Source organism: Ixodes scapularis, unplaced genomic scaffold (genome assembly GCF_016920785.2).
Source record: "Ixodes scapularis isolate PalLabHiFi unplaced genomic scaffold, ASM1692078v2 PGA_scaffold10__122_contigs__length_95168666, whole genome shotgun sequence".
NCBI classification, from domain to species: Eukaryota; Metazoa; Arthropoda; class Arachnida; order Ixodida; family Ixodidae; genus Ixodes; species Ixodes scapularis.
Genome location: NW_024609836.1, coordinates 37,811,363 through 38,339,695, shown reverse-complemented (window position 1 = coordinate 38,339,695; position 528,333 = coordinate 37,811,363). Strand labels below are relative to the sequence as shown.

At 44.1% G+C, this 528,333-nt stretch overlaps 18 protein-coding genes, 5 long non-coding RNA genes, 1 other non-coding gene and 7 pseudogenes across 37 annotated transcripts; 18 read left to right on the top strand and 13 right to left on the bottom strand.

The window, feature by feature from the left end:
• Positions 1–85,910: 85,910 nt before the first annotated feature.
• Positions 85,911–102,621, bottom strand: LOC115325904. Its single transcript, XR_003919525.3, has 4 exons — positions 102,573–102,621; positions 99,421–99,532; positions 88,852–88,948; positions 85,911–87,127 (listed from the first exon to the last, which is right to left on the bottom strand). It is a non-coding gene; the product is annotated as an uncharacterized LOC115325904 (long non-coding RNA).
• A 16,744-nt stretch (positions 102,622–119,365) lies between these two features.
• Positions 119,366–130,704, bottom strand: LOC115325907. Its single transcript, XM_042287961.1, has 4 exons — positions 130,618–130,704; positions 120,710–121,677; positions 119,547–119,792; positions 119,366–119,448 (listed from the first exon to the last, which is right to left on the bottom strand). Exons 1-2 carry the CDS (start codon positions 130,645–130,647, stop codon positions 120,745–120,747), a joined length of 963 nt encoding a protein of 320 aa, XP_042143895.1. The 5' UTR covers positions 130,648–130,704; the 3' UTR covers positions 119,366–119,448; positions 119,547–119,792; positions 120,710–120,744.
• Positions 130,633–184,573, bottom strand: LOC121832951 (annotated as a pseudogene).
• On the top strand, positions 132,364–137,335 carry LOC115325905. The gene is made up of 10 exons (XM_029986631.3): positions 132,364–132,993; positions 133,057–133,137; positions 133,214–133,273; positions 133,348–133,383; positions 133,550–133,627; positions 133,747–133,824; positions 133,944–134,021; positions 134,141–134,188; positions 134,308–134,385; positions 135,745–137,335. The coding sequence occupies exons 1-10, from the start codon at positions 132,766–132,768 to the stop codon at positions 136,723–136,725; spliced, it is 1,746 nt and encodes a 581-aa protein (XP_029842491.2). The 5' UTR covers positions 132,364–132,765; the 3' UTR covers positions 136,726–137,335.
• LOC115325929 lies at positions 141,753–161,010 on the bottom strand. Of its 2 annotated transcripts, XM_040210143.3 has the most exons (12): positions 159,615–161,010; positions 159,321–159,517; positions 158,931–158,984; positions 158,658–158,729; positions 158,511–158,570; positions 157,114–157,152; positions 156,912–156,980; positions 156,765–156,824; positions 155,932–155,994; positions 149,930–149,999; positions 142,554–142,755; positions 141,753–141,939 (listed from the first exon to the last, which is right to left on the bottom strand). In XM_040210143.3, the coding sequence occupies exons 1-12, from the start codon at positions 159,821–159,823 to the stop codon at positions 141,844–141,846; spliced, it is 1,191 nt and encodes a 396-aa protein (XP_040066077.1). In that variant the 5' UTR covers positions 159,824–161,010; the 3' UTR covers positions 141,753–141,843. The 2 variants fall into 2 exon arrangements, with proteins under 2 accessions (XP_040066077.1, XP_040066076.1); XM_040210142.3 differs by having other exon boundaries at positions 159,321–161,010.
• A 501-nt stretch (positions 184,574–185,074) lies between the features above and the next one.
• LOC115325909 lies at positions 185,075–194,942 on the top strand. 2 transcript variants are annotated; one of them, XR_006077124.1, is made up of 6 exons: positions 185,075–185,327; positions 191,762–191,853; positions 192,900–193,017; positions 193,282–193,481; positions 193,553–193,615; positions 194,166–194,942. It is a non-coding gene; the product is annotated as an uncharacterized LOC115325909 (long non-coding RNA). The 2 variants fall into 2 exon arrangements; XR_003919533.2 differs by lacking the exon at positions 192,900–193,017.
• Positions 194,943–200,146: 5,204 nt separating this feature from the next.
• Positions 200,147–206,438, top strand: LOC121834206. Of its 5 annotated transcripts, XR_006077123.1 has the most exons (4): positions 200,147–204,304; positions 205,321–205,392; positions 205,476–205,520; positions 206,314–206,438. It is a non-coding gene; the product is annotated as an uncharacterized LOC121834206 (long non-coding RNA). The 5 variants fall into 5 exon arrangements; XR_006077121.1 differs by having other exon boundaries at positions 200,147–200,626; positions 202,253–205,520; XR_006077122.1 differs by having other exon boundaries at positions 200,147–202,491; positions 204,125–205,520.
• Positions 206,157–495,867, bottom strand: LOC8033856. Of its 8 annotated transcripts, none has more exons than XR_006077102.1 (3): positions 492,885–494,464; positions 481,356–482,088; positions 206,157–206,530 (listed from the first exon to the last, which is right to left on the bottom strand). XR_006077102.1 is itself a non-coding variant. In XM_042287882.1 (2 exons), exons 1-2 carry the CDS (start codon positions 494,145–494,147, stop codon positions 481,426–481,428), a joined length of 1,926 nt encoding a protein of 641 aa, XP_042143816.1. In that variant the 5' UTR covers positions 494,148–494,464; the 3' UTR covers positions 477,868–481,425. The 8 variants fall into 8 exon arrangements, 1 of the variants encoding a protein (XP_042143816.1); XR_006077095.1 differs by lacking the exon at positions 206,157–206,530 and adding an exon at positions 264,034–264,441; XR_006077082.1 differs by lacking the exon at positions 206,157–206,530 and adding an exon at positions 393,816–393,992.
• On the top strand, positions 220,428–222,404 carry LOC115325911 (annotated as a pseudogene).
• On the top strand, positions 222,860–225,999 carry LOC115325912. Its single transcript, XR_005798195.2, has 4 exons — positions 222,860–223,760; positions 224,561–224,716; positions 224,784–225,039; positions 225,137–225,999. It is a non-coding gene; the product is annotated as an uncharacterized LOC115325912 (long non-coding RNA).
• LOC121834199 lies at positions 227,573–230,344 on the top strand. The gene is made up of 4 exons (XM_042287946.1): positions 227,573–227,653; positions 228,571–228,719; positions 228,799–228,968; positions 229,273–230,344. Exons 3-4 carry the CDS (start codon positions 228,825–228,827, stop codon positions 229,543–229,545), a joined length of 417 nt encoding a protein of 138 aa, XP_042143880.1. The 5' UTR covers positions 227,573–227,653; positions 228,571–228,719; positions 228,799–228,824; the 3' UTR covers positions 229,546–230,344.
• Positions 235,478–242,152, bottom strand: LOC115328062. The gene is made up of 3 exons (XM_029989144.4): positions 240,950–242,152; positions 239,059–239,176; positions 235,478–237,400 (listed from the first exon to the last, which is right to left on the bottom strand). Exons 1-3 carry the CDS (start codon positions 242,036–242,038, stop codon positions 236,142–236,144), a joined length of 2,466 nt encoding a protein of 821 aa, XP_029845004.3. The 5' UTR covers positions 242,039–242,152; the 3' UTR covers positions 235,478–236,141.
• LOC120847752 lies at positions 242,407–248,387 on the top strand. Its single transcript, XM_042288535.1, has 12 exons — positions 242,407–242,696; positions 242,788–242,924; positions 243,723–243,848; positions 243,940–244,141; positions 244,234–244,260; positions 244,841–244,897; positions 246,540–246,605; positions 247,088–247,225; positions 247,342–247,419; positions 247,746–247,804; positions 247,873–248,095; positions 248,172–248,387. Exons 1-12 carry the CDS (start codon positions 242,507–242,509, stop codon positions 248,303–248,305), a joined length of 1,437 nt encoding a protein of 478 aa, XP_042144469.1. The 5' UTR covers positions 242,407–242,506; the 3' UTR covers positions 248,306–248,387.
• LOC115325913 lies at positions 251,212–255,774 on the top strand (annotated as a pseudogene).
• On the bottom strand, positions 258,084–259,708 carry LOC121834769 (annotated as a pseudogene).
• Positions 291,861–293,040, bottom strand: LOC121834768. Its single transcript, XM_042288534.1, has one exon. It carries the CDS (start codon positions 293,007–293,009, stop codon positions 291,861–291,863), a length of 1,149 nt encoding a protein of 382 aa, XP_042144468.1. The 5' UTR covers positions 293,010–293,040.
• Positions 308,582–309,463, bottom strand: LOC115329385 (F-box/LRR-repeat protein 20). The gene has a single exon (XM_029990956.4). It carries the CDS (start codon positions 309,461–309,463, stop codon positions 308,582–308,584), a length of 882 nt encoding a protein of 293 aa, XP_029846816.3.
• LOC121834213 lies at positions 333,128–334,922 on the top strand. Its single transcript, XR_006077125.1, has 3 exons — positions 333,128–333,266; positions 333,994–334,021; positions 334,496–334,922. It is a non-coding gene; the product is annotated as an uncharacterized LOC121834213 (long non-coding RNA).
• On the bottom strand, positions 339,872–341,017 carry LOC115321786 (Fanconi anemia group J protein homolog). The gene has a single exon (XM_029982059.4). The coding sequence runs from the start codon at positions 341,015–341,017 to the stop codon at positions 339,872–339,874; it is 1,146 nt and encodes a 381-aa protein (XP_029837919.4).
• On the top strand, positions 343,699–343,790 carry Trnai-uau. The gene is given in 2 exon segments: positions 343,699–343,736; positions 343,755–343,790. It is a non-coding gene; the product is annotated as a tRNA-Ile (tRNA).
• Positions 343,942–346,009, bottom strand: LOC121045532. Its single transcript, XM_040500826.2, has 4 exons — positions 345,086–346,009; positions 344,535–344,999; positions 344,383–344,469; positions 343,942–344,312 (listed from the first exon to the last, which is right to left on the bottom strand). The coding sequence occupies exons 1-4, from the start codon at positions 345,813–345,815 to the stop codon at positions 344,179–344,181; spliced, it is 1,416 nt and encodes a 471-aa protein (XP_040356760.2). The 5' UTR covers positions 345,816–346,009; the 3' UTR covers positions 343,942–344,178.
• Positions 373,183–383,236, top strand: LOC115331321. Its single transcript, XM_042288533.1, has 2 exons — positions 373,183–378,246; positions 383,189–383,236. The coding sequence occupies exons 1-2, from the start codon at positions 373,183–373,185 to the stop codon at positions 383,234–383,236; spliced, it is 5,112 nt and encodes a 1,703-aa protein (XP_042144467.1).
• LOC120839754 (thymidylate synthase-like) lies at positions 391,006–392,763 on the bottom strand. The gene has a single exon (XM_040210118.1). The coding sequence runs from the start codon at positions 391,513–391,515 to the stop codon at positions 391,006–391,008; it is 510 nt and encodes a 169-aa protein (XP_040066052.1). The 5' UTR covers positions 391,516–392,763.
• On the bottom strand, positions 397,665–401,399 carry LOC120837771. The gene has a single exon (XM_040499805.2). It carries the CDS (start codon positions 398,838–398,840, stop codon positions 397,809–397,811), a length of 1,032 nt encoding a protein of 343 aa, XP_040355739.2. The 5' UTR covers positions 398,841–401,399; the 3' UTR covers positions 397,665–397,808.
• On the top strand, positions 406,384–408,448 carry LOC115329387 (annotated as a pseudogene).
• On the top strand, positions 417,007–419,893 carry LOC115331323. Its single transcript, XM_042288532.1, has 4 exons — positions 417,007–417,085; positions 419,091–419,171; positions 419,237–419,797; positions 419,889–419,893. Exons 1-4 carry the CDS (start codon positions 417,007–417,009, stop codon positions 419,891–419,893), a joined length of 726 nt encoding a protein of 241 aa, XP_042144466.1.
• Positions 422,178–424,600, top strand: LOC121834131. Its single transcript, XM_042287874.1, has 2 exons — positions 422,178–422,317; positions 422,406–424,600. Exons 1-2 carry the CDS (start codon positions 422,290–422,292, stop codon positions 424,499–424,501), a joined length of 2,124 nt encoding a protein of 707 aa, XP_042143808.1. The 5' UTR covers positions 422,178–422,289; the 3' UTR covers positions 424,502–424,600.
• Positions 426,101–432,713, top strand: LOC115331318 (annotated as a pseudogene).
• On the top strand, positions 434,400–435,721 carry LOC121834162 (uncharacterized protein K02A2.6-like). The gene has a single exon (XM_042287903.1). It carries the CDS (start codon positions 434,422–434,424, stop codon positions 435,700–435,702), a length of 1,281 nt encoding a protein of 426 aa, XP_042143837.1. The 5' UTR covers positions 434,400–434,421; the 3' UTR covers positions 435,703–435,721.
• LOC115331325 lies at positions 438,985–442,039 on the top strand (annotated as a pseudogene).
• On the top strand, positions 453,629–455,595 carry LOC121046510. Its single transcript, XM_040500830.2, has one exon. The coding sequence runs from the start codon at positions 454,209–454,211 to the stop codon at positions 454,824–454,826; it is 618 nt and encodes a 205-aa protein (XP_040356764.1). The 5' UTR covers positions 453,629–454,208; the 3' UTR covers positions 454,827–455,595.
• Positions 495,868–528,333: the final 32,466 nt, after the last annotated feature.

The following is a 528,333-nucleotide window of genomic DNA, read 5'->3' as shown; positions in this document are numbered from 1 at the left end:
CTAGGGACGGCGACAACGCCAAGGGCACCGACGACACCAATACAGAGGTGGCGGCGACACCAGAACCAAGGGCGACGACGGCGCCAAAGCGAAGGACGAAGGAGCCAACGGCGAGGACAACGATGACAGCAGGCCCATGGAGGTCACGGCCGGGACGACTAAAAGGCGGCACGACCAAGTGAACCCCCACGCTGGCGAAAGGCAACTACGACGCCTCGAGCGCGAGTTGGTCGGCAAGGTGGGACGTTACCGTGAGCGGTCAACGTCGCGCCCGCGCACAAAGGAACAACCTAAATGAGTCGCTAAGACCTTGACTGTACTGTTTATTTGCCTTACTTTGTGTTTTTCTCTTCGTTCTAAGCACCATGCTCTCCGGCTGCTTCTTTAAACCCCAAAGTGCTAGAAAAAACGTTTCGGGTAGGCACGTTAAACGTGCGGGGTTTGTGTTCACGACGACGGCAATGCCAACTGAACCGCCTCTTTATCGACCACGATCTAGACATCGTGGCGGTTCAGGAGTCAGAGATGGATGAGGGCCAGACGGAGAGCATGGTGCGGCTGTTCGAGCCGCGGTTTGACGTCTGCGTAAGCCACGCCGTCGGAACTTCCGGCGGGTGTCTTTTCTTTTTTCGAAAATGTTTGTTCACTATGGAAAAGGCGGTTAGTGACAAGTCGGGATGCTTTGTTTTGTGTGATTTTTCTTCGTCTAATCTCCACTTTCGTGTTTTGTGCATTTACGCACCTAATGGAGTAGATGAACCCGTATTGTATTTTGAATTCCTTGATAGGTATGTTCAAACCGAGCGGAGCGTTATCTTGATGGGTGACTTCAATTGTGTGTGTACGGCTCGCGACAGGCCGAATAGTGGTAGATTTAGAGATGAAAGTGCTTTACTCTTGGGGGGCATAGTTCAAAGGTACGGTCTGAAAGACGTTGTTAACTGCACGTCAAGTGGGGGAGCTCTACGTTTTACTCAATTTCAGGGGACAAGTAACGCGCGCCTTGACAGGGTGTACGTTTCCGTCGATTTGCCAAAAGCGTGTAAAAAATATTCTGCAGATCATGTGTCTTGTAGCGACCACTGCCTTGTTTCGTTTTCACTGTGCTCATCCAAAAAGACGCAAAAGAAGTTTAGTTGGGACCTTTGGAAATGCAATACCAAGCTCCTTTGGGACGAATACTTCGTTAATTCTGTTCGCCAAACCTTAGAACAGTTGGCGAGGGCGGGAGGGAACGATTTTAGAGGTAAAGTGGGAGCTTTTTAAACAAGATGTGAAAATGAGGGCTATAGAACGCTCAAGTTTTTTTGAAATATGAACACGAAAAGGTGAAGCGCGAATTAAACGACCTGCTGAAAGAGTTGTTATGCGAAGAATGTGTATCCCCTGGGGTTTTTACTGACTATATTATAAGCCTTAAGAAGCATCTGGAAGCATTAGATACTGAGCAGTATCAGGGAGCTATCGTACGGGCGCATTTGAAACGCTTATCTGAGGGGGAGATGCCCACTAAAAGAGCTGTCGGCATGGAAAAAAGATATGCCGTGAAAAATGAAATCAGCGAAATTGTTTATCGGGGAACGTTGACCAACGATAGGCAGAGTATTGATCAAGCTTTTGTTAATCATTACAAAGAACGCTTCAGTTATCGCACGCCCAAGTGTGGTGATTTCCGGAATTTCTTTTTACCGCTTATGCCGAAAGTGGTTGACGACGTCAAGGAACGACTAGAACAACCTACTATGTTAAGTGAATTTGAAAAGGCAATAGATGACCTGAAGATAGGAAAATTGCCTGCGCCTGATGGTTTGGGAGCTGAATTTAAAGAAAAAACGTTTAAGGACCAAGTGGCTCCTTTCTTGCATTGTGTGATTGCCGAAGCGTACCGACTTAAAGTTTTACCCCCGTCATTTTTGCTTACCCACACCGTTTTAATTCCAAAGAGCGAGGATCAAGTAAAGCTCCGCTCGGTCGGAGCCTACCGCCCGATTACCTTGACGAATGTTGACTATAAGATTTTTATGAAGGTTCTGACGGAGCGACTACAGGTCGTGATAAACCTTATAGTCGGTCCTCACCAGACGTGGGGCATCAAGGGAAGAACTATAGTTACTAATGTGCATATAGCGCGAAGTATTTTAGAGTGTCGCGATGCTTTCCAATAAAATGGTAGCGGTACTTCAACTAAACCTTGAGAAAGCTTTCGACCATGTGTCACACGAAATTCTTCTTTCTATTTTAGAACATGTTAACTTAGGGTCCGTGCTCTGTGATGGGTTACGCATGGCGTACCACAAGTGCGCCACCAGCCTCGTGGTGAATAAGAGTGTGAGTGATCGCATCCCCCTTTTTTCTTCCGTGCGACAGGGATGCCCACTTTCGCCATTACTTTTTGGATTTTCCTTGAGCCCTTCTGGCCTTTGTGTGATCAGTAGTGGGGAAATACGCGGCTTCAACTTACAAGCCACAGAGGTTCGCATTTTGGTTTACGCCGATGACGTAGCTATTTTTTAAGCGAATCAAGAAAGTGTAAAGAAAGCCATAGACTTAACAGTGAAGTTCTGCGAGCAGACGTGTAGTGCCGTGAATTGGCAAAAGTGTTCGGGCTTTTGGCACGGTGACTGGCCCTCAAAACCCAATGTCTTTGAGCGTGTGACGTGGTCAACCACGCCGACGCGTTATCTTGGAGTCCCGATGGAGCAGTACAGGGACAACACAGAATTTTGGTGCGAACAAACTCAAGCATTACGCGAAAAGGCAGATAAGTGTGTGTGTGTGTGTGGGGGGGGGGGGGGGGGGAGAGCTTTTCTTTTTTCTTTTTTTCTTTTTTGCCGCGAAAGTCTGGTATTTGTTACAGGTGTTGCACTATTCGCGAGTCAACATTCAGCGATTGCATCGTGTTTTTGCGGTTTTTATTTGGGGCTCGTGTTGGGAGCGCACGAGCCGAACTAACCTTTTCTGCGAGTGAAAGATGGTGGTCTGGGTCTGTCGCACCTTTTTGTCAAACAACTTGTGAATAGGTTTATTTTTCTAAGGGACCAAAGGGACAGCTTTTTACGCACGGTCATTCAGGTGCGGCTGCGCAGTGCGCTGCCCGAGTTTATTGTCTCGACAGATGTAGACCTGAGCTCCGATGTGCGAGGTTATTTGAAAGAGGTTGTTTCCGTATACCGGTTTCTAGTGGCTCGTTTTTCACTTGAATATCTGTCCAGTGTGTCGCGCAACCGGCTGACCAATTAGACCTGATTGTTTCTCTCCTTCCCAGTCCTCTGTACCGTTCGGTGTTCAGCGCCAGAACGGGGCAGGGTGTTTTAAAACGTGTTAAGCGAATGACGGTCCGTGCTTACACCAAAACTTTCTTTTTTAAGCTGCATAGTGAAACCCTGCAGGTTAAAGTGCGGCTAGAAGAGAAAGGTATCCCTGTAGCGTGGTCAGTGAGCTGTTTTTTGTGTAAAGAGCCGGAATTAATAGAGCATCTGTTCCTCAACTGCTGGGACGCAGTGCTTTTATGGGACGTCCTTCGAAGAACTGTAAAAAAGACCTTCCGTTAACGCCTCATGGGATCCGCTACCTTTGTGTCGAGGGAGGGAATAATCTGGTGCCATATGACATGATCATGCTTGTCGGCCTACATAGTTTGTGGCGATGTCGCATGGCAGTGAGACAGGCAGACCTCGACGTGCGTCCCGCGCTTAAGGATTTTGTTGAAACAATCTGTTACCTAAAGGCAGTGTTTAAAATGCAGCAACCTCCTCCCGATTATTTGCCACGTTTTGAGGAGCTGGCGACCCTCAAGGATTCATAACTGATTGGAAGTGTTTGGATGCGGCATCCCTCTGTCTTGTCGCTGTTCTCTCGTGTACATTAGCCACTGTGGCTTTGCTTTGGCTTTGACCTTTTAGCCTTTTGTAATCTTTCGTGTATGCCAAAGTCAGGCAATAAAGAAAAAAAAAGTGGCCGAGTGGTTACCGCGCTTGACTGTCGTGCGGAAGGTGCTGGTTCGATTCCAGTCAGCGGATTGTCATTTTATTTATTCTCTCAACTTGGCCTTCTCGTAAGTTCGAGAATATTCTCGCCTGATCATGTTCTGATTCTTCTACGCACCGAAAGTTCTACGCCGAATGATCCAGAAAACAACGAGAGTATGTACAGCCAGAGGCAATTTCACCTGCGACAACGGAGCGAGAGGCCTCGGGGAACAATTGCCGTATGCAGCGCTGCGTTCGCTTTTTCGCATTGGGGAAGAGGCTGGGGGAGAAGTCCACGTTTCGCTGCCGGGGGAGGTCGAGTCAAAACAAATGCCCCTCGCGCTAGAATGGCCTTCTATCATATCAGAAAAGTTCTTTTTTGCACAATATTTTTTCTGCGTTTTATCTTTCGCCTTCTCTTTGTAAATTTTCACTGTATTTCCTCAAGGGGTCAAACGCTCCGCTGTTTCATTTTGATCATTGGAAGTTAGTTAAGAATGACTAATAGTTCATTTATAGGCGTGCACTCAATATATGGTAGCATGGAAGTTTTCCGCCAAGGTAAAAAACGACTGCATAAGGATAGTTTTTCCTGTGTCTGATTTTCCGTGCGTGTGCTCGGGAATTTTGTGACTGCAAGAATAGAAACATTGTCTTCAGCGTAGTCTTTATTTCCTTATACCACAAAAATAATTGATTCGTCTTACAATCTATTGAAAGAATAACGCGATTGGTAATCACATCTAGCCAGAAGTTATTTCCAGGAAGCTAAAAGAAAAAAAAAGAAGTGGGCATCCGACACAACTAACCGCGCACTCCCGCTCCATCAGTGCTTATCACCTCTCAAAGGCGCCTTGGTATAGACTCAGAGAGGTTGCTGGTGAGGATCGGGATAGACTGGAGGTTGGTCCATTCTTGTTCGACTGCTTCCCAAAGGACTTCTGAAGAAGCCTGATGAAGGTCCCGCGTTAAGAGATTCCGTTTCATTAGTCCCCATTTGTTCTCGATGAGATTTAGATCCGGCGACCTTGCTGGCCATGTCAATTGCCTTAGACCTAAGCCGTCGAACAGGCTCTGCACACGGCCAGCCGTGTGAATCAGACTGTTATCTTGTTGCAAGATAAAGCAGCCGTCGGAGAACTGACCATCCAAGGCGAAAGGAAGCAAGGTATAACAAAATATGTCACAGTATGTCTCCGACGTCAGTGTTTCGTCGATTCGCATGAGTGGACCCAGTCCGTGCGCAGTTATGGCCCCCCATACGCTAACCGAACAACGACTGCTCGTTACCACTTCTTGCACGTAGAGAGGGTCATACCTATATAAAAATAAAATAACACCTATTCACTCAACTAGAAGAGAGAAGGCCAAGAGAAGTTCAGTATGTGGTTTTTGGTCTCACCATTTGCAAGTAGGACGCCACACACGTTTCTGCTGGTCCCATTCAGACGTGAACGTGGACTCGTCTGTGAAGATAACTGAGGTCCAGTCGCTCGCATTTCAGTCCCGGTGGGGCTCTGCGATTGCAAGTTTTTGCTCCTTGTGGCGTGAAGTCAGGAGCGGTTTTTGACATGCAATACGACTCCGGAGCCCTGCGTCGTGAAGCCGCCGCCTGATGGTTCGGAGCGAAACTTGAAGGCCCAAATGCCCTCGTGTTTTTTGCTGCTGTTACACTTGGCTGGTCAAAAGCTGCACTAGCAATCCGCTCCTCCTCCTGACGAGTCGCTGAATGGGGTCTTCTCCTGTGCGCCACATCAGCATACCCCCTTTATACCTATACGCTCGCACGATGCGATTTACAGTGTTTAGTGCATATCCAAATCTAGAAGCTATAGTTCTTTGACTTTGTCCATCCCGAGAGAGGGTACATATAATAATCCTATCTTTTAGTACGGCAACGTCTGTGAGTCGCCTTAAGATCAGCTTATCTTATAAGTCGGGCTAAAACAAATATAAAAGTATATCCCATGCTTCCAACACCCGAATAGAAACTAACAAACTTAAGCAGTCTTAGTGACTTCGCGATAACTTGTGATAAACCCATCGGCCAGCACTTGACAGAAGTTTGACGCTTACATTTCATGTGTTTGCAAAAAAACTTTTTTTTATATTTCTGAAACAACAATTAACATGCGGGCTGTAAATGTGGTATAACATTTGTACAGATATGTGAGGAAAAGTATATAACTTTTAGTTATATATTTGTTAGACTGAACCGCGAACCGTAAACTGAGATCAAGTTGGAATCATTACGTGCGAAAAAACTGATAGTAATGCCCGACGGCTTTACAAACTCATGGTAAGATATGAGCGCCAGAACGGGAGCAACCGAGATAGAATTGCCAAGGGAACAATAAAAATACCTAAAAAATATAAGTCGGCGTATTTTGCTAACCGCTTCGAAATGCGGCGCCGCATAGCCGGCCCTTCGTCATGTCTCCCTTTCGTCTTAATCACCCCCCCCCCCCCCCCCCCCCCCCGCTTCTACAGAGTGGACCAGTCCGCCGAGTCTCGTTCCGCGGCGGCGACCGCTGCGCCCCACGCGGAATTTTGTCTGCTCCGCCAGCGTTCACGTTGTCGCAGGTCAAATTGCCTCTGACTCTACATGAGGGATTACGCAAGGCGAGAGAAGTCAGCCTCGTCCCAGCGCTCGATCCTGCGGTTTCGCCGACAGCGACGTCCGCGACGCTTTGCTGTTTTCTTCTGTTTCCTTTTTGTTTTGGGCACAAGTTCGCCCCATTAAACGTTTCGTTTCTTCAGTTATCATCGCCTCATCAATTGTCATTCGTGACAATATGACGGCTCCCGCATCTGAAAAAAAAATCGCTCAGACCAACGACGATGAACAACGCATCTGAGAAGCTCCGGCCAATGCACCCACCCCGCCAAGGCCAGCCGCTGCCTCGGCGTTGCCATCTTTCACGTGACGTCACGTATTGACCTCACAGGAAATCACGTGCTGTCGTATTGACGTCACAGGAAATCACGTGACGTCGTATTGACGTAGCGGGACGTCACGTATTGACGTTATATTTCCTGTGACGTCACGCATTGCCTTCGCCTGCACTGCACACAAATGGAGACACGGAGTATGAAGTGTAAACCGCATGTAAGCGATTTGACGAGCGACGAGACGAGCGACGGTGACCCGCTTCGCGGTCGCTCGGTCAGTCTTGCGACAAAGCAAACCGTATGGAAGCGATGGGAGCAAGCGATAATGGCGATGAGCGACATTCTCTAGAAATCCAAAAAACGAACGACGCAACAAGCAACAGTGAAAAATCTGCGTTGCTCGTGTCTGCCGCCGTCACTTGCTGAGTCGCTTACATGCGGCTCAGCCTTCCAGAAACCTAGCGAGAGGGCAAGCGACAGTGCCTTTAAACCGCATGAAAGAGCTTTAGTGAGCAACAAGATCAGCCGCGCAGATTTCTCACTGTTGCCTTTCGCGTCGCTGGGAGATGTCCAGGACCGAGAAACCCGACAAGCCACACTGAGAAATCTTCGTCTCTGTCTGTCGTCGTTTGTGGCCGTCGCCGTCGCTCGTCTCGTCGCTCGCCAAATCGCCTACATCCGGTTCAGGCGAGCGACAGTGGCAAGCGAAAATGCTCAGCGACGAGTGACAGAAATTTCTCACTGTCGCGTCGAGCAAAGAGCGACGCGATTTTTTAGAAAACGTCGCTTTTCGCCCGAAGGTAGCTGAAGCGGTTAGCTAATAGCGCAACATGTTCCGTTTTGCGTCAGTACCGGTTCGCTCGCGCGATTGCGTGGCTGGTTTAGGTCGTATATTGTTGAGAAGCTTCGTTTGATCGCCGACTGCGATGGGTAATAACCTCGACGATAGGCACCGGTTCAGTGAACGCCTTGTCGATGAGGTGGAGTGAGAGAGGATCATTGGGACATGACGCCATATACAAAGCACAGAATTTAAAAGCTTTTGCGTGAAGCCACATCGCAGCGGCTCTCGGTTCGCTTGCTCCCGTCGCTTTCATTCAGTTTGCCAACGTCGCGGAACTGACGGAGCGACAGCGAGTCCTTGCCGCCGTCGCCTCTCTTGTCGCTGACCAAATCGCTGGCATACTGTTTATACTTAATGCTTCAGCGTTGGTGCCCTGGTACAACCGCCAACCTTGGATCATGATGGCGTACTTGAACGTTAACATTAGGCGCGGATACAACCAGTGTCTGCTAGAGCACATGTGGTCTCATGACGGAATGACGCTGTGCCTCCTACGCTTGAAGTCCCAGCCAAATGAATCGCCACATTCTTCCTTTTCAAGTTTGTTGGCAATCTTCCGACTTGTGACCAGCACAGGGAGAAGGCAGACAAGCTGCTCATAGACCTGTACTCCCGGCTGAGGCTCAAGATTTACCTGCGCCACAAGCACAGGGCGGCTTTTGCAGGGCTTTCGAGCAAAGCTTGTGCTGGCATGGGATTAGGCTGAGAAAGGTCGGAAAAAGGTGGGGAGTTATTTTGTCTATATGAACCCAATCAGAAAATGAAGCTAAGCCATTTTTTGCTGGAATTCGTACACCTGGGAATGCATTGTTTCCAAGAGCTATCATGCTGAGATCAGTCATCTTATGTGAGAAAAACTCTTAACAGAGACTGCGGTACAGCACTCAAAGCTAATTTGATAAGCAAACAATCCTGTTTATCTGTTCTCTTTTACTACATGGATTCGGCTCGCTTAGAACGAAAATTCCCCCAAAAGTTGATGGATCACGTAGCCAACAAAATTAGCAGCAGCGCAGTGCAATGCTTGCAGTCTAGTGACCCGAGTAGTGTCTTGGCGTCAGCTTCTATTCTGCTTGCTCAACGTGTCGTCAATTGCAGCATCCTTATTTATTTAGAGGTTCAGCTTGACAACAGAATTGACGGTAAGACAAAGCTCTAGCCTTTGACCCTAGGTCAGAGGATGCAGCACAAGCGGGTCAGTGTTTTTTATGTGTGATGGTTGTGTCATGGAGTTCCGCTTTTATTGAACAATATCAACAAATTAGAAGTTTCCTGGAGTTCCAGATTAATTTTTTTTTTTTTGCTACATGTTCCTGTAAGTTGGTTTACTTGGATATGTTGTCATGGTTTCTTGTGGGATGTATGTGGTTGAGTGAGATCAATTCTTTCCGATTTTGCTTGTGTTCCACTTCTTTGTTTTCCTATCCACATACCTACGAGGCATGTTTTTTTATGTCTGTGTTGTGCAGTCACAGATTTATTTGCGCACTACTGCATGTTTCAGGAAGTTGCACTTGTGGAAAGTGTGTGTTTCATTGCACTTGTGGAAAGCGTGTGTTTCATAATTTGTGCGGAAGGCCCTTTGAGGAAACAGGACAGCAAACAAAATTTATAGATATCTACGGCGGCCGTTTAGGGGAATGTAGGAGAAAAACCTAAATCTTTCTGCATTTGTGCGAGCATTTCTGTGTGTACGCTGGTATCTACAGGGCACCATCGCACACAGAATAGGTGACCAAATATTCTTTTTTAATGATAAGTTGTGAGGTTTGTAGTACAGCTGCTGCAACAGGTGAGTAACTCTAAATTCCAAATGAGTCATGAAAAACGGAAGTGTTTTTTTTGTCAAACTAGTTTTAAACCTTGGACGGCGGCCGCCTCTTCAGTGTTCACTGAACAGGCGGCCGCAAGAAAAAACACTGAACAGGCGGCCGCCTGTTCAGTGTTTTTTCTTGCATCAAATGACCCATTTCAGTTTCCTAGCTTTTGGAAGCACAAGACGTCGAAATATACTCAGAATTGCAGCGATATCGGCTTATTTTCGGTTTGTAAATTTGGCTCCCTCCGATTAAAAAAACAAACAAAAAGCCTAGACAGGTCCTAATGGGAAGTTGCTTGTGAAGTTTTTATTTCAGAAGCTCTGAAGACTAACCCAGAATGGTATTGCGATAACAATATAGGCGAATAAGAGGCAATAATAAGGCCGGCCTACTTTTGTGGGCCTAGGCATGTGAATGTGAGTACATAAGTGACATATACAACAGCATAGCTCTAGTTATACATGCCTTCAAAAAATATCGTTGAGAAAAAGTGGAAGGCATATAAAACAGACGCTTCCCAATACACACAGGTAACACTAGGCAATTATGGTCAAGTGGAAACGACTCGGACGTGAAACTGCCTGTAATATTGTGAGGCAGGCCATTCTAGCCTCGGGCAGTGCTGGTTAAAAAATAGTAGTTAAAAACGTCTTTTTTACATTGAAACTTTCGACGAAGATTTTCATGCTTCTGCCGTGTGACTCGACTGAGATTGTACACCAGATAGCCCATAGAGAAATATAGTACTACGTAAAGAGTGGCCACTCACGCCGTTTCGCGGCCCAGGAGTTAGGGACTCTACTGGCCGTTAGTAGGCGCAACAGTGCCATTAATTTTGAACATTTGTCAGATATATAATATTAATAAATAACTTCGTTGTATAGAGTAAACTTTTAAAATTATTACGAACTTTGAAAACTTTCAAAAACGACTTCAACGGCTGTGACTATGGCTGCGCCGCGACGGTTGGCTTCGGAGTCGTGGGCTCGACGGAGGGCGGATACTTCGGCTGCTTGGTCTGTGTCTCTTGACTCGTTGTGTGGGTTGAGTTGGTTTCGGGCTTGTTGTCTCGTGCGGGTTTCTAGTCATTCTTCCGTTGTGGTCAAGGTATACGGTATACGTAAGAAGTATTGTGACTGTAGTTTCTTTGTTGGCGGACATTTGCATTCTGTCACTGAATTTAGAAGCCACGGGGCAAGCCATATATGCAAGCGCCTTTCATGGAACTTGGACGGTAATTTTTTTTAAATGCCCTCCATCATATTGCCTCTGTGGCTGTAAGTCTCGCTGTAATACAGTACTTTTTTCCAGTGTAAAACTGTTGACGCGTCATTCATACATTTTGCATGTGTATTGTTATATTTGTAATGTATGAATAACATACATCACTCCTTGTCTTCAGAGTTGATGTTTGTTTTGCTTGTCGTAGTTACAAAAATAAATAATTTTGTGTGTCAATCCCTGGTGTCCCATGTCGTCCCTTCAAGAGAGTTAGCACCAATGTGAAAATATCCTTTTCGGTGTGCGGTCAGTTTGAATTACATGTAGCGCTGGATGACTTTTCTTCTCCAGTACAATTAAGGTATGCTTATAAAACAATTCTATTTTAAACAAAAACCATGGTAGTTACAATAACAAATCCATCTGTCATGCTTGACACCAGGAAAACACAGATTGTCGGCTACTCTCAAAACATATTTGATCGAAACTGCATGCCACTTTGGCAAACAAAACACAGTCCTCGGCGAAAAGACGGCACGTAATCCCGGGCTTATCTACACGCAGATAATTTATAAACGCAAAAAAAACAAAAAAAAAAAAAAACAATGAACCGAGATCCGAGCTTTGGTGTACTACTGACAGAACTGACAAATCCAGAGTCTCTGCTTTCCCAACAGTCACGTATCGACGGTTCGTAAGATAGGACTCAACCCAACGTAAAAGGTAATCGTTATCGAGTATCTTCCTAAGTTTGAACAGTAGTTTCTGATGCAATACCCTGTTGAAGCTTCCGCGAAATCTAACAAGATAGAATCCACTTGGCCATCGCGATCCACTGTAGGAGCAAATTCATGGAATGTGTTGAGAGGCTCAGTAACTCCTGAATAACCACGTCGGAACCCATGTTGATCTTTTACCGAAAATTGTGCGGGTTCTAAAAAAGTTCCAATGTGTTTAAAAAGAAAATGTTCAAGAACTTTGCGGCATCTGCTCTGCAGCGGGAGAGCTCTGTAATTCGAAACGATCTTTTTATCTCTACTTTTATGAATTAGCACAACTTTAGCTACATTCCAGTATTCCACAAAGAAACTTCGCACTCCATTCAGCATACCTGTGAAGGAATACGTAAGGAATCCGGTCCGGGCCGCATGACTTTTGTAACGTAGAGTCGGAGAAGGCTGTCAAAAATAATACTTACTGACACGACTAATTCTCCAATTTCGCGATGGTCATGGGTAAATGGTGGCATTATAATATTATTCTTGGTACAAATACAGTAGAAAGAAAGCGATTAATCTCGCTTGCTATACTCGGTTCATCGCTGAAGCGAAGGAAAAAAGTGTACTTTTTTTTAAAATTGGTTGGTACCTTTGAATACGGTGTATCCTACTTTTGAGGTGTAAAATATCTCGTGTAATCCAAGGAATCTGCTTCTTATTTCTTGGACGTTCCGGAACATATCTGTTAATACTCCCGATAAGACAACATTCTTAAAAAAAAGCGATAACTTGTCAACACATACACCATTCTGATTGCTCATCTCAGAAAATTCTTCAAATGCCACTTCCAAGATATCGAGGATGCCAACATCATTCGCCCTAGTGAAATCCCGGAACCGTTTCAACTCTTTACTACCGCTCGTATTTCGCCGGAAAGATACATCACATCATGCATTAAGCAATCAGTGGTCAGTAAGCGCTTGTCCTGTTCATTCTTTGTTCTGTCCTTGTCCTTTGCGCTTTTGTAATCAAGGTGCTTGAGATTTCAAGTATCCAGCGCAGCTGCGCGGTCATCGGCACGCTATAGCAACGCGGCACGGGTGAAACTGTCGCCCATTGTCAGACGAGTTGTGCATTAGCTTCAAAAGAGTGATTTTGTTCACTTCAATTGAATAACCCTCGAAGCCACTTCAATTAGGTGCATTACATGAGTTGAGATCAAGAGAAGGTTGCCGAATAACAGTTCTATTAATAAAGACTTCTAGCAAACCTTTACCACGTTCCGCTTAACGCACTACCGGAACCTGTGAAGCGTGCTTTTAAGCGCGCGTCCAACGGAACGCGGAACACGGTAACAGTTTTGTAAAAGTCCGTAATGAACAACTAGAGGCATCTTATACTGACCAACTAAAAAGACAAGGAACAAAAAAAGAGAGTGATACTGAATGCGCATTTTGACTCATTAAAACACTTGTAAGGTGAAAGAGAAATAATAGATTTTGAGAAACATGACCAGTCGAACAAATTTAGTTCTTTCAGTCAGTGGACTAAGCTCTAGATTTGATTTTAATGCAGTTATACTTGATGTCCGTGAGTAGTCGTGCGATATGAAACGAGATGCTTCATTTTGAACTGATTAGAGTTTGTTAATGAGGTATGCTTGATGAGACGACGAAATAACGCGAACGTATAGTCTGAGTGTGATCTGAAAAAAGGTTTATGGACTGCATTACAGTGACGGGGATACGTAAATATAAAGAGAACAAAATGTGCATCTTAGAGAGCGCAGGTGCATACGCCCAAGATAGCGCAAACAAAGGATATACTGAAAATAAATGGAACATGCACCAGCACAATGCAGGATGAAACGCGGTTACTATTTTTTATAACCTCTCAAGACATTGTTTCATTCGTTAATAGGTTTAGTCGAGAAAGCGATTATTTGCTCCGGTTTGTCTTGTATTTCTATCTTCGTACCTTCTATTCGTTATCGAGACGTTTGACATATAATCCGGAAAGAAATTGTGACCTTGGCGTTGTATTGGGTGTTGTGAAATAAGTTTGACCATATTTTTTTCTTATTTGAATAGACTCCCAACCTAAGGATTGCTTTTCACTTCTCATGGCGATTTCTCTACTGTAATTTCTCAACAGATACGTGCTGCTAAGTTTTGAACTGTCTCTCGAGACTTTTTTTCAGCTTTTGACTCTGACGATTAAGATCAAAGCGCGCATCGATGCTCTACAGCTACCAGTTGAAAACAACGCGGGTAGCGAATGAGCGCTCGCGGAAACAAAATGTGGTTATTCTAAGCATTTTTTTTTATTGTATAGTAACGCATTGGCAGCTCAAAAAATGCGCGGTGCAGCAATTTCCACGACACATATTCCAATTGCTCCACATACTCTGAGATGACGTCATATGCTCATAAGAACGCCGGATGACTGATCGCGAAACAATGAGGGTGAACATAAGAAGCAACGTCCTTCGTCTTTCAAGATGTCAGTGACTTGGGTAACATGTTCCCGAACTCTTTGACATAAATTATACTATCACCATCTCTATAAACTCCATCATGCTGCAACGCCTGTATGCGAAGTTCCACACTTGCACAAATTACTGAAAAAGTAAGGAATTGCATTTACAATAACTCGAAGCTAAATTGTAATTATTTACAGAGACAATTACCCAGACTTCTCCGGTACACACATAGCAATTATTCAAAATAATTGTAACTGATTTCTTTTTAGATTCAGTTTGTAATCATTTGAATACCTTAAGAAGCAATCACAAAAAGGATCTGATTACGTGTGGAAGTAATAAAATTACTCGTGACCGTTACAATTCTTTCTTCCCCGTTGTAACGGCGCCTTATTTTCGTACAATTACAACCAAAAATTAGACGAAGGACGAGTGAGAGGAATGTACACGACAAGTGCTCACTAACAACTGAATTGTAATTAGAACAAACACGAAACCCTCGAACTCCCAAAACACAAAACACAGCCAATCTTACCAATGTGATTAGAGTCTTGCTTCGTAAGAAAAAATGTAAGCAATCTCTCTGGGAAACAAGGCGATGGACGGCGAACTGACACACATATTCTCCTCGTACTGTGAGATGACAAAAGCCTCCGTAATCTCCCTCGTTCTTTAGTTAATGGCAATGAAATCGGCTAATATTGCTGCGACCATGACGAATTTGCTCCGAAGGGAGCGGAAAGGGCGCCGCCATGTTGCCCACTCACCCGGCCTCAAGCAATTAGGGGCCCCACGCTTTTACTGAAATTTTGCTTCGGAGGCGACCGCCAAACCAAAACCCCAAACAGAGTTTGGGTTCTGCCCATGCGCAGTGGTGAGCCCCTATTTCTTTGTGGCCCCCTATTCTTAAACTCTCTATTATCTCTCAAGTTCTGTGCCACATACTCTTTCACAATCCATTCGAATACAAGGCTTCTGGCCGGTGCCACTTTGAGAGTTCGTACGCACGACACTTGCTCAGCTCGCTTTCCAAAGCGACGTGCGTGAGCAGTGCTGGGCTGTGCAGACCCAGTTGAGGCACTCCAAAGCCATACTGGACATTGGTGTTTTTCGTGGGGATGAAATTGCGATCGGATCAACAACCGAGCCCTAATGGAAAAAGTAATCCATTTCAAGAAATTGGGTGCAAAAAAGTCGTTCTCTCACCCTTCAAGCGCGTTACCACTACGAAAAGATATTCAAGAATTACAAAACTACAACAAAATGTTATTGATTTCAAGTACTCAGTCAGCCCCGACACAATGCGCACGATGTTTGTGCTGGCCTCACGGCGCACCCCAGAGTTCATCAGCCAACGAGCAACAGCATTTCAGTTCTTCGGAATATCGACCAACGCCCGGCTCTGACATCAACCCGCTGCGCATCCGCGGGCGCTTCTCCTCTCGCGACTCTAGATCCTCCGCACGTGCAGTGCCCACGCCTGGTGTGGGCAGACTCCGGCTTTTTTTGTAAGAAATCCGTTGGCGTATACGAAAAATTAATACCTCTAGCGTTGGCGTATACGAAAAATTAATACCTCTAGCGCTAATACAACTGCAGCCGCACCGCAACATAGGTAGTAAAACCAAAGGAACTGTGTGAAGTCATATGGTACCGGGGAGACATCTACGTCCCCAAAGCGGGAACAGTTCCATTTCCATACCTTCATCTCTTCGGATTGCAAATTAGTCTCGAATATTCTCGTCACCAGTCGGCCGTAAATGGCTCGCAGCGGGAAGTGCTTTCGCACGGGGGTGCTCATGTAGAGCGTGTAGATAGTTTCTTTCCCAGCAATCACCATGTTGCCAAGCTTTGCCAGGCTGCATTCCTCGAAATCTTCCGAGAGAAACACGTGGCTTCCTCTGAGAACCTTATCTCTGCAGCCGTCTATGGTGTCGCTTAGAGTAGAATTCTTGTTGGGCGATCGTTGCTGGGCGGCCGCCATGGCGCCGATGATGCCCTGCTTGTTGTCTGATTGCAGTTGATGGTACAAGAATTTGCCTCTTATCACACAGGGCAGCACTTTCCCAGAGGCGAGCTTGGGGTAGAGCTTGTCTATGGTGTCGTCGGCGTCCCAGCCATATCGGGTACTCAGGCTAGAAGTCAACAGGCTCTGCAAGTATGTGGCGAGCGAGAATCCGCCGACCATCCAGCAGAAGAACATGATGCGTCCAGCCAGAACGCGTTCGAACCGCTGGGGTATGGGATATGAGAAGAGCATTGCCGTTGAGACGAAAACCAACGCCACTTCTTGAATTCCCTTGAGCGGCTGCCTTCCCGAGCAGTAATTGATCAGACAGAAGCCTAGTGCACAGGCGACTATCGAGAGGAACAAAAGGGCGAAGAAGGTAGACGGTGCTTCTCGCAGCAACTCATCTGCCCGGCGTGAAGGCTTACGGACCGTGTAGAATACGGCCTTTCCACAGCGCAAGAAGCCGGGAAAGTGGATCAACCGCCAGCGGTGTGCGTCGCAAACAGCATTTTGGACCATAATGTCTATTCTGCGCTCTCTGATGTCTGTAATCCAGTGCTCGCTGTTCACAATGATTGTTCTGTAATTGACACCAAGCAACTCCAAACATTTTACGACAATGTTCTTTTCCGGGATGGCGTAATCAGGATTCAGAGAACCAAGCACGAAGCTTTGGTTCCGGAGCCGCTGCCAGGTTTGTGCAGCGGAAAAGCTCGGCTCCTGTGCGCCTGAACCTGCATTCAGGTTGATGTAGCTGCTGCCGGTGCAGTTCCACACTAAGCGCTGTAAAATGCTGAGGCTGTTCACATTCGTGCGTAAATAATAAATAGATTGGCTTGGGCTTTCACGATCCCGAACGTAAGGTACGTGCATTTTCTCAGAAAGAATAAACCAACAGGAGAAAAGGTCGTCGGGAGGGAGTAAGCGCGAAAGATTACCCTTCCATAAGGACTCAGGAATAACGGCCACCCGCTTGTTGTTGTCCGCAGTGATGTCACGGAGATGCTTCAGGTAAACTGACCAGGAGCTGCACCAGTAGCTTGCTCTGAGGACGGTTCCGATTCTGCGCCAGAAGAGGAAGTTTTCTATGCTTCCACTTGCGCAGAGAATGTCTACGTATGTGTCATTCGGAAGGGCGACATGCACACCGTCTTGTATGGAGCCCATTGCTGCAACAGTCCTAGGGTGAACGAAAAAGATGAAGACGAGAGATGTAAACATCTTCAACATGCGTCTGGTTAGCCGAAAACTTCACCAAGGAGCACGACGGAGACGTGTAATCCAAGTGAAAGCCTTGCTCTTCTTTCACATGTGTGTTTAGTTTTTGGATGTTTGGGGGCAGTCATCTAACGCGTTGAAAGTAAACACTGCCGCGAATGAAGAGGGCAAACTTTCTCCCCTTTGAATATAAGAATGCCTAATTGATTTTTTTTTTACATTTTTGTTTCTGACAGCGGCTTTTTGATTTATGAATGTTCTCCGAACAAACAAATGGGGTCTTAGAAATTTCAGGCAGTCTTTCAATATTTTCTATGTGTACACAGCAATTCAGAAACAGGCAGGGAAGGTCTAATGAAAAGGCATTACGGAAAATGAGACCCGAATACGTGAAATAACAAATACTAGGAAGCACAGTTTTTTTTCAAAGACCATGGCACTTTGATTTGAACGCTCGCCCGCGCCACTGCAAGGTGTCTCATTCTAATTCGAACGAATGTATTGGGAAAAAAATCCGTGAAAGGCACCGTCAAAAATTTCAGCAAACTTTTTTAATATTTATGTTGTTTTGTAAGTTTCTTAGTTTCACACGTATTTTTCTTTCTCACTGGATTGCTAGATGGAATCCCTATGCATCTATTGTAGTCGCTTCCTCCTCTACCTTTGGGATCCTCTTTGGCAGCAAAACTCGCGCCTCTTTCGCCAGCACGTGGGTGTCATGCGGCAACTCGTTCCCTTTATGCCTGGAACCTCATGTCCAAGGCTCTGGCGAAGGCGGTGTTGTGCGCGCTAAGCTTGAAGGACCTCGTTCCGGCGTGGGTGTGGGCCCTAAAGAAAAATCTAAGCAGGTCTGAAAAGAATGCCCCTGGTTTCATAACAACAAACAAATAATGCTGTTGTTGTCGTTTTGTTGTTGTTGGAGTAGTTGTTTTTGTTGTGTTTTTGCTGGGGCTCTGATGAAAACAAAGGCCAAGAGTACTGGACATCCATTTTAGTTTCAACAGCTGTTCCCAGAATGTGTCTGGACTTGAGCGAAAAACATGTTCTTACACCCTCTCCCCTTACATGTCTCACCAAGAGATGCATGAAAGGCAGAGAGAAAGGAGAAAAAAGGGAAAGCGTCTAAAAAATAAAGACGGAAAGTGGGAAGCGCTCTTGTCCTTTTGTGTGTCCTCGCTAAGCTTAAAGCTCGTTGCCACATTTGCGACATCTGGGGACCTTGTGCCTTGATACCGCTGAAACCTCTTGCCGTCCTCCATATTTTTTTCTTTGGCTTCAAAATGTTCTTTGTGTTATGAACGTGTATTTTTTTATGGGTAGTGGCATATTTGGCCCCGCAAATACCGCAAAACTAGCTTAATGCATTTTCAGGCTCACCGCATAGATGGTGCCGCGTAGCAGTGTCATTTAGAGTGCCTCAATGTCGCTTGCTGGAGTCGTCCCAGAGTAGAGACAACTGTGGCGTCTGCTAGCGGAGCCACCATAATGCCGCCTCCTTCACCCGTCGAGTCTATGTGGAACAGGGCTTATGGGGCCGTTTGTGAGCTATCTACGCAGTTAGTGACCATTCTCACTCGTGAAATAGGGCGTGACCAGTACAAGACACGTAACCTCACGCGTTCAGTCAAGTATGGGTTTTATTTACCGTTTAAAATTATGATTTAGTCCGTATAAAACGCAAATGTGCTCGCAAAAGTTCCGTCGGCTGCCGCTCGCATTCTGGTCCACTTCTTACAGATGGTAGACCTATCCAAGTACATTTGATGCCGACTATGTTCGTTATCGTCTGCTGCACTGCCTACCCACGTTTGACCTTCTATTGAACGAAGAAATTCAAACCAATCAACGAGCGAGGCGCAGATACAAGCATAGCAAGGCCACTCCAAAACGGTGACCTGCGTCAACGTCAACCTAGTCTGGGGGGTTGGTCGGCTGGTGCCGACGCAACCGGACTCCTGACAGCGCGCTCGGATCATCGAGACGCAGCTGGCGCAGAGTGCTGCACGAGGGCGGCCAGTGCAGTTGTCGGCGAGAACGGCTTTCAGGAAGTCTCATCACGTCGACGTGTGAAGATTAACGTGGGCTCCGACAAAACGATTAAAGGACGAGAATGAGAGGAGGATTGCTAAATTAAAATGCCAATTGCATACGCAAGAAAAATGTTAAAAAATTTTTTGGTAAAATATTAACAAGATTAAATTGAAAAAAAGAAATGGATAGAGAAATGAAAATATGACACGAAAAGCAGCCAGATTAACAAAAAAGGTTGAGGTACCCTATCGCTTTCTCGGACAATGAAATTGATGGTGTGCTAACGCACGTGTCTCCTTTTTCTCTTGTAGTTTTTGCCTTGAAAATTTCTCGGGCTCTCTTGCTCCTTATGCGATTGAGCACTTTCGTTTGATTGAATAGATGAGTGCATCTACCTGACATGCATGGCCAAGTGTCCTGAGGTGACGCATGCAGGGAAAGATCATGCTCTCGTAGTCGTACATTTACACAGCACCCAGATTGACCGGCGTACACTCTCCCATATCTGCACGGAATTTCGTATGCGATATTGAAGCTGCAGTTGATATATTTATGTGCGTGCTGGACTGAGCATTGGTCTTGTCTTTCGTTCTCGGAGTTGATTTTTGGACACCGTTTCTTAAGTTTATCAGGAGCTGATGTTACACCTGTATATCATATTTAGCCGCTATTCGTTTCAAGTTGTGTGAAACTTTGTGTTGGTAGGGTATCACTGCCGGACGTCGTGTCTTATCTCTTTTTTTTTTCATCGAGTGGTCCTGCTCTCTGCTACATCGAACATTAAAGAACTGGTATACCCAGATTCACGTAGTTCTTGAACTTGTGCCTCAAAACTCTGCTTGGCTGAGAGCTCGCATGATTTTTGCGAGGCTGCTATGAAGCCGCTTTTTACAATTCGTCTCTTGATTAGTTTAGGATGGGCCGAATCAAATGGTAGAAATGACGTTTTGGACCGTGGTTTCTATGTATGGTTGTTTCCAAAGGACAGCTGAAGATCTAGGAATTGAAGCTCGCTTTCATCTGGTAGCTCGTGGGTAAACTTTAGTCCCTGAGGTTGAGTAAGAAACGTGGTGCAAATATTGTTTTGCCTAGTGTTTCGTTGCCGGGACACTAGGCTGAGGAGCCGCCAGGGTGCACACAGAGTGAAGGGCTAAATGGTTAGCTACCCAGCATCTCCACCAGAACACACGATTACAGGCGAGCATAGCCTTAACTTTCCAGAATAGTAAAGATTAATAGAAGAATGGACCGGACTCAGCGTCCGTGACAATATAACAACACTGACAGAATAGAGTCTATCCTGACCAGTAAAGAAGCTGTATTGCTTTAGTGGCATTTTGTGCGAATGAGTCTTCTCCTTCGGGATTTTAAATATTGCCGTAGACGAACTTAACTAACATGGATGTGGGACCACTTTTCTGGTGATCGGCCGCTGTAGACTGCCGCCGCAAAGTGGCGTGAACGGGTGGGTTAGGTAGCTAACACGCACCCCACTTATGCACGCGCGATGAAATGCCCATACAGCTCGAAATTCACGTAACAAGTGTTGATGAAACCTTTATGTTGACAAAACGTGCCGCAGACCAGCGGATTCAATATCAACTGCTACACCATCGCTCCGTGAAAGTACACGTCTATGCCAGAACAATTTAGGAAACAGCACAGCATCATCTAGCACGCCACCGGAACTACCAGCTTGAAGGCTGCTCTTCGGTGCGCAGCACACCTGTGCTCCGTGAAAGTGCACGTCTATGCCAGAAGAATTGAGGATGCACACTCTCAGGAAAAGGCGTATATTTTCACACACCCTTTGTCTTGTATACGCCAACCCAAAGCTTCATTTCGACGAACAGCGCACTCACGTCGAACAGATGGCCCCAACTTTTACGAGGGCCTTGAGAACGCTGATATGTACCTCATTAAACAGCTAAGATACGTGTCAAAGTCTACAGAAAGAAAACACGCTGATTTTTGCATTAGAACCAAGAAAACCCTGATTACTTTTTTCGTAGTCAGGAACACATGTATTAGCTTTTTGAATCAGTTGTACCGCTCGGCTATCAAGCCGCTCATGAAAGTTGGCGTACCGTCGGTTCGGCGGCAGCACGCTGTACGTCCAACTGAACATTACGGGTGTCGTATATAGGACAAGGGGTGTAAAAACATACGGCGCTCGTTCTATCCAGTTCCTTCTTCTATCTTTGTAAACTTCGCGCTGTTCCATTATGGAGAATATACAATTTTTTTTTTCTGAGAGTGCACCACATCGGCATCTAGCACGGAACGTGAACTACCTGCTTCAAGGCAGCTTTCCCGTGCGCCGCACAACTAAAGTGAGCCTTCGGTCACTTGAACAGAATGGCGCCACGATTACACACTGGCAAGCACAACTGACGCAGTTTCCGCTGCTAAACCGAGTATCCAAATATATCGCACATGCTTCACTGCAGACATCGAAGATTCCGATGGTGAACGAGAGTACAAAAACGTAGCGTTAAAATTTATCCTAGGAGTATAATCGTGGCAATATTGTCACCGATGGATTGGCGAGACGGGGACTGACAAGGAAGCGAGACATTTAACGAGGCAAACTTGTGCCAAAACGAGAGTAATAACAGCCATGAAAGGCGAGCGTCAATGACGGCGAAACGGCACGTTCAAACAATAGCGAAAAGAGTGAGCCACAGCCACGCGGAGCACGTTTTATTGGGAAGGGAAGTGTCGCGAACATTCGTAGTTCGGCCTTAGAACTTTCTGACCCACAACTAACGGGAACAATCGAGAAGCTTCTAGAATAAAGTAAAAACACTTTCTAACAAATTAACAAAGATTGATCTGCCCAGGCATCGAATCTCGGACACTTTGCGTAGAAGCCAAATGCATTATCTATTCGGCCACGCTCGCGGAAAAAGTCCCATCGATAGCCAGCAAAATGCTCAGCGTTCCTCCGTATTTCCACGTTACACTTACGTGACAGACCACGTTGAACATTAAAGTCGCTTTCGACCGGCAATTTATGACGGTTCCCGCATCTGAAATAAACTCGGTGAGACCAGTGACAACGAACAACACATCCGACATGCTACGGCCAATGCACCCGCCCCGCCAAGGCCAGCCGGTGCCTGGGCGCTGCCATCTTTCCTGTGACGTCACGTATTGACCTCACCGAAAATCACGTGACCTCGTATTGACGTCACAGGACATCACGTATTAACGTTATATTTCCTGTGACGTCACGCATTGCCTTCGCCTGCACTGCACACAACTGGAGACACGGAGTATAAAGTGTAAACCACATGTAAGCGATATGACGAGCGACGAAACAAGCGACGGCGACCCGCTTCGTTGTCGCTCGGTCAGTCGTGCGACAAGGCAAGCCGTATGGAAGCTATGGGAGCACGTGACCATGGCCATGAGCGACATTTTATAGAAATCCAAAAACCGAGCGACGCAACAAGCAACAGTGAGCAATCTCCGTTCCTCGTCTCTGCCGCCCGTCGCTTGTCTAATCGATTACATGAGGCTCAGCCTTCCGAAAGCCTAGCGACAGGACAAGCGACAGTGCCTTTAGACCGCATGAAAGAGCTTTAGTGAGCAGCAAGATGAGCCGCGCAGATTTCTCACTGTTGCTTTTCGCGTCGCTGGCAGATGTCCAGGACCGAGAAACCCGACAAGCGACACTGAGAAATCTTCGTCTCTGTCTCTCGTCGTTTGTCGCCGTCGCTCGTCTCGTCGCTCGCTACATCGCTTACATCCGGTTCAGACGAGCGACAGTGGCAAGTGATAAGGGTCAGCGACGAGCGACAGAAATTTCTCACTGTCTCGTCGAGCGACGAGCGACGCGATTTTTCACAAAAACGTCGCTTTTCTCCCGGAGGTAGCTGAAGCGTTTAGGGAATAGCGCAAAATGTTCCGTTTTACGTCAGTACCGGTTCGCTCGCGCGATTGCGTAGCTGGTTTAGGTCGTATATTGTTGGGGGGTGAAGCTTTGTTCGATCGCTGGCTGCGATGGGTAATAAACCTCGACGACAAGCCTCGCTTCAGTGAACGCCTTATCGATGAGGTGGAGTGAGAGAGGATCATTGGGACATGTCCCACGCCAAATACAAAGCACAGAATTTAAAAGTTTTTGCGTGGAGCCACATCGCAGCGGCTCTCGGTTCGCTTGCTCCCGTCGCTATCATTCAGTTTGCCTCGTCGTGGAACTGACCGAGCGATAGCGGGTCCTTGTCGCCGCCTCGTGCCTTGTCGCTCGCCAAATCGCTTGCATACGGTTTATACTTAATGCTTTAGGGTTGGTGCCCTGGTGCAAGCGCCGACCTTCGATCATGATGGGGGACTTCAACGTTAACGTTAGGAGCGGATACAGTGTCCTCTAGAGCACATGTGGTCTCAGTACAGACTGACGCTGTGCCTCCTACGCCTGAAGTCCCAGTCAAATCAATCGCCACATTATTGATTTTCAAGTTTGCTGGCAATCTTCCGACTTGTGACCAGCACAGGGAGAAGGCAGACAAGCTGCTCATAGACCTGTACTCCCGGCTGAGGCTCAAGATTTACCTGCGCCACAAGCACAAGGCAGCTTGTGCAGGGCTTTCGAGCCAAACTTGTGCTGGCGTGGGATTAGCCTGAGAAAGGTCGGAAAAAGGTGGGGAGTTATTTTGTCTATATGAACCCAATCAGAAAATGAAGCTAAGCCATTTTTTGCTGGAATTCGTACACCTGGGAATGCATTGTTTCCAAGAGCTATCATGCTGAGATCAGTCATCTTATGTGAGAAAAACTGTTAACGGACACTGAGGTACAGGACTCAAAGCTAATTTGATAAGCAAACAATCCCGTTGACCTGTTGCCTTTTGCTACATGGATTCGGCTCGTTTAGAAAGAAAATTCCCCCAAAAGTTGATGGATCACGTAGGCAACAAAATTAACAGCAGCGCTGTGCAATTCTTGCAGTGTTGAGACTCGAGTTTGTCTTGGCGTCAGCTTCTATGCTGCTTGCTCAGCGTGTCGTCAATTGCAGCAGCCTTATCTATTTTTGAATTGCCTCCTTTTTTGATAGAGGTTCAGCTTGACAAGAGAATTGACAGTAAGACAAAACTCTAGGTCAGAGGATGCAGCACAAGCGGGTCAGTGTTTTTTTATGTGTGATGGTTGTGTCATGAAGTTCTGCTTCCATTGAACAATAGCAACAAATTAGGAGATTCCTGGAGTTCCAGATTAATTTTTTTGTGCTACATGTTCCTGTAAGTTGGTTTACTTGGATATGTTGTCATGGTTTCTTGTGGGATGTATGTGTTTGGTTGTGAGAGATTGATTCTTCTGTATTTTGCGTGTGTTCCACTTCTTTGTTTTCCTATCCAGGTATCTACGAGTCATGGTTTTTTATATCTGTGTTGTGCAGTCAAAGAATCATTTGTGCACTACTGCATGTTTTAGGAAGTTGTACTTTTCGAAAGTCTGTGTTTCATTGCACTTTTGGAAAGTGTGTGTTTGATTATTTGTGGGAAAGGCCTTGTGAGAAAACAGGACAGCAAACAAAATTTATAGATATCTACGGCAGCCGTTTAGGGGAATATAGAAAAAAAACCTTAATCTTTTTGGATTTGTGCGTGCACTTCCGTGTGTGCGCTGGTACCTACAGGGCACCATCGCACACAGAATAGGCGACCAAATATTTTTTTTGAAATGGTAAGTTGTGAGGTTTGTAGTACTTCTGCACCAGCAGGTGAGGAACGTTTAAATTCCAAATGAGCCATAAAAAAACGGAAGTGTTTGCTTGTGAAATTACTTTTAAACCTTGGACGGCGGCCGCCTCTTCATTGTTTTTTCTTGCATCAACTGACCCTTTTCAGTTTCATAGCTTTTGGAAGCACAGGACGTCCAAATATACTCAGAGTTGCAGCGATGGTGGCTTAGTTTCGGTTTGTAAATTTGGCTCCCTCCGAATAAAGACAAACAAAAAGCCTAGACAGGTCCTCAATTGACGTCTCTTCTTGTGAAGTTTCTATTTCAAAAGCTCTGAAGGCTAACCCAGAATGTACCGCGATAACAATATAGGCGAATAAGAGGCGATAGAAAGCAGAACGCATATTAATTTTTTTATTTGAATAATTATGCCGGCCTACTTCTGTGGGCCAAGGCATGTGAGTACATATGTGACATATACAACAGCATAGCTCTTGTTATACATGGCTTCAAAAACATAGTCGAGAAAAAGTGGAAGGCATATAGAACAGACGCTTCCCAATAAACAGAGGTAACATTTGGCAATTATTAGTCAAATGGATTCAAAACTCCATCTAAGACGCTGACAAACGAGTCGAAGGTGGCACTGCCTGTAATGTTATGAGGCAGGCGATTCTAGTCTCGGACAGTTCTAGGAAAAAAATAGTAGTTAAAAATGTCTTTTCTACATTGAAACTCTCGAAGAAGATTTTCATGCTTCTGCCGTGTGACTCGATTGAGATTGTACTTCAGATAGCCTTCGAACTTCATTCCAATCTTATCGCGCATTAATTTATACAAAAAATTGAGACGCTTCACTTTTCTGCGGGTCGATGACTGGGTTCATCCGGATAACGCATAAAGAGATGACACAGATGTATGCATGCCGTAATCGTCAGATATAAATCGCAGTGCCGTTTTTGTAATGCCTCAAATTTGTTAATCAATGACTGTGAATACGTGTACCATAAAATGTCCGCGTATTCCAATAATGGACGAATTAAAGTAGTGTAAGCAGGAAGCTTGGTTTCCGGAGTACTATCGCGGACAATATGAGCTGAAACAGCACTCCTGCCGGCGCACAGTACTAACTGCGCCGCCTGCCGCCTTGTTTCGCACACACGGCGCACCCACCGTGGGGCCGAGGTACGTTATCACTTGCGCCCGCTGCTCCATTGCATTCTTCCAGTAGTCTGAAAGCGAGACGGCGCGTGCGACAGCGGACGTGTATTGAGGGCGGCAGAAAAGGGGGGGGGGGGGGGGGCAGATGATTACATTTGTTCCTTTTTTGCAATTGATTTACTTCATTCCATCGTGTAGAATCACGTAGAAATAACTCTGACTGGTGAAGAAAAGATGTTGAAGCATCTTAAATTGCAAATGCGATTTATGTTTTACGATTACATTAAAAAAAACAAAAAACAATGTAGTTTTTTTTTTTTATATGACGTGCATGCACAATGTAGGACATCGGAAAATATGGGCCAAAATTCGTATACGCGATTTAGGTCGGCTCCAAGGTATTTACTTTTCTTTTTATTCTACACAGCTGTGTAAAAAAAGAAACAACCGTAACCATACATGTTACCGCGGAGGTTTTGTAACCTGGATTTGTATGAGAAGGTTCTAAAATATTATTTCTTTGTTACCAGGCCCACGTGTTTGTTTCAAACAAAACAACTGCTGACAAAACACGAGTGTTTTATTTAGAAATTCCTAATCTAAATAAGGTGCAACTAAGAGTCATACCTTTGCCGGGAACAGGAACTTGAAATTCATCGAAAGAATGTTCACAGAAGACAATGCAATACACAAACGATTAATAGTCGGCGTGGAAGTTCAACTGCACTTTACAAGAAGATCGGGATCAAGGATGCAATGCACAAAAATATCCGCTGGTTAACGTCGTCAAAAAGTGTATTGCAATCGTAGCAGCAAGCTTCGTTGCAATCGGCAAAAATCTAGTTCAGGGAGTCCTGAGGTGCAGTAAAACTTACGAAAGAACTTAATACCGGGTCCGCGGCTCTCATTTTGTCTGGTAAGCACTCATAGAGCGCGGCCACGAAGTCTGGCTCGGTCCGAAGCCTCTCCCCCCATTCACCCCTCACCGCTTCCCACAATTCGTTGGCAGTGGCGCGGTGAAGGGGACGCCGTGACGTGGCTACCTTGATGCGCCTCCAAATGTCTTCGACGGTATTTAGAGATCGGCTCTTTTTGGGGGCCAAGGAAGCTCCGTCAGGCAGCGTTCCTCGAGGAGATACGAGCGTGACAAAGCATTTTCCACTTCGGCGCTCTCTTGAAATGCACTGAAATGCGCGATAGTTGAAAACGTGAACACAGGGCGGCACCGCAGAGGCATCGTGGTCGTGGTTCTGTTAGCCAATATTTTCGCTAGCAGACGGCCGGAAGAGCGCAGTGGCGCAGTGAGCACAAGTGATAATTACTCTCGCCCTCAGGGTGCGTCGTGTTTGCGGAGCAATGCGACAGGCGGCGCAGGTCGTACCGTGCCTAGGCCGGAGCGCTGTTTCAGCTCATATTGTCCGCGATAGTACAATGTCGCATAGTCCTTCGAAGAGTCCACAGTTTACGAGACGCTTTTGCTCTAATGTTATCTAGGCGAACAGACCAGCTTAAAGTAGATGTGATGGTAATACCCAAATATTTATAAGAAGTGACACTTTCCAACGGTACTGAGTTGATAGAATAGCAAAACAAAATTGGAGACTTCTTTTGTGTTACTCTCATTTGCACGCATTTTTTCACGTTCAAATCCATCTGCCATGCTTGACACCAAGAAAACACAGTTTGTAGGCTACTGTCTAAACATAACTGATCGAAAGTGCATGACATTTTGGCAAACAAAACACAGTCGTTGGCGAAAACACGGCACTGAATTCCGGGCTTATCTACATGCAGATCATTTATAAACACACACACACACACAAAATGAACCGAGTTCCGAGCCTTGGGGTACTAATGACAGAACTGCCAAATCAAGGGACTCCGCTTTCCCAACTGTCACGTACTGTCGACGGTTCGTAAGATAGGAATCGACGGAAGGTAAAGGGTAATCGTCACCGAGTATCTTCCTAAGTTTGAAGACTAGTTTCCGATGCGATACCCTGTCGAAGACTTTCGCAAAATCTAAGAAGTTGGAATCCACTTGGCCATCGTTATTCACTGTAGCAGCAAATTCATGGAATGTGTGGAGAAGCTGAGTAACTATTGAATAACCACGTCGAAACCCATGTTGATCTTTTAACAAAAATTCTGCGGATTCTAAAAAAGTTAGAATGTGTTTAAAGAAAAAATGTTCAAGAACTTTGCGGCATCTGCTCAGCAGCGAAAGAGGTCTGTAATTCGAAACACACTTTTTATCTCTACGTTTATTAATTGGCACCAACTTTAGCTACTTTCCAGTCTTTTGGCACCTCGCCAGTTTTTAAGCTGCAAAAGTGTATTTCATAAAGAAACGTCGCAGTCCATTCAGCATATTTGTGAAGGAATGCGTTAGGAATCCGGTCCGGGCCGCATGACTTTTTAACGTCCAGTCGGAGAAGGCTGTCAAAAATAATACTTACTGACACTACTAAGTCGCCAATTTCGCGATGGTCATGGGTAAATGGTGGCATTATAGAATTATCTATGGTAGAAATACAGTAGAGAAAAAGCGATTAATCTGGCTTGCTATACTCGGTTCATCAGTGCAGCGAAGAGAAGGAAGTGTACTTTTTTTTATTTTAATTGGTTGGCACCTTTCAATGCGGTGTATCCTACTTTTCAGGTGTAAAATATCTCCTGTAATCAGAGGAACCTGCTTCTTATTTCTTGAACGTTCTACAGCAAATCTGTCAATACACGATAAGACAACATTCTTAAAAAAAAAGAAAGCGATAACTTATGAACACATACACCATTCTGATTGCTTATCTCAGAAAATTCCTCAAATGCCACTTCCAAAATATCGAGGATGCCAACATCATCCGCCCTAGTGAAATCCCGGAACCGTTTCAACTCTTTAGTACCGCTCGTAATTCGCCGGAAGATACATCAGAAACAACTATTTCATGGTCAGATATGCCCTCTACATTTGATATAATAATATTTCTGGCAACTACCTCCGATAAGAAGACAAGGTCTAGCAATGAATCACGCACACTATACTCTGTTTCATACTTAGCATGCAACGCTGTAAAAGCTACTGGTGCGAGTGCGTAGCTTCGTCTATGGTTTTGTTTGCGCGAGAACGCGTGCTAATGATCAACGAGATCAGGCCCCATGCTCGCGCCAGTAGCTTTGATAGCGTTGCACGCTAAGTATGAAACAGAGTATAGACACTCGCGAGGGGCATCTCACTACCTTGCTGGAGTTATTGCTAAAAGCAATATCTACAAATAGGCTAGAGTGTGCATAGCTTCCTGTAGGAATCATGATGTCCCAGCCAATATCTGGCAAGTTGAAATCTCCAGCCAGTATAACATGCGAAAATTATTTAACTTGAGTGACAAAAGTTCAGATAATTTTGTGAGCACTTCTATACCAGCTTGCAGGCACCTGTATAGTGCCCCTATTAGCATTAAGTGACAACTCCAACGGGCGGACACCCACACCATTTCAGAATCAGAGTTCTGCTCGATCAGTGAACACTCAAAACTGTCGGTGACGAGGAGTGCGACCCCTCCACCCCTGGAGCCACGATTTCGCCGAAACACATTAAACCCATCTATAAAAAACTTCACTATTCGGTATTTTTTTGTTCAACCAAGTTTCAGTAATTATTATTATATCGGGGTCTTAAGTCAGGAGTACACTTTCAAGCTCTTCCGGTTTGTTGACGATGCTTCTCGCATTAATCTTCATCAGTCTAAAGGGCGACTCGGGTAAGGGCTCTGGCTAATTGCGGTGTTCCCATCACTTCCGTTGTCATCAAGGCTGAGCCGTCCCAAAAAGGACCGAAAAAGGCAACCGTCCGGCCACAAATCAGGACACACCAGCTTATCAAAGTCTTCCTCGTTTACTGAGACGTGAAATTAAGCCTAGGTGTTAAACCTAGAAGACAGCTTCGTGCAAGTAAAGCGCTGGCTGCCTAGCGCACTGAGCACAATTTCCGAAAGTTCGTCTTATGTTGTCTCAGGATGTAATCTGACATGAAGAGACCCTTCTCTCTTGGATGCTTCGCCACGACACGCAACTTACCGCTTTTTTGTCGGAGGCCACGTTAATCTTCAAAGGTCGACGTGGTGGGACTTGCTGGAAGCCGTCCTCGCCGACGACTGCACTGGCCGCCCTCGTGGAGCACTCTGCGCTAGCTCCGTCTCGATGATCCGAGCGCGCTGTCAGCAGTCCGGCTGCGTCGGCACCAGCCGACCCACGCCGCAGACTAGGTTGACGTTGACGCAGGTCACCGTTTTGGAGTGGCCTTGCTATGCTAGTATCTGCGCCTCGCTTGTTGATTGGTTTAAATTTCTTCGTTCAATAGAAGGTCAACGAACATAGTCGGTATCAAATGTACCTGCAGAGATCTACCATCTGTAAGAAGTGGACCAGAATGCGAGCGGCAGCCGACGGAACTTTTGCGTGCATAATAGCGTTATATGCGGACTAAATCGTAATTTTAAACCGGAAATAAAACGCATACTTGACTGAACGCGTGACGGTACGTGTCTTGTCGTGGTCACGCTCTATTTCACAGGTGAGAATGGTCACTAACAGCGTAGATAGCTCACAAACGGACGCATAAGCCCTGTTCCACATAGACTCGACGGGTGAAGAAGGCGGCATTATGGTGGCTCCGCTAGCAGACGCCACAGTTGTCTCTACTCTGGGAAGGCGCCAGCGAGCGACATTGAGGCACTCTAGATGACACTGCTACACGGCACCATCTATGCCGTGAGCCTGAAACTGCATTAAGCTAGACAGAAAGTTTCGCGGTATTTGCAAGGCCAAGTATGCCACTACCTATAAAAAATAAACGTTTGTAACACGAATAAAATTTTGAAGCCAAAAAAAAAAAATATCGAGGACAGCAAGAGGTTTCAACGGTTTCAAGGCACACGGTCTTCAGATGTCGCAAATGTGGCAACGAGCTTTAAGCTTAGCGAGGCCACACACAAAAAGACAAGAGCGCTTCCCACTTTCCGTCTTTATTCTTTAGACGCTTCCCCTTTTTTCTCCTCTCTCTCTCCCTTTCATGCATCTCTTGGTGAGACATGTAAGGGGAGAGGGTGTAAGAACATGTTTTTCGCTCAAGTCCAGACGCATTCTGGGAACAGCCGTTGAAACTAAAATGGATGTCCAGTACTCTTGGCCTTGGTTTTCATCAGAGCCCCAGCAAAAACACAACAAAAACAACTACTCCAACAACAACAAAAACAACAGCATTATATTTCTGTTCTTATGAAACCAGGGGCATTCTTTTAAGACCTGCTTAGATTTTTCTTTAGGGCCCACACCCACGATGGAACGATGTCCTTCAAGCTTAGCGCGCACAACACCGCCTGCGCCAGAGCCTTGGACATGAGGTTCCAGGCATAAAGGGAACGAGTTGCCGCATGACACCCACGTGCTGGCGAAAGAGGCGCGAGTTTTGCTGCCGAAGAGAATCCCAAAGGTAGAGGGGGAATCGACTACAATTGATGCAAAGGGATTCCATCTGGCAATACAGTGAGAAAGAAAAATACGTGTGAAACAAAGAAACTTACAAAACAACATAAATATTTAAGAAAAGTTTGCTGAAATTTTCGACGGTGCCTTTCACGGATATTTTTAATATATTCGTTCGAATTAGAAACAGAAACCTTGCAATGGCACAGGCGAGTGTTCAAATCAGAGCGCCCTGGTCTTAAAAAAATAGAAAAAAGTGTTACCATTTTTTTAGACCACCTGAGACTGGGTGGAAGAAACACGACGAACGTCTCAAACACAGCTAACCACTTTATTCAGTTTTCCCTCCTTTTATACATTCTCATCCAAAAATCGTCACCATAAAAAAACACTCCAAACAAAGGCACCAAGGGGACACACCTTGACTTCGCAGCCACAACAATGCTAAAAAAAAAAAAAAAAAAAAAAAAAAAAAAAAAACTTAACGAATTATTTTGAACTAACAAAAGCTACACACACATCAAAACGTCGGCCGAAGGTAACATTCTTTGACCTCGCAGCCACTCTTACAAAAGACAAAGAAAACGACCCACACGGAACCGACCGCAGTTCGAACCCATCAACCTAATACACCTTTTTGTACAGTACAGTATACAAACGGACCAAGAACATGACAAAGGAGGCACCTCTGGCGAAAGCACACAAAACCTGTTCACTTCATACTCGCAGAAAAGCTTTCGCCCTATCACTAAGAAGCATAGACGCCTGGCTTATGCAATTGCCGATCGACCTAATTTTTACTGTCTCTCTTACAACCCTTTTAACGTCATTTATCTCTTTGCACACTACCGTTGTACCGGACCACTCGGCTGAGCAGTTTCTGCATTCTTGTACATGTGTCGCAATTTCGGAATTAGTCGATTTTATCTTTACGTTTCTCTTGTGCTCTGTCAGACGATCGTTCAAGCATCTTGAGGTCTGCCCTATATACTTAAAACCGCACGTCATCGGTATGTCGTAAACAACGCCAGTCTCACAAGGCACAGACTTTTCCCTGTGGCCCTTTTGGCACCCTTTTTGCTCTCTTTGGAACGGAGTGAGGTTGCCCAACTTAAAGTCCGAGCTGAAAACTACATTAACGCCAAATTTTTTTGCACACGCTTTTATATTGTGTGACACGGTGTGAAAATACGGCATCACTGCGATCCTGTTTCTCGATTTTTCCTCCGCCTTTTCCTTTTCCCGGTTCATTAATGTCATTTGCCTCCCGATGAAATCTTCCTCGTAGCCTGCGTTCATCAATCGTTGCCACTGCCCCCTCACTGCCCTAGCCACGAAATTAACACATGACCTGTTCAAAGCATTGGTGAACAGCGATCTAACGACACTCGCCTTTACCGTCTTCGAGTGGCAGCTCTTCTTCGGGAGTACTGGTTTCGGGGCATCTTTTCCATACTCCTAGCATAGGGTTTCACCCACATGAAGTCCTAGATCCAAAAACTGTAACCTATTGTTCGTTGGTTTTTCCACTGTGAACTTCAGTTCAGGAGCTGATGACACTATTAGTGACTCTAGCTTCTCCGCAATTCCACTCTGAAAGGTGCATACCACAATGTCGTCGACATATCTCCTGACTATACAGCTACCCGACGGCATTTTTCCTAGTCCTTCTACAACTGCAGAATCAAGTGAGTTCAAATATATCTCCGCCAAAGCTGGTGCTACCGATGAGCCTATGCACACTCCATCTTTCTGCACAAATTTTTTCCCATCGTATTCTACCACCGTTGAACGAAGATACAAATCCAACACCGTCAGGAAACAGTCTACCGAAATGCCCGAACCTGACTGAAATTTTACGAGATTACGCTCCAGGGCCTCTTTTACACGCTTCAACAGTCTGCTCTTCTCCAACGAATAATAAAGGTCTTTTATGTCCATAGAAAATATCGAACACTTCCTGCCATGATGGACCTCCAGGATGTCAATTAATTCGTTTGAGTTTCTCAGCGAGAGCGAATCTTCAAGCCTTACATACTCTAATCCTTGTTGCAGGAATTTAGACACCACCTTCTGCCAAGTCCCGTTCTCATTTATCACTGTGCGGAAAGGAAGCTCAGGTTTATGGTCTTTTAGAAAAAAACTTCAGGCTCAATGTTGAGTGTCTTGAGCTCAATACCCCTTTCACCGTCCCTTCAAACTCCTCTCCCTTAAAAACCCCACAAATCTCTTTTCTCAACTTTCCAATATTTCCGGTCCATTCCACAAACAGGGAATCCAACGCCTCCTTTGCCTTCTTCCGGAAAACCGGCTTGGGTAAGACTGCAAACTTCCCAGTTTTGTCCGTCTGCAACATCTCTAGCGATTTACAATCTAGCTCGTTTTTTACCGCTTTTACCTCACTGAAGTTCCTTCTTTCCGTCGGGTAATCTCTGCCCATCACATTTTCCATCCGGCCAATTGCTTGATCAACAAAAGCTGCCTTCTCATCCTGAGTGACAACTTTTGCGACTGTCTGTATTGACGAGAACACGTCCATTCTCGACGGTTTTACATTTAAACAAAACTTTGGCCCTCTACTTAAAAATTCCTCAGTCTTCCGGGATACCGCTTCTCTACATGGATTTACAATGGACGCATGGGGCACATCAAGATAGCTGTTTTCATGGGAAACTCCCTGACACATCTGTCTAACAAGGTTTCTATCCACAAGTCTTCCATCCATTCTCCCGCACGCGCTTAATCTCTTAACACTGTCCAAAACATGCTTTCGCTTTACGCACCAAGTCCGGTTGAAGTGGGCCCTTTTGATGTCGTTCCAGTTCTGGAAGTCCCGATGTTGCCTGAAGTCCTTTCCCAGCAGCAAAAACCACAGTCTATCGCTTGCGTTGCGGACGTCCTGGATTCTCTGACTTGCACCGTCCCTGTAGGTCTTCAATATCTTCTTCTTGATGGACCAAGAACTCGCCGAAGCTGACAAATGCTTGAAAAGTTCCGGGTCAACGTACCTCTTCCGTAAGCATATGCCGAAAAACGCCACTTCAGCCTCCAGTTCCGCAAGGCGACGTCCCAACTTGTCCAGGACCGTGACAGCTTCCAGTAGTAGAGCGGTTGGTGGCGATGAAGGAATCGAAGATGCACAAGAAAAGGGAACTAAGCCTGCCTCAGGTACGATTAATGAAAAAACAGTTAGGGCGCAGGCGAGCTGGTGTAAGTTTACCATTTTTTTAGACCACCTGAGACTGGGTGGAAGAAACACGACGAACGTCTCAAACACAGCTAACCACTTTATTCAGTTTTCCTGGTATTTGTATTTGTCCTAGTATTTGTTATCTCACGTATTCGGGTCTCATTTTCCGTAATGCCTTTCCATTATGCCTACCCTGCCTGTTTTCCATTTGCTTTGTACATATAGAAAAATACTGCCTGAAATTTCTGAGACCCATTTGTTTGTTCAGAGAACATTCATAAATGAAAGAGGCGCGGTCAGAAAAAAAAACGTAAAAAAATTATTAGGCATTCTTATATTCAAAGGGGAGAAATTTTGCCCTCTCCATTCGTGGCAGTATTTACTTTCAACACGTTAGATGACTGCCCCCGGCCATCTCAAAACTAAACACAGATGTGAAGGAAGAGCGAGGCTTTCACTTGGATTACACGTCTCCTTCGTGCTCTTTGGTGAGGTTCTCTGATAACCAGACGCATGTTGAAGATGTTCACATATTTCGTCTTCATCTTGTTCGTTCACCCCGTGACTGTTGCAGCACTGGGCTCTAGACAAGACAGTGTGCATCTCGTCCTTCCGAATGACACATACGTAGACATTCTCTGCGCCAGTAGAAACATGGACAACTTCCTCTTCCAACGCAGATTCGGAACCGTCCTCGCAGCAAGGTACTGGTGCAGCTCCTGGTCAGTTTACCTGAAGCACCTCCGTGACAGCACTGTGGACAACAGAAAGAGGGCTGCTGTTATTCCTGAGTCCTTGTGGAACGGTAGCCTTTCGCGCTTACTCTCTCCCGACGACCTTTTCTCCTGTTATTTTATTCTTTCAGAGGCAAAGCATTTACCCTGCCTTCGGGCTCGTGAAAACCCAAGCCAATCTATTTATTATCTACCCACGAATGTGGACAGCCGTAGCATTTTACAGGGCTTAGTGTGGAGCTGCACCGGCAGCGGCTACATCAACCTGTATGAAGGTTCAGCCGCACAGGAGCCGAGCTTTTCCGGTGCCCAAACCTGGCAGCTGCTCCGGAACGAAAGCTTCGTGCTTGGTTGTACGGATCTTGATTGCGCCAATCCGGAAAAGAACATTGTATTAAAATGTTTCGAATGGCTTGGTGTCCATTACACAACAATAATTGTGAACAGCGAGCATTGGATTACAGACGTCAGAGAGCGCAGAATAGATTTTATTGTCGATGTGAGTGCGTGCGACGTGCACCGCTGGCGGTTGCTCCACTTTCCCAGCATCTTGCGCTGCGGAAGGGCCGTATTCTACACGGTCCGCAGGCCTTCAAGTCGGGCAAATGAGTTGCTGCGAGAAGCACCGACTACCTTCTTCGCCCTTTTGTTCTTCTCGATAGTCGCCTGTGCACTAGGCTTCTGTCTCATCAACAGCTGCTCGGGAAGGCAGCCGCTCAAGGGAATTCAAGAAGTGGCGTTGGTTTTCATCTCAACGGCAATGCTCTTCTCATATCCAGTACCGCAACGGTTCGAACGCGTTCTGGCTGGACGCATCATGTTCTTCTGCTGGATGGTGGGCGGATTCTCGCTCGCCACTTACTTGCAGAGTCTGTTCACCTCTAGCCTGAGTTCCGGATATGGCTGGGACGCCAACGACACCATAGACAAGCTCCACCCCAAGCTCGCCTCTGGGAAAGTGCTGCCCTGTGTGATAAGAGGCACGTTTATCTACCATCAACTGCAATCAGACAACAAGCAGGGCATCATCGGCGCCATGGCGGCCGCCCAGCAACGATCGCTCAACAAGAATTCTACTCTAAGCGACACCATAGACGGCTGCAGAGATAAGGTTGTCAGAGGAAGCCACGTGTTTCTCTCGCTAGATTTAGAGGAATGCAGCCTGGCAATGCTAGGCAACATGGTGACTGCTGGGAAAGAAACTATCTACACGCTCTACATGAGCACCCCCATGCGAAAGCACTTCCCGCTGCGAGCCATTTACGGCCGTCTGGTGACGAGAATATTCGAGACTAATTTGCAATCCGAAGAGATAAAGGTATGGAAATGGAACTGTTCCCGCTTTGGGGACGTAGATGTCTCCCCGGTACCATATGACTTTACACAGTTCCTTCGGTTTTACTACATATGTTGCGGTGCGGCTGCAGTTGTATTAGCGCTAGAGGTATTAATTTTTCGTATACGCCAACGGATTTCTTACAAAAAAAGCCGGCGTCTGCCCACACCAGGCGTGGGCACTGCACGTGCGGAGGAACTATAGTCGCGAGAGGTGAAGCGCCCGCGGATGCGCAGCAAAGTGATGTCAGAGCCGTACGTTGGTCGATATTCCGAAGAACTTAAACGCTGCTGCTCATTGGCAGCTGAACTCTAAGGTGCGCCGTGAGGCCAACACATACATCGCGCGCATTGTGTCAGGGCTGACTGAGTACTTGGAATTAATAACATTTTGTTGCAGTTTTGTAATGCTCGAATTGCTTTTCGTAGTGGTAACGCTTTTGAAGGGTGAGGGAACGACATTTGTGCAGCCAATTTATATAGATCGATGACCTTTTCCATTAGGGCTGGGTTGTTGATCCGATCGCAATTTTTTCCCCACAAGAAGCAACACTGTCCAGTTTGCCTGCGAGTGCCTCAGCTCTGTCTGCACAGCCCAGCACTGCTCACGCACGTCGCTTTGGAAAGCGAGCTGAGCAAGTGTCGTGCGTACAAACACTCAAAGTGGCATCGGCCAGAAGCCTTGTATTCGAATAGATTGTGCAAGAGTGTATGACACAGCACGTGAGAGATAATAGAGAGTTCTAGAATAGGGGGCCCCAAAGAGATAGGGGTTCACCAATGCGCATGGGCAGAACCCAAACTCCGGTTGGGGTTTTGAGTTGGCGCTCGCCCCGAGGCGAAATTCAAGAAAATGCGTGGGGCACCTATTTGCTTGGGGCCGGGTTGAGTCTGAACGGCGGCGCCCTTTCCGCTCCTTTCAGAGCAAATTCGTCACGGTCGCTGCAATATTATCTAATGTCATTGCCACTAACCAAAGAACGAGGGAGATTAGGGAGGCTTTTTTCATCTCACAGTGCGAGGAGGGTATGTGCATAGAACAATACAGTACTACGTAAAGGGCGGACGCTTCCATAGGCCCCAGCGACCCAATTCAGTGTCAGCGAGCGCACCCAGCGGCCAGTGTAGTCCCTAGTTGATTGTTGAATGGATGGATACACGCAATAACCGCTGGCCAGATGAATAAACAGATTCAAGGCGAATTCTGGCGGTATTTCTGTATCGGGCAGTAGGATGCGCCCTCTAGTTTAAGGAGCCAGTGTTATTGTAACTAGCATGGTTTTTGTTTAAAATAGAATTGTTTTATAAGCATACCTTAATTGTACTGCAGAAGAAAAGTCATCCAGCTCTACATATAATTCAAAGTGACCGCACACCGGAAAGGGTCATTCCATATTTGTGCTCACTCTCTTGAAGGGACGACACCCGGGATTGACACACAAAAGTATTTATTTTTGTAACTGCGACAAGCAAAACAAACATCAACTCTGAAGACAATGAGTGATGTATGTTATTCATACATTACAAAAATAAGAATATACATGCAAAACGTATCAATAACGCGTGAACAGTGCAACACTATAAAAATAAGTACTCTATTACAGCGAGACTTACAGCGGCAAATGCAATACGATGGAAGGCATATAAAGAAACCACCGTCCAAGTTCCATGAAAAGCGCTTGCAGAAATGACCATGTGACTAATACAGCAACAATAGAAGAACAGCCTGGCCCAGTGGCTTCTAAGTTCAGGGACCGAATGCAAATGTCCGTCAACAAAGAAACTACACTCACAATACTTCTTACGTATACCGTATACCTTGACCACAACGGAAGAATGACTAGAAACCCGCACGAGACAACAAGCCGCGGAACCAACTCAACCCACACAACGAGGCAAGAGACACAAACCAAGCAGCCGAAGTATCCACCCTCCGTCGAGTCCACGACCCAAAGCCAACCGTCGCGCCGCAGCCGTAGCCACAGCAGTTGAAGTCGTTTTCGAGGGTTTTCAAAGTTCGTAATAATTTTAAAAGTTTATGCAACAGAGTTATTTATTAATGTTATATATCTGGCCAATGTTCAGAATAAGTGGCACTGTTGCGCCTACTAACGGTCAGTAGAGTCCCTCGCTCCTGGGCCGCGAAACGGCTAGAGTGGCCACTCTTTACGTAGCACTATATTTCTCTATGGTATCTGTGTGAGTTCGCCGTCCATTGCCTTGTTTGGCAGCGAGATTGCTTACATGTGTCGTTACGAAGCAAGACTGTAATCACATTGATAAGATTATCGGTGTTTTGTGTTTTGGTGGTTCGAGAGTTTCATGTTCGTTCTAATTAAATTCAGTTCTAAGTCAGCGCTTGTCGTGTACATTCCTCTCACTCGTCCTTCGTCTAATTATTGGTTGTAGTTGTACGAAAATAGGGCGCCGTTATAACTGGGAAGAAAAAATCGTAACGGTCACGAGTAATTTTATTACTTCCACACGTAATTAGAGCTTCCTCGCGATTACTTCTTAAGGTATTCATATGATTACAAAATGAATCTAAAAAGAAATCAATTACAATTTTTTTGAATAATTGCTATGAGTGTACCGGGGACGTCTGGGTAATTGTCACTGTACTCAATTACAATTTAGCTTCGGGTAATTGTAAATGCAATTCCTTACTTTTTTCAGTAAAGTGTGCAAGTGTGGAACTTCGCGTACAGGCGTCGCAGCAGGATGGAGTTTATAAAGATGGTGATAGCATAATTTGTGTCAAAGAGTTAGGGAATGTGTTACCCAAGTCACTGACATCTCGAAAGAAGGAGGGCGTTGTTTCTTATGTTCACACCCATTGTTTGGCGATCCGTCATACGGCGTTCTTATGAGCATATGCCGTCATCTACGTCATTTACGTCATAACCATGCACAACTTGAAAGTAAAATTTTTATTCGCGAAAACTAGTAAATTTCAAGATTACACGCTTTCACAGTTACCACTCACGTCAACTATCTTCTACAAATAATCGTACTCGAAACTAATCAGGCGAAATTCGGTGATATTTGCAGTGCACACCTCAAAAGTCTTTTAATTAGTCAAAATGCGTATTCAATGACTCTCCTTTTTTGTTCCTTTTCTTTTTAGATGGTATGTATAATATGCCTCTAGTTGTTCATTAGGGAGTTTTAGCAAACTGTTACCGTGTTCCGGCTCGTGGGGAGCGCGCTTAAAAGCATGCATCATGCTTTTAGCGGAGCATGCTTCACAATGCTCCGCTAGTGCGTTACGCGGGAAGCGGTAAAGGTTTGCTAGAAGTCCCTATTAATATATCTGTTATTCGGCAACCTTCTTTGTTATTTTGTGTTGTACTTGATCCCCCCTCATGTAACGCAGCTCATTAAGGTGCCTTTGAGGGTTCCTCAACTGAACTGAACAAAAGTCCCTCTTTTGAAGCCAATGCACAACTGGTCTGGCAATGGCCGACAGTTTCACCCGTGCCGCGTTGCTATAGCATGCGGATAACCGCTCCAGCTGTGCTCGGTTAGTGAACTCTCAAACACTCCAGAAGCAAGCCCTAAAAATCACAATACATGTTTGAAGACAACGTTACGAAGCATGTAAGCTGGTTGTTTTTCGGCATAGTGAAACCCGAGGCAGAGGCAAAAAAAGGCAGACATACACAACGTCTCTACGCTGTGTTTGCAATACTTTGTGTTTCAGTGCTGCCAACTCAAATCGAAAATCCAAAAAAAAGCACACAAAAAAACGCGCTAATTTGCAGGGTCAGGGTCAGAATCACTTTTAATACGGTCTACTGCTATAATTAGTGAAAAAAATGCAATGAATAAAATTACTTTTAGAGAGGAGCTATCTTGTTTACCTAAGATGTGTTTGGAGCACAGAACGATGCCCACTGGATGATCTTGCTGCTACTAGGTGTTACCAGGTATCTTGCCATACCTGCGTTTGTACACTTTTATGGTTCCTATCTTTAGTGGACTGTTTTGTGACAGTTTAAAGCTTCAGTCTTCGAAAGAAGGGGGGATCGGTAGCCGAGTGGTCTAGCGCACACCAGCTCGGAGCACGTGGAGCGAAAGCTCGCGCTGCAGAACCCAGGGGTCCTGGGTTCGAGCCCCACCCCTGCCCGTTTCGATCTGGATGAGCATCGTACCGGCGTGCGGTCGTGTATCACTACTGCGCGATGCACGTTAAAGACCCCAGGATAGCGGTTGTACTGCAATGGCTAAATTTCTCATCTACAGCTGGGAGACTCGTCTACAGCTGGGAGACTCGTCGCCCCTGTGAGGCAGACCAAGTTCTAGGCTGTATAAACACACACACAACCCAATTTATTTTTCTGAGAAATAACATGTTTACAACGAGTTCGACTTTCCAGTAGAGGTACATACGACTCGTCTAACGACGCCTGGAACTTGCAGTTACCAAGCTGTCAGGAAGTTTAGATTTCTATAGCCCCCGCGTTTTCCGAATTCTTGTTCATAATTCATTAAACCCACCTCATCTGTCACACTGCGACAACGAATTAATGTCTGATCTGTGGACCTACTGCCTCGAGTTTCTTGAAGAGGCAGGCCATCACTTGGTGACCTCTCCCGGTTTTCTACCACAGAAAAGCAAACAAAGGGAATTGAAGAAAAAAAACTGATATGAATGCAGCTTTCAAGCACTTAGTTGCTAATAAATACCTACTGAGTATTTAAAAAAGAAAAGAAATTGACTTTGTATTTTTATAATGCAATTAAATGCTAAAGTCCAAGAGAGCTGGACAAGAATGACGAAAATAATCCCTGGAGAAGGGGAACAAGAAGGACAAAGGACAGACACAAATCTCCAAACACAGCTAGGTGACTGGTGCGCGACCGAAAAAATCCACCTGGTCCCTTCCCCAGGGATTATTTTCGTCATTTGTGACTTTGTATGCTTGATTTACATGTTGCAATTCCGCGGTCCAAATAGCGGTTCGCAAGATTTAATTTCACATGAGCGTTTTCTGGCGCTCCGATGCCCAATGTTGCTTGCAGCAAGCACACGCGCCCAATGGGTTTATGTGTCTAGCAGTATAAACCTTACTGATTTATTTGTCGCTAATAATTTTTTTTTATTTTAATACAACTATAGGTGTTTTAAGCACACACACACAAATATCTTGGGGTGCCTTTGCTTGGCGTTATTTCAGAGCTCGGTGTCTCAAACGGTATTTCAGTTGTTCCCAAATAATGCCAAGACATACCGCCTGTGACACACAAGGAAAGATGAAAGAGGAAATGGGCTTCACGGAATCTCGATCGAAAGCAGACACACAGGCTAACCCTCTTCGAGGCTGGACATATCACTGAAGCAGGAAATAAGCCCATCAAGAAGGACCCAACACGAGAAACCAGATCGGCTGCGTATTTTCTCTGTATGGCGTCTGCTCGAAACGTGTTGTCACGTGATCCATCAGGGCACTGTGAATGGTCAGCGAGGCTGCTTCCGCACCGCTGCTTTGTGGCTGCGAAACATTTCCCACCTTCTGGAACTGCGCCGCTCTGCCGCTGCGGTTGGCAAGAGCCCTGCAACGGCAGGAATCCAGGAGTGGGCAGTCTCGCGATACAAATCTGTCGCGATAGTATCATAGATATAGTTTCAAGTATCCGTATGAATGTAAGAGATACATTTCAAAAATGTATTTGTATCTGAGTAGTTATATACATTTACAATGTATCGCTTGTATTGCGATATTTTGCCAGATTTAAGTATATCGTTACATTTGTTGCCGTTTCTGCGATAAACTTAGAAGATAAAAACACTTGTTAGGTGCAAGGTGCTTCAGTATTTATAAGATGAACCCGCCCTATAACATGATTCATCGCAGTCACCACCATAAAACCAATTGTGATTTAAAAAAGGTTACTTTCAAGAACAGAATAAGCTCCCCTAACAAAGCTTTTCATTCATTACAATTTAGCAAAGCGAACGCTGTAACGGAGTTGAGTGAAGAAAAGCTACGACTCTGTGTTCTAATCTTTCCACACTATGGGTTACTCAAAAGTATTTAAGAAGACGGTTCGAAACGCGCTCCACAGCCGCTTCGGTGGCTCCGAGGCGAGAGCGCTGGCCTACGGATCCCCATGTGGCGGGTTCGAATCCCGGCCGAGGTGCCCGCAATCTGACGGAGGCTTATTGCGGAGGAGGCGCCGTCTAACCGATCTTTCGGTTGCACGTCAAAAGATCCCCAGGTGGTCCAAATTAATCCTCAGTCCTCCGCTGGGGCGTGCCAGATGCCCGTCGTTGGTTTGGCACGTAAAACTCCAAATTTGACTTTTTGAAACGCGTTCCACGGCAAAACAGGGTTCAATTCGTGCAGATGCCTTTTGTCAAACATGGAAGGGGGTCTTTACCGTTGTGTCTGTAAGTGCTTCACCGGGAATAACTTTAGCGGCATGACTTTTGTGGTTGACCGGGAATGACGCTCAGCGGCATTAATGATAAATGAAGAGTTCGAGGCAAGGGGAAGTGCATAAAATGACACAAAAAGAGGAGCACAAGCATAAATTGCCATTTACATTCGGATCGAACTACACCTTCCCCACGTAGCACCGTTCGGAAACAAATGTAGTTTCATTAGTGTCTGTGTCTATTCTGGAATTCCTTTTCGCCGTATTGGCAGAAGTATCTCAGGGATATCCCGTTGCATGAACGACACATGTATCTCAGTGCCTGTATTTTGGGCCGTAAAATATGCATATCTCAGTAATTGTATTCCCGAATACTACCTAGAGTATCTGTGGCAAGGAGGTTAGAAGTACTAGGAGGGGGCACGTGGCAATATTGGTGAAGCATAGTCATAAACAGTTTAAAAGATGTTGTGCGTGACCGTAGATCTCTGTGGCAATTGGTGCACATGACATGTCACGTGTGAGATAGATGGTTGATTGTAGGACTCCTTGCAGGCTTGCGCGCGCTCCGTCCGGTAGGTTTTATCAGATCGAAAGCTAGACTGTGGTGTATCCTAGTACCCCATGGCTAGACGAAGGCTAGCTAAGGTCACGTGATCTGATCATGTTACCCTGGTAAGTGAGGAGAGTAAGGAGGAAAATGAGAAAGAAGCGAGGCGTCAAGGGAGCATGGCTTGTGGATGCTACGCGGCTGGCGTCGTGCCCTTTCCTACCCTTCCCTACCGAAAAATCCGGTATAACTTTTCGCTATCCGGAATATGGAACCGGAAATCTATCTGGATTCTATCTGGACTGTATCTGGAATTTAGGTTTTCAGAAATTATTCCTTTGTCTGCAATCAGGATTTCGGGTTTCCAGTAACAAATTTCCGGTTCCATATTCCGGATAGGGAAAGTTATACCGGATTTTTCGGTAGCGTTCTATCCTCCTTGATCTGTGGCCAGCCCTGCAGGAATGGCGCCGCTCTAGGAGCAAAATCGCGGCATGTGGAAATAGCGCGTTTCGCATGACTCAAAGTTTCCTGACCCAGACCAGCAGACTTCGCCTTAGAAAATTCGAATTCCAAATGTACACACCTGAAATAGCGCTCATCAACGCCCTTTCGATAAAAAAATTTATTTTTATTTTTAGAGTACTTAGGGTTAACAAGAAGTGATGAAATTATGTTTTTCAGAGGTGATGAAATATAAAAAAAGGCGGCCGGGCATTTATGTCCTAACAGGGCTGGATAGTTGACAAGGTATCTTAGAAAAACGTTTGGGTATGTTCATTTGTGCTTCGAGATGCATTAAAAACATGTTTATAGTAGTGAAATATGTTTACAATGCGTCTCATGTGTCGCGATTCTCTGCCAAACGTAAATATCTCGTCACTTTTGTTCTCAAAAATTGTCTGTAAGGTTTATACGATTACGTGAAAACCACCTGCCTGGCGCGAGGGGTTCCAATCTCTATAATATGAATTTCAAGCATCTCGATGAAGGCGTTTCTTCCAAGTACCGCCAACTATTGACGTGGAAACAGTTTAGACACGTCGCACGAGCGGGTGTTCCGCCGCCTTTCGGCTCCAAGGGCCGCTTATTTCAGTGCTGCGCCGCCATTTGGTTCCAAGGGTCGCTGGAGACACGGGCCTCGTGAAGTGGCGCATTTGTAATTAATTGCAAGAAAAACGCAAGTACATCGAAGGGCTTTATATGAACCGTCTACGTAACCCCCTCTACAAAAAAAAAAAAGAAAAGAAATGGAAAAATATTTAAAGTCTGGTTTACACATTTGTGTAAATTAACAGCGTCCACAGCAAGCGCAACGACAAAAATAAGCGGGACAACTGTGGCTCATAATCGCTCCCAGAAGCCACGTATTGCATTGGTCGCCATGTTCTGTAAGGGGTATCCACTCGAAGGAGAACTCCGCGGACGGATGTCGTGACGTCAACAACCCGGGAAACTCCGTCCCCGGCTCCGCCGCGTGCACTTGCGGAGCTTTCGTGCTGTCAGCACAAAGCCTCCGCGCCTCCGCCACGGAGGAGAACGCGCCGCGAGGCGTCAAAAGGGGATGACGTATGTCTCACGTGATGCGCGATCCGCGGAGGAAAGGGGCGGATTTCTCCTTCGTGTGGATACCCTTGTATGGACAACGGTTGTCCCGATCACTTGGTCGTTGCTTTCGCTCGGGTCGCTTTGAAGGGAAATATGTGAAACGGCCTTGAAACGAAAGCTCGATTCGTCGCCAACAGTGACCAAAACCTCTTCTCGGCGAATAGTTTGGGTGTCGCCGCCTGGTGGATCTTTTTAACAACCCATAGTGAGGATACTTCTACTTCTTCTGCTGGTGCAAGCACGTGCAATGCCAAGCTTCTACGCACTATGAAAATTAAAACATGACCGCGTGGGTAGCACGTGCACTAAACCAAAGTGAGGACAACAGAAGCGCCCCTCGCGAGCTTCTCACCGCGAATAGGCATAGCAAGTGTTCCAAAATCCGTCTCTTGGCGCATCGGAACTCAAGCAGTGGCACCCCAATCAAAGGGCAACATAAAGAACGCCCAGGGGAACGCTCGATGACGAGGCAGGTAAGCGCGAGCCGCGATTGGTTGAGGTCGGGGGAAACAAAATCACGTGGGCTCATCTGGGGGGGGGGGGGGGGGGGGTTCAAGAAACGGGGGAGATGCGCAAGGAGCAGATTAACTAGTACGTAATATTGTCGACATGCGCGACCAGAGGCGTTGCTATGGTCGACATTCATGATTGGTCAAACGCTCAACTGACGTCTTTTTTATATATTAGATTTGCGTTCATCGAAAAAAATGCGAGTAATGTTACACTGCCAACTCTAACGCTGTTGGTTTAAAGGGGCCATGAAACGCTTTTCCAACTTTATCCTGTTTAGCTTTCCTCCTCAACACATAAATCGCGCATTCTACCAAGCAGTTCAAGAAGACGAAAAGGGGGGAGCCATTGTCCCCCTAGAAGATTAGCCTGTCACTCAAAATTCAGACAAAAGTTGCTTTCCTCAATCCGCTCACCCCTGAGCTGACAGTACTGTGGAAGCTACTTGCTCGTTGGCCAGCCATACTTTTGCCACGTGATCACGCTCTCTCGAGCAAACCCACGCCCAGAGAATGAGCTGAGGTGATGAAAGGGAGGCGGCTGATTGGTGGGGCAAGCGCTTAGCTTCCACCATAATGTCAGATAAGGGGTCAAGAGAACAAGGGAGGTCCGGTATCGTGTGACGTGCGTTTGGACCCGGTGACGCGTTTTGGGAACCACGGATGTATCACAGTGAAAAAGCAGAGAGCTTAGGAAGGAGAGAAGCTACGAAAAATAGTCCGCTGTGTTTTCAGATTTTCGCACTGAAAGTCAGGGTTTTGACTTTCTACCTTTTTATCTTTTGGCCCACTGAACGATGTTCAATTTTGAAAATCCCAATCTAAAGTGATTTATACCAGCCCAGAATTCGTTTCATGGGCCCTTTAAGAATGTGATGACACCAAGCTGGGTTTTACGCGCACCATAAAACTCGTTAACCATGGAACAGAAAGGGACAGAACGATGTCTCGAAGGAACAGAAAGGGACAGGGCGACGTCTCTTTCTGTTCCTTCGACTTTTATGTTCATTTCTGCCCCAGTCTCGGGTTTTTTTCAACATGTTTAACGTTCACCAGCTCGCCTGCACCCTTATTATTTTATCTCTGATAAAACTCGTAGCTCGCAAATTATTGTAAACCACCAGGATTATATCTCGCGATGTCACGGCGAGACAATTCCTGATCTTGACGTCACGGACGAAAACCATTAGAGGGCGCCATCAAAATATCTCGGCGCAATCTTTTTTTTTTTTTGTATGTAATTTTATTTTGGGTTACTTTTCTACCGTTTTTGCACAAGTATCTTATCCCGTTAGAGGAGAGACGCATCGCAGTGGCAAAAAGACGTCCACACTTTTTCCGCTTTTAATGATCACTGAAATATGACAGCGGGAGTCACTCTGATTAAAAAGTTTTCCTAGACTGTTTGGTCCCTCTCTGCTGCGCACTCCGCAGTGAAGACGCCACCACTGCGCACGCGCAACACTACCTTGTCTACCGAGTTTCGAATTTCGTCGCGGGCTGCACAGGGCATTGCTGGGGGTTGGAAACAACCTTTGAAATCTTCGTACTTGTTGAACTGTCAGAATAACAATCAATGCTTGGTATGCCGAGTATTTTGCGGTGTAGCAAACAATAGAAAACTTCGGAGAGTGCCCTGTAAAAAAATATCGAAATAAAATATTTACTTAAGGGTGTCTTCAGATAGGAACGGTCATAGGGGTGTCCATGCCCTTTTTTCAAATAAATTTTATATGAGGTAGCAAAAGATGTTTATACAACGAAACAAACCTTACCCTTGCAAAAAAAAATATTTTTGTTTTTGTTTTAAAGAAGTTGCCACTGAGAGGAGGTGGAACTACAATATACCGAATTGCGCGTAGACTCAAATTTGAGGGCCGGGAGAATAGAAAAAAAAATTCTACAACGTAAATATTTTATGTAAAAAGCACTCGAGCGGTATACCCGAACCAGTTAGATTTAATTTATGGAATTTTGTACATTTTAAGTGAAATAAAATGACAAACTTGGCCTGTTGCGCAACTCTTTAATATTTAAGCATATTTCGGTGATTTTTAAACATTTTCTAGAACTAACATTTTAGGCTGAAACTAAGCATTTTACACTTTGTTCACTTTCAATAAAAAAGTTAGCGCTCAACTATTGAGTGGTGTTTACATTGCAGCCGGAAGATCTTTAAATATCGAAAAAGTCAAAATTGTGCAATTTCAGCGCGGCAATAAAAAATAAATGTTCATCCTCAATTTTCTTTTTATTATCCCTGGATAAAACCTTGGAAACGGGTAATTCATAATCCGGAAATGCATGTTGTATTATATTGTGTTCAGTTGAAGACAAAAAAGAGGCGTTTTGTCAGGTCTATGTTACCGCCAATTACCGCTGGATGCTTTCTGTCTGAACAACTAGTGCTACTCGGGCAACACATCCACAGTGTCCGTAGTTGGTCGATTTATCTCCCAGACACCAAAGAGCATTATACAAAAAGCAAGTTGTGAGCTTATTTCAATTTGGTTAGGCTGTTGAAAATATGATTCGATCCATGTATCTAGACATCGCAATAGTCCGTTTCCAAGTATGATGAATTGTAACGGTGATTACGAGCTCTAGTAGTTAGTTTAGCGTCTCAAGTGACAACGCGTCACTGCGCCCCTCTCAAAGGTCACATGACACTAACACGACATTAGACTGACTTGTGACTTGGATTGGATTGACTCGTAGCGTCGTCTGTGGTTCATCGGAAGATAAAACCAACGTTGGATAAAACGAAGCATATGAACAGGAGACGTCAGGGATCTCATGACCCAACTGATGACGGCCTTGGCGAGGGTGAGACAATAACAGGTTGTGTCTCAAAAAAGAAAAGAAAAAAAGGACGAAGAAGTCGAAAGCTAGGTAGCGTCATTGGGCCAGCGTTGATTCTTCGCGCAAGTGATGCCTCTGATGTGTGTAAAGCCACCGCACACCTGTTTACACCATGCAACTGTTGGCTGAACTCACCCAACACCATGGTGTTTGGTGATTTCGGAAGAGAATAAACAGTGGGTGAATGGTAGACATCTTTAATCCATTTAATGTTGTTCGTGTCATCGCCCTTTTTGTAGTATTTTAAAAACAAATCAGATAAAAATATTTGGACAGAAAAAGTTGTAGATGATGAGGGGCTAGGTTGTCTCTTGCATTTACGTGTACCACCGGTGTCGTCGTGTTTGATAGCAAATAATTGAAGTAATAACAATAGACAATCTGAGAATAGAGTACTAGAAAGGTATGTATAAGCAAAAATAGCGTTGCCGCCAGAAACCATGCGCCGAGCCAACTTCGTTTTGGACAGGCGCAAGCTGACTACACTATTTCTTCGCACACGCACAAATATGGGCAGGTCATTCTAAAACTATTAATGAGAAGTGCATAATGTTTTCGACAAAATGTCTAGGTAAAGGTCAGTTGTCAGAAATAATATTGTTAATTACTGTACTTATATTTTATATAGATCAATAAAGAAAACTTAAACATAGCACCTTGAGCGATTACCTGCAAACTTTCAAATATTCCCACGCAAACACCTGATAAATATCAAAAAACAAACATTTCTGACAGTGGTTAAAAACATTTTCATTTTTGAAATTTCCGTCAATTATGTTACATTCTACGATCCTTTAAAACCATGCAGCATATATAATTGAAGAAGGCGGTACACCTCCTCCATGGAGCTCCTTTTTTGAGCCTGAACAAAGCTTTCCGCTGTGTTGTGCATACAGTACCCAATGACCTAGCTTTCCACTTCTTCGTTCCTTTCTCTTTTTTCATATTTAGAAGGACAGCATACTGATGTCTAGAGAAATGAATTTAATCATTTTGACAACTAAATACCCATATTAATATACTACTCTGGGAAAGTAGCGCAGTGCAGCTCAATCGACTAAGCACGACACCCTAAGGACCGAATGAGCCGCAAAATTCAATTTTTATAATCAATACAAACAACATTATAAAAAAAAAGTTTTTTTATTATTTATTCTAGTGCTACATGGTGTTTGGAAGATAATGCGACCAACTACGTCCAGAGTGGATGCGGGGCTCGAGAACCACTACTCGTCGAGACGAAAAGCCTCCAATGGTACATGACTGCAACGTAGACCTGGAAAAACGATTATTTTCCTAATTTAGAGCAATATAATACATCTTATTGCGTATTATGGATTATCCGCTCCTAAAAATTAAACAAATAAAAATGTAAAAAGTAGAATTTCTTTTTTTTGGTTGCGGCAGCGCGCCACTAGTTTTGTCTGCAGAGTTCCGGATTTCAATGCAGGCTTCACAAAGCATTGCTCGACGGTGGAAACGATCTTTGAAACATTCGTGTTGGCTGAACTGTCGAAAGGACGATCTATGCTTGGCATGTTGAGCACATAGCGCTCGAGGTGTAGCAAACAATCGAAAACTTTACAGGGTGACTTCTGACACAAAAAAGTATTTGAAATAAAGATTTACTTTAAGGTGTGTTCAGATAACGGCGGTCACAAGGGTCTCTTGCCTTTTTCTTTTCAAATATATTGTTGTGCGAGGTAACAAAACAAGTACATACAACAAAATAAACCATACTTTTGAAAAAAAAAACCTTTTTGTTTTCGTTAAAATATTGCGTCTGAGAGGACGTGGAACTACGATTTTCGGAATTGCTTGTTAGGCGCAACTTTGAGGTACACAGGAATAAAAAGAATATTTTTAAAATTAAACATTTTTGTCTATCACTCGAACTGGTATGCCTGAAGCAGTTAAATTTATAGTTTATTGAAGTTTACATAAGAAAAATAATAAAATGACACACTTGGCCTCTTGCGCGACTCTTCCATATTAAAGCATTTTTCGGCGTTTTTAAACGCATTTGGAATAAGGTTTTAGGCTGAAACTTTTCTACAGAGTATTTCATGCTTTGTCCACTTTGAATAAAAAAGTTCGCGCTCTACTATTGTAAAGGTTCTTGCATTGAGCCCGGAAATTTGTGTGCGTCACTGATCTCTATTATAGGGGGCTGGATGGCGCATAGCCGCTCTCCGAGCAGGGCGCAAGTGACGCCACCGGAAGTCTGATACCTGTCCCGGAAGTCGGGCGTCTGCTGGGCTTCCTAGTGCATTCAGTCAATGTCTTAGTCCGTACTTTCCGGTGCCTTTGAGTGGTTTGTAATAATCATGCCCCGGATTAAATCCCGAAACTGAGGCATTTGGACTTGAGACTTGCTCAACTAGAATCTCAAAATATTTACATTTAATGGCTTCCCATGATACTTCTGGGGTCCGCATGCGCTCTTACTGCGCAACAAGCAGGCTCTTTTGAGGGAACAAGCGAAAATCCAGTGCGTTTGAAGCTTTTCAAACCAGCACTCGGAAGGGTTACAAAGCCTGCCAAGCGCACACTTCCTGGACAAGCCGCTTACTTCCGGTGGCTTCATACCTGTTTGTTCAATGCGCCATCCAGATCCTCTAGTGGAGATCAGTGGTGTGCGTCAATAAAAACATATCTATCCTCAATTTTTTTTCAAATTTTTCTAGATGAACCCTTGGAAAAGAATAATTCAAAATCCGCAAATACATCCTGTATAATATTGAATTTAATATCAAAAGTGAGTGCTTTCAAAGGCGTCTTTTGCTGTCAATTGCCGTTGGGGGCTTCTTGTGTCAACGACTAGTGTGACTCGAGCACCGCATCCACAGTGGCCAAATAGTTAGTCGCATTATCCCAGACATCATAAAGCGTTTCACAAAAGAATCTGCTTTTTTTTTTAATTAGTGATGTTGATGCTGCCCATGAAAACCGAACTTTGCGGCGCATTCGGTTCTTAGGGTGTTGCGCTTGGTTGATTGCGTTTCACTGCGCTTCTTTCCGCATGTTGTATTTGGATATGGGTAGCGGAGGTTACGAGCTACGTCAGCCAATGTAGCGTCTCAAGTGAAAACGCGTCACTGAGCCCCTCTCAAACGTCACGTGACACAAACTCGACATTGGATTGACTTGTGACTTGGATTGGATTGACTCGTAGAGTCGTCTGTGGTTCGTGGTAATTTAAAACGGAGCATATTAACAGGAGTTGTCAGGAATCGTATGCCCCAACCGATGACGGGCGGGGCGAGAGTGGAACAAGAGCAGGTTGCACCTAAGAAAACGAAAAAATAACGAAGTGCAAAGCTACTTACATTAGTTATCTTTATATTATTGCATTTTGTATTAAATTTAGAAGAAAATGAACGACATACTTACCTGCCTTCATTTAAGATAACTTTGTAAATTCTCTTCGAACGCAAAAGTGCCGAATTAACCGATTTGAATCATTACCACGCAAAATAAAAAGAAATATATATATATATATTTTGAATTACTCAATAATACGGCACAGCTTAAAAGAAGCTGTAACGCGCCGTCCTGCCGTTACGTCGCCATCGACGCCTGTTATCGTTTGCTAAACCTTTGTTTAGGCACAGGCTCGCCCTATGAAACGTTTAGTGTTCTCCGGGATTTCGTGGCCTCATCAATTGTCATTCCTGACAATATCTTGAACCTTGATAACCTCCGAGGAATGAGGTATTATGTTTTGTGAGGTCTTATGACACCGCACCTTTTTTATTGCTCTGCGGAGGCTCACGTGTCGTCCTCAAATAACGAAAATAACAGGTGGCTAAAAAGATTATAATATCCTCCAGAATTTATGTTGGAATTTTGTTTATGGAATGGAGTTTTGTCAGGTATAAAAGGAGCTGCTCCTTAGACTATCAGTACTTTAATAGTTCAGAGCACAGCCCCAATCTCGGGAAGTTGAAGCTGGTTCGCATAAGAAGGCTTGGGGTGAGAAAATTTGGCCCTAAAATATTTTACACCGCTTTTAATAATTGTGTGTATATTTCTACAGCCGGAAGTTAGTCCGCCTCAATGGGCGTCTGGTGTCGCAGCTGTAGATGAGCAATTTAGCCAATGCAGTACACCCGCTAGCCTTGGGTCTTTGACGTGCATCACGCAGTACTGATACCGTGTGGTGTACGACCGCACGTCGGTACGATGCTCATCCAGATAGAAACGGGCAAGGGGTGGGACTGAAACCAGGATACTCGAGTTCTGCAGCGCGAGCTTTCGCTCCATGTGATTCGGTGTGTGCGCCCACTTGGCCACCGAGTCTTCTTCATCGCTAACAGGTGTATTCAAAAGTCCCTGATAGTTCTTTGTGGCAAATTTGGTTTTTGTCTATGAATTTAGGAACTTTAGAAAGCTCGAAGCCAAGGTAGAGTCAAAGTTGACTGTCTTTGGCCAATATCTGGGTATCATGGCCCTGATTCGTCAAACAAGTGTCAAAGTTGGACTTCACAGCTGGTTGTTTGATTCATGGTGGCGTCTCTGGCACAATAAGTATGATATCTTTAACCATGAAGCGAGAAAAAAAAAAAACATAGCAACGGCAAAAAAAGAAAACACTCTGGCACTAGCTCATGCCTTGACGCAAAACCGTATTAGGTTCAAGTTAGGCCCCTAGGATTGCCAAGCTTCTGTCAATTTAGGCGTTTCTCTGGCATTCCACCTGGGTTGTTGAATCTGGAACTACCTGCATCAATAATGACACAGTATACTCCACACTCATGTAGAAAATCTGCAAGCGTTAAGAGTCTATGAAACAATTAGAAACATTACCATAACGATCACTACGTATTAAAGCGAGCTGCAATGTTCGATTAGAATCGCAGTTCTATAAAATCAAAGAAACATAAAAACGAAAATATTTTTATTTAAATCGGTTATTTTTACTTGGCGTCATAGGCGAAAAACATTTTACTTGGATGCAAAGCAAATTGTGTAAAACTGCAAGCATAAAATATTTGCTGGTGACAGAAAGGCAGATAAAACTATCTGTAACAAAGCAACTTCAAACTTAGACTCATAAACATGTTAAATGGTAACTGTTACATCAGATAATTTACACCATAGGAATAAAATAAAAAATGCCTACGTCATCTATGGAATTGTTTAAGTTCTCAAACTCGACAGCTTTTATGCGTTGTATATTTTGGAATGTACACGTGTAATGAGGAACAAACAAATGCTTTTGCGCGAACTTGGTGGGCCTTCTTGTATAACGGCAACTGCTCTTTTATGATGATGGAACTTAACCCGAGACTGGGGTAGAAACAGAAACTTAAAAGTAGAAGGGACAGAGACAAGTGAAGAAGAGAACGTCTCAATCTCTTCACTTCTCTTCTTCACTTGTCTCTGTCCCTTCTACTTTTAAGTTTCTGTTTCTACTCCAGTATCGGGTTAAGTTCCATCATGGTAAATATCCACCAGCTCGCCTGTACTTTAACCGTTCTTTCATTGCTCTTTTATATTACTATTAGCGAAATTAGCATTTTAGGAGAGGATAGCAAAATAATGTGAAGTCAAAGGCAGCGCAGTGTCCTGTCGGTTACATTTTTCTACATCGTCGTCTTTGCGCTGTTTTTGTTTTTATTATGTCAAATACCTCTAGCTAACTTTGTAAGGCAGACTTGCTAAAAGGCAACTCTGTGTTTGCAATTGTTTTTACAGGCAGAAGATTGGAGTAAACGCACACCACGTCGTTCATGCCCAAAGAAAATGCAGCTCAAAGTGTTCATTGCTGCATTTGCCTTGCAGAGTTTTCATCCTGGTAACACCTACTGCTCTACAATTTGTTAGTGTCCGTATCAGGTACCTCGAGGGTTATTTGGCAGGTCACAAGTGCATCGCGGAAGAACGCACTTCCCAACACAACACGTGTAGTAAAGTGGGCAAGAACACACAACACGCTAGTAGAAATTTGCATGTTTAGACAGCGAAGCCAGTGGTGTTAGCTTGGTTGACACAGGTAATTCAGTGCCGCAGGGGGCGTTCTATTCTCACGGCCTAGCAGAAACATTTCCATCACTTTCGTAGCAATTTTCGACATACCAATAAAATTATAATTGTTTCGATATTTCTGATAAAGGGACAAACTGCCATTCCTGCATCATGCCTGCGTTGTCATTTATGTTAGGGTACGGAAAGTTTTGGGAGATTTTCATGCGTTGCCAACGCGATGCACTCGTGTGCATCCAATGTGTATAAGAATCAGCAAGGCAACTTTAAATGTATTCAGGAGAGGAGTGCGTGAGTAGTGCGCTTTAATTAGAAGTTCCCATGGTTTTTGCTTCTTCCGAGGGCGTGAGTAGCGGCGCCTCATGTTCCTAGCCACCTTGGATTGCTAGGAGTCCGTTGCGGTAAATGATGTAATCACGAGGAGAGGAGGTTTATCGCGCCCAATGCACTATCTGTTGGTTTTTGTGCAAAGTAGTGACGTCATACGCTCGCTGCGCTATCCGTCAATGCGTTATGATCCGCCCGTGACGTCGCGAGATTACGTGAAGAGCTTTAGGCTTCGTTAATGAGGAGCCAGCTGCAGATACCAACGCTCGCCTGCCACCGCAAGCTCCTGCGAGTCTACTCAACAGGCAACTTTTGACATTATTTTTGAAGTTGGGAGTACGAGTGTTTTCAGTTGACAGTGTCCCTGAATTACAAGGCATACTTTTTTTTCTCGATACTGTGTGTAGCTCCCTAAATACCATGGATCAAAGTTTGGTTTTGGGTCTCAAGAGCAAAACCGAAACAATGTGATAGAGAGGAATGGCAACACTGATGATCAGCTGTACGGCCGCGACGTGACATCACCGTGGTGCTGCGATACGCGGAACAGCTTGTGGAATCAACCACAGCATCATCGTGACCTGGTGTCACGGGGACTCGTCGCTCAGTGTTGCTTCATGATTTAAGACAACCTTGAGATAAGGGAAACAAGAAAAAACACGACGAAGTCATGTTTGTCCTTGTTTCTTCTGCCTCAGGGTTGTCTTGAATCATGAACGTGAACCAACTCGTCTGCGCCTTATCACTCATTTCAGTGTTGCTTGACTGAAAGCTAACCCGCTTGCCATCCGCTAAAGAGAAGCTGGTCGCATCTTAAAAATAGGTTTTAGGAGAGTAGTCGTCTTCTCTTTTATGTGATATTTCGCTGCGATCATGTTTCGTGCCATTAGAATACCTGTTCGCGTCTGTAGCGCAGCGTCACTAGCTGATACCAGATCAGCCTTGTCATCGTCAGCCTTGTCATCGGCACAGCAGCTGCGCCGCTAGGGCATACTGTATATAAGGGCTCACGGTGCGTGCAATAAACGTTGTTGAACTCGCTACTTGCGTACGAGCCACATGGTGTCAGAAGTGCTTTATCGCCCGAGCGCCGCGGATCAATGAAGCAGCCACCGAGCGACGGAAAGTAGGCGACAGCCACACCACCCGGACGATGGCGTCTCCGCAGCAGGCCATCGTGCTGCCCTGTACAACGCTGCTGCAGCCCCCAAAACCCCTGGACACGACGGGAGACCTGTGGCGGAACTGGACAACTTGGAAATGTGAGTTTCAACTGTTTTCTACGGCCACCCTGCTCAGCCATCAACCGAAAGAAGTCCAGGCGGCGACCTTGTTAATGATAATCGGGGAAGATGCAAGGAAATCGTTCAGTACATTTACGTTTGTAAACCAAGAGGAAAGGCAAGACGTGACGACTATCATTGAGAAGTTTGATAGCTTCTACAAGCCGGCTTCAAACCTAACTTACAACGAGTTTGTGTTTGGTACGAGGGACCAGAAAGATGGGGAACCTTTCAACGAATGGTTGACTGACATTCGTATTTTGGCAAACAACTGCGAGTTTGGGGATATTGAAGAACGTCTACTTAGAAGTAGAATCATTCTGGGCGTTCGGGACAAGAAACTTCAGCAAAAGCTCATATCCGACAACCCGTCCTACACCAAAGCGGTGGAAAGATGCAGAGCCTGGGAACAGGGCGAAGAACGGTGCAATACAATACAAAGCGGAGCAAAGGAACGCGAAAAAGAAATCAACTTAGTTCAAGAAATCGGATCATCGTGCCAAAAGTGTGGGTTTACGAAGCACAGAACTAAGGTTTGCCCCGCAGCCGGAAAGAAATGCAACAAGTGCGGAAGCCTTAATCACTTCGCTAAAGTTTGCAAGTCAGGGCGGAAAAGGGCCCCCGTACAGCAAGTACACGAGGTTGTGGCTAGCGATGACGAGACATACTTCTTGGAAGCGCTAACTGTCGGTGCTGTATCTCGCGAGGATCTATGGACGGCTACGGTGACACTAGAAGGCGTTCCCGTTCATTGCAAAATAGATACCGGAGCCAATTGTTGTGTCATCTCCAGGGCCACACTAGGCCAAGTTACGACGAAGCCAACAGTAAAGTGCGACGTCACCCTAAACACGTTCTTCGGTCATGCAGAAAAGGCACCAGAAAGAATTTGCCTCGATATACGCAATCAAGACAAAAAATGTCACGCTGGGTTTTTTGTTGTACGCCAAGAGGTTCCAGTCACCTTGAGTGGCAGTGTAGCAGAACGCCTCGGACTGATTACTCGCGTTGCAGGTGTGAGCACCGCAGAGCTATACGGTGCAGCACGACCTTTTGAAGCAGTTTTTCAAGGGCTCGGCCAGCTGAAGGGTGTGGTCTACGATATGAAGCTGCAACCAGGATCCAAGGGCACCGTCAAGGCAGCAAGACGAATACCTGTGGCTCTCCAGGATAGAGTCAAGGCAGAGTTGGACCGCATGGAAGCGGATCAAGTCGTCACGAAGGTAAACGAACCAACAGAATGGTCGAGTCACATGGTGGTCGTCGTAAAGAAAGATAAGGTCAGAATTTGCTTAGACCCATCTGATCTTAACAAACGTCTATTACGCGAACATTATCCCATGCCGACGCTAGAAGATGTAGCTCCACATCTGCACGGCGCCAAGTTTTTTTCGACATTGGATGCGTCATCGGGCTTTTGGCAAATAAAGTTGTCTGAGGCAAGTTCGCACATTTGTACCATGAGCACCCCTTATGGCAGATACAGGTTTCTGCGCATGCCGTTCGGAATTTCCACAGCCCCAGAAGTATTCCAGCGCGCAATGCACGGTGTCCTAGAAGGCCTAAAGAACGTAGCAGTCGTCATGGACGACATTTTAGTTTGGGGAACCACGATACAAGAACATGACGCGAACCTAAAAAACTTACTGGAACGCTGCGAGAGACACGATCTCAAGTTGAACTTAAAAAAGTGTCATTTTCTGCAGGACCAAGTACGGTACCTAGGTCACATTTTGACGACTGAAGGTCTGAGCCTAGACCCAGAACGAGTCGAGGACATCCTTGCTGTTCCGGAGCCCAGAGACCGTAAGGAATTACAAATATTTCTTGGCATGACGAACTTTGTCGCAAGATTCATACCAAATATGTCTGCCCTCTCAGCACCATTACGCGAGCTGTTGAAAAAAGATATCGCTTGGGTTTGGACTGAGCACCAACAAAGCAGTTTTAAAACGCTCAGAGAGTCGCTTATCAAGGCGCCGGTACTTGCGTATTTTGAGCAAGGTAAACCAGTCACGTTGTCAGTGGACGCAAGCCAGACCGGCGTCGGGGCGGTGATTATTCAGAACGGACATCCTATCGCCTACTCATCACGCTCCCTCACCGAGACTCAGCAAAAATACGCTCAGATTGAAAAAGAGGCACTCGCTATAGTACACGGATGCAACAAGTTTAAAGATTATATTTTAGGGCACTCATCTGTGACTGTAGAGTCGGATCATAAGCCACTGGAAGCAATATTCAGGAAACCCCTTTGTGACTGCCCGCTCCGCCTACAAAGGATGAGGCTAGTGCTTCAGCGATACCCCATTACCGTGCAGTACAAGCCAGGGAAGGAACTTTTTCTAGCGGACGCGTTGTCAAGGTTCCCAACCAAAACTATGCTAAAGGACGAAAGCGACCAGTTTCAAGTCAACATTGTTTCTACGCTATCAGTTTCAGATGCACGGCTCCACGACATCCTCCAGGCGACAGAAAACGACGCGGCTTTCATCCAGCTCCGAGAGTATGCATCAGCATCCTGGCCAGCTGAGAAACGAGACGTCCCGGAGGAACTTCGAACGTACTGGAACTACAGAGACGAGATGCACGTGGAAGATGGGCTGGTCTTCAGGAGTAACAAAGTGGTAATTCCAAAAGCCAAGAGGACGGAGATTTTGAAACTTTTGCATGCCGCACACGGGGGTGAAGCAAAAATGAAGATGCGCGCCCGAGAAGTGATGTATTGGCCGACCATGTCATGCGACATTGAAGCTCTTGCAAAGTCATGTGGGGTCTGCACGAAGCATAAGCCCAGAAACGCAAGATTACCATTACGGAGCCATGAACTACCCAACCTACCATGGCAGCTGGTGGGGCTAGACTTGTTCTACCACAACAATCGGACTTTTTTGATAATTGTTGACTTCTACTCTTTCTTTTTCGAGATCAAGGAACTGCGACAGTCCACGGCATCTTCAGTGGTATCCGCCTGTGCAGAAGTCTTCGCTACTCATGGGATACCAGCCAAGTTGTGCAGTGACAATGGGCCCCCCTTCAATAGTTACAACTTCAAGGACTTTGTGAGTAAGTTTCGAATCATTCACGTCACGTCAAGCCCTCACCACCCTCGCTCCAACGGAATGGCTGAGCGAGCCGTACAAGAGGCAAAGAAACTGCTAACGAGGTGCTCCTACGATACCCTCGACTTCTGCAGCGCCCTCCTGGAATGGCGCAACAGCCCAAGGGATAACCTGCTCAAGTCACCAGTACAGAGGCTAATGGGTCGTCAGACGCGCACACTGCTTCCGGTTCCCGACTGCTGCCTGGAACCAGCCATCGTACCGCCCAAAGAGGTGCACAAACGACTACAAGAGATCCGCAGCAAGCAGCGGACCTTCTACAACAGAACAAAGGCCCTTCCGGAACTACAAGATGGTCAGCAAGTGTCTGCATTTGACACCATTTCACACACGTGGTCTCCGGCAGTCGTCATGAGGCGTGCGGGGCCTCCGCGCTCCTTTGTGATCGAAACTGGTGACGGACGTGTGCTACGCAGAACGAGAGAGCACCTGCGCGTGCTGCCGCCTCGGCAACAGCAACTTGTCACCACTGCGGCTGCTGAATCCACTGGCCGCCAGGTGAGGGAAGAACCCTCAACTGGAGCCCCACCATCACAAGACCCTCCGACCCAGGAGCTCAGGAGGAGTTCAAGACAACGGCGGAGCCCCGTCAGATATCCAAGACCAGAACTTTAAGCGTGATCCTGCAAGCGTACTATTTTCTATTCCTTAATTTTTTGTATATTGTTTTTCTCTTGGTTGTTTTGTTTTGTTTGAAAGAGGGAAGATGTAGCGCAGCGTCACTAGCTGATACCAGATCAGCCTTGTCATCGTCAGCCTTGTCATCGGCACAGCAGCTGCGCCGCTAGGGCATACTGTATATAAGGGCTCACGGTGCGTGCAATAGACCCCTTTCGAAATTCGGTGCCAATTATTGGAAGGTCGAAGCCGCTGCACAATGGCGGAACAACTGATATCGTGGAACGAACAAGTCATTCCATAAGATAGCGAACGGCGAAGGGCGGCCAACGCTAGGAGCCTACGAGCCAGTTAAACAGCGTCGAAAGTGCAACGTCACTGCGCTCATCACCTTTTCTGTGGGTGTGTTCTCCCACCAAACGCATAAAGTGTACCGTGACGTTGCGTTTTCGGTCCGCCATTGTGCAGGAATTCTACAGCTGCCAACAGAGGGCAGTATTTCGAAAGGGGTCTATAAACGTTGTTGAACTCGCTACTTGCGTACGAGCCACAGCGTCTAACCCCATTCAAGGCTAAACCTGACGTGTGGTCCTCAATTTGCCGACCCCTAACCAAAGATTTGAAGTGTATTCGAACCGAGTTGTCCTTTAGATTTGCTGCTCGCGCTCCCTTTTACCTCCCCTTCTTTTCGCTGAGCGAAGGCGTTGGGATGCGCCACACATGGTGTGACTTCAGCAGAGTCCCTTCGTGAATCTCGCTTGTTAAGATTAAGTACACCTAAATATGATCACATCGAATAAATTATGAAGTATGCCTTTTTGGCTTTAAGCTTGTGCGTTTCGTATTATCCTTGTGCAAAAAAAAAAAAAAGAAGCTAGAACCTTGAGATTACCATTAGCCTTTTGTTTTTTTCAGGCGTGTTATCTCAAGGTGATTCCTCTGATCTCCAGAAGACCCCTAAGCCAAAGGGCTGCTTTGACTTCATGAAAGAAGTTGGAGAACCTGTGTGCCAATCTCGTGGAGCAGGAGTGAGTTCCTATGTTCAGTGAACTGACTGAAATTTATGGTCAAGTCATAGCTGTCATGATTCAAAGAATCGGTGTCACAATACACGGGGTGACCCATATTTCCTTGAAATACGTAAAGTTATCTCAATAATTCTAACAATCGCGGAGAAAAAAGTGTGTCGTATGTGCATTACGCACGCTTTATGATTTGTTATGCTAGCTTACAGGGAGCTTTGGGTGAGTTCTGATGCGTGCGCACTGGGCACGCTCGTGTGCCCCACGAGTTTATCAGAATCATGACAGCAACTTTTAATCGACTAGGGGAGGGAACGGGTGGGGGTATGTTTTAATAGGAAGCTTTTGTGGCTTTGCTTTTTTTCCGAGGAAGTATGCAGTGCTTTGGGTTCTCTTTGCTCTTGGATTGCCAGGAACCCCTCTTGTGGATGCAGTGATCGCAGGGGGAAGAGGTTTATCGCACTCGCTACGCTATCAATATTAACTGTGCGAAGTCGTGACCTCATACGTCCACTACTCTATCCGTTGGGGGCGGTGGAGAAAAGCTCACCAGGGAAAATCTTACCGGAGAAAAACTCGCCGCAAAACCGTCCGATGCGGAGAAAAGCTCACCGTGACGAACGCGGAGAGAAGCTCATATACGAATTTAAGAACTGAGCGTTCACCCAAGTGAAATACGTTCGCTCAACTGAAGTATGCTGGGATGCCTCATGCGCATGCGGTCATTGTGGACTCCACTAGCAGAATTTAAATTTAAAATATAAAAACGTCCTGTAACACGCCCGGCGTTGCCCTACGAATATAAAATAATTAAAACTTGAGTAGTTTCTGGACATTGATTTATGGAATGACCTCTTAGGTAGTATACTGCCACCGCATTGCCAAATCCTCACATTTTACTATTTGTTTTTAAAGAAGCGGCGGTTTCAATTCTTACCTCCTTCAAACAGAAAATGTAAGAAAAAAAGTTGTATATCCTGTATTCCGGTTACGTGAAAATTAAATAAGGTAACACCCACGTGAAATGGGTTCACAAAAGAGCGGAACGAGGGCAACACCAGGGCAGAGAAAAAAAAATCTCAGGTTGATTGAAATCATCAGACCGGTTTCTCAATGATAATTCATATCAAAACGTTCTTTCCAGTCTAATCCCAAAAATGTGAATTTTATTTACCGTTCATTATTTGATACTTCCTATGCGCATATGTTTTATTTAAATAAAAAAAAAACAACAACATCATACAAGAAATCTTTGTGCCGGACTGAACACGAGCAAAAGCCATCTTTGAAGCAAATCGTTGTGTTGTGCATTATTTCTACATCCAACTTTGGTCGTCAGTTACTCCACATCTTTTGGAAATAAAATAAAAACGCGAAATAAAAATGAAAACTGAAAAATGTAATGTCGGATTGAGAAAAAATCAAACCGCGAAACGGAACAGCGAATATGGCTTTTTCGTCAACGAAAGGCGAATGTTTTTTTACTAGTATGGCGGGGTTTCCATGTACAATGGGTTGTTAAAATTTCGCTAATTCTTTTTCCCTCATTGGTTTTACTGATTTTAAAAACTGATCAAACAATATGCCGTGTTTAAAAGGGTATTTCGTAATAAATAATCGATATTTTTATAGCCAAGATGATTTAAATCATATTACTCTAATTTAAAGAAAAACATTTTATTTTACTTAAAATTCAGATTCATAAGATTTCCTCTTAAATCCCAACATTATTTCTGCTCCGACTTCAGCAGACCGATCTAACGTGAAGTGTGTGCACTGTGTGACACAAACATAAACAAGCAATGAGCTCTTTTTTTCATTTTAGAGGTTGCCATTAGAACTAGAAATGAGGTGAAAATTGCTCATGGTTTGACTCTCGTCAACCCCTTTTTAAGCAAAATGCGAAAAATCGCTTCGCGCTAACTGTGTTTCGCAGTAACGCCTGCGTGAGAGGCGCCTTAAACCTTCGGAGAACTATAGCTATGAAATGGTAACAACTACTTTACATATAAACTTAATCGGGGTCAGCTTTTCTCCGGAGTCGCAGAAAAGTGTGTGAGCCTTTCTCCGGTAAGCATTTCTCCATTGAGCCTCTCTCTGGTGAGCTTTTTTTGAAGAGCTTCGTCACCGGGATTTATTCGTTATTGCATTATGATTAGAGTTCAGTGTTTTGAGCGAATACCGATAAACTTCGAAAGTTAACTCCTGAGCTGGTTTTGACATAATCGGGGAAAACCAATAAACTCCGGATCGAAGTACTCCATAAAAAAACATGTTTATTGGGAAAAAAACTTTTTGTCTGCAGCTTTATTCTCTGCTGTCCCAGCACACAGCTCCCACTGAACTGTCCGCATGGCTTTTTCTTGCTTCGGGTTCACACATCTTGTTTCTTTTTTCTTATCGGTACGAGGGCTGTTTCTTTAAGTATTTGAGTCACGTGTGAGTTCCCTGGAGGTTGCGAGTTCCACGCCCGTGTCTTGTCTTTTTGACATTAGCACCAATAAACCCCATTTTTTTCCAACACCAAACAAATTAATACCGAAAAAGAAAACAAAAAAAACGGATTTCGCTGAAGCAATAAACACCGAAAACACTGAACGTTCCCGTGACGTCGTCAGATCGAGTGGGGAGCTAACTGCACGTGCCGACCGTCACCTGCTACCTCAGGCTCTCGTGAGCATACATGATCCTGCTGTCTGCACTCCCTTTGAACTCTTCGTGGCGCCGAAGAAAGGTGTCGGGCTGCATATCGCACGGTCCGATATTCAATTCTCGCAGAGCCGTTTCGTGAATCTCGTTTGTTATAAACAATTACGCCCAATTATGATTGCGTTCACTAAATTATGATTAGGTAGGCCTCTTCGTTGTGTGCTTATGCATTGCCTGCTATGGGCTGTGTATGCTTTTGGTGCCTTAGCTTGTGTGCAACGCGTCTTCGTCAGATTCGGGGGTGACGCTTTTCGTATGAGCTCATTTTGTGTGAAAACTCGCTCACGGATCATCCAGAATGTAAGGAAAGTTTACAATGCTGGGGGGGGGGGGGGGGGGGGGGGGGAAGGTGGTAAAGCAGGAAGGCGTTGGTGGTATTAGCATACGTCTAGTGTAGCTAATACATACATTAATAACGCCATACTCATTTTGCTAGAAGTTGTATTTTGAGGTATTTGAACCACCTCTAATGTTTAACAATTGTCCTTTTTTATTCTCACATAAATTTATGTTAAAGAAAAGCTTGTTTCAGCGGCAACTCAGAAAACAAATTATTTTTTAATTAACGCGGGAATTTTTGTGTTCCAGCATTTTTATAACCCTCGTCATAATCACATTATCAGACTATGACGTTTTATAATTAACGACAATAAAAGTTCGACGGATGACAAGACAAAGTCGACAAGAACTGCTGGACTGGACTTAAACCTTTTATCGAAAGACCTTCCAAATTGCGAATGAAACGTCGAAATAAAGTGTTAAAGTATATTGAGTTATAAAAACGAGGTACTCTGTCATATTGTTATCATCCACAGGTTGACAAAATCTTAGCAGTAAAGCACAGGTGCATAAGCTTTAACCTTGATAATTTATTCGCCACTAAAGCCTTACCATATATTTTAGGGCTTTGGCCAGTGGGCCCCTAATGACTGCGCTGTTCAATGCGAGCAATCTGATGTGAGGGTTCAACTACCCAGAAATATGCACTGTCGAAGAGGAAGTTTTGTAAGTAACTACCCTTTCCTTCTTGTTGGTCAACTCAGTCACGCGCTGTTCTTGATATTAATCAAACAGCTTTCAGTTTCGTTTTCTCTTGCCTGGATATAATGATGCCTTGAGTTCATAGCATATTGCAGTACACTAGATTCTTGGCTGAAAAAGGCAGCCGCAGTCCGGTAATTCATATAAAATAAGATTTTCCTCTCAGTATTTTTGTGAAAGGTCGTTCTGAAGAGAAAACATATAAAATTGCTCGAGACTTTGCCACGACAAAAAAAGAAACATATAGATTAAAATTTCGGTTAGATGGACCTTGGGAAAGCAAGTTCGACATTTTGCGGTGCGTGGGCTTCGAAAGTTTAGAATTTTTAAAACCACTCTTAGGTATGACTACCACCAAGGTGAAGAGAAGTATGCTCTTACGATTCGGATCGCTTCGGCAGCGTCATAAACTTAGTAAATGTTTTTATAGTTCACAATCTTTGTCAATAATTTTAAGTTCAAGACAACGCCTTTTAATGGCTTGCCCTGAAAGGGGTTTGGAGGAGCGGGGCGCCATAGGAGGGCGAAGAGTGTTCAGAATCCGCGGTGCACCGCCCACCACCGAGCCCAACAAGGGGTTAGGTAACGCACCATAACAAGAAGGGCTTGGCTGGAGACGTTACACTAACAGTGCTGCCGGGAAACTATAACCAAGTGTGGGACAAGACAGAGGTCCATCGCCGCCCTAGGTTAGCCCTTGCCGCCAAAGAAGGTGAAAAAAGAAGGAAGAGAAGAAGGAGAAGAAAGGTAAAGAAAGGAGAGGTGAAGAAAGGCGGCTGGCTGAATCATTCTGGTCGGACCAAGCCAGGACACTGGTTTACGAGAAGCAGGGGCCGAAGTGGCATATTGCCTCGCCCGGGGGGCCCCGAAGGGTCCAAACGTACCCCGGGCTCAGCTCAACCACCAGAATTTCCTTTTCCCCGGACACAGGTTAAGGCGTGGGTGGGCGAACCCACATAGCTCATGGTTAGCAGTGCCGTCACTCACGAAGCACCTACCAAAGTAGGTGCTTCCATCGTGCGGGTATGGCGGCCTACGTGGCTGGGGTCCGTGGTGACGCTACTCACGAAGCACCTAGCACCTAAGTTGCAGGTGCCCCCGGCGGGGCTCGGGGTTCGTGGAGACGCCACTCTCCAAACACCTGCATTCACAGGTGCCCCCGGCGGGGTCGATCTATACCGAAACCATGCCACCCCGCTCCGTCGCCAACTGGTTGCAAAAATTCTATGCAAAATGTAACTGTCCAGCATAGGACAAAAACACTATCCAGCGGTGTGTGCTTGCCAGGCCGGCAGGCGAGGTACAAGTTAAACACAAAGAAAAAAAAAAAGAACCTGGGCGCAACGATGCAAGACATCGCGAGCCAGGGTCAGAAAGGTTCTTGGACCGCTTTGTGCAACGACTGATCTCGAGACAAACATGCCCTGTGTATGGGTTCAGCGTGCAGACATTGCCTTCCGTGCTTTAGATCACTTTTTTTTTACCAACGTTCTTTCGCGGCATATTTTTGACGGACCGGGGTCCCTCTCAAAAGAAAGCCCACCGAGATGAACCCAGGTGATCAATACTTCGGCGCAGCAGTCTTTCAGTTAAAGAGGGATTTTCGTAGAATTGTATATTCAAACAGGAACAGGAATGTTGATGACCTTGCGGTGGTCCTTACGTTTCAATTTAGAAAGCTCCATTTCTGCATCGGAGTGAGAACGGCAACACCCGACGACATTCGACCACGGTGACTGGTAGGCAGGGACCAAATATAGTTTTCCCACGTCCGTTGCTTTCAAGAGCGAGTGTTTCAGCTCACAAAGTAACTTCCGCCGCGCAAAAACGTGGTTTCGTTTCCCCGCCCTCTCCTCAGGCACTCCAGCACGACGCGTTTGCAGCCTCGGAAAGCAGGCGAATCGCGCGCATTTCAGCACGCTCGAACACTGGAAATGGCGCCGGCCAGAACCTCGGCTTGCGCCCGAGCGAAGACAGCACTCAGCGCGAGCTCGTAATTTGACTACTGCAACGGCAGGCGTGCTCTCGCAATGCTCGATGTTCTTGCAGCCACGTGTTCGCGCATTTTTTCAGGCGGTCGCGTCTTCTGCGAGAGATATTCGAACTAAATAAGTAAATTGAGGCAACAAAGAACGCCAAAGTTTTAAAGTTCAGTCAAAAATATCGGCCCACCAACGTCGCTAATTTACGTTAAAAAAAATCTCGCTTATTCGAGTTGCAGTATAAGCGAACATCAGCGCAATCAAAATATAAATATAATTACTTGCATTACGCGGACGATTTGAAATCGGCGAACCAGCGCTCTCGGCCTTCCGGAAACATAGGCTGCAACGGCTGAAAAAGGCGCGCCCATGCCGCCGACCTGTACGTTCATTATCAAACAGGCTCCGGAGAGCCGTTTTATTAAACCGGTACAGTTTGCAGGTCTCCGGTCACCCGTCTGTGCAACATGGTCACCGGTTTGAGCAAACGTGCGACAACTTTGTCCAAACTAGTGGCCCATCTGCCGAGACGAGTGACCCGTTTGCCAAAGGAGTGACCTGTTTACCCAAATGGGTGATTGTTTTGGCTCATGTGGGGGACCCCTTTGAGCCATGCGGGCGACCGCTTTGACAAACAAGTGACCGGTAGGCTAAACTGTTACCGGTATGAACACGTTTACTTTCATATAGGTGCGAAATGTTTTTTTTCAATAGGGGGACATTCTGGATTACAAAATTCTGGATTAGTATTTTGCTTTATTTGAAAAACCTGTGCCCTATTTAGCCGCGTTTTGTAGCTATTTCTTACATTCTCCTGCTGTAACTTTTCATATTGAATAATTTGGTATCATCCGTGAACTGGCAAAGAGCTAATAATTCGTAATAAATAAAACAGCGCAAAAAGGACGAGGGAAAGTGGAAGACACACGAAAATGCTCACTTCAAAGTACTTGGCGTTCCATTGTTGCGGTTCGCCCGACACGCCACAAACACCACCGTGGGGCGATTTGCCGAATGCGGCTATCTTTCTCCGTGGCTAAAATAGCCCCAAGAGGGATCTTCTGCCTACGTGACCGGCTCAGAGGAGCTTTCCAGCCGATTCCGAGCAGAAAACGTAAGCCGTGCCACTAGTTTTTTTTACATATCGCGTGACACAACATTCCCCGGAAATGACTTTTGGCTGTCGCTCCTAAAGTACACAGATTCGGTTTATTTCACTTGCATTTCAAGCCAGCTCACCATTTTTTTCTGTACGAGGAATCGGACTTTACAATGGAAGCGAGGGCGGTAGTCAGGCAGTGATTTGCCTGTCGGCTGTCTCGGCGTCAACAATATTCTGCGCTGCGTAGTTGAGGCTGGCGTAGCTAGTGAAGGCGAGCGTAGCTTCCACGTCAATCTAAAGCAAGGAGCACAAGAGCGACGAAAACAGGCGCCGCGCGGCAGTTTCCATGCAACTTGAGCGGACGCTGTGACGTGGCGGCTTGGCATAGGTCGACGTCACAACGTCATTAGCTGTTGCTCTGGGAATCACCACGCGACGAAGTTTTTGTCACTCATGTCTTCCCTGCTTAACGCTGGCAAAGCTACTTGCGTGAGCACGTCGCTTTGTTCAATGCTCCTTTTACACTAGAGCACTTACTTTCGGAGCTCCGGCACTCGTGCAGAAAAGTGTAGGGCAGTGTACTTCCGGTATGTGCATTGAGATACGACCGGAAGCACACCGCCCTACAATTTACTGCACCGGTGCAGGATATGCAGGTGAATCGAACGAAGCTACTACGAACGCTACGCTAACCACGCCAACGTAGAAGAAAATAGCTACAACAGACTACCTTTATAGGTACACTGTCCATAATCGGTCCCCACAAAGCCAGTCATGTGATCAGGAAATCCTTTTGCGGCTATTCTAGCCCCCGGAAAAGATACCAGTGCTCACCAGCAAACCGACCCTGTGAAGCAGCTCTGATAAGAGTGCGCTCTTAGAGCCTCCGTTCACGCTTGCAACATAGTTGGCACGATCCTTATGCTGCGAAAGACTAGAAAATTAGGTTTGGGAATGGTTATATGGAGACTCGGTGACCATATTCACCAAATAGCCATGTTTACGACTACATAAATATCAGTGGTGAAACCGGCGTCACCACCTATCATTGATCAACACTCTACCGCATGTACATTAACGCTTCGAACCAACTGGGTTCGTAAAACTCGGTTGTTCGTTGTACCGCGCTGTTATTTACCACAAATGCGCGGTTAGATGGTAGAAGTTTTGAGTGAAAATATCGAGGGTTGAACTCGTCTCGTTGAAAAATCAGAAGAGAAGAGCCTGTTTCGGGCAATATACGGCAGCATTTGCAGACGGTGATATAACAGTGCTCGACTACTTGCACGTGCTGCCAATAGGTAATGCAACGTGAAGTACGAAAGGATAGCGAAAGGATGCGGGGTCTCGTTGGATCATGTCCGTAGAAGAACTGTGTGTGTGTGTGAGGGGGGGTATTTAGATATCGCTTTTCGTACTTAGTTTATTCAAAGAAACTATCGCACTTCGAAAAATGTATTCTAGAGAAACACGCGCCGCACTGATGAAGTGTCAAAACTTTAAAAAGATCGGCTGCTAAGTTCCGCGGCGGGGCGTTTTGGGGCCCTAATCTACCTGGTGGGACCAAGCGAGACCGGGACATCGCCGCCTGCTGCGAGTTGTAAGCGGCGTGAAGCTGGCCAGTCGCAGCAGGCGGCGATACACCGGTTCCTTGGTAACCCCGTATATATTAGGGCCCCCTGACACTTCCGACATACGTTGGCGGCTCTGAGCAGACGAGACGTGCCATCTGCGAGTGCCGCCGTAGACTGCCCGAAATAGGGCCATTATTCTTCTGAACAAAAAAAATATCTACCCTGCAACTAATCCTATTGTCTCGTTGCAGTCATGCAAAAATAATAGGCGAGCACTGCGGAAATGGAAACAAGAAAACGAAGAGGCTATCGAAAGAATTAAGACGGCACTGTGTCCACAAGCAGAAGAAAGTGACTGATAACACTCGCTCTTCGGACCCACCAAGAATAAAACGCCTTGTGCCGTGCACTTCGGCTCTTTTTGTCTGTGTGTGTACTAAATGTGGCGCGGTTTTAATTATTCAACAAAAAAATGGAACTTGTGTTTGTTGAGCGAGGCGAAGGATGTGACACGGTTGACACCCCACGCGGTCGAAAGCAAACAACCAGGTCGTCAACGTTTGACCAAGTGCGCCGTTTGCTCTCTACACCTATCCAGATGAGGCGCCAGAAAAACAATCGTTGTGAATTCAGTCATCTGCGTTGGCGTTCGCCGTTGACCTGGGCAGGTCTGTTGCTCTCACGCTTCAGAGGAAGGGAGAGAGAGAAAGACAATCAAAGTCTTTCTTGAAGAGTTGTCCCTAGTCCGGGCATTCTCGACTCGCAATGCTAGCCCTTCAGGTTGAGGAGCTCTTGGGTTTTCCTGATGTTTTGAAGCTGGGATTCTGGATAGACGGACTGTAGTTCTGGTGGGAGAGCGAGCCGTCCCTTCCAGGAAGATGGATTGGGCTGGGCTGCTGGGCAGGCTCGTACAGAATACTAAAAAAGTGAAGAATTACACTTACAATTACCAAAGGCGAAATTGTAGGTAATTAGGGTTAAAATAACTTTTCTATAAAGTAAGCGACCGTTACGTCAAAAAAAAATAATCCGTTACATTCACGGCGTTACTCTACCATTACGTCCTAGGTAAACAAAAAAAAAGAATTTCAAGATGCTGTCTAAAACGTATGTAGCATGGGTCGGCCGTACCCAAGCTGAACGGTATTTAGCTAGATGTCGGGGGAGGCAACGGCACCGTAAAGTCGCTCCAGTGCGACAGCCAACGACAGTAAAACTGGGAATCTAGTATTTCGCATTGTTATAAAAAATTTGAAAAAAGTATATGTCAGGTTTTATATTTTTATTATTAGTTTGTTTAAGACGAATAAAACAACGCAACAGATCCCTAGTCAAAATACGCATTCCACCGACGACGCGTCCGAATATTGTAGAAACACAAGAACTAAAACAAAACATATCCATATTTTTGTTTCTGAGCAGCATGCAAGGTATTGTCACATCGTTTTCAGTCGATTTCCGTGTTGGAACTTTATTTTTGCGGAAGACGGAGCGTTCTCTCCTGTTGTGACATTATACTATCGTAGCAACTATAACCGAATCAAGCACTGTTACTTGTCTCGAGCTTTTGGAAAGCGCGGAATCGTTTGGTGTCCTGTGTTTTGGGGAGCATAGAGGGATTGAAGAAAGAAAAAGAGCAGGCGCGCACAGATCCGGTATACCAACTCGCATGTACCTCTAGATTTTTTTTTTTTTTTAATTGGTGAACATTTTGATTTTGGGAGTTTGACCCGAGTCCAACTCTTTATATCAGTGTGCTTCCCCCTTCGTTGTGGGCGAGCAAGTTGCAATTTGCTAACAACCAAGCAAAAAACCATGAATCGAGGTGTTAGGCATCGTGAAGATGAGCTTTGAGAATCTACTGACAGTCCCAGCGTTTTGTAAGTGCAAGTAAAAATGTGATTCTGGTAAAGCACATCTTACCAAAAAACTTCCTAATGAATAAAAGGGCTTTTAAAGAGAAGCTATGTTGTTGAACTAATATGACTTTGTAGCACAGAACGATGTCCACTGCACGATCTTACTGCTACTAGATGTTACCAAATGTGTTGTCTTGCCATACTTGCCGCCGTACACTTTCATGGCTTCTATGGTTAGCGCGATATTTGATGGCAGTTTAAAGCTTCAGTCATCAAATTCAAATGTTTTCCAAAAAGTTCTAAACTCATGTAGAGGCACAGTCTCCACGCGCTCCCAGTCGGTCTTTCATTTTGCCGGAGACTGTACATACGGCTCGTCTCAACGTCACCTGGAGCTTGCAGTAATCAGTCTGGAAGTTTAGAACCCTATAAAGCCCCCGCGTTTTCTGAATTATTCTGCGTAGTTCACTGAACCTATTTCCTCTGTCAGGCTAACATTATAGTCTAACATTATAAGACCAGAATGTTTTAATATTAACGACAATAAAAGTTCGCCAAATGACAAGACAAATTCGACAACAACTGATCGACTGGACCTAATCCTTTTATCGAAAGAACGTCCAAACTGTCAATGAAACATCGGATTAAACTGTTTACAGCATAGTGAGTTATAAAGTCGAGGTACTCTGTCATATTGTAATCGTCCACAGGTTGACAGAATCTTTAGTAGTAAAGCAAAGGTTTATAAGCTCTAACCTTGAAAATTCAGGTATTCTCACCACGCCTTTTAAAATGCAAAATGTGAATAACAGATATGTAACCATGTTGATAACGTTGGTTTCGCCAGTAAAGCCTTACCATATATTTGTAGGGTTTTGACCAGTAGGCCCCAAATGACTGCTCTGTTCAATGCCAGCAATCTGATGTGAGGGTTCCACTACCCAGAAATATACCCTGTCAAAGAGGACGCTTCGTAAGTAGATGCAACATATTTAATTCCTACCCTTCCCTTCTTGATGGTAAACTCAGTCACTTGCTGTTCTTGATATTAATCAAGCAGCTCTCAGTTTCCTTTTCTCTTAACTGGATATAATGATCTTCCGAGTTCATAACACATTGCAGTACAATACATTTCTGGTTGAAAAGGGCAACCGTAGTCCGGTGATTCCCGAGAAATAAGATTGTCCTCTCAGTATTTCTGTGAAAGATCGTTCTAAAAAGAAATATATGAAATTGTTCAAGATTTTACCACAAAAAGAAAAAAAAAAACTGAATTTTTGGTTAGATGGATTTTTGGAGAGCAAGTTCGACATTTGGCGATGCGTGGGTTGCGAAAGCTTAGAACTTTTAAAACCACTCTGAAGTATGAGTGCCACCAATGTGAAGAGTAGTTTAGGATTCAGATTGGTTTCGGCAGCGTCATGAGTAATTTCATACTAAAAATATTTCTTCCCAAATGTTCGCTGCTGTTAAATGAGCACCTAAAGTTGTCGTTAAAAAGTATATATTAAAAAAATAAATCCTGGTCTACATATCTACAGATATTTGTTGTGAAGACCAATAGTCTACAAAACACCCCTCAAACCACTCCACTAAGACTCTTTATTGGCTCAGGGAAGCGGTAACTGCATCGTATTTATTGAAGCATAAGGGCAGTTTTATTTTAGGATCTCTGTTTACCTAAACCGGCGAGGCTATGCGGGGGACAAGTTCGGCTGCTTCTTGCACAGGGGTTGGGGTGACGTTAGAACGAAGAGCTTTTGTTGTCTCATAAAAAAACAAAGATTGTGGGTAGACTTCAATATAAGCATCTAGCATTGAGGTCTACCCACTATTCCAATCAAAGCCAATCACATCTCGGCGTCTATCTGACTTCACAGCAACTCCTGCGCAAAAAGCAGACGACTTGCTCTCCGCATATTGTATTATAAATCTAGTCTGCTATCACTCCAATAGGTGTTGCCTTCGTCGTCAATAGACTCGTCCAGCGCAACCCGTTTTTTTTCAGCGTGACTGCCGCTGACGCGGCTAAGCTGAACGTGTAGGAGTTCCCACTGACTCCACCTGCTCCGTCCATTTGTATGGTTCTTGCATAATGCGTCATTTCAGTGAACCTAGAACGCCATTTCGGGGTGAAGCTGCTGGTAATCCATGGGATGTGGCAGCAGGTGCTCACTGCAAAGCACTTGGCTCTCCATTGTTGCGGCTCGCTCGACGCACCATAAACACCGCAGTGGGGCTATTTGCCGATCAATGTGGGTATCTTTTTCGGCCGCTAAAATAGCCCCAAGAGAAATCTTCTGGTCACCTGAACGACTCAGAGGGCAGGAAATACCTAGCTTTGCAGCCGATTCCGAGCAGACGACGTAAGCCTTGCCTGTATTTTTTTTTTTTTTTCAGATATGGCCTAACACAACATCTCCCGGAAATAACTTTGGGTGCCACTCCTAAAGTACCCAAATTCTTTTTTTTTTTTCACTTGCATTTTAAGCCTGCTCACCATTGTTTATACGTGAGGAATCAAATTTAAAAATGGGGACGAAGACGGAGCTACTGAAGTCCTTTCCCTGTCACCTGTCTCTGTGTCAACAATGTTATGTGCTGCGTAATCAAGGCTGACGTAGCTTCCACGTCACTCTGACCCTGACAAAGCTACTTGCGCGTCACTTCGTGTCGTGTTCCTTTCGCATCAGAGCACGTGCGAAAGAAACGCAAGGTGAAGCGTTGCAACGCTAGCTTCGTTCGATTCACCTTCACTCGTGCAGAAACGTGTAGGGAAGTCTATTTTCGGTACGTGTATTGAGATACGACCAGAAGTACGCCTCCCTACATATTACTACACCGGCGCAGGTAAATCGTACAAAGCTACTGTGAATACTACGCTAACCTTAACAAAATAGAAAATAGTTGAAGCAGGCTACCTTTATGCTAAGCACAAGTTCGTCTGCTTCTTCGACAGGGGTTGAGATGATGCCAGAACCTCAAGCTCTTATTGGCTGATGGGAAAAAGTAGACCTTGAGGCACTTAGCAATCATGTCTACCCACTATTCTTCCAATCAAGGCCAACCAGAACTCGGCGTCGCTGTGACATCACCGCTACCCCTGCGCTAGAAGTAGACGACTGGCTCTCCGCTGAGGCACCTTGTCCCTATTTGGGCCCTACAAAGCCAGTACTATGATCAAAAAATCCTCTTGCGGCTATTTTAGCCGCCGAGAAATATACCCGCATTCACCAGCAAACCGACCCTGTGAAGATGCTCTGCGTTCTTAGAGCCCCCGTTTACGCCTCCAGCATAAGGGGGCGATCCTTATGCTGGGAAAGAGTAGAAATTGAGGTTTGGGAACAGTAATATAGGAATTCGGTGACCATATTTGCCGAATTGCCGTCTTTAAGATAGCATAGGTATCATTGGTGCAACCCACGTCACGCCTTAGCATTGATCAACACTCACAGCATGTACATTAACACTTCTAACCCACAGGGTCCGTAAAATTCGGTAGCTCGTCGTATCGCGCCCTTGTTTATTACAGATGAGCGGTTGCACAGTAAACTTTTTTATTGAAAATATCAGGGATTGAACTCACCTCATTTAAAAATTAGAAAAGAAGTCCAATCTGGGGGTTTTACGTGCCAAACCAACGACGGGCATCTGGCACGCCCCAGCGGAGGACTGAGGATTACCGCATTCACTCGCACAATGAACGCACTCCAGGAATGAACGCACCCCCCCAAGTCGGCTTTCAAAATTTCGGTTTTTTTTTCACTCGCGTAATAAACGCACCCCTAACTCGGACGTCAAAATTTTGACCCCCTCCCCCCACGCGCGCGAAATGACCCACTTTTCTATCCTGGTGCAGCGAGGTCGCAAATGCATGGGCAGCGTGGGCGAACAAAACGCCTTGCAAAAGGCGTTAAACAATTGGAAAAGATCCAACGGAAGCAAGAAAAAAAACATGGAGAAGAGCTTTTGTTATTTTTTATGCACAGAACAGTCTGGACTTTGGTGCCGCGCGCCGCGCGTAAGGAGGTAAGAAGCGGAGAAGCCCTCTAAGCAAACGAAACAGCTTGCGAAAAGCGGCAAAAAGAAAAAAAAAACACGGAACTAAGAGAAAACAAAAACAAAGAAGAGCTTTTTCTTTCTTTTTTTTTTTTTGTACAGCCCAGTTTGGTTACGGGGGGTGGGGGGGGGGGGGCGAATCGCGCGCCGCGCGCAAGGAGGTGAGAAAGAGAAGCAGAGAAGCCCTCTAAGCAAACGAAACAGTTTGCGAAAGGCGGCAAAAATAAAAACCCACGGACCTAAGAGAAAAGCACAATCAAAGATCAGCATTCTTTTTTTTTTCTTTTGTCGCGCGCCGCGCGCAAGGAGGTAAGAAAGATAAGCGGAGAAGCCTTCGCCTAAGCAAACGAAACAGCCTGGGAAAGGCGGAAAAAAAAAGCACAACCCAAGGAACTAAGAGAAAAAGAAAACAAAGAGGAGATTTTGTTTCTTTCTTTTTGCACATCCCAGTTTGGTTACGTGGTCGCGCTCCTCGCGAAAAGAAATAAGAAGTTACGTCGATTTTTCAGGATAAAAGGCTCTTTCATTATGCGAGTAAATACGAACGCAAAAATTTTACTTCGCATAATGAACGCCCCCCCCCCCCCCCCCCACTTTGCATCATTTTTCGGAAAAAAAAAGTGCGTTCATTCTGCGAGTAAATACGGTAATTAGGACCACCTGTGCATCTTTTGACGTGCAACCGAAAGCTCAGTTACAGGGCGCCTCCTCCGCAATAAGCCTCCGCCAGATTGCGAGCACCTCGGCCGGGATTCGAACCCGCCACATGGGGATCCGTAGGCCAGCGCTCTCGCCTCAGAGCCACCGAGGCGGCTCAATTAGAAAAGAAGAACCTGTTAGGGGCAATCCACGGCAGCATTTGCAGACGGTCCCATAACGGTGGTCGCCTACTTGTAAGTGCTGCCGATAGATGACGTAACGTGAAGTACGAAAGAATAGCGAAATGATGCGGGGCCTTGTACAATGATCTGAGAGCAAGAAATGTATGTGTGTTTTTGTGCGCGCGTCTGTGTGAGGGGGGGGGCATTAAGGTATTTAATTACCGATTTTCGTATTCGGTGTACAAAAAAAAAATTTGGCACTTCAAAAATTGTGTTTTAGAGAGACACGCGGCGCACTGATGTAGTGTCAAAACTTTCAGAAGTTTGTCTGCTAAGTTAGGCGGCGGGGCATCCTACGGCCCTAATCTACCCGACGGGACCAAGTGAGACCGGGACATTGCCGCCTGGTGCGAGTGGTCAGCGGCGAGTTCATCCGTAGATGTTTTCACACTAAGGTTTCATCGGCTAGCCGCATGCCTGTAGTAAATTGCAGCACGATACGTTAAGAATCCGATATTTCCGGTTCGTATAAGGTGGGTTCAAAGCACTAGCATACGTGCTAGAGTGCGACATATTGTCACGGGTGGTGACCAATAAACAATAAATAAACAGAAAGAAATAAACGTTTAATGTGGCGAACTTGTGCCAAAAATAAAAGGGTACAAAAGATAACAACGGAGCGTCGCGGGCGTCGAAGTCGGCGTAGCAGCAGAGTCGAACGCTGGGCGAAAACTGACTGCAGATCAGCACGCGAACTCCCTTATGTACGCGCGTTGGGTTCTGGAACAATCGGCCTAGATTGTTCGGCGACTGGAACATTCAAAACTCGATCTGACGAGAATGTTCTCAAATTCACGAGAACGCAATGGAAGAACAAATAAAAGAGCATTCCACTGACTGGAATCGAACCCAGACTTTCTGCACGACAGTCAAGCACGGTAACCACTCGGCCACGCGCGCGGTCGCTCGCTGACGAGCGTGGCATTACTCTTCCCCTTAAAAAGGCATCGTCTCGATGCCACGTAAAAGGCAACAAAACAGAGCGAATCAAACAAAAAAATGGGAACATACGGAGGCTCGCAAAACACAATCCTATCAAGCGGTGCACAAGATCACAGTTCGCAGTCTTATCGCGCGTAGTACGGCTTGAGGCGCACGACGTGGACGACTTCCGGTCGTGGAGCGCGGCGTGATGAAGTCCGTGTTCCGTCGGGCATCACCTCGCAGTTCAGATCCCCGAGTCGACGAAGTACTTTGTAGGGTCCGAAGTAGCGCTTTAGGAGTTTCTCACTGAGACCACGGCGGCGGATCGGTGTCCACACCCACACCCTGTCTCCGGGCTGGAAGTGGACGTCCCGACGACGAAGGTTGTAGCGGCCAGTGTCGACACGTTGTTGGGCTTGAATACGGCGTCTGGCGAGCTGGCGGACTTCTTCTGCCCGTTGGGCAACCACCTGGGCGTCGTCGCTTCCGTCGAAAGCCGGTTCGTGGGGTAACACCGCGTCCAGCATTGTCGTTACTTTACGACCATGAACCAGTTGGAAGGGTGTCACCCCGGTGGTCTCTTGCACGGCCGTGTTGTAGGCAAATGTGACGTACGGCAACACCTCGTCCCATGTCTTGTGCTCCACGTCGACGTACATGGAGATCATGTCGGCGATGGTCTTGTTGAGTCTCTCCGTCAGCCCGTTGGTCTGCGGGTGGTACGCCGTTGTGCGCCGATGGCTGGTGTGGCTGAGACGAAGGATTTCTTGCGTCAGCTGGGCCATGAACGATGATCCACGGTCAGAGATCAAAACTTCGGGAGCGCCGTGCCGGAGGACGATGGATTCAATAAAGAACTTGGCGACTTCCACAGCAGTCCCTACAGGAAGGGCTTTCGTTTCGGCATACCGTGTGAGATAATCTATGGCGACAATAATCCATCTGTTTCCTTGCGTCGATGGTGGAAAAGGACCAAGTAGATCCATTCCGATCTGCTGGAACGGTACGGTCGGGGGAGCGATCGGATGCAGGAGACCTGCCGGCTTCGTCGGCGGTTTCTTGCGTCGCTGGCATTCGTGGCAGGACCGTGTGTAGAAGTGAACGGTCTTCGGCAGCTTGGGCCAGTATTACCTTTCACGAATTCGGGCCAGCGTACTGCTGTAACCAAGGTGTCCGGACGTCGGGTCGTCGTGACAGGCTTGGAAGATCTCCGCTCTAAGGTCGGTGGGGATTACCAGCAGCCATGGTGTGTTGTTGTCTCCGAAGTTCTCCTTGTAAAGTACACCTTGTCGGAGGACGAAAGTCGGCAAGGCTCTCGAGAAGACACGGGGGACAGTACCCCCTCGTCCTTCGAGGCGCTCGATTAGCGCGCGCAACTCAGGATCGTCTCTTTGACGTCGTGACATGTCGTCGGTGTTCACTGCACCTAGGAAGCACTCGTCGTCTTCGTCGTTGCTGCTGCCGGAAGGTGTTTCGATGGGGGCTCTGGACAGGCAGTCGGCGTCGCTGTGCTTGCGGCCTGACTTGTAGACCACAGTCATGTTGAACTCTTGTAGTCGTAGACTCCATCGAGCGAGTCGTCCTGACGGGTCCTTGAGGTTCGCAAGCCAGCAGAGCGAGTGGTGGTCCGTGACTACACGGAACGGGCTCCCGTACAAATACGGACGAAACTTCGTGATTGCCCAGACGACAGCAAGGCATTCTTTCTCAGTCGTGGAGTAATTTTTCTCCGCCTTGGACAGTGTCCGACTTGCGTAGGCGATAACTCACTCGGGGCCGTCTTGCACTTGAACCAGTACCGCGCCAAGTCCAGCGTTACTTGCGTCCGTGTGAATTTCGGTTTCCGCATCTTGATCGAAATGTCCTAGAACAGGAGAAGTCTGCAGTGGTCGCTTCAGCTCGTCGAATGCCTGCCGCTGCTTCTCGGCCCATTCGAACTTCTCGGCGTCCTTTGTGAGGTTTGTGAGTGGTGCGGAAATCCTTGCAAACTCCCGGATGAAGCGCCAATAGTAGGCACATAGTCCAAAAAACCTTCGCACGGCCTTCTTGTCCGTCGGTACTGGAAATGCTGCGACGGCGCGAGTCTTCTCTGGGTCGGGGCGAACGCCTTCGTTACTAACCACGTGACCTAGAAACTTCAGTTCGTCATAGGCAAACCGACACTTTGACGGCTTCAGGGTGAGTCCGGCGGTCCCAATGGCTCGGAGAACTGCTCGGAGTCGTCGCAAGTGCTCGTCGAAGTCGCTGGAAAACACTACGACGTCATCGAGGTAGACGAGACAGCTCTGCCACTTCAGTCCTGCCAGTACGGTGTCCATGACACGCTGGAAAGTTGCTGGAGCCGTGCACAGTCTGAAGGGCATCACCTTGAACTCGTACAGCCCATCTGGCGTGACGAAAGCTGTTTTCTCTCGGTCCCGTTCGTCGACTTCGATCTGCCAGTAGCCGCTCTTCAGGTCCATGGATGAAAAGTATCGGGAGTGGCGCAGCCGGTCTAACGTGTCGTCGATGCGGGGGAGTGGATAAACGTCTTTCTTCGTCACTGTGTTCAGCTGCCGGTAGTCCACGCAGAACCTAAGCGTTCCGTCCTTCTTCTTAACCAGTACAACTGGAGAGGCCCACGGACTGGTTGAGGGTTGGATTATGTCGTCATTCAGCATCTCTTGCACTTACTCCTGGATCACCTCCCTTTCTTTAACGGAGACTCTGTACGGCGATCAATGCACAGGGCGCGCGTCGTCCTCACTAACGATGCGGTGTTTCGCAATGGTGGTTTGGCGCACCCTCGACGACGTCGCGAAGCAGTCACTGTATTCGGCGAGAAGGTCACTTAGCTGCCGTCGTTTCGGGCCTGGAAGCTTGCGGTCAATGTCGAGCTGTGCTGGCGCCGTAATGTGTTGCTGAGGTGGGAATGATTCTTCAGCAATCGCGGCGATTTCGGCGGAGCTCCGAATTTCCTCGACGTGGCCTACAGCGGCACCTTTCGTGAGGTGTTGCGCTTCTTGTCGAAAGTTTGTCACGAAGACCACGGTGCGCCCATCCTGAAGTTGAGCCACTCCTCTTGCGACGCCTATTCCTCTTTCTAGGAGTAATTGAAGGTTGCCTTCAAGAACAACTTTGCCGCAGGTAGCTACATCGACCACTACGGGTACGACAACACTTGATCGCGGCGGCAGGTTCACGTGGTCGGCAGCGACTCGGACGGCGGCTGACGCTGTTTGAGGTTTCTCTGAAGACGGAACGGGCTTGCGCAGCGTCAATCTGTTCTCACCAAGGTTGATGACGCCGCCGTATTCACACAGAAAGTCCATGCCGAGAATAGCGTCTCTGGAACAGTCTTGTAGAACGATAAACTTCACAGGGCACGTTTCACCGCGGATCTCGACGCGAGCAGTGCATCTCCCGATGGGTGTGATGAGGTGCCCTCCGGCGGTTCGTATTTGAGGTCCATCCCACGGCGTCGTGACTTTTCAAAGGCGGCGGGAGAGCCTCCCACTCAAGACTGAGTAGTCTGCTCCGGTGTCCACGAGTGCAGATGCGTCGTGGCCGTCGATGACGACGGTTAGGTTATTGGACACCACTGCAGCGGCGTCGTTTTGGTCTCTGGTAGCGTTCGAGTGGGGGCCCCCCGACGTTCGTGGAGGATCTTGGCGTCGGTCGTCTTCGGCAACTCCACCTCCAGGGGTTGCCGCGCCTAGTTGACCCGGCGAGGAGCGAGGGGGGACAGGCTGTCACGTCGTGGTCGGTGCATCGGCGAAGCTGGACGTCGCGGTGACGGCGACCGGAACTCTCGGCGGGACGCAGGCTCGGGGGACTGAGGTCGTCGCAGGTACTCGTCGATTTCGATAGGGCGTTCACCATGACGGGGGCGCGGGTCGTTCGGGTGGAACCCGCGTAGCCCGAGTCGTCGGTATGGGCATCGGCGGTAGGTGTGGTCCGCTTCCCCGCAAAGGAAGCACAGAGGGCGTCGGTCGGGCGTTCGCCACACGTCGGTCTTGCGGGGTGCGCGAGGCTCTGGGCAGGCGTACTGGACCTGGTCGTCGTGGCGTCGGTCGTGCTGCGGCGCAGGAGACTAACGTCGGGGCGGCGTGACATAGGTGCGACGAGGAGGCGGTGGCCGTCGGGCCACTGCGGCGTAACTCAACGTCGGTGGTTCCGGAGCGGTGCTGACGAGAACCTCAGGCTGCAGCACTTGCTGGACTTCTTCCCTGACAATCTCGGCGATTGAGGGCGAAGCTGGGCTTGCGGCGGCAGGTAGAACTTTCTTGATCTCTTGCCGGACGACGTCTCGGATCATCTCGCGGATGTCCATGGTGTTGCAGCCGGAAGGCGAAAAGGAACCGACGCCGGGAACTCGGTGATAGTGGGTGGCTCGTGCTTGAAGGGCACGTTCGATGTTGGTGGCCTCCGTCATGAAGCCTTCGACGGTGGTAGGCGGGCTCCGCACAAGACCACCGAAAATGTTTTCCTTGACACCACGCATCAAGACTCTGAGCTTCTTTGCTTCGGATGCTTCGGGATCGGCGCGGTTGCTCAGTCGCAAGACATCTTCCACGAAGCTAACGACGCTCTCGTTAGGGCCTTGAATCCTCGCTTGAAGAAGCTCTTCCGCGCGTTCTCTTCGTTGTTGGTTCGTGAACGTTCTTCGCAACTCAGCCTTGAGTTGCTCCCAGGAAGTGATCGAAGCTTCGTGGTTCTCGAACCAGTTCCGGGCGGTGGCTTCCAAGGCGAAGTAAGCGTTTTGCAGACACTGCTCCGGAGTCCACCCGTTATGACGGGCCACTCGTTCGTACTGTTGGACCCAGTCGTCGATGTCTTCGTGGCTTTCGCCGTGGAAGGGAGCCGGTGTCCGAGGAGCGACGGGTAGGTAGACGACGGCAGGAGCAGCGGGGGCCTGCGACTGGTTGTCCATCGTCGTCTTCTTCGGCTTGGGTTTGTCCAGGAGCAAACCGTACTCCAGATCCTCTCCCTTGGTACGGCGGCTGGTCCGAGTTTCAGGTTCCGTGCTGAGTGGTCTTCTCAGCGAGCTTGGAGTCGGGCTTGCACTGCGGGTCCTGGGAGGGGAACGCTGCACGGGCATGCGGTACCCCGCACCTCCACCAAAATGTCACGGGTGGTGACCAATAAACAATAAATAAACAGAAAGAAATAAACGTTTAATGTGGCGAACTTGTGCCAAAAATAAAAGGGTACAAAAGATAACAACGGAGCGTCGCGGGCGTCGAAGTCGGCGTAGCAGCAGAGTCGAACACTGGGCGAAAACTGACTGCAGATCAGCACGCGGACTCCCTTATGTAGTACGCGCGTTGGGTTCTGGAACAATCGGCCTAGATTGTTCGGCGATTGGAACATTCAGAACTCGATCTGACGAGAATGTTCTCGAACTCACGAGAACGCAATGAAAGAACAAATAAAAGAGCATTCCACTGACTGGAATCGAACCCAGACCTTCTGCACGACAGTCAAGCACGGTAACCACTCGGCCACGCGCGCGGTCGCCCGCTGACGAGCGTGGCAATATTTCCTCTGAAATTATTCCTTATATTAAAAAATGGCCGCATTGGGTTTAATTATTATTGTGCAGCACATCAGTTAAATATATAGTCGGTGAGGGTAACGTCTATAATCTGTGACAGACAGGTTAAGAGTAAATCGAACGCTGCAGAGGAGGCGATATCTATTTCAGCGTTTAGAGTTCGATCTGCTGATTTGGAAAGAGGTGAGAGGAGCTTCCATTTTACTCTTAACCTGTCTGTCACAAACTATGGACACCCCGGGTTAAAAAAAAAAAAATTCTAAAGTTTGTATTTCGCTTCATTTGAAAAAAATGTGTGTCCTATTTGGCCGCGCTTTGTAGCTCTTTCTTGCACGCTCCTGCTCTAACTTTTTCCACTGAATATTTGCGAACGCCTGCGAACTGGCAAAAAGCTCATATTTCGTATTAAATAAAACAGCGCAAAAAGGACAGGGGAACGTGGAAAACACACTAACAAAGCGCTGTTGGATCGTGCTAATATCATACTAATTACAGCTGTAAAGATTACAGCTTTAGAAGGTCAAGTTCTACTTACGGCTACATGTTTCGTAACTTTGTGCATGTTCAGTTTCTTTTCACTGTTATGACATTCTGATACATTACTTGACGCAGACTTGCAAATAAGTGATTTGAATTGAAGCATCTTCGGGACAAATATCTACCCTGCAAATTATCCTTCTGTCTACTTGCAGTCGTGCGAAGATAATAGGCAAGCTTTGATGAAATGGAAACAAGAAAACGAAGATGCTATCCAGAGAATTAACACGACACTGTGTCCACAAGCAGGAGAAGGTGACTGATAACATTCGTTCTTTGGATGTTGATTCTGCAGCATGAACCGCAGCATGAGTTGCCCTTTAGTTTTGCTTCTCGCGCTCCCTTTTTTCCTCTCCATCCTGGCGCTGAGTGATGGCGTCGGGATGCGGCCCGCACAGTGCGACTTCCGCAGAGCCGCTTCGTGAATCTCGCTTGTTACGATTAATGATACCTAAATTTGATCATATTCGATAAATTATGAAGTATGCCTTTTCGTTTTATGTTTATGCATTGCTTGCTGCGGGTTGGGCATGCTTTATGTTGCCTTGGTCTGCGAGTAACGCGTTTTCGTCACACACGAGCGTATCACTCTTCGCACGAAATCGAACTCATAAACATATTCTATGGCATGCTAATACAGAATGCAACCGGTTGTGAGTGAACGAAGGAGCTATTCGGAAAGCCAACCTGGTGAACCTAATCCCGTGTGGTCCTTGAGTCTGTGAGGAAGGACCAAGGGGGGGGGACTTCCAGGGATTTTGAATGAGTTGAATCGAACATGAAAATTGCCGCAAATCATAGCAAGAGCTTAGGAACCATCTGGAACCCCCGGATCGCCGCAGTCAACTCTTCCTCTAAGACTGCGGAACTTGAGATCCCTGAATAAGCTACATATTTAATTTAAGCGAAACGACCACCACAACACTAAGCCACACCAAAGCAGGCATATGTTAGACATTGAAGTTTGTCGTTGCGAAACTCGTCTTCTTTGTTCGTTAAAAATTGCAGGAGTCCTTCCTAACAAAAATATACGTGTTGGAATAGAAAGGGAAAAAAAAACACGAAAAGTTTGATTTCACCTTTAGCGTTTGGTTGTTTCAGGCGTGTTATCTCAAGGTGATTCCACTGATCTCCAGACGATCCTGAAGACAGGGGGCTGCCTTTCCTTCATGAAGGAAGTTGGAGAACATGTGTGCCAATCTCGTGGAGCAGGAGTGAGTTCCTATCTTCAGTGAACTTACTGAAATATATGTTCGAATCATAGATGTCTTGACTAAAAGAAGAATCGCTGCCACAATGCACGGAGTAACCCGTGTTTTCTTGAAATATTTAAAGTTGCCTCCACAATTCCGATAATCTCGGAGGGAAAAGTGTCGTATGTGCATTACGCGTCCTTTATGGTTTGTTGTGCCAGTTTACGGGGAGCTTTGAGTGGCTTCTGACGCGTTGCATACAGGGCACGCTCGTGTGCTCCCCGAATTCGTCAGATTGATGAAGGCAACTTTAAATCGACTCAGGAAGGGAACGTGTAGGGGTATGTTTTAATAGGAAGTTCTTGTGGCTTTGCTCTTTTCCGGGGGCGTATGTAGTGCTTTGGGTCCTTTTTGCTCTTGGATTGCGAGTGTGAAGTAATCGCAAGAGGAGGAGGTTTATTGCACCCCCTATGCTATCAATACGTAACCGTGCGAAGTCGTGACCTCATACGTCCGCTACTCTATCCGTTCGGAGCGGTGGAGAAAAGCTCACCAGAGAAAAGTTCACCAGCGTGGTCACTGATGAGGCCAATGACGTTAGTTGAATTTACATATTCAGCATTAGATATCAAGCACAAATCTAAAGTTGCGAGGTCCCGTGTTGGAATGCTCGTCATCTATGTTAGTTCAAAAGCTTATAACAAACAAACAAACTCGTTGTAGTGGCACCAATGCGCAGGGTTTGGGAATGGCTCCCAGTCTATTCCTGGATAGTTAAAGTCACCAGCAAGTATCAGAATATCGTTTCGGTAAGCACTCTTTACTGCGTTAAGGCAGGTGCGCAAGCTTTCGTTAAAGTCCCCAGGGTTAGTGCTCGGTGGACGGTAAGAGGCACCAATCAAAGCGTGGCGAAAGTTCAGCTCTACCCGGATACAAATTATTTCCAGGGTAGAATCGCACTTTCCGAGAGAACATTGAATGTCATTTTTAACTGCAATGAGTACGCCCGCTCCCCTCATAGGAATTCGATCCTTTCTGAAAAGTTTGTAGTTTTTACTTAAGATTAGTTCAGAGTTCTTGACACTGGATGTCCAGCAAGTTTCTGTACCGAGAATAATATCTGGGTCGCATGACGAAGTAATGCACTCGAAATCATTTTGTTTGAAAACTAAGCTGCGAAAGTTCGCTACAAAGAAAAAAAAAAAAAAGATAACCTTGGTACATTTCTAGGGCAAGATACCGCTGCAGATAGTTCGTTTCGAGTGAGTCACTCGGCCGGACGTGGACTTGCACGTGGTGAGACAAGCAATTAGATGACAGCCGCGCTTTCATTATCCTACACATACATTTGGTTTCCGACACGTAGCTTGTCGAAAGAGAGCTTATATCTAATACTGTTTGGAGGGAACAGCGCAAAAAGGACGTAGGACGAGGTCGAAGAAACACACAGACAGGGCGCTGACTTACAACAGAAAGTTTATTGCTCTGAAGAAAGAGAAATAAACATAAACTTAAAATTGGGACGCAAAGTTCCACAACGTTTGCCTAGCGAATTCCACGTTGAGTGAAAATCCTCAAAGATCCAAACTCTCGGAGACAACACATTTTTTTAGTTTGCGAGCATTTCGTAGGATCTCATCTTTGGTCATAGAGCTTAGGAGCCTGACAATAACCGGCCGGGTCGAACCGGTTCACCTTTGATTAAGCCGATGAGCTCTTTCTCAGTGATGTTTCTTTTATGAAGTTCGAAACCAACGACTCTGTGTCACTCCACGACTCGTTTTCACCTTCGGACAAGCCCTTCTGAATAAAGTTGTTTTTCCGCATTCGCTATCTCATGTCGTCAAGACCTTCGGTAAGCAAAGTCCTGAGATCATGCACAATCGCGGGCTCATGCAGAACATCAGCCAGCGTTTTGGCAAGGGTAGCAACATTTTTTTTTTACCCTGGTGATTTCGTTGACTTTTGCCTTCAAGGCAAAGGTCAACGAACCCGTAACCCGAAATTGGCAATCCCGCCATTGATTGCGCCTAGCTTCTGCGAGCTTTCTTGTTGGTAGCGAGCAGAAGTCGTTTGTTAATGCCTCGATAGCACCTTGCAACTTGTTCATTTTTTCTTCGGAAGTCAGAGGGCCAGGGTTTGTCTCAATTTCCCCGGGTGTGGAAAGCAACGCCAGCATAACGGTTGCGACAGTAAACAACTTAAGCAACCAAACGAACAAAGACAGGAAATATTGCAACGTCCTGGTGGTACGTGGTGCAACCTTTGTTTTTATTTATTTGAAAATCGACCAATGCGCACTCGGTACATTTGGACATCAACGCCCATAATGTTCACACCCTAAAAAGTTTGCAACCGAAAAAAAAAATTACAGCGTAAAACCTACCTGGAAGAAGTTCACGACAGGTTTAGCTACGATGACAACTTGACTGCAAATCGCGCAGTTGAAATGGGGACGACTCCTTTTGTAGGTGGCTGAGCCCCAGGAGAGCGGATGACGTAAGAAGCAGCTGGTTGAAGCAGATTTCTTATCGATAGTGTTAGAAGCAGTTCGTTATACACACGTAGAGGGCTTTAGCTGCACTGTCAGCGTTGATCGTGGGCGAAGCGGATGCTGTTCCGAGTCCCGGCAGCAGCAGAGCGGCCACGAGGGCAGCAAAAAATCCTGGAAGAAGTTCACGACAGGTTTAGCTACGGTGACAACTTGGCTGCAAATCTCCTTACGCGAAATGGGTTGACATAAACGGGAACGAGGGCTACAGCCAGGGCGAAGAATAAAAATATCGAGGTGATTAAATCGCGATATTCAATCAGACTGCTGATGATTTTAATGCGCATATGTTCTGTACTTAAATCAAAAGAATCATCAAACAAGAAATATTTATATGAGGCTGAAAACAAGCCAAAGGCAGTCTTTGGAGCAAATCGATGCATTGAGTGTTATTTCTACATTTTACTTCGTTCTTTTTGCAATCAAACCAGAACGCAAAAGATAGAAACGAAAACTCAAAAAGTAACGTCATATCGCAAGAAAATCAGATCACGAAACAGGAAAGCAAATATACCTGTTTCGTTAACAAAAAAAAAAATTAACCCGTTTTTGTTCCAGTATGGCGGAGTTTTCATTAAGAAAAACGTCCTAAAATTGCGGTAAATCACTTCTCCGCAATTGTCTCCGCATTTGTGTTGTGTACCAATATTTTCTAGCTACAGTGATTTAAATAAAATTAATCTGATTTAAATAAATATACGATTTATATATATATATATCTTTTTAAATCTGATTTATTGTATTTTTTATAATTATTTTTCTTCGGCTACAGAGGAGCGACCCGATGTAAGGTGTGTGCACTGCGTGACAACGAACGAACATACCTTAATAACGTCATAGTAATTTTGCCAAAGGTTGCAATTTGAGGCGTGAGACTTTGACATCTACCACCTCGACTTTTTCACAATCAGCCTCTTCATTCGCACCTAAATCTATGTTTTCTAAAACATGTTTCAGCGGCGGCTCAGAATTTTTTTTTTTGTGAATTAACGCGGGTATGTTTGTACTTCATTGGTTTTTTTTTTCTTTTTTTCATAACCCTCATTATAATAATATTACAAGACTGCAATGTTCTATTATCAAGGACAATAAAGGTTTGGCGGATGACGAGAAAAGGCCGACAGATGCTCGACTGGACCCAAACCTTTTATCAAAAAATCTCCCAAGTTGCGGACAAAACGTCGCTTTAAAGTGTTTAAATCATAAAGTCGAGGTGCTCCGTTATATTGTTATTATACGCAGGTGGATAACATGTTTATTAGTAAAGCATATGTTGCATAAGCTTTTACTTTGATTGATAATTTAAGTATTGTCCTCCTTTTAAAGCGATACTTAACCGAAATTTGGATTTCTCAAAATAACGGCGCTGAAGCGGTAAACGGGACGCAATGAACTCTAGAACCCCACTCATACATCGATATCTCAAACGGATGGCTGTATTTTTGGAAAAGGGCGCGATCAAGCGAGGGCTATTAGATCATGGTCCTCCTGGAACATTTGAGAATGAGGGGAAACTGCCTCGCTTTACTCCTTCTCGCTTCGGTTCACCAGCTCGACAGGAATCAAGACGTAGCGAAAATGAAAGGGAATGAGAATCGTGACGTGACTTGTCTCGTCGGTCTTGTCGGCCGTGTTCGATCGCGCAAGCTTCCAAAAAATACGGCGATCCGTAAGAGATATTGCTGTATGAGTGATGTTGGGTTTTGCAGCGTCACACCTATCTGTCCAGCCTTGTTTTGTGAGCTCAAAATTTAGGTTCAGTAACCCTTTATCACGCAGAATGTGACTAACAAATGCGTAACGACGCTGATAACGTTGGTTTCTACAGTAAAACTTACCCAAATATTTTTAGGGCTTTGGTCAGTACGCCATTTATGACTGCTCTGTTCAATGCAAGTCATCCAGTGTGATGATTCCATTACCCAGAGACATACCCTGTGAAAGGGGAAGATTTGAAAGTACATGCAAAATATTTAATCTCTCTGTCTCTCTCTCTCTTGTTGTTCGATTCGGTCACTCTCTCTGTTTGATATTTATCTAAAGCTTTTAAATTTCATTTTCTCTTACCTAGATTTGATCCTCCAAGTTCATAATATATTGCGTTACAATATATTTTTGGTAGGGAAAAAGAACTGTAGCGCAGTAATTTCTAAGAAATACGATTATGCTCCCAATTTCAGTGAAAGCTCGTCTTGAAGAAAAAAAATATATTAAGGTATTTAAATAGCGCTTTTTGTCTTTGGTTTAATCAAAGAAACCTGTCGCACTTTCAAAATCACATTTAAAAGGTACAAGCGCCGGACTAAACAAGTGTCAAATCTTTCGGAAGATTGTCTGCTAAGTTCGACGGCGGGGCATCCTGGGGCCCTAACCTACCCGGCGTGAGCACGCGCGACCGGGACATTGCCGCTTACTGCGAGTGGTCACCGGCGTGGAGCTGGCCAATTGCAGCAGGCGGCGATGCACCGGTCCCTTGGTCCCGCCCTATAGATTAGGGCCCCTGGACGCTTCCGACATACGCCTTTCAGCAGACAATACGCGTTGTCTGCGAATGCCGCCATAGACTGCCCGAAATAGGGCCATCGTTTTCAGGGGCGAAGCTCCTTAGGGGCTATACTCCGTTTCACCTTATGTTGTACCTCAGCGAAGGCTAGAAACGAAAGCTCATAGCGTTGGCAGCTGCCCTTGGTGCACGAGAGCTTGTGCCGCCGAGATGTGCCCAAGAGCAAGGAGCTCGCGCTTGTAGCCTTTCCTGCGGTACAACACAAGGTGAAACAGAGTATAGCCATGTCCGTATGTCCGTCCGCCGTCGGGTGCACGTGCTCCTGCTCGTGAGCTCACGCGCTCACGAGCACGTGAGCACGTGCTCCCGTGATCGTGTAGGGCAAAAAAAAAAAAAAAAACGCATCTCCACGTGGTGAATGATGTTGATTGGGGCGAAGCTCTGGTGGAGATGCGGTTGTTTTTTTTTTCTGAACAAGGCAAGTTCATCCGTAAATATCTTCACATCAAGCTTCCATCACCTAGCCGCACGCCTGTAGTAAAGTGCAGCACGACACCTTAAGAATCCGATATTTGCGGACCGTCTAAGGGGTGTTCAATTGGCTATAGCATACATGCTGGGTTCAGATATTTCCTCTCAGATAATCGCTTGTAAAACAGAAAAAAACTGGCCCCATTGGGTTTTATAATGTCTATAGTCTTTGACAAGCAGGTTAAGAGTAAAGGCCGGTTCTCACATGCAGCGAAGCGTTGATGTAGCGCTGCTCACGTGTCGTCAGCTACTTATCGTCTGCCATGACCAATAGTTTTGACAATGCGATACAAAGCTGGCTAGCGCTCCCGTCAGCACGCGCTTAGCGCGAGGTCAGCGCTTGTAGCGCTCCGCTGCATGTGGGAACAGTCCTTAAAGCGAAAGCTGGAGAGGATGCTATGTCCTCTTCAGCGTTCTGCGCTCGATGTGCTAAAGTGAAAAAAGGTGGGAGGAGCATCCAGTTCTCTCTTAACCGGTCTGTCGAAGACTATGGACATTCAGGATTAAAAAACCTTCTGGGTGAGCATTTTGCTTTGTTCAAAACACATGTACCTTATTCAGCCCTTTTTCTAGCTATTTCTTACGTGCTCCTGTTGTAACTTTTCAGATTGAATAACGTGATAACATCTGTGAACTGGTATAAAGCTAGTATTGCATAATAAATAAAGGCGTGCAAAAATGACAGGTGAAAGTGGAAGGCACAAAGCACTGTCGGATAGTGCTAATATAATATTGGTTAAAATAAACATTGCAGCTTTCAAGGCCAAGTTATACTTCACGGCTATGTTTCGCAACTTCGTGCATGTTCTGTTTATTTTCACTGTTATGACATTCTGAGATATTATTCGACGCAAACTTGGAAATATGAGATTTCAATTGAACCATCTTCGGGCCAAACATCTGCCCTGCAACTAATCCTATTGTCTTGTTGCAGTCATGCGAACGGAATAGGCAGGCATTGCTGCGATGGAAAAAAGAAAATGAAGACTCTATCAGGAGAATTCAAGAGTCACTCTGTCCGAAAAGAGAAGAAAGTAACTGATATTATTCGTTGCTTGGACACAGTGAGAATAAAACGCTATGCGCCGTGCACTTCAGCCCTCTTTTGTCTGTGTATGTCTAATAGAAAATGGCGCGGTTCTAAGTATGAAACGAAACAAAAAATAGGAATTACCGTATGTTCGTCGAGTGAGGATACGCAGTCGAGAACAGACAACGAGGTCCTTAGACTTTGACGAAGTGCGTTCTTTACTCTCTACGTCTATTGAGAGGAGGCGCCACAAGAACAAACATCGCGAATTCGGTCATCTGCTTTGATGTTTGCAGTTGGCCTGGGCAAATTTGTTGGTCTCAAGCTTCAGAGGAAAGGAAAGAGAGACGATCAAAGTCTTTGTTGAACAGTTGTCCCTAGCCTGGGTACTCTGAACCCGTAATGGTAGCCCTTCAGGTTGAGGAGCTCATGGGTTTTCTTGATGTATTGAAGCAAGGCTTCTGGGTAGACACCGTGTAGTTCTGGTGGGGCAGCGAGCCATTCCCTTGAGAAAGATTGAGGGGGAAGGGGGGGGGGGAGCTGCTAAGCAGACTTGTACACAATACTACCCTGTTGGAAAATCTCAATGATGGAAAGATGATGGAAAATGCTCATACAAGCGTAACCATAATATGGGACATCCTATACAAGCGAAAGGCGGCTCCAGTAGAGTGGATTAAGCAGAAAGATACAGTCGGCGGAACCATACAAGCGTGTCGTATTATGGGACATCCTATACCAGCGTAGTGGATTATGACGGAACCATGTAGGCGGACGAAATTATAGATGCATAACGTAATATGGGACATCCTATACCAGCGAAAAGACGATACCAGCATGGTGGAGCCATATGGCTCGACCATGCTGGTATCGCCTTTTCACTGTTGTACAGGGCGATTTAGTTTTAAGCTTTACATATATGTTTAGAAAGGTCGTGAAAGCTAAATTAATGCGGTTTGTGCAGGCGAGTTGTACGGCCAGGGGTACGTAGTATAGGGACCTAACCGTAACGATCAGTCAGATAATTAAATACAATTTGTTAATTAACCTTTTAATCACTGAAAACAAACAGATGGTTTCAATTAGAAACTTGCTGAGAGTCATCGAAAACAACTAAATCAACTCTTTTTAGAACGATTGATTGATTGATTGATTGGGGGTTTATGGCGCATCAGCAACTAAGGCTATATTGCGCCAAGCTAAGACTATTGCGATTCGGGTTTAGGAAGAGGAAAGAGTAGCAAAATATATGATAAAACCATGAACATGAATGTGTATAAGTGTAAACAATATGACAATGAGTTTAGGATAGAAAGTAAAATCACAGTCGGTGTAGAAGGCCGATATCTGTGAGGAAATTAAAAACACAACTATATGGAATGAGCGGTTCGTCACCTAGTAGTAGGGCAAGGTGTAGTGGAATGTGTTCTTTATAAAGCAGTGAGTAGTGTTTATACCGGCATTGGTCATACATAAGGCATTCAATGAGTATGTGCATAATACTTAGAGGTAGGTTGCAGTGCACACATTCAGGGGCATCCTCCCCGCTCAAGAGGTGTCCATGTGTAAGACGAGTATGACCGATTCGTAGCCTACACAATACGACCTCATAAAAGCGCTCCCGATGTCGGGCGCTCTCCCACTCGCCTAGAAGAGGTTTGATTGCATGTAGTTTGTTGCCGGTTTCGCCGTTCCACTGCAGCTGCCACTTTGCTTTGATGCAACGTTTCAGAGAATTGTGGTAATCTTTGTAGGGTATTTGGTGTGTGTCAATTTCTCTATCATTAGCAGAACTGGCTGCACTATCAGCTGCTTCATTTCCAGGAATGCCAACATGGCTAGGAACCCAGCATAAGACTATGTCAAAATTTTTCGTTGCAGCCAGGATTATCTTGTACTTTAACTCGGAAACCAGTGGGTTTTTTACACGGTTCATTGATGCGACAGCCTTCAGAGAGCTTAAAGAGTCGGTGTAGATTACAGCGTGAGAAAGGCGTTTTTTGATTATGTAATGAACAGCTAACAACAAACCATAAAGCTCTGCTGTTAGTATAGAGGCTTTTGAATTTATTCTCTTCACCTGATTTACCGATGGTCCCACCATAGCACAGCCTACTACGGAGTCTTTTTTTGTCCCGTCTGTATAAAAACTAGCATACTCGTGATATTTGGTCTGAAGCTCAAAGAAGTTCTGCCTTATGACTTCCTGTGGAACATTCTTTTTGTTATACTTGGTCAGTGTAAGGTCACAATGTATCTGGCAGTTGTTCCAAGGAGCTATATCCGGAGGGTATTGGACCAACTGAGGCTTTGCATCCATCCCAACGGATTGTGCGCCAGTATTATTCCTCATAGAAAAAGGGGGGACTGTGGAAGGTTTGTTTTCAAATGTGCGTTTGAACTTGATCGTCTCAATATTATCTCGAACGGGGTGCTCCGTGACCGAGCGAACCCTGACAGAGTACATAAAACCCAGGGAAAACCTCCTATACTCAAGGGACAATTCGTTGGCTTCCGCGTAAAGGCTAAGCACTGGGGAGGTACGAAATGCACCGGTAGCCAGTCGCAGTCCTTGATGATGAATAGGATCCAACATCTTCAGAACTGATGCCCGAGCAGAGCCATAGACAACACAACCATAATCAAGCTGGGAGCGAACGACTGAGTGATAGATACGCAGCAGACACAGTCGGTCAGAGCCCCATGTATGTGACAAGACCTTAAGGATGTTTAGAGATTTAAGGCACTTGAGTTTTAATCTCTTAATGTGTGGAACGAAAGTCAACTTGTAATCGAACACAAGGCCCAAAAACTTATGCTCATTTTTTACAACAATAGGAGAACCATACATGTTCAAAGACGTTTCCTGAAGAGCACCACGTCGACGAGAGAAGTTGACACAAGCTGTTTTTTCGGGAGAAAATTTAAACCCATTCGTATCGGCCCATCTGACCAAATTATTGACCGCAAGTTGAACGGGACGTTCACAAATTGAGAGATTACAGGATGAAACGGAGATCTGGAGATCATCAACATATAAGGAATATTGCACCGAAGGAGGAATTACACGGCCAATGGAATTAAGTTTGACGATAAAAAGAGTGACACTCAGTACACCCCCCTGAGGAACTCCATTCTCCTGTAAAAACTCCCTAGAGAGAGTTTTTCCCAGCCTCACGCGGAACGTACGGTGCTGCAGGTAACTCTGTATGGCACTCAACATTCGGTCACGGAAACCAAGATCGAATAAATCTTGCAAAATGCCGTAACGCAAGGCTGTGTCGTATGCTTTTTCCAAATCAAAGAAGATGGAGAGACACTGTTGTCTGTTGACAAACGCCTCACGTACGAAGGTCTCAAAGCGGACGAGATGATCGACAGTGGACCGTGCTGACCGAAAGCCACACTGGAACTTATCAAGGCAGCTGTTTCGTTCTAGAAAAAACATGAGTCTCTTGTTAATCATCCTTTCTAATGTCTTGGAAAGGCAGCTAGTTAGAGCTATTGGTCTGTAGCTAGATGCACAAGAGGGATCTTTGCCGGGCTTCAGCACTGGTACAACCACAGCGGTCTTCCAGGAGGATGGAAAGTGGCCCTCGAGCCAAACTCTATTAAAAAGGTACAAAATTAGCTCCATAGTGGATGGATGAAGATGTTCGAGCATTTTATAATGAATACCATCTGGTCCAGGGGCAGTTTGTTTGGAACAAAAAAGTGCCATTTGAAGTTCGTATAATGTAAATAGAGTATTGTAGGGTTCGTGCGTGCCACCTGATGTGATAACAGCTTTTTTCTGCATTGATCTTGTATCGCTGGAACGTTAGGGTGTAATGTTCCGAACTGGAGACATACTCGAAGTGTTCACCGAGGATGTTGGCCTGTTCCTCAAGGCTTGCAGAACAAACTCCATCCCGACTCAAGAGTGGGACAGTGAATGCCCGGTAAGAGCCGTCAATTTTATGTACGCGATCCCAGACTTCCTTCGCAGATACAGTGCTGTTAATTGAAGAAGCGTACCCTCTAAAACTTTTTTTCTCAGCTTGCCTTCTAATCCACCTCGCCTGGGACCTTTTTTTCTTAAATCCAATAAGATTGTGTGTTGTAGGGTAGCGCCTAAATATACCCCACGCTCGATTTTGTTCTTTTTTGGCCAAACGGCAATCTTTGTTCCACCAGGGCTTTGGCCTCCGGGGCAGATGCGAGGATGTCATGGGGATGGAGAGAATAGCAGCTTGTAAAATGTGCTGAGTGATATGTTGAGTGGTTTTATTGATATCGAGATCGTCAAGTGATGTGCATGCAAAAAGAGATGATTCTTTAAAGGTAGGCCAGTCAGTATTTTCGAATTTCCAACGAGGACAGCGTGTTGGGACTGTCATGGGAAGATGGTTAAATTCTAAGATGATGGGAAAGTGGTCACTTCCGTGAGGATTCGGTATGACCTCCCATGAAAGCAATGGGAATAATGATGGGTGACAAATAGATAGGTCAATGGAAGTGAAAGTGTGAGTTGCTGAGCTAAAATATGTAGATTCATTTGTGTTCAGCAGGCACAATCCCGCAGAAAGCAAAAAACGTTCAACAAGGGCCCCTCTAGAATCCCGTCTGTCACTACCCCACAGGGGATTGTGTGCATTAAAATCTCCTAAAAGTAAAAAAGGTAAGGGAAGTTGATTAACAAGGTCTTCTAGCTCCTCCATATGTAACTGATAATTGGGAGGTACATACAATGAGCAGACTGTAATTATTCGATCTAACAAAATACGTGTAGCCACCGCCTCAAGTGAAGTCTGCAGGGCTACCTCGTTAGAAGGAATTGAACGTTGGACAACCACCGCAACACCTCCAGCTGCGTGAGCTGCATGTGTACGGTCCCTACGAAACACCTGGAAGTGTTTTAAAACATTGGTGTGGGTGGTTTTTAGGTGCGTTTCCTGTAAGCAACATGCAATGGGCCGGTGATCCTCTAAAAGATTGCTCACATCATCGTAGTTAGACAGGAGGCCTCTACAGTTCCACTGAAGGAAGAAAGAGATTTATCTTCAATACAGGAAACGCCTCAATAAGTGTTTTACGCAAAAATTGTGAAATGTATTTTATGCGCCCTTTGGTGCCACAATCCGTGGGATGGTTTTCTTTTTTGCAGTGTCTTTAGGCCGTCCTCCAGCCTCGTAGGAGGCCGAGGAAACAGACCCTGTTTGAGAGAGAGGACGGTCCCCATCGGAGAGTGGGACGCTCACATCCATCTTCTCATCCAATAAGACCTTGGGTCCTTTGGGCGGTAGAGGTGAATCTGACCGCCCAGGCTTTGAAGAGCTGCCAGAGGCACGGGGAGGCAGCCCCCGACCCCGGCCAGAAGGGCCAGCTAGTGCCGATGACGACACGTCTGGCTCCTTGGAGGGTGCAGCACCCTCCTTAGAGGGCACAATACACTCATTGGAGCATGAAGGCAGTGGGTTGCCCACTGTCTTCGGACGTACGTAAAAGGACCCTTGTGGAGATGACAGGTCTTCCGGGGAAGTCTGCGTCTCCACGGATGCCATAGACAGTGGGGGTCCCCTTCGCACTGCCTTGGCATATGAACCCCTTGCCTTGAAGGCAAGCTGTTCTCTAGCGTCTTGGTAGCTGAGATTGTGTTTCACCTTAAATGTAATTATCTCCTTTTCTTCCTTCCATTTCGGACATGTGCGTGAAAATGCGGGGTGTGGTCCGCCACAGTTTATGCATTTATGGTCGTTTTCACATATGTCAGCGACGTGGTCAGTGGCACTACATTTCGCACAAGTTTCTCGGCCGCGGCAGTTTCGGGAGCCATGCCCAAAACGCTGGCAACGAAAGCACCGCTGTGGGTTTGGAACGAAAGGACGAACTCTGCAGTTTAGATACCCTGCCTTCACGGTGGAAGGCAGAGAGTGGAGTTCAAAAGTCAGGACTAGGTGTCGGGTTGGTATCTCCTGTCCGTCTCGTCGTAGCGTGATTCGCCGCACGGCCACAACAGCACTCCGACGCAGCCCTTCAAGGATTTCTTCTTCAGTACACTGAAGGAGGTCATCCTCAGAGATGACGCCGCGGACAGTATTTAAAGTCCGGTGCGGGGTTACACAAACTTGGTGTTCACCTAAGCTAGTCAACTTCAGTAATGATGTGCTTTGAGTTTTGTTTTCTACCTCAACGAGGAGGTCTCCAGCAAGTTTTTTTGCCTTGTAATTCTTTCCAATCGTCTGCTCTAGGACCTTAGAGACAAGGAAAGGTGACATCTTTGATAACGGTAGAGAGTCGTTCGCAGCATGAAGTACAAGAAATCGTGAAAAGGTGTCGGGTTCTTTGGCTTTTTCAAAAGTAGAGGGAGCGGGGCGAACCCTTTTGGGGGGTCGCTCTGCTCGGGGTTTAGAAGAGAGGGGAGCCATAAAAAAGGCAAAGGGTGTTCAGAATCTGTGGCGCGCCGCCCACCACGGAGCCCAACGAGGGAATAGGTAACACCCCATAACAAATATGGCTTTGCTGGAAGCATTACTCTATTAGCGCTACCCAGAAACTATAACCAAGTGTGGATCTGGACGAGAGTATCTGTCACCACCCAAGGTTAGCCCTTGCCGCCAAAGAAGTTGAAAAGGAAAGAAGAGAAATGAGAAGAGTGAAAAGGAGGAGGAGACAAGGGTGAAAGAAGGGAGGGGATAGTAGAAGGAGTGGCGACTAGACTGAATCATCCTGGCCGGGCCTTACCAGGACTCCCGTCTATGAGAAGCAGGGGCCGAAGTGGTGTATTGCCTCGCCCGGGGTTCCCCGAAGGGTCCAAACCTACCCCGGGCTCGGCTCAACCACCAGGATGCCCTTTTCCCCAGACACGGGAAAGCCACGCACAGCCAGACGTGGGCGGGCGAACCCGCATGGCTCGGGGTCCGTGGAGACGCCACTCTCCAAACACCTGCTTTCACAGGTGCCCCCTGCGGGGTTTTTAGAACGATAACGCAGGGGTAGCATTTTACGCGTTCTGTAAAAATGCTTTATTTGGATCCGTTTCAATGTTTCGCTTTTTTATCGGAGTGCATCTCTGCGCCCACGGTCCTGTTCCCCAGGAGTTTAGCTGCGCAACACACGTGCGCCTTGCTTCCCGCCATCCTACGAGGGAGGCGAGGGGGTGGCTTTGCACTGCGGCCACCGGGCAGCAGGATCAGAGGTGCAAAGATGCGCTCTGGTAAGAAACCGAAGTCTGGAAACGCGTCCAAATTGACTACTTTTTTTAGAACGCCGTAAAATGCTGCTCTTGTCTTATATCTTTACAAAAAAAGTTGATTTTGTGTGTTTTGATGATACTTAGCAAGTTTCTAATTGAAACCATGGATCTATTTTCACATATTGAAATTTTAAGAAGCATATTATATTTAAAGGGAAGCTGAAGCGGTTTTTCATTTGAGGAAACACATTAAAATATTCCTTTTGACCTCCAGGATATCAAATATCAAAATTATTTCTCAATTTGGTTAATCGAGGCTGCATAGAACCATTTTTAAAGGACTGCTGGAGGCACTTCCCTGGAGAGCGACGTCACAAAAGCAGCTTTCGAAATCTTTGCTCACGCATCTTGAGCGCCTATCAAAGCTATTGCACGCACATGCTATTTTTTAAAAGGGCAGAAAAATATGTCACGACTGGTGCCAGTGCGGGAGAATATACCTAGAAAACTTGCGATTAAACGCGCGGCCCTTAAGCGACACACGCTTGGCGGCCGAAAGGTCTTCTTACGATGTCACTATTGGTAGGATGTTTTTTTGTGTTTTCTCATGTTTAGTTATATCTTTGTGGAAAACGAACGGGATATTCAGATTCGCGGGATAAAACTACGCTAGAATGAACCTCCATCCAGTTTTCTGAAAGAAGTCTGGCACTTCTCTGCAATAAGCCGACTGATCATTACGACTTAGTCTTTTATACTATGCCGCCCTGGCCACATAACTCACGTGCACAGACCACGTAAATCTAGCTTTTACGGCTTTTTTTAAAAAAATATTTGTAAAACATACAAAAAAACACCCTGTAGAATGTCCCCCGATACGATACGATTGTATGGTTCCTTCCCCGCTTGTATCGTTCAAGAAGGACTTGCGGACATCCAGCCTTTCATCGGAATGCTGGATGTCAGCGAGTCTCTACACCAGTGAGCGGTTTTAAACAAGCATGATGTTTGCACACCAGTACGCTCTTATCCGAGGCCCTCCAGGAGCACTAAAAGCCGAGGCGAAATGTAGTGACGTGGTAAATTTGGTTGCAGGTATTTATTTTTAGAAGAATCGCGTGCAGCAAAGCTTAACTTTGCTCAAAAGAAGATAATTATAAATTCAATACTGAAAAACGGTGTCCCTTGAGCAGTCAGACCGAACTCCCACTCTTGCCACTCAGGAGTTCCTAACTTGTGCGTACAGGATCAGCACAACCCAGATTTGTGCTGCGAGCGCACCTGCAATATAAAAGTTCAATAAACATGAGATGAAAAATGAGACGTTTACAATTTTCTGTAATGTGAAATTAGAGCACAGATCTTGAAAAGGAGGATGGGAGGGTATGACCCTCCTCGCCATCTCCTCCTCCTCTTCTGCTCCCTCCCATTTAGCGGGAAAATTTCCCCACTAAATTTAGCGGGTTAAGTTTCCCACTAAATTTAGCGCGGAAATTGATGTCACGTGACCTCAACACCAATGCAGTTTTCCCGCTAAAAGTAGCGGGGAAAATGACGTCGCATGACCGTGTCACGTATCCCTAAAAAATTCAGTTTCTCAGCTAGACTTAGCGGAAATATTAACGTCACATGACCTCAACATTAATTCAATTTCCTGCCATGTTTAGTGGGGCGGTTACGCCGACAGCGACGCCGCGAAATGCGGAAACAGGTGCCCAAGAGCTGCTCTCAAAAAACTAAATGCCTCAGGTGAAATAAAGTGAAAATTAGAGATAAGACAAAGAAAAGAGAATCTAAGATGCCGTTCTCAGATCCTTCCTTTTGTCCGTTCTCAAATGTTTTGATTTCAAGAAATGTTTATCTCTTTATTCATACCCAGGGAACCCCTCCCAGTTTCAGCATGAATGCAATAAATCAATGCAGACTAGACCTTGTGAACTATAATGCACATTAAAATGAATGTTTGCCAGATAGTCCTGTATGAGTCGGTGGCTCAGATCTCTAAACACATTTGTAGTGAGGAACATTCTTGAATAAAACTTCTAGCCTTTGAATTCAACAGTTTGAACTTCCATAAGGAACACTGTATGGCCGATTTTTTTTTTTTTTTTGTGACACATCAGAAACGGTACAGCATTCTCATCCTTGCATACCTAACAAGAATTTGCATTTTTTTAGCATGGCATGTGCTATTCTCATACCCATACAACCCCCTTTAAAAAAATTCCTTTGTAGAGCTTTTTATTGGTTCCTACTTAACTCGCACGACAGATTCGGTACCTTGAATTCTCACTCGGCATCAACAGTTTTATATATTGATGTAACAGCCAAAGACAAGATGTATGAGCTTGAGTACGGCTGAACAAGCACAGATGTTTGAAAAAAGTACTGTCGAAAACTCAAATGTCAAAATAAAAATTAGGTAGAATGTGGGTACAATTATGGATATGGTCATGAATACAGTTAGCAGATTCAATATGTAGAATATGTGTTAGATGCACGCTCAAAGAAACCTGTTGCATCTATATTCATTCAAATTACTTCGCCGAACCCAGCGCTGCAGTCTCAGGTGGGAGTTCGCTGAATGAGTCTACCGAAAATGAGTGTAGACGGAAAAAGCAGTTTGATCTGCGACAATGAGCATTACATAAGTGACATGTCATTATTACTGTTACAGTGCCGAATGTTTCAAACTGTCGGTCGCATCATTCTGTGAGTTCCCTCCGTACATTACAGGGTTTGGCTCTCTCGAATGCTTTGCGAGAAAAATGATGAACTGGAAATATCTAGAGTAGTTCTAGAAAACCTATTTCCAGAATCTTATCTCAGCATCGTAAAGAATATGAAAAGTTTCTAAAGACAAGGTTAATGCAGGAGTTGAATAAACTAAATAATTTGTTTTGCGAAACCATCTTGCCGTAGTAAACGTATGAAGTTCCCCTAGGTAGAGCTAGTCATTACGGACGATTGTGCCCATTGCGTACCATAAAAATTTAATTTGCGACCTACAATATTTACAGACTCAACCAACGCTGAATAAGTGGACCACTTGGCATTAAAGATTGGCCTCACCATGACTGTCTGCCAACATCTACATAATAATTTCCATGAACCTATGTATTTCACGAAAATATTTGGTGCGAGCTGCTTAAAACACAATAGCACTTTTTAACAAGTGCTGATTGTTGGGCAAGTTGGCATGGTACGTTAGAAAACATGATTGCGCTTTGAAGATGGGGACATAGGAGGGACAGACACCACAGAGTGCTCACTTTCAACTGATTTAATTCAAGAACCTCAGCGTAGAAACACACTGTGTCACCGCACCACATCTCAATCAATCCGTGGCCCGCCACGGACCGCAAGTACGCCAACTCCTTCCCCGCTAAGTCAATTGACGCCACACTGACACAACACGTGCCGGAACTATTTATAGCGTCAGCCTCCATAATCTCTCTAACAGTCATATCTTTGTGCCTAACAAGAACAGTAGACGAAGCAAATAATGGTTTGTACCCGCAGTCATGATCTGTCGTGTCACTGTCATGACTGCGGGCGCAAACCATTATTTGAACATGAGGGTAGAGTGTACCAGCAGAGGGCAGGTGTCTGGATAGAAAGAGTTTAGTTGGCACACCAAGAGGCTAACGAATAAAAATGGGTACTACTCTGAGCAAAGTGCCAAAAAAGCGTGGATCTCGGCTTGACACTAACAGCGGCACACAGTATCTATTTTACTGACAAAGGGGTACTAAATCCTTATATTCAGCGACCTAATCAAACTAAATATTGTTCCCGGCTTGCTTTTCAGGAAAATCTCTAAATTTACAAGAACTATTAAGACAACGGCGAAAAAGAAAGCAACGGCAAAACCAATAATCGAATTCGCCTGCTCTCCAGTAGCACGACATCTATGGCAGACAGACCTGCAGAATGAGCAAGCAGCTTAAAAAACAGAGTATGTCCTATGTATAATTTTTTTTGATGCTGCAAAGCAAGCGCTGGAAGAAGGTTTCACGACATTAACGAAATTTCTTGCAATCAGTTGAGAACAAATTAGAGCAGTGAACTTGTCCTTGCCCCTGGCATAACGTTTTAGTGTTGCCCATAGAAACTCACATAAATTTGTAAATAAAAACAAAAAAGACTAACCACCATATAAAATCTGTAACTTTGGCAAAGAAAAGTTACCTTGAACAAAATATGTACCATACAGTTGTACAGCGTCCATTTGTGTGCTTAACCAATTTTGAGGCAAATCGGCAACAATGAAAAGAAGACGTTTGAGTACAATTAAGGGAAAGACAGAAAGGATGCATACCCACAACAAAAAAATTTAGAACGACCACGGGCAGGAAACACTGGTGAGGCTCTCGGAGCGACTCCCTGCAATGGGCCTGCGCAGACCACAGGACAAGATCGGTCAGAGCTTGCAGCCATAAGGTGCTTCATACCATGAAGTTACAGAAGCGGGTGCAATTGGAAGCAAAGCGCATTTCATTTCTCTGCAGAACGAAGAGTTTAATAGCTAGTATGCATTCATAAGGTAATACAGTCATGAATGCACAGACTTTTCAATGCAGCGCTATATCACCAACTTGTTAACCATGCCGGGCAACACTAAAAACCGAGAGCATTATTTTAAACTATCTCAGCTTGAAGTTAACCACGACAGAAGCTTCAAGCCATCCTTGCAAATTCGGCGCACAAAGCAAGCCATGTGACCTTCTAGTTGGATGCCATGGTACGTCCAGCTTATAATCATGTGTCACACCGTTTTTGCTGCAATGGCTTAAAGTGTCAAAAGTGGTCCAGCTTAAAGAGATGCAATGTATAGACGTTTGTGAGTGGGGCCCTCACCTACCTAGTCTGCAGCTACATTGCGAAATAGGACGTTCCAACCGGGATTTTTGCTGCCTGTAACAACACGACCAGCTTGTGCCCAGCAATTGTTCGAGCTAAGTACATGTCCTCGACAGTGCCATTATTTGACAAGCATTTTTATGAATGTTAAACATGACTGACTTACAGAGAGACTCCACCTCAACGACTAATGACTTGGGATACCTAACTGAATACTGATATATCAACTAAATGCAAAACAATTACCTGGCAAGCATTAAATTTTTCAAGAGGCTGGGTCGACTCCGCATTGAGTTGAAGGAGTTGATGCGTAATAGGACAATACAAACAAAAATATGCCTTAGAATTCCTTTTGCACCCCAAAATGATGTGTTTTTGAAGGTAAGGTACACTATGTTCTTGAATCAGAATGTGCCTCAGCTGTACAAATGCATATGCAATAAGGGCACTTGCCAAGCCTATTCTACTCAGCTCTGTGCAGGTTAACCCTTTAACCACTCAACCCGAGCTGTACTCGTCATGGAAGGTTGTACCAATATCGCCGATAACGAGTCACACTCGGCTAGCCAGAATGATGGTTTCCTTTCACAACCAAACAGGGGACAGTTCGTCCATCGGCTTTAGTTTCAATTTTCAACACTGGAGGGCAGGAGAAGTCGCGCAAATATAGCGCGTTTTGGCCTTTGGTACGTATACCTAGCCTTGCAACAGTGATCAGAGATGGCAGCGCGCTTGAGTGATGCCGGTGACGGCCCTCGGAAACGGGCCCTCTCTTGCGGCAGTTCGAACAGTAGCGATGATGAAGACATCAAATTTGTCTCTGAAAGTGAGTCGGACATGACGATGACCACAGTGACGAAGAGGACGACGCGCTGGGTAGTGTTCGAGTGTGGCAATGCGTAAACGCTGAAAACACGCCAGCCGCGCCTTCGAGGTTTCCGTTTTGTGCAGTGCCTGGGATTCTGCGGCAACCCACTGACGAAAAAGACATTCCCGGCTGGTTCAAGATTTTTTTTTTTTTTGAGTGGGTGGGGAAGGGTGGGGGGAGGGGAGGAATTTTGCCAGTTTCATTGTGACAGCGACAAACTGCCATGCGGTCCCGCATTTCCCAGCGCGGGGTTCTTGATGGAAACCGGTGGACCGCGAAGAAATGATGGTGTTCCTTGCGTTAATAATTTTGCAAGGAATCATTACTTACGAAGCTTTGTTAGCGCTAGTACGGAGAAACGTCTGGCACTTGATCTTCCTTATGGTGCGTATTTTCAAATAATTACTGCGCATTTCAGCACGTGTTATTCTTACTCTTACATGCACATGGGAAAGCTTCCATAAAAATCAACATTTTTTTTTAAATTTTTGTGTTAATACATATCAGAAACCAATCAAGTAATGTAATTGCAAAATCAGAACCACTTAAGAAAACATATGTGCAAATAAAACAATTTGGGAAAGTTTGTACATTTTGTTCAAAAATAACTTGGCGGTTAAAGGGTTAAGCTAAGTTAGAGTATAGAAGTACACGCTCACTGACACCACGAGAAAGGCAGGGAGAAGTCTCCGTAGTTCCACCTCCAGCCCGTCTGCTACCTTCGATGACGTTTCAGCGCCTAATGAGACTGGAGTGAGCACATCTGTCCAAAGTGGGGTGAAAAGCACAAGCACGTGCTCGAGGATGCCCAGCCCTTCTCTTTTCGTCATCGGCTATACTACATATTTTTAGTAAGACATATTTTTAAGGGAGAAAAAGTATTGCAAATATGCAGTCAACCTTAAAGATAACAACAGTTGCCATTCACCATTTTCCAAATAAGTGCTCCCACCTATCGGAACATCTACACATGTGGTGCGTGAGTGGGTACAGGACTGAGAGGCTAGAAAACGAAGCGCTCACAAGGCCTGTCTGGCCCTTCCAACCATGCGAGTAAATACGTTGCCAATTCCCGATTTCTAGACAAAATGATTTATAATGAGCAAATCTTGTCTACGCCCGAGGTAGAACATTGAATTGTGATTCCCCCATATTGTGCGAACCATCCTTCAAACTGCGGTACCACCTGCAAATAAACTATGTTCTGCTGCGGCACGCGTCCATGCTGCCTGCTTCAGAGGAAAACCACTGCTCGTGTTGAAGACGCCCTCCCGCAATGTAAAGGCAACAATGTTTAATAAAATAAAATTGATAACATTCAATAGACACAGATAGGCTCAAAAAGTGTAGACACCATGATTGTTGTTGTTGGTTTTACTCTTGCATACAAACAAAAGTGACTTCCTCTTTCCTCCGATGTACAGTAAAACCTCCTTATCTTCGTCGCCCCTATTTCTTCTCGAATCGGTCACAGAGGACATAATCGCAGCCACTGAATTCTGCAAAATTAAAGGCTGCGAAAATTAAAGGTTCGCCAACATTAAGGGGTTTACTGTTCTTCCGTGTGTCACATGATGTTAACATTTCAGGGAGGCTGAAGGTATTGGTTTAAGAAAAAATTGACCTATGAAAAAAAATGCCCTTCTCCAGGTTAGGCACTCGAGGTTCTTTTGCACTACTTAAAAGGTGGCAAGTTTGTTTCGGCAGAGCTTTTGGTAAAACGGAGCCACAAAAGTAGCTATACTTGGCGTCAACTATTTTGTGCTGCATTATAAAGCTAGAGTAGATTCCACAGTGCTTCGGCGCAGCACTGTTTGTTGCAAGAGCACATGTGGTTTAGTGATGCATCCCATTTGCATGATCCAGAGAAACTAGTGCTGACAGTGTTAGAGCACTCCAAATAATAACAGCCGACTGTAGAAGCATTGAGAGATGCACACATGCGAACTGTGCATTTCTTAAAAGTGGATTCGAGCAAAGGTAAAAACAATATGTATACTTACGACGGCCATACTTGCCTTTCCGAAGCACGACCACTTTTCCATCGGTAGCACCATCCAGTAAGAAGCATCAGCAACACGCCCATGAGACGCCGCCGACTCCTGGATTGAGTGACGACCCGCCCGAGGTCTTGGAAGGAGATCCGGCACACTGCTTTAGGCCAGATGTTGTATCTGGTGGGGCAAGGACTAAAAGTAAAAATTAACAAATTTATCTGAAGCGCTACATTCCTATAGAATAGCAGTATTTTTCTTTTAGGTCAGTGATGCGTTTTAATTAAACACAAATGGTTGGTTTATATGATGAACCAGTAGCCCCTATTTTGCTTAAGTGTAACGCAGTGTCAAACGTTACGTCCGACGTAACCCGAAAATTAGTTACGCCCAACGTAACTTTCAAGCATTCGAGTTACGTCCGACGTAACCCAAAATAAAAATTAAGGTTACCGTATTTACTCGAAAATAGGTCGAACCCTATTTGTTGGACCCACCGAAAATAAAAAAAAAAAATAATTCAAATATAGATCGACCTTTTTTTTTATTTTTAAGAACAGGGGAAATTTTGGGCAAAAGAAACAAACCTTTATTTACATCACTCTCAGCTAAATCACGGGGCGATGCCAAAAACTTAATCACCGTCAGAACTTCTGGACATGTCATCGTCGTCCGAAGCTTCGTCAGCTTGGTAGACATCCTCGCAAATTCGCAACAATTGAGGAGTTTCAGCGAATATAGGGGGCGCTCCGATCGATCCAACATGGCGGACAAGAGGGGGATAGATTTGCGACGCCCGTAGACCGGTAGCGTATAAATTAAACAAAGCGTGTTGTTCTCTGTTGTCGTGTGCGAGACGATCATCGTTTCAACCAAGACCTACCATGATGCTACAGATGAAGTGTTCAAGCCAATCGAAGGCAAGAAATCTGGCCATGGTCAAGATATGTGTGCAAGTGTTCGACGTGAGCTCTCACGCTGGTGCAGCTGTCATCAAGTTGAACCGAATGTACGCGGGTCCAAAGAAAGGTACATATCAACAATGTTCGCGCGTTGAAACTATGACGCATACTTTTTTTAAGACTAAACTTATCGGTCTGCGGCTACAAACATTTTCGTTGACGTTGCTTAGATGATGTAACCATTCATTCCTCGCATTAAAAGGTGTTGCGAACTCTTGGGTTGTTCTAGTTAATTGTGCTAAAAAGCGGTTGGATGGAAAGTATGACAACTACAGCATACAAGGGACAATTGAGTTTTTTATACTGCGTTCTATGTATCGAAACATCGGTATCCTTGGTGTTATATTGCGACCAGCTGGTCGCCGATCGTCCTGTTTTTACGCATAATGTAAACAAGCCCCGGAAGCGCCAATCTCATTTCGATGTGCTTGTGCACCCCTACAAGCCTCGTTTTGGCTCTTGTGGAAAACTTTATTGTAATAGCAATAGTCTCATCGGTCATTCGAGTTGTATGTGCCGCGGTGATATCTGCTGAAAAACAAGTCTGTATTAAATGCAAGAACGAAGGTAAAGCTTTTTTAACTGTTTTTTTTTTACAGAACAGGGCAGAGCTTCTAAAACAAGAGCAAACTAAGCTGATATTTGAGTGTACTCAAGAATGAATGCCAAAGGTGCTTAAGCTAAGTGGTAGATGTACGCAGTTGATTTTCTGTTTGCCTCTGCATTGTAAATTGGAAGATATGTATCAGCAGAAGACGCATGTCCTTTTGAAAATGTCTTTTATTCGGGCAAAAATCGATTTTCATACACAACCGAAGAGTTCGCAACACCATTTAATGCGAGGCCTGAACGGTTACATCATCTAAGCAACGTCAACGAAAATGTTTGGAGCCGCAGACCGATAAATTTAGGTTTAGATAAGTATGCGTTATAGTTTCAGCCTCAAACACGCAACATTGTTGATATGTACCTTTCTTGATAACTGCACCAACGTGAGAGAGCCCACGTCGTCGAACACTTGCACACATATCTTGACTATGGTATGGCAAGATTTCTTGCTTGAAGTGAAGATCATCCTGCTACGACTAGCTATGACCACCCACCCCAGAGATGCAGGCGTCGAAGGGGCGCAACGCAGTCAGTCGCCGTCACCCGACGCTGCTCGTTTGGCATTCACGGCTTTCTGCCCAGGTGCTTTGTCTGTACTTGGCACCGAGTGTTATTTTCTGTGCTTGTGTGTGCTCAGTGGCTAGATAAGGGCCTCAAGAGCAGTTCTTCAGGCTCAATAGCGTTCGCCGAAGAACTTCTGAAGAAAATGCCACCCAGGAAAAAAAGCACGAAGACGCAACGCACCAGCTTGGCGGACTATGCACTGGGCACTAAAATCGGGCCCTGCGGATTATACACTAAATGCGAACTATCTAAATAAAACAAAAACATTTTTAGGCTCAAATTGGCTTCTGCAGACTATGCGCCTGGACACTGGTGCCTGTTATTATGCATTGTATATTCACTGCTGTCTGTTGTGGCATGAGACTGCCTTCCTGTAATGATGCAGAGATATCCACTGAACCTTGAAATAAATATATTTAAGCACATCTACATGCAATGTCCCTTGAAGCCAGATGGTCAGGGAAATGGTGTGCCATTACCTAATTTGCCAACAGCACACCAATGGTCACGATCAAAACTCACAGAGTCAATGGATTTGACTCACCAAGTCAAAAATCTTGAGTCTGTAGCCTATAGCACATCCATTCTGGATCTGCAAAGCTTATGCTGTAGACATTCATCATCATATGGGCACGTTTCTTATCAATCTTAAACGTAAAACGCTAGTTATGCAACGAAATTCCCATATCACCACATTTTTAGCAAATTGAATGGTCCCACCTGTCATACCTTGGAAGTAAACCAATTCACAATACCATCAGTGGCATACATCGTGCCAAGCATTAGTGCCGCACACTCTAAAAAAAGGGGGGTGTAGGCGTTACACCCCTTGTCACATATACGACACCCCAAAACTTCAGCTGGATGTACAGCACACTGAGGTAATACCGACGCTACCAAATTTCACAAGCGGCTTGATAACCGAGTAGTTCAAGTCATTAAAATAGTAATGTAGGTGTGACTGACTGCAAAAAAAAGTTATCGGGGTTTTCTAGGCTCAACTGCAAAACCTGTGCGTTTTTTTTCTGTGGACTTTGATACGTACTTTAGCTGTTTAACATGTTATCTCGCACCGTCATCAACCCTCCCGCAAAAGTTGGGGCCGTCTGTTCGACCTCAGCGCGCTGTACATCCAACTGAAATTTTGGGGTGTCGTATATGTGACAAGGGGTGTAACGTCTACACCCCCTTTTTTTAGAGTGCATGTGGCACAAAAATGTCCTAACTAGGGAAGCAAACTTAATCGATCGTGTTGACTAAAGGACTTAAGTACGGGATAAATGGTCAATCAGAAGGTCACTCGAAAGGGAAGTTTTCTCGCTGAACGAATGACTTTTTATTGGGCGTTCCGCAATATAATGCCGAAGACATTCACTCCGTGATCGGTACAGAAGCATTTGCTTAGCAGTCGGTCGTGCGTGCTAAAAACAACAAAAACAAAGGTGGATTAGAAACGCGATAGATTCACCTTTGCACGGAGTACTTACACTCAAAATCGTGTCAACATAAAGCGACTATGGCAAACCTTGCTAGCAGCAATCTTAAAATTTATCCATGTAGTCGTCGCACCCGTGCACCAACCGAAAGCGTTGCTGCAAGCCCTTCCGCCGTCAACTTTGAGTCGCTGTTGAGTCTGAAGAACTGCTGTATGAGGTTCATATCCAGCCACTGAGCACATACACAAGCACAGGAAATAATACTCGGTTCCAAGTACAAGCGAAGAACCCGGGGCGGAAAGCCCTGAATGCCAAACGACCTGCGTCGGGCGATAGTGACTGACTGCATAGTACACAGGTTGCGCTCCTTCGACGCCTGCATCGCTGCGGCGGGTGGTCGTAGGTAGGCGTAGCAGATCGTGTCACCTCTGTTGCTCGTACCGAAACACTAGAGGCGCGTAATATTCTTGCTGCCGAAGTTTATAAGCCTACGTTCGCGGCCAACGCATGTACACAAAGCCAGTGCCCAGCAAACCTATCCCCCTCATTCTCTTTCGGTGACCGGCCGCCAGGGCGGTGACACCGTCGCTGAAACTCCTCAATACTTCACTGACACCGTTGTAAAATGACGACGACAAGAAACGAAACAAGGTGCGAAGCGACGAAAGACAAACTACAAAGACGCAAGCAAAGCCGCCGCGTCGCCATGAGCAACACGCGAGACGAGCGTTGGCCGAGCCGCCTCAAGCAACAAACAAAAGTAACCTTCGTTTTTTTTTTTTTTTTTTGTGCGTGTTTGCGAGGATGGAGGGCAAAGTGCATGGCGCATCGCGTTCCTCTCCGTCCCCGTTGCCCAGCAAGGGGAACGCTAGTGGCTAGAGGCGCGATGGCGAAACCAGGCGCCCGAGAGATGCCCGCGATAGCGGCACCGGCCACCGCGGGCGGCTCATTTCGGTTGTTTTCGTGCACCAAAAGCTTTTTGAAACAAGAAGCGGCGCGGCTCTACGGCAACGCTGGCTCGGTGACTCGATAGCTTCATGTCTCCGGTAGGGTCGCAAAATTTGGTCGCGAATGTAGGTCGAAATTCTTTGGTCACGATTTCCGAAAAAGAAAAAAAGGTCGACTTATATTCGAATAAACACGGTAGTCAGCCGTGCGACGAGACACACATTATGAAAGCGATTGGTGCGAGCGACCAAGGCGATCAGCGACGTTTTCTAGAAGCCCAAGAACCGAGCGGCGCAAGCAGCGAGAGAGAAATCTTCGCCGCTCGGCGCCGGCACTCGTAGGTTCTCGCCGTCGCTCGTGTCGTTGATCGCTATATTGCTTGCATGCCGTTCAGAAAGGCGCTCTAAGTGCTTACCATTGCACTGGGACCAGCCTCGCATCCAACCGTAACCAGTCTTGACTTTTTTTAAAGCCGCCCTGGTAGAAGTTAACATCGAGTACATACATCGTTTTCAAGCATGGCTCCTCTCATGGCTCGATTTACATTTTCGGTAAATGACAAACCGCAATGAAGCACAATTATTCTAGTTCAAAATTGTCACGAAAACTTGGCACGCATGCTTACACTGTAGCGCACCTAACGTAATTTAAAAGTAGAACGAAAACGGGACCAGATTCGCTTACCGCTTCACGGAGACAGGCGCCTTCGGATCCTAGGCCTCACGGCCGAACTTGGAAGTCGCCTGCGGTCCGGCGATCAGACAAGCCGGCCTGACCCAGGCTGACCACGCCTGGTTGAGCTATGAGAGGCGCCGTCGAGTTGAGAGCCAGAGACGCAGTAGAAACGGATCGTAAAACATCTGTCCCGTAAAACGCAGAACGAGCCAGCGACGCCAAAACCGCTAAGTCGCCATCTGCGCGACGACCGGAAGCGTGGAAGCCGGGAAGTTAGAAAAGGCGCGGCAGCGGAAGCCACTGGGCGGAAGCTTTACGTTTCAGTTTCGCTTTTCTCCGACGCCGGCTACGTCTGCGGGCTGGTGGGTTTGCGGCTGGTTGCGACGACGCGAGGGGCCACGAAAAGACGCCGAGTTGGCCGAGCACGAGTCACGGCCCACGATACGAGCAACGGGCCGTTTGCCGCTGTCGACAGGCGATGCGGTATCCGCGGCTTGGTGTCACGATCGGTTTGTTGCCGTGCACGTTGACTGAAAGCTCGAAGTTATGCAGTTCCGTTCCGGCACCAGCCGCACCACGTTTTCCGGTGCATCGCACGTGGAGGCCTTTCGACGCATTCAGTGAACGTAAAGATCGTGCCCGCTGTCTTCGGTGCTGTGGAAGAAGTTGGGAGACGGAAGAAGCATCAAAACCAAGGCGTGTAGGACTCCAGGGCGGGCCGCCGGTTCACTCTGAATGAGAGGCGACGTGTGTGTGCACGCTTTGAGGAAGCCTCCGCGTTTCGCTGCGCCAGACCTCGCCGATCGCGACCGGACCAACCGGACCCCGAGTCCGAGAGTCTCTTGCACAGCCAGGAACGGCACCGAGGTAGGAGCTGCTCGTTCTGCGCTACCATGCAGTGCTCTACAGTGTTTGGAGCTCTCGGTGTCATTAGTGCTTGCACTGAAGCCTTTGTGACCCCTTCAAACGCGCAAGTCGTACTTCGCAAAGGTTTGGACAGGGCCGCCCTCACCGAGCAGCTCCGCTACATTCCGCTTACTTATGATCGCAATAGAAGCTTGCGTTTGTTCTCGGAAAACAAAATTGCGGGACCGCTCTCCGCGCCGCCGACGAGGTTGGCCGCCGCCATGTTCTCAGCTGTTCACTCGCTCCCGCAGCGAGCGCCTTGAGATTATCCTCCCCGTTCCAAAATGCGATGCGCTTTGCGCATTATGCCGTTTACATGACCGCATATTGAATGCGGCAACTGGATTCAATGCGACTACGTCGCATTCATGTAAACGCGGCTTATGTTCTTTTTCGACATGCATGGTGTATGTAACGATACCGGTGGTGAACGATGGACATTTTTGTTGGAAGAGGTCGGTCGTCTTTCTGCATGTATGATTTGGTTATACCGGTGGTCCTGTGGTATAAGCGTTTTTTGGAAAGATGGCGGTCGCCTACGGTCATCGGACGCAAAATCATACCAGCCACACCGAATCATATCAGCAAGCAAACTGGCTGCCAGTATAGACAGACCCGGAGCCATAGCGGTGCCGTAATCTCCAGTTATGCAGAACGCCAAACCAAACTAGCTGCATTATTAATAACAAGAAATTATGTTGGTGTCATACCAGAACTGTACAAGCAGCAGGTTTGTTTCTTGTACGTTTTTCCAATAGGGTAAAAACTTTTACAATTACATTTACAATTACCCAAGACGAAATCGCAAGTAATTACGGTTACAACTACTCTTTCATAAAAGTAAGTGACCATTACATTAAAAAATAATTCGTTACTTTCGCGGCGTTCCCTTAACATTACGTCATGGGGCATACAAGGGTAGCATGTCAATATGCAGTTCAAAACGTACGAGGGGCGCTCATAAAGTTCGTCATATCGGCACAAAAAAAAAAAACGAAAAATGGGGAAACAAATTAGGCATCAACACGACTTCGCGTGCCTCTAGTTCCGCCAGTGTAAACATTACCTAAAAAGCGCAAAAAAAAATACAAAAAAAGTGAAAGCCGCTTACAACTCCCTGCAACGCTGAATTAGGGGGGGGGGTCACGTGACGATGACAATGCCGATGATGTCTTCAGTGACGATGACAATGCGGATACCGATGACGTCATTAATGTCACCAGTGATGATGACGATGACAATGCGGATGTACATCATTGATGGTGACGATGCGGATGCCGGTGACGACATCAGTGACGTCACTGATGACGTCATCAGTGATGACGATGCGGATGTCGGTGACGTCACTGATGACGTCATCAGTGTTGATGACAATGACAACGCGGATGCCGTTGACGTCATCAGTGATAACGATGATGCGGATGCCGGTGACGTCATCAGTAATGATGACGTCATGGGGGGGTCACGTGACCTCGGCGGGGGGTCACCTGACTTCTAGGGGTCACGTGACCTCGGGGAGATTCAAGTGACCTCCGGGGGTCACGTGACCTCGGGAGGGGTCACGTGACCTTGGTTACGCCGACGCCGCTCAAGCCGGAAACGGGCGCCTAAGAGCTGTGCTCTAAAACACCAGGACGAGGAAGTAGACAGACAAGAGCGCGTTCGCAACTGTTTCTTATTTGTGAACACCTAATCTCTCTAAGTTTAGAACTAACACATAATCTCTCCTAAGTTCAGTGTAACCCCCGCAACAAGAAGGAATACTCATTCACCGCCAAGGAAAGAGACGTATCGCTTACGCATTTTTCGCCCTTCGCCTGAATTTTGAAGGCCTGCAGCACCCTAGAAACCCTATCCGGGTATCTAGCCAGAAACCTGGTGTCGCCAAATGACGGGGCACATGGGTAACGACTACAATGAGTGGCAAGATGTCCCCATGGAATGGCGTTCGTTGGCGCAGCGTGTTCACGAGCAGGATCATGGAAGCACCTTCCCGTCTGCAGCATGGTGTTGGAATTTCGTAGACAGCACTCCGTGTATTTTATGCGGTGCCTGGTATCACAGAGATTGCGTGTTGCGAGTGTGCTCTTTTCTGTCCACTACCTCGTCCTTGAGTTTTTTTGGCGCCTTTTTGGTGATCATGAACCAACCGGCCCAAAATACAGTGTAAACATTGCGTGCTATAGTACCGCGAGAATGCCGCTAGGGCGTCGGAACAAAAATGGCACCCCACGTCGGGAAAGTCGAGGCACGTGCAGTGATCCATTTTCTCTATTTGCCAATGAGATTCATTCCGAACTGGTGGCGGTGTTCGTGAACGCCCAGTTTATGACATTCTGGTAAAATGGCGCAGACGCTTCCAGTGTGGCCAATCAAGCTTGGACGACAAAGAACGGAGCGGCCGACGAGGGCCAAGTGATTGCTGAAGTGAAGCGTTCCTGACGACTCAAAATGATTTCCATAACAAAGACCTCAGGCAGGTTGTCCATTGCCGGCAAGAGTGTGTGACTTTAAGTGGAAAATATGTAAAGACTATACTCCTACCCCAAGTTTCAAGGCTGAATCCCTTTTCCTTCATGATAATAACAGAAACGTTATGAATGCCCTTCGTAGATAACGAGCGCTGTGGGGTAGAAAGGGTTTGATTGTTAACCAGAAGTTGTTGGAGTATGTTCACACCCATAGAGTTATTACAATAAACGCTAGAGGCTCGACTGGCGCTAGTGCCTACGGGACTTCCGAAGGCAAATTGAAGCAGACAGCATGCAGTCTACTTTTGCAGTCTTCCTGTGTATTCCTATGAAAAACGTATGTGATATTTTTCTCGTCGCCAGGGAATCATAGAAATTAGCGACGTTTCTTTACTCGTAACGGGTACTATGTAGCTTTATTCACATTATAAAAGTGTAATTTATTCAGTTACTGTTTTTTTATTACTGAGTGATGTTTACGTTCTCAAAAATTGAGGCCCTGGTCTCTGGTGTACAGTATGATATGTCAATACAAGGTATCAATTTAAGCAAAAAGAACAATTAAAAAGTGATTGGGGATTATTCAAGCTTTAATAGCATTCAAATTACGGAAACGAAACTAAAAGTGACTGTGGCCGGATCAATGGGGCCCCAAACTGGAAATATACAGAAATGTTGAACAAATAAATATGTCAACACTTCGTTACAATCGCCACTGCTCTGCGAAAGAAAAGCACGTCGGAATTTATGTCTTGTTATTTCTGGTGCTAAAGGGCTAAGAGACAGTCAATACACGTCCAAGACGAGACCGACTGGATAATGATCAAGAGACAGTCAACACACGTCCAAGACGAGACCGACTGGATTGGGTGAAAAGTCTGAAAGCAACGAAAAAATTGTGGAAGTGGAACAGGTCCAGCGAAAGCTGAGGTAAGTTATAGACTAGGTGGCATATGTATATTTGCTACCGTCGGTGTCGTGCTAAGCTACACTGAAAGTTTACTCCCCATACCTTCGTCTTGCATGCCACATGAGTGAAACGAATGGTGTTTTACCAAGCTTCTCTGGGTACTCAGCATACATGCCGTTCACGCTCGTTTTCCAGTGATCGATGTATAGATGCTTTACACACGTGCCAATTACAGCCGCCATTGCTGACCTTCTCTTGTCTTGCCGAGATACCGAGCCGCTGAAAAGGGCATTGCCGAGCCTCCACAGAGGCCAATGCTGGGGCGAAGGATACAATAAAATCTAACATGAGAAAAAGCCATTCCTGCTATGGTAATGATCAAGTGAAATAAAGATAATAAGAGGGAACAAAAACTGAAGGTCGGTTATGGCGGCGCCCATGCATAGCTGCTGCAAAACGTCTCGCTCTCTTTCTCTTCTTACGGCCTTTGCAATCGCCCGGGAGTCAATGGCATTTTTTCTCCGTATGCAGTCCACTTGCTTGCCACCAGGGGCGCAACCACCTCACCCCACTTCACCCCACTCGGAGTCCCTTCGAGCTGCTTCGCGCTGGTGTTCGAGCTTCGTTGGTTGTTGTTTTGGCAACGGTTTCTCAGAATACTTCTGATTAACCATGCAAATACGGTCACGGACATAAACGAAAAATCAGCTGGGTATGTGCACAAGCCCTCGAGGAAGCACTTTAGGCTGTATTATGCACTGTGCGAAAATTGTACAGACTACTACACCCTCGTCCAGAGCATGCTGACCGACTTCATGTGCGGCCTATGAAATGATGATGGAGACCACGGCAATAGATAGATTGGGCCTGCTTACATTTCACGAGAGTGTACGAATTAATTATCATTTAAAGTTCCTCCATGTAGACGGGGTGTGTCTCCTCCTGTTCTTGAGTTGCAACAGATGTCCTGGAGGTAAAGACGAGTATAGTCTTTCCGCAATTGCATTCGCTGTCTCTACTTACTACTTTTTACTCCCGAATATCTCGGAGATGTGCGTCGAATATTCACCGTTTTCGGCTCATCAGAAGCGCATTAGATAGTGACTGAGGGTCTAAACGTAAGGATCAGGTGTCAAAGGTTATAAAAATCTCGGCCGCAAGTTGCGACAGCATTGAGATACACTGTCAGACGCGCTTTGTGCAAACGACAAAGGGTAGGGTAGTCCAGGGGTGAGGTGACAGCGCCCCCCGCGAATTGCGGCGGGAGGTGGCGATTGCCTCAATTGCAAAGGCCGTAAGAAGAGAAAGAGAGCGCGCGCTTCCAGTCCGGCCGTGATGTAGCATGCATACATTTGCAGAATGATTGGCACACAACACCGTTGGTGATTTCGACACTCTTTTATGGCTCTCAGCAACGGAAAGACGGTATAATGATATAATTACTGAACACACAAAGAAGTTTCAAAGCGAACAGGTGTTGTCTGAAATTGTATCCACACAAACATATACACTGCAAATATCCATGTATGCACATACACTCCTAAGGCAAGAATAGCAGTAACGAAAGCTAAACCAACACCGAGAGCTAAGAGTATCATGCTTTGCACTGGTGCTACTAGTTTTGACACCCAAACATCTGGAACTTTATTATCATAAATTAATCTGTTGGTTTGCTCACAAACAGTGTGCAGCTAAACTATGGTGCCTGGATCGGGTCTTTGACTGGTGTGTTTAGCGTCCTATCCCACCCATACATCTAAAGTGGTCCCGATGTGGCAACAAATGACGCGAGTGTCATGCTGTTGCCTGTCGCGATCCTGGCGGTTGGCCGTAGAAATGCTGGCGAAAAGCTCGAGCGAACGTGAGTGTCGCTGTCGTCACGGCGTCCCTTTAGGCGTCCCAACTCCGGCTCCTTTAGCTTCCGTGAACTGTCACAGTGGAAAGCGACCTGCAGCAGAACAGGCATCTGCTACATACACCACAGCTGGTGGGACGCCGCCAGGGTCGCAACTGGCGACAGCATGACACTTCTATGACGTCATCAGGCGGAAATCGAGGGACCACTTTTTTGGACGCGGTAAACACACCAGTCGGAGACGCACTCCAGGCACCATAGCTAAACTATGTGGCCATCACCTAACAACTGTTGCAATGGAGGTGCATAAGAGGTATTCACTGGACTTCACTGGGAGCTCATTGGTGTGCCTTGTTTACAGTTGCTTACGGGCTCAAAACAACCCCCCCCCTCACCCCACCCCATCACTCCCTTCTCCCTTGGAGTCTGCCGAGGGCGACTGTCCTGAAGGTGTGGAACGCATACTCCTAATCACTACGGAGACTTGCTGTTTGTGTAAGCTCAGCAGTGACAACCACTACTATGGCCATTAATACGGGCTCAATCCCCACCCCATGCCCGTTTAGTCCTAGATGATCATTGTACCGGCACAAGTCTGTGTTACATAACAGCGTGACGCACGTTAAGGACCCCAGGCTAGCGGTTGTACTGCATCGGCTAAATTGCTCATCTACAGTGTATACAGACATGTCGCATCACTTAAATTGACCAACATTGCATTATCTGAATATTCACACACAACAACAAAAAACCAAAAACTGAAAGACCAGCTTGGATACAAAAACAACTTTTTCAGAGCGAACTGACATACATAGGGCAAAAAGGTCAGCAGACTGTCCTTACGAGACACTCACAGGTAAAAGATAACATGCCGAAACTGGAAGGAATACGAACAGACACTACATTTGGGGATGACTGCCTTTTTCAAGTGTGTCCCCTTTACTGGAAATCTGGGCATTTAAGTTTGACTTCCCTCTCATTATATTCTCTAAAATTGATAACATTTGGTAACAGCAAAAATTCTTCAGAGCAGTGACTGAGGTTGCACTAGCACAAAAAGTTTTAAAGTACATCATATGAAGATTCGAAATAAAAGTAAAAATAAAAATACAGTAGAAAAATTTCACTTTTATGAGCACCTCAGAATTTCAAGGAAGTGAAGAAAAAAACATCATCCTTCATCACCAATAATATAATAGCTTAATAACAGTTATAGGGAGCGTGTGGCATCAGGTACTATTGGAGCACTCTAACGGACCGGGGTGTAACTTCAATGCAAGCAATGTGCATGAGCTGCAGTTGCTTGCCGGGTCGTTGGAGTACTCTTATAATAGCTGGTGCCACGTGCTCCCATGTCCCAGCTAACGATGTACGTTATTGGTGACGAAAAAAGATTTGCTTGGTCAAGATGTGACGCACATACGCCCCACGACATCTTTGGTTGATGTTGCGTGCAAGGTGTCGAAGCCTTAACACAGCATATCGTGTCACTTCCTTGGCAAGTGCCACCGCATGCATTGGCTCCTCGTGGACATGCACCTCGTTACAAAAACTGTGTGCATGCCTCTCATAAAATGCTCTATAGGAGAGCACTGTGAGCACAGCTACACTCGTTCATACTGCCTCCCCAGTTACTGCTCTGAAGACTTTTTCTGTTCCCTGCGGGAGCTGGAGGACTAGCTCCGAGGGGTACACGAGCCCCCCGTTGTTCTTGAGAGTGATAAGGATCCCGCCACGCTGTCATCCAGCAGCATGCTGATGCAGGATGGACCGCTGAGGGTTTTGGTGAGTCGCCGGCTGACGAAGTCTCCAATGTATTTAACCACTTCTGAGGAGAACTCGAACAAGGTAGCCTCACCCAACTCATAGATTATGGCTAGGTGGTCAGCATCTTCGTCATCTTCAATGTCAGCGGTGGTGTCGATCGTCTCCTGGCTGATGGTCAGGCTTTCACCCTCAAGGTCTGCAGCCACGTTGGCAGAGGCAGGGGCCTGCACGCCAGCGCGCACCAGCAGCTTCCTGTAGGCATGCCGGAACTGGGCTGCTGACGGGTTGTTATTCCACCCACCCCTTTGCCGCACGCAGCTGAAGAACGTTTCCAGGTGGTCCTGGCTTGTTCGATAGGAGCACAGGTAGCTGAGAAAGTGAAACATGCGGGAAGACAATTTGTTTGAGAACATAAAACATACTCTAAAGCAAATAGAGAAGAGCATCTGCTCTGCTCCTGCACTAACCTGACTGTGCCGCTGCTTAGCAGCTGGCTTGCGAGGCTCTCCACGCTCTTGAGTGTGAAGGCGAATGCAATCACAGACATGCCCTGCCGCCCAGGACCACAGGTTCGCCGTCGGGCAGCTCCAGCTGCATGATGGTCTTGCCGACCCGCCTCCATTGTCCGGCTCCTCTCCTCGATGTTGGCTGTGTTGAATGGGTGCTTGTAGCTGTGAGCTACAGGGCTCCTCGAGTTTAACAAGTCGAAGCACCTGGATGACACAGAAAACCACAGTTTTCTGCACAGTGCTCTTATTGACGACCCATAAGTAGGGTTCCGTGTTTTAGGATAAATCCGGAAAACTCCGAAAAACACCCGCGGGTAAAATTTTGGTCAATTCGGATTTATCCTACAAACTCAGAATTTTGAGGCCCTCCACCCCCCCCCCCCCAAAAAAAAAATTATTGTTTAGTAAGGGACTGGATGAAGTCCTACAAGGAAAACCTACAACACAACGGACAGAGCAGGGGGTATTACCCCGCCACTCACAAAAAGTTATGTAAAAAGCAATCGGTTACTTGGCACCTTTTACAAATGCACACATTCCCAAACCCAGTGACATACAGTCACCTGTATCCCGGGTTATATACAGCAGATTGTAAATTATGCTCAGGTAGGGCCGATCTTCACCACATCATGTGGTGTGCCCCCTGATAAGTACCCAAAAACACACCAGCTCATTACCTCCCCTTCCCATTACCACCCCAGAGCAGTGGGAGACTGCACTGCTTAGCTCAGACCCGGATCTCCAACTCCGGATCATCCAGATGGCCGAAGACGTCGCCAAAGCCCAAGGCCTGGCGGCCTCCTGAGGAAGAGGATGACGGGCCCTCCCACTCCCCTCCTTCTTCTACTAAAAATGTGATTTACGATTGGAACACGCCCCTTCCTGAGCGGAACTTTCCGCTGAAGGAGGGCGGCGCATAATCCAGCTCAGCGGACGGCGGGGTGACAATACTGCTCGTTAGCCAACAGTAATCCGCCGTTCCGATAGCAGACGACCGTCTGCTTTCGGAACAGCGGCTTACGGTTGGCTGCATCTTTGGTGCACCTTTAACATTGGCCTCCCCATTGTGACAGAATCACACTTTCGTATTATAGAAATGCAAAACCATTCCATATACTTACCTCGTAAACTGCTGACTTGAACACCTGCTTGTCGCCTAGGAGGTTTCGAAGAAGCTTGAGGACGTGGCAAGCGTCGAAGATGAAGTGTACCTCCTCGGTGGGTCGGGTCGGGTGCTCAAATATTGGCTGGAGGCTCTCGTAGTTTGTTTCGTGGACCCGTCACCCGAGCAGCTTTGCCATGGCAACATTTGCCCCAAGTCCATCGCAAACCATGGCCTTGACATGGAGGCCACACTTTTCAACGGCTGCAATGGCGTCTTCAAGGAGGCTTTTGAGGAGCTTCCCTGATGCTCCGTTCGTGAGGAAGTACCCAATGGGAATCTTCCAGGGTGATGCAAGGCCCACCGCCATGAAGACCAGGGCCTCCGTTGCCATGGGCACCTCGTCAGACTCGTGCGGTCCCAGTACTTGGCCAAGATCGACGTAGCGAACCAGCTTGCCGTTGTGTGCCGACGCTGGAGCTCTCCCAGTGCTTCTCGGGTGAACCCAGGCCACCCCCCAAACACCTTCAGCCAGGACCTGAGGGAGCTCACGGAGGGCAGAGGGAAGAGTCTGCTTACATAGTCATATGCTTGTGGAGAGTAATAGTGTAAGGTGGCAGCAAACTGTTTTGTTCTTTCACTGTACCTCCTGCCGGACAATTTCCTTGTGGCATTCTTCTCAAATCCCTTGAGCAGCTCCTGAGGTATTTCCCCGAATGCTTCCAGTTTTAGTCGGAGCTCGTCTGTGAGCACATGCTGATCCCTCAGGCCCTCCACCAGGGTTTTGGGGTCCTTTATCTTTTGCTCTTTTCTTTTCAGAATTGTCTTGATTACGTGGATTTTCTTCTTAGCCGACTGTAGGTCCTTGGTCATGCACAGCCGCTTGATTTCTGGGGATTCTTGGTCGAAATTTGTGTGGTTTGTATTGGAAGATGGTCCTGGTGATCTGTCACCGGTGGTCCGTCTTGCTGGACGCTTTGTGGAAGCCTGGGAGGTAGAGATCAAGACGGCACAGTGATGTGTATACACTGTTTTCTTTCACTGGATGAGAGTTGAAGCCTGGATTAAAAAAAGAGCAATGAGAAACAAACACCACAAATGTTATACGTTTTTTCGGATTTACCACAATGAAGTGCAAGCAACAAGGGGATGGATGGTGTTGATTACTTTGTTTTTATTAAGACTGGTGCTTTGTTACGTACATAAAAAAACCACCCCGTTTTCTATTAGCTAGTGGCTGATTTCTTTTAAATTTTAGTAAGTTGTTATTAAAAGGGTCATGATTCTGTGAAATATCTTACAAAATCTCAAAATATATCAATATATTTTTTCCATATTTTTTCTCTTTTCTTTAAATCTGTACACTTTTACAGAAAACTATCAGTTTGATGCCCATAAACCTTTTATATGCGCTCTAAAGTGCCTCTTCAATATTACGTTAGAACCGCTTCTATTTTTTAACTTGCCTACATTTCTTCAAACAATGATGAACAAAAAGAGTTGCTGTTTTAATAAACTATGGTTTTGTTCCCATCTTTACGTGCATATTGTGTATGTGCCAACTGGCAAGCTAACTGTAGCTTTTGGCCTAAATACTAAAATCTCCTTGTATTTAGGAACTCAGAAATATCTGCAAAACGGAACAGGTGCAAGTGGGCTTTGTCATGCACATGAACAGGTTTCTTCAAAATTCTCACCCTGTGGGAGTGTTTATAAATTTTTTGGGGCATTGTAGGTGGTGTGGGTGAGGGGATACGGCCTTGTGTGCATTTCGTACAGAAAAGTCTGTGATGGTGTCGGTTTCAACCCTAAACTGTAAACCCCCTCGGTTCACATTTTAGGAAGAAAAAGGGACAATGTCAGACATTGTCTGCCCCTTTTTCTTCCTACTTCACAAGTTTCCGTTTTTCAAACCACAGTCTCAGGTTTCAATCATCATGTATAACTTACACCAGCTCGCCTGCACTTTAACCGTTTTTCTCAAGTAACTCCATTAGATTTCCACTCAAATTGCACGAAAATCTACTGAAGTGACTCAGCCTATTTTTTTTATGTGAACCATCGTTTTGTGCTTATTGCGTGCGTTAGACGGTTTTGGAGGTGCAATTATTTGGACTTCCAACACTTTAATCTGCAAGGTCTGGTGCCCTTTTACAAAAGAAAACTGATGCAAATCTTTTTTTCACATAAAGCAGTGAGCGCCATGATCGATGGCACACAGCGAAGCTTCTGGAGACTTTAAGCAAAACCAGGGAGAAAACAGAACTGACAACCACACAACCGAAGGGCACATGGAAACTGGAGCCACTGAAGAGAACCCAAGAGAGAAAATCGGAGCCCAGAACATCAGAGACGGGTGCTGGTGGTAGGAGATTCCAATTCAAAAAGGCATACCCCTGGCAAGTGTCTAAAGATGAGGGTGGAAGTCGTTCCACTTCCGGGATAGGGTGCGGGTGAAGTAAGTGCAGCAGTGGTGGCTGCGGAGCTAGGCCTGAACACCACGCTCATCATCCACACCGGCCTTTTGAAAAAGATAGTGCGGCGTCTGGCCAGACATTCATACAAAAATATTCGGTGGACAGAATCTTGTGGACAACGCTCGCCATCCAAGCCGTTACATATACCAACGACGCGCTCACATACAGCGTGGCCGTGACAGTGATAAAAGGCTTGGACCGACACCAGTACGAGTTGGAAAAGTGGCTACTGGGAAGAAGCGGCTGCATGGCGAACGCAGCAATCACGGGAGAGATGGGCTGGTCCACGCACCAAACAAGGCGAGGTCCAAGGTACACTACATGGGAAGATTGAAATTCCTCCTGCCGGAAAGCATCACGAGCAGGATGAATTACCATATTAGGTACAAGGGAATAAAAAAAAACTGGATAAAGGAGCTAAATGCCAGATTCCAAATTCAGCGGGAGAAAGGCCAGGGAACAGGCACCCACGGACAGAGAGAATGGACCAAAACAATTTGTGAGGAAGTAACATAGGCCGGAACCCATCAGTGGCAGAGGGCAACCCAAAAGAAACAGAGCCTCGAGTTCTACCGAAAGCACAAGAGTGACCTAGCTCCGTACCGCCGGCAAAGTGGAGACAGAGAAAGCGCCCTGCTTTTCCAGGCAGGAACGGGCTGCCTCCTGACCCAGGGCCAGATGTGCGAGTTGTACGGGGACGACCCAGCCTGTCCACTATGCGGAGAGGAAAAAGACTATCGTATCAACCACATCGTCAGCCAATGCAAATGCCTCGAACACACCTGGAAAAATGCCTCAAGCTGCAGCTTGGAACGGTTCCTGGGACTTGGGGAGGGAAACGGAAGACAAAGAGCGCCGCGTGGTGATGTGGAAGTGACTTTGCTGCAACATGAAAACCCTCAACGGCCGTGAACTTCAGAAGTGAACTTTCATAAGGTAAAAACTATTTCATTACGACACCAGAGGCACTCTTCCAGAGTACCCGCCCTTATCTATAAAAAGTCTTGGTTCACCTTTACTTACCTACTTACCGAGGAGCTGGTGTGGGGAAATTTGCCAAGTTTTGCCAGGTCTAGTGATTTCTCAGTAGACCTACCGGTTTTGCATGCTGTCTGCTGATTCCCTGATAAGAAATAAAGTCTACTGACTCTTTTTAATGGTTGAAAAAAATTTAGGGATATAGCCAGCAAACGCACGAAAAAGCATTCAGAACGAAACCATACTTATGTATTGCTCGATTCATTCATCTATCCGTCCAAAGCCGTACACGGCCAATGCAGCCGCGTGCGCGCATGCTTACGAAAACGACACGACTTTGGTTTTGCCTTTCTTCGTGCACGCATAAAGTGATCATATTCCTCAGACCCCAAAGCAGGACGGGGGGCGGCTCAAAGTTGCGACATATAGTTAACGTTAATGAATCACACTTTTTATTGTTTCAACCACACTATGTAGCATTACTTTCCCTCCAGTTTGTTTTCCTCTTAGCCAGTATATACATCTAATGCTTTTTGCTAGAATGGATCCTTTTTAATAGTCCATTTTTGCTGATGTGTCCATGGTATTGTTCGCAGGTCATGTGCACATTCACCTTGAGCATTAGCAGTGCCTTGAGTGTTGCCACTTGAAGCTGTCTATTCTCTGCAATCCATATCTTGATCAACGAAGACACCCTCTCCACTTGTGCATTCGTACCTGGCAAACACAAGCAGTACTCAATGATTGCCTTCATGTTGCCGCAAGGCACATCATTTGTTTTATGAAATACTGAAGCACTTCCACCCATAGTTTCCCAACCAGTCTCCTTCTGGCTCTTTCATTTTTCCAGCTTTTTGACCGCGACATAACAAGAGACGTTGCATGCCTCATCAAATAAAGCGTTCTCCTCAAAACAGACGTGGCTGGACTAAAGTGATGACTTGAGCACTTTTCTGAACATCGTCCCAAAGTGGTGCTGTGTCGAGAGAGGCTTAGGAGAGACCGCTGATCTCATCAAACAACTGGTTGCACTATCACTCGAGGTACGACAGGCATGTCTGATAGAAATTCCTAACTTCTGTTACCGATCCTCTTCAAACTTCTTGTTCCTCAAGCGCAGTAATCATGGAGGTCACACTTGACGGCAAAAATCCCTGCTGCAGTCTGTCCTGGACTTTCGTTTGCAGCTGGTTTAGGGCTTTGTGGACCTCGATGGCAGTCTTCAAGTCACCTTCAATCTGCAGCACAGTCGCATGGAACAGGGCAGCTTGGCTGTGTAGGAAGTAGAGACCGAGCTCTCCGCATGCATCTTCCAAAAATATCTTGATTAAAGAGGCGCATGTTGTGATTCGGAAAAAGGAAAACAGACAAAATTATATAAGAAGCAGGGCCCATGTGCGGTAAAATGACGAGATCTCACATGCCAATGAGATGTGGTGAACGGCGCAGCGGTGTGAGAAAGCCCCGGAAAGAAAGAGGCACCTGACACTTTGGAGTTCTCAAACCGTACTTTCTTTATAAGGGGTCAACAACATGGGGCTCAAACGCCCGGGGCGACTGGCATGCGGGCACGGGCCAAATGGTGGCTGATGGTGACACCTATCTACAGTAGATCACTTGTACTAGTGGCAGTTGGTAGTGCCATCTATTTAGTGTGGAACGTAAATAAAAAAAACTGAAATACTACATCTTTCCATTCCGTAAAAAAAACAATTAGACCCATATTTTTCCCTTTCTTAGGAAAAAAAATGCAGATTTCTTTATATAAAAGCAACAAGATGTGTTATTTTTCAAGACAAAAGAACAATTATGCAGAGAAGAGAAAAAACTAGTGTAACTGAACAGCATCAGTTAAGAGTATTAAATAAAACCAAAATTAGAAAATGCATTGAAAAAATGATGCGACAAGAAATTGCAGTCACAATAGACCCCTTGCGTATAAGGGCGCCCCTAGTGCCGCGCACAGGAACTACGACCAGCCGCCATGTTTAGGTCGTCGCAGCAGACGACGCACGCCGCAGGATTGTCGCCGGCCGGCATCTCTCGCCGCGCGCAGACTTTCGCAAGCTGAGCCTTGCGCCGAGCTTCGTGTCAGCGGCTGTGTTACATTGCGGTAGACGATGGTTGAAACGTGCTGTGTGCCACTGTGCCGCCAGCGTGGCTACCGCGACGAGAACAGCAAAAAGGTAAGCCGTAGAAGTTTCTAAACAAACCCACGTGCGCAGGCGCGCACGCGATTTTTCACCCGCGTTTCACGCACCTGAACAGCCCGTGCGAGCTAGTTCGCTGCACCGTTGCCGGTGGCGCGGTACGCTTAACGTCAATAATCGTTTTCAGTAATGGATCACGAGCGAACAATGTGCTGTAGCGAAGGCTAGAAGCGCGAGCTCGTGCTGCCGAGGTGCGCCGTAGAACAAGAAGCTCGTGCTCTTAGATGCGGCACGTCGTAAGGTGAAACGAAAGTATACAAAAAACTTCGCACTGACAGATCACTTCGTGCGAGGAGCATGTGCAGTGCCTGTGAACGAGAGCGTTTCCCGAAGGCGTAGCGTATGATGCGGAGTCACTGCTGACGCTAGGACGCACATTCTAGAAGCCTCTGCGATTGAAAATCTTGAAGCGGAGAACGTGAACATATTTGCCGACCTGTTTTCCTCGTGGCTCGACGTGCAAATCCTTGCGGACGAGATGGTCCAACGGCTCACGCCAGCCAAGTTCAACAGGTTTTTGGTTGAAACAAGTGAAGAAAAAATTTCAGAAAATGATTTATACTAAACTCGTAGCACATTATTATGCTTTAGGAAGTGTAGTACAACTTAGCCAGTTGCTTCCCTCGTATTAGTAAACAAGGTTTAGCAACATTTACAGCATATGTGAACTACGGGTGACTTGAGTGATTGTTGGACATCTCTAATTACAGTTCTTTTCTCGAACTAGGTCACATTCCACAAGTTTCCTTCTGGGAACAAACTACAATGGAAGTGGATCCATGCTATCAGAATTGACCCTGGTGCACACTTCAGCATTCAGCAAACAACCAAGGTGTGCTCAAGGCACTTCACGCCGGACAGCTTCGTCCCCAATGTGGCAAGGGGACGACAGTACTTGAAGGAAAATGCGGTGCCTTCTCTTTTTGAATTCACCAAGAAAGTCGTGCCTCGACCGGTTCCCAACCGACAACCCCATGCAGACCAAATTCCTCGAACGAAACAGCACAGATGTGTTTTGCAGCGATGAAATGGCATCTCACCCAGACCTAAATGATGTAGGAACGTCAACAAGCCAAGTTCCAGGCTGGGCGGTGAACACAGATGCACCTGCAAGCATCAGTTTGACACAAGGCAAATGCAACTGTGCCTGCACAGAAGAATTGACTCAGATGAAGCTGCAGCTGAAAGAAAAGGATGCAGAGCTTGTCAAGCTAAAGGATCAATGTAACATTCTTCTGAACTACAGCAACATCCTGAGCACAACAAAAAGAGACCTTGCACGAGCAAAGGAACAAGTAGTGTGTCTAATGCGGAGGAACGAGGAGCTGAAGAATGAACACACAGCTAAAATGCAAGAGCTCGAAAGAAAATTGTCCGAGGCAGACAAACGGAAGAAGACATTTTCGGCAGAAAGATTTAAAGACGACGACAGCAGGATCCAGTTCTACACTGGCCTGCAAAGCTACGGTCATTTTAAAGGATTACTGCTGTATGTAGCCTCAAAAAGTGATGGTGCTAATCCGGATCACCCAAGTAGGGAAGCAAGAGGTCGTCGGCACAAGCTATCTCAAGAGGACCAGCTTTTCATGACGCTTGTCAAGCTGTGACTTGGTCATTTCCACATGCACCTGGCACACATCTTCAACGTCTCTACCGGCACTGTGTCGAGGGCTTTTGGAACATGGGTTAACCTGCTCTATGTCCGACTGTCGGAGCTGGCATGGTGGCCACCACGTGATATTGTAGACTCAACCATGCCTGAGGAGTTTAAGGCACGGTATCCAACAACACGGGTGATTATTGATGCCACTGAAGTTCGGTGCGAAGTCTCCAGTTCTCTGGTTCTGCAGTCGGGAACATACTCTCCATATAAATCGACAAACACTCTCAAGGGACTAATTGGAATTTCACCGAACGGACTTGTGAGCTTTGTTTCAGAGCTCTTCACTGGGTCAACTTCAGACAGAGAACTTGTGATCAGAAGTGGGTTTCTGGAACAAGAGTTTGCACCAGGTGACACAGTCATGGCTGACAAGGGATTTAAAATCAAAGGTCTTTTGGAGAAGAAAGTTATTGGACTGAACTTGCCACCGTTTCCGACGAAGCAACAGTTCAGTGTTGCAGAGGTGCGAGAAACGGCGGACATTGCTTCTTTGCGGATTCTCGTAGAGAGGAGAATCCAGCGCATTAAGACTTATCATATATTTGACAGAATTGTTCCCCTCTCTCTTGGTCCCATAGTTAACCAGATGTGGACTATTTGTGCTCTTCTGAGCAACCTTAAACCCTCTATTTTAAAAGAAGTGGATTGAGCCAATGTATACATGTTTGTTTGTTTATTTGTACAAATCAATATTGAGAATTGAAACAGAAGCTTAAGGCTGAGCAGCCTTAAGTCCGTTCTACTTACAAAAATCAAAAGAAAAAATATTTACATGTACAAACTTTACAGGGGCAGTGAAGTCATTTTTGAGATAGTCTTTTTATGGTGATAACTCAATCTACACACTTTAAAGGGGCCCTGAATCATATTTAAGCGTCTACCTTTTTTGCGGTTTCCACGTCTCTTGGGGTTCGGGCAAAACAGCGGGCACGGAGAGAGTAACTAAATATCAGTGTGTCATATTTTAACCGGACGACGCGGAAACCTCCTCCACCGACGAGGGCGACCCGCGGTACCGAAAGCGCGCAAAATGTGATGTCTTTGGTCCTGGGCTTATTACTGGTCAGAGCCGCTAAAAGCTTCTTTTTAGTCGAAACCCAAAATATAAGTGGTGCGAACCGTTTCAATTATTTATGAAAGTAGTTTTTGTTCAGTATTTTAGATCAGAAAAGAAACGAATGCAGTTCATAAAGTATGGAAACAAGAAATAACCCGTCGACATACCCGCCACCAAGCGGTGGAAAAGGCGGCGCATACTAGAAAGCAGTAGTGGGATCAGGCGTCGACACGGAAAGGTCCCGGATGAATGCGGTGGCACTGCGGTCATATGGACAGGAGGATCCGACCGGCTCTGAGCGTTCCGAAGGCCTTCGGCGAGAAGCTTTGTCTTAAGGTTTGGCCGTTTCGCGGTATGGCAGCGCAAAGTGGCTCCCATTCTGAACTGATCTTTACCCCGTGTTTCCTGTCGTTTGTGGCCAATGAAGTGTCATGCCGAATTAGTATTTAATCGCGCAGCGAATGCAATGAGAGCCGCTCCAGCTGCCCGCTGCACACAGCCTATCCAGAACATGCTTTAGTGGCGCCCTCTCGCGCCGTCCACAAGGAGTGCGGCAGCCGTGAGCGCTCGATAAGCTCACTACCCCTCCTTTAGTTCACGACCACTCTCAAGCAACCAAGGACGTCATGAGGAGGTTATTTTTTGCTTGTTTTTGTAATTTTAATTTGCCTATAACTTTTAAAATAAAGGGAATTTCGAGAAAAGAAAAGTTGCACTAAATTACTACGTTCAGTGTGCTCAGGTTCGGTGCAAATTAAAAACCACTAAAAAAGTCCTTGCAGGGCCCCTTTAAGGATTCTAAAACCCCAAAATTACAATCCTGCTTGGCCTGTTTCCCACTAAAACGTTCTCAAAGATCACCGACATGCCCTTTCTCATGGGATATTTGTTCAGAGTGCGTGGTTGACGAACGCGATTGTCGGCCAATTGCAAGCGATGGCTTCCCCTGCGGCCAGAAAATAGTCATCAGAATGTGTGCGTATGACTCTTTTCAAAACGAGTTAGAATAAAATTGCTTAGGATCTATGCTTATTGTACGACTTTCCTGGGGCCAGAGAATGTGGACCGCAGTTTTGTATACTAGAACTTGATATATAAAGTAGCTAACACCTTGCAAATTATATAACAAAAAAAAATTACCTTCTTTAAAAATGACTTCAGTGCACCTTTAAGGGGGCCCGGTAAATTTCACCAGCTTCTCTTTACGACTTTGCTGCAAAGTATGGCAGAAGAGTAGTGAAATAAAAGTTGTCCAAGCACTCTTTTATGTCCTCCCAAATATTCTTGTCAAACCTGATCCTCTGAATGGTTAGGATGTTGTCCTCATAGAGAACATAGTCTACCCACTTGAGGTTTGTTACCCCCATCTGTCCTACCACTTGAGCAAAGTGGGGGTGCTCTGTCTTGATATGCGGACGGTTAGAGCTGTCAAAAGCAACACTAATGTTACTTGCGAGCAGTGTGTCACAATCTGCATTCCTCAAGGAGTAGAGGCACTTTACTTCTACACATCCCCATGGTGGTTGTTCTGTCGCGTCGTACACAATTGCATCTGGAGTTGCTCCGAGCCATGGTTGGTCAGGATCCACGAACAGCCCCGCACTCGACAGATGGACGTCTCGGCCCCTGCTCTTTAAAACGTGCTCGTAGCGTTGCAGTGCTTTAGGCTCGTTGACAATCCCATACCTAAAAAAAGTAGATACACAATACAAAAAATTCAAATTAAGTAATATACAATGTTTATTTCATTCTTCAAACTAGATCAGCACGTCGTTAGAAGTTACCACTACAGAACCATTGGTTTTTCATCGTAAGGCATAAAATACTGTTAAATGAAAGACCTAAGACAGCATGCTGTGGGCCTCTCTCTATCAGTATGAAAATAAGACTATTTCATGTCGGACAATTATGTGAGAGGAGCGGGTGGTTCAGGCTGTCGAGTGTCACGATTGTGGCAGTTATTGGTAAAAAAAAATATGGTGAAGAAGGATAGCGGGTACAAAGGTATCTGTTGCAGCATGCCAACTTGTGGCAACAGAGGTTTCCCTCGACTGGCAGGCAGCAGAGCCTGCCAGGATACAACTGTTATAACCTGTTATAACATGACACTGCTGGTGTACTACCACCAGTGTTGCAATAGGGGAAAAGTACATTCAATTCTGACGTCACCAGGCAGAAATCGAGGGACCAGAATTAAAGACGTGGTTTCACATAAAGCCGCTCAACGAGTTTTTTTTTTTTTTATCGGCGTTTCTTTTACAAGCAGCGTCAAGGGTGCCAATGCACGAGACATATATCTTGAACAACCCTTGGAAAGAAGTAACGGCAATGCACTGCCAGAGCTATCAAAACGCCATGTTATTTCATTAAGGCATGCACCTCGCACATTCACAGAACAATGAATGACTGTACTATTAAAACTGACAGAAAGCATGGATTTTATCGAGCGGCTTTAGGTACACATACTGGTCGAAGATATGTTCCAGGCACCATTTCTCTGCCTCTCCCAGTAGGCTTTGTACAATCTACTGGCAGCTGAATTCGTCCCCCCAGAAAGCTCTCCCATAGCATTAGCAACAGTTTCTGGACCAAAGAAACCTAGGGGAGGTCATGCAACATGCAAAACATTGTTTCTGCGAATTTGCTTAATTGATTTTGAAATGCTACGCTCACCGGATGCCAGGAACCCTGGACAAATCCTTTGTTGAGGTCAGGTTTGCCAGTCCCTTCTCTGTCCACTCGCCGTGACGATGTACGGTGCCAAAGTTCGATGCAGTCAGGCGGTACTGCCTTGCCTGAAGCCAGGTAGCACTGTCGCGCTGCCTCCGCGAGTTCTTCTCAAGGTCTTGTGCTTCAAGTGGCGTCAGTGTTATTTTCTGAAACAAGCAGAATTACATTAACAAGTTTAGACAAGAACACAGTGATGTGAACACAAATCTTCTCTGAAACTCCTGGCTTCCTGTCTTTGTTAAAACATTTTTTCCAAATTATTATAGACCAGAGGTGTACAAAGCGGGGATTGCCGAGTATTGCCTTAGGGTCGCACAGCCCCAGAAAGGTTCTGGAAAATGTATGTGCACGAAACAAGCACAGAAATAACCATCCCTGAAGTAAAACCGAAGGTAAACGTAACGGGACCAGAGTGTGGCCCTTATTGTACTTCATCCCACTAGTTGCTTGCAGTGCAGGTGAAGGCAGTGCGGGCCAAGGGGAGAAAGGGCAAGCACTACGAAGGGAAGAAAAGATAAACCTCTTCTCCTCTCCAATGTTCTTAGTGCTCGCCCTTTCTCCCCTACTTGTGAGACAGAGTATGAGTATGTCAGGGGGCAGGGGGGGTTACCGAACGGCATTGTGATGCTTGAGGTGTCGCAGTCTGAATATGTCTTGGCATCTGTTGTGAGCTACCACCCACACCAAAAAATGTTATTTACATTATCTTAAACTATAGACGTTTGCAAGCGCCGTTCCGTCTTAGCCTCGAACCGCGCGCCGAAACGACGCGCACTCTCCAACAGGGCGTTCTCTCCCCCGTCGGCGCAGCTAGCGGGGACGTCTCTCCGCATTTTCACTTCCCGGCAACATTGTGCCGTTTGTTGACTTTACGCTCGTTGCTTGGCGTGGGGTCTGCGCCTTTTCGAAAGTTTCTTCCTCGGTGCGCCTTCTTTTCCGTCACTTCGTCCATAGTGCACGATGAATAATCCTACAAGGTCGTCAGGAGTGCACTGCGCTGTTTTCGGTTGTTCGAACAATCATCGCAAGAGGAACAATCAGAGACAGCAATTGTGCGCTGCTCACTTGCAAACGCCCTGCGAGTGTGGGATAGTTAAGTTCCACCGTGTCCCCAAGGATCCCGAACTGAAAAGAAAGTGGCTCTCCGCGCTGAACCGCAAGGACTTCAAGCCTACGGAACACACCCGGGTGAGTTCGACATATCTTTATCACTGTCGTGATCTTTTGCGTAACGCTCGTGCCTGATTCCAGGTGTGCTCGGCGCATTTCGTGACTGGGAAAAAGACGGGCGAGGATATCGTGCCGCAGCTTAACCTCGGGTATGCGCGGAAGGTAAATATGCCACTAATCGCAATAGAGTCCCATTTCTGATACACGCAGTGTGCCCTAAACGCTTGTGCACTGACAGGTTGTCGTTCGGAGACGCCGTTTGGTGCGTGACGCAAGTGAGAAACCGCTGATCACTAAGGTAAACGTCTGCATGGCTGATTGTAGATTCTCGCTTTTAGTATGTGACCTCAACGAATGTGATTTCCGTTGCAGAAGCAAAGACTCTCCTCACAAGCTAGCTCTGGAGCTGTAAGTTGACCCACTGCAATATAATTGTTATCGCCCGCGCTGCCACAGGGGTTGTGCCTGACACGAAGTCATATTAGCTTCAGAGCTTGAACTTCGCATGCATAGGATGTGGTGTCTAGCACTATTCTATTGCAATGACTATAAAAAGTTGCTGCATTCCTTTCAGGTCACCGACTGTACGCAACCCGCCGAGCAGGTCAACGTCTCGGCCTCGACGTCACAACCAACTGCTGCTGAGCACACGGTAGGTTCAAGTTAAGCTAGAGTTGATGTGAGCAGCAGCATGATCTGCTGAATGCGATAAACATATCTTGGGTGGTAATCTATTGCACTGAGCATGCAAAGCTGATGCGTTCCTTTCAGGTCATCGACTGTACGCAACCCGCCGAGCAGGTCAACGTCTCGGCCTCGACGTCACAACCAACTGCTGCTGAGCACACGGTAGGTTCAAGTTAAGCTAGAGTTGATGTGAGCAGCAGCATGATCTGCTGAATGCGATAAACATATCTTGGGTGCTAATCTATCGCACTGAGCATGCAAAGCTAATGCATTCCTTTCAGGTCACCGACTGTACGCAAGCCGCCGAGCAGGTCAACGTCTCGGCCTCGACGTCGCAACCAACTGCTGCTGAGCACACGGTAGGTTCAAGTTAAGCTAGAGTTGACGTGAGCAGCAGCATGATCTGCTAACTGCGATAAACATATCTTGGGTGGTAATCTATCGCACTGAGCATGCAAAGCTGATGCATTCCTTTCAGGTCAACGTCTCGGCCTCGACGTCACAACCAACTGCTGCTGAGCACACAGTAGGTTCAAATTAAACTAGAGTAGATGTGAGCAGCAGCATAATCTGCTGAATGCGATAAACATATCTTGGGTGGTAATCTATCGCTCTGAGCATGCAAAGCTGATGCGTTCCTTTCAGGTCACTGACTGTACGCAAGCCGCCGAGCAGGTCAACGTCTCGGTCTCGACGTCACAACCAACTGCTGCTGAGCACACGGTAGGTTCAAGTTAAGCTAGAGTTGATGTGAGCAGCAGCATGATCTGCTGAATGCAACAAACATAATCGCATGCGCATCACTACTGTGTGATGCACGATAGTAGTCTCAGGCTGGCAGTTGTACTGCAGTGACTAAATTGATCAGCGACGGCTTGGATCAGGTTGCCATACCTGGCAGACCGACCTCGCGCTGTCTAAACCCCCAAACGTCCAATTTGCATTTTTTTTGTGGTAAGGGGAACATTTTCATATACCAAAATATGTAAAGCTACAGCCCAAGTACTTCCAGCAAAATGACTACCTACCGAACATTGCCAGTAACTGCTTTTATAGCTTTCAATGGAGACGCCGGCACTGCTGGGGAGCTCTGTACAAGCAACCTCGGAGAGTGGCTCCTTGTAGTCTTGCCGCCTTAGCAGTTCAATGAGCCTCAGCAATGCTAAAGCTTGTTTAAACAATCTTTCTTTGGTGGTACACTGGCTGCCATAGACGCCCAAACGCTCCGATTGAGCTTTGATTTATAGTGAAATGAGGAGTAGCATAAATTGAGGAGGTTGTCACTTTAAAGAAACAGGGGACGGGGTGATCGAGAAAATAAGAAAGAAAATAAGATTATTCATGGCACAGTCGAAGCCAAGAGCATGAATAAATGATCAGGGTTTCATCCCTTGCATAGGGCGGAATAGCAGAGCTAAAACCATATTCCTGCGGGGCACGCCAAACCTCTAGCTTAACTCTCAACGCGGCGGTAGCAGAGAACGCTGTAGCAGACGACGCGAGCAGCAAGATCCGACTGCAGCACCGTTAGTTCTCGTGACCGCCGCCCGCGCCACTCGGCTTCGCAGGTGAGAATGGAGAGCTGTGAAACCGAGCTTGCTCCAGTAACGTTGCTTATGGCTGCCCGTTGCCTGACCATTGTTGCTGGCCACATTTTCCAACATCTTTGAACATCGTCAGGGCAGCGTCTCATGGTTGCGAAGAGCAATTTCGGAAAGGGTCTACTTTCAGTACAGTGCTCCCCTCTTTGTCCTCCTTGGTTACGTCACCTCACCCGTGACTTGGAAGAGAGTGTTAAAGTTGAGGGGTGCAACACACATGAATATGTTTTATTTTTAAATAATAAAAACAAACACACAGAAACAAAGAATCTTTTGTTATCCATCTGTTGTACGGCCTCTTTAAACTAGTTACTTTACTTCTATGACTATTAAACATGATTCGAGACAATTTAAGCACAGGCTTTTTCATTTTTGCACCACTTCGATAGTTGCTATATCTCTTTGTACTGAATATTGTTCAGTTGCTCTCCAACAGAAGCAGCCTACTTTTTCAATTGATAAACTCTGATTTTGTTCACAGACAACTGATCACGGCCAAGTTCGCCCGGATGTGTGCCACCAGGGGATCCAGTGGGAAGACCCGTGTCTTTGCGACCATGCCTACTCGAGGCCCACTGCTCCAACTGCGACGTTTGGTCCTCATGGTGGTCGTAGCATTGAGGCGCGGGACATTTTCTTTTACACCGGTCTGCATGCAGATGTCTTTATGGAGCTGGTGAAAGTTGTACCAGAGTTTGCGACCACAAACTTCATGATGTCAGTAGAGCAGCAAGTTTTACTAACTCTGATGAAGTTGAGGCTGGGCCTTGTCTATGGCGATTTGTCTAGGAGGTTTGGGGTTTCAGTTTCCACCGTAGGCAACATTTTCCGTGCCATGCTTGCCACACTTGGGCGGATCCTAAGGAATGTTGTTGTGTGGCTCTCTCGAGAGACAATCTTCAGGAATGTTCCGCAGTCCTTTGAGGAGAATGGTTTTGCAGGCACTACTTGCATTTTGGACTGCACTGAGGTGTTCTTGCAGCGACCAAAAAAATTGCTCGCTCGAGCACAGACCTACAGCTCATACAAAGGCCACAACACTGTGAAGTTTTTGGTGGCTATTGCACCTCACGGATCAGTGATGTTTGTGTCCAAGGTGTACGGTGGACGAGCGTCTGACAAGCATATTGTGAGAGACTCGGGAATTATTTCCTACTTTCAACACGGGGATCAGGTGATGGCCGACAGGGGCTTTTCCCTCGATCCCGAAATGGAAGCAAAGGGTGTAGTACTCAATGTGCCAGCCTTTACTCGAGGGAAGCTTCAGCTGTCAGAACGAGAAGTGACAGAGACCAGAAGGATTGCGTCTGTTCGCATTCATGTAGAACGGGCAATAAATAGGATCAAATCCTACAGGATTCTGAAACAGGCACTGCCCATCCAGCATCGCAAGGTTGCAAATGAGATAGTCTATGTATGTGCAGGGCTATGCAACCTAAAGGGACCTTTGATCAAGAAGTGAGCTTTTTTCTTGAGAGTTCTGGAGCAGTGAGGTCTGCATGGCATACCAGTTCCGAGTTATCACTTCTCTATCCTAGAAGCAATTGAAACTTCTACGAAACTGTATGCATGGAACTTTTCTTTTGTAATTGCCACTTCTTGCATTGCTTTTTTTGCCCCAGAGTTCCTTTAGATTACATTTATCTACACTATGTGAGTGTTTTTTATTCAGTATTCATACATTTGAAACATACTTTAACACTACATGCTCTCGCATAACACAATGGCCTTCAAACCCAAGCTACAAACACGCCCTGCATAGACTCCAAATGCTATGCGCATACGCCTTCTAGTAAAAGTGGCTAGCAATATTTTGTCAGATAACCCAAGTTCAGTTCCGCAATCTTGTCTGTTCTTATTTTTAGTAATGTGTTACTATTTTTTCGGGCATGTTCCTACCGCTACCTTACGCAGGTCCAAGAGTCAACTGTGTATTTCTGTTGTGTATTAACGATTGCACATCTGCCAAGATTACATATTTTTCATTATCTTTTGTGAAGGTGTTGTGTGGATAGAGCTAGAGGGCCTGTCATAGTCACAGCATTGTGCTTGAAACTGTTTTTTTTTTTTTTAATTTCTTGTTTCCCCTCTTACCTGAAAACTGTTGTACAAGCATGGCCCAGATTAGTTCAGCCAGTTGTGGCTAATAAACAGTGGCTTGACTTGTGTTAAATAATAGATTTTGAAGTAATAAGCCATGTTGAAATAACAAACTACAGATTTTGAAGTAATAAGCCATGTTGAAATAACAAACTACAGATTTTGAAGTAATAAGCCATGGTGAAATAACAAACTACTCAATCAATACCACTGAAAACCATGGATAAGCGAAGCATCACACACATTGTATTGCACAAAACGACACAGTACACTGACCTGCCCAATCACATCTGTGCAAGCTGCTTGTACACATTTGAGAGTGAAATCTTTCCAGAGTTGGTGTCATCAACAAATGCCGGCAAAAGGCTCTTAAAGTAGAAGTTTCTGACCCTTGGCAGGTGGCAGTTCATAAAGTCCTTGCTGTATTGCACAACTGCAACCTCGTCGTGACCCTCGGACCACACATAGAAGTGACAGACGAGCTTGCCAGTGCAGTGCATCGCAAACTGAACCTGGTGGTAGTACTTATTTTTTCCTTTGGGGTCCAGCACGAAAACCCCATTGCCATTCTTGCGGACATCATAGGTTCCAGATTCTAGTAACGCTGAGCAGTTTGGTACATTAGGACACTTTATCTCCAGAAGAGCATCAAGTTCATCGACGATTCCATCAGGGCTGGCTGCGAGCCATGGCAGCTCAGGACAGACCACCAGTCCTACTTGTCGAACAGCACAGTTGTATCTGTGCATGAACTTGCTCCTAGCTTTGGGTTCGCTGCGGCGGCCATGCTCGGTTGCTTTGTTCCCTCGAAAAGTCGGGTGAAGAATGTCCTGCACAGCTTTGGAAGGGTTGGTTGATGCCCTCATAGGTACCTTTTTTATCATGGACGATGTTAACCGCATGCGGCGGCTCTCGTGCCAGAGTGTGCAGTTGCCTTGCTCTGCCGTTCTTTTGCAGAGTAGGTCCATGGCAGGTGCATGGATGGCTACAAGCTCGTTGTATGCCTTTGAGCAGGCGGAACAGCTGTTGGGAAGGGTCGTTGCATCTTCATGGCTGCTGTGATCGAGTGAAGGCATTGTATCGCACTGAACCGCTAAAGGGGGTGCAGGGTCTCGTGGAGGCGCCATCAATGTCTCGTGAAACAAGGTCCCCGAGATCTCCATGAGCCCAGCAAGGGGGCCCTCCTTAATGTGCTGAAGGTGCTCCTCATGCGTCTCATACCGAATCCCATCTACAGTCCCCTGAATTTCTGAGTTTTGTTCTTCTCCAAACGAAATGTTATCTAGGCTTGCTGCAGTTACATTACGTTTTGTGCCTCGGTTCCAGGCAGCAGCTTCGTCAGTGCAAGATGTGCCGGTCATCCTGTTCGTAAAAGCGTGTTCTAACTTCCACAAAATGGCTCCCACATGGCTACACACCTTCGCTTGTCCTGCCATGCAGGAACAGCCTCCTGTAACCACCCGGCCAGTGGAATGCATGCATACCCACGCCTTGTGTGGTGCAGCATTGAAGGATTGTGACCTGCCCACTTCTGCCTTGAGGTAGCACAACTGGTCACTTATTCGATGACCAAGCACAGTTCCCACCAGGCCACTTGACAGGTAATTATACGAATCAAGGCTCTTGTAGGCTCTAACCTCCTGAAGATCGCAAGCCTTGGAGTGAAGCAAGTAGAAGATGATGTCCGGCTTTTCTATGGGTGGCCATGATTTCATATTGTCTTCCCAGATTGACACTTCCTTTGGATGAACGTAGGGCACAGATCCTGGAAGAAAAAACAAACAATAAATGCTTGGAAACTTTTGTATAAGGACAAGATGAATAGTTGACTTCTGAGATAGAGTGGAGAAACTGTCTTCAACAATACGTTACTTTGCAATAAATTGTTCTTGTTGATTTGGCACAGTTCATGTCTTTCTTCACAGAGCTATTCAATAAGGTGTTTACGTCATTTGTGACCATACGGGTCAGTTTTCATTAAACACTGCCTTTGAACAGAATTTGTGCTAGCAATTGGCATTAATGGAAACTGCTTGTGTGTTGCACAGCAAAAAGAATACTTCTGTTCGCCGAGAACAACCTGCTCTATCGCTTTTTTTTTTCTGTCACTGTGCAACATAGGCATTCAGCAGCGTGGTTTAAAAAAAACTGCATATGGCGCATTGTTTACACAGAAGCAAAAAAGAAAAAAAAAATTGGACGTCTGAGAGTTGTTTAACAGCCTGAGGGTGGTCTGCGAGGTATCGCGACGTGGTTCATTAAGTACGGCTGCTAGCCTGAGGTCTCAAAGATGCATCAGGCAGTAGCGATTACGCGTGCCGGTACTATGCTCGCCCAGGGGCAGGGGCGGGGCCGCACTCCGGATCCCTAGGTTCTGCAGCGTAAGCTTTTACTCCGCGAGCTACGACCCGCAAGCAGGCTCGGCCACCGTTTCCCCCATTGTTCGCAAACCGCTTCGCAATAAAATCCATAAAGTGACGATCCACAGAAGCGAACATTCCGTCATGTACGAGACTTTTCGCCCTCGCGAATATTCAGGTCCGTATCGTTTCGTCGAGACTCGTTTCATCGACAGCACGCTTAGGGAAATTTCGTCGCGCGTACATCACTGGGACCCGCTGCCGACTACCGGCGGCAAATAGGCGGCTCATTAGAAAAAGTAGCTAATTCGAGCTGTCAATGTAACGAACTTTCGATGAAACGATCTGTGGGTGAACTGGTTGTCATCGCGAACACTCCATCGTGTACAAGTAATTATCATACCGGAGTGGCGCTGAAGTGCGCGGCACGGCGGCAGTTAAAAGCGTGAATGGCTAGGTCTTGGGATCCTAAAGTCCTGATATGCATTGCTAATATTGAAAATGAGTATTATCGTGCGTTAGGCATTGCTTAACCGACACACTGCATGTACTTCCAATGCTTCTAACCGCGTCGCTGCCCCTGCGATCCCACAATGCGCCCTTCTGGAGCCCAGGAGGCACGGTACCCAGCAGTCAACAAACACGCTGCTACAACTGTGTTATGATATTTATGTAAAGAACGATTGCACACGCTTACCGTCAAGAACCAAGAAATCCAAACCATCCCAGGCGTCGCTCGTGGAAGCAGACGCCATTGCGCCTTAGCCCGCGGTGGCTCGCTGTGAAAAACGAGCTCCACAAAAAAATATAGGGGGTTGTTTACGGCCGTAACCAGATACACACCGATTAAGTAGATTTTGGGATCACTACCCACCGGCCAGAGACGAAAATAAAATACCTAAAGCTCACAAAACACATAAAGGTTGAGAACACCGAGACGACTTGCATTGGGTTTGCGGGGCGACTGTCGCGTTTACCCACACCAGCACCGGCGGAAACACGCCGCACGCTAGGCGGCGCCAGCATAATTCAAAATGGCAGCTCCCTGGAGCCTTTCTTGCAAATGTCTATAGAGACCTTAAAATGCAATAGTCTATAAGCTTCCATTGCATGGCAAAAGACCCCATTATCTTTTACAGGAGAAAAAGCATCTGCCTCAAGCACTGTCGTAATAGTTTAAATAATATTCAATTCTAGAGTGATAGTCTAACAGACGGTCTGCGGTTTCTCTGTCCTCCCAATGCACACATAGCAGTTGCACTCGAAAACACTGCGCAGTCTGGAAGCACTACACCCTGTGTTCGGCGTTTGCAAGTGAACCTGCTATGTCGGCGATGGGAGGACGGAAAAACCACGGACTTGTTATAGCTAGGTGTGATTAAGGGTGTACAGTGCTCTTGCTTTATAAACATTGTGCACTGAAATGGAGTATGGTTGGTCGTTTGAGACACCACGCAGCGGTAGTAAAGTTTATAAGTTGAAATTACGCTCCCAGTATGTTAGGAAAAAGTGAAAACAAAGCTAACCTCTAACAGAAGCCTTGCCTTCGTGCTGACACCATCCGAAACAGTCCACTCGTCGCTTTCAAGAAAAGGCACCATTTCTTCTAGTGGCCGCCCAATGTTCAGATGGCCAGGTGCCTCCAGCTCCTCAAGATGCAAAATCCAAATGGGACAAGTGTCTGCTGGTAGGCAAGTGGAGAGCAAGCAAGCACATCGCCGCACTTGGAGCTGCACAATTGTGCTCGATCTGCAGCTCCCAACACTGCTACCAAGGATGTCTTCCCGTCCAGCTGCTGCAAACTGCTTGTGAATTGGAGCGCGGCGCTTTTCTTTTGGCTGACAGTACGCTCCTTAGCCTTGCTGAGGTCCAGCCGACATGAGCGCGGCAAGTCTTGTCGTCTTTTGCCCACCCTCCGCCAATCTACACCCTGCACGCTTGAACCTTTGATGACCTGGCCCCTCGGTCTTCTCCAACGCTGTGGCAGATCTGTGCATGACAGATGTGCTGGGGCCTTGGCGAATCCCTTGCCTTGGATCAAAATTACCGTCTTCAGGACGGCCTGGAGGTGGCTCCAGGCTTGCTTCCCAGCTGGGCACTCGCAATATCCGTTAACAAGTTCACCGTCCTTGGTGATGGTGGCGCTCACGGTGTAGGGTGGCTGTGTTTTCTTGTGGCTCCTGAAGCATCTGGCTCTCAAGAAGAATCTGGAGGCCCTTTAAATGACAATGATAAGCGATAAGCACCTGTTCCCAATCATTACGGTCCTGACCATTTCATGTGAGGCACACCGCGCCATCTCATGCAGGGCACGGCAAAATGTGAAATACATTATCAGTGTTAGATATTTCTGAGAGAATGTGCCAGTTTGAAAGCTGCAGCCTGATACATGGCTGCGCGTGCGAATCGCTACACAGCTCCCGATTTGGGCGAGCCTGTTCTGCGGCGCAAGCCAAGTGACGGTCTGGCATCGCTCGAATTGAGGCGCCTAGCTTCGTTTTCACAGGGGCACACAGCTCAGCTTGCACCGCCCGACTAGCGCTCGCGTGCAAACACGTCGTAAAACGGGGCGCGCACGTGAGCGATATGGCGAGCGATGGGTTATGCCATCGCTCGTCGCGTTGCTCGGTTCTGGATTTCCCGAAAACCTCTCCCACCGCCCGGAAGTCGCTTGCATGCAGTTTGCCTCGGCGAGGAACAGACCGAGCGAAAGTGAGTCCTCGAAGAGTCGCCAGTGCAAGACAACCGTCACATGTGTTCACCCGACAACGCTATAATCTTGATCTCAAGGTTCGCGCTTCCCCCCCAGAAAACACTTATAACCACTCACATTTCTTCGTCGTAGTTGGCGCACACCGTCGACGCCACGACGTGGCTCTCCGTAACCAACTTGTAGCTCCGGCGAGCTCCCTTCTCGGTTCCCGAGCAGGACGCCAGGCGGGCAAGGTCCAGAGACGAGATTCGCGGCAGCCGAGCCAAGTTGCTCGTCCATCCAGTCGTGGGGTAGACGCCATCGCTCATGACGGGGCACGCTGGGGGCACGCACGTACGCCGCAAAAGCACGGAATGCTCACGTTGGCGGTTACCTCACGGTACGGAAAGAGGCGCCGAGACTGCTGACCTAAACATGGCGATTTCTGTCCCATGATGCAGTGCAAATCGAAACTGACGAAAAGTTCGCCGTCAGGGTGCGCAATTGTGCATGGGGTCTATACAGATACCGTCTCATAAGGTCAAAGCTTTAAGGGCAGAATAAAACCAAATGGAGCAAAAAGAAATTGGGCAGAATGAAACAAAATTTGGGCACAACACTGGGAGAAGAGCCAGTTACACAGCACTTGCTGCATGTTACGAGAAAAGCAAAACCGAACACTTCACACAAAAAAATATTCGCTGACATGTAGAAACACTGAAAATTGTCACATCCTCTCAAATTGTCTTTGTACGCACTACACATACAAAACAAATTCACTGAGGTTGGCTATGAGTAGTGTTCGGTAGTTCATGTATGCACTTGTTGAAATTAATCTAGAGTTCCTTCAGTGTGAGGCTGGTATCATGCCAGTTTAATAAATAGTCTTTAAATCGTTCTGGCAACCTGCGCAAGGGGTGCGGACGGCCTTGATGCTGGGGGGTTGAATCATCCACATCTCGGGGCTCGGGAGGCTCCAGTCTAGGAGATAATGTGGGTTGTGTCGTGACTGGTGGTGTCGAAGACACACTCATAGGCGATGGCACTGGCACTGTTGGACTGTCACAGAAGGCGCTGGAAGGAGCACCCTCAGTAGCTGTCTCTGTGCAGCTGGATGACCAGCTGGCGTTTGACCAGCTGTTGTCTGCCGACGTCCCAGGAGACAAGTTTTGCTCAGGTGCCAGAGCATTCTTCTCAGGCACAAGTAGCTCTTTCTCAGGAGGACCCTCGGTAAGGGGACCTTCAGCTGCAGCAGGATTTTCAGGAAAAAGAGGGGAACCCTCGGAACTTAGACCTGAGGCCGGACATTGACCCTCGAGATCTGGATACGTGGTGTCCGGGCCGGCCGAACCAGGAACAGGCGGCTCCGGAAGAGCCGGCAGGGCTGCAGGCGAAACAACTGGAGTGGAAGGGAGGGGGGGGTTGAGGGAGAACAGATCCTCCTAAAACTAGGATGCTCTAGTTGTAGGTTGAAGAGTCATGTGAGTTAACTTGGAAGCATGCCAGGTGGATCCACAGTCCAGCCGGTACGTAGCTGGACACACTTGGTCTTGGATCAACGAAGGAGAAGCATACTTCATCTGCAACTTGCCTCTGTGACGAGGTTCGCTCACCTTAACGGTCTGTCCAGGAATGAATGTAGGTCCCTTGACAGTGTGTCTTCTGTCTGAGTACATCCTCATGCATTCTTGGTATTTCTTGACTGTGTGTGGGAGCCTTTCTTGAACTCTGGAACTTGGAAGTTGGGGTTCGGGGGTTGGATACCCCGAAAGATGAAGATGGTTGCGATGGTTCCTGCCATGAAGCAAGAACGCAGGAGTCTCTCCCGTCGCACCGTGACGAGTGCTACGGTACACTCCCAAGTATTCCGTGACGGCTTCTTGGAGGTTTCGTCACTGTACGACAGCCAAATGAATGGTGGACTTCGAGACGTGGGTAAAGCGTTCCACCCGCTTATGCGCTTGAGGATGGTGCAGGGATGCCCTGACATGACAGATACCATGAGTCTTCATGAATTCTGTGAATTCTTTACAGATGAACTGAGGACCATTGTCAGCGACTATTTCTTCCGGTAGCCCCTCTTGTGCGAAGACCAACTTCCGGAAGTCTATCACCAACGTAGTCGTGACGTTGTGGACACTCATCTCCTCTGGCCACTTGATGTGCTAGACCACAAGAGTTATAAAAAAAACATTTGTTGCGTGGAGCACACCCAAATGGACCAACAATGTCCACGCCTAACTTCGTCCAAGGACGAGATGGAAAGTCAACTGGCTGTAATGGCATTCAGTATGTCTTCACAGGTTTGGTCCTTGTGATCCCTCGATGAGTTTCGTGCGCTATCTCGATGACCTGGTCACGCAGACTGGTCTGCGCACGACAATCTTTGCTGCTTGAAACAGCAACCCATCCAGCTGCGAGAGCTGTTCTCAGACGGCACAGTAGGGCTTAAACCCTGGAGGCAGCTTGTCTTCAGCTGGCCATGTCGACAATATGTACTGCATGACTTTCGGTACAATTCTACCTGGACAACCACGTCGTCCAGGTAGAACCGTACGCCGGGGCAGTCCTAAAGGATTTTTGAGACGAGTTGCTGGAATACAGCCGGCGCAGAGGCCAGGCCAAAACAAACTTGCTTGAAGCGAAAGAAACCCTCATGCGTGATAAACGCCATGAGGTCTCGACTTTTAGGGTCAAGTAGCACTTGATGATAAGCTGACGCAAGGTCAAGTTTGGAAAAACAAGATGCTCCTTTGACCGAGTTCAATAGCCCGTCAATATGCGCAAGAAGGAACAAATCGATCACAACCACCTGGTTGGGAGCCCAAAGGATTACACACATGTGGATACTGCCGTCTCTCTTCTTGTTGACTATGATCGGCAAGTGCTTGTTGAACGAGCAACGATGTCTCCTGCTGCAATCACCATGACGTGGTTTCTCAAAACTGTTTTTAAGTGGTTCCGACTAATGACCTCTCGTAACAAGAGCCTTGCAATGAATGAGCTTAATTCTCAGAAACACGACGAAGCCATAAAGTTCCTGAGCGAGGTGCTGGATCTCTTCAAGACGACCATTCATCTGCCAGGCAAGAGCCCTTCCTGCAAGACGGTACGGACAGGGTTTCGCGATTTTGACAACCGCAGCTCTCTTTGCGGAACCTGTATTTGACCAAGAACAACTTTAAGTTGTTCTTGGTCAACCTCTATTTGACAAAGAACCGTTATGTGAACCTGTATTTAACAAAGCACAACTTTAAGTTGATCTTTCTTTAAGAACCTGTCGCTCAGCCGACTGACCCAAGACGCTCTCGAAAACATTTTCAGTGTGATTAGGCAAACAAACGCAATCTCCCAACCTCCCCAGCTGAAAATATAAAGTGGTATTTCAAGTGGTACCACTTTCATTCAAGTGGTACCACTTGAGTTTGAAATAACACCACTTGGGTTCAAAATGGTACCACTTGGGTTCGAAATGGTGCCACTTGGGTTCGCAATGGTACCACTTGGACTGCAAGTGGTGCCACTTGAGCTGCAAGCGGTGCCACGTGGGCTGCAAGCGGTGCCACGTGGGCTGCAAGCGGTGCCACTTGGGCTGCAAGCGGTGCCACTTGGGCTGCAGGTGGTGCCACTTGTGCTGTAAGCAGTGCCAGTTAGGCTGCAAGCGGTGCTACTTGGACTGCAACTGGTGTCTGTCTGGCTGCAAGCTGACTTCACTGAAGTGATTTAAAAAAATTTGATTGTCAAGTTGTACCATTGCTACTTGAATTAGACTGCTACTAGTATAGGATCGCAAAGTCTCAGTGCATTCATGCCCACAATAAATTAGATAATAGCTGGTGTTATCCCTCTTGATCCTGTTCTATTCAAAATATAATTTAATGATTTTTTGAACTCATGCTAGGTACAGCATGAGCATATTCTCATTTGCATCTAGCTTCTAACAAACATAACTTACATTACCCCATGCCAAAACTTCCATTGATAGGCCCTTACTACTTGAATATTCGGTAAACGAGGGGAGAGTGATATCATAGACTAGATAAAAATAAGTTCACTGCACTTATTTAACAACTGCAAGCACAAACTAAGTTCTCTTTATAATGAGAGGTCGGTGTTACCAAAAACAATCTTTTATTAAAAGTGGCCATACCAGCCGGGTGCAGCCGTAGCTTCCACCATGGTACGGCGAAACTAGCGCCGCTTGGCGCTGCGGCAGCCTCGCAAACTAGGTCTGGGTTGTAAATAACTTGCAGATGGCGCCACGGCGCCACTAAAGCGAACAGCTATCACCATCATCAGCCTGCTCACCTTTCTCCCCTTTCGCCGTCCCCCCCCTCCTGTCTTTTCTTTTTCTCGGTCGTTCCTTTTTTTTTTGCATGCGTGTGTTTTATTGTAGGACACAGCGCGAAAGTCAGACGATGGACAAAGAAGGAACACACAGGACGAGCGCTCGTCCCGTGTGTTTTTCCTTCGTCCCCATCTGTTTTTCGCGCTGTTTCCTACGATGAATTCCCAACTCGCTCAACTATCCATTCTTCTGCGTGTGTTTATCGAGCGTGCGTGTACGATGATGGGTGGTGATGCGTGTTGAGATTTAGCGTACGGCGCGCGAGCGTGCGCCTGTTTAGAGCATCGCTTTTTCACACTGTAAACACGGACGTCGCTTGATGCAGACATCTGTGTTTGCTGTATTTTTATCGATGCCTAACAACAAGCACACTGCACACAGCCTCACCAAGGAAACGTCATAAAATCGGAAGATTGGATCAGACGCATTTTATTTGAACTTATTTCACGTTTTAAGAATTCCCAGGTATTTACAGAATTGAGAGGAAATTTACAGGAACACAGAAACAATGAATAAATCACCTTGATGGTAAGATGAAGAGCGCAGATACATAAACATGTAAAATGTTACATCATACACAAATAATTCAAATAATTGCTTTCACTGACATCTCGCCATCTTTCCATTATTATTTACATATTTTACAAATTTACTAAATTGCTGCATAAGTCTTAAACAAGCAGTTTTCACAAATAGCACATTTAATTTATTTAAGCTGTAACCCACGACATTCAATAAAACATTTACAAGACATTATAAATGACTCACGAAAAAGGATTCTAAAACTCCAGTGCAAAGCATTCGAAAGTTTTTTTGTTTTTTTTTGTATATACAATGCATGTGTCCCAATGAATAAGCAACCTTAAAAGGACCATATAAAATATGCAGGGAAGTATCTACAGGATTTTAAGTAACGAATATACACACCATGCAGGTTGCACACACCCAAAAAAAAAAAATTCACAATTCGAGCAAGATGAAAACAAGTTGTAACGAAATTCCCGTAGCAAAAGAAAAAAAGAAAGGGCGATTAAGCCGATAATTGTTTACGTTTCCTTTGTTCGGGTTTTTTAGGGGTGTGAAGCTTGAGGAACTCTCGATTTATGTCTCGAATGTGCCAGCGCAAGCGCACATTCACATAGAGACTGAGGAAGTGCACTGTGCATGCCCTGGAGCAAAATTGATGTTCCAAATGGGACTCCAGGACATGTACAAGGCGCTCGACAACCTTTGTCATGTGAATGTGGTCCTGAATGCGTTTTAAAAAGGTGTGCAAGAGCCTTGAAATAATCGAAGAACGAATTAGAAGGAGTGGAGAATGAACCGAATCTCGAGCCTGGCACGTTTGCCTCAAGCAAAGAATGAAATTGAATTTCTGATGACAGGTTTTCACTTGAAGCCTTCAAAAAGTTTGGGCAAAGCTGGCACGAGCTCTTCTGCAGGAACGACTGAAACAGGTATCCGGCAAAGTGATAAAGGACATTTTCTTCTACAATGCTAAAATTTGGCTCATCAGGGGGCAATTCAAGTTCGCCACTGTCAATGACAAGTAATGGTTCTGGCTGGTGGCTGGCTGCAAAGGATGCAGGGAGACGCCTCAATTCAACTAGTAGTGCGGAAATGCCTGATTCACAGTTTCCTCTACTGGAAAGCTGAAACATCTTTCCGAGGAAAATGTGCTTCAGGCCTTCCACAAACTGAAATGAATTGGGCGTCTCATTGCATCCATGATGCTGTCTGATCATGCCAAACATGTTCTCCAGCGGATCCTGGTTCAGTCGTCTAGTCAAAAGGTATTCAAACCCGAAGTTTTGGCTCGGATCTTCCCACGGTGAAAGGATGGCATTGATGGTAATCTGCCATCCTTTCACTGTGTGAGGCCGTCGTGGCGACTGAAACTGCCATTGCGAGATCCAGGTGCTTTTTGTGCGAAGAAAATGAATGTGGCCGGATGTGGAATTTAGAGCAAACCTCAGTTTGCGTTTTTCAGCTTTCGTGTTCGAGCTGTTCAGCGAATCAAAAATTTTATCCATTTGTTCTAAGAAGTCGCATGTGGCCTGGGCTTCGGGGGGCAGCTCATGCAGGGAGATGAGGGTGGCAAGAGCAAGGGAAACTGTGTCACTAAAAAAATGCGCAGCAAATTTTACCTTCATGTTTCCGAATGGGGTCTGATAAACATGCCGGTCAGTTAATTCTTTTGCCATTCGTAGCCGCAAAGAATGCTTGTTTTTGTAAAGGTCAACAATGTATTTCCATCTGATAATTTGGTTTCCAATTTTGAGGTTGTGCTTCCGCAGGTTGTTTCGTGTACACTTTAGAAGGTGAGGGGTGTCGAAAAGGAAGTACACTTGGGTGCCACTGACAGAGAAGAAAGGACGATCTACTGTGACACCCAGCAAGCCTGCGAGAGTGCAGTTGCTGGCCCCCTGGTCGCACACGATGGCCTTCACGAAGATTCCTCCCGCACTCAACCTTTCAATGATGTCGGTCAGCAAATCTTTCAGGCAATTTGCCGGGCTTTTGTTTTTGAAAGAGTGAATGCCAATGCTGCACCCAGGGCTGAGAAATACCTCCCAGCATGACAATTAACTAGACCAGAGTTTGCCATGTCAGCAGTTCTCTCTTTAAGACTGTCTGCAAAACCATGCACAAGGTCAGATTTTGTCTCGTAGAAGAGATTTTGCTTGAGAGAAATTTCGTCAAACATAAGGATACAAGCTCGATCTTTTAGAGGCCAAACCTGAATTTTGTTTATGACAGATTCAATGAGGGTTGGAACGACCCCTGGGTGCATGGCAATGCGAGACAGCCAGTTCTTGAGGGACCTGACTGACGGCAAGCTCATAAATCTGGCGAGGTACTTGTAAGCCCTGGGGCTATGAAAGTAAAGGTTTAGTGCGAAAGGCTTGAACTCATCAGGCCACCTTCGCCCAAACTTGTGCATTGGCTGCAGGTGCATTTGAATTTTGAAAATTTCAAGAGCCTCTTTCGAAAGGAATTTGGAAGCACCCTGAATAACCTGAGTCCTCGTTAGGTCAGAGAAGTCCGTCTTTTTTGTGGCTTTGAAAAGACTCCTCCGCAGTCAATCTCTTGTTTTCCTTAGGTGAATTAATGTGCCCTGTGTGCGGGGCGTGTACCGCTTCTTTGGCCTGCCACCTTGCCTTACTTGGGGTGTACTGTGGCAGCTGGAGCCGTACTTGAGGCCACGCCTTCCGTGTCAGCTTGTTGGTGGGGAGCTGTTAGAGAGAGTCAAATTTGAAAAAAAAAACACATCAAGATGTTTTAAAATGCAACTGATATAAAGATTATCTCAATGTTGAAAGTTAGTTAGGATTAAGATTTTAATGGCGCAGCGGCAACGGTGGCCATAATGCGCCAAACAAAATGTCTTTTAAAGATAGAATGAAACAGATGCTAGGCTAGAGAAACTTTATATAACTGGTGTAGATATCCAGTTTTGTTAATAAAATCAAAAACTTGTCTGAGTGGTACTAAGGCATTGTCTCCAAGTAAAAACATAGGATGAAAGGGAAGATGGTTTCTAAAGAGTTCAGGAAAACATGATACGCGCAGTTGATGATAAAACCTACATTCCCATAGAATGTGTAAAACTGTAAGTAATTCCCCACAATGGGCACAAACTGCAACATCTTCGCCACTTAGAACGTATGTATGTGTCAAACGTGAATGGCCAATTCTCAAGCGGCAAAGCAGAACCTCAAGGTGGCGGTTCTTGTGGAATGAACTTTCCCAGATGCCTATCATGGGTTTAATCACGTGGAGCTTGTTGTTGGTTTCAGTGTCCCATTCCAGCTGCCAAGTCTTTAAAAGAGATTCCTTTAGAAGTGGTTTAAAATCCTGGTAGGGCAGGCCAAAAGATACTATTGAGTCTGTGCCAGGCGATCTGCATTCTCAGCCAGGCGATCTGCATTCTCATTTCCTGCGATTCCTACGTGACTCGGTACCCAGCAAAATTTGATAGTGCATCCAAGGCGAAGAGCTCTGTTTACTTTAATACAAACATGTTGTGTAAGTATATTCTTTGTAGAAACTCTGGAAGAAATAGCAGATAAGACACTTTGCGAATCGACAAAAATGACTGCGTTCAATACATTGTTGTCCAGAATATGCTCAATGGCTAATAAAATACCATAGAGCTCTGCGGTGAAGATGCTTGCCATTGAGTCAAGCTGTACAGCTCTTTCAAAGTTACTAGAATAAACTGCACAACCAACGTGACTTAAAGATTTCGACCCGTCGGTATAGTACTCGTTGCAACCTCTGGATATCCTTTCTTGTAAAGATATAAACTCTTCCTGAAGAAACTGTGGAGCAACGGTTTCCTTACTGTATTTGGTGAGAGACCAGTCACAACATACGGGTAGCTCGTTCCAAGGGGCGATTCTCTCCATAGACTTTAGCAAGTTAACACCACTTGTGGAAGGGACAGGGAGGTTGAGAGAGTTACAGATACTTTGAACTCGAAAGCCTAGGGGGTGCACAATTGTTGGCTTGTTTTCAAACAATTTACAGAACTGAGGGGTGTGTAAAATACTATAAGCAGGATTTTTGGGATCCGAGAGGACTTTGTAATAATAACACAGGCTCAAGTACTGTCGCCGTTTTCCAAGAGACATTTGATGTGTGTCCACATACAAGCTTAATACGGGTGATGTGCGAAATGCCCCAGTGGCAAGCCGGAGCCCAAGGTGATGAACCGGATCCAACATCCTTAGTGTGGAAGGTCGTGCTGAACCATAAACGATCGCTCCATAATCCAGGCGTGACCGAACTGAAGCATTGTACAACCGTAGGAGGAATCACCTGTCAGACCCCCAAGATACATGTGACAGCACCTTAAGGATGTTAGAGGATTGCAAGCACTTCTGCTTTATTTCATTTACATGAGACTTAAATGTAAGCTTTTTATCAAAGACATGCCTAAAAATTTATGTTCGTGCTTCACCGTTATTTCTGTGTTATTCAATTGTAAGAATGGATCCAAAGATAGACCTCGTCACAGGGAGAAGGGCACACACACAGTTTTCTCTGGGGAGAATTTAAAACCATTTTCATTTGCCCACCTGCTCATCCTATTTATTGTAAGCTGCAATTGCCGTTCACAACTAGAGAGGTTGCAAGACGAAAAAGATATTTGCACATCGTCCACGTAAAGAGAGCAAGAAACGGATGACGGTATAACTTGAGCTAGACTGTTTATCTTAACTGCAAATAAAGTGGCACTTAAAACTCCACCCTAGGGGACACAATTTTCTTGTAAGAAGATACTGGATAAAGTCGAGCCTAATCGAACTTGAAATGTATGTTCACTTAAATAGTTCTGTAAGCAACGGAGCATGCGGCCACGCACTCCACAGTTGTACAGATCTCGAAGGATACCATACCTCCATGTAGTGTCGTATGCCTTCTCTAAATCAAAAAACTTGGACACACAATGCTGCCGGTGAACAAAGGCCTCGCGTATGACGGTCTCAAGTCGGACCAGATGGTCCATAGTCGACCGTCCAGCCCGAAAGCCACACTGGTTAGTATCGAAAAAGTTTTTCTCCTCCAAAAAAAACATAAGGCGGCGATTTATAAGCCTTTCATAAGTTTTCCCCAAGCAGCTTGTAAGTGCTATGGGGCGGTAGCTTGTAGCTAGAGAGGGATCTTTTCCAGGCTTCAGCAAAGGTATAACGTGGGCACATCTCCAAGTATGCGGAAAAGCAGCAGCTTCCCAAAGGTAATTGAAAAAGGATAGCAGGTGGTACAAGGATTCATGAGAGAGGTGTTTGAGCATCTCGTAGTGAACTCTGTCTGGCCCAGGTGCAGACTGCTTTTTTAAGCTGAGAGCAACTTCGAGTTCACACATTGTGAATGGTTTGTTGTATGCAACAGAGTTAAAGCCCGACATAGTGAATTTCTGTTTTTCAGCGGTAGACCGGAACTTTACAAACTCAGTACTGTAATTGGAAGAGCTACAAACACGCTGAAAATGTTCTGCGAGGAAGTCTGCTTGCCCTGTTAGAGATGCCGAGATCGAAGGAAAAAGTGGAATCCTGAAAGCATGGTACTGCCCGCGTACTTTTTTGAGACGATCCCATACTTCTTTAGCCGTGACAAAACTATTTAAGGATGAAACATACTTTGTCCAAGAAGCCCACTTTGCCCGTTTTCGCGTCCATCGAGCTTGTGCTCTTTTTTTCCTAAACTCGATCAAGTTAAGGAAAGTTGGATATCGCCGAAAAGTTCCCCACGCCTTGTTCTGGCTTTTCCGAGTGGAAGTACATTCCTCATTCCACCAGGGCTTGCACCTCCGGGGAAGATTTCCTGAAGTCTGTGGAATTGAAGCGGAAGCAGCATTTATAATGCATTCTGTAACGTAAAGCGTCGCATCCTCGGGAGTCATATGAAGAAACAAGGAGGGATCAAGTGCTGCTTCTAAACCAAAAATAGACCAGTCGGCCTTTTCCAACTTCCATCGCGGGAGTCGAGTTGGTATCGATGAAATTGGTAAAACGCTCTCTAAAATTATGGGTAGATGGTCGCTGCCAAAAGGGTTGTCTAAAACGTTCCATGAAAAGCATGAAAGTAGAGATGGTGATGATAGTGATAGGTCGATTGATGTAAAAGTGTTGTGGGCAGCACTAAAAAATGTAGGTTTTTTCTTATTCAGTAAGCAGATTCCAGTTGATAATAAAAGTCGTTCAACAACTCCACCTCGGGAGTCCTGACGAGAGCTTCCCCACAAAGGATGGTGGGCATTAAAATCACCAAGGATTAAAAAAGGTTTGGGGAGTTGGTTGATGAGTGCTTGGAGTTTGTGAAGATGAAGCGGAACATTAGGTGGCATGTAGAGTGACACTAGAGTGATGAGGCGGTCAAGAAGGATGCGAACTGCAACTGCCTCAAGTGAAGTTTGTAATGGAACTTTGGCACAAGCCACTCCACTCTGAACCACCACTGCTACACCACCCGAAGGGCTTGAGGAATGGCGGTCCTTTCTAAAAACTTGATGATGACGCAAAACCTTTGTGTGCGAGTCAGTTAGGTAAGTCTCCTGTAGGCAAATAGCAACAGGGCGGAGCTCATCAAAAAATAAATTGATGTCATCTATGTTACGTAGAAAGCCGCGACAGTTCCACTGCATAATCCCTATATTTTTAACCATTTAAAACACAATAGGTATAACATAAAAATTATATAAAAGCTATGTTCCTTAGGGTTTAAAATCTATTTTCACACGCGGTGCACTTTGTTTTTTAGAGGGGTTCTGCTTCCGATTAGAGTCACCGGAGGCAGAAGGGGTGGACTCTGATCTTGAGAGGAGAGCCTCCTCATCGGATCTCGACCCACCCTCGTCCATGGGCTCGTCTGCAGCTGCCGGCAGCTGGACCCTGGAGGTCGACTGCCTTGGCACCTCCCCAGGCTTCCTCTGGGGAGCAGAGGTGTGGGGAGGTAGGCCCCGGCCCCGAGAGGTCAAAGCGGCCGGTTGAGCAGGAGACGTCGTCCCCTGTTCTGGGGTGGATGCTGGCAAGGCAGCATTCACCTTGCGGTTCGGGGGCGGTGCCCCTGGCACCGCTCCCGGGGGTTTGGAGGGGGACCGTGATGGGAGATGCACGTCGTCCGGAGACGTCTGCGTTCCCATCGAAACCATTGGCCGCGCTGGTCCCCTGCGCACGGCCTCGGCATAAGAGCCTTTTGAGACAAAGGCAAAACGCTTCTTTGCCTCCACGTAGCTGATGTTTTCAGTAACTTTTAGTTTAAGGACTTCTTTCTCATCTTTCCACATAGGACATGATTGGGAGTATGCCGGGTGGTTGCCATTGCAGTTTGCACAATGAGGCTCATTATCGCACGCATCTGTGGCGTGCTCCTTGCTGGAGCACTTTGCACAGGTGTCCCTTCCTCGACAGTTCCTCGAGCCATGGCCGAACCGCTGGCACTTAAAGCACCGCTGAGGGTTCGGTACATGGGGTCGGACTCGGCACTGGAGGTATCCTGCCTTTATGGTCTCTGGTAGTGTGGTAGAATCGAATGTCAAGATAATATGTCTTGTTTTTCGTTCGACACCATCTCGGCGGAGGGTGATGCGGCGTGCACCTACAACCCCTTGGCTGGCGAGGCCCTCAACGAGCTCTTCCTCAGATGTTTCGAGCAAGTCGTTCTCAGAGATGACTCCCTGAATGGTGTTCAGCTTGCGGTGTGGAGTCACGCTAACCTTGTAATCTGAAACGGAGTTCAAGGCGAGAAGAGCGTCACTTTGTTGTTTTGTGTTTATCTCGACCAGAAGGTCGCCCGAAGCCAACTTTTTGGCATTGAAGTTCGTACCAATGACACCTTCAAGGACTTTAGAAACAAGGAAGGGAGAAAGCTTGGCAAGTGGCTTTTCCGCCTCAGAATGGAGGACAAGAAACTTCGGAAATTTAAAAAGCTCAGGGGACTTTGCGGGATGGTAAAGGACTTCGGTGCGGGCCCTTTTCAGGGCCCGATCAGGTTTTTGGTTGTGTTTGGAACCCATAATAAATGGGGAGGCGTTCGGCGTCTGTAGCGCACCACCCACCACGGAGCCCAACATGGGGATAGGTGATGCGCCATAGCAATAAAGGTTTTGCTGACGACATTACACTATCAGTGCTACCAAGACACTATAACCTAGTGCGGGTCAAGACAAGGGGTCTATCGCCACCCAAGGTTAGCCCTTGCTGCCAAAGATGGTGAATATGAAAGAAAGAAGAGCAGAGAAAAGAGAAAGATAAGAGGGGATAGTAGAAGATGTGGCGACTGACTGAATCATCCTGGTCGGGCCAAGCCAGGACACCAGTCTACAGGAAGCAGGGGCCAAAGTGGTGTGTTGCCTCGCCCGGGGGGCCCCGAAGGGTCCAAACCTACCCCGGACTCAGCTCAACCACCAGGATGCCCTTTTCCCTGGACACGGGCTCGCCACGCACAGCCAGACGTGGGTGGGTCTTAGCCACTTTTTACTCAGGGTCTGTGGTGTCGCCAAAGTGGCTGGGGTCCGTGGTGACGCTACTCACCAAGCACCTAGCACCTAAGGTGCAGGCGCCCCCTGCGGAGCTCGGGGTCCGGGGAGACGCCACTCTCCAAACACCTGCTTTCACAGGTGCCCCCTGCGGGGATGTTGAAAGTTGAGGCCTTGAATCGTACCAGGTTGAGTTTGCTGTTCTTGTTGTGGGTGATTGAGGTCTGGTGTGGGCTCCGCAGGAACATCTGAAACGAATATTGAAATAAGTGAGATAGCATTGGGAATTATTTACGTTCACAAAGTAGCTATAAATATCAGAAGTTTGTTTGTGGTGGGTCCACCCTGCTGTGCATATCCTTTGCAGCAGGTGCTGCTGTGAAAATGGCCCTGCCTCCTCTTGGGTCGCAGTCACATGCGAAAGATATTGAGTGCAATTTTTTATCAGTGTTGTCCATTTTCCTATCAATAAAAGAGTGATAACACAGAAAAATAACAACTGGTGGTAACAGTCGGTGACAGGATAACAATGCGGTAGAATCTCCGCCTCCAGCACACACATGTTGTCACCAGTCACACTTTGGCTGCACATGAATCTTTGTGTCATCAAGGGTGGCAAGTCTGCGCTTAAAGCAGAGCTCCTACTGCATTAGTGGTGTACAGTCTTACAGACTGTACGGCACTGGAATTTATTTTCCATTAAAAATAATATATGACCACGAGGTGCTCCAGTCCACCCATTCGACAATTCCACCATGTTTAAAAATGTAAATGATGTCATTAGTCCCCCTTATCTGCCAGACTGCAGAAGTGTTTCTTTTGCTGCTGCGTGCTGGAGCAGGAGAAAGACCAAATCCTGGCCAAAGCTCCAATCGTTACTTGAAATTTGGCCTTGGCATGTACAGTAGGTAGGCTATAATCATGCAGTCCAAAATTATTAATTTGTAGTCATAATGCCCTTAAATAAATGCAAGTCAGCACTAATTCCCAGTTATTCTTATTGCAATTTGCTTCTCACCAGCTTGCAGTAGTGGCTTTTCTTGTGCAGTAGAGTTTTCTGTAGTTTGCACACAAACATCTGAAATTAATATTGGATTGAGGAAGATTATTTGGTGCCTGAAGCGCAGAAAAAAAGTGCGAGAAAAATCTGTAATTCATTGCTTACATTTGGCTGGTTCCTTTTCCTTGGTTTCTTCGTGGAATGTCCACGTATCACCTGGGACTGCAGCTGCACCTGTGAAAATTATTGAGCAATGTCTGACACATATTGTATGATACAAGATTACATATTACAATATGATCGAGCATTGATTGCCAATTCATCAAACTAAGTTGCTTCTCAGCAGAGCAGGGACGCTTTTCTTCACCTGCGTGGAAAGATTGCGTTGATGATTGTGCAGGAACATCTGGAATAAATATTGGAATGAGAAACAACATTTGTGACTTCCATAAGAATATAGAGGAAATTATAAATATTAGAAGTGTGTTTATGATAGTGTCTTTCTGCTATGCATCTTCCTCACAGCTGGCGCAGTAGTGAAGATGGCCCTGTCTCTTGTGAGTTGCAGGAGCATATGTGAATTACCGTAATATCCCGAGTCATCGCCCACCCCCCAACCGCCTGAAATTCGTTAAAAAAGTGGTGTGGGCCATGTCTCGGTGGGTGAGCACAAACACTTGAAAAAAAGTGGAAAAAACCGCCTATTTTTCTCTGCGTATCTAGCGCTGATGCAAAAGAGATACATCAAATTCAAAACTCTATTTAGTTTCATTGTTTTATAAAAACAAAATGCTCACGAAAGAACATTTTACTATAGCGAAGTCCGTTGCTTGCATACGCGCCAGAAACACCGCTGATCTGCATATAGCACGAACGTTTGTTCCGTGAAAGAATGTCACCATTATGTTCTCCTAGTTAGAAAAAAAAAAAAGAAAGAAAAGTCTACAAGAAAATAGAAAAACCGACCCGGCGCAACGAGCGAGCGAGCGGACCAAAGAAGCGACCAAGAGCAATGCTAGGAAAGCAGGAAAGCCGGCGATCGCGTTGGCAAATACTTTGGCGTCGGGCCAAGTCGGGCGCCTTGTCAATTGCAAGCTCTTGCGCAACTTTCTTGTTTGGTGCGTACATACGTGCGTCCGTCCGTGCACGGCGGGCTATCAATGCACGGTTGGGACGCTCTGCAAACGTCTGTGTAGGACGTTCCAGCAAAGCTTTATTTACGCTTTGGCTTTGCCTAAAATATTGCACAACAGCGGTCGCGACGGGCGGGAAGAAGGAGCGGGTTCGCGGTGACCTTACTTCGGCGGAGACAGACTTTGACCTAACACTCCGCGGTTACGTTAACAAACTCTTATTTTGTTATCTACATCGTTTTCTTTTCGCACGGATACACGACCACTTTGGGGTCGCTCACGGAGGAAATGCGTAAACAAAAAGAAGTGTCTTTCCCTCCTTCGTTTTACTTTGTCACGGACGTCCTCCAACTGTAATGTCCGGGGCCGCGTCATTCGGGTAGGATGAGTGTTCGCGGATCGCAGAGTCCGCGCTGGGGTATTTGAAGGGGTGGGCGATGACTCGGTGTTTTTTCGGAAATCGATATTGGCCCAAAAGATGGGGTGGGCGATAGCTCGGGGATGGGCGATGACTCGGGATATTACGGTATATCGAGTAGAATGTTTGATCAATAGTTCACAACTCACAATCACCTCATGAAACAAAATTGAGCAACCATCGCCAATTAAGGGTAATAAATTTCTTTTTTACCAGGCAGGGGCCGGAGCTCTTCCTGTGCATAAGAGTCAGTCAGAGCCTGATCAGGAACACCTGCAGTAGATATTAGGATAAGCAGGATAGTTTGTGATTTCTATTCGCATAAAAAGCAAATTAAAAGTCACTTTAAGCCATCCTTACATGTGGTGGGATCTTCCAGCCCTTGGTCTTTGCTGTGTGATGGTCCTGGCTCAACTGGGGCTGCAGGTGGATCTGTAATAAATAATGTAAGCAATGTTTAATAAATATATTAATATATGAACTGCCCACTAATTACACTTTAGCAACGATGGCCAATTAATTAAAAAGTTAGACTGACTATTCCACACCTTCCTACATTAAGAGTATGCAAACAAAAGATTCGATAATATTTGCAACGAGATGCAGCTACTATTAACAATGCATTTTACTTACCTAAAGTGGAGGCGGTGGACGCACCAGTTAGGCGAATGCCAGGAGCGAGGAACTCTAAAATAAATAGAAAGTAGGATTACAGCTTGTAAATTTTAGCGGTCCTTATAATTATCATTTGGCGCAATATCGGGCCGTTAATGCTGCCTACTCTCATGTGGGCGTCGCAAGCCTTTAAGCGTATTGCAGATACCTCCTCAGTTACGCTGTGATAGTCTCAGCTTTGTGCAGCAATGCATCATATTATGCCTCTATTACGGCTATTTTGGCCAACTAGGGGCTCATATCTCAAAAAGGTATGTGATATCGCACGTAATTTTAAATGGAAGAAAATTGCTCTTATACCTAAGCTACCTATACAAACACTAATTAAACATTTTGAAACCGGCTCACCTGGAGAGATGAGGGTCTTCAATAATGGCTTTGTCACTAGGACAGATGGGCACACATTATCTTGGAGTCGTGTCCTCCTTGAACTTCTGAAGGCAGAAGCGGCGAAATGTTCGCCGCAGAGACAACGCTCGCGGAGTTTGCTCAGAGGCAACAACTTGAATTCTGGGCGATTTGAGTAGTATATCCATTTACTGGCTCTATTTGAAAAAGAAAATAGAAAAGAAGAAAAGTAGCGCGCATAAGTTAACGCTTTCACCTCTTTCAGTATCGCGTGTACGAAGTTTCTAGTCTCACCTGTCGTCCGTTGCAAAACGGAAAAAACTGCAGTCAGCGCTTTTCGTCGTGTTCCGGCACCACTTTGCTGCACAGTAGTGTCCATACACAGCAGCCATCCCGCCGAACTGGTTGAAAGAAACATCTAACACGCAGACGCGCACCGCCAAAGGTCTCGGTTGCGCTCGAGCGTTTCGGTTTCGCGCACGTCGCACACCGCTCGCCCACATGCGCTCCGGAAGATCAAACAAAAATAACGGTCAATAACGGATCTCTCCCTGAACGCCCATGATTGGCTGAAAGTGCGCAGGCCGATATTATATGGTGGTGAAGATAACTTATCCAACACGACGCTCAAAACTGCAGCGGTGAGACTGAGAACCACGTCTGGGTTGGAACGAATGAATGGATCTACGAAGACTTATGAATAGACGTACGAAAGCTTCTTGTGGCGCCACACTTTGGCCACCCGCGGAACCTCAGAGCTGCATCCGGCTGGCCATACAACAAATTTATAGACTGTTATTTAACAAAAACCCAACAGCACAGAGGTTTAAATGAGATCAAAAGGAGTACAGTATGTATGATCATCTGGTCTATGCACATTATTAATTACGGCAAGAAAAATAAAGAGGAGGCAGCTTTTCATAGAATATTCCTAAAAGATGAGAATTCAGGAGATTCTGAAGGTCAATATGCAATTATGCCTTCAGTTTACACTTCAAGAAAGTTGCCTTCACAAATACTATGAAGCACCATTTCACTTTCACAGAATGTGGCATACATGAGCAAAGCACATGCCTGATGTCCTGTACAAAGGACCATGAAAATATATGGGACTTTAACTATTTAACATTTAGAAGAAACTTTTATACATAGAAAAAGTATTTACAGGGCTTATATTTAAATTTTTGAGCAAGTTGTTTTTTTCAGAAGTAGCAAAACAAAAAAAAATGTTAACAAAGCCAATAACTACCTAAAACTGAAAAGGATTGTCCAAATATCAACCAGCTCCCTTTTTATAACCACTTATACAATCGCCGAGCCTTAATGGATATACCATTTTTTTTACACTTCAGCTAGACATGATATTTAGCAAACATTTCCAGCACAGTACAGCACTCAGAAAAAGGGATGCATGTTAACATTATTAGCACATGACATATCTACCATTGGTAACAATATAAAAGGGAACAGCCTTCCACATATTTTTGACACACCTACAAATTTTGCAACAAGTTCCGGTCCAAAATATGTGTTCATGTACACAACCTTCAATGTCTAAGACCAGCCATGGTGGCCACACAACTGAGCGAACACAACCCTATTTAACACTTCCAAATGCATGCACGGGCGTGCAGCTTCAGTGAGCAGGTGGAACTGCTTAGAGCCAGTCTTTCGTGCAAACTTAAGGTAGTCAACATTGGGAAAGTTGTCAATGTCGTACACATGCGAGAGGATATACACCGCTTGTGTCCCATCAGGCTTCCAAATACATAGTACATGCTCAACTTTTGTATAGTTGTCTCCAATTTTAACAGCTGTTGAATCCCGTTTCAGAGGGCTTTTGTACTGCTCACTGTGGATTGTGCATCCATAGATGCGTACACGGCTGAACTCCTCAACATTGTGCACAGCTCCCAGGTTGTGTTGCAACAGGTCCGAGACATCCTGCGGTGCTGCCTTAGCTTTCCCGAGAAGATTCACTGCACCATCTCTTTTTTTAGGCATTTGTGAGCAAAGTTCCTGCACTTCCTCCGAAGCCATACACTGTAGTTGGCGAAAGCTACTTTGAAGAAAAATGCGAGACAGGATCTGGTATGGGACACCTTTTGCTGAAGAAACAAGTTTGAGCAGCTGTCCCATATTGCTCTCGAAAAGCACGAGAGTGCCCAAAGTGGCCCGTGAAGAAAAAGACTTTTAGGTCGTTCACCATGCCGACCGTCATTGGGTACTTGACAGAGCCTTCAACACAAAGTCCAGGATGAAGGCGCCAGCCGCAGCCGTAATACCCATTATATTGGAGCACGTTTTGTATCGAAGCCCTGGCTGGGGAATCGGCAACGCTTGTGATGCAGTAGACCTATGTTTGAAAGACCAAGGACGAGACCTTTATGGTTTCTTAAGGAATTCAACTAAATGGATGTCCCAAAGATAGATAATACAAAAAGAAACAGATAATAGAGTCCTATTAACCTTGGCTAGGTAGTGACACTTAAAATGTACCAGCCTTCACTTGAATTTTGCAAGCATACCTTGTGTACTATATACTGTGGACGACTTAAACCCGCGGTGTGCAACAATTTCCGGACTTTGATTACCGTAGAATACCGTGCATCCGCCCATACCACATTAAGCGCCCATTCCCACATTTGTAAAATCTGAAAAAATTTGCACAGTACATTGGTATGTAGAACTGATGACCGGACAAGCGCCCATCCCCCATTTTTTCATGATTATCTCAAAATTTTGAGTGGGCGCTTGCCCGGTATTTTACGGTAATTGTAGGAATTGATTCCAGTCACCTTATAGACCAGTGTCCGCGCCGATTCCAGGGTGCCGCCATGTTTATCTACGCTCGCGCCACCACGCGGAGAGAACTGGCAGGCAGGAGGGGGGGGCTGCGTTGCTTTGAGGAGCTGGATGCGGCAGGCTGTCCGAATGCACCGGCACATCGTGAAAGATGTCTTCACCAGAAGCCTCCGCGGCCCATTCTTCAACAGATAAGATGTCGTGAACATTCGAGAACCCATCTCGATCAAGAAAACAAGAGAAAACCTTTCTTGTCTTAAATGTTATCGGTGTCTGTTGTTGGCTTCCTGTATACGACATTACATTCGTGGCACGTTTGAGACCGATTTTCACGATCTGCTTGCCTTTCTGCGGCAGCGCGGCTCTACCGAGCCGAAATAAGTGGGAGGCGTTCACTTGATCGAACGCCGTTTTAGCGAATGAAAACGAGACCACGACGTTTCATCGAAGGACTAGCGAATGGGTCTAGTTACATAGACAGCTCGGATTAGCTTTCTTTTGTAATGTGGCGCCTTGTCTGCCGCTGCGAAGCGGCGTAAACGAGGGCTCCGAGTATGTTAGAATGCGTCCCCCCCCCCACACACACACACACACACACACACACACACACACACACACACACACACAAACACACACTGCGAGCGTCTGGGTTCGAAACTATTAATTGCCAGTTCTAAAGGATGGTACTTACTTGAAGTGGGAGCTGGAATTCTACGAGGTACCAGGAGACACTATCGGGCAACGAAGCACGGTGCCTGTGGGGGCAGAGTCTAGGAACGCTACTGATTAATATTGTGAAAGGCGATCAGTTATGATAGCAGACGAAACTTCGACTCGTGTGTTCAGAAGTTCGCGGTGATATTTTATTAGCCCTCGTTACAGCACACCAAGGATCTTAGGCAGTGAAATTCACATCACGCAGGCTCGTCCGTCGTAGTCAAATGAGCGCGGTCGACGATGAGGTGTAATGAGCTACTAAGCTTCACAAGGAAAATGCGCGTGAGAAAGAGTTTTGAGAAAGTCCAAAACACCGATCCAGCAGACGCACGTATGTACGTTTACTCCGGACTTCATGAACCCGACGGCGCAAGATCAAAGAGCACCGCCGCCATCGCCACCCGGTTTTTTCTGCACTTTGCGCGACGACGGCACTGCAACGGAGGGCACTCGCCTCGGCGTTAACAATCCGCGAAATAGATTAATTTCCCACTCTTGAAGCCATTCCAAATGATAAATGAAAATACCTCGGCGTTGTTGAACATCTGACGACACAACCAACACAACAGTGCCGCTGGCTGCGTGAGCCTGACACAACGGTGCCGAGCGCCTGCTCGGCACCGTTGTTGCTCGTGAAGGCCTGCTTATTTGTAGTTGAGACGATGATTCCACATATTTCGTGGTGCTTGCAATAACTTCGAAGGGCAGGGGAACCTTCTCACGAGGACGTTGAAGACACTCAACACCGGAGCCACCAAAGCAATCGCACAAATCGTCGCCATGTTACCTTCCTCTTCGTCACTCGCGGCGCGGTCAACTCGTCGCGAGATGTTTTCTGGCTCGGCTAGATGGAAACCAACAGCGGCAAAGTGGCGTATGGACACACGGCTCTCACAATACGGACACTATACTCACATACCGCGGTAAACAGGACCGATGTCGGCGATACGGCAGTCGGCACACCAGCGAAGAAGCCCTCAACGGGAAGCGGCGGCGCAGGCCGACGCAGCCCCCCCCCCCCCCCTCCCCGTGAGCGTCTGGGTTCAAGATTATTGTTCGCTTTTGCTCCTTGCGGTCGAGGCTAAAAAGAGCACTTCCGGACAAAGGTTTATAATGAACAGAAAATCATTCTTCCATGCGTGCCCTAGTTGTTATTTTAAAAAAATGAAAGAAATCGAGATTTCTCGTTTCACTCAACTCAACATTCACTGAACACCATCTTAAGGCCCGTTCACACTCTTGCGACCTCTTAAACCTGGGTTCCTTAAAACTTCTTAAACCAGAGAACACACTGGCGCCATCTATTGGGAAGCAGTGTAAACTCGGCGGTCCGGCATATTTTTTTTTAATTTCTCGCGCATTATCCTTTTTTTCTTGACTCGAAAAACTTTTGTCAATGTTATAAACGAGCCTTTCTATGGGTATTACGCACATTTGACCTCGGAAATCCCGCAAAACCTTTGCTCTTGTGAAATGTAGTTCCAGGGTCACCGCATAGATGGCGCCACAATGTCAGTGTGTTCCCTCATTCTAAAAGCATTTAAAAAGTTTTAAGAGATCTCGTCTCTCTCAGTCGTACTCGGTCGCAAGAGTGTGAACGGGCCTTTAAAGACACTTGCATGCAATGCCATTCAGAGTGGCACCCGGTTTCCGGTTGGGTTCTGTCTGAACAAATTCAGGTGGCCACTGACTTGGAGGGCAAAGAGGGAATGGTTTTGTTTACTTCGGTATATGGCACCACATATATTTAATGAACTTTAGTCACAAATGTTAGGCTTTTGAGACATTTATTTGCCCACGCCTAAACGACAATATTTTTAAAACTTAACCTTATAAGTACAAAATTGCTTAACTCGCTCACTTACAGAAGCCCACATCGAATGATGTCACGCCGCCGATTCCGTGACTGCCACATGTGGCCCCAGGTCGGGAAATAATGCACTTTTTCTTTGCAATTATGCAGCAGAATAGGAATACTTCAAGTTGGCATGTTTTCTCTAATTAGGGCCAAGTTGGCCCAAATTAAATAAAAATACACCCTGTAAATTCTATCAACGTTAAAATCTTACCGCCCCTTTAGTTTCAAAGCGCTTATTTAGCACATTGAATATATTCACAAACAATTGGTCCTTCAAATACTGCACACAACTTAATTTTCGCGAAAACCTAATTTTTGAGAATTTCGTGAATCGCCTACAATTCGCGAAAAATAGGCCCCACAAACAGTTCCGGTAACACGTAAACACGTTGGAATGTATATTAAGATCCTACCGAGTCGCGAAAATTGAAATCCGCGAATTATTGCAAAACTTCAGCTTTGACCTAAATCGCGAAATATTAAGTTTGCAAATATAATTCGTTTACAGTAATTCATGTCGTGGTAGTGAATTCGTAGCATTTACTACCGCAACATGGTAGTGAATGCTCCGAAACGCGAAAATTTGTGCCTGAAAAATATTCTTGCAATCAGCACTTTGGGAGTTTTCCAAAACATTGAGCTTGTGAAAATGGTCGTTTACAGTACCTACTGCTAAACAAGCCACATGATGGCAAGGAGGCAAACATGCCAGCTACAACAGTTACAAGAGCAAGAATCATACATGCGTCTACAAAACATATTTTCGAAAATAATAAAAATGTAAAAGCTGTTGGTAGTAAAGATCACTCATACAAAACAATGTGGCTAAGGTTTACCTTTCAATGGAGCTCCCGACCGCCTGCATTCCATGTAATCCCATCTGCTGAGAGCCTTTTCATTTGTTCAGCAAAAGCCTGAAGCAGCAGAGTCATATTTGGATGTTTCGAGCCATACCAAAGAAGGGACGTCATCATGTTGCTCCAGCGAAGATATGGATTGTTGTTTGCGGTTTTAATAGCGCAAGAGCATCAATGGCCATACTGCGCCAAACAAGGTGAGTCAGTAAAAAAGGGTGAGCAGAATTAAACTATGGGGAGCAGAATAGTTCCAAAGTTTGTTTAAAAATCCGGTATTTTCAAGGAAATCGAAAAGACGTTTGAATGAGATTAGTGGCCGCTCACCAAGCAGCAAGGCAGGGTGGAATGGAATGTGATACTTGAAAAGATCAGGAAAAAAGAATTTATGCTGCTGCCGAAGACCAGGACAAAGAAATAAAATATGAAGAACAGTCAGAGGTTCACCGCAGCGCTCACAGGCTGGAGGTTCTTCACTAGTAAGCAGGTACCTATGGGTGAGGTAGGTGTGGCCGATTCTCAGGCGGCATATGAGGACCTCGTGGAATCTATTTTTATTGTAAGATGTTTCCCAGGTACCAAGGTCTGGCTTGATGGTGTGAAGCTTATTGTTAACCTCTATATCCCACTCAGACTGCCACGATTGCAAGACTGCAAGTCTTATAGGCATTTTTAAGTCTTGGTGGGGGATGCGGACATGTGACACGGGAAGATTTTGCGAAGAGACGGCCAGTTTATCTGCAGCCTCGTTGCCTGCAATGCCCACATGGCTAGGAATCCAGCAAAACCTAATGTCGTGACCATCCTGTAGGCCCTGCTGTACCTTAACACGCACAGTCCGGGTCAGCCGATTCTTTGTTAATAAAACAGAACATACAGCCCGAACAACACTCTGAGAATCTACAAAGATGATGGCTTTCTTTATTTTACTCTGAACTATATGGTCAAGCGCCATCATGACCCCATACAGCTCGGCAGTAAAAATACTGGCAAGAGTATTTAGACGAGCGACTTTGGAAAAACGAGAAGAGTATACAGCCGCACCAACATACATTGACGACTTTGCACCATCAGTGTAATAATGATTATAATCTTTGTATTTTTCCTCCAATGCAAAGAATTCCTGTTGTAAAATTAAAGGTGAGACACTTTGCTTCCTGAATTTTGTGAAGCACCAGTCACAAAAAATGGGTTTGACATTCCATGGGGCCCCAGTTAAAAATAACCATTGGGTCCAATTAGTTATTGACAATTAGAACCAATGGGGAATCCTATCTGTGATTTCGGACTCCTAGTTAGAAAAAGTCAATTGGTTCCAATTAGTTGTCGACAATTAGAACCAATTGGGAATCCTATCTGTGATTTCGGACTCCTAGTTAGGAAAAGTCAATTGGTTCTAATTTGTTATCGACAATTAGAACCAATGGGGAATCCTATCTGTGATTTCGGACTCCTAGTTAGAAAAAGTCGATTGGTTCCAATTGTCGAAATCTAATTGCACATCACCAATTCGAACCAGTTCGGCATAGTCAATAGGATGCAACCAATTGGAAAAACCTTTTTCTGCTTTCGGACTCCCAATAGGAAAAAAGCAATTGGTCCAACTGTTCAAATCATATTGACAGATACGAATTGGGACAACTATTAGTGTTTGGATATCCCAAACTAGAAAAAGTTGCACCTAGATCTAAAGGTAGATAATCACGACAGTCTTTATTTAACTTATTAGAAATGATTTCTTGCTTCTAGGCATTGTCGTTTTCTTCCAGGATAGCAGCTGCAGCTTCCCTAAAATAAAGGATTAATATGCATTAAATGACCTTATGGGACTATAAATGTTTAAATCAAGCTTAGAAACATACTAAACATTTTTGTTTTCGCTGCAAAGAAATTAGTTGCAGTGGTATAAACCTGCAGGCCTTGCATTAAAAGGCAAACATCCCTGGGTGACTGAAACACTCTGGTCAAAATTAGGAGATGAAGCTTTTGCCGAGACTGGGCTAAATTTGCATCTGGGATGGTTTAAGACTACAAGTTTCCTATGAGCCTGTGAGACATATTCTCTGCTATAAGGAGAAAAAACAGTCAATTCAAAGGGATCTCTGATCTCTGGCCAGTGCACCTGAAAAATGCGTAAAGTGTACATGGGTGAAAAAATAAGTGTCTTTCGTATCTCGAAAAGAAATCATGCATTGCAGGCTGTGTTCCAAATCTCACTCGAAGGGATCAGAGGCAACGCTGGATGCGGGTAGGTTTTTGAACTTAACCTGAGTGAGACAGAGTAAATTTTGAAACATAGCTGCAAATAGTCCGCCGGATGAGATGCAAACTTTTCGGCACCTACTGTTATTTTATTAAGAAGTCCTCAAATTCTGGAGGTAATGACCCGACATCACCGACCGACCGACCCCCCCACCCCACTTCCCACTCATCGAAAATTCCCCCAAAATTGCTTAATTTTGAATCCCAAAGCTTCAATTTTTGAAACTGTGCCCAGTCAGTGTTTTCAGCAATTCATAGTTTAGTTTTGAGATGCTTAATACGCACTTAATTTTCCTCGCGGATACCCAACAACTTCCGAACTGATAGCTGCCCGGAAAATTTTCTTCTCTAAAGCTATACATTCACGCTCGTATCGTTCACTGAAGATCAAGCAACAAGTGTCTCAGCAGATCTAACAATCCGAAATCCCCAAACTGCAGCGCAGCAAGGACAAAGAAAATTTCTTACCTTGCTCCCATAAACGTTTGTTGCCAATCCTTCGCGCTCTAAGAAGCTGGCAGGTCAAATGAAGTAATTATCACCGCATCATTGAGCACTCTGCAGCAGTAAAACACTAAAAAGAACTTTCTTGAATCATTGCCAGAACCATGCTACGAATGCCGTGCACGCCATCGGCGCCATGTGCCTTATGCATCCACCGTCCTCGCGGCGCCATCTTTGCCGCCCAGTGTACACCGACGCTGCCGGCAATTCCGACTAATTCTAGCAACAGATTTTTTTTTTCTTTTTTTTTTTTTTATTAAACAGCGTACGACTTTTTTTTCCCTTTTCAAATTGCGATGTTGAAAAAATTTATTGCAACGCAATACTGAAAACAAAAAAAAATTGCGATCTTTGGAAACTTGAAAATTGGAAACATTGAAAACAAAGTTGGAAACATTGAATCCAATTAGAGTGACCAATTAGGTGACCCAGTGCCAACTGAATTTTATTGATCCTAATTGGGATAACCAGTTGGAAACATTGAATCCAATTGAGTAACCAATTAGATGGCCCAGTGTCCAGTTGGAAACATTGAATCCAATTAGAGTGACCAATTAGGTGACCCAGTGCCAACTGAATTTTGTTGGTCCTAATTGGGGTAACCAGTCGGAAACATTGAATCCAATTAGAGTGACCAATTAGGTGGCCCAGTGCCAATTGAATTTTGTTGGTCCTAATTGGTGTGACCAATTGGAAACATTGAAACTAATTAGAATGACCAGTTGGATGACCCAGAACCAATTGAATTCCATTGACTCCAATTGGTTCCAATTGAATATCCTAATTGGAGTCAATGGTTATTTTTAACTGGGGCAGTATGGTATAAACTATTCAAGAGGTTAAAATCAAGAGTCAGATTGAGGGAGGAGCGAAGACTCTCGACACGAAAGCTCAAGGGCCGCACAACAGTTGGCTTATGGTTAAAGAGGCGAGAAAACCTAAAGTTTTGAATACAACTATAAGTGGGGGAGCTGGGGTCCGACAAAATTTTGTAAACATAGTTGAGGCTAAGTAGCTGTCGCCTTTTTTCAAGTGACATTTCATGACAGTCAACATACAAGCTAAGCACAGGGGAGGTGCGAAAAGCACCAGATGCCAAACGCAGCCCAAGGTGATGTACTGGATCGAGCATTTTTAAAGCAGACGGTCTCGCAGAGGCATAGACAATTCAGCCATAGTTAAGGCGGGATCGAATGAGCGAGGAATAGAGACGAAGGAGACATTTCCTATCCGAGCCCCACGACTTGTTGCGAAAGAACTTTGAGTATGTTCGATGCCTGCAGAGTTTTTTGCTTGAGTTGTTTGAGGTGCGAAACAAAGGTAAGTTTACGGTCGAAAGTAACTCCTAGAAACTTGTGCTCCGTTTTGACAGCAATGTTGTTTCTATTTAACAGAAGTGTAGGATCTAAACAGAGGCCACGCCTTAAAGAAAAAGGAACACAAACAGTTTTATCCGGAGAGAACCTAAAACCATTCTCATCAGCCCATGTAGACATTTTATTTATGGCCAGTTGTAGCTGCCGCTCACAGCTAGACATATTACATGACGCTACAGATATCTGAATGTCATCGACATATAGCGAGTAAGATACTGAAGGAGGAATGACTTTGCTAAGAGAGTTAATTTTTATTGCAAAGAGTGTGGCACTAAGGACTCCACCCTGAGGAACACCATTCTCTTGAACAAACCAGTCTGAGAAAGTTGTTCCCAACCGAACTCGAAAAGTGCGTTTACACAAAAAGCTCTTTATACACTGAAGCATTCTACCGCATATTCCGTACATAAAAAGGTCGTGCAAGATGCCATACTTCCAAGTGGTGTCATAGGCCTTGTCTAAATCAAAGAAAACAGATACACAATGCTGCCTGTTGACAAATGCCTCGTGCACAAGGGTCTCCAGCCGCACCAAGTGGTCTGTTGTAGAGCGCTCAGGACGACAGCCACACTGATTAATATCCAAGATTTTATGTTGCTCAAGAAAATAAATAAGACGTCTGTTAATTAATCTTTCAAAGGTTTTCCCCAGACAACTTGACAATGCTATTGGTCTGTAACTTGCAGGAAGGGAGGGGTCCTTGCCAGGTTTCAACAGCGGTATAACTTCAGCCCGCTTCCATTCAACAGGGAAGTAGGCATCACACCACAGGCCATTGAAGTATGTGAGAAGGGCACTAAGTGACTCTCTAGATAAGTGCCGGATCATGTCATAGTGAATTCTATCGGGACCGGGGGCAGAATTCTTGCGGGAGTTGAGAGCCACTTCGAGCTCAACCATTGTAAATGGCTGATTGTAAGGTGCAGACGCTCCCCCTGTGAAGCAGAGCCTCGTCTTTTCCATGTTTGCCTTACGCTTCAGGAATGCTGGAGAGTAATGTGCGGAGCTTGAAACAGCAGCGAAGTGAGTGCCCAACACGTTAGCCTGGTCTAGCAATGAGGCTCCAGAAGACGGAAAAAGGGGGATTGTAAAACAGCGGTATTTCTTCTCGACCTTGTGCAGTCGGTCCCACACTTCCTTTGCTGGAACATAGCTGCTGATGGAGGACAAGTAACCTCGCCAGGATTTTCCTTTAGCCTGCTTCCGAGTCCAGCGGGCACAAGCTCTGCGTCTCTTGAATTCCATTAAGTTCACAGATGTCGGGTATCTACGAAAGACACCCCAAGCCTTATCTTGGTTATTCTTTGTGGTGGAACATTCCTCATTCCACCATGGCTTACATTTCTTGGGGATGTTCGAAGAAGTTTGAGCGACGGAGCAAAGAGCAGCACCAATTATATGCTCTGTGATGTAGGCTGTGGCATCTTCATGAGTTAATGAAGAGAACATTGAGGGAACAAGCTTGGATTTTTGGCTAAAAAGAGCCCAGTCTGCTTTTTCTAGCTTCCAACGTGGAGTCCGTTTCATAAGACTGAGAATCGATTTCACGCTTTCCAGAGCAACCGGAAAGTGGTCGCTTCCAAAAGGATTATTTAAAACGCTCCATGTGAAACAAGACACCAAGGATGGAGATGAAATGGAAAGATCAATGGATGTAAATGAGTTGTGAGCTGCGCTAAAAAAGGTAGGCTCTTTGCTGTTCAAAAGACAGACTAGATGACAGTAAAAACCGTTCAATGACCCCACCACGCGAGTCCTGGCGTGTGCCACCCCACAAGGGATGGTGGGCATTAAAATCTCCTAAAAGTAAAAAGGGGTGAGGGAGCTGAGTAATTAAATCATGAAGATCATGAATATGCAGTGGAACATTTGGTGGAATATAGATGGAAACAATGGTGATGAAGCGGTCCAAAAGGAGACGCACAGCTACAGCCTCTAAAGGTGTAGAAAGAGGAATCTGAGAACAAGCAACTCCACTTTGGACGATTACTGCTACTCCACCAGATGAGTTTGATGTGGAACGATCTTTTCTAAAAACTTGGTGACGTAAAATAGACACATGATGATCATTAAGGTGCGTCTCTTGTAAAGAGAGAGCTATAGGACGGAGGTTGTCCATAAAAAAGTTAACATCGTCAATATTCCTTAAAAGGCCGCGGCAATTCCACTGCATAAAAGTAAATTTAGCCATTATTCTAAAACTAAGTAAAAAATTAGTAAATCAGTAAAAGTAGTAAGGTACAAGTAAAAGTAAAAATGTCAACTCTGCCGCACAGGGCAATAAAGAATGTACAACATCACGTTGGTGGGATTACCGGTTTTTTGCTCTTGTGCTTACTCTTAGTAGTCTGCCACTCCATGTCGTCTTGGTCAGACGCAGGAGTGGAGACTTCACACTCATCCATGGCCTCAGTTTCCTGAGGCAAGCCTTTTTCTGCAGGTTTCTTCGGGTTCGGGGAACGGGGCGCCATGCGCCGCCCGCGACCAGACCCAGCCAAAGGGGCGCAGAGGAGGTGCTGGGCGAAACGTCGCCCAAGTCCACCCGTTCCTGTCCCTTAGGCGCTGTAGGTGCGGCACGAGAGCCATGCCGCTCCCTCGATGATGCTCTCTCCAGGGAGTGTGGGCGAGAGTGTCGACCCTTCTCCCTGGAAGGAGACCGCAGAGGAGGGACGGTTGCGGCAGCCACCGACCCATCCTGGGTTTGGGAAACAGCCCGAGAAGATACAGGCTGTTGCCCTGTTGGAGTGCGAGGGTTCGCACTCTGGCTGGGAGGGTCCGAAGACCGTCCAGCCGAGATTGCATGCCCCGGAAGCTGAATCTTCAGCTGGGGCGTGGGGGACTGCCGTGGCTTCCCATAGTCCAGAAAGGACGTCTGGGTTGCCACTGCAACCTTCAGTGGTGCAGGTCCCCGCTGCACCACCTGTGCATAGCCACCTTTGCGCAAGAACGCAAAGCGACGGCGCGCTTCCGGGTAAGAGAGGTTTTCTTTGACCTTCAAGTTAAGCACTTCTTTCTCTTCTTTCCATGTCTTGCATGAGCGAGAATACGCTGGGTGGGGATCACTACAGTTGACACAATGGGCTTCGTTGGAGCAGCAGTCAGCAGAATGGTCATTTTTCCCACACTTGGCACAAGTGGCCTTACCACGGCAGCTCTGAGAGCCGTGGCCAAACCTCTGGCATTTAAAACATCTTCGAGGATTAGGCACATAGGGCCTAACCCTGCAGTGGAGGTAGCCAGCCCTAACAGCCTCGGGAAGTGTGGTAGATTCAAAGGTTAACACTATGTGTTTAGTTTTTCGCTCTTGACCGTCCCGACGCATGGAGATGCGCCTCGCAGCTACAACTCCTTGTTCAGAGAGCCCTTCAAGTATCTCAGTGTCAGAGGCCTCAATCAGGTCATCTTCGGAGATAACGCCCTGAATAGTATTAAGTGTACGATGGGGTGAAACAGTCACTTTATGATCAGACACAGAATCCAAAGCAAGGAGTGCTGTACTCTGCTGTCTGGATTCAATTTCTACGAGAAGGTCACCTGAGGGCATCTTTTTGGCTTTGAAGTTCTTTCCGACCACACTTTCTAGCACTTTCGCAACAAGAAAGGGGGACATCTTGGAGAGTGGTGTATAGTCTTCAGAGTGAATAACCAAAAATTTGGCGAATGTAGGGGGAGATGAGGTTGTTTCTTTCAGAGGGACTTCGGTGCGGACCCTTTTCAGGGCCCGATCAGAGGGAGGTTTAGCTTTGGAACCCATGAGAGATGGGAGGAGATTCAGTGCCCGGGTGCACCGCCCACCACGGAGCCCAACAAGGGGGTAGGTAATGTGCCATAGCAAGAAAGGCTTGGCTGACACAATTACTCTACCAGTGCTGCCCGGGCACTATAACCGAGTGTGGATGCAGGGACAGGACCTGTTTCCACTCAAGGTTAGCCCTTGCCGCCTAAGAAGGTGAAAAAGGAAGGAAGACAGTGTAGAAGAAAAGAGAAAGAGGTGGAAGGAAAAGTGAAAGACGGAAGAAGAGGGTAGAAGAGGCGACTGACTGAATCATCCTGGTCGGGCCAAGCCAGGACACCCGTCTACGAGAAGCAGGGGTCGAAGCGGTGTATTGCCTCGCCCGGGGGGCCCCGAAGGGTCCAAACATACCCCGGGCTCAGCTCAACCACCAGGGTCGCCTTTTCCCCGGACACGGGTACGCCACGCACAGCCGGACGTGGGTGGGCAAACCCACATGGCTCGGGGTTCGTAGTGACGCCACTCACCAAGCACCTACCAAAGTAGGTGCCCCCTGCGTGCGGGTATGGTGGCCCACGTAGCTGGGGTCCGTGGTGACGCAACTCACCAAGCACCTAGCACCTCAGGTGCAGGCGCCCCCTGCGGGGCTCGGGGTCCGTGGAGACGCCACTCTCCAAACACCTGCTTTCAAAGGTGCCCCCTGCGGGGGAAGATATGGAGGTAGTTCATTAAGCACAACATGCACAGGCCAAATAGAGTAAGTGGATGACTTGAATACAGGGCACCCGTCTGCACTCATGGTCAGCGTGAGACCTTGGTCTTTACAATGAAGCCTTTGCCGCTGGTCCTTGTAGAAGGCACCATCTGTGATGTCCGACATTCCATTCTGTGGCTCTGTTCTGTGCTCCAGTGACTGAAGCAGCTGGTTTCTCACACAATCATTTGCAAGGATGGAAGCAAACTGCTTTTCAAGGGGCAAGCCACTGTACTTCTTTCCGCAGACTGCGCATGTTGTTGACACGTTGCGCTCTGCAACCTTTCCTGTCGTCTTCACTAGTGGATGCTCGCAGGTAGGGCAATAAAAGTGAAAATGCATGTCTTCAGGCGTCGTTACAGCAAACTTGTGAAATAGAGACTTGTTGTCTGGAAGGAAGAAGGAACTTAGGTGTTTAACGGCACAGCGGCAACTAAGGCCATAGTGTGCCAAACACAAGGTAAGTTAAAGGCAATACTGAAAAGACCTATAGTAGGTAGTTCCATCTTAAAACTATGGAAAATAAATGATTAAAACCTTACAAGATACAGGCCTATAAAGGCCTCCAGAAATTTTAACCAATGCTCCACTAACCAGAGGCACTCTAAAGGAATTTCATTCACGCAAGGAAGTATGGAAAACATGCCGACGATGCAAGATCGCCGGCTCTCTGCCACCACTAATTTTCAGGTAAACGTAATAGAAAAGAAGACAAACTAAAATTCATAGCCGATGTAGGATGCCAATGCTATTTAAAAACTTAAAAACTTGTTGGTGCGGCACAAGAGGTTCATCACCCAATAATAATGCCGGGTGGAACGGGACGCGATTCCGGAAGAAGGTAGAGAAACAAGTGGTGCGTTCGTGATGGTACTTAGGACATACGATATGAATATGCAAGACGCTCAAAAACTCGTTACAGTGTTCACATTTTGGAGCTGCCTCTGCCCGTAGGAGGTACCCATGCGTGAGATGGGTGTGTCCCAGTCTCAGACGACAGAGCACAACCTCAAAGAAGCGCTCCCTGTCGGCAACTTGCCCATTCCCGCAGGGTAGGTTTCACACAATGAAGCTTGTTGTGTATTTCCGTGTCCCATTCTAACTGCCACTTTTTCTGGATTGCTTTTTTAAGACTGTGTTTGTAATCAGTGTACAGAATGTCCTTGATATCCACTTGCCTCTCAATGCACGTACTGGCAGCTCTATCAGCATCCTCATTTCCTTGAATACCAACGTGACTAGGCACCCAACAGAAATTGATGAGTAAATCTGATTTTGCTGCAGTGTGCACAATGTTCCGGAGCCTAGTAACGAAGGTATCCTTTGGTACTTCCCAAGAAATAAGTGCCTTTAAAGCGCTGAGAGAATCAGAGTAGATAACAGAATGCTGGATAGCATTTTCTATAATGAATTCAACAGCTAAAATTAAAGCATATAATTCTGCAGTAAATATTGAGGCTCTGGCATCAAGACGCCTAACAACCTTCCATGTCTCGCTTATAACAGCACAACCGACAGCACAGTCACTCTTAGTACCATCTGTGAAGAAACTCCTATAGTCACTGTACGTATAAGCCACCTGGGAAAACTCCTGCTGCAGGGCAGCAACAGGAGTTTGCCGCTTATTATATTTGATCAGAGTAAAATTGATTATGGGTGCTACGCACTCCCAAGGAGCCACTGCCAGTGGAAGTTGGGCAACTAGGCTGAAACTGTCAAGGTTGTAAGCCTGTGAATATGTTTTAATTCTCTGCGTAAAAGGGGGTACGACAGATAGCTTGTTCTGGAATGTAGTTTCATAGCGAGAATCCTGAATTGCTTCCTGGATCGGATGAGAAGGGACAGAGCGAATTCTTAATGCATACTGGAAGCCTAAATAAAACCGTCTTTTTTCAAGTGAATATTCATTACTCTCAGCATATAGGCTAGGAATAGGGGACGTCCGAAAAGCACCAGTGGAAAGCCTCAGACCTTGATGGTGGATTGGGTCCAACACCTGAAGGGTAGATTGACGTGCGAATCCATACACTACACATCCGTAATCGAATTTTGAAAGAACCAAGCAGCGATAGAGACGGAGGAGACATTCCCAATCGCTACCCGAACACTTGTGTGAAAGCACCTTTGGGAGGTTCATTGACCTTGAGCATGTCTGTTTCAGGTAAAGTACATGACTACGGAAATTCAACTTTTTATCAAATATCACTCCTAGGAACTTGTGTTCATTACGAACAGGAATTGCCTGCCCCCTTAAGGTCAGACTAGGCTCTAGGATCATGCCCCTACGTAATGAAAAGTTGACACACACTGACTTCTCTGGTGAAAAACTAAACCCATTGGCATCAGCCCACCTCATCAGACTATTAATTCCCAGCTGAAGTTGTCTCTCGCAGACCGAAATGTTACACGAACAGCAAGAGATCTGCAAGTCATCCACGTAAAGAGAATAGGAAAGTGATTGTGGGATAGACTTTCCAATAGAGTTCATTTTTATTAAAAAATAGTGTTACGCTAAGAACACCACCTTGTGGAACTCTATTCTCTTGGACAAAACTATGAGAGAAGGTTGTACCAAGCTTGACATGAAAGTATCTGTCTTCCAAAAAGCTTTTGATGAGTGAGAGCATTCGGCCACGAATTCCGTACGAGACAAGATCGTTCAAAATTCCATACCTCCATGTTGTGTCATAAGCCTTCCCTATGTCAAAGACAGAAACACAATGCTGTCTATTAACAAAAGCCTCACGAATAGTTTTCTCAAGTCGTACGAGGTGGTCCACCGTTGATCTGTGGGCACGGAAACCGCACTGAAACTTGTCGAGGAGGTTATTTTCCTCTAAAAAATGGACCAATCTCGAGTTTACCATTCGTTCAAAGGTTTTCCCTAAGGAACTTGTGAGGGCTATGGGCCGGTAACTTGAGGGTAATGATGGATCTTTTCCTTGCTTGAGGAGTGGGATAACCTCAGCTCTTTTCCAAGAATCTGGGAAGACCCCTTCTCTCCAGATCTGGTTAAAAAAGCTTAAAAGCACCTGCAGGGTATTGGAATGCAAATGCTTGAGCATACAGTAGTGAATTCGATCTGGTCCCGGGGACGTATTTTTACTTTTATTTAATGCTGCCTGTAACTCTCGAAAAGTAAAAGGTCTATTATAGGGTTCTTGTAGTCCTCCAGAGCAATTTATTCTCTTCTTCTCGTATAACACTTCTATGCTTTAAAAATGCAGCAGAGTAATGCGATGAACCTGATACAGATGTGAAGTGCTCCCCTAGAATATTGGCCTGCTGCTCAAGACTAGGCAGTACACCACCTGGCAGAACGAAAAGCGGTATGGAGAAGGCTCAATAATCCCCATTAATCTTGTGCACTTTTTCCCAGACAACTTTTACACTGGTGTGACTATTAACGGAGGAGGTGTATTTCTTCCATGTCGTCTTTTTTGATTGACGACGGACATATCAAGCCTTCGCCCGAGCCTGTTTGAAGGCTAAAACATTTGGAGGGGTCGGGTACCGGCGTAGCACATCCCATGAACAATTTTGTTTTTTTCGAGTCTCACTGCACTCCTTAGTCCACCAAGGTTCTGGCTTAACTGGAAGGCGTGTAGAAGACTGCGGAATAGCTTTATGAGCTGCCTCAATTATAGAGGCAGTAAGGCATTTGCAGGCATCATTTACATCCAAGCCAACTAAAGTTTCAGGGTTAATTTCAGATGCACTTTCAAACATGGCCCAGTTTGCCTGGTCTACTTTCCAGCATGATGAACGTGTCATGAGAGAGGATGAAGGAGCAGTGCACTTTAAAATAATGGGGAAATGGTCGCTACTATATGGGTTAGGATGCACATGCCATGAGAAGTAAGGGAAAAGTGTGGCAGTCCCAATCAAGATATCAATGCATGATGAAGAAAGGTGTTGACAGCTAAAAAAGGTAGGCTCACCAGTGTTAAAAAGACAAAGTGTTCGAGAGAATAACAGACTCAATAATTTTTCCTCGGATGTCACGACGTGTACTCCCCCATAGAGGGTTGTGACAATTAAAATCACCCATCAAAAGGAATGGCTCAGGAAGCTGGTCTAAAAACGAATTAAAATCTGAGGATTTCAAAGTAAAGGATGGTGGTATATACAAAGAGCACACTGTCAGAGCTTTGTGAAGCATGAACCGTACAGCCACTGCTTCCAGTGAGGTAGACAGTGGGACTTGTACGCAGGGCACTTCTCTCGGGAGAACCACCGCAACTCCTCCAGAAGAACCGACAGAGCAATGACGATCCTTGCGGAATACCTGGTACCGTCTGAGGAAGTTGGTGTGGCTGGGATTTAAATGAGTCTCCTGTAAGCAAAGCACACGTGGCTTGTGCTCCTCCAGCAAAAACTCCACATCATCCCGGTTATGTAGTAGCCCTCGACAGTTCCACTGCATTAGCATTAAAACCATTATTAAGATATGAAATTATGAGCACACGGATGAACAGTAAAAAAAAATATCATCCCTTCGGAGGTATCACAGGTTTTTTAGTTTTTTGCTTGGTTTTCGGATTCTGCCACTCCATCTCCTCCTGGTCAGACTCAGGGGTAGATGGGGAGGTGGATAAAGCAGGAGCACCGCTCTCCTGAGCTCCGCAAGCAGGCTTGCTTGCCGACCTGGGAGGGTCGGAGCTGCGAGATCCTAACCTGCGGCCACGACCAGAACCTGACGGGAGGGTGGCAGATGTACTGGGGAGGGATTCAACCCCGTCCATCTTCTCCACCTTCTTCTGTGTTACAGAAGCTGCATGAGGGCCATGCAGCTCCTTGGTTGCAGGCGGTCTCTCCAGGGAGTGAGGCCGAGGGCCTCGCTTTTTCTCCCTGGTAGGAGACCGTGCAGACTGTACAGGCGCAGCAGGCGCTGGTCTGTCTCGGGATGTGGGAGCAGCCCGCGAAGCCTCTCCGCGAAGAGAGGGAGCCTGCTGCCCTTGGGTAGGCTTTGGGGTCCTGAGGGCGGCAGCCAGGTCTTCGAGCAAGACCTGGGTTGCCCTCGACTCCATACGCGGCGCAGGACCCCGGCGCGCCACGTCGGCATACGAGCCTTGTGCAAGGAATGACCAGCGTTTCTTGGCCTCAAGGTATGTAATGTTCTCTTTCGCCTTTAAACTCAGTATCTCCTTTTCCTGCTTCCACAGGGGACAGGCACGGGAGTACGCTGCATGGGTGCCTTTGCAGTTGGAGCAGCACACAGTGCTTTCACAGACATCTGCGACATGTTCGTTGCTGCCACACTTGGCGCAGATCTCTCTTCCACGGCAGCTCCTGGACCCATGCCCGAACCTTTGGCACCTGAAACACCTTTGGGGGTTCGGCACATAAGGACAGACACGGCAGTTCAGATAGCCTGCCTTTACTGTTGCTGGGAGACAGTGCCGTTCAAAAGAAAGAATAAGATGTTTTGAGGGAATCTCCTGACCCTTGCGGCGAAGTATAATCCGCTTTACTGCAATGACACCCGAGTTTCGTAGGCCTTCGAGGATCTCATCCTCACTTACATCTAGCAGGTCCTCTTCGGAGATGACACCACGCACAGTGTTCAAAGTCCTGTGCGGTGTTACCGTGACTGAGGTCTCCACGATGCTCTTCATTTTCTGAATGGCCACACTTTGCTCTTGTGTGGTGACCTCAACAAGGAGGTCCCCAGAATGCAACTTTTTTGCTTGGTAGGAGTGTCCGATCAAATGCTCAAGAACCTTGGCAACAATGAACGGAGACAGCTTGGTGGCAGGGCGTTGATTGTCTTCAGAGTGGACTACAAAAAAGTTAACAAAGTGTTCTGATTTTGGTGCTTTGGCGATGACTTGTTCCGGACAGGGCCATTTGGATGCCTGCCTGGAACCGGGTTTAGAGAGAGAGGGAGCCATAAGAGGCGGAAAGTGTTCAGAACCTGTGGTGTGCCGCCCACCACGGAGCCCCCCTAGCAAAAATTCCCATAGAGAATTCCCATAGCCTATCGGTTTATTGACACCTATGGGTGTATCGGCCTATAGGTGTATGGGCCTATAGGCGTATGGGCCTATAGGTGTATGGGCCTATAGGCATATGGGCCTATAGGCGTATGGGCCTATAGGCGTATGGGCCTATAGGCGTATGGGCCTATTGGTGTATGGGCCTATTTGTGCATTGGCATATAGGCCATCTGCATGAGCACACAGGGTATGGTGGTGCCTTTATACATTTTATTATGCAAAAAAGGGTCTTGGGGTACACTTGCTCCTGTTATGAAGGCATCTTGACGCTGAACACTGTCACAAACTGAGTCTTGAAGGTGCCAGAGCGTAATGGCATACTCCTTGCTTGAAATCCTGAAATGAGCAGCAGAACAAACAAAAAGAGTTAATCGGCGGCGTGGCAAAGGTGGAGGATGATGTCACCACAGAAAGTGATTAAGGCTAAAGCCATTTGATAGATGACTCGAGCATTTTTAAATTTCAGACTGAAGAAAATAAAATTAAGAGGCTGGATTTCCTTTGTTTTCTGTCTTCATCATGAGCCTAACTGCCTTCAAAACTTATTAAGCATCTACCTTCTGAAGAACCTTGAAATTAAATAATGTAAAATTAATATCAGCTTTGTTAGTGGGATTCCTAACAACGCCTCATTTAGTTCGGTCAACAAATACATAGTAGGTATATAAACTCAGATTAATTCGGGAAAGTCAGAAGATCGAAGTTTGCCCTGTTTGCCTTAACAGTACCATCCAGTCCACTTGCATAACTTCAAAACTAGTTGCATGCTGTCGCGCGTTTTATAAAGATGGCTATTTTCGAACCATTTTGACTGCAAAGGTATAGTGGCTCTGCATAAACCGAATACTATGAAAAACTTCTCAAATGAAATTAAGTATGATCAATGTACTCAATTTATAGTGGGACCACTTCAGTCCACTGCTAGACCAGTAAGACATTTTCTAAAGAAACGCATTGAAGGTAGCATTAAGGAATTTAGTAAGTGTGCTCTGTTGACATAAGCTACACTTGCTCGGACCACACCCGGAATGAGGGACAACTTTTCTCTATGCGACGCGCAGTTCCAAACGTAAGAACAGGTAAACAAGCACAACTAGTTAAAAAAAATAGCTTAACAAGCAAAAGTGAGCCGAGAAAATAGGGAGCTTTAGAATAACGGGCGCAAATTTATCTCGCGTTACGGACGGCAAAAGCGTTTCTCTGCCGGGGACCCAAAACGCAAGCATCTCACACTTAAAGCGCCACCAAGATGTTGCGATAGCTTTTATTTTGAAGTTAGAATGTTATATCTTTAAAATTAAACAAACTTATCGTCTGGAATAACATTTTTATAGTTGTTTTATACTCAATGCAGCATGTTTCTGTCACTGTCAAGCTGCTCTGTTGTACTTCCGAGGCCACGACGATCCATAACCCCGGCATATTTACATTTCTGCCGCGATCGCCAGTACACGCGCTTTGATAGCTTTGAGCTCTGAATCCAACGGTATGTGACATTTTCTGTACGCTATGACTATGCCAACGGCAATCGCCAAGTGCGACTCACGCAGTCCTAAGCGGGCGGCGGGCGGCGAAGACGCGATCAACGGAATGTCGTGGGCGCCGCTATTTTCGGTATCCGCGCTATTTCCGAGATATAACGGGCCCCAAAGACCAAGCCTCAATGCTCGTTTTGGGTCTGCGCATTCGCACTAGCGACGACGTTATTTATTCGAGGTTGCGGACATTGTTCTGAAACTCCCTAATGTTCAAACTTCCACGCGTCTACAATGCAAACAAAGACCAAAAGCATGCTTACCAAGTGTGTTGAGGTTCTCGCTAGACTGTCGCGTCGTGGGTCTTCCAAGCTCTTGACCATAATCAACATAAGAGGAGACTTCACAGATAGGTAAACTTGGATAAATGAGTACATTTCCATGTCTAAAAGCATTTTCGTCCCCTGACAGAAACACACCCGACGCACGACAAGACAATGTCGGGGGAAAAAAAAAGTGTGGTGTCGCTAGCGATGGGGTGCTGTAACTAGTACGAGCTCGATAGGAATAAATAACTGGGCAAGTTGGTGAGAATTCATGTTGAGAGACAGCGCGACCGGGACGAGGACAAAAAGACGAAGAGAACGCAGGACAGGCGCTGTCCTGTGTTCTCTTCGTCTTTTTGTCCTTGTCCCAGCCGTGCTGTTTTTCAGCAATATGAGCTCCTTACAAAATGGAAACCGAAACTGGCCGAATCGCGATGGAGGGTGCCACAAAAATGTATTTACAAACTTAGGAATAAAAGAGGGTGAATACAACTATTGTTATAAGCACATGAAATAAATGTGTAAATTATGACTAGTACCGACTCTCCATTTGTTTTGGGTGAAATGGAGTAGGAAGTAGATTTCTTTGTTTCAACCCATCAAGATATTTTCTTTATTTTTTCGTGGAGATTACTTTTATTTACACTTTCCTTACAGTATTTTATTAGTAAATTATTTTGACGCACCAGGGTCCCAAGTTTTATTTAGAATATTGCCCTAAAATTTATTCAGAAAAGAAAGCATTTCATTGTGCTATTTTCCTCTAAATTGTGCATGACTGTGTGTGAGTCTCTTATTCTAGCATTATTTCAAGCTACAAAACTATATGAATTTTTATAACCCATTGATTTACGATGATGGTGTGTTATGTAACCTGGGCTTAAATCATTTTTGCCATTCGAAAATATTGAGGAAAATAAAAAATGTAACATTGTCGCATAATTAACTTGACTGATGTAGTTTTATGCATGCTGTTCTAAAGTGGACACATTTTTTCATTTGGAATAGATATTTGCATCACACAGCTCAGGTTACATAACACATGCATCAAATGGGCTGGTGTATTTCTGAACCGGACAATTCTGACAGACATATGTCTAATTTATTCCTATTGCTCAAATATAGATATGCACAATTGGTACATTCCTATTGAATGATTCGAGGTTCCTACTAGTCAAGGAAGCATTCCTATTTGGCCAACAAAACTTTTGGTTTAACTGATGAAGATTCCTAACCGTCCGATAAAGTCCTTATGGGACCAGTCTAAGTTCCTATGGGACCAATAGGAATGCCTATTGGACCGATCGAAATTTCTATAGGCCCAATAGGCATTCCTATGGGACCGATACACACTCTTATGGGACCGATACACACTCCTATAGGATTGATACACACTCCTATGGGACCAATAAGACTTCCTATCGGACCGATACGCACTCCTATGGGACCGATACGCACTCCTATGGGACCGATACACATCTCCTATGGGACCAATTGAACTTCCTATGGGACCGATACAGATTTTTATGGGACCGATACACATCTCCTATGGGACCAATTGAACTTCCTATGGGACCGATACAGATTTTTATGGGACCGATACAGATTTCTATGGGACCAATAGAAATTCCTATCGGACCGATAGAAATCTCTATTGGTCCGATACAAATCTCTATCGGAATTTTTGCTAGGGCCAACAAGGGAATAGTTAACGGACCATAACAAAAAGGGCTTTGCTGGAACCGTTAGACTATTAGCACTGCCCAGGTACTATAACCGAGTGTGGTTTTGGACGAGGAGTCTGTCGCCACGCAAGGTTAGCCCTTGCCGCCAAAGGAAATGAAAAAAGGAAAGAAGAGAAAATAAGAAGAGTGAAAAGAAGGAGAAGACAAAGGTAAAAGAGGGGAGGGGATAGTAGAAGTGGCGACTGACTGAATCATCCTGGTCGGGCCAAGCCAGGACACCCGTCTACGGGAAGCGGGGCCGAAGTGGTGTATTGCCAAACCCGGGGGGCCCCGAAGGGTCCAAACCTGCCCCGGGCTCGGCTCAACCACCAGGATGTCCTTTTCCCCGGACACGGGAAAGCCACGCACAGCCAGACGTGGGCGGGCGAACCCGCATGGCTCGGGGTCCGTGGAGACGCCACTCTCCAAACACCTGCTTTCACAGGTGCCCCCAGCAGGGGTTGTCTGGAAGGGCGTCTCTTCCCAACAAAATGTTACTGAATTTCAAGACGTCTTCTATCGCTGCCCATCAGAAACAGTGCTTTATAGAGATGTCCATAAGAAGAACATCCCCGAATGACATTGAGCTCCCGTTCCCAAGAAGAGTCGTGAACTCCAAGCGGAAAGGGGAACTATTCCCATCAGATGGAGGTGGAGATTCCGCAGCAGAGGGGGGCACACGTCTTCTTCGGTTGCGAGAACAGGACCATTATTAAGATTTTCGTCGAGCTCGTCGAGACTGTTGTCTGACACTCCATTGTCTGCTGCAGCAAGAGGTTCATCAAACTCATCTTCACTATTGTCGCCTACCACTCTGTTGTCTGGTGCAACTGGATTACCGTCCAGTTCGTCTTCACTGTAGTCATTTGACACATCAACTGGATGTTGCAGCTGTAGAGCAGCTTGCTAGGGGAGAAGTAGACGGTGAAGCCGCGAGTGCTTTTTGTTTCAGATCGTGTACCGTTGCTCGTAGCAGAGGTTCGCGCCAAGCGTCTGGTTCCAGGTAGCGCTTTCGCGATTTGTAGTTACTTTGGTTCATAGTTCGCTTACATAGGCACACGAAGCAGAACCAGCACTTTCACACCACCACCACCTGCGCTCACGATGTTTTGGTATAGCCAGGGATAGCTAACCCTAACAACCTATGAATTGGCTCACGTTGGCTACTAATCTCACTATTGTTTTCAAAGCAAATAAGTTGGTCTTATATTTTGAGGTTTAGTTTAAAGTAAAACATTTTATTCAAGATTAAGTTTATGAACCATACGTCAATAAAACAACGCAAACTATGCAACGTTTTTCAGTAGTTGTAGATTAAATTAACCTACAGCACAATCCAATCCAAACTAATCCAATCTGGCTCGGGGGCTAGGCTGGGTACTTCTCGTTTGTAATCTGCTGTTCTAAGCTTGTTGTTTTCAAACACAATGTTTGCACTCATTCGTTTCTTGGATGAATTTGATGAGACACCTTATGTTGTCTTTGCAAAGTCCAAAAAGGACTTTAATTTGACGGACGAAAACGACTACGACAAGAATGGCGTGTACAGCACGTACTGGGAGGACAAAGAAAAGTGCAAAAACTCTGGCATCTATTCAGCACAGATATTGCTGCTGGCATGTGAGTATCATTTCACCTCATATTAATTACTTGCTGTCATATTAATATTGCGAGCACTCGCTGTCACAATCTTTCTCGAACGTGGACGAAGGGGCCGAAGCACCCGCCGAGGAGAGACGACACGCAGCCTGGTTGTGAGGGTGGACGATGTCTGACCGGAGCGGCGTACGCTCAACGGTGTTTATTGGTGCGGTGAACAATGTTGCCCGCCGAGCCAGGCGGCCGCAGACGGGCGGACGGGAGGGGGGCGCTACATACTTGTTACATCCCTCCTCCCTAGTTTGTTTTCCTACAAACAAAATAAATGAAATAACAATGCACACGGCCGACACCAACTTGGCGTCTGGTCGTGCCAAGTCCTGGCCGGTCGACGACGAAGGTTACCCCGGCGAGTAGCGGTCGGGTGGCCTCCACTGCCGAGCACTCCGCCTGGGCACTGGTGTCGACGGGCCAGGTGTGGCAACGCCGGGCGCTGCCTGAATCGGTCGGGCTCCACCCGGTGCAGCTGCAGGGACCGGATTTCGGTGTGGCACCGGTCCAACTGATGCCACAGGACTAGAGACTCTTGTTCCCTCCGTGGTGGGTGGCGCTCCGCTGGCCACGACTGGTGCTGTTGGGCCCCCTGCAGGCTCGTCCTCAGAAGCGACGGCCGAGGGTGGCAGCCAGGTCCCGAGGCGAGGCCTGACATGGTCGGCGTGCCGGTGCCAGGTGGTCCCGTCGGGCATGCGGACGAGCAGCGACGAGGCACTCGCTGGTGAAACCACACGCCCGGCAGACCATGGTGGGCCAGGACGGAAGTTCCTGGCGTACACCGACGCTCCCGGCTCCGGCAAAGGCCCGGGACGGCACCCTCGGTCAGCAGCCAGCTTCTGCTTCAGCTGCTTCAAGAGCGCCGAGGACCGGAGGTCTGGGTGCAAGACGTCCAGGGGGTTCTTGACCATCCGGCCCAGCAGAAGCTCGCAGGCGGCATGGCCAGTGACCTCATGGGGTGTGGTCCGGTACTGAAACAGTACTCGGGCCACCTGAGTACGGAAATCCCCGGGCTGGCTCTTCTTGAGCTTGTCCTTGATGGTCTGTACCACCCGCTCTGCTGCACCATTGGAAGCGGGGTGGTACGGCGGAACCAGCGTCCGGCGGATTCCATTCCTCTGCAGCCAGTCCAAGTACTCGGCGCTGGCGGAAGCAGGACCATTGTTGGACACAATAATGTCCGGCAATCCCTGCACTGCGAAGACCTGCCGCAGAGCCGCAATGGTCGCGCTTGCCGAGGGACTGGTGACTGGCAGTGCCTCCACCCACTTGGAGAAGGCGTCCACTACCACCAGGAAGTAGTGGCCCTTGAAGGGTCCCGCATAGTCCACGTGCAAGCGGGACCACGGCCTCTGTGGGAACAGCCAGGGGGTGATCTCCACGTGGCGCGAGGCTCGCTGGTTCTCCTGGCAGACTTGGCAGCCTTGCACCTGGTGCACGATGTCCTGGTCCAAGCCAGGCCACCAAACGTGCGACCGTGCCACCATTTTGGTCTTTTCAATGCCAGGATGCCCCGCGTGCAGCAACTGCAGCACCTTGGCCCGCAGACTTTGTGGAATCACCACCCTGGAACCCCACAGGAGGCAGCCCTGCTCCAAGCTCAGCTCTGCGGTCTTGTGGCTGTAAGCCTGGTGACGCAGCTCCTCCCCTCGGGCAACCGCCTTGACCACCTGGGACAGGACCGGATCCCGGCTGGTCGCCTGCGCCACCGCAGTCCTGGTGAGCACCCCCGGGTAGGCCCGCTCTAGCAGGAACACGTCGGCTGGCTCTGGAACGGCAGCAGGCACCTCCGGCAGGGGCAGGCGGCTCAGGGCATCTGCAGGTCCCAGGTCCTTCCCAGGGCGGTAGACCAGCTTGTACCTGTAGGCGAGGCGATGCTTGCACTGGGACTGCCTTGTCAAATCCCAGCAGCCCCAGCAGCGGCTTGTGGTCCGTGACTGCCTCGAACTGCCGGCGCCACAGGTACTGATGGAAGCGCTGGACCCCGAAGATGAGGGCCAAGCCTTCCCTGTTGAGCTGGCTGTAGCGTTGCTCCGCCGCATGAAGTCGACGAGAAGCAAACGCCACAGGGCGTTCCTGACCATCCTGACCCCGGTGCGACAGGACGGCTCCTACCCCGTACGGCGACGCATCCACGGTGAGGACTACAGGCTTGGCCAGGTCGAAGTGCACCAGCACTGGAGCCTTAACGACCAGCTCCTTGCTGCTCTGGAAGGCCAGGTCCTGCTCCTTCTTCCAGGCCCACTGCTGCCCATCACGAAGCAGGCGATGCAGCGGCTCTAGATGCGTCGACAGGTTGGGCAGGAACCTCCTGTAGAAGTTGATGAGGCCGAGGTAGCTCTGAAGCTCCTTCTTGCTCTTGGGCTTCGGCGCCTTGAGCACGACCTCAATCTTGCAGGGTGCCGGGGCCAGGCCAGCCTGGGAGATGATGTGTCCCAGGTACTCCACGCTGGGGGTCAGGAACACGCACTTGTCCAGCCTCAGCTTGAGACCGGCGTCCTGTAGTCGTGTCAGGACTTTGCGCAGGTTCTGCAGGTGGTCCCCGTCATCAGTACCGGTAACCAGGATGTCGTCCAAGTACACCGCCACGTGCCTCATGCCCCTGAAGAGGTTGTCCATCTCTCTCTGGAAGATGGCTGGGGCTGAGGCCACGCCGAACGGTAGGCGCGTGTACTGGAAGAGTCCCATGGTTGTTGAAATGGTGACATACTTCCGGGCGGCATCCTGGAGCACCAGCTGCTGGTAGGCATCTCGAAGGTCGAGCTTGGAGAACTTCTGTCCCCCGGACAGAGCCGACCAGAGATCTTCTACCCGAGGCAGCGGCTACTTCTCGACGGTAGCGACGGGGTTGATGGTGACCTTGAAGTCCCCGCAGATCCTGACGCGGCCGTCTCGCTTGAGGACTGGAACTATCGGTGCGGCCCACTCGGAAGACTTGACGGGCACCAGGATTCCCTCTCGCTGCAGCCGTTGCAGCTCCTGGGTGACCCCGTCCTTCAGGGCGAACGGCAGCGGACGTGGCTTGAAGAAGCGGGGCCGGGCTCCCTCGGGTACGTGGATTCCAACCGTCGTGCCGGCGAAGGTGCCCACCCCCGGCTGGAACAGGGACTGGAAGTCGGTCAGGAGGCTTGGGACGTCTTTCACCACGTGCAGCGCAGCTTCTTGGTACTCCGGCAGCCGAACACCCAGCGAGTGAATCCAGTTCCGGCCCAGCAGCGTCGGCGACGACCCCTTGGTTAAGTAAAGGGGAAGGATGGCCTCCCTGTCGCCAAGGCGAACGCTGACTTGGGCCCGACCCTGGACCTGGGAAAGCTGCCCGGAGTAGCTGCGCAGCATGACGTCTGACGCCTCGGTGGACACGCCGGGGAAGGTCCGCTTGAACAGCTTCCCGGGCATGACCGACACGCTGGCCCGTGTCCAGCCAGCTCCATGGTGACGGGGTGGCCGCAGATTTCGACAGACACCATGTATGGTGGCACAGACGATAAAATTCTCCTGTTGTGCCACACGTCGAAAATCTGCGGGTCCTCGGCCCCGACGTGGACCCTAGCTGAGGAGGTACCCGAACCTGGTGCCGCTCGTCCCTGCCGCGTTCTCTTGCGACGGCCACCCTGGCCGCGGGCTTGGCTGGAACCCGGGCTTGAACCAGGCTGCTGCTGCTGCTGGCCGCCGCTCGTCCTCCCCTCGGCAGACACGTGCGAGGTGCCCAGTTCTCCCGCACATGAAGCATTGTGCTTGGACGAACTGGCACTGTGAGGGGGAGTGGGCAGCACCGCAGCGGCTGCAGGCACCGCTCCTTGCCGCCATCTTGTTCACCGCCGCTTCCGTCGACGGCGAGCCGGCCGCACGCGCAATCTCGCTGGCGTCCTTAGCTGCTGCTTCCATCGCCTGCGCTGCCTTCACCGCGTCGTCCAGCGAGGGGTCGGAGAGCTCCAGGAGTCGCGTCGGCATGGCAGGGTTGTTGATGCCGCAGACGAACCGGTCCCGGAGTAGCGAGTCCAACTGGTCGCCGAAGGCGCAGGTGCTCGCTAACCCTCGTAGCGCAGCGACGAACTGCCCGAGGGTCTCCCCGTCCTGGCGGCTCCGGTTGTTGAAGCGGAACCGCTCCATAAGCGTGGACGGCGCCAGGCTGAAGTGCGAGCGCAGCGTGGCGAGCAGCTCACCCAGCATTTTGACGTGCGGCGTGGCCGGCTTCAGGAGGTCGAGCAGGAGGCTAAGACGCGGGTCCCGCAGCTGGCCAGGAAGATGTCCCGTTGTTTCGCCTCGGGCGTGTCGTTCGCCCGGAAGAACACGTGGACCTGTTCTTCGTAGACCGGCCAGGCGGACCCATCTTCCTCGAACGGCTCGAGCCTCCCGTACAGCGGCATGGCGACAGGAGAGGGGGGCGGTGTTGCGACTCTCTCAGCGGCGTGGGCCGAACCGTGCACGTTGGTGGCCTCCAGTGCCACGGTTCCTCGTCGCCAGTGTCACAATCTTTCTGGAACGTGGACAAAGGAACCGAAGCACCCGCCGAGGAGAGACGACACGCAGCCTGGTTGTGAGGGTGGATGATGTCTGACCGGAGCGGCGTACGCTCAACGGTGTTTATTGGTGCGGTGAACAATGTTGCCCGCCGAGCAAGGCGGCCGCAGACGGGCGGACGGGAGGGGGGCGCTACATACTTGTTACACTCGCATAGATGTTTTGCCGAAAGCCAGCAGAGTATGTTTGAAAATAAATATTGTAGGCGGTGCGAGCATCAGAAAACACGTGCAACTGCGACCATATGCAATCAAATTCACGTTGGGAGACCACGGCTACCGCATGGATCCCACTTGCAGCTAGCCTATGGAAGCTGTGGCACTACCGGCAGTTTGTTTATTGAGCTACTGTGCCGGCCGCCGCAATATATCCCCTTTTGTTTTTGCAGTTTGTTTAAACACAGTAATGACAAGCATAACACTTTACTGCGTGTTAAAGAAGAGCATATTCTATTACTCTGCTGACTCAGAGAGCAGCAAATCAGTTTTTTGTGCTAATTGTCTGAATAATAGAAAATCCGTCTGAATAAATAGAAAATCCCTCAGTGCTATATATGAATCATTCTTATTTCAAACGCACCTTTGCAAATTTTGTATTTTCTAATTGTGCTTTTTTGTACGTTTGCACATACATACAATTGCAATCCATTGAAATGTGAACAACGAAGTGCGTGGCTTTCTGTGCATGCTGCGCAGCCTGGCGACGGGCTAGGGAAGGTTTTGCATGTGCAGTAAGGTCAGAGATACGAGGGTTTGCGTTCAACTATGATACGTCTTGACCACCGCTTGGTTTGCAAGCGCTTTGTTTTGGCGCATGAGTCAAAGAGCTTGCACATCGAGCTCCAAGAGAAAAGGCTCCTCGGCGCCGTACAAAGAGACTTCTCACCGTTGCCGCAGCAACCAACTCTGCTTGCACACGCACCACGCAGCCAAGACCTTAGATAACGGTAGCTAGCGTCGCGGCTTGCCAAATCAAGCGCTCTCACATCAAGCGATGGTCCAAAGCTACGTCGAAGCATACCATTGTTGGACATGAATCCTTGTATCTCTGACCTTACTGTGCATGCGCAACCTTCCCTAGCCCGTTGCCAGGCGGCGCCGCATGTACAGAAACACACGAGAGCGTTTCCAGAACCGGATGACCAGAGAGGTTATTAGACAAAAACTATCAAGGCTCAGGCTGGGTGTCTAATGTTTAACATTTTGGGTTATTTTTAGACTTTAAAATGTTCATAATTGAATACTTAATTTTTGTATCATTACGAATCTATGTACGTACAACATTCAACTTTTTTTTTCACATAATTTCCAATCATCACATTCTACGCTTCTTTCTAGTCTTTCTCTGTAAAGTAGCAGTTGTGAGTAGTGCTTCTCCTGTCCTGTCCTGTTATGCTATCTGATATATATGTTCACACTAGAAGAGCTGTCTTGCATTATGTAGTAGATCAATAGAATCGGCACCATACGCAACTAAAGTTGAATATTTATGTATCCAAAGATCTTTTTCAAAAGTTGGTGCCACCACCTTCCCGCCATTGCTTTGCTTTATCACATACTCTGAGCAAGTATTGCACACAAGGGCTGTGTTAGCATTCGGCGTGAACTCAGCTCAGCTTGTACTGGAAACAAGTGCTACGTCAGCGTTCGAAGAGAACTCGGATCCAGCTACATGCTTCGTGTACAAGCAATGGCGACTGTCAATGTTGTTGATAGGCTCTTGAAAAGGGTCCATTGAGCTCGCTATAGACTATTTTCAAGCATTGGTACTATATGTATTTTGCATCTGTGCTATATATTGCAACTACCTCATTAGAGCTCTGGTGCCAACATATTTCCCAGGATGAAAAATAATTTTTTTGTTCTAATTATTTGCTATAACAGACACCAGAGAGGATCTTGAAAAGAAGCAGACATCTGATTTTGAGGCTGAAGACAATACTGCAGCTTCATCTGACAGGGTATCATTGAAGCAGGTATGGTGCTTATAAAGCAATACCAAACTGAAATTTAAATTTCCCAGAAAAGTGTATTCCAAGCATTAAATTTTATAATGTAAACTAGACAACTAAAATAAACCTTTGAAGAAAACTTGAGTTGACAACATGCAGGTACCAATATTTTCAGCTTGCTCTACAGTGGTTGTTTGCAATCAACAAGACCCTACATAAATGCATGCCGTCTTGGGCCTCATAAGCATTGCTTATTCCCGAAAAGTGTCATGTATAGATTTTGGTTGTACATCGGAATATCCAGGTAGTCAAAGTTAATAATTTCATAATTTTATCTTGTGTTTGGGTATGTCATTGCCTTCAATGGGTTGTCACATTGTTTCCCTTTTTAGAGTGCAGCTCTTAGGGGCCCGTTTCCGTCTTGAGCGGCGTCGCCGTCGGCGTTGGCGTCGGCGTCACCGCGAGGTTACGTGACCCCCCGAGGCCACGTGACCCCCCGAGGCCACGTGACCCCCCGAGGTCACGTGATCCCCCGAGGCCACGTGACCCCCCGAGGCCACGTGACCCCCCGAGGCCACGTGACCCCCCGAGGCCACGTGACCCCCCGAGGCCACGTGACCCCCCGAGGCCACGTGACCCCCCGAGGCCACGTGACCCCCCGAGGCCACGTGACTCCCCGAGGTCACGTGACCCCCCTCAGGTCACGTGTCCCCCCTCAGGTCACGTGTCCCCCCTCAGGTCACGTGACCCCCCTGAGGCCACGTGACCCCCCTGAAGTCACATGACCCCCCGAGGTCACGTGACCCCCCGAAGTCACGTGACCCCCCGAGGTCACGTGACCCCCCGAGGTCACGTGACCCCCCGAGGTCACGTGACCCCCCGAGGTCACGTGACCCCCCGAGGTCACGTGACCCCCCGAGGTCACGTGACCCCCCTGACGTCACGCGAGCCCCCTTAGGTCACGCGACCTCAAGGAGTCACCTATTCCTCAGTATGCTTCCATCTTCCTCCTCAAGAGCTGCACTCTAACCGGCGTTACAGGAAATTGTAAACGGCTTTCATTTTTTTAGGGCAAGAAAAGGCAAAAAGAGATGCAGCCAGCAGCAAAAAGCAGTGCTTATGAATGTATCCTGCAAGAGCAACTAAGCAAATCAGAGCAAAAACAGTGGTGTCGTCAGTGCTGTCAGTGTATGTAACAGATCATTCTTCTTTGTGTTAATGCATAGTCTTTATACCACAGAAGGGCATGTTTCATTGTTGTAAAATACAGAAAACGGAGTACAAAATATGACGACAAGAAAGGAAGGAGACAGGACGAGCAGGCTCGTTTCGTTCCTTCGCGCGCTGTTTTCTTGGATCAATCATGAACCAACTTCCCCATATTGCCACCTTAGTTTCATGTGCTGCAGTAGTATTTGTACAGGGTGCTATTTTTTGTTATGTGCCTTGCAGGCACCTGGAAGGAGGAAACGCCAGTTGAGTGATTCTGATAGCGATACAGACGAGTCCGTTGTCGTCAGTCGAGCTGAAGAGGGCAAAGACAGACGCAGCATTCTGGCGGTGGCGCTACACTGAGGCTTGCCAGGAGAAGGAGAAGCTCACCAATATTATTGAATCAATGCAGAGAACCAGTGATGGCAAGCTAGCAGCAAGTGAGTACCATAACATATATGTTTGCTTTGTAGTAGCTCTCATGGTTTATACTTATAACTTTTTTCTTCAGTTCAACAGCTGCGAGAAGCACAGGGTCCTGCACTGCCGTCACAAGCAGGTGAACTTCGTTGTGGTATGTTGATTATATTCTCATCCAAGGTGTCTTAAAAAAAAACAAAATTTGAAGGACCTCTGACACACAAAATATTATTTCATTTCAATGCACTTCGAAACAGCACTCAAAACGTTTTCAGTGCAGAATCATTTATTTCTAAAATGGCTCGTGGAAACAAGACTTTAGGATAATTAATATCACAGTACTTTTACTGCCACGAGTTGTCCAGGCACATTCATGTTAGCAAATTGTTTCTAACATTTATAGTTCACCTTGGGCGTCGGCACGTCTATGATGCATAATCAAAAAGCTCCGAGACTAGTTTTAAATAGCAAAGAAGAGAGCAGCATGGCGATGTGCACGCAGCATTATAGAGCAGTAATCATCGGTCATTGTGCCGAGTTGAATCATTCTTGCGATCATTGTGATCTGTGGTACAATGGTTACAGAACTAATGGTGCTTATGCTTTGCTACCAAGGCATTCAGAATTAATTATTTTATTCCTAGCAGCAGAACTCTTCTGCAGGTAATGTACATTTCTTAAAGAGTTCTCGTCTTTGTTTTCAGTTCAATGGCTGCCAGAACCAAGGAGCCCTAGGGTGATGTCAGGAGCAGCAGAATGTCACTTCGGTAGGTAAATTATGTTCTTATTGTAAGGTGAGTAAGGTATTATAAAAGGTAGTTTACCTTAATGGGCTCCTGATGCCCCGAAATATTACTTATTTTTAATGTGCTTATAAGTAGTGGTGCGCGAATACCGAATAGCAGTTATCGAATCGAATTGAGAAAAAAGAGCCGAATATTGAATCGGATATTGAATAGTGATTTTCTTTGTAGGAATTTTTCAAGGTGTGCTGTGAATGAGATTATTATATGTGCAGAATATGCACCTTGAAAGGAACAAAAGCTCAAAAACGAAAAAGAAAAAAGAAGCTGTTGATGGACGTTGGGCACTAAAGATTCAATTTTACGGCGCAAACGTAATTATCTACCCTAAGCGTCACAAAAACAAGTTACAGCCACATGTGCCTTTTTTGTTAAAAGCACGACCTAACACCTTGACATGTCCTTTTTATTATATTTGTATATCTAAAAAAAGGGGCATTTTGCGATATTTGGTCTTAATTTTAACAAAGAAAAAGGGCACCCGGGATTTTATTTTATATAAATAAACAGAAAGGTGTTAAATCTAAGTAAACAGGCTTAAATAATATAATCTGAAGTAAGAAAAAAAATGTGGTTAGGTGGCGCAAGTCACCGTCCAACTTCCGCTATGCATCCATTCCTCCATTGTGGTCAGTTTGCCTTGCTGCATACCCGACCCGGAGGAATAACACGGAGCCAACGGTTTCAACAACAAGAAACTACATTTAATGGGACATGGACGAGACGATTAACATGGTTACCACCGGTGCCCGAGTCCAGGCAGCGACTCTCCGTGCGCCGCCTCTGATCTGCCTTATCAAGGCGGCGCATCCGATGTGCGCGTGGCTGGCGTGACATCGCCGCCACGCGGGAAAAGTTTGGCACCTTTGCCTCGCAGTCGGCCAACTTGGCTGGGGAGTCGCCAGGGCGCCCACACTTCCCCCCCCATCAAGCTTCGTCCGGCATGTCGATGACGGAGACGTTGGGCGGACTGACGCAAGTCCAGCCGGCGCCTGCTGGACGAGCGCGGCGGCTGCTGACGAGCACAGCGGCTCGGTCAGCTCCAGCTTGTCGCTTGAGCTTGTTCGAGATCAGGGCTCCACCAGGTGGCTGCTTTGCCTGTGGTCCCTGATCCAAGCCAGCTGCCGCTCCATCCTGCAGAGGGTGGTGGCGGTCCATGGTTCCCTGGGCCGTCCCTGGCGCGCCGACGTCCATGAGACCGGCCGCCGTGTCGTTCCGATGGCGGCTGTGGTGACGGTGTTGTCCATGGGCCAGCTTCGTAGAAAAACAAGGAAGCAGATGACACGGGGCTCAGTTGGGGGTTGAGCCTGACGTTGTCTTCGCATGCACCCCTTCCAGAAAGTTTGAAATAACGGATCTGAGGTGGGTACACAATCTTCTCCCCCTCTCTTGAAAAGGGGGCAGATCCGTGGAGGTCGAAAACTACCCCCAAAATGCGAGAGGCCAAGGAGACAAAAAAAAGGTTCCTCTCTCTTCGGTGTCACCGACGTCGCAGGTTATACCACCGCCTTGGTAGAGACAAGGGGGTTTCCGGAACGGGACTGCAGTCAGTGTCGTTCCGGTCCTGCGAGGAATCTTCGTCTTCTGCTTGAAAAAATCGTTTAAGGTCAGTGATATGAACAGGTCCGGTTTCCTCACTATACTCACAGTGAACTAGTTCGTAAGTGAGCGGTGAGCGGTGAGCACTTTTCATGCACGCGAAACGGACCTTCCCACCTGTTTGCGAGGGCGGCTGCGAAGCCTCGAGCGGCGTCACTCAATGGGTGAGTACGCTGAAGTACAAAATCTCCCACCTCGAACTGCAAGTCACGTCGCCCCTGGTTGTACTGTTTTGCCTGCTGTACTCGGGCGACGTCAAGATTTTCTCGGGCTTCTCGAAGGTTATCGGAGAAGTGCTTTCGCAGGTCCTCTGCGAACTTCACGTAGGGGCGAAGCCTACCCCCTGACTCTGTAGAAAGGAGACTGTTAAAAAGCGGGAACGCGAGCTCCTTGCCGAAATTCAATTGGGCAGGAGTGAGACCCGTTGACCGATTAGTGGTCGTACGGGTTGCGAATGCCAGCTCGGGCAGTTTCGCGTCCCAGTCCTTGTGGCGCTCGGTGTAGGCCACTAGCATCATCTTAAGGTTCCGATTTAACGTTTCCGTGATGTTTGCTCGCAGGTGGTATGGGGAAGTTCTTTTGTGCTTGATTCCCAGCACCGCGCATGCATCTACGTACACCTTACTCGTTAGATAGGAGGCATTATCGCTTACAAGCTGTGCACAAAAGCCAAACCTGGCGAATGTTTCAAGTAGACATTCCCAGATTTTTTGCGAATCTAGCTTCAGCAATGGAAATAACTCAACCCACTTCGTGAAGTGATCGGTTACCACGAACAAGTACTGATTGCCGCGGGTACTACGTGGGAAGGGGCCCATGACGTCACAGCAACAAATCTGCCAAGGGCTCCGACTCGCAATTGGTTGCATGAGACCGGGGGACTGGCCACCACGTGATTTTGCCTTCCGACATACCGAGCAGCTACGGGCATATCGGAGCACATCTTGCCTCATGCCTGGCCAGGTAGCAATTTGAGATAACTTTTCGTAAGTCTTGCTCCCACTGCTGTGTCCTGCCAAGGCAGAGTCATGCATGTATCGGATGAAAAGCTTACGTAGCTTGCGGGGTATCACGGTCCAGAATGCCGAGCCATCCGGATCGTCGTCGTCCTGGGAGATGTAGCGTAGCAGGAGGCCATCGTCGCTCATCAAGTACGAGTCTAACTCCTCGTCACTTGGGCGGTCGACTGGACCTCTTGCTGCCAGCCAAGCGGACACGCGTTGGCAGAGTCCGTCATCCAGCTGCACCTTGCGAAGCTCCTCGCGGCTCACCAATGTACCCACCGTGAATCTGGGGATCCTCGTGTCGTGGCCGCGACGGTCACCAAGCCATGGGTATCCTGCGAGTGTTCCTCGGGAAGTGGAGCACGAGAAAACGCATCAGCAACTTTGTTAGTTGACCCCGGGCGGTACACAATTCCGAGGCTGGGGCCGCGACGTCAACAACGCTGTTCGAAGGAGCTCCGCTCCTCCTCTCCCACCAGCCAGGCCCGTACACGTAAACTGTGTAAACCGCGTCAATACCGCCTCTGGTCACTCTGGTCCCCCGCCAGCAACGTTGCCGATGTTCGTTCGTTCGCCTGCTCAACGGCGGCGAGTTGAGCGGCACCGAACTCGCGCCACGCTTGCGCCCTCGCTTTCACGCTGGGTTGGCTTCGCGTGTTCGCTCCCGCCGTGGTCGTTGCTGCTGGTGCGCAGCGGCCCGGCCGCACGGCTTTAGCACCGCTGCGCGTCACATGCATGGCAGCAACTTCTAACTTAGTACGTACCGGAAAGTGAAAACAGTGCGCATTGACCGGTAAGTACACGATAAGCGACTACACATTAAGCGGGCATTGAATGCATTAGGTTTAACAGGAGACATGTCAGGGATCTGACTAAGCTACTTTTAAAGCGGAATTACGGCTTATGCGGGTAGGTGGTACCAAGGTTTTATTGTATCAACCATGAAAAGAAACAAACAAAAAAACATTTTTGTGGGTAACATCTGGTTTTAGCTTTATTATCAAATTGGTATTTTGGCCACTTAGCTATGTTTTTTGTAGTTGATTGTAGCATTGTTATTGTTAGAAAAGCAAAAAGTTAATTCAGTGCCACTTGTAAACTTTTTACCTGTCATTATTGCATCCCTGGGATCGTCTATGGCCGAGAGGTATGCTACCGGAGCCAGAAAAAAACTGCTCTGCCCCACAACGTCCTCCTGGCATTAAAGGCCGACAGCGGTGCAGTGACAGAATCAAAATGTGCATGCCCTGCTGGTGCAAGCTAGGGGTGCGTGCAGCCGTAGACTTGTTCTACAGCTGTTTATTTTGTTGAAGAAAGAGGGATTTAAAGAGGCATCGCCTGCGCTCTCATCCACAGAACTTCCCCAGCAATGGGAGCACCCCCGCCGACAAGACATCAAGGCGACGAGCGTCCAAGATGTAGACTGGATTTCTCGGGAGGGTGGCGTAGAGATGGCAATGCCAGTGTAGCTCTACGACGCACGTGTCGAGAAGCAGGAGGTAGAGCAACAACTGCAGTCTTTTCACGCACTAGGAAGGGACCTCGAGAACATAGGAAACTTTGACCTCACGTCAGTTCTCCTAGTAGCACGAAGGCAGTCTGTGGAAAGAAAACTCGAACCTGCCCCTGCCAGCTCTCTAATGTCCTACCAGCAAGCTCAACTCTGGAAATTATAAGCGAAATAAGAGCCATACAAGACAAACTAAAAAATACTTATTCACTTTTCGCCTCCCTTGAGTCCAAAATCGACGATATTGATTGCGAAATTGCAAACCTGAGGACAATAAAAAAAATTATGTTGCAGCAGTTTCCGAACTTACTGCTAAAAATTCTTTTATGATCAAAGAAAACGTGCAAAGATGCGCCGCACTTGAATATCATTCCCGACGAAACAGCTTGCTTTAATTTAACATGCCCGATATTCGGGACGAGACATGAAAACAGTCCGAAGAAAAAATAATCAGCTTTGGTGAAGGGTGAAGGTAGGCATGCATGGTGTAAAGATCCTCCCCTTTCGATCAAACGAGCGCACCGAATCGGCCTTTTCAGAGATAACTCTCCATCGCACCAGGCCTATTATCGTAAAATTTAATTTGTCTAAAGATAAGGAACTATTGCTTTTGAAAGCATTCAAACTAAACAGCATCAACTTTCAGTTGAGTGAGGACCTTTGCAAAGGAACTCTGAAGGCACGGAGAAAAAATGTTTTCGTTTGCGAAAACACAAGGCCGCGAGTTTAAATTACGTCATGACAAACCGAATATTGGAACCTCGCGGTATATTTTTGACTGAAAGGCTGGATGTGTAAAGCAGGTTCCTGCAAAGCTCAAGCAAAACAAGTCATCCTCTCGCAAAAGCAACCTTCACAAAAGCATTCTTTCAAAGCAGGAAGAGCTGTTAGCTGCTGTCGGTTCACGCCCTGCAGACATTGTTGTATTCAGCAAAACTTGGCCAACCCCAGAAATTTTAAATACCGAAATAATTTTGGGCAACTCACATTTTGTTGCCCGGAGTGATAGGATAGAGCGCCGCGGAGGAGGAGTGTTGATCGCTGTCAGAAATGGCCTACGCCAGGGGTGGCCAGGCTGATTCAACCTAAGAGTCACAAAAAAAAAAAAAAAACTTCCAACAGCTGCGAAGGGGGGAGGGGGGAGGGGGAAGCTAACTTTGGTTTAGAGCAATAAATGAAATGTTTGGCGAAGTTTCCACCCTGACTTGCTGAGGAGAGACCTACTTTGTCATGATGCAGTCTGGTACTGGGGAGGCTCAGCAGCAAGCCTTCGAGCAGACCAAGACAGCTCTCATTACAACCCCGGCATTGGCAATGTACAACCCAAGAGAGCACTTGACGCTCTCGGTCGATGCCTCATCTTATGGATTGGGGGCTGTGCTCCCGCAGGAGTCCCAAGGCAAGCGACGACCAGTTGCCTATGCATACAGGGTACTAACGGAAACTGAGCAACGCTATGCCAAGATTGAGAAAGAAGCACTGGCCATCACGTGGGCTAGTGGCCACTTCCGCACATACCTCCTAGGGCTCCAATTTCATATTGAAACTAACCACAAGCCCCTTGTGCCACTTCTCACCACAAAGCGTCTAGATGAACCGAGTCCTCGTCTGCAACATTTCCGCAGGCGACTACTTGAGTATGACTTCACAATCTCCCACATCCCGGGAAAGGAGATCAACACGGCAGATGTGCTGTCAAGTAAGCCACTAACTGGTGCAGGAGAAAAGGAAGCTGCTGGCCTGGAGGAAGCCGTCCGAGAGTATGAAGTTCTCACAGTGGAATTGTTACGTGCATCAACAGACATGCTCTCATGGATAAAAGATGAGATCGGGAAGGATCGAGTCACGTCTCGAACGTCTCACTCCACGAACAAACATTGTTTTTTAATTCTCACCATTACAGTTAGCTACATACAAATGTAACTCCTTTCCTGATAATATTGTAACCATCCAAGAACCCTCTGGTTTCACTTACTTAAACCCATAACACCTGCTTTCTTGTTTTATATTTTTGTTTGTGTTTTGTATAATGTTGTACTTGCTCCCCCTACCCCTTAGGTAAAGCCCTATGGGCGCTTTAAGGGTATAATAAATGATATGAGCTACCTGCAGGCTTCTTAACATGGATGTCGGACAGCATTTTCATGGGAGCAGGCACCGTGAGCTTGGTTCCAGCACCGTCTCTCTTCGACAGCTTCACGGCTCACATTTCCTGGCGGGCCGAGAGCTCAACAATTGACATATTGACAGTAAGTGTTGATGCGAACGACATGCCACTGAGGGAGTCATCGACAGTTGTGCCACGACGCCTGTGCTGCTCTGTGAGGCGGTTTCAGGGTAAATTGCTTTGCTGGCTATGAACAATGTCGCACAACAACAATGGCACAAGTCAATGCGTCTTACATGTAGTGTACAGTTCGTAAAGACAAACTGCAGCCTGACTGAATGCGCATTATGTCTAACAGCCTGTAAAATACAGCGTGAAACCACCTTCAGTACTATAGCGAACTCTATTATCTATAACACGGCAGCCATGCTATAACAAGGTTTTAACGTTTTTTAACAAAGCTTGTTGATTTGGCTGCTGTGATGTTGTTTGAGTTGTAACAGAGGAAGAAAACTGGAATATTCCTATTTTCACCCTATACTCACCTCATCCAGTGAGTTCCCAATAATTTTGAGCATATTGCAATGAATTCCCCTCAGCTGCACCTTTTCGTTTACCTATTCCGGTCATGCGCACAAAAATCGGCAGGAATCATCCTAACTCTGCCAGCACGCCTGCCAGTGTTTCCTGGATAGTTTCTGTCCTGGGGGCTGGTGCACAGAAACAATCCAACGGGTAATGTAGCGCTCTTCCTGGCAGATTGCGTGTGCTAGCCTAGAAAATGCCTATCACACGCTGAAAGCTGGTGCCGCCCCTCTCGTTGGTCTTGCCATCACTGCGAATGCCTTGTCTACCTCAGGATCAGCAAGCTGGCAATTCTGGATGCTTTATCATAACTATAATACAGTTTTAATACAGCTCGATTTCCCCATCACATTCAATAGGTAATTTAATAATGTTTTACTTTGCATGTCGTCGTTTTAATACAGGTGCAATTATCAGTGAACTCATTGACACTCTCCATGTTGCAAATTTCAAGCTGCGCCAGAAACAATGAATGAATTTGCAATACAACCATCCAGATTCATCCATGGAGGCTGCACTCGTCACTCTACGACTCTCAGCATTCGAGTTAGGTCATTAAGGTCAATAATAAGGGTCTTGGGGGGCAAGGTTTTACTGGGTCAATTTGGGGGAAAAAATGGTACTGCCATGCATAAACAATGAAAAGTCTTGGATTGTAGTATCAAATACTGATCTGGCAGATTAATATTATAGCGTGCCCTGTTAATCCCCCGTAAGGTGGCCAGTTGTCGGGTTTCGCATCGGGTCGAATTGCGAGTTATTTTGTTATTTTGGGTTATTTTGAAATCAAGTTGCATAGAAAACTGATTGCCAGTTTGAGAGGGCACTGTCCTACAAATACTCCAATTCTGATGTATGGAACCTGAGTGACTTGGGTGGCTCAAGTTCCATACATCAGAGTCCCGAGGTTTTCTGGGATAGTCCACCCTCAGCTACCGTACACACTTTTGTATTGCACAAAGCTACCGTACAAGCTTTTTCAGCCCAAGCGACATATGTCGATCAGGTTTGCAAAAGCGTGTACTGATACTGAAAATTTCTAGCAGAATTCAACCACGTGAATTGCGCATAACAAGTCGCTGGTAGCCACCGGTAAATGATCATCTCCTTGTATTCACTGTTTACATTGAGCAATTACACAAGCAATTATGTTCCGACGGCGTCAGTTTTTTTCTTTCCGCAGAACCTATCCACATTCTTCGACGAGCCGGGCAGGCAGAAAACATGGGAAACCTACCGTGGCATCTTTCCCGCCCCTTCTGGTGCATCCCTAGTCGTGGCTTTTTGACAAGGCAGATTTTAGTCTGCTTTCTTCCAACACAACACGAGAATGCCCGTCTCACATGGCGACTTCCACCCACACCCGACCGGAAGTGTGCCCGAAGCACCACCGCCGTGACGTGACGTAACAGTGTTGAGCTGGTGCGTGCACTTGTGTAAAAAACGTTTGTATTGTTTGTCATTTACTGTATTTATTCATTGGTCTTCTATCTTCTCTGAGAAACCTTCGACTAGCATTCATACTGCAGGTAACTGGTGTACCGGATCCTTTATTGCAATTGAATGCCCGGCCAACAAGGTCCGGTCGATTTGTGAACCAGTGCCATTACCCCTCACTAGCACTTAAAGCCATCTGTGACTGCAACAAGCGGTTTCTGGATATAACCGGGGGACATTCAAATAAGGTTCATGACGCTAGGGTATTTAGGACTTACAGCATCGTGAACAAGCTCTCGCAAATCTGCCGTAGGGGCCAGTACCACATCCTGGGTGACGCGGCCTACCCTTTGAGAGAGTACCTGATGACTCCTTTCAGAAACTATGGGTCCCTCACTAAAAGAAGAAGGACATCAATGGGAAGTTCTCAAGTACACGCGTGCTCATCGAAATGTGTTTGCTGATCTGAAAAAAAGTTTCAGGCAGCTGAAGCTATGCGAGTTCTTTACTGTTGATCATGCAACAAGGTTCATCACTGCCATGTTGCATCCTCCATAAGATCTGCATTGAGGCCGGAGAAGGTGATGTTGTCCAGGTGCCAGAGGACGAGGCCAGCAGCGTCCCAGACAATGAATCGCTGGAGGAGTTTGGGCTACTGATGGCTTTAGATTCTGTTCTCCACATACTGGCGGAAGAAAAGAGGGACAGGGTGATTGCCCAAATGGGGCTGAGAAAAGCCCCATTTGCCGAGATAAGCCCTCGGCCGGTTTGCTAGAGCAGTGTCTCGGCTGAGGCTGGGTGAAAGAAAGCACTGCACTTCTCAAGCATCTTGAGAAGCGGCTCGAGGACGTAAGACGACATATCGCACACTTTTGGCACTGCGGGTCGCCCCTGTAGGTGGAGGAGGTTTCCGCTTCGTCTGGTTAAAATATGGCGCACTGATATTTAGTTACTCTCTCCGTGCTCGCTGGCTTGCCCTAACCCCAAGAGACGTGGAAACCGCAAAGAGGTAGATGCTTAAATACGGTTGCAAGGCTCCTTTAAGGCCAATTTCTCCAAACTTCTTCATTATCCTACGAGGAAAACTGAATTTACATGGTTTCTATAGGTCACGAAGACAGAGGGGATGATTTGGAAGTGACGAATGTACCTTTATTTTTAACAGCAAGTTGTACCTCCTTGCCGAGAGCCTGGTTCTGTTCTGGATTATAACATAGATATGGGTAGCTCTGCGCTTCCATGAATATTTACGGTGCTACCCAATAGTAGACTTCAGCAGAACTTGCCAGATTGTCACGAATCGGGACTTAAAGGAGCAAACAACCAAGAAATCTTTTCTTTACATTTAGTGTGCAAATATTCGGTTTTGAATATTTAGTGTATTGTTGCGTGTCACTTGGAAACCTGGCAACATGAATAGGTTAATAAATCTCCATCTTGTGATATGACCAATATTAATGCCCAACTCTATTTTAATGTAGGAGAGTCATGTGCAAGTAATTTTATTGGGTGGTCCGTCATCCATAAGCTTACAAAACTGTGGGTACATCCTGGGTTCCAATTGGTAATGCAGGATATGTGAGCTAATGAACATCTTCTCCTGCTGCTGCTTCTTCAGTGTAGGATGGACAAGCCATTTGCAGTTATCAAATTTCCGGACAAGGAAGACTGCCTGGCAGTCATGCCAGTGACCTGGCTTTCAAAACTAAGACGTGTTTGCCTGGCCACTGCATATTAAGGGGTCCAGGGTGTCCTCCATGGTGGAATAGGAGGTGCCACCAGGCATCATTGGTAGTGGGTGAGAGATGTTCCCATGTACTGTCATCATTTTACAGTATTTATTTTGTACCTTTTTTCTCTGGATGATTTTGTGAAGACGATTAAGTTCTACCCATCCAAAAATTAGTAATTGTGAGGACTTTTTTGATATTGTTCAGGACATTTGCAGTAAATGCAATCTAATTTATAGTTTCTAAAGTCCCTATACTCATTGATGACACAACTAAAAACATTTTGCACGTATTACAATGGAGAGGAGGTGAACAAGCAGCACAAAATAACCAGAAACTACCGATTTGTTCGTGCTTTTGTGCCTACGTAACAATGTTGCCAGTACTTCGCAGTCTGCATTTTTCACGAATGGTAAACATTGAGATTGTCGAAGTTATGCTGTTATGATTACGGTTCTGCGTTTTCGGTTTTTATTTTTCTTGAATTCGGCATACTTTTTTCGGTTTTCATTGAAATTTTTCGGCTTTTGACAAGGAGAATATATATACAAGCGAAACTTTAGCGTCTTTTCTTTTCTGTGAATATGTATTGACCTCACACTTTTCTAGCTTGTTTGTCCAAACTTAATTATTGCACGCCGCACGGCAGCACTTGCAGATATGAGAAGCAGATTCGCGGCTTTTTCTTATTAGGTGCCCCCTTTCAGAAAAATATCTATGATATACACTACAACAATCCAAGCACAATATTAAGAAAAGGACAGGAGACAATTGGCATACAAAAACTGGATCACGAAGGCGAAAAATTCTATCCAGACGACAAACGAAGCTAAACACCCTAAATGCCAACAGAGCACTTCGCTGTCATGTAGACAAGCTGACTATAGTCATGTGCCGACAAATACCCCCCCTCCCTCCCTCCGTTGCCATTCCCAACTTTGCATGCAATGCCGCTCTAAAATACTTGCCTTTTCGGTTAAAACCGAATGTCGGAAAAGGAATCCAGCATACTTCACCGGTTCTTATTGGGTGAAACTGAAAACAATGAACCCTGATATTGGTGTGTTCTAATATTTGCTTTCAGGGACCTATCAAAAGGCACTGAAAAAGACAAAAAGACTGGTCAACAGCTCAACCGTAGAAACGGAGGTTTCGGGTAATACAAATAGTCATAAAAAGGAGCTGGGAGCGAAGTAATGCGATATTCGACATGGATGTATATTTCTTTAATTTTTCTAGCCCATGAGGAAGAGGCACATCCAGCATTTGGAGTGCCGTCACCATGTAAGCAATAAAATATTACTATTGTGTGTATTTAACTGAATAATTTTAGAAAATAGTGTTCACTTTTTGTCTGAAACTTAAATTGCTTTGCCATGATTGTGCTTCACGCCCATAACACACATTAAGTAACAGTGTCTGCCTGGGGCGTGAGCTTTTTATCCGAATGATTTTGCTTTCGACGCATTTGCACGCTGCCTTGCCTTCTGTAGCCCTTTTGTATAGGTACTATACACTGCAGGTCAAATATATCTATTGTTGATGTTGTCTCTTGCAACACATGCATATATCATGTGAGCAGCTAAGCACTATTCAAACACAGCACATTCTATGGCTCTTCGGTTTTGACAGTTATAAAGAAGTTTAAATTGATTTGTGCTGTGGGAAGGCCTGCATAGAGTATGCATTAGTCTGCCTCGTGGGAGCCACGGCGATGCACAGACAGTGTCTAACCAGCCTGGAAAACCTGAAATTGTCAGAATTATAAAAAAAAAACAAGAAAAAAATTGTTTAACTCAGGAAAAAACCAGTGAAAGTGGCACGGTGGAACGCAACAAAGCCCGACGAACAAGCATTGGCACGGACATGCTGATGATGTTGTTCAAACTAATCCTTCAGCCGAAGAAACGGTCACAAATTTTTATTGAGATAGCAAGGTTGAGGCTAGATATGTTGGGGAACTTGAGACAAGTAATTTGGTAGACACGCTGACTGAGTAACCTGCTGTGCCCAACATCTCGGGCGATGGTGTCGTACTGTATGGTTTCGCTCAACTTGTGGGATGATTTGTTAACAGGAACAGCTTTCCAAAGACCTGCTTTCACAGCTGCCTTCTGCGGGTTGCACAGATAGCAGTTGAGACCGCAACTGGGAAGGCTGTGCGAAGACATTTAGACTTTACGGCTCATTCCACAACGTATCTGCAGTCACCACAAGCATCTGCTTCTTCCAAGTACCACCGAGACCCTTGTGGAGCCACCACAGTCCGAAGACCTTCCACCGGTGGATGAGTCCTGCAGTGGGTTCAGTGATCAAGCATATGCTCAGGCAGATAACCTTGATTGTGGCAGTCCTAATGCCAGTGACCAGTGTGCCACTCATTAGTCTTCTTTGCCACTGAACTGGCAAGAGAGCAGACAGTTGCCAGAGAGCATCCTAAATGAAATTGTCAATGATGTAATAATCTTTGCAGCAGAGTATAAGGGAACACAGTTTCATTGACATAACAAAACTTTAGATGTTTGGATCTAAAGCAGGCAGGGAGAATCACTGTAAAAGATTGGTTTTGTAGCTCCTCAAACAGTGTGTCAAATAACCAACCAAATCAAAACTTTCAGCACACTCAAATTCAAGTGCACAAACTTTTTGGAGAAACTGAAATATGCTGCTCTACTCCCCTGCATGACATGTGTGCTGACATCTTTTAAAGAGCACAGTATGTTCAGGAACGCAGGCAGCGAGGCACATACTCCAAAGAGCACAGTAGGATCAGGAATGCAGGTAGCGAGAAGCAATTGATCTTTGAACTCTACTTTGATGAGTTCAAAGTGTGTAATCCCCTAGGAAGCAAACGTGGAAAGTCTCAAGTTCTGACTGGGTACTTAAGAATCCTAAATTTATCGCCCCGATCCCACTCCAAGCTTAATGACAAATACCTTGTCCTCCTGGCAAACTCATAGATCGTAGCCAAATTCACTCTGCACTGCATTGTCCAGCCACTTCTTATGGACCTTCAGCAGCTCAAGTCAAATGGTGTAGAGCCTGACAGAGAAATGTTGGAGGGCTCAGTTTTGTATGTGTGCAGTGATAACCTGTCAAGCCACCAGTTTGGCGGCTTTCACAAATGTTTTTCATCTAGTCTTGTCTGCTCTTTCTGTGTGACAATAAAGAAATAAAAATAAGAAATGGAATGAAGATAGGTTCATTCTTAGATACAGGCAAATGCATGCTCATGTTCAACCGGCCACGACAGATCAAAGCATTACTAGCTTATATATGGCGTTACTGGTGAAAGCTGTCCAAGTGGTCTTCGGTCATTTGATGTGACTCAAGGCCTGCTGCCAGATGTCATGCATGTCTTGTTTGAAGGGGTCATTCCATGTGTCATGATATATGTTCTTTGGTGCATTATATCAGGTCATCTGCTGACACTTGTTGATCAGTTAAGCGAGAGGCTTGCCTCATTTCCTTTCCAAGGGGAACACAAGAAATCAAAGGTCTCTCCTGTTTCACATCAAACAGTATTTGGACATTCAGCTATGAAGGGTTCAGCTGCCAAGAAGCTTTTTTTTTTCAGTTATTTTCTCTGCTTCTGGGTGACTATCCCAAAAGGAAATGCTGCATATGAAGTGCACCTCATATTGCATGCTGTCGTAGATATTGTTCTTGCACCACAAGTGTTGTAGCGCAGCTGCACACTTGCAAGTGCTCACTGACGACCTCTACAATGCATTTAAAGGGACCATGAAATGACCTTTTTACTTTTTCCAGATAACTTTTACATTGAACCGTCAATGTTCACTGAATGCCGAACAGGCATCCGTTTTCGTCTCGGTTTATTAACTTTTACACAAAAAATTATTGAAATATCGACTTTTTCATTCTCTCCAACTGACCGCAAAAGAAGCCGTGACGTAGACCGTTTCCGGAACCGGAAGTTCTCTCGGCAGTAGGAGAATGGGAGTGTTAGCGGCAACGAGTTGGGGTGCGCCGGTAGGTTTTACTGCGCTGATGTCACCGACGTATTTCCTGAATCGGCGCCTCTCATCGCCGCATCGCAGCTGAGCGAAATTCAATGAGATATGTTGCGCTACAGCGACAGCATGGGACTAGTCCCATACGCCGGTATGCCTGTTGGGAAGTGCAGCGAGTCTTGTCACCACCCCGTCATTGTTGGCAGAAGGGCCGGCCCGTGTCAGTCGTTTGCAAAGCGACGTAGATGGCGTTTTTCGCGGCCTCGGAGATGCAGGAGCGAGCCGACGTTAAAAAAGATACGTTTGAACTACGAGTGTCAGCAAGAGCCACGTAAATACCTGCTTACACTCGGAGCGGACGCGCGCGCTTGATGGAAGTCTTGTATTCGCGCTGTTGGTAAGCGCTTCGGGACCGTTCTTTTACGATTGCAACTCGATACTGACGCGACACTCGGCAAAGAAAGGTTGGACCGGGGTCGACAGTGACGTCCAGTCTGTCAGAATAAAAATGGCATTCCAATAACAAAGTGTACATACCGTGTTACGAAGGCAATCCATACGGCGTTTATTTCAGCTCTATATCACACAAAACAAGAAGATAGAATCGACGAGAGTCCCTTTTCGACGAGTGTTCGTCAACACTGCCTCGGAAAACAAGGGGAAGAGATTGACCTCCTCACCTCTTAATCTAGAATTGAGGTCAGTGATCAAACTATAATACGGGAAGGGTCCACAAGGGTCGCGCGGGCATATTCCATTTAGCACGCCAGCCGGTCGTAGGCAGACGGTCTTGCGACGAAGCGCCGAGTCGGAATGCCTGCTAGGCCTATACGCTTCGTCGGAGTCGGTGAATCCAGCGTTCTTGTTCGTCGTGGTCTGTTTTAAGTACTGTTTTCTTGCTGCTTGAAGTCGGCACGTGCGGGAAGAACACGTAGAAAAATAAACGTTCAGTCAGTCAGAGTTTTGAGAGGAAGGAAAACAAAGAAAATAAATGTTCGTCGGTCGCCGTCAACCAAGTAACTGGCGGCCCTGCCCTACTGCGCATGCGCAGTAGTTGCTTCGTTTACCACACGATAGATGGCGCTTGGCTCTCAGCATTATCAAATTTGGCAATTTTCGCCACACATCTCTAATTATGCTACAAAATGTGGATCTGAATATTATTTAACAAAACTTTTAGGAAACATTCGCCGGCTATTTATTGTTTACGATCGCGGTGCTGGTGAGGTAGGCTCTTACCCAATAGGCGATGTGGATTCGGCTGACGTGCACCGATTCTGCGTATGCATCGTAGTGAACAGGCGAAGGAAGGAAGGCGCAAAAGAGTCCAGTTTTCTTTTAAAAGTTCTATAGCAAATAATTTTTTTGGGCTCCCTATTTTTGTGTTTTTGTGTTTCTTTTCACACCATTTACGACGTGCGGTGGATGAAACTCGATTTTAAAATCATTTCATGGTCCCTTTAAGGAAATATTGCCAGGTGTTAACATAATTCCAAAGATGCACTACTTAATACATGCCTTGATATTAGGGACGAGTGACAAACAGTGATTTGTCCATTTTTCAGAAGATATTAAATAATAAGCTGGTTTTCTGCTAATGACATCTTTGTTAATTTCAGTAAAACAAAACTGATATGTCTGCATAGTCTGTATAAACATTTAAACTTTAGCACTCCACTATTTCCCCACTCACAGAAATGCACACAATGCAGTTGTGTAGGATTAGATGTTACAACTAAATATTTAGGAATACATCTAGATCAAAATCTCCTGTGGAATGAGCATATAGAATATCTTATCAAAAGAATGTGTGCTGTCTTGGTATATTTGTACAGGATGTGCAGTGTAGCGACAATGTCATTAAGGAGAGTCTATAGTGCTCTGGGTGAGTCAATACTCCAATATGGTATCTCGTTACATGATGTGTGTTCCAATTATTAAAAAAAATGACAATACTACATAAAATTGCAAGTAATATTACTTATGGAATGACATACAAAGATTTGGAAATGAATCAAAAAATGTATGTCTTAATGGTGTTATCGATAGAAAAACTACACTTTAAAATAGTCTTAAAAAGGGAACAAACACTTAGGCACATAGAAAGTTTTGTTATTCCCAAGATTTATGAAAATTATGAGAAAAAACAATAGGCCTATTACGTTCCATTTTATTTTAACAAGTTTCCAGAAACTTGCTATAACATGGAGCCACTGAAACCCAGTAAATATGAACTAAAAGATTGGTGTTTGAAGTTGCCTGCTTTTGCCGTGCACCAGTGCTTTCGCGGGCCACTGGTCGCCAGGTCCCGCATACAAGCACACCAGTGCTTTCGCGGGCATGCATATGTAACATGTTTATAATCCAAATAAATTTCTTATTATTATTATCTCAGACTTCTGCTCTTGTACAGCCCTCTTTCTATACCGTCCTGCATGCGTTTTGAGCGAAACACCAATTTTCCAAGTCAACTGCCCGGAGAATTCGCACCTTCAGGAACACTTGTGGAACGTTAAGCTGCCGACATCAAATGCACCTCATGTATGCTTCGACTCAACTCCAGAATTTAGTGACACTACAGAGAGAAAAAGAGCAGACTCAAGCTCATTACTCAACCCCTTGAAGGACAGGCTACCAGATACGAGTTCGACTGTGACAGATTTGTAGTGTGGTTCCTGTCATGGTCTCTGGAAGAAGACTAAGTGTGATCTGTGTGATACTTGTGCTTGTACCAGATGATGACCTTCCGCGCTTTGCTCAAGCGTCACTGATTATGATGTGTGGCCCGCACCAGTGTGTTCTGGCTTTGGTTCTTGATACAAAATTTTGATGACCGTTTTTATGCTCAAGTTGTCGAGAACACAGCCCACAGTGTCATAGTTGAGGATATTGGACGCTGTGGAGAGTTTTCTGAGCTGCTGCACCACTACACATGGGGAAACTATTGCTTTGTGAACCCCCACTCTGCTTTATTTACTGCCGCACACCAATAACTCACTACAGACAACTAATAAAGTTCTGCATTATGCACTCATGCTTGTTTCCATTGTTACTGTACTGTTGTGCTGTCCATCACCTTTTTATTATTGTGTACATGTTATAAGATTGTAATTTTGTGATTTCAGTTTGATGTGCTGTAGAATTTTCAGAATTTCTTTGATGCTAATGCAGCATGGGCTGAAGAAATCTTGCCTTTTAAATAGACCGAAAAAAATTAGTTTTTTAACGTATTGTGCTGGGATTTAGTACAGAGGTACGGGTAGATGGTGAATGTTTTTGGTGAAAATATTAACAAATTGACTTTCCTTGCTCGAAAAAAAGAAAAGGAAAGAGAAACTTGCTATCTGCAATCTATGGTAACCAATAGCAGACAGTACTGGCCCACTTGGAGGTGCTGCCGACTAAGAGCTTAACACGAGACTGAGACAAGCCTCGGTCTCGAACAAAATGGCTTAAACACTGGTTTTTCACATTTATTCGTATTTCCAAACACAGAAATACGGCATTTTGAAAAATTGTGCATAGCAGTGATGCCCGCCGGGCTGAAGAAAACAGAGTTAAAAGTTTCAGAAGATGTTTGCTCAACTCGACTCAGTGCAGGGCTGCCAACCTGGGGGAAATTTACCAGAATAGGGTAATATTCAGGTCTATGTGGGAATAAGGAAAATCTTGCTAGTTTAAGGGGATTTTTCGGTACCGTATATATCTAAAATTTATAAACCAATTATGATTTTTTTTCGAGATAACATTGAATTTAAGTGGCCTTTGCTACATTTGGGTTGTTCCCTTCATCTGTTTGGCGGCTTGTTGTGCGACCATCTGTCAACACTGAGGAGCACTGCTTTCTTGGCGCTGGTTCATCGGCCGCTCGAACATCACTCGCGCGACGGATCTGCTCCATAGCCAAGTAGACTTGGATTTCATTTTCAGCAGTTTGTTATCCAACTGTGTATGGGATAGTAGTGCAGGGAGCAGGATATTGCTTAGTTGGGGTAATTTAGCTAGATGTAGCGGTAGCGAAAAGGAAGTTGGTTTAGCGGGGCCAAGTGGTGCTAGGACGGTGCAGTTTGAAATTTGGCCGGGACACTTCGCTGGAGAGCGACAATTAGGTTTAGTTTTTGCTCTCATTTTGTCTATGCGTGTTGTCACGTAGCCGGAAAAGTTCCTGCGGACGTGGGAGACTCAGAGGCATGAGGAACAAGAAAAAAAAAAGGGAAGTGCGAATGATGATTTGAAAGTGCTGAAAGTTGAGTGTGGCGGCTGCAGTAGATGGTGTTTCCTCGAGGATCCCCTTTCAGCTCGATCGAAGAGGCTACCAAGAGGGAATACCTATGCCGGATCTGCGTGAAAATTGAGGAGGTGAATGAGGCGCTGCAGGAGATAAGGTGAGAGCTCAAGGTCGAACGGGAAAGGAGCGAAGATAGAAAGAGAAGCAAGAGAAACCGGAACTCGAAAAACGCGGCTAGAGGTGATGGCAGAAGCAATGAGGAAAGCAGCAGAGAAAAGGGTGGCAGAGGAAACGAGGGGGGAGGGAGGGTAGCCGAAGTGAGGCTAGAAGAGTTACAGAAGGAACTGGAAATAGAGCGGGAAGAACGTGGGAAGCTTGAAGTGCAGCGTAAAGAGCTCATCCCCCTGAAGGCGAGGCTAGAGGAAATGAAGGGGAGGTGGAGAAGAGAAGCAGAACAAAGAGAGGTGGCACAGACCGCATTTGAGGAATCGAAGAGGAAAGTGGAGGGTAAGGTACAGATGAAAACTGGGATGAACCCCGCAGTAGAAGAAAACCGGGGCACAGAGCCCCCTATTCCCGCACCCAGATGAGGGGTACTTGTGCAAGTCGCTGCACCCCCACCCAAACTTGTGGAAAATCAAGAGTGTGTAGAGCCAGCAGTAGGGAAGTAGAAACATGGGAAGACAAGCAGAGTACTAGTTATTGGGAGCTCTAATGTGTCCAGGTGTGCCACAGGGGTTACGAGAAGGGTGAGTGGGGATGGTAGAGTGCCCTTTTCCCCTGGCATGTCCAGTCAGCGTCCAGTGGATCCGTAGCGCCATCGCTGGATAAGGCAAAGAAACACGGCCGTCGTTCGGTGTCTCCCCGACAGCTGCGGGGAGACACCGAAACATAAAACATAAAAAATGAGACATAAAAAATCATTCTTTATGTTCTCATTTTTATTGTACTCGGAGTTCCAACTCAAAGTTTTAGCATAACAATGTGACGAGTTAAAGACATTTTTCAGAAAAGCTGCTACAAGCGTCGTCAAGTTTTTGATTTTTGCGAGCCATTTTAGCCTGTAAAGTGTTTTTGGTGACACCCTGTATTTGTTAACTTTAGATTGTTAAAGGGACACTCCAACAAAACTTTGTGCATATTTTTTGCCTAGGCGTGCTCTAGGGAACACTACCACATTGACCACACCAATTTCCTGTTTAAAAAGGTATGAAGACAAAGTTTAAAACCAATGAAACAATTACCAAACAGCACCTTGTGGATGTCGAGAACGCCTCGTTTGAAACGTCCATCTAGGAATATTGGGACATCCTAAAACTATGTAGCAGCGCCGCTCTGCGGAAGTACGGTTCACCAAGCAGGCATTGTGGTCCTGAACGCGACTCCAATTTCCAAACCTTGGCAAGGGGGGAAAGCCAAAGCAGAGCCATGGACACGTTAGACTTGTGGCCCGATCGCTGGAAGCTTCGGTCGTGTCATCAGCTAGAGCAGCCCTAGCAAAAATTCCGATAGAGATTTGTATCGGACCAATAGAGATTTCTATCGGTCCGATAGGAATTTCTATCGGTCCCATAAAAATCAGTATCGGTCCCGTAGGAAGTTCTATTGGTCCCATAGGAAATGTGTATCGGTCCCATAGGAGTGCCTATCGGTCCCATAGGAGTGTGTATCGGTCCCATAGGAAGTTTTATTGGTCCCATAGGAATGTGTATCGGTCCCGTAGGAGTGTGTATTGGTCCCATAGGAGTGTGTATCAATCCCATAGAAGCGTGTATTGGTACCATAAGAGTGTGTATCGGTCCCATAGGAGTGTGTACCGGTCCCATTGGAATGCCTATTGGGCCTATAGAAATTTCGATCGGTCCAATAGGCATTTCTATTGGTCCCATAGAAACTTAGACTGGTCCCATAAGGACTTTATCGGACGATTAGGAATCTTCATCAGTCAAACCAAAAGTTTTGTTCGCCAAATAGGAATGCTTCCTTGACTAGATGAAACCTCGAATCATTCAATAGGAATGTACCAATTGTGCATGTCTATATTTGAGCAATAGGAATAAATTAGACATATGTCTGTCAGAATAGTCCGCGTCAGAAATACACCGGCCCATTTGATGCATGTGTTATGTAACCTGGGCTGTGCGGTGCAAATATCTATTCCAAATGCAAAAAATGTGTCCACACTAGAACAGCATGCATAAAAGTACATCAGTCAAGTTAATTATGCGACAATGTTACGCTTTTTTTTTCCTCAATATTTTTGAATGGCAAAAATGGTTTAAGCTCAGGTTACATAACACACCATCATTGTAAATCAATGGGTTATAAAAATTCATATAGTTTTGTAGCTTGAAATAATGCTAGAATAAGAGACACACACAGTCACAATTTAGAGGAAAATAGCATAATGAAATGCTTGCTTTTCTGAATGAATTTTAGGGCAATATTCTAAATAAATCTTGGGAGCCTGGTGCGTCAAAATAATTTACTAATAAAATACTGCAAGGAAAGTGTAAATAAAAGTAATCTCCACGAAAAATAAACAAAATATCTTGATGGGTTGAAACAAAGAAATCTACTTCCTACTCCATTTCACCCAAAACAAATGGCAAGTCGGTACTAGTCACGATTTACACATTTATTTCATGTGCTTATAATATAAAATACAATAGTTGTATTCACCTTCTTTTATTCCTAAGTTTGTAAAGACATTTTTATGGCACCCCTCCATCGCGATTCGGCCAGTTTCGGTTTCGATTTTGTTAGGAGCTCATATTGTTGAAAAACAGCACGGCTGGGACGAGGACAAAAAGACGAAGAGAACACAGGACGGCGCCTGTCCTGTGTTCTCTCCATCTTTTTGTCCTCGTCCCGGTCGCGCTGTCTCTCAACATGAATTCTCACCAACTTGCCCAGTTATCTATTCCTATCGAGCTCGTACTAGTTACAGCACCCCATCGCTAGCGACACCACACTTTTTGTTTCCCCGACGTTGAATTGTCGTGCGTCGGGTGGGTTTCTGTCAGGGGACGAAAATGCTTTTAGACATGGAAATGTGCTCATTTATTCAAGTTTACCTATCTGTGAAGTCTCCTCTTATGTTGATTATGGTCAAGAAGTGCTTGGAAGACCCACGACGCGAGTCTACCGAGCACCTGAACACAGTTGGTAAGCATGCTTTTGGTCTTTGTTTACTGTAGACGCGTGGAAGTTTGAACATTAGGGAGTTTCAGAATGACGTCCGCAACCTCGAATAAATAACGTCGTCGCTAGTGCGAATGCGCAGACCCAAAACGAGCATTGGGGCTTGGGCTTTGGGGCCCGTTATTTCTCGGAAATATCATGGATACCGCAAATGGCGGCGCCCACGACATTCCGTTGCTCGCGTCTTGGACGCCCGCCGCCCGCTTGGGACTGCGTTAGTCGCACTTGGCGACCGCGGTTGGTATAGTCATAGCGTACAGAAAATGTCACATACCGTTGGATTCAGAGCTCAAAGCTATCAAAGCACGTGTACTTGCGATCGCGGCAGAAAGTAAACATGCCGGGGTTGTGGATCGTCGTGGCCTCGGAAGTACAACAGAGCAGCTTGACAGTGACAGAAACATGCGGCATTGAGTATAACACAACTATAAAAATGTTATTCCAAACGAGGAGCTTGTTTAATTCTTAAGATATAACATTCTAACTTCAACATAAAACCTATCGCAACATCTTGGTGGCGCTTTAAGTGTGAGATGCTTGCGTTTTGGGTGCCCGGCAGAGAAACGCTTTTGCCGTCCGTAACGCGAGATAAACTAGCACCCGTTATTCTAAAGCTCCCTATTTTCTCGGCTCACTTTTGCTTGTTAAGCTATTTTTTAGCTAGTTGTGCTTGCTTTACCTGTTCTTATGTTTGGAACTGTGCGTCGCATAAAGAAAAGTTGTCACTCATTCCGGGTATGATCCGAGAAAGTGTAGCTTATGTCAACAAAGCACACTTACTAAGTTCCTTAATGCTACCTTCAATTCGTTTCTTTAGAAAATGTCTCACTGGTCTAGCAGTGGACTGAAGTGGCCCCACTATATATTGATTACATTGATCATACTTAATTTCATTTGAGAAGTTGCACTTCCATAGTATTCGGTTCATGCAGAGCCACTATGCCTTTGCAGTCAAAATGGTTAAAAAATAGCCATCTTTATAAAACGCGTGACAGCATGCAACTAGTTTTGAAGTTATGAAAGTGGACTGGACGGTACTGTTAAGGCAAACAGGGCAAACTTCGATCCCCTGACTTTCCCGAATTGATCTGGGTTTACATACCTACTATGTATTTGTTGACCGAACTAAACGAAGCGTTGTTAGGAATCCCACACACATAAAGCTGATATTAATTTTACATTATTTAATTTCAAGGTTCTTCAGAAGGTTGACACTTAATAAGTTTTGAAGGCAGTTAGGCTCATGATGAAGACAGAAAACAAAGGAAATCCAGCCTCTTAATTTTATTTTCTTCAGTCTGAAATTTAAAAATGCTCGAGTCATCTATCGAATGGCTTTAGCCTTAATCACTTTCTGTGGTGACATCATCCTCCACCTTTGCCATGCCGCCGATTAACTCTTTTTGTTTGTTCTGCTGTTCATTTCAGGATTTCAAGCAAGTATGCCATTATGCTCCGGCACATTCAACACTCAGTTTGTGACAGTGTTCAGCGCCAAGATGCCTTCATAACGAGCAAGTGTACCCCAAGACCCTTTTTCGCATAATAAAATGTATAAAGGCACCTCCATACCCTGTGTGCTCATGCAGATGGCCTATATGCCAATACACCAATAGGCCCATACACCTATAGGCCTATAGGCCTATACACCTATAGGCCCATACACCTATAGGCCCATACACCTATAGGCCCATACACCCATAGGCCCATACACCTATAGGCCCATACACCCATAGGTGTCAATAAACCGATAGGCTATGGGAATTCTCTATAGGAATTTTTGCTAGGGAGTGGTTCTCAAATGGTGTTCTGCGGACCCTTTGGCATCCACAGAGGCGCTCTAGGGGTCTGCAAAGCCCTGCCTCATTAGTCAAGCTCAGCAGTAAAAGCAGTCTTTTCCTCAGGTTGAGAAGAAATGTTCCAACTCTTGGGCGAGTTTTCTTGAGTGAATGTCAATGAGAGAAGTCTACTTCACACTAGCCCTTAGTTATATCCATTTATAAAGTCATCATAATTAACCTATACTGCTCCCCTTGCCCCATCCCGAACGGAGTCCTCCATCATCTTTGCCAATCCACGAGGGGACCTCGAAACATTAATGGCATTTAGAGTTTTGCTTTTTAGCGTTTAAGCAGTATTAGGTTTTGGAACTTGTTCCTGTTGTTTTTTTTTATTCAGTGTTCAGTTTGACTTTTGTTGCCTAGAGTGAAAACCAGTGAAAACACTCACCCGAAATGATTAATTTGGGAGCAATATACCCAATAAGCTAAACAAATTTTACAAAAAAAAGAACATTTTCTTTTTTACAAAGCTGACGATTTTTAATGATAATAAATTATAAAAGGAAGAAAAACAAATCTGTGAGCATTTCTTCGCATACGCTCAATGGCCAGTAAGCTTTTCTCCGCATCCACCGGTTTCGCGGCGAGTTTTTCTCTGGGATTCTGAGGCATAAGTTCAGTCCACGAACATCTCAAACACCCAGGCTGCAACGTGTTCACGCCACAAAGCGGCAAAGCTTGCAGCCACAGCAACGTCGTCCTAGCCTTGCTTGTGCCGCGACAAACTGTATCACGATTGAGACAAGGGACGTCATGATTTCACTGGATGTGACAATCTCTGAGTGGGCCGTTTAGAACGAAAACTACAGCTGTCTGTTCAAAATACGAACGTGTGATTGTCATTTACAGATATTGTATCATATTCAACCTACTTCTGAACATAACAGGTATATTTCAGAAGTTTTGTGCACTTCTGCCTTTTTGTTTCCTCAGGAAAAACAACGAACCTTGCTGAACACTGAAAACCAGTCTGTACAAGTCATTTCCGGTAGATTTTTAGGGAAGTTTTTGTCACTCCTCACTGAAGACAAAGTGAACACTTTCTCTGGATTGCCAGCCTTAGATATTCTCGATGCACTGGTTACATCTTATTAAGAGATGCGCAAGCAACCAAACACCACTTGTCAGCAAAGGATAGGGTAGTGATGAAGCTGAAGAACATGTTTGACTGTTCACTGACGACCAGCCACTTGTATATTATACCAAGCAATTGGGATTTTCTTTGAAACACTGGCATCAGTAGTGACTCTACCATCCAAAGAGGAAACCTTCCAGAACATGCTAAGCACTTTAAGGATTTTTACACTTACGGCTTGTGCTGGACTGTATGGAAATGGCAGTCTTACAGCCAAATGTTTGAAGTGTGCACTGAGGTTGTATTCCTTCTACAAGAAAGGCTTTTCATGTAAGTGCATGATTTCTGTTATGCAAGAAGGTATCATTGCACATATTAACAAAGAGTATGGGGGCTGAGCCTCTGCAAGACAATGTTCAAGCAGAGTGGGCTGCTTGATATGCTTGAGCCAGTGAGGGATGCAGTCATGGTAGACAATGGCTTTGTAATTAACAGTATTGGAAGCAAAACCAGCTTTCCAAAATGGGGCTTTTCGGAGACGCATAGGATTGCAGCTTTGAGGGCTCATATGAAGCAAGCCATTCAGAGATTGGAATATTTTCAGAACCTTGTCGAGCAGGATTGCATGCAGCATGTTGTGCATGATGGATGATGATAGTTAAAGGAGTGATTAGCCTCTCGACTCTTATTTTCGCAGACAAGTTTTTGTAAGGGCCATGTCTGTAGCCTTGGATGAAAAATCCAGTGTTGTTGCAGAGACAGTGTTGAAATGTGTGCATAATCTTAAAGGGGCCCACCAACACTTTTTTGACCGGTTTGAAGTTGGCGCTGAAATGGAGCTCCATGAAAGCAGGAACACCGAGGAAACAAATTATTACAGAAATTCGCAATATTTTGTGAGTTATTAGAAAACTAAATATTGTAGAAAACAACTTTAAATAAGCAAAACATTGCGCTTCATGACGTAAAATGAAACAGTTTAGCAATTGGAGCAAAGCGGTTGGCCAATGGGAGCAAAGCATCGGCCCGGGCGATTGGAGCAAAGCGTCGGCCCAGTCGGCTCGTCGGCCATTAGGCCTAGCTGCAACCATCGTAGCTTTGGGATCGGGTTGCAATCATTGATGAATTTACCGGGCTTATCGGATTTTGAGTGCGGAGCTGGGCATCGCGCCGCACGAGGACACTCCACGCATGCGCCGCGACGCGTCTCTGCCTCAGTACGCTTCGACTGCCGCGGAAGACTCGTCTCCCGCAACTCCGCCACTGGAGCCACATCGGCGAGTAGGAGCTATAAACTGGTGAGCGGTCCCGTTTGGCAAAAGCTGGATCCCGTCGCCGCACTTCACTCGAACAGTGAAAAGTCTGTCACAGCATTAAAAGAAAATAAGGGTTCCCCTGGCTCCTCTTACTGCTTTTAGTTGACCGGGACCGGGGGCACACAAGTGAAAATACGATGCGCGTTCACTACACGGATCACTTGTCTGCTCGCGATGGTACGTCGCGGACGCCGCTGGGAGGCGCGCATGAGCGACAAGGCGTTGCTTTCGCCCTTTTTGAACTTTACTTTGCAACTTTATAAGCTCTATAAAAATGACTTGTTAGAGAAATAATGACGGTTAACGTGTGATATACTTTATTTCGCTTCAAAATTCCTGGGACGGCTCTTGCCAATCACGAAACCCAGAGAATGTGACGTATTGTAAAAGGGAGCGCCGTTATGTGCGCGCATTCGGCACCTTGCGGCGCCACCGTCGGAGGAGGTGTTTCCGAGTTGTCAAATTAAAATATGATGCGCTAATATTTTCAAACTCTTTCGTTGTCCACTGGGTTTCCGGGACCACTAGCGTGTAGAAACCGCAAAAAAAAGTCGACGCTCAAGTACTGTTGGAGGGCCCCTTTAAAACGACTCCCTAGACAATAAATGTATCCTTTGGTTCAAAAGAACGCTTGAAGATTTATGTACGTACATACACTATATGCAGAACACAAAGCTTGAAGGTGTAGAGTCGTCGGATCATTACCGGCTCACAGCTAGTGCCACCTGGCCTGAAGAAAATGGACCTGTTAGGTCGGGACCAGGACAGAGGCAGAAGAAAAAAGAAAGGATGGAGCCAGGACATAGGGACGGTCATGAGGTATATTAATAAAAGATTGTTAATCGGTTGAAATCCGGCTTTGGAGTACATGCATCACGACGCCTGAACCGAGGCCAAGACACCACAAAATCTGGCAACAAGGATTTCGACAAATTGAGCCCTACGCAAGGCATTCAGGAACCCGCAGCTCTACGCCAAAGAAAGCAAGCTAACACAGAAGCAAAAGAGACTTGCTCCACAAGGGAAACGTCGGCAACGTCAAGTGAGCGCGATGGACAACTTCTACCCACCCTGCCACCGTTCAACCCGGATTCAGACGCAACGTCACTCGCGCAGAGGTGGACGAAATGGCATGCGTGTTTTGAGAACGTTCTACTGGCTGCAAACGTGAAAGATGCTGCCCACAAGTGCGTGATGCTGCTCCACTTTGCCAGTGAGGTGGTGTATGATAACTTTACCACACTATCTCACACGGGTACTGACTATGAAATGGTAGTCGCTCGTCTGACAGACATTTCACTCCCAAAAAGACTGCGGTGTACGAGCACCACATTTTTTGTCAAGTGCAACAAGATAGATGCAGAAGAAACAGACCAGTTTCAGCTAAAATTGCGAAGACTGGCCGCAATGTGCGAATTCACGAACGCCGGGCGAGAGCTTGTCTCAAGTCTTGCCCGGCGTTCGTGCAATATCCGAGAGGCCGACATCACGCTGGACAAACTCATGAGCATCAGTCATAACATCAAGAACGCTGAGCGTCAAGCTGCTAGCATAAAACAGCCACGACAATGGTACCAGTTCAGAAGCTGTGAACCAAGAAATCAAAATGCAGCAGCATTGCCCCAAAGAATTTCTCCAAGCACAAGAAAGCAGACAAGTGTTTGTGCTGTGGTAAAGTTTGACCCCACAAGAGTTGGAAGACCAGCTGCCCAGCCTGGGGAGCCAAGTGCCAAAAAAAAAATCACTTTGCCAAGATGTGCAGAGGTAGTGCAGCGCCCTAAGAAACCGTAAGCTGTCTGGGCTCGTCAACCACACCCAGACAGAACTAGTACATGTACCTATATGAGTCAAACGGGACTGGCGTTCATGAATGTAAGAATGTAAGAGCCGGGGAAAACGTATCAATGAGGTTCTACTGTAACTTGTTTTTCGGTAATGTGTACAGTTTTGTAGGTACAGGGTTTTAAAGTTCCATTTCGGTGACACGGCCAGACCAAAGCTCAAGCAGCTTGAGTAAGTCAGCTCATCGAGAGCATGACATCTTTGTCTTGTGCTCCCACAATATGCACGACTAAGAAGCCAGCTCAGTTTCACGAGGGCTTTCAAAACAAAAGGTAAGCTGTGCATTTCTTAAATTTCTTTTATCGCTCCACTTTTTATATAAGCACCAAATGTAGTAAATGAATGTTAGTGTGTATTTATAAAATTGCCGGAGGAAAAGCGAATTTGAGTGCTATGAGTATGTAATTAGACAAGTTTTCCATTCTTCAACACTTCTCCATATGTGTTCCGGACTTGTGTACTATGCATAGTACATAAGTGCAGAACACGTACGGAAACGTGTTGGAGTAAACGAGACTCGTGCAATATCAAGTCAGCTCTCCATACCAAGCCGCAGAAGCTCTTACTAACATGCACACAAACGCACCATTGATCTAACTTTGTGCGCTTGTGATAGCATCTGTATTCCATGCTCAAAAAATCAAAAAGTCAAATTTGGGGGTTTTACGTGCCAAACCTACGACGGGCATCTGGCACGCCCCAGCGGAGGACTGAGGATTAATTTAGACCACCTGGGGATCTTTTGACGTGCAACCGAAAGCTCGGTTACACGGCGCCTCCTCCACAATAAGCCTCCGTCATATTGCGGGCACCTCGGTCGGGATTCGAACCCGCCACCTGGGAATCCGTAGGCCGGCGCTCTCGCCTCGGAGCCACCGAGGCGGCTCTGTATTCCATGCTCGTTCTTTGCTCGCGAGCAAGAAACAGATGTGATAGAGCTTGCTGCAAGGCCTTGAATGCATCCTATTATTCATAGCAGTTTAACCCACTTTTCGATCGGCAAGCCTATAAATGCACACTAACATTTAATACATTTGGTGTATATTTACAAAGTGAAACGGTAAAAAAAACTCTTTGTGGCGCTTGGGGCAGAGTAAAACCACAAACTCTTGTTGCGGTTTTACTCTGCCCTAGCACCACAAAGAACTACTGAGCTTGCAAGAAGGAATTGGCGTCAACCTTCAGTTTGTTGTTAGCTGCTCGACTTGCGGAGACATCATCGCGACACGGCACTCACCATCAATTGGCAAGTCTCGACAGAACGAACTCGCAGTACGTCTCGGCGTTGTTGGAAGAGACTGTATCATCAGTTTCACAAAGCTCACAAATGTTTTCGAGGGCCTCAATGCTCCACCCTCGATGCACGTCAAGTCTTACCAGAAGATTGCAGCGAAAGTGCACTACGCAGCGATGAGTGACGCAATGAGGGCCGCTGCACAAGCCGTCAGGGATGTGCAACCGACCGGGGACCCGAGCGCCGGCAGCGATCGTTTAGATGTCTGCATCAGCTACGATAGCACGTGGCATAAACGTGGTCATACATCGCGGTTCCGAGTTGGCGTAGCGACTAAACTGGAGACCGGCTAGTAGCTTGACTTTTCGGTCCAAAGCAAGTATTGCAACGGGTGCGAGTTGAGCCCCAAGAAAGACAATGAACACTTCAAGGAGTTTTTCAATGAACCGGGAACCGCCATGCACATCTGGTCAAGTTCTGGTTTGGTCAAAAATAATTGTTCTGGTCCAGTTTTTGGTTTCGTTTCATTTAGACACCATAATGTTTTCCCTGGCATTTATTGCTTTCCAGGCCTGGCTGTCCAAAACCCTTTGGGAAGTGAGTCAGGTGTTCCGGGAAGTCCCCAACAAGCCGAAGAGAACTCGGCAGAGGTTGAGCAACAGTTGCGCCAGTGGTGTTCCACCCCTACAGAGGACGAGACCCCAAGCCCCTTGTCGTTGAAGCGGGATGCCACTCCTGAACCCTTAGAACCTGGGGCAGCCCCTTTGGATACCAGTAACACGGAGGCTGACTTCATGGACTCTGATGAGGGTATGTGTCCTGAGCCAGATCTGTTGGATGAAAACTACAGGCCAAACAACTCTCAACTCCAATGATAAACCAGACTCTTCAGACACCAGCATCTGATCCAACGACCCTGTGCACTCGGACGGTGGAACAGATGTCGAGAATGTGTCCACTGCAATTTTTCAGAAACCTGAACTCCATTTTATGAACAGGATTAAGCTAGGTCTAGCAATCTGGGAAACCTGCAATTATCTGGAACTTTTCTTCAACTGGAAAAGTTAGAGAAATATTAGGGAAACAGTCAAAAGGTTGCCTATATCAGAAAAAATGACCAATGAAAGTGGCACAGCAGTACCCAACGAAGCTTGAAAGTCACACATCGGCACAGCTGCACCCAATAATGTTCCCTGAAACATCATTAGATAGTGCAAGCCATTACCTGATTTAATTATTTAATTTATTTATTTGGATATACTACCAGTTTCTAAATGAAACTAGTAGGGTGGTTACATGGGTGTTTGTTATCACATATACAGTATATGGTGCAGTGGAGGAGCCTCTATAACTACATCTTATAAAACGCATGACGAGCACACTTGGTTATTCGGACCAGGTTGAAATAATGGCCACGGAATCGAAATGGTCTGGGAGAACCTGGAAAAGTCAATGAATATGAAAGGAGGAGCTTGGTAGATAACCCGGTTGTATGGAAAGAACTGCGAGAGATAATGGCAGAATAGAAAAAAATTTGAAGGGTGAAAAAAGAGCTGCTTTTGAAATTTCAAGACTATAATCTTTTTGGTTTATTCTTATTTTTTTAACAGTGAAGGGGTGTACAACGTGTCCTCAACAGCAGTGGACCCGATAAAGGAAAGAAAGTACCTGGTAACTCCATCCCAGCTACTGCTGTTTTCTGTTTGCGTCAACTGCCTGGCTCCAACACTGACGAAGCCACAAGTATGCCGTCGTCCTTTGTGTGTGTATGTATTTTTTTTTTCCTTCTATATCATGTCCTATGCTTGTTTTGAACGTCCTTTTCTGTCACAGCGAGCTCTACGTTGGTGAGCAGGGCCACAGCAAGCCAGCTGCTTGACGTGGTGATGGAGGCACTTATCGCCCTGCACATAATCCTCATGACCGGGACCAACGGTTTACGGGGCGAATGTGATGCGTACAGCCTGATCTCCGACCTGGCCATCATACTAGGATGGATTACACTTCATGCGGAAAGGTGGTGGTACTGACGCTGCCTCCCATTGCGCTGCATCACCGACGTGGAAGAAGCTGGCAGACACTAAACAGGGTGAATCACTGGATCACTCACTGCAGGAGCAGTAAGTGCGGAACTTTGCCGGTTCAACATTTTGCCACTAATTTCGTTACTCTACCGGTCATTCTAGGTGACACCAAGCCAGTGGAGATTCAGCAAACTTTCGTGGTGCAGCGGACGAAAGTGCGATTTGATATGTACGCTGGATATGTTGTTCTAGCTTTACTGAAATCATAGAATCACCAGAGGCTCGCGCAGTTTGATCAAATTATAACAACCATTTCTATTAGCGATACGCTGGCAGAGGACAGCAGGACTTGATCCACTGGAGCGCGGCTGGCATGGACACCGTCGTGGGCTCACTTTGTGTCGCCCTGCTGGGAGCTGCAAAAGCTCAAAGTACCACCCCCCCTTGGAGGAAGTTTGACTCGAACTGTCAAGGCTGGTTGGTATAGTAGCTACCAGCTGCGATACATACTTTTTTTATGGACAATCAAAGGTGAAATTTCGAAAGGGGGCCTTGATCGACAAAGCAGAATGTTTTTCTTTGTGGGCCTACAATTTTATTCAACTGTGTCAATCCCTAAGTGCTGTATTATTCTACTACCAAATGAAGTTTGCCAAAATGACTGCTTTTGTCAATTTTCACGTGAGCATTCCGAAAAAAGTTTACGTTATATTACCATTGAATTTAGCGTAGCTCTTTCGACTATAGTTGCAAACACCTGTAAAAAGTTTCAAATAGAATGACCTCGTAGGCGACAAAAAAAACCGCGACTGAATGTGCTTCCGCGAAGTCAGTTTCGGCAGTGCCACGGGCACACCAGATTGAGTTATGCCAGGGAACACCAGCGTTTTCTGTGAGGGGGAAGGTTTGCTTTCTGCATGCAAAGTCTCTCCTGAAGATCTTATCTTGCAACAGACTACATACAAATGCAAGCATAGTGTCTTAGTTTGGTGCCCCATGCTTCTAACTCCATGCGCTGCACCTCAAAACGGCTTTTGCAGGCTCGCAATTGCAGCATGTGCTTACTTAAACGAAAAGAAATGGCGGCGGCCAGATGCCCTGCTTGCAATACTGTATTGGAGGTTGCCACAAGATATTTGGTTACAGTAAAATACCAAGCATCTGTTCATTCCACAACATGAGCCCTCCCCTCACTTTGTACCATCTGGAAAATACACAAATGACATACCCTCAGATATTGTGGACCTAATAAGTGTACATCCCCAAGTTTCACGTGATTATCTCCATATCTTGAGAGGGCACTTAAGTAATCAAGTAACAAAACTTGAATTACATATACACAAAGCAAATATAAAAGCAAGGACATTTCTACGCACAGTGTAAGTTTTTGTTGAATGCAGAATAGTCTAAGCAATGTAAACAATGCACGAGTTATAAAATTGCAGGGATGCATAATGCATTGGGTGCTTGCTGTGCTTGTGGCACTGTTAAAAACTATCGATAGCCCAAATTGCGTTTTTCAAGCATTGTGAAAAACATTGGAGTATAGAAGTGCTATTTGCAGGCCCAAGTTTCAGCAGCTGGACTGCGTGCATCCTGAAGATCTTGAGAAACTCCACTGCTGAAATGAATGTCCCTGGAAGGGTGGCAGCTTCCCTGGTCATGGAGGAACCGCTACAGTTGAATCCTTTTGACTTTGCCACCCCCCACTGCAGCAGCGAGGTGCCACACAACTGCATATCTACTGCTCACAGCAGCGTGCCAGAGTCTGATGTAACATACTCTCCATCCCGCTCTGCCAAAGGTTTTGAGAGGACAATGGTTGTCCGATTGAAACCAAAACCATGGCTCTCTGCTCCGTGGTCAACTGGTTCCCCCAGCGTGCAATGTGCATAGTTTGTCGCATGAAGGGGTTTTTGAAAGTGGCCTATTAAGATGTGATAACTATTTTAAACTCTCCGGGTCGGTGTAGCATATACTTCGTCACAGTTAAGAAATAATTATTCATCTGAAAAAAATTATGAAACTCTTCAGGTCGGTATAAATAATAATGCATGTTTCTTGCAATTACAGCATGACATTTTTTCGTTGAAAACTTGCCATGTGGTGGATCGGTCTACTATATTGAATGTGGATCGTGGTGTACAATATTAAACGTAAACATTGAACATACAATATAAAATGGCATAAAGTGAAAAGCCATGAAGTGGCTTTTTAATTTTTAGGTGTGAAGAAAAAGATGGCGGCAGCAAGCAAATGAGCCGGCTTCCAAGAACTTCACATGCGGGTGCAGGCAACCACCAACCATTTCCACTGTTCGGCCAAAATGGAGCAGGCTACAGGAAACTGATTGTCGACGTGTGGCTCATTCTCCAGACACCTGCCATCAACAAACACACGGGCCATGGCGGGAGCTATCCCAGGTGTCTGCACAATGAGATACCAGAGAGCTCAAAAAAGCGAATGGATCCCAGTGGGTTTTTGTTCACCACCCTGAGCAAGCTCATTCAAATTCATGTCCTATCTGTAGACTCTCAGGCTAATGACCACCTAAAAAAAATCCCTGAGAACAAGCGGCTCCTGAAGGACGTTGGCCAGATGTCCCCCCTTGAGGCATTACAGTGTCCATCAATTTGGTCCCGAAGTCCCAAGCATTTCCTATGGCTGGAATGCGTGCAGGTAATATCAATATTTGTTTACACATATGTTTCATTATTTAAGCAATACCGTTCAGTTCATTGATTAAACCTAAAAACCTGAAATACATTTTGTCTGGTAATCAGGTGCAGTGATCTCTTGTGTGCATACACACATTTGTACCCCAAAAAGCGTTAATGATGCAAGCTCTCCATTATAACGAGACATAAATGCATGTAATTGCCTAATTCATCCCAAAAAATGCCATTTTATAGCAGGGTATCCAATCACGGTTTGCCCATGGCAGGTAGCAGTGGTTTTGCTGCCTGCCTGTCGAGCAGATCGCCCTTCCCTACAATGTATCATCCACCTCAATATTTTATTAACGGTGGACGAGTTGTCACCAATCTAGAATCTATACAATGCCCCTGATCGTTTTATTAGTCAGATGGCCACGGCATAAGGCATAAATACAAATCTCTGCAAAAAAAAAAAATCATTGCTGCATTGGTGAAAGAAGACCAAAAGTTGTTACACACATCAACTGCTGCCCCCCCCCCCCCCCTCAAAAATTATCAGATGACCACATCTCAAACATTTCTGGGGAGAACCCTGGTACCCATTGTAAGGGGGCGTTCGAATTACCAAGAAGTAGATAAAAGTGGCACGCTTACAAAATTGTTCGGTATTGGTCCTTTAAAAAACTTTAAGTTACATTTTACCAATTTAGTGGAAGGTAATATGTCTTTTTTAATATGTTAGGAGTACTGCAACTAGCCTCCACTTGCACATACATCACTATCATAATGTCCATGTTCAGGCTTATCAATTTAGTTTTGCCACACATACAAACATTCTTGGAAAACCATTCACTTATAAGAGAGTGCTACTTATTGGCCAAAATATATAGCACTTATTGCTGGCCATTTCATTTTCAATGAATAATCACCATACTGCAGGACCCAGCTTGCAATCCTGCACTACAATGAAAACTCTGACCACTACAAAGCTGTCACGCAACAGGGCAATCCACGTTTCACTGTGACCACATTGAAGGCACAGAAGGAACACGCCACAGCACGTGAAAAGAAAACGAATCCTACGCATGGTAAGTGTGGCTCCAAATCCAGGCTAAAGCCTTGCACAGTGCATAATAAAATGTTATCATGCACCTGCTTCAATTTCAGAGTATGTTGGAAAGCTAATCCAGGAAATGATGGCCAGCAACAAGCAGTACACATTCCTCAATGAGGTAGCAATGACCAACAAGCACTTCTTTTCGGCGCCCACGCTTGCCACCTTCACGAGGCCTTCTAAAAGGGAACTTGAAGAAGGTCCCGGTTCGGCCAGGATCCAAGTAAGTTTTGATGATGACAACTGAATCTAGGCGCCCTAAGTATCCCTAAAAACAAAAAAATAGTCATACGGTGATTATTTCTTCATTAGAAATGTAATTGGTGGTGACCAATGAAACCCCTCTCATTGGTCACCGCTTGCATATCAAAACGATCTCGGGCCAATGGCATTGAACGAAGTTCCTTCGCGCAGTAATCCCGAGGTAGCCGCACCGGCCGAACTTCTTTGTCATTTGAGCTTCGATCATGGCGGAGTTCTCTACGCTCGAGTACCTGACGCCGCTAGAGGTTGGAATTCTTCGGCAGACAGCCAACCTGGGGATGATTTCCTATGACGCCACTCCGAAGTGCAATGTGGACGATAGCAGCGCTTCGGAGTCGTGTTCGTGTTCTGAGGACGAGCAGGCGGCCATGTTCGAGGACGAAGAAGGCGTCCTCGAGGAGACAGGGCGGATCGGCAACACCGACTGGTGGGTGATACGCTGTTTATTTTACCACTGTATGTGTCATTTACGCCTGCTCTCTTTTTTTTTTCTCAAAGGTGCCATGCGGATGCTGCGCGCAGATGCCGACAGCTGACGAGTGCGTCTGCTGCCGCGAGTACCCAGCCGCAGCCTCGAGGCAACCCGACTGCCTAACAGGCAACCCGCATTTCGAGACAGTGTGCTTGAATCCGGGGGTGCTGGAGGTGACCTACCTCACGATCCGCACTCTACCGCCACGAGGGAATGGGCATAACAACGCACGAGTGAGTTCAACGCCGTAATTTGCTGTTCGGCGAACTTGCAAACGGGCGCCAGCAGTAAAACGTTATCCGTTTCAGTGAGCGTTATGCACGTTACTTTTCAATGTGAAGTCGCATTAGTGGTTGCATCGCATGTTTTACTTGCGTTTCGTGCCATGTTTCTTTGTGAAGTTGTATGTCATCAGAAAGTAAAATGTTCAAAACCTCGATTGCTGCATCAGTATCTCTTGCTTCAGAACGAGTTTCTGAGAGCTGGTTAGTTCCAGTTTAGCCTACCCCTAATATTACGTTCACACTATGCACCCAACGAGCATAACTTTTGCAACAAACATCAGCGCAACGTGCATAAACGCTACGTTCAGGGTACACTGTTGAACGCAGCGTTCACACCCATTGGAGTAGTGCGCTCAAGTTTTACCTCTGACTGCTGCGCCACTCGACCCCCCGTGGGATGCCTCCGAAGTTTTGGTACAGCCATTTTCTCCTCAGTAGCAGCGACAGCAGTGGTAGCAGCTAGATTGACACAATCTGGAACTTGCTCTGCTCCTCGGGTTATTTTAAATAGGTTGCTGCTCGAGGCACGAGGGCACGTTGCAGCACTTTTTTAGAGCGCAGCTCTTAGGGGCCCGTTTCCGGCTTGAGCGGCGTCGCCGTCGGCGTAACCGCGCGGTGCATCATGGGAAATATCCCATAATGCACCGCGCGAGCCCCCCATCGGGGTCACGTGACTTCGTGGGGAGGCACGTGACCCCCCCCCCCCCCCCAAGGTCACGTGACCCCCCGAAGTCACGTGACTCCCCTGAGGTCACGTGACCCCTCCTCGAGGTAACGTGACCCCCCGAGGTCACGTGACCCCCGCCGATGTCGCGTGACCCCCCGATGACGTCATCGACACTGATGACGTCACCGGCATCCACATCGTCATCATCAGTGATGACGATGACGATGCGGATGCCGGTGACGTCATAAGTGATGATGACGATGACGATGTGGATGCTGGTGACGCCATCAGTGATGATGACGATGACGATGTGGATGCCGGTGACGTCATCAGTGATGATGACATCAATGATGATGACGTCATCAGTGACGATGACGATGTGGATGCCGGTGACGTCATCAGTGATGATGACGATGTGGATGCCGGTGACGTCATCAGTGATGACGTCATCAGTGATGATGACGATGACGATGCGGATGCCGGTGACGTCATCAGTGATGATGACGATGTGGATGCCGGTGACATCATCAGTGATGATGACGATGACGATGTGGATGCCGGTGACGTCATCGGTGATGATGACGATGACGATGTGGATGCCGGTGACGTTACCGACATCCGCATCGTCATCGTCACTGATGACGAAATCAGTGACGTCATTGATGTCGTCACCGGCATCCGCATCGTCATCGTCACTGATGACGTCGTCAGCGACGTCACTGATGACGTCACCGACATTCGCATCGTCATCATCACTGGTGAAGTCATCAGTGACGTCACTAATGACGTCATCAGTGACGTCAGTGATGACATCATCGGCATTGGGGGTCAGGTGACCCCCCAAGGTCACGTAACCCCCCCCTGGTTAGTCTAACCCCCCCCCAGCGCCCTTCCCTCCTCCTCCTCAAGAGCTGCGCTCCAATTCGGCGTTACAGGGAGTTGTAAGCGGCTTTCACTTTTTTGTCTCTGCTCATAGAGGCCAGAATCTGCAGTTCTAAAAGGTTGTGGTATTGCATCTTACAGAAAATTATTGTGGTTATTTTTTCTGGTGTTACCGCTATGCCGCCTACCGCCAGTGCGTCCTGTGGCTGTGGCGGTGACTTGGCCAGCACAACAGGCGACCCCTGCCATCCTATGCGGTCTATAGAAGTCAAATTATGAGTGGTAGAACTAAAATATGTAGATAATTTTAGTTAAGTAGACACAATTCCGAGGAAAGAAGAAGGCGTTCAACAAAAGTCCCTCTGCGATCCAATCTGCCACTCCCCTACAGGGATGCACTAAAATCTCCAGGAAAGTCCTGAATCAGCCGAGAAGCACTTTAAGTTTAAAATTCTTCTTAAAGGACCACAAGCCGGAAATGCCGTTCCGCACGGTTATTAATGAGAACGGAACGTGCAAAGCATGGTTTCGAAGTTTCTTCAAAAAAGTTTAGACTTCGCTAGATTGGAAAACAGTCTTTCGTTAAGAAACTCAGACGATTTTGTTGAGATTTTGGATGCTCACCATGGGAGGCAATGCTCGTTGATCTCGATGGACATTAAAGATCTGTACTATTCTCTTGAAAAACAGCTGTTGATGAGTAGGGTTAGAGAGGCTTTGGAGCGTAATTTGGTAAAATTTCAATCAGGTACGGGGATTCCGGTAGATAGTTTTTTGGCAGAAATTTATTTAAACTCTTTGGATAACGCGATCTCGGAAAGGCTGGCAGTTTGGGGGTCGGGTGAAGTTTTAGTGAGAAGGTATGTTGATGACATTGTGGTCATGAGCTTTCATGGGAAGGATACGGGAGCAATAGAGAGTCTGGTGAGAGCCTCAGCACCGGAACTTACCTTTACTGTTGAAGGGCCAGACAGAGGAGTTTCGCAGTTTTTAGATTTACGTATTCACGTGCAAGAAGGAGTGTGCTGAGAGTACGGAAAAGAATCGGCAAAGCCAGTTTTAAGTAGAAGAAGCTGCCATTGAAAGACTGTGAAGGCTGGGGTGGTCAAATCAATAATCGGAAACGCTCTAAAGAAGTCATGTCTTCATTATGTAGGCCAAGCCCTCAAAAGGCAGTGGGTGAGGTTAGAGGATGCGGGTTATGATAAAGTTTTCATCACGAGGCAGCTCTCCCCAAGTTTCGGCGAGAGAAATGGAACAACGAGAGAAAGAAGTAAAAAGGTTGCCGTAGTCCCGTACTACCACAGTGCTTCGCATAACCTTAAAGCGAGTGCTCACAGATTTGGAGTTGACGTAGTGTTTTCATCTGATTACAAATTAAACAGGATGACTCCGTTCTTTGCACCTCCAAAGGAATGCAGAAGGCAACATCAGGACAGGTCAGTGGCTTGCAAAGGAGGTGTAGTCTATGAGATACCCTTAGCATGTGGTTTTAGATATGTGGGGCAAACTTCGCGGTGCTTGAATGACAGACTGACCGAGCATAAAAGAAACGTAAAAAACGGGGCACCGAACTCGGAGATCGCCAAGCACGTGTCCGAGTGCAACAATTGTAAGGTGTTTTGGTCGGAAACTAATCTTTGTAAAAATCCCTAAACATGCCTCCGAAAACAACTGTGACCTAAATTGCGGATTCTTTTGTGAGTCGACTACGTTTAGTATCGCTTTTAAAATAATACCATGTGTAGAACCTTTCATTGCCTTCCAAATTAAGCAAAGTTTCTGCCTTTATCATGTATGAGTACTGAAAAATAAATTATGAAACAGAGAAGTTTTTACTTTTTGTTAAATTTAAGCACACTGTAAAAAAAAAACAATTTTTATTTTAAATTTTTTTTATGTCGCGTTGTTTTTACACTTTTTTTAGCCAGCATACATTCCATTAGAGGTATATGCACTAAATTTGAGTTTTAAGCCTCTAAATGTGCTAAAAAAAGAGCCAACACTGATGGTTTCAATCACATAAAAATGCGCTTCGTGTTGGCAGTGCACCAGCCAACATGTACCTTGCCTCCCCGTTCTGTGCGAGCTCGGTCTGGGCAAGCGTGTACTGCCAGAGGCCTGCTGGCCACACAGCAGCAGCAGCTGGCCACACAGCAGCAGCAGCTGGCAACCCACACAGTAGGGCATCCTTGCAGCACAGGAAGAAGTGCCGTGATTGCAAAGGGGTGCAACCAAGGCGCTCGCTTGCCTAGCAAGTGTATTTTTTTCTGTTCGGAGACCTTAATCTCAGCAAAGCTCTCAGTTTGTGACAATGTTTGCAGGCAACAGGCATCTATCTAACCTAAGGTTTGTGATGGTATTCTTTTTGTCTATCCTTTCATTGTCGTTTAAACTTGAGCTTATCTGCGTTTTGCTGAGTGATCAGTGAGAACCGTGAGGACAATCTGCAATTTCTGGATATTATTATTACAAAAAATACTTAATTGGGGCTATGATGTAGGCAATAATATTTCGCGCCTGCTAATATTTTAAAGTAAAGTTCTTTGCAGAAATGCTGCTCAAGAAGTGCTTGAGCCCTCTACGGGCAGGCAGCCCTGATCTACAACATCCACTTGCTGCTGCACCTGGCCAACATTGTTTGACGCATGGGGCCGCTCTGGGCCAACTTGGCATTTACATCCGAGTCTGGCGACGGCCAGCTTTTGCATTGCATGTGACGGCAGCCAAGGGCGTCCTTGGGGAAGTGATTGAGCGCGCGGTGATGGCCTACGAGCAGGACCTTGTACTGAGCCATCCGCTCTAAGACATAAGCTCTAAGACACTAAAGTCTTCTGTAGAAAGATGTTGGGCTATGCCACATCAAGAAGGCATCTTACTTGCCTGGGGCCTACCTATTGGGCAGTGTCAAGCCTGGACTTGACTTTTCTCAGGCTGAGGTCCCTGTCCTACAGGAAACTCTTGGCTTCTACCCATTACCAGTGATGGATCATGTACGGCTGATCCTGGGAAGGCAGCTGTGCCATAGCATGAAGTACACATAAGCAAAGAGGAGAAATTCTTCGATCATCCAAAGCAAGGATGGTTGGTTCAGTGGAATTTGGAGAGTACTTTCTCTACAAGGTGAGGATGCGTGTCCCAGGTAAAAATTCAAAGTGGTTGTACAAGTGGTCCCACTTTAGTTCAAGTGGTCCCACTTAACTTGCAAGTGGTGCCACTTTACTTGTAAGTGGTACCACTTTAATTCAAAGTGGTACCACTTGGGTTCATATCGACCACTTGTGTACCACCACTTTAATTCAAAGTGGTACCACTTGGGTTCACATTGCCCACTTGCATCACACCACTTTAGCCATGTGGTCCCACTTGGAGCCCAAAGTGGTCTGGATTAGACCACTTTGACTTCAGAGTACCAGTTTAAAGGAAAACTGAAGCGGTTCTATATTTGAGGAAAAACACTTAAATCGTCTTAACTTGGCCTTCAGGAACACGAATATCTAGATTATTTTTCAATTTGGCTCACAGAGGCTGCACAAAATCATTTTCAAAGTACCGCTGTTCGATGCCCCTCCTCCCTGGGGCGCGACATTACATATCAAGAGTTTTTGGAATCGCCGCTCTCGCACATCTTCAGCGCTTATCAAAGCTGTGCACGCGCACTCTTGCCATTTTCAAAAAGGTCATCACGACTGGTGTCAGTGTAGGGGAATTTACCTGGTAAGCTTGCAATTGCACACGAGCTACACACTTTTGGTGGTCGAAAGATCCTAGTATGATGTAACGACTGGTTGGAGGTTTTTTGTTTAGTTACAACTTCAGGAAAACAAACACGATATTCAGATTCACAGGATGAAAATATGCCAGAATTTACCTCTAACTCATTTTTTACGAACCTCTTCAGAGCACCCCTTTAACTGGTCAATGATGAAATACCATTTGGATATTTGGGTGTCAATTGGCAGATCAAAACTTTCTTGACCATGTGGTGACATCACTCATAGTAACCTTGGATCCTGTGGCAATTTGTATATTTTGGTAGTGTACACTTTACCACTAGGTGGGACTTGTAGCCATTTCATAGCTTGGAGACACCAGATCACTTCGTTTGACTGTGAAAATCAACATGCTTTGTGAAAAGCATATTAATGAGATCGACAATTCAGTATATGACAACTACCGATTCATTTATTTACAATTATTTCTGCAGAAATTTAGCAAAAGTAGGTACAGGAAGGAAAACACTACTATCTGAACATCAAAGAAAGTTAAAAATAAACATGCGTAGCACACACAAATTCCACGGCAAAGCAACCTGCCATTTTCAGCAAGACAAATGGCAATAAAATCTACCAAGAACTGATGACAACACACAAAAGTACAACTGTGGCACCAAGTAAAAGGGGCAGAAACACAACAAAAACACAATAACAATGACATGCAAATAACTCTAGTTCCAACTTTGCAGGTCACAAAACATTCACTTAATTGTCCTAGTTCTCTAAGGGAAGACCTAAAAAATTTTGAAACATTATATAATTTTTATTAATTTGGGTCAAACAGTGAAATCAATAATGGCAATAGACCAAAGGTGGCTAAACTGCGGCTCGCGAGCCCCATGAGACTCTTATAGTGAAAAATTGATAATGAAAACCAAATTTCATTATGTTGCTGGGAAACAGCCTGGATATGTGGGTAAATCAGTGCAACCAGTTAATTATGCACACCATGAGTGCAATAACTAGCAAATAGATGAAAATAATTTTTACTCTTTGATTTGCCTCCCCTTTAGTTTACTTCTAGCACACAAGTATGACCGGTCCTACAAATCTAGGACCACTCATACTTGTTGCAGAGCTGAGCAAACAGAACAATGCCATCTATGTCCAAGTACATGCATGGGTTAACATGCCCACAGAGCCTGTGCAATACCTTAGTGGGTTGCTTGTGGGCAAGCTTGAGGTGTCCTACGCTTCCAAAATCAGATACATCGTAAACATGTGAAACAATGTACACGTTCGGGCTTCCACCCCCATCACTTTCAGAAAGGATGTGTTCAACTCTGACAAAATTATCTCCCAGCTTCAGCGCCGTCGAGTCCCGCTTTGTTGGAGCTCGGTACTGTTTGCTATGAAAAATGTGCCCAGCAACACGTGCACGGTCAAACTCCACAAGCTCCTGTGCCACTTCCAAGGCCAGCTCCTCCTCAACCAGTCTATGCAGACATTGGGGCAGCTGCCTGGGCTTTCCAAGAAGGTGCAAGTCACCTGGCTTGTAGTGTTTCCTCGTCGGAAGGTGTGCCCGGACCTCGTCCGAAACCATATTCCTCAGCTGATAAAAGCTGTTGCGGAGGAGAATGCGGGAAAAGATCTGGAAGGGCACACCATTCGACGAGGAAACAAGCTTCAGCAGATGCCCCATGTTCGACTCAAACTGGAAGCAAGATAGTGCCCATAATGGCCCATGGAGGAGCACAGCCTTTGGAAGGTGCAGGAGCGTGTGGACGTTTGAGGTCATCTGTGCTTTTCCGTAGAGGAACTCGGTCTTCACAACAAACTCGGTCATCTTCTCTGTACCCAGCTCCACATCTTCATCTAGAACTTCCGTCTTAGTTAGAAGATATAAAGCAGACACAAAAAGCTCAAAGTGCGCATAATATTCAGCTGGCAGCACACCCTTCAAACAAGGAAGGCAGTAGTAAAAAAGCCAGCATTGCCACTCGGCTGCTTTCCAGTACTTCCTCAGCCTCAGGGCTCGTGGCGGTCGGTTCAGGCACTGAGGCGGTTTCAGGCTACACAAGCGCTCAGTTACGATGGATTGTCGCGAAGGGTGTCCAATGTAGTAATCTTCACCCACACCAGAAAACCACAATTCGGCAAACTGACGCCCTACACCAAGAAGGGCGCAGTGCATATAGTCTGGGGTAAAACCCCAGACTATGTCGAAACCAGGCACGTTTACAAGTGGCGAAGGGCCCTTAACACCGCGGACTGCTTGTTTGGATGCTGCGGCTTCTGCCATGTCTGCAACCATGCCAAGCTCGGTGCGATCGTCCATCACCCCGGCGCTCACGGGGTACTTCACGCAACCTGCAGAAGTGACAGTCAAGAAAATGATAAATAACTACGAACGTGTGAGCAGCGATTCTTAATATTAAAGCAAATATGAAGCAAATAATTATGTTGTGCAAATTTTAAATCTAAATAATGTTGAAGCAAAGCAGACTTTTTGCAAGGGGAAATACAAAACCTAAAAAAATCAAACTAAAAACTTCAAGACTGCACTGCAGAGATGTTCTGTCTTGCACAACCTGCCTAGACATGCTTGCCTAATAGAAAGATAACCGGCAATGATTGTGAGAAAATGAACTTGTTTCCCCAAATTTGAGCAACTCTGTCATTCCAGCCTGGGTTTCGGTGCACTCATTGCAAGCAGCGTGGAGTCAATTGTTTAACCGATGTTCTAAGAGGAGGTTGCTAATGCTGGTGATAACACTCCTTGATATTAAAAGAAGTTTCTAAGGGGACACCGAAGGCATGAAGCGTACCCAGCCTTTGTCACTGCATGAAAAAAAGGCGGCATTGGTCCCACCTTCATTCGCAATAACAGAGTATCGTACAGGGGCTCCGGAAGTATATCTGATAAGTGGGGGAGACGTATGGGGGCTCATGTCGCATTGTGTAGTTCACCTCTGTTTTTCCACACACACAGATATATATATATATGCACGGTGATGGGAGGGGAGAAGGGGGGGGGGGGGGGGGGTTGGACCTGCTTTGAGCATGGGGGCGACTGCCCGCCCCGCCCCGCCCGACCCCCCCTGTTTCGGAGCCTGTTATTGTAACGTGCAAACACCAAATAATGTGCGATAGCTAAAAACATCCTTCTATCAGCAATCATAGTGTTTCACTATTCACACCCTACAAAGTGGCATCTATTAAATTACTTCTTTAATAATTGTTATAGTATGCTTGTGCTTGCTAGAAGATGGAGGTATAGCTCCCTAGTGATGTTTCAGGCAACATTTATTAGTGTAGCCGTGCGAATGAGCGACCGCTGAGCTTTGTTGCGTATCATCGTGCCATTTTCACTGGTAATTTCCCCCTGATATAGCAAATTTTTTGAGTATCCTTGGTTTGAGTATCCCCATAGTTTTCAGATGATTAAAATTCCGTGACAATTTCAGGTTGGTAGATACCTTGTAAAAAAAAAAAGAAAGCCGTTTACAACTCCCTGTAACGCCGAATTAGAGTGCAGCTCTTGAGGAGGAGTAGGGAAGGTACATCCCTCCTCCCCCCTCCTCACCTTGTCATCCTGCCTGCTACTCCGTGAAGGGGGCCACGTGAGGTCACGTGACCTCGGGGGAGGGGTCACGTTACCTCAGGGGAAAGTTGCGTGACCTCACAGTTACGCCGACGGCGACGCCGCTCAAGCCGGAAACGGGCACCTAAGAGCTGTGCTCTAAAAGTGTGAACGTGGGCGGAAGCGGGGACTGATGTCACCTCCACCCCACTTTTTCTTGCCGAGACCGATGCTGGATCTACATGATGTTGAAGTTTAGGTGCCTTTGACTGAAAATTTGCATTGCAGGAATAACAGTCCAGTAGTAATGCTGAACACCTTTGCCGAAAGCAGTACTTGTCCCTGTCGTAATTCTTTCACGAAAGTTAAAAGTTCAAGAGTTTAAAATATTCACACATCCCAATAAATAACTTAAAAACTGGACGATCATATTCTGTTTCCTTACCGTTAATGCAAACCCCAGGATGGAGGCACCAAGAGCACCCGTAATAGCCGTTGTATTGCATGACGTTCTGCATCGCGGCCCTTGCAGGGGCATCGGCCACACAGCTGACACAGTAGACCTGGAAAGAAACATTCTATTAATACCACTTTTAACCACAATCTACACAATTCAATAAGTTGCAACAGAGTTTTGCTATAGCTAGCGGTGTGCTGCAAGAACTAGTCATTAGACTACAGTGTGGTCATTAGACTACAGACTACATGAACACTAGTCAGTATAGAATGATAAGCAAGAGCAGTATGGTGCACCTATGAAAAATACTAGCAGTTACCTATACTCCATTTCACCCTATGTTGTACCGCAGCGAAGGCTAGAAGCGCGAGCTCATAACGTTGGCAGCTGCCCTTAATGCACGAGAGGATGTGCTGCCGAGATGTGCCCTAGAGCAGAGAGCTCGCGCCCGTAGCCTTTCTTGTGGTACGTCATAAGGTGAAATAGAGTATAGGAGCTACATGCATGCATGTAAATGGCTGCTTTAACTGGAGCCCCGGAAACCATGTGCACATACTAGCGTGGACTCTATTAGCTATAACACATAGGCGGCGGCCGTCCCATACGCCCAGCACGGCATAGCAGGCGCCATCCGAAACTCAAAGCGCATGTGTCATATGGCAGATTCTCAACCGTGTTCCGAAAGTAGCCCATAGATTTAATCTCACAAATACTGCGAATCCCGTATTGTAGTTGGGAACCGGAAGTGTTAAGGGCTATTCAGAACAGTATATTGGGAAAGTTTGGCCAATGGGAGGAGCAAAGGCCGCTGCCAATGCCGAATATTCCCCCTGCAGCTAGAGCGTAAACTAAAAGTGTGACACAGCGTCTACCAATCAGCAGACCTCAATGTCACAGTATTGGAAACAACATTTAAAGCGTTCAACCTTGCAGCAGCAATGATCGCAACTATGCACTTTCTCTGGTTTGGAGTGCACGTTCGTTTATTCTACCGTTGAATTTGGACGTGACGAAAACCTCATATGCACGAAGCTTTCAGTCACTAGGAGTTACACCTTTTTACTCTAGCAACACTAAAACGGCTTAAATTAGTGTAGTCGCATTTTTAGAGCTCATGACCACCGCTAGGGGCTGTTTTGCGACCCGTGGTTGGCCACGAGATGCTTGGGAGAGTTTGACCAATAAATGGCCAAACTCTCCCAATACACGGCTCTGGGGCTATTTGCACATTAGCGCCACCACGTTGAAACTAACGCAAAAAAAAAAAGAAAATAGTGCTGCGACACGCCATGCGTGCACTGTCATTTGTCTGCTGTTTCTCTCTATGCCACCAATGGAACATAGTAGTCGAACATCCCATCGCGAGCCATACCTGCGCATTGTTGTCTAGTCCAAAATGGCCCGGATGTGCCGGTCGCGTAACAATCGTTTCCCGTGTCATCTGCTTCCCAGTCTTTAAAACCATGTTTTCAAACATCGCTTACATTATAAAGCAACGCGATTACACTATATATGCAGTGGCTACAATAATGTTAAATGGTTAAGGAACATTCCAGATTATTTTATGTTAGTGTAGGATGTATATTTCGCAAACGCCAAGCGAGAAACATACTCTGTTTGAAACTTGGCGCCTGAAAAGTAGCGTTACCTCAAAAAGATTGGGTCTCGCTCAGAGCACCTGACCGCTTCATTGCAATGCGGAGTTGACGGCGCAAGAAAAAGGAACACGATACTCTAACTCTGCAAGCAGAGTCTATACAGTTACTCTAAGGACAATGCCCGCTGGCGTGTTACAGTTAACAGAGTCCAGAATAGTACACGTAAATGGCTTCAACATTTCAGTGCATACAGGGCGTTCACCTCAAGCGGGGAAACTCACCTTAGAGTTTAGTGTTGAGCCCCCAGCGCTCCACGTGATGCCTTCTTGGGCTAGCGTTTTCATTTGGGCCGCAAAGGCTTGGAGAAGCAAAGTCATGTTCGGGTGCTTCGCGCCGTACCATAACAGCGGCAGGACGACGGAGCGCCAGCGCAGACATGGTGGAAGTTCGTTCAGTGTGAGCTGGACGGGCCAGATGGCGTAGTTTGCCGACTTGAATATGGGGCTCCCATCGGCGTTCATGGACACGGTCAAGTCATGAGGCCCACACCCAAGCTTTGCGCGCTGACTTCGATAAGAGTCGCCGTCGGTTAGATCCAACTTGGCAGAGGGTCTCGGTGTATTGAGTTTCGCCAGAGATTCTGCTAGGTGCTCCCGCACAGTTTCATCGGCCAGCACCGATGCTAGTTGCTTCTCCATTGGCAGACCAACAAAATAGCATCCCTTGGACATAAGGTCCTTTCCGAGGTACTGCACTCCGCACACCGAGCAGGTAGGCGAGATGCCCTGCCTTTCCTTCAAGCTGCCCGCTGTCTTTGCAAGGAGTGTTTCACACGTCGGGCAGTAAAAGTTGAAAGTGACGTCGTCTGGTGAAGCACTCGCAAACTTTCTGAACAGATATTTGCTTTCGGGGATGCTGTTGGTTCCCAACAGTAGGTTTTGTAGCTTAAGAAGCTTTTCTATGCCAGTCCATGGAAGTCCTTCCCCAATGGCATAATCCATGATCAGGACGAGAGCGTCGCCAACAGTCATCGAAGTGCCGTTTCCCAGTGGCGTCACGAACTCAACGAACGGCCGATCATGGTCGGAGCCCCGAGGACTTTCGTTCTCGGCTGTGTCAGATTCGTCTTCAGTGCGCAGATGTTCGTCTGCATCACTTGTGCAGTCTTCCATTTCGACCAGGGGTTGACGTGGTTGAGTTGTGGAGCAAGGAGACGATGCAGAGGAGCTTGCACAAGAGGTAGGAGTTGGTGTGCTTACGAAGTTTAGCCTATGTGCTGTCGACCTAGGCACACGAACATACGGCGCAGCATCCGGCTCTAAATATTGCCGATATCGCTTCCGAGTCTTGTGCTTGTTGGCAGAAAGCATCTCTTTCACCTTGCTCTTGAAGGACGAAAGTAAGTTGCTGAACGAAAGTCACAGCAAACCAAAACACCTGTGAGATTCAGAAACGTGAGCGTGACCAACGAGCGCTATTGACTTGAGACGGTTAATGGCTTCTGGATGGATGGCTTTTGTTGACTGCGGGTTAAACCGGACCATTTCCCATCCAACAACATCTGCAAATAAACGTATTAAGCAGTATATAGACATGTTTGTTTTGAACCTATATCATGTAACATTTTGTTAATTTAAAAAATTTTAATTTTTTTAAACCAGCACATTTGTTTTTAGCTTTTATTTTCACACATCCCACTAAACTACAAAATCCAAAGCGCAATCCAAGACAAGCCAAAGCTAGCCACAGCGCGCTGTTTGGAACCTAGGCCTAACGTCCGTCTACGCACGCTGCGGTTACTTCGCTTGTAAGTTGGTCAAGAGTTTAAGAACTTTGGAATGTTTGCGCTCGTCCGATTTCCGAACGAGGTCGGCAACAAGCTGTACGTTGTGCCGACTCGGTACATAAAAGATTTTGAGCCGTCCGACGACGAGGATTTTGATGCGAAGGCTATATACCAAGCTTTCTGGGATGACCCTGAGAAAGAAAGTACCGGGTTCTACTCGGCCCAGATATTGATGATGGCAGGTATGTACTACGGCCAGTTCCCGTTCAAAATTATGACAGTCGAAAGATTTGTCGACAGACACTAACAGCTATTCTCCACGATGTTTTGTAGACACCGAAGAAAACCTGGAGAAGAAAAGAGCGTCAAAGCGAATCCGCAAGACGAAGGTCTACGCCTCAGAATACGAGGCTGAAGAGGAGGTCGACGATGTTGCGCCCTCGCAGGCAGGAGCACGAAGGGATAAGCAGGTGTGTTGCTCGAACTTCACTATAAGTTCAACAGGCGAACTTGACTATCAGGGCAACTGGCACACGTGTTTTTGCTTGTTTGCACAGCATTTTCAGGGCAGGGAGTATAATTTCGAGAGTTCCTATTAGGAAGTGGATATTCTGCCGGCAGCCGGCACAATAGCCCGGGGAAAAAAAGTGCCGGCAGTTGTGCCCCATGAGTAGCTCAGTGGTAAGGTGCTTGTCTCATAGGACCCTAGTTCAATCATCCGTGTCCTCTTTTTTTTTTTTGAAAGTTTGTTTTGTTTTGCGAGGCATTTGGCGATATTTAGGACATATCTTCTTTTTCAGGATTAACACTGAAAAAAAAAAAAGTAAATAAATAAAATGAATGTTCTCGACAAAACTTTGCTGTGGACTCCCTTCCCGTGGGTGAATGGAAGACAGCGGGGCTTGGGCCGCCGGTGGGCCGTCGCGAAGCGGCGTGTACTGGTCAGCCAATTGGGTCAATATTTTTGTAATGAGCAGCCGCAGACCATCGCCGCGAAGCGGCGTGAACGCAGGCGGGGGGATGTGTTAACGAGCTCCCCAGTGATACACGCGCCGTCCGAAACTGCCGGCATTTTTTTCCCCGGGCTAATTTGCCGGCTGCCGCAAAATAGTCTCACCCTTCATATTAATTTTAAGTAAATTTTCTACCCATGTGTATTTTTCAACTCATGCTGACAGAATTTGTAAAAAAAACGGGGTTCTGCGAGGAAGGAAAACATGAAAACTAAGCCAGCCCAAATTGATTTGTGCACTTGTTTACAACTCCAGGAAAAGAAGGTCCAAAAAGAAAATAAGCAGGCTGGCCGAAGTCGTGCATATGCTGACATCTTAAAGGAACAACTCCAGAGCTCCAAAAGGAAAAATGCTGAGGCTGCTAGCCACCTTCAAGCTCCGGTAAGTGCCATGAAATGCTTGTACATACAAGATTTTTTTTCTTTGAGTGGTGCCATCATATTGCTATATATTTTAATAATTTTTGGTACAGAAGAAGATGCAACAGGATACCCCTACGTCAGACAGTGACACAGACGACAGCATAATAGCTATGCCATCATCGCAGCTTGAGCTGAAGAAGAAGGATGTAAGCCACTGGCGCCAGCTATATCAGGAAAAGTGCCGAGAGAATGAAAAGCTCTACAACATAATTGAATCGCTGCAAAGCACCGTTGATGGTAAACTTTGTGCAAGTAAGTATTATTTAATGTTATATTTCGGTGTGTGAATTCATTGTGCACTTTGCATTACGTGCCACATTTCTGTCACTTTTTATTTTTTATAGGTCTTCCAAGCCCTTGCCTTGCTGCATGTGTGAACATAATAGTTACCCAAAGTTTTCTCTTTGTAGTCAACTTTCATTAGAGCACTTTAAGTTAAAGGGATACTGAACCAAAATTTGGAGCTTGCAAACAAGGCTGGACAGGTAGGTGGGACGCTGCAAAACCCAAAAACATCACTCGTACAGCAATATCTCTAAGGGATCGCCATAATTTTTGGAAACGAAGTGCACAATTGAACATGACCAACGTGACTAGTCACGTCACGGTTCCCATATCTTCTCCTCCTTGCTACGTCCCATTCAGCTGGTGAACCGCAGTGAGGAAGAGAGAAGCGAGGCCGCTTCTCTCCTCATTTTCAAATTCTTCCAGAGGACAATGACGTCAAAGACATCGCTTGATTGCACCCTTCTTTTCCAAAAGTATGGCCATCCGTTTGAGATATTGATGTATGTGGGATGTTTTGCAGTTCACAGCATCCTGTTCAACGCTTCTACGGCCTTATTTTGCGAAATATAAATTTCTGTTCAGTATTCCTTTAAAGGGTAGAGAGCATAGCAGAGGTATTCATAAATTGAATATAAAAAGCTTTTTTTTTTAATTGCATTTTAGTGCTCCAGATTCTTGAGGGACAAGCTCAGCGACCCTGCGACCTTGAACCCAGCCATGGTGAGTAACTTTGATCTTGTATGGAAGTACTATTGGGGACAAAAATCCTTGGGAAGCGCAAGCAGCGACTGAAGGGAATTCCTGCACCATCTGCCAGTGGCTCGCCTGACTTTGAGACCACAGAATAATGCATGCATGTCCTACTGGGCTTGCAGGCATGTGTGTTCTCCCAACCTTCTGCGAGGCAATGCTTGCCCCACAATCTGGCACGAAGGGCCCATTCTGAGATTGCTGTGATCTGCAACGGATGCCGTGACTGTAGGTGATGCTTGCAGCTTTGCAGCACATATCAACCTCCAATAGTGAGTTGGTTTCAAATAGGGAAACTTAATGCTTTTTTTTTTTATAATATATATATAGCGATCATTGGGCTGCTCTTTCTGATATGGCACCTATAAAGCCACATCACATTGGCGAGTCAACCGAGCTAGAAGCTGAGGTTCTAAAGCCGGAAGTTCCTGCTTGGGCGACACGCACAGCAAAGCTGCAAGCGCTGCCTCCAGTTGCGCCCCCTCGCACCAGACTAGGCAAGCACTGTATTACAAAGCAACGCAGGGGCAGACTCTTCTATAAACACAATAGATCGCATATGCACCCTTTTCTGGTCTAAACAAGGGATGCACTTCAGTCGCAGCTTGCGCACCCCGGGGAATTTTTCCCCCGACAGTATACATCTTCCCATTCGCGACTCCGACTAAACAAATGGCACATAGAGTTCTATACCTGAAGCTGTCCAGTGAGGTACTTGCACTAATTTATTCTTATGGAACGAGATGGTTGGTCACATGGAGGTGAAGAAAAAACCAGCTGTTCAGTGAGGGCCTGAAAGCATTTGTCACGGATAGTCACGGATAGTCCCGGATAGTCCCAAAAACACTAAAAGTCATACTTTTTTTACTGCCAATTAAATCTTTTGAGAACAACCTTTTGTGCCACAAAAACTGCGAAACTGGCATTTTTTTTAACGTGATGGGCATAGTTATGTCCTCTGTTAAGGGCCTAAACTGAAAGAATTGGAAAAATGTTTGGTATAGTAGGGAATATCAAGAAATGCACTAAAGAATTATTAGTGACTAAAATGTATAGAACAGATATTACATCTTTCTATAGTTATGTGTCAGGCTTATTCTCTACTCCAGCAAACTATAGAGGGCGCGCTGCTCAGGCAAAAGGGCGGACGAAAGGAGGTCGTTTTCGTCGTTCAGCACGCGGACCACCACAAAATCATGCACTGCAGCGTAAAATCAGTGTTACATTTGAAAGCAAAGCGATTTTTCGACGGTAGAAATCTTCTAGTCAGTGCGTAAGAATGACACAGCGGAATCATAAAAATAATTACTGGAAACAATATTCGTTTCTATGCTGCCTACGAGAACCAAGCAGCGATAGCAGACGACAGAGTTGAAACGACCACCTCTCCTGAGCTTCTCGGCACTGCCGCTACACGGCGTCGATTTCGCTGGAGTCGCGAATTGCATCAATGATTTTTTGGTTATGGCTAGTGAGAATCAACTTGATATCTGCTGTAATTTCTGTGTTATGTTACTTACAAATGTTATTTATCACTGCATTATTATGCTATTCTCTTGATGTAGTTTTACAGTTGTGCACAACATACTGTAAACAACTCTAAATTTTCCAGATCACATGACTGCATCTTGCGACCCAGCAGCTCAAGGTCCTTCCAGGGAAAGGCCAATTACTCCTCGTAAGATTCATTTCATGATGATTAGTAATCGACTTTTGATCTGTTCTAATTTTTGCTACAATGAGGGTTTGCCAATTAAATACATTCAGATTGTATCACAGAGAGAGCATTCGTGCTCATGTGGCTTTTATTATTAACCTTTTTAATCTTCCTTCGAATGACAAATCGGGCACCAAGATATTTGCAATCTTAAAGTCCCAGTTGTTATCCATGCTTGTGTCCTCTTCCCTTTTCTTCTGCCAAATTCACTTGACACTTTTTCTTTCTTTTCTGCATTGCAACAACCCTTGTCTGTTCCCTTGCTCCTTAAGCTCTTCTTATACTCTTGTTTATTTAATATTTGTTCCTGTTCTCTTACTTATCTGCTACCAAGTTAACCCCGGTCTTAATCCTTGTTTGCTTACCAGGATTGATTTCTCACACTTTAGAATGTTTCAGAACATTCCACAACAAAGGAGAGAAGTGTCACTATCATTAATGATGCTACTTCTCTGAACTAACTCTTATGGAAACAAACTTTTATGTAGATCAAGCAGGACTAAAGACACTGTTAAATGTTTCAGATTTTACTGTGGTAGCCAGTACCTCTGCTGCTACCTTGTTGGCAACTCCCACGAGGGGTAAGCAATAGTTGCTTTGTCAGACTGTTTTGTGGTTGATTTGAGTTCAGTCTTTTAGCTCGTCTTTTTTTATTGCTTAACAAGTCGTGTTTAAGGAAAGTTTGATCATCTTTTAGAGGCTACTGTGGGAGCCGGCACCAAGAGGCCGCTTTCTGGTAACAAGGGTGGACAGCGGCGACCCCAGTCAACTGATGGTAAGGTTAGACACTGAAAGCTAGGAATGAAGGCTTCAACCTTAAAACAGCTATGTGCCATTAGGAAGACAATACAAAAGGCAGCTAAAGGATTGTCGAAATGCCCAGGATGACGAAAAATTCCACCTTTCAATTTTTTAGTATTTTGTTTCACAAAAGGTTTGTGGCCAATACATTGCCCCTTTATTTCCAGTTCTAATTCATGTCTGTAACATATTGTTTATCGGGTCAAATAATCTAACACCTGGAGACTCCCTTTAGAAATTTTACATACTCTCTGTATATAATGATTGGGATTGCTGTAAGTGCACATGTTTGCTGTACAGTTGCAGACTATGGTGGACCCTCAAGTGCTACACCATTCAGCACTTTGGAGAATGGCAGGGTAAGTTTCAGCTTCACTTTCAGACTATGTTCCAAGATGTTTACATTCATATTTGAACTATTTTGCAGTTCCACCTCAAGGGAGGGGTAACTATCTCCGAAGAGCAGAGGAAACACATATACGCTAACACGAGGCCTGCAAAGTTTGCGAAAGACACGGCTCAGATCCTTTGGGGGTCAAAGACTCTGGTGGAGAGGAGCTATGGGGGGAAACTTGCTCCCAAGGACAGGAAAAACCTGGGTGCATCTGCTCGGAAGGAGCTAACCCCAGAAAAGGTGTCCCTCATCCTTGGTGAGTGAGTTATGAAGTGGGTCGCATATAGATCTAATTTTATGCTGAAATATTTTTTCTTGAATCTATTTCACAGAAACATTGACACACTGGGGCCGGACAAAGAATGTTGAGGTCAGCGGTGCCTTTGCCAACATGAACACCATTCTGTCCGAAAAAATCCAGGACACAAGAAAGGGGTTCAGGCGCATGGGCCTGATGCACGACTAGAGAGATTCCGCAGATAGCGAAACAACTTTGTGCATCCCTTCCTGATCACTCTTCAACAGAGAAATAAATCTATGACTTGCAATTCTTCGTCTTAAGACACAATCATTCTCTCGATAACATGTTCTGTTTAGGTAGTCAAAATTAGCCACAAGAATGTGCATAGGTACCTTATTGATGCCTAATGCTCATGGTAAGTAGGCAAAAAGGTCCAAATTCAAAGTGGAACCACTTTAAAGTGGTATTTGGAACAGGTCCCACTTTGGAAGTGGGACCACTTTGGAAGTGGTCCCACTTCCAAAGTGGTCCCACTTTCAAAGTGGTCCCACTTTCAAAGTGGTCCCACTTCCAAAGTGGGACCTGTTCCAAATACCACTTTAAAGTGGTCCCACTTTGAATTTTCACCTGGGGTGTGATCCTGTGCAAAGAGCTTCTGCACAAGGAGTCCAGCTTGCATTTTCCATAACACATTCTTGAAATGGTGATGATGCCAGACGACACATTTATGGCTGTGAAGCAAGATGACCTAGCCCAGGTGTGCCTTGAAATTAACTTGGTGAAGGATAGAGCCTTATATGTCTGCTTGCTTCACAACACTGAGAATGACTAAATGATGTCTGCCACCCGAGAGACTTTGGGAAAGGGAGAGAACATTAGGTGCACGTGAGTGTCTCAAAAGAGCTATGCTTGACTAACACCTTTGTTGTCTGGCTACGAAAACGCTTCTGCACTGTAGAGTGGCTGGCAGGGCATTTTATAAGATCAGTGCACACAAATAGTCCAAAGGATCTGTCTGGTGGTTTCCGGGACATCTTTGGGTAGCACTGCGGTTGAACTGCGGTAGCAACTCTTTGGAGCTTGTCTGTGCCCTCGTCAGCACTGTCATGTCGGGGCATTTCCTTCGCATCAGTACCTATCGTCATGTCAGGCGCTGTGGCTGCTACAGGAACCGGCTTGCCCACAAAGGCTGGTAGCACAGGTGACACATTATCCATTGCGTTTCGTGTAGCCCCTCTCACTGTGCCGGCTGCTGGAAGAAGCTAGTGGCTGTGCTGACACAAGATGTGGAGTTCGTGTGGTTAGGTGACCTGCACAGAGTAGGAGACTCGTTCAGTCCTTTTCAACACGGTTGAATGCAACTAGTTGGATCCTTGTCTGAAGCTGCCATTATTGAGGGATGGGATGTCGACTTCTAGAGAAAGAGGGATGGGATGTCGACTTCTTGCACCTCTAGAGATGTGCAAGGGAGCTTGTGAAGGCAAAGCAACTATTGCTGACAGGCCTGACATATTTTCACCTGGCTTTCGAGGTTTTTGCCAACTGATGGCCAGCAGATGTAACTGTGGCTTGTTCCTCGCTTCAAACAATGCCTGGGTGTCTGTCGTGTAGCTCTGGAATGACAACTGGATGCAGTTTTGGTGACACCACCATATCCATGCCATAAACCAGGCATACTTTGAGGGATAATGGATTGAGGTTGCCCCGCTCAACGTAGGAGGGCCAGCCTTTTCTTGGGAAGTTGAGCACAACACTCAAAGTAGAACCACGGGCTGTGTGTTTTGCAATATAGTGGACCATCATGGGTATAGACTCTAACCATACGTAGTGTGTAAAAATCTCCTTAATTTTCCCGTTGTCAAAAGGACTTGAAAACGTGAGAAAGATAATTTGTGCTTATATTGTTTGTGGACTATCGGTAAAGCAGGTTCTTCTTGAAAGCAGAAAGAGTGCACACACCCAATGCTGGCACGTTGAGCAGTGCTTCCATCTCGGTGGTTGGTTTCGCACCTTCTGCACTAATGATGTTTCCAAGATGCTGGAGGCTGTTGCAGAAGCAAACACATTTATTGCGCTTCACACATACACCTTGCTTGGACAACCTTCAGAACACCGCTTCCATGTATTGGAAATGTTCCACTAGTGTAGCACTCATAACCAAACTATCATTAAGTTAGCATATCAGACCAAACAAGTCCTGCAGCACGTAGTATTTAAATTTTTTCAATTAAGTCTCACTTGCCACACTAACTGGGTGGCGCCACAAACTGCCACAGCAACCCCCGTAGCCAGGTGGCGCTATTGTACACCCATCGGGCCCGTGCCCCGGGTTGCTTCCCCCTGAATAAATGAGTATGAGTTTGGACCCTGACGGTGATCGACATCTTCTCTTCCGGGGCGTGCCCACCTTGGGCTCGCCGATGCTCGCCCCGCTTCGGCATGTGAGACCGCATCTTTATAGCAGGTCGCCTCGGCCCTGCTTCTTCACCTTTTTTTTAATGCTTTGTGGGCTCTCCGAATCACAACACAGCATATAGTCCATAAGGTGTTTAAAAATGGCTGGCAGATTCCTCTCCAAACAATTCATGTTGAAGAGGCCCTTGTGCATGATCAACGTGATGAATTTCTTGCAGTTATCTACTACGTCATCTTGAATCTGAAAAGTGGCGACCACCGGCAAGTGTTGAAACTCGTCGAGGCAGAAGGTACTTGTCCGTGTCAAGAACGAAGTCCAGTGTACTGTAATCACTACAGAGGTGCATTAAACAGCCTTTTCTGACAAATGGCACTACCAGTGTGGCAAACTCCCTGGTGGTAACCAGTGTGATGCTTCAAGCTCTTTTAGTCTTAAAGCTCCACTTCGACCAGAAAACCGAGCCTGAAAAGGCTCGGTTTTCGCTTTTGAGTCGAAAAGACCTGCTCTCGGCGCCGTATGCGCGTTCATTGGCGGCGTTTGTTGCGCCATCTCTTGTCTCCCGTGCGAAACGGCGCCGTGTTGTTTGAAGACTGATGGCGTCGCTGCGTTTCCATAGGAGCTAAGCCTTTTTCTTTTTTTACTTTTTCCTCAGGTAAGTTCGCTCTTTGAAAATTTTACAAAAAAATGCACCATCTGTGGGCAACGCTGCAAAAAGTCGTAGCGAGATAGGTTAGGAAACCGAATTTTCCGGTCGATTTAAAGAGCCTGCAGTCTCCTTGAATCACCCGGTACTGTGCGAGCGCATCTTCGTATGGTTGCAGTCTTGCTTTGCATCTGGCTTCCGCTCAGATTTTAACCGGGTTTCGCGAGTTTGTTGTTTAGTTTAATTTTTTCTGGATGGTTTTGGTTTTCTTGACCGGCACAAACGAACAAAGGTTCTGGTGCGGTAGTATAAGATAAACACATGATTTCAAATCAACTGCAAATTTTATGACACAGCATTCAACTTCGTTGTCTATATAAATGTCTATATAAGTCTGTCGACCTGCCACCAGTCGGCGCACTCTCCGAGCTGCCATAGACTACCTTCACTATTGCTCGCATCCGTCATTGTAGCCTTCGGTTCACCACCTCGAAACTTCGGTTCCCTCGCTTGCGTGATAGACGAGCGCAATGAGACACGTAAAAAACGTCCAGCAAGGAAGACGTGTTCTATAGTAGGCTGTGAAATCTGCAGTGGCGATATTCAGGCCTGGATTTGCGCTGTGAGCAATGAACATGCCCCTGCTCGCGCTTATGAATTTCCATGCTTGGTGCCACTGTCGATGCACCGATTCCCAAATCGAAAGAAAAACAAAGAACGGCGCCATCATTGGTTAGCTAAACTGCAAAGGAAAAACTTCAATCCCGTAAAAATGCGATGGTAAGTGCTGCTACTTTTAAGGCACGGCAGTGTCGAAAAAATTGCAAAGGGACATTGACGTTTCTTTCAATTTTCACAAAAGCAAGCAATCGTAAGACGCAAAACATTCACTCAAGTAGGAAGCACATACATTCATTCCAGCATCCTAGTAATTTTCACGGTAGGTTAAGCCCATTGAGCAAAATGCTACAAACTGGAGATCGCGGGTTTGCACAAAATGTGGAAGCGTGTAGCAGACATTGCTCATCTGCTTTTGCTTGAACACTCTGTCTCCTCTCGCATCTTATTTGAATCGCAAAGACTAGCTTTGTAACGTGAGCAAGCAAAACAAACTTTCATGTGGAACTGACTGGCTAACATTTTCTACCTTCGCTATCCACCACAGAAAGGAGTCTGAAGGGGAATTTAATGCAATTCTTGCAGGTTGCAGCTTTTAATCCTGTGTTTTCATTTGGGATTTCTAACAGCTGGGGACCTACCCAGAAATATCTGTAGACGTGATCGTGACAGGTGAACTTGTATTTGCTATTTTGGCGGTAGAAAAAAAAGGGTACCATTAAGCGCTATGTGTTGTACGTTTCTTTTACTTGTCCGTCGTTTTTAGCGCTTTTACCCTCACAAACATGGATCACCAACTAGCCCAAGTGCATACGCTTCTACAGGGTACCATTATACAGGCCATTTTCAACTATCGAGGAGCGCGCCCAACTCACCAAGCTCACTCCTGTGCACCTGTGTGCAAGTTGTTGATTTTTTTACCAGTCTGCTCAATCCATTTCTGACGGAAAGCCAACCTCTGCAAACCCCCAGCCAAATCAACATCTGGGAAAGGAAAACAAGGTATGTGTAATAGTCTTTATGAAGCTGCTTAATGTTATGAGCATTATTGCAGTAATAAAATTGGGTGCATTTTACTGAATCTTTTCTGTCAAAACAGGGCGATCCACAAGGGCAGGAGGAAGTTTTGCGTTCTAGCACAAGCAGTCAAGTCTGCTGCGAGATCAACATCTAATCTCGCAGAGAACCAAGACATTTCTGCCCGCTATCTTGGATGGCGAAAGCACTGATGAAGGTCCCGACCTTAACGCTTCCCCAGTGACCTACAGTGTGCTTCTCCACACAGACTCTTTGCCTCAATTGTGGGTGCAACTGCAAAAGGAAAATGAGAGAGCAGAGAGTGTAGTACGAGACAAATGCCTCTGATCACGCTGCTGCCCCTGATCATTCCTACAGCTCAACAGTCAAGCTATTGGCACCTAAAATCATGGAAAAGGCCACACAGACAAGGGTCACGGTACATGAGAGCATACGTGAAAGCCAGTTTCTTTTTTTACTGGGCTAACAAAACCATGTTCCAGGGATATGTACCGCTGGCGACATCTCTTGCCAAAGCATCATTTGTAATGTTCGTGGAAGGCCAGAATATGCCGACGTTGATGCAGCTTCGCATGGGTTTGCTTCTTGTTGTCCTTGCATTTCATCTTCCTATGTCCAGCGCTTTGGTGAGCCAGATATTTTCGTCCTGGGTTCCACATCTCGGAGAGCTTTCCAGAAAGTATCTAATATTTTGGCTATCAACTGAAACGATTTGGATGTCACTGCCAGATGTTTCTAAGGATTTGTCCCAAACTACATGCATAGCGAACTGCTTTGAGATTTTCTCAGACAGACCGCAAAACCTCTTGAGGAAAATCTTAAGCTTTTACAAAAGCCACAACACCATTAAGGTGATTAATGAAGTAGCACCTAACGGCTTTATTATTTTCATTTCGAAAGCCTCCGGTGGGCGTGCAAGTGACTGTTACATTACGGCAAACTCTGTTTTTTTTCTATAACCTTAATTATGAAAATGATGTTCTTGCCGACCGGGGCTTCACCATCGCTGGGTCACACAAGAACCAATAGAGGGAGGCCGGAAGACGTGTCCTGCAGGGTCAGCTGCAGGTCAAGAGTGTCTCTCGGCCATGTGCTTAAAGTTTGCCCAGGGTCGTGTCAAGTGACACGACAATATAGCGCGGTACGTCGCCATGCACCTCAACCAACTCAAGTGGAGCGTCCTCTGGAGCCACACTACAACGTCCAAGAAAACAGTGTTCTACTTACCAAAAAAAAATTTAAACTTGCATTGCCTTTTTTTACCAAAAGGAGGCAGGTGGCAGCACATGACGTCGCAGTGTCACGCAGATTGGCGAAGCTGTGGATACATGTCACGAGATCGATCCATCGAGTCGAGAGATTGATCCGTCAAATAGTGTTTCCGGATACTCGAGCATGTGCCTCCGTCATACCTAGCAAAGGTGATTTCTGCCCAATGCTCTGAATGTCAATGTGAAGAGAACCATCAAAGCGCAGGTAAACAGTAGGAGTAACTATGACTCTCTTGTGAGCGGGCTCAGCGCACGCGTGGATCACAGAGTGTAGCCCCCATAGGATTACCCTATTCGGCGTTTGTTTCGAGTTTGGACGCTCGGAGCACCTAGTTGCTCGGGGAGTTGGAGTGACCATAAAGTTTGGACTCGATTATGGATCACAGTAGAGCCTCCGACTTCCCACGGATGTGCAACTCCTCGTTGGCACCGCTGGAAACTGTCTTCTGAACACCGGCAAAGACATATCCCAAGCCATGGGTTTACGGGGAAACCCTCCCTACAGGTTTGAAAGCAGCTCGGCGAGTTTGGAAAACCGCGAATTGGAAAGCTACAGGTCAATGCCCGACGCTCTGAGCCCTAAGCGTTGCAAGTCAGCCAAAAAGTCACGAGGGGGACCCGGCGCGGAGGCTCCTCCCGGTAGACCCCAATAGAATCTGTCTGAGGTGGCTGTCCGGGAGCCTGCAGTGAAAACAGGAAAGAGCAGGCACAAAGCGAAGACCAAGCACATGGAAACCACAATGAAAATCAGTGATGTGCTCCTACGGTCTAGCATACACAGAAGGAATGAGGATGCACGACATGACGTGCAGTCCGCAGAGTCGAAACAGATCAGCGCAGGGCGAGCACTCCAGCAGGGGGAACTGTCGGTGGAGGTCGAGCGAGTGATCTGCCTCTCCTTGGGTAAGAAACACCCAGAGGAAGAGTTGGAGGACACCAAGGGTCCCCAGTGCAACAGACAGGCAAAGGCAACACAGTACTATGCCACTGCAGCACCCCTACGAGGACATGTCGGGGAAGGACTGTCCAAGGAGAGTCGGAACACCGTCACCCCTCTGTCGGGGACAGCCGGCCGACGGTGTGGGTATCGGAGACCGGGATGGGCCGACAATCCTTGCCACATAAAGCGGCAACAGTCTGGACGGCAGAACAACGAGGTGATGGTGGCCAAGAAAGTGCACAATGTGCAAATTCAGATGCATCAGCACTAGTCGCAGCCCTCCAGGATGATGAAGAGGCTCCTCTGGAAGAGAGCAGAAATGCCACCCAGACTCAGCAGTGTACAATCCCAAGTGCTACACCTTTCAAGTGCCCCGATTGTGAATGAGCATTCCCGACGAAGGCAGGCCGCATGCTACATTTCAAGGCACGCCACCCAGTGGAGGCCAATGTGGAGGTAGTCGTGGAGCGAGTAAAGCCCCAATGGGAAGCCAAAGAGTGATATCTTCCTGCAAAGTGAGAGGTAGAAAACCGAAGCGCGGGGTCCAGGTTCCTTAATGTGGACCAAGACTACTCGTTTCCAGTGCGGATGCTGAGGTCCATCAAAGAACAAAGGAAGAAGGGCGAGTACAAACAGTTGGTGCTGCGCCTGACTCAGGAGGCAGCACTGGGTGGGGACGTGACAGACGGTGGGGAAAAAGAGGAAAACCCACGACCGACCGGAAACCAGTGTTGTACACGTTCCTCAAGAAAAGGAACGAAAGCTCGTTCCTCGTTCCTTCTCATTTTTGGAACGCGTTCCTGTTACAAGTTTCATATGTGAAAAAGGAACTCGTTCCCGTTACAGTTTAAAAAATGGAACGTATCGTTACATATACGTTACATTTGTATTTTTTTGCTAATTACCATATTTAGTTAAACCAAGCAAAGTTTTTTTATTTTTTTATCTATCCCATTAATAAACAGCATACGATTGTGTTTGTCGTGATGGAAGGGCACCACGAGAAGAAAACACGCGGAAGCAGGATTTCATTTGTTGATATAATCATGTTAAAAATCTCAGCTATTAACCATGTCCATGTTTGTAGTGGATAATTCAGACGAGCCAAACATACTTTTACCCAAGATTGCACGAGCGTTTTACAACAACCTCACACGTTTCAATTCAACAGAGTCCCGTGATAAAACTTAACAACACTTGCTTCTCGACGTTGCTGTCCGTAAGACGAGCAAGTGAAGGACAGGGTAGGGCTTTCGGAAACTCACTACAAATACTACGTTGTGAGGGTTGGATTTGTTGTTCAGTTTGAAGGTGGGGGACAAGAAAAGGAATAAAGACCATTTTTATGTATCTTTTAAGTGAATAATGGTCGGGATAGAAGGGTGAGTCCGATATCTGGCAATCTGTAATCTTGTTGTAAGTGGAGGTCTCGTTATTGAAGTTAAAAATGGCTATAGTCGGAATAAAATTTCTGGTTGTATGAGGATTCGTGGAACCAAAGAAAGTAGCTGAGTTTGAAACAACCCTCTTTTTTTTTTTTTGTCTTTTTCTACGACTAAAAGTTTTGCTTTGACACGCCCCTTGGGTATTACGACGCACCAGTGAATGAGGGAGGGTTAGGCGTTGGATCCTTTAGCACCGCGATCCCCTGGGTTCAGGTGTGACGGCTCTCGGATGACCAAGTCAAGCAGCCTGATCTGCTGACAGGCCGTGGACACCCGCATGGTAAAAACGGCACTTGGGAAAGCGGAAAAGACTTGCGTGGTGAGGGGGAAACATCCTCAGTGATAAGCAGTGTCAAGAAGCACTGGAGTGCACTCCTAACCGCTAGCAATGACGGCCATGCCTTCCGTGAGGTGCGGCATGTGCCAGCAGCACAGCATTGGGTCCAGGAGGGCACCGGCTTACTCATGGGGAGATCCTTCATAGATGTCCACAAGTTGAGGATCAACGCCCTACCCGTTTGCACCCAGACAAAGAGAGGGCGTGGACAAGAATTGTCAAGGGGGCTGTCGTGCAACCGAGACGCTAAACCATGCTTACAGAAATGCCACAGAACCCACACGGCTCGGATCAAGCGTCACGATGGCTTGGTCCAATTAATTGTGGACCGTCTGAGGAAGAAGGGGTGGATGGTGGATGTGGAGAAGAGGTTCACAGGATCCCAAACACTGATCCCAGACATCGTTGAGCAACGGGTCACAAAGGAGAACACTCCGTAGGAAAAAACGAAAAACGCAGTGATCGATGCTACAGTCATAACCTGTGGGTATCTGCTCCTAAAGGCCCACGAGAGTAAAGCGCCAAAGTATGACGTCCCCCAGGTGACTGCGAACTGTAAGGGAAACAGTACTCAGCACCCTCTTGTCACCAGTGAAACTCTCAACTTTTGAGGAGTTTGGTGCAAACAGAGCACACAGGACCTGCTGTCCTGCAGGGGGGCATTCACTGCTTCAGGATCCACCACGGGATGGCATCCATCACGTAATGGACTCTCTGGGAGTGGCTAAAGGCTGACGAGCAACAAGCGGTAGACCAGGAGTTAGAAGGGAACTCTGTGTCGGCACTTCATTTCCCGGAACAACCCTTCAGTGGATTCGCTCCATTCGGGAACTTCCGGGGAGGATTGAGGCCGACACCCTGGCCTACAAGACCTGCTGGGAAAGTTGGATTTCGGATCCAGGGGGCACCTCTGCCAGACTGACACGCCTAGAGAGGTATGCAGTTGGCCTTGATGGCTCTTTACGGGCTGTCGGTCGAATGTATGACAGAGGTTCCTCAGCCTAACATCTCAGAGTGACTATACGCTTGGGGGTATGGGCATCCACTCGACCCCACGGGCCAGCTAGCTGCAGGGGGATAAGACCATTAAAGATAAATGATCTCATAGCAAACTGCTTCCTATTGGCTGAAAGGATGCAGGGAATAACTGAGTAAATCTACATTGAAAATAGTGAGAAACCTAAAAAGAAGGTAGGGATAAGATGGTGAGGCTAGGGCTAGCCCCGCTATGATGAACTGATGAACCTCCTGCTGGTGAATTTGGCATGCACGAGACTTGTCCAAGCTCTATCTAATTACAGTCGAGCCCACTTATAACGAACTTGATCGCCACGCGGCATTTGTTCGTTGTATCCAAAGTTCGTAGTAAGTGGACCACCTATAATACAGGCAAAAAGAGCAAGCGAGAAGAAAGTTAACTTTATTTTTGAAAAAAGTCCATGATGCAAGTCTGCTTCTTCAAAGCTGATCGCATCACTGCCGTTTCTAATTTTTCCAGCGCAGTAATATGTTCATCACCAAGACCTCTGCTGCACACGAGTTCCTTAAGCGACGCGATGTAACCGATCGCGGTTGAAGCATTCACAGCAACCGGCGGTAGAGCAGCATCCTCGTCATCGTCCTCGTCGGTCTCTGGGCAGTCGGGAAGGGCTTGCACTTCACGCACAATAGCTTCGTCAGTGCACGGCTCCGCGATGTCGGCGTCGTCATCAGCAGAAATGAAATCGTCCCAGGCAACGTCAGGTCCGGCCAGCTGCGTGTCAACGACGCGTTGCCACAAGTCCTCGTGCGACCGGCCTTCCTGTGGGTGATCTATGGCGTCCTCGGTGCCTGGGCCCATAAAACCCGCCTTACGGAAGCAATTTGCTATGCACTCCGCGGTGAGTTCCATCCACGCCGCCTTCAACATCTCCACGGCGGCAAGCAAGCTGATGTGAACCGGCATGGCGGCATCTGGCCGATCAATTTCGATCAACAAGCGTTGGATGACGCGCCACCGGTAGCACACCTTGAACGCATGAATAATGCCCATATCCAGGGGCTGAATTTTGCAGGTTGCATTGGGAGGCGAGAAGAGAACTTTCACCGCACTCAAGGAAAGCTGCACATGGTGCGCCGCACAGTTATCCAGCACGAGCAGGACCTTCTTTTTTCATGCCATGTCGCGGTCAAACTCGACAAGCCACTCGGCGAATAAGTCGCGGCTCATCCAGGCTTTTGTATTGTTCCTGTAGCGTACGGGCACGTAGCTTCCAAAGCATCGTGGCTTACGTGACTTGCCAATAACAAAAGGTAGCCGCCGGTCACTGCCGTCCATATTGGCACAGAGAACGGTTATCCGCAACTTGCTGTTCTTACCTCCCGCGCACTTGTCGCCTTTCAAGGCATGCGTTTTAGATGGCAACATCTGATAAAACAACGCAGTCTCGTCGGCATTGTAAACGTCCCGTGGAGCATAGCTCGCAATTGTTGGGAGGTTGTCGAAAAGCCATGCATCGACGTCCTCGTTCACAGACGCGGCCTCGCCGACGACCGCCTTGAAAACAATTCCGTGGCGAGCCTTAAACCGGTGGAGCCATCCATTGCCTGGGCTGAAATCGGGAAAGTCCAAAAGGAAGGCGAAGTCTTTAGCCTTGGAGAGCATCAGCGGTCCACTGATCGGAACGTTGCGAGACCGGGCGTCAGCGAACCACTTCAGCAGTGCGTCCTCAACGTCCGCGTAGGTCACCTTCCGAAGGCGCTTTCTTGTCGGGTTGGCATTCACGGTAGCACCAAGAATCTTTTCCTTGTCCTTAGCAATGGTCGAAATGGTCGATTTCGACAGTCCGTACTTCTTGACCAAATCGCCGTTTTTTTCACCTTGAGCAAGTTCATTAACAATGGCCATCTTCGTTGCAATGTCGACTGCTTTCCTTTTAGCACCAGAAGAGGTCGGCATACAGTCCGCCATCGCACCAGGTGCAAGTCAAGCCCTTGGACTCGCGCGTTGAGGCAACCTTCAAATCCCCGATCTGGGAAGAGCACGAATGCGGCAACGATGTCAACGCAGTGCCATCGCACAGAAAGAATCGACGGCTCAATATCCGCGGTCCGGGGTGGCAACGGAGCAGCAACGAATGGAGAACCGGTTTGGGCCGGTAAAGCGGCTAGAGCAGGCGCCGAACTTTCCGGATTGGTCGACGCAGATCACGTGGATGCATCCCGACGACGCGGGCGGCGCCACTTTTTCTTTCTTCACCGCGCGCGCGCGCTTTTTCGTTTTCATTTTTCAACGCGCGCTTTTTCTTTTTTTCTTTATTTTCTCCGCAAAGGAGCGTTCGGGGGACGCTCCGTGGGCGAAGTTCGTCTGCCGTGGGTTCGCAGTCGAGCGAAACCGCGCCAAGCACCGCCGGCTCGGTCAACTACGGGGGCCGGACAGCTTCGCGTTCGCTCTAACCGAGTGGTGAGGCCGCAACAGTTCGTTCTATGTGAGACACTGTGCCATTGCCCCAATGTATATTTTGACGGCAGCACCACCCTTGTTCGTACTAAGCGAGCGTTCGTTATATCTGCGGCCGTTATAAGTGGGCTCGACTGTATAGAGACTTGTCATGAGGACTGTGCGGCTCACGCCAGTTTTGGTGGTTAAAAAAACCCAAACCCTGAGCGGAAAAATAAATAGCGATATGCTTTATTTAATTAGTGACGCGCATGAATGGATTAACGAGATTTCCACTGTCCCTATCAACTGACTCCACCACAAGGGGGCTACCGGATTGGATCGGCCAAAGAGTGAGCTCTGAAACTTTTTATACTATCGTTAGAATTTACACAAGCTAGAAGCGTCAAATTTAACATACTCAATCATAAACCATTTCCCGCGAGAAGGTATCAAAATTTCTTCGCAAAATTCCACCTAGAAAGTAATTTTTCAAGCGTTTTTCTGCCGACACTTCCCCGGCCAAATCTCCATAGGAATACATAGGAAACACATTAAATAAAAAAATAAAAACTGTTCGGCCCTCGATAACCTAAGGCTAATAGATCCTAGGTACTATTAAGTTTTACCTCTCACATAAATTTCACCGCACTACTGCGGTTAGTTTTTCTAAAACAACCTAAAAGAGTTTTGGTGGGAAAAGTTCCCGCAAAAAAGTTTAATTAGCAATAACTGAAGAAATGGCCCGTGAAACTTAAAAATAACTTGAATTCGTAATCTAACCACCTCAAATAATTTGCACAAGAAAAATCAGCGCAATAACCTTATTAGTTCTAAGTCGCGAAGTGGAGCATTACGGGGAGAGGTTTTTTGCAGTAGCTTCCAAAAGGGTCCAATCTGCGCATGCCCGGATGTTGCCTAGGCGACGGAGAAGCGTCAGTCTTGGCTCTTCCCTTTTCTACACTCTCTCTTTCTCCATCTACTCCTCCGAAGGTTGTCCTAAGCCTCCAAAGCTTTTTCCGAAGCGCGCGCGGAATCGAGTCCGACCGTGCTTCTGGTTTCATCTCCTCATGCAAGCGGCCCTCGCGCTGCCGTGCCTTGCTATGGACTGCGCGGCAGTGTCGGCGAGATCTGAAGAAAGCATACTGGCAAGCACCTGCGCGGTTTGACAAAAAATGGTAGCACATGGACCGGCTACGTAGAGTCCAAGGAGACATTTGAAGAGTTTGGACAAGACCTTGCCACTGCCTATGTCTCTTTTCAGATACCAGTATTCAAGAACCATACTATTCAAAAAACTAAATCATAGGATTCTCAATGGAGGACATTATTACTCAGCTGACCGAAAAACCAAGAACAGCAATAGTTATCCACAATATATTCAACATCCCGCAACATCGTTAGCCCGAGTTGGATTGAGAAAATTTATTTAATGCCATGCATGGCTGGCTCTTGCTTTGAGGAATCTAGAGCAGCAAAAAAAAAAACTAACAAAAAACAACACACGCAGCCATGCTTGAGAGGGGCTGACGGCCATTTCACAATGCAACGCTGCCAAACATTGTCAAACACTCCAAACCGCAACCGTGTGATGGGACTCTTAAAGGGAGTTCACAGTCACTGATAACCATCAGGGCAAGAGCTCTCCTTACGGCCAAGCATATTGCAATTATGAACGTTGACACCTGTGGCACCAACGCAATACTAACTTACTTAGTCAGTGCCAAAAGGCTGCAAGTCGTCTCTTCCACGACTTGGCCGATATGGTGACATCGGCAACATAGATTTCAGGCATGCGCTCAGTGCTCTTTGAACGGGACGGCATCGTCGCAAGACGGCTAATGTACCTCCATTATCTCGTACGAGGTGTGATGCTGGTAGATTTCTTACCTCATGTTGTCTACGGCAGGATCATCATGTTGAAGCAAAGAAATGAGCTCCATAATTTTGTGTCCTTATCTCTTTAACGTTCAGCACACAGTAGTGGTCACACAGGCACACGCCGGTACGAAGCTCTCAAGAACTAGGGGAGGGGGATTCAATCAAGGATTCCTGGGTTCTGCAGCGCGAACTTTTACTCCTAGTGTTCGTACATTGTAAATTCATACAATGACTGCTTCACAACAGGTGTGTGTGCAGGAAGGTAGACCATAGGACTGTAGCACCAACGGCTTAACACGGGAATCTAGCAAAGTTTAATACTTTGCTAGATTCCCGTACACGAAGGCATATGTGCCTTCGTGCACTCGCAGCTCTAGCATGTACATTTCGTCGCTGCTCCTCCGGTTCACCATTTTGGCCGCCATCTGTGCAGTTTTCGCAGTACATATGAGAGAAGCGTCACTTTCCAGCAGAACATATGTTCTGCTGGGAGGCGATTCCTCCTTTAGAGTTGCGAATGCTGCGTCATACATAATGTAGTTAAAAAAAGTGCAAAACAAGGACTAAGGGAGCAACAAACACGATGGGACGAGCATGCTCTTCCTTCGTGCTTTTTTACCGACATTATGTTTAGCCTACACCAACTAGCCCAACTTTTAACTTTCTCACAATACTGCATTCACCTGCATGGCTTTACCAAATTATGACTTGCAGCTTACACAGAGAAAGTAATGGTGGAGTTGGAGCCTGCATCTTGTTCTTGTCTATGGCATCAGATGGGGAGGCATCCACACAGGTGTCCCATGTCTTCATTAAAAGTGTTGCCGTCCAAGCATCGACAGAATTCGCAAAAAGACCTGTGGGACCTGATGGCACAACCTGCATTTTTGCTGGTCACGACTCTCTAGCGGGGAAGGTTAGTGTTCTTGAAGAGCTCTGCTAAGTGAGGACAAATATCTTTGCCCTGCTGCTGCATTTGCTTTGTACTGTTGTTGTCAGAGAAACTGATGCTTCTCTTGAAAGCTAACTCCTCAATCCTAGTGAAATTGAAGCTGGGCATTTCATTCAGCCTGGTTCACAAGTGTCTGGCTTGTTAAACTTTAGTTCGCTCGGAACATGTTTTCTCGAATAGAGCCGACTACTTTCTTATTTTGTGCGTTTTACACCCTTTTGCTGCAAAACACTCGATTGCACCCCCCCCCCTTCCCCCCCCCCCTAGACAGCGCCATGTATGGGCATTTCTCGTGAGTCGAAACGACAGAGTTGTGCGTTAAATTGGTATGTGCGATCTAGCCAATTGTGTGAAACTACGATTTTCTGATACCCATGTGCGTAAACAAAAAAAATGCTTTGTCCAAAGAAGCTAATTTATGAGCAGCAATGCAAATGAATCCTCCAGCCGAATCGAGTTGACAGAAATTATGCTGCCAGATGGTAAAGGAATTTGTAACGTGCGTGAAGGTAATAATGTTGACTTCTTAGTAATGTGCATGAAAGTAATAATGTTGACTCCTTAGTAACGTGCATGAAGGTAATTATGTTGGGAGGGGGAGTTTGTGGGCTTCACGACCCGTCGCTAAGAAAAAAGAAAAAAAGAAACTCGGGCATGCCGCCCGGCGTGCTCAGGCTTGGGCAGTTTGTTTGCTGCAAGGAAACAGTAAAGGTGTGTGGTCTGAGTTCTGCCTTGTTGGTCCTTCTTGCGGGTGAGCGGTAGCACTGAACCCTACAGTTGCAATAGGGAAACAAGGAAAGTAGTGAAATTTTCCCATACAGGACATAAAACTGCGAACAGAGTAACTGACACCTACAGCCGAATTTATAAACGGGCTTCGACTCAACACTTTACCTCGACTCGATGGAGTGGAGGAAAGAAGCGTGCCTTCACCGAGGAGCCATCGTAGCTTCAGAAACACGTCTCAGTGATTCCTCCGACGTGGAGCTCCTCAAGAAACCCTCCTCCACTAAAGGAGACATGACAGGCGTCTGGTTACGAGGTTGTAGTAAAACATTACGTCAAAAACATTGTGGTGTAAAATATGAACATATTAGTCCCTTTTATTTAATAACATACGTTTTACGAAGATTGAATTGGGGGACCGCAATCTTTTTGCTTCGCTCCGCAGATGTTTTGAGTGTTGTAGCTGGTTTTAGAATGGCCAGCCACCAGCATTCTACAATCTGGCACCAGGAGCGACTGCGTTTCGCGTCTTGCCAGCCTCCCGTCCTTTCTGCTTCGCGCGCCTAAACAGAGGTTTGTATCTGTATCACTGTCTTGTTGACGTCTAAAACAATGATCTTCCATCCTTCTTTCTTCAGAGCAACCACAGTGCCTTTTCCAGCGATGTCCAAGGAAGCTGCCAAGGAGGGAAGAGTCGTGTACATGAGGGAGGAGCGCGATCTCCTTCGAGCACTAATAAATAAATATCGGAAACTTGTAGAGAACAAAACAACTCCTTGAAAGAGGCTAAAATTGAAGCATGGGACAAACTCTGCACTGAGTGTAACTGCCAGCCTCGTGTCCGTCCAAGGGACGTTAAACAACTAACAAAGCGTGGGGATAGCACTAAATCCAGATGGAAAAAAGGTGACTCGGACGAGAAGTGCAACATCTACGCAACAGGTGTGCAGTCCATTTCTACTTTCGGGAAAATAATTCAGTATATTCACAGAATCATGACACAATGTGTCTACTTAAATAACCCTGCAGAGGAATTTACTGTGACCACCTGCGGCGTCCGGAAGAGCATACTTTGTCGCACTATCTGGTGCTTCCAGTACTGATATCGACAACTTGCGTTTGTGTGCTGTGCAACATTTAAGCGACCATTACGCAGCGAATGTTCTGGATGAGCTACACAACCCTAAATTGAGTTTCAGCTCTGTCTTGCGCACATCTTGAGAAGCAATCTGAATGTATAAATAAAAACCAGTGCACAAAACTGGCACTATAGTACACATAGAAACTATCAGCCGTATTCATAAACGGGCCTCCACTCGAACCTCCACCTCGACTCAGTGGAGTGGAGGAAAGAAGCGCGCCTCCACTCGAGGAGCCATTGAGCTTCAGAGACGCGCCTCGGCGTTTCCTCGAGTGAGGAACTCCTCGAGAAGCCCTCCTCCACTCGAGGCAACTCGAGGAGACGTGACAGGCTTCTGGTTACGAGGTTGTAGTAAAAAGTTAAGTTAAAAACATTACTATGACATGAATTGTGAACATATTAGTTCATTTTATTGGAAGGAACACATTTTACTAGCATGGTATTGCGAGTTTGCAAGAGCTTTTCTTTGCAGCGCGAATTGTTTTATGCGTCGTAGCCGGTAACAGCCACAAGCGTTCTACAGTCTGGCAACAGCGGCGCGAGCGACTTCTGTTTTCCGCGCCTCGCCCAGCCTTCCGTCCTTGCTTCGCGCGCCTAAACAAAGGTTCGTATCTGTCCGACTGTCTTGTTTTTGACGTCTAACGATTACCTTCCACCCTTCGTTCTTCAGAGCAACCACAGTCCCACAGTGCCTTTTCCAACGATGCCGAAGGAATCTGCTAACTGTTATGTTTAGTTGTACGATCTAAATTCTTCCCTCTTTTGTTTGTTCCTTCGCTCTTGCTGTGCGTGCTCTGTCTGTCTGTTGGTTTGTTCGTCTCTTTTCTTCTCTTTTCTCTCTCTTTCTGCTCGAGAATTAAAACAGTTCTGCAATGTGACTCCGACTTGGCTGGTCGCTTTCTAGGCTGCCTCCACAGTTTTGGCGACGAGGGTGCTGAACCTGGGCACTCTCACTCCCAGAGGAAACGTGCGTCGTTCGGCATAAGCTCACGTCGGCGGGGGTGCCTGGCGTCGCGACGACTCCTGCTTCCGACGAATTCCGGGCTCACCAGAGAACCTCGGTTGCTGGTTGTCAATGGCCGTGCAATCCATTTCGAACGTCCTCCTCGATTCCTGAGCCGACATCTTAGCCGCAAGCATGGCTGACTGTGACCGGCCACCACCAAACTTCCTGGACAAGGCCGGTACGCCACCGATACCGTGGAAATCGTGGCTACGAATGTTCGAGCGATACATATTGGCTACTGGCACTCAGGAATATTCCGCCGAACGACGCCAAGCAAAGCTGCTCAACTGCCTGGGGGTCGAAGGCCAGCGCATCTATGACTCTCTACCAGCTCCCGTTGGACCGGCGCCAGCAACGTCACCGGCGGGAGACGGTCAGCAAGCCCGGCAAGCGTCTCGCGACGTGTATAGAGAGACCCTCACGGTTCTCGAGGCTGAATTTTCGCAGCCGGTCAACGAGACCCTCCAACAACTCCGGTTTCACATGGAGAAAACAGCAAGGAGAATCTCTGCGCGACTTTCGCTCAGCACTCCGAGCATTGGCCGTGCCGGCGAACTTCGGTGCCGACACCGAGGCCGTCATCCGCCGACAGTTCATGGTGGGTGCTGCTTCCGCAGAGATTCAAGAACGCCTGGTACTTGACGCCGCGCTGCCGTTCAGCGTGGCCTTACAGACTGTCCTTAATTTGGAACGCTCACGCCGGGAAGTTCGAGAATGGGCATCGGCAACTGCGCCAGCTGCGCCGTCGATGGCGTCGGACGAGCACGTGACCTGCCACGTCACAGGGCGCGCAACGAGTCAACCTCAGCCGATGATGTCATCTTTGCACGAGCCGTGGCGCTCGCGCCGTGAGTCACCTGTGCGATCTCCGACGGGGCGTTCTTCAGCTGCTTCAGCCCGGTCAGTGAACGCACGCGCTTCGCGCTCGCCTAGCCAGCAGAGCTGCGTAACCTGCGGCCGTAGCGGCTATGGTGGTTTCGACCGTGGCAGTCGTCAACAGAGCCCTGGACGATCGGCGTTTCGGCGTTCGGTACGTTTCGAATCACCGCGGCGGCAACCATCTCCAAGGCGGAACTACGGCTGCGGAAGAACATGTCCCAACTGCGGTTACGGTCAGGAACACTGCAGGGGCTATGACGTCTGCCCAGCGAGAGGTCAGCACTGCGACGACTGCGGTCGTCGGGGACATTTTTCACGCGCTTGTAGAAGTGTTCGCCGATCCCTGCTGCGCCGCCCGCGTGATCAAGTTGAGCAGATCGTCGACGACTACTACGATGACGACGACGAGCAGTGGGAGGTGTCCCACATTTCCGGACCTTCTCAAAGCAAGCTGTACTTAAACATCCAGGTATTTGACTCGACGCTGCAGTTTCTTCTTGACACGGGGTCAGCCGTCTCCATCGTGGATAGTGCCATGTTCGTCCGGTATTTCGCGAGCAAGGCGACAGTTGTACCACCACCTGTGAAGCTCGTGAACTTTTCTCAGCAACCCATCACCATTCTGGGAGCATTCGAGGCACCGGTAATGTTCAGGGAGCGTGCGGCAACAGTACTTTTTTACATTGCTGACCGTGGTACCTCTTTACTCGGCATGGACGCTGTTGTAGCCCTCGACATCCAGATAAGTGGCGCCACTCGGTCGTGCTTCCATACTGATACAGAGGGTTCTGGCGACCCGCCGAGAGAGGAGAACGAGAGGTTGACACCGGCCCCACAGGACGAAGCGTCAAGTGCATTGAGAAATGAGTGGTCGTCAAGGGTGCAAAATCAGCTGGCCTCAGCATCGCCTCCACCACAGGCTGCAGCTTCAGTGGTGCCTGAACCAGCAAAGCCAAACCTGCCGCATTCCATGAGCAACTTCGAGCACCTCTTCAGTCCGGGTCTTGGCCGTGTCAAGGACGTTGTCCACAAGGTAAACATTCGACCTTCTGTCATTCCCGTCCGTCATCGAATGAGACGTATTCCTCTAGCAGCGCGTCAGTCAGTATCAGAAGAAATCAGACGCTTGGAAGCGGCTGGGGTCATCGAGCGGATTAATTCCTCCGAATGGGTATCACCAATTGTGGTGGTGCAGAAGAAAGACGGCTCAATTCGAATGTGCGTGGACCTGCGGGAAGCCAACAAAGCTGTCGTTATTGATAGCTTTCCTCTTCCGCACATAGAAGAACTTCTGCATGCTTTACATGGTGCCAAACATTTTTCCAAGCTTGACTTAGCGGCTGCTTACCACCAAGTGCCGCTACATAAAGATAGCCGGGACCTAACCGCATTTATTACACACGAAGGTCTCTTCCGGTTCAAAAGAGCATGTTTCGGACTGGCATCGGCGCCAGCAGCTTTCCAGCAGATGATGTCCGAAATGCTTCACGACTGCGAAGGTGTGTTGGTCTACCTTGACCACGTTGTTGTTTTTGGCAGGACCAAGGAGGAGCACACACACCGTCTGCGTGAGGTGCTGCGGCGTATCTCGGATGCTGGACTGAAACTCAACAAGTGCCTATTCGATGTGCCAGAATTTTCGTTTTTGGGTCATAAAGTCAGCGCTCAAGGGATTGCTCCGCTACAAACGAAGGTGGATGCACTCAACGCTGCCCCTATCCCCACGGACATCACCCAACTCCGTTCTTTTCTGGGGATGGTGGAGTATTACTCTCGCTTTGTGCCTCGGTTAGCGTCTGAGGTCGAACCTCTTCGAAGGTTCCTGCGAAAAGACACTCCGTTCGTCTGGGACAACGAGGCGGACAGAAGCTTCAACCAAGTCAAGAGGCTGCTGTCATCTGCCAGGACACTAAGAATGTTCGACCCCACGTTGCCCACCATCGTGGCCACAGACGCGTCGGCATACGGCATTGGGGCTGTGCTGCAGCAGCGTCATGGTGATGGCGTCTTCCCTGTCGCATTCGCCTCAAGGACGCTCACTTCGACAGAGCGGCGATACTCGGTCGGGGAAAAAGAAGCGCTTGCGTGTTTGTGGGCGTGCGAAAAATGGCACATATACTTATGGGGCCGCCACTTTACCCTTCGCACGGACCATCAAGCACTCGTGTCTTTGCTGTCCACCGGAGGAGCAGGACGTCGCCCGCTACGGATCACCCGTTGGTCACATCGCCTACTGAAGTACAACTTCACGGTGGAGTTCCAGCGAGGTGCCGAAAACCAGGTAGCAGATGCCCTGTCCCGCTTGCCGATGTCGCAGGAAGAAGAGGGGATGGAGTTCGACGACGAGATCATCTCCTTTGTCGCTTTAGACGAAGAGTGCATCACGAAGCAACAGCTGCAAGAAGAGACAGCGAATGACGCTCTGCTCACCACTGTCATGGGATATGTGACCTCTAAGTGGCCTCCAGTGGGCGCTCTCTCCGCTGATGCGGCCATCTTCTACGACCTGAAGGATGCGCTCTCCGTCAACGACGGTCTATTGCTGCGCGGAGAGCAATTCGTCATCCCCACGACTATGCGATGCGCTCTTGTCGCCAGAGCACACGAGGGCCACAACGGCATTGTCAAGACGCAAGCACGCCTTCGTGAGCTCTATTGGTGGCCCCGCATGAACGCAGAAGTGCGTAGTGCAGTCTGCGCCTGCAAAATCTGTAACACCTCAGACAAGAGTGCCAAGACGTCACCAACCCCTCTCCAGCCAGTGCCCTTGCCAGAGCGACCTTGGTCAAAGGTGGGCATCGATGTCGTGGGCCCTTTTGAGCGAGCGGAGCCTGCGTGTCGCTACGCCATCACGCTGGTGGACTACTTTTCCAAGTGGCCCGAGGTACAGTTCTGCCCAAACGTCACCACAAGGAGGATCACGGACTTTCTGCGCGCCATCTTTGCCAGAGAGGGGTACCCTGACAGCGTTGTGAGCGACAATGGGCCACAGTTCATTTCAGGCGAATTTGAGACGTTCCTTAAAGTGCGAGGTATAAAGCACCAGCTGGTTTCTGTCTACTACCCCCAGTCCAACGGGCAGGTTGAACGTTTCAACCGTACCCTGAAGGGTTTTCTCCAGTGCGCCACCCTTGAGCGGAGCAGCATCCGGTCATCCCTTGTAGACTACCTGATGATATATCGCTGCACGCCCCATGCCAGGACTGGACTTTCTCCTGCTCTCCTGCTGCATGGGCGGAAGCCTCGCACCCGCCTTAACATCCTCGGACTGTCGTCGGCGCAGTTCTTGCAAAATCCCATCGAGGAGCTGCAACGGCTGCGACATCGAGTGCAGCAGAGGCAGCAGTACACGAAGGAGTACACCGACCGGCGTCGAGCGGCGAAGACCCCCAGATTCAGGGTAGGCGACTGGGTTAGAGTGAAGAAACCAGGAAAGGTAGCCAAGGGGGAGTCGGCCTTCGGGCCGCCACTACGCATCATGAAGCGGGTCGGTCGGTGGACATTCCGGCTGGGAGATGGTAGAGTGTGGAATGCCTCTAAACTCGCAGCTGCTTCCGATCCCAGTCTAGGAAGTGATCAGCAGGGGACACTGGCTGCCGTTCAAGGTGGCCAGCCCGCGAGCCACACTGCTACTCCAGGTGACGCGCACCACAGGCATCATACTTGGCAACCTCAAGAGTCAAGTTCGGCCATGCAGCAGCTGCCTCGATCGCGGACGCCTGAGTGCAGACCTGCCCCGGACACGCCTCCAGGAATGGGAACTTCAACTGCTCAGTGTCCTAGGCAGGTGCTTCTAAGGCGCTCGGGGCGGAACCGTCGACCACCAGTGCGGTATGGAGACCTTGGTACTCGATGAAATGAGTGAACTATTTCCTTTTGTGTTTTCGACGTAGAGTGAACTATTTGTGTGGTTCATTTAAACTGTGCTTATCTTGCTCTTGATTTTTGCTGTTGTAAATGCGTGCATAATGTTTTTGTCATCGTCTTGTTCCTACACTCTTAAAAAAAAAAAAAAAGAAGGGAGGGGAAAATGTTATGTTTAGTTGTACGATCTAAATTCTTCCCTCTTTTGTTTGTTCCTTCTTTGCTGGCATCTGTGGCAGCGGCCCCCTTACACCTGCACCGCTGCCGAAGGGCACGCGCCAAGAGCGCGCGCTCTTGCTGTGCGTGCTCAGTCTGTCTGTTGGTTTGTTCGTCTCTTTTCTTCTCTTTTCTCTCTCTTTCTGCTCGAGAATTAAAACAGTTCTGCAATGTGACTCCGACTTGGCTGGTCGTTTTCTAGGCTGCCTCCACACTAACGAAGGAAGGATTGTGTACACGAGGGAGGAGTGCGATCTCCTCTGAGCACTTGTCAAAAAATATTGGAAAGTTATAGAAGACAAAAGAACGAACAACTCCTCGAAAGAGGCTAAACTTGAAGCATGGAAAAAACTCTGCACGGAGTATAACTGCCAGCCGCATGTTTGTTCAAGGGACGTTAAACTAAAAAAGTGTTGGGATAACGCTAAATCCAGATGGAAAAAAGGTGACTCGGAGAAGCGCGACATCTACGCAACAGGTATGTAGTTCATTTCTACTTTCGGGAAAATAACGCAGTGCGTTTGCAGAATCATGACACTATGTGTCTACTTAAATAACTCAGCAGTGGAATTTTTGTGGCCACCTGCGACAAACTTTGTCGCTTTATCTGGTGCTTGTGCTGACATCGACAATCTGCGTTTGTGTGTTGTGCAACATTTAAGCGACCATTACACAGTGAGCATTCTGGTTGAGCCTAAGCACCCTAACCTGAGTTTCGACTGTCTTGAGCTGATTTCGAGAAGCAATCTGAATGTGTAAATAAAAACCGATGCACAAAACTGGCACCATAATACACATAGAAGGTACACCGAGCAGGGGTTTAGACTACCTGAATTAAGCCAAGCAACTAATCTTTTTAGATGCTTTTTTTTTTTTTTTTTTGTGCAAAATTGTTTTTTGCATGTTGCTGGTTTAATTGTATGTCATCTCATTTCTTAACTGTGACGATCTAGGAACAGCCTTTATAGGGAGTATTCACCTGCGGCTTATGTGCAGGTTGCGTGGGGTCCGTTCTGGGCACATTGCCATCTTTGTAGCCTTGACAGCAGACGGTCGCACCAGGACCAGCCGCACTACGCCACAAATCTTTCTCCAATTTTGGTGACACCGGAATTTGCAGCGCCAGCATGGTGTCGTGCGGAATGGTCGGCTGCTGCACCAAGTTACAGTTAAAGAAAAAAGAGGAAAGCAAGCTTGCAAACTCCAGTTACTTTAAGATTCCGAGAGTCTGAACACACGAGTATGGGAAAGCACGGTCATTCAGTGCGAATGGCTTGCGCGCATCGACCGGGTAGGCGTCGACAAGTACCGATGTGTTTAACGCACTTCGTCCCGGGTAAGTGTCGGCACCATTTGCTTTAGTCGGACATCAGCAGGAAGACTTCCACAAAACGTTTCCCGTCACTGCTGCTCATTGCGACGCGTGTCGCATGTAGTTTCGACGGACCGAGCGACAGCGGATCTTGTCTTGATCTTGGAAGGAATGAAAAAAAAAAAAGAGCCGTAGGGGAGTGCAGTGACAGTGTGGCTCTTTTTTTGCCTGAGCAATGGTAACTAGAGAGCGACAGAAATAAACTCGGGAGCAGAGATTTCTTTCAATGGCGGTTTTCTGATGCTTCTGTGATAAGCTCACATTCGAGTTTCTTAGACATGTTTTATCGTGATTGACTAGCAACTAGCTCTAAAGTATAAACCAGATATAAGTAATTCTTCCAGACAAAGTGACGCGACAGGACCCGCTATCACTCGGTCTGTTGAAACAAGCAAGCGACGCACGTCGCAATGAGCAGCAGCGACGGGCGATGGGCGAAGCTTTGTGGAAATCTTGCCGCTAATGTCCGACGAAAACAAACGATGCCAACGCTCACCCGAGACGAAGTACTTTGAACACACTTGACACTTGTCTTCGTCAAGGACATTCCGGTTGATTCACACAAGACATTTGCGTTGCCTTCTCACGGAGAGTGACCGTGCTTTCTCGCACTCGTGTGTTCAGGCTCTCGGAATCTTGAAAAAACGGGAGTCCGCAAGCTTGCTCTCCTCTTTTTTGTTGTTCAACTGCGACTTTGTGCAGCAGCCGACCATCATGCAGAACACCATACTGCCACTGCAAATTCTTGCAGTGCCAGTATGGTGTCCTGCGTAGGCGTCCGTCAACTAATTGACGGATGCGAACGCAGTTTAGGCGTCCGTCAATTAGCTGGTTGTAACCATCTTGCACTGAGCATGTGCCAGCACAAGTACACAAAGAAAAAAAAACATTTTGCCGAACTGGGTTTTAAACCTGCAACCCTTGAATTATAAGGCGGGCATTGTACCCTTACACCATGGGGCCTTTTTTTTTTCTTTATTGCAAAAACAAAACGCAAAAAATTCAATGACTTTAAAAATGATCTACAGCACTTTTTGCAGAGCATATTAAAACATCTCATATCAAGAAGAGGTTCACAAAGGCCACGCCGGTCGGGCTTCGACTCACAACTTCAAAGAAATGTGTACTTCTTTCGTGCTATGCCATCCTAGTTTACCTGATTCAGCTGGTTCAAGACAAGAAACCTTAAATAGACAAAGACACTGCCACAGAAATCTTGCAATATATCGCAAAAGTAACATTCACAGCTTTCCAACAAGAGATCAAGCTTGCCTCTCTTAAAACACAAATTGTGCCTCTCTTAAAACACAGGTGGCTAATTTGACATCTGCAGCCCTTTCGGCTGGAAATCCTACCGTGCCTATCTGGGGACATCTATAGTTGAACTGAAGAATGAACCGGCTTGAGAAGATAAGTTTGTTTGTCCTCAAAATAGCGTATACTACTATGCCTGAACTAACCGTATTGAAACACAAAATTCTATAACTAGTGGCACTATCACGGCAAGGTATCATTCCATCTTCTTACCCTTTGGAACGCTTGAAGTGCAGAAGGCACATGCATTCAAAACATGCACGTGACAGTTCCGCCCTCTGTGTGCCTTCTCCGACTTCAATGTTCTCGCAATACTAAAGAGTAGCCAACAGCTTCCAACAAGAAGGCAGGCTAAATAGTTCCACGAAATGAAGGGAAAGGTTGGTCTGAAGAGGAGTGGTGATGCTGAGGAACGCAGAAGTATTCATATCTTATGCCAGTAGAAAAAAACTAAAAACCACTTTACTTGCAGAACAGAACGGCATCTAAAGATTATACACCACTAAACTATCTGCCATTGATTGTAACGACGAGTTTCTGTACTGCAGCTTTGAAAGGCACGGCTTTCACAGCAGAGCTGCGGCAACTCCACGCTTACTCACCACAGAATCTGGCAAGGTATGACTGGTGCTGCACACAGGAACCCTGGAAATCTATACACCTCATTTTGACACCACAAGAAAACAGGAAGTTTTGAGCATTGTTCATACGCCGCGCAGATTGGTCATACGCCACGATAAGGTATCAAATATTGAATCTAAGGTGCACCTACATACCGTAGAATACCGCGCATCTGCCCACTCCGCACTAAGCACCCATTTCCAAATTTGTAAGACCTGAGAAAATAAGCACAGTACATCCATATGTAAAATTGATGACCGGACAAGCGCCCATCCCCCATTTTTTTGCGATTATCTCCAAATTTTTAGTGACTGCTTGCTCAGAATTCTGCGGTATATCTTAATTCTCAACGTCCGCTGCGATTGTTCGCAGCAGACGTCGTCCTGGTTTCTTGGTCCCGCTGTGCAGGATAGGGCCTCAGGAAGACAAGTGGGGAACGATTTACCTTGGGATATAACTTTCACCTCCCATTACTTAAACAATTGTAGCCATCCTTTGTGTGTGCATTCTGAAAATAAACATTTCATCCTTCTTCATGTTTCATCCCGCCTCCAATAATTTCATAGACCATGCCGGGTGAAAGCGACACTTGAGAAAATGCTGACAAATGGCAGTCTAAATCAAAATGATACTGGAATCTGTGACCACTCCGAAGCGCTATTTGACACATACTCCACTAATGCGAAGAACTTCTCGGAAGTGGAGGACAAACAAAGCTCCTTAGAGAACACATGCAAAGGAAAAAAAACTTTTTTTTAAACAGCCGGGTTGGGAAAAGGAAGTCATAAAACAAATTTACAACGAAAAAAAAAAACTTTCTAGAGCTATATTTACGGCGCTATACAAATTTGTTGCTCGCAACCACGGGCGCCGCAGAAAAGTAGCCCATATTTATCATGTGATTGGCCCCTATTTATCACGTGCTGCTGCGCTCTTTCGGAAGCTTCCTTTGGCTTCCAAAAGTAAGTTATTCATCTTTGTTCAAAGTATAACACAAAACAAAGATTAATAAGTAACATTTAGAGCCCAAAGGAAGCTCTGAAAAAGCACAAGCAGACGGGATAGACCTGTGCGCCGATCAGATGACGGCGGCGGTGCCCCGAAGCAGACGCACTTGCGCGGCGACGGCGGCGGCGGCATGGAAAAACGCGTTGAAGCGGTAGCACACAACGCTCAGCGTGCGGCGGTGGCGACGCAGCGCGGCGGCGCACAGGTCTACCATGTGACCAGCAGCGGCTCCCGCGGGCGCAAACTACAAATTTGTTTTGTGCTGTAAATATAGCTCTAAAAATTTTCTTCTTTCTAAATTTGTTTTATAACATACTTTTTCCATCTAAGCTGTTTAAAAAAATGTATTTTTTTTACTTTGCATGTGTTTTTTAAAGGGACACTCATTAGGAATTTATGCTCACTGGGGTTTTTAGTTGTACATGACATACCTCTCAATACCGCCTGCCTTGTTCCGTGTGTGCCTGTGCAATGTTCTTCAGATGCTACAGCAATATCGCACTTCTTGGCCTTGAAGTGGCCTCCCCTGCTTGTGTTGTTACATTGTGTACAACAGCATGGAGATGTTTTTCGGCTGCCACCAAGATAACACTGCCACGAGAAAGGCCACTGTTTGCGTGTTTTGAATAAGTTTGCTAAGCACTGCAGCATTCATTGACAGCCTAAGTCCTAACACTACTGCATTTACAGGAGACACAGACCGGCAACCTTGGAGCCAACAGTCAGAGCTCGTCAAAGTACACATACTCCCATAAAACGTGGAAGGCTACCCCCGATAGCACACCGAGAGGTCTAAGGCGCTGAGGTGCAGCACAAACTACAAGTGTCCTCAAGGCCCTGAAGTCCTCACAAAAGGACACGCTTTTTTGGAGGATACAAGACTATCCGGCATTCTGAGGATGCTTCGCAGGACATGTGCAATGTGAGCATGCGAGTGTTCGCTCTGCTTTTGAACGTGCTGCCCCTTCTTCCCGAGCGCAGCTGATGCATGTCTCTCCCAAATAGGTTGCTGTTGTTTCTTGTTAATCTGAAACTGCAACTCAGGTACACCGCTCTTGGCGTCCTGTTTGACGTAGACAGGACGACTGAGACGCACCACTTTCAGGCAGTGTTTACCACCTTGACTGCGACGACACACAACTGGATTTTTCAGCCTCTGTCAAGGATTATTAGAGCAACCTTGTTGGAGTGCTCGAAGGCAAACTATTCTGGTTGCAGGATGATAATTGACTGCACTGAAGTCAGGACGGAGGAACAGAGTAGTGTAGGCCAGCAGTGTGTACTCTACTCAAGCTATAAAAGTGGGTACACGCAGAAGTTTTTGATTGCGATTACAACAAACGGGGTGATTTGCTTTCTTTCAAAGGCATACGCAAGCCGCTGTTCAGAGATCCATGTGACAGTGGACTCTGGCTTCCTAAGTGTGGTACAGCCCAGGGATATGATCCTAGCAGACAAGGGGTCCCCAGGCATCAGGGAAAGTCTGAAGGACACTGATGCAGTTTCTGGGAATGGGCGATTCAGTGAACAAGAAGCACCTACGTTTCATGATATTTATCACGGATCATATTATTTACCAATCGGATGCTTCACGAAAGATGGATCCAAAGGTGTTTTGGGTAGAATAATCGTCCGGGGTAAAGAAAAATATTTCACCAGTTACGAAAGTATCTCACCAGATATCCCGTGTTTAGGAAGAGATAATATTTTAAGTGTAAGTAAATATTCAAAGTTATTGAACAGAATATTTACAATCGAGAACATTGACTCAAATAGTACTACTGTGGTGAGTAGTAAAGAACATACAAATACGAAATTATGGGGTATTAAGTACGACGGATCGTCCGAATTGGCGCTATCGGCAATGAAGCGAATGTCCTGTACTTATAAAGCCTACAACAGTACCCATTATGTACCAATCAACGTTGTACATGCATTGAGTACTTTGGGGAGAGATAAACACGTATTAACAACACGAGTCTCTACATATTCTCCAAATGTTGAATATTTATTAGTTAATCACGCCGATTATGAAAGGTTATTACATAAGAATAAGTCAATCTTTATCGTTTCCGTAATAGCTAAAAGACAATTTGCGGCGTGCGCATCTGGATTCAAGGGAATTACGAATACGAACGATTACATAAACAAGACTATTAAACAACCTTCTCAAATATTGTCGGACCACGTTCATAAGTGTGTTCGAAAAAATGGACGGAACATCGCCATTTTACCTCAAAACGTATTTAAATCGGTGCCCATTTTAAAACATTTATTACACATCGATCATACTAATATTAACGTGATTACTCCTCACTTCAACCGATTCGTATTGAGTGCTACATGCGAAACTCCATTTGCAAGCGTTGCTAACGAACATCGTACCGTTGTAAATTTTAGCAAAACGAATAAACAAAGTTGCATGCGTCAAGTCCAGACATCACAATTCGCCTTTGTATCGTCTACCGCAACACCAGACGGTGCCGAAATAGGCATGTCGAAACATTTAACTCCGGGAACAAAGTATACAGCAACTCTCCCGGCATATAAGATAGTCATTGTTAAGCAACGCGTAATCGAGCTATTGGGTAACTGCTTGAACACGCAACCAAGCGAGGCAGACTTTCTATCGATGATTCATTGTACTGACACGAGGTGTTTCGTTACTTTTAACTCGAATTTCATCGGCTTGTACACACCTACCGGTGGAGACAGCACAATCGAATGCGACAATGATAAGCCTAGGGAGCTTTTGAAATTGGCAGAAGAAATACCCATGTTACACATTGTCTACGAACGCATGTCAGTTTTGAGTCTCGGGTACGGGCAGAGTGGAAGATTGTATCGGCGCACACCTCTCGGTGTAGACGTTTTACAATCTAACGTCGTCTTCAGAGGATCGGTTGGAAGTATTTTATTGTCGAGTAAAAAAGACCACGCAATGTGTATTTCGGCGTGTCTTAATAATTTCAGTAAACACAACGATCCATCACGTAATACGCTCGGGTTCGGCATGCTAAAGCAAGCCACTTCCAGATCCAAGGTCAACGATCTACCCTGTATAGTACACAATTCGGAATCTAAAACGCTACTCTCCAAAAATTTAAATGTAGATTTCATAGAAGCTATAGTTTTACCACTAGCAATAAACTGGTGTGTCGAAGACGGTATGGTAGTTTCCGAATCGTTTGTAAAGAAAGCAACATCCATACAGACAAAAATGATGGTGGTAGCTAATAACGTGCGAAATCAAAAAATTTTATCAATTTTACCGAATAATTTCGTGCGATACGACGACGATCTGTGGGGAGTTGCTCCTGGAACAGTTATTACTTATGAAATGCCATTGGTAGCAGTATCCTTCGATGACGTTCATGCAGCCATTGCAGGTAGACACGTGGTATACGTTGACGATGTTGAACCGGCAGCTAAACGCCAAAAGTTATCAGACAATCGGCGTTACGCCGTAGTTTATCAGGGTAAACGAATACATTATGGATTTGTATTTCAGAAATGTTCGTGGATTCCATATTCCGAAAAATCAAAAATATCTTGTATAACTACTCGTTGTTTGCGACCTACGTACGGTTATAAGTTTGCAACTATGCACGGACAAAAGGGAGTGGTATGCCGAATATTGGCAGACAAAGACATGCCACGAGGAACGATCTCCGGTACCATACCAGACGTTTTAGTTCATCCCAATACACTATTGTCTCGTCTTACAATGGGACAACTGAGGGAAGGTGAAGATAGAGGTGGCGGCCTTTTACACGAAAGGTACACTTTACCACACATGGGCGCCGGACTCGTTACACGTAATTGTTTATGTCCACACAAAGTGATGTTATTACATCAAAAGAACATACCGGAAGATAAGTTTCATATGCGCCATAAATTACACGTATATAATTTATTTACCAAACAACCGACTGAGGGGCGTGCTAACGAAGGTAGTTCACGCTTGGGGGAGATGGAAATGTCGGCATTCATGGCTACGGGTGCTACAGTTTCTTTAAAGAGATTAGGGACGCACGCCGAAATGATGCATTGTGCTAAAAAATGCGTAGAATGTGGCACGATTCTAGATACATTCGTAACCAAATGTGAATGCGAAGAACCAAACATTACGGAGCCTATACACATTAAATACGTGGGATCCTTGAGTAAACACATATTATCAACAGTTCGAATCGGTGTAAAAATAGAACATTTGAAGGCTATAAAAGACACCACCACCACCACCACAGGGGATCAGTCGTGATGGAGTCCCTGTTGTTCAATTTGAGTAGTGGCTATGCCATTGGCGATACTGTTGAAGTTATTCCGCAACACGTTAAACATTTCGTATCGAATCCTCTGCCAATACCAAGTTCTAAGCGGAAAAGGTTTGACACAGTTTCTTACGACAACACCACGTCTATGGCCAAGTGCATTGACACAAGGCTATTGGTTCTGTACGTTACCATGTTTGAAACCAATAGAGAATTGGAATCTATCTCGTCGGCCCCACAAAGTTTTTCGTCAACGTATAGTGAAGTAATTCAACATTTTCAAGCAATGTTTCGTTTACCAGATTACACTTTATTGAAGACACGGGAGAAAATACAAGAATTGTACATCATTGGTTTAAACATGCGCAAAGTTTTCGAAGAAACTGTACCTACAAATATTTACATCATATCAATTTTGTACGATTTCCCACGGTACCAACTTAGAGGAGACAAACCATTAAAGGTTGACGTGATGCAACGAAGACATCGAAGTCTCCCCATGATCCTGGATCCCACATCTTTGCTGAGATCTCCATGCTTGGCAACTATAATAAGACGCTGCTTTTCTACGAAGGAAAAAGAAGAAATACAAGAGGAAGACATAGAGAGTGGGCGTCATGCTCGTAGCCGCACTCTTGCCAAGCTGAGAACGATGCAAAATAATTTCGACAGAAATCGCGAAGAATGTCTGCAAAAAATGGTGCAACAACTCAAGATCAAGGTTTATATGTGAAATGTTTATTCAATAAATTAATAACGAATGTCTAATAACAATAAAACATCAATTTTTGGATGCTTCGTAAAATATTCAGTCTCCATGTTGATCAATCTTTTAACTAAGCAAGTGGTGCTTTCTAGAAATGGGTTCTCTCTACTGTTAAATATTAATTTAGATTTTCTAGTATATATTAAGGAATCTTTACAAATACTTATTTGACTACGAGATCTATCCTCGAAGGGGCACTCTATAGCGTTCTTTCCACATATAACGGTTCGATCCGGAAGACGCATACCAAGCTGGACGCTTTGAAAATCTACAAAGGCATATAAAGGTCTATTTGTGAGTTCTAAATTGTTGTTTCCAATGATGATGGCATCTGGTGTACTTGTCACCGTCTCTGGTAACTTGGCTGTTTTGGAAATTGTGGCCAGGAATTCTCTAAAATACAAAAGACTTTCGGTTAATCGAAGACTATGGAGACATAACATAGTTCGAGGATAAAGTAGATCCACGAGATCCGCTTGCGCATATTCGCTAATCTTCGAAAAAACGGTAGCGTGAATTGATAATCTATTACTGACGCGACGGCGTTCGTATGGGGTTTTCGAATGTCTGGTAGAGGATTGTACGGACGAATGGTAACTGCTTTTTTCGAGTGTTATAATTGGAGCTTCTTCGTCATTATATCTATGCAAAACAAGACTCATTATTTCACTGTTTTAGATATATTACGAGTTAATCGCGTCTTTCGTTTCCTTTCTTCGCTTGTGAGATTTCTTCGTGGTAATATAGGGGCTACTTCTATTTGTGGATTTTCCGAAACAGTGGATGCTTCGATCGCGTTTACGGGATGTAGTTCTTCCGAAACGTGTTGTTGTTGTTGTTCCGGTACGATTTCCCGATTATATATGGTTTCGTATATTGTACTGTAGTCGGATTTACTTAGTGATAATAGTTGACTTTTCCCTTTCGTCGTATCATACGGTAAGTAAGTACTTCGGCTTCGACGTGCAGGTATATCGTATAGTATCGAAGACTTTTTCAGTAACGAGTCCGGTTGCGTGTACAATGCCTGTGTTATGCAACGTAAATTATTTTTGTTTACGAACGCAGCACTAATGACAATGTTTTCCTTTATAACAAACAACCAGAATGGTGAATTTATTATAGTTGGGATGTCATCGTATAAACCTTCTGGTTCTTGATAAAATTGAGATCCCTCGTAAGGATAGCAGTGTTCTATGTTCGTGTAATGTATTACGTCATCATAGTTATAATCTCTGTGTAAGGATTTTATTTTAAAGGTGGGTATTTTAATCTTTCGTATTCTCATGTCATCCGGTTTCACAGATTCCTCTCTAGTATTGGTAAGAGTGGTAACCAAGTGTCTTTTTATGGAATTAACGAATGATGTGTTTTCAATGTTTTGTGTGATGGGGGTATATACGTGCACATATACGCCAGTTAACTGAACGGTCGATTGACGTCTAGCTTTACATTCGAATCTTAAAACGGTCCCTAAAGTATGATTTGGAAGACTAGACATCTCGTCTCGTAATCTACCTACTTCGCAAAGAGTTGTGAAACACAAAGCTGTGGTCATCTTTGTTATCCCGTCCTCGCGCGGGAAAGAGTCCAAAAAGTCAATAAAGTCTAGTTTGGCGTTCGGAAAGAGCAATGAAATGTCATGTCCCATGAGTAATTTCACGTTACTCAAATCCACCTTATCTAAATCATTCATATTTTTTGACAAACAGAAATCAAGAATTCCGTTCGTGTCGTTACTGTAAACAATTTCGCTCAAAAGCGGTGGATTCGAATTCACAGTTACTTTACGAATGCAGGAATCTGACGACGGTCTAAATATGATGTTGTTACAACTGAAATCCCACATTACACAGTCTACCAACGATTGATTCTTCTTAGAGACACTCACCTGCACGTTCTCGTTATCTCCGTATACGCGCGAAAAAAGATCACTACCGTGCAAGTCCTGCAATAAACAGCCTAAACAAGCGTTTACGCAAGGATTGTTTTCAGAACCAGTTAGCGTATTTAATTTTTCGAGCGTATTTACTACGTACTCGATACTGTTGAGTGACGCCTCGGGTGGTTTTTCGTGCGTTAAGAAAGACATGATTCAGGTTTTTGTTTATTTATAACGACGTTTTTTATTCAATGGAAACGATGTATTATACAATCCGAAACGATCGAGTCTATTTTTTAAACACTTTATGACACACACTTTACGTGGATCCACGTCTTCTACGACTTGATATTTTAAAAGTCTGAAATATGCGTCTCTCATTGGAATACAATCGCAGGAATCGAGTAAGACGTCACCACTCGTCTCTATCACACACATGGAGATCAAATATGCAATGCACTCAAAGGAAACTACACAGACCACCACCGGTCTTCTACGCGTGGACATACCCAGGCTTATTACGGAATCTTTATATTTTACGGCATTGAGCAAAAAATTTCGAGTGTATTGTAATGCAGGTGCTATCTGGCACGTGTGTATGTTAGAAGGTGTGCGGTCTTTCACCATATCTTCGTAAGAGGCGTAATCACTCGGAGCATCTGGAGGCTTCTTATGCGTCACGGTAACAGAGATGAACGTGTGGTCGGAATGTGCATTGTGTGCGTAAACGTAAGAAATGGTGCGCAATCCGTCCTCCTGGGACCAGTTGTCCATACCGTAATATATTGGATAAGCTATGGAATCCAATCGAATACCACCAGAGACAATGTCTGTCACTGTTCCTTCCACGCGTTCGCAATTTTCTCTGTAATCTTTTATGCGTTTTGCTTGTAACGCAATAGTCTGTTCGACAAATGGCGGAGGTTGTAAGACGTATCTTACGGAATATTTGTGCACTTGTCTACCACACTGTGCGTTCCTCATCACAATTATCTTTATAACGTCTTGTCTGTCGTAATTCTTACTCGAACAATATTTGTTTAGATTATCTGTCAATAGTTTGCTAAACAAAAGTTGTTTATCTTCCCAAATGTAAATTGCTACGGGAAAGTTTTCCGACGGATTAAGATCGCGAAATATTGACAGTTTAACAAATACATCCAATAAAGTGTGTCCAACATCGATGCAGGTGTATTCTCCCTGATCAAACAATGATCTATAATCCTGTGGAATGTTGTATATCGTTATGTCCGACGAATTGCACCTGTTCTTATAAAAATAATACGCCTTACTGTTATCGGATATAGTGTTCTGTGCCGCCTTTGGTATAATTGTCATATCGTTCACGAATTCGTAGGGGCAAACGAATGGTTCGATTTTATTCGTTTTGAAATATGCAGGACCGCAAGTTTCGTCAAAACAATAAAAATCACAATTCGCTATTATGTTTTCGAGTTCGTCGTTTTCTTCATATTTTTTATCTCTAAGTTTTAGTTTTTTAATAATCGCGATTTGATCGTAATCTCCTCCTATTGCCTCGTAGATCGGACTACACGTAGCCACGCATCCAATCCAACGTATTCTCGGCCGCCTGCTAAAGGTTGAAACCAAGACCATTTGATTGTTACTGTGACGGATTATCTGAAATCGTCTCCTATACATGTCTTGATGATTAGGTTTCGACAAAACTACGTAACGTAAAAAGACCATATCACACTCCAACGTAGTGTGTGGTACATGAATCGCTTTGAGTTTACGCACGGATGATAAAGTGCATTCCATGCCGTATATTAAAGCATGTGTAATCAATTTGAATTCTCTTTTAGAAAACGATCCTATCAAGTTCGGTTGATGTAATAAAGTTCGAAGTGGTGATACTACAGCTGTTGGATGGAAAAAAAAAATCCATGTGTGCGAGGAGTCCAGTTTGAACAGCTTGAACAAGTTTTGCCCGCGTTTCAGCCTCTTTAGAAGTCGTACCAGACACTATTGTAGATAAGCACACCATTATGGCATTATAGTGAAATCTCGTATCCACGGCAGTTATAGTGCTGTCTCCCAATCGTATGCAATGGACATTTTCGTTCGTTAATCTATATTTATAATTACCTTTCTTGATGAAAGTTTGAAGTTTAGATAATATTAATGAATGATCGATAGATTCGCACGCACACACTTTTTCGTCGTCGTTTGAAATCACAGCGTACCGACACATCGTTGCCTCTACAGCCTTTTTAACGGTAACCCAATAATCGATGTTCTTGGATCGATGTAGAGTGGGTATTGGAAAGACGAACCATTCTGTAACTATCACTTGTTTCAAGATAGTTTCGTCGTAAAAATTAGTTGTCACACAATGTTCGGTATCGTCACACACATAAACCACTCGGTTGTCTTCCTTGTTGTATGCAGTGTCATTCCAATATACACTAGATATTTTGCTGTTTCGCCCCAAACCACACGACACCCAAGGTATATTCGTAGATGCTCTCACAGTGTTTCTTCTCAGTTGATATTCGTCGGTGATGTTGTACGTGGGAATTTTTTGATGCGACGGATTTGGACGAGAGTACCCCTGTTTTTTACTGTAGACGGTGGACGTGTCTCTCGAAGAGACGTGCGTGAATTCCTCGCCGTTGAATACGCCCTCCAACACCATTTGAAGATCGTTTCGATGATAAACGTATGAAACGTTAAATTCAACTGGAGACAGCTCGTCGTTACAGGAATATAACAATGTGAAACCGTTCGACATGTCATACTTGTACTTGGTTAGGTAATCGTCTTTGAGAACAACCGACACGATAGCCCTAAATCTATCGCCTAAATGGCGATTGAAAACTCTGTAGTGATAACTAATGGTATCCGTCGTCAAGACAATGTTTCGATAATCTTCAATCACCTCTACTGGTAATTTTGAATATTTATGTTTGAGTTGTTCAAGAGACATATCGGTAATGACATCGTTAAGGAAATATTCTCCATTATCATCGGAAAAATATTCGTTACATGCGCGCTGCATGACTCTTGTAGACCAACACTCCATCTTTTTCTATGAAGCTGGTGTCGAAACTGGCGGTAATGCTGGTGGTGGTGGTGAGCCTGGAGGGGATTGTAGAGGTTCCAATGATGTCGAAATCTCCTTGATTTTGCTATTTATAGTCTCGTTGGTCAATATTTCCTGTTTACGTACGTCCTTATTCACACTTTGAATCATAAATGTAGCGTCGGTTGTTGAAAAAGTGTTTCCATATTCACTTATCGTATCTGCGAACTGTCTGTAAGTATTATATAATTTAAAATCGGTTACGCTTGGATTATTGTCTTTAAATAAATTAAATTGTAAAGTTTTTGCCAAGTTATTAGAATCAAACACGATGTCTACATTTACATCTCCTAATCCATATAATATTGGCAATAACATTTCAAGCCTCGCAACGCCACAGTGCGTAAATGTGTTCTTGATATTGAGATCATAATTATCGTAAAAACGATCCAGCAGCGAACCATCGCCACGTATTCTAAACATTTGCTGTAAAGATAAATATCTATCGGTATCTTTGTCTAGATTTGGTATGTACGTAGGGTCATCGTTGTTAGTGAAAAAAGAGGCGAATACACCAGGCACCTCTTTGATTGGTGTTGCGCGATCAAAACTTCTTTGAATCAAACTTTGATGTAATAGCGGAAGATTACTATAATATGTGTAAGAATAAGAATGTTGTTGTTTTGCATTAATTTGTAATGTATAAATAGACTGTTTACAAATATCTAAAACGTGTGATCCTAGATGATTCTTCTTAATCCAATATCTTACATTCATGTCAAAATATCCCTTCTTTTCAAATATCACGGATGGAAGTAAAGAATTCGATATACGATTTAGTGCAACGTCTAAAGGCATAGAATTTGTTGCATATTTATATCTAGTTAACATTTTCAACCAATATGTATAGTCTGTTATGTCGAAAAGTTGCGGTAAAGTCAACCCAAAAGCATTATTTGCAGCGTAGACTGTGTTTCGAAGTGTAGTTAGGTTTTCTATTCTATTCAATATTTCGTTGTCATTTCCTCCTCCCGAAGGAGGAGGAGGAGATTGTAATAGTAATTTTTTCATAGCATATAAAGTATCACCTAAAAACGGAAGATTGTACACCGTGATTGTGTCGATTAAATGAAAGCTACTACTGTTATGAAACGGTACCTCTAAATATGTATACACGTTAGCAGGTGTTGGATTTGAACAATCATTTACTATATATTGATGTAAATCGTTTAACGTGTCTGTTTTTAGATAAGCGTGAACACCTCTTGTGTTAAATAAATGCAAAGGATCTAGTAATGTTTTATCCGTTATTGAGAATATTTCATAAAGTGATTTGTGTATTTTTGAACCTAACCAAGCATAAAAAACATTATGAAGCCTGCGCCCAAATTCATGCATTTTTAGAGGATCATTCATATATACGTGAATAGGTGGTTGTTCTATAGATGGATATCGCCTTTTCAAGTGTACGTTTATCATTAATTCAACAAGGGACGTGTCAATGTATAAAGACTCTACGAGATATTCGCGGACGCAATCCCTGATAAATGCCTTTTTCTTATTTTCATCTTGCAAAGTGACTTCGTCTTCTGGAATGTCATCTCCGTAGAGCAAGTGTAACGCAACCCCCATTCTAAACCGACGATTTCGTACGATAGAATTGTCTTGTAAATGCCACCATTTCAAGTCCAACTCTTCATCGTATAATAAAGCACTGCGTACCAGAGACTTCAAGACTTCGTATGGATCATTCGTTTTCTCTAGTATATTAATGCGTATAGTACTCGGTTGAATTTGTACGTCTATATTTTGTATTTTTTCTGTAAGCTTGACTATAGTGTAGATTAAAACATTTGATACTGGTACCTTTAATATAACCATATACGTATCCTCATAAAAGTAATTTACATACACAGCCTCATAAGTAGTAAATGCTTGGACATCGTTGGATGGTCGCAACGAGTTTAAGGAATCGTTACTTACAACTTTATAACATAAAGCTTTCGAATAATCAGTTGCAGTGTCCTCACGAACTCCTGTTAAAACAATACTTCCCATTCCTAACCAAGAATCTCTTGAAGGAAATCCATTCCAAGCACATTCGCATACACTTACAACCACATCGTCGTATAACGCTTGAAACCTTTCTCGCAAAACTTTCACTTTACTTATTTGTAAATAAAATTTTTCAATTTCAGCTGGACACGACACGTAATATGTAGGTCGTGCTGGTATTCTTTCTGACGACGCGAAATGATCGCTTTGTTTCTTAGAAATTACTGAATGCGGTTTCCGAACGACGTTATGCCTAGCGGGTGATACGTTATCGAATATACAACTATAGTGAGTGTTAGGTATAATAACGTCTCCATTTTGATTTACTAACAAATTTACATTTATTAACCTTGTTCGTCCAAGTCGATCCACCGCTCTAGTTGAAATACTGTGATTACAGCCAATTATCGTCTCGCCACTGTCTCGATTTGTTTCGTACACAGAGGTAACCCCCACCACAGAATTCACGTCTACATCACGCAGAATCTCTTCGGTCAATGTATGATCTCTCTCGGTTTCGAAAGACGACAGTATCGCAACAAACACATCGGCTCCAAAAGCAATGCAAACGTCTATACATTGATCGGGTAATTTCGTTTGTTTAAATATTCCATATGCAAACTTAAATACATCCAAGTTGTTGACGGTTTCTTTTGCGTCTGGAAGTACATTAAAATAATGTTTTAGTGTTGGTAATTGTACTTGTTTAAAAAATTCTTTTCTATACCGTTCGCAGGCAAAATCACTTAATATCCAAGGTTTGCTAGATTTTGTTAACCATCTCAGAGAAGCCGAGCGCGAGGATATAGTACTTCCAATAAATATTGGTAACTCATGTCGATTATTTATATCGAAATCTCCAAACTGTAGAAAACTTAAAAGACTTATTAGATAATCCTTTTCTGATGTTCTCTCTGATATCCTAAACAAACCTTCCGAATATTTCTTAACACTTATACTTTCGTCTATATGTATATTATAAATGTTCGTATCACACATATAATCAAATCTACAATTCCAATACAAGTAGTATCCAACAATAGTAAGTAAATAGTCGAAGGTACACATGATTCTATCGTCACCATCGACAACATAAATGGAAGATGATGCGTCTGTATGTTTTGCGGCATCCAAGTCCAATTTCAACCACGAAACATTGTGTATTCTCGCTAGCCTAAGAGTACGACCTACGATCGTAGTCTCATCGTATATATTCTTACTTAGCGCTATTGCACATGCCTGGTGTCCGTATAATGTATTAACTATTTCATTTGAATTTTTTAAACTAATGATTCTACAATAATTAATTCTTTTTAATAATTCGTTAAATAAAATGCTATTCAATGTAATGTTTCCCAAACGAGTAGCGTCCAATGCAACATTAGGGCTCTGTATGTATTCTAACAATTTTGAACAAGACAACGACGACCATTTATCTGATACACCTTTCCCCCAAAACGGAACATATAAGTGAGAAGACCGTTTTTTGTCGTATGATTCATCAAAGTGAATTACGTGTTTATTATATAGGTTATCATATTGTACGATTTTATCCATTATTTTTATTTTACTCAAACAATCAACAATGGATTAATCATAAATAATTTTTATTTGAAAAACTAATTTAAAAAACCGAACGATTTTTTTTCTTTGCTTTTCATTCAAGTAAGGACAAAAAATGATATTCATAAGATGTTAATAAGAGCTCAGATATAGTCTCACCTACAGCATCTGCAGAGACCACCAATTTATGTAAAATATATCTCGGTTTCAAAGTAATACCGTCGAGTTCTTCGTAATCTGTAAATGTAGGTTGAACCTCGTCCTTCAGATCTTTGTACAATATCGCGCGAAGATTTGGATGTAACGAAGAGTGCGTTTTACAATTTATACGTTGAGTTATTGTTACAATTGGTTCAGAACACTTGGCATTAAAGAATACACAATTTCGTACAGCATCGTTAATGAACATACCGGAGTAAAAATCGTACCAACTCGAATTGTCGTATTTAATTTGCATACTCGGTATTTGTTGAAAATCGTCCGGTAATGAAAATAATACATTTAATGCGTTGAAACAAAAGACCTTACCAATTTTATCCAACATTGCCATATCGTTCTTTGTGTAAATATATGACGGATAATATGTACTTAAACTAACGAGGGTATATTCGTCTGCATTTACATCTCTTTGTGAAACGTTTTGAAAACACATAAATGCATTATATTGATCTAATCTATAACACGACGATACTACAGAAGGCCATTCGATATCGTCAGTTTCAAATTTTATAATTAAACGTTCCAATAACGCACGTAAAAGTTGTGCCGTTTGAGATATAATCACTCGAGTATTGTATAACATATTATCCCTCATTCTACTACTCCTCTTACTACCGAGTTCGTCCATTACCGCTTGTCTGTTTTTCTCGATCAAACCTGATATTATTTTCTCTCCACGTCCAATAGAAACATATCCTTTAGTCACGAAATCGTTTAACATTACATCTAATGAACCACGACCTCTTAGTGACCAAAGAACAAGTGGACGTAATATTTTCTTTAAAGTGTGATCAGCTATGATATTGTTTATAATATCTATATCGTACAGATTTTGTAATCGACGTGATTCTTTTGGTGTTTTGTCTAAATAAAATTGTGCATGATCAAAGTTTTCCGTTGGTCGTTTAAGTAAATTTATGAAACTGTCATCTGTTGAAACGTCATTTACTTTCACTTTACATAGGCATAAAAAACGAATCCCATATAAACACGCATCATACAAGTCATATTCATCAACAACTCGCTGTGCTCCATATATATTGAGAAAATCTTTAAAGTGTGTAAAGACAATCAGGCTACTCATTGCAACTCCAATCGGTGTGTACCACAATGGAACAACCTCGTCATCTTTTTGTGTAATTTTCTTTAATATAAAATCCCAATGAGAAAAATGTGTTACATCATCATTGTCATTTAATGAAATTAATGATTTAATTACCTGCCATTCTGTGTTATGTATTGGGGTTAGTTCCTTGTTAACGTCGTATGCGTAACGGCGTTCGTTATTTCCAATAAAACATTTTAATTTTATATCGTCGATTACAGTATCACCTTCATTGGATTGTTTCGGAATCCGATGAAGGACTCCACACCAGGCTTTTAATAGATTTATATAAATGTCAATCATCTTATGTTTTCCACAAGTATCCGAAGGAATCGTTACTAATAATTTCATATCTTCCTCATTCAGATCTGTAAATTTAGGCAGTTGTGAAAATAAACCATTTTTCGTAGTTTCGAAAAAAGTTTTCAAATAATTATGTTCATCTACAGTGAACTTTACAAACTCAAAGGAATCAAAATCAAACGGAAACACGAGTGATTTAAATATAAATATAATTTCAATACCTTCTTCACCAAGTGTTACTTCTTTTGTATTGATGACATCATGATCATTATCAAATGAAGTGTATTTAAATGGGGTATATGTTGGCGCAGTATTCACGCTACCTGCACTTGGAATTGTGTCTGGAAAATCATTAGTAGGTACGTAATCAGTTTTGGGATTGATCAACGCACAAAATATATTTGGACCTAACAAACCACTTAAATTTTGATTAAACCTCATCCAACATCTGTCAATTCTATTTTCATCATTGGTGACACTATTATATACTTTATAATAAAAGTTATAATGCGAGTGTGATGTTAAAGTTTTATTTCGTTTTCTATAATTTACAAATCGCTCTCTCCAAAAATTTTTCACTCTATTCCATAATATAGACCTCCAATCGTATGGTAAAGAGTGTCGCATACAAAAATCGGTAAACGTTTTTTTAGTGTATGGTTCTGTGTTTAGTCCGAAATAACAGAGAGCTACCAGATATCTACACATATCATCTAATGGACTCTTCTCTATAGCAGCAAGAGCAAAACGACTAACACACCAAGGTCTATGCTGATGATTTGCACTACTAGGTATGTCTTTAAATAAATCATAATCACTTGTTAAAACACTAGCATCTTGCATACATAGATGCATACCCTTCTTTACAAGAGGGGATGGATCATCTATAGTGACTAACATTTTTACGTTCATTACGTTACTCTCAAACGAAGAATCAAACCTATGTGTAGTCATAACGTACGTAAACCTATCGAATTTCCACTCCTGTTCGTTAACATGCTCTCTACCGTAATAATCCTTCAAAAATACACTTTTAATCGACCTAACTGGCTTCAAATCACTGTTCACATATACACCTTGTTCCAATAAAAATGAATCTAACGTACCAAGTACAATTAATGGTTTACCCGATATTAATTCACTGCATACATACACATATGCTCCTTGACGAGATTGGCTTGCAAGTATTGTTTTGGAATTATTTATGTAACCTGCATTTGTTTCCACTTCGTACAAGATCCTTTCGTTATCATACTCTGCCGTCAAATATTTTGAAGTAACTAAGAAACAAATTTTGTTGCCATTTGGTACCAATGAACAATCTGGAATGTTTAAAGAACCAATGGAATTTGTTGATCCACCACACAGAATACCTATAAGCGGTGTAACATTTATATAAATTGGAGTGTTGTGCGAATACAATTTTAAACACATAGATATTTTCATATTTCTTTTTATTAATTATGACAAAGAATCGATTAATTTAAAAGCTGTGTATATAGTTAAAATGTCTAAATTTTTAGATTCTTTTAATATATTATTGATACGATGATCGTCATCCAAATGTTCGTAATGCCTATTTAATGGTATAGTGTATAAATTATTTATGTTTTTAGTGATGACGTATGGGTCAACTCCAGTTAAAAAAACCCCGACATCTAGTAATGTACGAAAATAATAGGAATCGGTTTTTATATGCAGTAGTAGTTTTGTAATCACAGTTTGCACAACATTTGCACGCAACGCACGATGATCTGAATTATGGAAGTCGTCCGCAATATTCAGAGAACATGTCATATACGATACAGGTCTATACGTCATTCTCAACAACCATTCGTCGATACAATACGTGACCTCAATAAGAGACAATGGTGTGTTTTTAAATGTAACAGACCCACTCTTGTCATAAGAATTTAACACATCGTTTACGTACTTTAATGGCTTCGTACACATAAGAAATTTTTCATTTAAATTACTTCCAGTTGTTGCCGATTTCATTTCTTTAGACCAAATATTGTCTCCGTCCGTCCCAAATAAATTTGATAGTAAAATTTCTCTTTGGATCGTAATAGAGTCTTCCAATTTTTTTACGTGTGCATTTGTGACGGGCATACAAGACCCTAAATCGTGTGATAACAAACAGTGTAACAACAAAACTATTTTTTCGTCAACATGCAATTTTGGTGCTTTATATGATTCTATAAACAAGAAACGGTACGTACAACAATCGTGTATTAAAAATTTGTATAGTTTTTCCAAAATAGGGGTAAATGTTCCAATTTCCACTATTTTTTTCGTAATGGTATTCTGATTTGCTGGTTGCGATTGCACGTTTAACATAGAAAGACGAGTTTCGTGTCGCCACCTAAGTAACATACTTGTATACAGTTCTTTATCTAATGCAACGACATCGTTAAAATGGTTATGTCGTATAAGATATACTTTATCGTTTTTGAGAACAATCCAAACATGTGGTGCTGGTGACCACGACTGTAATAAAATTTCTTGATTAGTTTGTTGATCGTTATTTCTTTGTAATATAGAATTTATTATATTCGCAGTTGATGTTGTATAAAACGATCCCCACCCACGAATTCTTATATTTTCCATTACCGCCAAATGTAATCTTTCACATATGTCGTTTGCCGATTCCATTTTTCCAGAAACAATCGCTGCCGGTATTAGCTCATCGTAGCGAAATTTATTAGACGTCTTTAAATATAACGGACCAAATGGTGCGTTATCGTAATCTAAAAATTTATCGTATACGATAGATAGCACAGGACCTAAAGAGAATTTGATATTTCCCGTAGGGGGCATCGAGGTATAACCTCCGTATTTAGCCACGATATTCTTCCATACGGAGACTGTTGTCACTATCCTTTTTACGCGACTACCCATATGCGTTTTTAAAGGAGTACAAACATTGGTTTCGACATCAGAAGAGTATTGTCGACATCCAAATAAAGGCCATCCCACTGTATTGTCTCTAGCTGAAGGTGGATTCGTTAATTCTTTAACTATACCATCGGCACTGTAAATTTTGTTGTTATTCGTAATTGTCTCCAAGACGAAATCTAACCAATCGTAACGCTCGCATGCACGAAGAATGCTTGGCGATCGGCGACGCATGCATTGTGTAATGTGTAAACATCGCTCTGGTGGCCTAATACTCAATGTATCTACAGTACTAAACATATAAAAGATGCGACATGCTGTAATTATTTCGATAGTGAGCTCTATAGGCTTATTCAATGCAAGCATAAAAACTGCGTTCCAGTCCACATTTCTACACTTGCTTACACTTATAAGATCTCTTGGATTTATTAAAAGTAAATTATTTAATGCGTTTAATGGACCCAAATCTTGTTGTAGCTCGATCGTAGAAGCATTATTTTTTGCAAAAACGTATTTAAAACTTGAATTCGTACCAGTATCCCATGTTATTTTGAAATCTGTATTGATTTGTAACTGCCCTTGCAAGCTTAAAAAAGCATTTGTATCCGAATATAAAAATGTCAGCCAGACATTTGCTATGTTTCTAAAGGCCAATAATATTGGATTGATATCAATAGAATAGTCATTTATACATTCGAAATCAGATTGCACCATTGTGGGGACGTAAGTCAATATGGGTGTCTTAACTAAAGGGGCCAAGTACTGTATCACGTTGATACAAGACAAATTGTAATCTGGTATTGGTATACGATCTACGTCAAGATCATTTTTAGGTAAGTATTTAATTTTTAAAAGAGTCATTATTTTAAAGTATGCGATTGGACCGTATAACATGCACACCGCGTCGTGGATCATGGTAGGGCATTCGTCTAGTAAAATATCAGTCCAGAGTTTCAATTCACTTTTTCGTAGCGTTTTAAAATTTGATGCCCTGAGTAAATCTAAAATACATGCACCCCAATTGTGTTCCGGTCTGCATGTATACATTGGCGTGTCGTCATAAAGACTTCTAATGCCATGACAAATATATTCCGCAGTGTCTATGATATCGTGGATTAATGGGTGTTTAAGAGAAGAAATTTTATACCATAAAAGACTATTCGTCTCTCGTTCATCTGCATCTATAATGCGAGTCGCATTCGTGACCGCAAATGCATCAGTCTTTTCAACTACCATTCCACTTAATAAACGATATATGTGATCGAGTGTACAAAGATATCTACCTCGTTGTTGTGTTTGCGACAAATCAATTGCGTACACATATCCACCAGCTGTGTTGTTTGTAAGCCAAGAATTATTTTCCGACACGGTGACGACATTTCCGTCGATGTCAACTTCATGTTTTAAGTTGCAATTATTTGGATCGTATCTCGTTTCTCGTATAACGAAACCAAAAAAGGTCACGTTTTCCAAGACGTTACTTTTAAAACTCGGATATTTTATGGGTATTGGGGCTGTTGTGGTCTGAGCTGTAAATTGCCTTGCGGCGTTATCCGCCGACAATTTACATCTTTCGAAATGAACCAGAGGTGTGATATTAACGCTCACGTTACCAGGTGGTATATTTAAGGTAAACATTTTTATTTAATCTAAGGGATGCAATATCGTCGTCTTTTTCGTCTATTCGTGTCCGGTATCCTAGTTCTCTTTTCAGATAAGGCATGCGACACATTCTTCACGAAACATTCATAAACATTGTTAACTTGAATCAACGACATAGTAGGAAGATTATTCGTTCTGAGTATACTTGTTACATATTGGTGTAATTTTTTGAATGTATCTACTTCTGATATTTCGGACATATCGATAGCATTACCTTTATATTCGTATCCTAGTAAATTGGATATAAAGGTACTTGCACGATGTCCGTTGTACGTGTACATTAGACATTCTTTGATGGAAAGAATTATGTGCATGAGATCAACAATGTGTGGGTTCACGACTTTAAAATTTAAAATTTCCTTGTTAAGTAATATGTGACGCATTTTTTCAAAATTTTGACGCATATTTTCAACACTGTAAGAATACTTATCTGGTAATTTCAAAATTGGTTTGTCTTTAATCAACTTGTAACTGACGTTGACAAATTCATCTATTAAATCTAATGAATGAAGCGTAAAAACTTCTGATGTCTTTTCAAAACTACACGCATAACCTTTGCGAATATTAAGTGGAGCATAAGTATTTGGTTGAATTGCAGCTGTCATTTTACTTAAAACCCCGTCTCGCTCAATATTTGTTACGTATTCTGTAAAGTACATGTAAACAACTGCCATTTGAATATGCATTGGAATAACTTGCGATTGTTGTAAAGTACCAACATGATTTGTCATAACATCAGGTAATGTATTTAGGACATCACTTATACGTTTATGCAAATTTCTACCGTAATAGCTCCACAGTGTATCGCTAATAAAATTATCGTAAATTCTAATAAAATCGAGATCGTAATATGGCCACGTAGATTCTACTGCTCCTTCTAATTCATTTGCCACATTAATGGGAGGCGTGAATTTCCACCAATTGACTTTACCTTTTACAATTTTGTTAGGAGTACCTAAATATCCTTTGTTATATGCATTCAAAACGAAATCGAACCAATCGTAAGATAGACATGCATGTACTACCTTTATAGAACTAGATCTCATTGAAAAGTTAATGTGAGTACCTTTGGTGTATTGTTTTATATCACTACTAGGGTTGTATACATAGCGCGTTCTAAAACACGTCATAATTATAAGAAGTAACGTTGACCTAAATGAACTATAGTTTTGAAAAGTGGGTTCCATTTGTTTTGCTTCAATAGATTTATTTAATGATGCTATTAAAATTACATTCCATGATGGGTCGATTCGCATATCATTAAAATCGGCAATTAATAATGTGTTTAAAATTTCTAAGGGACTCGAATATGTAGCTAAAACGTGTCTATTTGTTTTTGTACATAACATAAAAGATACATTACGCGGTTTGTCTTTGTCTACCCACTCACCACAACTGTATGTTGTATAAACATCATTTGGTTTATCAGAAAATGGTGCAAGTGTTTCAGAAAAAAATTCCAAACCATGATGATTCTCATGCGGTTTATTGGATACACCAGATTTTAACAACATTGTTTCGTGTGGTGTGTAGAAGTAGTGTAGCCAGTCATCCGTTGCAGCCGAAAAGGCTTTAAATCCTTTTTCCAAATCCAATCTTTCTGTAATACTTTGCAAAAACTTAGACTCAACGCTTTTCAACAATGCACAACGATTGTCTACATTTAGAACAGTCTTTAAAGCCTCGGATTCGGTAAAAAACGGATGTACGTGGCTATATACGACAGATTTGCTAAAATGATTTCGATTTGACTTATATCCATTTACAATCGCTGACGCTTCATTATACATGTCTGGGTAATCTTTGATCAATAGGAATGAAAGGTGATCTATTGCTTGCATAGTCATACTATATATTTGTGGCGTAAATAACAAACACAATGCAGTTTGAATCATTTGGCAATGCCGCCTTTTATCAGCAATCGACCAAAGGAATGAATGTGCATTAAAAGAAGTTTTCCCACCCCACAATTCAGCGTAATGTACCTCTTTAAAACACCTACCCTTGGAATCGATTTCATCGCAAGCTTCATCTACGACGTACGCCATTGCTACACCAAACATATATGCTTCATAATCATCTACGTAAGATTGCATATTTGTATAAAGCGATTTCTTTCTATTAAAATATTCACTACCAACTACGTCAGAATAATATAAATTCTGTCGCATTCGAGGTACACCGTTGTTAATTATGTGCTGCCAATACAGCCCATTCGAAATTGCGTAACTTAGAGGCCTCGTTCCGGTAGCACTACTCGTAGAAAATGGATTTCGGCCATTCACATCTATACCATGACAGATGCAATACAGATAATCCAAAGTACATAAATATTTCCCACTGTCACCATCAATAACGTAAACATAGCCACCTTCTGTCGATCCATTTGCATCGTCTGCAATGTGAATCGGTTTATACTCTGTCACGTTAAAATATGCATTTTCGAGTGTAACGTTTTCTGCAAGCAAATCACCAACGTGAACAATACATTTCAAATCGTGAACTAATTTTGTTATTTTCAAAGGCTTCCCATGTAAAACGAAACTCAGTTTGTCAACTTTAAAAGGAGTATCTATGTGTATTACCCTCGATTGGCCAAATATTTGAATTACTTTAGTAGCTGAAATGGAAGTACCGTTTTCGAATTTTAAAAGACAATCTATATTAATATCGTTAATCAAAATTGTCATTATGGCATATGCTATTTTGTAATCACAAAATATATTTTGTATTCGCAGTTCTTTATAGAAAAGAAAACTATTTTGAATTTCACAAATTCATGTTTTTTCTGTTTTAATAATTTATAGATTAGCATAACGTTTCTAATATCTATCACATACTATCAATGACAAAAAATCTTATACAGACACGAAAACACGATATATTATGACAATTTTTTTTATTCAAACTTTAATTGCCTTAGAAGGTTGGGTAAAGTACAATTTATTATTCAATATGGCTTGAAGAGTACATACCGCATGAGATCGCATTTTGTAATCGATATTGACACCCATCTTGTACTGGCTCGTTTTGTTATTTCTTACATAAATGTAATGCATCCGTGTACATGCAACTATAATAGTTTTAAACAACATGGTTCGATAATGAACAATTGCGTAATTAAACACGGAATTCCAAATGTGACTCTTCTTTACGTTTTCGAACTTCTCGAACAACAAATCATTCAAAGGTTCCACTGGATCGTTATATTTTGTAATGACCTCTTTTTGAGCATGTCTACATAGAAGTAACATCGCATTTTTGGGACTTTCGTCCCATTCGTCACACTCGTGTGTTACATGGAGATATAGGTGGTCACCATCGATTCGAATTACAGGTTGGGTATTAACTCCACGTTTTGAAAACACATCGCTGGATGGTGTGTACAAATAGTGCAATAAATCGTCGGCAAGTGTGGTAAAAACGCGTTTAGCTATTTTGAGAGAAATGGGTCCCTTCGGGTTATTCATCATTTTCCCCTCTACATCCGAATTCAAGTAAGCGATTGCCTTCTTCGATGTTCGCAATTCCCTACCGTTCGTAACATGCGAAGGTTCAGTAACGAAAGAATTTATTTTTGTAGCAAATGGGTAAATGCGTGGATAAAGTACCGTTTTCTCTACGTCGTTAAAAACAAATATTTCGTTCTCTTCGTCGCTCGGCCCAGATGGTAGTTTGTAGTCTTCTATTTTTTGCATCACTTCGTTATATACAGAAGGAGTGAAGTAAAGACACATTGCGTTTTGAATGATATCGTTATTTAATTGTCGGCGAGTTATGCACCATAAGGTGTAATGAGCATTAATTGAAGTATTTTCCGACCCAAATAATTTAAAATATTCATTTTCACAATTACAGCGACCGGCACCGTCAAGTAGATCGAAGGCTTCGTCAATCACATACGCCAAGGCGACTCCAAAATCATATGCATAATTGCAAGGTATGTGCTTTCCAACGCTAAAATATAACGAATCTTTATATTCTGCGTAACGATTACCTACTTGGTCCGAATAATATAATGTACTGTCAATCTTTTCACTCGTTATTAATTTTTGCCAATATAAACCATTAGAAATAGCACGACTTACAGGTCGCTTGCCAGTTACCTGGGAAATGGAAAATGGATTACGCTCTTCCATATCACCTATATTATTATACAAACAATATAAATAGTCTAAAGTACACAGATATCGCCCACTTTGACCATCGATGACATATACGTATCCACCTTGCACAACTCCACTTGTATCAGGAGAAATCTGGACTATGGCATCGCCATCCATTTCATACACATCGTTCTCCAAACGGAAGTCTTTTTCTGTCAATTCGCCAATATGTACGGGAGTATCGTCGTTCTTCCATATGCGCAAAGGTTCGGCATGTAATACAAATCGATAACTTTCGGCCTCAAATGGATTCGATATTGCCAATACCGAAACGAAATTCTTCGAGAGAGTTAATTTATTATCTTCGTTAAATAAATCACAAATATATTGTGTATCTGGACATTGATTGCGTTCGTAAAGTAAAAGCGAAGTTATGTTAACTGTACACGTATCGGCAAAGTGGATGTACATCTTTGTTGTGTATTAATATATATCGATATTAGACCTAGAATGCATGTAATTTTCAGATATACAGTTTTTATTACTTATAGTAAACAAATAAGAATGGAAAAGGTGGCGACTTTGGATGTTTATTGTAATTTCCATCACAGAGGAGTTTGGGAGGAGCCGAATCGCGATTGGACGACGAGCGCGATTCCCTTTCTCCTTTTTTTTGAAATAGATAAATGACAAAAAATAACCAGTGTGTATAAATGGACCTTACCACCACCTGCAACAACACTCTTCTATTTCTTATCAAAGCGAACAGTTGCCTTCTTTTCAAACATGCCGAGACGTATGAAAGTTGCTTTAAGAAGATCGCCTAGAAACGTATCCCATATTCATAAACTTCCGCCAGAGATTTGGGAAAAAATTTTAAAGTATTTAGACTATAAATCAAAGTTTAAGGCTTTACGTGTATGCAAATTATGGAACGAGCTTTTGGAAAATAGTCCTCGCATTTTTTGGCATAACGAAATAGCATCCGTCTATCATCTTGCCGATATAAATACTTACTCCATCGCGAAAAAAGAATTTAAAGGTTTAAATATACATACCAATAGCTGTGTAGGTGTTTGCCAATTGTTTGTGCACAAACACCCTCGTGTAAAACTTTTAAGTTTCCAGAATTGTAATAGACTAAACGACTATGTTATATCGAGAGCTATAGATTGTTTATCAGGAACTTTAATTAGTCTAAGTTTGCATAACTGTAAATTTGTAACTGATATTACTTTACTAAACATTGCATTATTTCTTCCAAAGTTAGAATTACTAGACCTGAGTGGTTGTAATAATCTTACAAACGAAGGATTAAAACACTTGGCTGCCATTGATCCAGCACTTAATAGAAATCGATTTCATAAACTGCGAATTCTACACATTGACAATATTGTGACAGTACGAGATGATGTTATTTCAAATATCTTGAGGACCATGCTTCCTTTGGAAATATTGACTTTCAGTAATTGTAAATCTATCACTAGAACTGTTCTCTTCTATATCGCATTTTATTACAGAAATTTGATCTATTTAGATATGTCTGGGTCTTTAAGAGTTGTTGCAGATGATTTATACTATATTTTACGTCCTGCAGATAGATTTCGGGATTTGGTGATAGGATATACAAGCAAAGCCGACAGAAAAGAACATCTATTCCGATTCTGAAAACGGAAACATCAACCGACTACACGGCCTACCCACCTCTCAAGCCAAGCGATGTCTACCATTTCTTCGTTGCCAAACGAAATACTCGTTACGATATTTCATTTCCTTACACAAGAGGAAAAAGCTGTTGTGGCAACGGTGTGTAAAAAATGGTATTGTGTCGTCGACTTACCTGTGCTCTGGCAAAGGAACAGTGTCGCATACATTGGAGACTACAATGCAACATGCTTCGAGACCATCGTTCGAAGAAAAGTATCCAAAGTCCACCTGTGCAATGGATTCGACTACCGGATGATTCCATTCAACATCGTTGACATCGACTGTGGAAGACGCTACTCTACTGTCGTGACATTGTTACAGTGTAAGAAGAATGTACTACGAACTCTGAAGTGTTTAAACGTGTCTGGTTGTTTTGATTTAACCGACATGGATTTGGAAAAAATTTTTCTCATCGCCCCAAACATTACTAATTTGAATGTGGAACAGTGTGTACGTTTATCGGTGTAAAACAGTTTAAACCTTTGTCTTGGGAACATAAATATATGTCCATCGTACATAGATTTTATACAAAATTTATGATACCGACTTTGGAACGATTGGAATTATCCGGAAAACCTATTCCTAAATTGAACGAATGTTTTAGGGAGTATATAGCAAATTTATTGAGTTTATACACAGCCGTAGAACGCCAATCTTACGCTCGAAAACACGAATGGATCGGTCGACTTTTACTTCCGAATAAAGACGACGCATCGTTGGTAAACTACGTCACGTGCGGACGTGTTTATAGTGACGTTCAAGCGATATGTGCGAAGTTAAAGGTTATCCCACAAAAAAACGACTTTTTTAGTTTAATCGAAGCATGTGCCACGAAGGGTAAATCTTTGAAGAGACATAGATCAGATGATGATGATTTAGAAAAGTTTTTTTTCATTGCTAACGATTTAGAAAATATTTTAAAAAATAAAATCGACCGTACCATAAAGAGGCATATTCACGCTCTCAATGTATTAAATAAGCAAAATTTAGAACACGTTTTAAAGAAACGAATACGTCATTATCTCGTATTAGGAGATGCAATCATTCGTACACAATTTCATTTAAAACAGATATCCGAAAATGATCTAAAACGCTTATTAAATGAATTAACAATTAATATAAATTATATGCTTACTACAAATCATCGTAAAGAAAGAAGTAGTTTAAAAATGGATGAAATAATATCTGAAAGAAATAAGATGATTCAATCGAGAGTTGTGAAAATGCACGATGATGATGGTGATGACATTACTTCAAGTGAAGAAGAAGACAGTGTTACAGAAAACGAAGAGCAAGAAGATAAAGACGAGAAAGCGCCTTTGAAGCGGCATCAACCTTCACCTCAACTATCAGAGAGTATCGAAGTGGGAGAAAAAAATATTGTAGAGGAAAGAAAAAAGAATGAAAAACCTATAAGGGAATCGATACCTAATATTGTAAGTAGCGACGTATCAACGGATGAAAAGAAATTCTTAGACACATGGATACCTCAGCTTCGAAATGCGAGAGATAAAGGTATCGTATTGGTGGTTCCACACTCATTGACTCGTTTCATCGATCGAATTAAAGAATTAGCAATTAATTATGGTGTCGTTATAATAAGCGAAGACGACGCAAATACAATAGACGAAATGTTACATTTTAATAAGTCTAAAGACATTGTTCCGCCAAAAGACATGGACGACGCATTAATCGAATACATGTTACATAGGTTATCGTTTCACGAAAAGAAGGTATCCAATTCTTATATGGAATCGCGCCTAAAAACACAAATAGAACGTAGTAAAGAAACTTCAATCGAATTCAATATCCCAGCATGGGCACCAACCTTTAGTTACCCATTTATATACGAAATGTGTCAATTACATAATGTTCCTTTAACTAACTCCGAACTAAAATTATTTTACGATGGCTTTATAATGGATTGGAATAAACACATCAGTGACGCGCAAGACGTGGTGATCGTACCATCTCAGATAGATCACATGAATAAAAAATTGCTCATACGAATGATAGAAGATCGAGGTTTGCGACACATCGATGAAGATAGAGCAAAAACAATAGACGAGTATGTAGAGAATCAACCTTCCGATTTTTATCCCCATACTGATGGCATGACACAAGACGACATACTCTATCTATTACACTCGGCTAAAAATAAACGGAAAATGATAGCAAACGATTATTTAATTAACGAAATTAAAGCTTCAATGTTATACGCAAAAAACTTGCAAATACCTTTTACAGTGCCCGCGTGGTTACCGGACGAAAAACATTGGATTATTGACCAAATAAAAAAGGAACTATAATTTATTGTTTTCAATTACAACATGGTTTATAAATTATACAATAAAGTATCATGAATACTAACGCAAATATTAAAATTATTACGACAACGGAAATGACTCTCGTCCATATTCTAATTAAATATTTAAAGAAACTCTCCGTCTTTGGTGTGCATATCGCACTCAGATCTGTAAAACCGGTACCAGCTGTCGAATTTCCATTTATATTGTAATACAATCCGCCAAAACCACACACGTATGTTTCGTTCAGACTTGCATTCGCACATCCTATACGAACGTTATCTAATATTTGCACTTTCTCAGACGAGAAGTTTTCACATCTTGGTGAACTTGATGGAACGATGGTAACCGTAGAAATATTCGTTGCCTTGGGACTATTGCAGGTAGATATTAAATATGGTTCCGTTATATTTACATAAAGAGGTTGATACCATCCTGCAGAAACGTTGCACGATAGAGATACGTTTCGATCCCATGTTCCACAAACGTGATAAATATTGTCTCGCAGAAGCATACTTATGTTTTCTGAATTATTCGTTTGTGCTACGTTAATTTGTTGTGCGAAGGAAACTATGTAACCGTCAGAAACGCGGACCTTCAATGTATCTGGACTACACGTGTGATTCACTTTTTTGAATTCCTCTTCTCGTTGTCTATGCGTCATTAATTTATCGTTACAAAGCACAGACGTTATCACTGCGATTAAAAATACAAAGGAAATCATTTCTCTTTTTCATATATTTTTATTGGCACACTTTGGTCACCCCCCTTATGAGATTCTTTACACGCACGATACAATGTGGTATTACAACGTGGTAACGATTGCTTGTGGAGAAGGTACTCGTGCCCTGTACTTGTGTGAAGAGATGTACAAGACGACGAGTATGATCAGCATGAAGTTTACGTGGAGGACATCGATGTCCATAATTGAGTCCTGCAACGATAATAACATGTATATATATGTAGCCATTCATGAAATAATAGGAATCGAAAAACAACTTACATAGACGGCATTTTTTGCAGCGGTCGGCGCCATGATGGGAAGCTGGTGAGGATGCAAGGTGTTTGTGGTGGGTCTTCCGATGGAAATAGTGGTTCCTCGCAATTTTTTATAACGTCGGCTGGCACGTATGACGATACCCCGTGGAGAAGGGTATTGTTGATCTTAGCTACCTTATCAATGACGTCACGCGGCTCTTGTGGAGCTTCTCTATAAATGTGATTTTGTTTACGGTCTCGCATATCGTATATAATGTATAATGAAAGTAATATAAAAACGATTAATATTACAATGATTCCTATTCCAATATATATGCACCTCGATCCCTCGTATGCCAAATGACTATCGTAATCGTCACCCTCACATTGTACTCTTAGATTAGGCACACGTGCAATTGGCGCATTTGAATTCAGCAATGAATAATATCCATCTTGTATACATTTATAATTGTACTCTTTACCATTTGTACACTTCACGGACACTGTACTCTCTCTAGTCACAGACGATGCCTCAACACCTTTACATGCACCATATCGATATCTCGTCCGAATATATTGAACCCCCTCCTGAAGTTGTAACTTACCGCATAATTCTATAACGTATGGTGGTAATATTTCGTCATCTTCGTCAGCTCGAAACCATTTTGCATCCTCGTCACAATGCACACGAAGTGAATTATGTGTACGTCCGCAAACGTGCCAATTGTCATTTCTTGGTTCCATAATCATTACGATTTCGTTATGCGCATTAGAATAATTGAAGTTTGATATTTGCATGTAATAATGTATAGGAATGACGTATTCATTAGCTACCCGTAAAAAATATTGTCCATTTTCAATGCATTGTTTACGTTTATGTTTACGAAAATCTGTAACAGTTATTCTCTCGTCCATTACATAATGTCCATATATACTATGTAGAAAAGAAAATACGAACAATAAATTTATGATTTCCATTTCGCTCGCATCAAACTTACTGTAGAGTTCGTTTTTTCTGATGATGTGGTTTTTCTCCGTAGTAGTCAGCTCTTGCGGAAAGAAAATAAGCGTCGCCAAAAAGGTACAATTTCCTCTATATTTTGCGATTTATCGTTGTCACAATGCAACTCACAATTATATTTTAAATTAGTGTAAATTAATCTCGAAGCTATTATTATTCCAAATACGAAGATTGTTGCAATGTAATATATTATTACATTATCCGAAAAGAACGTCTGATCCATTATAGAAGAGGCATTTACAAATAGAAGTCCTAAAGTAGGTAACGACACGAACGTTAGTCCTGTAATCATTTTTTAACTTTTTCTATACATTTATAGAAATAAAATAAATCGATAAAATGAGGTAGAAGCAACACATTGGAAAATGCATAAAAACAGTCTTTATTAACTGTAAGACATGTGGAATGAAATATTAAATCAAACAGCATCTTCATCTTCTTCATCTTCCTCCTCAGATTTAGTCTTCTTAGCTGGTGGTGGTCCATCGTCGTCGTCGTCATCATCGTCTTGTTCGGAAATATCGTTTTCAGACTTGTTAACAAAGGTGCCGTCGGATAGACCACTGTCTTCTCCAGTCGTCAATCTTGATTTAAGTTCTTCTTCTTGAATCAAATCTGCAGCCAGGGCTTTTAAATCATCATTGCTATCGTCCAGTGGCATCTCACCACCAAGACTTCCGTAATTTGTGTTGAGTGGCTTGATTACACCACCACCAAACTGAATTCTACAGGTAATGTTTTGTAGGTGGACAACTGGTTCGATCGACATTTGAACAAATCCTTTATACACGTTATTGAAGGAAGTTCCTATATCCTTAATGGTCCATAGTGGGTCGTAACAAACCGATATTTTACCTCCAACTACTTTATAAATTGGTTCCACGATATTAGACGCCGGAAATCTACGAATGGCAATGCAAGTATTATCGTCTTTATTTTTTTCTTCCGGAGTTTGATAAGTAAGCATTCGCTTATAGTCTTCGGCCTCTTCCTTGGTGAAAGATTTCATGCCGTCCATCGCAAATGGCATTTTTAAAGAAACGAAAGTATTTTTATAGCGTGGGCTTTCGTTATTTCCGAAAATCAATTGGCTAACTTTTTTCGAAAAAGCATCCAATTTGGTGAGAGAACCATAAATAGTTATATTACGTAAAATATAAAAGATCATAGACACAAACACCCCTACACTAGAAATTACAGCCATATCGCTATGGACCAGTGGCCAAACAGATACCCCCAGTTTCATGTCTTGCTTAAAAGCAACGAAATATTGACTTTCCGCAACCAAAGTGCGGTTACATTTAACCTCACCGCCGCTACATATCCATTGTTCGTAATGGATACCGGGATTAATAGTTATTGGTTTCTCCGTTATAAAACTCACACCGTTGTAAGACAGACCGTCTTTTGTTTTGAACTCGAATTGACCACCTGTCTTTCCTTTAACTGAATTGAGAACCAAATCTGCATCATTAACAGTTTGCAAAAAATTATTCTTCTGTTCTTCGTAGGATAGACGGTGCGCGTTTCTGACGATGGTATTTGCAGATATACTCTTCGGAAAGGTCCTAGCAGTGTGACGGCTTTGTACATTGTTTCCAATGTTATATTGAGAATCTTGAAGTCGCTTATAATGCATGAAATAACCACAGGGGTGGAGTTCCTTTGGGATTTCACCCTCGGGATCTTTGGGGTGTTGGACTGGTGAATCGTTCACCAAACTCCATATACCTTTCAATTCAATGTCTTTGGGAAAACTTATTGGTTGATCGTCCCAGGGATCCGCATTCTGAGCCTTCTTAGCAAAATAGCGTATAAACTGTGCACAGAGTAATTTTGTAGCCGATTTAGAGGCGTTTTTCCCTTCGCAATGATCTTGAATAATGTCGACCAACATGAACCAATCATATTCCGAATCCTTTGGAATGCAGTCTTTTTCGCAGGAGTCGCAATAAATGTTACGAGAAACTTTGGGGTTTCTCGAAAAAACCAACTTAGGATTGCACAAGCGAGTAATAGTCATCGTGAGGGGAACTCTAGTGCGACTGATGGATTCGTCGTGGTTGTAGCCCCTATTTATACCAAAGAGCTATTATGGGGGGTCACTTGAAAATACCATTTCGTTGTAAACTTGCACGTTGTTGTCTTCGAAAAAAGCGATTTCTAAACCGTGTCAACAAATGGTTGCGAGAAACGTCACCTCTATGTCGATTGTATCAAACGTCACTCGTTACGGACGTAAACATGGATAGAGTTGTTGCTTTGCACGTAGAACAACCTCATCCTTCTGTTATTGACGGTTTATCTCTCTTGGCGGCTCATACTTGTGTAGAAATGTGTAAAGTGGTATGTTTCGAAGGTTGTTACTGTATGAATAATGAAAATAGTATACGATTTTGTACGAACGTAATGAAAAATGTGCGGTGCGAATTTTCTTTGTTAATTTTAGACGTTTATAATTTGAAAACATTTACAGATAAGGTAAACAATAATTATATTGAGACGTTAAAGACTTATAAACTAACTTTAAACGTTGTATACGGTCGAGATTGCGAGGATGTTTTAGAAAGATTTTACTCTAAACTGTGCAGTATTTACGAAATTACATTTTTAAAAATATCTCCACGCGGACTTTGTTGTGGAACTTACGAAGGTGTCGTCGAAAACGAGCACATAAGTCTTTTGTTAAACACACATACCATTATTTTACGGTATGAAGTGTTTCTTAAAGAAATGATAGGTTTAGAAGACGATAGACAATGTTGGTCTCGTTTAAATAATTTAATCGTTACTCATAATACGTGCGAAATGGACACTACTAAATTGTACGATGCAGTTGCTGCGATGATTATTGAGGAAGCTCCTCGATTAAAAAACGTTTTTGTATCTCCATCGTGTAAAAAACGGCATATAAACCACTGCGATATTTCTTATGGAGATTTGTTCACAAATGTTATAAGGAATGGTGACCTTTTTATAGGTAATATAGAAGATGTAATCGAAGTATACCTCGTTGTAGTGCACGACGACCACATAAATGGCAAAGAAATAGGCTTCGATATATTTACAACAATGCGTGGACCATTACCTGGAGTTACTGTAAATATAATTTACAGTCTAACTTTGAATAGTAATGAAATGTCTCCGTACAGTATTTGCAATATTGTGGATAATGTACTCCCGATTGGAGGCGATGAACGTAAGGATCTCTTGATCAATACCAGAAACATTAAATTTACAGAGTCTGTAATAAAGTATTGCGTTTCAAAGTGTACTGCTTTTGTTTTGTCCTGTGAAAATTCACATGATTATGAGCACTTGGATTGGTATTCAATATACAGCAAAGTATGTCAAAATAATGATATGAGACATTTTTCAGTTCCATTTCTTTGCAAGAAAGGAAAATAAAGTTTTTTATTTTTCAATCAAAATCACAATTTATTCCAGCTCTTGCTAACGAAAAAAACAATTGTACATGATTATAGGAAAGAAAATAAAAAGTTTTTATTTTTTCACAACATATATTTGAGTTCCTCCCACATTTTCATAACCATACACGACAGTGACATCGTTTTTAAAATTATTGTTACGAAAACCACCTTTAACATTATTTGTATCTATCAATGGAATCATACAGACATTTAAAAAAGTTAAATTCCTGCCATATTGCGCTATAGTCTGAAATATTGCATCGGTTATATTTTCGCACAAATTCACATCCAATTTTCGCAACAATTGACATTTTTTAACAACATGTATCACACCATCGTCTGTAATAGAACCGATATTCCCAGCGTAGAGTTCTTCGAGTGAAGGGAGAGAGTTCCCTATAGCAATAAGGCATGTATCTGTAATGTACGTCGAATTTATTTGCAACCATTTTAAATTTTTTGGGAAAACACTACATACTTGGTTAGTTATTCTAGAACAACCAGATACATTTAATTGTAATAAATTGGGCATACTTTTAAACAAATATACGTAGGTATAATCACTGATTTGACTACAATAACTTATATCCAAATAACGCATATTCATGTATTTTCTTGCGCCATATAATAAACCCAAATTTACAGTATAGTCGGATAAACATACGTTTCCTGAAATATCCAAATATTCGAAATTCAAAACAGTTCTCATTAACATCATGAAATTATAAGTTTGCATTTTACATCTGATACTCAATGCTCGTATGTCACGTCTCTGCATGACTTCGAGATGACACGTTTCCATAGGCCTGAAGATAACGATCTTGCTTTTCTTCCACAAACTTCTGTCGTCTATAATGTCCTTCCATGTAGAACACACTCTTGCGGCGATCCCTTTTTCGTGATTCGTGAGGAACTTGAAGATGTGCAAGATGATCTCCAGTGGTAAGGTGTCCATCGCCGATGCTTTTTAGAGGCTGTTGTGGTGGGCGTATTCCCTCCTAAAACGGTTGAACGTCGTATACACAAGTCTTATAACACACGAAGGTATCACATCTTCTTCCATAGCGTCCACTCCTCTTGGAGGATTAGCAGGGTAATCTTGGACGTAAATATATAATGTGAACATTTTCAATTTCGGTAATTCGTACAGAGCAAATAAGACATCTGTAATTACGAGAGACTCGTCAAAGCACAAAGTGAGGGTTTCTAATTGTGGCGATCTGTTTACGATTGATTGTATCGAACTTATGGTTAATGGTTGACTTCCCGTTATTTTAAGTGTAGTCAAATTCTCATTCCCACGAACTAAAGCATAAACACCGTAGTCGCTAACGAGTGGGCATTCGGTGACAAACAAATTTTTCAACTTAATGAATCCACGACCAATTATTACGAAAGCGTAATCGGTGATTAACGGACAGTAACGTATCACTAAAGTCTCCAACCATGGCAGTATAGTGGTTACGCGTACGACATCATCGTTTTTTAATCCTGCATACTCTATGTGCAAATATTGTACGTGATGGGACAGTTGTGAAATCCACGACAAGGAATTTAAATGAATTTTACGAATTTGACGACTTTTAAGCACAGCAACTGCTTCTGCACTGGGTCGTAAGTCGAGCAATGTAGCAGTACAATTTCTCCACACATTTGGAAAATTGTTCAGTATGTCTTTCCAACTACAACATACATAGCAAGCACGAACCAAGTCAGTCTTGTCCAGGTACGTGAAGACAACTCTCAGAAGTTCTGGCGGTAAGTTTGAGATGTGCATTGTCGATAGGTTAAATGTAGTTATTGCACATAGTTATATAGACGTAATCACAAAAAAAAATCCCCCCTTTCCAGGCTGTCTCTTCGTAGTGGAGAGAGAAATCCTTTGTATCTTGGGGATCGTCAAAGATAGACACTCCTCCCCACATGTAAGGAGGAGGGGATACCTGTCAAGTGTATAATATATCTTTATTTTTTCTTTCTTTTAAGTATAAAGAATAAGAAAAAAACGCTATGTACATCTCTTTCAAGACTTGTTTACAACAAATAGAGAAAGCAATTGTACCACGTGATGTAAACGTTGGCGTATTTTTTCCTATATATAGGGCGGACTGACCACACACAAAATATTATCCATATCATGCAACGTCTCTTGGGAGGACTGTTTATGCGATCGCGCAGTCGTATACATTTGAATCAAAGTTTTAGGGAACGAAAAGGCGTGGAGATGTATGGAATATATTTTCGTGAAAGTAATACGAACCCAGTGTCATTTGAAAAAGCGAAAGAAATTTTTGATAACATAAACCGTGGACACGAAGATTGCTGGTATGAGATGCTGGACAAGTTTCAGGCTAGCTATAAACATGGGACCGTCCTTTTTAATTCGAACAATGGTGAAGATGTGGAGACTATGTTGAACAACACAAGTTATGAGCATATATGTTGGATGGCTACTAAATATTATGAACTAATAGGACCACATTACAAATATCTCAACATTTTGGCTTTAATTATGAATAATAATCTCGAGACAATGCTGAATAGAACTCCACAAGTAAAAGCATTAGAAATTGCTGACGGATCCCAACTGGATAAGAAGGCTCTTGGAATTTTAACTGACAAGGCTCAAGACCTGGAACATTTGACAATATTCCACTACCCTGACTTGGATAACGAAGGCTTCCTGAGATTGAATCTACCCAAACTGAAAACACTTTGTATAATGGGAACCAAAAAACTGGACCAAGAAACATTTGATTGGGTTGTTAATCATTTGCCCAATCTTAAATGTGCTTGTGTTACTTCCACCATGTCGTATAGATTTGTTCCATGGAAAGAAAAGCCCTAAATAAATATTGTAAACCATCGATACAAAATATTTTAATTTTTTCTATCTATAGAGATTTATGTTTAACAATACATCACTCTACCCTCCTTTCCCATACGGTGTTCGAAACAAAATACATATAAATAACTGCCTACGAGAAATGTATATATAGGCTTACTTACCACGAATCTGTAGAATCATGAATCAATTGTTTTGCAACGGTGTGGTGCAAAAAATCTCCATTCAATGTAAAGACTCTATCGTCAAGCAGAAGTCTTACTTTTATAGTTCAAACGAAAACAATAATTGGAGCGATGTATATGCACAATTTTGCGACCTCGAAGAAAACGATTACGATTCGTGGCAGTCAATTCTTCATCAATTTGAAGAAAACAACGATCTAACAAGTACCCTGATTTCCGATGGGATGGGACGGAAGAGGGCAAAGGATATTCTGAACGATACCAGATGTGAACATCTCTACTGGAATTCTAGCGTGCATCACGAGCTCATCGCACCACACTTTCGTCACATCGAAGTTTTGAATACAATTACGAGCTACCAACTATGTACTCTTCTAAAAAAATCCCCCAAACTGCATACACTACAACTGGCCGATGCAAGTCAACTGGATTACAAGTCCCTGGAGTTTGTCAACGACTTTAGTCCACAACTGAAGCATCTCAACATCTTCAAGTACGGAAGTCTGAACAACGAGGGATTTCTGCGATTGCATATGCAGGACTTGAAATCGTTGTGCATGGTTGGGACGAAATATGTTGATAGCAGTACCTTTCGCTGGGTTGTAAAACATCTTCCCAATATCTATTGTGTTTTTTGGCAATCTGAATAATTCAATCACACTCGTTTCGGAAAATAAAGAAACATTTTATTACCACAATTTGGGAATTTTTTATCTTGATAGCAACACAACTTTTTTTTATTGACACGTAAAGTCTTTATTTCACAGGTTTAAAATATGCTGCAATATGCACACATGATCGAAGGAGTTTTTTCAATAAAGAAATCAAAAAACTCTTTGTTTATGCGCTGACAACCAACAAGACACAAAGTTTTAATGTCTAATCCTGCGTTTGAAATGATTAAGAGACCACTAGGGTCAATGCGTCTGCAATTATACATTGACAAATGCTCCAAACTACGCATATTTCGGACGATAGTTGCCAATCCGTTGTTAGTTATGTATCTTGCGTTATTCACGTGAAGAGCTTTTAAATTTGGAACTCTGTTTGATATCAAATCAAAAATACCATCTGTAATATCAAAGGAATTAATGCGAAGAACTTTGACATGCGACGGCAGCAAATATATCCATTCTAACGAGTAAGCTATAATGTGCGTAAAATTGTCTTCGTACAATCCTCTCACAAGTCCAGCAGTTGGTGAACATTCGCAAAGTACTGCAACAGGTGATGTGTGATCACCATCAAAAAATGATTCGATATCTTCCCACGAAATCATATCGTGAAGAGGACACACTATATTGGTCTGTTCCATATGACGAAACACTTGGTGGGCGATTTCGATGGGGATGACACAAGATTCTCTGATGTAGCAGCCAGGTGGCAGTTCCACACCAGTCATACCTGTGCACAGGTTTCTCGTCAACGGTTCTTGTGATGACGACGATGTTGGTCTTGGCGGTGGTGGCGGTGGCGGAGGTGGAGGCGATGGTGGTGGAGTTGGTGGTGGTGGTGGCCTCGGCATTGGTGATGGTGAAGGAACAGGCCTTATCAATGGCGGTGGAGGTGGTGGTGGTGGTTGCATGAGTTCTAGAGGCGACTCTGGTTTAAAACATTAATAAAGTATCGAGGAGACTTCTTATTCGTTTGGTGCGTGTTGGTGGTGATGGTGGTGGTAGTGGTGGAAAGATGTACTTATATAGCATATTACATCCATTCTTCTGTCCAAAACTTTAACGCCCACCTATACAAGTGTCATTCATGTGATCCCTACCAAACAAAAAAATATATATCACGTGTTCATGAGGGCGGGGTTACTGTTTTCTTTCTGAAATATTTTTTTACGTGATTAATATAATAAGCGCACAATAAATTAAAGTTTAACACAATCCTCGTAAATGTTTGTTTACTAACATTTGTGCAACGTTCTAAACACACTGTCTTTAAAGGGGATTGTGCTCCCATTAACATTTCGATTGCGAAATCATCAATGAGAGAACAATTTTTTAAATAAAGATGTTCCAGTTTAGGAAAATTTTTGGCGATAGTTATCATTGCTTTATAATTTAGGTTACGTGCATCGCGTATGTCTAACGTTTTCAGATTCGGAAGCTTTTGAGCCATGGTCGTTATGGACTTATTAGTAGACTTAATTTTATAGCTGAGGCGTATATATTCGACGTGATCACAAAGATATCCCAACCAAATTTTCGATGTACAATCAAAGTATATCTGCTTACATTCCTTGTTATGTAGAATTTCTTTGATTGTATCGACACATGTATCGTTGCTAATAACGATAGCCATCACATCTTCGAAGTGATCGATGATTAGTTCCCATCCATGCAAATCTTTCACACCACACGGACGTCTTTTTTGAACCATGTGTTTGAAAACATGATCAGCCAATTCGAAAGGTATGTCGTTATTAGTAGTCCTGTAACGTGCCGTTTTTACAACATATGACATTACCAGTATCATCTACTAGATCTGGATAACTGGAACGACAACGCCAATATATTTCGTCACCAAACTGATAACGAACAAGACGACCGTAAACTTCTGGACAATTAAGTACGTCTTTTTTTACTGGAGAATGTATTTCTTTAATATCGTGAAGTTCAGAAATGTTTCCGGATGGCAACTCGTGTACAGTCACTCTGTCAAACGTTTTACCGTATGGGTATTTTGCGTTATGTACAGCAGAGTATATGCTTAAAGTTATTGGTAACCCCATCGTCATCTTTGTAGCAAGTGTAATGTAATCAGTAAGGTATGTTGTCATATTGTTTTTGTGTTTTAAATCTTTCGTAGAAATAATATCTCCATAAATATCGAAAGATGATTTTTATTAACTGGAATATTTTTCTACAAGGATTGTTTTTCAATACAACAGTAGTCTTATTATTACAAATAACATTATTTTTCACATCACTAGGGTAATCGTAAAAAAATCCACTTCGCAACAACATTTTGTACTGTCACGATTATGTACTATGAAATAAAAAAAACCCACTAGACCACCAATTTGTATCCGTATACTATATGTAAATAGCGCATTATTTCCGAGTGTGTGGAAAAAAAAATCAAGAGACTCGAATATTTTTTTTTTCTATAATTTATGTAGTATGATCGTACGACCGTTCGCTGTGTATCGGTAGTTTATTTTAATAATCGAATAACTTGGTTTTTTTAACTGATAATGTAGCCCTACAGATCGTCTGCAGCGTATCTGTGGTTACAAAGTTATAAAACCTATATATTCGGTTAAACATTGTGATCACTTAAAAATTGAAAAGATGGCATGTTATGTGTTTATATACACTTCTTGGTTTCTTATATAAGATCTTCTGTAATATATACGTTTTATACAGGTAATAAGGTTATACAAATAGAAAAACACAGTATATACAAATAACACAACCAAAATACAAACGCGTGTCATATTTCATATATATTACATCACTTCAATATATGTATATTAGAAAAGAGACATATGAAAGTGAATGAAAACATGTTCGAAATATTTGTATTTCAAAATGATGAAACAGTCAACACGATGACGTAATATCATAACACAGCTGCATCTAGCGATTGTTTACAAATGCTAAAGAGCTGGAATGTTAAGGAAAAAAAATCATTCGTGTCTTCTCTTTCGAAAACGGTTTCGTTTTTTCAGACCTCTAAACACCTCGGCAGCTGCTATAAAAGGGGCGACATCCTCCGAACAAAAATTACTTCTTCAAGAAATCTCCGAAGCCTGCCCTTGGAACGTCCTGCTCCTGCGTCAACGGTCTGTTGGTGAGATGCCGCTGCCTTCTATTTTTATCCCCCCACTCGGGGCCTTACCACTCTTTCCCATACAGGTTTGTCGCGGCCGCCTCGAGATTAGGTGTCTACAGTTTCCATAGCTTCTTGCGGCTAGGCAGGGACGCGGTTGCTGCTGCTGTTGTTGTTGTTTCTTCTTCGCGCGCGCGCGTATATATTTAGATGTTTGGTTTTAAGACCGTTTGTCTCTCTAGCTTTTCGATTTTGTTAGGGCAGCCGTTTGGCGGGAGAGGTGACACTGTAGGGGAGTGCCAGGATGTCTCCGGGAACCATATATTCTGGACAAAAAAAAAACAAATAAACAAGAAACACTGTTAGGAAAAAAATGCCAACCAATTTTAGGTGTATGGGTTGGAATGATTTTTTCCATTTGTTGTGGGACGTTAACTTGGGTACCACGTACTTAACATAAAAAAAAATTACACACGTGCTCAAAATTTGTTAGGCTATCTTGAAAACACACACACACACACACACACACACAGACACCAAATGTAAAAAATAAAAAAAAATCGTGGTCAGCTATGGGTAGAATAGGGCATGGAGACGTTAAATCCTTTTGGCAACCCTGATCGCATTTTAAATCTGTAAGGCTAGGGGGTTGGCGCCTTAGATTTAAAACAAAAAAAACAAAAAATAAAAATTTGTTAGGCAGTGGCTGAACGTGAAATCAAAACGAAAGCCCTAGACTAACTCACCTTTTGTATGCGATCCCCACGGGCCATAGGCTTGAAAACGTTCGGTGTATATCGTCTTTCTGAGTGAGCGAAAAGAAAACGTTTAGTCGAAGGAAGACTAAATATTTTCTTGTTGCCATCCACCTGTTTACAAGGAGGCTCGGATGACTTGATGATACATCCTACCTTTCACTGTCCTCCGGGCTTGTCACAAAGTTTAGACTAGCATCATTGACCCGCCACTCTTGGTAGCCAGTGATCCAAGCTTTTTGTTAAATGCATGCTGTTATCGATTGCTAGGGACTTCGCGTTGAGAGACATACGGACGCTAGGGTTTCGCCGATGCGCGTAGGCTATCCGCGTCTTTTTTTATCCCTTATCTTCTTGCTTCTCTCTCTCTCTTTTAAATACTCTTTCGGAAAAATTGTAAGGTTAGGAGGAATGCAATCCACTGGAGAACACCATCATTTTCGACTATTGGATTTAACGTAAAATATTATTATTATTATTATTCAAAATTCAAACCTGTGCTTATCGTCGATGGTGGTTGTTTTGTCTGGTTTCTGGTTGGTTGCAAGTCCGAAAACTGTTAGGGAACTTAATCTTTATTTTTCCAAAACGCGTTCCGCTGTTAGGGAATCCGCAATAATAGCATCATTTTTTTAGCTAGAGCCTTTAGCTTTTGTCGACGTGGTCGGTCGGAGTGGAGGAGGTGGCCTTCTGTTTTTTAATCTGTCAGGGCTTATTCTCCCCCCACGTACGCGAATTTTTCCTTAGCTTACGCGCGCGTGAGGCAGGTAATTTCTATTAATACTTAGTTGTTAGGTAAGTGGCCCGTGTACTGATTGTCTGGGGATCGTCGTGTCGTATAACACTTTTTCTTTTTTTTTGTAATTTTTGCTAGGAATTTTTATAGCTTCTGGTTTAGGTAGGGATTTTTTTTTTGTGTACATTTTTTTTTGTAGCTTCTTCACACTTTCCCCGGACGCAGTCCGCCACGATTATAGGAAAAATGCGCCTAGGTGTTAGGGAATTAAACGTAAATTATTGAAACGAAAAAAAAAAAAATAAAATAATTGGATGTTGGATGGAGTGGAGGAGGTTGGACTAGCTTAGCTCAAGTGTACTAACTGTGTTTTTTGTCCCATACAGGTTGTCGCGGCCGCCTCGAGATTAGGTGTCTACAGTTTCCATAGCTTCTTGCGGCTAGGCAGGGACGCGGTTGCTGCTGCTGCTGTTGTTGTTGTTTCTTCTTCGCGCGCGCGCGTATATATTTAGATGTTTGGTTTTAAGACCGTTTGTCTCTCTAGCTTTTCGATTTTGTTAGGGCAGCCGTTTGGCGGGAGAGGTGACACTGTAGGGGAGTGCCAGGATGTCTCCGGGAACCATATATTCTGGACAAAAAAAAAACAAATAAACAAGAAACACTGTTAGGAAAAAAATGCCAACCAATTTTAGGTGTATGGGTTGGAATGATTTTTTCCATTTGTTGTGGGACGTTAACTTGGGTACCACGTACTTAACATAAAAAAAAATTACACACGTGCTCAAAATTTGTTAGGCTATCTTGAAAACACACACACACACACACACACACAGACACCAAATGTAAAAAATAAAAAAAAATCGTGGTCAGCTATGGGTAGAATAGGGCATGGAGACGTTAAATCCTTTTGGCAACCCTGATCGCATTTTAAATCTGTAAGGCTAGGGGGTTGGCGCCTTAGATTTAAAACAAAAAAAACAAAAAAATAAAAATTTGTTAGGCAGTGGCTGAACGTGAAATCAAAACGAAAGCCCTAGACTAACTCACCTTTTGTATGCGATCCCCACGGGCCAAAGGCTTGAAAACGTTCGGTGTATATCGTCTTTCTGAGTGAGCGAAAAGAAAACGTTTAGTCGAAGGAAGACTAAATATTTTCTTGTTGCCATCCACCTGTTTACAAGGAGGCTCGGATGACTTGATGATACATCCTACCTTTCACTGTCCTCCGGGCTTGTCACAAAGTTTAGACTAGCATCATTGACCCGCCACTCTTGGTAGCCAGTGATCCAAGCTTTTTGTTAAATGCATGCTGTTATCGATTGCTAGGGACTTCGCGTTGAGAGACATACGGACGCTAGGGTTTCGCCGATGCGCGTAGGCTATCCGCGTCTTTTTTTATCCCTTATCTTCTTGCTTCTCTCTCTCTCTTTTAAATACTCTTTCGGAAAAATTGTAAGGTTAGGAGGAATGCAATCCACTGGAGAACACCATCATTTTCGACTATTGGATTTAACGTAAAATATTATTATTATTATTATTCAAAATTCAAACCTGTGCTTATCGTCGATGGTGGTTGTTTTGTCTGGTTTCTGGTTGGTTGCAAGTCCGAAAACTGTTAGGGAACTTAATCTTTATTTTTCCAAAACGCGTTCCGCTGTTAGGGAAACCGCAATAATAGCATCATTTTTTTAGCTAGAGCCTTTAGCTTTTGTCGACGTGGTCGGTCGGAGTGGAGGAGGTGGCCTTCTGTTTTTTAATCTGTCAGGGCTTATTCTCCCCCCACGTACGCGAATTTTTCCTTAGCTTACGCGCGCGTGAGGCAGGTAATTTCTATTAATACTTAGTTGTTAGGTAAGTGGCCCGTGTACTGATTGTCTGGGGATCGTCGTGTCGTATAACACTTTTTCTCTTTTTTTTTGTAATTTTTGCTAGGAATTTTTATAGCTTCTGGTTTAGGTAGGAATTTTTTTTTGTGTACATTTTTTTTTGTAGCTTCTTCACACTTTCCCCGGACGCAGTCCGCCACGATTATAGAAAAAAAATGCGCCTAGGTGTTAGGGAATTAAACGTAAATTATTGCGAAAAAAAAAAAAAAATAATTGGATGTTGGATGGAGTGGAGGAGGTTGGACTAGCTTAGCTCAAGTGTACTAACTGTGTTTTTTGTCCCCATCCCATATGATGTTTTACTATAAAAATGTTCGACCAACAACTAGCATTCCAAATATCTCAACTGATATTTAATAACGACCATGCAAGTCTATTAGCAAGTAATGGTATCTGTGTATCACCTGATACAATATGTAATACGGAACCACAAATATTTTGTTTTCAATGCACACACCCATTTCCTGATATATTGAAAGGTTTGGTTAATATGGAGTTTGAAAAAATATTAGCTTTTGAAATAATGAAACATGATCAAAGCAACAATAGTTGTCAATTTACATTAAGTAGTAGTAGTAGATTGGGGTTTTGTGGCGCAAAAGCAACTAAGGCTATGATGCGCCAAGAAGTGATACTATTGCAGAAGAGGGTTTTGAAGAAAAAAGAGCTTTAGTAGCTGGTAATTTCAAAAATGTATAAAATAGGACTAGGACCTTATATTATATATAATGCTACAATTTGTGTAAAATATTAATACTTTTTAAAAACTTAAAAACCTGGGTGGGTGGGAGTAGTGGCTCATTTCCAAGCAGCACACAAAGGTGTAGAGGAATATGCTCTTTGTAGAGCTGGGAGAAGTAATGGCGGCGTTTATCATCATGCGCAGGGCATTCGAGAAGAATATGCAAGACACTCAAAGGTTGTTGGCAATGCTCACATTCCGGAGGGTCCTCCCCACGCAAAAGGTGTCCATGCGTCAGCCGCGTGTGCCCAATGCGTAGGCGACAGAGGACTACCTCATAGAACCTGTCTCTGTGCCTAGCACTCTCCCATTCACCAAGAAAAGGCTTAACCATGTGCAGCTTGTTGGACACCTGTAGGCTCCATTCTGTTTGCCATTGAGCTTTAAGATGACATTTGACTAGGGCACAGTAATCTCTAAATGGGATACCACTAATGTCCACAGTACGAGTGCCACAAGTGCCCGCAGCACAATCTACCTCTTCATTCCCTGGGATTCCGACATGGCTCGGCACCCAGCAGAATAGAACATCACATCCCTTCCTGGTAGCTGCTACTATTTTGCTTTGTAATAAAACAATGAGTGCATTCTTTGGGGTTTCAAGTGAAATCAGAGCCCGTAACGCACTCAACGAATCTGTATATACAACTGACCGGGAGTTACGTGTTTGGATGATGTGATCTATTGCAAGCAGAAGGCCGCACAGTTCAGCAGTGAAAACTGTCGCGAACGAATTTAGCCTACGAGCACTTCTTACTGATGGGCCGATCATGGCACAGCCAACAAATGATTCCGTTTTTGTGCCGTCTGTGTAATATTGTGAATGAGAATCATGCTGCTTCTGGAGTTCGTAAAATTCTTGTCGCATGACCTCGGATGGGGTATCCTTTTTATTAAACTTTGTTAGTGACAAATCGCAACGTATGCAGCTGAAATCCCATGGTGCCACCGTTTTTGGAACTGCGGCAACTGAAAGCTTACTGTCTATCCCAACTGACTCTGCCACATTCCTATTTCTCATCGCGAATGGAGGGATAATGCTAGGCTTGTTTTCGAATGTCCTTTGATATTTCGTGCCCTCCACTGCCTCCCGGGCTGGATGCTGAGCGACTGATCGTATTCTCAATGAATACATAAATCCTAAGAAGAATCGGCGTCTGTCAAGGGACATCTCATTTCCCTCAGCGTAGAGACTGAGCACGGGCGACGTTCTGAAGGCACCTATTGCCAAGCGAAGTCCCTGATGATGGATGGGATCAAGTGCCTTAAGAGCTGATGGCCTAGCAGATCCGTACACAAAGCTGCCATAGTCCAGGCGTGAGCGGATTACCGAGCGATAGATTCGCAAAAGACATAGACGGTCAGAGCCCCATGTTTTGTGGGACAAGACTTTAAGGAGGTTCAGTGATTTCTGGCATTTTAACTTCAGACTTTTTATATGAGGCACAAACGAAAGCTTACGGTCGAAAGTGAGGCCCAGAAACTTGTGATCTACTTTCACCGGGATAGGGGTCTGTCGCATATATAGAGAAGGAACCGCAGGGACTCCCCGTATACGGGAGTAACAGACAGTTACCGTCTTTTCCGGAGAGAAACTAAAGCCGTTTTCATCCGCCCACTTTAGGAGATTGTTGATGGCAACTTGAAGCCTCCGTTCACAAATAGAAAGATTGCACGATGAAACAGAGATTTGAAGGTCATCAACATAGAGTGAGTATTGCACAGAGGAAGGTAGGGAACGGGCTATTGAGTTCATCTTTACCAAAAAGAGAGTGACGCTGAGGACTCCCCCTTGAGGGACCCCAGTCTCCTGGACGAATTCTTTAGAGAAAGATGCTCCTAGCTTCACCAAAAAGGTTCGATTAGAAAGGTAGCTATTGATGGTAGCAAGCATCCTACCTCGTATCCCAACTTCATGCAAATCACGGAGGATTCCATGGCGCCATGCTGTGTCATATGCCTTCTCCATATCAAAAAACACTGACACGCACAACTGTCTGTTCACGTAAGCTTCACGAATTACGGTCTCAAGACGAACCAAATGGTCAACTGTAGAACGATAGGAACGAAACCCACATTGATTCCTATCCAATATGTTCTTTTTTTCTAAATAGTGCATAAGTCTTTTGTTCACAATACGCTCAAAAGTCTTGCTCAAACAACTAGTAAGGGCGATAGGGCGATAGCTTGATGCAGAGGAAGGATCCTTACCAGGTTTTAAAATAGGAACAACCGTGGCTACTTTCCATGCCGAAGGAAATTTGCCCTCGTGCCATATGCGATTAAAAAGGTACAGAATAAGCAATAATGTAGAAGGATGAAGGTGTGTTAACATCTGGTAGTGTATGCCATCAGGTCCTGCAGCCGAAGGCTTAGTTAAGTGAAGGACCATTTCGAGTTCACGCATCGTAAGAGGTAGATTGTAGTCTTCATGGGCGGCACCTGCAGTCTTCACAGCATGTGATTCTGTACGTGCTTTGTATGCGAGAAATGTAGATGAATAATGTTCGGAGCTCGATACAAGAGCAAAATGCTCACCGAGAAGATCCGCTTGCTCCTTTAGACTTTCCGGACAGATGCCATTGTAGGAGAGGAGTGGGACTGAGAAGGCATGATATCTCCCTTCAATGCGATGAACTTTGTCCCAGACTTCTTTGACTGTTGCACTACTATTAATGGAAGAGGCATATTCCTGGAAGTTTTTACGCTTTGATTGTTGTCGGATGTACCTTGCCCGAGCTTTCATTTGCTTAAAGCAGCGGAGGTTGCTTTGCGTGGGGTAACGTCGAAAGATACCCCAGGCTCTGTTTTGTTTTTTCCGTGACTCAGTACACTCTTCATTCCACCACGGCTTGGGCCGCCGCGGGAGATGCGTAGAAGTCCTAGGAATAGCAAGCTCTGCAGCTTGAAGAATAAAATTACTCAGCAACTCTGTAACTTGGTCGACAGAAAGTTCATCAAGTGACGTGCATGCAAGTTGTGTCGCTTCAGTGAAAAGAGACCAATTCGCTTTCTCAAACTTCCAACGGACAGTTCGCGTTGGCATGCATTTTGGAGGAACGATGTTCTTTAAGAAAATAGGAAAGTGATCGCTTCCATATGGGTTAGTGCCTGCTGCCCACGTAAAAGAAGTAAAAATGGATGCACTACCGATGGAAAGATCAATACATGAGGACGATAATGATGATGGGCTAAAATAGGTTGGTTCTCCAGTGTTAAAAAGGCAAAGTGCATGCGACATTAAAATTGACTCAATCATTCGACCACGGGCGTCAACGTGGTCGCTACCCCATAGGCAGTTGTGGGCATTAAAATCTCCAAGTAAAAGAAAGGGCTCCGGGAGTTGGAGTAAAAGATCATTAAAATCGTTTGTCGAAAAAGTAAAAGAAGGAGGAATGTATAAGGAACAGACAGTCACTACTTTGTGAAGGAGGAGACGCACCGCTACTGCCTCTAGCGCAGTATTAAGAGCGATTTCGGAACAGGGAAGGTGCTTTGGGACAACCACTGCAACTCCTCCTGCGGAAATACACGCACCCTCTCGGTCTTTTCTAAAAATATGGTAGCGTCTAAGAAAGTTAGTATGCTTTGAACTGAGATGTGTTTCTTGTAAACATAAAGCCTGTGGGCGGTGTTGCTCCAGGAGGAACTCAATATCATCGAAGTTCCTCAGTAGACCTCGGCAATTCCATTGGATGATCGCCGTCATTCTTTATAGAAATTTAACTATCAGAGGAGTGATAGAAAAAAGGGGTGATGTGTGTGATGTTTCATTTAGGAGGGAAAACTGGTGTTTTCCCTTTATGTTTTGGTTTCTGGGTCTGCCACTCCATATCCTCTGGTTCTGGCTCTGGGGCAGAAAGGTCACCTGCCTCTACAGTTTTTTCTGCTTCTAGGGACTTCTTGGCAGGTTTACCGGAGGCCTTGGAGTTGTCTACGGATCGTAAGGGCAACCCACGGCCCCTGCATTGACCTGATGGGGCAGCGGTCGACGTGCTAGGTCGGCTCGCAGTCCCGCCGGTATCGTCGGTTGCACGTGGCACGTGCTGCCTCCTAGACGGGGAAGTTCTCCCCGGGGAGGAGGAGCGAGACACTCGCTCCGTTGCCTGAGGGGAGGGACCAGGAGGCAGGGACGAAGGCGTGACCTCCGTTGCTGCTGCGGCACCTATGTCCTTGGTGCGACTAGTTGGATCTGCTGCTTTTGCAGCTGAGATAGAATGCCCAGGAAGCGCAAGCTTCAGCCTGGGCGTAGAGGACTGCAGCGGCTTCCCGTGGTCTGAAAAAGACACCTGGGTCGCCACCGATACCTTAGACGGTGCAGGTCCTCTGCTGGACACCGCCTCGGCAAAAGAGCCTCTCTGGAAAGCAGAGAGGCGGCGCTTTGCATCCTGGTAGGAAATATTTTCTTTCACCTTGAGAGCAAGTATTTCTTTTTCCTTTTTAAAGTAGTTACATGATCGAGAGTAGGCAGGATGGTCGGCGTTACAGTTTGCACATTTATAGTCAAGGTTGCAGTCATCAGCGGTATGGTCAGTTCCGCTGCACCTCGCACAGGTCTCACGACCACGGCACGCTCGTGAACCATGACCGTACCGCTGGCAGCGAAAGCAGCGCAGCGGGTTCGGGACATATGGCCGCACTTTGCAGTTGATGTAACCCGCCTTTACAGTAGGGGGCAGCGAGTTTTTCTCGAATGTTAGTATCACGTGTTTGGTGGGTCGTTCCTCACCATCCTTACGAATTTTAATTCGTTTTGCGGCCACGACACCTTGAGTGCTTAGACCCTCCACGATTTCCTCTTCAGAACTGGTTAATAGATCATCCTCTGATATCACACCGCGAATGGTGTTCAACGTACGGTGCGCAGATGCAGTGACTTTGAGGTCATGGATCATTTTCAGATTAAGCAAAGCAGTTGCCTGATATCTTTCATGAATCTCGACAAGAAGGTCACCGGAAAAAAGCTTCTTTGCTTCATATTTTGCCCCGAGCGTGTTTTGGAGAGTTTTGGCGACAAGGAATGGAGATAGTTTTGACAGCGGCTTAGAAGTGTCGTCGGAGTGTAAGACGAAAAATCTTGTAAAGTGGTCTTCTGAGTTGTCTTGTTTTAGAAATGTTGAAAGTGCTTCGGTCCGGCCTCTTTTCGGAGGCCGATCAGGTTGTTTCAGCTTGGAACCCATAAGAGGGGAATGGTGTTCGGAAACTGTGGTGCACCGCCCACCACCGAGCCCAACAAGGGAATAGGTAACGCTTCATAACAAGATGGGCTTGGCTGAAGACGTTACTCTATTAGTGCTGCCCAGTCTCTATAACCAAGTGTGGTTTTGGACAAGAGGTCTTTCGCCACCCAAGGTTAGCCCTTGCCGCCAAAGGAGTTGAAAAAGGAAAGAAGAGGAATGAGAAGAGTGAAAAGGAGGAGCAGACAAGGGTGAAAGTAGAGAGGGGATAGTAGAAGTGGCGACTAGACTGAATCATCCTGGCCGGGCCTTACCAGGACTCCCGTCTATGAGAAGCGGGGGCCGAAGTGGTGTATTGCCTTGCCCGGGGGGCCCCGAAGGGTCCAAACCTACCCCGGGCTTGGCTCAACCACCAGGATGCCCTTTTCCCCAGACACGGGAAAGCCACGCACAGTCAGACGTGGGCGGGCGAACCCGCATGGCTCGGGGTCCGTGGAGACGCCACTCTCCAAACACCTGCTTTCACAGGTGCCCCCTGCGAGGAATTTACATTAAAACGAGCACAAAAAAATGGACAGTTTAATCATCAAGAATAAATATCGTCAAATTCTTCTTGTACCTTTTCACCTGTTAAATATGGATTAGGTGTAAATCCAGCTTTTAAAACAGGCCTCATAGATGCAACTTCTTGTTTTGTAATGTTCCCAAATTTCTTTATATCAACTGAAGTATCCGAAAACGTATCATTTTCCACTAAACTCGTGTCTGGTGTCATACCTATATATCTCAAGGAACATTCCGATTCTGAAATATCGGTATCGGAAGTTTCTACGTTATTTTTGCTTGGCATGGTGGGCGATGAATCATTATGATCTGTAGCAACTGTGGTTATGTTATTTTTCTGTGGTACATTGGACCGTGGATACGGTTGTTTAAAATATTCGTTATCATCTGTATCGGATGTTTCAATATTTGTGGTCGAAAACTTTGGAGGTTGTTGCGGCTTTTTGAAAAATTCGTCGTCGTTATTATTTTTATTATTGTTATTAAAATCCCCTGTATGATTTTCTGGTGATTCTGTTTGTTTAAAATCTTCGTCATTATCCAACGTTGTTGTTGCGTTAGATACCACTACATTATCGGAATCGTTACATGTTCGCTTCTCTGCATAGTTGCATGTATCATCATCTTGTGTACACAAATTTAGAACTTCATTATTTTCTTGAGTAAATTCGTCATTATTTTGATCTTCTTGAACACACTCAAATGTATAATCTTGTACAGTTTCGGGTGATAATGTATTGCCAAAAACACCACCATAAAGAGGGGGGAGTGGAGGTGTATGGGGTCGTTTCAAACTTGTGGATGGTTTTTGATATACTATAGATTCTTCTGGTTTTCGAATGGATCGAATGGGAATGACTGGTGGGGGGTTATAATGTGGAGTTTGTTGAATGTTTTGAGGTGTCGTAGCTATGTTATAATTTGAGTTGGAATAACATAGACAATATTTAATTTCTGGAAACGCTCGTCTTAATGTTTGTACAGCGACATCCTTTGGATTGTCAAACTCGTCCGTTATTATCGGTGTGCTTATACCTGGAACGTTAACGTCGTTTGTATTTAAGTATAAAGATTGTAAACTTTTGCTTGATATATGATTTAATATGTACTCTACGGTAGTTCCCGGATTCGTATAAAGAGATAGCGATTTTAATCTATGTGCAGTTTGGCAAAGTGTATTTATTTCTTTAATATAACTATCGTCACAATATCTGGATTCGCAATAAACAGTTAAATCTTCTAATCGTTCGGCTTTATTTAAATGATTATTGAATAATGTAATGAACATATCGATCGGACATCGAATGTGTAATTTTTGTACGTGTGGTAATAGTGGTTCTTCTCTCAACCTCAATATACTATTTGATAGATACCCATGCAAGGGGCCTCCATTTACTACAGATATCTTTACCCTAAATAAATTTATAAACGGCCACCTTTGTTTCTGTTTAAGGTTTATATTGGGTATTATTTGGTCTGCGGGGGTATCGTCTGGAATACATCTACACACACTGTACGGTGGTATATCGACGAACGATGCCGACGTCCAAGAATTTGCATCCAACTCTGGTGTTAACCAATATAAATCATCCGGGTGCGTTACGCCCACATGGGTTGCATGATCGGACACTAAATTAATTAAAGAAACGGGTTTAACACAACGATCGTTTAAAACGCGAATCATACTGTTCCATTCGAAAGCCACTGGGGACATTGTCTTATGCAGAGCATTAAACCAGCGATCGTCTCCAATGGTTCCACAACGTAAGTATTCTACTGCATTTAATTTTTTCATGGATTCTTCGTCATAAACAAACATCGGAATATTGAAGTAGCCCAAGTCTAGGACTCTAATACTATTATTAAGAGTTGTTTCGTCGTATATAGTATGTAATTCACTTGGAATAGCGTGACTCGATGCCAATTTCGTTATTGGAAAATGTAGTCCCTTCACGTGTGCAATCGTGCATTTAATCAAAGCCCAGTTGAATATTTCGTCGTCTGGAGGATTCAAAACGAAGGTTGCAACGTTTCCGAAATATGCCTCCTTTGGTTTGTCCGAATTATATTTTACATACGATACTGGAGCATTTACGTTACATAAGTGTATTGATGGTGGGGTTTTGAGATGTCCAACGTGTATGCATAGTGTACCAACGTCAATAGATCCATCGCCAATCCACGAGGACAATTTAAAAGCTTCGACGACGGCTTTTCTTACGAAGTCTGGTTCCAATACGTCTCGACTTTGATCTTGATTGTCTATAACGCTGAAATAACCGCGATCCTTGCACTGATCTACTATTTCGAGAGAGGCAAAACCACTGTTTCTCGACGAATTTTTGGTGAGTAAATAGTAGACTAGATTTTCCATAAAAAAATACAACACGTTCGATCCGTGTGCTACGGTTCTGTTTTCGTATTCGTTATTATCCATAGTTAATTTAATGTGGACAACTGTGTTCCTAAATGTGCGTACTAGAATATGTAAGAAAAAATCCATTAGGAAAGACGACGTCGAAAGTGCAAAGGCCAAATCTACACAATGGAAATCTAAAATGACATCGCCATCTGGTATCATACTTCCCAAACTGTGATCGATTGCATCTTTGGTACTTACACCACTTTCCATTAAATCTTTGAGTGCAGTATAAACCGTCGAAACAAATTCTCCATCGATGGTAATGGTGGGTGGTTTAGTCTCCCAACGATCGATGTAAGGTGATAAAATGATGTCCGGTACCAAAGTTCTACGAGTACACTCTTCTTTGGCATTGGCATCCAGACCGACTTCGATGACCCTACACTCTATGTGGCGTTTATCGTATTCTTCGATGATGAACCAACTGGGGTACCCTATAAGTCGACCGTGTTTGTACACGTAACCATCGCTATTTATGTTACAAACCGAATGATTGAGATCGCAATATTTAGACCACATTTTTTATTCTATATATTAGGCGATATAGTAAGGTTGGGTCACTAGCTAATAATCTTAAGTTGACGTATGATAATGTGCTTAGTTTTGAGTTTAATTCGTCTTTATGAATAATTGCGGCTTTGTAGATGGGTGTGTTTCTATAGCCTTATAGTAGCTTTGACAGGTTTCAATTAATCTTGATCTGTTTTTATAATGAGTGTATAAAACGCCTAAAGAAACACCAGTTGCAAGACCTATAGCTGCATATTTAATCCATAATAATTCTTCATCGCTCTGTTTCTTTAAAACTCGTCGTACTTTAGACATCTTTTTTAATTATGTGTATATATTATAGTCAATATGTATAGAGTACAATTAGTTTTTGAAAACATTCGTAATGCGTATACACTCACTTTAGAACCAGACGTGACTAGTCCCCTGCCGTCGGCACGTGAGATTATGATGTTTTATAGCAAAATGCAAACGGATGACAATTCCGTGACCTTTGACGTTGGCACACAAAGTAAATACGATCCATTGGTTCACTCCAATCTCGTAAACAGGAACCAAGAATATCCTGTATTATCGGAAATCGTAACGTTGAGATATTACACGCGCAAAATGTTGAGAATGGTTATACACCACACGCTCGTCCTGATATCTTATTGTGACAAAAATTTGAAAGCACCTCCGTCTTTTACTAAATACGTAGATGAAGTGTGTAGTGTTAGTATGTATACACACATGTTTTCTACTATGCTTTTTTCATTTGCACAACCGGGGATAGGTTTGGGTGACGTAATTGCCCAAAACATTACTTCGCCTTTGACGCAAGATTATTTAGATTCATCTCATAACAGAGAAAAGGCTTGTAACGATTTAATTCGATCGATGAATACTAACATAAAATTATACGACGTGGGTAACACGCACAACGCTTTTGCAACTATTCGTCAAATTGCATCGTCTCGTCCTAGATTACAAGTGGAATTTTTAGACAGTACCAGGTCGATAGTGTACGCTTTATTCAATGGAAAGAGAGTACGTAACAGTGATTCTACATTAATTTACTTTAAGTTAATAAACGATCCTTCTTTTCTTCCAATTTTAATAACTAAACGGTTAGCTGATTTTGCTCTGTTGTGTGACGATGACACATTAGTTTTTGCTGCACCTCAAGAATATTTTACGAATAACGCTTGTCCATTTTTTACGCAATGGGTTTTAAGCCATCGTGATTGTATCGAACCTTTAGACCACGTACTATCACTATTAGCCCTATGTTCTGATAATAGTAGAATTTATTCGTATTTATATAAAACATTTAAGGGTATTTTGAGCGTTTCTAATAACATCGATAATGTTTTGTGTTCGTACATTAGATTATACATTAACATGTTAACACGAGAGCCATCTAAAATTGTAGCACTTAATCGATCTTACATTGGGAAAAAAAGAGACAGATTATCTGCAGCATGTTTTGAAAATCCGAAAAAACTTTTAATAAAATCTGCTATAGCTGAAGAACGGAAACGTGGATGGACATCGGTAAATTTTGCATTTGGTTTAGATATTACACATGTTGGGGTTTTACAATCTTCAATGCAAGTATATTCTAACGAATCTATGAAAAACGATACAAATATCGCGACACAAGTCAACATGGAGGACGACGACGACGACGACGACGACGAATATAATCCAAGATCACCGATGAGTGTATACGAACCACTGTCACCGTGATGTTGATAATGTGGTGGGGATTAAAAATGTGTAGCAATTTCTTGATAGGGTGATGATATCGCATACTCGATAGATGATAATGGTCCCATAAAACATAACATTGTTTCTTTAAGGTATTTGACGTATTGTGTTTCTTTTTTCATAAATGTAACACAATCACAAGAATGATTTTTACAATTTATAGCATTATGTAAATCTATATAAGCTGCTTGCGCCTGACAGAGTGCAAATTTATTTGGTTTAAAAACCGCGAATGTTTGTGTGTTATACGTCATACAATGGAACTTACATAAACAACCGCCCTTTTGAGAAAAATACTCATATTTACTTTTGAGTTGTCGGATAGACACCCTTATCATAGCTTGCTTTAATAACTCGAGTACCTGAGTGATATTTTCGTAAGGATTAAGTGCACCATTAATTCTTAAACTTGTTAACCGATAAGTGTGATTTGTGCCATTCTTCTTTCCGTACGTTCTATCATCGTTATCTTTAACGATATTGTAATACATTTTGCGAAACGTGGTTGTATCGGTAATAACATCTGTGGAAGTTAGTAAGGTCACGTATGATTTTACGACAATCTGAAACCTGATTTCTAATTCTTTTAGAATTTCTACACATTCTTTAGATGCATGTGCATAATCTAAACATATATCGTTTATATCGAAAACACTGATACTCTTCGTGAGATGTATTAATTCTCCCAAATTGCCTATACGGTCTGCATCCATGATACTTAAACGTGCTTCTTTTAAATGTTTGTAAGCTTGTGGAAGACGATGTTCGTTAAACCATCGCTCGATATTTTTCAAGTGCATGTGTCGTGTGTTCAAATAATTGTAAACGATCTTACATTCCCTATAATACTGGATTTTACTACACATATTGCTATATAAATCGTAAGCATCAATATCTCCACTACTTGTTGTGATTAATAATTCTCTAGGTAAAACTCTCTGTTTCATACGTTTCATATATTTACGTAGAAAATGAACTGTAGTAGACAAATCGCTGCGAATACTACGTGCCATCGAGTATAGAAATAATGTCTTTATATGCAATTCATCTAGTCTATCTCTATTGTTAATTTGCTCTCTATCATCTAAATTATCATCGTATATGTCTAGTAACAACATTGTCCAAGACGTTAATAAATTCTCTAAGAAACCAGATTTATCCGTGCTCGATATACATCTTGCTGGAGTCGTTGTGCACATGTATTGTATTACAGAAATGAAAGCGGCCTGCATATCGTAAAATAATACACTGAATACATGTACCTTGTCTGTGAAGGATAACGTGTAACACGGAGATAACGTTCCATAAAAAGTAGGCAATAGGTTTGTTAGTATATGTTTTAAGGTTATATCTTGAGAATTTATAACTAAATCTGTCATATGGACAAAACCTTGCGTAATCTCCGATTCGGTGCTTGGCAATTTCAATAAATAGCGATTGATTCCAGACAATACATTATAATTCCACCAGGACGAAACGACACTTTTCGTATATTCTAGAAGATTATAAAACGAATCGTTGGCCATTTTTTTTTTGTTCGCACAAAAAATCGAATGCAATGTGCACTGTTTTTTATTCGCAAGTTACGGAAATTTTGACCCAAAAATACGGTATAAAATTTGTCAACGACAAAGCTGTAAACGTGTTATATAAAATTTCAAGATCTATTAAAAACAAGACTATAAACGATTTAGTGAATACAGTCGTATATCTTTCGAACAAGTCATTGGTGAACGAATCCATCATCGATAAAGATTTCAAGGCTTTATTGAAACAGAACGTGTCTGGCGATATCTTCAAACTTGAGCGCATCGTCTCGTCGTCACCACCACCACCACCACCATCATCATCACCACCAGCAGCAACACAAGCATCGTCCTCTTCTTCACAAGCACCGATTCTGAACAACCGAAATAAAAATGAAGTGATGTACAAGAAACGTAAACATACGCACGTTAAATCGAAACGTCACACCCCTCTTCAAACTAAAAGTGTAGATAAAATGACTGCTGCCGAAATTTTAGATATTTATCGTAAAAAATATAATAAAGTTTGAGAGCATTGTTTTTTTTTTTTTAAAAAGCATGTGTTGGTTTTATCGTATGAGACATTCCAGTCGCTACCAAAACGCCTGTTAATGCCCCAATTCCGATTGCGAAATAAACACCCTTTTCTGGACACTGAGTAGTTTGTGTGCGTTCTGTTGTAGGCGTATTAGCTAAACCTTCCATGTGGCACGTTTCATCAGTAGCACATGCATGGGCTACATAAATTAATATTTTATTTGGAATGTTAATTTGTCGTGGAATTATAACCGATGGTGGATTATTTATTAATGCATGCGCTGGCATAATGCCAGTCACAAATGACACCAATGGTTTCCACGCGCTAGAAACTAACGTAGGTACACCACTCTTTTCGTAAGGTAGTCTGGCATCCACATATTTGTTCGTCATATTATGAGTGTATAATGGAAATTGCATATGATCACTCAAGACCAAATCTACTACTCCAGAACCGTTGGCACCTATTCTTTTTAACATACCAATAATGGTGTCACTATTCCCCTGATAATCGGACAAATTGACTTTATTGTCTATATCGGATGCATATTGTAAAGATTTATCCATAGCTTTAAATAATATATGCAATTCGTTTACTTTATTCGAACCGTTTAATATATTGATGTAATGTTTATCATCGGCCGTTTGCGTTTCAATTGTATCGTTACTGTTGTGTAAAAAATACGTAATGACAAAACGTCGTAGTATATATGGGGCCATGTACTCCAGCCATAACTCAACAACTCGCTTTGTGATTAATGCACGAATATTTGGAGTGGGCATTGGGTCGGTAACCATGAAATGGTACATGTATTGAAACAGAGCCGATCGTGTATATTCGTAATGGATAGAATCTCTGTCTCGAGATGAAACGAAAAAACAAAGTGCATGTGGAAAAAGTTGTTCAACTATTGTTGGTAATTTATCGGGGAGAGGTTCCGCAATCTCTTCACCAGCTTTTCCAGACAAAAGCCGTGGTAAGGTTGAAGTCGTTTCTATCCCCCAACGCAAATGTAGATATGTTTTGCACACGTATCTCAGCGCAACAAAGTCTAGGAGAGGGAGTTCGTCTTGTGGTACGTCGTGAAGATGAAGGTGTGTCTCTCCCCGGACGTGTTTATCTATGACGTGTTTAAGTGTGCAGTAGGCGATGTTTACAACCATCCCGTATAAAACGGAGACGGGATACTGCCTGTCCAGTCGTGCCAGCAAACTTGGAAGGTGGTGTATCCCCTCTCGTTCGGCCAACATCATCAGACCAGCCGAGCTGTCGAGAATTCTGGACGAACTGTGTGTGAAGGGATTCAAGGTTTTGGCGAATATCTTGGACGTCGCAAAAAGGTGTGAGTCTAAAATGATTCTACTTACTAGATATATTTCATCGTGGTTGGGAATAACTTGTAACGCGGTGTCGTGAGCTATTCTGTAATCACGAGCCCAATCGTATGGCACATCTCCTAAATGATTTTCCATATCTGTTGTAAACAGCATTCTTAGAAGAACTTGATCGAATGGTACGGAATGAGCCGGTTTCCACGCATCTATTTCAGATTTATTTAGAATTTGAAAGTAAACCATGCCGTCGATATTGTCTAGACGCAAGGTTATTTTCCAAGGTGCAGTTCGTACATTAATGCAGTCATCTTCGGTATTAATCTTTCTTTGACCAGGTATATGCAATATATGCGGGGCTGCGTACAAGAGTCTAAAAAATGGTATGGTGTGTACATCGTGGGGGTCTCCCGATGCATTAAATAAGGGATATAGTTTTCTTTCGTCAGGTATGATTGGTCTATGACTTACTGGATCGTTGATGTAAGTATCATTGGAATACGCCCCCCAGTAATTAACAGTGAACGATCCACGTAAAATTACGTCCATAACATGTTCAGTTGGATTTGGGCTGTCCGTCATGAATGCTTGGGGTAGGTGATAAGCGTGTGAAAACCTTTCGCCCCAAGAATGATTCACCGGCGCCGACGGTGCTGTTGGAGATGCCATTCTAGCTTGTGCCATTGTTTTTTAGTAAGTAAAACTGACGTCCACACTTTTTTTTGGCTTCTTATAGAGTTATCGAAAATGGAGGGAAACAAAACGTGAGTAAAAAAATTTCATTGCGTGTTTGTTTTAGTATTTAAATTAGCCATTCCATTGCGATATATATTTGAAAGGTCTTTCCTGTTTTGAATTAAATACGCCGTTCCAGACGATAACCCCATTACACCTAAACCAGCCGCTACACCAGATATAATTACGCTACCAGACGATGGTCTAATATTTTCATAAAGTACCTTGGATTCCTCTATGCTGTCAAGTAATGCTGTTCGTAACGTTTCTGCATTAACCAATAATGAATCTGATAGTATATCAGCTAATGGAATACCTTCACGTTCACAATAATGTAGTCCCATAAATATAAAATATTTTCGATTTAAAATTGCATCCCCAGTGTTTTCGTATAATTTCCGAGAAAGCTCCCGTAGGAGAACCTTTTTCTGTCCTGCATGTAATGAATTGTAACGGTTTAGCACTTCTCTAAACTGTGTCATTTTTTGTAATGTTTATTACAGACCAGAACGCACGGCTCCACCTTCCACGACTCCCGTGAAGCTGGCTCGGAAAATGCGGCGATCAAAGAGGCGTAAAACGCCAATCCAATCTAGACGGGTGCCCATATTAAAAAAGAACAATAAGACCACGCCACCATCAATGCCGGAATCTCCAGAATCGCCACCCATCGTTCCGGAATCTCCGGAATCGCCACCCATCGTTCCGGAATCTCCGGAATCGCCACCCATCATTCCGGAATCTCCGGAATCGCCACCCATCGTTCCGGAATCTCCGGAATCGCCACCCATCATTCCGGAATTTCCGGAATCGCCACTCATCATTCCGGAATCTCCAGAACCACCAACCATCTTACCCGAATCAGCAGAACAACCAACCGTAGACGCTGTTATAAACGTACCAGAGGATCCGACTACCTCATCGTCGACAATGGAAGATAGCGACGATTATGATGCTGTAGATGATTGAGTTATTAATAAAAAAATGTTGACTTCAGCAGAAATCGTATCCGACATTTCATTACAAGAAGGTACGAAGAATTCCACAAAAGGCATGTGGGAGCGCGTGCGCAAAGTTTTTGGAAAAGGTAAGCGTATTCCTAAAACAAATGGTAAGCGTCTTCGTAAAACGTATCCCAATAGAACTAATCTCGTAGTGCAAACCACGTTAGAAATTATTGGATGCATATTGAAAGTGATATAAACAATAAAAAAAAAAGAACTAATATATATCTATATTACAATTATAACATTGTTTAAAACCTATACACGACGACAATAATGTCTATTTATTCTACGTACACCATGTTACATCATTGTGTCAAGGCATGCGATGGTGACGAATCTTTAAACAACGCCTTGAAGACATGTCACAGTTTCTTAGAAAAGTATGTACGTATTCATTTAGGTACTGCGAGTAGTGTACAAGATGCTTTGCAAAACAACAAGAAATGCGTATCTATTCTGAATTATGGATCGATGAATTATATCCCACCAACCACAGTAGAAGATCGCGCAAAAAATGCTAGACAAGGTAGTGTCGATCACTTGTTATTTATTCTGTCAAAACGTGTTACAAATAGTAATAATACGTTGCTAAAAATAGCCTTAAAGGCTACCAAAAACGCTATTGAATTTTCTAAATGGATGACTGAGGGTGATGAAGAAGCTACCCACTTAAAAAAATGTGCTAATCTATTATCTAAGGTTGTTCAACAAGGCGATGACGAAGTGATCGACAAGTACTTGGAGGCTATCTATTATCTTTAAAATATGCTAGCCAATGTAGTCAATACTAAAACGGTATAAACTGTTACAATCGATCCACTGATCAAGTAATTTTTTTTATCGAGTATGAACTTTTTTAAAGGAGGTTCGACTTCTTCACGATCGATCTTAGCATTATTCGGAATGGGTCTCTTTTTACCATTCTGAAATTTTGTAGTTGTTGCGTCTTCATCTATACCAGTTATCGTATCGTCTTCTTCTTCATCTTTTCCATTTTTATCCCCCACGACATCTTGTACAAGTGACTTGTCTTCTGTAACATTAAATTTTAATAGTTGATCGGAGACTTTAAAGTCTAGTTTTTTCGTGAGTTTTTCTAAATCGTCAGTGTAAGATCTATACACGGTATCTAAAATTGTATATCCCAGTACATTGTCTTTTTCTACACTTTTAATAATTGTATATATAGTTTCTAATACACGAAATTTATTTATAATTAATTTCGTTTTAATTTTTTTCAGGTAGTCGATAAAAGCTACATACGGTTTCGTGTGAACATCGTAGGACACGATTAATTCAACCAAATGCCACACTAATTTATTTGTCACACGCCATGCACGTAAACGCAGTTGATTTATAAAATTAGTAGACAATGACTTGATTTTACTATGCATGTCATTGAGGTCCTTAATTTGTGTTGCAGAGAAAGCATTTATACTATTTAAAGCCATTGTCGCCTGCGTTTCCAAAGCCACTTTAAACTCTTCTTCTTGCGCCGACGTTGTATTATTCTTATATGTGTAAAACGCATTCAAATATATACCTACGGCCGGATAGTACTGAGGGGTTACTGTGTTTCTATGCCAAGTCATGAATTCATAAGACGTAGGTTTCGTTTGCATGAATTCACTAATTAACCAAGCATATTGAAGTATTTTGGGATGTTCAGAGAGTGGTTTACCTTTAATATAATTAAACCAAACGGAAAAACGTGTCCTCTTAAACCTGTCCAATTTGTTAATCATATTATTGTACTGGTCACCGAAATGTTCTTCGAAAATCGATACTTCGGGCATTGTTTATTCTTTTGGTTAGTCTCTAGAACACACATAAAAATAGAATAAATTGTGACATTTCGTTTTTATTATTTTTTTAGGGGGCGAACTTCGAGCATGAATGATTCGAAAGATGGCGCAGAGATGGTTTTATTCATCCCAGTCTTGGTTTTTTATTTCTATTATATATGACTACACCGGTTGCAACGAGCGACCACAATACAAGTGGAGCACCTACAAATGTATACAATTGGTGTGTTGGTGACGGAAGTATTGTAGTCGTTTCTTGAGTGTCTGTACTCGCATCTTCGTCTTCTACTTTATATTCTAACTTGGTAGTATCTTTTAAACGAAAAACAGTGGAGACTGCTTCGTGTATATTTGTATTAATTGCACGGATTCGTTTCATTGGAAGGATTTTTTCGCGATCTGCTAACTTAATATATATAAATAAATTCAATATCGAATCTAATAATATGACATCTAATTGGCATTCTATAGGCCGTAACATACGCATAGTTGAATACACATCGTTTTCGGCAGCATAATACGCCACGATTTCAAGAAATAGACCCAATATCGGTGGATAAACGGAATGATCGTGGATGACGTTACGCAGTTGAAGTATTTCCGATTTCGAAAACGTAGGAATAATCGCGAAGATTTCCTTCATTACGTCTACTCCATATGCGTGTTCGTTATCCAGAAATAAATTAAAAGAACGTAGCGCGGAATGTTGTGCTCTGTGATATAATTCTATATCACTTATTTCCGTTTCGTTTTTTAAGGATTTCAAAGTATTTGCAATATCGTGATTTGGTACTAAGCGTTTGACAATGGCTTCAATATCGTATTCTTTGAAATATGTTAAAATTTCCATAGTTAACCATGTATTGTAATACGCTTTATAGTCATTATTCTGGTAAACGTGTTGTACCCAATAACGGGGTAATACCGCTCGATAATCGTGTAACAAATCTGCATTTAGGTCTATGTTATGATTTAGCTCTATATCGTTGGGATTCTCTGTACTAAAGATTAAATATTTTTCTTTGTAATCGTTGGCAATTTTATACTTCTTGAGGAAAGCTTTGTCTTTTTTAACCTTGTCGTTATATATACGAATAATTTTTGTGACTACGGGATCTATAGGTGGTGGTGTAGATTCCTTTATTATATCTAGCAGATTTACAACGTCACATAACGAGTATGGCTTATCTGATAGAGCATACACTTGATGCGCTTTTGTAAATGACGGATTTTCTAATACTATCGTAAATAACTTGGCTAATTTTAAAGGAAGATTCTTATTAATGATTGGTAAATCTTGCGCTTTTAAATGAGATATTAAAACGATTACGGCATCTAATATCTGTAATTCGTTTTCTACAATTGTGTTAACGGCGACACCATATCGTTTTAATAACCACGTTCTTTCAGTATCGTATTCGTAAAACGACACAATCGTAGTCTTTCTAGACTCGTGAAATGTTTTAATTTCAGATTTAATAAAGTTTGCATGATTTGGCAAATTATACAATATAGATTTTATCTGTGATGTTTCGTCGTAATTTAATAACAATTCCATAGTAAGCCAAGTTTCTTCTTTGATGTTTAAGACGGAACCATTAACCTGCCCCTTATACGCATGCCAATAGAGACGTACGAAACGAGTAGATATGATGGTTTTGATGAAATCGTACGCGTCTTCATCTAATAATAGCGTATCCTTATTTGGAGACGGATATATATTGAATGTATTTTTTAAAATTTCCGAGGCGCGTATATCAGATTTATATATGACATCGGCCGAATTTACCTTTGTTTCATCACCGGTTTTCACTAAATGTATTAATTTAGTTAGCAACTCCATTTCGATTGTGTCCTCTACGTGACCGAGCAACTGCATTATATGTTTAAAAGATTCGTGTTGTTGCGAATAAAAGAGTTCGAAAACGGTTATATAATCATTCGATTTTGCTCCTATTGTAATGCGTATATTCTGAAGTTGACGACGAGATTTAATGTTTGCTATAGCGTGTAAGAGAAGCTTCATAGAAGCAATTTGATTCTTGTATTTCTCCTCCACAGCTAAACCAATAGATCTGAGTGTTAAATTGCGCCTATGTACATAGGCCGATACGTCCACCGATTTTGTTTCAGCAGCTAGTTTTGATGCTTTAATAATTTCTTGAAAAATATCTTTTATGTCACCGTTAAAAAACTCGACCGCCTCGTGTGTTCCAAATCGTAGTAGTATTTCCATGACAATCCATGCTGTGTGTTTTAACAAATTATTTTTCTTGTGAACTTTCTTCGCCCAATATTTGGGCACGATATTTTCGTATTCTAAATCTTTCATGTGATATTGTAAAACGTGCATGTGGTCTGGTACACCTTTCGAAAAATAGTTTGAATCATTCGACAGAACGTGACCCGTTAATGTTTGCGCAAAATCACTCTCGTATTTCTTAATATCGATTTGGGAAATGTTAAAATCCAAAACCAATCCGTCAACTTTGGACCACGATTGAGCCAATTCTACAAAGAATTCTTCTGTCATATATTTTTCCAAATGACGACAACGATGCATAATTTCGATCAACGTTCGCTCCTTTATGGGTACCGACACCATTATTTCCGAGAATATCCACACGTTAATTTTACCCCTTCGCCAAAGATTAATACACGTTTGCCGTTGGTGAAATCTCGTTAAATAGTTTACTATAGCCAAAGTATCCATGATCTTAGTAACATATTTCGATTGTTGGTCATTCAAACCGATCCCAAAGCGTAAGGCAATGACAGTGAATGGTTCGAATACATTCGTACCCTCGTGTTGCTTTTCACAAACCGAAAAGGATTCGTCCGTAAGCGCATTTAATGCATTTTGGTATTCTGGATATAGCTGTAAATATTCACGAACCTTTAAAAGTAGTGAAGGTGATCTCAGCCAAATGAATACTATGATAAATATTAATTGTTTTAACTCCGAGTTTGCCTGATGTGCTGCAAGACATTGTAAATATTCTACTTTGATGTGTTTTCGATTCGCTTCCAAAGACAAAACGAGACTTTCGAGCGTGATCATTGTTTTTTATTTCAATTCTTTATCCTTAAAAAATGTCGGTAATTCTTGAACTACACCATTCTTGCGAGCGTTGCCAGCCGTACGTCCATTTTCCATGACCTTGATCCAATTGCACATGTCCTTCCAAGTGTCGCATTGAAGAAAGCGTTGATCGACGAGCAGCATGGCCCCCCAATCTTTCGAATGTCGGATGCATCGTCCGACGGCTTGATTCACAGCCCTCATAGCTTGGATGCGATACCATTCACGACCGTTGAGAACTTGAGCTTTTGTAGTGTCGTTGAATTCCATTTTGAGACGGACGTCGTCTTGCACGATAGATGGAAAGGGGATTCCGATGGATACCACAACGCGTGCCAAATTATCGGCAAAGTCCATGCCTTCACTAATTCTTCCGCGATGCACTGCACACAATATAGACACTTCACCACAGGCCACGGATTCCACGTGTGAATGGACGGTCTCGTCGTTGCTTTCGAAATAGATGCATCCATTTGTAGTAGCCATGAGAGACGTCCACACGTCTGGATTTATATTCTTCCACACTTGTGCACACTTTAACATGGATTGGTAGGATGGGAAAAAACACAACACACCACAACCACCCAATCTACACTGTTCGTTCACTTTGATAGATTCGCATATTTTTAACAATAGCTGCCCAACGGCAGATAATACCGTTTTGTCGTTGTATGCACCGTATGTCATTCTAAAGGGTATTTTACCGTCAATAGAATGTGAAATACGTCTTATGTAAACATTTTCGGGATGTACCACATGATTTCCCGTGATTTTGTGCTTAAAGTTCATTCCCAATTCGGCTTCGTACGAATTAAATGGTGACAGCGTCCCAGACGCAAGAACTATAGTCCGCGCTACTTCCACTACCGATTTCATAGCGTGTTGTGGGTCGAGACATATTATTCTAAACAAATCAGCCTCGACGACTAAGCGAAAACAATCCGCGTTGAAATTGTTTAAATTTGACACGTGTTGCTGAAAGTTTTCGATAAACTGATTTAGGATGGGATCGTGTGGAAATTGAGGTATGTTAGCTAAGCTGACCTGTTTCGTTAACGTAGATAAATACGCAGTTCCTGTTATTATATAATATTTATTTTTACAAGCTATTTCTTTGAATTTTTCATACATTGTAATTAATTTGTTAAAAAAATTATACATATAACTGTTTTTAGACACTTGCATTTTATACGATTGCAAAGATGTTATAGATATTTCAAAAGATAGACTGTCTCTACAAACACTTTCGATATTATGAGCTTCGTCTATTATAATTAAAGAATCGCGCAAATTAACTTTACGTATCGATGCATCCAAAATGTAATTATATGGAGAAAGAATGATATTTGCGTCCTTTACAAAACTGTTATTAGTATAGTAAGGGCATATTTGTAATTCGGAACACTTCGTTACCAAATCTTCTACGTCGAGAATTGGATCGCTTTGTACCGGTGGTTGTGTTTTTCCCAAGTTTTTAAAATAACAACAATGTGTACTTTTGATCCATTTACAGACTTTGGCCATGTTACCCCCAGCTGGTGTACTATTGTAAAGGCATAACTTCTCTTTACCAACAAGTCGCACCGTATGTATGTTAGGGTCAACCTCTCTAATGGTATTGGTGATTTGTTCGAGTTGTTGATGAGTTCTCGAACAATAATAAACCTTCGAAGTCGGATGTAAAGTGATCCATTGACTGGCTGCATTAATGAGTGCCAAAGACTTTCCAGATCCAGTTGGCGACTCGATCATTACATGTTCGCCTTTACTTGCCGCCTCCAATATAGTTTGAACTATTTGCGTCTGTATCGGGTAAGGCTGCTTCTTCGTCGGGCGGAACATGTTTTCTGACTACAAGCGTGGTGGTCCGTTCGTTTATAAAACGATTGTATCTGCTAGTATTTTCCCTTTTATTCTCTACCATATCGTCTCCCTCGTTCCACTCGTCAAGAATCAGGCACTCGACTACGATGTTGTGGTAGTGGTGGTGATGATGATGATGGTGGTGGTTGCGGTGTTTTCTATGTTTTCGGTATTTATCTTTACCCATAGTTTTTTTATCTCGTTATTTTTTTAGCGTAGTCAAGATAATTCACGCACGAGAAAGTTTTTTTGATTCAAACCACTCTAAATAATCACACACGTTATAGTAAACATTTTTACTGTATATTATATGTAAAAACTTTTCGTGAATCTTTGGGTTTGGTATTGTATAAGGCTGAACGACGTCCGTTAAAACACACAATGGATGCATCGACAACATTAAACTCAATTTGCGTACACATGCAATAAAAAAAGTAATTGAACTAGTAGTACTGACATTTAAAATGTTCATCGTTTCGCAATATATTATGCTATCCATATCTGAAGAATGTGCCAACCAAATCGGCATATATGTAGGTATAACAGATAACAGAGCACTTTCGTCGTGTTCGTATATTCGGTAGTCTATGTACTTGCATAGAGTCTCGAAATACCATGATTGGTTTTTGACGAGATGAATAAAATAATTCATGACTCTACGATATTTGCCGTCTGTTATGAAATGAAACACGCCAACCACAGTGTTTAAACATAGATGACTTCCAACCGTTTTCACAACAGATATTTGAATTTGTTCCAGGAGGTAGAGGAACTTCACAAACTCACGTGGAGAAACTTGGTTGGTATTGGAAGCACGTTTCATTATGGCAATGAGCCGGTGGGAGAGTGGCATGACGTTGTTGTTATAACAAAATATGTTGCACCACATATTCCTGAAGACGGCTTTGTTAAGTAAAGACGGTCACGACTGGTTACGCAAACAATGTAACCGGACAATATACTCTGCGGCACACCTTCTTAATCTTCTCGACGACGAAAAATTTGTACCGTTAAACTGTTCGGAGGAGGGATTATATACACGTTATAAAAATGCAGACAATTCTTTGACGCACAAAGACGTAATGGCCATTGACGAATTGTTTAATAACGGGAAGCTGCTTCTAGGAACTGCGTGGTTCGATAATAAATACAGCCCTTCTCGCCACACGTCAAAGGAAACCTCCGTCGACGATTGGTTGGACGCTGCTTACGACACAATGAACAGAGGAGCAAGCAACGAATCATTTTTGAAAGATTATATAAACCATGCTATGCAAGAGCCTACCAGTAAAGAAGACTTGTTTGATAATAACGTGGATGATGCAAAATCTTTCGGACAAATCGTGAAAGACGTTTTGTCTAATTTATGGGAAGAACCACCTCATTCTCCACATACTACGATTAGTAATTGAATCAATAAAAAAAACCTATATCTAGATACAATTCATAAAAAACACATATAGAGAATAATTTATTAAAAAAAATGCCACCACGAACACCTGCGCAAAAACGAACTGCACTGCGACGTGCACGTGAGCTCGACCAAACCACTAGAGGTGTTTATTTTTGTAAAAACGAAATTAAACGTCTAAGTCTTCGAAGTAGCATTACTCGAATATCAAAATCCTTAAACGAGAGTGTACATGACGTTATTAGAATGTATTTATATACTACGTTATACCGAGCTAAAGCTTTTGCTAAATATCATGATCGTAAAACGATGCGTAAAACCGATTTGGCACAAGCATTTATTATAGAAAACAGCGGTGTATTTGGTTACGTATAATATTTCAATATTCTCCTTCTTCAAGTATTCCTACTACTTCGTACACCACAAGAACGTTATGAAAAAAAAAAAAACACATTAAGATCGATGTAGAATGGAAAAATAAAAAATTTTAATTTTCAATATCGTGTAGCATGTCATTCATTTTTTATATATCCTATTCTCTCCAGTGGCGCAATGGGTTAGCGCGCGGTACTTATAAGTCAGTACTTGTGAGCTATGCCGAGGTTGTGAGTTCGAATCTCACCTGGGGAAGAGAAAAAGCAACTTAACATTTCGGTGATGCTGCAGAAATGTTGAGTTGCTTTTTCAAACTTTTATCCTACTCAACAGAGCCAAAGCTTCACATAAAGTCTCTGCTGAGGGATGGAAAGTATGACAATGTTGTTATTTTTTCATAAATATTTATTGAAATCACACTTATATCTTCATGTTTTTACATGGTGGAATGTCTTTACAAAATTCAATTTCACATTTTTTTTCTTCGTCTTCGATGTCGTTTTCGTTTTCGTTGTCGTCCACGTCGTTTTCATCATCACTCTTGACTCGATTATAATACGATGTATTGTCATTAGCATCGTCCGCATTGTCACAATAAGTATCACTATAGACGCTATCGTCAATTAATGTATTGTTCATCCTATCAAGGGTCAAAATTAAACTCAGAGTCTGTATGTATACCTTGAAATAATTCTTCCGCTAATCGTCGTTTACATAAGTTATTAATAGATACCCTGTTTATAATCGATGTACCAGGTTCTTTAGGACATGGTGTACCTGTAATGAAAGGAAAAATAAATATGAAAAATTATATATAGAAAGGGAAGAACTAAACAAAATAACGTACGTAAATCAATCTCGTCCAAATTGATTCCACCTTGCATACAGGAGCCGACATCTTCGTTGCAAGGTAATTCGCACTCGGCAATGGATTCTGTAATGTAGATAAATAAATAAAACAATCATAAAACTATGTTATGCAATAAATTATTGACATACGTTTCAGAACATCGTCAAGATTGAGTGGTGGTTGCCAGGACACCTCGTCCACCAAAGGGGGTGCTGATCGGTCGTCGATATCTCCATTATCATAGAGTTCAACGTTGTCACAAGCGCCTGCTTCAGAGTAGCGCTTATGTTTGTCACACATTTCTTCTTCCCCATTAGTCATGAATTGTATATCACACTCTTTATCGTATTGGCAATCTTGAATAACTATGCCATCGTTACCAATAAGCGCTCTTTCGCTTCCATGATATTGGGACTCTTCCTGGCATATCGGTTGTCCGTCATAGCTTTTTACAACTTGTGTTATGCACTCTTCTTCGTTGTCTTTGCGAACTTGGGTAATCACAGCCTGATATTCCTTGCCATCTTCTACTGCGTTGTCAACACCATGTTCGGTCGGCTTATCGAGCCCTTCTTTTTCCTCTTCGGAACCCCCTACCCCCAGCATTGGTTCTTCTGTAAAATGAAAGCGATATTTGTTCAATTTTGATTATATCACGAAATAATAATTACTAATCAAAGAATAAAAAAAATACACTTACCATTCGAAGCGTTGTCGATTCTCGATGTCCATGCCATGTCTTCGTCACATCCTCCCCAGGGATCCGAAGATGCTGTCAATTGGTTAATGCGATCTCGCACATCTTGAAAAACCTGATCCTCTAGATCGTCCGTTGACACTTGTATTGCAGCAGAAGTTTGAGGTGTTCCCTTCTCATTGCTTTTAACAGCAGCAGCAGCAGCGGCGACACAATTGTTGCTTGATGGCATTATTCTCGTGAATATACGGATTGAATTAAGTACTTCACTAAGACATTGTTTAGACCACATATGTAGACGAGTGTCCGTAATGTCTTCAACGTTTGTATTAGTATAAATACTCATAAGAGTACTCATTGTATCAATGAAGGTTTGTGGGTGCAAGAACCTATTGGCAAAGGCTTCGTCTTGACCAGATTCCCAAAAATTCGTAAGATGAAATATGAAACTTTTTTTATTTCCTCTATTAGAGGTTTTTGGATTTGTAATAGTATGCCTTGCAACGTGAGCGAACCCCACAGCAGTGCGTTTGCCTTCTTGTGCATGTTTCATATTCTCATTGACAGTGCCAAAGTTTGAATCGACGATAGACTTTATGTTGTGCCTCACCATAAATAAGGAAGCTGGAGTATTCAGCTTCATGTTAAAGGGATTTAGTATAGGTCGCATCCTCAAATAGAATTCCGCCAATACTTGTACATTTGTGCATTCGATAATAAAGGTACAATCCATAGGATCACTGTATCGAATTACACTATAAATGACGTAAAAGAAAAAAGAAGCTTCGAGTAAAGAAGTGTCCAGTTGATTACCCTCATTTTTACAGGAAAAAAAAATATTAGTCAAAAATTCCTTTAGAAAGTCCCAAGGAACTTGCGCATTCACACTCCGCACACCGGTTGCGTACACGTGTGGTTGTTCCCAAATGGCTGGATATGCACACATACTTTCGACAATGCTGCTCATGGAATCCAAATCCTTTTTCTGACTGATGACGAATTTTGAAAACACGTTCCATAAATCGTCGTCGGTTGTAAACACGGGAAGGGTACAAAGCGTCTTGATGCTTTCTACGATTTGATTCACCATAACGTCCTGTTGATCAGATGGAGTTTCGTGTAAGAAGTCCTTGATGTTGTTTCGGACCTCCTGCGACGTTAATGCTGGTATCATAAAATATTCGAGCATAGCACTGTTCCCAATAGTGGGTCGGTGAGTCTTGGTGGCTACATATTTGTACGGATAATAATACGGTAATGTATATCCATTGAATAGATTAAAACCAATATTGCATACTGGTTTCATAACTGTAATACTCTCTAATATGATAGGTTGCAAAACATTAGGTTGAATTGAAATATTCTTCCCAGAGCGGTAGTAAAATAATTTGCTTCTATCCATATCTTTTCTTAGTGGCAACAATATCTTCGAGTCTAACTTCTCGATGGTTTTCTTGAGCACTACCATCAAACTTTTAGCAACGGATCTTTCTTGAAGATCCCTAATTAACTTAACATCCATGTATGGTAGATACATGGACGTATCTATTGCTGGTATAAAATCCTGAGTCGAATAAAAGACTGTTAAATGAATTAAATCTTTTATAATGTTGTTAGGCATCACTATTTTAAAAGTTAGCATATCCCAATCCGATGGGAGTTCTTCGAAGATTGGCAATACGTTTCCATACTGCTTAGCACATCTCGTCAAACTTCTTTTCTTGAGAAATAATGAATTAACCTTTTCTTCATTCAAATCAATTGACGAACTTATATTCCCTCTTCGACGACGTTTACTTTTAGTTTGAAGTTGCATAGACGGTGAATCTGAAAACGACGGTACGAGTACGGCTATAGGCTCGGAAGAAGAAGAAGTAGTCCGTGCGCCGAACGAACTGCCACTCTTACGCTTACGATCCTTTTTAGGGAAGTTCATCTCGTAGACTGATACTCGTAGTTACATGTACGGGCTATATATAGGCAAATATGCGTAGCGTCTCGTGTTATTATACGAAAAAAAAAAATAACAGCCACAATATAAACAAATGCTTTTGGAATTGTTTTTCTTAACGTACCCCATCCAATCAGAGAGCATGGTACACTCTCATCCAATATCTTTTTTCTTTCATTCTACCAACACCCAGACGTACACATAAACAAAAAACTTCGTATAGACAACATATACACACCCCCACTCTCTCTCTCTCTTTTTTTTGGGGGGGGTCTTTTTTATATACCACTTCACACACTCTTTACAATAACAATAACGCAAAGAAAAGTCTATATATATATATATATATATATATATTGTATAGAAATGTGAAGGAATACGAAAGAAAATACGTTTTTTAAGAGCAATACCCTCCACAAGATATTTTTTGTGTTTTTTTTTTGATTATTGAAACACTTTATTTCAAAATGTACAATTGATCTTGTCAAAGACTTAGCGCTAACTTGTGAAGTACGTCTATACCGGGCCTTTCGTTTATTTTTTTCCTCATGAGTGTCGTTAACAAAGAAATAACATTTGAAGAATATAACAGTTTTTCTGTTTCAAAAGGGTCAATGGTTTCTAAAGTTTCGAATTTCTTAATGTCTTTCGTTGTCTTGAAAGGGCTTTTTCTGAACAATAGCTTCCAGAGTATAACGCCTAGAGTCCATACGACGGTGCTCTCGGGGTAATATATACCATTTATATACCATTCTGGTGGCGCATAAAGTGGTGTTCCTGCGTATGTTCTCCTAAGACGTTTTGAACACTCTACTGCAAAATCGAAATCTAAAATGGTAATTTCCATTGTTTCTTTATTGATGAGTATATTTGCTTCTTTTAAATCACAGTGAATAATTCCACATTTGAACCAACAGTCGTAAGTTATTTGTGCGAGACGTTTAAATATATTAATAATTTCTTTTTCGTTGAGAACATGCGTCTTCATATATGAATAAAGTGAGATACTTTTAATCGATCTCTCCATAACCAATACATAACCGTGTTCAATTTTGAACCAATCGTACAACTTAATAGTACCATCAACTTTATTCACTCTTTTCAACATGTGTATTTCCATTGGTATTTTCGATTGAAACGGTTGTTTCACAGTATGCCACCTCCAAACATCTTTGTGATAAATATATTTAACAGCTATAGGAGCGTTATCGTTTAAGCGTACTCCCGCGTATACGATACCAAAACCACCTTCTCCCAATTTACTCGTAATAGAGACGTCGTATCCACGGTGTAGCAGAGCATATTCAAAGGCGGTAGACATTTAGTGGTTTTTATTGCTGTCTAAACAAATCATATGCACGAGCTATATTTTTTGAAACGAATAAATCTTGTAAATGAGTTTTTTCAACTACGTTTTTATCTATTCTACGTTCTAAAGTGACATTTTGAAATTGAGCATTATTTAAAAGCGTGTTGACGTCCCCACTATTACTCATAGAATATATTATTCTAATTTGATGATGAATTCCAATTACGTTGGGAAGTAAAGACATATCTTTTCCCACAAAATAAACATTACATGTACTTGATAATCAGTTTATTTTTTTCTACATAATATAGTTCTATACATAAATATTCGCATATTTTTTTTAAACCGTAGTCGTTGTAATACCGCCGTCGTCTTCTATGGCATCATAGAAGTCTTCGCCATCTAAACTCTCGTAGATGTGATGAACAGTACCAGTAAGATTCGCACCCAACCAGTTTATAACATCGACGATGACTTGAACGTCGTCTGGATCAATTTTTTCACGTGATTCGAAAATCAAAGGAGCGTCAACGTGTTTTTCAACTGAATTAATAAATGGTATGTATTGCATAGTAAGGTCTTTCGATATATCAATGGTGGGGACAATGCCAGTGCGAAATACGTTCGCGATATTCTTTAGCATACTCGTCATTTCTTCGCTCAAATGATAAGGCATATTGTACTTTGGTACGAAAGTGGTAAATAACTTGGTATTCATTTTAAGTATATATTTTTATAATGTTTATTTCATTATACACATACATATGTTCGAATGAAAGAAATAAAATGTTAAAAAGTGTGTACAACACCACCATGGATATAACGTATGAATATTTAGGTCGCGGTGCACATTCTAAAGTATTCAGAGTTTGGCTTTCCAAGGAAAGGAGCATAATCCTTAAAATAAGTAAATGGAAAACTGGACTTCAGGCTGAATACGTTATTTTAAAGACTCTATCTCAACGATCTATAAGAGGAATTCCAATGTGTCTAAAGCAATGGTCGAATAAAACATTCGGTTTTTTAGCGTTTTTCGATACGGGAAGCACGTCTTTACGAGATCTGTTATACTCTCATAAACTTTTAAATATTCGAGATATATTTCGTCAAGTCTTCAACGTACTTTATGAAACTGTAAAGAAATGTAAAGTGTACCATTGCAATATTAAATCTGGAAATATCGTAATAGATAAGGATATGAAGTGTACAGTTATAGATTGGAGTGACGTGCATCTCGTGAATAAACGCGTTCGGACTTTCAAAAGCACATTACCGTACTCGTCACCAGAAGCAATTGCATTTTATCGCGGAGAAAGGAAGTCGTACAATGCAGAACTCTTAATGTCGTGGAGTTTAGGCGTCTTATTATATGAAATGTATTTTTTACATCTACCGTTTGAAAATTTTGAAGAATCGGATTTCGTGGCTGCTGGTATCGGATGTCCCGAAGCGATCATGCGTTTAGAAAAATACACCATGTCGTTGTTATACGATGCTCCAGGAGACATTGCCAGTCTCATTTGGGATTGTTTAAATCCAAATTACAAATATAGATGTAGATTGCGAACGATTAAAGAATACATTGAAATTTCTCGGTTTTAATAATCATGTTTTATTGTTTCCTTTAATTAAAGAGTTAACATAATAATGCAAACTTTTCGTATGAGTTAAACGCACTAGACCGCCGTCGGAATCTACAAAATAATCCACATCGTTCGCGTGTATTTGCATACCACTATCGAAAGTTACACATTTGGCCGTTATATCATCGGTTGAGTTAATGTAATACGGTATTCCAAACCTCGTGAAAAATTGACTGGATACATAATCCGCCGCACCACCTACATTACACACCGGCGGATACACAAATTCGTCGTGGTCCACATCAACTACAGAAAATGTTTCTTTAATTGCAAGTCCGTCGAGAGTAAATTGAACGGAACGACGCCAATAACCACCTTCACCAGTACACACAATAGATCTTACCATATTTTCTATGGAATTACAGGACATTATGAATTGTTGTACCGGTCGCAAACCGTCCCAAAGATTATCGTATAACCAAGCACACGAAACGTCTCCACCGATGTTACTATCATCCCCCCCAAAAACACACACACCCACATCTCTGCACATTTTAGCAAAATTTCGAGAATAAAAATTAACCACAGACGGTCCAATACAACCTATGGCTTGTAATACGTGTACGGGTGTCGCTTTAGCTCCGGAATTCACCATCACGGATAAGGTATCTCTTTCGTCTAGAATGTCCATAACTGTGCTCGTAACTTTCTGCCAATAATCAACCATCGATTTCGTTTCCTCAAAATGTTCCGGAACTTTACCAAACTTCTTTTTAAACAATTCAGAACAACGAGAAATTTCCTTTGCGGATATGTCAAAACCGTATTGCGTCATAAAGTCGTCACAAAATCGAGTAATTCTACTTCTATTACTTAATAATCGTTCTTCGTCTCCTTTGCATGCTCTTATTGCAAAAAGATCAAATAGTGTGGTATTTTTTTTCGTCCAAGGCCAAGATCCAAATGCTTCCACGACCAAATCGCTGGTCCATTGAAATTCGGAAGGATTACCCCCAAACACCCACATATACGTTAAGAATAAAAAAAAATCTTTATACGTCTTTATGTTCTGTATTTCTCTCAATTCATGTTGATCCTTTGCATGTTTATTTTTAAGATAGTCTACAAACCACCATTCCAGTACGTCGTCTGGCCATGAAGTCAAAACAAAAAAAGCCATGACTGTGTTATAAGAACATTTGACTATATTCGTTCCGTTGAGTTCAGAAAACATCAAGACGGACAAGGAATTTAATATCGCATCGGGTTCACAAGGAGTATATTCCGTTTCGGTTACGTACAGAGTCATTTCGTCTCCGTCGTAGTCTTGATTAAAGGATCCGCTAAGTTCGTGATGTACACCCAAGACTAACATATTAGTCTCGTAAGGTATTGTCTGTACTAATTGCATTCCAGAAGAATAAAGAGTTGGTTGCCTACACAGAAATACACTTTTATTCTTTACATATTCTTGCACTTTAGGGGAGACCTTAACCTGCCACAAAGACACGTCTGTGTCGCATACGATTACTCCACGCACGGTGTACATGGGTCTAGTTCCACCAAACATTTGACGAAATAGACCCTTCTTGTGTGCTAAAACATCCAGCATAGACATATGTATTCTACCACCCGAAAATACGTTATTCGTAACAGAGCCGTTGCCTCGTGTACAAACTACATCTCTTCGTATGTCGTCCGACGGAACGAGAGCATTGTTATTGGTAGAAACACTCATGTACATGGTGTTTGATATAGATGCGTTGATGTCGTTAGATATAGACGAGCTGGCAGTAGACAACACGGGTCCACTTGCGGATTTTCCAATAGCCATATTATAAATCATGGTCACGATTCTCGTTTGCACTTCGGGTGGAAGCCATGGCTCGCCCGTTGTTGGATCTTTTCGTATAGTCGAAATGAGTTTGTTCACTATAGGATAATATTCGCATAATCGATAAACAGTTTTTGGCCTACAATGTTTACGAGACAGGTCGGACGCTGCCAAGGAAGATGAATGTTGTGATATTAAAGATTGTTGATCGTGATGATTGTGCGTGTAACTTATTTGTGAATGTATAAGTTGTTGTAAATTTTTATCTTTCATAAACTCCAATCGCGCGCACGGAGGTCTCACGATTAAATAATGAGACGTATACCGTAAGAATTCGTTGGGGAATTTATTTTTGAAAAGCAGTACACTAGAATGTGATGCTACATCTTTAGTTTTAAGTAGAGATTGAACTTTATCAACGTATAATGGTAATATGTAACGAAATCCCAAATCTACAACGGCAGTGTGTCCTGGGCAACGCGTATGGTTCTGTTGGCATATCTCACAAATCGCCGTCGGGGAATCGTACATGTTGAGTCCAAAGAAAGACGAATCGTAAAGCCGCGAAAGAATTGCATTGTTTCCCAATCGCAATTCTCCAATGAGCTCTCTAACATCAAACATGACCTTCACCGTTCCGTTCGCTATGCTTTGATCGATTACATCGTCCGTAAGAACAAAGAGTGACACGTGTGTCGAATGCATTGTTTTTTCCTTTTTACCACGTGTTGACGTGTAATTTATTACAACAGAACATACATAAAATCAAACCCAATAGTCTTACCCCACAAATTGCAGATCTTGGTTTTATCCATGTTACATATTACTTGCGGATTTTCCAATAGCCATATTATAAATCATGGTCACGATTCTCGTTTGCACTTCGGGTGGAAGCCATGGCTCGCCCGTTGTTGGATCTTTTCGTATAGTCGAAATGATTTTCTTCACTATAGGATAATATTCGCATAGCGCGCACGGAGGTCTCACGATTAAATAGTGAGACGTATACCGCAAGAATTCGTTCGGGAATTTATTTTTGAAAAGAAGTAGACTAGAATGTGATGTTACATCTTTAGTTTTAAGTAGAGATTGAACTTTATGAACGTATAATGGTAATATGTAACGAAATCCCAAATCTATAACGGCAGTGTGTCCTGGGCAACGCGTATGGTTCTGTTGGCATATCTCACAAATCGCCGTCGGGGACTCTTTAACATCAAACATGACCTTCACCGTTCCGTTCGCTATGCTTTGATCGATTACATCGTCCGTAAGAACAAAGAGTGACACGTGTGTCGAATGCATTGTGTTGACGTGTAATTTATTATATTACTAAGGTATTTTTTTTTCACTTTTCAAGTCTCAGATTTATATGCTGCTTCGTAGGCCGGTGGTCGTATGTCGAAGATAGAGGAGTCTTGTGCTATTTCACTTTCAATATTTGTTGTAGTTGCATGAACGTCGTTTGTTTTGCGCCCTTTGTTGTAATACACGCTATCTACAATTATTTGCCAAATACAACAGAACATACATAAAATGCTAACGCAAAGCACAAGACCGCTTTCAAACCCAATAGTCTTACCCCACAAATTGCAGATCTTGGTTTTATCCGTGTTACATATTAAATCATGAGGTGCAAATGGAACTATGTATAACAAATGAATACACGCTGCCGACACTTCACAATAGTTCTTTACACTTGAGGATGTAAAGCAAATTATCGCTGTGCAAATAGCTACCATAATGTTGTACATTATCATGATTATGTTACACAATATATTACCAACGTAGATATATTTATTAGCGGTACGTGTCATTATTTTCGGTATTAAGTACGACGATATTGCCAAACATGCCATGTTGAGCGAAGACGTAAGGACTACAAAGGTTCGTAGATTATTGACGTGTTCAAATTTATAATAAGTCATGAGCACTAGTAGTGGACGTGCAAATGTAAAATTAATTAATAACCATAACATAATGAATAACATGTAAGGCCCATAAATACCAGACATATTAGTATAACTCATTCTAGTGCACTTTTGTAATGATTTTGGTTTGTTTCAATTAAATATTAAAAAAAGAACAATGTATACATCTATTTTCAATTCACATCAGCAATGGAGAGAAAACGCGTCACATTTAGCAAAATTGTTACAGTCCACGTGGTGGAATATGTTGATAGACGAGGCTTATGGGTGAGCGATCGTGTACACTTTCAAAAACGCATTTTTGACACTGAGAAGATTTTAAACGTAATATTAGATCCACAACATAGACTGGAAGTTATGAAACGTTTCGAAACTATCGAATATAAAGAATATTTTAAGTAAACATTTGAAGTAATGAACAGTTTTTTTTTATTAAAGTTTTTATTAGTCGGTCTCAATATCCCGATAAAGATTTAATTTTTCTGCTACCGCAGTATTTACATAGTCGAAACGTTTAGGTGACATAAAAATATTTGTAGCACCTAGAATTTCTTTACTGGTGAAGGTGATTCGATTAGAAGTACGAATGAAACGAGCAGCTTGTTCGGCTATACGACGGAAAAGTTCGTAAAGTAAGGAATTTAAGATTTTTGCACTTGCATCCTCCATGGAAGTTTCTTCGTTGATAGCTTTTAAAATTTTAGCAATATACAGTCGGTAAGATTCCTCCCTCTTCTTTTTACGTACCGACATCCCCGGAAGCTTCGTTAGATTTTTTACCCCACGTCCATGTTGTACAGTCGAGGGTCCTGGTTTTCTGTTAACAACGCCATCTACCTTTGTTCTAGCCATAATAAACGATATTTTTATATTCTAACATGAAATAAAGAAACTACAGAGTTTATTATAAAAAACCTTGTAGAATATAAAATTTTTTACCTATTGTTATAGTATAAGAAAAAATGCCGAAGAAGCCTCCAAAAAAGCAACCACCGCAAAGTCTTTCTTCGAAACTTGGTATGATTTTACCAATTAGAAGAATTAGGCGATATTTAGCTGATGGATCGTATTCAATACGTACTGGGATATCGTCAGCAATAAGTATGGCTGTAGTAATGGAATACGTTTTGGAAGAGATAATGCGTAGCTCTATTAAAGTTATGAATCATTGTAAAAGATCGAGACTTTCGCCGAAACATATTTTATATGCAATCGAAAATAATGCATTTTTGAAAACTTTCTTTCATCGATATGTTATTAGTGAATCTGGAGACATCCAATCTGTGATAACTAAGGATAATTATAAAGACTTTAATACGAGCCTTATTCCGGTAATGCCAACAACTGTACCATTTACTATTCCCAAGATGAGAAAAACAACAACAACAACAACAACAACAACGCCATCTACTAATAAACCCTCAACATCACGTAAAGCTAAATCACGCATAGTTAAACCACGCATGGTTAAAACACCACGCAAACCCAAAGTCAGTACACTACGTACGGGAAAAACACGACCGTCTAGACCACGTGAGCGACGGACGATTACTTCATCGTCTGAGGAATCGGAGGATAGGATAGTTGATACTGAAGAGCATAGATCTCGATCTTCTACACGACAACCACCAACACCGAGACCAACAGGACCCCAATCACGATCTCGATCTCGATCTCGATCTTCCACGCGACCTCCGAGACCAATAGGACCACAGCCCCGATCTCGATCTCGATCTATAGCAAAAACACCACCGGCAATAACAATAGGACCCCAACCCAGATCCCAATCGAAAGCCCGATCTCGATCTCGATCCCGATCCAAACCCCGATCTCGATCCCGATCTCGATCTATAGCAAAAACACCACCGGCAATAACAATAGGACCCCAACCCAGATCCCAATCGAAAGCCCGATCTCGATCTCGATCCCGATCCAAACCCCGATCTCGATCCCGATCTCGATCCCGATCTGTGGCAAAACCACCAACTCCGAGACAGAGGGGATCCCGATCTCGATCTAGATCAATTGCAAGAACATCATCTCCGAAACCACGATCTAAATCTAGATCTAGATCAAAATCAAGGTCAAGGTCTCGATCAACAACGGTACGCCAACAGCCTCAATCTCAATCCGAAACAAGTTCTTCTTCCTCTTCATCTAATTCGTCATTAAGTTCATTAGAGTCTACCACAGCATCATCAACGAAATAAACTTCCGTCGTTATTTTTAAAAATAAAATTTTTACTTGAAAATAACATACTTTTACATTCTAGTATCGTTAATCTTTGTCTTGGACAGGCTTGTAAACAATGGTGAATGATTTGTCGTTCTAAATATGGTAGACGTTTGATTTTTAACGATATTTTAGTGTGCATATTTTGTACATGCATGCACACGTCTGAATTATCCATCCAAGCTATACCTTTATTAACATCTTCTAATAAGTATAAACATACGAATGATGGTAAGTCTATCTGTAGAGTTTCACCTAAATAAAGTTCATACAATACGCATCCGTATAACCACATTATTACGCTTTCGGCATCACCAAAACGATCAGTCATAGTTGTTTTAAACATGAGTTCCGGTGGATTAATATGGTAAGGTCCACTTTCTATTAATTTGTCGTCAATGTAAACCCTATCATGCCACCCCATTATACGTACGTCACCATCTGTAGTTAAATAAATCGTCGATAAATCCAATGCAGTGTGGTAAACACCAACAGAAAAACATTGATGTATACATTGTAACGTTTGTACGGCGAATTTCCATTTGTTTACGTTCGATGCATTTTTAGCGCAAATCAGATTTTCGTGTAAATACATAAAGCACCAAATAGGGGATGGGGCAAAAGAGATACATTTAATTAAGCGAGGCATGTGTGCAAATTGCTTACACCTATGTCCTACTATAACTTCTATGGGAATCAATCGTTCTTCATCGGTGTCGTCATCGTATAATTGTATAACGTAGCTAGGACATTCAAATTTTAATAAAATCTTTTCGTCGTTTTCGCAATGATGTGATACATATAAATGCATGTGTTTTTATTTTTTAAAGAGACATACGAACGAAAAATATGGGGTATAGTAGTTTTTTTTTTGGAAACACTTTATTGTTGCAATTCTTGAACACAAGCCTTCATATAATCTAGACAGATTCTTCTTTCTTCCATTAGTGTTAAAGAACTCCAAATCAAATTGCGAACATTGGCATCCAATCCCGAAATTTTCTCGAAGAGGTGATTTTCCATTTGGTTGGCTTGAACCAGGGCACAACTGACGTCCTTCTTTTTCCAAACGAAATCAGCGAGTGTAGTTATTTCCATGACAGTGTATGGAAGACTATTGAAGTGGAGGTAAAATAGAAACACTCCAAGATTCCATACCAACTGCATTTCGGGTCGGTGTGATGCATTTCTTTCAAACTTGCAATACATCGTTTCTGGAGCACAATATGCCATTGGTGTCGACGTGGTCCACACTCGAAAAGGTCCGTCCCGGTCGTATGGCACAAAGTCGTCTTGCTGGTGGACGGGTACTATCTTGGAAAACTGCCAACCGGTCACTTGGTATTCTCCTTGGTTGAAGATCACGTAGTCGGGAGAAATACATCCGTGGTATATACCTTTCTCGGTAGCCGCTCTGTAGACACAGTGGAAGGTCTGTTGAAAGCACTGAATCCGAGACCAGGATGAAGCAGACGTCAGGAACTGGTAGACGGGGACACACTCCTCACTTCTGATGGAATAATAAACAGCGCCGTATTCTTCTATAGTTCCACAATTCACCACGGAAGGTATATGTTCAATTGCGTTCAGATCGGCAAGCATCACGACCTCGGTGGGGGTGTTGCTGAAGTTGCCCTGGTAATCCCATGGGGATATCAAAAACTTTCTATATCCCACGTATAAAATAACTCGTATTCCGTTATACATTGCGTCGTATTTCGAACATCTACTGTCGTTTCGTAGTTTATTCAATATTTGATATTCAAAGTTTCGTGGAAAGCATCGTTCGTCCAAGTACCTCTGCATTATGGCAGGCTCGCCGTTAGTCATGGGTGTGTTTGTGGCTGGCTGTCGTTCAACTACGTGTTTATATACACACGAGTCTAGATAGCATCGGCAAAAAATCTTTGATTTGACACCTCTCCTTCGGGTTGAGGCGGAGAGCAGTGTGCATAATCGTACGAATGGAGAGAAGGTTTGTTGCTTTTTCTATATCGTAATTGATACGATTCTGGACCTTTTCTATAAAATTAACTGTACATACCGTGACACCGTTATAATGCATCCCTATTTTTTGTAAAGCAGGCAATGTATACGATGAAAACAACATTTTACTCGTTAATAGTTCGTATAATATTACACCCAAACTCCAAACCAATAAAAGTTCGGGTTCATAACCGTCACCTCCTTTAGATATGACTAATGATTCTGGCGACGCATATTCTCTCGTACATGTGGAATACGTGCACAATTCGTTATTTATATGAACTGATCCCCAATCTATAATTGTAACTTCTTTTTCGTCGTTTATGATAATATTGCTAGTTTTTAGATCTCCGTGATACACATTACCTAACCTCGTAGTTTGTGTCATACAATTCACAATTGTTTCGAAAATGACTAGCGCTTCTTTAACAGTTAATTTAGGTTTATTGAGATCGCGAATGTAAGTATATAATTCGGTTCCACGATTATTTAACATGGCTATATAGAATATATCCAAAGTCCTCCACTTGAAATTTCCATAATCTTTTATTATCGGTATATTATTAGTTATTTTCGAAATGTGTTGAATAACTTTAACTTCCGAAGGAATTAGGATCCCACCACATGCACTTTCGTCCCATATTTCAGTCATGTATTTTAAAAGTCCATACTTAATAATCACGGATTCGTTAGTACGTTTATCTATTGCTGTATATACACGACTGAATCCTCCAGACGTAATGTATTTGGGATTTGTGAATTTATCGCTTTGAAATACACCCTTGGGTGGTCTGCAAGACATTGCGATAACTGGATACTCCTTTACAAGACAGGCTGTCTTATAAGGAGGGAGAGAGATGTTGGAGGGAGTGGGTGGGGTAGGCGGAGCTTTTTGTATTGCGGTAGATATTTAACTGAGCACTGTACAGACGAAAACAAAAAGAAGCGAGATGGCCGATATACGTGCGTTTGCCGAAGATTACGTTAAGGAGTGTATACAGGTTTACAAACGTGGGTTTTCTGTTTGTCCAACATTGAACGATTTGGACGTAAATTTGTACAATGTACCTCCTTTAGATGTTTGTACCTTTATAAGAGATAGACTTAAGTGTATCGCATATAGAAGGATCCATCATGCAAAAGTTACACCTTCTTTATATTCACTTATAATTGGAATTGTCGAAATGTGGAAAGATTATGTACGTCCTACATTGCCGAATTCATGGGTTAAAGTATTAGAAGCGATGGACGAAAACCCCATGTGTGCAGTCGGATGTTCACTTGTGTCTTTACCGAATTGTGACAATTGGGTGATTAATAATAGTTTATTAACATTTGAAAGCACGATGGAGTTTCAAACAGGTGCTCTTTGGAATCGTAATATTTTGTTAGACACGTTTGAGAAATGTGCTAGACCTCACATATTTTACAACGGATGTCTTTTACGTGAAGTGTCTGGCCATATTAATATATCAAAGTATAGTTACAATACGCGAAAAATTATACAATATGGTATATATAATCTCACATATGATGTACAAAAAACTTTATTGAAGTGTTGTTATTTACACGAGTACGACGTAGCTATCGACGAGTTGGAACGATTCATGATGGAACGGGTGCCACGTGAAATGAACGTGTTAGGGGAGGATCCGTCACAGATTGTCCGTTTTCGAAATCTTGCAATGTCGCCAAAAAATACATATATACATATATAAACGGCGTGAGAGGGGGTAGGCGTGTCTATGCGGGTTGGGTGGTGTTTTGTTACTCCATTCCCATTGGTCCCATTTTTAGATTTGAGAGGGTGTAGATACAATCGTAAGTGTGGGTGTCACCGGTTACGCCCTCTTTTTTTTTTTCTTTATTCAGTGATATAAATGTGAGGGGGGGTAAAGGCCCGTTCACACTCTTGCAACCGAGTGCGACCGAGATAGACCAAACCGTTTTTTAAGCCTCTTGCGATCTCCAGCTCCGCTCAGTGAATCCGGTCCAATTTCTCGGTCGTACTCGGTTGCAAGAGTGTCAACGCGCCTACCCCACACACTTGTTTTTTTCTTCTTTTGTGAGAACGTTATGAACTCCAACGAGGTGCGAGCTTTCGTAAACTCGTACGTGGCCAGATTGACGTACGAGTGTGAAGATGGATTGAGTAGAGAACAGTCCGCTGAAGATATTGGTATAAACAATTTTGATCTTCCACCATCTAACGATGCTAAAGAGTACGTAAAGGTTACGTTGGAAAACATTGCGTACGGTAGACCTTATCGGCACATGGAAAGAGTTCCGCCATTGTACGAACTCGTTGTGACTTGCATCAACATGTGGAAAGAGCACGTGAAACCAACGGTGAACGAAGAATGGATCTTCCTCTTCAACAACGCCGACTACTACAACGACTGTCCTCCAGGATTTACAATAGTCACGACACCGGACAACGAAAATTGGTGCATCGATAATCGACTTCTCGCAATGGGTGACATGGCCGTCGTGATGGACTTTACTTCCGGACCTTACTGGGACGACGTGATCTTCGTGGAGACATTGAAAAAGTGTGTGCGGCCTTTCAAGCTCTTCAACGGTGCCATCCTGCGAGAGGTGACTGCTGTTGTGCGAGTGAGTGAACTTTCGGAGCCGACGCGAAGTGTCATTAATTACGCTGTCCATAACATGACGTACGATCTGCAAATGAGTATTGTGGAATCCTGTAAATTGCAAGAGCCTGATGTTGCCATTGAAGAGCTGCGAGAGTTCATTCTCGCACGCTGTGACAAAGAAATAGCACTGTTTGGCGACAATCCGTATCAGGTGATACGCTTTAATCACTTCACAATGAGCCCACGGGATGTGTATGTACATCAATCTGCTTCTTGAAGATGCTGTTTTAAACCTACGTGTGTGGGGTGGTGCGAATCAATAAAGTCGTATTTTTTTAGCAATGCATTGACTTATTGTGTCTGTGTAAAATAACACGTCTCTATTCCATTTAGCAAATAAACATATATCGTCAATTTCATCTATTATGCGACACGTAAGATATTCCACTAAATTCTTAGTTAAAAGTAGATAAAAAGGTAAGTGTATTTGTGCGTGCTTTAACATACCTTCGACATGTATTGTTTTTGCAACTAGGGATTCGATTTTCCAACACGTGATAGTAAAACGAGTTTCCATCGATGACTTACGCCTCACTTCTAGGTTCATATCTGGATGGCGACAATATTTATTTGCATCTAAAGAATAAGAAATCATGCAGGTAATACAATCGTCGTCGTCTCTGATCACTTCCACGCACCAAGTAAGCGTGTTTAAACGAACTTTATTCAATGCTTCAAAAAGAATGACGGAGTCGGAAGACTGTTGTATCGGTCCGCGCATCGTGTGCCATCTATTTGTAGTCACAGCATTTATGCGAAAACGTATGTAACGATCCGTTAAGACCGCAGCAGGAGAAATGCAAATTAAATGTACGTCATTTGCTCGACACCAGATACGTTTTAACCAATCATTGCTTAAGAGAATGTGCTTTGTTCTTTTTACGTTACGGAAATAGTAATGGTAGGGACCGTTGTATTCCACAGCTATGTATATTTTACTATCGATCATTGTATTTAAAATGCACATGGCGTCGAATCGCAGCGGATGAACGTGTTTCTTTTTTGGGTCCCATATTTGGTTAGGAAACGTGCTCTGTAAAATATAATGATAATTTAAACCTTCGTCTGTGAACTGACGCTGAACGCTCCCATTCACTATTCGACTTAATATATCTAGAATTAGATTTTCTTTTTTCTTGGAAAACATTTTCAAATTTTCCAAAAAACGGTTGCCTGATCTATTGTATCGATAAGTCTATAACTGATGTATTTAGCCAAACTGGTTTCTTTATTGCGCGAGGTTCCAATTAGAAACAGTGGGATGTGAATGTCGTTGGGGCGATTTACGTTTTTTATTGGACGATTCTTCCAAAAATATAGCGTCGTCGCTCCGTAATCGCAACAGTTATCGTCATACGTTTGTAAGATGCGATTCGTCGACGGGTCTCCTATCACGTCTTTGCATATGGGATACTGAAGACGGAACGCTATGGTGCATTCAGATGTTATATCGTTGAATATTAATAATGACGATATGCGTTTCCCGCAGCCTTCTAAAAAGTGTGGAAGAACACTGTGCAACACATGGTCTATCCATTCGATTTCCTTCTTTGTAAACACAACCTCGTTAAAAACATCACTTTTATCGCATTTCACGCGGATATCGGTATCCGTGAGTAATCGAAAATGTAAATATGCCTGCAATATATTTTTATACACACTTGCAGGGACGACTATTTGTGTATATCCGTTTAATTTGCACCAACGACGTTTTAGAACGTCATTACGAGTGCGAGGCCAATCGCTCTTATCGTAGTGATATTTACCGTTGTATTCCACCATAAGTTTAAGAGCAGGGCAAGCTGCATCGGCACGATAAGGTGGTGAATTTTTCATGAACGGATTTTTAAAAGTCTGGAAAGTGGCTTCTCGATAAAATACAAAACTAGTTAATTTATACATGTACATCGCTACATCTTCGTTGATTGTGTAATCTAATTTACGATCGTAACGAATTATTTGACGAATATCGTTGGTACTCGTAAAATGTTTGTCATCGTTGAGGGATGCATTTTGAACACCCTTAACTGGTGACTGTTTCTTTTGCATTTTATAATTGCAGCGGTGATGGTTGTGTTTCGCGTGACATGTTTATTTATTGCGTCCCAACACTCGTGTAGAAGTTCAGAGCCTTCCGAATCGTACAAGTTTCCTTCTGGAGTAGTTAACAGAGTGAACTTGTCCACCTCAGTAGGTATCCATACGTATCTAATATACTTGTTTTGATTTAAAACAGACCACATAGAAGTTCCCGTTTTGTTGTCGCCATCCGTTTGGAAAAGAAAAGTTGCAAATCCCAATTCTTTGACCAAGTTCATACGTTGTTCGTAATCTAAACTTCGGATGGTATAACCAAGCCTCACCCAACAATCCATGATCTTCATTTCGCAATCGTCGTTTGGATTTATAAATCCTATAAAAATGGATATGACGTATTCACAATCGTCGCGCAAAGAAAAGGGAGCTTGAGAGTGCGTGTGAGTAAATACTTTATTGGGCATGGCATTCTCCAAGGGCAAACTTCGGAATATGCACCTTCGGAAAACATGTCTAAATGTAATAATACCTTTAAATGTTGTTTTGCAATATTAAACGTTCTCAATTCATTTTCGAATAATTCATTTACATTCCACAAAGATTCTGTCTGTTGTTGTGGCAATTTTTCACCTGTATCCGTTCGCCACACCATATCCCGTTTAATACATAATCCAGCTGGTAAATTATTCAATCGAGATGTAAGTGCTTTCGTAGCTTCGTGGAGCTCAGATTCATACAGTTTTAGGTCTTGGATAATCTTATATACATTTGCCTTTGTCCTGTCTGACACACTACTTTCTAATGAATTTAAATAATTCCATTCGTAAGTTATGTCGTCCGTCCATTCGTTTTTACCAATCTCGTCGATTTCTTTTAATCGTTCTGCAACTATATACATCAACGGAACGCGAATATTATATTCACCGCTTTTGAGTTTACTTATAACCGTTTTATGACGTTTATCGGACGAAATTTCAGATTCGTTTTCATCGCTACTATCAACATGGTGTAGCTGATCTTCACCCTGTGGCTGGTCCGTAAGTAATCGTTTACTAGTGCGTGATACGCTCTCTGTTTCCATCGTGGCAGCGGACTGGTCGATCGTTTTGAGTTTACTTATAACCGTTTTAGGACGTTTATCGGACGAAATTTTAGATTCGTTTTCATCGCTACTATCAACATTGTGTAGCTGATGTTCACCCTGTGGTTGGTCCGTAAGTAATCGTTTACTAGTGCGTGATACGCTCTCTGTTTCCATCGTGGCAGCGGACTGGTCGATCGTGATACCTGTAGTAGGTGTTGGGTAGTTTATCTTTATTTCCTTCATAAACGAAAGTGTAGTTGGCAAAAATGTTGTGTATCCATTGGGCATGTAACGAGTTGGATATATAACGTTATTAGATGAAATGTCGAACTGAAATTGAGAATTTAAATAAGTTATATTCTTTTCATGAATTCTAAAATAGATCTCGTCCATTACGTCTTTACATATACCCACGTTATTGGTGTGTGTATTAAACACATATTTCTTTAATATATCGACTATATCTCGTGTCAGTTGCAAATGTAAAGAGAGTTGTTCCAATAATGAGGATGCCTTAAGAAAATAATGAAGTGTCGGAGTCTTGTTAAGATTATTATCGAAATCGTCTAAATCGGTGTTTATATCTAATGACATTCTCATCATATCTATTGTTTCTTCTGCACCACCAATTACCGTTTGTAAGAGTGAATATTCGTCCCTTTTTGCGTTATACATTGCTCTATCACGTTGGCTTGTACAATTACGTAATCCGTTATATAAAGGGAAGGGTTCCATTTCCGTAAAAATATTTTGTTTGTCCACTTCTATCACATTGTTTGTTAAAGTTATATTCGACGACACGAAATGATTCTTGTAAAGTTGTACTGGATGTAGACTGTAGTAAGAATGAGATACGTAAATGTCATCGTCTCGTTGCATGTTTATAGATTTCAATACACTCTCGAAAGACTGTAGGAGATTAATGAGTTTATCGATTATGTTAAGTCTCTCTGTAAATAAGCGTGTTGTATTTTGTAGAATTTTGGCATTGGTGAGAAAGAGTGTTTCTCGTTTATTCTGAGAGATGTTATCTAATATATGTTCTTCGTTTAAAAAATTAGAAATACATTTATTGTCTATAAATTGAATATTTTGTACCTTAGCATAATCGATTAGTAAATTTAAAATTGTTACTAACCAATCTTGTCTATTTAAAAATTCTTTTCGCATCATTCGCATCAAAGTATTTGATATATGAATTAAAATGCCGTTATATATGAAATGAAAAATTTTCACAAGATTATTATGATCTAACGTTTTAAAATGCTTTATAAAAGCGTTCAACTCAAAGTTACTTGCGTTTCTAAACTTTTGAATAATGTATATCAGGTTCGTACATGAAACTTTATCTGGTAGTAATTCTTTACAAAAATTTTCAACGTCTATATCTAGTGATTTACGTACACTTTCACCGATAGTCATATTTAAATTGAAATCATCGATGATACGAGGATTTAAGTAATCCATAAGATCATAACGTTTTATGAAGCACGACTTGTTAACGTAAGTTGTGAATTTAAATAAATTTTCCTCGTGGCTGGCTTCTGCACAATGTACAAAAATTAAATGATTGATACACACAGTTGTCAATATACTGTACTTGTCGTTGTATTCTCTACCAGGTAAATCGTTTGCCATTGAGTTAATCATTGTCATTGGCCATTTGTGTAGGCGTTCTTGTTTTTGATTGGTTAATATAATTTGCTCGGATTCGTCGTATAAAACGGATAGTGGATTCGATTTAAAATAATACGGAAACTCATCTGTACTATACAAATCCTTAAAAATAGAATGTATACCTGCAAAGTATCTATTATAAATTGTTGTATATCTAGTTATGTTCAGCGAAGATTCCAATTCGATTAATAAATTTCTCAATTCCGCTGGATATACCATTACTTGTTGTGGGGTCTTTGTATAAAGGTTTTTCAGTTCGCAATAATCGTAAACCATTAATAATACATTTCCAGATTCCATCGGTTGAGATGCGTCGGATTTATTAACCAATGCGCTCATATCTCGTACGGTATCGAGGAATGTATTAATAGTTATATCGTTTGAATTACCAATGTATGGACTAATGTTCATTACGATTTCTCTCATACTATGATCGCGATTGGCTACGATATCTAATAGAAGATTCCAGGCGTAATGGAGTAGGTGACGTTGATTGTACACATTAACTTCGGGATATTCCGTGACTAGTGGGAGAGCTACCAATCGTCGTAGTAATGCGATGGCACGTCTTCTTTTGCTCTCGAGGAAACATTTGTCGAAAGTAGCCACGGCCAGTACACGAGCCCCGGATACTCTATTGGGATCTCTTAAACGCCCGTATAACTCATTCATGTCATGTATATATCTATCGAAATGACTGCTAGTGTGGATGTGATGAGTATCGGCCTTACTATGAAGAGCTATTCTTCTCAGAGAATTGTATAACATAATGAGTGGATTATCATCGTCTTTCTCGTTATCGCTAAAGTTTACACAATATTTATATTTATTAGCTAAATAATCGAAAATATGTTTATTACTATCGTTTGGCGCTCCATCCGTTCTACGCGCGTATTCTGCTATTTTGTTGAACGTATCGTATAACGTAGCCACGCTTACGCTTTGTAGATGAAAGTAGAAATATGCATCGTCAAATATGTTTTTCAATTCGCGTGGCAAATACGCATACCTATATTCGGTATAGGTTAACGAATATCTACCGGGAAAATGTTCCAATAATAATCGCCGATCGTTAATGTTGGTCACACATGCACGTATATCGCGGGTCATGTTCTGAATGTCGTTTAGTACGTTCGGATTTGCACTGCACACAGGAATCATATTTTCAACTTGATCACGTAATAAACCATTCTTTACAAATGTCATTATATCGTAAGCTTTTTCACAAACGCTAATTTTTTCGTCGACTAGTCGAAGTGTAGATAACAATTCGAAATATTGCCGTTTGTCTACGGAGGTATTCATTATTATATATATCAAATCGAACAGAACGTTCGCAATCTCGTAGGGAATGTGTTGTAATTGTCTTTGACATTTGTCGAAGGGCGTTATCACTAGTAGAGCTTTGTCGTGGAGAATATTGCCTACGTAATCCACCATTTCCAAAAACACGTGGTACACGTTCGCGCCAAACTTTTCTTTGAAAGTGTTTGAATTTTCTACGTTCCACGATTGTCGAAATATGCTAGTCATGGATGCCCAAATAGTTCTCATCACGTTACCGAAATCTCCGCGTTCCGATCTCAAAAATTGAATTCGAGTGAAACAACGAGCTAATGCAAATGCAGAATTTAAACTTCCGGTATATTTCGTTAAACATTGTATTCCGTTGATAATGTTATAAAATGAATTATGGTGCAATTCGTTAATCTGAGTAATGCTGTCGTACATTCTATCTTTAGCGATGGCAATGGCGTTATAATAAACGATGTCTCCCTTCACGTATATTTCGTGCAAAATAGAAAATAGTGGACTGTTTTCGGATACCAAAAAATCAAAGTGTTTAGTAATGTTATTTTGGATTTCGTCCGTATCGTCTTTCATGTTGCCTAAAACGGACAATTTTTCAAATAAAGAACAATCGATTCGAAATCGATCACGAACTCCGATTGCACCTTTAACCTTCCACGTGTTAATATATGAATAAATTATCTTATTTTTCATATATTCGTAGGCATCGTTTCTATCGCTATGAAGACGCGTATATTCTTCCCATTCTTTATAAATGTATTTAATGCAGAGGATGAGAATAGCCACAACAACGTACGTTCTATGTGGATTTCCTTCGAAAACGGTATCTAAATCTCGCATATACGTTAAAACGTTTGTTGAATCCGATCCCATATATAAATAATGAATGGGTATAATATCTAACGTTCTCATATTCATTCCAACTATTGAATAACGATCGCTTCCACCCCTCACTACACTATTCATGTATTCAATGTAATTTATATAATCGTTTGGGATCAGCATATTTATCGGTATGGTTATTGGAGAAAGTGTTTTATCGACGGTTGGCACTATTTCATACTTTGCATCGTTTATCAATTTATCTAACTTGGCTTTATGTTTGAGTATCATTTCATCCATATCTCTACTATATTCGGTTAATATCCAATTACGAGCTAATCTAACGTTGTCGTCTCCAACGTTTTCCAATATATTATCGACTGTCATAGCTTTTACCGTTTCTATTTCGGATTCCATGGCTTGAATATCTGCTACTAAAACGTGTGTGTGTGCTCCGTGAGTTTGAACACTCCTATCGTGCATACCTTTCATAGCCTGTAATACATCGCATAATCTTTTTAAGTATTCTTCTTTCAAATCTTCTAAAGAGAGTTTGTCGATTTCTTTGAGACTTTCTAACATTGTATTTGATATAGATCGACTTATGTACGTCTCTGCAGTGGATGAATGGATACCGCGATGCTGATATTGCAATTGTAGATCAGCGTTCTGCGCTCTGCGTAAAATTTCCATCAGTTGGTCCTTGTAACCGTTAATGTACTGGTCGAATTTATAAATTCTATTTTTCTCGAGGACCTGGAATTTCGATTCCAATTCTTCACGTTGCACTACGTATAACGGTGATGTTTCGAGATCGTCGTTAGTATATAATGAACTGGTATCCCCACCATAATCCAACTTGCTGTCGTCTTTACAAATTGCGTGTTTACTTAAAAATGAGTAATCCATGTTATACGGTATTAAAGACTTTTCTAAAAAATAGATAGCTACTTCTATAACGCTAATTGCTCTTGACAATATGTCCCGCCTATTTTTTACAGTTTCGTTGTCGTATTGTAAATATGTTTTTAAACGCAAATCGTATATTGACATGCGATATTTAAATGCTTCTAATTTTAAATATCTCGCACTAGCAGCTTTATACATTACTTGAATTCTTTCGTTATTATTAAATGAAAGTTTATAAATGTTTTCAACGGTATGTTTCAGTTCTAAAAACGATTTGACACATTCAAGATTCGGTATATCGATGGAGGTTAAATGTGAAACCGGCGTTACCCATTGTATATATAAATTTTTCACCATATTCAGCGCTGTAATCGTTAAACTATTGTACGTTCTATTATATTTATTGTCAGCTTTTGAAATGGCATAGTTTACGTAATCTTCCGGATATACCAATACATTCTCTCCGAACGAAGCTAATGAATTTGGATCATTTATATTATGTCGAAAAGTTTCCAACCGTGTAATATCGTAAACCGATATATATTTCAATAAAGATTGGAGTACAACGTTTAGTATTATATGCATTATTTGTATACGTATATTGTTTTCAGTAGTTTCTAGTGCACGCATGACGTCATTATAAGATGCGTGATTAAATCTTTGAAAGTTATTTTCACATACATTTTGTAGCTTTTTAATAACTAGAGAATAATCACCATTCCAAATATCTGCATATGTTCTGACAATGTACATAACAAACAGAAACAATATGTTACGGAATTCCGGTACGAGTCTTTCTTTTAAATTGGTCTCTAACACTTCGTGTAATGCATTTTGAATTTTACCAACATTCAATCGATTAATTAAAATCGTACTTACCGAATGTTTAGCTATTGTCTTACATATAGATTTTAAAGTGGGTTATTGGAAAACTAAAAATATATTTTGATTTAGACACGACATATCAAACACTAAACGAGGCTCCGAGATTCGAAGTAATCGACGTCGATCCAAATCGAAGCACGGTGGAAAAACCGCCAAGACGCGTTAGTAAAAAAACAAAGACTAAACGGAAGGGTCAAAAAACGCACACAGTTCAAAATCCAGTAATTTCAAGTTCAATTTCTAATACTTCCCAAACTATCGCATCTAACACCTCGGCATCATCAACAACAACAACAACTCATGTCATACCAGGAGATATTTCACCAATAGAAAATGTTACAACACCACATTATGCACCAAGAACGAGTACACCCATCACACCTGTTGTCATGGGAGACGTTACGTCAGCAAGCACAACACACACAAGTGATACGTATACAACTGCACTAGGAACGTCTGATATCTTGGCAAGCACAACACACACAAGTGATACGTATACAACTGCACAGGAAACGTCCGAGTCCACTCCTAAAATGGATATTGATATCGTGGAGACACCTATTGATAATAAATCAAACAAAAGTACTCGTAGACATCGGCATAAAGGGGCAAATAAGTTAGGATTTCGATATTCACAACATTTTTCGGCAAATTTCAATGATGACACGAATAACGTAAAAAGTGTGGTACCCAATATCGTAGAAGGTAATTGGCCATTAGATCAATCTAGCAAATATACTACAAATAATTACGATGAAATTGTTACTTATTGTCGTTACACGTGGAAACTTATTTTTAACAACGCAACTAACGACACTTTAGACGTTCTTGCAACTGGAGTCATAAAATATAGTTTCCTTGTTGATGATATTTCATTACAAATTACAGACATCGCACAAATACTAAATCTAAATAAGGAGGTGATTCTACAAGTACAATACGAACGTTTGCAAGAAGAATTTTATTTTTATTCGAATGATCCAATTCACTGGGCCGTCTTATTCTGTATGCATAAGGAATCTTTATTTGCAAATGAATTACCACCACACATAAAAATATTTAATATTCTAAAATGGTTGTATTTCTTTAATACAACAAATGTTTACAAATATAGACGACAGGTGCAAAATCTGCCATTGAGAGGGTTTGAAATAAATAACGACGGTTCAATTAAAGAGTCTATAGCACAATGTACCGATACTGATTTACATAGATGGTTCGTAAATCCATTTATATTTACACCAGACAAGGTAACCCCCGATGGTAAAATGATGAGAGGATCTCAATTGTCAATATCAGTTGGTACAATATACATCGATAATAAAGATCTACACAATATCTATCACAATTACATTATCGAACAGATCTTTCAAGGAACGATAGACAAAACACGATTTCCATACATACCGCCAATCGAATTTCTTGTATCAGATTACTTGAATAACATACCTTGTCACATTTATTTAACAAGGACTGGAATGTTATATAATTTTTATCACAATGATAGTGATTTAAAAGAATTATTGTTAAACCCTCAAATTACATTACCATGTCAATGGGATCCTTGCATGTTAACAAACACTCCAATCGTACCCAATGTGAATGTCAAAGAAATTTGTCAAACATCAGATACAGAAAAATTACTAGGTGGGTCTTTTCCCTTGTTTCACGATTCTAATCTTAATCTAGATTGGAATAATTTTAATGAGTATTTTAATACGTTTTATCATGCTATAAATAATAGATGTCTTCTTAGTTCAGCGATATCGAATTGTGCGAATGTTTTATACGCTGTAAAAAAATTCGAAAAATTTCGCCCTGTGGTAGACGAGCTCGCAAAGTATTTATATAGAAACACAAATACTTACAATTTCGTATACATTTACTTACTGAATTTCATAAACTTTTCTCCACCGCCGAAAGATTTTAAGTGGAATGCAAACACCGGAATATATTTACCGTTTGTCATTGGTTTACAAAGTGCGAGACTCAGTGACGATGATTCCAACCTATTATTCGAAGCTTATAGAACATTTTTAAAGCAATCTACCGTATATTCACTTCTCAAAATATTCAGTAATATGCCGCGAGCAGGCATAATGATGGGTAAATCGAAAGAACTATTACGTTATCTCGTAGTTTTCGCGGGTCTTGGCGATATATACAGCCCTTTCGTTTTTCCGAATTCGTATTTTTACGACTTAAATCCTCAAGTAGCAGTGGTTTCGGCTGACTTGGGAGACTACATAGAAAGAACATCTCGTGGCCATTACGTATGGTTCATGATCATATTCGTACTGGATAAAGTGAATGTGCCAATCTTTTTGAGCGATGTACGCAACGATATTATAGAGAGAGATTTATCCAAGTATATAAAGGATTCTGACGACGGATGTACTAATACAGATCGTTTGGAATTTCTAAAAATTGTAACATTTCAACAAATAACTTTATTACTGCTTAGTATATTGTATAACGATATGCCAAATCTATTTCCTACGGCACATTCTATTTTAAAATCGGATCACATTGATTATGTCGAAGTAGACAAATTGATAACTAACAAAGAAGCCACCAATTTCTACAAGGAATCTACTACAACAGACGTGTTTATTTCAAAGGTCCTATCTATATCAGATATTATTCATTTTTAACTATGTACATTGATTGAAAAAAATGAACAAATATTTCAATAAAAAAACTTGGTTGTGTGATGTGGGTTGTTTTTAATTTGAAATAATTGTGACACCAAAATTTTTCCTAATGTGTCTTCCATTTTAAATTTGATTACTATTTTTAAAAGATGTATAATAGTGTTGTAACAATATGTATAAAAACTCCTATCCATCGATATTTGTTCTAAAGAGTAATAATAAAAAATGTCAACAAATTTACAGAGGTTGCAACACTGTATTAATCAATTAGATCTTACTTTACGTAATGTTACCAATGCTGTTAGGGGTGGATCAAATAATAATAATAATAATGACGGAGGTGGCCCTCCTGGTAATGACGGATGGGGTAGTGGTGATAATAATATGGAGTATAATGATGACGGTAATGGAGCCAGTCAAAATGTTAATTACTCGACAGGGTTCCAGCCACCACAAAGACCCGCTCCAAATTACATACCAAACTCGACGACGTTTCCAACACCATCCAATAGATATGCACCACCGTCGCAAGGGCCTGGTCCAAATTACATACCACAATCGTCACCGTTTCAACCACAACATAATAGTTATATCCCACCACAAGGACCTCCTCCAAATTACATACCAGACGGCACCCGTCAATTTTCCATTAGTAGACGTGACTAATGACCAGCCGTTCCCACAACCATTGCAACCTACAGAACCACCACAACCTAACGCTCCATTTAAAATCAATGTGCCACAACCTACACAAACTAATCCTCAATTTAAAATCGTCCTGCCAGAACCTACAACACAACATCCAATACCTAATATTGTATATCCACCTAGCACATCTCACCCTCCACAAGCATCTAATCAACCAGATCCCACCCTTACCTCACAAACACAACCGCCAAAACAAATTCCAGGAGGAGTGGCGTCGGCACAAAGTGGCGTAAACGTTGTTGCACAAGCTGGCCACACATTACCACTCACCCCACACCCAAATTTGGGGGAGGAAGGCGATACGAAAATAATATATACGTCTTGCGTGGCGAGATGGCTTCAATATGTATTGTCACATCCAATGGACACATTGAACCTTACAAATTTGGAAATTAAAGAGAACGATAACCTAGATCAATGCAAAGAAAAAATAATTAATTTTGCAAAAATTATAAGTACGTATCCAACATTTTCAATTTTGTTTAATCGTTTGTCAACGTTTAAATTAGTTAGAGCCATGCAAAAAACAATGTCAAATAACGTAGGCGAGCAGAGTGTGTTGGATAATATAATAGGCATGTACACAATCTACGTGACTTTTATGTACGTCAACATTTATTCTCTGAAATATAAGATCTTACTCAAGTCGGTCAAAACTATTCATAATGATAAATTGATATTGCATCGAAAAATAAGTCAATACAAACTCACATATACGCGTTTAGTTGAAGTGGAAAGAGAAATAGAACAAGGTGTTGCTAGCACCGTTTTACATGCGGCGATACAATCTCTAATTAAATATATGTACATTTATAAACCGAATATGGAATTCGTGAAATTTAAACAAATTATTTATACTCAAGAATTGATGAAATGTATACCGTACATTGCAAATGAAAACGGTAGTTATATGAATATGGGTCCAAATGAATATTCTCTGAATAACGAGAACAATTTATACGACACAATTGATGTGAACTCATTTGCCGACAAAACAATGCGTATAGCTAAAGGCCATTACATCCAGTATAATTACGTCCCTATTTTTCACCTGAAACCAGTTGACGTACCGATTCTAGAAGATATCATGGAATTGGTATCTAATCGACAAAGTATTAATAATCTTTACTTAAAATATAAAAACGATGTTCAAGAAGGACGGAAGGCATTAAGCTTTATTGTGAATAACAGATATTTAAAATTGGAATCGCTTCGTTATCGGTTGTATATTTACATGTTGCGTCAAAACAGATTTCAATCGTATCATAATATTAATGGTTCCGGGTATAAAAAATATAACGTAAGGAATAAAATCAATGCTTTACAAAACTCAATGTCTATAATAGATGTTGCTATTCATTTACTCGAAAAATCTATCGTGCCTTATCATATGGATGTCGACTTTGTATTTTCAGGATGTAAAGAATCGAAACAAACGTTCGGTGGAGAAACCACACATTTATATACGAATGATGGCATTGAATTGGATGTATCGCACGGTAGATCTGTACAGGAAATGGAAAGTATAATAAATACGTTATCTAAAAGTGCTCGGAAAAATAGACTCGAAACGATGTTTCAACCGTACATACATCAATTTGCAGAATTAGTACGTAGAGCGCAAGATAACGATATTCAATTACAACGTCGTCATAGAGTTGCAATAGGTTGGGGGGACAACGAATATCCCAAGCGAACTGCCTCTAGTGAACTTTTAAATATATTAAAGGGCGTTAATCCAGATTATTTGGACATCTTAAAAACCAAATATATTGATAATGTAAAAAGTACTTTACTAGCGTTAGATCAGACTTTAGCGAATTATAAAGTTAATCAGTATGGTACGGATGCTTTACGGTGCGATCGCGATGCTGTCGCAAAAGAAATTCAAAAGCTTGAGAAATTCAGTCTATCCAATTTATACGACGACAGAAATGACAATAGCATAAATTTGGCTCGTAAATGGATTATAAACGAATACGCAAACTATATGGAAAATATATTGCACACTAGTCGCTCAATGTTAGATGAGATGAATAACATGACTCGGTACAATATCGAAACCATCGCTTCACAACACGATAAGACGAGTACGCCAATACCTCGTTCAATGAATTTTTTATACCCGGGTAAATACATTGACCTAATTAATTTGGAAAAAACAACCACGACTGGAAAGATGGCCATGATACGCAAATCGATTGTCGGTTTACACATGCGTTCATTAGACATACTGCCTATGGAATATCTCATCTTGAAATCCGATTCCGTAAACTTATTGGAATATATTCGTGAACTAGACATAGTATTTGAACAGAAACCGAATAGATCATACGTTGCCATTGCTATATTTACATTAGGAATGAGTTTCGCAGAACGGAACAACCGGCGCTTAGAAAATTTAGATTCGTTAGATACGTTCGAATTCGTGATGCAAAACACTTTCCATTTGTGGAAAAACGAAGGTGTCGAGTCAATGTTTCGACACCTCGAAATACCGCAACGAGTTACGTTTGAATTTTATAAACTCGCAAGCACAACGAATGATCCCGATCCAATGCAGCAAAATATTATCGATCATTTCGATTATCTAACCAAGAATCAGGAAAGTCCATTCCTAAAATTATACAAAGAGATGTACGCTAGAGGAGACATTGTATATTACAACATATTAGCCATTGCTAAAGATCGAATGTACGACCACATCACATGTATTAACGAATTACACGAATCTGCTTTCAATAGTTTAGTGAAAGGTATCGAATGCTTAAAAACATACACAGACAGTACTAATGCGGCATTTTCTTTATCTCGTTGCTTAATACGATTACAATTTCTACGATCTACACGCGACGATCTCGATCAAATTATCCAAATAATGTGGACGACACTAATTAAAGTTTTTGAATCTTCGTTTAATGACGAAGACGTAGTAAATTTTAAAACACAGTACGGATCGGCCGTATATCAGATATTAATGGAAATGATAGACTTAATCGGTAATGTCTTTTCCGGTAAAAAATTGCGTCAGGTGAAACCGTTTTATAAATGCTTCATTCATTTACAACACATTCCATACGAAGTTGCCAACGTGATTTTAGATTTAATATACATTATATTGCACACCAATTCCGAGCAAGATAAATTTTTCGAAATTTTATCCACATTCAGACTTATCGACGAAAAGGTATCAAGTTGCGAATTAGCCCGCAACGTGTGGGATCTAGTTGCAACAGATTTGATTAGAGACGAAGATACGCCAATCCCTGTGGCAGGCGTGAATTGTAGTCGTCAACCGCATATTATTAACGATATACAGGCCTTAACGCGAAAAATCTGTCATCTCGTAACACTTCCAAGTCGTAAATTTTTATTATCACATATTCCAAGCAGATACGAATTGGTCTATAGTGAATATCGATACGCGTATTTGCCACGCGCATTGAAAAATATATTTGACGATGCATACTACTACTTCAATTTGAAAAACGAAGCACACAAAAATATTTTTGAAATTTTCAATCTCATCGTAACTTGTGCGCGCAATCCTGAAAGAATAGAGGATAATAATTATAAAGATATTTTCAGGTATTTATCCACTAGGTATAGTCAATGCGTCTTGTATAATACCAATGTCTCAGAATTAGGAGACGAAAATCCCTTAATTATGTTATATTCATCGCTAAATCGTCTGATGCGCTCTATACACTCGACCACTTCGCGACAAATTGTTTTCGAAAATTATATCAAAGACATGACTGCTTTGTATCAACGACTGAAGGACCCAGACTCGGTGGTTGGACCTCGTACGCATGCCGTTATTTGTTTCGAAAAGTTTTTTCTCGACGACAAAAAACTCGATGCACTCGCGTCAATACGCAAACTCGTTTCGCTACCACCACTTACAGAATATCCAGAGATTAATATTTATAATCAACGTCACGTATTACATTTAGCGTGGAAATACATATTGGAAATGATTAGAGACGTAAATACAAATGTAACTCGCGAAATTTTGAAACAACTCAGTCAATACGTTGGTAGCAACGAAGATCTCCCACTGAATACCTTTGTGACGAGCACGCGTAATTTGTTCAATTACGTGGCTAGAGATCAGATTCAGAATTGGAACGTTTGCGACAACGTCATACTAATGTTATACGATTACTGCGAGTTAAAAACGGTATATACCAGAACACCAGCTCATGCAATGGTGTATCCGGCCGAATTACAAAATTTATTACTCGAACTCGAAAACTCTTTAGACATTCATAGATGTAGTGGATTGTTTATGCGATACTTTTCTGGATTGATCATGGTTTTTAAAGACTTTGCGAAAGAACTTTCACCATTTACATTAGTAAATACTAATTATTCGATTTTTAAGGAGATACCTGATGTGAATGTGGGTACACCCGAAAGCCTGCACCTATCTATTCAACGTCACGAGCGTCTCTGTAAATGGCCAATGTCATTCATTTATAATATAAACCAACATATCGATGCCATATGCTCGGAAGAAACTGTTTTCAACATTTTAACTACAATAGTAATGAATAAGTTAGTATTTTTTCCATCTCCATTTACGACTTTTGATCAGACTTTATATCAATGGAGTAATTTCTTACACGACTCGATTTGTCTATACCCACCGAGATTATTAGACTATTTAAATCCGCGAAAAATTGAAGAATTCGATCTCAAATTAAAAATGGGTTATGCAATACGCATAGGATATAACAATTCTATACGGAATGATAAAAATCCAATCATTGCATTTATTACTAATTTCATAAACAATATTGAAGCTATTGACACAGAATTATTCGCCAACGAATTGAGAAAATTAAAGACAAGATCTAAAGTAGTTGAGTATTTGCACATGTTATCGAATGTAATTTCCATTGAAAGATCGTGCATTCTAACGAAACTTTTACGAACAGAATTTTTGAATCGCCAAGATTGGATTGTTCGCTATTTACGTCTCATACTTAAACGCGCAAAAAAAGAATCATTAACACGCATAAATCACGATTTTATAAATTCAATAAATGTTGCCCAAAACGACGATCTATTGTCGCCCAATAAAGTAGATACGGTACAATCATTAAATCATCTACTCTTACAAGACACACTACGTTTGTTTCTTATACGTAAAAAAGTCTTGGGTAAACTGATGACTATCGATGCAGCGTGGAAATTAATTTTACTGTCAATGAGAGTCAATGTGAACGTAAATGACGACGAATATAAATCGATATCTAAACACCACTCGTTATTTAATAGAAAGATGTTATTTCTCCTTATGTCTCAGTACGATAATAACGAGATGTTAAGTGCTATTAAATCGACCGACAAACTAAATACTTTTACGGAAGTGGATCCATCTATATTGTCATCGCAAACAAGTTTACAGGATAGAGAAGATTATTTTATGTTACACACAGCCATAGTCGGTGCAGAAGAAGCAATAGATATGATGAGAGATCACATAGATAACACGAAGGACTACGATACTTTAGACAACGCGATCGACGATGAACTAGAACAGTTATTAGGCGGTGTAATCGACCTAGAAACGATGGGAGAACAAGTACGTAAAGTGTACGCAACAGTAACGGAAAGTATAGAAACGTTAACAGAGTTGGTTGGTATAGCACATCCACGTCATACACTTTCGAGAGATTGTAATAAAATCGTGATGGATGTATGGCATGCATCTCATCCACACGCGGATTCATCTTGGATTAGAGAACATCAGTATCAAATCGATCTTCAAACACCAGACGTGGTGTATCCAACGTACGGAATGCCGCTTGGCTATAAAACGTTTCTCCAACAGAGAATCATTCCTAAAAAAGAGTTAGATATCAATATTCGTGAAATTGATGTGCCACGTAAAAACCACGTGGCCGTGCGATGTCAAAGCGATTTAAATACATATACTGATAAGATTATTCGAATAATTGAGACAACTCATAATAACCCGATCAGAGAAAACGTGGTACGCGGTAATAGACAAAACGATATATTTCCTGCAAATAAGTATTCCTTCCGTTTTGGTGACAACCCCTTACCATCGGTTAGAGAATCGTTAAGCAGCGAAAGCTCATTAATCGAAGGCGAGAATCCCGAGTACGCTTTATTATTACGACATGCAGAAGGTACACGCGCGAGCGAACGTATCGAAAGGGAATTTAAGAGTGCACTTCCAAGAGTGGCAATGGAACGTCCCAACTCGTTCGGTGTGTTAGCGAATGTCGCCGAAGGTGAATACTTTATTAAAATTCCATCCCAAGCTGAAATCGAAGAGGGTCGTCGCACATTGACAGAAAACATTACATTATTAACTAGCACTCTAAGTCGTCCTCTTCCGCTTGTAGAGAATGAATACAGATTGCTCGACTTTTTACTAAAAGAATTGGAAAGACTTAAAGATGTTTACAATAGAGAAGTTATACAGGAAATTATAGTAATCGCGCAAAAATACGGGGTGGAACTAAACAACATTTATTTAAAAATATGCGCAATTAAAGCCAATCTATACCAGAATATAGAACGAAGCGAAGCTTACGATTATCGCAGAGATCTAGTACTCGTGCATGCGCATAATGGAATGGAAGTTTCGAATCCGATGGTAGTTATGAATCTACCAGAATTATCTCAATATAATGCATTACGCTCCGCGTATGAAGAAGGGTCCAAGGTATATAACAATTCTGTGCGTCAGCTTTTCATCTTGCGAGATATCGGTGCGATAATGAAAAGCCAAACACCGGAATGTATTGCTAAATTGAGTGTAAACTTTAATATGAACGATACGTATGCAACACCCGTTAATTTTCCTGCATTTAAAATTACCTTTTTATCACAAGATGAGATGACTATAACACGTCCGTGGCAGGGGGATACAAGTGGTGGGGGGCAGATAAACGCATCACAATTAAATACAAATACCACAACGGCAAATCGAACAGGCGTGGAGGGCAATGTGGCCCACGTAGAGAATGTTACCGTCATCTCTACAATACGAGGTGAGATTGCCGAAATGCAGAACAAGTTATCAATTATAAGCAATAACTTTCTCGGTCCATTAGCGAGTAATTTGACTCCAGAAGCGCGTGTACAGTCAATAGAAGATTATTACAACAATATAACTCATATAAATATTTTAAAGGAAAGAATTGACTTCATTACGAGAACGCGTAGTTGTAGAAACATTCCAGAAAAATCAAACGACGAAAAAATAGCCATATTATTAGATCAATTGCAGAGAGAACGCAACGAATTGAGTAGATTACATCAAAAGGAGATTGCCGCTTTAGAAAGTAAACACGAACGACAAATAACAGCAGACCCCGAGAGTATAGGACTTTTAGACGCTCAGACTTCTGAAAAACACGCACTCCAACTGAAACATGACCAAGATAACCAAATTCAAAGAACACGTCACGAGAACAGAGAAAGGGAACTTAATTTTACATCACATTCTGAAAGTGAAACTTCGCCATCACTAATGAAAACTGGATCCAAACGATCGCATAACGTGTTAACTGTTCCGAAAGATCCAGTAACAAGGAAAGGTCGACCTAAAAAATCTCCAGCGAAACGACGAGTAGACTTTGCATCTAGTACTAGTGATGATGTTGGCAAAGTCACTACAGATATTAATACTTCCAATGTTCAAGAGGAAAAAACAGAATCGGAGTATGAACTAGCTCTGACTAAGATACAATCCGATGAACCCGTCGTGTCCACGGACGATATACAATCGATCATTAAATCCAATTTATTACACGGTCGAAATAAATTACTATTTAGATATTCCGAATACCTGCCCCTCACCCCACATAGAAGCAGATCGCTTCGACGATATGTACCTAACATATTGGAGGATAATCCACCTTTAGGACGCCGAAGTTTGATCCGAATGTATACTTTATCGGATATGGATAAATATTGCAGAGGCGCATGTTTTTTACTCTTTAACGAGAATGTGGGGTACGGTATAATCAAGATTTTACAAAATGGACACATTAAATACGAAGTACAGGTGGGTGATGATTTCAAATCAATGGAAACATTTCCTATAGACGATATCATAGCTTTAAAAAGATTGACCTTAATGCGTATTAGCTACCTCGATCACGGATTCGTGATAAATTTCGAAACCGATAACCCCATACATTGGACTGTACTATTTTGTATGCATTTCGAATTTGACAAAGCTGAAAAAATAGCTGATAATGCGAAAATGTTCAATATTTTAAAATGGCTATACTTCTTCGATACTACGACCGAACACACTAAAATGAAAAAACACACTGCCATTTCGTTGAAACTTTTACGAATATATGGACATCAATTTTATACGACTAATGTTCAATGCCTCAACGTAAAGAATAATCGTAAATTTCTGAATCCATTCGTTTTTGCACCAGACGTGATCACATCGGATGGAGACGTCATTCGTGGCATTTCGCATTCGTCGTTTATGTGTACTGCACACATAATTAACACTCCAGTACATCGCGCATACGATGATATAATTCGTAAAACATTTCATGAAAAATACAATGTCACATTAGGAAGCGACGATATGATATACATACCTCCAATTGAATTCATGGTAAGCGAATTCACTCCCCAAAAATGTCATACATTTTTGATGCGACAAGGTATGCTGTATAATTTTGTTTTGACAAAAGAGAGTAATTTAACTTTATTCGGAAATTACAACCCCAACAGTTTGCTTCCGCTAGATGCAATATATACAAAGAATGATCCAGTGTTACTTAAATACGAGAACGAACCGTTATGTTCGTACAATTCAGATCTAATCATCACGTCTTTTCCAACATTCGAATTCAAAAAGGCTTCCCCGTTTGATGTGACACTTTTTGCACAATTTCAACGGAGATTCACTTTAGCAGTTCGAAATAGAGCATTCGTACGTGCTGCGCTCGGCAACACAGCTACGATTTTGTTGGCTGTGAGTCAACATAAACAATTTCGTCCCAATATTGATGAATATTCTAAATTTTTATATGCTAATACATGTGCTTATGACATACATTATAATTGTTTAATTAATCTAATTACAGCTACGTCTCCATTATCAACCGAATTTTTGAAAGATAGAAAGACATTTCATCCTTTTCTCTCTTTTATGGTAGGCGTAAAGAATAATGGCTCGTTATTACCTCTTTACAGACATTACCTAATGAATACCGATTTACTTACGATCCTTTTGTTATTCACAGATGTATATAGAGAAGGGCTTGTTGTAGCCAGAAATTCTGAAATAATTAATAAGATGCACGGGGGATTGATCGATATATATAATCCTTTCATATTTCAAGAAATTTCTTTCAAGGATATATCCACTCTCACACGTCCAAGAAAGGATGAAGATTTAGTAGCCTACGTAAGCAAGTACACGAGAAGTTATTATGTTTGGAAAATAATAATAGAAACATTGTATCGTACCAATATCGCAAGTTATTTGGAAAAACCACCTACTGATTTAAACTTGGCAGCGATGGGTGTATACATTAGAGATTCCGTTCAACAAAACATAGACTTAGAAATTAATCGTTTCTTATCAATCGTTAGTTTCCGTCACATTACGTTGTTATACGTACACGTTTTAGCACGTGACGACGAACGTCGAAACCCACATATAATACCGTTGGCAAAGGAATTGATACAAAGAAATGAAAGTGATTTTACTTTAATAGACAAAGTATTAACCAGCGCCGAGTGTATATCAATTTTAAAAATTGACTTGGATACGAAAAATTATTTTACCACAATTGATTCCATTACGGAGCACCTTTGGCCTCTTCGGTTCGGAAATGTACCTTAGATTAGATTAAAAACAAATTTATTAAAAATGATGTGTACAATTTCTCAACGTCACGAAGATTATGCGTCGCATTTGCGAAGCATATGTCGTGAACTACCCCGTCTAAAATTTCTTGCAAAGACGTATCTGAGAGTAGAGCGCTATTTAGCAACGTGTGGATTATACCTAAATACACCATGTACACACGGCAATGATTCAGGGTGTTGGCTTTTACGAGTGACCTCTCCCTTAAATGATATATTATCTCATATAGACGTTGAATTGAGAGAGAGTTTTTCGCAAACTTTATGTATGCAATCGTTCAAAAAGTGTAAACAATTGGAAAGAAACATTCGTGCAAACGACGCATACATTTTAATCCATCGTTTACTCACCATCCATAGTTGTATCGTTACAGTTGACATTTCTGAAAGTTCAATCCATCCAGCAATTCTCAGTGACGCAATTTTAAATAATTCTGGTGTACGCAATGTATCTGTTTCACTTAATAAGTTACGAGAAAACACGCCGTACGAAATTATGAGAGCAATTAGTTTATTACAAACAGTAGAATGTATTAATGTTAATGGGATCGAAATTCCTCCCAACGTTACTGATATGTTTGGTGATATGTTGGCACAACGTAAAATTCATACTTTAAAATTGTCTAATAATCGATTCCTTTTAGATAAAGCTTTGGTCAATTTATGTCATGACGATAAACTACGAGTTTTAAAATTACACAACAATCTGATAGGTATCCAGGGTCTGCGAGCAATTGCGGAATTGCTGGTAATTAATAAATGTAAACTCGAAAGTTTATCTTTAAAATATTTAATAGGTTTACAAATGAATCACATACCGTGTTCGTTGACATTTAACGTCAGTTTAAAAAGGCTGTGCATCGAAGGGTCTACATTTGTGAGAAATGATGCATGGTCTCTGATAAACGCTCTCTGTCACAACGAAAACTTGGAGACATTAAAGTTGATCAAGTGTGGTTTGGATAGTAGTACGACCGAACCTTTTGCTCGATTGCTTATGATGAATAAATCTTTAAGAAAGATAGACGTGAGTAAAAACAATTTTGATTTCCAATCAGCTGTATTGATAGGTAATGCATTCCGAACCAACTCCACTCTTCGTACACTTAATCTCGATAAAAATAATTTCGGACACAACGGTATAATGTTTTTGATTCTTGCGTTAAATGAAAATAATTTCATTACAGAATTAGGGTTTCATTCTACACCAGTTGATGTAAGCTTAAACGAATTTCTAAGACTTCAAAATGTTTATCCCCGTGTACGATTTAATTATAACGGAAACCAATTGTTAGGAATTTCGAATAGCATCATTAACAATTCAAATGGAATCACTCATTTGAACATATGTAATGTAAACGAAGGAACGATCGATAACGACTTTCTTCGCCAATTATTTCTGGCTCTTCGAAGTGCAGTTCGATTAGAAAGTATTAATATGGAATTAAATACACACTTGGAGCAAGATGCGGCTATAGAATTCTCAGGCGTTTTATCTACGAGTAAAACGCTTAAAAAAATTAGGTTAATTACGTATACCGTTTCGAGCGCTCCGGCACTTGTAATAATGAAAGAATTGGGGGAAAATCGAATAGTAACGCATTTCGATATGAAATTTCAAAGGAATGTCGTTACACATTTTATTCAAATGTTAAAAAGCAACGAAACATTGGAACACTTCGGTACGATCCGCGCGCACGTAGACGATTTCAAAAACATTGCACGTTGTATAATTTCAAATATTTCTATAAGATCTATTTTAATGGATTATGATCCTATACACACGAAAACAATTAATAAAATTCGAAATATTTTGAGACGCAATACATCGTTTATTAACACAGCAGTACAGTTTGCAATAGATCCATGTAAATTTGGTGTAAGGCGACTTCCACCATTTTTATACGAACAATTTTGTGTCAAAAAGAGTTTTAACGTAATATTAAATAATTATATCAAAGATGAAAACATTCGAGAAGTAAAATATCGTGCAGAACGGTACATATGCGCAAACTTTTTAGCTATAACAGGAATCTCGAGCGGTGTAATAACTTGTTTTCCAACAGATAAACAGGAAAGTCAAATCGATTGTTTAAATTACGACTGTTTGGATAAGATTTGTTCATATTTGAAGATAAAAGATATCGCATCGTGGCCCTCGTCCAGATTGTCCCTCACGACCCCAATTATGACATAAATAAAGCATTATGATTTTTTTTTATTTTACTCTCATTATTTAGATTTCTATTATACCGAGAGTTTTTTTTTTAAATGAATGCAATCCAAACATTTTTCTTTTTCAACTATTTATTAACAAGAATAAATTCAATCGGCTAAGGTTTACAAAACAACTTCAATAATTGCATCTTCATTTTCTTCTATGTCGTTGTTGTTGAGATCGGTGATGTTGTTTTTGTCATCCACGACCACAGAAGCGTTGATATCTCTCTCCAGAAGACGAGACCTTTGAAAATTGTAACGCACTGTCGTCGAATAATTTGCCGGGAAGTGCTTATCTACTAAATCCAAACGACGTTATAACCTTTGAACATGCATGCGAAGTATTTATGCACGTAGAAAACATGAACGTTCCTTGCGAATCTCATGAACGAACGACTTGGACAAGTATTCAAGACCTATTTGACGATGGTATCGATGACAGCCAAGTTGCTTGCTTAAAAGATATGCCCATTCAAGAACCGCACATCAATTCGCTACAAAATGACGGATTTCGACATTTAATTATAGAGTCTCCTTCCTGGTTGCAATATTTACCAAGGAACATTGTTCGCGTTTGTATGGATGACATGAACGACGAAATACTAAAAATTATAGCTAGGAAAACACCAGAATTGGTCACCCTGGAAATTGGACCTGGATCGCACATTACTAATTTTGGAATAACCAGCATTGGATCAAGTCTACAAAACCTAGAACATTTATGTATTTACACCAGTGCCGATCTTCACGAAAATTCAATACCAAATTTAACGCGTCTTCTTACACGTTTAAAAACATTGTGTGTAATTGGGAACACCAATATGACTCATGCAGAATTTTTAAATCTTGTAGATCGATTACCACACTTGATATGTTCGTACTGTTCTACTTCATAATTATTCAACTAACCTATTACAGCATCTGTAAACTTATAAAACACTTCGAAGAATGGTGAAATTGAAGTGTATCAATAAACAGTGCCGATTGTTTCTGTAAGTTAAATATTTACAGTTCTGAATGTTTATTTGTCTCCGCCTCATCCACCTCTCGCTCTTTACCACCCCTCTCCGCACTCCACCCACTATATATATATGCGTGTGTGTTTGTCAAAGTCAAAGATGAGGGGTTTCTTGGAGAAAGAACCGTCTTCGGACTACGACACAGAAAGTGTGATTGGAATCAACGACATCGATTTTGACATTGAAGACGACGGGATGTCCATCTTGAGTGAGAGTAGCATCAGCAGCATCGAATCTCTGGATGACGACGATGGCCAAGTTCCTGACAACAACACTCTGGACGAAGAAGAGGATATGTGCATTGGACGCAATGTTGTGAAAGGAACTTATTTCCGCCAACACAATAACACTGTCTCCGAAGATTGTGTACGTCAAATTTTTTGGCATATGGAAACGCTAAACTTTATTTGCAGAATACATACTTTCGCCAACTGGCGGAATGTTGCTAATTTCTATCCGGAAAACCAAGGCATTGGACATTCATATTTGTATGAACATACGGTTAATACAAACGTCACTTCCATGGGTGGACACGTTGAAATGATGAGTACAGCTTGGATACCAAGTCTATTGCCTACAATTAAGCGTCTGCGCATGTATTCTAAAAATGTTACAGATGCCGATGTAACTGCTCTGACTACCAAAGTACCCAACTTGGTTACTTTAGAAATTGACGATGGTCGTCTGCTTACAAATGATTGTTTAAAGGTGATATTATCTTCGTTTAAGAATTTGCGTCATTTATGTGTATTGTTTTGTGCATCTATGAACGACGACGGATTGGAACACATTGTTAACGCGAATCTACCTTTGAAGACATTTGCTTTGGTGGGAGGAAAATGTATGAGTGAAACTGTTTTTCATAAAATAACAGAAACACATCCCACTCTTGAATGTGCATATTGTACAATCCCAGAGTGATCGTGTATAATAAACACTTTTCTACCTGTTCTCCGTTTTGTAATCATTATCTGTTATCCATTCATAATATTGACAAAGTCTTTCTCTCTATATAAGAGAGAACAATAGATGCTAAATAAGAACCTTGATATATATAAAGACCGCTCCACCAATTCATACCATGAACGCTACTACAATAGACTTAATATACGAGTCTTTAAAAATGTTGAACGACGATCCCACTACCTTGGACATGCAACGACCTCCGACTCCCACACTGGATGACACCGTCACAACGGACGATCAGCTACATGCCAGTCCTGGATCGGTGGGCTTGACAGAGGATGAAAGTGGAAACTACTATACCATGATGCCACCAACAGGACTCCTTCCTGACAACTTTATGACAGACCCGACGTCAGGAAGAGATATTTGTGGAAGTGAGATTAACTATTTGCCCCTGTTTGATGAAATCGAAAGCGATGACGATGAAAGTAGCGATGCTTTTAATATGTTCAATCGTTTATGTAACGGACGTAAGGATTTACCGGATGAAGTATTCCTAAAACGAGAAAACAATCCCATTGCATACGAGGTGGCTATTAACGTTTTTAAACATATTGACAACGTACACGATGGTGATGTCTGCCCAGTACGTCCTAATGTTTCTTGGGATGACATCATCGCCGAATGTAACAAGACCTTAGAAGAGCGCCTCGTTGTAATGTCTGAGGTTCCGAGTGAGGGTGACGAAGCACCTGTGAATTGTACCTCGCTGCAAGTGATGATGTCCGCTTGTATGTGTCATATACCACCGAACGTGATAGATGTACGTGTGATGTTTGATGAAGTTACCGATAACATGGTCTATGGACTGGTTGAGGGTAATCCGCATTTGGAAAGACTTGAAATTAATAATGCATCGCTTCTTACCAACAAGTCGCTTAAAAAGATTGCGTCCAAACTGAGATTCCTGAAACATTTGGTTATTTTTGACTACGGTCAGCTGAACGATCGAGGATTGTCACGACTATCAGAAACGTCACTCGAAACACTTTGCATTGCAGGATGTTACAGTGTGTCTAAAAAGTATGTAAAGCGCCTAGTTGAATGCCACCCAACACTATGCTGTGCATACGTGTCTTGCAACAAGGAGAAAGAAGGAAGAGACAGTCACAAGCCTTAAAGGAAATAAAAAATGTTTATTCAAAGTCGAATCAATTTGTTTTCCTTTCCATTTTTCTCTTTATGTTTATAGGGCATGGAATCATGAGCTGGATAAAATATCTCCAACGGTGCTAAATACGTTGGTCGTAATTTTTTCACCGTATGCAGAAAAAGGTATACATTTCTAGGTGACGATAAATTAACACCAACTTCGAGAATCTTTGTCGCTATTTCTCTCGTACATGGTGTCTCAAAAATACTTTTCATTTCTTTTAAATGATTTGCCCAATACCAGTCGGAACTTCGATATTTTACGATTGCCTTGGTAATAAATGATTTGGTCTTGTAGATGCGAAGAAAAGCACAGTTCGATGAACTTCTGGCGTGGATCTCCCAGGGATTTTCACTTGTGGTGTAGTCAGACACGTTGACGCCGCAATAAAAACATGTGATACCGCTCTTATCGAGACTATTAAAGAATCCAGCTTCCGCAAATGCTTGGGCGTCTTCATCGTTTTTGGGAAATGAAAATGATCTTTGTCTTTCCTGTTGAAAAGCTGGGTGAATTGGACCATCCTCCATGATATTAATCGTTATACACTCGTGGGGTATGCGAGGATCTTGGAATGTTTTGACGAAGGTACAATTCGGCATTATTTCACAATGCAATTTGTGAGGATGAACTGTTTTCTTCATGAGTATTTCGTCGGGTAGAATTAAATCACAATCAATACAGACACTACATTTCTTCTTTGCTGAACGAATGAAACCACCAAAGGCCATACTCCTTGCGGTGGGGGCTGTTATTTGCCAGTCTTTAAACGTCCAAAAACGAGTAACAACTCCTTCCATATCGAAGTATAAGATGGCAACTTTCGCATAGAGTCTACATATATATACACACACGCATTGACTTTTTACATTTCTTTATTCGAAACGTTTCTGTTATTATTGTAGAAACCTCTTGTGATGAAATGACGCATAGATTTTTTTTTTGTTGCTTATTCAGATAGTGAAAGGAGGAAAGACTCCTCAATATTTGTTGTAGAAACCTCGTGTTGTGAAATGACGCATAGATTGTTTTTGTTGCTTATTCAGACAGGGAAAGGAGGAAAGACTCCTCAATATTTGTTGTAGAAACCTCGTGTTGTGAAATGACGCATAGATTGTTTTTGTTGCTTATTCAGACAGGGAAAGGAGGAAAGACTCCTCAATATTTGTTGTAGAAACCTCGTGTTGTGAAATGACGCATAGATTGTTTTTGTTGCTTATTCAGACAGGGAAAGGAGGAAAGACTCCTCAATATTTGTTGTAGAAACCTCGTGTTGTGAAATGACGCATAGATTGTTTTTGTTGCTTATTCAGACAGGGAAAGGAGGAAAGACTCCTCAATATTTGTTGTAGAAACCTCGTGTTGTGAAATGACGCATAGATTGTTTTTGTTGCTTATTCAGACAGGGAAAGGAGGAAAGACTCCTCAATATTTGTTGTAGAAACCTCGTGTTGTGAAATGACGCATAGATTGTTTTTGTTGCTTATTCAGACAGGGAAAGGAGGAAAGACTCCTCAATATTTGTTGTAGAAACCTCGTGTTGTGAAATGACGCATAGATTGTTTTTGTTGCTTATTCAGACAGGGAAAGGAGGAAAGACTCCTCAATATTTGTTGTAGAAACCTCGTGTTGTGAAATGACGCATAGATTGTTTTTGTTGCTTATTCAGACAGGGAAAGGAGGAAAGACTCCCCAATATATATATAGAGGGATCGTGGACCACTTCGGCAACATTTAACCAAGACTCGAGATGGAAGAAGTAGTGAAGCGTTTTAATACTTTTAAAACTTGGAAGTTCAAATGTCCGAATGCAAAAAGTATGGCCTTCGGTGGTTTTATCCACGTATCGGATGTCAGCATGTGTCTGCACTGCAATTTTGTGCTACCTGATTATTACTTCAAAGATCGAGAAGGCATTCACCCCCACAAGCTTCACGCTACTGCTATGCCAACCTGCAAGTTCATCCAAACGTACAAGGACCCTCGCATCTTTGAAGGATTTGCACAGCCGAGACTTGGAGAACCACTTTACGCCCAATATGAATTGGAAGCGAACAGACTTTCAACTTTCTGCAACGACAACAACGACGACGATGACGACGACAAATGGATCCTCTATGCCAGAGCTGGATTTTTCAACTCCTCAAGCATTCGGGTAGACGCAACCACTGATTGCACGTGTTTCTACTGCGGAGTGTCTGTGTACATCACCGACGCTGAAACGAATCCCTGAAAACTACATGCCGAACAAGCGCCGAATTGCACCTATCTTCGTCTACACAAGAGTGAACAAGATATAGAGCGAATTGTATCTGAATACCGTTCATCTCAAGTTTATTGGGCCATGTGTTTACCGGCCATCGAACTTCTGTTGAAGGTTCAAAAAACAAGAAAAAAGGTTTTTCAATTTCTGCGTATGGGGTGTGCGTTAACATCACCCTGCAGTGTGGACGTGTTTGTTTGTGCTGTGAAGGATCGTGATCCTTATTTCTTGTTCCCGGTGAAGCTGACAGATGCATCTGAAGACGCTGAGCCCTTTGCGCTAGAGTAAAAGCTTGTCACAATAAATAATTGTCTTTGAAAAATCGAAATGCGTATTGCCTTTATTTCTTCTCCCAATGAAGACATTTTTATTGTCGAGGTTGTTTTCGGAAAAACGGGGGCGCTTTAGCGGTTCCGCTACTTTTTTACGAAAACATACTTACTGCTTACACTCGTTGTTTTTCGGAGACGCTTTTTAGCGCTTCCGCTAGCTCGTTTTTCCGAAAACACTTTTGAATGTCTGCATCTCTCTTGTTCCCAAGACACTTTAGCGTTCGGGCACTTTTCACACTGGTGACATGTTGGTGCCTCCGTTTTTTTCGTTTGCCGGACCGATTCGAGTGTCGCCGCTATATTTTTTTACCTACCCGATTTGACGTCGAGTCGCCGCATCCCGTGGAAACGTGTTTACTGTCAAGGTTATTTTTTCGGAGACGGAGGCGCTTTAGCGTTTCCGCTCGTTTTTCACGAAGACACACCCAACTGTCGAGACTACCTGTTTTTTCGGGGGCGCTTTAGCGGTTCGGCATGTTGCCTCCCGCCAACAGTTTTGGCGTATCGGTTAATTTTTTCGCGAGGACAAGTTACTGTGACATGGTGGATTCCACGAACATAATATCATTCGGCGGTCGTTGGGATCATTTTTGATGATTTCAACGAGTCTTGTAATTTGATCAACACCTTCGTTTCCATAGTCTGTGTGCGAGTTTCTATAGGTGGCTCCAAAATGACGCCATTGAAATCCGTAGACCGGTCCAAGATCCCCTTCTTCTCGATCAAAAAAACCTAAGCTATCGAGAAATCGACGAGAACCGTTTTGGTCCCATATGTGAATACCACGTTCTGACAATTCTTTGGCATCGGTAGATCCGCGGAGAAACCAGAGAAGTTCTTCCACAACTCCTCGCCAAAAAACGCGTTTGGTTGTTAATAAAGGCATAGTTCCGTTCCGGAGTGAATATCTACACTGTACACCAAAAATTGACATTGTTCCTACTCCAGTGCGGTCTTCTTTTTTCTTCCCATTCTCAAGGATGTGTTTTAAAGTCTTTAGATACTGATACTCTTCCATTGTTTAATTAACACATTTTAGAACATCCATTTTTATACACGTTTCTTTAGCCTCTCACCCAGACACTCACCGCTCTTGAAAGCAGTTTAAAAATATAATCATCGTAAGGTTTATTTTCAGTTTCAAATATTATAATCAATCGTGGATAACACCATTGGAGTGATATTTTGAATCTGTCGAATTGACAAATGTTCCAGATGCCGAAGTCTTGTGTACCCCCATCTTTGGCTTATATGAAAAAGTCAGTCAGTCAGAGTTTTGAGAGTAAGCTTGGTGATTACTGTAGTTATATACCCCCCTTTTTTTTACCCTTTACAAGTATGAAATCTTTTTAATTTCATCGGTTTTTGCACATTTTTCTTGGTGCAAGAAAAACAAAAAGAAAACATAAAAATATGCACGATATTAAAGTACTTACCTTTTTTATACTTTTAAAATATATATAGAATGAGAATTCTCATTTAAGTAAAACAAAATATACTTTTCAACAAGTGAGCGATGTTTATTGAATCAAAACAACAACATAATACATTAGTAAAGTTCATTTCATTCACATATTAAACGAAACAGTGAGCGATGCTTATTGAATCAAAACAACAACATAATACATTAGTAAAGTTCATTTCATTCACATATTAAACAAAACAACAGAAATTCAATGAATAGTACAGTAGGCATACTCCAGTTCCGGTTGGTTTTGAGCGAAGCTGTAAAAGTCGAACTCGGTAATATTTGAACAACCGACTATGCACAGTGTCTTGAGTCTCAGGTTAGCACTTGTTAAAACAGACAATGCAGTTGCATCAACTTGTTTGCAATTATAAATTGCCAAATGTTTCAGGTTTGCTTCCTTTTGAGCAATCATTTCGATCCCCTTGTTCGTTATTTTTTCGGCATGGGACAGGCTCAAATATTTCAGATTTGGCAACTTCCTGACAAGCGCTTCAACACATTCATCGCCAAAATCATTGCAGATGAAAGAAGCATCGACATATTCGATGTGTTCTGGCAAATATTTCATCCATCTGAAATCGGTCACAAAAACGCGACTAATGTTCCTTCGGGTCAAACGCTTAATGAGACTCTTTTTGGGTGCATCGTCTAGATGCATCATTGTAGGATTGCCCTCCCAAAAATCATTCAACCGATAACAAAGGTCTTTCCATGACGTGCATAAGTGGTCAGAACATCCAGCATCCAGTATGTTAAGATGGCGGAAAACTTCTTGAGTCTCGGCAACGGAGATGTAGTGGTATGCGCGTGGAGATATGCGCCGTACATTGGAAACATCTCGTTTCGGCCGTTGCAGAAAGGTGGTTTCTACGAATATAAATAAGTCAAATTAGATTTTTTATGCACTCCTACTATGATTTTCAAAAAAAAATCACTCACCCAATCCACTCCCAATGGACGATCTCCCTCAGAATACCAATCCATGTCCACACGTTAGTTCGCAAAGGCATAAAGTAGTTGTCAAAAATGATTTTTGGAAGTCTATAAGAGTTTGGATGTGATTCGAAGTGTTGTTGGTGTTGTGAAAAATCATCCTTCTCACCCCCAAATATTTTAACCAACCACAAGCTAGTATACCCCTCCTCCCCCCCAAAGCCATCTACCCATTGTGTACATTTTTCTTGCTCCCCCCACCCAAAGCCATCTATCTACCCCATTGTGTACATTTTTGCTTTCAAAGTAGAACCTGTATTGACAAAAAGTTAAGTGGTCGCGAAAGAAGGAATTTTCCTAGTAATCTTTAGAAAAGATCAGTTAGGATGATCCCTTCCTTCCTCCTCACCCGCCCCCTCCACCCCCCCAAAGCCATCTATCTACCCATTGTGTACAGTTTTCTTGGAAAGTAGAACCGGTATTGACAAAGGTTAAGAGGTCGAACGAAGGAAGTTTACCCACCCCCAAATATTTTAACCAACCACAAGCTAGTATACCCCCCTCTCCCCCACCCAAAGCCATCTATCTACCCCATTGTGTACATTTTTGCTTTCAAAGTAGAACCTGTATTGACAAAAAGTTAAGTGGTCGCGAAAGAAGGAATTTTCCTAGTAATCTTTAGAAAAGATTAGTTAGGATGATCCCTTCCTTCCTTCTCACCCCCAAATATTTTAACCAACCACAAACCAATAGACGACCCCCCTCCTCTCATCTTCCAAAATCCATCCACCAATTGTGACCACTTTTAGAGAAAATATTTTACGAAGACCAATAAGATGATTCGTTTCCCAGTTTGCTCCCAAAAATATGCAAAAACAGTTTCTCGCGTGTTTATCTTTAAAAGACGCGTGTCGATGTGCATTTCTTATCAACTACTTCCACTACTGCAGTCTTTTATCAATTTTGTGCGATTGACGTATAACTATAGCCAAGAGTTTACACATAAATACTGGAAATACCCCCAAGGCCAAGACAGAAAAATGGATTTCCAGACTGCATCCACCTCGAACGTGACCGGTGCCGAGGCCTCTCTGCAACAAGTCAACAGAATGCAAGGTGAATATTTTTTTACACTACATGTGTACTAGTAGATGCTTTTCTATTTACTTTACTTAGTTAGTTAGACTTTTGCGAGTAAGGAATTATGGATGGTAGGAGGGGCTGCCGCATAAGCCGCAAAAAGCTTCACTGTAAATCTAAGGAACGAAATGTGATATACCAAGGCCACCACACCCTTCTTGTTTAGAGATTACTTTTTAAAATTTCATTTACATCTGTTTATTTAAATATAGCAGGATGTCATCCATCTGGCAGCGTGAGAAACTACAGTAAGATTTAGTTAGACTTTTGCGAGTAAGGAATTATGGATGGTAGGAGGGGCTGCCGCACAAGCCACAAAAAGCTTCACTGTAAATCTAAGAAACGAAATGTGATATACCAAGGCCACCACACCCTTCTTGTTTAGAGATTACTGTTTAAAATTTCATTTACATCTGTTTATTTAAATATAGCAGGATGTCATCCATCTGGCAGCGTGAGAAACTACAGTAAGATGTGACATTGAAAATGTATATAGTAAGGGGTTGGGGGAGGAGGTCACAAGGCATGGACGTGTTTTATCTTACTTCGGATATAAGGTTACACACTTCGAGACGGGATGTTCTTGACATGAGATATTTATTTTCTTAAAGATTACACACAACCTCCTCTTTCCGTTAAAAAAAAAGTATGTCTACACCACCATTAGTGTTGTTTTTACGTTTTCGAAATAACGGATGTTTTGCGCGATTAAGAAACAGTGCCTGTTCAACATCGATAACTTCTCCTTCTCGCAGAATCTCAACTCTCTCTATATATACAGCTATAGTAGAAACGTGACCATGTGCTTTTCCACACAAAACCTCCACCCACGACTAATATTTCCTTACTCCGATGCTAGACGACCACGGATCCAGCTTTGACGAGTACAAGGTCCTGGCGGATCTTTTTCCCGGAGTCTCCTACGACGAGGAAAAGATGCGAGGTAAGAATTCTACTTTTTTAAAGAGTGTGTAAAAGAAACTATATAGCTTTATTTTTATCGCGCAGGTGTGGATGCTATCGTGGAAGCCGAAACAGAGTGTTCGTGTATCCATGGCCAAGTGGAGAACAATTTGCAGGAAACTGTTTTGCTAGAATTTGGAGAATTACTCAAGGCATGGTCAAAAACAGTTGAGGAGCCCAATACCATGAAGAGTACCATCAAAGACAGCGTCGACAGAAATGAGACGACTGCCAGAGACTATATGTTCATCACAGATCTCAGAGAAGATTCCAACAGTTCCACAATCAGCACAAGCGGCGATTATATCCACAGCGAAGATTCGAATAACGAAGATGTCAGCAAATTCACAATGGACAACACTGAGGCTGTTGCACACTGCGATTTCACTGGTACCCCCGCCATCAACATGGACTACGTTGATAGTGCCGTTGACGATGTCTTCTTCCCAGACTTTTGCAACAAGTCGAAAGACAGTCAATTGCCAGCCGGGACGTTCGTACGTACGCACCGTAATATCATTCCGATCAACAAAGCCGAAAACGTCTTTAGACACTTGATAAATTTTAATAATCCGTGTCTTATTCACGGCAGTGTGAACTGGGATAATATCCTAGAGTTATTTTCCCTAACTACAGAAAGTGTGGAATTGACTAAAAACACTGAAACGCCTACCCTATCGTGCACAAGATTAATCCTGAACTCCGTAGAATACATTGAAAATCTCTCCAAAGACGTTGAACACCTAAAAATAACCATTACTAATTTAACAGATACTCTCTTGCACAAAATTGTAACCAAAGCGCCAAGATTAGTTTCTCTCGAAATTACCGATGCTTCAATGTTGTCCCATCAATCCCTGCAACATGTGTCGTCTTCTTTAAGGGAGTTGCAACATCTAATCATTTATCACTACTTCCGAATGACTAACAAAGGAATCCGCTACTTGGGGCGATCGAACATGAAATTAAAAACTCTCTGTCTAATTGGTGACAAAGTAAATGCAAAAACTTTTCATAGAATTGTCCGAAATCACAGAGAACTCCTTTGTGCATTCTGTAATGTAATCGAATAAGTCCCCTACATTTTTTTTTCTGTATATAAAAATTCGCAACTCCCTTAAAGAACACGACACATGTTGCAGGGATTGAGAGGACAACATCTTTTTTTCTGTATATATATCATGCCACACATTCTGTACAAATGCATTCAATGATTTTTCTTTTTATATGTATAGTATTGAACAAGTGTCTTTTTTACTTTGATCATCCCACTTCACACTGCCGTGAATAAGACACGCTGAAACGCCTATCCTATCGTGCACAAGATTAATCCTGAAGTCTGTAAAGTCTGGGAAGAAGGCACCGTCAACATGTGTCGTGTTCTTTAAGGGAGTTGCAACATCTAGTCATTTATCAATACTTTCGAATGACTAACAAAGGAATACGCTACTTGGGGCGATCGAACATGAAATTAAAATCTCTCTGTCTAATTGGTGACAAAGTGAATGCAAAAACTTTTCAGAGAATTGTCAGAAACCACAGAGAACTCCTTTGTGCATTCTGTAATGTGATCCCTACATTTTTTTCTGTATATATATCATGCCACACATTCTGTACAAATGCATTCAATGATTTTCTTTTTATATGTATAGTATTGAACAAGTGTCTTTTTTTACTATGAACATGTAATAAAAACTATATATCGAAAAGTTCTTGATTCTGTTTTATTTATATTAGTTCTTTATAACAAAAAATATAAAAACATACCTGGAGATGTGGCGTATACGCTCCCCCCTCTGGGATGGCATGCCCCCTGGTGGCATGTATACGTTCACCTGGCGGTAAGAAAGGCAATGCGATCCTAGCGGCGCTTTTTATCCGTGCGCCGAACGGACTGACTAGAAATGAGTGGAGCAGAGCGACATAGGAAAAGTTACCCTAGCGGCGGCCATGGCGTCAACGTTGCGACCTCTGGTGGCAACCTAGCGATCTTGGCGGTGCGGTTTGAAACATGTATAAACACGTCCTGATAGGGGAGTCGGTTTACTATCTCTCAACAAACACTTCACGTCATATAGATAAAAAAAAATATGAAAAAACATAGCATATTCTCCGCTGACGACTAGCCTAAGAATGTGTAAATAAACCAAAGACCCCCCTCAAGTGTTGTTTTTTGTTTGCGAACGTCCTAATAAAAAAGAAATATTTTTTTTTTTTGCTTGATGAGAATTTGTTCCCCCACGAGAGTTTTTTCAATGCCAAAATAACAACCTTCTACACAATGTTTTAGTTTAATGTAAATGACGCTATTCACTTAATCGCAAGGTGACTAACGAAGTATAGTAAATAAAGATTTCATTTCAGTTATGAAAGAACGAATGTTTGCTGTTGAGTGAAACGCGCAGTTGTTGGAGTGTCGATCAAATCCAAAACGTTTGTTATAAAATTAAAATTGTCATGTTCGTTAGAATCCAGAAACAAATTAGTCAAATAGAAATATTTTTTTTTTGCTTAATGAGAATTTGTTCCCCCACGAGAGTTTTTTCAATGCCAAAATAACAACCTTCTACACAATGTTTTAGTTTAATGTAAATGACGCTATTACCTTAATCGCAAGGTGACTAACGAAAGATTTCATTTCAGTTATGAAAGAACGAATGTTTGCTGTTGATTGATCGTTTTATTCACACAATCATAATACACTCCATTATACAATATTTCAATAGATGTAAAAACAAACCATAGTATACAAAAATTTCCATAATTTCCATTGCAAAAAACCATTACATTATACAACAATGCAATCAAATAGTACAATACGCACAAAGAAGTTGCTTCTGGATATGAATAAGTCTTTGGAAACTGTTAAACTTCATGTTCTTGCTTCCGATTAAACAAAGCGTTCGAAGCGTAGGACGCGCAGCTGCGAGACACATCAATGCTACATTTGTCATCAGTTTACAATTCCTAATGTACAAATGTTCCAAATTAAATTTGTTAGCAATCATTCCCATCGCCTTGTTTGTCAGCAATGAACCGTCTTGGATATGAAGCAATAAAAGATTCGGAAATGTAGCTGCAATCATCTGCAAAGTGTGATCATCTACTTGCAGCATTGCCGACAAATAGATATAACGCGTAGTTGTTGGAGTGTCGATCAAATCCAAAACGTTTGTTATAAAGCTCAAATTGTCATTTTCGTTAGAATCCAAAAACAAATTAGTCAAATCGCACCAATGACTGTCTGGATGTTGCAGGCATAACTTCGTGCACTCTACATGCTGCATAACCAACAGGGAAACCTCAAATGGAATACAATTTTCGTGAGTACGTATAAAACTTCCAAGTGGTAACGAATCAATCGAAATGCCAGAGCAAGGTGGGTCGTCGTCGTCGTCATCCTCAAAGATGTTGTCAGTCTCGGAAGCAGCAGCAAACGCACCGTCCGTTTTGTCGAAGACCTTACGAAGTGATTGCAGGTCTCCATTGCACGATGATGGTTCGCAGATAGAAGTTTCCTTCGTCATGGCGATAGCAATGGCACAGTCCCTTTTGTAGGTGGCAGGAATCTCTTCTTCTTTCTTGTCCTTGATGGTGGGGCTACGAGGTGATTGTAGATCCCAACAGGATGGATCAGGAGTAGAACGGCCATCTTCGTCCATAGCGTTAGTAGTAGTCGTCACCGCAGGAACCTGTTTGGTGGGTGGGTTGTCAGCTTCTTGTAAACTCCACGAATACGATGGTGATGGACCGGGAGTAGACAGCGTATCTTCATTCATAGCAGCAGTTGTAGCGAAGGCTACTTTTGCAGAACGTTTCTTGCGAAGTTGTTCCATGTCGATGTTATGGGATGTTGGTGGATGGTGGTTATATATCCACTTTTTCCTTCGCCTGTGGTAAGGGTATAGTTACCTTTCCACTCTTTCTGTAATGTTGACATAAATAAGCCATTGCAAGAAGAAAACGTTTCATATTTTTATCTCTTCGCATATTCTCTCTCTCTCTCTCTCCCCTCTCTCTCTCGCCCTATCTCTATATTTCTTTCACAACTACAAACTAATCAGCGGTGCGAACGGTACAATAAGAACATAACATATTTATGCATGACCATTTCAAAAGGAAATGATAATACATCTCCTCCTGAAAACGCCATTGTTCTCAATTTATCTTTTAAAGTCGATAGTAACATCCAGGAAATACAAATTCTCTAGCTAAATTAGGACGATAATATTTATACTCATCGTTAAACTCATTCAGAATAATCTGGCAGCGAGGGTATACACAAGTGTATATATAACAACTAACCTAGGTGACTTAACGGCGCACCACCACCACGGTGGATTCTAATTTCACTGCATCGGAATGTGTCTAACATCCATGAATATACGCAAGATCAAGCAGCGTCCTATACCATCACTTTTCCAAACCTCGTGGCACCTTCAAGACATCCAAGTCCCACAAATCAAGATAAAAAAAGGATATCGATTTACAATACTATACAGTGTTAAACTCTAGCGGAAACTGGTAAAAATACCATGTTGGCATAAGAATATCTAGTAGTTTCTACTTTTTTTTCTTTTATGCGATCTCTAAGATATTGATATTGATATTGTTTTACAAATGGAAAAAATGGACTTTCGTGAAAACGACGATAACACTTTACCGAAATGTAATGGACTACAGTCGGCAAACCTTCCAAAAGGGTGTTTTCTTGCACCTAATAGCTCAATTTTATTTGCGGAAGAAGTTATGAGACACGTTTTTATGGGAAACCAACATTGTGATTTGCATTGTTTCACTTTATGGTCAGATATTATAGATTCTTTTAAAATTAATGTTAATATTGGATTCGTAATTTTAGACGATACAAAGGAATGTTCTGCAGATATATTAGTTATGTTAAAGAATGAAAAAACGAAGAGAGTTGAACTTTGTTCTCCTAATTGGATTCCTCATTTACCTAGTCACATCAGACGTCTCTTCATCTATGGAGGAAAATGGTTAAACGATACCTTATTATATGACATAATTCTTAAAGTACCCAATATATCGACGCTAGAAATCGAAAATGGGTCGAAATTGACTAATAATGCAATTCAATTCCTAATAACGAAATGTAGATATTTAGAACATTTTTACATAAATTCGTGTGAAAAAATAACTGATGTGACACTGTTATCGTTAGCAAATTCATCTGCACACCTTAAAACAGTGTGTTTAATATGTAATAGTGTACCGTTTCGATACGATGCTTTCAAATGTTTAATTGCAAAACAGTCTAGTATTTTGTTTGCATTTTGTACGGTGCAATAAAATCAAAAAAAGTTGTGTTAAAAATCTTTTTATTTGTCTCTCGTTCTTCTTGGAATAAATATATCAAAACATTCCAATGGATATTTTACATTCTTCGTTCTTTGCATTCATTCCAGTAAAGGTGCAACATTCGTCAATTACATCATCGGTAAAGATAACCAAACGTCGCAACTTGTTACAAGATGCCACAAAAAACCAAATTTCGTCTCTGCTTGGTTGTGTAACAACACTAATGTGTAGCGTTTCTAGATTGTGAGCATGTCCATGAATTTCTTTAAGTGTGTCAAAACACACTGCATGAGTTCCCATGAGATGAAGAAATATTAGGCGAGAACCTAAAGAACGAATTAAAATGTGTAAAACACGATCATCGATAAAGTAACAACCGTCTATACTGAGTACACATAGTTGATCTAATGTTGTCAAGAGGATTGCAGCATCGACGGTCATTAAATCCGATATTACAGAAAATGACAACGTTTGTAAATGAGGAAACTTCTCAACTATCACAGCCATGTCTTGATTGGACAAATTCGGGATGTTTGTTAACTTCAAAGCTTTCGTGTCTTCTCGTAGATGAGGAATCCAGGCGATCGAGTCGATTTCAACTCTTTTGATGGGACATCTCGCCAAAACACCAACCATCGCTGGATACGGTTCTAATCATTCGCTTAAGTATATGTTTTTCCACAATTTATTGGGTCTACCCAATTGGTTACAAAATGCCGATGCCAACGTTATGTATGTGAATAAGGACGACGACAAAGCACATAACATGACATCGAAACACATAGTTTGGACTGCAATACAACATTTTCGACAGCTCGTGGAACGTAATTTAAATTTTAAAGACACGTCCAATCTCGATACATATTTAGGTAAATTTGCAAAAACATTTTTTAAGCAAAATCAATGGAACCCTATATTAAACAAACAATATACTCGTTTACATATAACCGACGAGGAATATATGGAATTATTTCTTGTCTATAGACACACAATAAAATGTGAACAGATTCATACAGTCGAAAATAAGAGAGTGAAACGTAACGCAAATCTTGGACATGTTTTACGATTCAATTCTCAAACGTTATACGGATTATTAGCGACAGCCATTGAAATGTCTAGACGATCTGTTACAAAGTTTGCTTTGATAGTTAGAAAATATTTAGACAACGTCTATTTCAATCCCGATAAAGTAAAATATAATGCAGCTATTGATGCATGGTGCATGGAAAACGGAGAACCAATACCATACGATTTTCAAATAATTGAAAATGAAAATGTTAAACGACAGGCGACAATTCACGATGTTGTTTGCGAAATGTTAATGGGATCGTTGGAAGCCTTTGCCGCATTTAGTTTACTCACCTTCGATGTCCAAATTCAATGCGAATTTACCATACCGGGACACGAATGGTTAAAAATCCCCCCGTCCACACTACACACACCACCGTTAGAATATTCCTTAAATGAAATAACGGAATACGAAATTTTATCTACGGGTATGTGTGCCATTCCACAAGAATTAAAACACACAACTCCACTAAACACGTGGGAACAAGTTATACAACATGTGCGAACTTTCGAGTCCCAGATCGTATTACCGACGGTACCCGAAAGTGCACCGTATACAATTCCACTCGTATACATATTGGCAATGTTGAAATAATTTTAATAAAATTCAAGACACCACATTGTGGGGGTTGTAGATACAATCAGGGGTACTCGATGATGTCCACATTGGTAGATCCGCATCATCTTGGGCTTGTGGGTACCGCGGAGCAGGTAATCCATGAGGAATGCACGTATTGCGGCTTTCACTGAAGGCTCGACGAACGCAGACAACTTGGAAAGTTCCGTTTGTACATGAAATGGCATGTTGCGAAGCAGTTGTAAGATGCCCTGGTTGCGCCTCGATGTGGTAGTAAACATGACGGCTGCGATGGCATTTCGAATCTTGTTGCCGTGATAGATGCGATACGGCCTGACACAATACGACAACGTGCGTCTCATGTCTTGTAGAGTCCAGGGGTGTGTGTCTTTACCAGAAGTCGTATATTCTTCAAACATGCGTTTGTCGATCATCCAATTAAAAGCGTTTGGCATGGACACCAACAGGTATTCGAGGTTAGGAGCTTGATGTGACAGGTCGTTGGCTTCGGTTAAGGCGTCGTAATTGCAGTCGCTGTACAGATCGAATTCTTCGTTCCAAATTTCCAAACAGGCCAATACGATTTCCATGCAGCCTGGTCTTGGCTTGAAGCACTGGTGTCCTCTTTCGATGTAATGCAGTCTTTCATAAACGTACGATTTGATATCCGACGGTTGTGGGCATATTTCTGGGTAAGTACTCTGAACAGAGGATATGCTACTACAGGTGGAGATGAGCACGTCCGCTACGTCGTTTTCAATAGACATTGTGTCCCGTTATGTGTCGTGTGAGGTAGTGTGTACCAGCTTTTATATGATTTTTGAACAATACAAAAAAAATGTGCGACGTGTGGATGCACCATGTTTTGAAACAGATGTTTGAAACGGGTAAATATACAGCTCTCCCAATGAATAGTGTCATTGGTGGAAAGGCGAAACCCTTATCTCATGTTGTGTCTAGAGCGTACGTACCGACGGACGTAGGGGGGGCTGTGGATACATTACGCAAATTGACTTTTTTGCCTGTCGATTTTTCACCAGACCCGAGTGCATGAGAATTAGCCATTCGTATTCACGAAAAAGAAGACGTATTTAAATTTGCATTCGACATAAATAATAGATTGATTAAACATATGAATTTATTTTTTGCAAAACACGTTCCAGAGTTACTGGATCCATCGTTATTCGTTCCTCAGACAGCAAGATTCATTACATATCCCTTTATATTTCCAAATATACCCGCAATATGTTGGGTGGTGCCATCTCTTTGTGTAATAAGCAGTGTGCTTATAGTCTTAGATAGTATGAATAAAAGGAAAGATGAATAACGCATTAAATGAATTTGAATTGAAACTGCTGTATTCAATTCTTCAGACTCATGCATTACGAATAATACGCCGTCGAATGTATGAATTAGAACTCGGAGTATTTTTTCTGTGGTTATTCCTTATCATACTTATTATAGGAGTCATATTTCTCATATATACATCTTACAAGACGGGGACGTGGACTTTGGCATGTTTATCAAAAGAAAAGGTAAATAGAGGAGATAAGAGTTTGTCAACACACTGGGCAAAGAGTGGAGAAACCGTTCTCAATTTTAGGGAAGAGTAAGTTTTCTTGCCGATATATAAAGGGATGTTCACAGAATCTCTTCATACAAGACCATGTTTCAACGCATGTTAACGTGTGTACCCTGGGAACTGGACGGTATGTACGGCCATAAGAGATTCCACCTAGTCAACTTTCTACGAAACGTAGATAAATTGCACCTCATCATCAATCCCCTGTTGTGGGTGAACATTTTATCCTTCTTCGTCAGCGGTGATCACCTACCACGCATCTATAAACCCATGACCACCAAGATCTCCTACCTTGTGTTTCTATATAACGAAAATGTATCTACGTACAAATTGATTGACATCATCAACTTCGTTAACGTGTGTCGAAATCTTCGATTAATCGATATAATTTGTACAAAAAATCATATTGTTTTGTGTGTGGAAAACCACTTCCCTGCACATACCGAAGTTTTGTGTTTCCTTGATGAAGTAACGGAAAGTTACATCAACACCAACGGATTGCGGTATTGTGTATGGGGAGGTGCCTACAACGTTTTGGACAATCTCAACGTAAAAACGGACAATCCTCTAGAGTATAGAGGACTTTACGAATCACCCGACTCAACGATGCAGTGTGTACGACGTCAATTGATTACAAAAACCGAAAATGGGACAGATGCTGTATACTGTGATGCCCACTGGATTCACCTGCGTTACAAAGTGTATAAGCAAGCAAGACTTTCGGGCAACTATAAGATTCGCGTTAAACGCGATCTTAACTTCAAATTTACGTACGATGTGTTTAATTATAAATAAATCGTTTATTTCAACAAAAAACCTCTTTTTAATTACTTTGTGAATACCATAATAGTTGCTACATCATAGTTGCTAATCATGTTTAAGCGTATTGAGTCGACCGTACCGTCTTTGTCTGATATCTATAGAAAACATAATATGAATATTATATTTAAACATCAAGACAAACTGCATACCATAATCACGCCCACATTGTGGGTACACATAATGTCTCATTTTATGAGCGGAAAACACTTAACACCTGTTGTACCTGTAAAAACTAAAGTTGTATACCTAATTTTTGCATACAACGATAAGCATGACAATACTCAAATTATAGATATAATTAACTTTATTAATGTTTGCAAGAATTTGAGAGTGTGTGAGTTACGTGCCACTCAAAGCCACGTTGTGCTGTGCGTTTCCACAATTCGCGTTCCTCATATATTGTATAAGGAAATATTAGATTTTATAGACGAAGTTGTCGAAGCCTATGTTAATAAATGTACCTTTTCGACATCCATGTGGGATAATTCTTACGATGTTATTGACATTAAACGAATTCACGAAGGACCATTACTTTACAAGGGTATGTACGAATCGTCCGATCCGTTAAAAGTGGTGATTACTAAATTGAAACCTGTATCGACGCTTAAAAAAGACGATCCAAGATACTGTGAGAAACATTGGATGTTTTTACATCACAAAATTCACGCCAACGCCACCAAGGACGATTATTATATAAAGACGCACGTGGATAATACTTTCAAACATTTTTACACCTTTCAGCCTTTATCTTCTCAATAGGCTTTGGTTCTAAAAATAATGAACGAACAGAAGGATAATCGTCTCATAAAGTCATTTATTCATATTAGGAATAAAATATTTGCATGGTGTAATGGATTTTTCGACGACACGTTATACATTTGCGAAGGATACACATACATTCGAAACATGTGATACAATGTTTGCATGGAATAATAACAATATTTGCTACTCTTATTTTACAAACAATACACGTTGGAATATTCGTTTGTATAAAACCAGGCTTCTTCACATTCACGTTTTTATACAACATATTTCTGAAGCAATTATAAACATGCGGCACAGTTGAGTATGGTGGAACATTTCTCGCCTTGATAAAAAGCTCTGGTTTTTCATAACTTATAAATTGTGCAAACGAGTCTTCGTTTGACATACACATCATATGCAATTGTCCATATCTTACAAACTCGACAAAGGATGCAACATTTTGTGGAGTTGTCAAATTCAAGTCCTCAAGTCGAAGCAAATGTAATACAATGTTTCTTAAATCGCCTGATGTAAAAAGTGTATTGACTTCTGTCATATATTTCACCCAATACACATTGGATCGATAATATTTTGAAACTGCCTGAGTGATAAAGTAAAGATCGTTATGCATTCGTACAAAGGGGCAATGCGGAGAATAACGGGCGTGCACTTCCCACGGGTCGTCATAAATGTCTTGTCCAAAGATATAAACGGAACAATAAAAACAAATGAAGTTGTCTTGGTAATAAAAAAAACCAGCCTTGCAGAGACGATTTGACAGTTCTTGATCCATTTCTTCATTGAAAGTTTCAGCACGACGTTCGACGTGACAATACTGAAGATGTTTGGGAGGATAATGTTTCACCAGTAAGTTATCGTGTTCCGATTCAAAGTCGTCAAATATCCTGGGATCCTTGTAGTTCTTGATGAAGTAGCACTCTGGATTGCATGCGTGGTGATATTGATGTGGATGGAGATCTGGATGTAGTCGTAGGAATTCGTCTGTAAGGATTAATAAACAGTGTTCACAATAACTATATTTCTCATCATTTACACCACCATCAGAACGCACGAAACCTCCAAATGCCATGCTATGTGGATTGGGTGATTCGATATCCCACGATACGAAACTCCTAAATCGAGCAACGACTGTATCCATGATATATGTTCTCTACTGCACAAAATCTTGGATGGCTTTAAAAAAAGTAGGTGGTGTGTGCTTGCTTATATACTGTCAATGTTATAAGTGTATAAGTAAAACAAAATGTCGGTCTTACAATTATATCAGGCTATGGTCACAAATGGAGAGCATCCACAAGAAATTCCATTTGATGTTATGGGTGAGATGTTAATGGAGGCATACGCACAAGCACCACCAGAGGTCAACTATATTGAAAATAACGCAATCTACACGGTGAATAATCAAACCAATATTAGTTCAATGTTAGGTTTTTCATCCAAAAAATTTATCGATCTTCTGCATAAAGTACGCTTAGCACTCGGTGCTGCTGCTCATCCAGACAATGCACATCCGATGCAAAGAATAGTTTTTGGTGTTTTTGAATCTTGTGCAATAATACTATTCGAAATGAAAATAAAGGAAGAAAACGATTTAAGGTACCTTAACGATGGAAGACTTTACACCGCAATGGCTGCATTGGAATATTTACGCAGTTCAATCATCTCTCTAGGTTCATCTTCACCTTCTTCTATGGTCCAACGTTGTGTACGTGAATTAAAAACGTACGTACACGCCTTTGCGACGGCTATGCTGCGTGCGGTTTTAGTTCGAATACACTATATCGTAGATACAATTCGAGTTCTCTATACGATAAATGAAAACACCACTAATAATAAAATTTACAAAGCATCCTTAGTTGGGATTGCAAATTATGCTGCTAAAAGAGCGAAATGCAATCCGTTGATATATTACACGAGTACTGCATCTTACAATTGGTTTAACATTTGTAACGTTCTTTCGTTATACCCCCATATGCAGGGGAATGTTGCACCAATAAACGATCCAGTATTGACTGATATGAAACTTAAATTTGCGAATAATAACACTATACACGATGTGATAACTATGTTGGTTGACGATTGTAACAGAATAGATGCAATGGAAAATGGGATTGGAAGATGTGACACGGATTTCATGACTCTTCGAACTGTAATGCCAATGAATGTACACGGAGATGATGATAACGCAATCATAGACCCGGCGCGTTCGACTACGCTAAAAGATCATAACGATTTAATTTTAAAAACATTCGATACCGTACCAGTACCAAGCACTAGTCGTTATTATTTACAAATTCAGAACAGTTCGCCCGAGACGACTCACGTTGGTGTCATGAATATAGCTCGTGTTGTACAACAATGTATGAGTAACAGTCGTGCCGACAAACGATTCATGGAAATACATCGATCGACGCCCGCAGGTGTCGCTGAATTAGAACGATTTTATTCACAAGCATGTACAATTTCTCCCAGAAACATTGGTCTTTTTCTTCAATGTCTCAATTTTGAAATGATGGATCCAGAATTATTTTCAGCCATATTAAGTTGTTTAGACGCCACGAGCGGTATGCCCATCCCAGATGAAAAAGAAATTTCAAAATATGCAAATGATGCAATGTTCAGAATGGCCGTCAATTTGTTTTACCACTCTAGGATAGTACGATCGTTCAAAGGAGATGATATTTATGTACACGATAGTATGTTCTTTAATAATTTCTTAGAGTGGATTCAAGAAGAATATCACATGGGACATCACATCCCTTCAAGCGTTGCATCGTCCATTATGTCGTGGTGCACGTCCATGTCAACTGCTATGCATACCACGAGATCAGAATGGTGGGACTAAATACGCAATGGCGGCCCTCACTACGTGCGAAGTGGATAATCGAGTTTTGGCAGACTTCTTAAACATGTTTATTAAGATGTATATTGAAGACGAAACTGAGGTGACCATTATAAACAAAAAATTTCTAGAAAATGCTTTGCTTAAAGTATTTGAAAGTAAGAAAAACACATATCATTTAGCAAAGGGTCAATTCATTTCGCCAACTGCCTTAAGACTCTTTTTGGCGAGATGTAGATGGTCAATTGCAGACGACATTCGTTTAATATTCCCCGTATGTGTAAAGTTTTTTGATTCCATAATAACGGACAACACCGATTCTACGACCGAATCGGCAAGGGAGAATGCTAAACGAAACATGGAACACGTTGCAACGATGGTCGCTCCGCTACTCGTCAACCCCAATGTAAAAATAAACATAAATAATCGTGGCGAGGCCGCAGCGTGTAATCCGAATAATAATTAAAAAAAACTCTACCCCTCTTTATTTTGACGTCTCGGTATTTTATCAATATTTAGACAGTGAAAATCATGTTGAAGCGCGTCACGTTAACGATGCCCGAAAATATAAATGTGGTCTGTGAATTGGGTGATTATGTACATACAAAGCTCGATTTAAGTCTTTATTAATCCCATCTTCACTATGGGTTTGCATTACAAATTATTTTTCCAAAAAGCATACAAGTGTCGTCGAAGATATCCCTGGGGCTTATTTCATCCTTGCATTTACATATAAAGATTCGTCTGTAAACAAACTCGTGGTGAACGTTATAAACTTCATTAACGTTGTAAAAGATTTTTGTGTCCACGACGTCATTTGTACGAAGCACATAATATATCTTTACATTAGGAGAAACGCTTCAACAGAAAATAAACGTCGACTACACTTTATCGATTGCGTATTAACGGAGTATATAAATAACAATGTAACACCTGAGAATGTTTCACATTTAGAAGACTTACCATTAACCATAGATATACACACACAAAAAGACAAGACAATTTTATACCGAGGAATTTACGAAGTCACTGTTCCATTGAACGTATTGATTTCCAAGTTGAAACCCAAGGAAGATGGACAATACATTTCGAAATTGCTTTATTGTGATCAACATTGGATGCAGTTACACAGTTTGGTAATATCACGCTTGGTGGATTATTTTTATTACATCGAAATTTCAAAAATACCAACAAGTGGTCATAGTGGGATGTACAACGTAGTTTATTACAAATGTGTGTCACAAAATGATGTAAATTGTTGAAGAATAATAATAAAGACGTTTGTTAGTATTCAATGTTTTGTCTCTATTTCATTTTTTGCATGACTGTTTCAAAATCGCTGTTTGATGGTAACACGTTTGCCAAGCGTTCACGAGTTAAATTGTAGCAGTTTTCTAACATTTTACTTGTTGCATATTGAGACCATTCGCAATTTTGTCGAAATATCGAACATGTTGATCTCGGGTCAATCGCCTCGGCGGATTCACATAAACAAAGAGATCGATAATATGTATATGCTGCACATATTGCATCCAAGTCGCTCCAAAACGACATGTTTTTATCAAACTGTAATGCGCTCAAAATATACAATCCGTTTAAAGCGCGCAAAGCGTTTACTACAGAGATTGTAGTGTCGTTGTTAGAGGGCATCGTGAGGCGTGGTACATCGCATATGCCTTCAAAATTGCCCGTATTTAAAAAGTTTAAAATGTCTTTAACCGAACACTTAGATACGATATTCTGACCAAGGTCACCGTCGTACATAAAAGCGACTGGAGGACTGTACCAGTTTAAAGTCTTGTCGTAGGTTGCGTACAAAGACGTCCAATACAACAGTTTTACGTATTTGGGAGCTAGATTACGCACAGTTTTAGAAGCCTCTGCTTTCCATAAATTAGCTTGAACCTTCACACGCTTCGATGTTGCAGCATTTTCATAATGAACGATCGCGCGTAAAGATTTTTTCAAAATAATAAAAAAATCGCTTTCGTTTTCCGTATCTCGTATCATGGCATTCCACATCTTTAAATTTGTAGCTTGGTTTCGTTTGGTTGATATCATGATTGGAAGCAATTCAAATCCCCCGTACAACAACATTGGAACAATGTACGCCAGAGGAGAAGCGTAAACTCTACCACCTAAAAATCGTCCCCAAAAATCATCCTTTATGTGATAATATCCACGATGGCGGCATGGTGCCGGATTACCGGCTAAATAAACACGTAGCTCTGGAGTGTAACCCGAGCCGTAACTTTCTATCAAATCCTTAGCATACCTAGCCTGACAGGGCGAATAAATGTACACATCTCTTGCCGGTATATCGTCTATGACACTCGATACACATAACAATGCGTCCGAATCGTCGGTCACAGCGATCGATACGTCCCACAACTTCCCTTGGTCCAGTTTAGTTGTGAGACAGTCTACCATTTTAATTTCACCTTCTCCCGTGAAAGATGGTGGTAAAATTGTAAAAGACGAAATTTGATAGGAATCGTCGTTCTTGTTATTAATTTCGTCTATTACGACATTTAAAACGTGTGGCGAACTTGCTAACAAATCGCCATAAGACTGCACGTGGTGCAAAACATCCGAAAATGCGGTCATGCGACATGCACTATGCAACACTGATTCGTTATGCTTAATCACATCTTGTAATTTCGTTTTCAATACGTTTCTGTGTTCAACCGTTGCAGTGGTAGAATCGAGTCGTATTTTTTTCGCATTGGGAGCGTCTGGATAACTCATTGTTGTAGCGACCTGGCCCTTTCGACGTTCGAGCTGTTCGAACCATTTGGCAACGGGGGATACTCCATCGAACACAATGACGATGTCAACATCTACGCGACCCTTCAAACACAATCCCAAAACTGCGCGTTTAACGTGCACAGATATTGCATTAAAAACACAAGCAAAAAAGTTATCATACGTAATACATCGTCCGTTGCACATGATGTTGCAATTCCTTTGTTTAGTCTTGACTTCACCGCCGGAATCCTCGTCAGTCTTCGTGTGGGGTTTCAGACGTTTCCGATGTAGACGATGTTTCCAATCCACCTTTTGCAATATCCACTTCCAGCTGCGTCCACGCCTCGTGTTGAGTATCGAGCGGCAATTGAGCAATTGCGCCGATTCTTTCCACCAAATTCGCCGGCTTCCATTCTTCTGTCAGCTTGTGCTTGTAGTGATGAAGATAAATGTTTCCATCCACTACAACTTGAACGTTGAATTGACATCGTTGGTCTTCTGGTGACGTAGGTTGGCCATCGAAGTCAAAATAACGAAGTTGTCGAGAACTCGTGTGATGTCCGCGATACACAATGGACCTCACATCTTGGCTGCTTAAACTTTCTCCAACTGGTAGTTTGTCGATTTCTTCTCGGAGTTTATGCCAAATTTCGTCCTGTGCAACGGCATTGCATACAAAATTAATCGTTTTCCATCTGCCACGAACACCCATGATTTGATTTGTATCCCTCTCAAGTGAAGATAAGTGTGTGGTGTTCTAAGTTTATATAGAAAGCCCCGCCACACATACACACCTCGTATGCACTTCCCTTTCCACAAAAGTAAAAAATAAAGATAAAGCGATGTTTTGGAAATTAGTATCTGAAACGAAAAACAAAGAGTAAATTTGTTTTGTTTATTGACTAAAATGATACAAAATTCTCAATCCTTCAACTTGTGTGAGGGGCATTGGATGTCCATCGCTGGAATGTAGAAAATATTTACCACTACCCTTGTTTAGAAAAATGAACGGTTCTTGTAAAATATATTTCAATGGACACATGCGTTTTCGAGTATCGTTATCTACGTATGTTGTTAGTGTGATCGATTGGTCAAAGCCGGGTAATTCGATAACTACATCACCATTTACGGGGGTGTAGGACGATTTGTTTGGTTTAAAGATAATTAAAGGGATTTGGGATATATTATTCATTAAAGATGGAATTGATTTTAATTTACGATTAATGCGTTCTTCCCAGTCTCTATGTTGAAAAAATGCGACGTTAATTTCCCGAATAATTTGTAACAAAGGAGTGTTACAAGTTGATACTAAAGCATTAGTAATTACGCTTGGTATATTAATTGATTCACACATGTGTGGAATCGTTGCTTTTACGGCACATTCTATGCTATTTCGAATTTTTGTAGGCAAAGAATTTTCCCTTTTTCTTGCAAGTTCTTCGGGTAAATTGTTTACATCTTGTATTACATCGCTAACTGTGGCACTGCGAACTCCAAATAACACCTCTCTTTTATGTAAAGAACGTAATTCGACACTAGTTATGCTTCTAGGTACATATAAACAAGATGTATATGCAAATTTATATGCGTTACGTAAAACGGCTGCTGTAAATAAATAATCGTCGTTATAGGATGCACTTAGTAGTTGGAAGTTATACATTGCCTTAACTCCCATAGTAACGTCATCTCTATGTTGTTTAAATGAAAAATCCACCCCGTTTGCGAGCATGGCAATTGCATCCGAATTTAACCATCCTGATAAATATATACTAGTAGAAAATAAAGATAATTCGTCGGACCACGAGCCATCGATACAATCACTATATGCAGGTATTTTGTGAAGAAATACATAAGACCAAAACATTGGGTATTCTTCGCTGATTTTAGGATGTCTAGACACTATGTAGGCAATGTGACCGTGTGGATCGACGACAGATTTATAATTGTCGAATAAAACACGTCCGACGTATGCCATTTCCGTGGTTGTTGTAGAATACGCTGCTCGTCGCGGTATCATTATTTCGATTGGTAAAATCGAACGTTGATCAGAAACGCACATTCGTATATTTTCTACATTTATTACCCAGGGAAATGTTTTACTTACTAAATCGAAAACATATTTTCTAAAACGCCGTTCACCCTTCATTCTATGTTCGCTACTAGTTTCTCGTCGTATGTATTTCAAAGTAAGTGCGTCATATATATCCGATCGTTTATTCTTGTCTATATTTTTCCAGAAAAAAGATAACATCATGTCGACCAAGGTTGTAGCCATTGCTACACCACTTCGATGTGACTGGTTTGGACTGGGAGATAAAACCCTCTCTCCATTTTCTCTGATAGAAATCACATTAGCTACCTGATGAGACGGATTTGTGACCGAAGGAGTTGGCGCAGACGATGTACATGATGTTGTTGATGGTGACGACGATGGTGTGGTGGCTATTGTTGTTGTTGTCCTTGACGATGCTCCACTACTTCCATCTGTAGTAGAAGGAGAACTTACCGGTGGTAATAGATTTAATATGGCAGCACCCAAAGCCTCCATATTCGTTATATTTTATTTTAAAAACACTTTTAAAAGAAACGTAACAAAATGCATAATTGTCAGCGAGAATTCGTACCTTGTAAAACAGTTTCCGATTGTACAAACTTGTGTGAGCCATTGACAGACATTATTTGTGGCGAATATTACGGTGGTATACGCCGTTGCGTTTCACAAACACAATACTTAAATAAATCAAAGCCAAGACATCTTATAAACGAAAATGTTTTATTAATGTTCATTATGAATAGAAATCTCAAATACTTGGAACCTAAATACATTCCTTTAAATTTACAAAAATTCACACCAGAAGGTGAAAAGAATCCACACGATTGGATAAACTCAAACCTAACTTGGTATGATAGAGACCACGACAGAGAAAAAGGGGGTGGTGGTGACGATGATGATACATCGGTTTTGACATTATCGATATACGGTCCAACAACGAATGATAGAGTGCCGTATGAATATAAAACTTTATTACCACGGCGTCTTTTTAATGGATTAATGAAATGTTCGCCATTGTTTACAAATTTCGTAGTAACTTCGCAGTCTGCACTTTTTCAGTCAGAGTAGTAATTTCGAATAGTATAAAACTCTGAATAAATCTAAAGATGTGTAAACAATTTTTTCGTTATAACTTGCCACTTTTTTATCGGGATGAAGCCAAACAACGTCCACCAGTTTTTCTTCGCAACCCAGGGTTCGCATTAGTCTTCTCGTTTCGGTTGGATCAATAGATACGAGTGCATCTTCTTTGCTCGTTTTTATCACTTCTAATGTTTCCGGTGACAGTTGTATAATAAAGTCTTCAGTTTGCAAGGAATCGTTTTTCTTCACGGAATGTAACGAATTCGTTGTGGCATCCCATCGCATTACTTTATTTTCCCAAATTATAACTTGATTCGAACGCGAATGAGTGTATATAAACACAGGTACACCTTTAAAACCGCCTAGTGTGGTGGGCAACACACCTAAAGTACCCGATAACACACCACCGGCAATATCCATTCTTTTGTTGTATTATAATTAGTTTATTAATTGAGAATGTCTGAACGTGGTATACGCACGATTTATACTACTGATGGAAAAAATGTTGAAGGTATACGTAAAATGATATCGGAAATACAGCGTCACTATTGCGAACCATCTAATGTTCTTATTAATACAGAATTTATACAGTTTGTAATAACCACCCCAATATCCATGGTAACAGATGAATTTAAATCTATACCACTTCGCACGATTCGTTTATTCATGCTGAAAAACGAAAACCTATTGAAAATGTACTATCAATCGGTTCGAAATTGTTTAGTAACCGGAGCATATCATTGCGGAACAACTGATAATCTCGGAATTTTAAGAGTAAGTGTATTATCTCATAACGCTTCACCAAGATTGCGCAGGGTAGATGGACAATTAAATGAAAATCAAGGTGGAAATGGAACTTTAACCACTTTATTCAAGATACAACCAGAACACCCGATGTTACCAGTAGATCAGTTGTCGGATCGATTTCGTGATTTGGTAGATGGTTCGCACACGCAGTATATACCTTATTTACAACAACTCTTGGTCACCATAGAATTGCCACACACGAAAACAAATACGAAATTTGGTAATATAGACAATTTCAGTGACGTCATTGAAAAAAACATGCATAACATTGAAGGGTATATTGCTACATTAGATACATTCTCTCTCTTAAACGCCGCACTCGTGCCAATAGCGCCAGTTTTAGTCAATGGAAAAACAAACGTTCACGTTATGCGTTTATCAGTGATGATGGGACAAACTCTGGTGAATAAAATTAGCGCTATGACGCACAAAGTGTGTGTTAACGATAAATAAAGGCAATAATTGACCTTACTCTTCTCCGATATTCCTTTCCTACTCGGTTTTCATATATATACACACGCAGTCCAGCAGCTACCTACATCACAACCACAATGGAGTTTCTGCTGAAAGATGTGTCTGGGAGTGAGCACCAATGCCTAATAAGTATACAATACTTTCAAGTCCTCATCAATACGTCCTTCAAGCTGTCCGAAGATACTACAATAACCTGGCTGGACTTCATGAAACTTTTGAAGCGCAACAGAGGTATGATACGCTTCGCCTTGAAGAACGAGTCGGATGTTCATGCCATCCACGACGTCGACGTGTCACACGAGAACGTGCTGCGAGTGTCCATCCTACCTTCAAACGCCTCTAGAGAGTTGCGGTACGTGGCCAAGCTCGTGAGTGCGATTGGAACCATCGACAACATTCCCGCACCAATCTTCGTTGCACACCCACTGTTTGCCACCCCGACTACAAACGAGCTGCCGGACGTCTTGGAATGTACCACTAACTACATGAACGTTCTGAGGAACCCCATGAAGTACACAAGTCAACGTCAACAGGTTTCGTGTCTGTATGAACTCGATCCTCTCGACGGCAACTACGTGACCAATATGCAAGATGCGATTATTTATCTGAAGAACGTTGATGCACATTTACCGCGATCACACGTAGATATCTTCAATCTTTGTAGTTTGAATGGCATTACGCCATTGTTGATTGATCAAAGAGTATATATAATGCAGATAGAACTTACATTAGACGAATACTTTTGCGCGGAAGTATCCAAAGTGTTTGAATGATGTGCGAACTAAAGACGATAACGTTTGTTATTCATAACGAAGAGTTTCTTTGGCGTATAGAAAAATCTGCTGAAATATGCATAGTAGACCATCGTGTCGATGACATTGCGTCGTATGAAACGAGTGTCACACTTTGTACAAACGTTACATCTATGCGCATAGAACATGACGATGTGTATATGCAATTTCAATTGCCTTGTTCAATTAAAGTAACTTATCCAATTCCAGATAAACCAAACGGTGCAGTTGCGTACAACATTGGTGCATGCGATAGTGTTTATACGATTCACATATGTCCCCTGGATGATGAGTTCAAAACAAACAGCCGATGGTGGACTCGCTACGCATGTCATCAAGATTCGTTATACGTGCCAGACGTTATTGCAAGACCATCTCATCAAAATTTAATAATGGCAAGATATGCAGCAAGGACTCAATTTATACTACGTATGATTAACACGAGAATATTTCAATAAACATTTTCGTTTATGTTACCCAAAGCTCGTCTGATGTGTTCACTTTCAGACATACAAGGTCTATCGTTATTGTTTTCGAAAGCATTATCGTCACCGCTATCATCCTCGTCTTCGTACGCGTGGGGTTCACATGGTTCCACCACGTGTTTCGGGATACGAATATCGTCTGTTAATGGTGCGTTCTTATCAAATTCACCAATAGGGTGTTTATTTGGATTATGTACCGCCATTTGGATTATGTACTGTCGTTATTGATAGCTTTCCTCTTCCGCACATAGAAGAACTTCTGCATGCTTTACATGGTGCCAAACATTTTTCCAAGCTTGACTTAGCGGCTGCTTACCACCAAGTGCCGCTACATAAAGATAGCCGGGACCTAACCGCATTTATTACACACGAAGGTCTCTTCCGGTTCAAAAGAGCATGTTTCGGACTTTCTTTGAAAGACGCGTGTCGATGTGCATTTCTTATCAACTACTTCCACTACTGCATTATTTTATCAATGACCTTTTTGTGCGATTGACTTATAACTATAGCCAAGATTTTTGCGACTAATGTGCTTTTAGAAACACGTAAATACTGGAAATACCACCAAGGCCAAGACACAAAAATGGATTTCCACACTGCATACACCTCGAACATGAACGGTGCTGAGGTCTCTCTGCAAAAACAAGTCAACAGAATGCAAGGTGAATATTTTTTTACACTACATATGTACGAGTGGATGTTTTTTTTTAATTTAGTTAGTTAGTTAGAGTTTTGCGAGTAAGGAATTATGGCTGGTAGGAGGGGCTGCCGCACAAGCCGCAAAAAGCTTCACTGTAAATGTAAGGAACGAAATGTGATATACCATGGCCACCACACCCTTCTTGTTTAGATATTACTGTTTAAAATTTCATTTCCATCTGTTTATTTAAATATAGCAGGATGTTGTCCATCTGACAGCGTGAGAAACTACAGTAAGATGTGACATTGAAAATGCATATACTTACCACACCCCATCTTTTTCCTTTAATGTAGACATAAGATAGCAAGGGGGTGGGGGGGGGGGGGTCACAAGGCATGGACGTGTTTTATGTTACTTCGGATATAAGGTTACACACTTCGAGACGGGATGTTCTTCACATGACATATTTATTTTCTCAAAGATTACACACAACCTCCTCTTTCCGTTAAAAAAAAACAGTATGTCTCCACCACCATTAGTGTTGTTTTTACTTTTTCGAAATAACGGATGTTTTTCGCGCTTAAGAAACAGTGCCTGCTCAACATCGATAACTTCTCCTTCTCGCAGAATCTCAACTCTCTCTATATATACAGCTATAGTAGAAACGTGACCATGTGCTTTTCCACACAAAACCTCCACCCACGACTAATATTTCCTTACTCCGATGCTAGACGACCACGGATCCAGCTTTGACGAGTACAAGGTCCTGGCGGATCTTTTTCCCGGAGTCTCCTACGACGAGGAAAAGATGCGAGGTAAGAATTCTACTTTTTTAAAGAGTGTGTAAAAGAAACTATATAGCTTTATTTTTATCGCGCAGGTGTGGATGCTATCGTGGAAGCCGAAACAGAGTGTTCGTGTATCCATGGCCAAGTGGAGAACAATTTGCAGGAAACTGTTTTGCTAGAATTTGGAGAATTACTCAAGGCATGGTCAAAAACAGTTGAGGAGCCCAATACCATGAAGAGTACCATCAAAGACAGCGTCGACAGAAATGAGACGACTGCCAGAAACTATATGTTCATCACAGATCTCAGAGAAGATTCCAACAGTTCCACAATCAGCACAAGCGGCGATTATATCCACAGCGAAGATTCGAATAACGAAGATGTCAGCAAATTCACAATGGACAACACTGAGGCTGTTGCACACTGCGATTTCACTGGTACCCCCGCCATCAACATGGACTACGTTGATAGTGCCGTTGACGATGTCTTCTTCCCAGACTTTTGCAACAAGTCGAAAGACAGTCAATTGCCAGCCGGGACGTTCGTACGTACGCACCGTAATATCATTCCGATCAACAAAGCCGAAAACGTCTTTAGACACTTGATAAATTTTAATAATCCGTGTCTTATTCACGGCAGTGTGAACTGGGATAATATCCTAGAGTTATTTTCCCTAACTACAGAAAGTGTGGAATTGACTAAAAACACTGAAACGCCTACCCTATCGTGCACAAGATTAATCCTGAGCTCCGTAGAATACATTGAAAATCTCTCCAAAGACGTTGAACACCTAAAAATAACCATTACTAATTTAACAGATACTCTCTTGCACAAAATTGTAACCAAAGCGCCAAGATTAGTTTCTCTCGAAATTACCGATGCTTCAATGTTGTCCCATCAATCCCTGCAACATGTGTCGTCTTCTTTAAGGGAGTTGCAACATCTAATCATTTATCACTACTTCCGAATGACTAACAAAGGAATCCGCTACTTGGGGCGATCGAACATGAAATTAAAAACTCTCTGTCTAATTGGTGACAAAGTAAATGCAAAAACTTTTCATAGAATTGTCCGAAATCACAGAGAACTCCTTTGTGCATTCTGTAATGTAATCGAATAACTTCTCCTTCTCGCAGAATCTCAACTCTCTCTATATATACAGCTATAGTAGAACGTGACCATGTGCTTTTCCACACAAAACCTCCACCCACACTCAATATTTCCTTACTCTGATGCTAGACGACGGATCCAGCTTCGACGAATACAAAGTCCTTGCGGAGCTTTTTGCCGGAGTATCCTACGACGAGGAAAAGATGCGAGGTAAGAGTTCTACTTTTTTAAAGAGTGTGTAAAAGAAACTTTATAGCTTTATTTTTATCGCGCAGGTGTGGATGCTATCATGGAAGATGCTATCATGGAAGTTGTTCCCGAAACAGAATGTTCTTGTGCTGATGGCCAAGTGGAGAACGACAACCATAACCATAATTTGCAGGAAGCTGTTTTACAAGAACTTAGAGAATTGCTCACGGCAATGTCAAAAACAGTTGAGCCCAATGCGCAAACCATGAAGGATAGCATCAACAACAGCGTCAACATAAATAAGACGCCTGCCAAAGACGATATCTTCATCGCAAACACAGATCTTAGAGAATGCCTGCTCGTCGGAGATTCCAATAGTTCTACGATAAGCGCAAACGGCGATTACATCCACAGCGAAGACGAATGTATACCTGAAGGTGTCGAATTCGCTAAAATTGAAGATTCGAACCACGAAGATCTCAGCAAAGTCACAATGTACAACATTGAACAGGCTGTTGCACGATGTGATTTTACTAGTACCCCCGCCATCAACATGGATTACGGTGATAGTGCCGTTGACGATGCATCCTTTCCAGACTTTTGCAACAAGTCGAAAGGCACTCAATTGCCAGCCGGGACTTTCATACGTACTCACGCTCAATTAGAGATGAAAGTTGTGTCGCCAGGACATCTCGGCATTTGTGAATTAATGAACGGACCTTATTTTCCGCACGACAGTTTAAAAACATTGGATGTATGCCTTCTCCTTCATCGGTTGCTCGTTCGACACCACTGTATAGGAACCTTGCATTTATCTAACCCATGTGAAACGTTGTGCGGAATGGTTGCCGATGTGTTTCGTGTAAAATCTGAAGGATTGCGCGAACTCAAACTGTCTTGTTTGGACATGACGTCCAAGACTCAAGACTCCCTCTTGATGGGGATTTCGAAACTCTGTTCATTACAGAAGTTGTACATTTCTGATATAAATATATCGCACGATGTCACTGAATCTCTGCTCAAAATGCTAAATCGTCAGTCGCTAGTGAGTGTGTCTTTGATTAACGTCGGAATGACTTCCTGTCAAGCCGGAAAATTTTTAGAAGCAATATGTACAAACCACCAACGGCTACATTCTGTATGTATCCATCATACTATAATCGATGATGTTGGTTTAGTTGCTCTCGCCAAATTATTGGAAAAGAGTGATTGTGTCCTACATACGTTATCGTTGTGTAATATCGTCGAGTTCACAAACACGTCCATTTTTGCAGCATTGCGTGTGAATAAGAGTGTAAAAATATTTGAGATGAACGGTTGTCGTTTAAGTAGAGAACTTGGAGCGCAGTTGATGAACGCGCTTGCATTTAACGACACCATCGATACATTGAATCTTCGTTGCTCCAATGTAAAAACATTTACTTCGCATTTCGCTAATGCCTTGTTTGTAAATCAGACTATTCGCAATGTCAATTTAGATTACAACTTCTTTGACATCGACGATGTTGTGCAAATCGCAGAAGTTTTAAAACGTAATCGCACGCTAGAGACACTCGGTATCGAAAGTAACATTTTTGGTCCTATCGGTCACTTGATCTTAATGACTGCCCTTGTTGAGAACAAGACTTTGACAGACCTTAATTTAGGTTACGTAGACGCAAACGAAGAGATTTACGATTTTTTAAAAAGAAGCACAGTCTCTCATCGCTTACGATTTCCCTGCGATTTTGAGATCTTTGAAATCATTACGAGAGACATCAGTCTTCATAACGTAACTTCCATCCATGTGGAATGTGTAGATAGTTTTAAATCTACATATTTGGGCAACCTTTTTTCAGCAGTACACAGAAATGCCGGATGTTTGAAAACTCTTCACATCGAGGTAGATGCACACATGGACTGCCATGCAGCTTTTCAATTGTGTAAATTGCTAAAAAATACGTCTACTCTTAAACGAGCTTCAATAAACACTTACTATCCATCGTCCTTAGAATTGGTAACTATTTTGAGCGGTCTTTGTCAAAATCGAAGTGTAACGCATTTTAACATGGGATGTATCTACACTAAACAAATTGTAACAAACGCAATTGTTAAAGTGTTGAAAGAAAATGTGACGCTATCGTATTTCGGTACGATCAGTGCTCCAAAGGACGAGTTGCACATCATCGCTAACGGACTTCGTACGAACGTTGTGTTAACGTCTCTCGTTATATGTAGCGACTGTGATTACATGGAGCTGTTTGTGATTAACCAACTGTTGAGACGAAATGTAGCACTAGTGAGCGAAACTGTAAAGTTTGTCCTAAATCCACATGAACGCGTCATTACTCGCTCATTAGCCAAAGTGTTTGAATTGTTGCAAGAGAAAGAATCCTTTACGAAGATGCTTGCTGAGTGTTGCGCAGAGTGTCATGTCGAATCTAAAACCGTGTTGAAAAATGCACGGAATCGCGTGACACAAAACTTCTTTGCCATTACGGGTATATGTAAAGTGTTGGAGTGTCGTCCTCCACCTAGGCGACGGCGAAAGTGTCTGCAAATCGATGCTCTGAATTACGAGTGTTTGTTGAAAATTTGGTCTTATTTAAAGGTAACAGATATTGTGGTATAACTTGTTTATATACATGTTGGCCATTGTATATAATGTAAATATTTCTTTTACTATTGTAATTACTGTTTAAAATTGTGTGAATATTTCATCTGCGTTAATAAACCTTGCAATATTATAAACTGATGTCTGAAATCTCAAAGCACACAAGAGGCTTGGTCAAAATATTTTTACCTTCCCCACCACTATGGAAAGAGGGTCGTAAAGTATAGACCTTTTTTCGCAAGGGCGCCGCCATCTTGAATTGTCGTCACTTCCAGTATGGGCGAAAACATTGTTTTCCCGTCGCCACGCCAATAGGAAATTAGGAAATAAACGTAACCGTCACACATTCTCGTTTTGCCTCCCCTCTATTTTTTTTACTATTTGCAGGTTGAAACGTTCTGATATTTTTTCGTCGCCGGATATGCCTACTTGGCGGTCGGGGGGAGAGGGTAAGCGGAAAAGGTCTATATAATAAATATATGGGGTATATATATAGTGGAGGAGTATACCTAACTAACATATGAGAAAAGAGTTGAATATATTACGATGGACAGGAATGATCTACACCAAAAAGGTAGGGTTCATTTTGTAATGTGATTTTTATTTTTCCTTTTCAATATCAATATATTTAATTGAATTCTATATCCACTTTCTATCTAAAGGTGAAGACTTCTGGATAAATTCAACGATTCTTCAAGTGCGTGAATTACGTGACAAGGTGGCATCGAAAGCTTGTGGCGGAGAAAAATGTTGGATATCAAGAATTATGGCAGATGTGAATTCCATATTACGTTTTATGGAACTACAATTGATAGAAATTAAGCCTATGGAATATGGATTGATGTACTTTATGGATGTTGCTCCCATGGGGATAGATGACGATACAATGTATCATTTATACGTCCATGTTTGTAAACTCGTTACCATTTTATTATGTACACATTCTTGCATTACGCGTATTGATATGAAACAAAGGCATGTTCGAGCATATTTTAATAGCCGTAAAAATCTCGATTGTGCTATTGCTTTGAATAAGGGTTTGAATAATATTTCAATTGAATGTGAAAGTTGGTACGGTGAACATCTAGATAACCTTCTAAAACCAATTTGTCAAACAACAAATAGAATAACTACTCTGTGTATTGAAAATACCAGGCTGACGGAAAACACGTGTGTGCATTTCGAGAAAATGATTGTCATGCAACCACTTATACATGTGAAGTTTCACTTTCATATGTCTAGAGTAGTGTCTAATAAAATAATCCCCCTTTTATGTGAAAAGAAATTGGAAACGTTATTTTTGGCTAATCAATCTCTTGGCGAAATTGCTGCATTGGCTCTTGGTAAATTTTTATCTCGTGAAACTTGTCGTTTAAAAACGCTAAGCTTTATGAATCTTTATTACGTGAATAATTACTTTGATACCCTAGGTCCAGCACTCGGTATTAACCGTAGTTTAATTACGTTATTGATTCGTAATGTTTTAAAAATGACAATTGATGATGGTCTTTCATTATTAAATGGATTAATGACAAACGTAACGCTGAAACATTTAACATTACACCACTGTAATATGCGATTTGTTTCTGACGCCCTGTCAAAAATGATTAAACATAACACAACGCTGACATATCTAAAACTAGACGATTATGGGTTTACTGATCAATTTGGTAAAGACCTCGCGGAAGCATTGGAGTATAATTCGAATCTAGAACGTCTTGTTATAGACGATGGTACGATCACACCAGCGTTTAAGATGTCTTTAATAGATGCTTTGAGTAAAAACACAAAGATTAAAGAATTGCGATTAAAACACAGCAACATAGACGAAAACATTGTTCGATCTTTAGATAGATCGTCATCATATCACCGAACAATGTATAACTATGATGAAATGTGTGTAAGAAATTTAATTGTTAGTATGAAGAACGATCCACTTAATATCACAAAACTAAAATTATTTTCTTACGAAAAATATTCTGACACGAGTTGTTTAAAAGATTTTGTTATGTCTTTGGTTCATTTACCATTCCTTGAAACTCTGAAAATTAAGACTGAATCACGTTTTAACGATGAAGTTGCAATTATATTTAGTAAATATATAGAAGGTGTCGTGAATCTTAAAAACGTAAAAATTTCATATCCGCAACCCAATGACGTGGTGAAAATACTTTTGGAAGGTTTACGCAAAAACAACAGCATAATTGATTTTGATATAGAGTGCAATTGTAGATGCACTGGTATTGTCGATTATTTTATAGAATTTTTTAAAACAAATACGAAAATGGAAACTTTTAGAACCGTTTACGTGACTAAAGATGCGTTAGAAAAAATTTGTAAATCATTTTATCTAAACACTAGTTTAACACATGTTCGTCTTGGTGGTCCTACAGATTGTAATGATGGATTGTTTCAAATTCGGAAAATACTGCAACGTAATAAATCGCTCGTTAATCGTGCGGTAGAGTTTGTCTTGAATCCATACATATGCAGTACGGCGAGTGCTTATATATACGATCGTTTACGCCTTTCCAATCAATTAAAGATTGTACTTGTTGATGTTGTAGAAAAGGAAGAAATAGCGAATAAACTATTGAGGTGTGCACGTAATTATACTATATGTAATTTTTTTTTGTTAACTGGTATTTGTAAAAGCTTTATGAGCTGCTATCCAAGCAATACCATTCAATTCGATTCCATTTGCTACGACTGTGTCATTCATATTTGTTCCTATTTAAATCTGAGTGATGTGAAATAAACATGCGCACGATCGTGTTCGTGTAATTACAAATGTGTTGCTGTTGGTTTGTTTCGTGTTATTGTTTTTTTTTTGAATAAAATCAAATTTGCTTCTTTACTCTGACTATGTCGTCATTCTGTATTTTACGTTTACGGTTATTTTGTGTCTGCGAATTAACAAAAGTGGGTATGTGCATAGGATCTACAAGTTTCTTTGGAGATAATATTATAGTATCAACATCGAGAAGATCTGTAAATTTTAGCATACGAACAGCCTGATTCGAATTATCTATATTTATCAATAAATTGGAGACTAAGTTATAAACATATTTGCGAATAACGTTATCCCGATCTCTTAATTTGTCACTGGTCAAAAATTTGAAACAATGATAAATAAAGTCGTACAGACGTTCACAATCTGTGACTTCTAATTGTAAAGAAGTATATTCGATTTCTTCGTCATATTGGTGTATTTCCCTCGTAACATAATTTGGAACTTTTATTACGATGTGTGCATCGAATATACGATATATATGATACACAACGTCCATAACTACTTGTATTAAATTATTCATTCCATATCTATTGATTACCATATTATAATACTTTTTTAAGTTTCCATAAGACGTTTGATAATCTAAAGATAGTTCCGTAGTTGTAACATCGAACGCACCAACACAATATACGTACACTGCTATTGCTCTTATTATATCTTCTGTCGAATGAGTAAGTAATTTCCGACTAAAATATGCATCCCGTAAACTTTCAGATTCGACAATCAATACCTTGTTATCGTTAACTGAAAATAATTTACGTCTAATCGACGCCGAATAAGGTGTTCTTAATAATGTAGCATATATATTCTTCCCATCTTTAATTGGATGCGTTCGTTGCATAAATGCGACGTATTTCCATACCATGTAAGTTAATAACCTAGGTGTGATTCCATTTTTGAAAACTAAATATTTACCATTGTGCACAGATATTTTAAAAGATCTAACTTTATTACACGCTTCGCTCAACCAATTTGGCGTATCAGAGAACGTATGTTCATCTGAATCAAATATACAATCTACATATTTTGCAACTTCTTTTATATTCAATCCTAATACGTAATCGATGTAAAAATGTGAAATGTAAGGTAAAGCCTTAGTTTCTAACCAACTCGTTGTAACAATTGAATAATCAAATAATAAAGATTCCTTTGGACATATAGCAGCACCATATATCAAGGATTCTTCTTTTGCAAAATCGTCCTGCAATTTAAAAACCTCTTTGATACTCTCTATGTCTTCCAACGTTGTGCTGGGTTTCTTATCAATCCAAAGCGGACCTTGAAAAATATTCCAAACACTATGAACTGTTTTAGATAACAGTTTATTTGAATGGCAAAATGGTTTATACTTATTGTATAAGAAGAACTCTTCAGTTCCATCGTTGAGGAATACTAAAAAACGTGCAAATCCACTTCCGTCACATGTGTATATTAGGTTTACTATATTTCTTTGATCATTAATCAACGCACGGTAAGACATTTTTGAAAGCGTTATCGCATCTATACTATACCAATCTTTACCATCGAATAATGTCCTTTCGTCGATTGATATAAAGTTAAAAAATGGCGATGCTACAGGTTTCGGTAATGGCAAATATCTTGTTCGTATATATAAATCGTCATCGGTGGAATTCTTAGTAGTGAAATATAGAAAATCTTTAACTTTAGAAGTTTTTAACGTTATTAAATTTAACAAACGCATAGCGTACACTGCAACAACTGCATGTAACTCTTTCAATTCATCCTTTCGTTTTATAAATTGGCTCTTAGGTAATATCAAATGCTTCACAATTAAGTTAACTTGGTGCAATATTGGAGCATAGTTTTCTATAGAGCCCATTGCATTATATTTATCTAAATCATTTAGTTTAACCTTATTGTTAGAATGAATTATACCTACACTTTGATGGTGTTTAATTGCAGTCAATGCAGTGTGTGCCATTGTCGGTTTCATATCTGTCCATCCAGTAGTATGAATTGTATATATGTTCATACTTTTCATATATTCTTGTATATGATATGTTGCAGAATCGTTATGCTGTAAACATTTAAAGATTACTTCTAAAATTGCATGGGACCACGTAATTCCTTTACGTTTTAAATACGCAATATAATAGTCATCGTTAGAAAATGTATATATTTCGTCTTCAATGGCGTCTATATTTGGTGTGTAATGTTTATCGACGTCTTTACTTAACTTAGGTTCAGTTGATGAAGCAGAATAGTATAGCACTAATAAACGTTCAACTAAAGACATCTTTACAAATACGTTCCTAGAATGTTTTAATGTGGTTTTTCCATCAGCTAAATATATGTCATCTATGCCGGTAACGTTGTAATACATTGTATCATTCATATACACAGACTTAAAGGAATATCCTACTGACCAATCATTTTTCGATATAATTTCACAAAGAGCACTGTTTGTATTTTGTGATAGTCGTTTCAAGAAGAATTCGGTGACATTTGTCCATGTAGGATACGGTGCCGTTGTTTTGAAAGTATTAACAATGGTCGTAAATAATCGTTTCAATCCTTTGTCATTGTTTATCAAATGACAGGACTGAATTGTATCGTCTATAGATTGATTGTTAAGTAAAGCATGTATTATTTTACCACATTCTGAATCTAATAGTAAAGCGCGTGTAATTCTCTCGTTCATTAATAGAGTTGTTTCTTTATACGTTTCTGACTTTTTCATATCGCCAAATAAAGTATAACATACATACATGAAATTGTTTTTACAGCTTGAAATGGAATTAGTGACTGGTGGGAATTTGCGCGTTATCATGGCTTTGTATAACCAAATTAAAGCAGAAAATCTCATAGATATAGTAACTTCGTAAGGAAAATCATCGTTCAACCCTACAACTACAGACGATATAATGTGATCCATTTGATTATATATATAAATATTCGATGAAGCTGAATGTTTAGACACCCTATAGGGTATTAGTGACAGTGCACATCCTATAGCTATAGTTTCCAATTCCAAATCATTTACACTACCTCCTAAATGTACTTGTGATAGATAATACAATCCCAAAGAAAAATCAGGAAATTTAAGAGTATCATTTGCTATACTACGCAATAAACCACTTTTCTTTCTCAGGGCCTCTAAACCAAAGATGGGGTCCATTTTAATTGCCAGTGCGTTGAATAATTCTGAATTGTGTAACAAAGGATGCATAAATAGAGAATTATACAAATCTAAATATTTAGAATTCCTTACTCTTTTACAGAAGTTAGCCAACGCAAAAACACTTGGAAATATGTATGTTGGTATTCTACAGATTAATGAATCATTAGGGTACGCTATTTGTAAAAGCTTACGCAAATGTGTTTTAAAATTATCATCAAAATCGTTACTTCGTAACAATTCCATAGCTACGTATTTGTCGGCGTCTAATACTACGCATTGTTCTCCATCATTTTTAGGAATAAATACATATTGAATAGTTGGTGGATATTTTACATCTTCTCGTTCTGGAGAGCTCTGTCGATATAACATTATAGCTCGTTTAGTATCATCTGCTTCGAACGTTAGTGTTTCAGATGGATTGTGAAGTACGTCTTTGCATTGAATAATAAGCTTAGGACCGCTCTTGTTTATCTGAAATGAATTATCGAACCAATTTGTAATTAATCCTCCTGGCATTAAACAACATCCTTCAAACTTATCTTCAATTTCTCTTGACCTCATGTTTAAACACCCTTCTAAAATCGTTTTATCGATACACTTATTAAAAAAATTCTGAATGGTATCCACTACCCATGGCGAATTATCTTTCGGTGTGTGTGTAATTGCTAAGTTATAGTCTGCTACACTTCTCCAAAGCTTGATGAAAGGTTCTAGGGAATGCATTTATTATTTTTTTATTAAATCTTATAAACGGAGTGTTCACGATTTGATAATAATGCATCGCAAATAAAGTCCATCATTCTTATACGTATTGCAGTATCCTTCGCCGTTAATTTATCGGATATCATAAAGGATATACACGTATACATAAAGTTGTATATTTTTTCATACGCCGATGCCTCTATATTATAATCAATGTATGTTGTGCACGATTTGTCATATGATTCGATACAGTCACCATCGTGTATTCTTTTGGATATTTGAAGTGGTATCGTCGCTTTGAATATTTTTAAAAATTGAATTACAACTTCTTGGACAATTTTTAATATTTCACGTTTTTCATTAATTACATTTCTATAATAATGGAAAAGAGATTCACCGTCATTTTTATGTAAAATATAATTTAAACAACACGTAGGAACGTCAATTTCAAAAGTAGCAGCACAATGTACATACAATGCAATAGCTAAAATTATATCGTTTATAGCGTATTGACGCAAACTCTTCCCAGTGTATGCATCTGTTAGACTCCTACATTCTCTTGCCAAAACAAAATGACCCTGCAATTCGGTCGAAACCACGGGGAGATTTGAAAAAAAATCTCGTCGTATTTGATATTCATTAAATCTCGTTAAAACATTTTTATACATTATAATTTGCCTTTTTCTGTGAAATTGTTCTTTTTCAAGGAATTTCCAAAGGATATATGTTGTGGTGGCCGGTCACCGACTGTGACCGGCCACCACCAAACTTCCTGGACAAGGCCGGTACGCCACCGATACCGTGGAAATCGTGGCTACGAATGTTCGAGCGATACATATTGGCTACTGGCACTCAGGAATATTCCGCCGAACGACGCCAAGCAAAGCTGCTCAACTGCCTGGGGGTCGAAGGCCAGCGCATCTATGACTCTCTCAGTGATGTGATTGGCCTAAGCCGTTTTGGAGCACCTTTTGGAGCAGCCATAACAGTGTTTTGGAGCAGCAAAAGTGGCCTTTGGAGCAGCCAAAACAGTGTTTTGGAGCAGCAAAAGTGGCTTTTGGAGCAGCAAAAAGTATCTTTTGGAGCAGATTTTTTTATAAAAAAAAAAATATTTGTTTTAAGTGTTGGACAAAGGAAGGGCACTTTGCTCGCCACAATAAACAAATTATGGTCAAGTTAGACGACCTGGGAGTCTTTCAAAATGCAACTGAAATGCCAATGACACAATATATTTTGCAATGCTTCACTTAAATGGCATACATATATGTACCCGCTATAGATAAATAAGAACCAAATTGCACATATTAAATGTATTTCAGAATGACCAGCTTAGCAGTAAACATGAAAGCATAAACTTCACTAGTTATATAATATAATAAATTGAAGCAGTATCCAACTGATGAAAGACGTAACTACTGCAATACAATACGAAACTGTACACATGAAGAAGATGCAGTACGACTGGTGGGTGCTTTTCCTTTTGCTTGTTGAAACTTTCTGCAAGGCTGCTGCAAGCCTCGCGTAGCTTTCGGCAAGTAATGAATGTCCACTTTCAAAGTCTCCAAAGAGACGTTGAGACATCCTACAAGTGTACAGTGCCGTAGGCGTTGCCGAGCAATTCCAAAACGTCCCCCACTGTTTTACTGGTTCCCGACATGCTAGATTTTCGTAAGGAGCAAGCAAATGTAAAGCAATGGATTGCAAGCGTCCCGGCTGGTACCTCTGTCGTGCAATCATGTTCGCATGAACGTGAGGGCAACTTCGGCAGCTTGCAGTTGCACGCGCTTCGTTATGCGAGCGGAGATATGGCTGTTCGATCGAAACCGAAACTCTACCACTCCGCTCCGTCGACATCTGGCCCCCAAAATTGTAGGCAAAATGCAACAATCCAGCATAAAAAAAAAAAAAAGAAAACAGTCCAGCGGCGCGTGTTTGCCAGGCCAGTATGCGAGGCACAAGCTAATTTAAAACGTTAAAAATCGCAAACAAAACAAGGACAATAAAGCTAATAAAAAAAAAAAAAAGAACCTGAGCGCATCAATGCAAGACATCGCGAGTCAGGGTCAAAAATTCCTCGGAGCGCTTTGTGCAACAACTTAACTCAAAATAAGCGAGCGCGCTGTGCGGGTTCAGCGTGCAGACATTGCCTTTTTTTTTTTTTTGCTTCCTTAAACTCTTTTGCAACAGACTTTTCACGTACCGGGGTCCCTCTCAAAAGAAATCCCACCGAGAGAAACCTAGGTAAACAGTACGTCGACACAACAGTCTTTGAGCTAGAGGGATTTTTGTAGTAGCGTTTAATTTAAACAAGGACAGGATTGCTGATTACCCTGCAGTGGTCTTTACGTTTCATTTTAGAAAGCGCCATATCTGCCGCACTGTGTGGACGGGAACACCCAACGTCCTAACCACGGTGACTGGTAGGCAGGGACCAAAAATAGTTTTGCCACGGCCGTTTCTTTCAGAAGCGAGTGCTTCAGATCACAAGTAACTCCCAATGCGCAAAAACGTGGTTTCGTTTTACAACATGAGGGCATGGCTGGTACCCGGCAAGCTAGCGTCGGGGCGTCCATATACGCTTGCATCTATCGTTAAAATATTTTCAAGAGGATGCAAGACGAGACCCACGAGAGCGCGAAATGAGGAACGGCGGGAAAAACCATGCGAGACCGGATGGACGATTGATGCAGCACACTTTCTGTCGGGCGGTCGCTTGCGCCACCTAGCTCACGCATGCTCAATTACGGTACTCAGTTTAGTTTCGGTTTTGAAAGGCGACCGACTTTGGTCCTTTGGCGCAGGCTGGGCGCAGATTACCCCTATTTCGGCGAAATGTAGCAGGATGTAGCAGGGTTAGCCTCTTGGCGCAGTTTGGCGCAATTGGCGCAGCAATCACATCACTGCTCTCTACCAGCTCCCGTTGGACCGGCGCCAGCAACGTCACCGGCGGGAGACGGTCAGCAAGCCCGGCAAGCGTCTCGCGACGTGTATAGAGAGACCCTCACGGTTCTCGAGGCTGAATTTTCGCAGCCGGTCAACGAGACCCTCCAACAACTCCGGTTTCACATGGAGAAAACAGCAAGAAGGAGAATCTCTGCGCGACTTTCGCTCAGCACTCCGAGCATTGGCCGTGCCGGCGAACTTCGGTGCCGACACCGAGGCCGTCATCCGCCGACAGTTCATGGTGGGTGCTGCTTCCGCAGAGATTCAAGAACGCCTGGTACTTGACGCCGCGCTGCCGTTCAGCGTGGCCTTACAGACTGTCCTTAATTTGGAACGCTCACGCCGGGAAGTTCGAGAATGGGCATCGGCAACTGCGCCAGCTGCGCCGTCGATGGCGTCGGACGAGCACGTGACCTGCCACGTCACAGGGCGCGCAACGAGTCAACCTCAGCCGATGATGTCATCTTTGCACGAGCCGTGGCGCTCGCGCCGTGAGTCACCTGTGCGATCTCCGACGGGGCGTTCTTCAGCTGCTTCAGCCCGGTCAGTGAACGCACGCGCTTCGCGCTCGCCTAGCCAGCAGAGCTGCGTAACCTGCGGCCGTAGCGGCTATGGTGGTTTCGACCGTGGCAGTCGTCAACAGAGCCCTGGACGATCGGCGTTTCGGCGTTCGGTACGTTTCGAATCACCGCGGCGGCAACCATCTCCAAGGCGGAACTACGGCTACGGAAGAACATGTCCCAACTGCGGTTACGGTCAGGAACACTGCGGGGGCTATGACGTCTGCCCAGCGAGAGGTCAGCACTGCGACGACTGCGGTCGTCGGGGACATTTTTCACGCGCTTGTAGAAGTGTTCGCCGATCCCTGCTGCGCCGCCCGCGTGATCAAGTTGAGCAGATCGTCGACGACTACTACGATGACGACGACGAGCAGTGGGAGGTGTCCCACATTTCCGGACCTTCTCAAAGCAAGCTGTACTTAAACATCCAGGTATTTGACTCGACGCTGCAGTTTCTTCTTGACACGGGGTCAGCCGTCTCCATCGTGGATAGTGCCATGTTCGTCCGGTATTTCGCGAGCAAGGCGACAGTTGTACCACCACCTGTGAAGCTCGTGAACTTTTCTCAGCAACCCATCACCATTCTGGGAGCATTCGAGGCACCGGTAATGTTCAGGGAGCGTGCGGCAACAGTACTTTTTTACATTGCTGACCGTGGTACCTCTTTACTCGGCATGGACGCTGTTGTAGCCCTCGACATCCAGATAAGTGGCGCCACTCGGTCGTGCTTCCATACTGATACAGAGGGTTCTGGCGACCCGCCGAGAGAGGAGAACGAGAGGTTGACACCGGCCCCACAGGACGAAGCGTCAAGTGCATTGAGAAATGAGTGGTCGTCAAGGGTGCAAAATCAGCTGGCCTCAGCATCGCCTCCACCACAGGCTGCAGCTTCAGTGGTGCCTGAACCAGCAAAGCCAAACCTGCCGCCTTCCATGAGCAACTTCGAGCACCTCTTCAGTCCGGGTCTTGGCCGTGTCAAGGACATTGTCCACAAGGTAAACATTCGACCTTCTGTCATTCCCGTCCGTCATCGAATGAGACGTATTCCTCTAGCAGCGCGTCAGTCAGTATCAGAAGAAATCAGACGCTTGGAAGCGGCTGGGGTCATCGAGCGGATTAATTCCTCCGAATGGGTATCACCAATTGTGGTGGTGCAGAAGAAAGACGGCTCAATTCGAATGTGCGTGGACCTGCGGGAAGCCAACAAAGCTGTCGTTATTGATAGCTTTCCTCTTCCGCACATAGAAGAACTTCTGCATGCTTTACATGGTGCCAAACATTTTTCCAAGCTTGACTTAGCGGCTGCTTACCACCAAGTGCCGCTACATAAAGATAGCCGGGACCTAACCGCATTTATTACACACGAAGGTCTCTTCCGGTTCAAAAGAGCATGTTTCGGACTGGCATCGGCGCCAGCAGCTTTCCAGCAGATGATGTCCGAAATGCTTCAGGACTGCGAAGGTGTGTTGGTCTACCTTGACCACGTTGTTGTTTTTGGCAGGACCAAGGAGGAGCACACACACCGTCTGCGTGAGGTGCTGCGGCGTATCTCGGATGCTGGACTGAAACTCAACAAGTGCCTATTCGATGTGCCAGAATTTTCGTTTTTGGGTCATAAAGTCAGCGCTCAAGGGATTGCTCCGCTACAAACGAAGGTGGATGCACTCAACGCTGCCCCTATCCCCACGGACATCGCCCAACTCCGTTCTTTTCTGGGGATGGTGGAGTATTACTCTCGCTTTGTGCCTCGGTTAGCGTCTGAGGTCGAACCTCTTCGAAGGTTCCTGCGAAAAGACACTCCGTTCGTCTGGGACAACGAGGAGGACAGAAGCTTCAACCAAGTCAAGAGGCTGCTGTCATCTGCCAGGACACTAAGAATGTTCGACCCCACGTTGCCCACCATCGTGGCCACAGACGCGTCGGCATACGGCATTGGGGCTGTGCTGCAGCAGCGTCATGGTGATGGCGTCTTCCCTGTCGCATTCGCCTCAAGGACGCTCACTTCGACAGAGCGGCGATACTCGGTCGGGGAAAAAGAAGCGCTTGCGTGTTTGTGGGCGTGCGAAAAATGGCACATATACTTATGGGGCCGCCACTTTACCCTTCGCACGGACCATCAAGCACTCGTGTCTTTGCTGTCCACCGGAGGAGCAGGACGTCGCCCGCTACGGATCACCCGTTGGTCACATCGCCTACTGAAGTACAACTTCACGGGGGAGTTCCAGCGAGGTGCCGAAAACCAGGTAGCAGATGCCCTGTCCCGCTTGCCGATGTCGCAGGAAGAAGAGGGGATGGAGTTCGACGACGAGATCATCTCCTTTGTCGCTTTAGACGAAGAGTGCATCACGAAGCAACAGCTGCAAGAAGAGACAGCGAATGACGCTCTGCTCACCACTGTCATGGGATATGTGACCTCTAAGTGGCCTCCAGTGGGCGCTCTCTCCGCTGATGCGGCCATCTTCTACGACCTGAAGGATGCGCTCTCCGTCAACGACGGTCTATTGCTGCGCGGAGAGCAATTCGTCATCCCCACGACTATGCGATGCGCTCTTGTCGCCAGAGCACACGAGGGCCACAACGGCATTGTCAAGACGCAAGCACGCCTTCGTGAGCTCTATTGGTGGCCCCGCATGAACGCAGAAGTGCGTAGTGCAGTCTGCGCCTGCAAAATCTGTAACACCTCAGACAAGAGTGCCAAGACGTCACCAACCCCTCTCCAGCCAGTGCCCTTGCCAGAGCGACCTTGGTCAAAGGTGGGCATCGATGTCGTGGGCCCTTTTGAGCGAGCGGAGCCTGCGTGTCGCTACGCCATCACGCTGGTGGACTACTTTTCCAAGTGGCCCGAGGTACAGTTCTGCCCAAACGTCACCACAAGGAGGATCACGGACTTTCTGCGCGCCATCTTTGCCAGAGAGGGGTACCCTGACAGCGTTGTGAGCGACAATGGGCCACAGTTCATTTCAGGCGAATTTGAGACGTTCCTTAAAGTGCGAGGTATAAAGCACCAGCTGGTTTCTGTCTACTACCCCCAGTCCAACGGGCAGGTTGAACGTTTCAACCGTACCCTGAAGGGTTTTCTCCAGTGCGCCACCCTTGAGCGGAGCAGCATCCGGTCATCCCTTGTAGACTACCTGATGATATATCGCTGCACGCCCCATGCCAGGACTGGACTTTCTCCTGCTCTCCTGCTGCATGGGCGGAAGCCTCGCACCCGCCTTAACATCCTCGGACTGTCGTCGGCGCAGTTCTTGCAAAATCCCATCGAGGAGCTGCAACGGCTGCGACATCGAGTGCAGCAGAGGCAGCAGTACACGAAGGAGTACACCGACCGGCGTCGAGCGGCGAAGACCCCCAGATTCAGGGTAGGCGACTGGGTTAGAGTGAAGAAACCAGGAAAGGTAGCCAAGGGGGAGTCGGCCTTCGGGCCGCCACTACGCATCATGAAGCGGGTCGGTCGGTGGACATTCCGGCTGGGAGATGGTAGAGTGTGGAATGCCTCTAAACTCGCAGCTGCTTCCGATCCCAGTCTAGGAAGTGATCAGCAGGGGACACTGGCTGCCGTTCAAGGTGGCCAGCCCGCGAGCCACACTGCTACTCCAGGTGACGCGCACCACAGGCATCATACTTGGCAACCTCAAGAGTCAAGTTCGGCCATGCAGCAGCTGCCTCGATCGCGGACGCCTGAGTGCAGACCTGCCCCGGACACGCCTCCAGGAATGGGAACTTCAACTGCTCAGTGTCCTAGGCAGGTGCTTCTAAGGCGCTCGGGGCGGAACCGTCGACCACCAGTGCGGTATGGAGACCTTGGTACTCGATGAAATGAGTGAACTATTTCCTTTTGTGTTTTTCGACGTAGAGTGAACTATTTGTGTGGTTCATTTAAACTGTGCTTATCTTGCTCTTGATTTTTGCTGTTGTAAATGCGTGCATAATGTTTTTGTCATCGTCTTGTTCCTACACTCTTAAAAAAAAAAAAAAAAGAAGGGAGGGGAAAATGTTATGTTTAGTTGTACGATCTAAATTCTTCCCTCTTTTGTTTGTTCCTTCTTTGCTGGCATCTGTGGCAGCGGCCCCCTTACACCTGCACCGCTGCCGAAGGGCACGCGCCAAGAGCGCGCGCTCTTGCTGTGCGTGCTCAGTCTGTCTGTTGGTTTGTTCGTCTCTTTTCTTCTCTTTTCTCTCTCTTTCTGCTCGAGAATTAAAACAGTTCTGCAATGTGACTCCGACTTGGCTGGTCGTTTTCTAGGCTGCCTCCACACTAACGAAGGAAGGATTGTGTACACGAGGGAGGAGTGCGATCTCCTCTGAGCACTTGTCAAAAAATATTGGAAAGTTATAGAAGACAAAAGAACGAACAACTCCTCGAAAGAGGCTAAACTTGAAGCATGGAAAAAACTCTGCACGGAGTATAACTGCCAGCCGCATGTTTGTTCAAGGGACGTTAAACTAAAAAAGTGTTGGGATAACGCTAAATCCAGATGGAAAAAAGGTGACTCGGAGAAGCGCGACATCTACGCAACAGGTATGTAGTTCATTTCTACTTTCGGGAAAATAACGCAGTGCGTTTGCAGAATCATGACACTATGTGTCTACTTAAATAACTCAGCAGTGGAATTTTTGTGGCCACCTGCGACAAACTTTGTCGCTTTATATGGTGCTTGTGCTGACATCGACAATCTGCGTTTGTGTGTTGTGCAACATTTAAGCGACCATTACACAGTGAGCATTCTGGTTGAGCCTAAGCACCCTAACCTGAGTTTCGACTGTCTTGAGCTGATTTCGAGAAGCAATCTGAATGTGTAAATAAAAACCGATGCACAAAACTGGCACCATAATACACATAGAAGGTACACCGAGCAGGGGTTTAGACTACCTGAATTAAGCCAAGCAACTAATCTTTTTAGATGCTTTTTTTTTTTTTTTTTTTGTGCAAAATTGTTTTTTGCATGTTGCTGGTTTAATTGTATGTCATCTCATTTCTTAACTGTGACGATCTAGGAACAGCCTTTATAGGGAGTATTCACCTGCGGCTTATGTGCAGGTTGCGTGGGGTCCGTTCTGGGCACATTGCCATCTTTGTAGCCTTGACAGCAGACGGTCGCACCAGGACCAGCCGCACTACGCCACAAATCTTTCTCCAATTTTGGTGACACCGGAATTTGCAGCGCCAGCATGGTGTCGTGCGGAATGGTCGGCTGCTGCACCAAGTTACAGTTAAAGAAAAAAGAGGAAAGCAAGCTTGCAAACTCCAGTTACTTTAAGATTCCGAGAGTCTGAACACACGAGTATGGGAAAGCACGGTCATTCAGTGCGAATGGCTTGCGCGCATCGACCGGGTAGGCGTCGACAAGTACCGATGTGTTTAACGCACTTCGTCCCGGGTAAGTGTCGGCACCATTTGCTTTAGTCGGACATCAGCAGGAAGACTTCCACAAAACGTTTCCCGTCACTGCTGCTCATTGCGACGCGTGTCGCATGTAGTTTCGACGGACCGAGCGACAGCGGATGTTGTCTTGATCTTGGAAGGAATGAAAAAAAAAAAGGAGCCGTAGGGGAGTGCAGTGACAGTGTGGCTCTTTTTTTGCCTGAGCAATGGTAACTAGAGAGCGACAGAAATAAACTCGGGAGCAGAGATTTCTTTCAATGGCGGTTTTCTGATGCTTCTGTGATAAGCTCACATTCGAGTTTCTTAGACATGTTTTATCGTGATTGACTAGCAACTAGCTCTAAAGTATAAACCAGATATAAGTAATTCTTCCAGACAAAGTGACGCGACAGGACCCGCTATCACTCAGTCTGTTGAAACAAGCAAGCGACGCACGTCGCAATGAGCAGCAGCGACGGGCGATGGGCGAAGCTTTGTGGAAATCTTGCCGCTAATGTCCGACGAAAACAAACGATGCCAACGCTCACCCGAGACGAAGTACTTTGAACACACTTGACACTTGTCTTCGTCAAGGACATTCCGGTTGATTCACACAAGACATTTGCGTTGCCTTCTCACGGAGAGTGACCGTGCTTTCTCGCACTCGTGTGTTCAGGCTCTCGGAATCTTGAAAAAACGGGAGTCCGCAAGCTTGCTCTCCTCTTTTTTGTTGTTCAACTGCGACTTTGTGCAGCAGCCGACCATCATGCAGAACACCATACTGCCACTGCAAATTCTTGCAGTGCCAGTATGGTGTCCTGCGTAGGCGTCCGTCAACTAATTGACGGATGCGAACGCAGTTTAGGCGTCCGTCAATTAGCTGGTTGTAACCATCTTGCACTGAGCATGTGCCAGCACAAGTACACAAAGAAAAAAAAAACATTTTGCCGAACTGGGTTTTAAACCTGCAACCCTTGAATTATAAGGCGGGCATTGTACCCTTACACCATGGGGCCTTTTTTTTTTCTTTATTGCAAAAACAAAACGCAAAAAATTCAATGACTTTAAAAATGATCTACAGCACTTTTTGCAGAGCATATTAAAACATCTCATATCAAGAAGAGGTTCACAAAGGCCACGCCGGTCGGGCTTCGACTCACAACTTCAAAGAAATGTGTACTTCTTTCGTGCTATGCCATCCTAGTTTACCTGATTCAGCTGGTTCAAGACAAGAAACCTTAAATAGACAAAGACACTGCCACAGAAATCTTGCAATATATCGCAAAAGTAACATTCACAGCTTTCCAACAAGAGATCAAGCTTGCCTCTCTTAAAACACAAATTGTGCCTCTCTTAAAACACAGGTGGCTAATTTGACATCTGCAGCCCTTTCGGCTGGAAATCCTACCGTGCCTATCTGGGGACATCTATAGTTGAACTGAAGAATGAACCGGCTTGAGAAGATAAGTTTGTTTGTCCTCAAAATAGCGTATACTACTATGCCTGAACTAACCGTATTGAAACACAAAATTCTATAACTAGTGGCACTATCACGGCAAGGTATCATTCCATCTTCTTACCCTTTGGAACGCTTGAAGTGCAGAAGGCACATGCATTCAAAACATGCACGTGACAGTTCCGCCCTCTGTGTGCCTTCTCCGACTTCAATGTTCTCGCAATACTAAAGAGTAGCCAACAGCTTCCAACAAGAAGGCAGGCTAAATAGTTCCACGAAATGAAGGGAAAGGTTGGTCTGAAGAGGAGTGGTGATGCTGAGGAACGCAGAAGTATTCATATCTTATGCCAGTAGAAAAAAACTAAAAACCACTTTACTTGCAGAACAGAACGGCATCTAAAGATTATACACCACTAAACTATCTGCCATTGATTGTAACGACGAGTTTCTGTACTGCAGCTTTGAAAGGCACGGCTTTCACAGCAGAGCTGCGGCAACTCCACGCTTACTCACCACAGAATCTGGCAAGGTATGACTGGTGCTGCACACAGGAACCCTGGAAATCTATACACCTCATTTTGACACCACAAGAAAAAAGGAAGTTTTGAGCATTGTTCATACGCCGCGCAGATTGGTCATACGCCACGATAAGGTATCAAATATTGAATCTAAGGTGCACCTACATACCGTAGAATACCGCGCATCTGCCCACTCCGCACTAAGCACCCATTTCCAAATTTGTAAGACCTGAGAAAATAAGCACAGTACATCCATATGTAAAATTGATGACCGGACAAGCGCCCATCCCCCATTTTTTTGCGATTATCTCCAAATTTTTAGTGACTGCTTGCTCAGAATTCTGCGGTATATCTTAATTCTCAACGTCCGCTGCGATTGTTCGCAGCAGACGTCGTCCTGGTTTCTTGGTCCCGCTGTGCAGGATAGGGCCTCAGGAAGACAAGTGGGGAACGATTTACCTTGGGATATAACTTTCACCTCCCATTACTTAAACAATTGTAGCCATCCTTTGTGTGTGCATTCTGAAAATAAACATTTCATCCTTCTTCATGTTTCATCCCGCCTCCAATAATTTCATAGACCATGCCGGGTGAAAGCGACACTTGAGGAAATGCTGACAAATGGCAGTCTAAATCAGAATGATACTGGAATCTGTGACCACTCCGAAGCGCTATTTGACACATACTCCACTAATGCGAAGAACTTCTCGGAAGTGGAGGACAAACAAAGCTCCTTAGAGAACACATGCAAAGGAAAAAAAACTTTTTTTTAAACAGCCGGGTTGGGAAAAGGAAGTCATAAAACAAATTTACAACGAAAAAAAAAAACTTTCTAGAGCTATATTTACGGCGCTATACAAATTTGTTGCTCGCAACCACGGGCGCCGCAGAAAAGTAGCCCATATTTATCATGTGATTGGCCCCTATTTATCACGTGCTGCTGCGCTCTTTCGGAAGCTTCCTTTGGCTTCCAAAAGTAAGTTATTCATCTTTGTTCAAAGTATAACACAAAACAAAGATTAATAAGTAACATTTAGAGCCCAAAGGAAGCTCTGAAAAAGCACAAGCAGACGGGATAGACCTGTGCGCCGATCAGATGACGGCGGCGGTGCCCCGAAGCAGACGCACTTGCGCGGCGACGGCGGCGGCGGCATGGAAAAACGCGTTGAAGCGGTAGCACACAACGCTCAGCGTGCGGCGGTGGCGACGCAGCGCGGCGGCGCACAGGTCTACCATGTGACCAGCAGCGGCTCCCGCGGGCGCAAACTACAAATTTGTTTTGTGCTGTAAATATAGCTCTAAAAATTTTCTTCTTTCTAAATTTGTTTTATAACATACTTTTTCCATCTAAGCTGTTTAAAAAAATGTATTTTTTTTACTTTGCATGTGTTTTTTAAAGGGACACTCATTAGGAATTTATGCTCACTGGGGTTTTTAGTTGTACATGACATACCTCTCAATACCGCCTGCCTTGTTCCGTGTGTGCCTGTGCAATGTTCTTCAGATGCTACAGCAATATCACACTTCTTGGCCTTGAAGTGGCCTCCCCTGCTTGTGTTGTTACATTGTGTACAACAGCATGGAGATGTTTTTCGGCTGCCACCAAGATAACACTGCCACGAGAAAGGCCACTGTTTGCGTGTTTTGAATAAGTTTGCTAAGCACTGCAGCATTCATTGACAGCCTAAGTCCTAACACTACTGCATTTACAGGAGACACAGACCGGCAACCTTGGAGCCAACAGTCAGAGCTCGTCAAAGTACACATACTCCCATAAAACGTGGAAGGCTACCCCCGATAGCACACCGAGAGGTCTAAGGCGCTGAGGTGCAGCACAAACTACAAGTGTCCTCAAGGCCCTGAAGTCCTCACAAAAGGACACGCTTTTTTGGAGGATACAAGACTATCCGGCATTCTGAGGATGCTTCGCAGGACATGTGCAATGTGAGCATGCGAGTGTTCGCTCTGCTTTTGAACGTGCTGCCCCTTCTTCCCGAGCGCAGCTGATGCATGTCTCTCCCAAATAGGTTGCTGTTGTTTCTTGTTAATCTGAAACTGCAACTCAGGTACACCGCTCTTGGCGTCCTGTTTGACGTAGACAGGACGACTGAGACGCACCACTTTCAGGCAGTGTTTACCACCTTGACTGCGACGACACACAACTGGATTTTTCAGCCTCTGTCAAGGATTATTAGAGCAACCTTGTTGGAGTGCTCGAAGGCAAACTATTCTGGTTGCAGGATGATAATTGACTGCACTGAAGTCAGGACGGAGGAACAGAGTAGTGTAGGCCAGCAGTGTGTACTCTACTCAAGCTATAAAAGTGGGTACACGCAGAAGTTTTTGATTGCGATTACAACAAACGGGGTGATTTGCTTTCTTTCAAAGGCATACGCAAGCCGCTGTTCAGAGATCCATGTGACAGTGGACTCTGGCTTCCTAAGTGTGGTACAGCCCAGGGATATGATCCTAGCAGACAAGGGGTCCCCAGGCATCAGGGAAAGTCTGAAGGACACTGATGCAGTTTCTGGGAATGGGCGATTCAGTGAACAAGAAGCACGGGATACATAGGACATTGCACAGGTGCGCATTCATGTTGAGCAAATGATCCAAAGGATCAAGATTTACAACATCCTGAAAATGACAGTGCCCTTAACTGTAATTCCATTGATGAATAATGTGTTCCATATGTGCGGACCTTGCGAACTTGCAGCCTGCAATCATCAAGCCACAGGACTGAACTTCACATGTAGGCCACTCCACTGAGCATAGGTTTTCAAACTGCAGTCCTAGAGACCCTGGGATTTTTCAGTGTGCCCGCCCTCCCCCCCCCCCCCCCCCCCCCCCCCCCCAGAGCTTCTCTGCACCCTCCAACTTCCTCAATTGCCCCTCCCACTGAGTAAAATATTTTCACTACAAGTACTATTTCAGCAGATCCAAGCCATTCACTGATGGATTAACTATGCACCAAACATTCTTTCAAAATATGTGCAGTATTTCTTTATGGCCACAATCAGGGTATCTACAAAACTGCTAAAGTTGAAGCTTGGGCGAGTTCGTACATACTTCGTAATTAAAAACAGCGCAAAAGGACGAGGACCAGACAAAGAAGTGACACGGACGTAGCACCGACTTACAACTGAGTTTATTGAACGCGAAATCGCAATATATATTTGCGGTGTCATGAACAAAAGAGAAGAAAGAATTCAGCCCATGTGATGCATCGCAAATAAAAATAAAACAATGATAAAAATATATATATATAAAAAAATTAAAAATGCGCCATGACACAGCCGTCAGAGTACGTGCTAAAAAACGAGCAAATCAGGGAACCAGAAAATTCATCTCTTTGCCTGATAGGGCCACAGAAGGACTGCTTACACATGCTGCACCCAACCTCGCTATCTCAACAGCCTCTAGAATTTCCCGAGTAAGCTGGTCCCTATGATGCTTAACAATCTCACACCGTTGCAAGTCAGGTAGGCAATCACAGCAGCGGCAATGAATGCCCAGATGACCAGACAGAGTTGTGGAGACACTGTAAGCGTTCTCTCTTAACCTATCATTGAGACAGCGGCCCGTCTGGCCAATGTAGCGCTTGCCACACGTCAGAGAGAGAGAATAAACCACCCTCAGAACACGAGACAAAGCAATCTCGAGTTATGAGCTATGAACCCCGTGCTGGAAAGCCACGCCATGCGAAGCGACCTGCCTGCGTCGCGTGTCCTGTCCCTCACCCCCACGAACGTCACAAGACCACGTGGTTCGACGTGACGTGGCCATGACTCTGACGACCCGAAACCAATGTTGCCTGACGCAACCGAAGTTTCGGTTTCGGTATCAGCTGATGTTTAAATTAAGATTACACAAATAATATTCCACATTTTGCGAATCCGAAGACGTAGAGCTGTTTAGTAGTGCTTTGTGAAATGGAATCACATGTAAGCCTAAATTTTTCGGAATTGAGCGGAGTTGCCCTTTCATTAAGGCGAGCATCGAAGATGGCAGTCATCGCCGAAAAAATTACCACCTGGACGAGGCACCCTCCACCACCGAAGTGGAGCTCCGGGCACTTCAAGTCGGTGTAAATTGGATTGTCACAGACCTCCGAATTGTGAACGGAGAAACCAAGACAACCACGATCTACTTTGACAGTTCCACAGTCATCCGCGCCGTACTCGGTCCTCCCAGAGACGGAACCACAGAGTATGCGATAAAGAACGGCTGTCGCATAATAAAAGCACTAAATGACGTCACAGTAAAAATGCAGTGGGTGCCGGGGCACTCCGGTCAGGCAGACAATGAGGCCGCGCACGACCTGGAAAGCGAGGCTTGCACTTCTCGCAACTTACAGGGAGTGCCGATCTACGTCCATCGCTCAACCACAGCCCGGAGGAAGAACGATGATGACGGAAGCAAATTCAGAGAAGCAGGCTGAAAGATCATGTACCACCCCTCGAGAATCCATTGCCTAGAGGTCTACCTCGGGCGGCCCAAGCGCTTGTTAAAGCACGAACGGGCTTTGCTATCACAGAAGACATGGAGGCAAATTGGCGGTACAACCAACTGTGCCATCAAGAAGGCGATCCCCCACCACCTCCAATCACGCGTTGCAGCAGCTGCTCTGCAGATCAAGCACCTCTCCTCTGGGAGTGTGACGGACTAAAATATGCCAGAGAGAAGCACCGACCACCAGGAGTGACCTTTTACGAGGAGTGGGTTGCTCCGGTAAAGGACGAAAAAACTATCTTGCTCGCACTGTGGAGCGAGCTTGTGAAGCCTCCATAGTGTGCCGCACCTAACTCGTGATACCCCTTTAGTCCCTTCCCAAACAGGCCAAGTGCCACCCTTTTCCTGAATAAATTTGTTACTACTATTTCTTCCCAAAAATCTAATACCAAAAATTCACAGTAAATCAACCGTTAGTCTTACAGAACTTTGAAAAATCACAAAAAAATCTAGCATTAGAGCTAGAGCGAAACAAAAACCAGTCTTCCAGACCAAAACCTCCCACTCTACTCAACCGAGTAATTAGATAAACGGCTAGGGAAAAAAGAAAAAAAAAGTGGAAGAGGAAAAGTATAGTCCATGACTTATAAAAACTGGGTAGCAGAAAACCACACAATGTAAAAGAGGGCAAAGAAACATGGCCATAAGCTTAATGAAAGTTAAGAGGAAGGGGAGAACAATGGAAAGAAAGGATGGAAGGGCTCCCTTGCTGTTCAGTGCTTCCACCTGAAAGCACGACGGCACAAACAGCGAGACAGAAAGCAAGGAGGTGCCCAAAAAGGGCCGATCAGAGGAGGGCCCTGTAAAAAATAAACAAATAAACTAAACATGCTAAGAAATGCGGAAGCAAACTACAGGGGCCGAGCTCAGAGGACCGAGCGAAAACGGTGTCAGAGTACAAATTTCTGAAGGAGGTTGAGGAGGGCCAAGAGGAGGGAAAATCACACCCCGGAGAGACAAACCACCGCGCCACTCTTGACGAGTCCCCGGGAGTGGGCTCGGAGGACCCTACGAAAACAACAACAGAGCTGGAGCATCCAGAGTAGAATGAGAAAAACCACAAAACAGGACAACCACATCCCAGTGAGACAAACCAACGCTTAACTCTCGACGAGCTCCAGAGGGGGTTCGCAAAAACAATTGCAACAGTCGCGCACCAACTAAGAACACTCATGGTGGAACAACAAAAGATGGCCAACCTTGTTGTTCGCCTTCTAGAGGAGACCACCTGTTTGAAGGGATGTCTTGACACAACCCAGTCTCAGCCACAGGTAGACACTAAGCCAAAGACATACCCCGCGAAGTATTTGGAGGTAGCACGGCCAAGCCAAAATGACCCACGACATAACCCATGCAAAGTCCTAGTACAGGAGGTAGGGAATGCAAAAGGAGCACCTTAGGGAACACAGCAAGAATAGGCACTGCTTATCCCGGCTAAGGGCTCCCCCAGGGGCGAAGAACCCCCAAAGATCACAGCAATGTTGAGAAGGAAATACAGCCCGGTAAAGTTAAGTTTTATGTCTGACAGACATAAAACTCAAACCCATAAGAGGAGGAACGATAATACTGAGCACAAACGAAAAGGGACTTTAGGTACTAGAACAAAGCCTCAAAAAAACAAAAGAAATGACAGAGCTCTACGAGGTCAAATGACTGTACAGGAGACACCCCCAGCTCTTGATCGGCCAGGTCGAACCAGACCTGAAGGCGGAGGATGTGTGCAAAGCCACTTTGCACATAGACGTCACCGAGTCGTTGCCCCTTCTCGTGGCTGAAGACATCGCTCGTCTTAAGAACACAAATTGGTAAGACCTTGAAAAACGTGCAAACGTCAAGCACAAAGTGCGTACTTTGAGTTGAATATGCATGCGTCTGATAATTTTATTAGGTGCGATATGGCCAATGTGTGGTGCTGTCAGTCTTCGAGCCTGGGGAATGCCTTTGCTGCAGAAAAATTGGCAGCAAACTTTCCCACCGGCTGCATCACTACAAACGAGGAGTTCCCCCTCGTCTGCCTGAACATGACGATGTTAACACTACTGTACTTCGAGCTCCACGAAAGGAAGCTGCCTATGCTCAAGGAGGTCCAGAAGTCTATGTTGTTAGGAAGTGGATATTCTGCAGGCAGCTGGCACAACTCGGGAAAAAAATTGCCAGCAGTTGTCCCCTCGTAAAAAATGAATATTTAAAGCTGTTGGGGAACTGCGGGCCGCCTTCGTGAACTTTGGAAAGGTGAGCCAGGTGACATGAAAGAAATGAAGGTCGTTGGACGGCAGTTACGAGGTCGAGACAACATCATGAGGTGTCAGAATCCTCCTTAAAGAAGGGCTCCACAAAGAGGAGCTCCTGCATCACCAACACAGTCGCTGGATACCCCGTGCTCGTCTCCGCCGCCCAGCTGAACACCCATCTCCGCTGCAACCAGTTGGGGCGCATGCGAAGGCAGTGCATGGCTCCCTGGTGCCGAGGCGGATTGCGTCCAGATGTACGCCACCAAGACCAAGCACTAACTGGAGAGGGATCAACAGAACGAACTGCTGGACGACAGTGACATGCTGGAAAACGAAGCCAGCATGGTGACAGCGGCTCAATCAATACCGAGACCCCTGACCCTGTCCAACAATGAGGATGTAGTGGACACCGAGACCAGCCACATCCCCCAAGGTCGAAGAACAGACCAGCGTACTGATTACTGATGATGGAGGCCACTACGGCGACGCCAACGGCAGAGCCAGCAATTCTGACCCCTCTCTGCTAGCGCCACCGGCTGTTCCGGTCAGTGGGTACCCTGCATGAGCCTCATGCAGGTGTTCTTTCCAAGGACACCAAAGCAATGCTACAGAGTATCCGGAGTGAGAAGAACAAGGAACCTGCTGCCACTTTGCCAGTGCTATGTCCCGTGGAAGTGGGTCGTTCATTCCTGGAGAGTGAGTGACTAAGCCTGTTCCAAGGTTTCCCCATCTCCTCGTAACGGGTGAGAGTTTTCTCTTGGAACTCTGCGTTTCCTTATTTTTTTTCGTTCGATAGTGGTGAATTTTTGCCTTTGTCTCTGAAATATTTTTATCTTTAAATGTCGCTCATGAAGATAGCTAGTTTTAAGTGTATAATCATTGCAGCGAGCAAGAAGAAAACATTCTTAATCAACCTCTTACGTGAGGAGTGAGCTGCCATCATCTTTCTCCAAGAGACAAAAATATGCTCTCCAGAAAAGGCGAAGATGTTCGTGAAGTTTTTTTGGCCACATTTTCTGGTGCACACATACACTAACTGCGAATCACGCCAGCGGCACCACCCTCCTTATAAGGAAGGACACCGGCATCTGGATGACTGACCCCCAGTTGTATGCCGACGGACGCCTTGCGCTTGTTGACTATCATCGGGAACCGGCTGACAAGGCTCGTCTTTGTCTACGCACCAAACAACCCGATGGAGTGCAAGGATTTCTTCCTTGGGCTGCATTCTCTCCTTTTCACTCCGGCGGCACTCATGGCTAGAGGGGACTTTAACTGCGTCCTCAATGGCTGTGACGGGGTGCAAGGATCGGCGATCCCTAAAGCTGATGCAGCCTAAAGCTGATGCGGCCATCACGCACAACGCTGTGCGTGACTTCGGTCTCGTGGACGTGATAGAGATGCTTGACACCTTTTCTCCGCAGTTCACGAGGTGGAGGGGAACGCCACAGGCGAGGCTAAGCCGTGACTACGTCTCCGGAGAGCTGTCCAGGGAGGTCGCGACATACGACACCAAGGGTGTGCCCATTTCCGATCATGGCTTCGTCTCCACTGTGATGAAGTTCAGCGGAATGAAGGGTGAGCAAGCACGCCACAATGCACCGTGGAAGATGAACACCAACCTTCTGGATAGCCAGGAGTTCATTGAGGAGACACAGCGTGCCTTCCAAAACCTGGCAGAAGGCGGCGCAGACGCTGTCTCATGAGAGGAGCTCAAGACCCAACGATCAACGGCCACAGTGTGGAGACAGACCATACGAAAAAACTACAACTTCCGGTGACCGACAAGCTCCTGATCCCAACGAGAGCAGGCTGTTGCTATGGCGACTGCATCTTCGGCAACACAATCGATCGGAAAGCTCGGTATAGTTCAAAGCTCGTGGATATTTAATAACAAACGCAGGTGGCCTTTCTGCTGTCGCTTGTCTGGGGTTTATGTCCATAAAGTGAAATGTCGACGCTAACACGCTTAAAGCGGGTTCGAGTGTCGAAGCCGGGATAACCTTCTTCACCGATGGTCACAAACTCAATCTCTACAAAGTCAACATGACAGTCATCATTGCTAAAAGAAGATTGCCCGCACCGGTCGTCTGCGAAGTGTGGCGTAGATAGAAACTAATCGCCGCAGCGTTTTCCACAGCCTCGGAGACGCAGGAGTGAGCCAACGTTCAAGAACATACATTTGAACTACGAGACTGTCAGCAAAAGCTAAGTGAATACCTGTTCACACTCTGAGCAGACACGCACGTTTGATCGAAGTGCTGGATTCGCGCTGTTGGGTAAGCGCAGTCTTGGCAAGCACGTCAAGACCAATCTTTTACAATTCCAAATCATGCTGACGTGACACTCGGCAAAGGACCGGCATCGTGTAGCTCCGACAAACTGTTCTAGATCGACAGTGTTGATGTACCATTGTGCGAGAATAAAAATGCCATACTAATAATAAGGCAGTGCCTATTCTACCGGCAGCCAGCAAAATAATTTTTCCGAAATTCTACTGGCAGTCCCCTCCCCTTTGCTGTGTGAAATCATGTAACTGCAAGTAGAATACTGACTTTCTTATTCTCCTGGTATTTCGTGGAAACACGTTTCATGGACGCTAAACACGTTTCATGGACGTTTCATGGAAACATTCGCTAAAACGTCATTCGCCATGAAGCGGCAAATGCCATTTTAGCAAACAGCGACGTTTTAACGAGGATGTGCAACGGGGCGCGTGACCCACTCTACTTTCTGACGGGGACCCCCTTTTGCCAGCTAGTGGCTCAGTGTTTCTGTGAAGCACCGCAGTGCAGCTACACCCCTCTCCGGCGAGCTCAACAGGCTGCCAAGCTTTCAAAGGTCAATCTCCCGCAGCATTGGCACCCGGAGAGCCGCGCTTGCTGGGGTGAGTTACGTCGTCTTGGTACATTTTGTATCATTCCCAAACAGTTGCATGTTAATGGAGTATAGCAAGTAAAACGGAATGTTACGGAAAAGCAGCGGATTAGGCGGTCGGTGCAGTACGACCGAGCCAAACGCACAGTCGACGGTTTTTCGTCTTTTTCACCCCAGCAACAAGTTGAATGCCACTTGTCCAAACAGTTGGTGTGGTAGAGTATCTGTACGTGGGTCATAAACTTTGCAGTCATGACCCAGTGTTGGGTGGTGGCCTGTTGTAGTTCAAAGAGTCTCAAAAGACCAAAGAACACAAAGGCCTTTGTACTGATTTACATCCTTTGTATGCTCGCAAATGTTCAGTACGAAAAAAAAAAAAAAAAAAATTAAATAGACATGCTTATTTCTGCATTCTGTTGTGTAAAAAAAAAAAAAGCTTGCACTAATTTTCAGTTGGTAATGGCATGCAAGGACAAATACGCTGCTTAAAGGGCAACTCCGCTTCATTTTTGGTTTTGAAAAAACAATGCAGTCCTCTTCAGTATCGCCTAGGAAGACCACACACCAAATATTACGACGCAAATTCTGTCTAAATGTTCCTTAAACGGTCCGGCAAACTTTGCAACTCACCAAGTTGCCGAAATCGGCTGACTCGAGCGGGCGAATTCAGGCGCAACCAACAGCGCAGTCAAGGCTACGGCATGGGCGGAGCCAACATTGAGCTAAACGCCATCCACATGGCCCCCTTTTGCTTGTTTTTACTTCTCCGATCGAGCGTAGCGCGCGACGTCAGCAACGTTGCCTCTCGGCGCTCAGCGGTGTCCCCGTGATTGACGTACGCGCCTGCGCAGCGCGCTTCTTGGGAGCAGACCAACCGCCCGCCGTGGTCCCGCCTTTACCGCCGTCTTCCACGTCACAACCGCCATCGTCGTCTCACCGTTTGTGATTATTGCCTCTCGGAGTTTCGTCCACACTATAGACACCACGTGCGCAGAGTCCCAGACTTATGCCGCAGTTGTGCAGACGTCGTCGAATGCCGTAGACACCGAAACATGGCGAAGAGTGTGGTGCAGACGACACTCGCGCCTGCCGCACGCTCGCCCGCCCCCATCCCGCCCGTCGTTGGGCGGAGGATCACGTGACCTATCGTACCACGTGATGGCCATGTACTTGGCGGCCCGAGGCCAATGTTGCCGGACGGAGCCAAAGTTTCTGTTTCGATTTCCGCTCGTGTTTAAAATTAGATTTAAAAATATATATCCCATTTTTCGCGGAGCAAAAGAAGTAGTGTCTTTTACTAGGGCTTTTTAATTCGCAATCACTCATTATCCCGAAATCTTCGGAATTGAGCGGAGTTGCCCTTTAAAGGGACACTGACACCCCCCAAAAAAATTTTTTTTATTTTTTGCCAGGCGCTTCATTATGGTGTCGGAGGACTACCCAATTAATATTTTGCAACAGAGTAGCGTATTTTTTTAATAAAGCCAAAAGACGCAACTGCTTAAAACCGAAACCGAAACCCGACGGAGGTCGGAGAAGTGGAGAGAAGAGAGTGAGTGGCGGAAGTCACGTGGCTACACCCGACCGTGCGTTTTTTTGTTTTTTTTTCTCCTCTCCGGTAGCAGACGACACGACATGCGGCGTGCGATGCGGCGTGCGGGAACTGCTCGCCGTGCGATTATTTTGCAGTTATGTTTGTTCCGCTCGTTGTTCTGTACTCCAAGATGAGTTGTTTTGTACATTGAGGAGTTGGAGATGAGTAGTGAGTGCCCGTGGTGAATTTCCATGATCGGCTCCGAAAAGAATACACCCAACATGTTGCGTGAAGAGCTGGCTCACATGTCCTGCATCCGAAAAAAGTGGCATTGTGCGACAGAGTTTCCGAAAGATCAACGGGATCGGGACCAATGGCTGGCCGCAATTCCTGTAGAACATTTACGGGCACCTCGGAAAGCGGACGCTACCTGATTCATATGCTCCTTGCATTTTGTGGAAAGTGATTACATTGAGTTCACAGGTGTCAAAACGGAAATCCCATACCATTTAATTCAGCGAAGTATCGTCCACAACATTTGTTTGTATTTTTTTGTTTTTATTCAGTGATGATTGTAAAAAAAAGAAAAAATATGTAAATATAAAAAAATGTTTGAAAAAAAAAAAAAAAAAAAGTTACACGGGGGATTGAACCCGGTCCTATCGCGTTTGAACCGGACGTCTTTCCCACTGAGCTACTGAAGCATCTCTTTTGTGGTGGATCTCTTTCCTTAGTAATAATTCAGCCGGTAAACTGTAAGTTGGAAAGTTTGCTGTCGATTTTTCTCTAGCAAAAGCACTCCCGGGTCGAAGTCGGGAAACACCCCGCTTTGGAGACATTCGCACCTAGTAAAGAAATCGTACGCGTGCATATTCAACTCGAAGTAGACACGTCGTGCTTGACGTTTGCACGAGCGTTGTCTTCAGCCACGAGAAGGGAGCGACGGCTCGGCGACGTCTTCGTGCAAATCGGCTTGGGGGTCGGGCGTGTCGTACGGGATGAATACCAATTCTTTTGATCAGTCCCAAATTTCTCTTTTAACGGTAAACAGAATTCGCCGGTACCGCGAACGACAGTTCTGAAATAGAGGTCCCACGCCCGTCGTCCGCTGACATCGCCGTCCCCGCGAGTCCCACGATACGCGAAACGACGAACGCACAGAATGCTTCCGGTTGTCTGTGGAACTTTTTTTTTTCAATCAACGTATTTACAGCTTTTTAGAAGCCACAAAAAATGGGTTTCATATTTTTTTTCTATTTTTAATATTGAGTGTGTGCCTTCAGTGACCCACGACTTTGATTAAATTTGGTGGTCGCATCGATACCTTAGAAAACGGCCCGTGACCGCGGAAAAGAGAGTGAGCGAGACTCAAACCGGCCAGTTCTTGATCGGCGGTTTTCGGGCGGAAAGAGACCGAATTTCGAGCCGCAAATTCTGTTCTGGGTAAAGTTAGGATAATTTGTGAAATCACAACTTGTTTCGTTTGTGAATTCTTTCCGGCCGTTCCCGCCGTTTGCTGTCACCTAAGGCTGGTACCCGAACAGGTGTGCGTTTGTGTACGGCACAGGACCTTCGGCAAGTTTTGGATATCGTTCTGAATTAATCACGAATCGGCATTCTCAATAGTTGATTGGTTATGTTTGTAGAATGTTACGGAACGTGCCGAATAGTTATTTTCCAGTGACATTTCTTGGTTTAGTTGTAATTGCTGCTGATTGTGTTAATGTGTGGGCCCCGAACTAGGCATGCCTCGTGTGTTGGTTGCCGGTGATTCAATGTTGAAAGACCAAGCACAGCCTTTTAGACTGGATACTGGCGTGGCTGTCGAGGTCAGGTCCTTTAGTGGTGTCAGGAATTGAGTGGTTGTTCTCCATGATCACTGACAGTCTGCCTGGCTTTGATGAGGTGCTCGTGAATGTTGGCACTAACACCGGGGATAATGCCATCACGCGTGTCGTCAAATTTCGTCAGCTAGTGTAACGCATCATGGAGAAGAACCCCGAGACCCAGGTAGCCTTGTCGGCCATCCTTCCGAGGGAGGTGAGCTTTCGGAAGAATGATCAGTGGGCGGACAGTGCCAAAGTGCTGCAACAGCACAGTAATGAGGCCAGGGAAACAAACTTGCAGGAATTCTGCCGCAAGGAAAGATACGGCGTCACTTAAACAAGAAAAGCAGCAGGGTAGGTTTTTTTGTTTAATTTAGAAGCCATTTGACAGTCTGCATATTTGAGCCATAGCATTATGTAGGACAAGGAATTAGAATTAGAATCAACATGTATGCAGATAACGCTGAAAGTTTGCTTGGCCTTAGGTTTTCGTGGTGTCACGTTTTCCACTGAAGTTTTCATATATTGGCAGGTGTTCGGAAACAACTTTTGAGTAGCCTTCATGGTGTTCCGACCGGCCACGAGTAGGAGGCTGAGAATCAAGAGTGCAGTCGTGATGCAGGAGAGGAACACCAGGAGCCGCGTCGTCAGTATGGACCCCAGGCCAAGGAGCTTGCAGAGTTCTGGAGTGGTAAGTACAACTTCCCTTCCCTTAGTTCTAGTGCTGGAGGAGGCCGAGTCTGCGTAGGTAAAGAACAGGTGCAGGCCATGTGCACCTTGACAACCACTGACGCACGAACCACCAGCTGGGCTGCCGTTGTGCAGAGGGCGCCGAAACGTGTTTCTTGTGGCCATGGCGGCATTGACAACACTGTAAGAAGTAGGGGCTCTGTGCCGTGCCACAGTCTTCAGAGAACACCGAGCCCTCTCGGGGTGTCCAGCCGCCAGCAGTCGTGCCACTCGAGAGCAGAGGCTGAGAGGAGCAAAGCCCTCTGGGATGCCATTGATGCACTCCGATGGCTATGCTCCTGCGCTTGTCGGGGGAGCGTGAACACACCAGAAGGCTGGCACATTCGCCGCTGCCTGTGGTGCCTCTGTGCGTCCCTGCTCTTCTGTGGCGCAGTGCATCAATCCCCGTAAGGGTGTACCGGCCACAACCTGTCGTCACACTGGAAAGCAGAGGTGGAGAGGAACAAAGTCCTCTGGGATGCCAATGACGCAAAGGGGTGCCTGCACTTGTCGGGGGAGCTCGGGCTCGGACTTTTGGATGGCTCGTACATGTGGTGTTGCCTCTGAGTGTTCGTCTCTTTTAGGAGGCTCAGTTTTTTTTGGAAGAAGCAAAGGGTGTTCCAATAAAATCGTGGGTCAGAAGTCTCCAAGATGCATTTCTTGTAATGTACCAACGATACATGGTCAGGCTGGCGCAGATGCTCCTGTCAGTGGTGCAGATGGGTGCCTTGCATACACTGTGGGTTGGGCAAATTAGCTGGAGGGGGCACTCTGGGTCTAGGCGTCTCATTCAGTGACTATAGCGAGTTTCAATCTAGCTATAAGCTGTGGCTAGCTGACGAATTAACTCCCATGAGAATTGGTCACTCTCAAAAATATTTGTCTAGTTGCACAAACCCTACATCTAAAGACTCTTTCCCTTATAGACGTATCACTTTTGAGTACTGCCGTGCTGGGAAGTCTCGATTTAGAGGAAACGGCATCCTAAGCAGGCAGAGGTATCTTGCGACAGGATGCCTATGCAAGATGTCTGTGATGAGAGCATCCACATCGCGAGATGCAGCATCGACTTTTCGTGCACCAGCCCGATGTTCGAGAGGCTTCACGTTCAACCTTGTAACCTTTCCTTTGCTTAATAAAACTGATCTATACGACACCTTAGTCGTCACATGGTGTCAGAAGTCGCCACAGACGTGACAGAAGGAGCGCCAAGACTCAAGAGCCCATCGAGCGAACGTGAGGCAACCGGCCCCCCCGAAGCCGACACCGACAATTCAAGATGGTAGACAACGGAATCCGACCACCGAAGCCTCTGGAGGTTTCATCGCAGTCTCCGGATACAGGGGACGACTGGCTCCAAGCGCACGACTGGTATGCAAGTGCAGTTCAGATGCACAAGACGACGGCGGAGGTCCAGGTCGCAAACTTTATGACGGTAATTGGTCCGGAAGCACAGAGCATCTACAGAATGTTCTCGTTCACCGAAGAAAAGAAAGACGTCGAAGCGGTGAGGCTGAAGTTCAAAGAGCATTTCACACCGAAAACGAACCTGGCGTACGAGAGGTACAAATTCAACAAAATGAGGCAGGAAGGAGAGACCTTCACCGAGTTTCTTACAGCAGCAAGACTACAAGCCAAGAAATGCCAATACGGTGACTTGACGAACGAGCTCCTGCGAGACCGCCTCATTGTGGGTATAGCAAACGATGACGTCCGAGAAAAACTACTCGGAGATCCGGCAATCGACCTGGAGAAGACTATCCACATATGCAAAGCCAGCGAGCAAGCTATGCAACAGCTGAAAAAAAATCACCGCAAAGGAAACAGACAAAGCTGGACGCAACCGCTTGCCACCGTTTTACTGGTTCCAGACATGCCACATTTTAGTCAAAAGTAAGCAAACGTAAAACAATGGATTGCAAGCGTCCCAGCTGGTGCCTCTGTTGGCAATTATGCTCCCATGCATGTGAGGGCAACTTCGGCAGGCCTGCAGTTGCGCGTGCTTTGTCGCCCGAGCGGAGACAACGGCTGTTCGATCGAAACCAAAAACCATGCCACCGCTCTCCGTCAGCAATTGATTCCCAAAATTGTATACTAAATGTAACTTTCGAGCATACGACAAAATACAGTCCAGCGGCGCGTGCTTGCTAGGCCGGCAAACAAAGTACAAACTAAACACATATATATATAAAAAAAAAACTGAGAGCATTGATGCAAGACATTGCGAGCCAAGATCAAAAAGATTTTGGAGCGCTTTGTGCAACGATTGGACTCGAGACAAATAAGCGCGCTGTGCGGGTTTAGCGTGCAGACATTGCCTTATTTGCTTTAGATCATTTTTCTTCACCAACTTTCTTTGACGGCATATTTTTTTACGTATCGAAAGGAAGCCCACCGACAGAAACATAGGTAATGAATACTTTGTTCGGCCCAGCAGTCTTTTGGTTAAAGAGGGATTTTTTTTTTAATAACGTATGATTTAAACAAGAACAGAAATGCTGATGAACAAGCGGTGGTACTTAGTTTCATTTTAGAAAGCGTCGACGAGGGGACAGCAACACCCGAGGTCGCGCGACCACGGTGACTGGGAGGCAGGGATTAAATATAGTTTTCCCACGGCCATTGCTTTCTGGAGCAAGTGCTTCAAATCACAAAGTAACTCCCGCCACGCAAAAACGTGGTTTCGTTTCACAGCATGACGGCATGGCTGGTACCCAGCACGCTAGCGTTGGAGCATCCGCACACACCCGCACCTATTGTTGAAAATATTTAAAGAAAGACGCGAGACGAGACCCACAAGGCGACGAGAGCGCAAAACGCGAGACAAACGAGAACTATGCAAGACCGAATGGGCAATGAATGCAAAGTACTTTGTGCCGGGCAACCGTGTGTGCCACATAACACACGCATGCTCAATTACGATACTCAGTTTAGCTTCCGTTTTGAAAGGCAACCGAAATTGTTTTTTGGCGCAGATTACCCATATTTTGGCAAAATGCAGCAGGACGTAGCAGGGTTAGCCCCTTAGCGCAGTTTGGCGCAGCAATCACATCACTGCAATGTGGCTCCTGACGACAGACCCAGCAATTCGCCGGCTTGGGTAGCGAATGGGTTAAAGCAAATGGAAGATTTAGTTGAAAAGTGTCCTGGTTGGACTGTAACGAGAGAAAAAAAATTCCAGCAATAAGCTCTTGTTTGTACTATTTCAGTCTACCTTAATGAGGCAGTTCACAAAAACTTATCCAGAGGTATTATTTTTTTGATGACACATTGTACGGTAATGGTGATGGATAAGGATATTAATGAAATAAATATTCTTGCACAGCTGCTACAAAATTGTAGAATTTTGCTATGCTCTTGGCATGTGGTAAAGTATCTGCACCAAAGAGTTTCGCAACTTTGTTCTAGCAGAGTCGACAAGCAAGCCCCGTTAAGTCTCTCATATCAAAGCTAGTTTTCTCTTATGATGACAATACTTTACCAGGAACTCGTGGAAGAGATTAAAAATGAACTGCAAAAAGCGCTTGAAAGTGAAAAGCAAAAAACTCAGCTTTCTTGAGTTTTATTATAAGAATTGGCACAACTGTGGGCAAATGTGGGTGCATGCATACCGTCATAACATCTATACATTTGGGAATAACACTGACAGCAGAATGGAAAGCCACAATCAAAAGATAAAGCAGTTTATGCACCAGCATATGCATTTAGCTGATGCTGTCAAAGCCTTGGTTCAATATGTAAACCATGATACTTTATTTGTTAGCTTTGCACAATTCCAAGAAACCACGCTGTGCCTTGACCCACAAAAAATTGATACATTTCGTATTCAGGTATCTACTAACTGCCCAGGATATGCTAGCTATTTATAAAGAGTATGAATCTTATTCAAATTGAAATCTTGCATATTGTCTGAGTAATGGACAGCATACAGTCAATAGTCAGATTAATTGTTACATTGTTTCACAAGATTAAATTAGCTGTACATGCACATTCCAGAATCAGTTCAGGCTTCCTTGTAGACATCTTAGCTGGTAGATATAATCTTCCAGTGGATCTTTTGTATCTCAAATGTGTTGCATTTTGGTGGTTAAAATCTGGCCTTGTTGAGACTGATGTAGATGCTGCTCAGGCAACAAAGCAAAAAATTACTTTGAATGTATCAACGAAAGGAAATCCCAAACTGGACACGACGGAATCAAAGTATAATTACGATTTAAGTGAGCTCTCAGAATCGTGCAAGAGCATAGCAAACACTTTGGCATGCTGTGGTCAACCTGAGGTGCTGAAAAAGTTATCTGAAATAAAGAGTTTTTTTAATAACCTCATGACCTATCCTAAAAATCAGACTTCCAAAACAGTATTCAATCAAGATAAACCACAGGATGTGAAGCAGGCTCATTGCAAAGATGAAGACCAGCTAAACATAGAAGGGGCAAATGGTAGCAAGGATGTCATTGTAGAGAGTTCTACTAGTATTTTAAGCATTAAAAGGGAGGAAATTTGCAATTTGAGCACTTTGAGCATATGCAATTAAAGCAGCATTTTGTGGACCACGATTATTGCAAAAGTTTAAACGTTAATACAAGCTCTTCGTACATAATTACTCTCTCCATAACCAAAATTTCAAAATGAAAAAAAAAAAGCTGAATTTTCACATATTGTTGTAGATCTGACCTGTGATAAAGTACTGGATAAAGACATCTTGATTGTTCTATTGAATAAGTCGCCCCATGGTAGGCCCAGTAAAAGAAAGACATCTGAACAGCGGGTATTGCCAAGCATGAAGTCTGGTAATAGTAGCACTAACTGTAACACCAACGACCACAGCATGCTCTGTTTAGAGCGTGCAGCACGTTATATTACGCAGCATCATTCATTGTGTGTGCAAGGCATTGAATGGTTAAATGATAATGTGATCAATGAGGCAATATCCCTTATTCATACACAGTTTTATTATGTTGAGGGATTATAGGGTGTTCTTTTTGGCCCAAAAATGTTTAAAAAGCAACATAAATTCATCCAGATTCATCATATTCCAGATCCCGAACACTGGGTGACTCGCAAATTATGGGGCTCCGAACAATTCAGTATTTTTATTTGACTCCCTCTTAGAAAAAGTATCAGTTTGGTTTCTCAGGTCTTAAATATCATGGGATTGGATTTACATCAGCTCACTGCTTATGTTATGCCTATGCAGTGCCACATGAGCACATATGAATATGGGGTATAATCTATAGCCATTGCATATTGTATTGCATCTGGACAGGATCCATGTTCTCAAAATTTTCACCAGGGTTCTATGCGAGGCCACTTATTACGATGTCTCTACGATGGTGAAGTGTTACACTTCCCTATCACAACTTGATGTGTGCCTAGAAGAAGCCTAGAAAAGTTTGTTATGCTGACAGCACACAAGTGCTAGATACCAGTGGACATATGCAATAGAGGCTGCATTCTTTTAAATATGAAGTGTAACAAAAAGGTGTGGCTTTAAATGTTTGATTTACCAATCACAACTATTTAGTGTTTGTTCTTTCAAAATGGAAAATCATAAATTAATGTTCACGACAAGGATGAATATAAAAGAACTCCCCCTTGACATTATTTACCTTTAAATTTAGCTAGGGCAAATGATGAAGGATTGCCTGAGCCTCTACCTTTAAATTATTTTATTAATTTGCAAGAACCTTCCTGGATTTTCTGCAAGTACAGCCTACATTTATTTAGGCACAAAGCTCTGTGAACATATACTAACTTTTATACATACAACTGGATAGCTAGGTTCGACATTTGAGAAAAGGTACAAGGAAGTGACGTAGTGGAAAGGAGGATTGTATCCCAGCAACACTGACGTTGCGGCTCTGCACTCTTTGACGCCTCTACGTCCATCGCAAACTCGACGCCTGCCACCCATTTGAGCGACATCCAACCCCCGGCGAGCAGAAGGAGCTACGCAGTTCCTCAGGCATCCCTATAGGCGGAATACGGTTGAGGATTTGCTACGATGCGGGCAGCAATTTCTGCGTTTAGTGAAGGAACGGCAACTAATCCTGTGTCGCTGCCCGTTGTATCTGTTCTAGTACAGGTAAAAGTATTGGAAAACAATAAAAATCTAATGGGCGCTGTTAAAACAAACATAGTTTTTGTGTCCTTTCGCAAGACATTTAAGAGTTACTTGGAGAGAAAGTTCTTCCAATATTAAGTGAAATGTGGGATGCGCACTACCCGCCTTCTTTAAACCAAAATGTCGGACCACAAGAATGCGCCGGGGAAGCGGAGGGGTTGGCAGAACCCATGAGGAGCGCGCGAGCGGTGGCTGCGGAGAGGTCGGTGGCATTGCGCACTCGTCCCTCGCGCGCAACTCTACCGACCTCTCCGAAGCCCTGACGCGCGCCGACATGCGGCAATTGTGGCAGCAGCTCGCTCTGCACCTGAACACTCTGGGGCCACCAACCAAGAGCTCTAAGCAGTGGAAGGAGCATTGGTCCTGGCGCGTCATGAAGGCACGCAAACGAGCTGCCCAGCTCAACGAGGCAGCAAGGAAATCTTTGTAGTATGCCGATAGTGCAAAGAAATTTATTGAGTTGTTTTCATTGTCAACAGAAAGACCGGGGGTGGCAGTTCGGCTGTGCGCTCACTAGTGTCGTCCCTTGCCAGGATCCTGACGCCGGTGGGCGCCGATTCGGCGCTCAGGGCCCCCGGGTTGCGGGTCCCCGGTGAGTGGGGCAACCAGCAGGTACTTACTTTAACAACTACCATCATGTTAACAAAGACTGGGTTATCAGTGCACTGAAATGGGCGTCAACGCACTGCACCGTGGAATATCAATGAGGATACATTTTAGAAAGGCGTTGGCCTTTAGCTAATACTAAGAGCTCTAGCAGAAGAGATTACATTAGTCCATGTTGTGGCTAAATCTAATGATTGACACTCAAACAGGGACATGCATCATTTTTGACACCTTGCTGCTGGCTGTTGCAATAAATCCCTGTGGAGTCTTGTAATTTTTGGAAAGACGATGCGCCAGCACTAGACCTATCCCGGTACTCATTTTTTAGCATAGACACAGGCTCACTCCGAAGTGGAAAAGTTGTCAGAAGAACAAAGTAAGAATGCCTCTGAGGTGGCATTCTCAATATGTTCTCCCCCGAGTAGAATACATGCTCATCAACATCTTTCGTCAACAAATGGGAAGCACAGGCAAGGCTGTGTGTTCTCACGAGTTGTTATGAATTCCCCTTCCAGGATAGGCCAACCAGCAGCAGGTGCCAGATGGCAGCCAAGCCGGTGCTCTCCACCTCACGGGGTAAGCTCTCTTGCTAGGGCAACTGGGAGCTATCATTAATGGTGCAGGTATAAGCACCATCATCACCTATACTCGGTTTTCTGGCACATGCAATGCCAGGCTAGGGGCTGTGGGTGCGGCCCACCGTGCCCACGGCCCTGTCTCCCTAGTTTCCACCTTTGCGTCAGCCAGCCCTGAACACAATGTCAGGAGCTTTGGCAAGCCCAATCCATGGTGGACGTTTCACGCTCCTTCATAGTGAAAGTATACAACCAGTCTATGGGAGGTGTGGACCTTCTCGACATGCTTGTGGCATTCGTCTGCAAAACACAAAGGTCCAAGAAGTGGTACCTGAAGCTGTTCTTCCATTTGATAGGTGTAGTTGATGTAAACCGTCGGTTGTTATACCGAGAAGACGCCGACACAGCAAACATCACGAAGAAAAGGCAACTGACTCTTCTGAAGTTTAAAGCAGAGATAGCTTGGGCCCTCTGAGAGGAAAAGATGTCAACACTGACAAGAAGGAAGGCACTGTCGGACGTGGAGAATTATCTTGAAGCCAAAATGCACCGTGGGCCAATGGCTGTCATCCCACTCAAAGAAGTTTGTCTGGACACCGTTGGACACTTCGCAACGTATGCCGAAAAAAAAGGACACCGAAGATTTCCTAATTGCACTAGCATAACACGTGTAATGTGCAGAAAATTCAAAGTACATTTGTGTTTCAGCCTGGCAAAGACTGCATGTTTCAGTTTCATAATGCATGAACCACGGGGATGTGCCTGTTGTTGCCTGGAGGCAACAATGCTGCGACATCTAGACTAAAGGCCAGTTCAGACACTTGCGTCCGACTGCGGTGCATTCGGTTACGGAAGCGCGACCGCGGAACGATGCGGAGTGCGATTGCGGATGGCTTGTACACACAGTTGCATCGAAGCGCCGTCCGCTGCAGTCAAGAACCAAAAGGAGCTTGCTATCGGCTTTTGCAGCGCACCAATCCAAACCACGACTTGCAGCGAATGAGGTCAAGCAACTATGATCACAACGAACATGGCGGCGTCCGACGGTAGCGTCGGTATGGCCGCGACTTCTCTGTGTTCGTCGGGGTTGCCGAGACTGGAAGAAACAGAAAACCTGAGGAATCTCTTGCCAGACTGCATGCGTGGATACATTGCACAGGCGGGCAGTGAGGCGAACTGGCCCCTGGTTGTGCGGGCTACCACCGCGATGATTTTGCTCCAGCGGCGACGCCACCCCGGCCGCGAGTGGGTGCGCTCACTCCTGCGCTCCCGCGAAACTTTCGGGGAGTACCACCATCTGGTGCGCGACATGCGCCTGGACAACGGCGAAGACTTCTTTCAATACTTCCGTATGACGAGGCAGAGGTGAGTACGTAGAAGAAACTTCACATGCAGACAAAGAAGCAGACGTCCTCGACCGGAAAAATGGGACAAACCGGATGTAGTTGCCAGCGCCGCGCATGCGCTTCGGAGTTCTTTTTTTCGCGAATTGCGATTGGTCCACCGCAACCGGCCGCATGCCCCTCCGCACTAGAAAGTTGAGCCTGGCCCAACTCTGTTGCGGTGCGTTGCGGAACGCCAAGCGTCGTTGGTTGCTAGGCGACCCGCTTCTGCAGTCGACCGCAAGCATGCCGTTCTCCACTGGAACGCGCAGTCAAACGCAAGTGTCTGAACCGGCCTTTACACTGTAAATCTGAAAACCTTTTGCTGCTGATGATGTTTTGGGCCCTTAAACTCCAATTTTTGTGTAAATAAAGCGATGCTCCCACGGTTCTGGTTGTTCATACTCAAAGGGTTAAAACAGAGCGACAAGACAAGGACATAGTAAAGACGGGACAGAAGATAGTGCTGCCATCAGTCTTGACTTTACTTTGTCCTTGTCTTGTCGTGCTGTTTTAAACCAAGATGCGAAAGACAGAAATTGGAAAAGACATGAATGGAGCCGGCAACACAGATGGGCCCAAAGGAAGGGAGATCCACAGATTATATGGACCACATATGGATCACCTGTGGGGATGCTATCAAGAACAGAGGGACAGAGTAAAAAGCATTGGTGGCAGCAAAAATTGAGTACTGCCACAGGTGCACCAAGAAGAAAATCCGAGAAGACGGTAAAACATTCAGCGAAAAATATTGGCCATTTATTCGCTCCATGGAACTGAAAACACGGCCGGACGGACAAGAGCCCATATTAGAAACGCAAGGACAAATTCTGAAGATGCAAAGATGACAGTCATGAAAATTATAATTTTCTTGACTGTCACCTGTGCAGGTCGCGTGAAGTATCCCGTGATCACCGGTGTGATGGACGATTGCACCAAGCTTGGAATGGTTGCCAGCCTGACAAAAGCCACAGCAACCAAGCAACTGACACGCCCTTCCCGGAGGAGCGTGTCAGTTTGCCGAGTTGTGGTTTTCCGGTGTGGGCGAGGATTTCCACGTTGGACACCGTGGCAGACTGTTGTAAGCGAGCAGTTGTGTAGCCTCAAGCTGCCACAGTGCTTAAACCGACTGCCGCAAGCCCTAAAGCTGAGAAAGTACTGCAAAGCAGCTGAATGGCAGTGCTGGCTGTTCTATTACTGACTCCCTTGTGTGAAGGTGATACTGCCAGATCTATATTACGAGCACTTTGAGCTCTTCATGTCCGCTTGATATATTCTAAGACAGAATTAGTAGATGAAGATGTCAATCTGAGCACAGAAAAGATGACAGAGTTCGTCGTGCAGACTAATTTCTTGTACGGTAAGGCACACATGACCTCAAATGTGCACACGCTCCTGCACCTTTCGAAGGCCGTGCTCCTCCAGGGCCATTATGACCGCTATCTTGCTTTTCAGTTTGACGTAAGGCATTTGTCGAAGCATGTATGGTGTGCCCTTCCAGACACTGTCTCGCATTCTCCTCCACAAGAGCCTTTCTGAGCTGAGGGATATGGTTTCAGACAAGGTCCAAGAACATCTTAAGGAGAGGAAACAACAAGCCAGGTGACTTGCACCTTCATGGAAAGCCCAAGCAACTGCACCAGTGTATGTTTGGACTTGTTGAGGCAGACACTGGAGTTGAAAGTGACACAGAAGCTTGTGGAGTATGACTGTGCGCGTGTCGCTGGGCATACGTTTCACAGCACACAGTACCGAGCTACAACAAAACGGGACCCAACAGCCCTTAAGCTGGGAGATGAGCATACAAGAGTAGAACATATCCTCTCTGCAAGTGACGAAGATGGGAGCCAGAATGTGTACTTGTTTCATACGTCTATGACGTGTCTGATCTCATAAACATGACACACCTCAAGCTTGCCCATAAGCAGCCCACCAAGGTCTTGCACAAGCTCTGCAAGCGTGTAAACTCATGTATGTAGTTGGGACGCAGATGGTACTATTCTATTTGCTCGGTTCTGCAACAATCATGAGTGGTCTTAGATTTCTAGAACCAGTCATAGTTGTACGCAAGAAGTAAACTCAAGAGGATACAAATAAAAAAAAAGGTAAAATTAACTTTTTTTTTTTTTTCTTCTTTATGTCGCTTTTTCATTTCGCAGATACTTAATGTGTCTTGACCCTGAAAGAAGGCTGGATGACAACAAAGAAGTGTTTGATTACCGGCTTTCCAGGGTCTGCCAATGTGTTGAGAACGCAATTGGCGTTTTAGCCTCCGGCTGGCGCTTGTTCCTTAGAACGGTCGGTCGAAGGTGACGTCAAACTTGTTGCAGACATGATTAAGGCAGCCGTCTGTTTCCATAACTTCCTCATGGCTGACAATGCATACTGTCCCAATGATTATGGTGACAAGCCACAGGGGCAGGCAGTGCAGGTAGTTCAGTGGAGGCAGACTGTATCGCAAATCGGCCTTTGCAATGCAGTGACTGGCAAGCGCCCTGCTCAAGCAGCCATAGTTATGAGGGATACAATCTCAGACCAGGGACTCAAACCGAAAAATATAACGTTTCGGTTACGGTTACGGTTACCGCTTCCTGTTGATAACGGTTTCGTTTCGGTTTTTTACGGTTTTAATTTTTACGGTTTCGGTTACCGGTTACACGTTCATAAAAACCGGTTTATTTCGGTTTTTCCAATAATTTGTCTAATTGAAATGCTAGACAGCCATTTTAGAAAAAACTGTTTAAAGTAGTCTCAGATATCCAATAACGTGAAATACAAGGAACCTAGAAACGTCTTAATACTTCTAATTGGTCTGAAGTTGCACACGTTTCTAGCTCCAACTCTTGTTCACTACATCTACTTACATTATTTAGTTTGATGCCCGAGCATACATGTTACTTCTAGTACTCGGGGATCATCGCGTTCTATATAATAAAAATTAAAATAAACACCGCTACTCTGTTGTTTGGCACCATTTATAAACAATTACCCTAAGAAAGTTCCCACTTGATGCTGGAAGAACCATTCACACTTTCTCGTCGCTACAGTTGATTTCAACCTCATACATGCAGGCGAGTCTTCGCTTCACTGAAGGAAGGAACAGAACTACAGCCATCCACTAGTAAAATACTGCTAAGTGGAATGAAGTAATAAAATTGAGAGCTGGGCTGGGCGGGCCGTGAGGCAAGAAGCCTTCGTGCAGCGAATGGAAAGTCCGCCGTAGTCGGGCGGCCCGTGAAAACTACTTGCCTCACTAAACACTGCCCAGTCGACTTCAGGTGCCTGCTGGGTCGAGTGGACTGGCGGTGTAGGTCCCGTCGCTTTTGACTTGTAGGCAGTGCTACCCAGGTCCGACTGAGAGTCTTCGACGACGCTTTGTTTGTCTGTAGTGTGTTCCTTTGTGTTGGTGTGGTTTTCCTCCTTGCCATCGTACGTGTCGAAGGAGCCGTCATCGGCGTGGGGCTCAATGACTGTCGGTCCTGCTGAGCCACTCCAGGATTCGCTCGGTGGCGGTGGTTGTCGAGTCGGGATCCATTGGGTCGTTTTCTTCGATCCAAGATCAAGCTCGGGCACGGTCGGCCGAGACGCCAGCCTCGCAAAGAGCATGGGCGAGAATGTCCTCGACAGGAAAAACGCACAGGAGCGTCGAGGAGACGACTGTGCCGTCGATGACGGCACTGGTGGGTTTCGAAGACTCAGCGTAGCTGCCGGACTCACGATTAGGGGGCCTCTTCGACTTGGTGTCTGGGCGGTAGCTGGTGTGCGCGGGAGCACGAGGCGTGTGGCGTCCGCGTCGAGGCTGGTTGGGTAGCTGGTCGGGGAGCTCTCTGAAAACCTCAGACTCGAATCCTCGACGTCTGGGATAGGACTGCCGTCCTACAGTTCCCTCTCGCGACGACGTGGAAGAGTTCCAGTCTATCGAAAATGAGGTGCTGGTGTTCGGGGAGCTTGTCATCCCAGTAGAACCGATGGCGGGGGAAATGCCTGATCTCATGGACATCTCTCGTGGAGAAACTTATGGTGTCCTGGGCGAGGTCGCTCAGAATGTCGTAGGCATGACGGACCCTCGCTCCGGCATGGGTGGTGGGGGCTCTATCAGAGGTAGTTGGATTGCGCTGGTGGCTCTGGTAGAAATGATTCTCGTAGAAGCCATACCTCCGGCGGTGGCAGGGGGAGGCCTCTGGCGATGCTGGAAGCGATCTCTCGGCGCGTCAGTGGATGTTCGAGCTCACCGTGCCGACGTTCGAATAGCTCGCGTTCACAGTTTTGCCAGAGAGACTGTTGAGACTGCTGGCCGTGTGGGGCGAGATTGGCCAGGCCATCGACGATTGGAAGCAAGGCAGCTCCCAAGGTTCAGGCGAAGGAGGCAGAAATTGCATCCCATGTCTGTTGGACGAGGGTGGCGCGTTGGCGCATTTGACGAGGAGGCATCCTTCTCCTTGGCTTTTTCTTTTGTCATGTTGAGAAGCTGAGAGGCGTGGCAGTGCCGGCGACGGTAAAGCCCCTCTATCCTGGGAAAAGTGGCGCCGTTCATTGTTGTTAAATTCTCGAGGCACGTGCGACGCGCTACTTCTGGGAAATTCATGCCGTCTGAAATAGCTAAGTGTTGCGCTGTGCCGCCATGATCTTCCCAAGGGCTGCACGTTGCACGTGCCTTGTGCATCGACGAACATTGCGCTACTTTTGAAACATGAAGGGGCTTTAGGCGGCGGGTGCCACTCGGTTTGAAGAAGGGTCTCGGCGCGGGAAGGAAAAGAAAAAAACTCGGACACCCTTCTGACGTTTCCTCGCTCCTTCCACCACTCTCAGCCCGAGCATATATATATATATATATATATATATTGTATACATAATACAAAACGCCAATGTCAAACCCCTGACTTTTTTTTTCTTTCTGTGTTGTTTCAAAATCGTCACTCGCGACACGTTTCACACTAAATGAACAACATAAACATTATTAATGAACAGCAGGGCCCATTAAAGCCCCTTCATGTTTCAAAAAAATTGGGTTGTGTGTGTGTTTATACAGCCTAGAACTTGGTCTGCCTCACAGGGGCGACGAGTCTCCCAGCTGTAGATGAGAAATTTAGCCAGTGCGGTACCAGCCGCTAACCTGGGGTCTTTAACGTGCATCACGCAGTAGTGATACACGACCGCACGCCGGTACGATGCTCATCCAGATCGAAACGGGCAGGGGTGGGGCTCAAACTTCATGTTTCAAAAGTAGCGCAAAGTGCGTCGATGCACGAGGCACGTGCAACGTGCATCCCTTGGGAAGGCCATGGCGGCACAGCGCAGCACTGAGCTAGATTTCAGACGCCATGTTCTTTCCAGAAGTGGCGCGCTGAACGTGTCTCGCGCGTTTCTACAACAATGAAGGCGCCACTTTTCCCAGGATACAGGGGCTTCAGGGCCCGTTTGCTCGAAGCGCTAACCGCGGCTAAAGTTAGCCGCAGTACCTAGGAGAGGGATTCTGAGATCATCTGACAGGGATCGGTATAGGATGCGGGAAAACATGGCGGTGCCCCGCAAAGTGAGCGCCGCTCGCTTCGGAACTAATATGTCGTTGTAGCTGCAATATCGCGAGCGTTAGTCAGTAACTAATGGTGCAGGAGGCTTTCGCTTTGCCTTACCTCACTTAAATCGCAAAGCATGAGCAATGACCTCGCCGCATTTTTTAGATAGTATTTCGATTCTGGCCATTCTTAAGCCTAAATGAACACGATAATTGTCGGCATGCATGGAAACGTCTTTGGAAAGTGGATTGCCTAGACTCAATCGGCCTTGTATTGATAGCACACAAATTTCCCAAGCACCGAGGTGCATGCTACGAGTGTAGTTGCAGGCATTGCGCGTGCTGGCGTATGCAGTAGTAATATACCCGTTGCTCTGGGCAGGGGGCGCGAGCGCGTCCGGAAGACTTACGCAAGACGCGACCAAGTTTTGCTGGCTGCATCATCCGTGTGGCGCTGTAACGTTCGATTTTGCACGTGCCACGTTCGAATACAAGCCGCTGTCAGCATCTGTAGATGTGCGGTAACAAAACGACTAAAAAAAGTTTAAAAAAAAAGAACAGAATTATGCTGCTTGCGGCCGCAGCGTTCCATTAAACATTCCTTTCATATTTGCTTTCTTTCACAGCTTCCTCGAGCACGTATATTTCACTTTACGTGATAGTGAAGCCGAAGCTACTCGGAAAAGCGCGTCATCCTGAACGATGCTCGCACTGCACGAGCGCGCGTGCTTGGCAGGGACGCGGAAAGCTCGCAGCTCGCTCTTGTAGCCTCTGCTACGCTGGAGCTTAGAATGGAACTGAGTAGAAAAAACTCTAGTGGGGATGCGTATTGATGCATGTTCGAAACGCGAGCCAAATATTCTATTTTGCTCGCCTGCAGCGCTGCTCAAAACTTGTGAGCTACGGGCCTATCAAGGAAAAAGTCTAAAACAAATTTTGCCTTGCACGCGCGTTCGTCCAAGTCTTATAATGATTATTTACTTCGAATCTTTTATAAGAGGAAGGACAGCGAGCGCGGACCATAGAATTACACTTCCAGCGTTCTTCTCGATGCTTGGGTAATTTAGAAAAAGGTCTGTTGGGGCAGAACGCTGGTCTTCTTTTGTGTACTATTAATATCCGGTCGATTAATTGAGTCAAGGCAATCCGCTTTCCAAAGACGTTGCCATGCCGACAATTATCGCGTTCATTTAGGCTTAGAAAGGCCAGAATCGAAAGACTATGCAACAAATGCCGCGAAGTCATTGCTCGTGCTTTGCGATTTAAGCGAGGTAAGGCAAAGCGAAAGCCTCCTGCACCATTCGTTGCTGACTAACGCGCCCGATATTGCAGCTACGACATATTAGTTACAAAGCGAGCGGCGCTCACGCACCGGGGCGCCGCCATGCTTCCCGGCATCCCAGTCCCCAGTCACGTGATTTCAAACTCCCTCTCCTAGGTACTGCTGCTAACTTTAGCCGCGGTTAGCGCTTCGAGCAAACGGGCCCAGGTTTTCTTTTCCGCCAGCTGTTGGCCAATTTACCTCGTTTCTTTATACTGGCTACTGCATGTCAGGAACATCGGTGGTTTTGATAGAACCGAGTTGGATGGACATCTGAGAATTCGAACTTATTAGTTAATACACTGAAAGCGACACGTACTGAATACATGTAGCGATGTAGGAGTGTGGCAGATTTAGAAATATCGAATTTTTTTAATTATAAGCTCGACCACTAATTCAATCTGAGTATTATTAATCCTAAAGTCAGATTGAATGGAAATATGTAACCAGATGCACCACTCGCTGACAGTAACTCTGTCAAATGGCCACAACAATTTAAGATCCCTCCTCCAGGTCATACTTCAGAAAAACTAATAGTTTATTTTTCGGTTAATATTGGTTAAAACTGGTTACCGGTGAATAATTTACGGTTCCGGTTACGGTTACGGTTTTTATAAATATCAAATAACGGTTTCGTTCCGGTTACGGTTACAGAAAAAATTTCGTTCCTAAACGGTTTTCGGTTTCGGTTACGGTTACGGTTTGAGTCCCTGTCTCAGACTACTTCATGTCTGCAGAAGTTTTTCTGGCACGGCAGCTGGAAGTTGTCAGGTGTAGCTGATACTTGACCTGTGTCACCATTTCTCTTTGCAAACAGAATGTGACACCATTTTCCACTTCCCTGCTCTAAACTGTTCCATTTCGGCACATTGCACTACATGTGCCAGTCTTGTTAACTACTTGAGAGCCACTTGTATGTGAAAATTTTTTTCTTGCCTTCTATGTCAGTCATATTTTGTGTGCTGGAAGTGTTCATTCCTGAACCTAGTTTGTTCATTGTTTTTGCATATATATTTTCTGCAGCAGAATAAATGGTGAAAGACATTGCATGTCAGCCCTATCTCCTGTAACTTCAAGATGGAGGTGCTACATTACTTCTATGCAACGTTATTCCTGTCCTTTAGAAACAATAAACCTATAAAAACTCACTTCTTACTGCTAGGATACAACAGACATGTCTCGCTGTTAGTGACAAGACGTCACTGACAGCGAGGCGAGCCTAACCGGTGCACCTCCACTGGACGTCATTGGTAGCGTGACTGGTAGGGTTGGTCCTTCATGCCTGCATAATAGTTTTTGTATCAAAACTGAAGATGCCAGAAAGCCAAAGCAGACCCAAGAGTACAACCAGCAGCAGATCGCACAGCCAAAATCAAAGATTAAAAAATCATAAAAAAATGGTGTGTCCCCAACAAAAGCTGATAAGCCGGTTAAAAGCTGAAGTAAATTCCCCAGGACAGGCATCCTCACGAAACAAGGTGTTTGAAAAACATGTTCAAGAAAACCCGTCACATGATTTTCTGCCAAGTCAGTAGAAACTACTGCAGAAAAAACCGAAGGGCCATCGATACACCGAGTATGACAAGAACTTAGCAAATGGCTCTGCACTATTGTTCTCATAAAGCTTATAGTTTCCTTTGCAAGACATCCCGTTTGCCAACTGTAAGGTCCCTATGTAAGTAGCTGGGTGCTCTTGACGTACGTCCAGGTCTAAATGAGAGTGTCTTGAGGATCCTTGAAATTAAAGGGGCGGTGCAATGATTTTCAGATTGAAAGAATTTGTCTCTTGTAACTTTTACCTTGTTTATCGTGTCCCGGAGGACAGAGAAACTATCTCTTTCCTTCGAAATGTTACGATTCCGCCACGTAATCGCACAGCGAAAATCGTTGTTCTACCCCCATCTACAGCCACGAGCGGCAGCTGAAGAAACCACGGAGTGACGTCATTCGGCAGCACGCTGTAGCATGACACCCACTGTTGTCAGCGGAGAGTTAGTGAAAATTGTGAAAAAGATTTCAAAATAAATCTAAGTTGTGCAATTACAAGCAAAATATAAGGATTACTTTTGATAAATTTTACCGCTTCAGTGTAAATAAACGCATCTAAGTATAGTATTATCAAAGAAAATTTAGTCTTCCGAGTTTCAGTGGCGCCATCTACTCGGGTTCCACAAAAACCGTCCATGTGTGGACTTCCAGGCGTGGTCGCACTATCTTTTCCTGGTGTCTCGTGTTCGACTTCGGCCCCACGGCACCCACGGTGCCTCGATCACATCGACGATGCCGAGCGCGTGCGGTGTTCCGCATTGTCCCAACCGGTGTCTAACCGCTGCTATGATCAAATTCAAAAACATTCAGTTCCATCGTTTGCCGGGTGAGGAACCCGGCAAACGATGCATCTGGGTCTGGAGTCGGGCTAGGGCTAGGGCTGGGCGCAAGCGAGTCCTCTTCGCTGCAGGATACCCTCCGACGCCTCGACGGCGTGTCCGCATAGGGAACAACCCCCATCGACTGACTAAAATTGAGCATACCGCGCGCTGGACATCGCTCAGGCTATCCCGCCAGGCCGCCATGTTCTTCGCGATATACGTATATACGAGATTCAGATACCAGAGCCACTCCACGGACAACTGCAAAACTGGAAACTCCGATACTGCCCTGTTACGTCATTGAGCACGTGACCCGGAAGCCGGTGGATGAGTTGAGGGTGTTCGAGCGGTGCCAGAAACTCCAATATTTCGCTTTTTTTACATAAAATCTAGGACACGCAAACGAAATCGGTTTTCAGGTCTTTAGTTTAGAAGTCTCTGAGAACAACTCTCATAAGCCTCATAAGTATTTGACCAAAGTCAGGAAATCATTGCACAGACCCTTTAAGGCATATAGCTTGCCAGTAGCAGAGAAACTTGCCTCTGTTGTGATTGACGAAATTGCCTTGAAGAAGCACATCAGCTATGATGCAAGGAGTGACTTGTTCGAAGGTTTCGTAGCGGGTGCAAGCTTGACCATGCAACCTAAGTGCTTCTTGAGATGGACGGAGAAAAAATCTTCCTGCATGATCCTGCTCCTATCAAATCCGCTAGAAACAATCTGAAAAAGTTTGGGTTCATCCAAGAAGAAAAGATGTACAAGTGGGATGATATCAGGGAGTTCTGTAACAAATACAAGAACCTGATCCCAAGAATGGCACCAAAGTCGAAAAACATTCATTTGGAGCTGCCACCGTTTTCTCCAATGTGTGTGTTTGGCTGCACAGACGTTGAGTCATTCTGTGAGCAGAGGCATCTTTACGCATGTTGCTTTAAGATCAATGGAGCTGTCGACTGCTAACACCGCTAGCTTCCTAGAAGAATTGGATTGTCTATTTGACTCTTAATTCATGAAGGCTGCATGATGCGAAAGCCCAGAAGCGTGGCCTCGATGATGCATCACCTCACTTCTTAATATAGAGTGTTGGGAGTTGGGGGCAATCCAGATGAGGATAAAGAAAATGGTGGCGATGACGGTCCTGCTAAAAGTATCCCAGCAGGGGGGGGCAGTGCCAGTAGAGAATACAGAGTTCTATCCTGATGACATCCTCAAACGTCGTCTTGATCTCAAAAAAAAAGAAACAAAGGAAGGCTGAGTGTGAACGTGGCAACTTGAAGGAATCCCAGGGACGACTTCTTGCTCCAGGCCAAGTGTGCGTGATAGAGAAGGGCACCATGCAGGGATCAACTTGGTCAAAAATACAGTACAAAGTGCACTGAAGTTGCGGCTGTCATGTGGGTCATGTGGCTATCAGAACCTTCGAGGTACTGGCTGGCCATTTCCTGCAGAATGAACGCTTTAAACCCACATTGAGGATGTAAAGGTGGCTTTTGGTAAGCATACAATGATGTCATGCCTGCGGAAGTTTATTATAACATTTGCTTTTTGTAATCCAGGAATCTTCGACGAGGCATTTTCCGCTCTTGCAACGATAGTATCTATGTTCCAAGCTGAAGAGCGGTATGCAGCATTGCCAACGCACGTAACATTGTCTGCTTTGCGGATACGAATCTTCTTTTTTGGCGCACCGTTTATGAAGTTTCACCGATTCAATTTTCAAAGGTTTTCGAGTTCATTCCATGACCGACGCGCACTACTATCGATCGTTTGTTCGCTCGCGCTTCCAGTCACTTACATGAATGCACTTTTATTTTAAAGGTGTGCGAGCTTCACTTCCCGGATGCTGAAGAGCTCCGAAAGAATTCCAGTGTCGAAAATACTACCAGGCACGCATCCGTGCTAGAGTAGTTTCGTGGAAGTTCCCGGGATACCCGATAAGCTTATCAACTGTGCACACCACAAGTAAATACCCGAACTCAAAGAGAAGTATGTGGATGCCGTTGCTGTGCAGGACGTGGTTACAGAATTGTTCTTTGGTTGCTCCTAAATCTGGTTTGGTTGTGCCTATGTGCTTGTCTGTGATATTATTTGCTTGCTCAAGCCTCGTAGAATACATGCTATGGACACCTGCAAGTTTTTTTAAAGGGGCGGTGCAACAGTTTGCGGACTTTGGCTAATTAATTGCGGGAATTGATCCCGGCCACATATGAAACGAAGGACCGAAAACCATTGTTTCCTACTTGCCATAGTTTTCATTAAAAAAAAAGAAAAAAATTGCTATCTCCGGCACCCCTCAACTCAACATTGAAGCGGCACCAGCTTCGCCTGTGACGTCATTCGGAGTGGCGTTGGTTTCCGGTTGGGTTCTTCTGGCTTCCGTTTCCCCAACGCTCGCCGGCTCGCCAGGCTCGCCGCTCTCCCGCCGATTCCCGACCAACATGGCGGCATGGGCGGACAGCCTGAGCGACGTCGAGCGCAAGATGCTTGCGACGCGGCGGGCAGTCGAAGTCGAAGTCGAGGTCGAGACACCAGGAACAATAACGATACCACGATACTACAGACCACGACCAACGCACTCCGTCGAGCGAGGGAAAGACAAAACGTCCGGGTTGCTCGTGTAGCCGCCGTAGGCGCCTCGGGCGTCGACGGATGACGGCGACGGCCGGTTTGGTTGACTTGCGGTAGATGGCGCCACAAATAATTCATACCCTTTTAGCGGCAATATTAGGCTTTTGAAGCATTTCTGCATGCCTAAACAACAAGATTTTTTAAAACTTAACCTTAAATCAAGCTTAGAAATGCCTAACACTATCACTTACAAAAACCACTCCGAATGACGTCACACCACAGGTTCCATTTGCAGTCACCATGTGGCCGCAGGTTGGGAAAAAAAGTGTTTTTTATTTTGCGATTACGCAGCGAAATAGAGGTATTTTGGGGTATGGTGGCACTTTTTCTCTTTCTTATGCCGAAGTAAAAAATATAAAAAATACAAGCTGCACATTCGTTCAGTGTTAAAATCATTGCACCGCCCCTTTAAAGGTAAGAAATACCCCATTTACTACTCCAGCTTCCCATGTGAATGCTTGAAGCTGTTAGACATTAATATACTATGTTTAAGTTTACATATCATTTTTTTTCGATTATCAGCACTGTTGTTCAGATTCACTTTGGAAACAAATTTTAAAACTTGTGTAGCATTAAAGATGACGCACACCAAGTATTTGTGGGAAAAACATTGACTGTTTTTGTCAGCGCTAAGAGATGACTTACAACTGCTTAGGTTTTTTTCAATTTGTTTGTTGTGCTTGCTCCTCTTACATAATGAACAGTGTTGTGAAATATTAACTGTATTAAAGCCTGTAAAGTGTAAAAAATTGAATGACTAGCACGTCACATGTGTCAAAAGGAGTTGCAGCCTGTGATAAAGCAGACATATTCCAGCAAAGTTACTGTATGCAAAATTTGGTTGCAATACAGTAACTGCAAACGGTGAAAGCTGCGTGCATAACTCTGAAAACAGACAAAAATTCCAATTTGAGAAAATGCGAATGAACGTTTAGATTTATGTGACATACCTAAATTCTCACTCAAATCACACAAAACTTGGTGGTAATATAGTTCCAAATGTCAGAGCCTGGACCACCCAACTAGAATTCCCCCGCTGCATAGCACAGCTCCAGAAAAAATGCCAGTCTCTTGCGTAGCGGCAGATTCCTGGACGGCGAGTTTGCACTTTCCGCAAGTCGAGCACGCCGCAGCACTGACGAGCTTCCATCGCGCCGATCTCGCCGATCACAGTACTAGCAAGCTCCCCATCTCCAGCTCTCTCTTTGTTTTCAAACGTCATGATCTTCTTCTCCGATGCACAAACAAACTCGTCAGCGCTGCCGATGAAACTCGAGCGATCAGACTTGGAAGTGTCGTCGCGTCGCCCCGACCAAGGTTAGGGTTAGCTGCCTTGGATGAACTTCTCTTCTATGAAGTTTTCCGCTTGCCCTTTTGGCGACTTCCTTTGAACGTGTGTATCGTCCGGAATTTCCGAGCTAGAGAAAGTCGCGTTTTCGGTCAACATCAATCGCGAAAAAAAGCAGAATGATCGAACAGGTCGTTGGTTCTAAAATCGCAAGCAAGCTTTGCCGCGCAGCACGCTGCTCTCGGCCAATGGTGGGGCCATAATCGCTTCACGTGATTGCAAAGTCCAGAGGCGATGCACGTTTGCAGCGGAAAAAACATTTATTTCTTATTGTTTGGAACCGGAATACGAAACTATCGACGACAGTTTCGGAATGAAAACGGCTAGGCCTATGTTCCGAAATAAACGCGATGGTGGGAGACGCCGCGAACCGAAGAATCACGTGCTAGAAAATGGCTCAGATTTGCGCCGTTTTCGATTGCGAGAAGGGCTTCAAACTCATATCTGACTAATTTCGCAATGATATCCGGTCTTGATTTTTTTATCCGCAAAAGAGGAAGGTCCAAAGATAAAATGCGGAAAAGTGCTCTGCAATGCTACTCACCACCACCCGACAGCCTCTTCCTGATTTGACAATCAGGAACAGCCCTATCACAAGGATGCAGCAAACAAAACTTTTGAGAGTCCAGACTTCATCCGCACCTTCATTTCCCCCCCCACATTGCTGAGGTGCTCTCGCGAGCGCGACGCATGCTGGGCTTCGAGCAACGAGTGTCAAGGGGGGCCGGCCCAAAGGCACTGCGTAGTTTACACACTGCACTAGTGCTCCCGCAACTTGAGTACTGCTCGTCAGTATGGAGCCCCAGACAGGTCACCGCAATTGCCTCACTGGAGAGCGTACAACAGTACGCGGCCTACGCTATCCTGTGTCGCCAATCACCGCCGCAGCCTGGTACCCCCAAACTTCTCGGAGGTGTGGGGTGGAACTGTCCGTCTGTCTGTAGGCAGGTGGCTTCGCTTTGCCTCCTAGTTTGCACGCTGGGTGGCCCTCCTACACTTCTTCTAGAGCATGTAAGGAAGAACCGCACTAGTAAGCTACAACCCCTCCTTGACGGACGGAGCGTCACAGAAGCACGCTCCTTCCGAGAGCCATCAAGCTCTGGCGCTCCCTCCCGAGTGAAGTTACACAAGGGACATTCAAAAACAAAGAGGACATAAAAGATTGATGCAAGTGTGCGACCCTCCATTTCAAAGAACTTTGATGTGACATTCGATCAGACCCAAATCCCAGTGTACAGGGTGTTTTGTTGTTTTTTTTTTTGTTTTTTTCTTCCTGCCAGTAGTTCTTTTTCTTGTATGTATGTGTGTGTGTAACGGGTACAGTAGGCCTCTATGGCATGGGCAATAGGCTTTTTACTGTCATCCGGGATTTAGAAAACCAAATAAAGCATTATTATTATTATTATTATTATTATTAAAAGGCAAAATCACTTTTTTCGATAAAAATTGCCGTTTTTCGACCCGCATCTTCCTAAAGGGCTAATGAAAAGAAAAATATGTTTTTTTTAAAGTCTCGTTGGAACACGTGTGTCAAAAAAGCAAGTGCATGCAAAAAGAAAATCTTTTTAAGTGCAATCATGACGGCGCTAGACACGATTTAGTCGGTAGTCACCTTCTTTCCACTTGTTTTCTCTCTTGGCTTTTCGGGAGTGTGTAGGAGAGGAGGATCAGCTTCGCCTTTACGTTGAGGTGGAAAGAGCAAAAGACCATCTATTTGAAATCGAAAGTGCAAATGACCATTCCACGACGTCATGGACTTTCACATATATTTTTTTTGGGAGCGAAGCTCCTTAGGATCTTGCCTTTTCCGGCGTCCGTGCTCACATCGATTCCACTGCCTCCGGGATCAGCCCACTTTTAAAAAAAATCTTACGCCCGCACCGGGGTTCGAACTCAGGACCGCTTGCTTACAAGGCGGACGTCTTAACCACTACGCTACACTCTTTTGTTTGTTTTTTCCGAACAGCTTATTTGCAATAATTTACAGGGTATGAGCATCAGAGTTCGGCAAATCGGTTAGAGGTTGGAACGGAAAGGGGAGAAGGGTAGGGGGTGCTGGTTGCAATGTGTATGCCGGAAGGGGGTGACGGTCTTGGATCTGGCCGCCGGCGCATCATCCCCCAGATGGTGTGACGGTTCCAGCCCCTCAGTGTGCGACCGGACTCTTCAAGCAGGTCCTCAAGCTCCCAGTCCCGGCGACAAGCAAGGACTTCTTCGTCCGGCTTCACCTCGGGGTACTGCCGGTCAAGGTGTGGCTGGACGACAGGGGGCTCTTTGTGCCATGGTCAACCAACTGCGACTTATGTGGCGCGAATGAGACGCTTCCACATGTTTGTGAAGTGCTCCAACGCCTATCTCTCCTGGGACGAGATGAGGAAGGATCTCGGCGTGGACTTTCCAATAGACTGGCACGTCTTTAGATACCTGGACGTCGAGGGGACAGATACGGCTTCGTCCATGGTACTCCCGTCCATGGTGCTCCTGGGGTTCCACACCATCAGGCTAGCCAGCTCATTCATGGTGGCATGCCACACCGATGCCAGGCCGACGTGGGCCTATTTTACCTCCCGGTGGAGATGGCCACTACGCTACACTCCAACGTTGCACGTAGCCACTCAACATATATACAGGAGAGGGCGCTGCGGTCAAATGCGTATATAATCGCGTTAAACTTTGCATGCATTGGCTGAACGTTTATAGACAAGAGGGTGCTGTGGTCAAATGCTCAACTGCGTATATAACCACGATCCATACCACACATTCTCTTTCTGACATGGACCGTTGACTTAAGCGGTGGAGACGCGTTCCCATGGTTTCTAGCGGATCCAAGCTGATCCGCTAGAAGAACTACTGGCTCTGCATGTCACCGACCATAAAGCACTAATAATGAAGTCGAAATGAATCCAGAACACAGCACTACCTATGAGCAATAAAAAAAAAAAAATCAGCACCATCAGCCCTACCTATGAACAATAAAATCAGTATCATCAGCACCACTAGAGCTTCGCCCCAATCAACATCATTCACCACGTGGCGATGCGTCCATTTTTTTTACACGCGTGTCCCAACCAGATTGTTTTAAAAAAATCTTCTTTTATAATTTTAGGGGCCCTTTTAAGTTCTGTTGAATAACATTTTCTACTAATAGAAAACTCGAGACCCAAGTATGCATCCGAGTACAATTGTTAGAGTACAGCAAGTCTATGAATATACATGAAGTATGCAGGCAAGCTGTTGGAAGTTTATCCTTATTTATTAGTTCTGTGGCACAGTGGATATGAATACAAACAAGGTGGTTCAATCAAATGATTTAGCTTATGGTGAACTCGCATCATCGCTCCTCTCCCCTGACCTTGATTCAGAAGAGCCTCTCGCCTCTGGCTCGAAGGCACGCTGGATCCTTCTTAGATGATGTGTTGGTCTCTGAGTGCTCTCAATTCAGTGAAAGCGGAAGTGACGGAAATGCTCACATCTTCCCTTTGCCCTCTGGATACCATTAGAATGACAAGTGTCACCGACTCCAAGCACCTGTTGCATTCCCTAATTCAAGGATCGACGCCACATGAGTAATATGAAGTACAAATTTATATTCTGTTATTTGCAGCTGTGTGCAGCAATTAAAGTGTTGGGGCTGGGATACCCGAATACGCACGCAAGCTACAGCAAACTTGAAACATTGAAGAAAACACTACAAAGTTTGTTTTCCTCAATCTGTTTCATTGCAAACAAAAAAGTAACAGCTACTTTCTAAACAGATAGCTATATATTTTCTCATTCTCCTAAAGCTATATATTTGTGTATGAGGCGCAAAAAGAAAAGTATTGAGAAACAAAAAAAATATCCCTACTTTTAGTCTTTCAAACCACGTTGCGCGAAATTTCAAAATGTCTTGTTATTTCGGGAGATTTGGTGGCCAGGTGCGTTAACTCAGCACAAGCGAAAAGGGGATTTGCAAATTAGAACAAGAACTAAACAAAACAAAATATATCACAGATCTACGAGGTCAAGAGACCATTCAGAAGATATTCCCCGCTCTCAATCGGCGAGGTCGAACCAGACATGACAGCAGAGGAGGAATTCTCGAGCACAACAAAATAGAGGGAGACTGTGAGGACATAACTGTCACCGAGGCCTACATCCAGAAAAACGGCAACAACGCTGTCATAGTTGAGGTAACTCCCCCCGTCTTCCAACAACTAAAGAACAGGGAAGAGATTATCATTGGGTGGACAGTGTGCCCTATCCGAGAAAACCTACACATTACAAAATGTAACAGATCTGCAAGCTATGGACATCCTACAAGGGCGTCCGAAAACCGAGAGTGCTGTACAGTGTGCAGGAGAACACATGGCAGCCCAATGTGGAGATCCTGTCAGGCGCTGTGCTACATGCATAGAAAGTAACAGTGAGTGGGGAACCACGCACAACATCGAACACAGTTTCGACAGCCAGTGCTGTGAACACCACAAGATTCAAATGAAGAGGTTAAAACAAAAAATACAATACACCTAATTCGGAACAGAGCGACGGGAAGGGGGAAACGAGAGGGGAAAAGAGGAGCCAATTAGAACTTACCAAATCTTCAAATTTACTTAACCAGACGCATAAGAGATCCTAATCAGACTAGACACATCTCCTGCAATGGCAAATTCTATTAACTTCATTCAAATCAATGCCAACCATTCATTTACAGCATCAGAACATCTTAAAATAAACCAACAGCTTGAATCACACATTACATGTATTCAAGAACCATATTACCTTAAAAATAAAATTATTGGATTTCCACTCACAGATTCCATCATTGCTCAACCGACCAAACCAAGAGTAGCCAGAATTATCCATCCTAAAGCGTTCGATAGATACACAGAATCTATCCAAAGAGACTATATAGCTGTTCGCCTATCGTCCGAAACAATCGACTGCATCCTAATCAATATCTACGCTCCACCACAGGACACTCTAAACCATACTCTATGCGGACTTGAGAAACCATTGTATAATTTTAGTTAAATTTTTATATGACTGCACAAATAAAGGTTAAAAGAAAAGAAAACCTCCAACAAAGCATACCATATTTTATAGAATGTTTTTACTTAACATTGACAGGATCACCTCACCAGCACAATACAGCTCAAGCCACCGATGCCAAAGGCATCAGAGTTCAACCACATCCTGCGACCGATTGTGCTTGCACAATTCTTCAGGCCAAGTCAGGGTTTGCACAGGATTCAAAGAAACACATTCAAGGGTTTTCAAGGAGTTTTAGGGGCATGTAAAGATATTTTCAAGGATCCCCCAACACTCGATCTTGCAAATTTACAATATAACAATGTTTTGAAGTGCACAGAGAAAATTCTTTACTGCACGATACCTAGGAAAGGCGCATTTGCCAAAGAGGTGCTAGTAAGGGTCCAGTCGAGCTTCTGCAGCTTTTCCTCGATTTTCTGGTTGATGTTTAGAAGTTCTTGCATTTTCGTTTTCACCATTTTCCTTAGGATGTTTGACTTGACAACATCGGTGATGTCACCTCAGAGGTCAGCCATGACCACTGAAAGTTGCATTTCCCAGGCACTGCGCACAACTTAAACTATGTCCACCATGCCAAGCGTAAAACAAACTCAAAACGGGCAAACCAGGACTAGCTAGCAAACACTATGCGAGAGAACCAGGAGAACGAGGGGCAAGATCGCCAATAGGTCAGTGAAGGTGCCCCGCACCCTTTCCACCTTTTTCGAGCAGCATCTACCTATTTTCGGCCATAGAAAAGTATTATCCGCTCCGAGCCGGCTGTAGCCGTGCTAAGCCTAACGTTTGGCTTACGATTCCAGAGTGCCGCAACAAGTGCAACCGGTTAGTCTTACAGCCACCAGTCGCCCTCCTCAGCCCTGCCGAGCCACCTGGCTGGTCATGTCGATGCCGTATCGAGTTATGGGGGAAAAAATCTCCGCCGAAGCTTTCATCAATGACTCAAGATGGGAGTGGGTGATCAAAGCCGCAACGTCGGCATTCCTAACCAGCCATTGACTTCGTCCGCGAAGCCGGCCCCAACTGCTCGAGTACCAGACGGCACCGCTACACCGGCTTCCGCCCCCGCACGTGCTCCATCAGAAGTTAAGAAGAATCTACAACACTCTCCGGTACCCGAGCTTCCGGAGAAAAACTTCAGGATCGTCTTTCGGCGAAGGGGTGGCCTTAACCTTCGTGATGTGAACGGCAGCGTGCTGCTACTGCTTACCCGCACGGCCTCGCTCCTCTTTTACGCTCGGTGGTTTATTAGGTTGTATTTACAATTTCTGTAAAATGCCGGCAAAAACCAGCATATCCGCTAACACGTCCGCCAACAAACACGTGCGCCCTAAGTTTCATAAGCCTATCAAATTCGACTTTAATATCATAAATTGAAAAAACAACCACCCACAAATATTACGGAAGACTACACTTGTACTTTCAATGTGACACTGCTCGTTAGCGGTGTTGGAACCGAGTTGAGTCGACCTGAAGTATGATAAAGGCCCACAGGCTGTTACGTAGAACAAAAGAGACAGCAGGCTTACCAGAGCCGAAAGGGGCCCGAAGTTGTCCCTCCCTGGTAGCCTATGTTTCACAAGTCCAACTCCACGTTGATCAGGTCTTGGATCCCACAGGACCCAACCTGGTCATTGGAGGGCAGCGTGGGTAAACTCGGTGGCATAGATTCCAGCATCTCCGACCCTCGTAGGCGGTCCGCACCCGGTGCAGCGGTGCCGAAGACTGTTCCCCGGGCCATTCGAGCGCCAAAACACCGGATGGCGTCAGGATGCTCTGCCGGGTCGTCAACGTGCCTGGGTTCGGCGACGCTGTCGGCCTCATCCCTGGCCCGGTGATACGGGAATCGTCGTGCTTCTTGCCGCTTGTTTTCGGGCCCCAGCAGGAAAGCAAAACACTTCCCCAGTTGAGGTGGACAGTGGGCGCTGCTGGCAGGCACTTCCATCTACACAATGCAGCCGTGGAAAGGCTGGGGAACTCTGTCAACACTGGTCCTCCCAAGGCCCTACCATGCGTAAAATCGTGGATGATCGGTGTCTTCCCAGGAGGTCTGGGTGGCCACTGAGAGCCCGGGCCAAGCAGACGCTGACGACAACGTCGGCAACTGCTCTCCTCCCGGCACGTTACGGCGACCCCCCTGACGGTAGGACGACTGACCTTCAGCCCGAGGACACCAGACGCTTCACGGTTGGCAATGCAGCGGCTGCTGGCCACCCCCTCTGATGGGACAGGCACTCTCCAAGAGCCACGGAACGCTCCTCTCTGCGAGCACAAAATTTCACGAAAAACTTTTAGAAGAGCTCGCTTCGAGGTGTCGACGAACAACCCGGTGCTTAAAGTTGGTCGTCGACACACCCGAAACAACGGGTTTGTCGATGTAACGTAAACGAGTTTCTTGCCGAGTAAGCATCTTTTATGATCTCCTCAAACACAACTTGAACGACGAAGTTAACGGATCGTTTGCACTACCCTCCAGTTCCAGTAGACATTGCATAAAATATATTGCACTGCAACTTTCGATGCATGGCTTTCACTGCCTCTGAAACTACAGTGTTTGCCACGTCGACCTCAAGAAACAGCCTTCATTAAGAGATGATGATAATGTTTAGAAGTTTAGAGGTACAGCTGCAACAAAGGTTATAGTTAGGATTCATATTTTCAGTTTATTTTTTGGCAAAATCAGAGGGTGCTTTTCGGGGTTCATTTTTTGCTCAAAATTTGGAGTTTATTACAGTTTATTTTTCTTTGATTCCCAATTACGCGGATTTCTGAGCTTAATTTTGCAGTGTTTGTATTAGAAAAATATCTGGGTATAAATTTGCACTAGATTAAAAAGAATGCGCTTCTATCGATTATTACTTCTTCAGCTGGATTTGGCGTAGGTGCCACTGCCATTTGCAATACTAATATGTTCCACGACAGAAGTTGCTAACAAGTGTTGCTTCAATAAATGTTGAAACCTTAAAGGAGCTGTGCAACGATTTTAACGTTGAAAGAATTGGAATCTTCTAAATTTTACACGGTTCACCTTGTCACAAAGGACATAAAACACACCTCCTTCCTTCAAAACGCTGTGATTCCACCGCGTAATCGCGAGGCAAAAATTAGAATATTCCCCGACCTGCAGCCATGAGCGGCGGCAATGAGAAACACTCGGCATGACGTCAATGGGGTCTTGTAGAAAGATAGCAAGTTGTGCGAATACCTGCTCGATAAAAGGTAACCTGTCAATAAATCTTGTCGTTCTAACATAAATATAAGTGCCTCAAAAACCTGGTATTATCGACAAAACTTTTATTATACGGAGTTTTAGTGGCGCCATCTATCCTAAGTCCACAAATCCACCCAGCCTCAAGCCACATGACCCCCACTGACGTCACAGCGCACGTGACCTGGAAGATGGTGAAGGGGTTGAGAGGTGCCGAAAACCTCAATCTTTGTTGATTTTTAAAATAGAAACTAGGACATGCTGGCAAAAGCATTTTTTTGTTCTTTGCTTCCGAAAGGTTGAGACACCAACTCCCAAATTATTTAAGTAAAGCACTGAAACTGTTGCACAGCTCCTTTAAATGCCAATAAACTCCTGAAGGCAGTCGCTAGAAACTCGTGTTGATCCCATCCTCCGTGGTGGAACTAACAGGTGGTTATTTGGAGCAGCTCGTGTAGCAAGAAAAAACGGCTTTTGGAGCAGATTCCCACTTTTGGGGCACACAATAGTTTTCATGTCAGAAAATTTTATGCAATCTCTTCAAAAGTTAACCCGTGGCAAAAACTGCAGTTGTTGGAATGTTGGGAGACTAAAGTGTGATACTTGGAGCCAACCTGGGCCTCTACAGATATTTATTTAATTATTGAACAATCATATGCCCGCAATTTTGTAGATGTCTCAATTAACCTATCAGGAGTACTGATGAAATCTTCAGTCTGTGTTTGACTTAAAAAGGTGTTCTTGGCTACTTGTAGAGGGATTGTATCACAATAAAGTAATTGTCGCGAGTTCAACATCAAACGGACACTTTTTTTGTTTAAAGTGTCTCGCACTGCCTTTGCTCGTATTCCACCTGCTGCTGTTCATAGAGCAGCTAAGCGGAGCGCATGGCTGTATTGTAGTAGGTGGGTTTACTCAGCTATGTACATAGAATGAGGTGAAGTGATGAGTCTTGAGTCAGCCCGAAGTCCAGCACGAGATGCAAAGCTCCCGCTCTCTTTGCGCTTTGTCGCCTTCGAACCGCCAGTACCCAACAATAGCTACTCTAAACAATCACAATGAGCAGTGCTAGTTATTCATTGCTATCAATGTGAGCACCGTTCGCACAAGAACCGATACTTCTTCGTTAGGCACGTGCAAATAATGGATTTTGGGTTTGAAACAAATTCATAGTGAATAGCGGTTTTGGCCGAATATTTCTTTAATCGAATATTGAAGAGTTGTTGTGCCTTTCTCCACACCTTTTGCTACTGTAACACCATGCTTAAAGGGGCCCTCCGGAGCGTTCTGCGGTGGTCTATTTATGGCGGTAACTCAATCTGCAGGCCCTAAGGACCCTAAAAATCATAAAATTACGGTAATGCGCAACAGATTTCCCTACTAAAATTGCTATCAAAATCCCCGGCACGCCCCCCTTTCTGAGATGACCCCGGAAAACGGGAGGGGCATCTCTTTACGCATCAGCCAATAGCAAGCAAAGGATGCCGGCGTCACTGCGCGTCACCAACGCCGCCGACCGCCGACCCGTGGAGGAATTTCTCGAACACGCGCGGACCGTCGTCAAGGAACCCGGACCTTGTGCTCGGCAGTCGTCATTCGTCGCACCGCACCGTCGCGCTGCTACTACAATACGCAGTCGCATCCCACAGATGACAAGAAAAAGTTTGACTCGTTGACGTGGAAGGATCGCAAAGCTGGCTTCGAAGTCAGGATCCACGGGAAGAAGGAACATGTGTCCCGCAAACGCACGCCTGCAGAGGCCCGGGAAGCAGACGAGCCGACGCGCCGACGCATCACCCCCTAGCAACAAGCTTGCGGAGAGAAAACATAGTTCGCTGGTTTTGGAGCAAAAATTGCAGACTATGTTTCCCTCACCACAATCAGTTTGCGTTTTTCTCAAGCTCTAATTTACAACAAGCTTAAAAAGTGTTGCAATAATAACATTCGCATTCCCCGCGAGACGCAGCATTTCCATTGCTCAAGTTTTAGCGATGGGCAGGGAATGGGGGATTGTCTTCCAAGAGAAAATAGTCCTGATATATTTCTTCTGCCATCTGCTTAATAAACGGTTTTGTAATCTAAAACTTTGTATACATATTAACTTGCACCTACTACGCAATATAACGAGCAATATAAAATTCACCTGAACTCGCAAGGCTGTTCCTAAGCTTGTAAATGTCCACTAATGAGCTCTGCAAAATTTAATCTAGCTATATTTACAGACTGTAGCGTCAGAACATCCAGTACCTACATTAAGATGGCAAGTAAACGACAGATGTTACATAAAATTAGACCTATAAAGGAGGCCAGCCATACCTAATTGAGGGGATTTATAAATCTTCCTGTATAAAAATATGTTTTTTTTTCAATTCTAAATTAAAAAAGGTTAAATAATGAACACAGGTTTTTAGAACATAGCTGTCTAACATAGAGACCTTTTCATTTTAGTAGTTGCCTCACCGGCGGAAAGAGGGTGCTGATGCATTCGGCGCCATTAGGCTGCTTCAATTTGGTTGGTGTCGGTTTCAACGTGAACACAGCTATGTTGCTGTTTTACGTTGTTTTTGCTTCATTTTGTGATCCGATTATTTTTCTTGTAGCACAAAACCAATGAAACAGTGGTATTGAGCCACTTTGAGGACTACAAGGTGTATTTTAGACTAAATTGCGGGCTTTCTTTACCAACTCCTTTGATGTATCTGATTATGGTCGGTTGCAAAACGTCTGTCTGATGTACAGGGAGGATTACAATCGTATGCAGCCATACCCAATGACACCAGTTTCCCGAAAAAAAAAAAAAAAACTAATGAAGAGACTAACAGGTGAATGTAAAGAAGGATATCGACAGCTTGATTAGCAATGTGCTGAATCGGCCAGAACAGATGAACTCCCGAGTTTACTACTCACCGTTTGGTTTTCGTGGGCACCCAACCTTCGAGCTTCACAGACTAAAAACATATTGTGTAATGACGCAGATAATTGATATAAACAAGTAGTACTATCTCGGCCTCTTTTATTTATTTTTTTTTAATTCAGTACTCGAGCATGTCTTGACAGGCCCGAATAGGAAATTTCTTAAATTAGCAACCCTGCTAAAGTACTCATAAGCAGCATTTCACGATATTTGCCCTAGCAAGTAAACTATTTTTATATGAACATTTGCTTACTCAAGATATAAGTGACAGGCCCATCAAATTAAATCAGGCATTTGTCTTCCATAAAATTGGCCAAATAAAATTAAAGGGCGCAGGAGGAGAAATACCTCAGAAAGTTTAGCTGAATTTTAGCGCTAGGAATCACTTCACGGACCTGTGTGAACAAATATGTATTTGTTTGAACAGATTCACTTTGTAAATTTCGGTGTCGCCAGCCACCAAAAGTAAACCTCTATTCGCCACCGACAATCCTGGACTCAAATAATTGTTATGCCAGACGGCTCCGATTTTCTTTTTCGTCAAATACTGTAGACCATAGATAACTAACAAAAATTAAAACAGCGTACTATTGCGCATGCTCTGAACCCAAACCGCATTTTGAATTTGCAAATAGAAACATTATTTCTTTGTGCACGCTATTCTAATACTCTCAACTGTTAAGTGTCTGTGGCAGTTTCTTACGCGAGAAGCTCCAATCTTTCTGTAAAAATAAATTAAATGGATGGCACTGGTTATCTAAATATAATTAATAAATCACTTAAAGGGTAACTCCGCTTCATTTTTGATATTTAGAAAACTATGTAGCCCTCTTCAGTATCATATAGGAAGACCCCATGTCAAATATTACGACCTAATTCCGTTTATATATTTAATAGACTGGCCAGCAAACCTTCAAGTGAGCCAAGTCGCCAAAATCTGCCAACTCCAGCGTGCGACGTGCGCAATCGTCAGCGCAGTCAATGCGACGGGGCTTGAGCGGCAAACGTTGAGCCACTACGTCAGAGGCGTCATTCTCACATTTTGTTTGTTTTTACTTCTCAGAGCGAAATTGAACAACGACGTCATGAATCTCTCCTCCCGGTGTAGGCTGACCGGGCCTTCACGTGATCACCGTAACGCGGATGCGCTAGTCTGTGCTGCCCTGCGCGCTTATCGGTCTGTTTCTCCGCTCCCCTTCTGCTCTTTCGTCTTCTCCCCTTCCCCCCTCTCCCCCGGGCCATCACCGTCCACGCCATGCGAAGCGACCTGCCCGCGTCGCGTGTCCTGTCCCTCGCTCCCTCCCGAACGTCACAAGACCACGTGGTTCGACGTGACGTGGCCATGACTCTGACGACCCGAGACCAATGTTGCCTGACGCAACCGAAGTTTTGATATCAGCTGATGTTTAAATTGGGATGACAGAAATAATATTCCACATTTCGCGAATCTGAAGACGTAGGGTTGTTTAGTAGCTTTGTGAATTTGAATGACATGTAAGCCTAAATGACTGTCGAAATGGGAGCGAGCACGGTATACAATTTCTTAAACTTCATAAGTAAACCGATCAACCGAATGTTTACGTCACAATAAAGGATTGAGAACTTCATCCACATGTAGGTGTGATATTATGAGCAAACAAATCGCCTGATGTTGACGTACCATTATTCCTAGACTCAGATAAAATACATGTTAAACGTTCGTTGTCTATCTGCTCCGCAAGTTTCCTTACCTAATAAAAAGAAACTGTTTTCAATATATTATGAATACAAAAAACCATACTTCATCGAATACAGATAGCCTCCTTGCGCTGACTATTCTTGATGCCTTCCGATCCTAAATGTGTGATATAAATATATGCGCTTCTTACTGAGAATGTTCCGCCACTATTAATAAACAAACCTCAGTTGTCATAGACATGTGAACCTTCGTGATGTATTAGTCGTCGAGTAGACTTATCAGACTAGTTTCCGAAGTAAGGCAAGAAAGCGCAGTGAAATGCAACGAAAAACACAAATACAATGCATTCGCCAAGGTGCGGAGGGGAGAGCGGAGCAGCAAGTTGAAGCAACCAAATGGACTTCAGGACAAGCGAACCCGCCTCAATCAACACTTGAAAAAGTAGGAATATTGCAGTTACTTTAAAAGCGAATATAACATTATTTGAAACTACTAGTAGAAAATTAGAATATTCGCAAAGCCCTACTCTTCGCACATAGTACTTACGCATCAAAAAAAAAAAAAGAAAAACTTAATTTCAGTGGCATTGTCAACAACGCCACGTGCCAGACACTTTCAGTTTTCTTTTCGGGAACAGCTCCCTTTCGGCGCAGGTATGGTGCAAATTGTGCACAAATACAGCCTTTGGAGCAGCATGCAGCAGGTTATTCGTTCTGGCGCAGTTTGGTGCAGCAGTTACACTGCATCCTATCCATCAAGCTACTCTGCAGCTGCGTGGTAAAGGGTAATACAGAAGCTTCAACTGCCCACCCCATCTTACCCCCTGTATGAAATCTTCACAGCTGTCACATTTACAAAAACACAAGCCCTCCCTTCTCTAACAACAAATAGTACAGCCCAAACTGGAAACCAGTACAGTGGCGTTTGTCATGACCCGAAACACCTGCTGTCCTGATGAACATTGACGAGATGAGCGGTAAGATTCCTTTTATCGATGCTCCAACATTTCAAAGAAAACTACGGTGACATTTTCTCAAGACCACTGACCCTCTGCTCTGTCCAAACTTATTTGCAAAATACTGTTTTCTTTTTGGCATTGGTACATTGAAATTAGGAGTTTATTGGAAAACTCCAAATTGCCCAAAATCGTATCAGCAGGTGTTTTTCCAAGTTTTTCTCTAGTTATAGTGCACCAAGCTAAATGTGTTTGGAGCACACTAAGAAGAAAATCAATCAGAAGCTAAACGTTAAAATTTGTGTATAGATATCTCGTCAGAAAATCTAAAACACGGCTCAGCGGAACTAAAGGCTTGTTGCCAAGCAAACTCTTGGGATGAAACTGACTATCTCTGAGAAGTTCAGGAAAGCATAATTGATGTATATTAGATTATGAGACCTACAATGCCGGAGATGTGTGAAATAGTCAACAGTCTTCCACAATGGTTGCACGATGAAACCGTCATGACTGGGCAGAGCAAAGAAAGAAGAGGAGTGACGATAAAAACGAGATTGCGGGTGAGTGAGAGGCGATTCAGGGCCGGCGACGAGTCCCGACGCTCGGCTGCTTCTCTTCATTTCGGCGAAACTCGGACCGGCTGTGTCTCATTGATAAGCTCCTCGTCTCCGCAAGACTGGAACTGCCACGCCTGGTCACGGAAGGGCAAGAAATCGCAGGGCATCAACTGGGTCACTAAAGGCCTACCCAAAGACGATTCGTCCGCCACATCCCATCACTACCAACAGGGGACTACGCAGAGTGACCATTTCGCAGTTTACTATGTCTATTTTCGCGTTTGAACATTATGCCTTTTCTCTTCCAGGACCGTGGCTGTGGCCACTTTGGCAGTCATCGCAAGCACAACGTCGGCGGCATTCTCGTGACTGATTATCAATACAGGACGACAATGCCCTCCTTTGGGAGGCACACATCACAAATAGTTTGGAAGAACCAGCAAAGTGGGCAATGATTGCCAGTCACATGCTGTATGTGACGAGCAAACGTTTTTCGACGAAGGTACGGTTACGGCCGATCACCCGCTCCCACTGCATTCTCATTTTTAAGCGAATTTAAAACGTTTCTCTGAACAAAAACCCTAGTTCTCCTCTCCAATTTCAGCATTTCGTGCGAAATACAAATTGTTACTGTATCTTGGCAGCGTTGCAAACGCAAGATGCTTGGGTCTTTGCATCGTGGCAGAGGAACGCTATTCTAAAAGGCCACGACTATTTCGACGTCCACCATTTAAATATTTCTACAATTATTTTGATGTCTGTGACATCACTTCTGTAAAATGTCAAAAAATTGGTCTTATTTATTCGACCGACCCCGACCCCCCCAAATACAGTTTATAAAGTGTGGAAAGAAGAAATGACCGCGACGGGTCATTTCTTGTTTCCACACTTTATAAACTGCATTTGTGTTTAGAAGCTTTTAGTGGCTCCGACCAGTAGTAAGCCCAGAACCTAAGACGTCACATATTGCACGCTTCCGGCACCACGGGCCGCCCTTGTAGGTGGAGGAGGTTTCCGAATTGTCCAGTTAAAATATGACGCACTGTTATTTAGTTACTCTCCTCGTGCCCACTGGCTTGCCCGAACCCCGAGGGATGTGAAAACCGCAAAAAAGGTAGACGCTTAAATATGCTCGCAGGGCCCCTTTAAATTTTATTTTTTGACATGTGCTGCCCATTCAAACTGTCTAAAAAAATGTTTTTCTTTTCTTTTTAGTGGTTTTTTCAAAAAGGTCCTAAAAACTGCAGTCGATTGCACAACATTTGTTTTCGAAAAATGTGCGCTGAACCATGACACCGCCTGCAAGCAAGGTAATATATTTTGACCACCGCTTTCTACCACTTAGCAGTATGGACTCCGAAGTTCCAAAGCTGTTAAAAGTTCCAAGCGCAAAACATCAAAATAATTTTCAAAAATATTTTGAAAAGGGACATGGAAGTGGCATCACAGAATTCAAAATAATATTACAAATTATTTGAATTGTGAAGCATGCGCTAAAATTGAGTTTCTTATTCTAAAACTCCCTTGTTAATTTAAAGGACACATGCAAAGAAAAAACTTTTTTTTTTGAACAGGCTAGATGGAAAAAGAATATTAAAAAACAAATTTACAATGAAGAAGAAAAAATTTAGAACTATATTTACGGTGCAAAACGAATTCGTAGCTGGCGCTCGCGGGAGCCGCTGCTGGTCACATGATAGGCCTGTGCGTGGCCGCGTTGCCTCGCCGCCGCCACGAAGTCACACCGCCACCGCACGCTGAGCGTTGTACGACGCCGCTTCAACGCGTTTCTCCACACAGCTGTCGCCGCACAAGTTTGTCTGCTTCGGGGGCGCACAGGTCTATCACGTCTGCTTGCGCTTTTTAAGGAGTTTCCTTTGGGCTCTAAAAGTTACTTATCCATCTTAGTTTTTTGTTATACTTCAAACAAAGATGAATAAGTTACTTTAGAAACCATAGGAAGCTTCCGAAAGAGCGCAAGCACCACGTGACAAATATGTACCAGTCACGTGATAAATAAAGGCCACTTTTTCGCGGCACCAGCGGGCGCCAACTACAAATTCGTATCGCGCCATAAATATACCTCTAAAATTTTTTTGTTTTTTCGTTGCAAGATTGTTTTGTGACTTCTTTTTCCCAACCAGGATGTTTTGAAAACTATGTTTTTTTCCCTTTGCATGTGCCCTTTAAAAGAAACAATGCGGGGGGGGGGGGGGGGGGGGGGGGGGAGAGAATCCCCCCCATTACCCCCATCACCACCGTTGCCTCCTTATCTCTTGAACAGTTCCGATGTCTCTGCCACTGAATAGAATGGGTAGCACAGGATGGCCATCTTGCTAGTAGTGCAAGGGTCTAGCCCTGTAGCAGAACGCAACCGCCAAATCCAGAGAACACGAGATGGTTCGCGCGGCTGATGAATCGACTACGGTAGGGCGACGTCGATGAGACGGCGATCCAAAATGGCAACGATTCAAGGGGCGAGCGGAGCCAGCGGATCTGAGCCTGGCCGCCTATACTTCGTTTCAGCTTCGGTCCAGACGCAGCCGCGCGAGCATCTGGCCCAGAACAGTGCTTGCACTGTACGAGCGTGCGTGCTTGGCAGGGATGCTGAAAGACCAGAGCTCGCGCTTGTAGCTTAGCCGAGCCGGCCGGGCAGACGAGGGCGAAAGAGAGAGGGAGGCAGCGCGCAGGAGAGGAGTCAATTTGTGTTCTTCCAACACGCTTTCTCGGTGTGACAGGATGTTCCCCGAGTGTCGGAGAACAAGTTGGGAAACATGGTTTTCGGACTACAGCAACATGTTTCCGGACTGTTGCTGTTTCCACAATGTGACAGGGTCCCCGAAAACATGTTTTCCTCGTGTTCAAGGACAAAGTTCTCCGACTGTTTCCGCAGTGTGACAGGGTGCTTCTTTGTGCCATCGATTCAGATGATTCTGACGATCAGCTGCCGCTGCGCAAGAAGCCGCGTTCAAAATTGCCCTTCACGCTTGACGTTATTATTGAAGTATTCTCGTGCGACTATCTGTACAGAAAAATATAGATGTTGCCGTGTTGCTGGAAAAAAAATTTGCTCAGCCACCGAAATGGGCAACACGTGTCGTCCGACACAAGTTGTCGAGGTTTCCGTTGACAAAAGCTGTCACACCGAGACAACATTGTCGCTGTCGTCCATGTTGTGTTGCTGTTTCCTCAATGTGACAGGGTTGTCGGACAACAGAGCCGACAGCCGACATGTTTCCCGACTGTTGAGAAACATGTTTTGTTCATGTTTCCGCCGTGTTTCCTCAATGTGACAGGGCCTTTACAGTATACTGTACAGCGTTTCTGTCGGGAGCTCGCACTGACACTTGGAGCACGCCTCGAACTTGTAGCGCGCCCGAATCCGCATCAGGACTTCGCTAACGTTTTCCTGATGCTCGTCAAAGCGCCGCGAACAGAACAAAGCTTATTGACAAGTAACAAAGTAACAAGTAACCCTTTCCTCATTCCCCTATTCTCTTGGTAACACGCCTGTTAGCGTTGCTTCTTCTTACAAATATCTGGGAGTTCACCTGACTTCTAACCTCTCATGGATCATAAATCATAAAAAAAAAAATGGATCATAAATAAAAATAGTGGACGAGAGGCGTCGACGGCGGATGTAACTTTATCCTCCGCTGCTTGTTAACTTCGTTAAACATGCGTTCATTTAGGATCGACACACATGAACCGGTATCAACAAGAAGACGAAGAGGGGTCCCATTTACCGTGATCTCGGCCATGAAGGCGTCACGACGCATGCTGCCGCCTTCTCGTCGCTCGGCCGTCCCGACGACCACAGGTTCCTCCGTCAGCCTAACGCTTGGCAGCTCCTCAGGAGACAGCGACTGGCCGACCACGTTAACCCGGCCGGGCCGGTCCCCTCTGAACTGTCTGTCGGCGAAGGTCCGCCGAGTACCACGGCCTTGAACCGGGAACGATGCCTGTCGCCGATCGTAGGTGAAGGCAGCCGCCGGCGGGCGACGACTCTGACACGCCACTGCAAAGTGTCCCCACTTTCCACATAAGAAGCATGTCGCTTGAGACGCCGGGCAAACCGCCCGATCATGACGGCGGCGTCCACAGAAGTAGCAGGCGTCGTCTGCTCCGATCCCACCCGTCCGAGGCGGAGCGGGCTCACGCCCACGCTGAGGCTGGAACACCCTCGCCGGAAAACGGGGCACGTGACCGGAGGCCACCGGAGCCCAAGGCATCCTGGGTCCAAGCTGCGACGGGGGGTAGCCAGGTTGAGGCCAGGGAGGGTAGCCGCTGTAGCCATCTTGCCCATGCTCGATGAAAGAAGACGACGCTTGGCCGCCATCTTGTGTTGCTGCCGTTTGACGTTTCTCGATCTGGACACGCTGGACTTCTGCCGCGACCGGGACTTGCGACTCTCGCCGCCGAAAACTTGCGGCCGTCTTCGCTCTCTGCTCGTACTGGCGAGCGATCTGGATAGCCCGCGACAGCGTTGGCAGCTCGCTGCCCTCGCACTCCTGCAGAACGCGATCCTGAACGCGTCTGGACTCCAGGCCTTCCAAGAAAACCTCGCAAAGTCTTTCATCGAGGGCGTTCCCCAGAGCACAAAACGAAGCCTGATGGCGCAACACGGCAAGAAACTCAGTTACTGACTGGCCAGGACGTTGGAACAAACCGCGCAGCTTCTGGCGTTCAAGCGCGATACTACCCGAAAACTCAAAATGCTTCTCGACTGCCTCCAGAAAAACCTGGAACTCGTCAGTCCCCTCCACCGCAACCGTCTCGTACAGCTGAAATGCATCCACGATGCGCTGGCCCTCAGTGCCCAACAGCGAAAACAGGATGGCTTTTTTTCGGAACGGTTCTACGAGATGCAACGCCGACGCGTCAAGAAAAGTCAGAAAAGCACGCTTCCATGCCGGCCAAGCTACTATCGGCGGACCGGGCACTGCCAAAAAGACAGCCGGCGGCGGGAACGCCGTTGGGCCGCTCGAAGACGAAGATGACGAAGTCATCTCACGATGAAAATGGAACGTACTGAAAACCTAGGCCTAATGCCTCCCCCCCGAAACTCATCAAACGCGGCCTTTCCGCAAAATATGACTACCGTTCACCCGGAACAAAAAGGAACACATTTCATGAATACAGTTACGCGCCGGTTTCCTCAACCACTGACCCGCGACGCGGAGTGAAGCCCCCTCCCGAATCCCGGGTTACAAAAGAGGAAATGCTACATATTAAAACAAATATCCCATCCTCGTCGCCAAAATGTTATATTCTGCGCCGACGCGGCGGTGCTCTAAAGCCTGGCTACATTGGACGCAAGCGCCGGTGACTCACGTTCGACGTAGCCGGGAAACTACATGCCCCGAGCGGACCTGGACGGTCGCCGGAGCGAGAAGAAAGGACAACCAACGGATTCAGGAGCGGGGCGAACACTGGCCGATGAGGCCGCAGATCACGCGCGGCTCATGCCGTCGCGTGCTGTCCTTTTTATTCTTTTACATGGATGCACGAGATGGCTACTGTAAAAAGGAGATGTCAAGTAGCGCCATCTCGTGCAAATCAAAATACTACACCCACGTTAACAACGTAATTGCTAATGCTTCTCGAACCCTCGGATACATTAAGCGTAACCTCAAGGCAGCACATCCTCAACTCCGTAAACTAGCCTACGAAACTTACGTTCGCCCAAAACTTGATTATGCTTCACCAATCTGGAACCCCCATCAAGTCTACTTAACCAAACGTATTGAAGCCGTCCAAAATCGAGCGGCACGTTTTATAACATCGAGTTATTCGTATAACATAAGTGTTTCTACTCTAAAAGATCAGTGTTCTCTCCCTCTACTCGAAAACCGCCGAAAAATTGCTCTTCTGTGCCTCATCCATAAGCTCTACTATCACGATAATAATATACCTTTTCGTGAGCCTCCTAACAGATCTTCCCATCGAACCACTAATAGCAGAAGTTTCAAGCACCTAACCGGTAAAACTAATGCGTTTATTAACTCCGCTGTCCCGCGAGGCATCCGCGATTGGAACGACCTTCCCAACACCATAGTCGACATTAGTGACACCGGCCTGTTCTGTGAGGCGATTTCTACATTGTTTTCATAGTTGGCTACCATATTTTTATATTTTTATATTTTATTATATATTTCTTATTTTGTTTATTCTTTTAATTTTTTTTTTTTTTTTTTTTTTGTCGAGTGCGTACATAGACGAGATGTTGGTGATTTTGACCTCATTTGTTTCTGTGTGGATTTTCCCTGCTATTTTTATAGCGTGTACAAATGTATAATTGATGTGTTTTTTTTTTTTTTTTCGCTTCGTGCGGTGTTCTGTATTTTTGATTTTATATTCCTTGCCCCCCCTTATGTAATGCCCATTGGGCCTTTAAGGGTTGAATAAATGAAATGAAATGAAATGAAAAGGGTGTCACCTGAATGGTCGTCAGAGGAACTTCCAGCTCCTGCAGCCTCTGCGCGACGAGGCATGAACTTGAACGCTGTTGTCGCAAGCCTGTTGCAGTGGCATGACAAACACATCAGGAGCGGCTTGCTGTCGTTTCTACGACATTTAAACGGCACACATTACTCTTCTAAAACTAAAACTCGGGGAAAGTGTCAACCTGTTAAAACGGAGGCTCGGGCGAATTGGTTGTTCATGACTGACAAGAAAACATCGCACCCTCAAAACAAGCACTCTAAAGATTTCATGCACACAAAAGAAAGAGCCACTTACACAGCGCTGTGTAAGTGGCTCTTTCTTTTGTGTGCATGAAATCTTTAGAGTGCTTGTTTTGAGGGTGCGATGTTTTCTTGTCAGTAAAGTGCCAACCACTGTGGCGAAAACGTGCTTCGAACTTGCACAAAGGCGCCAATGTTGCCAATGTCACGTTGGTCACGTGACCATAGCGAGTGACTGAATGGATGTAGTTGCTGACGTCTGTACTATTTGTAACGGGCGGTAGCTACCGCTACCCATGGCAACGTCCCTAACGTCCCTAATAACGGTCAAATCAGCAGAAACCAGTCACTGAAAATACGTTTCCAATTTTCATTTATTTTAAAAAAAATATTGAAAGCTCGACACGTTTCACCCTAAATGACTGTGCCCCACATTCAGTCTTTTTTTTTTGAGCAGCTGCCGCACGCACCGATCAGTGCAGGCATTGTCAGTACACACACCGGCGACTAGAGAAAACTTCGGCGCGCACTTTATTGGATGAAATTTGGTGACGTCACGACCAATAGGAGCACGGAAACAGACGCGGTCTCCTCGGTCTCCTCAACGCCCGGAGAAACATCGGAAACCTCGTGCCTGACGTACCGTCGTCGAACGAAAGGTGGGTGGTTTGAGTTTTCCTGTGATGTGATCTCTATGTGTGTTCGTTCCAGGCGTCCGAGCTGTTTCTTAGTTTCAGATCTATTTGGCGCCGCTGCCTACATTGTTTGAGCCTGCGTTCACGATTAAAACAACCATCGCAGAAAGCTGAAAGCCCGCCGAAGAACGGCTGACTTGCGAGCTAAACCTAATTCAACAAAACCATTTGATCCGACAGAATAATGTGCTTGATCTTACATTTCATGCCAACAAAGAACTGCGCTGTCTGTCTTCGTCCCTACATGTTTTATTCTTTCGTGTTTTTCAAATCTTTACCAACCCGCGTCCAATCGAATGCCCCGATCACAACAAATAGTTGGTCGTGCTCCGATGGCCCTTATCATCCGCCGGTAAGGCAGTTACGTCAAGTAACGTCATATTCTCAAACTGTGAAATACTATTACCACCTCTAGTTTCACATTCTGGTGCACCGTGCACTTGCAGCTTCCTGCACCCCTGCGAGGTTTCCTGCGATCGTACCCTGTATATGATGGATTTCTCGCCGCACGCGAGTGCTCTCGAAGGCGTGCTATACACTCTGTAACATACGTTGTGTGCAGAAAAGGCACAGGCCCGAGCACAAAAGCGCCCTTTTTGCACGAGCAGCCGTGCAAAAAGAACATTCTGCGGAGCTACGCCCTCGCACCCGTGCCTCTGCTGCACACAACTTATTAATAACCGAGCCGTTCTCGTTTTTGTTTTGCATATTACTGTGAAAGAAGTGTCATTGTTGTTTTCTTCTCAAACAAAACTCACACGCTAGACAAAAGCAAACAGATAGGAGTCTGCACATTCACACCCTTTTCTCCCTTGTGCGACAGGTTATAGCCGGTCGCGATTCAACACCGTTTCTTTTGAAGCTGATGAGCACCACAAGGCGTGAAAGAGGTGACTTGCAGCTTTGCCAAGGCAGCGGCAAGACACTACAAGCCTTCGCATTAACTGGCTAGCCAGTGCCGCTCTGTTCTGAACAGCACTGCGTGCCATGCAGAGGGTTTGTGCAAGCTCGCTGGGTGGCGACGCTAGCCACGGTAAGTTCATCCTATGCAGCTTTCTTTTAGGGATATATGTGGCTTGCAGGCCATGTCGTGCATGTGCCATTCGAGGGACAGCAGTGCCAGTGGCAAGGCTGTGCTGATGGTAATCACCACTGCACTGTGCTTTCATTCAATAACTGCTGAAAAGGAACCAAGTACTTCCGAGAGATTCTCGGTTGTGCTTTGATGAACTCCAGCTCGCTTATGAACAGGTGGATGGCACAGCTGGCCTTTCCTAGTGGACTTGATGTCTGTGTTAACAATGCAACGAGACTTCTTTTTAGTCTGCATCGCACATAACTGCCATGATAGCCAGTGTGGACGTAGCTGGGGTAGCCCCCAATATGGCTTCTCTAGCTCGACACAAGTCATGTTCCTACCACTGTCGTGTATGATGCCAATCCAAGATTGAAATATACTTGTGCTTTTCATTGCCGTGACGTCACGCAGGCACATAGCCAGGATTTTGTTTTGGGGGCGGGGGGCGGCAGCGGCGGGCCGGGCCGGGCCGGGCTCCATGAACCCCCTCTAGTTACATGTTTGTGTCACAGGATGGGACAGGCTCACGGTTCGAGCGGCTGTGTAGAAATGAACTATGCCGAGCATTTGTTTCGTGCTGCTGGGTGGGATTTGGGGCAACCTTCCAAAGCATTCTTTTGACACCATGAAACTGTTTGTGATCAGTTGTGAACAAAGTCTACAGCCCTAAGAGTGAACCTTTGCCTTCCCATGACGTCTCAATTTCAATGTTGCCAGTAGAGCTTTTCACTTCGAAAAACACAATGATGACCAAAATTGTAAATTCTGTGACTGCGAAAAAAAGCTATTTCGGCCAGATATTTCGGTTACTATTTCAGCGATGTTTGTTGATGTGTTTAGCAAGTTTTTAGGCAAATCGGGGACAATGAAGAAAATGCCGGAGTACCCCTTTAAAACATAAAGTGCACGTAGTACACAATGGAGAAGTTGCTCGCCAATCATTCTCTAAGAAGTGCGAGTTGAGTCCTTTGGAGGCAGTTTACTGCCGCAGCGTGCACTTTAATCTGCCCGAGAAGAGAAAACGAGATAAATGACGAGTAGGATATCTTTGTTCCAAGGCTTCTTGAGACAGGAAAGGCTAGGGAACCAGTATTGTTGCTTCTTACTACCCGGTACGAGACTCAAACCCGACATGCAAGGAAGTCGAAAGGCCTCTTCATGTGCCCTCTTTCTGCTTCCTTGTGCCTTGAGTTTTAGCTGTGTCTACAATTCACGCTTGCCTGCATGCCTACTCTTTTGGTCTCTTTTTTGTTCACTGTGTTACTGAAGTTTCCTGTCGTTGCTGTCCCAGAAATGCTTTGTGGATGCACAGAAGTACAAGGTGCTCGACGCCTGCGGCTCATTGGTATTGCTTTTCCCCGTACCACGGCATGAAGGAGGTGGCCTCTCTCCCTTTCAAGCAGCTGCGATATACTACTAGCACTGGGTTACAACTGCAGCTAGCCCATGGGTACCGTTCTGCATCCTGCACTGCGTGTAGTTCCGAGAGCCATGTGAAAAGGCAGGTGTGACCTTTTTAGGCACTGTCACTTTGTTTTGTGCATTTTCTGCCGCTTTTTCGGGGCAATTTCTTTTTAAGATTCAAATATTAGAAAACGGACTCAAGTGAGAGAGGGGGTTTTCTGAGAAGACTGGCTTCTTTGCTAAACCATTGGGACTGGTATTATATCTATAGAGTTCATGTACACCTTACGTTATGTACTTTTTCTTTAGTTTTATTTTACTTGGTACTTGTACTTCGATGTTACACGACAGCCACTAAAAATGAAGAAAAAACAAAAAAAAATGTTGACCTGTCGGTTTTTTGTTTTGTTTTTTTGCAATATGTTGGAAGAGTCAAAGATGTGGTCGGTCATTCATGTTATTTTTCCTACACGCACGTCCAGCCTATGTTTACATAAAGCCCCAATTGCCCCTTAGCAACGGAAATAATCTGTGCGACAGACTAGGCGGCAGCATTGTGGACGGAAACTGGCCTGATTATATCCGCCATGTTTAGAAACTACATTTGATGTCAGGTTATGAATTCAGTGGCAAATTCCCCCTAAAAGAATCTACATCACTCTGCCAGCCAATCGCTGCCGTCACTTGTCGTGACGTCACGTCCAGCAAAAAAACTACAAACTAGTATTTTTTTTTTTTTTTTTTGTGGCAGGCCTCTGTTGTTGATGCCACATAGCACGTCAACACTCAAGCAATTCTTCCGCTCTTGACCTCTCCGGTTTCACCTTGCGAAGTCGTGACGGTGTCTGCTTTTGTTTGCGGTATTTCCCATGTGTCGACGTGAGAAGGCAGCGGTTGTATCGCCAAGGAAGTAGCAATCAATCTGTGGATTTGCTCCAGCGGCACAGTGTTACAAACAGGACTCTTTCACCAAAGGCAAAGTCTAACGACTCGCCCTACAGTTGCCAGCATCGTGCAGCCGTGAATGCGTAACTTGTCCGAACGCTTTTATGCTTTCTTCTGTGTACAGTGACAAAATGACTCGCTGAATGCGAAATGCCGTACAGCAAACTACAGTAGAGTCTCATTAATTCAAACTCCAGGAAGTCACAGATTTTAGTTTGAATTATCAGAAATTCATCTAAATATGATACTAGACAGCATTATGATTTGTTACATGGATAGCTACTCATACAAAGCAGATTTTTGCCAGTTTCCTCTACATAGGCCTAATTATAAGCAAGTACAGGCATAACACATTAGTGAAAGAGCTGTGACATTGAGTTTATTCATCCGGCAAAAAATTTGTCGATTGTGGACTGTTTAGTCAGCACATACAATCTCAAAATAAAATTTTCAATACCAGCCAACGCAAGTAGCTCTTTACGGGAATCTTCCTTTGCAAACAGAAACTTCCGGAGCTGAGCGATGTGCTCAAAGCTATGGCTGTGACAGTTGGTAGCAAGTCATCCCTTTCTTCATTGTCATCTTCACTCTCACTGCTGCACTGTGCTGGCATTACTTCCTGTACTATGTCCTCTAATGAGTCATCACGACAAACACACACATCATCGTCAAGACTAGCATATTCCGCCTATGTGCTTCAAGGCCAGAAAGCATGATGCCAGTGAGCTGGTCCTCATCCTCGATGTCGTCTTGGTCATCGTTGCTAGTCTTGAAGCACATAATGTGAACGCTGTTTTCCGCTAATGTGTGCCCGCTTGAGCCTTGAGTGTGCTTCTTTATGAGCACCGGTGCACTGCGGAGAAACAACACTCATGAAAGCACGCTCTGCAGGTTTGCTTCTCTGCGGTGCACCGGTGCTCGGAGAGAAGCATACTCAACAGGGCCGCGAGTACAAAAGTATGAATTAAAGGAGTCATGAAACGCTTTTCCAACTTTTTCCTGTTTAGCTTTCCTCTTCAACTCATAAATCGCGCATTCTACCAAACAGTTCAAGAAGATGGAAACGGGGCAGTCCCCTCTTGCTCGGACTCTCGTTTGAGTACCGGGACACAGCCATTGTCCCCCTAGAAGATTAGCCCGTCGCTCAAAATTCAGACAAAAGTTGCTTTCCCCACCTCAATCACCCCGAAGCTTACAGTGCTGCGGAAGCTACGTGCTCGTTGGGCCAGCCACATTTTTGCCACGTGATCACGCTCTCTCACGCATACCCACGCGCAGAGAATGAGGTCAGGTGATGAAAGGGAGGCGGCTGATTGTGCGGCAAGCACGTAGCTTCCACCACAATGTCAGCTTAGGGGTGAAGGGATTAAGTGAGGTCCGGTGCTGTGTGACGTGCGTTTGGACCTGGTGACGCGCTGGGGGGGCTTTGCAACGCGCTACGGGGACCGCGGATGTATCACAGTGACAAGGCAGAGAGCTTACGAAGGGAAGGAGTTACGAAATAGTTCCTTGTGTTTTCGAATTTTCGTACCGAAAGTCAGGCTTTTGACTTTCTACCTTTTTTCTTTTGGCCCACTGAACAATGTTATTAGTAAAATCCCAATATAAATTGATTTATTCCAGCCAAAATGTGTTTCATAGGCCCTTTATGCAAAAACGCCGTTTGAATTAAGTGGCTTATAAATACATTAAAAACATAACGGGACAACCAAAATTTTCAAGTCTGTTTGAATTAACCGGAAGCACGAAATATCAGTTTGAATTATCACAAACCTATTGTATCAATTACTTTCTGCAGCAACTTTGCGCTTAAAATTGCAATAAAGTTATTTTTAGGCTAAATTCATTTTTCTAGACTGCTCGATTATTCTGAGCTTTGCGCGACCCCTTCATGTTCCGAAATATTGGTCAGTGACTGTAAAACTTAAACACAATGGTTACACACCACAGGTCCTGAGGACCATGACATCAATGAGCTGGCTTTCACTTTGTCCAAGGCAGCAGCGGAACACTATGGGTGGGACCCTGGGTCGACACACCGGCCGGCTCATGGATGCCGTCCTGTACCCTGCACGGCACTGCGTGTGGCTTAACTGGCCAAGCAGAAGGTCATCGCCTGACTTTTATGAGGCGTCGCTAGCCATTGTAAGTATATTTTTTGACACTCATGTCTGGTGGTGTACTTTGGTGCTGTACAACAGAACACATTTGGTGGCAGTTCAGTCTTGCCAATTAGGCCATTTTGAAACGGAACACATTTAGTGGTGGCTCGGATTAGGTTTCCTGGCTTGGCAATCTTGCAGCAGTGTCTAGACTCGGCACAAACCTTTTTTTACTTCACTGTCAGCGCTAGTGTAATCTCTGCAATGCTGTCAAAGCAACTTCTGCACGCGAACAAGATGCAAGACGAAGCCACATGCTCGTGCCCAGTGTACGACTACATGTATACATGGGCACTTGTGCCCATGCGTACCTACTCGCAATGTGGAGCGAGTTCGTTTTGGCCAACACTCCATGCGTTGATATTTGCGTAGATATTTTTTTTTTTGTTATAAATGGCAGGTCTTGGCTGTTGCTGCCACGGAGCACGTTGCCACTTGAAGCAATAAACCCTTTGCAAAACTCCCAAAAAGCTGCGCGCACCGCGCGATGAATAATGGGAGCCCTCGGTACGCTCCTCCCGCTACCACGTGATTACATGGCATACGCGAGCAGGTGCAGGTTACCACGGCAACAACTTTTGAACAGCCGAGTCGGGCGAGCGACTAGCCAACGGCTACCCCTTTCTCATTTCTCTCCTTTGTACCAACGCTTCGTCGAAACCTGCCACAGTTGCGGCGCTCCATCACTCAATTTTTGCGGACTATATTACGTTATCGACAGCACAAGGAAACCCCGGACAAATCGAAGAAACTCTTCAACGGGGCTGTGATGCGGTCGAAGTCTACACCTCCACAATAGGACTCACCTTATCTCCCTCCAAAACTCAACTACTGGTCACATCCTCCAAGAGAGGACCTGACCCCGACCGAAAACTCATCAAAATCAAGCTACAGGACAAGGGAATTCAACAAGTTGATCAAATCAAAATTCTAGGTGTAGTATTCCAATTCAACGGAAAACCAGAAGGATCACTCAACCACCTTCACGCCCAAATCAATCAGATCGCACACCTGATACAACGGACCACAAATCACAGAACCGGACTCGAAGAGCATAATCTACTCCATATCATCGACGCCTTCGTCATATCTCGTCTCCTATACACACTACCGTACCTCACGACAACATGTACCCAAATCAGAAAGCTCGAAGCCAGTCTCCGTAAACTGTATTGACTCGCCTTGGGAGTGCCGCACTACACGTCCGGCGAACGCCTTCTCAACACGGGAACTTTCAACACCATTACAGAGCGCATACAAATGCACAAAGACGGGTAGATATTACGACTCTACCTCAAACCAAGGGCAAACAATTTTGCAGACACTAGATATCAGCACGGACTCACTTCCCTTAGTCCCCATACCTCCCCCTCCGTGGAAAAGCGCCAACCCAAATGTTACAGTGGAACCAGTACCGAAAAACATGAACCCCCACAACCCTGAGACACGAAAACTCCGCGCCAAAGCCCACGAAAAGCGAATACGCTACCTACATGAGACGGATCACGATATGTATTTTGCTGATGCCAGTCACCAGGTCACGCATGGCAAAATAGCTTTCGTTAAAGGGCAACTCCGCTCAATTTTGAAAAATTTAGGCTTACATGTGATTCCATTTCACAAAGCACTACTAAACAGCTCTACGTCTTCGGATTCGCGAAATGTGGAATATTATTTGTGTAATCTTAATTTAAACAACAGCTGATACCGAAACTTCGGTTGCGTCGGGCATCATTGGTCTCATGTCGTCAGAGTCATGGCCACGTCACGTCGAATCACGTGGTCTTGTGACGTTTGAGGGGGCGAGGGACAGGACACGCGACGCGGGCAGGTTGCTTCGCATGGCGTGGACGGTGATGGCCCGGGGGAGAGGGGGAAGGGGAGAAGACGAAAGAGAAGGGGAGCGGAGAAACAGACCGATGAGCACGCAGGGCAACGCAAACTAGCGCATCCACGTCACAATAATCACGTGGACGCCGTTCAGCCAACACCGGGAGGAGAAACTCATGACGTCATCGTTCAATTTCGCTCTGAGAAGTAAAAACAAACGAAACGTGAGAATGATGTAGTCATGCCTCTGACATAGTGGCTCATTGTCGGCTACTCGAACTCCGTGGCATTGACTGCGCTGATGATTGCGCCTCCCGCCGCATGCTAGGGTTTGCAGATTTCGGCCACTTGGCTCACTTGTAGGTTTGCTGGCCAGTTTAATAAATATATAGACGGAATTAGATTGTAATATTTGACATGGGGTCTTCCTATATGATACTGAAGGGGGCTACATAGTTTTCTAAATATCGAAAATGAAGCGGAGTTGCCCTTTAACACACGCACTAATACACAGTACTCCGAAACCTTCACAGAACCCCCAACGATCGACGATTTGGAAGAATAAGAAACTACACCGACAACACCTTACACTTAAAACGAATAACCTAGTCTGTGAAATACATGTCCGCTACCCGGACAAAAAGTTCCGCCTCGTATGGACGCCTGGCCACCAAGGCGTGGAGGGTAATGAGACAGCCCATCGTCTCACCCTCGAAAACTCCCCGGGTCCCGTCTCGTCATGGCCAGCTATCTACTCGGTAGGCGCAACAAGGAACGCTCGCAGAGCCCTGCGGAAGTCGAGGTTAAAAGAACAACGTGAAGAGCGGACCATTTACCCTCACCCTCCAAAGACCATGTCTAGGCAACAATCCTCCCTCGTCAGGCAAGCCCAGACCAACTCTCTTTCATCGCACTCCATCTTCCACCACATCTACAAACGACCCGACTCCCCCACCTGCCCAAAATGCGGAGAATACCCTTCCATCCCTCATACCTACTGGTCTTGTAACCCACCTACCCTTCCCCCTCTCACACATCATTTCTTGGGAGGAATGGCTGGCTCTACCCATGGGCACCGACATACCCACCGCACTAGAAGCACTAATTAATCACTCCAGTCCCCTTGCGGAATCCATCCGCGAGACGTGCGCCGGACGGACCGTCCGGACCAGGACGTAGGCCCTTACACAAAGTAAAGTTTTGCTTGCTTGCTTGCAGTGCAAAGTAAGTGGATTCGGTGACACTTCAGTTACGACGAATAACGTATTCAAATAAGCTCACCTGTCGCGATGCCTTTACGCTGTTACAGATACAGTACGCTGCCAATGACAAACGACTTGGCGGATGGGCGGGATGGCTGCAACGGCTGCTGGCGGTAGCTGCCGGGACACGTGGGCAGTCGCAAAGGTGCAACGAGAAAGCGCGTGATCTGTACCGAGGGTTCCCGAAATTCCCTGTCGTCGTGGCGCTGTACGTTTTGCAAGGGGTCTATTCTTCCGCTCTTGGCCTCTCCGGTTTTACCTTGCAAAGTCGTGACAGTGTCTGCTTTATTTTTTTGCGGTATTTCCCGTGTGTCGACGTGTGCGGTATTTCCCGTGTGGCGAAATATTTTTTAAACTGACGTTCGCTCAAGTGAGAGTTTACTTTATACTCGACTACTGTGCGTTGCCCCAGAGCCGTAAATGTAGAGAGTTTGGCCATTCGTTGGGAAGTATACGAGACAAATGAGGAGGCGCCATTGGCCGAAAGCGGACTGGGCGTGTTCCAGGGCGTCTTCAGAAATTTTAATGTGACCAACCAGAAGCCGGAAATAATACCCTGGCGGTGGTCGCGAGAAACAAACCTGATAACTGCATTGGAGTAACTCTCAATGGCTGAAAATATGGTACACGTGATGTCTCAATCGCGGTCATCCAAAAAGATGGTGGAAGAGTGCGACTAGCGGAACGATCGACATAATCCTTACGCCAAGCACCCAGGGCCGGGAATCTGCCGTCCGAACGGTCACACTCTGTCCGCGCAAAACAGAGTTGCGCGGCGCATTCGTTTCTTACATCTTTCTGCATGATTATGATCAAAACAACACGTGCACCCTATTTTCAACCACGAAGAGTTACTACCACTTCACTCTTACGCGCTTATTAAAACCGTATACGAACATAGACTTTTGATCAAAACTGTTTGCCGCTACCACCGCTAGGGGATTCTTTTCGGCTTCTGGTTGGTCAAGAGAGCATGCCAAGCCGTCTTTCCGACTCTGCCGCACGCCCTGACTCTACCAGCGCCTCCCATTGACCAAACTCTCTACATATACGGCTCTGCGTTGCCCCACATGTTCGGATAACGTACTGTTTCTGTTCACCTGGTAGGCACTTTCATTGTCTACATACACCGTAGGTTGAAAATGCCCTGAATCATAGATCAAGCCTTGCAAGATGGAACTTCTCTTTAGGCCCAGTGCCTGGATCAAGTAGTGTCCCCCATCCCCTCAGGTCTTTCTGTCATATAAATTATTGGTATTTCTTAAGACGGTGCGCATCACCTGCCGACCACATCTTACAGTCAAATCTTGTTAGTTTGAACCCGAGGGGGACCAAAACATTGTATGAGTTTAAATTACCGGAAGTTTCCTTTCTAGAAACATATAGGATGGGACCTGCATGTTAGCTTGAATTATTTGCGAGTTTGAATTAAGAGGGCTTGAACTAATGAGATTCCACTGTACAAAGAGTGTGGTTAATCCAAGGTTCAGATTACTCTGAAATATGTCGGGTGATTACTGAAAGGTTAAGATACAAAAATTTTGGTAGAAAGGAAATGAATCTCCTCAGTTTTTAATTTTTTTCGCCACTTTAACTGCTAGGCACGCTATGTCTGAAGTTTTTCAGAAGATCATGGCATCGGTCTCCGCCCATTTACACTTGGAAAGAAATGCTACCGGCAATAAGGGCTACGAAGTTTTCTTTGTGTTTGAAGTTATGTACGCTAGTGTGTATCACTTGTGCTACCTTTGCACAAGCTTGGCCGGCGAGTGAGGAAGAGGTAAACTCAACTGGACGTGGTGTGCTATCTTTTACACGAACTCGGTATTTCTATAGACCTTTTCATCTCGGCAGTTACCTGACTGGTGGACACGGGGCATTGACACACATGGTGCCATAGAATGGCTTTAGTTTGGTTGGTTTTTGGTTTCAGCGGGCTCGCGGCTGTGTTATGTGTGATAAGAGACAAACCCGCCAATCGAAGTCTTGTCTTCTAGTGTATAATTTGTGAAATAAAATTAAATTGTGCAAGAGAATTGGCCTCCAGCAAGCTTGGCTCAGTCAAATGCCAGGTACCCCTTCATAGATTTGTGTAGACAGATGTTATTTGTTTGAACATGTACTAGTGATTCAAAACTATCAATAAATTGACTATCAATACTATTGATAGTTTTGCACCACTAAAGCGAACACAGATGCCGCACCGCCGCTCACGTCCCTTCCTCCTCTCCGCCCAAACTCCCGTCTTCATCATCACTGAAAGCTGAACCAAAGTTGGGATGGTAAGTGCTTGGGCTAGTTGGTGTCCCATTTGAAAAAATAAAGTGAGAAAAAGTAGAGAGCGACGCAAACTACTAGTGTCGCAAGACTATCGATAGTAAACCGTTGACAGTACTATCGATAGGTTTACGATAGTCGACTATCGATAGTACTATCCATAGCTTTTCGACAGTAGACTATTGATAGTAGTGTCTAGTTTTTCGATAGTCGACTATCAATAGTTGTTTTGCTATCGTGTCAGATTTCTGGCTACTTTCGCTACTATTGATAGTTTTGCATCACTAACAGGTTCGCTATTTCAGCGGCATCGAGGGTAAATCCGGCGCCGACATCGCTGCACCCGAGCGATTGCCATGATGATGGTCTCTTTTCAGCGTCGTGCATTATGTGCCTCGGGCACTTTTGCCAGGCACTCAAGTTTTCTTCGACACGTTTTTCACCCCAAGAGGCAACCCTGTGTGTCTAAATAAATTATTTGTAGTTTATTTAAATTCATAAATAGATCAAACAAATGTTTCTACTACAATCATGATTCCCCCATATAATCAAAAGTAACTTTTGGATTCGTTATGAAGGCAGAGCACGATGCTTTCAAGAAACAGTGACTATTTGCAGTCGTCTTTAAGATCGTAAATGTGTAAATATACCTTGTGCTTCTTATTGCACAACTAACACTTAAGCAAATTTCCAGTGTCGTAAATAATTGGCCTCTCAACCCTTGTCTGACTTGGGGACCTCTCCATACTCTATGTGCGCCAGTGCTAACGCTGATTCCTTTCCCCGACGGTGCATATATAAAATATTGTGCAGAAGATGCACGCATAATGATGGCATGCAGTTAGGTAGTAAATAGTATCGGACAGTATCAGATGTGAGTATCAGACAACACTTCACAAAGCAAGACAAATTAAAAAGTTGGGGCTCCTATTCACACTGTAAAGACAGTTAGTTGGCCAGCGAAGCTGTGGTATCACCTGCAACGATTGCCCACTGCACTATACCAAAACGTTTTTTGTAAAGACCCTTTTCTTTGCAAATGCCACCAGGCGGTGCTCCAGTTTGACGTCCCAGCGAACTTCCCATTCACAGAAAGAATGAACAAAACCCACCTTAACACAGCTGCCCGAAATGTCAATGAAATGTTTAACCACCAATTCTTCAGGTGAACACCAAAAAAAAAAAAAAAAAAGAAATGGGAGATGCTGTAAACAACTCATTTTTTGCGGGCTCAATATTTCGTAATTCACGTTAAAGCTAAAGTTTTGGAATAATTCGCGGGTTCTAATTTTCGCGATGCGGTGGAATCTCAATATAGATTCCAATGTATTTACGTTTTACCAGAATCGTTCGCGTGACCTATTTTTTACGAAATGTAGGCGGTTTGCAAAATTTAAGTCTGTTAATAAGTTTTGAATATTTTGTAAACAAACTTTCCTCCTCTAAGACGTTAAATTGTACAGCCGAATGCCCTCATTAAATCTCCAACCTTGTTGTCCATGTGGCATTTATCCTTTCTAGCACGGGTGACATAAGCAAGCTCAACAGACTTGCAAAGACTGTGCGATCAGAAGTCGCTTGGGACGCAAGCAGCAATTCATGTTCGTAAACAGCGAAAGGGCCTATGTGAAACACTGTATGGTGCCGTTACCACGGCAACTTATGAAACCACAATTTTTACCGAGAGACGCATGCGGGGAGCACTATGTGTTTCGCATTGTGCACGCCTAATTTATCATGTGGTTCCGACACTTGTGGTTTTCTTATTGAAAACTACAAGTGTCAAAACTACACGATAGAAAACAAGGAGCGCACAATGCTTTTCTGTCCACTACTGTTCTGTTGACAGACACAAAAGAAAACTTACCAACGAGTCAGATGCGGTAAAACTCAACGAAAAAACAAATGCAACGTGTTCGCGAAGGTGAGAGAGGAGCTACGATTTGAAGCCACCTTATGGCGGCTATGTGACATGATTTCAAGATGGCAGCACCCATGTGACAGTGTGAAAAAAAATATAAAATTTTAGAAATAAATTGAAGGGATGCCATAAAACCACTTGCTAGGGGGATTGAATAGCTTGGGAGCCCAAGCTACTGTTGCATTGGTAGGAGACTACATTTGGAAGATGGAGTGGCGGTAGCTGGCTTCAATCGCTGTGTTGGCATATGCATCTGTTGACATTTGGTGACCATAGCAAGCAGAATTTATTGTCCAGGAGACTGGTGTGGCGAGATCAGGTGCATACTTGCGCTCTTGCAGTGCTTTTCAATAAGGCCGCAGGACATGAACATAGAGTAGAGTTCTCAATAAGGACAATGTGGATGGCTTATATTTTCCAGCACCTAATATTTTGACAAGCCTTGCATGAAAAACATTTTTCTTTTCTTACCTGGAACATGGTGCTGAAGTATCAAACTGCCTCTGATGTTGTGAATGAAAAAAAGATGCCACCAGAACATCTCTGTGCTAATAGTCGCCGACAAGATGAGAAACACAGGGCATCTCTTGGCGCTCAGCCTCCAGCAAGCACTTGTCGCCTTTTCTCATTCTCTGTCTGCGTGTGCGTTCTGGAGGCTCGCAAGATGCCAAAGCATTGCCGAATGTAGGAGGCTCCTCCCTGCAATTCTTGTTGTCCTACATTTAGTCCTCCAAGTCAGTACAAAAACATACAAGTCTATTCAACACCCGAACACGATTTGGGCGATATGTTAGATATTATAGTCCCTAACCGAATGAGAATGTCTGGGCGTGTCTTACAAATGCCCGGGCTTGAAGCATTGCCAAAAGTAGGAAGCTTCTCCCTACCGTCCTCATCTTGCGAGTCGCTAGTTATTAAACCATTTTAAATGTGGCAATGCTACACCATACAATAACGGTTTTTACAAAAGCAATTTCTGGTTGATCTTATCAAAAGCTTGCTATAAATCGAAATAAATATCGACTTGCTTCCAAGAAAGAAATGGCGCCGTGTATTCAAGTATGCAGAAACTAATTTCTAAATCTGGGGATATGCATGCTTCAATGATGGGGCAAACAAAATCAGTGCTGTTCTTAACAATAAAAGAAGATAAATCTGGACCCAAAAACAGCCTAGCTTTAATTTCTTTATTGCTTTCAACATTTCGGTGTCAACTTCCTCGATTGCTGAAATGTTAGTCAATATTACTGAAAAAAAAAAAAGTGCTTTTATTGACCAACGTGTGAACGCTGTAAAAACATTTTTAGCAAACAGCAGATCTCCAACAATATCTGGACCCACTTGGCAATGGTAGCAATGTGTGTACATATGTTCTTAGATCTAGGTCAGTTGACAAGCTTCGGAAAACGCCAGACGCCTTTTTGCGGCGCACCCGCTTAATGGCACCTGCTACACAATCGGCCCGTCATATGGACAGATCCGGTGAAACGTTGGATGCACATTACCTGCGACGGAAAGTGACTTTATTACAATAACACAATACCTTACAATAAACATAAGGTCTTCACAATACTTAATGCAAAAAGAGCGTCGTTCAAAAAATGTTCTCTGTTGACCATGGAGGCATTGACGCTGTGGCGCTAGGAATGTTATTTACCTTTACCTGCTTGCGTGGCAGCAACAGAGAACTGTTTTTGAACGCTGCTTTTCTGTGGAGCTTGTCAACTGATAGATCTAAGAATGTTGGCAAGTAGGGCCTGAGTGGAGGCACTTATTTTCTCAAGCACCAGTTTCGAAACCCCCATTTTATTGAATCCTTTCAAAAAGACACACAGTTTAGAGAAAATGGCAACAAACTTGCTTTTCGCAAATTCAGGAAAACGCAATTCACCGAACTCGACTGCTTGCTCTGCCTTGGCCGACGGTAAAGCCGAGCCAGTCAGCGAATCGCTCACTTGGGCGGCCAGCACATTCAGAGTATGATAGACATGTTTTGTGCATGTCACAACCCTGCCGTTTTTGCAATTACATTCTGCCTGGTTTACAGCCTAAGAGAAAAGAGCGAGTGCTCTAAGCATAGGCAAACACGCCTCAGTGAATCGCGCTAGCATTTAGGGGCTTCCAGATTTGCTTATGCCAATTGAATAGATTCACTAAATGGCCATCCTTTCTCAATAACTGATGTTGCTGTAAACTGAGCTTCGATAAAATGGTCCCGTTCTCGAAAACATGCTTCTATGGAATTGTGTTCGGTCAACTGTCGTAGACCTCTGCACGAGTGAAACTGAGCAGTAGCTGTAGGTACAGCACATTCTGTAAGCATAAAATAAAAGCACACGGCCAAACAAAGCACCTCAGTGATGCCTAGCAGACCACCAAACAAATAAATATTTAACACGGGGTACTATTCTGTTTCATATCTCCAACATTACCGTCCCGCTTCGGCTCGTCACTATACCTCGTTTCAGCTTCGGTCCAGACAGCCAAAGCTACAAGCGCGAGCTCCGGGCTTTCAGCATCCCTGCCAAGCACGCGCGCTCGTGCAGTGCAAGCACTGTTCTGGGTTACATGCTCGCGCTTGTAGCATCGGCTGCGTCTGGACCGAAGCTGAAACGAAGTATAGATTGTTGACAGCTGCCCCGGAAGGATGCTTTCCGGACATGCGGAAACATCTCAACACAAGCGCTATCCACCCCTGCTTAACCACATGTTCTTTACGAACATAACTCGGCTTCCTAGCGATATTTTAGAACGCCATAAGTTAAAAAATATTTTCAAAATAGTAAAAGCCTATCTTGCAATTGCGCAACATAAACAGAACAGTGCAGGTAGAGTTCCATGGGCACTTTCTACTTGTCCGGATTCATACAAAATATGATTGTCGTTAGCAAACTTTTAGGTAATGAAAACAGGAAAATGAACAAGAGTGTGTGATGGGTTTGGAAGGGAAAGAAACGTGGACAAAAGGCAAACACAAGCAATTTAGAACAGACGAGACGACCCACCGTGCTAATGCTGAACAGACGAAACGACCCACCGAGCTAATGCTCTGTACGAACAATCTCAACTTTAAATACTACTTTCTGTACAAATACAAGATACCCACGATATTACGCGATAAATAGCCACCAAAATTAACGTACCGATTGGGCAGTGCTGTTCGTAAGTCAAGTAAATCGCCGAAGTCACAGAACGTTCACGAAACAAAACGGCCATCTTGGAAAAATAAAAAATAGTGATGGTGATAGCGATGTGTGTTTTGTAAAAACTCCGAGGACAGAGGTAGTCAATGTTTTTTCTTTAAATTTATGTATGGCACCTGCAAACGCTCTGGAAAACATACTTCACCTAGCAAAACTTCATTAAAATCATGGTGACAAAATAGTCTAAAGTTTAGGCATTTAGACGTGTTGAAATACACTTGGCAATGTCTATGTGGAGTGCAAGTTCGTCCGTTTCTTTTGCAGGGGTTGTGGTGATGTCAGAATGCAGAGCTCTAATTGAAGGATAGTGGGTAGACCTGAAGGCAGCTAGCATTGTGTACCCACCATCCTTCAATCAGAGCTTGGCATTTCGACGTCACTACAACCCCTGCAAAAAAAAAAGCAGAAGAACCTGCACTCCGCATAAACGTTTTCTCAGTAATTAAATGCAAACAGAACAGACCTGGGAACCCTTCTTGCTGATAGCCTTTCCTTGAAAGTGTGAATGGTCAAAAGTCAATGCCATGATAAGGTGAAATACTTCGGACATAGCATGCTAAGGTGGCAAGAAAAATTAAACAGGGATAGCTATCTTCTTTTTATCAAACTTTTCGGAGCTTTATCTTTTGTATAATTACTGTCGTATAAAGAAGACAAAGTCTGGCGGCATGTGAGACGGTGAGCTGGCTGGGCCACGCGTGAGGGTCCGAGATGCGCATGACTGGCAGATACGCTTAAGGTTCGATAAAGGACTCACGGGTATTGGTTTGCGGCCCCGGGCTTTGACCTTTCTCTCGCCTTGGAACACGACATGGTGGCAGCAGTGGGATACTACTGAACAATCCTCCATCGTTGCTCGGGACCTGAGAAGCCGCACCAAACTCTGCAGTTCGACCGAACGGCCAGCAAAGAAGATTCGAGCCGCTGCTAGATCTACGCCGTGACTAGCAACGCAGACGGTTCGGGGGCTTCAATCTCCCAGGCCAGCGGAGGACTTTCCTTCTTCAACCCCTTTGCGGTCAAGCTACCGGAGAAGCTGGATTTCAGGAATCCGAGCGACTGGAAGCGATGGATCATTCAGTGGGGCCGCTACCGGATCATCTCGGGGCTTCATCTCTGTGACGCCTCGACTCAGGTGAAAACCTTCATCGAAGCGATGGGCAGAGGATGTCCTTTCTTCGCTCGTGATGACACAAGAGGAGCTGAACGACTACGACATAGTCAAAGCTAAGTTCGACACGCACTTCATTCCGCGGGTGGACGTCATCTTCGAGAGAGTGAAGTTCAATTCTAGAAAGCAAGAGCTGGACGAGCCTGTGGAGGTCTTTATCACGGCTAGGGATGCCGCGAACTTTTTTCGAATCGAAGTTTCGATGATCGAATCAAGCGGTTCGAAAGGTTCGAAAGATTTCGATTTTTCGAATTGTCTATATCGTAAAATTCGACGGAGGTCGAATTTTCGAACTTGTTAAGCTAAGAACTTCGACGCTTTTCGAACCGTCGAACTTATTACGTTAAAAAATTCGATCTTTTTCGAACTTTCGAACTTATTGCGCTGCAAGGTTCGATGCTTGTCGAACTTTCGAACTTGACTGACCAAAAAATTCGATTAATTTCGAATTTTCGAACCTATTCATCAAGAGAATTCGAAAAGTTTCGAACTTTCAAATTCTGAAATGTCCGAAGTTCGACGAACTTCGAACTTTTAGGGCAAAAGTTCGACGTTCGTCGAACTTCGAAAGACCGGCGGACGGTTTCATTTGATTTCAAGTAGTGGGATACATTCGTAATTTTTTTTTCTCGAACTTTTACACGCGGTGCTGCGTTCCTTACGAAATACAATGTCGTTTATTTCAATGTTCTGGCATGCTTAGGTTTAAAGAAATAAATCCCCGAAGGGGCGAGGAAGGACGACGGGTTTTTGACGATTGTGCCAGATTTGAAGCACGCTGCAGCCGGAGCTATTTATGGTATACTTTTTTAAGAATGATCTATGTATATCCTAGGTAAGTGTCGACTTAAGATGTGATGATTGTTATTCAACGTGAGTTCCGAAGAAATGTCCAAACATGTATCTGCATGCAATTATGACCTAAACTTGATATTTATTTTCCTCTAAGTTGTTTGAGGTATCGCATTTAAATTAACACCACAGACAGAACATATCTAATAGTGTTTAAGTTCAGCACGTCATTAAAAGAAAACTTTTTTTTTTTTTCGCTTCACGTTCCTGGGACGTGTTTCTTTTAGCCTGTACACATTTTGGTAAAAGAAACTTGTTTCGAAGTTCTGAACCTCTGAATATGCAAGAATAGAACACTTCCGACGAATTCTTGATAGTTTTTTTTTCTCCTGCTTTTTAATCCCGCATTTATTCTTTTTTTTTTTTTTTTTACTATCGGCACAGGTATTTAGGTCGAAAAGACAGCTTTGAACTTCCGAACCACTAAGCATGTGACGAGTAGTGCCTTCTGACAACGAGTTTCTAACAATGACCATCTACGCAACCTTTTATGCAGTCAAGAACGACAGTAGCTACACATATGCATAAAGAATTTCAGATTAAAATAAGCTCGACCACGCCTTCTTTCCCCGTATTGTTTTTTTTAACAGTCCAAAATACCTGCAAGGGAGAAAAGAAAACTGAAGCCCCCCCCCCCCCCGCTACCCTCTTTCCCCCCGTTTTCCCTCTTCCGACGCCACTTGTATGGTAGAACGCTCCTCGACCTCGAGTTGTGTCGGCTTTTGTGCTTTTTGCGAGGCGATTCCTCCGTCCCAGAAAATAAACCTCCAGGACAATTATAAACTTCACCGGATCGGATTACTACCAGCGTGCAAGGGGTGGCGAGCTAGTTTGCCAGGTCGCTTCACGGTTTTTCTGAGCCTCAACCTCCTGCTCGCCCCTGGCCGTTTCGAACTGGATGAGTCTCGTAAAACAGTGTGTTCGTGTGATCAGGTTAAAGACCCCCCCGGCGGCTGGCGGTCACAATTCTGCACTGGGAAATATTCTAGCACGCCCAGGGCACTCGTCGTCTCATTTAATTGCCTGACCAACTTCGCAGAATCTAGATATCGCACCCTAACTTTTCTAAACTTGATTTTGTGAAAACCAGTGAGTCGTGAATACGTTATTTGAAACTAAAACTGTGGAAAAACTTGAAAATCGGACTTCGAACTTTGAAAACTTGGATTAAAAAGAAATTCAAAATCTTCAAAGTTTTTTTTTTATTTTTTTTTTTAATTTAGCGTTAAAAGAGAATCGAAACCTTCGAACTTTTCGAACTTTATGCAGAAAGAAATTCGAAATCTTCGAATTGTTCGAACTTCATGTGTATAAAAATTCGAAGCGTTCAAAGTTTTCGAATTTTTTTTCCAAAGAATTTCGAAATCTTCGAATTTATCGAACCTGAAGTAAAAATATATTCGAAATATTCGAATTCGAAATTTTAGAAACCGTGAAAGCTTCGAAATTTTCGAATTCGAAACTCCGCTGTGGTCAAAAGTTGCGAATTTTTCGAATTCGAACCTCGGTCGGTACGAAAATATCGAAATTCTTCGAAATCGAACCTCAGTTCGCTTCGCAAATATCGAAACCTTTCGAAATCGAACCTAGGGTGGTTCGCGACATCCCTAATCACGGCATTGCACAGATTGGCGGATACCTGTGACTACGGCCCTTTACGGGACGAGCTCATATCGGACCACATTGTCGTCGGACTCCTGGACAGGAAACTAAGTGAGAAACTCCAGCTCGATGCTAAGCTTACACTGCAGCGCGCGACTACGGCAGCTTGATCATCAGACGGTAAAGTGCCAACAGACTGAGCTACGCAGCACAAAGACAAACGGCGACGTTCTTGAAGAACTCAGAAGACAGCCGAAAACAAAAAGCGAGAACAAGGACTTTCGACGTCCGAACATGTTGCCTCTCCAAGCCCTGTCTAATATAATTCGCCATGGACGTGCCGATAGTGTGGCAGTTCACGGAAACACGCTAAGTCTCAATGTGCCGCAAAAGACAAGAAGCGCAACGCCTGCAAAAAGCTAGGCCACTTTGAGAGTGTCTGTTTTTCCAAACACACTCGAGAAAACTTCAGTATACAAGAGCACAGACAAGGACTGAATGAAGTCTTCCTCGGCGAGTTGGTACACTCAAGCAATGGGCAATGTACCAGGGGAAGCCTGGTACATTACAGCCAAAGTAAACAACCAAGACATCACATTCAAGGTGAACACGGGGGTGGACGTCACAGCTATCCCTCCCAATATGTGCGACGCGACAACGTTTGCAACTTTGCAGACAACAGGGACGGATCTTTATGGAGCAGGCCACACTCCGCTGAACACGCTAGGCAGGTTCACGGCGACGGTAACCTGGAATGGGCGCACTACTAGAGAAATCATCTATGTGTCCGACCAGCTAAAATACCCATTGCTGGGGCGGCCTGCAATTGAAGCCCTTCAGGTGCTACCTAGCTTGAACGAAGTCAAAGCCGAAAGCAAGCCGGAGTATGACCACCTCCGTAAAAAGTACCCCTTGCTTTTCCAAGGACTGGGGAAAATGAATGTGGAGTACAAGATCGCGCTTCACCCTGATGCGAGATCATTCGCAATCACATACCCGAGACGGGTACCTCTACCTCTGCTACCCAGCACTCAACAGGAATTGCAACGGATGCAAGACATGGACGTTATTGAAAGAGTCGACCATGCGCACCCATGGTGGTGGCTTAAAAGCAAGACAGTTCTCTTCGTATCTGCGTGGACTATACACAGCTAAACCCGCAACTGGTGCCGGAGCGGATTATCATGCCAACCGTAGAGGAGAGCTTGGCAAGACTCGCCGGGGCGACTGTATTCAGCAAACTAGATGCCAATGCCGACTACTGGCAAGCACCACTAGCCCCAAAGTCAAAGGAACTGACGACTTTTATCACACCAGTGGGACGGTTTCAATTCAAAAGACTCTTGTTTGGCATTGCGACAGCGCCCGAAGCCTTTCAGCGGGAGATGCTAAGGATCCTAGAGGGAATCCCAGGACAAGTATGTCATATGGATGACATCTTAGTTTTCAGTCGTGACAAAAGGGAACACAACATAAATCTTGAGTTGGTACTCCCCCGCCTCCACGATTCCGGAGTGACCCTGAACACCTCAAAGTGTGAGTTCTCCAGAAAGAGCATCAGGTTTCTGGGCCACCTTCTGGACAGCAGGGGCATTGCGGCAGACCCCAAGAAAACGGAAGCGATCGTCCAGATGTCGGCACCTGGAAGCTTGGCAGACCTGCGATCATTCTTGGGGATGGTCAACCACCTTGAGAAATTTCTTCCCGACATAGCCGAGAAAACTAAGCTGCTTCGAGATCTGCTACACGAGGATGCTAGCTGGCTCTGGAGTGAGCCTCAGGAAGAAGCATTCCTTAACATCAAAGATCTCCTATGCAAGACTCCTGTGCTCACACTCTATAAACCGGATGCACAACTTACATTGTCGGCAGATGCGTCTTCGTTTGCACCGGGGGCGGTTCTGCTCCAAGAGGAAAACGGAAAAAGACGCCCAGTGGTATACGCATCGAGAGCCACGGCACAAATGGAGCAGAGATACGCCCAAAGTTGAAAAGGAGGCTTTGGCCATCGTATGGGCCTGTGAACATTTCCGGACCTACTTGGTAGGAAAGGGATTCCACATCGAAACAGACCACAAGCCTCTGGTGCCACTGTTCACAACGAAACGTCTTGACGAAATGACACCAAGGCTACAGCGTCTGAGGATGCGCATCTTTGAGTATGACTTTGCAATATCCCACGTACCGGGCAAAGAGATGTTCACCGCGGATGTCTTCTCCAGGAAACCCCTACCGACCACACGCCAGTCTACAGACTCAAGGCACACCGTGGAGATCAGTGAAACGTTGGTTTACGAGTATGAAATGCTAACATTGGAGCTCCTTCCAGCCTCTACCTCATTTTTGTCCAGACTGAAGGCAGAGCTTTCAAAAGACCCAACCACATCAAGGGTTATGGAATACTGCGAAAAACAATGGCCGGCAAGGAACAAACTTCCTCCGAACTTAAGCAAATTCGCGAGTCTCGCCGCAGACCTTTCGGTTGTGCAGGGATTACCAATGCGTAACGACCGGCTGGTGATCCCGCCTAGTCTGCAAGGAGAAGTCTTGGAGAGATTGCACAGCGGCCATCAGGGTGTTGTCCGATGCCGGGCAAGAGCCAGACACTCCGTCTGGTGACCTGGCTTAAGCACGAAAATACATGACTATGTGAGTCGCCGTCCTAGCTGTCAGCAATATAGACGACCACATACAGAACCCCTTCTTCAGACTCCACTACCCGATCGTCCCTGGCAGGAAATTGGAACGGACCTTTTCCAGTTCAGGGGGAAGAAGTATATTGTCATCGTCGACTACTACTCGAAGTTCTTCAAACTTGAAGAAATACCTCGAACAACCACAGAGGACATTATCAAGGTTTTCAGCCAGAACTTCGCTAGACACAGTTGCCCAGAAGTCATCCGCTCCGACAACGGTCCCCAGTTTGGCTCAACCAAGTTCCGGTGATTCGCCAGAGAGTGGGGAGTCGAACTGGTTACTTCAAGCCCGTATTATCCCCACAGTAATGGAGAAGCGGAGAGAGCGGTGCAGACTGCAAAGAAAACCTCGAATTCAGCACAAGCTCTTCTGGCCTACCGAACCATCCCTGGGCCCAAAGGGTTTTCCCCTGCCGAACTTTTGATGGGGCACAAGTTACGCTCCACTCTTCCAACGGCGCCCAGTACCTCTCTGGCAACACTCCAGGAGGTATCGGCAATGATACAGGAAACGGAAGACAAGAGAGGCGTCTAACTATAATAGGTGCCACCGTACAAGAAATGGCAGGGAGCTACACCCACACGCAGCAGTGTGGATTCACGCGGGAGCGGCCGGACCACCTTGGTCTTACCTTGTAGAAACCGACCAAGGAACGATACGACGCACACGGCACCATCTCCCGCCCGGGATTCCCGACAGCGACAGCCAGCCGGCCGGTTACTGGGAGAACGATCCTCAAGCAACCATAACACGAAGTGGGAGAATTTCACGACCACCGGAACGCTATGGACGATGAGGCTGAAAGGGGGAGGCGTCGTATAAAGAAGACGAATTCTGGCGGCATGTGAGACGGTGAGCTGGCTGGGCCATGTGTGAGGGTCCGAGATGCGCGTGACTGGCAGATACGCTTAAGGTTCGATAAAGGACCCACAACTATTGGTTTGCGGCTCCGGGCTTTGACCTTCCTCTCGCCTCGGAACACGACAATTACCTTCTCGCATGTTTCACAGTAATCTGTGGCATGGATTTACCACACTCTTTTTGTGACGTGTACCAGTAGGTGTGCACTGTCATGAGAAAAAAATACAATTTATTTAATTACGACAGGGAGCCACGAGAGGGGAAGATGGCAAGTCCCGATCCACCAAAAAGGACAGGGCATAAGAGTGAAGTCTTGCAAGGCTTGGTCCACGATTCAGGACGGTTTGAAACCTATGATGAACGAAGAGAACAAAGGAGTCCATCAGGTCAACAGGAACAATATCTGACCTAAACATGCAGGGCAATGAAGAGCAGGGGCGAATTTATAGGTCAGGCTGGGTGGGGTGAAGGGGAGAAGGGGGAGTTTGCAAGGAGATACTTATTTCACGGGCAAAATGCAGCCCAGATGTGTTTTGTTGACCTAATATTTGTTATGTCACCAAAAACTAATAATTTCTTCCTAAGAAAAGCTGGGGTATGTTGATTTTTCATTAAGAAAAAGTTAACCTGAAAAAGAAACAACTCCCCCTCCTTTAAAAAAAAAAAAAAAATCTGCTAATGATGCAGAGCATTTGAGTATGCACCAAAACACTGAGGGAGAGGGGGAGACGAGAACGTGTGTGGACGTCAGAGCACAGAGCTCTGGTTGGAATGACTAGTGGGTAGACCTAAAGGTAGTATACGGCTAGCAGTTCAAGAGGAGGAAAAGAAAGAACTCCGCTCTTGCTCACAGTGCTTGGACCCTTATTTTTGTACCCGCACATCACCATTCTTCCCTTGGAAAATTAGCCCCTTGATGCTCTTCGCTCAACATTCGGACGAAATTTGCCAATCCCCCCCCACTCCGGCCTGTGGCTTCTACAGTACTACGCACAAATATCCTCCGTGAACCCCTAAACTGACAGTGCTGTGGAAACTATGTGCTCCTTGGGCCTGTCGCGCTTGAGAATCTTTTGCCACATGATCACGCTCCCTCGCTTATAGCCACATTCGCAGAATGGGCTCAGGTGATGGACAGGGGGGCGGGCGAGGTTTGTCAACTAACGTCCAAACTTTTCACCCCCGCACGGATTGCGACAGATCTCGCGGTAGCTGACGTTTGTTCTGAACCTATCTTTATCCGCTGATGTAATTCAATGTCTGTCTGGCAACAAAATGACTAAAAACTTGCAAATGAAGCACAGGTTGTCGATTGCTTGCTTCACAGAATGAATAGCACAGCTTGCGTCCGATTTTGTTGCACTTCGGACGTGCTTTCTTTTTTTTTAGGTTCTCTCGTCTCTTATGGCGGAAAAACCCCAGTTGTCTGCTCTCGTTCCTCTCCTGAGTGCTGCATGACGGGAGTGCATTGTGGTGCACACTTGACTCTCAAGGTGCAGCGAGTGCATGGACGCATGGAGTGGCAACGCCGAAATGAACTCGTGAAGTACACTGGGCACAAGCACTGGGCACGAGCATGTGGCTTCGTCTTGCATCTTGTTCGCGTGCAGAAGTTGCTTTGACAGTATTGCAGAAATTACACTAGCCCTGACAATGAAGTACAAAAAGGTTTGTGTTGAGTCTAGACACTGCTGCAAGATTGCCAAGCCAGGAAACCTAATCCGAGCCACCACTAAATGTGTTCCGTTTCAAAATGGCCTAATTGGCAAGACTGAACTGCCACCAAATCTATTCCGTTGTACAGCACCAAAGCACATTGTGTCAAAAAATATACTTACAATGGCTAGCGACGCCTCATAAAAGTCACGCGATGACCCTCTGCTTGGCCAGTTAAGCCACACGCAGTGCCGTGCAGGGTACTGGACGGCAGCCATGAGCCGGCCGGTGCGTCGACCCAGGGTCCCGCCCATAGTGTTCCGCTGCTGCCTTGAACAAGGTGAAAGCCAGCTCATTGATGTCATGGTCCTCGGGACCTGCGGTGTGTAACCATTGTGTTTAAGTTTGATAGTCACCAACCAATATTTCGGACTCGATGGGGATGGCGCAAAACTCAGAATAATCGAGCAGTCCGAAAAAATGAATTCTGCCACAAAATCACTTTATTGCGATTTTAAGCGCAAAGTTGCTACAGGAAGTGATTGATACAATAGACTCACAATAATTGAAGCTTGGATATTTTGTACTTCCGGATAATTCAAACAGGTTTCAAAACTTTGGTTGTCCCGCTATGTTTTTAATGTATTTATAAGCCGCTTAATCCGAATGGCGTTTCTTTTTGTTCTCGCGGCCCCGTTGAGTGCGCTTCTTTCCGAGCACCGGTGCACCACAGAGAAGCAATACCTGCGGAGCGTGCTTTCAGTGCACCGGTGCTCATAAAGAAGCACACTCAACGGGGCTCAAGCGGGCACATATTAGCGGAAAACAGCGTTCACATTATGTGCTTCAAGACTAGCAACGATGACCAAGACGACATAGAGGATGAGGAACAGCTCACTGGCATCATGCTTTCTGGCCTTGAAGCACATAGGCGGAATATGCTAGTCTTGACGATGATGTGTGTGTTTGTCGTGATGACTCATTAGAGGACATAGTACAGGAAGTAATGCCAGCACAGTGCAGCAGTGAGAGTGAAGATGACAATGAAGAAAGGGATGACTTGCTACCAACTGTCACAGCCATAGCTTTGAGCACATCGCTCAGCTCCGGAAGTTTCTGTTTGCAAAGGAAGATTCCCGTAAAGAGCTACTTGCGTTGGCTGGTATTGAAAATTTTATTTTGAGATTGTATGTGCTGATAAACAGTCCACAATCGACAAATTTTTTGCCGGATGAATAAACTCAATGTCACGGCTCTTTCACTAATGTGCTATGCCTGTACTTGCTTATTAGGCCTATGTAGACGAAACTGGCAAAAATCTGCTTTGTATGAGTAGCTATCCATGTAACAAATCATAATGCTGTCTAGTATCATATTTAGATGAATTTCTGATAATTCAAACTAAAATCTGTGACTTCCTGGAGTTTGAATTAATGAGACTCTACTGTAGTTTGCTGTACGGCATTTCGCATTCAGCGAGTCATTTTGTCACTGTACACAGAAGAAAGCATAAAAGCGTTCGGACAAGTTACGCATTCACGGCTGCACGATGCTGGCAACTGTAGGGCGAGTCGTTAGACTTTGCCTTTGGTGAAAGAGTCCTGTTTGTAACACTGTGCCGCTGGAGCAAATCCACAGATTGATTGCTACTTCCTTGGCGATACAACCGCTGCCTTCTCACGTCGACACATGGGAAATACCGCAAACAAAAGCAGACACCGTCACGACTTCGCAAGGTGAAACCGGAGAGGTCAAGAGCGGAAGAATTGCTTGAGTGTTGACGTGCTATGTCGCATCAACAGCAGAGGCCTGCCATTAAAAAAAAAAAATACTAGTTTGCAGTTTCTTTGCTGGACGTGACGTCACGACAACTGATGGCAGCGATTGGCTGGCAGAGTGATGTAGATTCTTTAGGGGGGAATTTGCCACTGAATTCATAACCTGACATCAAATGTAGTTTCTAAACATGGCAGATATAATCAGGCCAGTTTCCGTCCACAATGCTGCCACCTAGTCTGTCGCACAGATTATTTCCGTTGCTAAGGGGCAATTGGGGCTTTATGTAAACATAGGCTGGACGTGCGTGCAGGAAAAATAACATGAATGACCGACCACATCATTGACTCTTCAAACATATTGCAAAAAAACAAAAGAAAAAAACCGACAAGTCAACATTTTTTTTTGTTTTTTCCTTATTTTTAGTGGCTGTTGTGTAACATCGAAGTACAAGTACCAAGTAAAATAAAACTAAAGAAAAAGTACATAACGTAAGGTGTACATGAACTCTATAGATATAATACCAGTCTCAATGGTTTAGCAAAGAAGCCAGTCTTCTCAGAAATCCCCCTCTCTCACTTGAGCCCGTTTTCTAATATTTGAATCTTAAAAAGAAGTTGCCCCGAAAAAGCGGCAGAAAATGCACAAAACAAAGTGACAGTGCCCTAAAAAGGTCACACCTGCCTTTTCACATGGCTCTCGGAACTACATGTAGTGCAGGATGCAGAACGGTACCCATGGGCCAGAGCCGTTTATACTGAGAGAGTTTGGCCGATGGGCGGAGCTTGTTGGCCGCTAGAACCAGCGGATTTCGCGATAACACAATATGGCGTTACTTCTTTGTCTTGTTCATTCCTGTGAAATCGCGTAGAGTTCCTATGAGGCAGATCCACAATATGGCGGACGGAAGTAGTCATCCCCCGGTTGTCAGACTACGCTGCTGTGGTTGTCAGACTGCCAAAATCTCCTTAAGAAGGCCAAACTCTCTCAGTATAAACGGCTCTGCCATGGGCTAGCTGCAGTTGTAACCCAGCGCTTGTAGTATATCGCAGCTGCTTGGAAGGGAGAGAGGCCACCTCCTTCATGCCGTGGTACCGGGAAAAGGAATACCAATTAGCCGCAGGCGTCGAGCACCTTGTATTTCTGTGCATCCACAAAGCAATTCTGGGACAGCAACGACAAAAAACTTCAGTAACACAGTGAACAAAAAAGAGACCAAAAGGACTGCAGTAGGGTGGGAAGGTGGACGAGTTGGTAGTTATTCATCTTGGTTTTAAAAGCGCACAAAAGACGAGGACAGAGTAAGGAACACAAACACAAACGAAAGCGCTCGTTTGTCGTTTGCGTTTCTTACTCTGTCCTCGTCTTTTGTGCGCTTTTAAAACCAAGAGACCAAAAGAGTAGACATGCAGGCGAGCGTAAATTGTAGACACAGCTAAAACTCAAGGCACAAGGAAGCAGAAAGAGGGCACTTCAAGAGGCCTTTTGACTTCCCTGCATGTCGGATTTGAGTCTCGTACCGGGTAGTAAGAAGCAACAATACTGGTTCCCTAGCCTTTCCTGCCTCAAGAAGCCTTGGAACAAAGAAATCCTACTGGTCATTCATTTTGTTTTCTCTTCTCGGGGGGATTACAGTGCACGCTGCGGCAGCAAACTGCCTCGAAGGGGCTCGACTCACACTCCTAAGAGAATGATTGGCAAGCAATTTCTCCATTGTGTACTATGTGCATTAAAGGGGAACTCCGTCGATTTTTTGGTAGACTTCGATTTGGCTGGAAATTTGCAGACCACATCAATAAGCCTTTTTTAACTGATAACCAAAATATTAAAAAAAATATATATATATTTCCGTGAAGTTATTGAACTTTCAAGTAACCCCGGCCGGGAAGGTTCCAGGAGGCGACCCTCTACTGGCATCAATGAAAAATCTCTACTTCTCCCTACCCGCGTACGTCACGGATGTGCAGGCGGACGAGCGACTCGGGCAGCCGCCAAGTGGCTTTCTGAACGCCAGCGATCGAGGTAATTTTTTCGCAGCTTTCGCAGAAGTGATGAAAATGTCTTTAATGTATTATATTGTGAAAAAATTTTATATAAAGCTGAAAAGATTTTTTTTTTTTTTTTTATTATGAAAATATTAATGTTGTTAAGGGGAGGCATGCAAATTTACAGCTGATGAAAACTGTGCCAAACGAACTTAACTTAAAAAACTTTACATAGAATTACCCCTTCCCTATTTTGAATTAAAAGATTTATAATGTCTTTCTGTACCTCACGCACTATTGTATCTTCAAGCAAATATTCTTTATTTGGAGATGAACAGTGTATTTGTGTATTTTATACGCATTCCCCTGCACCTTGATGTTTGACTTGGTGGTTGCGAAGTTCTTTTAATCGTCATTTTAACACAATCGTCATGACCAGTAACCTGCCATCTGATCTACACGAACGCAGTTCATTCCATTCTATACTTTTCATTGTTTACGATAATCACAGTCTACATGTCTTAGGTCCCAGCCCAGCATGCACATGTTCATCGCTTTGGAAGGCAAGCAATGTATGTGCCACACGCACGAACGCTGAAAATGGCATAGACCAGAAGCGCTTTTCAGAAATGGTTTACAGATCTTTTGCTAGATTACTTAAGCACCAAGGAGCATATTCATGCCACAAGAATAGTCACACGTGCTGACGCCTGCAACAGTAACTTTTCAAAAGAAAATCTAAAACAAATGGCACGTTCCTTCAGGTCATATGAGCGTGTGGGCATCTGTACCCACATTCCGAGCATTTTCCGCAGTGCTTTGGCAATTCACAAAAATTTTATTGCGTGACTCTTCGACCTTTCTTCACCAGCCATCTTCTAATAAAAAGAGAATGGATTTACCAGCGATATCACGAAACTAGCGAGGCGCGGCTTGAGCGTAGCGAGTTGCAAAAATGGTTTTATGAAATTGTAATTGCTAGTTTTTCTTTTACTTTCTTATAGTTATGCACATAGACCAAGGCCATACTTTGTGCAAATACATATAATTATCAACTCTAAACAGCACGAACGCCCAGATTTTTTTGCTGTTAGTCGCGAGAAAGGCGGGCGCGAGTGTACTCGATTGCCGGCCGCACGCCTCGCTGCACAAAGTGACGTGACACTTGGGCGGCGGGGAAAACTGGGGAAAAACTAGGGAGAATGATGTTTCGGTTAACTAGAGTGAATCTGGGAGAATGAGATAGCATTTCGGAATCAGGAAGCCATCCGCATTCAGATTATGCCCTTGGACTAGGTAGCTCGAAAAGTCGGAGTTCTCCTTTAAAGGGGTACTCCGGCATTTTCTCCATTGTCCCCAATTTGCCTAAAACCTTGCTTAACACACCAACGAACATCGCTAAAATAGTAACCCAAATATTTGGCCAAAATAACTTTTTTTCGCGAAGTTACAGAATTTACAATTAGGGTCATCATCGTGTTCTTCAAAGTGAAAAGCTCTACTGGCAACATTGAAATAGTGACATCATGGGAAGGCAGGGGTTCACTCTTTGGGCTGTAGACTTTGTTTTCAACTGACCACAAACAGTTTCATGGCGTTAAAAGAATGTTTTGGAAGGTTGCTCCAGCTCCCGCGCAGCACGAAACAAATGCTCGGCATAGTTCATTTCTAGACAGCCCGCTCGAACCGCAAGCCTGCCATCCCGTGACGCAGGCACGTAGGCAGGGGGGGCCATGGGACCTGGGCCCCACCCCGAAATCTTCCATTTTGCTGGGGCCTCCTCTCCCCCCTTGCCCTCATACAGCACTTTGTCATAAACAAGCCCCCCCCCCCCCCACCCCCCCCCCCCCGAAACAAAATCCTGGCTACGTGCCTGCCATGATGTCACGGCAATGAAAAGCGAAAGTATACCGTGAAATACCGTGCGCATCCGCCCATTCCACATTAAGCGCCCATTACCAAATTTGTGAGATCTGAGCAAATATGTACAGTACATTTATATGTAAAATTGATGACCGGACAAGTGCCCATCCCCCATTTTTTTGCGATTATCTCCAAAGTTTGAGTAGGCGCTTTCCCGGTATTTTACGGTATTTGAATTTTGGTATTGGCGTCATTTTCATTTGCCGATTTCATAATAACTATTTTGAGTTTCGTGATAGTAAATAGCATACCGGAAAGAGTAAAAGATGGCGATTTCGAAAATGTGGTTAGGTGGGGTTGCCCAAAAAATCGCTGGATTTTTTAAGCAGGTCTTTTTTCTGCCAACACGACAGTGGTAGGAACATTACCTGTGTCGAGCTAGAGAAGCCATATTGGGGGCTACCCCAGCTACGTCCACACTGGCTTTCATGGCAGTTATGTGTGATGCAGACAGCTTTCACTATTTCAACCGAGTGCCTTGGCAAACACAGAAGCAGCCACATAAGACAATCAGGAAAAGACGCCGAGTTGTACAGGCTAAGGAGGAAGGACATAGTGCAGCGAGCTATCTAGTCCAGGCTATTCCTCTGAGAAATGCAGTCGGTGGAAATGTAGGTCAGTTATTCCCGCCATTAATTTAGGTAACTAATGCAAGCATTACACTATTTTGCATATTTCTCTACTGCAACGCTAGTCATCCGCAGCAGAAACAACGCCCCAAACTAAAAAGAAGTCTCATTGCATTGTTAACACAGACATTAAGTCCATTAGGAAAGGCCAGCTGTGCCATCCACCTGTTCATAAGCGAGCTGGAGTTCATCAAAACACAACCGAGAATCTCTCGGAAGTACTTGGTTCCTTTTCAGTAGTTATTGAATGAAAGCACAGTGCAGTGGTGATTACCATCAGCACAGCCTTGCCACTGGCACTGCTGTCCCTCGAATGGCACATGCACGACATGGCCTGCAAGCCACATATATCCCTAAAAGAAAGCTGCATAGGATGCACTTACCGTGGCTAGCGTCGCCACCCAGCGAGCTTGCACAAACCCTCTGCATGGCACGCAGTGCTGTTCAGAACAGAGCGGCACTGGCTAGCCAGTTAATGCGAAGGCTTGTAGTGTCTTGCCGCTGCCTTGGCAAAGCTGCAAGTCACCTCTTTCACGCCTTGTGGTGCCCATCAGCTTCAAACGAAACGGTGTTGAATCGC

Excerpts from the sequence above, each read along its gene's own strand:
- LOC121834162 (XM_042287903.1), top strand. The coding sequence starts at position 434,422 with ATGCGATGCGCTCTTGTCGCCAGAGCACACGAGGGCCACAACGGCATT.
- LOC115329385 (XM_029990956.4), bottom strand. The coding sequence starts at position 309,463 with ATGGACACCTTACCACTGGAGATCATCTTGCACATCTTCAAGTTCCTC.
- LOC121834768 (XM_042288534.1), bottom strand. The coding sequence starts at position 293,009 with ATGGAAAATATAAGAATTCGTGGGTGGGGATCGTTTTATACAACATCA.
- LOC121834131 (XM_042287874.1), top strand. The coding sequence starts at position 422,290 with ATGGACAGGAATGATCTACACCAAAAAG. Across the intron at positions 422,318-422,405 it reads GAATGATCTACACCAAAAAG|GTGAAGACTTCTGGATAAAT; the intron begins GTAGGGTTCATT and ends TTCTATCTAAAG.
- LOC121834199 (XM_042287946.1), top strand. The coding sequence starts at position 228,825 with ATGATGGCCAGCAACAAGCAGTACACATTCCTCAATGAGGTAGCAATG. Across the intron at positions 228,969-229,272 it reads CCGGTTCGGCCAGGATCCAA|ACAGCCAACCTGGGGATGAT; the intron begins GTAAGTTTTGAT and ends ATTCTTCGGCAG.
- LOC115325905 (XM_029986631.3), top strand. The coding sequence starts at position 132,766 with ATGAATAATCCTACAAGGTCGTCAGGAGTGCACTGCGCTGTTTTCGGT. Across the intron at positions 133,384-133,549 it reads CACAAGCTAGCTCTGGAGCT|GTCACCGACTGTACGCAACC; the intron begins GTAAGTTGACCC and ends CATTCCTTTCAG. Across the intron at positions 134,386-135,744 it reads CAACTGCTGCTGAGCACACG|ACAACTGATCACGGCCAAGT; the intron begins GTAGGTTCAAGT and ends TTTTGTTCACAG.
- LOC115325929 (XM_040210142.3), bottom strand. The coding sequence starts at position 159,738 with ATGTTTCTTTCAACCAGTTCGGCGGGATGGCTGCTGTGTATGGACACT. Across the intron at positions 158,571-158,657 it reads GCTGGAAGATCCCACCACAT|GTGTTCCTGATCAGGCTCTG; the intron begins GTAAGGATGGCT and ends TATCTACTGCAG. Across the intron at positions 142,756-149,929 it reads GCTGCCACAGTACACCCCAA|CGTGCCCCGTCATGAGCGAT; the intron begins GTAAGGCAAGGT and ends GCGTGCCCCCAG.
- LOC115328062 (XM_029989144.4), bottom strand. The coding sequence starts at position 242,038 with ATGCTTTCTGCCAACAAGCACAAGACTCGGAAGCGATATCGGCAATAT. Across the intron at positions 239,177-240,949 it reads GCTCAACACTAAACTCTAAG|GTCTACTGTGTCAGCTGTGT; the intron begins GTGAGTTTCCCC and ends GTTTCTTTCCAG. Across the intron at positions 237,401-239,058 it reads TCCTGGGGTTTGCATTAACG|GTTGCGTGAAGTACCCCGTG; the intron begins GTAAGGAAACAG and ends TCACTTCTGCAG.
- LOC8033856 (XM_042287882.1), bottom strand. The coding sequence starts at position 494,147 with ATGACTTCGTCATCTTCGTCTTCGAGCGGCCCAACGGCGTTCCCGCCG. Across the intron at positions 482,089-492,884 it reads CCTTCATGGCCGAGATCACG|AGAGGAGCGTTCCGTGGCTC; the intron begins GTAAATGGGACC and ends TTGTGCTCGCAG.
- LOC121045532 (XM_040500826.2), bottom strand. The coding sequence starts at position 345,815 with ATGGATTGTACCTTTATTATCGAATGCACAAATGTACAAGTATTGGCG. Across the intron at positions 344,470-344,534 it reads TCTTGACGATGTTCTGAAAC|AATCCATTGCCGAGTGCGAA; the intron begins GTATGTCAATAA and ends TCTACATTACAG. Across the intron at positions 344,313-344,382 it reads TTTGGACGAGATTGATTTAC|GTACACCATGTCCTAAAGAA; the intron begins GTACGTTATTTT and ends CTTTCATTACAG.
- LOC120837771 (XM_040499805.2), bottom strand. The coding sequence starts at position 398,840 with ATGGAACAACTTCGCAAGAAACGTTCTGCAAAAGTAGCCTTCGCTACA.
- LOC115331323 (XM_042288532.1), top strand. The coding sequence starts at position 417,007 with ATGGATTTCCACACTGCATACACCTCGAACATGAACGGTGCTGAGGTC. Across the intron at positions 417,086-419,090 it reads ACAAGTCAACAGAATGCAAG|ACGACGGATCCAGCTTCGAC; the intron begins GTGAATATTTTT and ends CTCTGATGCTAG. Across the intron at positions 419,172-419,236 it reads CGACGAGGAAAAGATGCGAG|GTGTGGATGCTATCATGGAA; the intron begins GTAAGAGTTCTA and ends TTTATCGCGCAG.
- LOC115331321 (XM_042288533.1), top strand. The coding sequence starts at position 373,183 with ATGTCAAATAACGTAGGCGAGCAGAGTGTGTTGGATAATATAATAGGC. Across the intron at positions 378,247-383,188 it reads TAGAAACGATGGGAGAACAA|ATAAAGCTTTGGTCAATTTA; the intron begins GTACGTAAAGTG and ends GATTCCTTTTAG.
- LOC120847752 (XM_042288535.1), top strand. The coding sequence starts at position 242,507 with ATGTTTGCGCTCGTCCGATTTCCGAACGAGGTCGGCAACAAGCTGTAC. Across the intron at positions 244,898-246,539 it reads CGACCTTGAACCCAGCCATG|ATCACATGACTGCATCTTGC; the intron begins GTGAGTAACTTT and ends TAAATTTTCCAG. Across the intron at positions 248,096-248,171 it reads AAAGGTGTCCCTCATCCTTG|AAACATTGACACACTGGGGC; the intron begins GTGAGTGAGTTA and ends TCTATTTCACAG.
- LOC120839754 (XM_040210118.1), bottom strand. The coding sequence starts at position 391,515 with ATGGAAGAGTATCAGTATCTAAAGACTTTAAAACACATCCTTGAGAAT.
- LOC121046510 (XM_040500830.2), top strand. The coding sequence starts at position 454,209 with ATGGTAGACAACGGAATCCGACCACCGAAGCCTCTGGAGGTTTCATCG.
- LOC115321786 (XM_029982059.4), bottom strand. The coding sequence starts at position 341,017 with ATGTATGAAAAATTCAAAGAAATAGCTTGTAAAAATAAATATTATATA.
- LOC115325907 (XM_042287961.1), bottom strand. The coding sequence starts at position 130,647 with ATGGCTCGGAGCAACTCCAGATGCAATTGT. Across the intron at positions 121,678-130,617 it reads GCAACTCCAGATGCAATTGT|GCTTCCACAAAGCGTCCAGC; the intron begins GTACGACGCGAC and ends TCTACCTCCCAG.